This window comes from Nesoenas mayeri (genome assembly GCF_963082525.1).
Source record: "Nesoenas mayeri genome assembly, chromosome: 1".
NCBI lineage: Eukaryota > Metazoa > Chordata > Aves > Columbiformes > Columbidae > Nesoenas > Nesoenas mayeri.
In genome coordinates this window covers 149,412,932-149,862,978 of record NC_137541.1, presented here as the reverse complement: position 1 = coordinate 149,862,978, position 450,047 = coordinate 149,412,932, and the positions used below count along the sequence as shown (strand labels likewise).

The 450,047-nt window shown below is 40.2% G+C and overlaps 7 protein-coding genes across 14 annotated transcripts; 1 reads left to right on the top strand and 6 right to left on the bottom strand.

Annotated features, from left to right (window-relative positions):
- Positions 1-32,914: 32,914 nt before the first annotated feature.
- EDAR (ectodysplasin A receptor) lies at positions 32,915-97,736 on the top strand (the record flags this gene model as incomplete). Of its 2 annotated transcripts, XM_080363944.1 has the most annotated exons (12): positions 32,915-32,947; positions 71,865-71,933; positions 72,634-72,756; positions 73,810-73,991; positions 79,157-79,242; positions 90,067-90,153; positions 91,371-91,499; positions 91,588-91,662; positions 91,971-92,043; positions 92,801-92,960; positions 95,959-96,019; positions 97,417-97,736. In XM_080363944.1, the coding sequence occupies 12 exons, from the start codon at positions 32,915-32,917 to the stop codon at positions 97,734-97,736; spliced, it is 1,398 nt and encodes a 465-aa protein (XP_080220070.1). The 2 variants fall into 2 exon arrangements, with proteins under 2 accessions (XP_080220070.1, XP_080220071.1); XM_080363945.1 differs by lacking the exon at positions 32,915-32,947 and having other exon boundaries at positions 71,883-71,933; positions 91,374-91,499.
- Positions 97,737-109,492: 11,756 nt separating this feature from the next.
- On the bottom strand, positions 109,493-146,932 carry CCDC138 (coiled-coil domain containing 138; the record flags this gene model as incomplete). Its single annotated transcript, XM_080363454.1, has 15 exons — positions 109,493-109,664; positions 110,711-110,849; positions 126,421-126,597; positions 130,116-130,308; positions 131,365-131,481; positions 132,226-132,390; positions 134,514-134,624; positions 134,704-134,781; positions 136,205-136,324; positions 139,602-139,775; positions 140,661-140,845; positions 143,613-143,728; positions 144,244-144,382; positions 144,735-144,795; positions 146,846-146,932. The coding sequence occupies 15 exons, from the start codon at positions 146,930-146,932 to the stop codon at positions 109,493-109,495; spliced, it is 2,034 nt and encodes a 677-aa protein (XP_080219580.1).
- Positions 146,933-148,657: 1,725 nt separating this feature from the next.
- On the bottom strand, positions 148,658-181,783 carry RGPD4 (RANBP2 like and GRIP domain containing 4). 4 transcript variants are annotated; one of them, XM_080346239.1, is made up of 29 exons: positions 181,504-181,783; positions 178,990-179,057; positions 178,375-178,486; positions 177,291-177,443; positions 176,259-176,489; positions 175,681-175,826; positions 174,066-174,258; positions 173,304-173,394; positions 172,165-172,371; positions 171,472-171,650; positions 171,209-171,384; positions 170,769-170,892; positions 170,260-170,421; positions 169,808-169,945; positions 169,571-169,717; positions 168,910-169,092; positions 168,744-168,827; positions 168,079-168,214; positions 167,811-167,908; positions 162,728-167,324; positions 157,114-157,281; positions 155,636-155,728; positions 154,531-154,727; positions 153,776-154,004; positions 153,161-153,259; positions 152,850-152,992; positions 151,436-151,709; positions 150,942-151,276; positions 148,658-149,154 (listed from the first exon to the last, which is right to left on the bottom strand). In XM_080346239.1, exons 1-29 carry the CDS (start codon positions 181,576-181,578, stop codon positions 148,849-148,851), a joined length of 9,144 nt encoding a protein of 3,047 aa, XP_080202365.1. In that variant the 5' UTR covers positions 181,579-181,783; the 3' UTR covers positions 148,658-148,848. The 4 variants fall into 4 exon arrangements, 3 of the variants coding, with proteins under 3 accessions (XP_080202365.1, XP_080202366.1, XP_080202367.1); XM_080346240.1 differs by having other exon boundaries at positions 154,531-154,724; XR_013922240.1 differs by lacking the exons at positions 148,658-149,154; positions 150,942-151,276; positions 151,436-151,709; ... (2 more) ...; positions 153,776-154,004; positions 154,531-154,727 and adding exons at positions 154,971-155,067; positions 155,322-155,408.
- Positions 181,784-187,004: 5,221 nt separating this feature from the next.
- LIMS1 (LIM zinc finger domain containing 1) lies at positions 187,005-266,921 on the bottom strand (the record flags this gene model as incomplete). 4 transcript variants are annotated; one of them, XM_080363823.1, is made up of 10 exons in its annotated part: positions 187,005-188,350; positions 189,148-189,223; positions 191,727-191,775; positions 193,683-193,775; positions 194,573-194,723; positions 196,156-196,305; positions 197,270-197,390; positions 199,419-199,485; positions 206,208-206,367; positions 266,910-266,921. In XM_080363823.1, 9 exons carry the CDS (start codon positions 206,361-206,363, stop codon positions 188,236-188,238), a joined length of 978 nt encoding a protein of 325 aa, XP_080219949.1. The 4 variants fall into 4 exon arrangements, with proteins under 4 accessions (XP_080219949.1, XP_080219950.1, XP_080219948.1 ...); XM_080363824.1 differs by lacking the exon at positions 266,910-266,921 and adding an exon at positions 233,031-233,051; XM_080363822.1 differs by lacking the exon at positions 266,910-266,921 and adding an exon at positions 223,907-224,013.
- A 10,724-nt stretch (positions 266,922-277,645) lies between these two features.
- GCC2 (GRIP and coiled-coil domain containing 2) lies at positions 277,646-297,853 on the bottom strand. Its single transcript, XM_080344129.1, has 18 exons — positions 295,430-297,853; positions 294,686-294,755; positions 293,933-294,033; positions 293,755-293,853; positions 292,625-292,744; positions 291,072-291,236; positions 290,576-290,680; positions 289,948-290,110; positions 289,311-289,411; positions 289,107-289,184; positions 288,270-288,407; positions 286,139-286,260; positions 284,138-284,314; positions 282,452-282,669; positions 280,911-281,105; positions 279,953-280,092; positions 278,986-279,187; positions 277,646-277,834 (listed from the first exon to the last, which is right to left on the bottom strand). Exons 1-18 carry the CDS (start codon positions 297,749-297,751, stop codon positions 277,764-277,766), a joined length of 4,587 nt encoding a protein of 1,528 aa, XP_080200255.1. The 5' UTR covers positions 297,752-297,853; the 3' UTR covers positions 277,646-277,763.
- Positions 297,854-311,539: 13,686 nt separating this feature from the next.
- SULT1C4 (sulfotransferase family 1C member 4) lies at positions 311,540-319,786 on the bottom strand (the record flags this gene model as incomplete). The annotated part of the gene is made up of 7 exons (XM_080349889.1): positions 311,540-311,737; positions 311,898-312,078; positions 314,669-314,763; positions 316,026-316,152; positions 316,467-316,564; positions 317,785-317,922; positions 319,615-319,786. The coding sequence occupies 7 exons, from the start codon at positions 319,784-319,786 to the stop codon at positions 311,601-311,603; spliced, it is 948 nt and encodes a 315-aa protein (XP_080206015.1). The 3' UTR covers positions 311,540-311,600.
- A 104,833-nt stretch (positions 319,787-424,619) lies between these two features.
- On the bottom strand, positions 424,620-448,284 carry SLC5A7 (solute carrier family 5 member 7; the record flags this gene model as incomplete). The annotated part of the gene is made up of 8 exons (XM_080363771.1): positions 424,620-425,246; positions 425,993-426,210; positions 427,062-427,215; positions 429,131-429,274; positions 433,204-433,352; positions 437,685-437,840; positions 440,838-440,951; positions 448,107-448,284. 8 exons carry the CDS (start codon positions 448,282-448,284, stop codon positions 424,620-424,622), a joined length of 1,740 nt encoding a protein of 579 aa, XP_080219897.1.
- Between the last annotated feature and the right edge of the window lie 1,763 nt (positions 448,285-450,047).

The following is a 450,047-nucleotide window of genomic DNA, read 5'->3' as shown; positions in this document are numbered from 1 at the left end:
TCTGCCAGGGAGAAAGGCACAGCACAGCGCAGGTGGGATCTCTTCCCACAGCCCCAGTAAAACAGGCAGACATGTGGTTAGAGAGATTGCTTTGTCAAAAGCAATTTTTCAGGAGTAAACCTCAGTACAAAGAATGGGGAAAATGGGGATGTACAAGCTCAGATGCATCGTATCCCAGGAAAACACATGACACAACCACCAATGCAAAAATCAGCAGGTGACAGAACTGTCATTTCTTAGGTGTCGTGGGTACACCTGAGTTTCAGGGTCTGGTTGTTCTCAGGAAGGGGAAATGGGTCAGCATTTGTCAGCACACCATGGGGCTATATGCGGGCAGGGTGATATCCCTGGTAGCAGTCCCCCATGTGGTGAGGACTAAGTTCCCTGGTAGGCTAAAAGTTTTCTTTAAGAACCAGTTAGGCAAATACCTGTTGGGAATGACATAAATACAGGCCATCCTGTCTCAGTCACAGTGATGGACTAGAGCACTTCCCAAGGCCCAGTCTGGTCTTATTTTCTGTGGTTTCTGTGTTAGCACCCAGATAAAAAAGGAAGTGGTAGAATTTGGGAAGTTTATAATATCTACAGCTCTATGGAGAATACAAGGGAAATAGATGGAGGCATAACAAAGGAATAATTCCCAGAGAAAAATGAGGAAAACAAGTGTGGTTTTGCACTATTAGAGAAAAAGACAAGTAAAAATAAAAAGACGATGTTCTGCCGTTGTACTGCCTTTAAGAGATCTGTTTACCATGAGGAACTCAACGATGCAAAAATACCCCTGTGCTGCCAGAGCCATAACAAAGTGGCTGGAAATGGCCCTTTCTCAGTTTCCTGAGCTGCAAGACTGGTTTGCACAGAGAGACTGAGCCTACAAGCCTGGATATGTCCCAGTCCAGGTGATGCTAGAGCCAGTGAGTGAGGCTGCATGTGGGGATGGGCTGGGTGGAATGGGTGGCTTCAGAGCCAGCCAGGTAGCTCCAGGGATGCTCAGAGCATGGGTGGGTACTGCTGGGGGCTCAAGGGGACATCTCATAGCTGTTTGGCACCTTCATAGCTGGAAGTGGTTTGAGGAACCTCTGTAATGTACTGTAATTTCTATCCTCCAAAGGGATACAAAAAGTATGCTTTTGTGAATTAGAGCATTTTCTCAGCTAACTACAGAAGACCTTAGAAAGTTTCTAGCTGCATTATGTTGTCATTTAATCATCAATGTGTTTTGTCCTGTTGTGTAAGAATACAACTGTGCTTTGATGGGAAGGAAGGGAGAAATGAAGTAATTCCAGTTGGTGGGGACAGGACTCTGTGCGGGGTGAAAAGCCATTTCACAACAGCAGCAAATGCTGCTTGCTTTGGGCATCATTTTGAGTCAGGGATGTTAAATCACAGAAGTATCTTTTTGGGGCAGGGGCGAGGGGAAAGTATTTTTCTGATAGATCATCTGGTGCTGGTGAAAATAGTGAGGCTGAAGACAGGCATTTTCCCTTGGGTATCAACCCAGCAGCACTGAAGCACTGAGTCAGAGTGACATTTTTTACAGACTTTCAGACAAAATCCATGGAAATTGCTCCAGAAATTGCAGAACTCCAAGCTTGTCAATGCCCAGAGCACTTGGGAGATGGACACAGCCCATGGCTGAAGACCAGCTTCCTTACAGTGGCAGCAAATCAGTGGTTTACGTCAGTAGTGTTTGCTTTCTAAGGTAACTGACCACCATAAAATCAAGCTTGTGAAAAAGGGTACTGAATGAATTGGGAGCCTACCACTTTGCATTGACTTTACATCTTGATCTATGCCCCTGACTCTGGGGTTGTTTTTGTCTCTCCTCTCTGACATTTGTACAGGTGGAGGAGCACAGGGCTGGAGGGGATCTGCTGGGTTGCTGAAACCAGTCCCCATTGACTGTGACAGAGGCTTTGATTGAAGGGCCATTTCCCATGCCCTCCACACACAAATGTCCTGCCACAAGCTTGAGACCTGCAGGAAAAGATCAATTGTGATACCTTTAATGCAGCAGAGGAAAAATTAGGAGAAACTGAGAACATTTCCAGTTCCTGCAGTCACAGGATATCTGATGGATACTTGAAGATAGATCATACCCTGTACTATGAATGAGGAACACGGTCTGGCCCTCCCTGTCAAACTGTCCAGCAGGATAACACCTTTCTGACCCCAGACCACAGACTGCCTTAACTCTTTGTATGCGAACTGGACACACTATGTCTGCCTCAGCAAGTAACAAACTCAATAAATGCGGGTTTGTAGAATAACACCATTGATGCTGAGGACCTATCATTGACAAGACATAATTCAGGGGGTAAAAGTGCTAGTCTGATCCCCAGGACCACACGGGGGCACGTTAGGCGTGCAGCTGAGACGCATCAGGTTTAATGTCCTTTGGGGAACTCCATTTACACACCCTGAGGCTTTACCGTGATGTAACCCACACTGCAGTGAGTGGGGACCACCAGGACCACCACTATAAAACTACATTCCTGGTCTGGGTTAAAATGCTGATGTAGATGAACCTGTTAACGACTCACCTGGGAGTGTTATGCCATCAAGATCACCCATCTGTGCGCTCTCTCCCATGCCCTCAGAGACAAGTGTGCGTGCAGGAAACAGCTGGTGGGAAATTATGCCTTTGGATGGTAGAAAGGAGTTTTAGGTGAATATTAGGTGAAAAGATGGTACAAAGAAGCAGCAGAATAGCACCAGCTCCTTTTGCAGGTATCAGCACATCAGAGACCTCTTCTGTCTCCAGCAATTCTCCCTTTCTTTTTGCAGCCCTTGCCATGAAAAGTGGCTAGGAGGGACATGTAGCTCTTTGATGAAGAACAAACCTGAAAGCTCAGAGCAGTTCAAAAAATCTCTCACTACTCATAAGAGCTGAGTCTTGACAAGCCCTTCTTCCTTCAGACTCAGAAGACTTCATCAGACACCAAACTTCAGGGAAACGAGCTTGTATAGGTCTCCTTCATTTTATTTTTAGAGAAGAGAAATAGGCCACACATCTTTTAGAGATGTGCTTAGTGTCTGTCACTTACTGAGACCACAGTCTTGCAAAAGGAACATGCTTTAGACTGAGGTAAGCACACTCAGCCATTGTGGACTGGAGCCTCGAAACTGTGATGCCCTCTCCAGCCCTGGCTTTTAGAAGGAAAGAAATTCCTGACACACTTATAATAGAAATATTATAATAATAGAAATAATATAATATCATAATAATTTTTAATAGATAATAATAAAAATAAAATAAATAATAGAAAATAGCTGACTGTTCCGTCTCCTCTTAAGTAGGAGTCAATGCTCAGATTATTCCTTATTTATATAAATACACCATGTGGCAGGATTACACAGCATCTGAAAGTGCAGACACAGAGTATGCTGCTAATGAAAAGAGTGACTGAGTTTGTATGAGAGAACTGTGTTTGTCAGGAGACTTCAAACTGACTTGAGTTCAAGGAACTAACGTTAAAGAAAGAAAAAGGAGACCATTTTTTCTGCCAAACTCGAAAGGAACATATATGTACAGTTTTTTGTTCTTACATCCAGTACTAGAAACCTTCTTTTATTCATTCATTAAATCAGCATCTATTTATCACCACAACTGATTGAAATGATCCTAATGATAAATGGCTTGTTATACAAAAAGTGATTGCTGGAGAACTAGTGACATTAAGAACATTTCAAAATTTAAATTATAATAAGTCTTCTTTCCTGTAAAGTTATTTCTTTCAGTAATCCCTTCTGACCTCAGTATCCCCTGAACTAGAATTATTGACATTAATACATTTTTTACTATTCAAATTATGGTCCACATTTTTTCATAGCTGGGTACTTAATTTAGTAAAGGAGACTAAATTAACATCCATACAAGATGGTTTTCGAATTTAACAAGAAATCTTTCCATGGCTGGATGAGGCATTAAAAACCTTAATTACTGAAAGTTACTGATTGAAACAAAAAAACAAACAACAAAAAACACAATACAAAACAAAATGAAACACACACACACAAAAAAACAAACCTTGATGAAAAATATGCCTTTTATGAAAATCTGTAAATTTCTGTACTTTTCTATTCAAAAGCCTGCCACTCTCCTTTTCATACCTACTGGTTATTCTAAAAATCGTAGATTTCATCAAGAAGAGAAGAATCATAACATTGTCTGAAGAACGTAGAATTTGTACATCTAGTTTCCTATTTTATCATTCACAGGCCCACACAGGCAAAATTAATAAACTCATTGACATCTTTTTAAAAAACTAATGGCTTCAGAAGACTTGGATCTATTAGATTTAAGGGATACAATGAAGGTTTATTTAAGAGAACTAATTACATCTTATTATCTGTAATGAGTGACTTCCCAATTAATATTTTAAGTGCAGAAATTGCAAGGTAAAAAAATTTAAGCACAGAAGGAACATGGTTCTGAGTGGCAGCCCTAGTCCATGGCTGTTGCTGAGCAGGTAGAGAGGGCCAGACCCAGCAAGTCCTTACTGAGACTACCCTTCGCAAATTATATTGCTGTCTATCTCTCCATACCTGATATGTCATGCTAGCTTTATGGGAAATGTAATGAGACTTGTAGTGGACTTCACCTGCCTTTTAATAACACCGTGCTCAGGAAAAAATCATTATGAAAGGCAAACCCATTATTATGATGGGTTTTACATAGGCAGATGCTGAAAGGCAGTAATCTAGGTAATACAGCTATTTATTAAAATTTTTTAAAAAATGATAACCTGGAGGAAATGTACTCTCATGGCCTAATCCTAGAGATCTTTTCATCCTCCACAGAATCTACTAAAGTCAAGCTACCCATGATATTCAGAAATAGGTCATTTGGTAATGTTTTAGTCAAGCATCACAAAAACAAATGAAATGAAAGAATACAACTTGTGTGCTTCCACACCCACCTCTTACACTAATTTGTTTTTAAATGGCAATTAACCCATTTCCTTCCCAACAGAGATGCTGAGAAAGGATCACAAGCAGCTACCAAGCCTGTGGTATGGGCCAAAACCTTACGCTCCGTCATGGCCCAGAAATATGGTATGTCCCAGGCAGTCCATGTGAACTTTGGAATAGCAGCTCTGTATTCCCTCCTTTGGGCCATGGGAAAGGTTTAGATGGGCCACCAAGCTACTTTGCATCTTATTATTGAAGGATGTAACACAATACCACTGCCTTCTCCAAGTATATCTCTTTTCTTCATTTTATTTGGTTAATAATGAGATGTCCTGAATTATGAGTTTGAGAGCTAGACCAAGATTCAGTTTTTGGCAGAGCAGTTTCAAACCATCTCTGCACTGATAGAACCAGTTTTTATAAAAATGTAGTGCTTGAAAAACACAGCATTGCTGGACTGTAGCAGTATGGTGTGTTCTGGTAAAAGAAAATGGCTGAAAGGCCACCAGAAATGTCCTACACAGAAAGGGGGAAAGCTGCATCTGAACCAGCCACAATTCACCTTCCTGTATCACCTTTTGTACATGGAAGTGTCTTGGCAACATCAGGGGAGACACAGCTCATATTGTGCTGGAGACCGTCACTGGTTTGACCCTCACACACAGGACAACTTCTCAGGTGACAAGGTTTGGAGGATGGCACAGCATCCACGGCATGTATCCACACCATTCCTTCCTGTAACTCCAAAATCATCTATCTCAGTGTTTTGGACAGTTGGTTCAACCAAAAACTCTTCCCTTACTCTTGCCCCACATCTCTGCCCATTCTGCAGGTGCCATGCAAGAAGTGTGAGGGAGATCTAGCAGAGGTCATCTGGTGCAAGTGCCATGGAATGTCACTAGTTAACATAACACAATGCATGACACATACCCAACACTGCAGTCCCATTTCTTTGTGTTAATGCAAACCTTACGCCACATGAGCATATTATTCTCTGGTTTTTAATTTCTAAACTCACTACATTTTCAGGTCTATATCTTAACAAAACACATATTTGAAGTGCACAAAATGCATATTTTATACCTTCAGAATCCTCAGCCTTTGTAAACTATCAACAGACCAATTAAAACCAAACAAACCAAAATCAAAAGTCAGACTACTCAAGTCAGGTATCTAACACTTCTTTCGATTTCTCTTGGTTAAAAGGTCAAGAAAATAAAAATATATTATAGAGCTATATTTACGCCTTTATTCATGATACAACAGTAGAATGAACCAGTTTACAAATAGTTATTTAAGTTGATTTTTAGTTTTAAGATTGCTTATGCAACCTTCATCAATGATTTATTTGTCTGAAGTTCTTTATCAGTCATTTTAGCACTAGAGATGAAGCCAGTTCTCCTGTGAGCAAACTTCAGTGTAAGATTAACTGAAGTATTTATGGGATGAGATATTTACTTCATTTCTGGAATATGCAGAAATATGCCTCCCTTGGTATGGAAAATTGGCAGATAGTCCAAGTGCCTGACTTGATCAAATGCACTGAACATTTATTTAAACCACACAGACTGGCATAGTATCTATGGTTATAGTCGCAATAGCTGCATCTGTAGCATGCTTACAGATGTCGCAAACTATTCAGGATGAGAATGAAGTAGAAACATTTCTTCAAAAAATTTTGTAATTATAATGACACACCTTGTGCATTTTTGGCCTGTGTTTACTGTGTTTCCTATAAACTCAACATGTATTTTCTGGTTTTGTTTGCTAGCTGCTTCTTCCCTCTCTGGCCTAGACATGAGTGGTTTGCTCAGCTGCAGAAACAGCTTGTGTTCTCAGGTTTCTAGGATCTTTTCCCTCAAACACGGAGGTGACAAATGCACCTAATCTTTGCATTTTAACAACAAAAAAGGGAAGAGGAGGCCTGAGGCAAAAGTAATCTGCAGAAGATCAGAAGTGCCCAAAAGAGTGCAAAGATGGGAGTTTCTTTTTCAATTTACAAATCCTTTTTTCCCCCAACATTTTCATTGTGGCTCTTTATCAAGTCAAAAAGTTGCGTAAAGTGATAGATTTCAGTATTATTATTTGTCTTGACATTTTCAGAAGAAAGCAAAAACTCTGAGAGGCAGTGAGGGAAGGACTCTCTAGTGTCACCTGAGCATTATTGAAAATTATTTTAACTAGATTCAGTTTTAAAGGTTTTATTGCACAGTTCTGTCACTCTTCATGAGAAAGGAAAGATAAAGGAGCAGACTGACTTGCAGCCAGACGGCTCCTGATCACGTTATGGGAATTCATGGAGCCATCAGACATTGATTTGACATGGGTAGGTACAAAACAGACTCTGTGAAACTACTGTGTCAGGACACAACAGTGCAAGTCAAGGCCCAATACCCTACCTTGTGCTTTACTCAATATAGATCTGTTGCATTTGATACCAGAAATAAATGGATTTTAGTGGAAAGACATGAAAATACATAGCAGGCACTCTGTTGGGAAATGCCACATGCCTGGCAGTGGCCCTTAAGGAGGATTTCACACAGAGGCACAAAGGGAGAGGTTGTACCTTCAAAAGCTGCATAGAAGAGTAATGATGAGTAACACACATTTTCTCCATATTCTACTGAGACAATTTCTTCCTATCAGGAAAAGACATTTTATAACTACATTTAGGCTTTTTCTTCTAAATACAGTTGTAAAGATAAATCCAGCATAGCTGGAGACACGAGGAACAACGGGATCTCCTGGCACCATCCAGAGAAAGCTATCCAACTTGATGTTCCAGCAGGGAAAACGCTGTGTACTTAACGCACATTCCCTCACTTGCTGTTATTGAAAGCCATTATTAGCTTTGAGAAATAAAGTGGTTTGGCTGTGTATTTCACAGTACAGTGACTCCAGTCAATTGGATTCTTTCAGGCTTTCTAAAAAGTATCATTATTTCCTCTTGATTTTTTTTTTTTTTTTGTGTCTGTACTCATTAACAAAATATATGAATAAGTACCCTGGGATGAAGAGAGGGGGAGCTGCAACAACAACAATTTGCAGAACACCACCAGGTTCAAACATCACTGCTACCTTTTTTAAAATCAGTAGAGACGCACCTTTGGAAAGAGGCCAAAACTGAAGGTATACAACAGGCCTTCTCAAAGCCTTTGGTATATTCCAAGTGCAGTAGGTATGTCTCAAGTTCACACATACAGGTGCACCTGGATTAAACCATGCCAGGAGAGAGTTGCCCTCACTGTGTAAATCAGATCCATCTTCTTATCAGCCCACCCCACTCATCTGGCCATTTTGCAAGCAGGGTGACCATCAATGTACCCTTGCTGCAATGAGGTACATAAGGCACAGTGAGGTTCAACTGGAGACAGGCAATTGGATACCATATAGCAGTGGTAGGGCTTGAGTGTTGAAATGAAAGGTGTGGTGGTGTCAGTCTCTTGCCTATCATATGTAAAATAGAAAACTTCCAGAACCCATCCTGCACAACATGTAGCGACCACTTGGTCTGATTGGAAAAAGTTAGCATAAGCAAAGGGCTGTAGGCCAAGGAAGACTGATAATACTTCTCCATAGTTTCTCCACCTTCATAATTAAAAGGGGAAATGAAAAAAGGATTTAGATTGTATTGAAAGAAAAGGCACTGGGGAGCAGATTCAATTTTTGAGTCATCACAGAAATTCTCTAAAATTCAATTACGGTGATGTAGATATGACATAGGATGCATTATTATAGTACCCCAGAGAAGGTCAATAAAGTATATTGTAAGGTCTCCATGAGATTTCATCATGACTATAATATAGGTGAGTCTCATTATTTCATGTGTTTTGCAGCTGCTCTAACTGAATTTTCAGGGGTACCATCATATAATTATCAAAGATGATTACATTTTATGCCCCCAGATCTTGCAGGTTATGTCTACAGGGAAAGAGTTCAAACCTATTATACGATAGCAAAGATATAATTAGACTCTGGAGAGTGAATAAGTAAATCACACTAAGCAAAAAAGGGCAACATATCTACCAACAGACCAGCACATTTACGGCTGAAGTTAATGTTATATGATGAAAAGACCAATTTAAAGTACTGCAAATTTGCAGGTATTTCACAGAACCTTGACTCTTAACCACTTACCAGTAAAATATCTCTATTCCTTTAGATACAAAATCTGTCTGGACTGACTGATGTTTTCATTTTCTCTACAAATACAGATGGGCCATGGTGACTTAATATTTCATGTGTGGGCTAGATTTTACCCCCAGCACTTACTATGGATTTGCAAGTGTACAAAATGTATTTATGTTTAAATTCACAGTAAGTTCACGATGAAAAAAAAAAATGAGAGAGACTGGTGGTAGGATTATTTTGTCTAACCACGGGTGCTTACTGCCATCTGACATGTCCCAGGTGTCTACGGCACCTGAATGGGGCTGTCAGATAAGACACAAGACTTGAGAGAGGTCTGCTCCCTTGTGAAACAACAACTCCAGGGTGTTTGGGGAGCATGGTGAGATCTAAAATGGCTCTAGATGTCATGATGTTTTAGCACATTAAATTTTTCCTGAGATGTTATTTAGCTGTGGAGTTTGAGCCAGTGCCTGCCAAAGGACCCAGGTGTTTTGGCCACTGGGACAGGTCCAGAGAAAATTTTAAACATCAGCCTCTGTGCGTCAGGGATTTTACCTGAGACTGTTCATTTATCCTTTCATAGTTTTTGTGTGATAAGGGAATAAATTTAGTATTGTTGATTGTGGTAATCTTGTCTTGAGAAGACATGGTGGGAAAAGGAGGGACAAGGAGGAACACGCAGAGACTGAAAAGACCTACCCATCAGTGAGCGAAGAGAAATGTGGGTGATGCTAGCTGTCCCTTCTGATGGCTGGAAGATAAGGGGCCAGTCGATATCAATTTGTGGTGTTAGGCAAGGGAAGGCTGTTTAGAGTTTCTGTGGGGAGTTCAGGGAACCTTATAGAAAATGCATCTTTTGTATGAAGCATAGATTTCTTTGTGAGTTTAACGGGAGTACAGCTGGTGCTGCTTGGATGAGGCATTTCTGAGAAAACTACTAATTAATCATTGCTAGTTACATCCAGACTGTTTACATTTCAGCTTGTACTACAGGATAACTCTGTTAAAGTAGAGATGTTAAGGGCAGTTCAAACCATTTGCATTATAAGCTTGAACTACTGGGGTTTTTATGTCTCAGAACACCACTTTTCCCTCTGGTACTATTAATATGTGGATAAAACCTACACAGAAAAACCCATTCTTTTGTGAAGTGTGTAGTGATGCTGGGCCAACATCAAGGATCCTGGTGCCACCTCTCTACTCCCTCTTTTGGCACTGGTTGTGGTCATTATTGGAATTATGTATTTTACTTCACCACTCTGCAGAGCCACCTGTGCTGCTTCCCAAGCCCATGCACTGCCCCGGTCCCCCACCTTTCAGTCACCTCTCACCACAGTGGGTACCTGCATCTTATGACTCCTCCCCATGTCCTCTCCACTAAAATCTCATTCAGTCTCCATTTTTCTTCCCATTCCTAGTCTTGCTACCCAGCTCTCAGTCCCAGTTTTCCTGTCGCTCCTCAGTCACCAATGTTTCCTCACCAGGTTTTTCTCCTAATCTCCTTTGCATGTCCACCTCTTGCCCACTCTGAATTCAAATCATCCTTTTTCTAGACTTCCTGAGCACTGGCAAAGTTGTTGAAACTGTTGATTGTGGCCTTCTAGTGCCAGAGCACTATTATTCTTATTGCCTACCTAGAGAACAGAACTTGAAGTGTGGTGCACCAGAGGGGATGGAAATGCCTACTTTAGCCTAAAACAAGAGGTAGAAAAACAAGCAGGAAGACCCAAAAGCACAATAGCAAAGAATGTTTCTCAGTTTTTTAGGAAATGAGCAGGCTGGAAGTGATTTGTAACTCTGAAAGAGGAATAATACTCCTAGTATTCCTAGAATGGCTTTCCATCAAGAATTTCAAAATATGCCAGTCGTTAACTAAGCCTAACAGGGCTGCTGTAAGGAAAACATAGGCTTCACCAAGCCAGCAGATCACGCGTTGCAGATGTAGATGCAGAACCCAGAGTTCTCGTTTCATGGGGTGCTCTAAAGGACTAGCTCAGAAAAATTACAGTGCAATATCTAGCATTTTTATTCATGTCAAAGAAGCATAGAAAATTGCCTGTAATGTTTACCTGGGTATCATATTACATGTTCCCTTAGTGTGAAAATAATGTGTGTATGTGTTTAAATTAAATGATGTATTTGTGCATGCAAATCAGGTTTCTTACACGTAGGCAGAAGTCTGCTCAGATGTTGTATGTGCAATTTAAGAAGAGCTTTGAACATTTTGCCTGAAGGAATGAAATCCAGTACATTAAGATTACATTCCTCTGTGCCCAGCCTTAGCAGTGCACAGAGCATGTTGGGTCACTGACTCTGTAAAGCATTTAAATTAACTTTTCTTAACAATTACAGTAATTAAGTCTCTCCTAAATTACAAATTAAGATCATCTGGATGCATTATAGAAGCAAAGGTGATGCTAGCAGGGGGGAGGGAACAAGTTTAACAACTCTTCAATTATTCATAATTTTACAGACAAGTTTGTGTTTCTGAGGACTAGGCTGTACTGTTACAGTGGGTGTGTAGGCATCTCTGCAGTATGTTCTGACCTTTGACTCTGTTCCTGCTGCTCTCTCTGCTTGTTGTGTAGGCTCTTCAGCTGTCTGTCAGTCTTAGGTACACCAAAGTGCTGATGTGAGTTTGCCGTGGCTTAAGCTTCTTGTATCTATACCATTTGTTGATGGCCTCTACCTTGCTGCCTCTCTGGGTGCTTGGCTGACTGATGAGCAGCTGGATTGCTCCAGATGCGAGTCATGACATGGACCAGTATATAAAGCATTACTGTAAGGAGGGAATTTGGCCTTAAATACAAGCTTGAGCCTCAGATATAGATACAGCCATTAGGAAAATAATTCTTGTGTGTCCAGCATAAACCACAAATACAGTCCAGATATCCTGTGAACTTCTCGACTAAACCTGCATAGTATTTGGCCAGCAAAGAATTGATTCGACCTGTTGGGTTTTGTGGTTAACAGAGTAGAGCATCTGAGTAGCATTGCAATAGGAAGGACAAGGACATGGGAACATTACAAAGGGTGTAGGGGAGAGAAAACGGTATATTGCAGACAGAGAATTACATTTCAGATCTTTAACAGCAAAAACCGGCTTTCTGCCTTTGAAGGATATAAAAATAAGGGAGGAATTTCAGACCCTGCATAAACTGTAGAAAGAAAATGTCCGAAGGAGACCCATGGAAGAATTTAGCCAGTATTTACATTGTGAGAAGTCAGTAAGAAGGTAAATCAGCCAGCGTGGGCACTGCATGAGGGGCACAAGTGACATCTGTCAGTCCAGCCTGTATCACTGTGCTCCAGGCAGGACCTCATGACTCTCAATCTCCCTTCCCAGGTATAACATTTTGTGAACGTGTTTTCAAAGTCAATTCAAGATACAAGCAGAGGGACAGACTGGCTCGTATATCTTCAGGCACAAGATCTTAAGACATCTGTGCAGGCTGCCAGCACAGAGTTGTTTTCTGCTGTCATTGAACAGTAGCCACTTCAACAGTAGCTCATTGACTTCATGGATACTATTTACATGCTCACTAATGGTACTGAGGAGTCTTGCCCAGAGCAATCAAGACCGTGGGCAAGAGAAAGCATACAAAAATGCATTGGTTTAAAACAAAATATTTGGCTGCTGCCAACACCACAATGCAGTTTTCTCTGTCTCCACTCATTAGTTTAAATGAAAAAAATAAAGAAGATAAAAGCCTTTAACCAGCAAACAGTGAAAATGCTTGGAAGAGGCTACGGTGTAAGCCCCCTGTTTAACTCAGGCCCTATATACCAAGGGAATACTTTGAATACTGTTTTGTTGGCTGTGCTGGAAAGGGAAATACACATAGATGCTTCTCACACACCTATATACACCTTCTATCCTGAGGGTATTTTTCCAGGAATTAGCTTTTAAAATAATCCTGTAAAAAGCTTTGGATTCTTTTTGGAAAAGGATCCCAAGCAGCTCAGTTGGTATGTTGTAAGAACTAAATGCAAGGTAGGTTCTTGTAGGTTCTCGTGGGTTCTGTTCTAAGAGAGGTAACAAACTGCTTCAGGACAGACAGAACTGGGACCCTTCCTCTGAGCAAGCACATGGTCTTACAGTTCACCTTTAAAATGGAAACAAGAAGGCTATTCAGAGAACAGCCTCTCAGTGGGTAATAAATGGTGCAGGTGGTGGAGTCAGCTTGGCCTCCAGACTTCCCACTAACCTTGAATCATCAGCACTCATACAGAAGTATTATCACAAGACTGGGTTTGGTCTTTTTAACCAGCTGTCATTTAGAATTTATTATGTATGTTGAAGGTTAGTAATATACCACAGTCATACATTGCAGGTGATACAATAGCATATTAAAATATTAATCAAGTCTGCAAGCCATCTACATTCGTGAGGCAAGTAATCTGCCAAAGAAGAAGTTATAAACAAAATGGAAATTCATTGCAATGTCTTTGAAAAATATCCTGTGAGCCAAAATATACTGTACTTGGAAAAGTATCCTAAATATTTCCTCTTAATACAAGCTTCCTAAATTAAAGATGCATTACATATATTAAGAGTAATGAAGACGCAATTGATTTTAAGGGATGTGAATTTAAACTCTCCTGTCACTCTGAGAAAGAGCATGGACACCAGGTGGGTAATGAATGGAATATGATATTCTGCTAGACCTAGAAATTTGTTTTGACCAAACTTATGAGCTAGGCCTCTTTGATTTTTTCCACCATATAAATGAAAATTTGTTACATCATTTTGGTCAGTTTTACCCCTGAATTTATGATCCAAATTTCAATTAGACTTTGAGTTTGAACAAATGGCTCAAATCACCACCAGTTTAGAAACCTAATTTTACAAGGCGCATATAATGTCAGAGCTGTTCATGCCCTGTTTATAGTTTTTTAATAAATTGAAGTGATTATTGCATATCAGAAAACTATATTAGCATCCAAATGATAATAAATGCTTAAAATAAAGCTCTGGTTACCCTTTCTAGTTACCTTTCTAAGTGGTTTCTCCAAGTCAGATGACTCCAGTGTTTTATTCAACACATACATACAACAATCACACTCCAAGATGTGACCCTCCAAGTTTATGCCAAAAGCAAGGTATTTACTGGCTCAGGACATGCTTGAAATATCTGTCAATAAGTCTCAGAACCTAATTCATTTTCTGAGGGGCTAAATGACCATAATATCCTACAGCTGTTTGAAGAGGACAAATATCAAATAAAGAATTCCCTCACATAGCTCCCCATAAGTGTAACAGTGAATATATGCTTTAGTATGGTGGTGACTACTGCTCTTGCCATGTGTCAGGACTTGCTGTGGCCAGTTTAAGTTTCAGACAAATCCTGAGATAAAGCCTGATCCATCAAAGGTGGAGGCTGCCAGATAAGATGGCCCATCATTCAGGCACCTCCAATGCCTACTGCTTCTTGGCTTTCCATTCAGATCTTGTAAATTTTAGTGGTATAACAAATGCACTCTTTGTGCTGCTTAAAAACACTGCATAAGTGCTCCTTGGCAATAAGTGTGAAGCTTTTGGATTCCTGGGTGTCCTGCAGGGTTTTGGTTACCTGTTTGGACAGGACATCTTATGACTCTTGCTGAGGTTAATCAGGAATAAAGTGGTTTTGAGTAGTTTTGGTCTTATATCCTTATTGGTGTATTTTCATGTGCAAACTGAGTATAGAAAGTCACCAGATGAGTATGACAGTTCTGGAGACTGATAGGAGTTACTGACTCCTACTGACTGGTAGGAGTTACACAAGATAAGGCAAAACTGGGCATCTGGGGCTGAATGTAATGAGTTACTCAAATTTCTTTGCCAGTGAAAACCACAGTATACTGTTTAATTATATGCTAATGTACTGTGCTTTTTACTAGATTTGGCTTCATTTGCCATAATCCCTGAACAAGTGAAGCTCCTAATCACAGGAGTTGTCAAAGGTGGAGGCAAAGGGAGGCAGGAGGAGAAGGAGAATTTTCACACATCAGGCAGCTGAATACTGTCTTGGAAACACTGCCTCTGACACAACCTTGTCCCAAGGGTCCCTGCCTTCTTATCCTGCTTCCCATGAGATGCACAATACAGACCTGACAGAGCGATAAGCGCTTGCGCTGGCTGCCACTGAAGTGACTGCAAGACATTCTGGAAGGCATCAAGTGCTGTATGCAGTGATGTAGCCTGAAAAATCAGTCCTGAGGCATTTGAAATCAAATATCTGAAATTATCGGGCATATTTGGTCATCGTTTCTTCTCTATTTCCCTTCTTTTTCTATTAAATCAGGCTAACACCAGCCATTTTAGAGAGAAATTGAAGAAACAATCAATATTGCTTGTAAAGCTCTGGAATATTGAATGTTTTACAAGAAACATCCATAATATCTCGGCAACATCCATAAGAAAGTTAATAAAGGTGTAGCAGGGCTTGATGTTGTCTCATTAATAATGTTCGTGCTTACACATTGCATAAGGAAGGAAAAAAGGAACTGGTAAAAGTGCTACCTGTTCAATGTATGTTGGCTGAGGTGCGTAAATATCCAGTATGTGAGGACAGAGGTTGCACAACCTTCAGTGGGGCAATTCCCTGAATTCTGGCTTTGCAACTTTAGTGTTGGTCTCATACTGTGTCCCCTCTTCCCTTCACAGGGATGCATGTGGGTACCTAGATGTCCAGCCGTGGATATACATATGGACCTAAGAAGCCTGCAGATTTTAATTTCAGAGAACAAACAAACAAACAAACAAACAAAAAACAAAAAAAACCCCAAACAAACAAAAAAAACTCACAAAACCACCAAAAAACAAACAAAAATCAACCAACCAAACAAAAAAAACCTACAAAAAAACCCAAAAACAAAACACAAAAAAATCCAACCGTCATTTAAAATGATACTATCCTTCATGTCCTTTGGTCATTCCCAGTTTTATCTCTCCCTCTCTCCGTCTGAAAGTTTTCCCTCATCTTGCTCTTCTTTCTAATTCTCATTGCCTTCTTCTCCTTTTGATAGAATTGTAGACCAGTAGTTTGGGTTGGAAGGGACCTTCAAAGGCCATCTGGTCCAACCTCCTGCAATGAGCAGGGATATCTGCAACTAGATCAGGTTGCTCAGAACCCTGGCCAGCCTGGTCTGGAATGTCTCCAGGGATGGCTGAGTCTTGTTTTGAAACGAAGGATGGGGACAGAACCCCATGTCCACAGACAGCCCAGGGAGAAAATCCAGATGTCATGAAGTCAATGGCCTTGTTGACTGCAGCAAGTTAAAGTCCAAGACATTTTAGCGTATGCACAACAGCAAAGTTCACTTGTAAGTTTAGATTATTTCCTGGTGGAGCAAGAAGTGCAGGAGACATATTCATTCATAAGCACCTACTGAAATAGAAGATGCTAGTTCAATCCCAGCTTTCCTTGTGTGTCCTGCCTCAATTCAGTAGCAATTTCATATTTTCCTAGGAGAATCAGCAAATTGCTTAAGCCTCTCATGTATCACAAATTCCATCTTTCCATGGCATTTTCTCAGTGAAGTAGCAGACAAAAAGCAAGATATAAAAGTACTGATGAATTTTATCAGATCAGCCAGTCAACTTTCAGGATCACATACACAAAACACCTATTTATACTTGTGAAAATGAATTGGGAACTCTAATATGCTAATTAAAGCTCAGTTACACAACCATCACCACTTTATATATTCTTTCTACGCTTTCAAACACTTTCTACACCTTCAAACAAATTCAAAACATGCAAGGCACGAGCAGAGCATCAAAGTGAAAGGTGTTAGTTAGTTGGACTGAAAGCTAGTTTACATGGAAGTGGTTTTTTGTTTGGTTGGTTGGTTTGGTTTGGGGTTATGCTGTCCCATCCTTTTAGCCTGTCATTGTCCTTTCCTTTGTTCCCTCCAACCTAACCATTGCCCTATGCCTTCCTTTCTCTCTTTCCTTCTTTCCTCTGCTCCCTCCACTCACATTCACATTCACAGCTCTTGTATTCTTCCTGTGCACCAGAGATGTGCCATTAAAAACACAGGAGGAAGATTTCTATTCCTTTCAAATCAGCACTACAGTGCAAATAACATTTACAAGAAATAATTACAGGGAAAGAATTTTGTCCATTTTCCACACCACTGGAGCATATTTAAAACAGGAAGAATGTTTGCAAAATTGAATAACTTACTTTTCATTGTGGAAAAGCAAACAACAGTTTTCACACACTTGTACTTCTCTCAGATTGGGATGAATAGTAGCAAAATGCAAACTACAATTTTTCCTTTCTTCAAAATTTAAATACTTAAGTCAAAATCTGGGTTATGTTAAGGTTTCCTAATGAAAGACTTTGCTAAATATTAGCATAGGCAAAATTGCTCCCTTTCCTCTGTTAGTAAGGAACTTTGACTTTTCACAACTGTTATTGTCTCTGACAACTTGATACCAAAGATAGATGCACTGGTAAAGTTGGACTGTTTTGAAAAGACAAAAAATACAAGGTCAGCTCAGGTTGTCATCTTAATTTCGGACAGAACATCAGCATGTGCGTAAGTATGTACAATTTATATTTAGTATATGCATATCCTAAGGGCTTCCCTAAAAGTTAGGATAATAAAGAAACTGTCTGACATGGGCATCTTCTGGGCTGGATGATTTCAGCAGACAAATACTGAAATTAGATAAGAAAGGCAAGAATATCAAAGATGAAGATGGAACAAATCTCTCATAGCATTGAAAAAGTTTGGAACTACAAATAACAGACCCAGAAGCATCACAGATTAATGTTCTTTAATACTCGCAGTTCTCCCTTCTCTCCAAATAATATAACCTCATGAAATTTGACAAAGTTTTAGAAATATGAGTATGACAAGGAAAAGAAAGAAACTGTTTGAGAAATGACTTGTCTAGAGAATATGCATCAAAGAACAGAACAAAACAAAACTATATGGAAAGACTTTGGTAAAGGAAGTAATTTTACTATGGTAAGTACGAAAAAAAAGTAAATGCATAGAAAAGGACAACATATATGAAAAAGTGAAAAATTACAATGCAAAACAATAACTGCAAACTGTGGAGAAAGAAGCTACAAATCCAGATAGAAATGTAGTGGAACACATCAAATATCTGCTCATCCCAGGTTTAAAACTTTATATCCAAAGTCTAGCTCAAAAGGGCTTGAACTGCTGACTGTCCTGGCATCCAATCTTTTTATTAAATCAATATCAAAACTTCAATGGGTGTTTGTAATGCAGGAAAAGGACTCTTAAGAGTACTCTTAATACATGCTCCTACAGCAATGTATCACAAGTGTCCTGCACTCCAGCTGCTCCTGGCCATTCAGCTTAACTCTTTCCTAGCATCTTCTCTTCTCTTGGCTTTTTGGACATTTGAGAAAGGATTGTACTTGGATTCATCCTTCTGTGTTCTTCAAAGCCTCTCTCAGTTTTTGAAAGACCATGAAGAATGTCTCCTGTAGCATATAAAGTGTTCTTTCTCAGTAACAAGACAAAGGGTAGTTTAATTTGGTTATAGTTTAACTACTTCTACAGTAGTTGGTATGAGATCTTCCTTCTAGGAAAGGAGTCATGATTAATACATTTGGTAATTGCATACATTCTAGAAGGCACAGAAATATGTTTTTAATTATTTCAAATATTTATTACAAACACAAGAGCATGGTTACTGTTGGTGTTCGATCTAAGCTAACTGCTTCATAATTTTCAGACTCCTGCTGCCTTCCTTGTAGAAAGACATAATTCTGAAAAATTAGAAAAATATTTAAACAAACTAGCCTGGAATAGTCTGCCTAATGATTTGGAAGGTTTCCAAATGCTACATAGGATTTTGTGACTATCGGTAATCAGCTTCAGTTCCCAGATACCTCTGAGGATGGGGACTTGTAATGACTCAACTGGAGAAGAGAGCCAGGAGAATCTGAAGAATCTCTGAGAGATACCTTTTGGAATCAAACAAACTTTTCTGTCTGGAGGAAGCCTTTTTCTGACTAGTTTCTACACAAACCAGCACCCACATGTGTTTTCTCTGTCCTAATGAAAAAAAACCAAACCAAAACAAAACCAAAACTCAAAACCAAAACAAAAAGCAAAAACCAAAATAAACAAACAAACAACCCAACAACTAAAAAGCAACATAGTGGTTCACAGACAGAGGAGGCAACCAGTGAAGAACAGAACCTATAAGCCAACCACACGGGGGCAGAAAGTGTTGGGAGAGAAGGGCTGGGGGTGGTGGTAGGTGCTGCAACAAACCTGACTGAGGAGAACGGGTTGATTAAGAAGGCAAGGAAGAGAGTTAAAAGCCCTGAATGAGCACACTCACAGGTAGTCATCAGTTTAACATCAGTAAGTCCAGCCTTTGAAGCAAGTGGGATAGTAATGGAAGATGGAAGACTTTTGCAGGTATGTGCTTGCGATTTTGTGTTTTAGGAAATAAATATTAGCTCTGGGAAAGGAGGTCTTTGTCAAACACATCCTCAGAAGTGCTGTCTTTTCATTCCTAGGATGTCCTGTTCAATTATTTTACTTTTCCTTTTTACACCTCTTTCTCTCTGAGTCCTTAATTTTGAAACAAGATGAATATCACAACTTCGGGGAGACAAAAGAGGTCTCTAGACTACTCCATTTTAGATATAAAGCAGATGATTTTCTGCCACAAAAGGAGAAAGGATCTCCAAGGACCAAAGTGTCCAACAATCCTCTCTCCTTTTCCTCCTCATATCACCATTTCTGGATGCAAGCGTTCTGCAGCACGGCTGGACAGGAGAATTCCAGACCCTGCAGTAAAGGGAGAGGATGCAAGATGCAAAAGGGAGAATCCCATCAGCCTTACTTAGTTGATGAGAGCAATAAGAATGCACACAAGGCAAACCCACTGTCTTTTTTAGACACATAATGCAGGCAGTTTTCATGCCGCCCTACCTCTCCCATGACTTGAGGGAAGACAGAGGCCCTCTGGATGAACCTAAGAGGTACTACTGACATGACTGAAGGTAGGGTGGAAGGATGATTATGTGACAAAAGGTATTCATGTGCCACAGAGCCCTCCATCCTGATAGAAAAGGTAAGCAGTAAGAAGCCTCGTAAGTTGAGATGTCTGAGTTCATAGGTTATCACAGTCCACCCTTCCTTTCCTCCCTTGTGATCGCATACACTTATTTTGGCACTAATGCTTGCAAGTCCCCTCATTCCAGCTAGGTGCTCAGGGCAGAAATTTCAGATGTGTCAGAGAGGGTAGGTGGACACATGTGGATATCATAGGGTTTGAAAGCGGAAGTTAATCCTTTCAGCCTGATACTTGATGCCAGGCTTCAATGTGACAACAAAAAATTCTCATTTTGGAGGCCCTTTGACAAATGTAGCTCTTCTTTTTCATTCATACTTACTTTTCCACTGTTATTGAGTCACTTAAGGATGAGCTTCTCTTTTTTTCCACACATCCCTTCACCACTGCAAAGGGCACATACTCAGCATCCCTGCTGAGCAGTTCAATGGGTCAGCTGTCAGTCCTGGTAGGATGTGGACTACCAGACCAAACCACAGGGAGCCCACTCAGAGGCAGGACCTTAGGCACCTGTGCTACACTGTGATTGTACCCTACATATGTCCTGGATGACCTGAGATCAGCAGGGCTGCTAAACAGCTGAGAACACATTCTTGTTGTTGCTTTTGATTGCTCTCTGCGTAGAAGACTGGGAGAAATGGAAGAATGAAGAATAACCTAATTTTGGCTAAAAACATAAACCATAAAATCCTGTGGTACCTCTCTGATCCATGATGAAAAACCATCCTCAGAAAAACATCTTGCTTCAGAAGTACTAGAACTAATGAATCCTAATTTCCTACAGATTTGTGTCCCGTGGGTTGACTGACTTGTGTGGTCTAAGAAGATGCATGCTTTTTGGGTGGCTGGAGAACATGTGAGGTCTCCCTCTGTGTGGATTTGTTGCTTTCTCAAAAGGTGTGTTCACATTGTGCTTTCCTCAAATCTGGTCAACAAATTAGGAATGACTGTTTTTACCCAGCTGTTAACTGTTAGAGACTTCTGAGGATGTATCTTTGTTGGCCAGTAGATTCAAAAGTTGTTGGGAAGGAACACAAACATCACATGAGCCTTGTTTCCACAGGAAATGGAGCTAAAAACCTATTGTTCTACTTCTTTCTACTCCACACTTTTTCTGTCTTTCATGGCCCTACTACCTTTGTCTGGGAACACTAAGTAAGTACTGGAATACCAAGTAAGTTTACCAGTGACACTCAGTTGGGAGGTGCTGTTGACCCTCTCAAGGGCAGAGAGGCCCTGCAGAGGTACCTGGACAAATTGGAGAACTGGGCAATCACCAACCACATGAAGTTCTAAAAGGACAAGTGTCGGATTTTGCACCTGGGACACAGCAACCCTGGCTGTACATACAGACTGGGGGACGAGATGCTGGAGAGCAGCTCCATAGAGAGGGATCTGGGGGTTCTGGTCGACAGCAAGTTGAACATGAGATACCAGTGTACCCTGGCAGCCAAGAGGGCCGGTGTCCTGGGTTCATCAAGCACAGCATTGCCAGCCAGGCAAGGGAGGTGATTGTCCCGTTCTGCTCTGCACTGGTGTGACCTCACCTGGAGCATGGTGTGCAGTTCTGGGCAACACACGATAAAAAGGATATAAGGCTACTGGAGAGGGTCCAGAAGAGGGCTATGAAGTTGGTGAAGGGTTTGGAGGGGAAGCCGTATGAGGAGCTGCTAAAGTCACTTGGTTTGTTCAGCCTGGAAGCAACTGAGGGGAGACCTCATTGTGGTCTACAGCTTCCTCGCAATGGGAGAAGAAGGGACAGGCACCAAACTCTTCTCTTTAGTGACCTATGACAGAACCCATGAGAATATCAGGAAGATGTGCCAGGGGAGGTTTAGGTTGGACATTAGGAAAAGGTTCTTTCCCCAGAGGGTGGTGGAGCACTGGAACAGGCTCTGCAGGGAGGTGTCATGACCCCAAGCCTGACAGTGTTCAAGAAGAGACTAGACACCACCCTCAGACACATGGTGTGAACTGTGGGGTTGTCATATGTAGGGACAGGAGTTGGACTCGATGATCCTTGTGGGTCCCTTCCAACTCAAGACATTCTACGATTCTATGGTCTCTTCTCAGGAACAGATACACCCTGTAGGCTGTAGGGAGATAATCTCATTCCCAATTTATTCCATCATTTCACTTGTCATCTATTCCTACCTTCGTCCTTGTCTTTCATATAACCTAATCTCAGCAAGGAACTAAATTCAAGAACAATTCACTTGCTGCTAAGAGAAGCAGCCCCTTTGGAAGGTCAGATACCATCATGTCTGTCATGATACCAACCATAACCTTTTCTTCTCTGCAGGTATGAAGGAAGCAACTTGCAATGTAGCTCCAGGGTCAGTCTTTGACAACTGGAACTATTGAATTTAATATCTTAGTAAAATGAAATTATGCCCAATTATAATATAATGCTCATTCATAACATGGATTTTGGTATGTGTTGATAAGAACAAATGCACCCCTGTTTCCAATGCACACACTTGCCAAACAGCATGATGATAGTCAGGTCAGCTGTGGACTTACAAGAATACAGATTTTCTAAATCTTGTAGCCTAACAAGGCTGAACGGTCTCATTTGAGAATTATTTTCCACTGACCTACCAAGCACCATCAACTTTTCATAGTACATGTTGGATGCTCACAAAAATAGACGTAATGTTGATATCTTTCTCCTTTGTGACCTCTGAATTAACTAATGGTAGTTGCACTCAGGCCATTTTCAGGTGTGCTGTTTTTTTCACAATTCATTTCGTTTTGCTTCACTCTTAAATAATGCTATCTGAATAGGTTATTTCACATTTTCCAATTCTATGGAACACTGTCTTTGCAGAAATAGTGGCATTTCCCTCAAGGACAGCTAGTTGGCAGCCAGAATTTGGAACCTTAAAAATTTCAACAGTATAAGAATATTTGTGCATTGCTTTGGAAGAAAAGGATCAGTACTTCAGAAAGGTAGCTATAGTATTTTCCATTTGAAACACATTGAAGTTATTCCTTTAGAATTTGCCTGGCCTGCCCACAGATCCTTGAGACGCAATGATTCTTGGGGTCTCTCATGTGGTCCTTCCCTGATGGAGTCTTGCGGGAGGTCTGGGGGTTCCCCAAACCTAATTTGGAGGGGTAGGAAAGTGAGGTAGGCTTCAGAGGCAAATGTATGGGGATTCACCTCAAATTCCCTTAAAACCTAGGTATATGTGAAAAAAAAGTTTGATTTGTCATCTTCCCCCTTGTCTCATCTGTTCCCAGGAGCTTCCCAGAAGTGTTTCCCTGCTCCCCAGTGCAGGGTCCGGCTCCTCTCCTCCGTGCCAAACCTGCTGAAACCTTCTTTTCTTCCAGTTCACCAGCAAAATCCGAATTCAGCAGGAGCGGGGAAGGGATGAGGGGCTCCTCCTCATCCTGTGGTGCACCTCTAGGTGGGGTAGGCGAGTTTCAGCAGCGAGCGGAGCCCGCTCCGGGGCTTGATGAAACTTCCCCGGCAGAGAGCGGGCGGGAAGAAATTGTTGGAAACCTCTCCGAGCTTGCGAAGGGAGCCGACAGCTCGGGGCTTTGGTGTGTTTGGGTTCTCTGGGACCGAGTTTGGGACATTCATGACAAGCTCTGAGAGAACAGGAGACGCACGCTGGCTGTGCCTGAGTCTCGGCACCTGTGAGAGTCCGACCAAGGGGTTATCCTGAGCCCTGTACCCAAGGGTGGACCGCTTCTCCAGGCTTCAGTGGTGGTGAGCCCATCTGAGCAAGGTAGGCTGGTGTCAAGCGTCTTTGCTGCCTCTATCCAAAGCTGGCGTGGCACTGGTCTGGGAGCCGCTCCGTCCTGGGGATGTCACTGAGGGCTGTGGCTGGAAATCTTGTCGGGTTTAGGTTTCGTTTGAACAAGATCTGCCATTCAGTGAGTTTCTCTGCTCCCGGTATCAGACTAATAATCGCTTTTTAAAATGTGAATATGAGAAAGCAGCTACAGTTCCTGGTAGCATCTGTGATTAAAAGCTCACATTGAATGTGCTTCAGACTTACTATTAAAAGTACTGATGTTCTGATCAGTTCACAAACTCTAGAGGAGCCAGCAGGATTTTTTTATTTGAGTGGATGTACATAATTCTCCAGAGGATAGTGAGGCTGCTTGTTTGGGGTTTGTGTTAACATTGCAAACTAATTTGCCTGTACATTTGGGACTGTTACTATATTTTTGAAATTACTACTAATGCTGTGAGATATCGCAGCGTTGGTAGTGTTGAGACTGACTGCATGTACGTGTGAATATTTTTGTAGTGTGCCAATTTTTATTTCTCGTTTCCACAATCTCACTGAAAAAGGGTGCTGGGGGACTGAGGTGTGGAGCGGAAAGCAAGCTGCTGCCCACACTGGGGAGCACCTGGGCAGCAGTGGCATCGTATACCTGATTCAAGCACAGTGCACTGCAGCTGTACGTAGTGCTGGACTAGCTCTGAAATGCCGAGCTCAGCTACATCTGAGGGAACGGAGAGCTCAGCCAGGGCTGTAAAACTTACTCCAACAGTAAAGTGTCCTGCATGAGCCTTGTACAACTGTGAAAGATGGTCACTGATACTCAGCTGGGTGTTTTTACCTGCTGCTGCCATGGCTACAGAACTGATACAGTGGATTAGGAAAAAAGTGCAGCTAGACACTTGTGTGCCTAAGAGAAAAAGTGTTCTCATTTTTGCAACCTGTGGAGCTTTAGGTAGTACATGAAGGGGCTCTGGATAGCACTCAGATCTGTCCCGCATGGGATAAGGGGTAAGATCCTCATCTAGTGCAATGATGCCAAGGAGCTTAGTGATCAACACTTCCTTGGGGTACCACCCAAAACCTCGTTATATGCCTCAAGCTACAAGGAGAACTTTTGCACCTACGGCTGCTGGAATAGACGAAGCACATGGCTGCTGCTTCCACTTCTCTGCAGTAGAGGAATGTAATCTTGTACATTGCAGTTTCAAATTATAGCTCTTGAAATGTTTTGGACAAATAGTGGAAATCTCTGGCAGGTCTATAAGAAAGATCCCAGATTTTAAAAGGATTGTACAAAATGTGATTATACAAAATGGAGTCAAACAGCATGACCGTGATCAGGATTACTCAGTTCTTTGTTATTCTCAGTCAGAAATGTCTGAGACATAGAAAGTGAAAAGAATACAAAAGAAACATCAGGCAACACAATTAAGAAATTCATTTTGAAATTAAATGAAACAAGGACAATCAAATGAAGGAAATAAATTACATTCATCAGCAGCCAGTTTGGCTCTGCACCACTCAGTGTGGACAATTTCACTTTCAGGTAAGCTACTGTGAACGCAATTTCACTAGAGATGTCTGACAAGGGTGAAACTGTTACTAAAGCTTGACCCAGCTCTTTTGGTTGGCAGGGTGCAGCACAGTTGTGTTGCTGTTTGCAGTAATATAGTCTGACCGCAACAAAGATCTCAGATGAGAACGTGTCCACAGAAAAGGGCTGCCATAAGTAGGTGGTTTATTTTTTCACATCAGATTGTTAGATGGTCTTTTTCAAGGGATTGTACTGAATTGTATGCAGTGGAAATCACCTCACTGAAAATGTTGAACTAGATGCATGACTGTATCACAAAGGTGTTTAGAATTCCTCTGAAAATGGCTTCGTGCAAATCATGTCAACTTTACATGTAAGGGTGACATTTCTTGGAGGGCTGGAATATTTTGACAGAGTCTACAATTTCTAATTGAACCAACATAGCTGTGCTAGATAAATAGTCTAAGTTTCAGTTTTCAAAAAATAGCAGCATAATCTTTTGAAGATAAGATTAATACTAAGATAATGTTTTTCTCATGTTGTCATCAGTGGAAGAATTCCCCTCTAATATCCTCAACAGAGTTGTTTCCTTTGACCATGCTAGGATGGAACTGGGTTTCAGATTGTATCTATGCTGCTGCTCTTCTCAGCTTAAAGGGTAGATAAATTGCAACATGAGCTCCTGCCTATAGCAGAATAACTTGAGGCTTCCAGCATGACCACACCCTGCATGAGTCATTCATGAGAAGCTGGGGATAGATCAGCCTTTCCATTCACACCTGTTAAAGGCATCCCATTTCTTCCTCTGGTTATTCTCCAGACCAGGCCTTTGCTGTCTTCTGGTGCCCCCCTGACCCTGAAGACCTACAGTATTCTTTATGATGCATCCAGAAGATAACAGGTGCCCCTTTTTATGCAACAGCTCCTGGAGCAGCAGCTCTTGTTGGGGGAAAAACCTTCCTCCCTAATATGTAGAAATGTTCTGGTCAGTACATTGTTAGGACAAGAACTTGTTTGCAAAACCAGAGACACTTTCTTGCCATGTATTTTCCAAGAAGGTAAGTCCTTGTAAAGGATTAGATATTACTGAACAAAGACAGAATTGTGACATTTATGACTGGCCACCTTGGCAAGTATTATTAACCTGTACCGATGATCGCTGTGTGGACTGTGCTTGGTCATACTTTTTCCGGAAAACTAAAACCTGGCTTCATAAAGCAAAAGACTAGGACATCCAAATACTATGTGGAGGCCAAGTAACTTGTTGTTCTTTTGTTTGATTTGTTACTCATCCAATTCTATAACAAACGAACTGAGATCCTGGGCCCACTCAGTCCACGGCAGAGCTCTCACAAGGGTGATGTGCCCAGCTCTTGCTGGCTCCGTGGCAACATTTAGTGATCAAACACAGCCTCCTGAACTGTGTTAGCTTTGCACACATTTCTTCTGACTTGATGTAGCTTGGATCTTTTGGTTTCTTCCCAGTAGGGAAATCAGAACGGAAGTAGAGAGGACGTTATTTTCAAATTCAGAATGAGACCATTAGAAGCAAAAGAATAAAAGATAAATAAATACTGTTTTGAAGCATTATCTGCTGTTGTTTTTTGAAGAAGTTAAAGCTTTGCCAGTGGATTTTCAAATCTCTGTGCAGATGGAGTCAGGGCCACATCTTCCTGATCTGACACTGTCGAGTGCTGGTTTTGAACCATCAGAAGCGGCATCCTATGAAGTTAATCCACAATGCTTTAGCTGAATCACCTGCCATGAATCTAGCAACAGGTTTTACATTACCACATTACCATATTGTCTGACCATCTGCAGTGCAAAATGAATAGCAAAGTCCCTAGTGGATTTCATAGAGTTTATGGCATTTATTCTTTTTCAGACTTAGTTCTACAGACCCAAGCCTCTTTTTTGATTCAGTGCCTTAAATTCTGCTTGTTTCCTTTTTGGGAGGGGAGAGCTGGTAAGATTTGATGTGGCAGAAGTGGCTGCCAGAGCTCTGTCAGTTTTATAGCAGAAAGGCTTTTTCAAGAAGTTAATGTTGCCCCATTCCCTGCCCATAAGAAACCTCTCCAGCAGTTTGTGGTATCTCAGCTGCCCCTTGCCTGACTTGCTGTGCCCACGAGGCTTGGAGGGTCTTGATGAACTGACAATCCAGGGGCTTGCTCTGACAATAAACATGCGAGGGTTAAACTATGTTTTGGGAAGATTATTTAGGTATGGTCAATGGTCACTGTGGAGGAAAAACAAGAGTTCATAATGCTTAGCTTGACTATGCTTGTGGCATCCTGAAATGTTGATAGACCTGAGACCCTTTTGATCTTAAAGGCCAAGATCAGCCTAGCTGCAAACCTCCAGCATCCAACCCTTCCCAACCAACCTTCTGCGAGATGTTTGCTTCCCTACTGGAGCCTGGCATAGAAAGATATTTGAGCTCTGGTTAATGAGACTCTAGTTCATTAGGCTTTATGGTCAGGACATGGTGCTGTGAAACTTGACTGAATCCAAGTCCAAGCCCACTCTTTGGTAAGAAGGAACCCTGGAAAGATTTGCTTTTTTTCCCACTTCCCCCCAAGGTTGTGTTGTATATGAAACTCTGTTAGACCAGCGTTTATCCTCTGTTCAGCACTGTAGCAGACTGGGGACCAAAGCAGAAACATATGGCCAAGTACTGAGAGAGCTTTTAATTCTGACAGAGCATCCATCTCTTCCTTTGAATATATCACAAAGAAAAACTACTGAAGTGCCAGTTAAGCAGCACGCAATTATTTGCAGATTGAGTGTCAGGATTTTTCTTTTCATTTTAAGCAAGAACCATTTTAATAGTTCAGGATTAGATATTTACAATTATCTGGACTAAAAGTATGCATTCCTGTGACATGCTCCATTTTTGTCTCACAACTGTATACACATTCCACAGCTTGAGAGATGGACCGAGGAAGGAAGCAGATCTGTATACTAAGAGCTGATCAATTGAGGCTTTATAGAAATTGGCTTCTGTCACTAAAAAGAAGGAGACAAAAAGGCCCTGTGCATTCAGATCACGCATCTTGGAAGAGAAAAACTGGGAATGCAAAAATATGAGGAACGGACAAGATCAAAGCCTAAAAATGGCATAATCTGTTAAAATACCTGGTGCTGGTTTATAGCCTGCTGTAGTTAGGAACTATGAAACAGACGGCATCCTCAAACATGGGACTTAAATTTACCACTTATAACAAAAAGGAGTTTGAAATTACCATCCTAAAGTAAAACTTGTCTTCCTATCAAAGTCACCAAAAAAGATTTGTGCTAGACCTCAAAAGAGCAGAGTTTAATCAGTGCTGAGCACAGTTTAATTCTGTCCCTGAAGGGCAGCTGCAAAAAAAAAAAAAATCATCAACAACAACAACAACAAAAAAGGCTGGGGAGATGTTCTCTTTTTGTCACTTGATATTTTGGCATTTCTTTCCTTGGTAGGTAGCTGATGACAATGGGTCCCCTGAGTCAGATGTACTTGTATTTCCTAAAATAGCTGACAATGATCTGTGGGCTGCTGCCCACCCCGTGGCCTGTGACAGGGGGCCAAGCGAAGCAGCACCACTTTCAGCTGGGCACCCCCTTTCTTTCTGATCCTTTCCCACCTGCACAGTAGGTACTGCTCAACACTTCACAGACTCACCTCCAAGCCACGAGAGTTTACGGGCCAGTGAATCCACATGAGCCATGGCTGGCGTGAAGTCTGGCAGTCTGAAACCAGATTCATGAAGCGTTGAGTTGTGCCAGCTGCAGGAGGGCAGTAATTTCCAAAAGGGCAGGATGCACAGCTGAGGGCAGTAACTATCTCAGCTGTCACTGTTTAATCCATCACCAAGTCTGAGTGTCAGCACCCTCCAAGAGAGACAAAAGCAGAGCCAAGTATCCAAGCACTATGGGGCACAGATTTATTTCATTACATTAAAATACTTCCCCATGATGATCTTTGTCTCTTTAAATTTTCCATACAGAAAAAGCATGTGCTAACTTATTGCCAATTTGAGGGGTATGTTTTCATGTGTATGTGTAGATCCTATTGGTTTCCTTAGGATGTAAAATACAAAGGAAAAGAACATTGTTCTTTCCTTGCTCTCAATTTTCAAAAATTACCAGTTCCCATAAGCAGACCAAAACAGATAACAGATGAGATTGGCTAGAAACAAGGAAACCTAGATGCAAATACAATACGATATATGAAGAACGTCTCTGATGTGGCAGGGTTATGTTTTCTATCATGGTTTCTAGCTGGTTATGAGAAAGAAATCCAGAATTAGCAGCTTGTGTCATTTAATTGCATGAGAAAGGTGCAAATAATCCAGCTGGTGACCAAATGACAAAATTGGTAATAAATAAATATATAAGTAAACGAACCTACAGGGGCTTGGTTTACATCCCCATGAAGCCACCAGGAGACTATCCGGTAATGTCAGGAGCTATTTGAATGGGACCTGCATGCCCCGTTCTGATTTTCATCCAAGGTCCAGATGTACACATGTGGTGCTACAAAAGAGAAATAAAAGGTGCTTCTCTGTGAATGCTTTCCTGGCCCAGGCAAGGGGCCACTGTTTTTCATAGATCTCAAAGTTGGCCAATGTGCAAGGTCACTCAGAGAAGGCAGCGGGTTCAGCACATCAGCCATACAGATCCCAAGTAGCCCCTGCACCCCTTCTCCCCCCAGCCTGGAGACCTTTTCAATGAACCAGGAGCCACAGCTGGGTTGAACTACAGGGATTTGTTCATAGCTGTTCAGTACAGGTCTCCCAGAACTTGTAGAAGGTTGTTTTTAATTTACCTTAGGTGGAAGCCAGACTAAACAAACAAACTGTTATCTCTGGAGTAAGTTATCTCTGCATGGGGAAACACCAGGAGCCCTTTGAGGAGGCAGTGAAGGGTGCCCCCGGGGGTACAGCATATGGGTGAGGCAAGTCCACATGTAGATGAGACATTTGGTTGCAGTTTGACGATTGTACACATTTTCCACTTGCTCCTGCCCACAATGTCACCTGTGCCTCAGCTTTTAAATTCCAGCCTCCAGAGCAGAGAAAGATAACACAGGTTAAAAGAAGCTAAAATCCCACCGGCTTGTCTTTCCACCAAAAGTGAACTTCTTCTTGTAGCAGATGGATTTTCAGGTCCATGCCCAGGAATGAACAACAGAAGTCTGAGCGGCTGGGAAGCTGAGGTCTGATGTCTCAGTCGAGTGAGACTACAATTGCATGGTTTCTTCCTCCAGAAATGGGTGCTTGCCAAATCTCTTGTGTCATACAGAACATTTGCTTTTTGATCTGCAGAGCCCAAAGATACCAGGCCTTCAATGTAAGGCAACAGACAGACAAATGCACTCAAAATAACACAGAGATTTCTAATATTTACTCTCTTTGCATCTACCCTCAGTGCTTGTATGGGCAGATCCATGGCATTGAACATAGCCTTACCTTGTTGGCAGAAGGATGTGGTTAAAAGCTCACTGTTTTTTCTAGAAAATGAGTATGTTGATGTGGTGCCAGCCAAATACTAGCAGAAATTTGAGAGTCTGTGCAGCTCACTTGTTTGTTGATACTCCACTTTTAAGCCATGTGCCTGTCCCATGTCTTTTCTCTAGCCTTTCTCCCATACAACACTGAATCTTTGCCTATAGAGAGCATCAACAGTTTGCCACATTATATGAGGAATGTATAAAATTTATTTTTTCTTTGAAGTACTTCTTAACACTCTTCTGTGTTCAAGTAAAGCTGTCACTGAGTTCACTGAGATTTGCCCACGCAAGGAGGAAAGGCTCTGTCCCCTAGGGAGTACACAAGCCATTTTCTAGTAATTTGTCTGCTAAGATGACAGATTTCCTTATTATAGCACTGAAAACAGGAACTTCACTGTCTTCTAACAGAAATGACTTTACATGTTTTATGAAGCTGAGCCAAAAGCACTGCTCTTGTTAGCCGGAGTTGGTGGCTGTTTGGTTGGTTTGGACATGAGAATTATCTACTTCCCCTTCCTCTTTTTTTGTTTTTGTTAATGAAGGCTTTCTACCTGACTAAAATACGTAGCTGTATTTTTACCTTCAGGTCATGTTATCGGAAGCTTTGAGTCGGGGGTGGGAGTGAAAAAGTCACTTACTAAGTAAGATTAAAGCAATTAAAGGCTAAGGCTCATATTTAATTTTCCCTCGTAGATGCAATTTTTCATACAGTGACAGCATCAAAACCTTTTCAAGTTTTATAGCTATTTCACATTTGGCAGAAACAACAGGAAACCATCTGTAGCAAAGCAGGATTGTTGTAAGCATAATATTCAGTAATGAAAAAAAGATTAAAAGAAAACACTGTTATCTTTACGTGATAGCTTTGAAGGCACAAGGAGCAGGATGCTTGCATTTGCCCATCTATCTACTAGCATCATAAAAATGTTCTAGATGAGGAAACTATGGAGAAAGTTGATTATTTCAGCAGAAGGAAGAAATCCAATAGGAAATTTGACTTTTGGTTTCTTGTTGAGATTTCCATGATCGATGTAAAGATGCCTGTGGAGAGGAGGCTGTATATGACTTCTTTTTTAAAATATTGTGACTGACATGCCAGAGCCTAGATGCACATACAGAACTTCAAACAGGGTAGTTTTCCTAGAGAAGGCGAGTAAGCTATTCATGTTCTTAAACTTTAACTACATGCTTGAAAGTCTTTTCTGGACCACAGAAATAAAAATAAGTTGTGAGAATTCAGATATCTCATATTAATGTGTATTACCTTATGGAAAAGTGTATCTATTCTTGCTTTGCTGTGTTTTATGGGCTGGAAAGGAAACATCCAGACTGAGAGTGCAAAGTCATCAGTTGTGAATGAAAAATACCTTTTGCTGAAACTTAGTTTGTTAATTGGAGTGTCACATCCTGAGACTGCAGTTTTACGGGTGTTCATGGTAGCCACTGCATACCTCTGAAGACCATGGTCAGTCCTGTAAAGTTGTCACAGTACTATAAGTATGCTAAAATTTCTGGTAATGCCAAAATATTTGTCAGTATGTTTGTTTGACAAAGGGAAATAACCATTTTTTGAGGCGCACTCTAAAATTTTACCTGGGCTCTTTACTCAATATATATTGAAATTTTGACTAGTGAATGAGAAACAAATCAACCTGACTGTAATTTCTTTGTCACTGACAGTGTTTCACGTATTAATAATCACACCTAGTTTTAAGATCGCATTTCGCTGTGCAGAAGTCAAAATATGTCAGGGAACTGCAATATCTTCTTGTTATTAATGTCTTAAATTATAGCTAGACACCCTGTTTTTCCAGTTTTCAAGGCAAGTTATGAAGGCTTTTTTTTTTTTCAAGTGCTGAGCTGATGAGACATTAAAGGTTTCTTTTTCAAATAGTTTGGCTGTTGGGTTGCTCCTTTCACTCACACCTGCCCCTTGACTTAGAAATCGTCTCCGCCTCTTCAGCATCAAACACTGAATTTACATAGGCACAAAGAAAGTGTGGAAGGCCAACAGCTCACACACCGTCATTAAGATGGGAATGCAAGAAGAACAAAGCAGCACAATGGTAAGAGAAATATCACAATACCCTACCTTTTGCGAGGGGCTGACTAACCAGGGCTTTCCCACAAGAGGGAAGGGTGCTGAGGATACCACAGGATTAGCAGATGCATGTAGGGCTGCTGGCAATGACTAAGCCGGCAACAGCGAGCGAGGCAAAGTTCTAGACATGAGTCAGGTTTGGGACTTGTTGCGGTTTGTAGAGGCTCAAAAAGGCTTTGTACGACATCACTGCACAAGGCTGCCACTGCGAAGTAGCTGGTAGAGCCGCTGTCTGCTTTGGAAGGGAATACTTGCTTTCAGCAAAATGTTGTAGTCGAGCTCAGCTCCACACATTGCTCACCCACAGCACAGCCTTGGGTGTGCCTCCTACTTACATTATTTTAATGCCTTTGCAAAGTACTCTGGCTTATTAATTCAGTAAGTTCTTCTTAATCATCCAGGCATCCCTGAAGAATTTCAGGGGTGCACATAAGAAATGTGGCAAAGTTATTTCTTAAAATTATGTGAGAAAAATAAGAAAAAAAACCCAACCAACCAACAGTTGAATGATGTATGTGGTTACCACCTAAAGGAAGTAATTTTTTGTTTGTGCTTGTGGCTTTTTCTTCTGGAATTCTAAAACACAGAAGCAAAGAAAACAAGAGGGCGGCATGGTGTTTGGATTCGTTTTGTTCCTTCAGAACTTTCTGTTTATCCTTTTTAAAAGAAGTTTGGTGGAAAGACTTAGGTGGAAAGATTTGAGATGCTCCCTCAGTCCTGATGTCATGTTTTTACTGTGTCTTTTAACAAACTGCAGATGTGATTTTATTTGCTATTGCCCATGCCTATGACTGAACTGGACAAAAATTTAAAGAAAAGGTACAATTGCTGCATAAGCTGCCAAAACTGTATTAGTTTAATCAAAACGAAGGAAAGAGAAAAGCATCTGCTTTCCTCCTTGCAAAGCCAAGTGCAAAAATTGGTGCTAGCAGCTCAAGTTCCCCAGAAATACATACGGAAGCAAACCTGATATCTGTGGTATTTCCTCTATCATCACCGATTCTAGCTGTATTAATTTAACAAGTGTTGCAGACAGACCTTTGCTTAGCTTCATAAACATGACCATTTTTGCAGAACAGGTGAAAGTTCATAAACAGTCGTGTTTAGCTTTGCAATATTTTTCTTCTAGAGTTTTCACCCATTTTCGTGTATACAGATGAAACACTTCTCCTTAATCACAGAAAAGCAATTAGCAATGGGTGTGTGAAAAGTGCATGGAACAGCAGGCACTCTTCGAATCTTTGATTTGGGAGCACTCTGAGGTGGGAAGCAGACACTTTGTATTAGATCATCTTCAGGAACTTAATCTGATGGGGGAACTTTGGTGTCTAGTGGATGTGTCACTTCACATGCTAAGTCTAAAATATATATCTTAAGAAACTTGCTCCCCTGCCCCTTCACCCCAGAGGTGCCTACATTCCTTAACACCCACGTTTCCATCCACTGAGTTCCTTGCATGTCTGAACGTGTGCTTCTGGACATGCTTTACCTGGCCTGGCCTGTGCTGGATGAACAGACCCACATACCACATCTAAGTCTTGCTGATGAGAATGGTTGCACTTTTACATTTTGCCCATGCTTAGGGAGCTCGGTTGGGACATCTGGACTTGATGTGCTCCTCTGCCTGGGGAGACCTGCTGTTTCTCCCACAATGGTGCCTCCAACCCTGATTCTTGTGTGTTCTGGAAGAGGCATTTGTCCATCCCTCTTTTTTGTTTGTTTATTTTTTTTTTAACTGTTACATTTTCCTAGGCATTAGCGACTACTTGGAGAGCAAAAGCAAAATAATACCGCTGCCTGGTGGCTAGGGTACTTGGCAGGATCTGTGGAGAAGTGGGTTCTGGGGAATACTCAATATAAGATATTTAAATTTTTGTCAGAGTAAGAACTGGAGCTCAGTTTCCAAACCCTATCCCAGGTGGTGCCCCAGTTGCTAGGTTTGGGAGTCATGTCTGAGTGAAAAAGAGAAAAATACTGTCTCATGCAAAGCAGAAACGCATCAACAGGAGGTAGCTGGACAGCCCTGTGAGGAACCCCATGCAGCTGCCTGGCTGGGGGCTCGGGGCTGTCCCCTCTCCTGGGAACCCACCCAGCCTGTCCTGAGCCTCTGAAGGGAAAGATTTCCAAACTGATGTTCAAATAAAGGAGGATGCTTTCTGCAGGCAGGCAGAGGTGTTGGCTTTGCATCACCTCATGAATAACTGGATTATTAAGGACAATGAGATGAAGCACCACTAGTGCTGTATTTTGTGACAGAGAAGTGGCCTGAAGGAGACATTCTGTAGGCTGGATATTGTGGGGAGCTTTGAGGACTGGATGGAAAAGCCCTGCCAGGTTCCTATGCCTCACCAGTGTCGTGGCCAAGGCATATCTACTGGCTTCTGAGGATCTCTGTTTTGAGGTATCTCGCTCTCCTCAGGCCCCAGCTGTAGCAAGGATGCTGCCACCTCCCATGGCTTCCACAGAGCACTGAGTCCATCATGGCACTGCTCCTGTTGTGAACCTGGCCTGATCCCTGCTGAAGCACAGGGCTTTCTTAGCCAAAAATGTGCTAGAGATTAGCACAGGCTGGTTTAAATCAGGGATGGCTAAGAGGCAAGTAGCTCCACAAGCACCAGCATGGATGAAGGTTTATTTCTGATGGATCAGTGTTTTGTGGCTGATTATCAGCTCCACCTGCAGTTCTCCCCATTGGGACATTTGCAAAGACTTTGCTGCCATGGCCATTTGTTGGTGACTCACAGGGCAGCCTCCTCCCACGCTGAAACGCACTGGGCAGCCCGGCCCAGCCACCTGCATCATGAAACCTCCGGGGAGTGGGTTCCTCCCTGCTCCATCCTGGTAGTCAAGACTGCTGGGACAGGGGCTGGGGCTGCACAAGTATGCCAGGGAGAGTGGGTGGGAAATTGCGTCATGGCCACACAAGTACCATTTGCTTTGGAATCCAGCTAAAATCAGGTGAAACAATTTAAATAAAGTAAAAATAAATAAATAAATAAATAAATAAATAAATAAATAAATATATATATATATATATATATATAGCACCATCCTGCAAATATCCAATAACTCTGTGGTTTTGGCACTCTCTTGAGAGACCGGAGTTCGAAGTTCAGCTCCCTGTTCCAAATTAAACAGAGGGAGTATTTGATGTTATCCCATTTTACACAGTGTGTCGTACTACTCCACTAATAAATTTATCTGCGGAAACCTCTGAAATGTGCTAACCATACCCTATATGCAAGCCTTTAGTGCTTATTGAAAAGAGTAGCAATGCTTTTTAATCTGTTCAAGAATAGCTATTCAGAGTGCAAGTAGAGAGCACTGCAGCGATGCAGGAATAAGATGTCGCAGGAGCAAATTTCAGTGAAGGGGTAATAGGTGATATGAATGTGGTCATCTTAGGTTTTCATTTCCAGGCTTTTGACTGGCTTTGAAATAAAAATGGCTTACAGCAACTGTAATACTTTCTGAACACTGAAGGCAGACTTCAAAAAAACGCTTTTATTGTAGAGTATTTGTTTTTTATTTAGGAGATCTGCCTAACTGTGCTAATACACTTTTCTCTTAGTAGGCTCACTGATTTCAGCTGCTTATGCTGCTCCACTAGCAGGGGCAGCACGATCTGGTCTTTATGATTTGAAGACTAAAGATATTCCCTTTTGGAGAAGTTTTTTTTATGAGGCACATATAGTAGGGAGAGCCATTTTGTAGCTCTGTATCCAGCTTTGGCTTCTTCCTACAAGAAGAATGGATGTGTGGGAGATAAACAGGACCTCAAGGATTCAGATGAGGAGCTTTATATGCACAACAGTCTGAGCAAGGAAAATGTACAGAACTGACACCATGTGCACAGGCAAACTCAGTCATTGTTTCCTTAAGGCTTTAGACTTACATCACCATCAGGTGCCAAGAGACACGGCAGTCTTATGGCTTTTCTTTTTTTTTAACAGATCTGTATGGCCAGTATATCATGACATAACACCAAAAAAGAAATTGGTTTGACATATAATGTATGAGGATTTGGGTCACTTTTCACTACATGTCAATAGTGCAGAAGAAAAGTAACGAACACAGCTTATTAGTATCAAACAAAAATGCTACCCTTTCCCTTGCACACTGGTGGTTTGAGCTTCGATGTAATTAAGCATAATGTAAAAATAATTCATCTGTCAATACCATCATTTATCACAAAAGGACAAATTCTCTGTAATGTATGGTTTTAATTAACTGTCACTTGCTCTCAAAGTTGAGATGCACTATAGACATTTGGCACTTAGGCACATACATAAGTTTTTGGAGATGTTTTAGAAAGCAGGGCCAAGACAGACAAAAACCAACCCTGAAAGCAACCTGAGCGCACATGTGAACACAAGCACTTGTTATTCATTGAAAGCTTTGTCTTTTAAACAAATTTCCTGCTTGCATCCTTTTTGGGAGAAGAATTAGCTTTCGCTGTTCACCATTTAAAGCACATCACTAAAACATGCCCCCAGGTCTCTGCGCAGTGTGACATTTTAGACAAGCTGTAAAGAAATGTAGTTCCTCAGTTGTTGTTGTGCACTTGATAGTTGTATCTTCCAGAAATTCTATAACCCTTTACTTATGTCAAGCAAACAGTCATGGAAGTAAATCATTTTCTGTTATAGAGTTTTGCTATAGAATACGTTGCTATAGCTATAAGTGTGAGGTTTTTTTGCTGCTTGCACAGGGCAATGCATTTAGTCAGGCTAAGCCATCTTCGAAGAGCTACCCCAGACCAGGGCCTGGGGGACTCCAGGGGACTGACTGGAACAGCCAAGCTGTCCTCAACTCTTGGAGAGTAGCGGCTGTGCCACTTGGCAGGAAGGGGCTCTACTCACAGCCCTCCCAAGTCACAGACATAATTGTGTTGTTACCTTTCACTTTGCAAGATAATCTTGTCATTACCCACCCATTCACGGGCAAAGGCTGATGACGCATGATGCCACATTGCACTGGTGGCAGTGGACCACAAGCAGGTAAGAGTGAGTTGCCTGGGATTTCACTCCAGGTGGGATCATTCCAATGCAGAGGCAGCATGTGCCCAGCATGCCTTTGTTGCCTTAAGTTTATGGGGGAGTTGAATGGCTACAGAAAATGGCTGCATGATGGAGGCAGGTAGATTAGAGGATCAGGATGCAGCCCACATGAGGCTTGAGGGGCAGATGCTCAAATCCTGTTTGGGCTCTCGGATGAGTGAAGAGCAGTGGGGACATGAGTGGTGGCTGCAGGAACAACATAGGGTGTGGGCAGGGGAAAGGGGTACCAGATGCTTTCCACCAAGGCGCTGCTCCAGCTGGAGCAGAGTGAGGAAAGACAGTGAGAGGGGTAATGCAGAGCTAAGGTAGAGTCATTGGCACCACAAAGCACACAGGTAGAAGCTGAATGAATATGAAGCAAAGGACTGAATGGGCACAAAGAGAGTAAATGTTACAAGGAGGAGGAGAAATGTGTCATCTCTCTGGGGGTTTGAGAAGAAATTGCTGGGCAATCCAGGGCATTTGCTGCCTAATTCATTGCTGGTGCTCTCATTAGGCCAGGGGGCCCTGATAGTGCCTGTCACTGCTTCTTGAAAATTGCAAATTATTTTTAAGAGTCACACAGAAATGGAACAGCTGCCTAAAGCCACGTATTTCTGTTTCCCTCTCTCAACTCCCTGTGAGACAGGCCAAACTGAACTGGCCTTGCTTACATTTCTTTTTTTTGCAAAGCTGTGCTCTGTTCATTGCATTTGACTTGGGGTTCAAGCAGCATTCTGTAGCAGGCTGTCAAGAGCTGAAATGTCAGAATGAAATACTGAATGCTATTTCCTCAGATGCTTGGTGTCAGAAATTATGGAGACTTCAGGCTAAGTGTCCGCAACAGATTCCCATGGTTGCTGCCATGGAGCCATGCTTCATTTTTCAATACATTGGTCACGGTTTGATGAAAAAGATTTCCTGATGCCACCAGATAGAGGACATGATCCCCAAGGGAAACACAAAAAAACAAGCCCCCAAAAAACAAACAAACAATCAAACAAAAACAACTAAACACACAAAAAAATAAACAAAAAAACCCCACAACACACCAAGAAACAACAAAACATCCCAGAGAAAAAAAGTATAAATGGTAAATCTTTCAAACAGAACAGGATATTTGTGGCCAAACTCAGATTGATGCTGCAGCTTCACAGGCAGTTGTGTCAGTTCAGCTCAGGTGTAGATGTTTCTCCTCCCATTCTAGTGAGTGAACATGTTGTATGGGCTCTCTTCCCACCCTCCCTTTTGCCCTATTTTAAATCTGCTGCAAACTTAACCTGCTTTATTCAGATTTTAATGGCATGAGGTTTATGTGCTAGCTGGGACATGCAAGTACCTGGAGTCCTAGAAATGCTTATAATTTGCATTCTTAATAAAACATAATTTAAAATCCTAAATATAGAAAGTGCTCTATAGATGAAATGGATTAAACCACCTTCTTTTTCCCAGATCTCAACATCCCAAACATCCATGTGAACCCATAAATTTTGGAAGAAGTCCCCTAAAGGCCTGACCTTGAGCTGCTTGAAAAAAGGAGAATCAGAAAACCAAATCTAGAACTTTCTATTGGGTTAAATCCAGAATATGCTGATGGGTCCTCCCCAGTGGCAGAGCCAATCTGTGATGCTCAAACAGCCCTTAAGGATCCTTAGTCTTGTTGTTAATCCCATATTGCTTTATGTTCCAGTGATCAAAGATAGGGATTATGAAATGCTTGAGAAGGGCAAATTTTATATTAGCCACCTTCTTTTCTCTATCAGTCTGATTTCAGAACATCTCTTCACAAATGTTTTTGAGTGCCATGAATTAATACAACGTTATTCCAAATACCATGGTAATTCTTCACCCTGGAAAATGCTCCTTAACTTATTCTGCTCCACGAATGGCATGGCCAAATTTATTTGTCCTTTGAATGATTCAACAAAACAAACAATAAATATCTTTGCAAATTGCCGGACGTTATTCTCTCTTTATGACAGACCTTTTCTGCTTGTGTCACTTCAAAGCCTTTGGTAATTAGCAAAACACCTGCTAATGCTAAAGTTTCAGCAGCCTGAGGTCTGGGATATACAATTGTGTTTCTCTGTCCTGACACCATCCTGAGCACTCTCTTCTTTCCCTCCTGTTGTTCACTTTGTATATCTCAGTGCTCTATGGCTTTGCCTCTCGTCAAACAGGTTCAGTGTCAAATTAAGTCTTTACTACCAAGGATTTTCTTCCAGAGGAATTTAAGAGGCTAAACGAAAGTGTCTAACCACAGCTGGCTTAGAGAGAGGATGGATACACCTAAAATGAGGAAACCAGGCTTGTCTCAGAAACCACAGGCACAACACGAGCTGATGCCACAGTCCTTCTAGCCACCTCCCACCAAGTCAGAAACACCTCCTTTCAGTCCTCCACAAGCAGCCAGCATGCTCCCGCTTCTCCAGCAGCGGCGGCGGTGCCAGCACCTATCCCCGTGCCTGCTCCTGCAGCCTGGCTGCCGCAGGCAAGGGGAGGCTGTGAAGAAAACACAGGTGCCCGCACAGGCGGCCAAACCCATTTCACACTTGCACCTCACGCTGCAGACAGTCGGCCATCCCCAGCTCCTTCCCTGGGCACACCCCCACGCACGTCTTTGTGCCCTCTGTTTTTCACATAAAGTGTCTGATTTTTTTTCTTTTCTTTTTTTTTTTTTTTTTTCACCTCAAAGTGATAGCAATTCCTGGTGCATTTATCTTAGATGATGTGGTCGTTGTAAGATGAAGTACCTGCAGCAGCCAGTCTGCGGTTGATTTGAACGCAGGCGAGTCTCAACAATGAGCTTAAAGGAGGGTGTCAGGTATAAATCTTGTCTTCAAACAGCCAGGGTGCATTCCAGACTTCAGAGACACCTCTTTGTGTGGAAAGGTTGGTTTTTTTTATACCTCCTTTTTCTTTTTCTTGGACCTGGAAGAGGATGAAAGTGGCGGGGTGTGTGCATTCGTTTAGGCTGATAATGAGAGTGGGGCTCACGGGCATGGTAATTTGGCAGCCTCTTCACTTCCTGTAACAGTTTAAAAAAAATCATCCAAGGGCTGCTTAAAGACAAACATTTTTTGTTTAACTACTGGGGGTTCATTTTCTGAACAGCCATGCGATTAATCTTATTTGTGTTAAAGAGGCAGGCTGCTTTTTGTAAGCATTTCTGAGCTATAATTAATGAAGATCAAAAATGTTACAGAGACATAATATTTAACTTTTCCTAGGTGCAACTACACAACATCTGCAGCAATTAGAGAAGCGAAAGAAAAAGGCATTGTGTTGGGGTTTTTTCCCTTCAAAGTGTCTTTGTTAAGCCTCTTTCCTGTGCACAACTCTTTAGTGCTCTGGCTGCAAACATAATTTTTGTTGAGGAGACTAATCAATACTAAAACCAGAGCTTTTTTTCTTTTTTTTTAATTGCACTGAGAGATAAACACATTGTTCAAAAATGTTATCAGCCAGGTTAGACTTGTGAGGGCTGAGCCCACAAAGTTAAGTGCAGAACTACTTGCGTTGTCCTTTGAAGGACGAGACACAAACAAGAGTGTTTATTGCTTGCGTAGCAGTTTTCAAGCAAATTCCTGTGCTTGTTTAAACTTCAAATGCATCACAGCAGTTCAATGATTTTGCATGTAAAAAATCCTGAATGTCTTTACAAGTAGGAATTCTGTAGCACAGATTATCTTTTAGCTATGCTGCTCAAAAAAACAATTAGTTTTTAATAAGTAGTAGTTTTTTTATCTCTGGCTGATTAAATGAACAACTCTGGAATGTATCACTTGAAGACGTATGACAAGTAAGGTTCATCATTTTACCTTGGCACCAGCTGCCTGCTGCTCCATCGATCTTTCAGGTACTCTAGCAAAAGGAAAATCTGTTTTTCACTGTCCTGAATTTAAAACACAAATCACTCTAAGTGTGTCACTCAGATTTGTGAAACAATGGCGTGCTTTGCCTTTACATACAAACAACAGGTGCATGACTTCATTACGCTCAAGATCACTCATTTCAAATGCATGTGGCATTTTACTAACACTTTGCAAAGAGAAGCTGCAGCTACATCATTCCTATTGGTATCAGAACTGTTCTGGCATTGCTAAGGCAAAGCCAGATCTGTCATCTATGTGATCTGGGATAAGTCTGATCTCAAATATTGTTTGACAAACAAGCAATCCTGGTGTGATCCCAAAATCAACAGAGGCACCACCTGATGTGTACTAAACCATGTTAAGAATTAAAGAGGAATTAAACTTTGTCCTTTCTTTTGGGATGCAAGTGTCACTTGGAAGGTGACCTACAAAGAAGAAGTTACAACCTGGGGACCTCCACCACACCATATCTGTACCCTAGAAAAGTTTGTGCTACCTGATGCCAAGTGCCTCTGTCTCCGGTAACAATAAACTCTGCTTCTAGGAACCTGGAGGCAAAAATGAGCAAGAGGTGCAAGGCAGCACTGAGTAACCAGCTGTTGTTTCCCACCAGTCTTCTTCCCAGTTACTTCTTCCCAGGGAAAGAGCAGACTGCTGCCCTTGTGACCGAGGGGTCCTTGTGTTTAACCCGTGATTGATGTCTGAAGGTAGATAAGTTCAGTTTGGAGAAATGTTTGCAAAACTGAATCATGGAAAGTTTCACATGCTGATTACATCATATTTATTTCTGTTTACTTTCTGACTCATATCTTTCCTAAGTACGTGCAAGCAAAAAAAGTCTAACAATTTATAACATTTAAATGAACAGTCTTCTGCCATATACTAGAGACATCTAGTCTCTAAAGCTCTTCCCCTAATCTGTCTCAAGGTTAAAAGCCAACAAGTTGTTTGTGGGAAGAGATGTCAGGATGCTGATATGAGAGTGTTTCCATGAGAGCAGGACCACTGGTTTGAGCGAGAACGTTTGGCTTTTTGCAGGGACCAGCTGTGGCAGAGTAGCACAATGCCCGGCTTGGGGGTGTCACGAGAATTAGCAGCAATGCTAAAAACAGGCACAAGCAAATGTCAACAGCTCCACCTTCTTTTCTTAATTGCAAAACTATTATAGATAAAAAAATACACAATTTCAGTACCGAAATCCATATGTTCTTTGAGTGACTTCCAGGTTTTTACGTTTTAACTGAGGTGAACCCCTCCCACAGTCCTCTCGGTTACTCATCTTCCCAAGCACTCTTTCATCTTCTTATCTTTCAGACTGTAAGATCTTTGAGAAAGAGACAGTCTTTGTGTACTGTACAACACCCAGCATATTTAACACTAAACTCAAATGTTTGCCTACACTGTAAAACAGTTGCCAAAAAATGTGGTTTAAGAGGGTGTCAATGGTGTTCATTTCTAACTATTAAGAAGAGAGTGAGAATTTGTGTGGACATAAGGTAGTTTTTGTTCAAAATGAAATGATAGAATGTGGAGCCATCTGAAGATTTCATTCAGAGAGCCCTAAGCACAGCGTTGGTCAGCATATGACTGATGTTGCCAGTGCAATCAGTTTTGCTCCTCAGTTTTTTCTGCCTGATGCAACTTGTACATTAATTGCAGCAGCCATCATGAAAAAGTTTTGATAAGGACATTTTCAGGAAGAGTTAGAAAGTTCTAAAAAATTATGGTCACTGTGCTCACACTTAATAGGCTCCGCTTGCAAATGAGGCATTTTGGGGTTTGTCTTTGCCTTTCCAGCCTGTCCCTTTTTGCCCAACAGATCTTCTGTGTGAGGCCCCAGATTTTTTATCCTGCTCTCAAGATGCAAGCCTGCTTTAAAGTCAGAGGAGCAGTGTCTTTGATTACTTTTATTTATTATACCATATAATCCCTACACATATGTTCAGTTTATAGGTAAGAACACGGCTAGTTTGATTCTGTATGGCACTTTCTCACATGACGTGATTATTTTCTCTGGTGACCTGCAACAGTACAAAGTAAGTCAGAGAAATGGTATTTTCACTCTCAGTTCATGTAGGAATAAGTAAATGTGTGGGCACCATCCACTGGAAGCTTATGTCTGTTTTCTTTCCCTGACTACTATCATAACCTGAAATCAGAAAAATCAATCTGCATCTTGCTTTTATGTGATCTTACAGATGAGATCCTTCAGTGCTGCTTCTTTTTCTGCCTGTGATTTTAAACAGTTTAAAGATCCTTCTGAAGGGCTGCATTCATTCACCTGCCTACGTGTGGCTACTGCTATTTAAGATGTGCCATGTAAGTTGTCCATGTGAGACTGGCACGTCTAACGCAGAACCCGGAGGGGACCTAAAGTGTTTTGGAGTCAGGCAGGGTGTCATAGGACACAGAATCATAGAATGTCCTGAGTTGGAAGGGACCTACAAGGATCATGGAGTCCAGCTCCTGTCCCTGCATATGACAACCCCACAGTTCACACCATGTGTCTGAGGGTGTTGTCCAGTCTCTTCTTGAACACTGCCAGGCTTGGGGCCGTGACAGCTCCCTGGGGAGCCTGTTCCAGTGCTCCACCACCCTCTGGGGGAAGAACCTTTTCCTAATGTCCAACCTAAACCTCCACTGGCACATCTTCCTGCCATTCCCTCAGGTTCTGTCATTGCTCTCCAGAGAGAAGGGATCAGTGCCTGCCCCTTCTCCTCCCCTTGGGAGGAAACTGTAACCATGATGAGGTCTCCCCTCAGTCTCTTCTTCAGGCTGAACAGACCAGGTGACCTTAGCCGCTCATCTCAGATGGCAGCAGGCACTTGTGCATGGCAGCTGTGTTGAGCCCTTGTTGAATCCAGCAACCAGAAGAATTGCTTAGCTGGAAGCTTCAGAAAATTCCTTATCATGTCCCTGATCATCAGATGACTTCTTTCTCCCTAAATGCATCGAGCATTTCTTCTTTCTTGCTCCTATGGTGGCCCCCGGACCTCCAAGTAACCACAACTTTTATACTTATTACTGCATATAATGGATTCCTAGCTTGAATATAGATATGATCACTTTACAATGTCCTAGTAAGGTTTCAAAATTATGTTGATAATTTAATATCACAAATATGAACTAATTATTAACTCTTAACAAACTTCTAAGAAAATCACAGCGAGAACAGAACACCAAAAAATTGGTTGACGGGCAAGATCAAAGCAAGAGTTTTTTTGAGTTCTAGTTCCAAAAACATTGAACATCCAAAAAGTGAGCTCACTCTACTTCTTAAAAATTATTACTATAAATTTCCTATGCCTTGTGCAGCTCAGCCTTGTGTTTCCAAAAAAGCCTGGAACAAGATCAGGCCTGTGACATTACTGAACAAGTAAAATGAGATTTACTTCAACACGTACTACAACTGCTAGATAAAGAAAATGCACCTAACTGGGAATGCAAAATGCTTTTTTTCAAGCCTGATCTATTGCAGTGTCTAGAGATCTAATCTAAAACTTTTTCCTAACCTTCAATTCAGTGTTATCATGGAGAGGAAGATCATCAGGAATTTCAGAAAACCTTGACCTCTCCTTTTAGTCAAAACTTGCTTCTCTCTGTATCCATTTATTTATTAAAGACACATGACAAAGTGAAGTTAAGGTATATCTGTGTCTAGGGCAGGTCACAGATTTGTCTCTTATGGTGGTAGTAAGCTGGTAAGAATCAACATACAATATTGCTTGTGAGGAATAATCACATTTAAAAGTCTGCAGAGAATTATACCTCCTGCATGCCTTCATGCCCTTAACCCCAAATTCCCAGTACTTTATAGAAACCCTCTTTGTCCCTATTACATTGAATTTTGGAAAAGCAAATTTGGGTGTGTGGTGACTGTAGTAATGAAGTTTTTGTAAAAAACCTTGTTTACTTTACCTTGCACTCGAAGCTAGAGGGTATAACATGAGAGCTGTCTTGAAACAATATTCCTGATGCCACTGAGCCTTGGAGATCCCATGTTCATAAGTCAGAGCCATCAGACGTCAGAGCAGAGCTGTCACATCAGGGTTTCGATGTTTTTTTCTAAATATAAGTTTAGGCTGGCTGGAAGTTCAGAGTAAGTTGTATAAGGGATGAAGTCACACCTGAGGGCTGTCTGTACACTGATCTCAGCACCTTGAGTGTGTCAAGATGAGTACTGGTCACATTAGCCCTGTGTCTACGACCACAGAGTTCTCCAGGCCACTTTTGTGGAGAACTTTGCATTAATGTTAATAAAGGTTACACATAGAAAGGGTCAGTCTTTTCAGCCGGTAGTTTGTTCACACAAATGCACAAACCCTGCCAATGCTGTTTCTAAGCAACTGAAACCATTTATAAATTCAACTCTAATTTGTAAAAGAGTTTTAGACAATAAAACTGGGAAAAAGCTTTGGAAAATAAAACTGATTCAAATGTAGAGTTCGCTATGTGAAACAGTTTACATGTTTATGGTACTTTACCTGAGAAAATTGCTTATTTATTTTAATGGAAGCTAAAATCTTTCCCAAAACCATGGGGAAACACCTTTAGCCAGGCCTTCTTCATATGTGTTTTACCCTCTCTGAACCCAGTCTTGGGTTTGCCCAGTACAGGTCCCTGGAAGTGTCCCCTCTGGTCGTGCCAGGAAAGCTTTAGCTGTCCCAGAGGCAGTGGCTGCCAGACCTGGAGCAGCAGTGGGGAGCCATCCCTATCGCCAAAGCTTGATCCAAACACTGAGTATATTTTCCCCTCCCAGAGGAGATGATTGCTTGGCTTAGTGGCTTCCACATCTTTCCTAAATGGAAAGGTATTTTCTTTTCTCACCCCAAAGCAAAAAGAAAGGAGAAAAGCAGACCAAAACACATCACTGTAGCCTTAGAGCTCAGAGTGTTGCAAGCCCGATGCTCAGTGTGACACACAGTATGAGACACGTGACAGCAGCGAGGTGCCCCCAGGGGTGTCCCTGCTTAAGAGCTTTGTGAGGTGCCCTGGGGAGCGTCTCTGATGCCTTGAGCTACATGGGTTGAGCAGGAGGGGGAAACGTAGAGCATTGCCTGCCTGCTCACTGACACGTTTGGGATATGGTGCTCAGGGGGAAATATGGGCTTCATCAGGATTATTGCTCAATGCCATAATGGATGGCTAATTATAGGTCTTGCAGTGAAAGAAGCAGCCCGACAGAGATCTTAAGCTACCAGAATTTGAGTAGAGATGTTATTTCTGGGGTATTAGTCCCAGAGGCCAAAGTACAATTACAGTGGTGTTTTATGTTTCCTCACCAAAAATCAAAAAAACAAAACGAAACAAAACAAAAAGAGCAAAGTGTATGGTTTTAAATTAACCCTCTTATCAAGGAGTTACTTAGACACACTACTTCCTCTTTTGCTTTCTCCTTGTAACACCATTGATATCTTTGCACAGCTGAAGGTAAAGGCTGTGAGCAGGCACAGCCTGGCAAGCTTGATCATGTAAGCTTGAGTACGTTCTTTGAAATCACCAGAAAACTTGATCTTGTATACCAAACAAACATGCCCTTTGCTATCCAGTACTTCTCCAAAACAGCCAAGGGAAAATAAAGTTACTCCCTCTATGTACAGGAGAAAAAGTTCTTGAAACAAGTCAGAGGTCTCCTTTGTTCCTAATGGGAGCCTAGAAATATGGTTAGCTAGACCTAACCACTTCAGGTGAGCTGTTGCAACACAGCTCTTCCATGTATCCTAATAATGACCAAGAAAAAGGTTTCCACAATTGTCTGTACTTGATCTCTGCCCAAAAGGTAAACTGTATGAAGAAAAGATTGGGAAAATGAGCTCTCAGATTCCCAAGTAGGCGAGAAGCTATTTTGCCCTCTCTAAACTATCACTTCCTTGCGCAAAGTGACAGAAAGATGGATGAAGTTTGAAAGCTTGGAGTTGGCATGGAAACAGTCTTTGCTGGGAGTGTGCACTTTTTTGACTTGAAAGTAAAAATGGGCAGAGTATGACAAGGTTAGAAACATTTGCAATCTGTGCCTTGGGAATAGGCAGTGGAAGATAAGAAGAATTAAGCCATCAGAACCAAGGACCATGCCTTTACTTGCTTTCTGATGTGTCTGCCTGGGATATTTTCATAGTCAGGGTACTGTCTAGAGCATTCTAGGAGTTTACTGAGGATATCACTGAAGTACAGAAGGCCAAAATTTGTACAGATCCAACACACCATGTTGTACTACTGAGAAACAGCATGCAGTTGGGTGATGAGAGGTTATTGAAATGGGGGGAAGGCAATACATAGGACTGTCTTTTCAGTCTTGTTCATATAATAACTTCAGTCTCAAAACACCTGGAAGGATTTTACAGAAGAATATACAAATTGTACATGAGAATCAGCCTGTTCATACCAGCATGCTACTGGTTTCATGATGCAGGGTGGAAAACACAGCACAGCAATACTTTCCATGTCCATTTGGAGCGTATGAGTTTGAAGTACGTGAATGGAAAGGTGGTGGTTTAGGTGTTACAGGAAAATGACAGCTGGTGAAATGTACTTACAAAAATGGGCTCTGGGTTGTGCAACATGGAGGTGGCTCAGGTATCAAATCTAGAAAGAGTAGCAGGATTTTGATTTATGGCCGCTCTGCAGAAAGTGAGTTGGTCCTTTGCAGTCCTGTGCTCCACAAATTCCAGCTTGTTCACAGCCTTTTTCCCAAGCACCAAGGATCCTTCCATAACCATGGTTTAAATAGGATGCCTGTTTACTGATCTTAAATAACACTGTCAGCAGCTTGACACTTCAAAGATCTTGTTGGGTTGCTGGTTGGGTGCCAGCACCCTGAGGGAAGGGTGCCCACACCACTTGGCATGGCAACCAACGTTCCTCTTTGTCTCACCTCCAGTCACCAGTGTCAAATCTGCCCCTTTAGTGAAGCCCAAGATCTTTCCTAAAGCTGTGCCTGATAACCACACACCACACATACAATAAATATCCTTTGTAAACACAATTAATCTGCTCTAGATGTGCAACAGCTGGGGAGTAGCTCCATCTTTAGCAGAGAAAACCTGTTTCCTGAGATGCAGGTATATGTGAACAAAGAATGGATGTGGGCACTTCAATTATCAAGCCAGGCAGACTGTTGCAGAGCTATCCCAACCCCCTGTTCTCTAAACACATTTAAAAGATGAAAGTGAGTGATTCATGAGCAAAAGAGGCATCTAGTCATAACCTAATATCCCAGTCCTTGAGTAAGCTGAGTATTGTTCTTAAGGCCTGTTGGCTTTCCAAAGATTTCAATTTGTGTGACAGGATGCTAGATGTACTGCCCAAATGGTCTGTCAAATCTATCACAGTGACAAGGAAATATTGTGCTCTCCTCCTTCCCTCTGAAATTCCTTGAATACCTGGTGCCAGCAGTTCAGCTGATAATGCAAAGAAGGATGAAAGCAGACTGCCTTGTCTAGAAGCAGTGACTTTTCAAATGGGCTGTGACAGGCTCCCTTCATCTTTCTGTAACATGTCATTTTGATGCAAGCAACAGACTACAAAAAAGCCCGTTGGTATAGAAAAGGCTACAGCACTTTTCATATTTTCACTAACTGTGAACTATTACTTGTTAACGTGCTAGTTACTATTCCATTACTCAGAATATAGAGAATGTCACATTTCAGGCTCTGAGCTAAGATTTGGCTATTTTCAAGAGAATTTTAAGGTTTCTGATCAGCCTTCAAAGTACGGCTTTATGTTAGGGTAAGTCCGTGGTGCTTGTAGTGGTATTGTTTTCACAAAGTAATTATATGACTACTTCCTTTGAATGCAGTGAACACACCGTTTTCATCTACATGATCCTCTTTTATTAATTCTGTCAACTACCATACTCAGTGTGCTCTCTGTGCATCGTGGCTCAAATCCAGATGCCGCCAGGATCACTCAGAATTTCACCGCAGACTTCAGTGGGATTTCACCTGCGCAGCTGTGCCTGATGCTCCACCTCAGGGAGGGAGCAGTCTTGTTCTTCCCTGAACTCCACGTTCTTCCTTTGAACCAGGGCTGTTTAGACAACGTGTGTACTTTTGGGTGTCTCAGCCCCTCCTAGTCTAGGAACTGTGGTCTCTACCCCCACAGGTCTGGATGCAGGGACCTCTGTGACTACCACCCTACCCTACCAGACTGAAGCAGATGCCATCATGCAGAGTGTGTGGGACTGTATGCAGAGATGCAGCCATGACCCTCTGCCTCTGATGGAGATGGCAGGTTTTAGATCTCTAATACAACAGAAAAACTCTAAAGGGCACAGAAAAAAAGTCTTCCTAGAAAACAAGACAGGGCTAACAGAATTGCTTTTACTTACAGCAGACAAGCACCCTGCAAGGTGTGACCAGGAGTTACTGCATGCACACCATGGAGTTAGCACAGCAGAAGAAATACATCTGTGTGGCAAGGCTGGTCTCAGCACACAGGCTGATGTATGCTTTGTGCTTTGCGTCTCCTGACTTAGCCCCAGTATTAAAGTAGCCTGAGGGCTGCTTTAACTTGTATCCAACTGTAAGAGCTCCAGTGAACCACTGAAGTGCACAGGCAGGGTATAAGAACGGTTACAGGTTTTCTAAATCATTTGAAGCACCTATGGCAACTTGTCAGGCTGATCCATAAGAAGATAACTAAGGTCTACTCAGCTGCACATGAGCTCACCCTTCTGAGACAGGTCCAAGGCCTTAAAAAAATAATCACATTTACTTAAGAGATCAAATGCTTCCCATATTTGCTGTTTCCAAACTGATCTACCGCAGTCAGTCTATCATAGGAATTATTCTTCTGTGTTTCAGACGCTCACTTTAAAGCATGACAAACAAAATTCTCCTAGACCACTTACCTGTGCAGATCAAGCTCCGTGCTTTCAGGATAACCTCCATTCCCTCCAAAATGGCTTACTGGATAACTTTCAGTAATGTGAGGCTGAGAACAGCAGCAGCACTGTGCAATAGGGTTGGCATGCTGTGTTTGAGCTACCTAAGAATACACATCTGAGGTCTGCCTCTGCCTCATACAAGTTATAAAATTAGTACTAGTCCTTTCTGACACAGTAGAGTAATGTCTAATACACCCATGGAGAAATGTTGTCTTTCCGAATGAGGGGAGACTCCTGTTTTCCAGCTGTAGCAGACAGCGAGTTTTGTATTCACGCATCTCAGATAACGATACAAGCACTGCCAACATGCAGGACTTATGCACAGGACGTCAGCGGCAACTATGTGTAGCATTAGAGAACAACTACATTTGCTGCCCTCAGACTGTTTGTTTAGCTGCTCAGTGATTTAAATCTTAGACCATTCCAGGTTTTTCCATGCTGTATGTTAAGTTAGTAAGTAAGCAGACTGAGAACATTGCAGCAGCCATGTTCAGAAAAAGTCTTCCAGGTTTAACGTGCTTTAGCTTTATGGGTTTAGTTCATTCCCCCACTCCAGTTCCTTTCCCAGACTCCCTCTGTGTTTACAAGCCTTTAGTGTTATTTTAGCTTCTCACTCTTGCATTCATCATAATCTGTGAAAATCAGAGTTGACATGATGACAAAAGTTGTCACATTGAATACATTGTTTACTTGGCTCAAACAGTTATTTTTATAGTCTCTCCAGAGAAAGTTTTGTATTCAAATTTGCTAGAGATACTCAACAACTTTAACTAGAAACTTAGCATTTCCTCTTTCAAAAATTCTTCGAATGATATTCTCCAGAAGCAGACTAATTGACAACATCTTGCTTTACAGAGGCACACATCCTTTGGCATTAGATTTTCTCAACACATTCAGACTTGGAGTTTGAGGATCGGCAGTTCGGCACAGCATCACGCAGCCAGTAAATGGCTCACCTAGGAGATACGCTGATTAGCCCCCAAAATTCAGTTTTCTGCAAATGAGGGATAAAAATCCTGTAAATTCATTATAAGAGTGATTCTTCACATCCAGACTGAGATTTCTCCGGCGTTCTGTGGTGTATATTTCACATACTGGATCTCTCATCTATTTAATTTTCCCCAAGGCTTTCATATTGTTCTCAGTGAAACAACAGCTAAGATCTTTTCCAAACCAGTGGAACAAGACATTGTGTTTGACAGGAAAGATCTAAAATTTATGTTTTGCTTGCTTCATGCTTAGACTTGAATTTACCAAAACAGCTTCTCCAAGAGGAGCTAGTACCTTGTTATTTATATCTACTGAACACCGCAGTCACCTGTGTGATCTAGGACTGTCTGTCTGGGTTATTTCTGTATCGATACCTGCAGATATTTTAACCTGGAGGATGATGGGTAGACTACTTTAAATTTTGTTTGTGACCAATAAGGAATATTCACCCCCCTGAAATTTTTTTGCTTAGAATTATACCTCCCCAAAATTTGGGCTAGGTATAATAGATTCGTTAACACCTCAAAGTACTTTACCATATATGCCTTTGGCCTCCAGATAACCATGCAACAGTTTGCAAGATCTTTGAAGCAATCATTATTAGATGCTTATAGGACTGCAAAACAGTATTTCCAGGTATAACCAATTGGCAAAAATAAGTGTGATTTGCCATCTACAGTGTAGTTAAGGTAGAAGACATGGTAATCCATGGGCAGCAGCCATGATTTCAGGGCAGTCAAGAGATCTTACCATGAAAAAGGACCTGAGTTCTGCACCCTAGAAACATATTTATTTGTATTAAGAAAAATTCAAGGTGAGATTGTCACTAACGTCTGACCCAGCCCCAGGGCAAGCAAAAGAAATGGCTAGAGAAGGTTAGTGGCTGGCTGTCCTGCCAGCCGCCAGGAAGCAAAGAAAGATGTTTATAAAAGAAAAATCAAACTCTGTCATTCTGCTACGTTTCATCTATTCTGTTTCTAATTTGTATAACATTTTAGGCTTTAAGGAGTAAACAAAGTTTTTCTGCTTCTGGCTCTTTGAACAGTTATTCCATTTACCTTCCTCAGCTCTAAGACTCTGGGTTTACTGCCCGTCCTGCCTTGCTTCCTGCCTCCTCCCAGTACCTGGATGCTGAGCTGTGCAGGCAGCAGCACCAGCTCCTCCTGAGCCTTCACGGTGCCTGGGAGCAGAGGACACCCAGCATTAGTGTTGTGTCCCATTTGGGCTGTTTATCTTGCTAAGCCACCCATGCCCTACCTGCACCACCCTTCTCCCGTTCCTGCTGTTGTAAATCACACCTTTGTAGATCACATACCAGATGTGGAGGTATTGTTTTGCTGGACATAAGAGTTTTCTTCAACTTGCCCTGCAGAAGCAACACACGTATTTAACACAAAATTTAACTGATTAAAATGTATCAAGCTGATTTGGGAGGTGGATCTCACAATCTGTCCTGCTCAGGAAGGGAGGTTATCCCATTAACTCTAAATAACACCTCAGGGTCCTCCAGAAAGTATTAAAGGAGGTGTTGCCAGTATAAAGTAGTTCTGTGTAAGCTCATCCAGTAAACGAGTAGGCTTCCTCCCTTTCAGATGAATCCATCGGACTAGACCAGGCTTTGATGTACATGCTAGCTTTCTATTCAGGATAAACTCAAAACTACATGGTCCCATCCCAACAGCTAGGACTGAGAATAGTTGACAGACAGATCAGGCACACAATCATTTCCCCTTACGGTATTTCTCAAATAGCATTCAGCTAACACTGGCTAACTCGTGATAGTGTAAGTAGAGCTTTGACCCGTTTGTTAGACTCCTTTCAAAGCAGATACTTGACTCCAGCAATTGCTTTCTCTGGGTGCAAACTCAAACAAGAAATAATACACCTAAAAGCACTCCAATCCATTTCTAATACACTGTGGTCTGAGGTGACTGAAAAAAAGGTAAAAAGCTAAATCCAGATAATTTCATCATCATGGTCATTTCTCTTTGGGGCTTGATAACCCTGCAATCTGTAAAATGGGGTCCTTTAAACTTCTCTACCACAGCAATGTGGAAATTTCCTTCTCCTAATGCCTTAATTTTCCATTTAGTAGGGATTACATAGTGTTAACAATGGGAAAATTTGAGTGTTTGTATGAAACTGAGGCTTCCTTTGTCTCTTCTAAGTTGTTGGTCTTAAAAATACAGAGGAGTCTCCGCGGCAGCAGTCATTGCTTTATACAAACCAAATCTTCTGAGAAGTTCACTGTCTCCATCTGAAAGCCATCCTTCAGTCTTTCACACTGAAAAAAGTACATGCAATGCTAAGCCATTGCAAGTGTACCCCAAAGAGATAAGACATAATCTTCCCTGTGACATCTTCTAGACCCTACACATTACCTATAATTCTGCTTTTGCTTTTCTGCTTCCGAAGAGCAGTTAAATGCACAAGGAGCGAGTCCAGTTTTTCTACAGGCCACTCAAGGAATTAACTTTAACAAGGTTGACAAAAGAGCAATTGAATATCCGAAATATGTATTTGCTGAGGTCAATAGTTTTGTGCTGTTTTATTGAAGTAGAGGTCATCTATTAAGGCATCCTCCAGTAGTTTGAGCTCAGGGTTTGCCATCAAGAGACATACAAGATACTCAGAGAGGTTAATAGACAAGGGGAGCAATTTCTTTGCTCTGTTTAAAGCAGAACTATTCTTGCCAGCCCTCACAACTAGATTCCCTTCTGACCACACAAGTGTGTTTGTCCATAATACATTCAGTCCTCAAAAAGAGACATTAGAATTTGAGGATGAAAGCAGATTTTTGTAGTGGAAATATTGCAAAGATGTTCTGTCAGAAAAATCTTTTTTTACCAACTTCAGCATCCAACTCAAAATAGCATCTCATGATGCTGGAGTCATTGCTTTCATCCAGCATCACAGTGAAAAGATTCGAGCTGGCATGGCTCAGCAGTCTGCAGGAGATACGATGACAGCTTTCTGAGGGTGCAGATTGCTTTTGTTCTCCAGATGAAAACACTCTTACCATGGCAGTCTCAACATGCCCTCCATCAACCTGGCAAAGCAAGGAGCATGGAGAATGGGAAAGTGTTGCTATGGCATTGCTGGCAAAACAACAAATTTGGTGGAGTTTGCTCCAGCAGAATGAAAAACCCAGGGCAATCATTAGGCACAAAAGAAATGTAGTTGCTGGCATATAAGTAGCAACACTGCAAAATTGATATATGTCTTACAAATGTAAGATATTTTTTTCACATCTTGGTGGAAATGACAACATAGATTACAAGGAAGGAAACAGAAGAACAAGTAAAAAACCTCATCAGCTTCAAACATGTAGTAGCTCAAAAGATGAGATTTTACGGTCTCCAGTAAACCCCTTGCTGACTGCAGGACCTTTATCACAGGATCACAGAATCACAGAATCACAGAATGCTAGGGATTGGAAGGGACCTTGAAAGATCATCTAGTCCAATCCCCCTGCCAGAGCAGGAACACCCAGATGAAGTTACACAGGAAGGTGTCCAGGTGGGGTTTGAATGTCTCCAGAGTAGGCGACTCCACAACCTCCTTGGGCAGCCTATTCCAGTTCTCCGTCACCCCAATTTCATCCTCAGGTGTGTGAAAAAGAGACCAGTGAAATACAAGATTGAATGAGTTAGGACAGTTTTGCATAAAATATGATCAAGCTGAGAAATCAGATCAGACTCAAATACTATAGAGCTGAAGGGAATAACCTGTTCTTCACATCTGTGGTGGATAAGACAAATGGCAGCAGCTTCAAGTGAATGAAGAGAGATGTAGATTAGACATTAAGAGAAACTGCCTAACGCCAAGAATGGCAGAGTACTGGAATAAATAGACGAGGGAAAAATTGTGTAATCTCTGTCACTGGAGGTTCCCAAGACTCAGTTAGATAAATGTTTGCTGGTGGTGGAAAACGATTTTATCTTAGTGTGAAACAGAGGGGTAGATTAGATAACTTCTTAAGATGCCATTCGGTCCTTTTTTTAATGACTGAATTATTTGATAACTGATAATTACATAATAAGCACAGATCTCAGAATCACCAGTTTTTCTTCTGACAGGATGCATTTTACTGTACTGATAGATTGATTTGGCAAAGGTCTATATAATTCTCTGTAAAATCTAATGGCTTTATAGTCTGGTGGTTTTGGCACTCAATGTGTCTCGGAGATACATAGACTTTTAAAGAAAGTATAGCTGAGAAGATGCAAGAATCTTATTTTAATTAGGCTAAATTAATGTAGCTCTGAGATTTGTTTCAGTATAAGCTTTATTTTATTACAATTACTTAATCATCAAAATCACTCCTTCAAAAATAGGGAGATGAAGTATAGGAAAAACATCCATGCTAGCTTGCAAAAGGAATTTTTGTGTCAAAAAACTTGGCCACAAATGTTGCACACACAGACACAAACTAGAAAGCTGTCAGAGGTGATAGAAATTAAATATAGGGAGAATTATTTTTTTTCCATGTTTAGTAATAAACTTCATGAAGGCCATCAGATGGAAATGCGATATCCAAACTAGGAGGCATCTATGATCCAAGTTTTCAAATATAGGTCCATGTGATCTAGAGTAGTGTTTGCAGTATCCTCTGAATTGCAGGCAAGTTTAATCCAAGAAGAGCCTTCAGCATTTCATTGCTGCAATTACGGTGAGTACTTAAATGCTTAGAAAGTAAAAATGTACTTGAATTTACAGCTGTAAGCTATTCTTCTTTCTTATAATCCTGATAAACATGAATTATCCATTAATTACCAAAAATTATTTTTAATCTTAGAATTATCTTAGTTTTAGCCAGCTCTGCTTTCTGCTTTGCACTTCTCTTCTGCCCACAAGCTGAGTGGAATGACATACCCTCAACTAGACATGTAGCATTTCTCCTCTATCAGGAACCTACTGCACTGCTTCTCAACAGCCCACCTCCCCTATCCAGAGTCAAAAGTATCCAACTTCACCCTTCATCCTCCCATGGCCATAATATAGTTTATCAGCTGCGTGGGACCTAGTAAGGCCATTTATTTGAGTGCCTCCTCTGCCTCCTCCTCCTCATGCTTCAGAAGTCTTTTCCTTACAAAGCCCAGATGTGTTCCACCAACCTGTGGAACAAGGTAAATCTGTGTTCTTGGCCACAAGGCTCTCGGACAAAGCCATCCATGGCATGTTCAGCCCTGAAAAACAAATCAAAACAAAGCAAAGTAAAACAAAACCAAACCAAACCCACAAAGCACAGTGAGAACCTCCTCCACAAGCTCCCAGATCCAGGGACTGATGAGTCAGCATGAACTTCCAGCAAATTCTGCCTCTTCCTAGCCTAGAGGGATCCTAAATAGCTCTACCACTTCTGCCCAGCTCTGCTCCAGAACCTGTATTAATGTACCCAAACAGGGACAAGAGCAATGATCTGGACTAGCTCAAATCATCAGACATGAGTACAGTCCTGGTGCAGGTATCTAATCTGTACCTCACTTTCTCTACAGCTTGACACAAGACACAGAGTGATACCTGTATCATCTAAAAGGGTACAGCCATGCAACTACAGAAACACTGTGAGGGCCCCAGAGAGAGCAAACTAAGGCCCTGCTGAGAGGCAGTGCTCCCTCCACAGCACATGTCCCTGCCAGGTTAGTCACAGAGTCATCAAATCATAGAATCATTTTGGTTTGAAAAGACCTTTAAGATCATCAAGTCCAATGGTTAACTTAACATTGCCAAGTCTACCTCCAAACCATGTCCCTAAGAACCTCATCTACACATCTTTTAAATATCTCTAGGGATGGTGACTCCATCACTTCCCTGGGCAGCCCGTTCCAATGCCTGACAGCTCTTTCAGTGAAGAAATTTTTCCCCAATATCCAATTTAAATCTCCTCTGGTGCAACTTGGGGCCATTTCCTCTCATGCTATTGTTTGCTGCTTGGGAGAAGAGACCAACTCTTTCCATGCTACAACCTCCTTTCAGGTAGTTGTAGATAGTGATAAGGTCTCCCCTCAGCCTTCTTTCCTCCAGAGTAAACAACCCCAGTTCTCTCAACCACTCCTCATAGGATTGGTTCTCCAGACCTTTCACCAGCTTTGTTGTCCTCTAAATTCACTCCAGCACCTCAATGTCTTTCTTGCAGTGAGGGGCCCAAAACTGAACATAGAATTTGAGGTGGGGGCCTCATCAGCGTCAAGTACAGGGGAACAATCCCTAGTCCTGCTGGCCACACTATTTCTGATACAAGCCAGGATGCTGTTGGCCTTCTTGGCCACCTGTGCACACTGCTGGCTCATGTTCAGCCAGCTGTCGATCAACACCCCCAGATCCTTTTCTACCAGGTAGCTTTCCAGCCACTCTTCCCCAAGCCTGTGTCATTGCCTGGGGTTGTTGTGACTCAAGTATAGGACCCAGAACTTGGCCTTGTTGAACTTCGTATAGTTGGCCTCAGCCCATCAATCAAGCCAGTCCCTCTGTAGTGCCTCCTATCTTCCAAGAGATCAACATGGGCATCCAGCTTGGTGTCATCTGCAAACTTACTGAGGGCGCACTTGATCCCCTCATCCAGATCATTGATAAAGAGATTAAACAGAACTGCCCCCAATACTGAGCCCTGGGGAACACCACTTGTGACTGCAAACTGGATTTGACTCCATTCACCATAACTCTTTGGGCCCGGCCATCCGACAGTTTTTTATCTAGTGAAGAGTACACCCATCCAAGCCATGAGCTGCTAGTTTCTTCAGGAGAATGCTGTGGGATATGGTGTCATAGGCTTCATTAAAGTCCAGGCAGACAACATCCATAGCCTTTCCTTGATCCACTAAGTGAGTTACCTTTTCATAGGAGGAGATCAGGTTGGTCACGCAGGACCTGCCTTTCATAAGCCCATGCTGACTGGGCCTGATCACTTGGTCATCCTGTATGTGCTTTATGTGACACTCAGGATGATCTACTTCATAACCTTCCCTGGCACTATCAGACTGACAGGTCTGTAATTCCCTATATCTGCCTTCCAGCCCTTCTTGTAGATAGGCATCACATGGCTAATCTCCAGTCAACAGGTACCTGCCCGCTTAGCCAGGACTTCCCATAAATGATGGAAAATGTCTTGGTGAGCACCTCCACCAGCTCCCTCAGAAGCCTTAGGTGGCAGTCCTGCCAGCACAGGCTTCTCGCTGTTAAGCAGTTCCTCCACTTGCACTACTCAGGCCAAGGTCTGTGCTTGGAAAGGCACAACACTCGCACAAAACTTGCCCAAGCGCTTTCTCTGCTGTAGTGCAATTCCACTGTTTCACCTATGGTAGCTGTTCCATGTGTATGTATCCCTCAGCTATCCGGTTCCTGGGTTCAGGCCAAAATAATTATGTGTCTCCTTCCATGGTGGTGTGTAACCAAGGCTTTTTCCTACTAACTAATTCTTCACTCTAATTCTTGTCACCATCCCAAAATGCTTGGCATGGCACAGCAGAGCGTTGCTGTGGGAAGTGCAAGCAGCTCTCTGCACTGCCATGGGGCAGACATCCCTGCTCTCCCATGCTGTTTTCTCCCATGCCTTCAAGTAGCAGCTTGAACCTCATCACAAGAGTGCTTTAAGGCTCATCCTCTTACCCATCCCACCACTCAGCACAGGGTGGATCTAGTTCTGCATCCTGAAGCTTTGCCAGCCCATACCATTCCCTCCTATTGTAATGGCTTCCAACTCTGTAGGCACCATGCATTGTGATTGCCTTTAACCCTGGAGGGCCCATGACATTTTGTGGAGTCATGTTACACAGACCCCACCATACAACTGTCCTTACAGCTTGCTGTGTAACGACCAGATGGTGGCACCCCCACCAAAGGTCAACTACAGCCTGTGCTTGCCTCTGCTGCCTTCCATTTATGTCATGTTTCCCACTTCTGTTCTCACCCTTGGTGCAATTTCTCCAGCCCAGGACTCCTGATCTGGACACCAGCCTACATGCTTCTTCCAGCTCCTTGCCTAGACTTCTGCCCTGGTTCGTGCTTCCACCCAGCTTCATCCTGCCCCCCCAGCTGCCCTCTGGTCTTCATTTTTCTTCTAACCAGAGAACTGGGAGCCCTGTCCCACCCAAACCCTGGTATATAGGTGTGGTAGCACTTTGTGGGGTTTAAAGCTTAGGTGGTGCTTGGAATAATTAAGGGGCCAAATGGATTCCTCCTACAGCTTGGCTGCCTCAGGAGAGCAGGGATGTGCATATATTACCCCTGCAATCCTGCACAAGGCATTCTGACACCACACGGCTCCTGTTTTCATGTCATTCCAAGCAGCCTTTGATGGATACAGGTCTGCAGCATGCAGACAGGACCTTTGCCATGTTGAAATGCCTCCAAGCAACAACCACCCATGTTGGCAGGCTATTAAGTTTCTATAGAATTTTGACAAGACTCCAGATGAACATCAAACCATCACAAATTTCCTGAGGGGCTAAGAATTAAAGAAAAAAAAAAAAAAAACAAAACCCAAAAAACTGACTTCACATGTCATTATTCCCTGCAGCTTTGTAGCTAATTTAGAATCTGTTGATCCTGGTGCCAATAAATAGTTTATCTTTAAACTGCCTCTGTACTCAGGCTTGGTTTCATTCTCAGGTTAGCGTTAGTCGTTTAGCTAGCAAATCAGTAATCTAACAGCATGTATAAGAGAGATATTCACCGTAGATATTTGCCTGACCGTATTTGCTTCATTAAGCAGAACCTCACATGATAAGTAAATATTTATCTGGGAAAACTTGCTTTCTCAGGAGAAGGTGAGTACAGAATTGATATGCGTGCTAATGCACTGCCCCCCAGTGGAGTCAGGGTCTGGTTTAGGAGACCCAAATTTTCAGGCCTTTTCTTGTAAGTTGTGTAAAGAAAACACTCACAGGACATACATTAAATCAAAACATTAAATTGACCATCGGTGGGGCATTATTAAATCTATTCAAAGGTGTTTTATGGAGAGGATAATTCACATCTGATTTTAAATTTGCAGTACAAAATAGCGTTATCCCAGAATACCTCCTTTCTCAGCAAGTACTGCAGTCAGAAGGAGTAGAAGGTCTTCAGCTGCTTGTGGTTGACACTTTACATTTCAGAGCTGCTAAAGGGAGCTATAGGAAGTTCTCCTTTTTAAAGAATAACCAAATCCAAAACTTCTCAAGGCTGACAAGATTTTACAAACAACTATTAAAACAGCTGGAAGGAGCTGCATTTATTCGCTACAACATCCCTTATCATCCACTAGGAAAATGTGTCACCTTCTGGTTTGTAACAGAAAAGATTATATTTATTTGATCATATTAAATGTTTCAAGAGATAACTTTAAATCCTCTCACTGGCTTCTTGTTTTCCAGACTTCTTAGGACTGTTATTGCTTCCCAGAGGTCCCTTTCCTATCATTATTTAGTTTTCCCTACAGCAAAACAGAATATTATAAAACCTTAGATCTGGTTCACCATTATAGTAAGACTCTTGACATGTCCAAAGGCTCTTTTATCAAAAAGCAGCTTTAAACAAACACGCATTTTAGAGATTCATGCAACTAAATGTCTAGATGCTAGAAACTAAGACGGAAAGACCATGATGTTCACCATCATTTCAACTATTTTCTGGTGTTATCCCTTTCATTTTTCCCACAGTGCTCTGTTACATTTCCACCACATCACCTCTATGTTAGGACAGGGTAATGCTTCTGAAACCGCATCTTGGTGTTTTCTTGTGCTTGTGTCACTGGAATGGGATGAGGCAATAGATGTGCGTCGGGATAACAAAAATATCCATTTCTGCTCACAGCATAGTCAGGTTGTAGCACCATAAAAAGCATGTGAATTGGCTAAAAGAGCAGTTAAGTGGGGGAGGGGAGGTAATATAAAGCCAATGTGAAATACAGTATATTAGAAGAGGACACGTAGTCTGGGGTTAGTGGTACTCAGGTCAGAAGCAGGCAGCAGCCCTCTCAGGGTGATGTGGGGAGACAGTCATGAACACCCTTGTAGCACACATGGGAAAAGCAGTGTCGCATAGCACAAGCAGAAGGAGTATAGCTTCCTTTCTATATATATATATTTTCCAAACACCCTATACTTGGCTTTCCAAACACCCTATGCACCCAAACACCTGGCTTGCCTTCCAGGGCATTAGTTTGCCTGCCCGAACTCCCGCCTTTGCCCATGCCTTCTGCATTTTTTGCTGTCAGGTCAGCATGTGGCAAAACCTGATCCTCAGATATTATAGGGGAGACAGTAGTTTGTGCAATGGTTTCCAGTTACCCCAGTTCCCAGGCATCAGGCATCCAGGCTGAGACACCAGCAGAGCCCACAGGAGACAGCCCCACATCTGCCCTAGGGTGGCCATGCAGGCAGGAATCTCCCTGAGCTACCTGCAGTGAGCAACCCCTGGACCCTGCTGGCCCCTGTTTCCCCCAAAATAAGACAGGGTTGGTATTAATTTTTGCTCCAAAAGATGCTTACTTTTTTACACGTATAGCTGCCTGGACACTATTTAAATTACCTGTTTTTATGAACTGTAACTAGGGCTTGTTCTTGCAGTAGGGTTTATATTTTGAGCACCCTCAAAAATCCTGAAAAAAACATGTTAGGGCTTATTTCAGGGTAGGGCTTATTTTCAGGATAGCAACCTGCTCCTGCTCCCACTCACCTCAGCAAGCTCTTCTCCCCCATTGCACACCCCTTGTAGCTAGGAAGGATTTGGGATGGTTGTACCCACAGTTATTCATCCTTCTCGTGCCCTGCCTTGCTGCTTGCCTCATGTGGTTTCAGCAGTCCACTGTGGTGCTTCTAGGGTTGAGGGAGTTGGTTTTTGTTAACACTTTTGGCTGGTAGTTCCCTAATCCTGAAAATATTCTCCCCTCCCCATCTACACTTGGGGTCAATAGCTCCAGCTGTTTCATTAGTGTTTTTTGCACAAGAAATGCGCTTACGTTTGCTGTAGATCATGGAAGAAATAGAGACTTCCTTTGGATCTGTGATACCAGGCTCCTAATTTATCCTTGACAGGAAGATTTTATTTCTAATAGAGCAGGTACCATGGGCTGTCTGGACTTCAATAAAACATTTGACACTGATAAGCATAAGGAATATGGGATAGGTCCAACAGGTAAAACATAAGCAAGCAGAGAGCTCTGGATGGATCATGTCAAAAGATCAGTTACTGAATTGAAGGCTCTTGCCTGGTCTCTCAAAACCAGTCTGATTTAAGTGTTCTGGGCTGCAAGTTGCAATCAGAATTAGCTGAGCCCACCAAGCTGCAAGGCAATACCCCTGCTGAAATGGCCAGGATGCAGTCACAAGTTTGCTTTTTCGTGGGAAGGAAGCTGAGTGGTTATTCGCACAAGCTTACATCTTGCATGGCACTGCTGGTGGTGCTGTCTCAAAGTTCTCATGATGTGCATGACAGTGCTGGCGGTGGGAGAATAGACATGGTGAGAGAAATTATGTATTTTATTAGACCAGCCAATAGATCTAGAGAAAAGAAACATCTCAGGTCTAGTCCCTTCAGCAGATCCAAAAAGCAGCAGTAAAAGCCATACTAACTGTAAGGCAGAGGTACTCACTCTTGGATCAATCTCACTATGCTAATCAATCCCACCACATGAGAGAAAAAAGGTGGTTAACACCTGTGGAGTTGGGGGGAGGGGGTGTTACCTGGAAGCGAAGTGACAGGCTTTAAGATCCTACAGAAGGAAAAAAAAGGAGGTGGGAAAGAAAGAAAAAAAAATAGGATCATTAGCACCTGTGTTATATTTTAAATACATTATTACATTTCTGGTATTTTGTAATTAACCCAAGTTAATTGCAAGCTCTTGGCTTGTGCATTTCCAGCCCAGGGGATAACTCAGCTTGACATAGCCTTGTAACAGGCTTATCAGATAAGGTACCACTAGGCTTAATGCACTCCTTAATTAGGAATGTAAACACCTTCATTAAAAAAAAGAAAAAATGAGGGCCTCAGAGAAATTCTGAAGAGATTTTATGATTATTGACTCAAAAGAGAAAGTATTCCAACAGAGAAAGACATTTCTTCCTCCTTCCCTAGGAATGGAGGCAATCTACTTCCTAATTGTAACCCTACGCAGCACGTTAAGCACAGAGATCCCCCTCCATGGGGGCATTGATATTGGGCAGATCCAGGCTGAACAGAGATCTGAGGGACAGTCAGTCTCTCTGAGGGGATGTGGGTGTGAATAGATGTGTTTGAATCCACCTGTGTGCCTGTAAACACATAATTTCTATGGGTATGTCCATATAGTGGGCTGTGACTTCAGCTGCTATTAGCAAAAGTGGTGGTTGTTCCTCCTCTCACTTCTATGTGGGGTGGTTGGCATAAATAGCAGCCCCAGCAGGTTGTAGCTCGCAACTACCCACAGATATAGAGGGTTTGGTTGTTGTGGCATGCTCTTCTGCCTGGCCTTGAACCAGGAGCTGCATTTTGGCCTCTACGCCCCATCCTCTCTCTATTCCCCCTGGGGGACCCACACCCACGAGGTGGGTGGGTGGATGGGGCACATGGGGGAACTGCTCCCATGTACCACCCTGCATCTCCCTGCTCAGACTACAGGGGCCCACAAGCCCTGGCTGGTGCTGCAGGGGGCCCATGCTGTGCCCCCCAGCAACCTCTCCCCTCGGGCACCCCCTGGCATGGCGCCCGCTTGCTGTGTGGCCCCTGTTCCCTGCAGAGAGCTTCCCCTCTCTGTGCTCCTTCTCCCTGCTCTTCCCAACAATGGTGGCCTGGGCAGCTTGGGATGTAGTTTTTTTAATTTAAATGCAGCCAGCCTTTAGTTTACAAAAATAATAAATCCCCTTCAAACAGAGTTGTGTAAAAAGTAGAATAATAAAAAAAACCCTAATGTTTGTTGGCAGCATATGTACCCTTTTGTCTGCAAGACAGAGGCCTGTTGACAAACAAGAGGCTTTTCTGGGACTCGAAAATCAAGTACCAAAGTACAAATGGCCACCACCTAATACTGACTTCATTACCTTTGCCAAACACGGTGTAATTGCTGCACTGTTGCTTCAGACACTTGTAGAGGGAAAGAAAGTTTGTGGCTGGAACCCTCCCAATGACATCCTCCTCCATGCAGCAACCTGCTCAGGGGAGGTTCACCCTCCAAAGGGACCTCCATGCTTTGCTGCAGCCCCTTCCCACAGCACCCCAGCTGCTATTCACTGTGCCTGCAAGATGCAGTAATTCTGATGTTTTCATGTAAACCATGGAAAAAAGCAGAACTGCGTGTTAGATTCTCTAACAATTTTCTGGCTTAGAGCTAAGAGCAGACATTATTTATTGATGGTCACCATGTTATTTCTATTCTATTTACAGTTTCTGTAAATTCTGTTGTTGGTCACTGTAGGATTTCACCTCAATTTCTTCATGTAAAGTATTTCTAAATTTCTCTACTTCTGTCCTGCCCATCAACCATTATTGTATAAAAAAGATGTCAGTCTCTGCACAATATGAAAAATCCTGCCCTTCCCAAATACTGTGAGATTTGAAGGTATTCAGCAGCTCACAGAATCAGACCCTGAGAAACGGAAGCAAAGTGTGCGCTCAAATGCTTATCAATCTTAATAACACAAGCCAAGACTTGGACTGTTCTTATTTGCTTATCTGTCATCTAGAAAGCATAAAGCCCAGTAAAAAAGGAAAATATGTTAGAAAAACATCATCATTGCTTCAGTGGTTTGCATTTTCCTAATAAGCTTTTAATTTTCTGCTCCAAATAGAAAGTAATACTTGTCTTAGGAATTAAGGAGAGCTACTGAATCTAAAATGAGTTGTTTTCAAATCAGCGATTTTACCTTGCTCCCAGAAGCAAATGCCAAAAACAAGCTTCCTCTCAGATGAGGAAACTTCTTAGGAAGTGGTGATGGAGAAAGCACAGAGCTGATGCAGCCCTGGGACAGCCCCTTAGACAGTGAAGGACTATACTGTTGCTCATTAATTCTCACCTTAGAATTATTAGGCTTGGGAGTCTAATGTGCTCATTTGCAGCCTTTTGTGATGATGTAAGATCCTTCTTGCAACTATTTCCATGGAAAACTCGGGTGCCCTCCAGCACTTGTGAGCTGGCAGCAGGGCGAGTTTACCTGGACTGGGGAGCAGGAGCTCTCTGGGGGAAAATGGAGTGCAGCTCTGGTGTGCCTCCAGCACACTGTTCCCACCGCTGCCATTGCCAACGTTTCTGAAAAGAAAAGCCTAAGCACTTCTGAAAGAAACGAGTAAGCAAACAGGCAAGGGAACCAGGAGTAATTGTGTCAATTGTAGTACTTCCTGGCAGACATTAGGAGGAGCTGAAAATAACTGGGAAGTCTTCACGTAAATCACCTTAGAAAAATTTTAGTTTTGGAGACATGGAAAGCAAGCCTCTCTCACTGAGGAAAATCCTCATGGGGACTGGCCAAAAAAGACAAGATTTGTTTTCCCATTACAAATATGATGTTTCAGATTTTTTTTTAATTGTGCATCAGAACAAATCCTAGATTTTTTTTTTATTATTATTTTATTTTAATTATAGAAAACAAAAGAGATCGTGTGACTCAGCCTAAGGGTCAGGGCAGCCTTTTGACTGGAGGACCTACAAGTCCCTGCTCATGTTTTTCCCTAATGAGTATTTGCTTCTTTGTATAAAGCAACACCAACAAGAGAGCTACCTCAGCAGTCTCCGTGGCAGAAGGTCATGAGTGCCTTTTTCCTACACTATCACTTCCCTACCAAAATATCAGCCTTTCTAGTGGAAACGTCACTGAAGCCGATGTGTTGCAGTGGCAAGTTGCAGGATCAACAAATTACCATTTTCCTGCCCAAAAAGCCATCACATGCTCACTCCCTGCTGACCTTCCTGAGCACCTCAGGCTGCTGGGGCAGCAGGGATTGGGATTTGCCTGTGAGCCACCTGTCCTGGGAGGACTTCGGAGTGAGGATGGAGACCACCATGTTCCTTGGGTAGCCTTGGTTTGGTGGGGTTGGGTTTTTGAGGGATGCTGCTGGCAGATGAGACCAACATCACAGAATCATAGACTACTTCAGGTTGGAAGTGACCTCCAAAGGTCATATAGACCAACCTCCCCTCATCTTCAGGTTGCACAAAGCCCCATCCAGCCTGGCCTTGAATGTCTCCATCAATCTAGAGGACGCCGAATCAGGGCCATGCCAGTAATAAGGGGGCCAGAGGGTAGCTGGCTCAGTGCCAAGCAGCTGTGGGTGCCCTGGGGGCAGGCAGGGTGACCCCAGGGTCCCCTCAGCCCCCATACCTCATTAGTGCCCTTGTTTCTTCAGGAACATATAGCAGCCATGCAAAGTTCGTTGAAAAGAGTCTTTCCTTCTTTCTTGCCTTTTTCCTACCTTGTGATATCTTTTTTTTCATTTTCCTGAAAATCTTTTCAGAAAGCTGGTGGCCCATCTACATAAGAGCCAACACATGCCTGTATGTAAGGTGAGAAATCAGGCTTGAATACAGACATCCAGATGAATCTTCCAGATAAGTGAGTCTGTAAGAGACAGATAACTCTCATTAGACTTGATTGCCCCCACGTCCTCAGCACATAGTGCCCCCAAATTAAAGAGTCTTTTATGTCACCTCTCGTCAACACAGCTCCCACTGGAAAAATCTTGTTTCTGTGTCTGAGCAGTGAATTATTTTTGTGACAGAGTTGACAGATCACAGAGTCAATTAAAGTTTCACGTGCAGCTTGAGCTGTTCTCACTTACTTTTGATGTTTCAGGTAAAAGGAAGAGAGTTACATCATTTTAACACTTTTTACATCTCTCTCTGAGGTAATTTTTAAGGTGTATTTCTGAGGTCAAAGCACTAAAAAATAGATGTGAGGAACAGTGTGGTTTGTGTTGTCCTACAAATGTAATATTATTCTTCATAATATTTTTTCTCAACAATACAAACTGTAACCAAGGCTACAGATAGTTTTCTTCATCATCCCTATGTTTCCATTTGCTATTACTTCTCTAATTTTTTTCTCTCATTGTCATTTGGTGGTGGGCTCAGGGAACCCTCTTTCCTCCTGAAACAAAAACTCAGACCCCATCTTTTCACATAAGGCTGGAGTCAGACTGAACTCTGCTGCTGAACTCTGAAGCCCTTGAGGCCCTGCAGTGAGGATTATATGCTTATCACAGCTAAAAAGGATTTAGCAGCATCAGGAACATGCAGAGATTATCTACTGAGCCCACACACAAAAACTGTAATAATCTGTGGAAAAGGCCAGTTGCGAGGTTCCTCTCATAAACCTAAAGGTTTTTTTGGTGGCACTTGTGAAGTACATACAACCTGCCCAGATTTATTTATATGAAGCCTTTTTGTCTCGCATTCTGCTGTCCATTGCTGTTGCTGCTAGTTGTGGAGATCTTGGATATGGATTTGTGATTGACACCAATTTGCCAGCTACTCAGGAATTACATTCGTAATCACAGACCTGCTAACCAAACTGCTTCTTAGAAAATGCCAGAATAGAAATGCATACAGAAATATCAAAGCAGTGAAGTTATCTGAGAGAGCAGTTGTGCTTTTCCCTCTTCCAAAGTAGTCTTGTATCCTTGAAGTATATCTACATCAGTGATGAAACTAAAGAAGTGCAGAGACTCCCCAAAACCCCTCCTCTCTACAATATTAAGAAACACATTTTTCTGTATTTCATTCCATGAGTTTGTTTTCCTCCTGTTTTCAACCATATTTTTAAAAATAAAAAGGTCTATGGTAGGAAATTAGCTTTTGCACTGTGTTAATTATTGAATCCACAGAATTAAAATAACAGCTAAGATCATCCATCGAAAGCTGTAAGCTTTAGCTTAGACCACCAGCTGTGATAACCTCACAATTTGCACTTTTGCTATATTTACTCCATTTACTCATAGGTACTGTAAACATTGTGGCAGTGCTACCTAAGCATCTAAGTAAACTATCAAACTCAAAAGCTGACTACTGCGAAAGATGTTTATTCTCCTTTGGATAGCATGAACTAGGCATTATCTCTTTGGAGATTTTTTCATTGATTTGTTTGTATCAGCTACAAAGACGATATAAAAGGGCCTTCCACCTGGGAGGGGAAATATTTGAGCAACTGGGTTGCAGGCGTCTCTTTTCCTATTCCCCTGGGCCAAATTTGTGCCTTGCAGTCTACAGGGGAGAAGCTGAGACAAGGAGTCTCTAGCATTTCTTGCTGTGGTTGCCACTGGGAAAATAGTCTTCCTTTTCCTGTCAGCTTATGTGTATATTCTTAACAGCTATTAACGAATATGCCCCGAAAGGCAAATATGGCTGTAATTAGCAACCCCCTCTAGTCATGACGAGGCTTGTTGTGTATTGCACACCTGATCCACAAAGACACAAGTCTGTGTTTTACACCTCCTCCCTGGAGACACCCATACAGCCTGAAAACAAAAAACACCGATCAGGGTCTGCAGAGGGCTCAGCAGATGAGGTGCCGGAGACCCCAAATCACCGAGGAGCGATCATGTGGTCCCAGTGAAAACACATCTTCAGCCCCCTCCTGTTTGTCTTTGCCTGCCATCCCACCAGAGAGAGACATTTGCTTTAGTCAAAGCACAGCAGAATGTGAAGGAACAGCGCAGCATCTGTTGACTCATTAAGAACTAATGACTTTCATTGATTAGGCACCATAACAACTGGTCACTCTTTTTCCTGCTTCTTGGCAGATGCAGGCTCACCATCCAAGCTTTGTGTGTCTTCACAGACAAAAGCAACCTTAGCACTAGAAGATTCCTTGTTGTGTGGATGGGATTAAGGAGTAACAGATAGTACGGTATAGGTGTAAGTTAATATGCCTGAAAATTGGCAGCAAGCACAAGAGCAGCCTGACATGTCACGGTAGATATCAACAGGTATCATTCCAGCTGAGGAGCTACCTATGGCCCTACTACCAGCAACCTCATGCATCTTTATAAAAATAAAGTAAGCATTTGGGTTTTTAACTCCAAAGGAGGGGGAAAAAAAAAAACTTCCCAAACCAGAAAATAACACTTCCAGTTTAGAGCAGTGTAGTAGAATAGGGAGGAAGAATAATTAAAATTAAATTTAGCTTTTTGGTATTCCAGTTTGCGGCTAAAGTCCCCCCTAGAGTTCTAATCTGGCTGTATTCAGCACTTTGAACTGGCTTTTTCCAGTTAAATAAGTATTTTCCATATGCTTGACATATTGCTATGTATAATGATGGAATGCAGGGGGAAAAAAATCCATGTTTACATACAAAACATAGCCCCACATGCATATTTATACTGAGAGACAGAAAAATATTCTACATATGTTGAAATTTTCAACATTTAATGTAAATAAATTCCAAATGGATGGATAATATTGTGCTATACATTAATGGGCTACACTTCTTCATTTCCATTTTTTAAATCTGGCCATGATTGCATATAAGTACCTCAAACAGCAAACATCTGGGTGGCTTGAAAGCAACTGAAACATGTTTTTACTGTAAGACACATTGTTACTGTAAAGCTACAGATTCAGACTTTACCAGAGAAACTTTTGTTCCTGAGCAGCCTCAGACTCAATTTATAATAAATGCAATCATTTTGCTGTATCAGTAGGGACACAGCCTTAATAATATTCATATTTAAAATCTAACAAGCTCCCTTATAATTAGGGTTCAGTTTAACAGACATATGCAGTAAGACTTTACATCCTCGGAACTTTTCCAAGTAACTGTACTGTCATAGCCAAAGCCTTTGTCCAACTTAAATGTTTGACAGTTTATACAACTGCATGACTATTTTCCATCTCTTTCTCCAGATTTAGGACAATTTATCTCTGATTCTCTTTTGTTTCTAGGTTTCAAAGCGCAATTTCCTGCAGAAACGAATATACTCATAATTCAGCTTGTCCACCCACCCACCTAAGTTGCCTGTCTCAGCTAGCCCAATTGCTGGAAGGAACATATAAAGCAAGTTCACAGCTTGATGCTCGAGTGATATAATCTTTGCTTAATCTACTCAGTGTTTAAAAATGTAAATGTTAGTGGCTATCTCAAATACTAGAGTGCTGCTCTCATGTAGGTTTTATGCTCGAATGTGGCACAAAACAGTAATTGTATTCTTCTAGGATACGAAAAGTCTTGCGATGTCTGAGATCTGGAAAATTTAAAGAGTAGTTTACATCTGCTAGGACCAATGTGTTGCAACTGTATCTCAAACATTTGCAATTTGAAGCTGTAAAATCCCTAGGGCAGTTCATGTGCTGTAACAATACCATGAAATATGTTGTATCATGCTAATGAAACAATTTGTGCCTCCTTTTCCTGTCTCTTATTTCCCCTTAGAAAGAAATACAGTACATGAATATGCAACATTAGCTCTTATTCATTTGAAAAAATGAAATAAATTAGCACGCTTGTTTATAATAGAGATTGCAGCTTTTATTTTCCCCAACTATTGTAATAGCACTTCAAATATAAAGTGTGGCTTCTTCCTTGAGTTCTTAAATCTAAAGTTTGCTTATCAAGAACAAAAAAGCAGTCCACACTTCTGACCAAAGGCAGCTCAGGGCTTTCTTGGTGGACCTGCAGGAGCCGGTGAGGAAAGCGCAGCCCCAAAATGCCAGCTGCCCATGCTGCTTGCTGCTGGTTCACTCCCTGGCTCTGCTTTTGGCTATTCCATCTAGATCTTTCCTAGACAAACGCAATCAAGCAGGGTCTAGCACTAAGCGGTGGGGACACAAGCCAGCCTACTGATCTCCATTCCTCTTTTACTCAGCAGTCAAGATGTAGCCCTCGGTTCCTCAGTGGGAGGATTTCTCAGCGAGCCAAGAAGTGCTGGGGCTCAGACTTGGTTCCTCGTCTTTCACAGATTTTTATAAAGATTGCAAGACCAGGCTCCCTTATGCCGTCAGTCTTCCCAAAGAGAGGAAAGAGGTGTGCAGTGAGGGTGTGTAGCAGGTGTGTGAGCACACTTGCACGTCTCCCCTTCTCTCTGTTTAGACCTCCGGGCATCGCACCCTTGTAACCTTTGTTCTGCTTATGAGCCCTTCTGTTCTTATTTTGGCAACACACACAAATATTTACTCGTGTTCATAAACAATCTCCGATTCTGTCTTTTCAGGTAAAATATCAAGAGAGCATGGCTCACCTGGGTGAATGTAAATGGACTCATGTCTTCCCTTTTCTGGTGGTAGGTATTCATGTACGTACAGGTCTCTCCAGCATGCAAAGATAACTGGGTTCTGCTTGGGTCTTTGCAAACATCTGTGAATTGTCATGATACAGCTATGGATGACTTAGGGATTGAAGACCAATGCAGTTATCCATTTCCATTCAATAAAACACCCAGGCATGTGCTGCTTGGACTGAGGCCTCCAGGCAGGAGGGGGAAGGAGGAGGACCCAGGGAGGAGGAGTGACAGAAGGCACTGGAAGAGCAAATTAGCCTGGGTGTCACATGAAACTACAGCTTTATCATGGTTGAGGCCCGAGGCAGCTCATTATCTCAGGTTGTTATAATTGTCCCTTGCAGTCACATTTATGAAGTCTCGTTAGAGCTGGAAGGGCTGGAGGTGCAAACTCAGGCATTTACTGCACAAGAAAGAATGAGAATTAATAGGTCAGGAATTACACAGTCAGTATTTTGAGGAGCAGCTGTGCCAACAAGCATGAACATCAGTGCTCTGAGAAACTCTCAGCAGAACCAGGTTGCTGAAAACCATATGCACCTCCATCCCATGTAGTGGCATCACTTCTCTTTCTGAGCTTTACGGGCATTTCATGCTGCAATGCTGGCCCTGCCACCTTCTGAGTCGGGAAAGGGGAGGAGATGAGGCATGGGGGATGAAGGCAGTGGAAGTGACAGTGCTCTGGGATGCTCTCTGGTGACAGGTCTCCCTGGTGTACTCCGCCAGTGCTGAATACTCCAACTGCGGTGAAAACGAATACTACAACCAGACCACCGGCATGTGCCATGACTGCCCCAAGTGTGAGCCGGGAGAAGAGCCTTACATGGTAATTTCAGCTTCCTCTGCTGGCAGGGGGACACACATCAAGCACCAAACACACACATACACAAGAAAGCTTTGTTACATGGCAGTAATATATGGATAGGAGAGAAAATGGGGAAGGATGCTTAATCAGGAGGGTGGTGTGGTAGCGAGACACCACATGTGTGCACACCGGTGTACCATATCCCAAGAGCAGCCTGTTAGAAGTGATAATGTAAAAGTTGTAATGTAGAAGTTTCACACACAGCCTCTGCTCATCTCAATAGTTATTTAATATATGACGCTCTTGTTCTGGCGCAGTGTGATAAATCAGTTAGTCTGGCATGCTCGCTGGCCCCCCACACCAAGAATTTAATTTTGCGTTCTCACTAAGATATTTTGGCACTAGAGAAACTTGGATGTTTCTTCAACGTTTTAAATTATGGTTCCTAAGTAACCATTTGATTTACAGCAGATAATTGTTGCTTATTAAAAAATAAATTACTGAAATCCTGTTTGGTTTTAATGGCATAAACATCCTATTGCAAGAATTTCACACAGTTGGTAGTCCTGAACAAGTTTGTTTGAATAATAACCAGTTTGGTTTAGTTTTATTTAATCTAAATGTAATGTTCCACTGGGACATGTGAGTTCAGGAGTTACGAAATCTCACACAAACATTGCTTTTTGTGATGTTACCTCTGGCCTCTCCTAGCATGAAAGCAAGATTGCTGATGTCCCTGCTGCAGCCGTATTTCCCCTATAATCTTCTTTTCAGTGTTCAGTTCACTTTCTGTGTGAGCAGCAGCTGGAATTCACTTCCATGACTTGCTGGAATAAGATATAAATAGCTATGGGGGGCCACTTTCAAGGAGTCTGATGCTCTGGTTCCCATTTTCCCTCCTTATAGCCCTCCATGGCCTTTTTAGGACAGCCACTAAGGGACCAAACAATAAATTGTTTTCCTATGGTATGACATTGTGCTACAAAGCCAACGGGACACACTATGAATACTCCCTTTAGCTAGAAGCTGGGGTGCAGGGTGAGCCTGTTTTTCAGTGACTTATTGTTCTTGCAGACATGCGGATATGGCACCAAAGATGAGGACTATGGCTGCATCCCCTGTCCTTCAGAGAAGTTTTCCAGAGGAGGTTACCAGATATGCAGGCGGCACAAAGACTGTGAGGGTTTTTTTCGAGCCACAGTCATGACACCTGGTGATCAGGAGAATGATGCAGAGTGTGGGCCATGTCTTCCAGGGTAAGGATTTCACCGCAGACCCAAGGAACTGCAAAATCATTTTCTAATGTGAAAATCTCTGACAATCTCTCTTCAGGTCCTAGCTGACTGTAGGTACAGTGTTGGTGAATTATGTTTTTCAGTCTCTGCTAAATCAATACATTTACATGTTTCAAAAGTATAAGTGAATTTAGTAAATCAGAAGATGTTAATCTTACTGAAATCTCACTGAAGAAGCAACTGTTGGGAACACCAGAAAAAAATGCAAATTCTCCTTTTATTAGAAGTGGAAAGGGAACAGCTCATGTACCCGAGCACGAGTCTACAGGGACATTTTAGATGCTGTAAGAAATCCCACTTGGCCTCTAGCTGCAGCTTCAGAAGACCACCTTGTCAGTCTTGCGTCATATGAATGAGCTCCATGTGGATGCCTTGGACACCCTGTAGGGTCCATGCTCCTACTACAGCATATCTAGGAACACATAATGTCTCCTCTCCAGATGTGACCAGCTGGCAAATTTTTCAGCAGTTGACAGTATTAGCTAACATAGCTGTTAGGTGAGATTTGCCAAGGCGTTTTAGTCCCTCAGGGTCCTTTCTATCCTACAAAAAGGGGTCTAAGGAGCTGCTAATGTGTTGTGTGTGCTGTTATTCAGAGTCAAAATAATTTCCAGAGCCAGCTGAAGGGGCTAAATAGATGCTGTTTATTAAGTCCATCTTTTTAATGGTCTCTTACACTCAGTATAATTCTGAGAGTAATAGTGAGAAAGCAGTTTCTACATTGAATACGTTAACAATATATTCTTGACTATATTGCCTTTTAAAGTCTGGAAACCCAAAAATACATTTGCTTTCTCAACATTTTCTTTGTAGGGTGGGTAAACACTCTAAAACACAACCTCACCTTACATACCTTTTCAGTTTCTGCTAGTGTGCCTCTTTGGTTTAGAAACCTAATTCCTGCTGACATTTGGCTTTTGTGCAGTTTGCAGATGCAATATAACCCACACTACTTAGAGTGCAGGAAACCCTGTTAAAGAGGCCCCACAAGCTTCCGGGTTTATTCTGTCAGTTAGTCTGTGTGAAATTTTCACAGTTTACAAATAAAAGGAAGGACTTGTCTAGCTGCCAGCCAAGCAAACTGATGACATGATTTGAAAGGAGCTCCCTCTTGACTTCCCCTCATGCATCATAAAGAGCAAGAAAGTTAAATAGTGGCCACAGTTACTGTTTTGCAATTTTTTGTCAGGACTAATGAGGTCACCCAGGTGGGAGCGGAGTGCTAGGTGAAAATAATCAGCTTGCACAGCTGGTGCTTGGGGAGTAATCTCAAAACACGATGTTTGCACAGGTGTAACCTGTAGCAGAAACTGGCCTACTGGAATCTGGCTATGAGCTGCTCCATGTGTGACTCTCACGTCCTGGGATAGTTTGGCAAGGTCAGCAGATATGGGAAAACACCCTCTTACACCAAGCTTGAAGAAATGAAATTTTTAAGATAAATTAAATACGGGCTAAAACAAGCTCTGAGGCTAACTTGGCGACTCATGCAACTTAGAGACCCCAGAGGTTGCTCCTGTGTGATGGTGGGGGAAATGCAGAGCCTTTGTGTCAGTGCAGAGAGCTGGTGAGCAGTGCTAACCAACCGGCCACCCTTCCACTTGGCCCTGGTGGCACAGGGACAGCCAGGTATGGGTGAGTGGCCTCCATGGGAGTGAAAAATTAAAGTCTGCATTTTCAGAGGACTATTCTTCTGTAATGCACTGCAGACCTTCTCAAAGCAACAGCCCACATACTGTCATCTATATTTAGGGGCATCTCATCCCTTACATCCCTGACCAGCTCAGTAAAGCATCCTGAGGAAAAGATGAGTGTGTGGCACATCCTGACCAAAAGATTTTAGAGAAAATACCACTGAACTGGCAGCCTTTTCCCAGGCACTACAACTGCCTTAAAAAATGTGCTGGATAATTATATGTTTTTCCTTCTTCTTTTTTTCGTTATTATTGATGATTTGTCTTAGGGAAGAAGGAGACATTTTGTACAAGAGCATGGGTCACCCACTGTTTCTCTGTGTCCAAGTTCTCTTTCATATAAATAGGAATAACACTATCTGTCAAGCTCTCAAAAAGGTCGCAAGACTGTCACCATGGGGCAGTTTAAAGTCTTAGCTCTGAAACTGTGATCCTCAAAACCAAAGTTCAGCTGCCAGTGGACTTTGGAGATACTTAGACATAATGTTCTGGGACATTGCAGGCTTCATCCTCTGCTCCTGCTCAAAAGCTCTTCCATCACAGTAAACAGGACAGATCAAGAATCTGGAAAGTAGGTTTGACTCAGACTTTTTCCCTCAATGAGGTGATCCACTAGGTCTTTATGGAGTGTGACTTAGATCACAACCAACTAGGAACAGCCACAGAGGGTCAGAGCAAGAGTCCCTCTAGCCTGTCTTCAGTAGCAGCCCTAAGTGGAAACCCACAGAGGAGTAAGAACAGGCCCAGTGTATATGATACATATCCCTCATGCTGACCCAGCACCTACTTTCAGCTCTGAGTAAGTCCCTGGTCACCTCACAAGATAGAATTACAAAGAGTTCCTTTTTTTCTAAAATGTAGCCAGAGATGGCTCCACTACTAGTGCTTCCCTTTTTCAAGTGTTCATCCATGGTTACAGCAAATGCAGCTCCTCTCCTCTCCTCCTCTCCTCTCCTCTCCTCTCCTCTCCTCTCCTCTCCTCTCCTCTCCTCTCCTCTCCTCTCCTCTCCCTCCTCTCCCTTTTTCAAGTGTTCATCCATGGTTACAGCAAATGCAGCTCCTCTCCTCTCCTCTCCTCTCCTCTCCTCTCCTCTCCTTCCTCTCCCTTTTTCAAGTGTTCATCCATGGTTACAGCAAATGCAGCTCCTCTCCTCTCCTCTCCTCTCCTCTCCTCTCCTCTCCTCTCCTCTCCTCTCCTCTCCTCTCCTCTCCTCTCCTCTCCTCTCCTCTCCTCTCCTCTCCTCTCCTCTCCTCTCCTCTCCTCTCCTCTCCTCTCCTCTCCTCTCCTCTCCCCTCCCCTCCCCTCCCCTCCCCTCCCCTCCCGTCCTGTTTTGAGAAAATGAAGGAGCTCTTTCCTCTGTTTTCTAAATGAAAAGGTGTAGCCAGTTAATTTCTAACAAAATAATGTACCCCCTGCAGTTCTGGATAAGGCAGAGGATGTCTCCACTTCTGTGCTCATCGCCTCCCTGTTGTGTCTCTGCAGACTGCTCCCAGCTGAGAACAGAGCAGCCCCTGGTCCCAGGTGCCCTGGTCTCTGCAGCAGGGTAGATTTAAACCTGGGGCCAAGTCCCTGAGTGTGTCATGACACCACCAAGGTTAGCCCAAGATAAACCACCATGGTGTTAAGCAGGAAAGCACATCCATTTTTCAGTCTAGCCTTTACTCTTGGATTTTGCCTATAACACTTCAAAATCTGAGCCTAGAAGGTGCTAAGGAAAGAGAAATAATGAGTCTCATAGTGGAAGAGTAACACCATGAAAATTCATTACTTTATTACTAGGCCACTTCTTCTCTATAGTTAGCAATATAAGGGGATCAGATATTTCCAACACAGCCAGTAATATTTGGTGCATTGCAAAGCAGCCAGAAACATAAATCTGTTGCTGGAACTTCATAAGAGTGAATCATTAATGTTTGCAGCTGCAGAGCTTCCTACTCACTTGGGTGAACAGTTGCTTGTCATGGGTATCCTCTTCAGTTTTCTTTACACATCCTTCACCATTCTGCATTATGGCAAAACCCAATAAATATTCCACCAGTTTGATTTAATTAACTGTCAGAAGGGCTGTTTGTGTTTCCTAACCACTGTGGCTATTAGACTGGGTCCTAACTGTCCTGTATTTTGCTTTATAGATGTTTATGTATCTCTGGCCTGCCACTCTCTCTCTTTTTTTTTTTTTTAAGGTTTGGCATTCATTTCCTGCCTGTTTATTAACTGCTTCATGAGCTAAAGTAACACAGGCCCCCATAAGAGAGAAAAGATGAAGTTTTGCTCCTGAGAGAAGGATAGAGTGTCAGAGGGCCACGAGAGACATTCAAAGGGAAGAGTGATGGTTAATTTTTTAAAACCATTAAGAAAGGAGGAACCATGTTTAGTTTACGTGCTCTCTGAGGTACCTCAGATCCCTGTACCCAACTTGCATCTCTGCACACTCAATTTCCTGGACCTATAACCCTTATTTGTAGGCTGGGTCATTCATTAATGACCAACTGATTTTGATAGGCAGTTTCAGGAGTAATTTCCTAACAATGCATACATTTTACAGGAAAAGCTTACTGTACATGCATAGACAAGTACATAAGAGCAGAAAACAGATTCCCTGTTGCATGAAGTGTTTGTTATGTTAAGTACCTGTCTACACAGAATGGATTATAAATTCTTTAGTTTCTTCATTAAAATTTGTAGTGATTTACAAGTGATTTGTAAAGACATATCCATATCACCAACTGTGTATGATTTTGGTGTAATTTACTGATTAGGTTACCTGTAGATCCAGTTCTTGCATAACCAATTATCTTATTTCAACACTAACGTTATTAGCAGCCCAGAAGTTCAAATCATGAAAACCTTGCCTTCGTGCTGTAATTCCGCTGTCAAGTACTAATTTATAAACTATGCAGCAAGGAAGTAAAAAAAATCCAGCCCTGTAAAACCTCATCTGCCTTTCTCTGTAAGGATGGTGTTTACCTATGCTTTTTATTCCGATTTGGCTCAGATTTAACTCTAATGTTAAGGAGGTTATTCTTATGGCACTAGTGAAGAAAATCAACCAATCATATCCAACTGGTGGTGTTGTCTGAAAGATTACTGCTTCAAAAAATAACATTCCCTTATTTTGAAAAATCTTACTTCTGGGCATGCTGTAAACTGCAGCTTGAACTCAGCAGGGAGAATAATGTTGTTTTAGGCAATGATACTGTTTCTTGTCATGTAGGCTTGATGGTTGATTAATTAACTTTTAGGGGGAAAGGAAGAAGAGTAACACTGCCTCTATTCAGACTGTTTGGAAAAATAATATAATAATCTTTGCATCAAATTGCTTATAAAAGTTGTTTTTAAAATGATTTTATCTCAGTATAATTGGTTGCTGCTGATCCATGCTCAGTTGTAGAATATTAACTTACACTGTTTTGCCTCATCTTGCCCTTCAGTTACTACATGCTGGAAAACAGACCTCGAAACATATATGGGATGGTTTGCTACTCGTGCTTGTTGGCGCCTCCTAACACCAAGGAATGTAAGTGTTCTGCAATTTCTATGCATTTCATCTGGTTTTGACTTGGAATCATCTGGAAGCTCCATATGAAGTCTTTCAGTGATGATTATTGCATTCAAACAATAAGTCTGTCTCCAGTGAAACAATTTCTTGTTCCAACTCGCCTTGCCAGCGAAGGGAAAAAATGCTGAACATTTGGGGATGGATCAGAAGCCCTGATTTTAGGACCTGCTGTTGTTCAGTTGTGCTCCAGTTTTCATCTGTTAAGTCATCCCGTACAGGACTTACTATGGTTACTTCATCAGAAGGTACAGGAAGTCACAAATCTTCATATTATTTTTTTAAATTCAGTTTCAGTTCAGCTATGGAGAAAACAGGGAACACTTTGTAGATCCTAGTCAAACCGTATCACACCTTTTTATATCCTTTGGTTTCAAAGTGATAAAAGGGTTGACACTGATATGTGGTAGTCAACATTGTTAAGAAAACTAATTCTGAAGGTTTCATTGATGAAATAATCTGTAGTTTGCTAATTGAAAAAAAAAAATGTACATGTATGTGTGATACCCTGGCAGTTCCTGATTGTTTGCATGCCGCATGTGTGCAATGGTTACCCATCCTCATGCTACGGAGAGGGTGGACAGACATGAACCGGCACTATAGTGCAGAAGTAACTCCCAGAAGACTGCTTTTTTCCCCTGGGGGATAAAGAAAGTGAGAAAAAGGAAAAATTAGATTGACTCTGAATGAACAAATTACTTTTACACTGCCTCAGAGAATCTGATACAGATCAGGAAAAAAAAATCTTAAATAAATAAATAAATAAAATGAGCAGTCCCTGAGAGAAACTTGATGCATCTAAACCCAAAATCCTGCCCTATTCTGTTCTTTTAAAAGTCTTTATCATGAAGAAGAATTGCAATATTTTGCCTGCTTGATTTGAAAGCAGAGGTTGACACAAAGGTCTCTGAGCATTTATTTATGTACATAAATAGCAATTACTGAGTTCAGATGCTGCTGTACTGTGTATCATTGATGCTCAGCAAGCCACTTCGAAGGAGGATAGGTCATTAACAGCCACCACCTTTCCTAAAGTGCAAGAGCTCAGATGAGCCAGGCTATAATTACCATCTCACAAAGCTTCTGGTGAGTGATAACAACCTGGATTGGGGCATCTCCCTGACCTGTCTGCATGCAAAGTGGCTGGTCCCTTGTAAAGCTGCTCACCCTGCTCAGCTGCAGAAACCCACCCGGTCCTGAGCCATCCCCTTCTGCCTGCGAAAGTGGGAGCGAGGACAGGGGGAGTGTGATTCTGGTGTGATAAGGTCTGCATTAGGAGGTAAGGGGGTTAAGGAGGACCCAAATGTGAGATGTGGGAAGAAAGTGGAGAGAGAACTGATAACATGAGGTTAGGAGTCTTGGTGGGAGATCACAGAATGGTTGGGGTTGGAATGGACTTCTGGAGATCATTTAGTCCAACCCACCTGCTAACGCAGGCTCATCCAGAGCAGATCACACAGGAATGTGTCCAGGGGGGTTTTTAATGTCTCCAGAGAAGAAGACTCCAAAGCCTCTCTGGGCAGCCTGTTCCAGTGCTCTGGCACCCTCAAAGTAAAGAAGTTTCTCCCCATATTCAGATGGAACCTCCACTGCTTCAGTCTGTGTCTGTTGCCCCTCATCCTATCATTGGGCACCGCCCAAAAGTGTTTGGCCCCATCCCACCAGATTAGGGTATCTGGTAAGACAAAAGGATGTGGAGACACCTTCTCCTGCATGCACATGTAGACTGGATGCCCTATTGATGGGGACACAACCATACCTGCTGCTGATAGCCAGAAATGAATTACTGCCTCAGCTCTGAGGGTCTGTCTCCAACACATGCTGAAATGGGTTTCTAGTGGCATCAAACATATGGCAGATTACTGATTTGACAAGGAACTACTAGAAGATCTTGCGGCTTCTGGTACTCCATTCAAAAAACATATCTTGGCTTTTATTGGAAACCTGGCACATAATGGGTTTATTTCTGTGAGGAAAGTATGAATTGCATAACTGATTAACTACAAGCATTTTTTAACTTGACAAACACAAGTATATATTATCTTTGCGATGTATTTAGGCAGGTGCATAAACCAACAAATTGACTGGATACTAATGTAGGAGAAAACATTAGTCCTAGAAAGAGTAAACATTACCATTTTAATCAAGTCTGTGAAACCAATCATTTGATTACAAGTATTCAAAAAATGGGAAAGCTGCTTAAACTCCAAATCCCTCAAATCACTAAGCTTGGATAATTTCGTTTATGATGTCTAAACCTCTGGACCCTGTTTGGAATGGCAACTCCCTAATTCATAGGCAATAATTTGTACTCCAGATAGAAAATCAGCCTTTCTTCAGGAACCTCTTGAAAGTCTCACTGTCGTTGTGGCAGGCAGCATAAATTCTGGTATTAGTAAATGATCTTTATGACGTGCTTCACTGTCATCAGATTATGCCTGTCAGAACAAAGGTGACGTGTCAGTGTTGCACAACTGCATAATTTTTTGAGGCTCATAAATTCTGAACTCATCTAAATGCTGTGCCCTGAGCACATAACCTTATTGTGAGCGTGCAGTGTCTGTCATATGAAGGATAATACGAGCTCTTTGATAGGAGTGGTTCCTCTATACAGAACAAACTTCATTTATTGACCTGCTGTTATGGAAGAGGACCCAGAATGAGAACTCCTTATAGTCCCAGGAGTCTTCTATTCCTTTCATGAGACTTCAAAAATAGCACTGAACAGCATTCGGAAGCCTAAACCACACACTAAAGGGACACTTCTCCCCCAGAGATCCATTTCTTCAAATACTCCTGTGTACAGCACACAGATGGAAAAAGGTGACCCAGTGGGTTGCAAGGAAACAAGGGCGCCAAAGTACTTAAAAACAGGAAACTTGGGGCAGATAAATGCCTTTTCAGGCCATCATTAGGTTTGAGACAGGGTTGGAGGACAGTGGTTCTCTCCTTAGTGGCCAAAATATCTTGCTGGGGAAGGGCCTGGCTGTTTCAGAGGGCCAGAAGGAGAGCAAAGTCTGGTGTGTGAGCTCCTGCATGGAAACCTGCTCAAAGAATTTGCCTGACAATACATTTTATCTGGCAGAAAAGTATTAGGTTTTGATCAAAGGGTAAACAAATAGCTTTCAACTCCAAGAACCTGCTGTGCGACTTTCATCTCCTGTGCAGCCAATAAACCTTGAAATGGCTGAGGAAACAAGATGAACACCCTGTGTCCCAGCGTCTGGAAATACTAGCGTAAAAAGGTCTGGAACTGAGAAAGTATTCCCTGATGGTCATATATCACCTTTACCTGAGACATAAATAGCACAAAATAACACAGAAAAGAGGGGGTGGAGAGGGAGGCATTTCACAGAGGTTAGAGATTTAATTGAGGCAAACGTATCACCAGGTTGTGGTGTTGAAACTCTCTCTTTGGACTGAAGGATGGAAGAACTAGTGTTCTGTAGTCTGGGAGGGGTATCAGGCTTCAACAGCAGCTGGTGGGCAGTGGGCACATAGGGGAAGGGGCTGTGTAGATGTGAGCGTAAGGATGTATGTTGTCCACTAGGAAAGATTTCTTTTACTGGGAAAAGGGTAAATGTCACCCAAAAGACTGCAGGTTTTCATATCTCGTGCACTGTGGAACATCTCTGTCAGACTTCTGGGCTCTCAGTATGCAGCCTACTCATGTCTACTGTGTAGGAGCCTCAGGGCTGTTCTGCTAAGCACAGAGGAGCACAGTGCCAAAATGTCAAAGATGTGAGACCTTCAGCTGTGCATGAAGCAGACCATGAGCCACCAGTGCCCCTTGCTGACCCTAAACCTGGCTATGGTACCTCTGTGATAAACAGCAGCACAGGTTTTCTATGCAAATCAAAGAATGAAAGTAATGAACACCAAACCACTTTAAGATGTGGTTTCCCATAGTTAATGGTGCTGGATTTTCTGTCAGCACCTCTGGAATTGGAGTCACTTGAGGCCTCTGACTACGCAGGGTGTTTTTGTTGTGTTCTGTTTTCTTTTATCCAATTTAAAAGTATATGTGAAAGACAGAAGGTTTTAACATACATGGAGTTTCTCTGGCAGAGAGGTACAGTTACTGCTGGAACAGATTTTGTCTTTTAGCAGCTGCAATTCTCTATCAGTTTTTGTGTATGAACTCCACCCTTCGTGCTTTGATATTGGCCATTCCAGTTCAAAAATAATGGAGGACAACAAAATCAAATCCCACTACAAAAACTCAAAGAACACTTACCCTGAAGTTTTACTTACATAATTATATCAAATACGCAAATCCTTTTGCACTCACAAATTATTGATCTAGAGAACTTTGGCAACTGATTTCTTTTTAATCTACTGTATCTATTCATAAGTGTGCATGGGCACAAAATACTGTTATTTCCTTTCACCTTTTTTGCTGGTTGTATATATGAAACAGATGCAATAAACAACCTGATGTAAGGTTTTAAGTCTAATACCTACCAATGATGGTTTAACAAAAAAAAAAAAAAGAAAAACAACAAAGGAAAACAAATGTAGTCAAGTTATTTTTTAATTACCACAAAGTGAATGGCATCTAGAAAAATAAAAGATTGCTTTTATTGTTGTAACATTAAAATTTGAAAAACAGCTAAACAGAGGAGATGGAACAAATGACTAACAGCCTGATGGCTTCGTGTGACGAACTGTAATCAGGGGGTCACTTCCATACTGATGTACTGCTCAGCCTTCTTAACTGAAATGCTTAACACAAACAAGCCTAATGCCAAACCCACTTGTACTAGTGAAAAGTAATTTTTTCAGATATTTTTATTTTAACTGTCCATTCTTTGTTATATCACTAATTTTCTTTCCTTGCCAGTTTCTCCTTTTGTAATATGATCAACATCAGGACTTTTTTTCCCCTTCTGTTTCAAATTATGCTTGCAAATGAATAGGCTTGTTAGCTGGAGCTAACAAACTTTTCTTTTTTTGGGGGGGCGAGAGGGACATGGTGTTTGATCTCTGAACACCCCATTCCCCTTCACATGTGGAACGGGAGAAATGCTGAAGGCAGTGCTTTATTGTTCACTGGTGGTATGGCCTAATTCTCATTCCCTTAGGGATGGAAAGGAACCTAATCTTAGGACAGAACTGGCCAGCCTCAGCCATGAACCTTCAAGGGGAGGGGTCTGAGAAGCAAATAGGGGATTTGCTGTCTTTGCCAGCTGAGAAAGTTGGGCCCAGGTACCACTTAAGAGAGCAGCTGGTCCCAGTGCAGCTCTCCTGAAAGAAAACTCCAATGACTTGGATGCTCCCATGGTGAGCATCACCTACCCATGGGAAAGGTTGCAGGTTTCTGCAGCATCGCTCTGCCCAGGTGCAGGAACTGCAAACCCTGTAGAGCTTCAAATTTCCATTGCCTGTACAACCTGGCCACTACAGCACAGGGGAGATGGGAGAGCAGCTCCTTGCAGGTCCAATCTCCTTTTTGCAATGCTCTGAAGTCACTGTAGCAGGGTTTAAACAGTGATTATCCCCCCACTTCATGCTGCACAGAGGAAGTGGTGATAACACTGAATTCCTGGGGACAGGCTGAACTCATGAAGCGTGTGCCTCTGACCTTCCAGTACTGTGCAATGATCAGAGCTCCCAGTGAATCCTAAACAAAACTTTAACAGATGCAAATAAACTGCATCTGTTGCAATTTAGTGCCACACAGCCTATAATCATCACTACTTCCCTGCCCCGGCAAAGTAAGAGAGAAAGAGAACAGTCAAAGATATTAACATATGCACAATAGCATAAAATATTTCATTTCATGTGTCTGAACAGTAGTGGTTGCTTACAGTGAGAATGACCAGATCTAAAATAAAAGTCTGGGACAACTTTGCTATCAATATTTTTTAGAAGTTTCCATCTCAGGAATCCATTTACTTCACACTCTTCCTGCTTTAATAACTACCTACACTAACTGAAGTATCTACATGTGGCTCCAGGGAATAGAGTAACCTGTCTTACAGTATTCTGTATGTCTCCTGAAAAGGCAGAAAAATAAAAAGCAGCCAGGCAATCCTCCGTTGTCTAAGATAATCTCTTTTGTTAGATGTATTTATGCAATTAATATGCAGTATTTTCAGAGCTGGTTAATGTTTGATTGCTGAAGTCATACATAGACATCTTAGAGAGTGGTTTGGGTTTGACTGCTGCTTCAGCTTCCATGACTTTCTGAGGGTACAGGGTTTCCATATGAACTGTTGTTTCCTCAAATTTGAAACCAAACCTTTCATGTAAGTACCTGAATGCAGATTTACATTAATCTGAAAATTCTGACCTGTGCTTTCTAAATATCTAGGTCATTATTTACGACTGGGTTTAGTTATAATCCAGTTTTCAATTACTTTGTCAGCTATAAACTGTCAACCTTTATTGAATTTCAACTCAAAATGATTTATTTTTCATCTCATATTCCAGGCTGCTAGCTATATATTTGCATGTGTGCTTGATCTTACTTTGCTCCCATAAAACACTCTCAATGATAGCACTGGCAGCTTGGCTGGCAGTAATGAGTGTGAATTGCCGTTCCAAAAAGGACCATGGTTATGAGAACGGGGATGCATCAGGAGGAAGCAAGATGCACTCGATGGCAAGAAATAGATACGTACACAAAGGCATCTTTAAAAGGCTTCTTATATCAGGATCACTTTGATAGTCTGCTATATACAAACTTTGGTTATTTTTATAAGAAGTCAGTAAGTATTAAATAAACTTTAAAAAAAGCTGCTGCTAGCTGTGGGCAACAGTGCTTTGCATGGACCAGTAAGATGACACCCACAGCAACATATGTCAGGAGTACATATGGTCTCCTACTGCACCAGATTTTATTCACTCACAAACACTTGCCAGGGGGCATGTTGCTAGAACATGAGTTGGTGAAGGGTTTGGAGGGGAAGTCGTATGAGGAGGCGCTAAAGTCACTTGATTTGTTCAGCCTGGAGAAGAGACCTCATGGTGGCTACACCTTCCTCACAAGGGGAGGAGGAAGGACAGGCGCTGATCTCTTCTTTCTGGTGACCAATGACAGAACCTGAAGCAATGTCAGGAAGATGTGTCAGGGGAGGTTCAGGTTGGACATTAGGAAAAGGTTCTTCTCCCAAAGGGTGGTGGAGCACAGGAACAGGCTCCCCAGGGCCCAAGCCTGACAGTGTTCAAGAAGAGACTGGACAACACCCTCAAACACATGGTGTGAACTGTGGGGTTGTCCTGTGCAGGGACAGGAGTTGGACTCCATGATCCTTGTGGATCCCTTCCAACTGAGAACATTCTATGATTCTATGAATACCGCCCCTCCTGTCACAAACCTAGGGGTTTAGTTCATAATTTCTTTTTGTAAATCTGTCTTAAGACATGTAAACAACTGTAATCATCCTGTTGCATAAAGCAGAAAGTTTCTTTTAAACAAAGAAAAAATTATTTTATTGCCCAGCATTTGTTCACTATGGGGACAAAAGGCTGACAGCACGGCAATTTAAGTTAGAGCTATCTTTTGAGTAAAAAGCCCCAGACGTTTAAATGTGACTGCAAGTTCAATTGTTCTTTTAAACAATAAGTATGTGTTTTAAATGAACTCCAAGAAAGTTAGAACTAAATTACAATGTTTGAATAAAAACATTTATAATGCAACAGCTGACCAAACTTCAGTAATAAACTTCTTTCCTAATGTCTTCATGACATTCCTACAATATTACTTACAGGTGTGTAAGAATATAAGCCACTCTTTTGCACAGCTATATTACAGCCGTCAGTCTTTTTTTGGCCTTAAAATACAGTTGTTTCCATATGTTGTACTGTAGCACTTCAGGATGTCTCTGCCTGAACTAAATCTTCATAGATTGTCTAAAAGTGTCATGCATATTGGAACCACAATTAATAACGTGACCAGGATGCAAATTGGATGTGCACAGGAACAACTGACATGGCAGTCGGGGTGTACTGCTGGACTGGGAAAAAGCAACAGCTACGAGTTCTGTTTCTTTTTCCTCACACAAGAATGATGTGAACTGAACTTGTGCAGAAGCTGGCATTTTTGGTTCCTCTTGTAGTGCAGGTGCATTAATTGGCACTTTCTTCTAAGCCACATCTAAAGAAAAATCTTGGCTCACAATGAACGTGCCAAATTATGAAATTTGATAATAGGCTTAAAATATGCATAATAACTAACTCCCACCTAGGCATATGTAAAAGACCATCATGTTCTATCACCAGCCTCGATTTTGCCACGACAGGCACTACAGAACAAACGAGGTGGCCCCGTTCCCATGCAAAGAAAATTCTGCACGTAGGCTCTGGAGCTGAAGGTGCTCACTCTTGTGCATGAGAGAGGCTCATACGTGTGTGTGTGTGTGTGTGCATGGTGTGGGCAACACACCTTATCTTGATGTGGGGTAGAGCTGGGTGAAGCTTGATGATGGTGCTGAATGAAGAATGGATGACCTTCCTCCTTACTATTCCTTGTGCTATGTGCTGCTGCATGACTTCCCACCTTGGAAGGCTCTGCTTACCTTCACAGATAGGTGAAAAACATGAGCTTAACAATAGAAAATGACTGATTGATTGATTGATCGATTAGGCAGAAATACTTCAATGACTTCATACTTCAGATGAAGGAAAAGACAGAGAGAGGAGAGTTTGATAAAACTTGTTTACAGAGTAGATGAGCTGAAGCTTGTTAGATAAGCTCCAAGCAGACCACAAGGAGCAGAGCTTGTCGGTGTTCACAGAGAGGCAGGGTAAGAAAAGCTGTTGTTGGCTTGTTGTAGCTTGCAAGAACTGCACAGAACTACAATCGGCTGTAATTGGATTTGCCAGGGGGACTGCAACAAGAGGCATAAGCCTGGTAGCTGTGAACTTGAAGGAAAGTATCAGGCTGCAGCTGCCATTTACTAAACCTCCTCTGTTGTCCAGCCATAATGAGTAAATACACAAGTCAAGACCAAGGGTGATTCACTTCAGTGAATTGCTAAAAATGTTAAAAAATTACCTGTCTTTAATCTCCACTACACACAGATGGCACCTTCATCTACTGATACTTAGGTACTCTACTGCTATATTGCAGCTCCTGGAATTCATAGCTAATTCTTAGAAGGAAGTTTGTCACAGAGAAGGGACCGGGGGCAAGACTTACGTAATCTGCCTGTCATTTCATAATATGAAAAGCATCTGAATTAACAAATTGGTATATTTAAAACTGTATGAAAACACTTCTTCAGTTTGAAAAAAACACAATTATAATAAATGAATCTGCTTCCTTCTAACAAATGAGGTTTGAAAGAAGTTTTACTATTGTTAAAGAAAATTTATTTTGAAGACATCTGCAACTCATACTTTGTGGCCACTTTAAGAGTCTACATTTCTCATTCACTACATGCAGCCACATTTTATGTCAGGTAATAAGTTGTTTTTTTCTTGTTAGAAAACATTTCTCTTAATTTGAAGAGCATGTATATTACTTTGTTCTCAACCGTGGAACATTTCTCAGACCATTCCAGACCACCTAATTTCCTGTCAAGTTTACCTGGTGGATTTCATTTCTTGTAATATTTACTAGGCCAAAAGAATGGCACAGTTAGTTCTCAGCTACTCTAGCTGCCAAACCAGCTGGTGGAGCCATGTGCCATATGTACCTTGCCAGATGACGAGGACAGTCTTTTGCCTTTAGGTCTGCTGAATTTAATGATCACTGGACTTTTTCCATAGACAGCTATTGCAAAGCAGGAGGATTTCATACACCCTCCAAGCCAGAAGATGTTTTTCTGTGTCTGTTGATAGTAGCTGTTTGTGCAACCTGCCTACCAATTATACTAAAGTTTATTTGAGAATGAATAGAATGTTTTCTCCCAGCTCTAATGTTTTTATTTTGTTTTGGAATGCTATGCCAACACCATCCTGTAGGAAAGCATTCCCATCAAGAGCCTTATTCCCAATAATATCCAGTATTGTCTGGTATTGTCAAATTATATTAATTTATGACTTTGTTTACTGCTTTGAAAACTTGGTGTATGACACCATCTGAAAGAATAGCATTCACTTTTAAACTGAACTGCAGAATTTAAACATGGAAACCCTTATTGGACAATCTCACCCCTCTGCCATTATTAAATATTCCTTTCAGTTCTTAATTTCACTGTTTTTGTGGATTTCCCCCCTCACCAGAATATAGGTTTGGACTGACAGGGGGAATCAGAAGAAACATACCACCCAAATAGATTGCAGGAAATTCTAATATTCCCTTTTATGATAGTACAGCTCCATGGAAAAGACAAGCATGCAACAGTAGTATTTGTGACATTTCCTAGCTTTTCTTGTGGCGTCATGAAGGTTTGCATGCCATCAGAGTTTCACAGCGATCCTGCTAGTGAAGGATGCTTGTGAGAAGTACTGATTTGATGAATCTACCAGCTGGGACTTGGGTTCTGCAGCTGCAAATAATGGAGTGGGCATTGTAAATGGTTTGATACATCAACTGGATCCTGGAAAACTTTCTGCTACCCAAGACAGATTTGTAATGCAGGAATCTGTACATAACAGGTGGCCCTGCCCGTGTCTGAAGATGCTGGGCTTTCTTCTAAGCTCATAACCCTTCAGGAACTTTGACTTCTTCCACTCTCTCTAGATGCTGAGCAAAATATGTAGTCTGTAATGCAATTTTCAATATGATAGAAATGCAATCATGCTAAGTAAAGGCTCTTTTTACTTGGGCCAAGCTATTGCTTTGGCTGGACAAAGTAACCGTGGAAGTTCATGGCATTTCTCTTTATGTTGCAGGTGCAGGGGCTGCCTCTGGCATTTCGGCCATTTTCCCGAGTACCTCTGGCACAAGCACTTTCTCACCCTACCAGCATGCTCACAAAGGTAAGAATGCCTTCACGGATTTAATTTAGCGGCTGCTGGTTTTGAAAACAACATGCAAAAAACTGCAACTCAACTGAAAATATCTATTGTGAATTTAATTGCTAAAACTGCCATTTAAAATAATTCCAAATTAATTTTTATTTCTTGGTTAATCAACACCACTGGTTTAGTCGGACTTAAATTGGATTGGAACTGTGCTCAGTAATGCTAGCAATGAATTTAACTCATTATTTGTAGCCATACATAAATGGCACTATGCCTCAGCAAAGCTTAGCTTAGACAGATGAAAATGATTTAATGTACAAATATAGCCGGTCTTTTATTGAGCTGACATAAACAGTTCTCCAGCATTATTATTAGGTTTTAAATATAGGCAAACCTGAGAAGACACAACAGGAAAGATGAAGTTAATGAGGTACCGACAATACTCATCTTCCCAGTATTATCTGGAAACATGATGATGAGGATCATGTTTCCAGAAAAATCAAAGTTTTCATGCATTTTAGCACATCTGTCATTTTCTGCATATTTTTTTGGCTTTTCAATTCTAGTTTGTTGCATTCAAATTCTGCTTCTGAATATCTTATAGTATACTTTATTTTAAATTCATTTTCTAGCCATACTGGTTTGTCTCTATTAGAAAAATATCAGTGCTTCCGCATGTGTATTGTGTGCTCTTTTTTACTGCAAAGTTTTTGAGGCAGCCATAGTTATCAACAATCATTTTATCATTTTATCACTAATCATAGTTGTGTGTTGCTTTTGTTTGGTTGGTTTTATTTGGTTTGGGGGCGGGGGGGAGGTGTTTTGGCTGGTTGCTTGGTTGGGTTTGTTTGTGGGTTTTTTCTTCCCTGTGCTATTTCTCAGAATACAGCATTAGGAAAGCTGGTCCTCTTGCCTATATACAGCTTCCAGTAATATTAGCAGATATAACATAATTTCCTACATCTTTGTATCTGATGGATCATGTCATCAAATATTTTTAATGAATACTGTTAACTGGTTATTGCGGCATAAATGTCACCATTTTGAAAAACTGTCGATTAGTTTGCCTTTGAGATTCAACACTAAGTTTTTCAATGCTTAACAAGTAACCAAAATTCAGATCAAGTAAATGAGTATGCAAATGTAAGTGCAGAGCAGACTGCGAACTGTTAACTATTCTCTCATCCTAAAAGACACTCCTTTATGAATTTTTTTGTTGTTGTTTCTTCCAGCAGATCTTTCAGGACAAGGACATCTGGCTACAGCTCTTATAATTGCAATGTCTACGATCTTCATAATGGCTATTGCCATTGTCCTTATCATCATGTTTTACATTGTGAAAACAAAACCTTCTGCTCAAGGTAATTATTTAGCACATAAAATTTTGGCTGCAGATGTTATTTTTAGATAGTTTCTGAGAATAATTAGTGTCATATTTTTATATTCTAGCCTGTTGCAAGAGCCACTCAGTGAAAAATGTTGAAGCTCAAGCTAACACACAAGAAGAGAAGAAAGAAGTGCAAGGTATACATTGCTTTAGTTTTGGGGTTTTTTTTCCATCCAAGACAACATTGGGCTTAAATAGTCTAAATACATTTATCTTAATTACAAGTTCTCCTTTGAATTGTATAAAAATCACATCAGTTTACTAAAGAATTGTGTATTATAGGTTTTGTGCTTCCAGAGTGTCACTTAATCCTCTGATAGCAATTTAAAAGGTAGCCCAGAGATTTATGTTTGCAGTAAGGTCACCAGCAGAAGCAGCTCCTGAGACAAAACACTGGTTTGGAAACACATTGCCAACTTAAATTTCTCTAACTGTTGGTCTGCAGATAATGTTGTAATATTCTCTGAGAAGGAGGAGTTTGAGAAACTTACAGCAACTCCAGCTAAAGCTGTCAAAAGGTGGGTAAAAAAGAATCATACTTCCAGTTTGACTGAAGTGGGGAAGGGACATAATTACTGTTCATCCTGGTGCAGAGGAGCATGTGAAGAACAAATTAGATGGGTGTGCAGGCAGTTTGCTGCAGCAGGGAGAAGACTGAATGTCTTAGTCAGGTTTTCCCTCTCTGATTTCTAAGAGAGGTTGACAGATGTGATCCTGTGATACTGTGATGTCACCAAAGAGAAACCTGTGTCCTCCACACTCCCTCCATGACCACTTCCTCAGCTCTTGGGGTTCCATCTCCTCTTTTGAGATGTCTGTTTTTGGGACCTCGGTGCCGCTGTCACATACATATCATTAGTAAGGTTCCCTTCATTTTAGGCAGGAAGAGTAAAAATAGCCACTCCAGTCCTCAAGGAAACTCCTTGTCTGTAGCACCATCTGTGTGGCACAGTGTGATAGTTTTTCTCACCTTACATCTGCCTGGTTGCCAAACCTGGCTGGGTAACATGATTAAGGTGGGCTACACACTGTCCTCACTTGGAAAATCCCTCTATAAAAGGATTCTTGCAAGCTATGCATGGCTGTGTGACTTGGTGGTCATTGTACTTATACCCTGGGCAGGGGAATGCAGTTACATTCGCAGGATTTTGGAGGAAAGGCATTTTAAAAAATGGAAGGCAATTTTATTCCATTACTCTAAGATTGCAAAAGGCAGATGATCAGAGTCAACTCATGAGAGGCTTCCCTAAGATAATTGTATCCTTCATTTCACAGTGAAAATGATGCATCTTCTGAGAATGAAAGACTTTTAAGTCGTAGTATGGATAGTGATGAAGAAGCTGCAGTTGACAAGCAAGGGACTCCAGAGAGATGCTTGTTATCTTTAGTGCATTTGGCCAGAGATAAATCTTCTACAAGCAATAAATCAACTGGGGTAAGGCTATTTTGCGATTTAGAAACGAAGAGCATTTTTCTGTGGTGGTTTTTTTGTGTGTTTTTGTTGTTGGTTGGTTGGGCTGGGTTTTCTGGTTTTGTTTTTTGTTTTTTTAAGAGAACAATATACAGATGATCACCTCCCAAAATGCACAATAGTGGAAACCAGATTAATTTACAAGAGCTTCTCCAGACAAACTTATTACAGAATCTCTTTTGCATAGTGACATATATGTAGATATATATACTATTCAGGACTGAAAAACCAGATTTCCTACAAGAGTAATAACTTTGCTTTTTTGGGTATTAAATTTTATATTCTACGGAACTTTGCTTTTGAGTATTATATTTATAGTCTAAAGAAAGAAATAACAAATAACAGCAAACTCTCAATATAGCTAATGCTAATATGACTAACCCAAATGCTACATTTACCACAGAAAATCCGAGACAGTAAAATAATATGACAACATAACATCAGAGCACCTTGACCCAGTAGCATAGGTATTTCCATGGCACAGATTTTTCAACAATATCCGGTGTTGTTCTTGGTTTTCGTGTATAATTTTGCAAAAACCACACATGCTTTGAAGGTCATTCCTGTGTTCAGAAGGACACTGTAAATCCACTGCTTGTTTGGCTGTGGGAGGCCTTCAGCCTTCGCTTCTTCCTGCTGAGTATATACTGCTCAGGGTGTTTTATCTCACTTGTAGTATTCCAAGGTATAGTTAAGGACACAAATCACCCACACAACTCTTTAGTTTATTTTAACATGAAACTATCCTTAAAAGGAAAGTGTCTGCTCAGATAGTTTTAATGGGTTTAGTGCTTCAAAAGTAATTTTAAAATGGCACTAGCTAGGGCAAATTTACATCAGTAATATCAAACATCATATTTCTTTTAAGAAACTTTTCAAGTTTTAAATTGTCGAGATGTTTCAGATCAAACTTTCTAAAATAGCTCATTTTTCAGCTGAGACCAGACACAAAAAGTCTCAACAGCAGATAAACATTTTTCTAATTGTAAGCAGTTATGACTATCTGAAAAGAACTGACTACTTCAATGCTCACATTTTAAAATTTATTTTTCTAAGGTCCCTCTAAATACTCAGTGTTACTATCTTCATTTGGTTGAAACTGGGAAATACAAGTTGGGCAGGCATGAAATCAGAACATTTAATGAGAAGCGGCTTACCTTCTGAAGATCATATAGATACATTCTCTGGAGTCCTTTAGCTAGATAGCTCATAAGCACATCTGAAGCATGAACTATTTCTTCCAGACTTTCTGTTCTAACACATTCCTCATGGCCTGAAGCCTGCTGACAAGGTTGAAGACAAGGTTTCCAAAGGAAGTGCAGACTTCATCAAGATCGTCTACCCAAATACTGAAGATTTCACAATTAAGGCAGTTGTCAGAAGTTAGAAAAGAAGTAATTTTCTTCAGGCTGGAGATTAAGTAACTTTTCAACTACACAAAATAGTATTAAGTAGCTGTTGGACAAGGGTAAAGAAAATTGATCTTATCCAAGTCTGTTCCTTCCTAGTTAAAACAAAAACCATTATGCAATGAAGGATTATCGGGCTCAACTTTACCTGTTTGCTCTCAGCATAAGTGTTACAGACCTCTCATCTTCTGGCTTTGGTAAAAAGAGCATCCTACATAATTCTTCATGGGCATGGAAGTATTTAACCTCCCCCCTTGCCCTAAAAATGAGAGGAGACTGAAAAGAAGTGTCCAATAGTTTGCTTAGGAGGAGTTTTAATAAAATTCATTAAAAGAAAATTTCCTGTTTACAAGGTTCTGAAACAGCTAATCCAAGACTACAATAGCAACACAACTGATTAAACATAAGTAAATTATACCAAGAATATGTAAATGACAATCAGTGTTTGCATTGCATTGTGATACAACACACTTGCACAGCATCTGCACCTGTGAGATGGGCTTCGTTCAGGAGCAGCAACCACTCTGTGGTCTCCAGCTGCAAGTCTGTTAATCCAAGCAATAGATGTGCCTTGCCCTTTAGAGCCCAAATAAAATGAGGAAAATCCTTCCACAAAACAAAGTGGTGAAAGTGGAGCTTTTTTTTCTAGCCTGGTTCGCAGTGAAAACTCACAGATTTGTAGAGATAACGCAAGGGTCCTATCAAAAAGACAGCTTTTCAGAAAGCTCAGCCCTAATGAGAGCTGGCAGAGGGATGACAATTGCAGTCCCTGAGAACTCATGACAGTTTGACATTTGTTTTCGCTTCACATTGAATCCAAAGCCAAATCTTGAGAATATTTTTGCTAAATGAAGCGATATCAAAATGTTCATGTTTGGCTTGGAAAATGTCAGGTTCTCAGTCCAAGTTTCTTTCTTGTCAAAAATGACTAGAGCACCCTGGACCTCAGATTTGCCCTGTCCAAAGCATCATTGGTATTTTTGTTTTAATCTATCTGTAAAATGTTTCAGATTCAACCAGGCAAAATATCACAGAAGAACATGCAGTTAATTAATAACACACTAAGCAGTTCTATGTCAAGTGACAGAAAAGAAGATCCCCCTCCTCTACAGTCCACCTAGATTACTGGAAGAAAGCAATTCCAGTCTTAATTTAGTTCCCTGTGGTAAATCCTGCTCTGCTTTACCTGGACATCCCTGCATTAATTGCCTGCGTGTGCGGTATTGAATTTGTCCTCATTGTTAGGAGTTTGGTTCAGTCTAAAAGAGAAATAAAATATAGAAACCTTTGGAACAGAATAGTAATTGATCTTAAAAAAGGCTAGAAGATGGAAAGAAAGATCTCTAGCAGTGGAAGGTGAAATGAGAAATAGGTTTAAGCTTCACATGAATGCTGTGTCCTTTTCTTTGGGTCTTCCAAGGGACTCTTGAGGACATTATTTGATAACCCCTAGCACCATGAAATGAGGAACTCCCACAAGTTTTCCACTGCTGTCTGCTAATTGCTTACTAGTGCGACTGAAAAATTAATGAAACAAAAATCTTCTCATTTAGATTCAAAGTCGAAGGAAAAAGATACTCGACGTGTATGCTAACGTATGCGACGTTGCAGAAGGTGAGTATACAAAACTTGCACCTATAATAACCGCACAAAATTACATCACAAGTCTTTTCTATAAAATAAGAAAGGCCTCTGCCTTCCTGTGGAAAGCAGGAAGTCCCAATCCAGAAAAGACCCTTTGAAGGCAGATTTGAGGCAGCCAAGTCCAGGCTGGGCTTGGGCTGGGTCATACCATGGCTTCTCTCCAGGAGCATCCATGGGCTTCCTTCTGCCGCAGAGCAAGGAAGGTGGTGCTGGGTCATGCTGGGACATGCACAAAGACCAAGTTTTGGAGAAGCTCTCACATGCTCCATCTAGAAGAAACCTGTTTGGTGCATTTGTCTAGTCCCTTGGACAACAGAGAGAAACTAGTTCCAAACATGAAAGTGTGATTTGGGGAGGGTGAGGACTGCATTTCAGACAAAAGTCTTGACCTACTCTGCTTCTCTAAATGCTGTCCCACTTTTTATGACAAAAAGAGTGGAGTTTCCAAGACAGTGTTTTAAGTGTTCTAAGCCTCTTTAGCACTTGACTACCTGGACTGTTTTGGCAGAAGAGACATGAATTAATTTCCCTGCACAAGACACAACTGCATTTATGTCCCTCCACACACATACACATACTTGGTGTGCCCATGTGTGCATGTACATATGAGCTTTCTGTGTCTCAGGGAGCTCTATCTCCCATCAAATTACTGCTGTTGAGGCTGAAGCAGGGAAACTACAGAAACAGAAGACTGTTTTTGAAAAAATGCTGTAGCTGATTCTCTCCTCTATTCTGTAACCATGAATATATAGGAAAAGAAAGTCCAGGAAAAAAATTGCTTTTTCCCCACAGGATGAATGTTAAATCCTCTCTAGAGATCCAGTGATAGTAATGACAATTGAAGCACTTGCAGGGACTTCATGCTCGCAAGCATCTGGCATCATTGCTTCACCTCCCTCCTCACATTTCTACAAGGGCAACTTTCAATTACAGAGAAGTTGCAGCAGCTGCTGGTGACAGACTCAGAGAAGGGTCAAAGCTGCCTCACGAGCTCACACACTGTGCCTGACGTGCAGAGGTGTATTAATGGAGCTGCTCACTAGGGATATGGTTGCAATATACTTTTTCTAACAGCTAGTAAATTGTTGAAGGAAGTGGCAATGCCAGGGGAGTTTGTACAACCTATCTAATACTTCTTTCTTTGACAACCTTTTACTCTAATTATTGTAACCTACTGTCACTAGGAAGAATTAATTTGGTAATATAAAGTAATAACTTTATTGTTAGACATACTTATCATGGACTATTGCTTTAAGGTTTTGGCTGTACTTATTGCTAACAGTGTATACTGTAGTACTTTAATAAATGTCTTGAATAGTCAAGATGTGTGCACAGAGCTATCTGATAATAAGCACCTCGCTTTGCAGGTCTGAGCCCTACGGAGCTGCCATTTGATTGCCTGGAGAAGACCAGCCGAATGCTCAGCTCGACCTACAACACAGAAAAAGCCATAGTGAAAACGTGGCGCCACCTTGCTGAGAGCTTTGGACTGAAGAGAGATGAGATAGGTGGTATGACAGATGGCATGCAGCTCTTTGATCGCATCAGCACGGCAGGTTACAGCATCCCAGAACTGCTAACCAAACTGGTGCAAATCGAGCGGTTGGATGCTGTGGAATCCTTGTGTGCGGATATTCTGGAGTGGGCGCAAGCGATGCCGGCTCCTGAACCAGCAGCGACGTCCTGACTCTCCTGCCTGGGGCCTGTGATTCCACATCATCCGCAAGAACCGTGAGTCCAGCAAGCACCATGTCAAAGACTTTGGACAAAAGACCATTGATGTTTCTTCTACGTAATTGTTCCTGATGATTAACAGGAAGCCCTTCTATTTGACTTCCGAAAAAATTGAAGTTACGCATCTACCAAAACAAGGGCAGAAGTCTCCCAAGAAGCTTGGTATGAACCATGTCATTAGCAAAATGATCGTGTTAAACAGTTACTGATAATCTGTGGACACACAAACACCCATTTTGTGGTCTGTGTATGAGCATATGTGCAGATAACCCTGCTGATACCCTTCCTGCCTGGCCTGCAAGAAAGCCATTGAATTGCTCTCTGACAATATTGCTGCCTCTTAGGGCTTTGCTCAATGGTTTAATAGTCAGTCAAAAGCAGTACCACTGCTACAGTGCCAATCAATACACATTAGGCACATACATTCCTTTTGGCTCTAACACATTTAATTTCATTTTCTATACTTAACATGGGTTTGTTGAATCTAGAAGTGTGTGCATAGGTGTATATACAGAGTCCTCAGGTTAACTAACTATATTGTATGAAAAAAGAGTCAACATGATTTACAGATTGAAGTGCTTCAAAATGCTGTACATAATGCACATAAATGCACTCTTGGTCAACATGGACATTTCAGAAATTGTAAATTCAACCTGCTGACTTGCTGAGGACAAACTGGTTAGCAAGTGTGCAGTAGAAGTTGGCAGTCACTCCTTGTAAGTTGAGAGCAAGAAATTCTTCCCTTCTGCGCTGATACCAAAAAAAAAGCAATGAAAACATCTTGTCCACTACCATGAAAAATGTATTTTTCCAGTAGTGACACCTATATATCAAATTCTATTACAAGTCTTATATTACAAGCAGAGGAATTTCAGCAGATGACAGTTGTACACTAAGAGCAAAAAGAGTACATTTATCTAGAGATACTTTAAATGCAGAAGAATAAGTGGTTTTTTAAAATGGTCTACTCTTGTAAATGTAGACTGTGAGCACAGAGTTCACAGGTGAAAATCAGAGCCCATGGAAGACAAATATTTTGAGCTTGTGTGCAACAAAAATTGACCTTATATTTTTCCCCTTTTAACTAATCTATGATTTTCCTAGTTAAAAGCTCTCTAAAACTTGTACAGACCACAAACCAATAGCTGTTACAAAACCTATTTGTTTAATTTGCAGCTAAAATGTGTGATGGCAGATTTCAACAAGTGCAACCACTAAATTAAGAGATGTGACAGTTAGAAAGCAATACTTTTCAAATTCCAAAATGCATGACTGAACAAAATGCTATAAAAATATTAACTATAACCCCAAAGTTAACAATCAGTATTCCATCAGTTAGTAACTAGATCTTATCTATGGTAGTATCATAATTGTGCGGAACATTCAGTATCACCCTTTAACGTCTATATTTTCTATCTTTTCAGCACTTGATTTGTATAGCAGAGGAAGTACAGACTGCAACATAAAACCTATCCTTCTCCTTATTTGTCTTCCACCATTTATTTCATATCATAACACACTCTTCATTAATTTACATATGCCAAATCTGATGAGAATTTTGACTTTTCTTTAAAGGAATCGAGAAGCTGCATTTATTTGAACATTTAACTAGCTGATTAGTGTTTAATTTAGGGGTGAAATGCTTGCTGTCTTGAAAGCAATGGCAAATTAATGCAGCTTTCAACAGGCTTCAATAAGATTCCTAGATTTCCTGATGACTCAGCAATCTTCAACAAGATTTTCAAGACCCTGAATTTACAGTTTAGGACTACTGCTACTAAAAAAAATGAACCAAACCAAACCAACCAACCAACCAAAAATGGGAAGATTCAATTATTTCTTGTGCCAGTGTGTAACTACAGTGTTATTTAGTGGACTGCCTCCTAAATTTCATGTTTCATTTAATAGTACATGCCATTTATTTGTTTAAAAGAAGATACAGGAATCCTCTTTTTTGTGTTTATTTGGCCTTGAAAAATTAGGGTCTTGAAATCAATGGTGCCAATGTGAATACAAACTATTTAACATTATTTTATTTAGTATACAGTATTTTTATTGCTACACAAAAGATTTACAGGAATGAAAATTTTTCCTGTAGGTCTTGCCAAAGCTTACTTTCTAATAATTTTGTTTAAAGCTGTATATATAAGTTATTATATTGTAAAATATGAACATAAGATATGCTAATAAAAGAAATAAGTCAAAGACAGTTGTATTAGCCATTTATTTGATTAAATCACATATTCCCTTCTAAATCTGTAATGAAATGAGTTAGCCAGGGGCTAGCAGGTACATTCCTGTGGTATGGGAGTGTCTAGGTAACATACATGAAGGAATCTTTGTGTTCCTGTAGGATACTGCTTCTCTGTACTTTGGGAACTTTCAAAGCAGAAACCATTCTTCCTTTGTCAATACTGTTTTGGATCAATAATTCACCTTGCAGGTACTATGAAAATGCCAAACTGAGCAACCTCTTGCAGAAATTGTTTGTAAGTTGTTATGTATGTACTGAGAGCTGGTACAGACGGTGAGACTGGTGAGTAATCTCACAGTAGCAATACTCTCTCGTTAATGTGTGTTCCTAAATTAGCAGTATTATCACAGAATCACAGAATCACAGAATCGATTGGGTTGGAAAAGACCTCAGAGATCATCGAGTCCAACCCTTGGTCCAACTCTAGTCTGCTTACTAGATCATGGCACTAAGTGCCATGTCCAACCTCACTTTAAAAACCTCCAGGGACGGCGAGTCCACCACCTCCCTGGGCAGGCCGTTCCAATGCCTGACCACTCTCTCTGTAAAGAATTTCTTCCTAATATCCAGTCTAAATTTCCCCTGGCAGAGTTTAAGCCCATGCCCCCTTGTCCTATTGCTGACTGCCTGGGAGAAGAGACCAATCCCCACCTGGCTATAACTTCCCTTCAGATAGTTATAGAGAGTGATGAGGTCACCTCTGAGCCTCCTCTTCTCCAGACTAAACAACCCCAGCTCCCTCAGCCTCTCCCCATAGGTCTTGTGCTCAAGTCCCTTCACCAGTCTTGTTGCCCTTCTCTGGACCTGCTCCAGCACTTCAATGCCACATTATCGGCAATCTCAACTGGAAGCTTTCACTGCATGACAGGATAATGATGTTCATCCAGTCTCAGGCTGCACTGGTGAGACTGCCAGCAGAACCACCAGCTTCTACAAAAAACAGAGCATCAACTTGCATTTCCCTCAGACCCTGGTGATTAAACTAAGACTTTCCAAGTATTTCATACAGATGAAACATACTCTAAATGTAAGAAAAACTCTCCTACTTTGGGACAGTTTGGGGCTTTGTTTATTCAGATTCATTTGTTGGTTTCAGCACAATGAATATGTTCTTGTTCCATCAACAATTAAAGGACAGAAAGGCTCCAGAAACTGCAACAAAAGCTTTGAGTTTGCTGGATAGTTGAGAGAAGCTGATGTTCTGAATTTCACTTTACTGTCTTTTTACTCCCTGCACTATATGTGCAGGAGTTAACATGGAGTGAAGCTCACTCCAACAGGCATTGCTGCATCTAAACACATCGCTGTCAAAAAGACTTCAGCATTCCCTGCTTCAATGTGCTTATGGACAGCCAGCCAAAGAAGAAACTTTGGTTTCTGGGGTTTAACTTGACAGAGCACAGATCTGTGTAAAATATCCATGTCCTTCCACTGTGTAAAATAATGAAGCAAAACATAACAAACAAAGCACCTGAGAGGCACTGTGAGATGTCTTTGTGTCAGTTTTTCCTTCTTTTTTTTTTTTTTAAATTTTTAATTTAAGTTCAGAGCTTCCAGCACACTGTATTGTACCTGTGCAAATACAGGTGCCTGCAGTGAGATTCATTTAACACTAAATAATCAAGATGGGTTGCATCCTCAAACTATAGGCTACAATGTCTCTAGACTGTAAAGAGATCCTGGAGTGACAAGCTTTGATGTAAACACATATTCTACAGCGGTCCATGGTTAGATGAGTTGAATCTTACCAAGTAACCAACTTATTACAGGTGTGTGACTGTATTTCAGCTCAGTAACATCTCCGAAATACCTGCAGCCAGCAAGTGTAGAATGCAGATGAACCATGGAACTGTTATAAATTATGTTAATTAGTGTGCTGTTGTAGGGAATAATTGCAATAGATGAATGGTCAAGGTGTACTTAGGTTAATTTCTCTGGCATTGTGTTCTAATGTTCTTACTATGTACAGCAAATTGGCTCATATAAGATTAAAGATATGATTGACTATTAAATCCTAAATATGATAAGGAATTTGCAACAAGAAGCTAAACAGAAGTTTCTAAATTTTCACATCATAAGAGCATTAAAGATTTTAATCCGTTGTAGTGACTTTACTTCCAATATAAACACATTTCTTACCACACAGTCTTAAACAAACCTCACTTCAATGATCCAGATGCTGAAGAAAACACGACCTCCCTTGCTTAGAAGTGGCTCCTCACTGCTCTGGCAAGCAGTTGATCAACTACAGACTGTCTTCTTCAGAGCAATATATCAATCCTGCTTTTGGTGTGAAGAAGCCAATCTGTATGTTTGCTTTTAGAAAAGACTTCTTCTTTTCAGCTCCTGACACCATTTCTTTAGCAAACACTCATTACCTTGGTCTCAGCTTTTTAACCTAACGCTGAAAGACCAGACTGAACAGAGGTGGAGGGGGTAGTTACATCAGTGTAAACGCTCAGGTGGTGATTTCACCTTGACTAACCCGTAAAATGTCTTTACACAGCTACAGATCTACTTTGATCATCCCTGAAAGTTTGTTGTCTTATCACAACAAGTGCTACACAATCTAGGGGTGTCTTAGTGATTAAAAAAATATATAAATTGTCACAGTAGAATAGAATATTCTTTTAAAAGGCTGCCTTTTCACAGTAGAGTGGAAAGGGTACTGTTTTACCTTGTCCTGATTGCCACAATCTTGGGATTTTCCTCCGGACAGAGGGAAAATGGTGCCTTCTTTCAGAGCAAAGGAGCATGCCAGCAGCAAGAGGGGCTTCCAGAAGGCAAGGTGGGAAAGGCTGGGGGAAAAAGTGAGAAAGCAGAGGTTCTGCAGCACAGCAGGGAATGGGAGGCAACTGGTATGCACAGGGGCAGGTACAGGACAAGGCCTCAAATAGTTGTGTAAAGAATGTTTCTGGGAGTTAGGGGAGATACACAGAATTTTCACAAACAGAAAGTTTTTAGAGTTGGACAGTAAGACCCAACCCCTAAGGAAATGAGTAGGTCAAGGGGAAAATTATTTACAAGACCTTTTGCTTCCTTTTTGATGTGCATTTTTTTTTTTTCCTTAAAAGTAATTGTTCTTCTTTCTACTCTGATAAACCCAAACTTTCAAGTTGAAAAGACCCTTTAAGGTACTTGGAAGTGCTTACTTAAAATAAAAGATTGAAGAGCTTCACACAAAGCTCCAGTCAACTCAAGGTTTTGCCACAAGAACTCCTATAGCCTGTGCCATGGACACTGTAAAAATGTCATTAGGGCTTTTTTCCTTTGTTATACATCAGCAGGCCCTGCTAGAGAGAACACTTAGCTCTGTGTCTACAGATAAACCTATTCCAAACTCCATCACCGGCCTTTTGGGTGTCCTTGTGGAAAGTCCCTCCCAGGCAAGATTAGTACCTACTATCTTGCAAGGCCTTTCCCTCTTAACCCCAGCTTCCTAGCCTGACCAGTATAATCCCAGTTCTAACTTACAGAAACTTGCCTGACTTTGCAAACTCTCTCTAATCTTAGGTTGCAGTTACGAACTGCCCTCTTCATGGCTTTTGATTTCTGATGGTCTTGCTCTGATGACACCAATAAAAAGAAAAAACAGAGGTAAGGTGGGCTGAAAACCATGAGTGTCTGACTTGCAGCATAAAGCAACAACAGCTGACTGCCTCTGTACATTGAGAATTTGGGATCATTAATCCATTATCCATGAACAAAAAGATAATGTGTGTCAATGCCCGGCAGTAGGGGTTGGAGGATGAATCAAAAAAGCCAGTTTAAATTCTCCCCAGCGACCTCAAAGCCTCATACAATTTAGAAGTCCTGCTTCATTATAAGAATGATGCATTTAAGAGGTGAGAAAACAAAACAAAACAAACTTACCAATGGAGGTGAAAATCATGACCCAGAGGTGAGCCAATGACTTCTGTATGCAGAAATCATTCTTCTGCGAGCAACCTCTATATTCCTCTGTGATAATGAAAAGCAAAGAGAGGTTATACCCTTATTACGTATTGGACAGGTTTTCTAGTGCATATTCCAGTAAATATATTAATACAAACAGGGTGAGAACACACTATCTATATCTGTTTCTAGACACATAATATTGCATATATATTCTATTTCCCCCACACCCAAATAAGCTCTTTTGATTATTTATTGTGATATGAATTATAATGTGTAGCACCTGTTACCTCTGGCATTAATTTATCACTCTCAACTGCTCTTCAAGGACAAAAAAACATTGGTTCCTTTTTGCCAGAGTTCTGTGAGGCTAGACTGTCTGCATACTCATGTTATGGAGGAATGATAAGAAACCTCGCATGCTGTGCTGCAGAAGATGTCAGTGATGAGCTGTTATACAGGTCACACACAGAGCCGTCTCATTTGTCCATCAGCTTTAAAATAAATAGATAGATAGATAGATAGATAGATAGATAGATAGATAGATAGATAGATAGATATGTATAGTTGGTGAGAGGGGCTGCTTTAAAAACAAGCTTGTAATAGGATTCAAGTTAGTATGGCAAGACAGTTCAGGAATACACAATGATTTTCCAATTTAAGCCACCACACAGAAGCAAATGAAAAGTTGGGAGGATGTAACACTGGAGACCAATTAATAGAAAGACAAATGAAACAGGGAGGAAGCAGAGTTAGGCACGTATTTCTGGAATTTGGCCTTGGTGTGCAAGGCTGCTGTGAAGAAAGAAGCCATAGCTTCTGTGAAGAAAGCTGTGAAGAAAGAAGCTGTGAAGAAAGAAGCCAAGCTCCAGTGTGGAGAAGGACAAACCAGGAGAACATGAAACTGCTACATTTTGGAGAGGACAGTGGAACACGGAAATCCTGTTTATTTGCATTTCTTATTATATAAATAGCTCTTGAATCCACATACTAGAATACTATTTCTTCTCAAGGACAAAAACCAGTCTGGCAACACTAGTTATCTCCAACCTTCTTCAAAGGCATGCTGCTTTTCCAAAATGCTGATGTGTGGGTGGGTTATTATGCTCCTGTTGGAACTCTTGTACCACATGATACTTTCATTTTCCTGTAAGTTGAACAGATTATTTTAGTTTCTTTTCTCCATAACCACCTGCACTGAGGATGCCATTTTATGGAGCTGAAGATGACCTTACAGTAAACTTATTAATAGGAATGTTATTGTATGCTGAGTTTTCCCAGCTGCTGTTGTTAGCAGTATCCTGGCCACAGAGTTTACAGCCCTTGCTTGTGCATGTCTACCAGAGCAGTTACTGACCATTAAGTTGCAGTGATCAGAGAGAAGTGGTATATTCAGGGAAATATTCCTTGGGACCAATCTAAATATCCTTCAGTGATGGGCACAAAGAGAATTGAGTTTAAAATTAATTAATTAATTAATTAATTAATTATATGTATGGCTTCTCGGATTTCTTTTTCTCCGGTAATTCTCTCAGTGTGACTTCAGAGATCAGAATGTCTTGTGAGTTATGTCTTGCTAAATTTCAACTCAGGACCAGTAACTCAAAAAAAGCTGCTACAAGCAATTAAACACTAAGTGATTTTGTTCAAAGTTATCTCTTCTAGTAGTGATCAGGTAGTCATAAATATACAAGACACTTGCTTTCAATATTATGTGAAAAGCAAAAGCCTAATAGCCAGGAATGTTCCTATCCATGGTCAGAAGATGGCATTAAAGCATTCCATCAGCCCTAAATGCATCTATTTTTGACAGCGGGTAGTGGTGGTTTTGACACAGAACGCTATGATTGTCAGTATGACACATAAATATGCCTTTGCCCATCACAGCGTTTCTCAGGGAGATGTCCAAGGTAGGATCACAACACTGCGCAGCATTATCACTTGAAAAATCTTTGTAACTTTTAAGAACATGTGCACATTATATCATTAAGAGGAGCAAAAGGGGTCACTGCTTTGCCACCACAGTTCCTCTAACCGTTTGGAAAGTGGAAGATTACCAAATTGTCTCATAGATCAAATTTTCAGACTTTCTGGACTAAATTTAAAATGTTATCCTGAAGATAAACGCTTTCTATCAGACCATCAATCCCTGAAGATGTAAAAGTTTTAGGTGAAAAATCCAGTATATAATTAAAGGATCCAGTGTCACAGCTCTAAATTACAAGCTCTGCTTACAGCCTCTTTTAAATCTGAGCCAGTAAGTTAAATCATGCATTCTAGACATTGATGCTGATCATGACTAGAAGTACTTTAAAATTATGTTGCCTTCAGCATACTTCACCTTTCAGGTTAATTTATCTGCTACAAGAAATTTTTCCTCATAATATTGAATACTGAATTCAGTTATATAACATTAAAAAATATGCAAGCCAGTCATGTTCAGGAGAACTGGAAAATGACTGTGAAATCCCACTTTAAGAGACAGACCTTTTGTCAGCTGGTGAAAGTCACAAATATAAAGAAACAGAGCACACCTGTGCAGGCTGGATAATGGTAGCCTACTTTCTTTAGATCTGCCAAGGTACAACTGCTCCCTGCCAAGGGAACAACCTTTCTTATGGGTTTGTCCAATCTAGACTTTGTAAATTGTCTTGCCTATTTATTGATAGGAAGCCTTGGATAAACAGCAAGGGCAATTACAATTCTACAACAGATGAGTCTGTAAAAAAACCCCAAACATTCTCTTCAAGTTGGGTGGCCTTTTCTTGGCAGAAATCTATCCTAACATAAGCAGGTGAAATATTCTTGTTGACTTTCCCAACAAGGACCCAACGTGGACTGCTGTGGACAACTGGGGTGGGCTGGTCCACAAGAGTGATGGTCAAGACCAGGAAACAAGTATGTGTGTACAAAATCTGATATACCAAATATTTAGAAGCAGAAATATATAAATAACTATGATTTCAGTACAAAATTTCTCCTAGTACCTCCTTTTGGCTGTTAATGACAAAGGCAAGCTAGGCTAGCTATGCTTCTAATGTAGACAGCATTATTAGTTTAGTTACTCCAGATAAGCAATTACAAATTGAAACAGAGTTAAAATCTCCATTTCAGTTTTTTTTATTTCCGATCATTTTAGTTCAATTTTTTGGTAGACTGACATTTTACTTTCCTTGAAGTGTCTGATCCTGAAATCACACTGTTGTCAGACAATCATTTCACATGTGTTTATAGTCCATATGTCCCATGAAACCATGTACATTTAAAGATGTGCTCTAACGCAAACTGAAAATCCAATGGCAAATAAAACCAGTTCCAAATTCATCATTGTTTTACTTTTCTAGATATTAGGAAGATTCATAAATATTTTTGCATTAACAGGATTAGTGATAAATTTGGGAAAAAAACATGGCATGGTTCATACTCTTTAAAGATCTTCACTGTGAAGTTTTAGGACAATGTACCGAGAAACTGTAAATTGTCTGTCAGCAACTGGCTTCAAAACTATCACTTCTGCCATCGCAAGTTGAGCCTCCATATGGCTCTACTACAGTGTATATGTGACTCTCATTTTTTTGCCAAGAATTATTACCCTCAGTCAAAAATCACATGCACGTTTTGGAACTTCACTATAGCTGTTTTATTTATAGAAGTATCTATTCTTCACAAGCCAGTTCATATTCATTTCCATAATTCATTTATTTCTTTATTTTTGATACTTTTTATTCTTATTGTGAAATCAAGAACTTGTATTTTTCTTCAAAGCTCCGTTAAAAGTTACTTAAAAATAGTCTCATCTTTAGTTCATCAATCAGTTTAACTACATTAACATTTAACAGATCCAAAAACCTTTTTTTTTTTTCCCGCATTTTAAATAGAAACATTCTAGATCATAAAAACTTGAAATCAACAGCAATTCATCTTTTCAGGCTGTAAAAACTACTGCATATAAAACACAAGGGACCAGCAGTAAAAGCTACACCATTCTCTGGGCATCTCTTTCCCACATCACCTTTGCCATTATGAGATGTGAACACGTGTTAAATTGGTACCACAAGGAAGATCAGCAGATTAACAAACAGTGATGAAGGCTGAAAGCCAAGAGCACAAGCAACACTACTGTAGACATGGGAAATCTAACAACTTTGTATAGTGTGCTTTTTTTGTTATTAATTTTCTAATATTTTAGCACATGAGGACTGCGAAGACGTTTCCTAAGAAAGGGGATTTTCTCTCCAGTCAAAGCTACATGCAAGCTTTCGCACTGCTAGTAAATCTGACAGAAAACCAAAACTACAGATAAAGAAATACTTATTCCAAAACATAATCCACTGTCAGCAAAAGCTTTTAGCTGTGATTAGTGATATTTTAAAAATACCTAGGATTGGGTTCCTGTCCAAAGAGCACACACTGCTCACTCTCACTTCCAGACACACTTGGTGCCAAATCTGCTGTAGATTCCTTTCATAGGAAAGCTTGTCAGAAATGTAAGTCAAATTGCTAGAAAAATATTTGCAGTTAGAACTCAACTTCAAAGATGCAGTTCAAAGGTAGAAATACAAAGGAAAAGCAAGAAAAAACGTATGAAAATGAGAAGTAAACTTCTCTGAAGTTTTAGACTGACTGCCAGTGTTAGTCAAAGACTAACATACAATAGATCTCTAATTTTAACTGCAGTATATATTTTACAATTAAAGAGTATCAGTAATTAGGGTACAAAACAGAAATAAGAAATGGAAGACTAAATTGAATTTTTAAAAGTATCTTATTTCCTATGTGTGAACACTGAGCTGTATTATCACACTCAGAAAAGAGATCAGATGAGGATTGTAATGCAAATTAATAAAAAATATAGCAGAAACAATAACATATAATAATTATACATTAGGGATTACTATCGGCAAGCTTTTTAAGAAATGTTTTTATTTACATTTTCAGAGATCTTACAACCCAAAGTTACACTAGAAATTCATACAAAGCAGGGTAAAATACTAAATGTTACATAATTACAAGAAAAGGTCAAACAAACACTAAGACATTCTGAAATCAAAACAACAATAACAGCATTTCTCATTCAACACATCTAGTTATGTTAAATCAAAACCTAGTTTTAATAATTAAAACTGTAATTGTCTCAAAAGACAATTTGGGAAGATACCTGCCTGTTACTTATCAACAGTAAAATAAATAAATGAATTTCTAAAACTCTCCAAAGAGTCAAAGGTAACTAAGATTCATACCTGTGAGGAAAGGTTGGTATTTCTGATCTGCTTACTCAAGGGATCCAATTCCTTTGATTGCATTAGTCATTCAGAACAGCAGCATTATTTCACTTCTTTAAAAAGTGTTGAAGAAAGCCATTTAGCGTATTATGCAGTTTTTCATTTTCCTTTTTGTCAATGAGGGAAATATCAATGAGATTGCACATGATACAGAGCAACTTACAGAGTACTGTGGTTCTGCTTAGTTTATTTACAGAAAACAGTAAAAAAAATATTCACGTTTCAAGTAACAGGCAGTTGACAAATTATACGGAACAATAATCAGATTGAAAGACAGTGCTAGTGACTTGTGCTTAGGCTGGACGTAAGAGAGTTACTCCTCGACAATCCCAAATTCAACAGAATTGAATTGAGGTTTATACAGAGAAAAGCATGATCTGGATTTGTAGTCCTGTGTAGTTCTTGGATCACCTGATGAAGAGCAAACAATTCAAACATCTTCTTATTGCTTCTGCAAAAGATTTTACATAAAATAATTGTCAATTGAAAACAGAGAAGTTTCATCTAAAGAAAAGAAAAGTTTTCTACAGAAAACTATTTTTTTAATTAAGAAAAATATGCATTATATTGGGAGTTTCATATAATTCTTCTACATTGCATATGGTGTCTGAGCAGGTTCTCAATGCATTTTACTTGAGTAAGTGGTATTTACATGTAGTATAAAGAAAGCTCAAGGAAAGGCTGTAACAGGGTTTCACTAATGTGAAATAAGATTTCAGAAACAATAAATAAATAAATAAAGGAGTTCTCAGCAAATTTTACTTTTAGTATATTTCCAATGTAGGTTATTATTTGTATTAGATTATTTTATAGGAAACCATATTTTTTTCCTAGAGTTCAATTTTGTTCCAAATAAAGTCAAATGAAAACCTCAGTTTTGTCAACAACTTTAAGTCTAATGTAAAAAATTGCTCAGTTTAGATACCTGCTTTTATAAATGAAACAATCCCATTAAGTAATGCATGAAAACCTTTGTTACAATAACCTAACAATTAGTGAGCAACAACATATTTTATAAAGATTAACAATCCCCAAAAGGCCTATACAGTTCAAGATCTGAAATTTTGTTTTTGAAGGAAATGAAAACTGATGAAACAGGAATGCAAGTCACAGATGAGGCTGTATTTTCAAAGCAGATATTACCAAATGCCTGAGTAAAACTGAAGGTCAAGGGAAAAGAATAGGGTTCTCTTCTAAGTATTCTTGTCATCTGCATACATAAGGAACATTTCCTCTTTAGGCTAGGGTTGCTTAGTTTCTTTTTTTTATTAGTTTGTATTCTGTAAATTGAACTGGCTATATAAGCATTGAGAGTCCCGTCTTACACATCTGTGACACAAAGTTTAAATTTAACTGCTACCAGAGAATTCCAGGTTTGTCTATGGCAGAGCAAATAAACAGCAAAACAGAGATCAGTTTTGAAAAAGCAGAAAGATGAAGGTCCCCAGGTTCGCTGATTTAATAATAACTAACAGAATAATGGTAGTAAAGGATTACTTTATTCTGGAGAGTTTTTGTAGTATAACACAGAGCTTTTCCAAAACCTGAATATCCAGCTTAGAACTTCGAAGCAATACAGAGCAAGTACGGAAGAAGGATTCGTTACTGCAGGCTTCCAGGAAAGGCTGTAAGAAACCTGTAAAAGAAAATTATTTTTTAAATGTATCGTGGAGCTCTTCTGTGCAGCGAAAAGTAACACAGCTATTGATACCTTTAGAGGGCTTTAAATGCCTTGTGTTATGCAACTATTAGAAAAATGAAATAATTCAGTTTACGTTGGGTATGTGATGCAAAACTCAGGTAAAAACAGGAACTGAAAAAACGCAAGTTCCTAAGAGTTCTGACATTATTGACCCTTGTATTAAAACAAGGCCTATTCCCTTGAGAACAAAGGAAAATAGGAAACAATAATTTTAAACTCAAATAAAAATTCTTATCTTGAACATATTTCTTCAACGCTCATTAATCACAGTTCTTTCCATTTGTTCATGTGAGGGGAATATTAAGCCCTGTAAAAAGCCTCACAAGGAAATATTTTAAGCTGCTGCAGATCACATGGACAGGGATAGTACATGTAGAAGTTAATGTGATGCCTGACAACCCTTAGTTATCAAAATACCATCACTGTACTCTGCTTCAAGACAGGAAAAATAATAATTGAGAGGTAAGAGTTGGATAAGAACACTTAAATATCAATGAAAGTCCCTTAACACTGTGGATGAATTTTTAAATCACATTACATAACACTTGCCTCTATCCTGTTCCCCAAAATCTGATCACTTCAGAATAAGGTTAAATCTGTTTCCTCAAAATCTCATTCTTGGTTCTGATATTATAGATTAATGTATAGCAAAAACATAAAAAAGTAAGTAATGACTTATATTTTTTTTAATTAATAGTCTTTCATATAGCACAGGACATTTGCATTAGAAGAATACAGATGTGAGGAAAACATTCTGATGTTTACATAATGTTAAGAATATTTAATGTGTTATACTTAATAAGAAACTGCAACATGCAAATTACACCATAAACCAATAAACACAGACATCTAAAAAAAATATTCACACACATGCTGAAAATTGTAATTTATAAATCAGATGTCAAGCTGCTTTTATCAGTTCAAAGAGGACTGAATGTCACTTTTGCTCAAAATTTTCCATCTCCTTGTCCAAGGACACACAACTTATTAAATATAACAAGTAGCCTTGGAGTGAATTCAAGATTTTAATTTATTTCAGGAGGCTGAAATCAGAAGAGATGTTATAGAAAACTGTTTGGAATAGGGCTTCAAAAAGAAGCCAACGAAACCCTGGCAATTAAAGTCAGCTTGAGAGCCTAAACAACTAAATTTTCTCAGAGCTGGGCATTTATACTGAATATTTAGTAAAGACCCAGTAACTCCTGGACCTTAATGTTAGGAAGAAGATTTTTCAAAACCTGTATTTTTTACAAAACAATGGCATGTCATTTGACTACACCAACTAATGACCCAGTGTCGCTCCCCCCAATGCCGAGTGCACCTTATCGTGCATTACAGTGAAGCCAAGGAGATCTCTGGGCCTTTGCTGCTTTACACCGTCAGACGAAGAGATCGAGAAACAGCAAATGCCTTTAGCACAGATCAGAGAATCTACGGTTATGTGAGAGTTCTCCTCTCTTGTCAATTGAGGTGCTTTTGGTAGAATTGACTTAAAAGTCTGGATTCAACAGGCAGAATCCACAAAATATGTAATATGTATGGATGGAAACAATACAGATGTCGGATAATAGACTTTGGTAGCAAGGGGCCAACCTTGCAGCAATTAAAAGCAAGATGTCAACTGATATACTATGAAGTTTGGAAAAGGCAGGCAGATGTTTTGTGGTTTGCAAAAAACCCAAACCAACACAAAACAAGCATTCCAAGAGACATAAATTATCAAGGCAATAAATGGTTAAAAACTATTTTTCTGTTTACTTCTACTTCCATATTTTCTTGCAGTCTTTGTACCATGTTCAATCCACCTATGGTTTTATGCATATTCTCCTCTCACTTTTAGTATGATAATATTTCCAGTTACAATTTGCTGCCTCAAAATTGTAACAATAATAAATAAAAAACCACAATGAAAGTAAAGTAGAAATGTAAGCAGTAATCAGTTAAATAAACTAAAAATGATAAGTACCTATATGTTTTTATCCTCTGTCAGTAAAGATACTATTTCTCATTTTATTTTAGCTTATGGTCTTTAATCAAGGACAGAATGCTGTAACTGAAGTGACGTATTAAGTACCATTGACAACTTCTAAGTCAAGAAAAACATCATGGATACTGGAATAGTAACCTACGACTGCATTTCTATAGACCTGCAGACACCATAAGAAATTAAAAGCAAATGAACTGAAGACTAGAAGCTGCAGTAGAATTCCTAAAAGGAAGAAAGAAAGTGGCACAGCCTCCTTAAGGTGAAAAATAAGGTTCATGCTGAAGAAATACATCTTATACATGTGCAAAATTAACTGGATATGTTTGAATTGACCTGAAAATGCTTTTTAATCAGATATTGCAAGGGAACAATGGAATGCTGATTCCCCCCACAAAAAAACCCAGAACTGAACAAATTTGCCAGGAATCCAACCAGAAAAGTCATTATTGGCTGCATTTTGCCCTTGGTGTGTGCAAACACGGTCCCCATGACATAGTAACTGAGGGCATACCACTTCTCATATTTCTATTTTTCTGCTTTCGCTGCAGAGAGTATTATTTTTTCAGAAACTGTGACATCAAAAACTCAAGGCTACTACCTGTCAATTACAGCAAGCAGAAAATCATTAGATGGGTTCACCCTGTGTGCTAAATTTAGCATATGTGACTGACATACACACAAGATTCAGCACTCTGTATTGAGCCACTGCTCTCTATGACAACTCTGAAGTTACTAAATTCATACAACAGTGTATTAAACCTGGAAAAATAATTAACCTGCAATTCACTTCTAATATGATGGCATCATGCCTGAGTAAGTCTAACTTGTTAAAACCCATGAGAAAAGGTGGCAAAATTGCAAACAGGAACAGCAAATAAGCAAAGCCCAATGAACACAATCCTACCACCTTAAGAGTACTTTGTATCCAAACATTTCTATCACTTGAGAGTGTCTGAAGGAAAAACTCTTATACAAATAGCCACAAGAGATAACCTTCTCTAAAGCAAGAACAATCTCAGGAACTACAACTTTATAGAAATTCTTCTATAATTTGCTAGAGTTCCTACAAATGACTGCCTATCTGCAAGAAAAAGAAGGGGCCCTATCAATGCGCATGGGACCAATGATGAAGTCTGTTTCAACAATAAAAACTTGAACAGTATCTCTTACTTACCGAAGATGTTTACCAGAAAGATAAGAAAAGTGTAAGCGTGTGAGAACACTGACATTCAAGAAGTAAATTGAGAAGAAACGTTCTTCTTCATTCTATTGCCTGTTCAAACAACAAATAACTTCAGACACCCCTTATTTAATATAACTCTGACTCAGCTGAGCTCTAATTCATGAGAGAAGGTAATAAGACTGCTGGGATGAAGAGGGCGGTCCTATAATTTATTCCTATAAATATCCTTAAATAGTCATAAAATGCTTTACATCCCTTTTCTGCAAGGGTAAATAAATACCATATTCAACTGACCTGGATATTTCTTTGTTGCCTTGCTCTTAGTGGTTCCTTAAAAATATTTAATTAAAAAAAGTAGATATACACACACATATATATGCTGTATGAATGTATTGACTGTGAAGTTTACTAACAAACGTAAAAGATAAGCATTACTTTTAAGACAAAGTAGAAATTTCTGAACTTTCACAAAGTTCAATTATGTGAAATCAAACTGATAAAGGCACACATTTAAATGGACTTTTGTGACCCTGCTTATATATTTGCTTCAGATAAGCTTTTGCAGAATAAGTAACTGGAAAATGCATAAACCAAGCACATCATTTAAACACGTCTAGCTGATGAACTAAAAGAATATAAGCATCACATTTTAAAATATTGTGGTGGTTTAGATCTGCACAGATTTTGTTTTTACTAACTATTTTGGAAAAAGTAAATTGAAATCCATTCTGACAAGACCTTGGCACAATTCAAAATGAACTGCAAAAGCCTCCATTGGTTTCCTTAAAAATTGCAGCATGTTGTAGTTGTATTAGCTTAACTTGATTGGTAGACTGCAATGAACAATGAGCAATTTATCACTGTTGACAGAATTCATCTGAAATTTACCCTCAAAGTAATCAGTCACTCACAGCATAAAATCTCAGCAGCTATAGTTACCCAGAAAATTCTGTTTTATACCTAAAGCTATGCCATCTCAGAAAATGAAGACTGTCAAAAATGTCAATTTTAAGTTCATGCTTTAACAAATTAACGATTACAGCTTTGCCTCATTTCTAATTGCATGAGGATCTGCTGGGAGAATGGAGAACACATGACAGCAATACGGGAGTGGAGTGTCTCTCTTACGAGGAAAGGCTGAGGGAGCTGAGTCTCTTTAGCTTGGAGAAGAGGAGACTGAGGGGTGACCTCAATAATGTTTATAAATGCCTAAAGGGGGAGTGTCACGAGGATGGAGCCAGGCTCTTCTCGGTGACAATCAATGATAGGACAAGGGGCAGTGGGTGCAAACTGGAACACAAGAGGTTCCACTTAAATATGAGAAGAAACTTCTTCACAGTGAGGGTGCCAGAGCACTGGAACAGGCTGCCCAGGGGGGTTGCGGAGTCTCCTTCTCTGGAGACATTCAAACCCCACCTGGACACATTCCTGTGTAACCTCATCTGGGTGTTCCTGCTCCGGCAGGGGGATTGGACTAGATGATCTTTTGAGGTCCCTTCCAATCCCTAACATTCTGTGATTCTGTGAATACAAGTGTCACAGCACTGTGAAAAAGTTTACAAATACAAAAGTTAACTATGTACCACAGCAGAAACACTTAAAATCAAACAGTAATACCACTTACACATTGCTAATAATAAACTGTCTGTAATAAGATTTGAACCATTTTCTGAATTTAACTTTTTCTTTTTTAATCAACAGCCAGGACTGTTGAGTGCCCCTGGCTGAAGCACAGCAGAGATGGGGTGAGATTCCACACAGCAAAAGGCACCTCAACTGTTGATGCCTCCGGGGTGACCGTGAGCTAAGAAAGCCCAAGTGGCAATTTCACCTGGTCACTCAATGGGTTGACTTCAGTACGATCTGAATTGCTCTTCAGTTTCCTAGGACGTACAAGACATTCATGCAGACAGGACATATGGGAGACCAACGCCATCCTCAAATGGCAACTGGAGGTTACACCCACCAAAAAGATTTTTAAAAAAGTTGCAGAAAAGGCTAAAAAATTAGCAGGAATACTTATGTCACAAGAGATGCTTGGAATGAAAAGAAGCCTACAAGGAAAATATCAAGAAAGAAAGCTATTCCTTGGAGGTCAGAAACTATCTTTACAATAAAAGGAATAGTATGAAAAGTCAGGTTAAGTCAGACCTTGTTAAGAAAATAAAATTCTCCCAGCCATTTCACTAGAAATACAACAAAAGAGAGGCAGTGAGGTGATCTGTGGTCAGCACAAGAAAGATGAGATAGAAGCTAATGGTATATTAGTCTTTTGGCTGCACACTTTGGCTAATATTCTGGTTTTCAGGAGAGAGCTCTATCTTGATAAAAGGGACCAAAAAAAGTTCCCCAAACTTGTAATTCCAAAAGAGTCCTTTAGTCAGGGACTCCAGAACAGACTGCAGGACTCTGAAAGAAATGTTGCCTCAATTAGATGACAAGAAGAGCTAAACAATTATTCCTAACAAGTCAGGAAGCAGCACTTTGTGAAGAGAGAATGGCCAAGGCAATATATGTATGTTGGACTTACACACAAAAAAGGAAATCTGAACACATGTGCCCTTCAGTAAGACTCTAAAGATATTTTCAGGAGCTAAAGGAGATGAATAAATGAAATAAAGTGTATTACAGGTTTATCTGTAAGTATGTGTACGGGAACTACAGGTATGTTGTGTCAGAGTAGTCAGATACATTTGTTTGGTAAATAAATGCTACAGCAGTTATAACTCAGATTTTAATACCATTTGATAAAGCAACACGTGATATTAGATTGGAGAAGATTGCGGTTAGTAGAAGGACTGGAAGGTGTGTAATGCAAAGAATTGGCTGAAAGTAAAGCAAAACATTTTGCCTTGAAATGTGAACCTTAGTTTTAAATACTGATTTTTGCAGTTGTGCTTACTTAGTGTATTAATGACTGTGGCAAGAAAACAGTAGTAGTCTAATGCAATTCCATGCTGGAACTGCCCATTTAGAAGGCAACAGGTAAAAAACACATGAAAACCAGACTTATCATACTTGCTAGAATAGCAGAAGTGTAAAGACAACACAGTAAGAATCAACAAGCATTTTTTGTGGAATGTCACTGATCAGAAACATGAGAATATGAAAACTTTCGGTGCGCTAATTGAACTCTATGTCTGTGAGCAACCAGCATGGTCTAACCACAGAAGATTGATTCTAATGAGACCCGAGAGAGAAACACCATTTTACAGATAACCTAGATACCATTAGAAATTGAAGCTATGCACTATTATGGGTTACTTTGTTCAAGAAAGCAGAAAAAGCCTAATGAACTACCAGAAACACTGAAGGAATCACAATTCTCTCTTTTACACCTGACAGGAGCTTTGTTCCAATGCTTTCTGTCAGAGCTTACCTGCCTTGCTTCCCTTGTTCCTGTATCTGTGCTCCTGTAATAACCAGCTCAGAACTAAGCACAGTATTTCAAACACAATGACAAACTCAAATAAGGAAGCTTTTACATAAATAAACTAACCTGGCATGACCTGTAATTCTGTAACAGCAGATTGCAAGCAAGAAGGTAAATAAAGTCTGAACTCTGACAAAGCATAGATGTTTTGCACAAACTGCACAAATTGTACTATCTACTTTCAAAAACCCTTTCTGCCTTTCTTTATGAAATTATTTCAATTATGACATTGCTCTAAATTCACTTTGAAAGTTACAGAGAAAAGTTGGCTAATAAGTACAGTAGTTCTGCTAGTCAAATACAAAATTTGTAAAAGTGTATTTAAAATATTCTAATCAAATAATATTTTGTTTTAAAGTAAACGATTTTATGGAAAACTATACGACTGTAAACTGTTTATTAAAAATGCAAGTTCAGTAAATAAGAGCAAACAAGATCCTGCTTGAATAAACTTTACTGTTCTAAAGATTTCATAAATTAAATTGACTTGAAAAGGGATGCATATATCCAAGCACTGATACAAACAACTCATTTTTGCATCAAATACTTTAAAACGTTAGCATTCACAACTGCCTTCAAAATGGTATGCTGCTTACAAAGTACAGTATTACCCTGAATGCACAGTGAAGGTTTTTACTCACAATGTGACTACTTGGCTCTACATAAGTTTACACTTAATGGTCCCTTTTATTTCTTACTGTGGTCCAAAATTCAGAATGGCTAAGTGTTACAAACTGTTACTAGAACAAGAAAAAAATGATGGTGATAATATTTTTTTCTTATTAGAGAGAAGGCTACTATGACATCAGTAGTAATTAAATTATATTATTCCATTTACTGCAGTCATTTTTAAAACCTGCAAATGTGTATTTTATCAAAATCAAAGTATTCAAACTACACTTGCAACTAATTCACAAAAATGTGTGTATACTTTTGGTGTACTTGCTTGCTTTTGGCAGCTACACAGGTCAGTCCTAACATTATCATAGGCTGCATTTAACAGAGTCAGAGATATTTATCTATGATTAAAATATTAAACTAAAACATCTATTAATCCAACATAATTATTCACTGTTTTCAGAAGAATTAATTGAAAAATCACAAAGGTAAAATAGGATAATAGAGGAAGGATTTCCTTTTAAATGGTTTGTATTTCAATGTTTATCTCACATAAGCTGTAAATCATTCCTTTCACTATAGCTTCAAACACGGTTCCTCTGGATAACTTCACATCTGCCTTTCACACAGGTGAGGGGGAATCCTACCTTAGTATGGTATTCACAGACTTCACATTTTTACCCTTTTGGTACTACAGAATAACCTCTTTGAAAAGTTTCAATCCTGCAGCTACCCATAAAGATAATATGTTGAAAAATACAGTTACATTTTAATCTCTTTAAGCCTACAGGCATTTTTTTACTCTATACCTTCACTGCTCGTAGCCTTTAAAGTCTCAAAATGCTAAGACTCAAGAAGAAAATAAAGCAGTGGGTTTGGGTTTCCTTGGCAGATTCTGATCATTGACTTTTTAGAAGTACCTGTAGAATAGTGTGAATTGTGGAATACCTTGTATTGGTTACAGAAACATTCCAACTCGGATTAAGAGAGAAAGCGTACATACAAGCGGTCCACATAAAAAGATTGTCTCCGTAGTAAGATGTGATTATTTAAACTTAATCTTTTTATCTCCTCTGGCTTGATTAATTTCTCTACAGGATGAGTAAATCTGGGCACAGACTTGGTTATCCATGACCAGAAAATTTTCTTAAAAAAAAAAAATGAGAAGGTTCGATGAATGTGTAAATACAGCTCACTTTTGCAGCTACTAAAAGTTAACATGGTTAAGAAATCATACTTAAGCCCTATCAGAATGTGCCTTAACTTACAGCAAGCATAAGAGAGACATTTAGAGATATTTTTTTCAATATGCACTCTTCTCAATTTGTGAATAAATACACGCTAGTGCAAAATATACTCAGAAGTAAGCTTGAAGGCAAAGTAAATGTAAGCTTTACTTAAGGCAAAGGCCAGTGCTTTGTAATGTCTAATGAGCAAGTAGATTTTGATTTCTTTGAATGAACATAAGGCTGGGAAAGCAGAACCTACTGATCTACATGACAAAAGTCACCTATCGCTGCTGTGGGAAGAATTTAACACGTACATTGTCTTTGTGTAGGAGTGCAAAGAGTGAAACTCGGGCAGGTCTCTGCTAATCACAGGTCTCAAATCAGGCGTGAATCAGCCGGCAGTTTAACAATGGTATTTTTGATCGGTGACGATAAACTCACGACATCCTTTGGAACTGTTTTAACTGATTCACAGGTTAAAAACCAGAGTGAGCTGTGTGAGAAGCAAGACAGGAACAACAATATTAATAAAAATTGTATATGACAAGTATTCAACTACAGGGTGATTGAATACTAATGATGTGATGTTCTTCAACAGCCACAGAACAAATTTTCTTGCTGAGGTCATGCTAGAATGTTTCCAGAAAACATTTCATGTCTGCCATCCAGGAATTCTTTTGAACAGTGTGTTGCAACTACTGTCCTAGAAACAAGATCTGTGGAGAAAATAAATTTGTAGTGATAGGGAGAGAACTTCAGAGGAAGAAGACACCATGGAAGACACTGGTAACATATTACAACTTGGATGATTATAAGTAACTATTACTTCAATTATTAAACATTGTAATAGTTGTTTAAATGGGAAATGGTAAAAGCTTTTTTTAGTGATAAATACATTATAAGTCATTCAATTAAACTGAAACATGTCAGTATTCAGCAGTTAAAATATTTTGCTCCCAAAATTTTAAAGATGGTCAGAGTACTGCATTTGTGGAAATCTGTCACTGAGCACATTCTGAGTTTATCAAGACACTAAATCTACTTTCTTTTCTACTCTGCCCTGCTGAGATTGCACCTGGAATATTGTGTCCAGTTCTGGGCCCCTCAGCTCCAGAAGGACAGGGAACTGCTGGAGAGAGTCCAGCACAGACACATGATGATGATGAAGGGAGTGGAGCATCTCCATTACGAGGAAAGGCTGAGGGAGCTGGGTCTCTTTAGCTTGGAGGAGACTGAGGGGTGACCTCATTACTGTTTATAAATATGTAAAGGGTGAGTGACACGAGGATGGAGCCAGGCTCTTCTTGGTGACAACCAATGATAGGACAAGGGGCAATGGGTTCAAACTGGAACACAGGAGGTTCCACTTAAATATGAGAAGAAACTTCTTCACAGTGAGGGTGACAGACACTGGAACAGGCTGCCCAGGGGGGTTGTAGAGTCGTCTTCTCTGGAGACATTCAAAACCTGCCTGGACACATTCCTGTGTAACCTCATGTGGGTGTTCCTGCTCCAGTGGGGGGACTGGACTAGATGATCTTTCAAGGTCCCTTCCAATCCCTAACATTCTGTGATTCTGCAATACTATCAGAGGTTTTGTTCTTACTTCTGTCTTCAGACAGGTTCATAGCTGAGAGATGGGACTGAATCAAACATCATGGCTTGGTAGTCTTCTTTCCTTAACTAAGGTAAGAAAACCTTCAAAAGCCTTGGTATTGAAATCTTTTTTCCCCTGTCAAATCAGCAGGAATATATCTCTTCCACTTTTATTCAATGGGAAGCGAGAAAAATGTCTTTATAGACCACCCACTAGTTTCAAAGATGAAAAGAATGATCAAGCTGAATTTCATGGTACCCATCTGAAGCTCCAGATTTGAGCAAAATGCCACCATCACTAAAAAAAAAAAAAAAAAGACCATAGGACTTGCTCCCTTCATTCTGCTTTTATCAATCAATCTTTGCAACAAAGGAAAGACGGGCATCCTCCAGCAAATGAACATGGATTGAAATCCTGGTATTTGGTATGGAGAGCCAAGGAAGAGATTGAAAAGGCTAAATCTGAACTGGCACTCATCCCATCTGACCACGAAACAAAACCAGCACTGATGAGATAGCTACAGTGAAAATATAGCTATAACACTGCTTCGGTGCTGGGTTCCCGTGTATCAGCTACTGGAAAGAACACTTAAAATAGAAGGCGTAACAGGTTGAAATGTATCACTTTATGCACCACTACGGACATTTTTAGACAACAATATTAGTAGAGTGTAGTAAGAGAAAAGGGGTAAAATATCTTTGTTGAGTTAATTTTCTACTGTCAGGTTCAAAACAAGCTGTTAACTCTCCCAACTGTGGAATTTAGAAGCAATCTATGACTTCCATTGAAGAAGACAGACTAAACCAACTGACTTCAACTTATGCCACTGAGCTCATCCAAAGGAAAAGAATCACTCCAGCATGCAAACGACACAACACAAAACATGAATTATTTAAAATTATATTGTTTACCCTAATAATTACTTACACCTACATTTCAGCTTCATATCTAGTTTCTAGTATAGGTTAAATGAAGCAAGCATTTGCTAACAGAAAGCAAATGGCTATGGAAGGACTTCACTTGGTTGCAAAGTTTCTTTCCTCAAATGTAGTAACAGTAATAGTAGCGAGCAGAATCCACAGAAGTACTGGAAGATGACAAAAAAAACCCCAAACTAACAAACAAAAAAACCCCCAAACCACCAAACAAACAAACAAAGAAAAGCAAAATCATTCCCCCCCAAAAAAAAAACCCAAAAACCAACAAAACAAAACCCAAACAACAAAACAAGACACCAAAAAGGCTTTTACAGTACGAAAGTAAGCTGAAATTGAAGTTTTCTTGACACAAAGCTCTGAAATTACTGCCTAACAACTCTAGCAGTTCCTCTCACTCTTATGCCCTGAGGAGCAGGTCAAAACTACCCTTAACTTTCTTTCAGCCCTGACATTTAAAAGTCAGCCTTTCTTCCAAATATTAATGTTTTTATATATTACAAGAGCAGTAATCAGTATAATATTTTGCCCTCCTCCCTAGGCTTTAATATTTTTGTAAAAGAGGTGAGGCAAATAAGACTGGAAAAAAAAATATATATATTCTGTATCTATGACATACTGTTACAGTTCCAAACCCATTAATGACTGGGACAAAAGAGTGAGATTATTTTTGGCTGGCACTGTACTTCAGAATTATACAATGGCATGAAAAGTCACTAATGTTTGGGAAATGCCTGTGCAGCTGGAATACTCTCCAAGTTCTGATATCTGAACCATAATGTAGTCTGGTAACGTGTGTAATTTGAGATCTCAATTTGATAAATACACATAACTTGAATCCTTCCAAGAAATAATGTGACTGTATTGTATCCTGTAACGTGGGCTCTGGAGCTTTGTATGCTACAATGAGGCATCTAAGTTTCAAGAAACATACACAGCTAAGCTTCCCAAGGGTACCAAAAATCTTAATCATTTCTTCATGCAACTCCTGTGGTGTTAAGGCCACTGTGTTTCTATGGCCTAGCTGAACAGGTGCATTGGTGTTATCCACTCCTGTACAGAATACATGTCAACTCGGGCAAACTTCGTGAACCCACCGCTCTGTAGGAGTCTATAAACAGACAAGCTGTTTCATTAGCCTTACCTTGACAGAAGCACATAGTGAGTGTCAATACACAATATACATTTAGAGAGTGACAGAGAAATAGATCTTGCCAAACAAATCCTAGTTTACTGCCTTTCTTTTTTTTTAAATTTAAACTAAACTTACTTTAAATGATCCTTGTTGCTTCAATCTTTCCCAAAGAGTAGCTATGAGATACAATAAAAAAGAGCCCTAGAAAGAATAATGGAATCTCTAAAATGCCAAAAAATGATACTGCAGTTCTATTATCAAAAAATTCCTTGTTGAATGCTATTCCCAGTCCAGTAGGCAAAAAAGCTTACAAAACATTTAACACACTATTTGGCTTTCTGGCCACAGTTTCCAGGAGGAACTGAAGACTGAACTTCATGCATTTTTTTTCAGGTTTTGAAATTCCCTGAAGCCATCCTCTGGCCCACTTTATGATCTAGCAAGCTTTCTCAGTCAAATCAAATACTTTAGAATTAATTATTTCTTCACCTCTGCCTGCACATCCTTCTCTTCCTTGTGAAAGAAAGATCTAACAGAAGGATGCAACAATCAGAACAGTAGAAGAAATTGCATATCAATGGATATGCTGAGCTGGCCAAGACTGATGAGCATATACTAATAACATCACAGGTAGAGAAAAAGGTACTGAAGAATATTACCTTTCAGTCCTCCACCATTTACCATTGAAATGGTGGTGTCAGGACTCTCCTAGATTCTTGATGCAAAACTCCTGAACAGAAATGGAGGGAGTACACGAAAGGCTGTGTGCCTGTAAGATGCACAGCAGTAAGACTATTAATTTTAATTTGACATTAAGATCTTGTATATAGACAGAAAACAGATGATACCAGTGCCTCAACTGCTGCATTTGACATCATGTTTCCAGTAACTGAATGCCTTATCAACGCTGACAATGTTGTATAAACTTGCAATGGAAACTTGGGTCCTAGACCCATTGTACCAGATGCACTTTGAAGCCAAACGCAACCATACTGATCTAAAATCCGAAAATGTGCCTAGTAATACTGAATTAGTCAGTGGGCTTAAGCAGTACTGCAGACTCTCTTGTTATAATTTCTACCAAAGCACAGAAATATCCATCTTAGACCAGCAGGTACTTTCTTCATACGCAGCTTAAGTAGTTTACCTTAAAATATAAGGGAAATCTAGGTTTTACTTCTGGAACATGAGGAAGATATTTTCTTACAAGGAAGAGAACCTACATGAGGACCCCCAGATAGGTCTGGACTGTACAGAACCATTAGCATTCATTGCTTATTATAACAAAAGGTACATGCAGTTACAGGGAGCAACAGTGCCGCATAGTAGTTACTTCATATCTGATTCACATTTTTCGGTCCAAACAACTAACATTTGAATCTGTAAAAATACTTCACAAAAAAACCCACAAACCCTTAAAAAATTAAGTTACAGAAAATACCTGGAAAAAAATTAAGCACTGGCTTTTCTTCCAACCTCATTTCTTATCACTTCAGCTCTACAGGTAATGTTTTTGTACAAAAATATTGGAATACTCTTACAGAGCCAGAAAATTATTGCAGCAAGTTGAAAGAATGTCTAGGATTGCATATCTTACAGGGAAAACTAAAAACCTAGACTTTGCTGTCTGTTGATCAAATGTTGTTTTTCCAGTAACATGATTCCATAGTTTAGCATATGACCAGCTAATTCATATTTAGGGGGCACACCAGTAAAACTTTCTAACTGAGTATGCATTTCTGTTTTAATCTAACACAGAGAGCCCTCAGAATATCTACTGCCACATTCTAGTTTGCCTTTTGATGACTTTTTAAAAAGAAGCTCACAAAGAAGTAAAAATACAATTTTCCATTAACAATACTACTTCTCATTGTTAAAAATTTCTTGCAAACACTATGTATTAGAAAAGAGAAGAACATGCCTAGAACTTGTGTATTGGCAATTTATTCTACCAAAGATAAAGGCTCTACCTAAGGCTTTATATCCAGTTGCCACAAAATAAATTCTCAAATGTCAATTCAATTAAACATCCTTCTCTGATTTCATATATACATTTTCTCTGAGAAGCAACAGGGCAAAACGTGAGTGTCCCACAACATATCTGTCCCCAGACGAAGGCTGGTGAAGCTGACACCCCAGAGCTAATTGCCGATGTCCCTGCTCATTGCGGAAGGGTTGGACTAGACTGACCTTTGACCAACAAAAACTATTGTATATCTCCATTATTCTCCAAAATGCAGGGATCTAATGTATCAGAACAACTACTGCAAGGTAACAGAAGATGTAATGTCACTGGCAGTATCTAAAGTAATACCAGACACAATCCATGTTGCTTAGGTTACTTCAGTGCACACAACTACCTCTTTCCCAAACACTTTACCAATCATAGTTACGACCATTAGGAATAACACTTTGGTCTAAGACTATGCTAACTATATGGTCAGAAAAAGAGTCTGCAAGGAAGAATAAAGCTTTAGCTAAATCTTTCTGCCACTTATCTCACTACATAACAGCTTTTAATTCATAGAATCATAGAATCATTTCGGTTGGAAGAGACCCTCAGGATCATCGAGTCCAACCATAACCTGCTGTTCCATCCCAAGCCAAACATGCTTTCCATTTTTACCAATGTATGGCAACAAAACACTTTCAGAATAACAATATACATTTTAAAAACAGTAGCAGCCCCTTCTTTTCTCTTCTAAAAGGCAGTGAGTGATTTTTATCTTAAAAACACAGTCACAAAGTATATTCAACATGGCACTGGAATGCCCACTACTTTTGTGTTCATCCAGTTGGTTACCAGCTGATTCTCAGCCTGTATCACTTGGAAAAGTTCTGTGACAAACTAGATTATTGACCCTTTTATATGGCTACAGCACAGTAAAATTCAGAAAAACGTAACCATCTCTTCCAGAAATGTATTTCCAATTATTAGAAACTGAAAAATGACTGAGGATAAACTGTTCATCCAAACTAGAAAAATAATTTAAATAAAGTCCATTTTTTATCTCCACCTGCTGGCAGGTTTTCATGATATGGCTTCCATGACACAGCCTGACTTAAAAGAAAGACATCAGCAGGTAAAACAGGGGAATAAATTGAAAAGCCAAACCAAAAATAGCACGAAAAATGTGACACCAATAAATAAGAAAGTAACCAGGACAACATATGAAGCATAGGTGCTGAGAGGGAGAAGAAAAAACAAGATAACTCAGAAAGAGACAGACAATACAGAAATACATTTTATGTCTCTAATGAATTTACATGATACAAACGTTAATACTAGATTAGATTATTTATACAGAAGAATCATGATATTTTTATGCTCTATTTATGCTTACTTGACCTGTTTTCAACACTTTTTTTAAAAACTACCCCAATTTACCAGATTCCATGGTCATCTGAAGTAATCCATCAAGAGCACTGGAAAGCAGACCTCTATTGGCTACTTTTAAGTGACTTAAAATTACAGGCATACATTGGTATTCCAAAAATAAGGCCTTCCCTTCATCTGTCTTCAAGTCAGTGCGGAGGGAATCCAATGCTTGAGCCACATAATCCACTGAAAGATATCAGAATACAACCAATAAAACTTCTAGAATCATAGTTCCATTAAGCAATATGTGAATAGCTATCGTGAGAGTTACTGTTGCAGACAAATGGCTGAAAAGATTAAATTTTATTTTTTTTTAAAGAAATCCTCTGCCTGTTTTTATTCCTTAAGAATTTGTTGTAAGTGAAGAAAAAGACTAACTACAACTCATATGTTGAAGAAAAATACAAAGCCCTTCTAATATTTTGCTTAAGAGAAAACATGAGCTTGCACAGTTTGAGACAATGTTGGTTTCAACATCTGGGAAGGTTCTGTTAGAGGAGTCAAGGACTGATTTGTCTGAATAAGAGAAATTACTTTCATAAGAGCAACTACTCCCATTCCTTTCTATAAAAAACTGTAGTTTAAGTTTCAATGCATACATTTTATACACCCATCCATTGTGGAGTGCACTAAATTATACAAAGAATGTCGATTAAGTGAAGCAATCTAATTTTCTTAATTTCCTGAAGTCAAATCTTTCTCAGTATCTTGGAATAGCATTGATCATCTGGAGCACAGAAAATTTAGTACAAGGAAACAGTTTATCGTACAGCAAAAGTTTAACCACGGCGCCACCTGCTGGATATTGACATTTTGGAGAATATAGGATTTATGCTTAAACCAAACGTGCTACTTTACCATTAGATGATTAGTGCCATGTGGTCAGTGATCGAAATTCATACACAGTGATATTCCACATATGTTTATCAACAGATCATATTTTCCATGTTATAGAAGCCAGCAGTAAAAAGCAACCATGAGAAGCTGAAGTGATTCATTCTAATCAGTAGCATTCATCTGCTTAGGGTAAGTCTCTGCGATAACTTTCTTTTTGCATCATTTTTATCAAACATTTCTAGAAATGAGAGTCTTAATTTAAGAGTAATTATCATGCTTCGCCAAAATATCTCAACTGAAATAGTTCCCTCCAACAGCTGAAATACCATATATATTCATTAATGATGTCAGGGTAGTCTTCTACCACATTTAAATCCTGTGTTTACTGTAAATACAATATAAATACAGCACAAGTCAGTTAAGCATAAAGACATTTTAAAATACAAACCATCCTGAGAAAAAGATAGCAAAAATAGAATAATGGAATAATTTAGTTTGGAATCTCCTGCCCAAAGCAGGACCAGCTCTGAAATTAGATCAGATTGCTCATAATCATAACCCCACTGAAAAATTATATGCTATCGAAAAGATCTGTGCTTTTAAAATGTCTTTGAAAATGGAAAAATGAGTGGCTAGTATCACAAGCAGTTGGAAAAGGGTTACAGATAGATTCATTCTCATGCTATGCTTGTAGAACTCATTCTTGCAGAAAATCCTGGTTACGCAGCACCACAGTACTCCTAAGTTGCTGCAGGTAGGCAGTAATCGCTTCTTATACTTGCTCTTAATGGTATGTAAGTAGTGTTTTCTGCCTGACTTCCATAAAAAGGATCTGTAACAGCACCTATTTTTCCCCATTTCCCCTGAAGAGAGCAAAGACTTCATAACTGAAGGCAGCAGTTAACAAATCAGCCAAGAGAAGAGCTACTCTCTTGTTTTTCACATTTTTTTCTCACTCTGCCCAGACACAATCTGATTCTTGTAAACTCATAGTGCCTACTTCGAAACCTTTACCTGCTCCCTCTCCCATGAGGTAGTGAAGACCCAACATCCCCTGCTTCTCTGCCAGCACAAAATTACATGGGTTTTAAGTAGACAATTATACCTTACACTACTATTATACACCTTCTGCCAAGTGTGAAAGGTGGGAGGGTCCTGGGAACAAAGTGGAAACAGATAAAAACTCACAATGAAAGGAAAGAGTCACACACCCTAGATTCTTTTTTTGGTTAACAAAAGGCAGAAGCATGAGCTGAAAAGGATGTAGCTGTTTCAGATACAATAATCTCCTAACAGGCATTGAAGGCTGTCTGGACTATATTGTTTTAGAAGATATTTTTTTTTCCAAAGGAATAAATACACAAAAAAAATCAAGTCTTTATACAGTCAGAAGTTCAACTTGATATTATGTGGCAATTATATTGCATTTAGGATTCAGAGAGGACTTATTAACTCTGCTGCTTTTATGCTGATGAGCTCTTTTTGCACAGGTGAACAAAACTGCTTCATAGCAATCACTGAAACCACCATTTAATTAAGACAACTAAATCAAAAGAGAAAGCTAATAACAGAAGTCAAAATAAGACATTCTTTTGGATTACTCATCAAATCTGCAGAGTTACCAATTAAGAACCTTCAAGCATTATTCAGATTAAGTACTACTGTTGAAGTTTTCAAAGTCATATATAAACTAGAGATAGGTATTAATTTGTTTAAATGACCAAAGTTAATTTTGTAGGTTATTCTCTGGGTTCTGACAGAAAAGTATACACCAATCTCTGTGTCAAAAGGATAAGGAAGGAAAGCACTAAAAAGCATTAAAAATCTACTCATAGTGTGCTCAACAGTCAGAGCTCACAGAAACAGTCCATTTTGTCATCACTTTAAAGAAAATGTTACAGTCTTTTCAGATCATATCTGTTTTCAAAGAAGGCCCCACCAAGACTTGCCACAGCATCTTGAAAACTTGGAAAATTTTGGATAAAAAGGTGATTTTTCATGCTAGGCAGGTGGCTTTGAATGCTAAAACATTTTTATGTAAACAGAACATAGTACCTTTGTAAATAAGTTTAACAGGAGAATCTGAATGGACAATATCAAGAACTGCCAGTTTCGATGTTGACAATGTTTTACAGGTAGCCATTTGCAGTGCCAGACTTGGTAGGAGAAGAGGTGAGCAGCAGACAGGTAAGGGCTGGAGTACGAACTGTGTACTGAACTTAGACCAAGCAACAAAGCAATTTCAGGACATACATGGTATCGCAATTCAATCTAGCAATTCTAATCCACTACACATGCAGCTTTCTCTTTGTGACTATAGATCCATCAGAAATAACTATGAACATCAGACTTATCTATAAAGACAAATGCAGCAAAGTCGTGACTATGTCAGAAAAGAAACACTTCACACTGAAGCTGATCAGCATTTCAGGGGACAGGTAAACAACCTACTAGCTTCAATAGGACAGTGAAATTCTAGAACTGTGCAAAATCTGCTACTTATTTCAGTTTATAAAGAGTAAGTAGCTATGCCTCTCCATGCAGTAAAGATCTTGGCAATCCTATCACTGCTGTAGTGGCAGTTCAACAGAATTACCAACATCTCTTTTCCCCTTCTTCAGAAATGCTGATTTGTCTCACAAGAACTCATCATACTAAAAACAACACATAAATTCCAACATGAAATTAACAATAGCAAGATTCATACTTGTTTCCAGTATATTTTGCTTCACAAGGTAGTAAAACACAAGTAAACCCACTTTTCACTAATAAAGCATAATAGACACTACAGTATCACTGAAACAGTTTTTGTCCAGGTACATGACTGAAATAAATAAACAAATAAATTTCAAAAAATCAAAACTTACCTTGTGTCACTGTTTTAAGCACAATTAAAGTTGACAGAAACCTCAAAGGCATACAGGAACTCTTAAAGAAAGCTGCTGATTTAGCTTTATTCTCTGTAGACTGTTCAGAAGAACTCAGCAGCTTTCCCTTACTTACTATGCCTTTGAAAATATCTTCACCAAGTCTTCTCATTGTCGATGTCATTGTTGCATGCTGTTTCAAACAATGCACACAGTTAGTGTAAACATTAAAGCACATTAAAATCCTGTGTACTATGTAGCAATATATACATTCCCCTAGAAATTAAATATTAAATAGCAAATGGTTTGACTATGTATCAAGTATCATCTGAATAGGCTACTACTTTGTGTTCCAAAAGCAGGTGAACATTATCATGATGCCTTATCAAGACACACTTCACAAAGAGACTTGTTAGTGAGGGCCTCTGATATGCTGATGTTATTAGAGTTGCCTCTGGTTCCAGGACAGCTCAGCTTCAGTCAACTCTGTTTTGTATGGATGCCTGAAGTTACGTCCTGCTAAAGCATTTACAGACTGAAGGTCTAAACATAAACCTTAAGAACATTGTTCAGGTAAGACCTATTAGACTTTTCATCATAAACTGTACAGAAATATTACTTCTATTGAATTTAAAGTCAAGGTATTTCCAAAGTTTCCTATCTTCTGTTTTAGCAAAAGCAATATTGACAGCACTATGCACTACACTGAGTCTTTACAGTACAGCTACTGTCTTTTGCTTTATTATACTACCAAATATTTTCATACAGCATTCTAGTTAAAGGGAGTAACGAACGTCCTGTGGTTGGACACTGAGCAGAAAACAGTAAAATCTAAATTCCTTCGCTATTTTGCCACACACTTCCATCAATTTCAACAAATCTCATGCATAAAGTGAGCTTAAAAATATTGCATTTTTGAGTGCAAAAGTTTTGTAGAAACATATGTAAAAATATAATTTCTGAGATGCTTAGACACCACAATAGAGACCACATACTTATGCAAACTGTGTTTAGATACACAATGCAAAATTTGAAATTAACTTGAAAAATAATTATTTTTTTTCATTTGCCAAGTATCTATGCTAAACACTATGAATTTATGCTTTGCAATGACAAAAGAGTTTCTTTTATATATACCACCTGAAAACATCCACTTTTCATATGTGTTTAAAACACAAAATCCATTATCTTCTGGGAATTTAGTTTTTTTAAAAAAACAAACATACTGCAAGAGGACCACTTCTTTTACCTGATTACCATTGTCTAGCTGTCTTATGGACCAGTAAATAAATTTAATCACAGGCACGTGTAGTTTAGGATTCACAAATGGCATCCACTGGAGTTGCTCAGTAGCTATAGGCAAAAGCTGTAAAAAACATACAAAAGTAAAATTACATGCAGTATATGAAGTGAAAAACAAACAAAAAAACCTCCTTTCTCTTGGAGCTTAACAGATTCCATATGCAAATACTCATTGGGCAGATCCAGTAAAAGTAACAGAATTTTAAATTTTATAGAGGTTTACATGCAAAGATGTAGATACATTATGTGAGTGCAATCTCAATAAAGCCAACCCAAATGGCTATAAATCTTTATTATAATGAAGAAAACCAGTAAAAGAAGATTTTCTGAACACCTCATTGATTTCCAAACCTTGGTATCGCCAGAAAGAAATAAATGTGTTAAAAGTACAGCATAGTATCACATTTTATCAGTCATAAATTGAAACTTTAATGTCTGATATAGACACCAAAATATTTTAAATTATACCTATTCATCTCCTTAGAAAAAAAGAATTATGTACAGTATCACACATAAAATAGAAGACAAATTATCAACTGACAAAGTGACCTGAAATAAAATGCTGAAATTCTCTAGTTGAGACATCACACTTTTTCTTAAAAACAATCTGTACACTTTACGAATTACAAATTATCTATTATGCCTCACTGCCTGAATTAATACTGACTTATTAACAGTGATTTTGTTTTAATTATTATATCCAAAGCATGTATAAAACAGGCTGACCTGTTATATTCTCGGAATCATTTAATAAAACACATAAATCCGAAAACATATTAACACAAGCAAACAATTCAAATCACTTTACCTTCATACACCTTTCCTGGGTGCAGGTATTTTTGGATGTCTGGGTAACAAGAGGTTTATAACTGTCCCCTTTTTCTTCTTGTATTTTTATTCTGCTAAGGTGCTGGTCTGAGATCCAATCCATAAGAAAAGTTAAGAGCTCATAAACTTGTGAATTCAATGGTAGCTGTAATATATCCACAAGATCAGATATTTCAGCTTTCAAGTTAATGATTTTTCTAAGCCAAAACAGTAACAGACTGAAATATATGAGAGCACATTCGTTCTGAAATATTATGCATAATTTAAAGGATGATGAAGATATGCCTGATAAAATCTGCAAGGTCAGTTACTGCATCTGGAGCCTGTGGAAATCCTTATATTCAAGGAAACAGTGATCTTGAACAGGCCATATCTGCTCTGTTGGACCTTGTACCCAAGGTTTGAGAAGGCTGTATGTTATTAATATAACTTGTAACTTATAATATAGCTGGTAAATGTAAACTGTATGTGGATCAAGGGGTGGAAGATGGCAATCCTGACCAGGACACCACAGTACATTGAGGAGTCAGAGATCCACATCACGGGTAACCCGAGCAGCCACAGCCTGTGCTGTGCTGCACAGATCAACCAGCTGCACAGTTTATCTTGTGCTTGGCTGCAGGATAAACTCAGCCTGTAACAGAAGCCTGCAGGCAGCTGCCACTTGGTACCAGCGACACCTCCTGCCTGGCCGTGCCTCTGTCTAAAAGGGCAACAAGAAGCTCTCCTGCAAACATCCTTCATTAATAGAGTTCTTTCCTTGTTAGAAAATTACATAATAGCTTGAATGGCCAAAAGAAGGAGCTTCTCTCCATGGATGGGACCTGCTCAGTGTGCCCTGGAAAAATCCTCCCGAGCTCTATCTGATGGTGCACAAAGGCAAGGTTCCCAGCATCTGAAGAGATGCAAGATGTACTCACTATCTATATATATTCCTTCTCTTACTCTGTCTTATAAAAACAGCTGTTTCATTAAGCCATTTGTTGTCAAGTCTTTCTTATGGAGGTCCAGAAAGAACCTTGCATTGCCTCTCACTTTCACCCCTCACTCCCCTCCCCACTGCAGAACAGGTACTATTTGTAATGGTTTCTGGGTGTTAAAAAATACACACATCATGTATTCGTACTTAGAGAAACAGTTATAAAAGGCCTGGGAAAAAATTTTCACATACAGAATCACTACATTTTATAACCATGGCCAAATGAATTACTGGAGAAAGCAAATCTTTAATGTCCTTTACATGTGAAAATAATCATTTCACTGCATTAGACCTTCTTTGCTTTATTGCTTACAATCCACTGTTGTTAAAATTTAACTGTGTAACCAGCGTTGTTAGAAAAAAGAACACAGACTTCATTAAATTGTCATTCTGTCCCTCTTCTACACTGCAATGATATACTCCATGACAGATACCCAGAGGTAGCTGAAGAAAGGCTGTGCAAACAGGTCTCTAAAGACTCTGACAGTTTTATTGTATCTATCTTCAGAAAACTGTTTTCCTCTTCACTCAGGACTATAACTACCAATACTGTTTATATTTCACATGCAATCAAAGTACACTAAAACCTATGTAAACAGAGAAATATGTTGGTTATATATACACAGGACAGTTTTAAGGCATCTGGTATAGATTAATTAAGTAGGATGGTGTGAATACCTCCCATTTGACTGTTTAGCCTCTAGCTAGAGAAAATCATTACCAGTTGGAAGATGCTGGCAGAGTACAAGCAGAGGACTTGCTACTAAATGGAACAATATGGAGACAGAAATAATTTCATTAAGTGATGTAAGAAGATATTTTAAGGAAAACGAGGTGACTATTTTGGAACTGTGTATGAACACGGCATTTATTCTCTTTTCCTCAATAAAGACTATTTATCAAAAAAAAAAAACCCTCACTAGTACAAACACCTCTGTCTTAGAAAATTAAAATTCTTTATCCGATATGTCTGATTAAATGCTTTTTAGCTGGTGTTATTCATAACAACAGTGCTGTACTTTTGCACCGATCAAAATGAGTTTAAGACTTGCTCTGACAGCAAAAGAAACCAGTTACAGTGTAAGCAGGTTATAATTTCAATTTCAATTAAAGGATGACCATATCTTCTTACATAATACCATATATAAAAATATACATACATACATAATATACAGGATATATCAAAGAGATGGATCCCATTTCAAAGCAGTATTATTTCAAACTAGGTCCATCTTTTTGAAACACCCTGTACTCTTTAAAGTAAATCTTTCATTTTGCCCAGTTCTTACCTTAGCAATTTTTGATGTTACCATCACTTTTTCATGCTTGACAGGTTTACTTTGTTGCACTACTTGACATATACTCTTAGACTTCTGTACCGTTAAAAATTCATGCTTCCTCTACAACAAAATGTAACAATGAATTACATTTCACTTGCTACCTATAAAGGAAGAAGGTACATGTAAGAAAAATCCTTACTTGTAGATTCTCTAAACGAGCTTGTACTTTTCTGGCTTGACCTTCCAACTTCTTGTTCAGCTCAGTTACATCATTTAACTGAAAGAATAAGAAAATATTAAAGTATTCGTAAATTCAAAAATCACTTCTTGATTTAATTATCACATTGAAATAATTTGATGAGGCTGCTGAGCAGCTGAATTATTTAAGTTCATTTTTTTTTCTACCAAGCAAGTCATTGAAACAAAATCAAATCAATTGAAGCCTCCTCAACAAACTACAGAATCACAGAATGGCTGAAGTTGGCCGGTACCTCTGGAGGTCATCAGCCCTCAGCTCCAGCAGAGTCACCTAGAGCCAGCTTCCCAGTACCTTATCCTGACAGCTATGGAATATCTCCAAGGTAAGAAACTCTACCACCTCTCTGGGCAGCCTGTTCCATGATAAATAAAACAGCAGTAGCTCTTCATTGACCTGCTGCCCAACCTTTCAGTTTTCAGGGGAAGAATAAGCACCACAGTGCCACTCCAGGTACACAGGCACTACATATTTTATTACTTTTCATGAAGAAGTGACATAAAAATGGAGCACACACTTTAAGGATGGTCTAATAGTCTTGTTAATGAGGAAGGTGGAAATTTTCTTCTCTGCAGAATGAAACAGTTACTAACCACACTACAAAACCAGTTTGCTCCATGAGAAAAGATGAGGGAAACCGTAACTTCCATTTAAATACAAGAAACATGCTCTATGCATACAATAATCAACAGCATGATTATCATGGAAGCCCTCAGTTTGCACAGATATGCAAAGATTTTATAGTGAGGGGAAATAAAGAGACAGATGGGTAGCACCAGAACCATCAACACTCTAGGAGTTAGGTCAGACCTTCTTAAAGAGAAAGAATAAGGCTCTGATGTAGATTTTTTTCATACCGAGACTATCAGAACTGTAATTAATTCACTGAATAAACAATGACCAAGTAGTTTAGATAGCAATTCATGTGTCAGCATTTTAACAGTGAAGTTAAAGTTCTTAACAGTTCTTAATCCCTGTATTACTATGAACCACTGTCTCAGTTGAAGTACTGAAAAAATATTGTCTTAATTAAGATCTGTAAAAATAACTGAAAATACTGAGCAAAGCTAGAAATATACATTCTACTTCTTATTTAATAGAATCAGCACAGCAATTCAGCACAAGGTGGATTCTATTATTTTACAATACTTTTTCTCCATCCATTCTCAATTGGCTTCAGACGACAAGGATTTGTCCTTCCTAACAATCAGCTGTTGCTAGTGGGTCAGAGGATTAAGTCCAACTTTTTTCGTACTGTAAAATATCCGAGAGGCTAAACTTCAAGTACTAGAAAGAGGTGTGGAAAGTACTTTCAGTCATTCATACAATTCTTGTGTTACAGAAACAAAAAATCATCAATCTGGTAAACTTAAGCTGTTCAAATATTTCAAATTGTTGACTGTAACTTGTAAAATTATTGATAACAGGAAATAAGTCCTTTTACCTGTTTTCTTAAAGAGTCATTAATTTCCTTCAAGGTGTCGAATGATGACTTGAGCCTTCTATTTTCTTTAGTTATTTCCCTTAAGGCTTCTGTCAGCTGTTTAACTTCTGCCTCGTGTTGCTATAGAAATATCAAATTTAAAAATATGATTTACAAGAGACTATTTTAAAAACAATTCTAAGCTATAGTATTAAAATAATACGACAAACTTTCAAAGTTTAAGTTTGTAATTCTTCATGGCCAAATTTGCAAGTTGAACCAGTAGTGAGAAAAAGAACATCCACACTTCAGGAGAATCTATAAAGAAACTGAGATCAACGTGCACAACCAATTGCTTTTATTCTTTCCTGATTCTACCCAAAACAGATTATATCAATATGTAAATTTCTCAGACAAGTGAAATGTGGGCAAGATTTATGATGTAAAACTAACAGCAAAGCTTTTACTTACATAACTATGAAAAACTGTGATTCTCTTTTGCAGCGACTTTTGAGGTTTCAAATAGTTTTTCTGGCTTTGCTCACTCTGAATCATGCAGAGCAAGAAATTAATCCTGCATCTCTTAGGCTAGTGGTCTGATTTATAGCACAGGCATATGAATTCCTAAGTACAACCCACACATCCACTGTTATTCTTCTCATTTCCCTGAATCTTATTTTAGATTTAATCTTCTCTGGACAGCAGTGCATCTGGTGTACCTCAGATCTGATAAAACAGCAAAGTTTTATTTTACTGAAAATATTCCAGCTCTATGTACTTGCTATTTTTAATTTCTCCCCTTCCATGAATTCACTATTCTTCACTCATTCACTCACTGTTTCTCTACTTTTCAGTTTCCAGTCCTATCCTTTCTTTCTACATGTGCAAATGACAAAAATAAAGCATAGCAGAAGTTTAAAGGAAGCAAGCCCTAAAGAGATCCTTCTCTGGTTTTGGTATCTTCCAACTTGAGATATTCTGTGATTCTAAAATCACAGTAACTTCCAGCTACACAGAAAAAAACATCTACAATTCCTTTTTTCTCAACTGTTGCTCTTCTTCAGCCAACAGGATCAAAGCAGCTGTGGGCAAAGACATTATTTTCTAAAGCACCTACCCACACTCGGCTATGACAACATGAAATGACAGATCCCCTTTTCCTATCAATACACATGCAGACTCTGCCAACATAGAGTTGAGTGCACCCTATCACATCACATGCAATGTTTCACTTTCTATGTACACAGTTAGGAGCTTTATTTGAAGTTCAATAGATGCTCTAGGAAGAATCTGCATAGAAATATTAATCTGGAAGGGAAGTAGAGCCAACTCAGCTAAGTTGTAGCCACGAAGCTGTAGGTGACGCCAGATGTCTAGGGCATCCACTTCCATAAGCAAACCAAGTAAAGTCATCCATTTCATAATCAGCTATATCATTTCACTCCTGCCAAATGTCTGTCTAGTGTGTTCTTAAGTCCTCTAGTACTGGAAACGTTTAAGCATTTTCTGAGTTAATGAGGGGCAATGTAGGACCTGTATCTTTCCCTGTGCGGGACATCAGTCAGTTTATAGCAATTTTTTAAAGCAGTATTTTTTCTTTGAATAAAAGAGTATAAGACAAAATTTACAGTCTTACCAATCTACCTGTCCCTATATTTAACTATTTTTGTTTAGATCTATTTTTTTCTAATACTTAACCTAATATTCCATTACTACTACTTCTCCTATCACAGACATGAAAAAAATATTAGTTTTATCCTCTTCATTGCAACCTATTATGTAGTTGAAGCTTGGCATGTTCATCCTGTATGTTGAACCCATGCATCTGCTTATCATCCTCTATTTCTACAGATATTTCTATTCAAGTGCAATACTGTACACTCACGCTTTAAGAATAGTATAATGGCTTTTATCATACCTCTCATATTTTCAATTTGTCAAGATCAATTTTAATCCTGATGCTCTTTTTCAGCATGCTTGAAATTCCCTCCCACTTGCTATTTAATTCGAATTTAATAAATATGTTCTTTCTCACCATCAAACTTCTTATTGAAAAGACTGAATAATACCCGATTGAAAAGATATTCCAGAATTCACTATGTACATTCCTTCAAGTTTACTGTAAACAACTGTCTCAATACAGCTTTCCACCAATGGCATTACATCTATGTTGCACTTTCCTAATATGACTATGAAAATGCCACGCAAAACTGGATAAAGAATTTCTAATTTAGTCCAGAAATATATATAACTATTACTTCTCTATTCTCAATGCCTGTTACCTTGCTGCAGTGGAAATGAGACTGATTTGACCATTTATGATTAACATATGCTAGTAGTTATTTATTGCATTGTTTTCCGCATTGTGCTTCCTGTGGCTTGTTCGCATCTTGTTTCAGGATTTATTTATTTATTTAGAGAACTGCCATTAAGCTGATGGCTGTACACGTCTTTCCCTTTTGAAAAGAATGGGACCACATTTTTCCAGTCTTCTAATACTCCATTTGGCCTCCACAAATTTTCACAGATAACTACTAATTTTTCCCTGTTTTTTATCAACTAGTTCTATAACTAGTGTAACATTCTTAAAGCCCAGAAGATTTGAAACATCTAAATTAACATCTTAATCTATTCCTTCCCTGAGGTTGAGGTCCCCCTCCTCTGACACTCCTTTCCCCTTTCTAATGTGTACTCTATCCTCCTTCAACAGCTTGTGGGAAAGGTTTATCTGCACACTTCAAAGAAATTTAATTTCTCAGTTTCTGGTTTTCACACAAAGTACACATATTTAAGGACTTTTTTGGCGATCTTCTGGATAATAACCAAAACTTTTCACAAGACCTAAATTCAACAGCAAACACCCACAAGAACAGTGTTGTTGAACAAGTTTTTCCATTGCTGAAACTATACCATTTCATTTCCTCCCACACTCCCAAAGTTAGGTTGATATTTAATTTCTTTGAACTTCTTGAGTGTTTTTCTGCTAATACTCTCTGCAGCAGTTGTTATAAGATCTCTTTTTGACTTAGAGCCTTCCCCAGGAAATCTACTTCAACCACAGCTAACACAAAGATATTAATTTAGGTTACATACAATTACAGACAGACCACATTTTTTTTTCTCTAACACTGGTTATATAGTCATCGCTATTTTAAAAACAAGTTACCTTTGCTTTCTAAATTGTAACAGTAACATGTACCTACACATAGACAACTAAATGCTCCACTCTAAAACAGAAGCCATATAAAAACCCTAACAACGTTGTTTGGTACTTTTTCTGTAAACCCTTCATTCGGGGATTTCAAGCAGTTTAAAGAAACAAGCATTAATATCCAGCAAACCTGTGATGACTTAAGATAACTACAAACGAGTTAAATGGCACGTCAAGCAATAAACATTATTAAATATATTACTGCACCTCTTTTATTATTCCAAATTTTGTGTGAACTTCTTCCTCAACACCTCTTATTTTAGCTAAAGCTGCTTCATGTTTAAAAAGCAATGTTTCTCGTTCTGTTAGAAAATGCTCTCGTTTCTGGAGTTGCAGAGCATACTCCTGCTGTGCTGAACTTTCTCTCTGTATCAAGAAAACAAATGTTGAAAGAGCTTTAAAATACATAAAATTATTACAATTTATACTGAATTTGAATTTTCTCTCTCAGTGATTTGCTTAACTTTTTGTAAAATGATACAGTGTTACACAATAGGTTACTAATGAAAAGTATCATGATGGACATCTATGCTCAGTTTCCCTACACATTAACCCATATGATTTTGAAGTGTGTCGGGATGGTTCAGCTTCCTAAAATACAAAATTCAACCCTACAGTTTTTCAGGTATAAATCTAGATAATTAAGCCTAGGTTTTTGCTTCCAAAAGACTTGGATAATGGCATTAACTGTAAGACAGAGTCTGATGCAACTCTCTATCCTGAGCACTAGATTATTGTATTGTTTCTTCAATCAGCAGGAAGCATCCCTGCAAGAGTGGCAAGGAAGTAAAAGGACAAAATTGCTTTTACAAAAGACAATCCTGGCAAGGAATCTAGCAGATTTGTAGGAGCTATTACAGAATAAAGTCATATAGTAGGTTCTTCTATTTGTGGCCTAGGCCTTCGAGGGGACGAACTGTCATGATTCCCCAGCAGCAAAAAAGGAAAGATCAAGCAAAATGGAGAGTTTTTGCTGGAGGCCATGAAGGCAACCACTCCCTCCAGCTGAAATCTACCCACTGTGCAAGTCCAAGCACCACTAATAAATCAGTGAATTAATTTAGGGGAAGAGGTGGATGATGACAGAGTTTTAGTGTATAAGTAACTGTGATTAAGTAATAGTAAAAGCTTTAGTGTATAAGTAATTAAGCTTTAGTATATAAGTAATAGTCATTTAGTATATGAGTAATTTCTGAATTATCTGTCAAAACTGAGAATCTTTGAAACATTACTCAACAAAATTTTTAAGGTGATTCCGGTTCTTACCTGGAGCTTTTGATGTATGACAAATAATTCATCATAAATTTGACTGATGTGAGGTGGTATTAAGCCTTGACTATTGCATGCTTGAACATCAGCTTCATTCACAATTCTCCTTGCCAAAGCGTTGGTAATACTTTGGTCACTATTTTCTTGTGTATTTGCATCCAAATGGGATGGTAAGGTGCTGCCTATGGAAAGGAAAAACCCATTTTACTTAAAAAAATTAGTCCTAGATAAATAATGACATGATTGTTCTTCCAAAGCAGTGAAAACTTATTTTAGGCATTTATAGTGACAAGCATAGAGCAAGAGGTATCAAAACTAGAAAGTAGCTCTTAAAGAATTACAGAGAATTGCTCAAAGCTGTGTTCCATGACTTGTTTGAATTGATCACTAATCAATGAAGTTTTTTAAGAAAACTATGTTCCACACAGATTACACAAATTATAGTGTAAGAAGCTGAGGAAAGTTGCAAATAGCACAGTGAGGAATGGCTAGATTCCATAAACAGTAAAACAGTCAAAATTCACAGATAATTGAATGGAAGTATTGTGATATTTTGGGGAAGAGACATCTGGAAAGGCCAATGGCACCTAGGTACCACATCAGGCCAAGACTACCTAGGCAACAGTATCAGAAATATAAGTTTGGGTACTGTGCTGGTTTTAGCTTGGATAGAGTTAATTTTCTTCATAGTAGCTCATATGGTGCTGTGTTTTGCATTTGTGACCAAAACAGTGTTGATAACACAGGGATGTTTTAGTTACTGCTGAGCAGGGCTTGCACAGCATCAAGGGCTTTTGTGTTTCTCACACTGCCCCACCAGTAAGGAGGCTGGGGGTGCACAAGAAACTGGGAGGGGACACAGCCAGGACAGCTGACCCCAACTGACCAAAGAGATATCCCAAACCATATGGCGCCATGCTCAGCAATAAAAGCTGCAGTAAGAGGGAGAAAGGGGGGATGTTTGGAGTGATGGCATTTGCCTTCCCAAGTAACCGTTACATGTAATGGAGCCTGGCTTTCCTGGAGATGGCTGAAAACCTGCCTGCCCGTGGGAAGCAGTGAATGAATCCCTTGTTTGGCTTTGCTTGCACACACAGCTTTTGCTTTACCTATTAAAGTGTCTTTATCTCACAAAATCAAAGAATCATAAAACATTAGGGATGGGAAGGGACCTTGAAAGATCATCTAGTCCAGTCCCCCCACTGGAGCAGGAACACCCACATGAGGTTACACAGGAATGTGTCCAGGCGGGTTTTGAACGTTTCCAGAGAAGGAGACTTCACAACCCCCCTGGGCAGCCTGTTCCAGTGCTCTGGCACCCTCACTGAGAAGAAGTTTCTTCTCATATTTAAGTGGAACCTCCTGTGTTCCAGTTTGCACCCATTGCCCCTTGTCCTATCACTGGTTGTCACCAAGAAGAGCCTGGCTCCATCCTCGTGACGCTCACCCTTTACATATTTATAAACATTAATGAGGTCACCCCTCAGTCTCCTCCAAGCTCAAGAGATCCAGCTCCCTCAGCCTTTCCTCATAAGGGAGATGCTCCACCCACTTCATCATCTTCGTGGCTCTGCACTGGACTCTCCCAAGCAGTTTGCAAGTTTTCTCACTTTTACCTTTCTGATTCTCTCACTTCATGCTGGGCAAGGGAAAGTGAGCAAACAGTTGTGTGGGGCTGAGCTGCCATAACATGTAGAGATGTAGCAAAGCTCAGGCCAATGAGGGAAAAGTAAGTAGGGATAGGTTGGTTATTTCGCAACTGTAGAAAAGAAGGATAATAAGGAGCATCAAGAAACAGGAAAAAGATTACTAGAAAAGTATATGATGTAATAAGGGCTAATTGGTGGTATGCATCTGGCAGACCTGTGGTTGATCACCTTTCACAGCTGGAGCAGGACAAGAAACCAAATCTGTTGTTCTCCTACAGTGTGTCTGGTCCCAGAGTAAAGAAGGAGAGCATAACTAGTACAATGCCACACAAATCATAAAGGGGGGGAAGGGAAGGAAGGAAAAGAAACCAAGAAAAGAAGTAGTTATATCTGAAACAAATCATAGAATCATAAAATACCAGGTCGGAAGGGACCTATTTATCAAAGTTTATTTATTTTACCTCTGAATCCAAATACTGTAAACTAAATTTTTCCTGTTGCAGTTCATTTTTTTCTTCTTTTCAGAAAGCATGTATTTTCAGAAAGCTGTTCTTATACTGTCTCCACCCATTTAATACAACTCTTGGTGGCAGTCTGTTACAGTTCCATTGATCTGTTCTGCCTGGCTTCTGAGATTCCTTTTAGCTCCTTTCTGGGGTTGCTGGCTGGTAGGCTGTCTGTCTCTGCATTTCCAGATACACTTTCAAAAGCATTCGGCTATGTTGTTCTAAACCTAAAACTCTCCACATGAGTCAGAGCTACACTGATTCACAGATTCCTCCAATTGTGGCAGCATTTTCAAACATGTGCAGTGAATTAATGCCAGTTGGACCCTGCTACAATCTTCCAGTTAGAATTTCCTGAGCTAACTGAACAACAGATAACACCCTCTCTCTCCTCTTTGCCAGTTTTCAATCCTTAAACCAACAACAGACATCTGACCTAGCAGAGTTGTAGTATCTGTTAATGCAGCTACCTACTTAAAACAAAATAAAACCCAGAACACATCCTGCTTCTTCATTCTTATTATAAAGTCATCTGGCAACCAGTTTTATGAAAGCTTGATTTTTCTTTTAAAAATATATGTTAGCATTGCATCAAGTATGTCTGGACCTCCTAAAATAATTCTGAAGGAGTTACTCATACTTACACGAAAGGGTAAATCGCCAAATTAAAGTGCATTTTAGCTGATTATTGTATTTCTGAACTGAAAAGAAATAAATGTACTAGAACGCTTTTTACATTACATGTTATACTTCACACAGAATTGTAAAAATATTTAAAATTCAATATTTATTACCTGTTTCCACATACATAGCTGTATTTTGAACTGCATCAGTTTCAGAGCCATTAATAGTCTTCTCTTCTACTTCTAAACCACTTGAATCACAAAAAGAATCTTGCTCATCATCCAAACTAAAAAAAAAAATACAAAAAAGCAATATTTTGAAATTACTCAGTCCCTTTCTAACGTACTATATGTAGAGCACTGAGAGAAGTTTGTATAAATGTGTGAACATTGCTTGATCTAAGATTTTTATATTTGACTAATAGCAAATAGCAGAGTTAGATCATTTGGATGGAAAGGCACTATTATTTACAAGATTTTAAACACAACAATTAGTAATGTTGCTGACTTAAAAGTAGTAACAGTAACTAGTTTATATCACCAGTTCAGTTTATATAATCCCTGTATTCCATTGGCAATTCCAACACACACATATTAGAAAATGAATGAGACAATACTCCTCATAAAACTCAGCATTCCCAGTATTTCATACACCAGCCACAAACAGTTCTTTATTGAACAAGAAAATAAGAATCTTAAACCAGCTTCCAGATCTGTGCAATCCAAATGTATTGTTTACTCGTGGTTTATTTGGATTATTGGAGATAATACATGATAAAGGTGAGTAGAAAACACCTCTTACCAATCCCAGTCTTTAAAACTTCGTAGGAAATCACTAGGAGACCTTATGCTGTTCTCTCTTCCACTTTCAGTAATTTCTGACACTAAAGAACATTTGGATAAAGAAATAGTCGTATTTTCCAGTGAGCTGTCCATGTCACCTGGAATATAGGAAATAATTGTATTATTCATCTGAGAAACTGACATTATGAAATCAACAAGGGCTTAAGAGAAATGCTTGCGGTGTAATTGTGTACATTTAAGAACCAAAAAAAACCACTGACGCAGCCTGACAAATTGTTCTAAACCATTGTTCTAAAGCATCCTTTGTGCTCCTCATGTGAATCTTAACATTCCCAGGCTGGTTCCCAGATATCACAACCTGCTGATCAAAAATGACTGCCAGTTAAAATGAGGAAAATATAAGACAACTTAAAATAACTTTAGAAATTATACAGTTTTAGTATATATTTTCCCTGAAAAAGACATCAAAGCAACATTGTTCGGTATTACCTTTGTATTCAAGGGAGCTTCCACTCTTATATCCAGTATGTAATGCTCCTGAAAGACAATCCTAAAAGTAAGTGCAAAACCACCATAATACAGTCAGAATTTTCAGGGAAAATGTATGTTACAACTCACTTGTTTAACAGTTACAACATTTTGTGACAGAACTTACTACAAACTACTGACTTTGAAAAGAGAAGTGGTTTTTTTAATATATAAATGCCTCTCACATTAATATAAAGAGGTAATTATATCCCCCCCAGTCTAATAATGAAATATTCATAGTGTTATATATTAAAATATTTGAGAAACTATGGAGATAGTGACATAAAATAAGGGCATAAACGTAGGATTAGGTAATCATAGAAACAGTGCCATCTATCTTTGCATTTAGGTGTTTTATGTCAAAGTTTCCTGCTTCCTATTAACTTGTAACTACATTCTGAAAAAACAAATGATAGAAGTGTTGGGCTACTAACTCCTGTATTTTCTTGTATATACATGCTGCTTTATAATAAGAAAAAGCACAAACAAATCTTGCATGTCCTTCCTCGCAAACATTACACTTTAAAAATTCAGTGATAGTTTTTTAAAAACAGCTCTTGAAAAATATTTTTCTTTAAAGAACAGTTCTGTAGTTCAAAGCAGAATATTCCCCAAGAAAAACACAACACTCCCACCACAAAATGCTACCTGAATTGCAAATCCTTCTAGAGGAACTAAGGGCAGATACATCCTGATTTTAGGTGCTAAAGAACCCAAATCTTCACCCCACATTTGGGACAGTTTCTGATCCTAAAATGTTAAACCACACTTCCTCAGGAAAAAAAAAAAAAAAGAAAAAAGGCTGGTTTCTGTGTTTACTTGATGATTCCCAGGACCAGCTTGATCTCCCAATCCAAATGTGTCTGTCTCAGATCCAGCTTTCAATAGCTCTCAATCTTTGTCCGCTCCTGGGAATTTTTACAACATATTACTTCCCTTGCAGCATGAGTTTTAACGTTTAAGGTCTGTTATGCCCTGGGCACACTGGAAGCATTTGACCCATGGAGCACAGATGCAATAAAGGAACTGCAAAAGTTTGTCACAGGGAAAGACAGACCAGACAAAATAAAAGTGCACACACAGTGAGTGTTCCTTCTACAAAGTGTCAAAGGCTTTTGAAACACCAGCACATCAAGGCAGGGGGGTCTGGTTTGCTGGATTTTTAGGCAGATCATTTTCCTAATCCACTGTGTAGACCCATAAACGCTTATATCAGCACAAGTGACAGAAACAGAGGAATCACAATCCAATTCTTTCATTCAGGTCGGTGCAAAGAACCTGACACACTCTAATGTGAAATAGCTTTGCTTTATCTCAGCAAGGAAGTGATACCAATCACTGTTTACTGTCTCGTTATTGTGGCAGTCTCTTGTAAACGATAGGTTAGATTCTCCTCTTGTTAACTACACAAGGAACAACTTCCTGCTCCCTGAAAACACAGCTAATCACTAGGCTTTACAAAAAACCACAAACGCTCCTAACACATTCTAAATAAGGCTAGCAATTACTGTAGCAAGAGAAGATACGAAAGAAATTAGTTATCCTATTATATATATTTCATACATGCCTACTATACTGCTTCTAAGAGGTTTCACATATCATCTTGCTCAACTAGCAGGCACCAGAAAGTTAGAGGCAAAAATTAAAGCCCAACTGCTCAGAGTGTGCTTTGCGAATGCACACAATTTGGAATCGCAATTTCCAGAAAAATTTCAAGTTCAGCTAAGCATGAATCTTTAGCACTTAGACCAGAGTTGGACTCGATGATCCTTGTGTGTCCCTTCCAACTCAGGACATTCTATGCTTCTGTGACTTCCACTGTAATGCAACCAGAACAGAGAAGGAAACAGAGGCAGGATTAGAACTAACATACTTTACACGTAAGCTCCTGAAGCTCGTTTAAATCCTGTTTCTGGCTTTGATACTGTACGCATCTGTCACACCACAGTGTTCACCATGAACTCCAAGGGAAGGCACCTGGCGAGAGGGAACGACTTTCTCCTCTTCCTCCGCCTCCCCCATACTGCCCACCTCCCTCCCTAGGCACGTAGCCCCCGGCCCTCCCGTCTCACCCCCGCCGGCCCCCGCAGGTAGCGCCGCTGCAGACACTGGGCAGCGCGGCCGGGGCTCACACCGAAGCCGTGTCCAGGCCCCGCCATTGCGCACGGCCGCGCTCGAAGAAACCGCCACCACTCGCAGGCGGGATGCGCAGGCGCGGGAAGCGGCGCGGGACCGGCGGGCCGGGCGCACGCGCACACGGTCCCATCGGCCGTTGGGAGCGGGCGGGGCGCGTTAGTTCCCCCGTGGCGACGGGAGGCGATTGTCGCTGCCCGAGGAGCCGCACCCGGCGTCACGGCACCGGCAAAGCCCTGGAATGACTGTTTCCCTCTCCCCAGCGGGACAGCGCTTCCTGCAGGCCCGGCCTCCCTCTCGTGCTGCCCGCAGAGGGGCCTGCGTCCTGGCCTCACAGAATGTTAGGGACTGCAAGGGACCTAAGATCACCTAGTCCACTCCCCCTGCCGGAGCAGGAACACTTGGATGAGCCTACACAATAATGCATCCAGGCGGGTTTTGAATGTCTCCAGCGAAGGAGACCCCACAACCCCCCTGCGCAGCCTGTTCCAGTGCTCTGTCACCTTCACTGTAAAGAAGTTTCTTCTCATATTTCAGTGGAACCTCCCGTGTTTCAGTTGGCACCCATTACCCCTTGTCCTATCATCGATTGTCACCAAGAAGAGCCTGGCTCTATCCTCGTGATACTCACCCTTTACATATTTATAAACATTAACGAGGTCACCCCTCAGTCTCCTCTTCTCCAAGCTCAAGAGACCCAGCTCCCTCAGCCTTTCCTCATAAGGGAGATGCTCCACCCCCTTCATCATCTTTATGTCTCTGTGCTGGACTCTCTCCAGCAGTTCCCTGTCCTTCTGGAACTGAGGGGCCCACAACTGGACACAATATTCCAGATGCGGTCTCACTAGGGCAGAGTAGAGGGGAAGGAGAACCTCTCTTGACCAGCCATGGCAGGTTTGTTTTACAGGCTAATGCTTTTGTATGAGCTTTAGGGAAAAAGTACTCCCACTATCCCTAAAAACAAACAAACAAAGCTGAATATATAAGTTACATATTTCCAGTTTACAGATCAAAACATTAAATTGGTTACCTTGAAGAAAAAACCTTGATAATGCCAGCACTGAGGTATAGACCATAAATTGTTTAAAAGCCATATTCATTTATGCATATTCACTACTGAGAAAAAAAGCTTTAAAAGATAGAACAACCCAAGCACATCTAAGCTACAGTTACTCAGCTCTGCAGGGAGGTCAGAAATCTGCCCCAGGAAACAGCTGATAAACATGCTGAGAGGCAGGAGAGCCCTATCAGCAACACCAAGTTATATCCCAGCATCAGATAAAATCCCAATATTTAGTAAAATCTACTTAACTGAGTTATTTAGCAACAGCTTTTGCCACATTACTGCTTGTCCAGGAGAACAGCTACCGCTAGTGTACAAAAAACCAGTTGGTCCACTTCTCTAGCAAAATATCCCATCAGAGCATTTAAGAACTATTCTCTAGCTTTCAAACTCTGGCTCTTCAGAGACTCCAGTCGGCACAAACCAGCATCTACCCACTGGCTGCCTCAACTTAATGCTTACTCTGATGTGCAGAAAGTTTCAAGCGCCTTCAGTTTAGTGACTAGCAATTAGCACCTACAATTTGTATATTCAAAACAGATTGATGAGAGCAGGAAGCCAAATAATGCAAGTTTCTCTTTTTGAAACAAAGCAAAGTGAAGACATTTATTTTAACAAGACTAAGATTTAATTTTTAAAATTTGACATTTAATACAAATATGTCAGGATAACACAAATACACCTGAAATATGCCAGTGTCTGAACTTTTTATTTAACATGCAAAAAAATCAATTTGAACACATAAAAAACCCAACTATAAGCTGTAATTTTACATTTATACATCAGAAGTGTTCATTTTAAGAAGTTAAAATAATTAGTCAATAACATCTAAATACTCATTTATACTGCTAGAACATCTGTATCCTCAAAGCAATAATTCTATATCTGCCCACAGTCTGTAATGACAATTCTTCCATTTACTAGCCCTTTAGGAGAACCAAAGGATTCAATCTTTTTCACAACATCCATTCCATCTTTCACAAACCCAAATACCACATGCTTGAAGTCCAAGTGTTCTGCTTTTTTAAGTGTTATGAAGAACTGAGAATTGTTTGTATCCCTGCCCTTATTTGCCATTGACAATAATCCAGGGCCAGTGTGTTTCACTTCAAAATTCTCATCTTCAAATGCTGTTCCATAAATTGAACGTCCACCTGTTCCATCATGGTTAGTTATATCACCTCCCTTAAAAAGAAAAAAAGACACAGAATAAACTTACAAGTCCCAAGACACAAACCAACAGCACAATTATATTCCCATTCAACAGTAAAGGTTTTGCTTCGGAAGAACTCATTCTCAGTTTTCACAAGCGCAATATTTACTTTAGCTATAAGGCTTCCCAGCTTCAGCAGCTTTGTTCATGGTAATGCAAGCAGTAGTGGAAAGTTTATCCCTTGTTTATTCTGAATGCAGCCTTTTGTCTTCCTGCTCCACAGGGTGACCACCCCTCTAGGCCTGGCTTTCCCCACTGCCTACTTCTTGCATTACTTGGCCCTGACAGCTGGGACCCTGCATTGTTCTCATTGAAGGCCTGACCTTGCTTAGTCCCTACAGGCACAGAACTGATCACCTAAAAAAGGTTAAAGTATCAATGATCAGTAACTTCTTGATTCTGTGCAAGCAACAGCTTTTGCTACATTACTGCTTGTCCAGGAAAACAGCTACTGCTAGTGAGCCGTTGTCTTCCGCCTTTCTGCAAGGCAGCAAGCTTCTTGCTCCTGATTATTTGAATATATGCAAAGGAAACAGTATAGGTTATATCTTTGAAGGAAAGACTTAATTCTCATTAACAAGCTTCTCAGTGTACCTATATAAAATTTAGGCACAGCAGAGCAAGCTCAGAATATACTAATTACATGTGATAAATGCTTATTTTTGTCAGAGTGCACATGATGCAGTGAACTGTTTAAAAGTCTGCTCCTTACAGCACACACAATAACCTGAAACAAGCTTAAACCTGAAATAAGCAACACTGCTTTCCTTAGAAGGGCACAAGATTTCAACAAAAGAGCTCTAAAGGGCACACTTAAGACACAGGTGACACCTGATCAAGAGACTGGATAATTTTTCATTCTGGTGACAAACCACTCATATATTACTGTCTACTTCTGAGTTTGTAGAAGGTCACACCGTGTCTTCATGGATGCAGTGACACACAGGAACATCAGTGTAGTGTGTAAGGAAGTTAGTTCATTCTGCCTGTTACAAGTCACTAAAAGCTCACTGAATTATTTATGTGGCTTTTAGGGAAGGAAATGTCTATCTTAGCTATGATCAATATCCTAAACTTTCAGTATTTATCAAGAACTTGCTAGTGCTACTGAATGCTCACAGAGGTTTAAAACCAACAGTGTCTACATAGGGGTTCAGATGCACTGCAGGCCCATACTTTTGGTAAAAGATCTGAAAATTTTAAGGAACAGGCCACTATATGATGACATCTAGAAGACTTCTTTTAGATGAAAACTTGAGCATCTCAAATATTTGTAATATCACTTTGAAAGCGCACATTATCTGATATACAAAGTATACTCTAAAATGTAAGCCTAGAAAGTAGGTGTTCTTGGCAGGTGAGCATATGGAAGTTCCGCTCTGTAGAGAGAGAAGGCTGAATGGTAGTTTTGGGAACCCCTGCTTTCCTTGGTGTTCCTGTTCAGCAGCAGGCCCTTTTCCATTGTAAGAGGAGATCTCTCTCTCAATTTTTGCTTCCCCACTAACATGGCAGCACCAGGTAACACTAAAGCATCAGGCAGCTGGCAGCCACAGGTAAGCAGCACGTGGCTTAGGGCAGCATGTGCTGCTTGCACCATTTCTCATCTCCTGGTAGGGAGAGGGTAAATGAGAGTATTCTGCATGCTTGATTCATGCTGTCAACAAGAATGTGGTATCCTGTATAAGTGATTTTTTGAAGTGCCATTGTTAGTCAAGATGTCTTTCATTCTCTCAATGAAGAGTCTGCTTGTTACACATACCTGACACACGAAGTCTGTGACTATTCTGTGAAATCTGGAATTCTTGAATCCAAATCCTTTCTCTCCTGTGCACAGGGCTCTGAAGTTTTCAGCAGTTCGAGGGACAATATTTGAAAATAGCTCCATAGTTATGTGTCCTAAAGGTTCATCATCAGCAGAAACTTCAAAATACACAACGGGATTGGTGTCCTTTGACAGCCCTGCTGCCAGAGATAGATGTCCCTTCTGTAGTTCTGACAAGCTTAGCTGGCATTCTTCGAATCTCCTCTTGAAAGAATTAGCAATTTCTTGGCTTTTAAATCTGACTGCAAATTGTTCTACTTTTACTTCACCATCTGAAAATAAATCAAAGAACAGGTTCTTTAGTTCTATTCAGGATAGTAAAAAAACAAATAGCTTTCATCTTATATAAACTCCAGGGAAAAAACAAAGCCACAGAAACCACAGACCACCTAAGAAAAAAAACAAACCAACCAACGCCTGAAAAAACTCACCAGCATAATCTGTGGCTGTCCAAATTAAAGCATTGTTTGATGTATCAGAGGCTACTAAGTTCATTTCTTTGGTGATGACATGGTTTGCACAGACTTTAAGAACTTGGTCCCTTCTCATGACAACTCTATAGTATTTCTTCTGTGTGTGGAATAGGATCTTTATCTCCCCAACACCACGCTCCTTCCACTGAGTAGCATCTCTGTCCCATCTGTAAAGTTTTGCCCTCTCTTTGAAGAGAATTTCTTCATCTTCTTCTCCAGATTTTACCTCCACCTAAAAAACAGCACAGTGGAATACCTGTGATTTCCCAGAAACCTGCTATAACCAACAATAATAATAGCATTACATACACTTAGGATCATTCTGACATATTACAATGGAAAATTATTCAACGTGTTCCTTTCTCCAACACCATATTCATCACGCACCAAAAATCAGTAAAACAGCTAGCCTTTTTGGAAATTAAGAGCCCAACAAATTCCATTGTTTGAGATTAACTACAGCACTGAAAGTTTCAGGTTTGCTGAATGATGTGCACACTGAGAAATGAAGATATAGTACTATTACCATTCCAGCTGGTATGGTAACATTGAACACTGTTAAAAAAACTTGGTATTTGTATTTCAACAGAATAAACATTGAATATAAACAGTGGCACCTGACAGCCATATCTCACCACTTTATGTATGCATATTACTGGCCTCTAACTTCCCTTAGTTAACACATCTTCTGAAGGAAAGGAACACTTGAGAGAACTGGAAAAATAAGTGACAAACAACTATTTGTGGAGGGGAAAAAATGAAACTGGAGAATCAGCATGTAAGGGAAGAAAGAAAACCACAGAAGTCATATGACAGAGATGAGCGAAGGCCTACAAAATTTTGAAGGTGGTTGAAGGTATATTATGAACACTAGATTTGCTGTTCAAATTAAAGGACACTGCATACTGTTTATTTGTGCTTATTTGTCTTACTCAATAATTATACTAATCCATAATTTTATATTTATATTTATACATAATTTATATTATGTATAGAAAATCCAGATGATATGACTATAACACCAGAGAAGTTTGAAACGGTTATTAGGCACACTCCCTTAGTTTTCACCTGTGCTATAATCAATCAGTTTTAGCTTTTACAAGTTACGTGCAAATCTGCATACTGATCAACACTCAAAGTATAATGAAATAAACTTTGAAGATTTAAACTGATATGCCAGACACCTCCCCAGTGCTAAGCTGTACTAGGATTTAAAACAGCAGACTTTTCTACATGCGCAGTGCAAGAAACATAGTACAAACCACACAACACAGAAAGCAAAGTTAGTTAAGGAAAGCATTCTTTAAGAACTTGCTGTGTTAGCAGACATGATTATCTTAATGTTTTTTTTATACCCCAGAAGTCCCCTTACCTCTGGTAAGGACACAATTGGCTCGAAGTGGATGTCATCACTATGTACCACCTCATCATCACTGCCACCTTCATCTTCATCTGCTTTACGGGCTGTTTCTCCAAATACAGCTGCTCCTGTATTTGCCCATTTGAAGTTTTTATCTACAATTAAGATATTTACATTTTAAATTTTGCAGAGCTTTTCTGCCAGACAAAACCTTGTAAGAAACTGCTAGTAACTAATCAATCAGTAGAAATTTGGTGCACAAAAGCTATATTGCATGAAACAGAAGTCCAAGTGAGTGTCTCTTCCAGACCAGTTTAACTCACCTTTTGAGCCAAAAGCAAAGTCTCCAGAGTTTTTCGAAGCCAGATCTGCAAATGACAAGCCCCCAGTACTGCCAAAACCAAATGAGGGGACTCTGTTTTCTATCAAATAAGAGAAGAAAAATCAAAGCTTATTCTCTGCCTTTCTTAAAGAAAATGTGTTTAATGTTATGTAGTCACAAAAATTAACTGGAGAAGTCTCCACAGTACTTTTCCCTTCCCATAAATTTAAAGTTTGCATGCGACTTGTCATAATGACAGCCATTTGTAATGGTTTGAAAAAATGGCTCAAGACTGTGTGAGAGTTTCAGCATGCATGTGGGTTCTATATAGACTCACAGAGCTCTAGTAAGTGTTGATGTGGTATTTAACAGTAAGCTAATGAATGTACGTCATATGAAAATTATACAGACACCAGTATTGCTCTATAGCAGTGCCATTTGAACACACCAGAATTTGATGATTATTTTAATTCCTAGTCACATTTTTACTAGATTGGTACTCATGCTTCTAATTCAGTGCTGGTACTACTTGTCTGCAAGGCATCAGCTACATTAGATGCTTTCTGTACAGTAGTTTAAGTTTCAAGGAAAAATGAGAACATACCCCTGACCTTACCTTGTGTTGACTCTGAACAATCCGAATCACTTTTTTTAGTTGACAAGTCTACCGGTTTGTCATCAGCTCTTGATAAAGTCTGTGATTCATGCACTGTTTCTGTGGTGGAATCTGGTTCTTCATTGTTGGTAGCTGACTGGACAAGTACTGTCACCTCATCGGTTGATGGCGTACGTACTTCTTCCTCACTGGTACAGACTAAGTCAGTTGAACTTGTAACCTCATTCTCCTGAGATTAATAAAAAAAAATAAAGCAGTAAAGCAAATAAGCTAGATGAGGCTAGTATTCAAACCATCTCCTCGGGAGATGAAGAACAATTATTTTCGTAAAAAAAGAACACCAAGAAAAATTGCTTTAAAGCTTTCTGAAATTCTTCATTACATTTAATGCACACTGGACATTAAGTTGACAAAAGACTGAAGCATCTTTGCAGCAGCATGCTTTCAAGAAAATCCTGTAACTTCCAGAAATCAATGAGACCTTGCATACACATTACGAATGATTTTACTAGCCAAAGCAATTTATACTTTATGAGGACAGCTGTACCTCCTTTATTCTCCCAAAGGAACTTAAGATCTGAGCTTTTGTTTCAGTGTTGACAAAGACTTGAGACATAGCCACAAAAGAGTCAAATAGTTTTTCACCACTGGATATTGTAGTTCTCACAGGGTGAAAACTATGTGAAGTCTCATATGTATATGAAGTGATTGTACAAGTTCAATGACAAAAAGATTAGCAAATATTTAGTTCTTACATCTGTTTCTTGAATTATAACTTCTGCCTGGATGTCTTCTGGACTGTCATCCTCAGTATCACTGCTGACACCACAGACAGAAGTAGAAGGAACCTGCAGAGTTTCTGCTTCAGCCACCTCCTCAGGAGTTGGTTCCTTTTCCCAAGCAGTAACACATTCTCTTTCATTGTCAAATTCACTTTTTCCTGTGATGCCTACTGCAAAGAATAAAAATTAGTGGAAAATAGCTGTGAAAACAGCTAAATACTGAAGTATTTTTTGGTACAAACATTGTAAGACAACCTCATGTTAGTCAGAGAAACTTGAAGAGTTTTTCAAATAACATTACTGTTTAAATAGTGGAAGTGAAGACCAACTTAACTCCACGCAGGGTGACTAGAACTGGAAATTCATCATACTTGGTTTCCTATTGCTATCAGGGAATTTCCACACAGCTATAAGAGTTCAATCTTGCAGATGCCACTACTACTAGCTTCCTTCAACATGTGTTCATATTTCAGATGGCTCAACGAATACCGCCTCTTTCTAGCCCATATCCTGAAAAAAAAAATCCCTAAACTTCACTTCTGGAAGTATCTACCCAGATTTTCAGTTACTGAGCACTGAAGTCTGAGGCCCAGATGAAGCAGACATAAACAAAAGCAGCAAATTCTACCTTCTACACTTGCATTTTTAGTATAAAGACCAAATATCTTCATCTTAATTGGGCAATATTGACTTATAAGCTTAATCTAAATTGACAGTCTGCAGGGGTAGCAAGTATTCACAGACACAGACAACTTCTGTCTCACACAGTATCATTCCAAGCTGAATTCTCCATATTCAGAAGAGAGGGCTCAAGGTAGGAAGACACTTTGATGTTCTTGTTTAGAGGCCACCTGAAATGTACATTTCTTATTCAGGTACCACTTTAAGCTCAGTAGGTTGAACTGTTAGTTAGCAGTAAAGCTGCATTTTGAGATGCAGCTTTTCTGCTCCCAGTATCAGTGCTTCTAAAAACTACCCCAGGAAACCTAAAATTAATCTCAGTGCCTGAGTGTCCTTTAGATATGGACCTTATGTTTCAGTATATAAGAAGTTTTAAGTATTGTGTTTTAAGACATACCTTTTACAGGATCTTGCAACTTCTTTTTCTCTTCTGAATCGCTGGGATACAGTCTTCCATTAAGTTTCTTAACAGCTGTTTCATAGTCTTCATCTTAAATACAGGAAACAAGCGTAAGTTCTCAGGCATCCTCTAAGTACAGAGATGTCTGCTAAGCCCTCCCAACTCACAAGTCTAACAATCATGCATGCTCTTTGCTTACGTTTTAAGAGTTCCACAGGTCAGCAGGTAAGCTTTCATTTCCTATTTTGCACACATGTGCTATTGATACTTTTCTTAACCTAGATTGCTACAGATGCATGGCACAGGTTTTGTTTTCAGAAAACACATTTCTTATTGAGTGATTTTATTAAGAATACCACTAAAGAGAACTGGGAAGGAAGACTGAAGATGTTTTATATAAAAACTAGCAAGCTCCAACATTTGTGTGAGTGGGCTTGTCTTCTCCCATTTTCTGTTGAATACAATACTTCAGAACTTCCATTTAACATATTTGCTGCTGAATAAATTGAAAGTAATTTAGCTGCATGCAATAAGATTTTATATAAAATATTTCCAGTTTTAGTGTTAGGAATTTGCTTTTGAGGAAAAATAAGCCATTAGTCTAGCATTCAGGAAACCTGAGTATGTTCCTTTTCGATAAAGATTGCCTCATCTGTCTCTAAAAATAGTTAGAGAAGCTTCTTGTGCAAATGAGATTAGGCTTAAACATCCGATTATTTAGTCTTACCTAATCAACAGCATTGGTAATGAGTGTCAACCACCATTGTACTATTCTGTCTTGAAGACTTGAGTGTACATCTTCGGCCATAAAGAAGATGATGGGCTTATTTCCCATCAGTCCACACAAAAACATTCAAGTGTCTAATGGTTCTGATAGTATTCACAGAATCATAGACCATCTCAAGTTGGAAGCATCCATACATATGGACCATGGAGTCCAACTCATTGCTCCTCACACGACTACCTAAAACTAAACTATATGACTAAAAGCATTGACCAGGCATTCCTTGAACTCTGACAGGTTGGTGCCATGACCACTGCCTTGGGGAGCCTGTTTCAGCGACTGACCACCCTCTCGTTGAAGAAACTTTTCCTAATGTCCAATCTGAACTTCCCCGATGTAGCTTCATTCCATTTCCTCATGTCCCATCACTGGTCACCAGAAAGAGGAGATCAGCACCTCCCCCTCCACTGACCACCTTGGGGAAGCTGTAGATTGCAATGTGATCACCCCTCAGCCTTCTCCAAGCTGAACAGACCAAGTGACTGCAGCTGCTCCTCATAGGTCTGGCCCCCAAGACCCTTCACCATCTTGGCTACTCTCCTCTGGACATACTCTTAATAGTTTGATGTCCTTCTTGTACTGAGACACCCAAAACTGCATACAGTGCTTGAGGTGGTGCCCCACCAGTGCAGTGTTTTACATCCTCTCCCCACAGTAAGGCAACACAAAGATCAACTGTGACACTCCTTACCATCATCCTCATCGCTCACATAACCGGGCTTATTCTTGTAACAGAAGAAAGTTGAAGGTAGCTTGAGGAAGCCAGCAAGAGCCCTCTGTTCAGGGGTAGGTGTTAACTCGTAAACTATTACGACGTCATCAGATGGGAGATTTTCTTCTGATGTTGCTGTCTTCTCGGCTTTTTACAGAAATTGAACACACCATTAAAATTGAATCATTTCAGAACAGGGAATAATATTAACCCCATATTGCCATTATTACTAAACTGAATTAATTTAAGGCATTTGGAGCCTACAAATTTTCTGTTGAACCTCAGGAAACAAAAATCAAAGTTACAGGATGCTAGTACAGAGCATCCTGATAAACCTTCAGAAGTTCTAACCTGCAAGCCCAACTACATCATGTCCTATTGCATCTGAAATTCAAGTATCAGAACAGAAACAACCCTGCATCTTCATATTGTTAAAAAGATTATTTAATTAAGTTCTCACATCAGATAAGATACGACTATGGAGAAGAGAGATCTAAGTGTCATCTAGAGGTATAGAGGCAAACTTCAGGCCTGAAAAAAGTGAAGCTGTCTACAGCAACATGTCCTACTGAATTGCTTAAAAGAGCTTTTAAGTTCTACAAAATATTTAGCAGCAACTGAATAGAACTTATTTCAGACTAGCTAATAAAAAGCTCAGATTTCCCACAGGTAATCTCAATTTTATCATAACAGCCACTGCCAAAACTTTTGTTACAAAAGTAATTTTTAGTTCCATCTTCTTCAACAACAACAAAAATATTGCTTTCAGCCTATTTAATTAGCTTTTCCAGCAAGGAAAAATACCACTATCAATTTTATTATATAGCTTTTTCTCCCTCTCTCCTTCAACATTAAGTTGTCCATTCCACTTGTATTGAAAGAAACAGCACATAATCAAAGGTTAAAGCTGAAAGCACAGCCTAGAGAAAACTGCAGAAAAACATAGGGCTGTAAGAGAATGGAATGAGAGAAGGGAAGCAGAGAGGGAAGATACACCAGTTTTGTTTGTTTGTACTGTTTGGTTGGGGTTTTAGATTTGCTTTGAGAGGGGAGTTTTGGGGTAAAGGTATGAGAAATAAATTTGTTAACTATTTATAAGAATTACACCCACAAGCACATCGGTATCCATACATCAGCTGTTTCTAAGAACAACCTGATTGCTTTAGTAAGTCAACCTATTTGTTAACATTTTCCAGGTTTGAGTTAAACTACTCAGCAGTATTTGAAGGGTGCTCTCAAAAGCTCACTGTCCTTTTCATTAGAAAATATTTGGTAAGTTTGTGGCACAATGTCGTCAGTGGGAAACTAAAGCTCCAGCTATGAACCAGACTACTACTCAGTTCCTGAGGAATACTTATTTTCCTGCACATGAGATTTGATAGTCATTACCGCAAGAACAGACAAGGACAGAAGAGAAATGGAATATTTATAGACATACCCTTGATCCTCTGACACAACTGAGACACTAAAGCTGCTTTTTAAAAGTGGTTTGCCCACTACTATCTTCCAGTAGATTAAGAACAATATAAACAGTACAGTAAAAACAAAATCAAAAGTTCAAATTTAAGTCTTTTTTTTTTTTTTCTCCCTCCAAGTGTTCCCTCCCCAACTTTTGCCCCAGTTGACTCCTTCTTTGATTACAAGCTAATCATTTCATGTAATTATGCACTAGAGCATAGCTCAGATCCATGACCAGTGCATAAAGCCTTGTGGAGAAATCCCTTTTGCTCACTTTTTTTATATCTCAATAGCAATTCTGAGCTTGTATGAAGTATATGTAGGATACAACTCTTGAACAGCAAATTTCTAAATCCATATCATGACAGCAGGCTATAGATGTTTTCATATATTCTCTCAATCTTACGCAAAAAACTCACTAACCCTAGCTGATTTAAGAATCAGGAGTATATCTAGTACTCTGTTATCAAGATATGTAGGTAACCTGCATATTAACATGCGTTTTATTCCTCAGATTAGTTAAGCAAATGTCTCAATTGTACTGAGTAAATTCACACAAATTTCATCACAGAGGTTTAAGAGTGGAGTATTTAGTCTTACAGCCACTAAAGGTTACAGTAAAAAAAAACAGCTTTTCTTAGGATTAGAAAATTTGCAAAAATCTACCTTCAACAACAAAAAAATCTTTGAATGTCAGTCAGCAAGATGGAAAAAGTGTGAGCTTGCTTTAACCTGCCCACTATGAAGCCAGCTAGCAGAGCTTGTCAGAAGATAGAGTCCATCATATTCAACAGACAGTATTCACAAAAGAATTACCATGGAATCTTTTTCAGTAGCCTTTGTGCAAAGTAGCTGAATAAGAGAAATACATTAAAGTCACTTCAGATTCATCTGTAGGCAAAGTTCTCCATGAAGCTGATCTATCAAACACTATATTAAGATTCAAGTTCCAAACATCCACTCAAAGTGATAAAAGGGTTCAACAAATTACAACACGTATTTGCCCTCAGAATGTTAAGACTGAGCAAGATGTTCACTGATTAAGTCAGCTTCTATCCACCCTCCACCACAAAAAAGTTAACTTTTCTTATTCAAAAATGCCACAAATAGCCTAAACGTAACTTCACAGGCAGCCGCGAAACAAAGAGCCATGCATACATACAACATATTCTTAAAAGAATGTTGGTTTCGCAATAAATAGAACTTTCTACTCCAGGGAAAAAATCCACACAAAACATTGTTAGTATACGGAAGGAACAAAATAAAGAACAATATCATGCACAACAGGTTTGTTGTGGTTTTTTTTTTCCACTGGTGTGTTTATACTTTTGCTCTTGTTTCAACTGACACTAAGAACAGATAATACTAAATATCTAGCTAGTCACAATACTGCTATTTTTTTCTCATGCATATATATCACAGAATATCTTCTGGATATAACAGAAAAGCACCAGAGTTTAAACCTTAACGCATGTAACTGATACAGTTACATGCAATTGACACGACTTTGATTCAGCCTTGTAAAGCACTTCTAAAAAGCTCATGACCAGACCTGAGAAAAACTTAAGTACTTTTTCATGGAGATGCAGAACTACTATGAGGTTAAATTTCTTTTGAATGTTGCTCTTGCACAACTCAGAAGCTGCTCCCCCCAAAACACATTCCCAATAAGAAAGTCTCAGATTATGTTTGCATTGTGTAGGATTTAAAACCTATTTTAGAAAAGACTTCTCAAAATCATTTGCTTATGAAGTCACAGAGCTCAAAAACAAAGCCACCAAAAAACTATATCAAGGACAATTATTAACTGTAAATAAATCACTATGTATGTAATAGAAGAACAGTCTGAGGTACCAGAAAGGTATATTTTGTCTTCTTTTAATACATGCACACCTGCCCTCAAACACCTCCAATACAAAAACAGGATCAGTTTGAGGTAGCAAAAATTCTTTCGTGTATGCATTTGTGCAGAATGCTTCATCGCTTCACATTATTTTCAATTATGAAAATAAAATGGAATTGTTAATAAATTCCATGCACAGGGATGCCTAAAAACACAGACTGGTTGACTGTAAATTATTTATACAGAACAGGAGTTCAGTGTTTAAATAAGAACAGCTTTTCTAAAACCACAATTTTGGGAAAATGGTGTTTGTAACACATTGTTTAAAAATGTCAAAATGTTAAGACACTAATATTAGAAGACTATCCTGTGCAGACTAGAATAAAAATTTGCTTTTTAAAATCAAAATGCTATTGAATTAAATTCAGTATGCTTACAGCAAGCATGCTTGCAAGAAGGACCACTAGTAACATCTAATAATGACATATAATCAAACTATAAGCTGTAATAGTTTTGGTTACAGGTTCTGAACATAAACAAGCTGGTTACTCAGCAAAAGTCTTCTGACCATCTAAGGTGGGCTTCATATTATACATGAGGTATATACACATAAGCAGTAGCTGAAGAGTTGCCTGACTCATTTCTGTGCATTCCTTGTTTTTAAAAGTGCAATAGTTAACATATTGATAATCAGAGAAGTGAAATGAACACTTCCACAAGAGATGCTAAATACATTCAAGCATTTTACTGGATGGCCTGTCTTGAGATCTTCAAGCACTTCATTTAAGTGGAAGACCTCAGGTCCTAGGAGAGTGAAGATAACAGGATAATTTAATTGATTCAGAAAAGGAGAATTTTAGAGGTCTAAGTGTGCATGTTTAGTAAAACTGTAACAGAGAAGTGCAAGGCAGATATCCTCAGAAAATAAGGCAAACAGAAGCCAGGTATCCTCAGAAAATAAAGCAAACAAGCCAAAAGCTTAAACAGGGACATCCACTGTGCTGACTCGTATTAACAGACTAAGGGCTAGAGACATTCTCCAATACAACAAATACAGTAGGCAGACACAACTTTAAGTACTCTTCTCCAGCATGCATGTTAATTGTAAGGATCACTGAGCCAACTGCTTGGCCACAGTTGGGTTACTGTCCATGCCTGCTAAAGTGTTTCTATCACGCATTCAGTGCACTATGTAAATACCTTTACTATCAGGTTGCAAGGAAGATGGACTTGTCCAAAAGGCCACTGGATTAGATTTAAAAAGGCTAAAATTAAATCCTAAAAAAATAAATTGTTTGGATATAAGTGTTTACCTGGAATTTTTAAAGAGTAAAACACACTTTATTTATGTTCTGGAAGCATTCCATAATCATATTTCAAAGCAGGAAATTTCAGATGTTAATTCTATAGAAGTTTATCCAACCCACAAAAACAGACTGCAGCTATCATCTTCCGCCACATCGCTTTATTATGCTTCAGTTAATAAACAGTGTGTCTTCATAATTCTAAGACTAGTATCTAAGTCAAAAACTATATTCTGATTAACCAGTCTTGCACTGAGGGGAAGCAGCACATGATGCTTTCGAAGAGAAGGACTCACTCTACCTCTAAAATGCTAGTAAATCCCATTCTTTTCACCAAGACACTTCAGCACATTATAGTGGTCATGTCACAAATACATCTGTTTCAGACAGTGTCAGGAACTGTGTAATTGAGGCTGTAGTCACATAATCTCTTTTCAGCCTAAGGAAAGAGGCTCATGTCTGGTGTTATTTAAGCTACACATCTGAAATTGCAGAGGCCAATAATTAAAACTTTAAACAAATGTATACAGTGTAGTTTTAAAATACCATCTGTTCACAGGGATAATTAAAATTTTAGCTGAAGCATACCTTTGCTGTTCTCACACTTTACCACTCAGAGCAAAGGCCCAGGTATATACACTATCAATCCAACTACCTATTTAAGTCTCCAAAAGTGAATCCATAGCTCCTTCTTTAAGCACTTAAACCTGAGATTCAGGCACAGCATTTCACAGTCATAGCTGCTACCTGAAATCCCCTTCCTCACTAATCAATAAAACTCCATATTGCATCACACACTAATTTTTATATTAAATGAATTATGACTTAAAATTCACTCCCCTTTAGTTGAAACTCTTGAGAACTTGTGGAGATATGGGTATCCGCATTAGAAATGAAAGAAACCAAGACAAAGAGTAATGAATAGCATAGAGATGACTGCTTAATAAGTTGCATAGTTGAATAAGTGCCTAGTTCAACTGACACTCACCTTTTTCCAGAAGTCTAAATGAAAAGTTAGAGGGTCCATCTTGTGTCGAAGCAGGCAAGCTGTCTGCCTTGCTGTCTAGAGGCTTCTGCGGAGTACTAGAACCTTTTGGCAATTCAGAGACTTCCAGTTCTTTCTGCACTGTGTTTTGAGACACTGGAGTATGGTCTTCACTCTTCCTTGGAGGATTAAAGCTGAAGCCAAAGAGAGAACCAGTGGCTGAAGTATTTCCAAATGTGAATGTCTTTGATTTTCCATTACTGAAAATGCTCTTAACAGACTCAGATCCAAATACAAACTTTGGAGGAGAAACCACCGCTTTTGTTGGTGTTTCGGAAGTGTTTGACACCTCTGTAACCTCTGCAGTTGCATCAGAAGTATCATCACCATGGCTGAGGTCAGTTCTTTCTCTGGTAGTTTCTTCTAGTACAGCCACAGCATTTTTACCACATGGAGATTCTTTCGGTGTAGTGGCACGAGAAGAAAGAGGCGTTATCAGCGTGTCTCTCTCTTGGGCATGCTTTGCTTCATCAAAAATTTGCTTAAATGAGTCTGCAACATCTTGCAGCTTGAATCGCACAGCCAGAAGCTCTACTTTCCTTTCCCCATCTGCAAAGTCACATGCAGTCCATACCCACGCTCTATCAGATCCTTTCATTTGTTGCATATTCATATCTGGCGTTATTCTGTGATTGGCACAGAGCTTTAGTACCTGGTCCCTTCTCATGACTATACGCACTTGTTTGTTGTCGTAGTTCTGTAATATCTTGATATCCCCAATACCTCTCTCTTTCCACTGATTAGCATCTTTGTCGTATCTGTAGAGCTTAGCTCTGTGACTGAAGACAACTTGCTCATTTTCCTCACCACTGGTCACTTCCACAAGGTCAGGCAGAGGTACCACAGGTTCAAAGTACTGTCCATCTCTCTCTTCTTCTTGAGTAACATCAGAATCATCATCTGTGCCTACTGATGTTCTACTCTGGTTCTGTTTGGCAGGGGATTTGGATGGGCTCAAGGCGGATTTAAAGCTGAAACTAAAACCTGTGGTAGACTCTCCAAATCTAAACAGATTTTTCCTTACAGGGCTACTTGCAAGAGGTGACGCATATACAGAACTACTTACACTATCATCCAACGCTTCTTCACGCAAGTCATAGTTATCCCATTCCAGAGTAGGCCCAGTACTTTCAGCATGTGGCTTTATAATCAGACCAGAGGTACTGCTGGCACAAACAGAGTTTACATTTTCCTCTTCTGACAGTTTAGTTTTGTCATCTGTCAGAAATGTTTTGAGATCTTTTAAGCCACACTTCATTTCTTCTGCTTTCTGTATAAGTTGAGCTGTCCTACCTGTATCAACAAGTTTATGTGGTGTCTGCAGGGGTATATCTAGTAGTAGCCTCTGACACTCTTCAAACTTCTGTTTGAACTCTTCAGCCTGCTCTGGTGTCTTAAATTTGGCTGCTAGATGTTCCAACTTTGCATCACCATCAGAGAAGTCATTTGCCATCCACATCCACGCTTTGTCTGAGCCTGAGAGCTGTTTCAAGTTCATTGTTGTTGTTATCCAGTGATTTGCACATACTTTCAGTACCTGCTCACGCCGCATTAATATTCTTACTTTGCCATTAACTTCGTTTTTAAGAATCTTCAGGTTGCCCACCCCACGTTCTTTCCACTGACTGGTTTCTGGATCAAACCTGAACAGCTTTACTCTTTGGGAATATAACACCTTCTCATCTTCCTCTCCTGTAAATGGTTCTACTTTTTCAGGCATCTGAACTATAGGCTCAAAATGGATATCATCACTGTCCTCTGTCTTATACACATCGTCATCCTTCTCACCAAGGTCAGCAGACGTGTTTGCTTTGTGATCTGTTTTAGAATCCTGTGAAGAAAACAGCTTTTCACCTGCACCTGAAAAGCCTTTGAAGTTAGGGTCTTTTTTCCCAAACTGAAAGCCTTCCCCCGGAGTACTTTTTGCAAGTTCAGCAAAAGTAAAGGTGCTGCTATTTTGCCCAAAAACAAAGTCACCTTTCTCTTTGTTTGCTGTTTCTTGCAATTTGAATGTAGTTCCACTATCTGAAGGCTGTTCCTTTTTGTCTTTTTCATCAGTGCTTTTTAAGAAGCCAGTTGTGCACTCTTTAGATGGCTCTTCTTTCTTAGTAGTATTTTTACTAGTCTCTTGTATTCCAAATTTAAATCCACCTGCAGGCACTGGCATTGAAAAACTGAATCCTTCCTTTGCAGACTTAGTTTCAGTATCAGAAGGAATCTGAAATGTAAATGACGGTGTCTTGCCTTGCTCAGAATGACCAAACTTAAAGCCCTTTTCTAAGAAATCACACTTAAAGCCTGTTCCCAGCTGTTCTCCAGCAGGTTCAGATAATTTACTTTTCAAGCCAAAAGTAGGAGTTGATGAAGCATCACCAGCAGGCTTACTAGATGGATTTGGTGTTTGGCAGGCTATGCAGGATGGTGAAGAACCTTCGTTCCTCACAAAACAAGTACTACAATCCCACTGCCCTTCCTTTTTAACAAAAAGCCCTTCAAATCCATTTTTCTGTGGCTTACTTGCATCAGCAATGGAACCAAACCTGGGGGCAGGGGATCCCTGAACATTTGGTATAGGCACATTTGGTTGACTTTGTGAGTTCGGATGCTGACAAGAACGACAGTTCATATCTCCTGCTTCATTTTGGACTAAGCATACAGAGCAGTCCCACTGACCTTCTTTTTTAGAAAAAGCAGTTCCCAAGTCATTTTGGATAGCCTTTGGAGCAATTGCTAGGCCAAATTTAAAGGACTTTTGTTGACCAGATACTGCTGTATCAGTTTTGTTTGGATTCTGGCAGGCAATACACCTGGAGGCAGTGGGTTCATTTCTTACTAAACAGATACTGCAATCCCATTGACCTTCTTTTTTAGCAAAAGCAGATCCAAAGTTGTCCTGCACAGTGCTACCACTGGCTTTGAAATTTGCAGCAGAGTCAGTTAAAGGGGTACCATGTGTTTCCCACGCATCTGGATTTGGATTTTGACATGATACGCAATTCTTTGCAGTTGCTTCATTTGGAACTGAACATACTTTACACTTCCATTGATTCTTCTTCAAGAGATGCTGCCCAAACCCACTGGAAGACCAGGTTTGTGGGGCTTCCTTTCCAAATGAAAAAGTGGTAGGGCCAGATGCAGTTGATGTAGCTGTAAGGCTGCCTTTGCTATCAGATTCACTGTTTGCCCCATCTTTTGCAAACTGAAAGCCAAAGTTCACGTTTCCAGAAATGGATCTGCTGGGCTCCTTGGTGTCCTGATTTGTTGTTTCTCTTGTAGTTCCATTACTCTGAGTCACAGATGTGTCAACATTTGATCCCAAGGTTTTTAAAATATTCTGTGCCTCCTCAAACTTACTTTTGAAGAGCATGGCTTCCTCAGGTGTTTTAAATCTAATTGCAAGTTGTTCTGGTTTTGGCAACTCATCTGCATAATCTAAAGCGTGCCATACAAATGACTTATCTGATCCAGCATTTGGAGTTAATTTCATATCAGTATTTATGTAGTGATTTGCACAGATTTTCAGCACTTGGTCCCGTCTCATCAGGAGACGAAATTTGCCAGATACTTTATGTTTCAGTATTTTTACATTTCCAATACCCCTTTCTTTCCATTCTTTAGATTCTGCATCAAAACGAAAGAGCTTTGCTCTGTTACAGAAGAATTCTTCTTCATCTTCCTCACCTGTTTTTACTTCAATCTTGTCAGGGAGTGGCACCACAGGATCAAAATGAGGACCATCATCGTCCTCGTCTCCACCATGGGTGCTTCCTCCCTCTGTTTCATAACTTCTATTGGCCAAATCTGAATTTGAAGTCATAAAGAGAGGTTTGCTTGGTTCTTGGACACTAAACATATCACTTTTCTCAAAACTCAGGTTTTTGTGTGCATTTTGTCCCATGCTTTCTCTAAAAGAGAGGGCTGGCATAGGTTTATTGCCAAAATTGAAGACATTTCTTTGAGCAGCTGTGTGATCGTTAACTGGTTTTCGTTCGATATATCGATCATCCTGTAAAGGTTTATCAGATGTCAGAAGATCCAAGAGGCTTTCGCTGCTATTAAAAGCTGCATTGGCAGGTGGCGTTGCAACTTGAAGAGAAGAAAAGGTAAAGTCTCCATCATTAGACTTGAAGTTAGTGTTGAATTTAAAAGTTTTTTGCTGACTTGGCTGTGCTGGTGTTGTCAGAGAAGTTTTTGATCCTTCTGCTGTTCCTGGCTGTCCAAACTTAGGTTTTGGAAATTCTATCACTTTTGATTCTGCAGGCTTTAATGTCGGTGGCACAACTGAAGGCTTTGTGAAATAGCCTGGTTCAGGCAATGCTGGATTTGTGCTTGCTGGTGGAACACTATAATTGTAGTAATCATCACCCCCACGAGGAGAAATGAGGCCAGTAGCTGGAGAATCAAAACGCAGAGGTGTGCCATATATTTCTTGGGAAAACATACAAGCAGAAGTGTTTTGCAGAGGTGGTGTATGCATCGGTTGTTGATAAGCATATATATGTTGCTGAGGTGTAAGACGGTTCATGCCATAGACAGGAGCCTAAAGTAGAAAACAATTGCTTTGCTTATTATGGCAACATACAGGTCAAAGTCAGTAATTTGTGCTGAAGCCCACACAACACGTACACTTGAAAGCAGGCTATACTCTCATATGAGTTTTGATCTAAGCTGATTTTAACTTAGTTTAAACTGATTAGTTTAAATCTTGAAGGGCATCCAAAGCCCTATTTTCTTTTGCCACACTACTTCTGGGGAAAAAAAAAAAAAAGAGAAATAAAACTTTATCACACATACCTTGTATGGGACATATACTAATATATTACAAACACATTTTGCTGACTTTTTATCCCAAACCCCATATCCCCAAAATTAAGCAGAAAGATAAATTACCAATTTATCCCTAGTAGTCCAAATTTACCAAATACTATATAAGGAACTGCAATTACACCCAGCTACATATAGAATCAAAAGCAGTCATTTTCAGTAGATCACTGGAAGTAGCTTAAGCAGATAGATTTATTCTCACCTTTGTTGGTGTTACATTGGTTGCAGCAGTTCTGAGAAGATACTGAGAGTTATAGGCAGGTGACTGGTTGTAGTAAACAGATGGGCCAGTGGTAGCAACTAAAAAGGAATATCAGGGAAAGAGTTTATACTTGATTTGTTGTTGTTTTGAAAAGACCCTTTCCAGAAATTAGTTTTTAAGTGGGAATCATTAAGACTTTCCAAAGTATTGCAGAAATGTTTTAGCTGGTTTAGCTAACTGTTTAGATAAAAATTCAGCAGCAACTTACCTGTGAGAGGAGCTTCATGAAGATTCTGTGCTCTCTGATAACCCTCTGACATTGCATCTGTTCCATAGCTTTCAGCAGGCCACCGATGAGATGTATTTGAGTTAGAATTGCTAAGTTTCATTTCTTGCATTTCATTCTGTCAAGACAGTGTGCCAATCAAGAGCATAAGTATATATTTCATAGGTATTTGTAGAAAAAAAATAAGGAATGATCCCTACCCTTTTTCTATTTAAAAGCATGTTCAAGTTTGGGAAAATAAATAAATAAGTCAAGAGGTACCTTCCAGAATCATCCAAGATCTGCCCATACAAAGTACTAAGATTGTGTTCTAAAGCCAGAAGTAAAAAAAAAAAAAAAAAAACCAAACAAAACAACAAACACAGAGACAAGCAGATGAGAAGCAAACTGATGAAAGCAGAACTCCTTCTGCATACAGCCCTTAGAAGGGTTCCCCTCTGCACCCTTGCTCAAGTCCCAAATAAAGAGATTTCAAGCAAAAAGATTTACTCTTGCACTCAATCTAGGTAGATGTTTAGAGAAGATATTTCCACTGATTTAAGTAGTAGTCTAGGAACTGTAAGTTAGTGCCTGCTATTATCACTAAGTCTTTACCATAACTAAAAGACCAGCTGTTATTCACTGAGTATGGTGAGAAAATTCTTTACCTTTAGAGCTTCCACTTGCTGACAGATCATTTGAAGTAAAGTTTTGTGATCTTCTGCCCACTGAGGAGGAGTTTTAGGAGAAAACTAGAAAAAAAAAAGTTAATTGAATCTTGTGAATTTTTATTTAAACATAGCAATTCCCTGAAATAACAGCTGGCTAATATACCTTGTAGCTCTTAGTAGGTGAAAGAGAGAACTTTGTTGGTGATGGAGTGGAATGTTTCACCTCTGAATCTACAGCTCGTGAAAGACCATTTCTGAAGGCAGGACTTCCCTCTTCATCATTCTCGCCAAGTTCCTGGATCACTGTATCTAGCATTTCCTTCACAGTTTCAACAGACACCGGCAACTAAAAAGTTAGTTAAAACGTGAGTCATGATTGCAATTCTCACTCAGAGCAAGACAGACTACACTCAGAATTCTGGCTGAACAATTCACAAGGCTTTCATTACACAAATACTGTTTTTTCAAAGCTCTAAATCTGTTAAGGCTAATGTAAGAAAACAATTCAGACAAACATTAATTCTATTTTTTCAAACTTACTGACCTCTATAAAAGGATGGTGGGAAAAGCTGTTTACATTAAAGCTTTCATCCACAGAATTGTCAGAATATTGCATGACCTGCTCAGTTACTGAAGTTACTCAGAGATTATCACCCCACTGGTGTTAAGCAGGTCATCTGTCTCGCGCAAAGAAACAACTTTAACTTGCTCTAATGCAAAGCCTGGTCTAAAAAAGCTGACATACACGCAAAAGGTTTCATTTTGAAACAGTAACCAATCCACTGCATCTCTTGCAACAAGTTTTTAAAGCAAGAACTACATACTGTCTCAATTACTGAGGGATCTGAGTAGCTTTTCTCGATGATCTTTGTTAGATAATGCTTGCTTTTACGAAGATAGGGTTTGTGTTCTTCTTGTTCTTCTGGCAGCATGGCATCATTTTCAACCTCTTCTGCCTTTCTTTGGAAGATCTAAAGAACAGGACACAGATTAATTAGGATCAGTCAGAAGGCAACTGAGTAAAGCAAAACAATTTGGGGCAATGCAGTTTATGAACTTACCACAGCAAGATTCCAGTATGAAACAACATTTTCAATAGCTTCAAATGCTAACAGAGCATCATCAGTTTTGCCATCAACTGCATCCAACATTGCAAATGCTATACGTGCCTCTTCTTCATATGCTGCAATATGACAACCCTACAAATAAAGTGAAAGACAACTCATACTGAACAGTGGAATGATACTTATTTTTCTTCCTATAATCCAGGGAAAATACTTTTAAAGAAAGTTGGTACTAGCAGTGCATTCCAACCATATACACAGTTTTAAAGGTAAGAATAAAGTTGTAAGGCCTTTTTTTGCCCCTTTATCATACACTGATACTACCCAATCTCATCATTAACAGTTTTACAGTAATAATAATGAGCTGTACAATGCAGAGAAAAATCCCACGAACTAAGTTTCTGACATAGAACCTCTCCACCTTCATCCTTGGCTTAATCTATCTGTACCTGTATGTCTACACTATGGAAGTGTTTGAAAAGAGGATCAATAGGTTCAGGAATGCTCCTCTTCTTTTTAACAGTTTCCAGCATAGGTAAAACTTTCTTCCAGTAGTAGACACTTCGTCCAATGTATTCCTTCTGGTCATAAAAGGAGTTAAGACTAATGCCCTGGTGGAGAAAAGGGAACAGAAGCACACACTATTTCAACAAATTCAAATAAAAATGCTATTCATACATATCATTCTCCTGTTTTCTTGAGAAGTTCTGAGAGTGCTTCTCTAGCACTTGAGAGAAACATTGTGGGGGTTATCTCCAGAGCTATGCAAAATAACAAACTGTAGTGTTATTTTCTACATATAAGACCGAGTACTTCATAGGGTGACTAGAAACTGTTCTCAATGACACATTCTCATCTGATTATCTTCCCCCCTTCCCCCCATAGTCTGTTTATAGTTTGGAAAATAAGAGAGAAAAACACCTTGGCTTCTGTGTATTTCAAAATAATCTCAGCTTACTGTTTTTTGCAGGCTTTTTGCCCAGTGTATAACTAAGGCAGGTTGAAGGCCATGCTTCTCCAGTGCTCGCAGAGTGCTTATTCCATGCTGTACGATAAGCCTCAGTTTTGCTGCAGTTCCTGGTCTGCATATCAGAAGAAACATTCCTTGATTAGTATTCTCTATTTTTCACTTGTTCACATGTCATTTGCTTGATGAGTATAGCCCACAGTTTAAGCCTTAACCTTCCTCTAGTTTAGAAATACATTGTTAGAAATGGAAATTCCACTACTGGAAATCTTTCAAACATATCAAGTCCATACTACCACAAAGCTTCAATGTCCAAAATATGTCAAAAAATAAAACTGATTGTACAAGAATCTACTGGGACCAATCTAAGCTGCTGTAGCAGAAACTGCCTAAAGGCTTAGTGAAACATTTCCAAACTGAAAAAGCCTTACGTTGTTTTTCTCTGAATAAGAGTACGAACAGCGTCCCACCAGGATCTTTGTTTTTCTGTGTAGAGCTGTTTGCACACTGGCAATGGTAAGAATTGAGGCTGATGTGCATCGTAGTAAGAGTTAAACTTCTCTTGCAATTGTAAGTTGCTAGTGAATACCACCCCGAGTAGAAATACCTGGTTTTGTAAAAATAAAAAAGAGGTATTAAATATCAAAAAACTTAAATTGCATAGTATGTTTAACAACTTAGAAAGTTTACTTACTTCAAGGTCCAATAGGCAAATGGATTCAGGAGCATCTGTCTCAAGTCTCGCTGTTTCTTGGGGCAAGTGAAAAAGCTGTTTTAACCATTTGCGTATTGGGGGTAAGACTGACATAGAGTTCCACTGCAAACCAAGCCACACAAGGTGCTGGAGACTGCCATTGTGCATCCGAACAGCACCTATGCAAAAACAAAGTTGGATGCAGATGTCAATATCCTACAAGTCAGCAAGACCTGTATCTGATCAAAAGTGAGTTTCACATTTCACTCTGTCAGTGCAGCCAAAGATACTGTGCAGACCAATAAGCACCAAGGTTCCAGCTTTCACTTACGAAAGATTACAAACTCCAAGTTAGCCAAACATATCAAGTAGACAGTTCATCTGAGTGCTCAAGCCATCAACCCCTTAAAGCTTCTGAGGGGCATGACTCTCAGATTTCCTTTCACTTCTATCCTTACCATATTCAGCCTAACATGCAACTACTTTTAGCACTATTTAATTTCTCCAAAATCTTTATGGAATTATTAAAGAAGCACTTCTTTACTTCTTTACAAGTCTAAGCCTTGCCTAGGACATTAGGGCAACTTTGGGTGGCTATTCAAGGTATTTGTCTGCTGCTGCGATATGAAGTATTTGTAGAAGAGTTTCTCGTACAGAAAGTTGTGTTGAGTTTCAGAAAGTAATAACTCTTACCAATATCGTATTTATTAAGTTCCACTTGCATTGGTGCTTGTGTACTGACGTTCCCAATATCATCTGTGCCAATAAAAGATCTCTCTCTAGAAGCTCCACTCTCAAATAGGCTATCAAACAATGTATATGAACCATTCTTGTTTGCAAAAGACTCCACTATCTCTTTGAAGTCTTGCTTGCCATGGCTTAAGTTCAGCAGCATATGGCCTAGAAAGCAAAAATATCACTTCACATAAATAAAGCAACGAACATGAGAAAAGTAACATTTAATACATTGGCTTGTTCTTGTTACCTAAGGCTGGGTGGGAATCAGGATTTCCCCTTATGAAACCTAGAGATTGTTATGTTCTCCCTGTAATAAGGTCAGTGCTTCAGCACATAAGCTTTTCCAAGCTTTTAGTGACAACCAACTCAAGATATTTGTAAAGCCAGTTCTTTGGGAAAACAAAGCCATCCTCTTATAACTACTACTGTAGTAGCATTACAGCTACTTATTTCAAGGACAGTTGCAATACAAGTCTGTCTTATCAAAATCCATTCTAAAACAATTGAACCTGATGTCTAGTGGGTTCATTTGTTTTCATCTAGGCCCTGCAAGAGCATGTAGACTGAAAAACTGCCTATACTTAACAGCCAAAAGAACAAATATGATGAATAAATAAGAGGATGGAAGGACAGGGAAACAGTAATCTTCTCCTCTTGGGGCTAACAATACTTGCAAAACTGTATCTACCAGCAAGCAGAAGCCATTTCCAGTAGATTAAGAGACCATACAAGTTAAATCCTATCTTAGTGTGCTGGAAAGGCAAAAAGCATGAAAATAGCCACACTTGAAAAAAAAGAACACACTCCACTAGCAGACTAAAGAGGGGGAAAAAAAAATGAAACAAAACAAAAATCCACACACACCACTTTAGGTGTCAGGATCAAACTAGTTAGTTTTGTTGTTTTGTTTTTGTTTGGTGTTCTTCTGGGTTTTGTTTGTTTGTTTTACATATGTAGTCAGAATCTAGAAGATATTGTTGCATATTGAAGTGTTAACATTACATTTCAAGATAAGAAATGTGTTCTTTTACAAACCACTTGACTCTTAAACTACCTGTAGCACTAAAATGGAACTACGCAGCTATTTTTATTACCAGACTGGCTTTTTCGATCACAGGCCAACATTTCTAGCACATCTTGTCCAGTTTGATCCCCCTTTATTAGTTTTGACTTTGGTTTAGGAACCTGATGAAGTAAAGAGAGAATTGTTACAGCTTTTTCACAATAAGAGCAGATCATTTAAATTAGTCTTAAGAATTAGGAAACAAGTTTCTTTTTAGTAATAGAAAACTAAAGAAAAAAAATACATAATTAATTTTGAAGGTATTATGTCACATAGCTCAGGGGGCCAGGAAGTCATCCAAAACATACAAAACCCCTGGGTGGACAATTATAGCTATTGCAAATAACATTAAGGATGCACAACAGCAAGTAATACCTGGAATGCAAGCAGCTAAAGAATTAAACTACATTTTTTTTAGTTCTGCTGTCTACACAAGTACATTAGAACAATTCAGTCCATCCCCTTCCCTCTCTATAGCAATAAGCCTAATGCTTAACATATGTATTCAGCTGTATTACAGAAAAGCGAATATACTGCAGGAAATAAACTTGCTAGCCTTAAAGAATCAGGTTACTTCGACAAGGGAAACAGCTGCAGATACACTTTTACCCTATTCATGCCATTTGAAACCTTTTAAAGAATTGTGAAAGAGTTGGGTTTCATGAGTGAGGAAAGGGTTTTTCCTTAGGCACAGAAACTCTAGTTAATCTCAAGAATACAGGAGTTCAACACATGTAAGGCAAGAACATTTCAAGAACTGCATCAGCTAAAGCCATAAACTGAAAATACTTACCTGGAAACTTATCAGATAACAGAGTGCTGCTAGTTCACACACAACTTTCCACTGTGCCTCATTGTGTTGGGCCATTTTCAGTAGCAGAGTTCCAGCAAGCATGTAGAGCTGTCCTTTCATTTCCACAAAGGTACGAGACAACTCATCAGCCCCATTCACATACGGCTTCAAGGAATGAAGCACACGATCAAAACTAAAACATAGAGAAGACTCATTCTAAACAGTCCTGGTAAAAGCTAGAGCAGATGGTTTTGGGTGATGATATTTAACTGCGAATCAAGTAACTTCATGAGTCAATGGTTACTACTGTCTCAGTTGCTTAGAGCTGAGTTGCACTAGAAAGTACGGTAATGGTCTCAAACTCCCAAAGCTTCAACTTAGTTTACTGAAGTAAAACATTTTTAATATTACCTAGATATTTACAGTCTTCCAGAACATCTTTGTACAGCTGCTTTCCAAACTATTCTCCCAAACCACATGGATAAACTTGTTTACTGCAGATTTAGAGATATGCAGGAGGCACTAGTCACTCTGCTCTTCCCTTTCCTTCATTTATCAGAAAGGCCAAAAATACAGCTGGACAAGCTCTTTAAAAATAGAAGGTACTGTAGAAATCTGAGTAGCTGTAGGCTAGTACACAACCCCCATTCAGGAGAGGCTTTCCAAAAACCAGTTAAAACACTCTTTCAGCTACCTGACAAAACTACAATGACTGCTAGCATTGCTGTGATCTGGAAGTGGTTTAGATGTAATCACCTTGAAAGGCTCTAATAAAATCACAGCAAAAACCACAAGATTGTTTTGGTCAATGTTGGAGAAGAAAAAGAAAGTAAAATATACTTGGGCATTAAGTATTCCTCATTCATTCTATGTAATCTTCAAGTATCCATTCAAGATTAACAGACTGAAGAACAGTGTTTTACAAGACAATATAACAGCCATTGCATAATTGAGGAACAAGGTTAAGTCAATAAAAGCCAGTAAGAAAAGGATGATAACGAAAAGAAAGGAACACAGATCTTAATCAATATATTGACTACGAACATCATTTTGTACTACACTGTAAGTGTGCCACAGATTACATGCCTTGAATTCAGCTGGCCTTGTAACACCATCAGTTTTCCCTGAAGGAGAGTGTTCTTACTGAAAGTGACTTCCTTCTTCCCAATTATCCTATATATCTAAAGTTCCTAATTATTCCCATATGTGTTGCGTTCATTTAGAACAAAATGGCCAGGACAAAGCTGATACACAAGAGGTGTTTCTTTTTTGTTTGTTTTTTAAATTGCCTGGGAAATCTGGACTAATCAATTGCTAAAGTATGGAGCAACATCATACTGAAGGAAAAGAAGATACAAAGTTAATTGACCCAGGATATGAGTCTTTGCCATGGCCATATGCTGACTACGCAAAACAGGGCTTGCATCTCAGTCTAAAGATAGCTTGGGGTTCAAACCCAGTAAGAACCATTCTTAGTGGCTAGTACAGAGAATCACCTCTCCCCTCCACAATCAAGCAGTGAATTTGAAATGTGATAAATATTGTGACCTAGAAAAAAAAAAAAACAACAACAATTCTTAGATTTTTTTTTTCTATAGGAAAGTTAAGACAGTACCTTTCAAGTGCCTCTCTGCATTCCTGAACATCTCTAGAAGAAAGTGTCATTTTGACAAAGCTGGAATAGGCCAGCAGATGATCTTTCTTGATAGCTCTCCAGTTACTTTTATCAGACTCCAAGTCTTGTACAGATTCCAGATATTCCTAAAGAAGAAAGTTCATCACAGGATAAGGAACAGTCATCCTTCCATGAAGGCAAGGGCAGTACTTCTCCAAAATATATTAGTAGCATTTACTGTACAATCCATTTTCACAGTTGAGACCTTAACATATTCTTCAGCAGCAAAGTTCCAGGGAGCTAATTGCCTGAGCAATTTTATCCCTAATGGAACTGCTGTATCTAACTCAGCTTTTGAAGTTAGAAACTCAATAGCTCTATAAGTTTTAATCTTAGGGAGAAAATTCCCATTGGAAAAAAAAAAAAAAAGTATTTTGTAATTCCACTGGCTTCAGTAGACTTGCATTTGAAGGAGTTAAATCACTTGAGAAATAGTTGTCAGAGTAATCACACTAAGAGAAACAGACCAGTTAAAAAGATATGGAAGACTATCACAGGATCAAAATATGATTAAACACCTCAAATGTCTCTACAACACAGGAACACCATTCCAAGCTTGACTGCAAAGGTATTTTCTTCTGTGCTTCCTGACAATGGAGTACAGCATCTCTTAATCTATTGTTTGAACGGTAGAGAGCAACTAGTCTGATGTTTATGTAGACATCATCTGGTCTTGCATAAAGTTCTGCTTGAATCAAGTCAAAAAGCTGATTCCATCCGTCTTCACCTTTACAATCCAGTAACTGCTCCTGTTAAACATGAAGGCAACATGTTAATATTTTGTTTCCCATGTGAGTCTTTTCAGCAACTACAGTACCAGACAGTTTTTTCTCCTCCACTATGTAGACTACATTACTCAGACTCTTAATAGCTTTCAGGTATTACACAAATTCGATGAAATACTCAAATATTTTAAAATAGAGACAACTATCATAGAAAAAAATACTCAGAAAAATTTGCCTCTTACCAAGGGTAAGTAATGCTTGCCAAACCATTTGGTTCAATGACAGCATACTCTGCCATAGACCACCTTGCTCAAAAAAGAGCCAACCAGAAATCTTAAGACTTCAATGTAGTTGCTGCCGAGTTACACAGTATATACCTCTGCAAAAGTGAGATTGCATGACTGAAAGCTTTTACACAGTATTTGAGAATTACAGCATTTATCACTTTCTGCAGTTTATCATAATACAGATTTGAAAACCAAAAAGCCTGAGTTCACAGGCCTGCTAGTCAGACAACAGAAAGATCAAGTAACGCCTACCTAGTCTTAATTTCTCAGATGTGACAACTAACATGGTTTCTCGGCATTTTGGAGAGGGTTAACCCTGAAGAATTAAAAAGGGTATGAAAGCCTGTAGCTGCAGCTTTCTTGAAAGCTAGACAGAAAGGTCTGACTGCAAAGAAAGTAATATCTAATCACTTTAATATCAAGGATTTTAAAATAATTTAGCCAGGAAGAGTTTTGTACGAGTTGACATGCAAAAAACACTCCAGTCAGACACTGGAAGTTTCTTCAAGCTGCAGAACAGAGATAACTTGGAATTTACCTTCAACCTGTAAACAGCAGGACTCCCAGGGAAGAGCTTAGCAGCTCTCTCAACCCAGTATTTTGCTCTTCCATCAGTAATGTCATTGTTGCATAGTAACTCTGCAATCTTCAACACAAGATCTTTCTGTGTTGGGTTCAACTCCACAGAACGCTAGTTTTTCCCATGCACACACAGGAGGAAAGAAAAAAAAAAGTAACTTCATCTTACAATCCATATGAAACAGGAAAGAAAGTTATTTCCCCACAAACAGACCTGTCTCTTCAAATCAGACTTATCAATTATAAAAAAAATGAAAAAAACCCAAAACCAAAACACACTTTCTAAATGCCACAACTAGTTCACAGCACCCAGATAAAACAGATGGAATTCAGAAGAGCATAAGAAAAAATGCAAAATCCAGCTCCTCTGCATCTGCCACTCGCTACTGCTATACACAGACAGCAGGACTACAAGAACCTCTATTCTAGCCAGATGCAGACACTTCAAAAAATACTTAAGACACACAGTTTAAGAAGTATGATGGCACTTCATGGAGCTGTGTTGGCAACCAGACTACTGAGCACATCATCTCCCTCCCCAAAACCAGAACAAAGACATTCCAATTACGAATCTGACATTTATGCACTTGCCTAATCAAAATTAGATTTGCTTCTTCCTTCAGCCCCCCACCCCCTACAAAACTGAACGAAAAACCCACTAGGCCTACAGTCTTCTAGTAGCAACCAGATTCCTGTTGTCATCACAGTCCACATTAAGGAATTCTACAACGGTCACAGATCTTTATTCCAAAAAGCAATATATGACATTGGAAGAGTTTAACAGCAACTAGCACAAAGATCAAGTCCAGAACAAACAAACAAACAATCAACTTTAAAATATGCTACTAAAGCAAGTGATATCAAGTGAAGAATCTCCTCTGCAGTGCTTCATATACTTTCCATGGTTAAATGTATATCAATAATACAGTTTTTCCAGGAACATTTTTTCTTCTATGAGTTTGAGAACGTCCATCACAGAAGGATTTTACAAGTTCATTTACAAAGGAATAAGGCAGGACATTAGTGGTCAGTGTAATACTTACCTTGTAACACCCAAAGGCCTTTTCTATGTTATCCTCAGCTTCATAAATTTGTCCAAGAAATCTGTGTGCTTTGGGATCTCTCTCTTGTACGTTGAGGTATGTAGATATATACCTATGGGGGGGGGTGGGGAAAGTCAGTTACTCGACCAACATTTTTCAATAATACTCCCTTCCCTGACCTATAATGATAACTTAATCTGCCGTACAGGAAGCATAGCCTTATTTTGTTCTAGATACTTTGCCTGTACCTTAAAGTAAGAAGTAACATTGTTTGACATGTACAGATGCTACTTAACTGTGGGCAAGTATTAACCTTTATTTTAAAAAAAAAAAAGTAACAGACTGCAGAAACAGTGAGAACTACATAATACAGTGAGAGGAAAAAAAAAAAAAAAAAAAAAAAAATCAACCAGGTAAGTTTTTAAGTCACACATAACTCATCTTCTTTCAAGTTGTTGTTTCATAAAGATTTAAATGGCACTCAATACCCACACTTACTGCTACCTTAAAACAGCATGATATTGATCTTGGTTTCTCTGGTTTATTTCATATTCATTTAGCTTTTCTCTTACACTTTAGAGAACAGAAAAACAAACATACAGCAACAAATGTTACCTTTTAGCAAGTTCATATTCTTTTATTTCAAAATACAGCTTAGCAAAGAGGAATCCTTTCATCGATTTCTGAAGAAGAAAAAAAAAACATGACAGACATACTTCAGACATATGGTACTTTTAAAATAATTCAATAGAGTGACCCTTCTTTTCAGCAATACAAAAATACTTTTAAATGACTGAATTTCACGACTAGTTATCAGGTCAAATTCACTCCTCATATTTAAGGACTTGGTTTTGAATGATGTAGGATTAAGAATGAAAAGAGTAACAGTTTTTACTATAATTGGCAAAGGTTACTGGGCAAAATAGAGATTACAAGTGAATCAAGAAACAAGCCCTTATACATATGACATTTCATAAACACTTCTGAATAAAGAGAAGAATGAAAGAATGGGGTCTGCTACATTTAGTCCCTTTTGTTGCAATATAGCAAAGAAAATAAAAATTCCTACAAACCAAGAGAGATCTGTGGTTCAGCCCCATTGTAGCATAGTGTCAGACACAGGAAAAAATTTCTACCTAAGTCATTCTCAGTTTGCGTAAGAATGTATTTATGCAGTAGTTTATTTCTGATGTTGCCAGCCTAAGATAACTTGAACATATACACTCTATAGGCAAAAGGTGAAACATCTCCAAGGGTATTTTTTTGCAGGGCAGAACAAGGAAGTAAAAGGTAAAACAAAAAGAAACAGAGAGGAGGCAGAGGGCTAGACAGCAAAAGCATGGACAACTGGAAAAGGGTAAAAGGAATGAGCTAAAGAACTAAGTCAAGCAAAAACCTCAAGATAGAATTAAACGAGGCAGAAATTTAAACCTTGAGATTCCCAGTATCAGTTCAAAAGCAGATTTTGCCAGAGAACCAAGAAATAATGGAGCTAGTTACATCTATAAATCCAAACAGGTGTGTACATTTTGAATATACTTGAACCACTCATCTTCCTCCTTCTGCCACCCCCTCTATTCATGCAAAACTTTCAGAAATACTTTAGAATGAAACCAGGCCTCCTAAGATACTTCAAGTTTTCAGTCTGTATTTTTGAAGTATGTTATAAAAAGGAAACACTGAAATTGTCAGAGTGGAGTCACACTTGGCATCTCCTTTTAAACACAGATGAAATCTCAAAATAACTGCTTTGTGGCCTTATAAGCACACACCCATTCCCCCACCCCCCCAAACCAACATAAGAAAACCAGTAACTATTTCCACCATTGACTAAACTATACAATTAGTTGTTAGCATTACTTGAAAACAAACAAAAGTTAAATGTGCACCAGTTGGGCTTAAGCACAACAGAAGGAGAGGGGTGTTTTTTTTGTTGAAATTGATAGGAATATCAGAACAATTAAAGAGCATCTCTGATTCTGGCAGTGATATATCTGACATTATTTGGTCTAAACAGCACCCAAGTCAATTAAACAAAGTCACAGGACAACTTTGTTGCTGTTGGGAAAGGTACAAATGATGATGATGTACACAAGCCCTGCATAAAGGCTCTACTGCATAATGATGAACACGGATGCATTCATGCTATACAACATACTGCTAAATACTCTACCTCTACAATAAAAATCAGTTAAAAGCAGCAGAACAGGATCTTTCAGGATTAAATAGCTCCCAAGAAATGCAGCAGACTGCTGTGACCTGTATACCATTTTCCAGATATAATAGAAAGATAACCAGTCATGCAGAGTTCCTCACTCTTCTTTCCAGTTACTAAAATACAGTAGGAACGTTATTTTCCTCCAAGTTCCCCCTCTCTTAACGCTGTTACTTCACAAGGCAGTCATACAGACAAGAATACTAGTCACACAGCAGAAAGAAAACTGAAAGTGTCTCACGTATTCCCTTTTTGACTTCTTTATTTTTCTGAAGAAATGAAACTCGGGAAACTCATGAACTACACTCTCACAAAACTGAAGAACGCTCAACTTAGAGAGTCCGTGGACTCTTCAAAGCTACACTAAGGCTTACCAGGTGTAACAGGCAGGTGCACAGCCCTGGTAAAACCACTGCTGCTGGTTAGGGAAAGCACCTCTAGCAAGCGAAACCCCAAGCCCTCCCTCACAGCAGCTTCCCTTAGCTCACTCGACTTTAAGAACCCCTGAGTAAATACGGACTCAGGCAGGAGTCATACGGACCCAAAGACACCATAACCCCCTTTCCCTCTTACCAACAGCGATGAGGAAGGACAGAGCAGACCAAACCCAAGCACCTCACGGCTCGACACGGCGCGGGGAGCCCCGGCACACCCAGTCATCAACCCGGCCCTCCCCGGGGCTTTTCCGTGCCGACCGGAGCAGCAGCCAGGCCTGCCGCCTGGGCGGGAAGCGGCCGCCGCTCAGCAGGCGAAGGAAGGCCGCCACTGCCGCCCCACGCGAGACGGGAAACGACCCCACCGCGGGCCGCACCGGGCCAGGACGGGCCGGGCGGCCGCCAGCAGCCGCAACGCCGTCCGGAGCCGGCGCCGGAGAGAAATGCAAAGCCGCGGGAGGTTCCGCCGGCAGCACTCACCTCTCTGGGAGAAGGCGCGGCGGCCTGCACGGAGGCGACGTACCGCTCCACTTCGGGCTTCGTGCGCCTCATCATGGCGCCGCGGCGGGGGCCGCGCCCGGCCTCCCTCACTCCCTCCAGGCGGAACGGCTTCCCGGCCGGCCTTCGCGCGGCGCCTTCGGAAAGGAAGGAGGAAGCGACGAAAGGACGCGGCGGCCGCTGGTGCGTTACGCAAGTTCCCGCGCAACCGTACAGAGCACTCGGCTCCGGCGAGTGCGCAAGAGCCGTCCCACGCCCTCCCCCCGCGTCCCGCCGCTTCCCATCACCGCCCGCAGCGGGGAGGGCGGCGCCTCGGCGGGCACCGCTCTCTGCGCATGCGCCGGGGCCTCGCTGTGTGTGCGGGTGCGTGCGGGGGCGAGCGGGAGCGCGCGGTCTTTGCAGGGCGGGGGCGGCGGGACGTGTTTCCCCACAGGCCGATCGCGGTGGCGGGAGGTCCGGGCCGCTCTCTTCCCGTTCCTCAGGGAGCCCGCCCGGTGAGGCGATGGTAGAGCCTCTCCTCGACCCCCCCGCGAGGGGCGCGGCCGGGGTAACGGCGCGGCTTAACGGCTGCCGGCGGCCTTGTGGAGCTGAACTTCAAGAGGCAATAAAGATGATTAAGGGAGTGGAGCACCTCTCTTATGAGGAAAGGCTGAGGGAGCTGGGTCTCTTTAGTTTGGAGAAGAGGACACTGAGGGGTGACCTTATTAATGTTTATAAATATATAAAGGATGAGTGCCATGAGGATGGAGCCAGGCTCTTCTCGGTCACAAACAATGATAGGACAAGGGGTAATGGGATCAAGCTGGAACACAAGAGGTTCCACTTAAATTTGAGAAAAAACTTCTTCTCAGTAACGGTGCCAGAGCACTGGAACAGGCTGCCCAGGGAGGTTGTGGAGTCTCCTTCTCTGGAGACATTCAAAACCCGCCTGGACATGCTCCTGTGCGACCTCACGTAGGCGTTCCTGCTCCAGCAGGGGCATTGGACTAGATGATCTTTTGAGGTCCCTTCCAATCCCAAACATACTGTGATCAGGCTGAGGCAGCTCTGTTGGCTCTGTTGCTACTAAAGCGGCCTCCATTTGTGCACTGGCCTTGGCTGTCACGGAAAACCTTCACGTGTGGAAACAAACTTCAGTATTTTCTCACCAAATATTATATCTCGTGGCTCACCAAAACTGTGAATTTAATCCATAAGCATGGGCCTTATTACTCGGATCCAGCGCTCTAGAAAATGGGTTTCCAAATCCTCTAGCAGTTATGGTGAGAAACTGCTATTTTCCTGCCATTGTGAAGAGTGTAGTTAGACTCTTACTCTGAGGCACAGCTGGGAATGTGGACCAAAGATGACAAGATCAGCAACCCTCGAAACAGGTGGAATTTGCCAAGGTTACAGTTGTGAAAGTTTGGTGGTGCTGAGCACTCGTGGTTGCTCTGTAGCCCGGAGTGTAGGAGTAGTTAAATTTATACAGTCCTAAAATTACATTCAGCCCTTGGAAGGCAACTGTGAGGCTGATGTGGCCCCCGCTGGAAATGAGTTTGACACCCCTGCCCTACAGTGTAATTCCCAGCTGACAGGCTGAGGTTCTGCTCACTGGATTTGCCCATCCCATCTCTCCTCTGCCAGCGCAGGCGCTTTGGGCAAAATTAGGCCACTGGGCTCTGTCTCCAGAGAAGCATCATTAAAAATTTGCCCTGTTCTCAATCTTAAGCAGCCCATTGACAGCCATATAATTTCTGTTATGCATAAAAAGTACTGACATCCCCAAAGTTCTTACCAGTTTTGCCAGAAAAATGAAAAAAACATAACCCAGCTTGTTCCTGTAAGGAGATAAGGAGCATCCATGTGACGGCCTGGCTGAAAGAATTAACCCTCTCTTGTATTATTTGCTTTATTAACGGTGATTTATTTAGATGTTGGATTTAATTGCCTAAGAAGAAAGAGGATCTTTTTTTCTCTGTACTTTTTTGGATGGTTTGTCTACCACTGGGATTGCCAAACAATTTACCAGCACCTGCCAGGCCAAGTAACAAAAGTCGTGGTGCTGTTGTGGAGGAAAATGCTGGAGTTGGCTCACTGGAGGAAGCTACTGCTCTTCAGCTGATGGGGAGCCATAGCAAATTGCCTTCATTGAGACCCAGTGCCTTGACGCTGGTCACCTTCTCACCCATTCCTGTGGAAGTGGCACCTCTGTGTTGTCCCCAGTGTCCCCTGCCCCTTCAGGAAGGCAGCTCCAGTTGACTCTAGTGCTATCCTCTGCAACCTGACTTAGCTCAGCCTGGCTCACTGTCTGAGCACAGGCCTTGCCACTGCCAATAGCAGAAGGGCTTTAGGCTCAGCTTTTTACCCCTACAGCTACATCCGTTGGGCTTCCTGAAGTGCTCCTTGTTGTTCGTGTAAGCAGGGGCTTCAAAAGGAATCTCTCTTGCCCATGCATGATTGATCCTGCACAGCAGGAAGGGGCAAAGCTTCTGAGGCATCCCTTTCCACATCCCAGGCTCACAGCCTTCTTTGAGAGACACAGTAGGGGTCATGTAGATAAACAATAATAAACTCTGCCTCTTTCAGGAAAGTATGTGCAACTATGAAAAATACTAGTAATACTTACAGACCAGGAAGTGAGCTTCAGCACCAGACCTGTAATTGTCCAGGCTGCCTAATTGCTAACGTGCTCCCTGGATCTGTTTTGCAACTGCTTTTAATTAATTCTCTTCATGACAATGTCCATGGTTATTATTTCAGTGATCGTTCACTCCAAAGACAGCTCCTAAGAGAGCAGTATGGATTTGGGGAACCCTGCACTCAACATAAGACCTCAATAATAAAATAAGTTTACCATTAGGGTGATTATTCACTGGAACATATTGCCCACAAAGGTCTGTGAAATCTTCCATGGAGACACTCACAGCTTGGCAAGACCTTCAATACTGATCCAACTTTGAAGTTAGACCTGCTTTGAGCAGATGGTTGGGCTAGCTGATCTCTACCCCTTCCAACCAACCTTTTTCCATGACTCATTAGGCTTTGAACCCTCAAGTACCCTCACATACTCTCAGTGCTACATCATGGGGTCTGAGATACAAATGCTCATGTTCATGAAATAGAAATCACTGCCTTGGTGAATCATAGCACAGTGTTCACCACTAGAAGCTTGGAAACAGAAAAAAAACATCCCATCATAGGGCCACAGGGCCACCACAGGGTCGAGAGGAGACCTGTGGCTGTAGAGTGGCAACCAGGCTGCTATGTCATAGTAGCATGTAGCCCCAAGCAATTTGGACGTGAGCCAGGTCTTGCCATTTAGTCTCAGGATTACGGACCCTCCCTGACCCTTGAAGCAGCAGGGCTGCACATACATAGGCTGGAGGAAAAGATGTACAGTCATGTGGAAAACCTAGAACAAGAAGTGAATTACAATTTAGAGGAAGCGTTGCTGAGTATGATCTACTAAATCCATGGCATGGTCTGAAATCCCAGCAGTGCTACCATGCTAGTTATGTAAACATTTTTTTTTGGTGATGTTTTAAGCTCTTCTAGTCTTTAACATAGTTAGGACTGCATTCAGTTACTGAACTGTTGCAGTATTGTTTGGATTTCTCAAAGGGAAGTGGGACTTAAAAAAAGTTCAGTGGCAAGTTCACTCTGTTATTTACTGCATGGAGGGAATATGCCAAGTCAAATGCAATTTTCTCTCCAGGTGCCTGTACCTGTTCATGAAGCAAACTTTCAGGCATCTTCCCTCCCTGATAATTGTTCACTCCAGAGCCTGTCTCTTGGAGCGCTGGAGGCAAACTTTCAGGTGAGGCCTGTATCCGTTATGGTGCAAACTTTCAGGATTCTTCTCCCCCTGATAACTGTTCGCTCTGAAGTCTGTATTTTTGATCTCTGAAGGTAAACTTTCAGGGGAGGCCTGTACCTGTTCACAAAAGCAAACTTTCAAGTGTTACCTGCCTGATAACTGTTTGCTCTGGTGTCCATATTTTAGGGCTCCAGTGGCAATCTTTCAGGTGAGTCCTGATAACCGTATCCAGGGCAGACTTTCAGGAAACAAAATTCTCAGAAAAAACATTAATGGAGTAGAAGAACAAGAGGGCTGGCTCAAGCTGAGTACCTGCGCAGAGGTCCCACCTGAGCCTAGAAAACCATAGACTTTTATATCTTTTACAAACCATTCATACCACAATTCAGTCCAATAGCAATATTTCACTTTGGGGTCTTCTTGCTTCTCATTGGACCTTTTTCACTGATCTCATATGTACCTTTGTTTTGTTTAGCTTTAGACATTGTTTATAGTCCATAGCCTTGTAGGTGCTGTTTTGTCTGAATAAATCCTTTTTTTTCTCAGTGAAGTGCAAAACAGGCCTTATCTTGCAAGTGTTCAGTGTAGTTGTTTTTGGTAAATATGAGCAGTACTTTACAGCTTAAGTTTTCAGCAAATCCAGCTTACTAAGTAACATGAATCAGAGAGTATATTAAAAATCACACAACTTTATACTTCTTGATGATTCTTTATATTCAGTATGCATTTACTTCTATTACTTCTAATGTATTTACTATGCATTTACTTCTCTTTACATGCTAAATGATTAATATGAAACTTAGATTGGGCTTATCCATAGGTGTGTGAGTAGTAAAACCATCACCATACAGCCATCTTATTTAGCAGAGAGAGCTCAAAGTAGGCTCACTCACACTGTCATATTTATAGAATAAAGTGGTTGACTCGTAGTCAAATCGCATACAGTGGGAAAGGTCTGCATGAGATTCCTTGTACCCACAACTCATCAGCGTTCAGTTGCCGTTCTGCTTCCTTGTGGGTTTCCTAAAAGGAGTTCTTGGCCTGGCTACAACTCAGGCCTTTCCCTCCTCTAGAACTTGGACCAAACTGCTGCTGGTTTGGCTGGCGAGGGTGGGTTAAGTGCATCCGTCACAAGCATTCAATAACTACGTAGAATAAAACAGTAAAAAAGTACCCTACCTAACATTAAATTGGAAGTTTGGGGTGACAGTTTCATTATAGTGAAAGGAAGAGAAAAAAATGATAGAAAAGTGTATGCTTTACACTCATACACTTAAACTTCTGTTTTCTATAGGAAAACCTAGTGACTCTGTCAATTCAGAAAATATCCAGATGAATCAAGTTGTTCTTTATGAAACAAGCTGTGGTTTCTTTCATAAGCCTAAGCAGCGGGATACTTCGGAAAGGCATATGTCTTCTTTAAATCAGGATAAAGAGGAAGTATTTACATAGAATCACACGTAAAAGCATGGGGAACCGAGAGAGTCTAGTTGCCTTCCCACCCTTCTCAAGCAATCATTTAAGAGAGGTGATACAAGGTTTAATAACATAGCCTTTATTGATGGCATTGGAAAGCAGATATTTTGGAGCAACTAATTTTTCATTAACAGGAAGGAACATTTTGCTTCCTAAAATGTAATTACATAAAATCTGTCTAAATTACTAATTAAAAAAAAGTTTGCATACTTCATAATGTAGTACCATCAAGAAGTTCTAAGTAACTATTTTCTATAAGAAAGGAAAAAATAAAACAGAATTGCATGGACAGAAGTCAATAGTGTAAAACAATTAAATGTACGTTATAAAGAGTTCTGATGATTTGTGAGCTCAGTTCTTGGCTAAACAAATAGATCCTAGCAGGATCAAACCTTGTATATTTACACTTATAGGTGTAAAAGTAACATTGCCAGTTAATTGAAATACGCATTTTCAGTATTGTTCTGAAACTTAGTGAAGTCCAGAAGCTAAATTTTAAGCTCAGGTATTCACATTTGAAACAAAATAGTTCTCGCATCCTGTATAGTTAAGGCAAAGTATGTTATCTTTTGAAAATACCTTGTATATGGTTTCTGCATAAAAATATGAAATAAAAAATAAAACTATATATATATATATATTTAATGGAACACTGTTATGTATGGTCCAGCAGAATAAGGCACAAAAAGTAAATAGAATGCAAAAGCATATATAAAAGTTAATGTGTTATTTTGAGTGGAATATAGCAAATTTCAAGTAGTTCTGAGTATGCTCATTTCTTGCACCAGGAATATATATTTTATATAGGTATTTCATGCTAAGCCAGATGTACGAAGATTCATCATGTAAGCATAATCTATCAGAAGCAGGTCATTTGTACAGTGACAGAGTGATACTCTTCAAACCACCTCAAAGAAAGATCCTTTAGTGAAACCACTTTGGCCTGAAATCCAAGTGTGACTTTTTCCACGAGGTGAAGTATGTTGGTTTCTTGCCCAAGTCACTTGACTTGGGCAAGTTTTTTGTAGATACTTAATTTGAAGGCTAATACTTTAATGAATATAAATGACAATAGATGGTCCTAAAGTTGGACACATTTGCACAGTTTGTTTTTGCAGGTATTCACAAGCAAATTTTCTGTCTGTAAATTCCCGCAGAGATTACTGTGCAGAATGGGCCACTTGCATCAGTTCAGCTGCATTAAAAGGGTCAAAAACCTTTCAGGTGAGCTGGTATTTAATTTAGTTTGGAAGTATGATCTGCTTATCAACAAATAAGCATAAATGTACATGGATAGAGAACAGAAAATATTAAGATATTTTGATTTGATAAAAGGCACACATCATAATTTGTTGTCTGATCGCAGACTCAAAGCAGCACCCCTCCCACCCAGTAATATATATAAGATTTTCACAAAGGAAGGGGACCAGCTGAAGCCTTTACTTCCTTCCCAAAGTTTCAGCTAGTTTCTTCAGTCTTTTCTTCAGCTCTAGAGGAAACTTCTCGTAACACTTTTTGCAGACAGGCTTCATATCAAACTCAACAAATTTGTTCCTAAAACAACAAAGCAAAAACCAGACAAAGTTTTATCAGCAGGGATAGTGGGGGGGAAAAAAAGTATCCTATTAAATGTGCACAAGCAGAAGATCACAACTGCAACTTATGCATAGAAATATGAAGTTACTTTCACAAGGTTATACATTGTAAACAGTAATGCAGTTTTTACCCAGATGTCCATACTTGTTAACTGTCATTTGAAAAGGCTTTCAAACCTAACTGCAGAGCTAAAGAGACTAAACATAAGATAACAGAATAACAACTTAATGTTGAAGTTGCAGTTGTGTGAAAAATATTTTGGTTTTGATTGGCATAAATTCATGCAATAACTGAAAATAAAAGCATCCTTAGCACTGACCAAAGAAGAAAGGAGCAGAGGTGGTGGTGAGAAGGAAAAAGAGTTTACAAACAGATTGGCTTTTTCTTTTTCTGCTTCTCTTTATCCTTTGCTTCACGTTCCCGTTTGGCAAGTCGCCGCTTAAATTCTTCTGGCATTTTCTCGTAACAGTGTTTGCAGACAGGTTTTAGATCAATTTCAACAAACTTATCCCTTTAGAGTTAAACACAGAAAAAATAAAGGACAGAAAAGGAGAAGAGTTAAGAAGACTGAAAGAAGACCTGAATACATAGCTAAAAGAGATGTAAATTAGTAAGTGGAGCAAGAGGAAGAAAGATGCACATATTTTCTTAGTGCTGCTTGTGTGTTTTTCATACCATCACCGTTACACTACAGCAACACTTCAAAGATAACCATTGATATGTTTTGAAGGCATCACACTTATTGGTAAACTTACTTGAGTGTTAACTTAGTGTTGCAAGTTGAGCAAGCGAAACAGTGCACACACCATGCCTTATTCAGAGCAGACACAACTAGGGCGATGGGGAAAAAAAAAAAGAAATCATTAGCATTGCAGACAAGGAAAAAAAACCGTATTACAAAAATTTTAAGCTTATGAGACATGAAGAACAGTCATTTGATTTTTGTCCCAAGTATTATGGAGAAGCGATGTTATCAGTGCTTACAAACATCTGAAGGGTGGATGTCAAGAGGATGGGGCCAGACTCCTTTCAGTGGTGCCCAGCGATGAGGGGCAACAGACACAGACTGAAGCATTGGAGGTTCCATCTGACTATGAGGAGAAACTTCTTTACTTTGAGGGTGCCAGAGCACTAGAACAGGCTGCCCAAGAGAAGTTGTGGAGTCTCCTTCTCTGGAGACATTCAAAACCCACCTGGACACATTCCTGTGTGATCTGCTCTGGGAGAACCTGCTTTAGCAGGTGGGTTGGACCAGATGATCTCTAGAGGTCACTTCCAACCCCAACCATTCTGTGATTCTATAACAGTAATGTGGCAAGACTGGGAAGGCACATGTGAGTGTAGCACAGCAGGGCTATGAAGCATTGACAAAACTGTCTCTGAGGACACATATAACGCTTTGTTCACCAGAAAGACCAGTTTAACCCATTTCTGCCTCCTGTTGCCTGCTTCCACCTCACAGCACGCTGACCTCAGGCAACTGCTTTATGAGGCCATATTTCCAACTTAATCAGGAGACTGACAGCTGAATAGCCATCCAGCAAGAAGGTGTTTTATGTTTTGACTCGGTGTCATCTCTCAGCTCCTGTTCAGGCTGCAGAACCATTGACAGGAGCGCTTGCCCAGCCAAAGGAAATAAAGTGAAGCCAGCAGTCAGGACGCTGCTGGTAAAACAGCACTACCAAGGAGAAAAAATTAATGGACTTGAGGGATAAATTACTTGATCAAGACAAACTTGGATGTATATTTATTCTTTGCTTTGGAGAGAACATAACTATTTTCTCTGTTCTCTGTATCTTCCTCTCTTTCAATTTACCTTCCCACTTTTTTCTGACACAATTTGCCTCTCTTCTAATCTAAGTCAGAAGATGCAGGACAATGGTTTTCTCATGAAATACATTTTTCAACAACAACCAAACCAGAGCATTGTTATGCAGAGCTTTTTTTCCTGTACTATGGGACAAGCATGTCTACAGATACATAATTATTCCACTGCTTGCCAAAATAATACTATTTAAAAGAAAGTTTATGCTCCCAAGCATGCTCTGCAATACAGTCATAGACATCCTCCTGAAAAAGTGCTGCCACAGATGTTTGTTTCACCAGAGAGATCAATACTAGATACTTAAAATTTGTGACAGCAGTGTCAAATTTGTGTGCAGAAATGAAAGAAGAAATGTAACTGATGATGTACACTGAAAATAAAGAAATCACTGCATTACACTATATTCTGTTCAGTTCAGTGACCAAAATACACAATATGGGTGTCAGATTACAGGGTGAAGAGTTAGAAACACACTGAGATGTAGTTATCTGAATTTTTTCATTCACCTCAAGATCCAGTTCTGCTCATTCTAGTAGGATTTTATGGAAAAGGAGGACAGTGTTTCCTCCAAAGCATTTTGGATTGTAGCTCTGCAGGTATAGTCCGGTAATGTAGGTCTCACCCGGTAGTTACATGACTGTAAACTAGTTTACGTCTCTTTTTACACACTAGAGGCTTCCTCCTACTTTGCTACGGGCTTTGGCTTAGGTGAAGATAACACTGGTATTACGGTATTTACTTCAGGCAGGGGTAAACAGGCACATAACAATGTTGCGTTATTTCGGGTAGAATAATTTTCTTTTTGGCATTTTATCATAGCTGGTTGTCCGAAAAAACCCATCCAAAACACTTCCCACCCTCCCCGCCTCAAAAAACCCTCTAAACTTAAACCACTTGCTTCCAGTTCTGCATTTATAAGACACATTTTTCCAAATACAATCTTTCTTGGGTTTGTGATATTATTATCAGCCTAGATTTTTAAAAGATGGGTGCCTGTGATAGACAGGTAAATATTTCCAGGAACCAAACTGAAATAATGGAAACTAGGCACCTAAAAAAAAATAATCCGAGTACCCACCCACATTTTTCACTATTTAAGTACTTTCAAATTTGGTTCATGACCCCTAAATTCCTTTGAGGAGATGCCCGTGTGGTCATCCTTGCCCTTGCATGTGTTCTTCTTTGAAGCTGGTGCAGCAGGAATCCACCCCAGTGCATCTCACAGCAGCCATGGCCTTTGCATCTCACTAAGGGGTTTCCAGTTGGCCACAGTTCTCTTCAGCCCCTGGGTGGTCTTCTACCATCATGAAACACTCGCTGTAAGGCTTTCTTACCATTTGGTCTCTGACTAATCAGCTCTAACCTAATTTCTGATTAAGAGAATGGTTGGTTTTGTTTAAATGAGAGCAATCAAGGATTCAACAGGAGGCTGCTTTTCCCTTACTTCCACTTATAAAGAGAACTTCCATCAGAAAGGAACATTGAGGAAACAGTTACAAAAGTGCTTACCATCTCCTTCAATCACACGGTTGCAATGGAAGCAAACATCACCAAATAGCTGAAAAGGAAAGAGAAGTAAATAATTGTTAATGTAATGACTTTATTGAGAGTAGCTTCTCACACTAACAAAATAACTATATTTCAGCTGATGGGCACAATAGCTTTCCTATTTATTTCAGTAAAATAAAGAGAATGCTGGCAAATTTGGTTTGGTTTTCCAAATGCGTTTTGCATCATTTTCTGACAAAACATCTTTATAATATTACAGACAAAAACATTTGTTTACATCTGTTTGATCCTCTGCAAATATGATTTCGTTTTAACATTTCTCTAATCCTGAACATCTGAAATACAGCAATCAGTGTCACATACACAGTATTACTAATCAGCCAATTTAACGTTTGAACTTACATGCATGACTAGAACAACATATTGCTCTTTCTGGTAAAAACTGTAGGGAAATGTTATTTTTATTTTTTTTAAAAAAAAAAACGGCCACAAATAATTCATTCTACTTCCAGGCTTAACATTTGTCCACAACACAACAATTAAGAAGTGCATAAAAGTTCATGTGTCTTTTCTAAGTTTAGTAGTTAACCCAGTAAGAAGATATGCACACTACATACAACTCCTGTCTGGTACATGTACTTGCCCCATTATGGCTGCAACACTATGACTACTCATGTCATGGCATTTATTGTTTACAAGTATGCCAGCAACATCTCAATCATCTGCCCCTCATCACTGACAAATTAAGAATCTGTCTGTAATTAGCAGATGCCTTACAACTCCCAGATGTAACCCCTAATCTTGTATTTATACAAGCAAAGAGGTGGACGTGACACAATGCAGATTGCTTTCAAATAAAAAAGGTCTATACGGCGGTGGTGCTGGACTGCACAATTAAGGGAGTCTGGAGAGAGATGGTACCATGCGATATTACTCCTATATAAATGCAAGTTGTCACTAGGTGGTGTCCTCTGACAAATTCAGTCTGCAGTCTTCAGCAACCTAATGAATGAGCTGGGTGATGCAGCTGTTGTTAACACACATTTATCTTAGAGTAGCAGCTGTAGGGAAAACCACAGTACTCACTAGGGTCTCGTCTCAAACCGCAGCTACTGAGTGGCAAATCTCCTTTAGCTTCTTGGGAAAAATTGGGTGCCACAGAATCATAGAATCATTTTGGTTGGGAAAGACTTTTAAGATCATTGAGTCCAACCGATAACCTGTCACTGCCAAGTCTGCCTCTAAGCCATGTCCCTAGGAATGTCATCTACACATCTTTTAAACACCTCCAGGAATGGTGACTTTACCACTTCCCTGGGTAGCCTGTTCCAATGCCTGACAACCCTTTCTGTGAATAATTTTTTCCTAATATCCAATCTAAAGCTCTCCTGGCACAACTTGAGGCCATTTCTTCTTGTCCTGTCACTTGTTACTCAGGAGAAGAGACGAAGCCCCTCCATGCTACAACCTCCTTTCAGGTGGTTGCAGAGCGTGATAAGGTCTCCCCTCAGCCTCCTTTTCTTCAGGCTGAACAGCCCCAGTTCCCTCAGCTGCTCCTCATCAGACTTGTGCTCCAGACTCTTCACCAGCTTCGTTACTCTTCTCTGAACTTGCTCTGGCACCTCAGTGTCTTTCTCAATGTCATTAGCCGCTCTGATCTCATAGACAAGTAAAAGTTGGTAACAGCTCTACTTAAGGACCACCAAGCTTGCACAACTTGATACTGATTGTCCTGGCTAGACTTTGTGAAATACCTCCAGTTTTCTTTCTCAGCACCAGACCAGCGTATAGAGAAATCTGTATAAATTAATTGCCACTGAACATTGACTAATTGGCCTTACACCCACAGGTGCCTATAAGAAAACAGAAGAATGTCCACGGTTTTCCATCTCTACCTAATAAAACCAGTTCATGAGTTTACCAATTACCACCATTTTATGAAATACGCAATCTTACCTGATTGTAGTGAGTTTCACAATATGCCAAGCCTTTTCTCTCATAATGACGATGACCCAGGAATGGCTTTTCACATTTTGCACAAACAAAATGCTACAAAGAAAATTGCATACATTATTTTAGATTACTTGGAAGTAATGGTACTTTTTTTCTGGAAAGCAAACCAACCAAGCCCAGTACTGAACATAACTGAGGTCTACTGAGCTAGCTGTGCCATCTGGAAAAGGAGAGTTAATTTTTTTTGTTTCTACATTTAGACTATTAAAATAATGCTCCTTTTAATGTCTTCAACATTTCAATCCAAAAGTTACCCAAAGTATAAATCAAGCAAAGAGATTCTGATGTTATTAGTTAGCAGAATGGAGAGACTTTAAATCATTTGCACCAACATTAGACTCCTGTGAACATGTTTGCTGAAGGAGATTTTCAAAACAACAAAAGGAATAGACTGTTTATCTTCCTAAATCTTCTACATGGCCTTGAAATGTGAACCCTCACATAAAGTGCTTTAGAGGTATTTACATGGCAGGTGGCTCTGGAAGGCACAAGGGTGTTATGATGCTCAGTAATATTACGGTTGCCACAGAATTTTACTGCCTTTCCACATGTACTGTCTTTCACTCTGAAATTTTCTTCTGTAAGGACCTCATAGTGCCTCGTCTGATTACTGATTTCAGCTTCACAGTCAAAGCTCTTTGTAAGGTAGGAGATAACTTCCATTTCACAGTGGAACACCAGCCACAAGAAGGTTGAGGATGGAATTAGGAGAAGGCGTTTACCAATCACTGCTGAATACTTTGCTAATCCTTTCATTGAAACTGATTGCAAAATCCCAGATAAGTATGTTAGTATTTATGTTTGGAAAAGAAAATGTATTATCTGATGTTTACCTCCACATGCCATTGTTTGCCCATAGCATTCACCACCCGACCTTCAATTGGTCTTCTACATGCCCCACAGATGGGGACACCCATTTTGTCGTGGCAGGGTAAGCAGTATAATTCTCCCTTCAACTCACGAGCATCAGCAGTAAGTTCCTTCCTGTTCAAAAGTTAATGAATTGAGAGCATGAATAAAGCCACTGAACAATGTCAACTCTTCAGAGTTTCTGAAAAGAAAAAAGAATTAGCATTTGTTTATGGAATTGTATTTGTACTACAGTAATGCAGCAGCATCAAATATGACACAGTTCAACACAGTTCAGGACTGATCAAGTCCACAGTAAATTGAGAAGAAGCTGCTAAGACAGATGCACTACGTCTCTCTGAGAACAGCTACTGAGCTATTGTCATTCTGCATTCAGGTTATGTAGCACAAATGTGTGTGTGCAATCCATAGCTATGTTTGGCTTATAGTCTGGCACACTTATCACCAGTTTATTTTAGATTTGCATAACTGTAACTGAAAGTAAAATGTATTCCTCTACCTCTAGGTACATTTTCCCTGTTGTATCAAACTTCGGAGAAAGAAAACTACAGACCTACATGAGCTGGCTATGCTTATTCATTGCCAATTGCAGAATCTCATACACTCTGCTTTTTAGTAATTTGCATGGTTGGAATACTTAGATAAGCTAAACTTTAAATGCTACTGTTCTCACAAGTGGTTGCCACTGACACAACACTACGTTATTTCGATCAGCCTTTGCTATGGCACTGAAATGATCACAGAGTCACAGAATGGTTGGGGTTGGAAGGGACCTCTGGAGATCATCTGGTCCAACCCACCTGCTAAAGCAGGTGCATCCAGAGCAGATCGCACTGGAATGTGTCCAGGTGGGTTTTGAACGTCTCCAGAGAAGGAGACTTCACAACCTCTCTGGGCAGCCTGTTCCAGTGCTCTGGCACCCTCAAAGTAAAGAAGTTTCTCCTTGTGTTTAGATGGATGATAGCTTCCTTTTCACCAGAAATAAACAACTAAAATTCTCTGCTATATCCTACAATGTCCCCTGATCCCTGCATCAGTGCAGGATGTAGCAATGTGCAGCTTCATGTACTACAGTTGCAAAGGCTCATAAAATGAGGCAGGAGAAAGTTTCTAAGAAATGTATAGGCCTTAAAAGAAGAGAATAAGGTTTGCATGCCACTCATCTAAAAGGAAATAACACAGGCAAGATAGTAACTCGAGCAGCCAAAGAAGACTGCTTTTCTTCCTCTCCTAACAGAATAACAAGCTATCATTTCACTACTACAGAAACCATTATCTGTGTCCACATTTCCCAAGGTACCACCTTGCCCTGCAGAGCCCAAACCTTTCATTACTCCCCAACAGCTCAGCTGTCATTTGAACTAAAGGCCCAACTCCAGCACCCTAAAAGCAGCAACACACATCTGGCCGTGAGGCACCCAACCCCCCCCCCCCCCCCCCCCGCCTTGTTGCCAGTTGTACAGGGCAGGTTTTCACTTTAACATGTATATTGATGAAGCAAATAAACCCAGCATTTTCCTGTTTTCCTGTGTAGAACTCAAGTTACCCGCAGTTTGCACAGTTGAAGTGATCAGGGTGATAAGGATCATTTTTGAATATGAGAGGCTGTTCATCAATAATGGCATGACACTTCTGGCAAATGTACTTTCCCAGGCCTCTGGCTTTTTCCCTGTTATGGCAAGGACGGCAGAGATGCCTGAAACAGCATAAAAAAGAGAGGTTAAATACTGGTACCAGGTACTAGAGGGCAAAATATGAAGCAAAAAACTATTAGAACCTCATTTCAATCAGCCCTTTCTGGAGGGAAAATACTCCTTAAAAAATTTCCTTGCTAGATCAACCAAGTTCAGAAGAGGCAGGGTGATCACTTTATTTTCTGTCACCGCAGGAGTATAATTTCTTCTGCTTATTTGAGTTTAAGCTGTGTTGAAACACAGAAAACAAAGTTTGCTACAGATTCTCAATGCTGAATGTTTTACTCTCAAAATCTTAAAAATTTAGACTGGAAGCTGGATGAGTGCACAGGTCCTAATTCTGTAGATAACTATGTAGATCATATTATAAATATGAAGCCAATGGCCCTTGTAAAACACTCTTCTGATCACAGCTGGTAAAAAATATCCTACTCTGTGAAGGATCCCACTAAACTTAAAGAAATTATTAATAACTAAGGTGCTAAACTAGACCAAAATTGGAACCCCAAGTTGGAAAATAAAGTAAAAACTGGTATTAAAAAAACAAAGACAATGCTTCTGTATCTGAATGTTTTCTCCCTTATTATGGCTTTTAAATATCACCAGGTAAAGAATGTTTGCTGACAAATCTGTTGTTGAAGTAGGTAAACTTGTAATATTTTAAGAGTATATTTTAAGATACCCATTCTTAGCTTTGTAATGCACTTAGATGAGGGGTGTCAAACTCATTTTCACTGGGGACCACATCAGCCTCGCAGTTGCCTTCAAAGGGCCGAATGTAATTTTAGGACTCTATAAGTGTAACTACTCCTACATTTATACACCCCTGGCTTAGATCTTTTCCCCACAAAAGATGCTTCAGTTGCTCCACCTCAGCTAGAAAGTGTCAGGAACCAAAGCTTCTCAGTCCCCCCACTTAGTTCACTTTATTCATGATGAGTAACAGAAGGAAGGGTGAACATCTACCTGCCGGCATTCTTGACAAATCCAATATCAGCCAATACTTGTTGACAGATATCACAGCAGAAGCACTCTGGATGCCAACTATTGTTCATAGCTTTAATAACACGACCAATAATGAACTCACCTGTAAGAAACACAACACCAGGATAAAAAATACCACGCTAGACAAAGTCAAAAGCAATCCACGACTGAATTGCTGCAATGTCATCATTCTCTTCCTCCCCCTAGATCTGCTTTCAGTGTCACAGCTTTGGTTCTAAACTCTGGAATTTGGCTTGTCTTTTTTTGCTGTGGGTTAGAAGAAAATGTCCTTGTTGATGGAACACCTTCTGTTCTTTACATACAGGCCCTTCTATATGCATACTCCACCATCTCTCGTCAATCATCCTGTTTCAATCGCTTCCATGTTTTTACTTATGTGTTCTTAAGCTGCTAAGAAATATATGGAGTTCTTTATATAATATGGCTTTCTTGTGTCCTCATCACCTTTCTTCTTCTTTTCGAAGATGACAATTTTAACTTGTCACGTAAGTAGCAGTGGTTTCTACTCCACTAGGATCAAGCTGTGAAGGGGCTCTGTGCTCAAAGCACAACAGAACTGAGCTTGGGTGGCTCCTGCAAAAAAACCCCACAGAATTGAAATGCAAAGGTGCAGCAAAGCTGCAGAAAAGCCTATCTAACACACACAACTTCTGACACACCATGAGGAGTCCTGTTCTGTGAGGCATTAAAAAAAACAGTGTGAGAACCACTGTTTTGCATGCACTGTGTGACTGTACAGCACAGACAGTGGAGTCATGTCCACCACACACATGATTCAGCCGTTCTCCATGCGGACGGTGTGGCCAAGGCCCCTGAGCAGCGCAAAGGCTCTGCATAAAATGTGTTGGGAGCTCAGCTTCCCAGTGCTGTGGGAGGATGAGTCCTGGCTTTGGAGAACATACAACTCAAACAGCTGCCAACGGGGAGTGATGGGGCAGGTAACCGATGTGGATGATAACATCCAGCATGCGACTCTGTGGCGTTCCCATGAAGCCGCAGCTTTCCAAGAATAAACCCCGACAGACTCCAGAAATGTCAGGAATGCTCAAGGCCTCATCGCTGACAATAGCCCTGTTGATTTTGGCTGTGCGCACTAAATCCAAGCAGTGGCAAAGCCCAGCACTGCACAGGACCTTGATGAGGTTTGATGGGAGCTTGCCCTACAAGAAGCCAGAGCAGGAGCAGTGGGAGCTGTGCTGCCTGGGCAGGAGAAATCCTGGAGATAGGCAGCATAGCTCCTCAGAAATTGCCATTGACCCTCTTCTTCCTCTTCCCCTGCTCCTTCACATCTGCAGCTTTAAATTAAAAGGTCCATAACATCTAATTCTTTCTCTCTCAGTTTTGTCTGCATTGGGAAAGGCCTCACTGAGATAAGTGAAAGCTGCAGTGCCTTGCCAAGGTGCCACAGAAATGCAAGAGCTTCCAGATCAGGTTATGTAACAGTCAAGTAATCACTTCCCAGCCCTGCCCGAGCACGGTGTGTTACACACAGGGGGAAAAAACCATGCAAATGATTACAACACAGCAGACACGCAAGCATTTACATCAAGAGTGGCAAATAAAAAGCAGCAAAAAGCAGCCCTCAATGTTATGTAAGCTGGACGTGAGCTGCTGAAGCCTTAAAGATATTTGTTTCAAAAGTACAATGGGGGACCAGCCGACGATCATTTGATTACAACACTAGACGATGAAGACTGTCCCCACTTCTGTGGAGTAGGACAGCACAGGTGGGTTACAATAGTCAAAGCAGATGACAAAGACTTGTTGCATGTTTTCAGCTGCATGAGAAGGGCCAAATATGAGTACATGCAGATGTATAGATATATATAATCAGGAGTCATGAATGGCCTGTTCATTGGATCGCTGGATCAACAGCTAAACTGATTACTCTACAAATAAAGGAAACTTTTTTTTTTTAATCCTATTGTTTGATGACCTCTAGGAAAAGCAGCTCTCCAGCTTTTCTGAAGTCCAGTTCATTCTGGAAGTTTAGATGCTCAGCTGCACAGGGCCACCTCCCCAAGAACATATACAAGGGTTGCATGTCTTCTCCCAGTGACATTCCCATTTGTGAGCAGTGTGAAGTGTTTAATCTTGAAGTAAAACTTACCGCATTGATGGCAGCAAGGGGCAAAAAGCATTTGAAAATCATGTTCGCAGTACTTCCTCCCTTCAAACTGCAAATGGAAAAAAAATCTGAGCGTTAGAGGGACAAGGAGCATGCCCTTAACATAAATGCTGTAACATACCAGTTTGTTTCCAGATGCAATTAGGTGGTAAAACATGAGGGGCTGCACAAAAAAAGAGACTATGTGCTAGGCATTAAATCCACCCACCTTAACTTAGCTACTAGTTAGCACGTAGCATTAATAGCACGCCGTTCCTCTAATACAGCTGAGGGTGTAAGGCATTTTCCAACACCCATTTACATTGCAACAGACATCTGAATTTCTGACAAACTGCTGAAACTCTGATGCAACTGAGAGAATTCCGGGCAGGAAAATAGCTAATAAAAACCTTTCCTGAGGGGAAGCATTTTCCTTGAACCCATTTGATCTCTTCTCCCATCTACATTTCCTGCAAGAATGACCCAGCAAGCTGGGGGACGTAAGTACAGCGGGAGGTGGAACACTCAGGGACAGAAATTTTAGCAATTTATGAAGCAGTACAGACAAAACATGAAGAGAAATAAGATTTCTCCTTCATGATGCTTCTTTCACAGAATCATAGAATCACTTAGGTTGGAAAAGATTCTTAAGCTCATTGAGTCCAAATTTTAAGGGACAAAGTTCACTATATCGACCTGATGAAACAGGGAACCAATCTTAAGAGATTTGGATTTGGATCTGAATTTTTTCACAGCTTAGAGAAGTTCAGCTACAGTTCAAGCTTGCATAGAAAAAAAAATATGAAAAAGAAGAAGTACTACAGCACTGCATTAGAAACTTAGCTGGAAAATATGTAAAAACATGTAGGCGAGTATGTCCTGAAATGAAAGGAAACATTTACATACCTTTAGGCACATCATTACCAGAGACACATGCCAACTAGCATGTCAAAACCAGACAGACAATATTAGGTATGCTACGAAATGTTTGAGTGTCTTGTGTTAAAACACTGGAAAAAAGGAGCTAGCAGGAAACCCCACTCCTTTCTTTTTACTGGGTCTAACACAAAACAAAGTGAATCGCATAAAATAACTACCCAAAAATTAAATTTTGGTGCACAGACAGAAAACACAGCAAGGTGCTTCAAGATTACCTGTTTTATACTAGGAAATTCCACGGATCAAATACAATATAAGTATAGTAATTACTCGTGCAATATACAGAGCCACTGGCAGGATGGGAATCTAATTAAATACTCCAGAAGTCACTGGATACTTGAGATCAGAAACTCAATTCCTGTGTCAAACCTGAACTGCACCTACTAGAAACACAAAGACATGCTCAATACAGACTCGTTCAGAAGTCTGCTAGCAATTTATCAAGTGTTTTTCCAGTGTAATACTCTAAAATAGATGACTTTTTAAATTGCAGCTTTTTATTTTTTTTAAAAAAAGAGAGTCAGAGGACTATTACTGTCTCAAAGAGCAAGGGGAATTATTGCTCCATTGAGAATTGTACTTGCTTCCTGCTCAATAGAATACTTTTTAACTGAAAAAATCCACAAGCTTCCTGTTTCGTGTAAACAAGCGGTCCAATGGGAGATGCATAGGTTTTCTTGGATTTCAGAACCACCACATGTTGAGCTGGGCAAACCAAACAGGTTTTCTACCCCTGTGATGTGCATCAGACAGGTTAGTTACCATTCAGTCTTGTTTATATTTTCAACATTCTTGGCTCATTTGCGCTGTCTCTTGTGGATGACCCAGCAGTTCATCCACCAGAGAAAGCCTTGAGCTTCTACAATAAATCCCACAGCACATATTTTAAAAAGCCAGGTCATTTGACTGTTGTATGCTGGAGGGCCAGACATTAAATGGCTCTGCACAGAACATTTCACCATGACGTAACCTCCAGCTGATCTCCATGGTTTTATCTAACCTAGTGGAAAGACATGCACAAAACCTGAGTCTTTAAAGACCCATCCTCTAAGGCAGCTCCTGGTGAAGAACATTTTAAGAAAACACTCGAGGTGCAACTGGAATAGAAACAAATCCGACAAGCACATTACACCCACACACTCCTTTAATCTTCCTATAGGTTATTATAAACATCTTAGGAAAAAACCCCAAAACTGAAAGCAATACCATCAACAATACCAAAAGTCACGTGACATTCTATAATAATAATAATAATGATAATAATAATAATAACAACAACAATAATAGAATAATAGCAACAACAATAAAGATTCCTCAATTATAGCTTTTGTGAGTACTCATAAGGATTTTGCTGTATTTCTTCTGTTGTGGGATGCACCTTGCTAAGTCCTTCCATCTCCCTGATCTCAGCACAACGCAGAGCAGGTTTGGCTTCTTCTGAAAGCGCCCAGCAAAAGGCTCTTAAGGGGCACCTGGACCAGGGGTAGGACTCATCTCTCAAGATCTTCCATATCTAAAGGTGAGGTGCCCACACTCCCCAGTAGGAGACACAGGCAACCTCTAGTAGGGAGGAGCCATTCTTGCACCCTCTTGGAAGAAATGCCTGCTGACAGATTGCAGTGGGGCCAGCCCGTCCCTCTGAGCACGCTGCTTCTGAAGCTCTCCATTTAAACCAGCTGTTCTGCTGCTATTAGTACAAGACTGTGTGCTGCTACCTGTTGTAAGACTTGGCAGCAGCAATTCTAGGGAATACATGGCTTCCAGGCAGAGGAGTAAAAGCAGAGCAGAATTGCTACTGCTTCATATCAGATGGCCAAGCATGGTGAGTTCGGAAATTCTGCTGGCATGCACTTGTGCTAATTTCTGTTTAGGTCGAGTGCCTAAAAAAACATCAAAAAGATGTGGAAAACTTTAAAAAGTATCCTGGAAGTCCTTCTCTTTCCAGAATTACTTATTTTTAGACTGGCACAGCTGATGCCTGCTGCTACACTGTGCGAACTCCCAGCTGCAGAGGTGCACTGCTCTACCACTGCACCGCTTGTGCCTGCAAGAGGTTCAGCTCTGGTGCCAGACCACAGTGAGCTGTGCTGGTCGGGGTCCCTACAGACAGTTTGGAGACATGTCCCACTGTGCAGGAGACCTACATCAGAACTTCTTCCCACATGGCCAAACTAGTTTTGGCCCCTTGACCCCATGGAGCAGAGCATGAAAGCTTATCACAGCAGCGTCTGAGGGCAAACGTGACAAGTAGCTTAATGACTAACTGGGGAAACCCAGCAAGGTTTGTGATAAGAAGGGGAAGAATATTTGACTTCCCCATTGCTCAGAGCTGGAGATTGTTTCCAAAAAACACTAGCTTAGCTAAAGCAGGCACAGAATAAACACAAACTCATGCAGGGTGACCAACAATGTCTGTGTTTACCCACGGGGAACATGTTCAGAAAAGCATGTTACCTGGCCACACCTCCAAACACATCCATCTTCTTGAAGAGTGCATTAAACCAGTCAGAGCAAGATCTCCTTTCTGCCTGTCTTCTCCAGACTTTTTTTCTTGACAGTGATACAGGTCACCTCAAGTCTCGTCAGTCATCTCCTGAGCATTGGCCAACCTAAGCTCACCCTCTACCTTCTTAGGGCTGTCCCTCCCTCTCCCCCAAACACTATCACCCCGTATGCTCCCACCTCTGGCACAGAGGTGTGGAATGAAGACGAGCAAGCTGTGCCTTTGTCCCCCCTTCTCCTTTGAGCAGCACCACCAGGAAACATGTTGGAGTTTTCCACTGCAATCTCACTGACTACCATGGCTAAGTGAGAGCCATTCTGGCAGCACAGGACATGCACAGACCCCCTAAAGGGGTGCACAGATACAGAAGAATGCCCTGCTGCAGATTTCCCATCTGAAACAGCCGCAAAGGCACAAGGGCTGGGACAGCACAGATATCTACTGGCCTCCCCACTCTCTAGAAGATGCCCATGACAGGCCAGTATAGATGAGGGAGGAAGGCCAAGTAAGATTTATGAGCTATCACCTGAAGGCTGTCAGAGGGCTCAAGCAGAGTGAAAAATACCTCTCTTTAGCAGCCACAGATAGACTTGCTGGCGTGGAGAGAAACTGCAAGATCTTGTGGTAGACACTACAAAGGCTAGAGGCAGAAGTGTGATAGAAGGGTTCAACCCCCACACAAGTCTTTACGTATTCATTTAATCCTCACCACAATTATTTTACCTCTGTAATAGTTATGGCAAAAAAGTGTCTATTCTTAATTGAAACTTTCCACTTTCTATGTAACATTTCTCCAGAACAAAAAGTCTATTCAGCCTGAAAAAAAACCAAACCCTAACAGTGTTAACCAAAATGTGTTTAGTACACAGGGCTGTTTTCATGCCCAGGAAAATCTATCAACACGCACTTCTGCAAAACTGTCTTTAACAGGGAGCATCACTTTGCAGTAAGAGTGCTCAAAGACTAATATGAATGTCAACAAGGTACCAGCAGGAAACAAAATGCCTGCATCCAATATATCTAAACACCACCAAGATACTTGGTCCTGCCAAGGACATCCAGACATGGCCATAGTAAGCAACAGAGATACTGTTATATTCCTGGATTAGGTGCAAAGGTAAGACTTTCCTTCCATTGCAGTCCTCCTTCAACCTCTAGGACAAGGGTGTCAGTGAGTCTGTCATGTTCACCGAGGGCCACATCAGCCTCATGATTGCCTTCAAGGGGCTGAATGCAATTTTAAGACTGTATAAATGTAACTACTCCTACATTCATACAGTGAAAATGAGTTTGACACCCCTGAGCTACGAGGTACAGCCTGCCCAGTGCAGGATTTCTCAAAATTTTATCTTAAACGAAGGACCATTCAACTTTCTGAAAGAGGTCCCTGGATCGCCCCACTGCTTTTTGAGTCAGGAAAAGGATGAATAAAGTACTTGTTATGTAAATAAACTACATTTTATTGTTTTAAGACAATTTTATTAACATAGCTACAAAGATTTGAGTTTTAAAACATCTGTATCACTCTACTTTTGCCTCGGGTCTTAACACATCAGGACTCCTTACCACAGCTGCAAGACAGCAGCCGCTCAGTAGATATTAACAATTGTAATGTAATGTGTAAGTATCTAGAGGGTGTTCTGTTTTGTTTCTTTTTAATTGCTATTGCCTTGCAGCTCACCTTTTGATGTCTTAGGGAACACTAGTGGCTCATTTACCACAATTTATGCAACACTATCCCTACAGCACTGAAAAGTCTTTTGATCCTCAAACAAGATGCGAGAAAGCAAACCCCAGGAATCCCCTTTGCCATCTCTTTTCCAATCCACACTCCTCCCTCAGCCTTTCCTTGTCGCCATGGTCCTGTAAAATCAGAAATACTACTGCTGTGCTCTTGCCAGAAGGATGGCACACAGTATATAAGAGCACAGCACTGTGCTTTTTACTCACTTGCTCACCTTCCTTTTGAGATCACGGCATGACATAAATCCTGCAACTGCTACTGTATGTTGGACTGCAAGCTACCGGAGCAGGACCTTATCTCTCAAACTATAATTCCCTGTCTTGCATCATCTACCCTTCCCTATACCAGTCACTTCATTAGTTTATGAACCAGTCTAAGGCTTTCACTAAAGCCACTTTGTACTTGAGATAGCTGAGCCACATCCTGGATCCCCACAACAGGTGAAAGAAAATGACACTAATATCAAAATACCCATCTAAGCTGAGGGCAACCTATCTTGGGCTGAGAAATACAAGTGAGAGAGGGTTTCAACCCTTGAAAGAGTATAAGAAAAGCTGATTTTGAATGCTCCAATTTGTTAAACCTAGAGCTGACCATACATAGGCCCCATCAGGTTTGGGCTCTCTGCACACCCTGATCTCAGCATGCTGACTTATTGGTCACCTCCCTGAGCAACTTTTCACATGCCATGTTGGCCTCACTCAGCTCAGCAATAAACCTCTGATGGACCACGTGATGCTGGGGTTTCCTTCCAGATGACTGTTCTCCTCTAAGAAGTATGCTTCCTCTGTACACTTCTGGTGTGATACCCAGGCTGTCTTCATGGGCTTCAGGGGAACAAGTCTGCACTGAGAGACATCTCCAGCAGCTCTTTTCTCGCCTTTGATAACATAAGCCTACACATTTAAATAAGGCTATAGAATCAAAGAATCATTTTGGTTGGAAGAGACCCTCAAGATCATCAAGTACAACCATTAACCTAACTCTAGCACTAAACCACGTCCCTAAGAACTAGATCTATGTGTCTTTTAAACACCTCCAGGAATGGTGACTCCACCACTTCCCTGGGCAGCCTGTTCCAATGCTTGACAACCCTTTCTGTGATTCAATTTTTCCTAATATCCACCCCTCCTGGCACAATTTGAGGCTGTTTCTTCTTGTTCTCCTGCTTGCTACTGGGGAGAAGAGACCAAGCCCCTCCACGCTACACCCTCCTTTCAGGTAGTTGCAGAGAGCGATAAGGTCTCCCCTCAGCCTCCTTTTCTCCAGGCTGAACAGCCCCAGTTCCCTCAGCCGCTCCTCATCAGACTTGTGCTGCAGACCCCTCACCAGCCTCATTGCCCGTCTCTGAACTCGCTCCAGCACCTCAGTGTCTTTCTTGTAGCGGGGGACCCAAAACTGAACACAGAATTCGAGGTGTGGCCTCACCAATGATGTCCTCCAAATTGGTACAGAAACATTTCTGCTTTTTCTCCCTCTATTAGGCATATCCTTTCAGAGCCCCAGTCTTTCCACAGGACTTCCTAAGCTATTGACCTGCCTGTAGTTACCTCTTGTATGAGAAGGAAGGCACAAGGCAGAGGCTAGGGGTGAGATGGGGACTCACCTCGTAGAAGAGCCCTTCGGGGAACTGCTGGAAGCACTGGGCGCAGACGAAGCACTGCTCGTGGTACAGCTCACCATTGCTGTTGACAATTTTCTCAGCAGGGGCAAAGCCACCTCTGCAGCGCTCGCAGATGGCGTTTGCAAGTGCATTCGCCATGTTGCTGTCATTAAAAAAAAAAAAAAGGAAACAGAAACAAAATTAGCCCAAATAGGCAACAACACTGTTTGTGGGTCTCTTTTTTTTTTCCACAAAGCCAGCTGCATCAGCCTAGCTAGGCTGCTCACCAGAAGTTTTTCAATGGACTTAATGACTTGTGGCATCCCCTCAGAAATAAAAGTGCCATTTCCCCCTGCTCCCAAACTCTTTAGAAACAAAATCCCCACAATGCACTCAAATACTAATTCAAAGAAACCCGAACAGAGACACAATTACTAAGGATACATTTTAAGGCTTTTTATGATGAGAAAAGGCAGGCAATTCAAAGAAGTACTTTAAAAATGACAAAATAGATTAGAATTACAGCATACAAGTAAAAATGTTAACAATAACTGAGGACTGGCAACACATAGGAAAGCATAAATGATAATTCCAAAATAATTTCCAATTCTAAAATGCATATAGCAGCACCAGTTCAAAAGTTCTAAATAAGCAATGTGAAGATGTGTACAGTATCTAGTCTGGCAGATATTACTGAAAACCAGAGTATGTAAACAATTATTCCTTCTAAAAGCTTCAGATAGCTTGAAGTCATTTTACAAATTTAGTTTGAAGCTCTGGGATTTTTGGTTGGTTTGTTAGGGAGGTCAGCTCACAGCGTGCTGTTGTTGGTCCAGGGGGGCTAAGGGAGATGTTTGGGATGCTCTGGCTGCCCCACTGTGACCCACACAAGCTGGTGACCCCATGCCAGGTCACTCAAATTGCAACCTTGGTTGCTTCTCAAAGGCACGTGACCATAAAATGACAACAGGGTAGCTGCAAAATATCAGAGGAATTAGCTACTTCACTAGGATCTTGTCCACATCTGCTGCAGACAGTACAGCTGTGTTTCAGTTAATTAAGGCCAGAAAAAGGCTCACTTGATTTTTCCTTTGCAAGCATTTTCTTACTCATATCTAGACTCTCAAAGCTATGCCTTTCAGATTCACCTCTCTGCCCAATACCATTTGATAGCAGAGAGCAAATACAGGGTAATGGTCTAGTTTTGTTACAATCTGACTACAGCTGACAAAACCACTGACTCAAACATCTATCTGGAAGCTTATTAAACAACTGACATTTTAAACGTGTGCATGCATGTACACATTTTGATATAGATATCATGCTGTATCTGCAAATGCAGAGCCCTTAGTCCTCTGCAAGGTGCTCCTTCACACTGCCTTTCCCTCCAAGGGGTGAGACCTCTTGGCTCCCACCAGGTTCAATAGGAACTGAACTCATTCCTTGCATGGCATTCAAGGGAGCAAGCAGACACCTGGCACAAGTTTCAAAAAGGAATGTGCTTTGTCTTTTTCTTACACTGTTCTCACAGGAGAGCCCTAGGCAAGGTCACATCTGACCAGTTATTATTAGCTGGCCTTTTTTTTTTCCTCTCTCTCTAGAGATCTTTGCAGAAAAGGAAAACAGTAACTGCTATCCAAATGTTCACCACTCTCTCAGTGAAACAACAAGTGAGCAAATTTCACAAGGATATCAGATGGAGAATGGTCTATTCCATACTACCCCATACATAACAGACAAGCCTATAGTGATTATATGTATGAACTGTGGTTAAATATAAAGCTCGCCAATGTTCTCCATGGATTCTGTGAGCTTTCTGTGGGGGAAAACCTCCATCACTTCACCCGTCCCCTTTATCAATCTAAATGAAGAATAATCACAACAGAAATTAGGATGTTCATCATCACCTCAGCAGTTCTCAGGCACTAAGGATGTTAAACTTAAAAAATTATTCAATGTTAAGAGCTGTCAGACACAAATTATACTCCAAGCAAAATATGAAACGAAGTTCAAAACCAAATGAAAGCATAAAGCTTTCCTTCTCAGTGCGCAAAAGCACTTCACTTTGATTTGAAATGCACATGTAGACACAGAGATGTACATAATACTTCTGCATTAGTGAAGCAGTTTATTGGTCTGCCCAAAATAGTAGGCAAACAACATAAAGTCAGAGAGACTACTTGACAAATCACAACCCTGTTTCAACTGCCGATAAAAATTTCTGACGCAATTAATTATGAAGTTTAAAGCAACAGCTCAAATTTTAGTTGATGATTACAACTGGCAAAGTATCAAGCAGAACCGTGGCAAAGGTTGCATTAGAGAACGGCTTGCACAGCCAGCCTGCAGCTCAGATAATAAAGTACAAACATACAATACGCCAATAATGTCACCATAGTTATACCCCGAAGCCGAACAGAATGAACTTACAATCTTGCATAAAAGTCACAAAACTCTTTGTAGAGTTTTATGTCACTGTGCCTACGTTGCAATTTTGACACCGGTTTCTCGTCTTCATTTCCTGCAGAGTTGTAGGCATCAGGAGCGACCTTATGTGCAACCTCTTCATCCTCCGGGATGGGGTAAGGGTAAGCTCTGCGCTGAAAGTTCATCTCTCTCTAATTGCTTTCCCAGGTGTATATATTCTATGCTTATACTGCAAAGAAGCTGTAGGCACAGGCTGCAAAACAATCTGCTGGCCTTCTCCTTCTTCCCAGCGAAGTGATTTACTTTCACAGCTCTGTGTCATGCAGCCGGAGCTACTCAGCGCCCTGCTAGAGCTTCAAGTTAAAAGCTCGGTGGCGGGGCGGTGAGCCCAGCACGCTGTGATTTACTGACGCTGGCTGCCAGCGGAGCTGCACATTCCCCTGCCAGGCCCTTGTGCACACTCAGATGCTGGAGAGGGGCTTTGCTGTCAGCTGCTGACAGAAGCTGCCCAGGAGAGCTGGGGTGCTGGTCACCTACTTGAGCAAACACCACCACCACCAAACTTGTCCTCAGCTTCCTTCTGCTGGGGGTGGAGGTGGATTCCAATAATATTTGATCATGGGCAAAACAGCAGTGGAAAGTGCGAAGACTTCTGTCATTAGGTAAATATTGCTTTCATGCTACAGTTTATTTTTCATTGTAAAAATGGCCTTTCATATTCCACTTGTGTCTTCTAAGTCATATGTGCTGAATTTATCTATAGGTGTATTCTTGTCAGCATTTCAGAAAAGGGGCAGTTATGGATGAATAGTTTGGTTTCTGTTGTGCTTCACAGGCCATTCACCGAACTGCCAGGTATACTACGATGGGCAATATATGAAGGAGGATAAATGAAGCTTGATTTCCAGTGATGTACTGCATTTAAAACAATTATCTAATTTAAGAACACTTACTGAAGAAATTTACTGTGGATATTAGGGAACTGAGAGAGCAAAATCAGGCAGAAAGAATAAAATTAATCATTCCTTCACCACAGATTGCCCTCCTAATGTTGCAATTATTTAATGTTTTATTTTTAAAAACCTGTTGTGCCCTGCTTACTAGGGAAGGCGGGGTGGATTAGCTGCAGATCTGCAGCTAATAATTACACATCTGCAAGCTCTTCCTGCTTGAAGCACAGAGTTTGCAGCAGACGTGGGGTACTAGGCTTCCAGCCACTCGCAACTCCAGACAAAGCAGCGTTTGGAGAAGCTGCTCTGAGTAACTATCCCTTGTGTTGAACTCACTCAGCGTTGTCAGCAATCGATTGAACCACAGAAACGCATCCACTCGGTGCTCATGACATACGGTGCCTTGGCATCTGAAGAATCTGCTCATCTGCAAGGGGGCATGGAAAGGCAGAGGAGGACAGGAAGGAGACAAACAAGAAGAGAGGGAACAAGAGCAGAAATGAAGACTAGAAGATGACAACACGACAGAAAGTCCAGTCAAGGCTACTACTTTTGAATATGCCTTTGACTTCCTAGGACGTACTTCAGAGGGTCTGGTTTATGATGGTTTTGGGTCATACTTCTCACCGCTAGCTAGGACAGCTTGCTCAGTAAGTGTACAGCAGCCCACACGCCACTCTCCATGCAGGCCTGGGCTCGCATGTAGCCGTCTTTCCCATATCCTGGCCAACACAGCACTGCATCTCTGCTGCTGCTGCCAAATTTCTGGGATGGGTTTGGTCAGGCGTCTTTCCTTCATCAGGAGATTCCCCTGAGCCACAGGACATCACAGTAGGTGGGACCCAGGCAGCATGACCCTGCTCATCTACTCATTTGTAGGTGTGATTATGCATTTTGCACCAGAGCTACCAGCAGTTACAAGCTGTAACAGGCTACAGAAGCTGCACCCTTACCACTGACATGGCTTGGCTGGGGCTCAAGCCCTATTTTTATCTGTCACGGAGCAAGCTCCAGATCAAGTAATGCTCAGACTGTAGCCCTAGGCCATGATGAACTTGCCAGAACATGGTTAGTAGCAGGAAACAGCACTGGAAGAAAAGGTTTCTGCATCCGCTGGAGTGATGAAAATGAGTGCTGTTTGCCAATGGAGATGCAGGAGTAGTGATGCTGGCTCTTCGTCTCCGTGCTGCTTCCCAATGTTTCCTGCACAGGTCAAACGCTGAGCTTCTGTGGGTATGAAAATCTCCAGGGAGAGTGACTGCAATGGACTAACCATGCTGATTCGTCCAGGATTAGTGCAGGTACATTAAGCCACTATGATAAGAAACAGCAAGGCAGTCTGTCTCTTACTGTTATCACTGACCATCTCCTCGGTCCTTTTCTTGTATGTTGTACCAGATCATAGGCGATTCTCCCAGGAGGCTGCTGCTGCTTCTGAGATTCAGGTAGCCCTGAAGAGTTTGTTTCTCCCAGTGGACTACTTTAGTCCTTGTAGTAATGCGAAATCCACGGACTACCAAGGTGGCTGGAAGCCACTTGTGCTGCCTCGCGTCTTCTGAGGTCAACAGGAAAATATTTCCTTGCTTCTTCAGCTTGCCACTATACAGTCTTCTGCGTGGCTGTAGCAAAGCAAGTAGTATAGCAAGTCAGTGCAATAAGATTTCCATCCAAAAAGTCTGTTTTAATCTTCCGAGCTTTTTTCAAGAAGCAGTCCTAAAATGGTACTGGGACTCCATATGCACAGTAAGTAGAAGCTTCCTGGTTCTCAAGGCCTGTTGCTGCTGGCGGAATTACTCCCAACTTGTTTTCCATTAAGCAAAAAAGCAGCTCGCCGGGAGTTTAAAAAGGGCTCTTCTGCTACTGAAGCAAAACATAGTTTCTACTGTGAATGTTTGGTAGTCCACAAATCCACAGCAGCTGGCCATCTTTCTCTTTTCTGTCATTTTGCTGGAGGAGTGCTGCCAAGAGCTGAAATACGCTGTTAAAAATACACAGCATTTTCCTTAGGGAATTCTATGTTACTCTGAGGTGAAGCCATCCATGGGGAGCGAGAAGTGTGTAGAGGGGTTGTTGATTTGCAGTATCAGCTTCCCAAGGGCATTCCCTGGGATCTGGGACAAAACCTACCAGCCTGCTGCTAAGGAAGCAGTCATAAGGAGACGAGAAAAGTGAGAAATTCAGGATTTCGTTGGAAAAGGTACGTAGGAAGGAAGGAGGCAGAGAGGCTCTTCCTGGCACACTGATGATATATCAGAAGCCAAAGCTGATGGAGGGGAAGATGCTAAAGGAAACAGCAGAAGAGGGGAAGGGAAGGGTCCCACCGTGGCTACAGAGACAGGCTTCAGAAAACAGCAGCAAAAATAGCCGCACTGCTTTGTCATCGCTGACGGACAATTGCTGCCCCACTCACACGCTGCTTTTCCATCCCTGGAAACGTTCCAGACCAGGCTGGACGAGGGTCTGAGCAACCTGATCTAGTTGCAGATGTCCCTGCTCATTGCAGGGGGGTTGAACTAGATTGCCTTTGAAGGTTTCTTCCAACCCAAACTATTCTATGATTCTGTGATTCTCTGGAGACCTTTCAAATCTGGCTGCCAGAGGCAGACAGGGACTCTTACAGAGAAGGTTCAGTGGCCAGCCAGCCCTGCTGAGCGCTCTGCTCCCTGCCACAAATAGACGTGCTGAGCAGTCACAGCTCCAAAAAAGGTGCTTGGCAAAAGCAGCTGCTGCTTGGCAACCTGCTCGTGCCACCATGAAATGTCACTGCGTCACCGGCGCTGTCAGAAAGCCATGAGCCCTGTCTGGTTATGCAGTGGGGGAATAAGTATTCACAGTGCATCCCTCCCCTTCCTGCATAGGTAAGGCTGATTTCATTTTAATTATATTAAAACTGATGCTACACAATGGCCCTCCACACAAAACACAGAAAAACTGGAACAGAAGTTTTGCTGCAAAATCTGTGTGGACTTGCAGTGCCCTGCACTGATTTCTGCACCAACCTTTTAAAGCAATGATTGACCTTTCGCATCTTTTTAATTGAAATTAAAAATACTCTTGGGTTCTGGTTGCTGCAATTGTTTATCTCTTAAGCAATAAAATACTTTCTGTGTTAAACTGATATCTTAAGGCAATTTAAAAGAAGGTATAAATATTTTCCATCATAAAAATGCTCATTACAGGTAAGATTTTCACATGTGCCTAGCACTGGTCTAACTTCTGTTTCTTATTAAAAAGAATGGAAAACCATCTTGAAACCACTGCAATAAAAATCAAGTGAATTCTGAGTGCTCCTACAAGTTTCATTCTTTAGTCTTTGCCACAAAAAGCTTGAATAAACTTATGTGGTGGGAGTTCAAACAGGGCAAACAAAAAGGCAACTCTAGCTGTTGCATATACTTCAATATAAATTGATTCTAGTATAAACATGTCCAAAAAATGCTTTGGTCTCCACAGAGAAGGTTCACATTCCATCTCTCCATAAGGAAATGAATATAACTGGAATAAACAGGTAAGCAGCACTTTCCCACACAACATTTTATCAGCCATACAAGCACAGTGAAAAATCAGTCTGACAGAATTTGTAGAAAGGGAGAGCAATGTTTAACTATAGCAGGTTCTTGTTGTAAGTCATATTTTAAAAAAATGTTGTATTTTCTGCCTGCTGGTTACAAACATTACCAAATTACCAAAAGGCAATTGTTAGCAAATTACAACTAAGTGTATGCGTGTTCCTCATCTGTTGCTTAAGAAACAAATTTAAAGTTCAAATATGTAAAATGTATGATGTTGACCTTTGTATTTTCTGACATTTCAGGAAAATCCCATCCTGGCTTGTATTAGAAATAGTGTGGCCAGCAGGACTGGGGCAATGATTGTCCCCCTGTACTCGTTGCTGGTGAGGTCCCACCTCTAATCCTGTGTTCAGTTTTGGGCCCCTCATCATAAGAAAGACAGTGAGGTGCTGGAGCGAGTTCAGAGAAGGGCAATGAAGCTGATGGGGGGTCTGGAGCACAAGTCTGATGAGGAGCGGCTGAAGGAACTGGGGCTGTTTAGCCTGGAGAAAAGGAGGCTGAGGGGAGACCTTATCGCTCTCTGCAACCACCTGAAAGGAGGTTGTAGCATGGAGGGGGTTGGTCTCTTCTCCCCAGTAGCAAGCAAGAGAACAAGACGAAATAGCCTCAAATTGCAGCAGGAGAGGTTTAGATTGGATATTAGGAAAAACTGAATCACAGAAAGGGTTGTCAGTCATTGGAACAGGCTGCCCAGGGAAGTTGTTGAGTCACCATCCCTGGAGGTGTTTGAAAGACACGTAGATGTGGTGCTTAGGGAGATGGTTTAGTGGGACCTGGCAGTGGTAGGTTAACAGTTGGACTCAATGATCTTAAGGATCTTTTCCAATCTAAATTATTCTACAATTCTAAAATTATGCACTACCATGTTTCTCTTCAGAGTCATAGTTTCCTAGCACCAATACTCAGCTCATGTTATCTGTCACTGAAATTCACCAAAAATCCTTCACGAAATCCTTAGTGAGAAGGCAAATGCCAGCCTGTGCTTCTGTCTTAACCATCTGCCCATACTAGCTCGAACCGATGTTTAAACAAGCTGAACACCATGATCTAAGCAGTTCATCCAGTAGCTATAATTAATACCATGACTCAACATAACACCCTGGCTACCAGGAGACTTCCATTACATCCACACCATTCCTTGTAGGGCAGAGATAACTCCAACACCAAGCCTCCCTTCTCGTACCGACATCCTTATTATAGTAACATCTCCGCTGGAGATACTACGCTGAGAACGGACCTTTAGCTTTACTAACCAGCATGGCACTTCCACGTCTCCTCTCGAACATTACTATTAATTTACACCTCCAGCAACATAGCCTCTCAAACCATTCTTCACCTTCGTTAAGTTTGTTTTTCTATTTTATATGAGGAAGTGCAAAGTTTTTCATATCTTGAATTAATTTGTTTTGGGCAGAAGGTAGAATGTGGTAGAGAAAACATCCCCTCAGCTGTTGCTCTTCTCTCACACACAGATTAAATTGTAATTATTAGTCATCCTCAGTTTCGGTTTCACATTTTTTATTTTCCACATTCACTGCAGCATCACTGAACTTTAAAACCAGCAGAGGATGGCAGACAGCTGAGCCATCTGCAGTTAACATCGCAGAATTAAATAATGGCCCCAATATTCAGCAGCTGAAAGAGAATAACCAGAAGCAATTTATGTTCCTAAGAGTCGAGCATGAGTAACGTTACTGACAAATAAAGCTAATACAAAATAGCATTGCTTTCATACTTCATTATGGTGAACTTAACATTTGAGGTAATACAAACTGAAGGTCTTCATCTTGTATTTTATATTTATGAGCTCTTCAATACTAGTAGCAGACCTGTCAAGTAAGCACAAATGAATTTCAGTAGCAGTTAGTGCAAAGCAAGGCTTCTACACATTTTCCACACCAAAGGCTTTAGTAACTATTGCAAGGTGGTTTTAAAAGTAAGGGTTTCCACCCCAACAACTGACATCCTGAATGAGCAAAGCAGAAAAGAATGGTTGTAATATACATATCATAAGACTTGTGAGGGAAGACGTAGATGTTACCCCTCACAACAGTGTATTCTGCTGGGATTATCTGAAGGAGCAGTGCAGGTTATTTGCTTGGCAGAACAGAAGCAAAGGAATAAGCGAAGACAACGGGATTTTGTGCCAAACCTCCTTGCCCTTTGCTACATACCATGGAGAATGTAGGTGTAATCTGAAGATTAGCTTTAGAAAGGAATGTAGTTTAAAACTAAGCAATTACTTGTACACTTCAAAATTCATGACCTGCAACCTGGTAACTCATGGAGCTATTCTGGCCTGAAGCGGCACTGCTACCGTGTCCTTTAAATATATATGATAAATATATATGACACAGCTTTTTTAATATATCAGAAATATAGCTTATGCTTCAGTTTCTGTAACCAGCAAGGAGAAATGTAAAAACAATAACTGAAAAGCCAAACATCAAGGGAGACAAACAGCTTTCAATGCAGATTTTCCATACCGGAACAAGAAGGGGACCAGCCAGGGCAGTTTTGAGTCATGACCCTAAGCAGGTAACATTTTTCCAATAGCTGCAAAGAAACAGAGTTCAAAAGACAGACTCTATTCAGGATCAAGAACATTATGATCTATGAAGACAGTGGCATGCATGGATTTAACATGCTTGAAAAGACAAAGGCTATTTCACATCCACTTCACACTTGTCTGTTCATTTCTTGCTGGACCAGCTTGAACCTTTTGAATCTTTCATTTAAAAAGGCACAGCTGAAAAATGCTGCCAGGTAGTGCCAACTGTGTCTGCCAATATGTTACTTCCTTTGAGGTTAATGGCTAATAGCTGTTAATTTTCTTCTCACTCTGTCATGGCCATTAGAGCACATAGAAGAAGCAGAAAACTACAGGGAAATATGTCACCGAAGTCATAACCCAAACCTCTCTTGTTGGACAAAAGTCTCCAAAAGGTTATGAAACTTCATCTTGTTGATACATAAAGATGCGTCACAGGATGACTTAAAATCTGCTCATGAAGCTGAGCAGTGTCATCCAAAAACACCATTCAGAGCATTATATATGAAACCATCATTTCAGAATACTACCAGGAACTACTTAAAATCAGAAGTCTCTTAAAAGCTGGCAGATACAAAGCTGAAAACTGAACAACGCCCAAAACCCCTATGACAAAGCAAACAACAAAAAAAATTATAAACCCATAACCATGTGCATCATGGCATCTGATAACACAAGTGAAAACTCGGAGCGTCACTCATCTTTAGGAAATGCCCTGAGATTCCCGGGTGTGAGGTGAGACCAGAGGAGTTAACCAAAGGGAAAAACACTGAATGTCACAAATCCTGTAGGAAGTCCCTGAGCCACAGCTGGGAGCGAGCTGGGATTACTACCAAGGGAAATCCCATAAAAGGTCCGCTCTTTCCTTCTGCATAGCTCCCCAGGCATCAGCTTTTGGTCACTATCAGAGGCAACATACTTGGCAAGCTGGAGCTGTTCCCATGTCTGGAGAGCATCATGTAAAAAGCTCACGGTCGTCTCGAGAACACCATGTCTGTTAGCTTTACGTTTCCCAGAACACCTCAGAGACCACAGGAAAACAAAATAAATAGGAAGGGAACCCAAACTTACAGCCTTTAAGTTTGTTCTCCCTGGTGCCTGCAAGCTGGTAATTTTTATTAAGTGGTGACACTGGGATAATTCAGTTTTTCTCTCCTCTGCAGAATATTGCTGTGTGTAAATTCACTTCAGTGTGACAGGTTGCATTCAAAGGAGAACTTAATTATAAAGAAGAATAATGCGCAATCACAGTACATTTTCTGTAGAGAACATCTCTGATTAGGTGTTATCAAAACACATGAAAACAAGAAAAAAACCCTACAATTTATCCTTAGCCAGCTTATTCTGTAAGACAAAGCAATCCTTATTGCTGTAATCATTGAAGCTAAACAATTTACTGAAATCAGAGATTATTACAATGAGGCAAGTGTAACAGGAACAGCAGTAATTGCTCAGGTTTCTGTTACACAAGCAGCCACCTCGGGTCATTTGCAGTCAGGTGAGGTGACGGTCAGGGTGAGCATGTCAAAGAAAATCACTTAGGAGTTGTTATGCAATGCAGGAGACAGGGGGTGAGAGAGGAGGTAAGGAAAAAAGGGTGTGTTCCTCCTAAGTTATTTTAACCCCTAGAGCAACGAAAAGTACAGCACAAATGAAAAGTAAAGCCTCTAGTCATTTGGATACCTCAAACTAAGGCTCAAAGCAAATTCTAAGTATCACAATATTAAAATATAACCATGAAGCATATTTTTCCTGGCTCCAAGTTACTATAATTAATAATACTAATTCAGTGTTACATTTACATGGAGAAATCCTTCTTCAATTACAGCAGCTAGACAATGAGCCAAAGTGTTTTTTAATCAAGAGTTCCCAAATATTTGATTCAAATGAGTATTTCTAGGTCCCAGCTCTCTACTATTCCAGCACATTTTCTAACCACAACAAATGAAGAAGTGTAATTTTTTGTGGCTTAACATTTATTTTCAAGCTCCTCCTGGTTTAATAAATTAGTGTCCTTTTTACCAATGTATTGAATAATTACTGCTTTACCTGCTGGCACTGGCACCATTAGCAAGTGAAACCTATACTTACAGAAAGCAGCTATATAAATATTAACATTTGTAATGCTGTTAAGAAACATTACCAGTGGAAAACAAATTTAAGAATGCTTCCAGGTGTAGACAGGTCTTTTCTTTCTTCCTTTCCCTGCCCTCTGAAAGTTCAGCAGGGTCCCTGGTTCCCCAGGCAGCCCCTGATCAGCATCATCTTCTCTCCCCAATAGGTAGAGCAGGAGATCTTCAGGGGGGACGTGCAGCTGGATACAGCTGCACACCTTGGCTGGCTGTTACACGTGGGTTTTTGATGGCAGGCTGAGCAGATCTGTGACCTCGCACAACTCCCAATTGCTGTATCTCATAAAGAGAGGCGTTCAGGCCTACCGCATTGCCAATGTTTGAGGGATTTTATTCATTAGTTTCCTTTTATACTCACCTACGAGCTTTGTTGTGCAGAGCCTCTCCCCACAAGGCTCAGCGGGACATAAGAATGTGCTTGTGTCTCCTATTTCACCTTTGAGGGAGCCTTTGTGCATGAAATTTTGGGGCACATCCACATGCCTTCCAGCCTGGAGTCTGTGTGCAGAGGCAGGTGGGAGCCTGGAGGGACCCAGCAGAAGATTGCCTGCACCTACTCATGCAGATGTGCCCACCAGCTTCAGCAGCAGAGAGCAAAAGAAAGGCAGATCTTTAAAGCCATTAATGTGGAAAATGTCTATGGTGATTTCTGCATAAGAGAACAGAGCAGTGAACTATCGGACTAACTGACAGCCACAGACTGAAGCTTGCTGATGGTTATTTGTTGCAAGTGCTGCAATTTACTGTTTGGTAAAAACCGGAGACTAACCTCTTCAAAAGTTGTTTACATTTTTAATTGCATTTGAACGCATATGAACTTACAAAAGAGAGCTATGGATAACAGTGATCAATTCACTTTAACTGTAATTGTCAAAAAAAAGAGAATTGCCCCTGCTTTGCCCAGTACCTTGTGCTGATCTTCGGAAATTAATAGTATCAATTTTTTTAGATGAATCATTCTATTTTTACAAAGGCCATGGGATGCGAAGGAGAAAGAGCGAAAATAGCAAGCATACTGCTACTGTTAAGTGACTCCTAATGATTAATCATAAATGTATGCGTACAATTTCCTTTGCATCCTGTTTGCTGAGAAGAGCAACAAAGAAGAGCTCAGCATACAGTTCAGAATTTTTTACATGCCATTTCTAAAGACAAGGCAAGACAAGATTTATGAGAGATGTCATTTTTTTTTTCCCCACCAAATCAATATAGATGGTAAAGAACAAGTCTTCCCCTCTGTTCTGAAAAGCAGATTTCTCAGGTTGCATTTAGTTCAATGGCTGCTGCATGTGCTGCAGATGGGGTGAGACGAAGGTGCCGGGCAGCCCCCTGCACGTTGAGCCCTGCAACTGGGGAGCATCCTGGGTAGTCTATGCATTGGTAAGCCCAGCTTAAGCAGCGGAAGAGAGGACTGCATTCAGCATCCTTACCCTAGTGGAGGTCTAAACCAAGCACAGTTTTGTACTGTGCAAGTACAATAAAAGGACAAGCTATCCAGACCACCTTTTACGTGGGGTGGGCAGGCCAGTAAAGCACCAGTAACATCCACAGCAGCAGATTAAAAGGCTCCCAGAGAGGTTATGGGGTTTGTTAAGTGATAAATGAAGTCAGAGAGGTGGAAAGAGAAGCTGAATTTCCCATCCCCACCAATGTGCTGTGCTGTCAGGACAAGGGCTGGGACTCCTCTCACCTCACCGCAGCAAGTGGAACCAGCTGTGCACAGCTTACACAGGAGGAGGAGGGGTGCAGGGGATGAGAGAGGCTTCCATGGAGTGAAACTCACTCATCCTAGGTTGGGTTTCTAAAAGAGGGGGATGAGTCAAGATGTAGGTCAAGACAGGTTCTCCTTCCCCTCTACTCTGCCCTGGTGAGACCACATCTGGAATATTGTGTCCAGTTCGGGGCCCCTCAGTTCAAGAAGGACAGGGAACTGCTGGAGAGGGTCCAGCATAGGGCAACAAAGATAAATAATGGAGTGGAGCATCTCCCTTATGAGGAAAGGCTGAGGGAGCTGGGTCTCTTTAGCTTGGAGAAGAGGAGACTGAGGGGTGACCTCATTAATGTTTACAAATATATAAAGGGTGAGTGTCACAAGGATGGAGCCAGGCTCTTCTCGGTGACAACCAATGATAGGACAAGGGGTAAGGAGTACAAACTGGAACACAAAAGGTTCCACTTAAATTTGAGAAGAAACTTCTCAGTGAGGGTGCCAGAGCACTGGAACAGGCTGCCCAGGGAGGCTGTGGAGTCTCCTTCTCTGGAGGCATTCAAAACCTGCCTGGACGCCTTCCTGTGTAACTTCATCTAGGTGTTCCTGCTCCAACAGGGGGATTGGACTAGATGATCTTTTGAGGTCCCTTCCAGTCCCTAACATTCTGTGATTCTGTGAGTCCTACCCTGCCACTCCAGTCCTGATCTCAGTTGAGCTTAGGGCTTGCTATTTACAGCTGCGGGTGGCTTCACTTGAAACACCCTTACTCTCCTCAACTGGTTGGGCTCCGGTGGCCCTTCCCAGCCCTCTCAGGTCCTCACCACTGCCAGTGGGACAGCTTCAGCTGCTCAGTCTCTGCGCCATACCACCTGCAACACTGAAGCAGCTGGGGCAGATTTGGGGCTAGCCCCAAGAATCAGCGTGTATACCACAGCAGGGCAGTGTGTGAATGGCAAGGTGTTGAACTCTGTCTGCAGGAGGACAATGCCTGGATGGGCAAAATGAGCAAAAGCATGCACTAAAGTAAGCTCTGCTGCTTGCAAATCAGGCCCTGCAGATACCCACAGCTGCGTGAGATGAGATTCCCCCCAAGACAACCTGGAACCTAGTTGCTAGAGCAAGAGGTGTTTGGAGACACTCTTGTTATATTTAAACATTTATTTAGGAGCTTCTACTGCAAATGGAAATATGACAAGCTACGAAACTTAATGGAAAGAGCCAGACTATATTCCAACGGTCTTTCCTACAAAAGACTGAGGGAAGTGTGTGGAGACTAGTTAATCACAAACTGAATAGCAGATCTGGAAGACAATGACGTGAGTCAAACCTCTGGGTGAAGTGACACCAGTGGAGACAGATGTAGAAGCTAAAGCTCACCTTCCTGTTATGGAGCTCAGAGTCCCATGGCACATGACCTATCATGAAGCTACCTCAACAGAGGAAATTACTTTATACTGTAAAGAGAATTGTTTCAATAAATTTTGGTTCCTGGAAAATAAAATGTATGTGATACATTATATGATAAATACATGCTCAGCACACCTTTAGGAGTTCCAGTACATTGCTTGACAGTGCCCTAATTATTAGTAATCTTGTGTGTTTTAAGTACAAATGACTCTGACCTTCCAAGGAAAGAGCAAAGGTGGAATTTCAAGCTGCTTTGCAGCGCTGACGCTGCCAACACTTCGCTGGATCTCCACTGCAGTTTGCAGATGCACAAGCCCCGTCCTACTGAGCAGTGTCCGGGTCCTGCTGTGATGGCCGGACCCCGGAGCCACAATTACAGTGGCGCCTGCAGCAGTGCAGAGGCCACCCAAGACACCCTGCAGCAAGGTGAAAGGGTGTGAATGGCTGTCTGCTGGGTGACTTACTGCTGTTTTGTGCCTTAGCAAAGGAACAGCCCAGCCTGGATACCAGGAAACCGCTACTAAGGGAGCAACAGGCCGCAAAAAGGGTGGGAGAGAGAAATCCCATAGTGGGGTAAGATGCGAAAGGCTGTAAAACGAAAACTGGTAGGTATCATATATGACTTCAACAAAGGGCGATTTTAATTTCTATTTCTTTAAATACAGAAATTCTCACAGGATACCTTGAGGACATTGGCATGTAGGGTACAATTTGGCCCAGGATTAGAAAAATACGGTACTTGAACCAAGAAAGCAGCTTTCTGTGAACTGTTCCTCAAGGGCTGATATTATTTAACACGTGGATTAATATGTATGTAAAAAGAAATACAAAGGCACTAGAACAAAGAACTGGAGAAACTACAGGAGGGCATTGCAAAGCCATGGAGGATAGCAAACTATATTTAGCTGACATGAAAGAAACCTCTTGTCTTTCTTGGGCACTCTAGATACTCCGAAAGTATTTGCTAAGGACAGGCACCTAAGCGTCACCAGGGCAAGCACATGAAATAAGCTAGAAGTTTCCAGTTTTGGAAAACTAAAGGACTTTTTAAATTCGCTCCTGACTGATCTTTGCCCTCGTTTTATGTCATTATTTTGTATTTACAATGCCATAGCCTTTTGTCATAGAGAATGCAGTAAAAATTACAAATAAGGCTGCCTGGCAACACACTGAAATATCACAAAATGGGTTAGGAAGGAGCAAGGTTTAGTTTGAATAAGAACCAGCTTAAGCTATCAGCAAATATAAGAGAAGCTCTTTATTTAGGTATGAGTTGTCTCCCTGCTCTAGGAGCACCATCTCATCTTGCTCTGTTCACCTTCTTGTATCTCAAATACCCTGACCTAAACTCATTCCTAAGTCTCCTGATTTGCCGTTTCCTCCAACTTGGATTTTACTTCTCAAGACCAACCCCTGTTTCTCATATTTCTTGTCTTTAACTGGAAGAGGCTCAGAAAAGCATCAAAATGCCTACACTTATACTGATCCAGACAACCCCTTCTCCCTACTCAGCCCATAAAGGATCTCATTCCCATCTTGGATGTGCATATAAATACGTGAAACAGCAACACAGCTGTAGAGAGCTAGCACTCATTTTTATGTATATTATTTAAAAAGCAGCTTTCTCTTCCCTAAAAGATCTCTTCTTCCTCATGGCTAGTTTTGTATAAAAGAAATTAAACACAAAAAGTCAAGAATCTCTGCACATCTCTTACTCTACTAATTATTCTTTTATCTATAGCCATATGAGTACATGCTGCTAATGCTATTAGAAATCCATCTAGGAAATCAATACCATAAATAGACACCAACCACGCATATCAGTCCCGCAAATTAACACATTCCTAGAACTGACCCAATATTTCTGATATCTCATAGCAAGTAATTTCAGTAGGTTACAACCAGACATTTTGCCACGGTAATTTTTAATTAAGGTGCTTAGTTATAACAAAAGGGTAAATCCCCCAAATCTGGATACCCATCCTTCTGAAATTGCTAACTCAGATAACAAAAGCGCAGTTGACAAAAACCCTTTAAATCACACAGCACTCCAATTTGATGCACAACCACCACCAACACTGAAAAAGAATCTAAAAATACAACCAGAGAACAGGCATTAGGAGATAGGAAGTACTTCCTCTCCTCCGAGGCTTTTGTTAGCATTTACACAGAGATTCTTTTCTGGGGACCCTGAAGTGGGAAAAGATTGCTTTCACACCAAGCCCAGTTAGGGAGAAACATCTGCATTTTTACTTTATTTTTGGTGTCTGCTCTTAGTCAGGTTACAAACAATTCTTTAATATCCCTGCTCCAAACAGCAGCTTTTTGAAAATCTGTTGTTGCTCCTTCAAAAGGCACATAGCATCAGGAAGATAACACCAGACATTAAACGGCTTTCTAATTTTTGGTCACCCTTCCTGGGTAAGGTCAGGCTAAGTGGTCCTGCTGCATTCTTTTGTCTAAAGCCCTTTCCGCAACAAAGAACCCCCCCGTGAGGAAAGCCAGAGCCCAGGAGCCCCTCCACCACTAAACCAGCCCAGGGAAGGGGCTGCGCCAAGACCCCCGAGAAACAGAGCAACCCACAGAGTCTGGGTGACCCAAACCTGACTTCAAACCATACCCAGCAAAGTTGTCAGGCTGCAGAAAGTTATTTACTGGCATGTGCTGGCTGTCAGAAGGGATGCAGAAGTAACCACTGGGTAACATTTGCCCTTCCCAGAGTCAGGGAAGGGAGTCACACAATCGCGAAAACCCACAATGTGACCGTACGGCTCCTGTTCTCCCTCCTTCGGGTTTTTTTTTCAGTAGTTCTTCAGGACTGCTTCCCAATGCATGTGCTTTGCAGTGAGTTTCCCAAGCCGTGACTGCATTTTGTTTGCTAGCACCACCAAAGCAAGCAGGCTGCGGAGCAGGGCTCAGCACCCCAGCAGTACCCGTCAAATGCGCACTCACCTCAGCTTCTCATCCTGCGACCCGGCCAGTCCCACGCTATCGGGGCGATCCCTTCTCCTCCTGTACAGACCCGAATGTGACAACTCTTTCAGCTGCAAGGCCGTCATATTTCTCTACCTGAAGCGTTGGTTTAAGGAGGGGTGTGTGTGTGGCGGCTGGGTGTGGGGGGGTGCTGTTTTGGCTTTGGGTTGGGTTTCTCTCCCCCCGCTCTCGCCTCTTCCAGATGTTGCCGCCGAGGAGCAGCGCGGCTGCCAAGATGCCTGGAGAGGAGAGGCTGGGCGGCGTGTCAGCACACCTGCACCCGCCCGAGCGACCCACCTCGGCGGGCAGGGCAGGCAAGCGGCCGCTGCTCGGCTTCCTGTTTTCTCATAGGTACACACCCTCCCGAAGGGCACCACATTTCCTTTATAACTCGATCACACCTAAGGGATGTCTAAAGGACACGCTCACCGGCTTCCCTCCAGCTTTCCTTCCAAGTCCGGCCGCCCCGACGGCGGGAGCCACTCTGCCCTGCGCTCTCCCCATCGCCTGCTGCAGTCGGCTACAAATTTTGCAGGGCTGCAATCTGCTGTTAACTCTTTCCCGCTATAATTTATGATGAAAAGAAAGTCACAAGTGCTAGGAAAATTCAGAGTTACCCAAGCTTCTGAGGAAACTCCGACAGGGAGATTAATGCAGCAAAGAGTGTAGCAAAGTAACTTCAGATAAAATGCTCTTTTGGAAACACAACAGCACTGTGCTGCTCAGACATTGCTCCTTTCCACAAATCTTGAGAATCAGAAGAAAAGCGCGATGTATTTTTCTTCCCACTCTCAGCCATCAAAACATAACCACCACAACTATTTGTCACATTTTGCAGTGATGGAGTGTCCTGTGTAATTGTAAAACCGGAATGAAAGTGCTCAAGGTTTCCTGTAAAACAGGAAGGTGACCAGCAGGGATTTGCAAGCTCTGCATCTCATCTCACTTAGTAATGTTTTAGTAATAAAACTCTTCATTTCAACTTAAAAGGAGGCTTCAGAAAAGCTCATCACTTTCTGAAATATTTTTACAACTTCTTTAACATTATCCATGGCACATATAAACAAAAACCTAATTCAGAGTTTTTACTTCTATGTTGAGAGTTTCAGAGGGTGTGTGTTTTTAAATGAATTTGCATTTAGTGAAAGATAAGAAATCTAAAAATTTGCAAGGACGGTTTTGACTAGGATAGAAAACAAGTTCTATGTCGTATGAATTTCATAGTTCATTATTGAAGTTATTGTTATGTTGATGTTTTGTGGTTCCTCCCGCCCCCCCCAGCCCGGTTTCAAAGAGAGATTTTTTTGCACTTAGAGTATCTATTTCTGTTTGGTAGAGAATTTGTATGGGGCTCTTCCTCTTACACTCAGAAAATGGAAAGGTAGGACCTGAGAGCTGAAAGGCTTCTCATGTGCCTTTCAATCTGCTACAGCAGTCCAATTAGCAAATTAGCATACATTTCCAGGTTATGCCCCTTTCTAGTGTATGGAAGTTAGCTCCTTTCGCACTGTTCTGTGTTGAATTGGGGAGGCAGCAGCTAAGAAGACATCTTGAACATCTGGGAAGCAGAGCCTGGAAACAAACTATGAGCTGTGTGTAGACAAGCCTGATATAAAGATCTCCCACAGGGAAATCTGAGCACAGGGTTTGTTGTGGACACTTTGGGGATGGCTCTTATTGCACTCACTCTGCAAAGTCATTGTTACAGCCATTTATAGTAAGCTGCACCCTGAAGTGATTAGTCTTCTGTAGATGGGCAAGAAGGACATAACTGTCATGTACAACTCTAGTAAAAAATACTGTGTTTGGAGGAAATTTCATGGATTATTGAAGTGTTTGTTTTGTAGAGGATTATATACAAAAGAGCATTAGTGAACATCTGTAACAGAGAAAAGCGTAACATATGTAAAACTGGCTATGCCACTTGACACCAATTTTGTTAGGATTACCAGACTGAACACAAGCACAGTAGTTTTATAGAATACTATCAATGTGCTTCAGTCTGGAATGTCATCAACATATAATATAAAACATAACACAATGGAAAAATAACATAAATTAATTTGGAAAAAGAAGTCACATAATGTGCCAAACAGATAATGGTTTGAGAAATTCAATATGATTTATACGATGTTAGAAGGCTGCACACACTGAAATGTCAACAAGAGCTATACCACTGAGCTCCTGTCCTCAGAAAATAAAAGGGAGAACAGTCACGATATTTGCCTAAACACGCTGCATTCCAGTTTCAAAGTATTTTAAATTGTTTCTCAATATGCAGCAGGATAAGCTTAAACATAATTAAATGCCAGTTCCCCACAGTCAGTCAATCAGTGATTCAATGAAAAGTTAATGCTGTTACAAACGGAATTAAGGACAGAAGATAACAGAGGCTCATAGCACAGCCACTTCTATACATTACCAACAGTTTTTACTCTGCTTTAAATATCAGTCTACCAATGATTTCTCTTTGCCCAAACAATCAATTTTAGAGAATCCAAAAAGTGAAGACACAGCAGATTTTTTTGCTGTGAAAAAGCTCCTTCTAAACTAATGAAACAGAACTACTACCCACAAATTTGTTCAGAAATTTTAATTCACTACAGTAGCAGTCTCTTCAATGTACATGGAATACTTCTTTATTAACAATGCAACAAGTCTATCAAAAACTAAAGGACAACTCTTCACCCACTTTGCTGCAAATTGTGTTAGTGTGAAGTACATCACATTAAAATTCATGTTCATCTGCACAAACAGCCCCTGTACTTGGACAGCCAATGGGACAAAATGGCTTTTACTAAAACGTACTTGGAAACCAGAGCTGCACTGAACTTATATTACTAAAATTTAAAATCAACACCACCAGACAGAACACATGAATTTAAAGAATACAAGAAGTCCAGACACAAAACCACATTGTTTTTTTTGAGATCAAATCCATTTCAGTACAAAGGAGGGCAAGATGGTTAGTTTTTTAAAATAGACCTGGGAGTCAGCTCCACAGCATTATTTCACAGGTTTCTTCAGAAAACTCCAATGGGGGTCCAAGCTGATTTGGGAAAGACTTTCTTGGAGGACCTGGGGACAAGCTAAAAGCTTGCTACGTGACAAAATCCAAACCAGACTCCTTCTTTGTCCTGTGGGATCCTCCACCAATCCTTACAAGAGACAAGGTTTCAAATCTGAAATTATTCAAGCAGACGAATCTTAAGTTCTGAGTATCAAATACATATTGTATGAGTGTTTTTTAGATAGAAGTTGGAGAATACAAATGGTATTTCTCCACTAACTTGCTCAAAGGTTTCCAGAAAGCAACTCAGATGAACATCACTCTGCAGTTAAAAGAACTTCCCCAGTGAGCGCCTCCTGCTCCCCACACCCCCTTTTACCTTTCAGCCCCTATCTGCTGTTTATAATTCCTTTTTTGAGAGATTACATTCTTCTCGCGTGGGATGAGGCCGCTTGGACCTTTCACATTCCGTCAGAATTTTTGAGGACTGGCCAAGTTACCACAGCTTTTCTTACTGGTAACACGCAGCTTGCTTTTATGCCCTGTACTTTGAAGGTTCAGTCTTCATTCTTCAGTGCGTGTCTCATGCAACCGACCTCCCTCTCACCCCCAGAGAAAGCTAACATTGCTACTGCAATTTGATGGATAAGCATGGTATTATCAGTGTTTTATTAGAGGAAAATAGTCACCTATGTCTAAGCAGCAAAAGGTAGAACCTAGACAGAAACCATGCAGTCCTTCATTCATCCCAAGTAATAAATAACTTTTTATTATGTGGGACAAGGCTCCAGCTTGAGTTCTCACTGCAGTCCTACAAAGCATTTGTCTTGATATACCAGGCCTGAAGTGTTCTCTCTTAAATTTCTGTGAAAGTACTGTTGTTCTGGTGACTGTAGGTATTCATCAGAATTATGCAACTTAAAAACCTTTTAAGACAGGTTATGTCTGGTTACTTTTCACTGTGTTCAAAGGGATGTGAACAGTAACCCATGGTGCAAGGAACCATGTGTGCTGGTTTGACTGAAAATGAGTTAATTTTCTTCGTGCACTTAGGAATCTTTCTTTTTCACAGCGAGTCATTATTTGGACTTGGTCTGAGAACAAGAGCTAACAAGAACAAGAGCTAACCTGTGACAGAGTTAACGTTTTTAATTGCTCTGGTCTGAGAGCCAAGGGCGTTCTGAGTGCTCTGCCCACAGGTGTGAGGCAGCGAGGAAGATGGGTATGGATGGGGCAGAGCTTGACTGACATCCAGGCTGATCAATAAGAATGTTCCATCCCATTAGCATCATGCTTCATATTTAAGGAGAGTCGGGATCTTCTGGTCTCTCTCTCTCTTTCTCTCATCTTTGCTCTCTTTGTCAAGGCCAAGACAGTTCAGGGGACTTCTGTTTAGGACTTTTCTTTAGTTCGGCCTTTCACCATTTTGCAGGGGCCTCTGGGCCTTTCCCCCTTTTTTCCTCTTTTCTCTCTCTGAGATCAGCTGTTCGGTACCAGGTGCTGCTGCCTGGGACTGGCTGCTCGGTGTGAACCAAGTTCATGAAGAATTGCATTGAGTATCTTCTAATTTATAATCTATTTCTATTTTAGACATATATTTACTAGTAGTGTCTTAGTATTTTGTTATTTTATTAACCTGTGTTTATCTCAATCCAAGATTCTCCCTTCCCTTTTGATTCTCCCCCCTATTTAGGGAGTAGGGAGGAGGGTGAGTAAGTAGCTATTGTGATTATACTGCTAGCTCATGTCATTGAATTTAGGAATAACAAAAAATGCCAAGTACTTCAAATTCAGTACATTTCTTTATGAATCTGTATTTACAGATAATGCACATTAACTATAGAAACCAGGAAAGACAAAGTTTTAGCTCTCTCATTCCACACAGAGAAGCCTTTATCGATGTGATTGATCTTTTTTCCGCTCCAGTGACACATTCTTGTTTTGCTTAGTTTTGTTTTTTTTTTTAAACTTTGAACAAACCACCAAATTTCAATTAAATTTAGCTGAAGATTTTCAAAGCAACAGAAAAAGTTTGTTTCACAGCAGCATAAATGGTAAAAAAGAAAAACTGGAATAGCATTGTAAGAAGAGTATAGGAGTGCTCATAGCACACACACAGTTGAAAGGTGGCTGTGGTGGGGGCAGGAGGGGGAGCATGTTTCTCCATCCCATATTGCTCACCCAGTTTATCACTGGGATGAGTCCCTCCAGAGGAATGTGTCCAAGAGTGTTGGCTTTCTGCTATTTCTTGCATTATCTGGAAGAAAAACACTCTTTAAAGCAAAGGAAATGGTTTGTATGTCAGCAGGAATGCACACGACTCCCTGGAGCAAGCAAAGGAAGGTGGCAATAACCCTTCCAGCAGTTTTGCAAAATCCCCCAAAGCACCCAACTGATGTGCTGACTGCAAATGAAGGTTTACACCTCCCTGAATTAGGCTGCCCAGGAGAGTCCTCACTGACGGGTTTGGGTGTCAAGAAATAATGTGCTGTGCCTTGAGTCCCTGCTAGGGCCAGCGGTGATAAAAGGAAATGAACGGAGAGGAATCAAGCCACAAATCTAAGGACATGAACCTTGAAAAAAAAAAAAAATTCAAAGCTTCATAGGAGCCTAAATTCAAGGAGTTTAATGATTAACTAATTACATGTTTCCTTCCTTGTCTAATGTGACTCCAACATCTGTTTTGATGTTTCCTGCCTTTTCCACTTAGCGACCAATCAATCCTGAAGCATGCGTATTTAATCTGCGGATTAGGCTACGTACTGAGGCACTTGAACTACCTACCAGAACACTGCAAAGCAGACTATGAATTTATGTCCATGCTTTTCTTGCTGCAACTTAACACTAGTTGCTGCATTTTTTAAAACCTCTTCTATGGATGCACGTCCCTGCCATACAATGTAAAGTAAAAAAAACGCTACATGATGGTGTTGTCAACATCCTTCAGAGCAGCGACATACTCAAAATACCGAAGTTCTTTGGGATTTGAGGGGGAACAGGGAGGGCAGAGGGGCTGCTGCAGTGAGCATGGGGTCCCCTCCTCGCACTGGCAGTACTAAAGGCGTCTCCACCCCCACTGCAGGTGGCCCATGAAGTTTTGGTGAGGCAAGGCAGGGGTCCCTGCTCTCATTCCAACTATTCAATTCCAATAATAATGAAAAACTATAAAAGCAAGCATGGGAAAATCTTCTGTGTACTCAAATGTGGAGCAATCTCATTCAGCTGCCTCTTCCAGGCTCTCTGCACACAGTGCCCCACGAATTCTTGAAATTTGGGGCGGCGGGGCAAGGGGGGAAGCATAAGGCACATTTTTCTCCAGCAAGTAGAATCCTACCTTGGCTGAGCTTTACAATACCTCCCTCTACTGGGAAAAGCTGGTGTGGATTAACGCACATATGCTTTCATAATTCAAGCCAGGGCCAAGCTGAGAGCAGAAAGGAATGACAGAGCAGCAGCTGAAGATGCAGGTTAGCATAATAGCTAGGAATTTATGCCATTAATCAGTGGATGATCAATGCATGAGCAGGTGCACAAAGAAAAAAAAACATGTGACGTAGCATGAATCAGTTTTGTCCTGCCATTTGTAAATAAGCCTCTTTAAAAAAAAGAGTGATAAACAAGCTGCAAGAAGTTGAAACTTTAAAACCGGTACAATTACTCATGTGGACCCTGAACTCCATGGGATAAACAACTTAAAAAAGAGAGAAGGAGAAGAAAGGGAGGGTTCAAAGCCAGCAAATTCAGATTTCAGATTAATCTTCATAGCCTAGAATATGTGGAAAAACACAGGTAAAGTAAACAAGCAATTCTCAATCTGCATTTCTAGATATGGGACCGTCCCTTCAGAATAATTTGTATTGTCTTTGAATTAAAAACCTCTTCTCAAAAGAGATTTTCAAGCCCTACTTCTACAAATGTATCCAGAATGGTCACTTTATTGTAATAGGATAAAATTCCCTTGGAAACAGGGGTAAAAGCCCCTGGTAACAACTGGCTTACTGGGTGATGAAAAGTTTCCCATAGATGCTACAAAAGGCTGAGGAAGCCTTCAAGGAGAAGGAAAAAGAAAAATAAAAATCCACAAAACAAAACAAACCAACAAACAAAAACAAGGTGGAAGCTGAAAATGGCTGGCAACTGAAGGAAACTGCCCAGAGAGCTGCTGCCCCAGATACCTTCAGGAATTACCTGCTCTGATGGCCGGGTGTGTGCCCTGAAAAGCAGCAAGCCCTTCCAGGGCTACAGAAGAGCCAACGGAGCCGATCCAGATGGACAACCGCCGAGACCTGGTTTTGCTGGAGACCTAGCGGGAGATCTCAAAACAGGCCCCAGGCTGAGTGTGCCCTTTCACTGAAGGAATGGGAGTATTACAAAGTCTTCATTTTTCTCCAGAACACCACTTAGCAAGGTTAAATAAAGGCAAAAAAAAAGCCCAAAGCAGCCTATAAACTGCTTCCTCTGTTGACTGCCCAGCAATTATTCTCCTGGCCCCTTTGATTTCCATCTCACAAATTATTTTCAAATCACTAGCGCTCATTACAAGTAGAGAAAGAAAAGTCTCTCACCAAGGTTTAGTGTTCTTTACACTGAAATGAAACTGCCAAGGACAGAGGATGGCTTGCTTCCCTTGCAAAGGATGGAAGAGGTCTCGGTGACCCCAACAACATGCACATGCTTCAAGGCAGCACCACCTCATGGCACACAACCAAATGTGACCGCCAAGTAGTACGTGATGCGACTTTACGGCTGCAAGTGCTGACGTTTTAGAATCCACCTCTGAGCTCCCAAGAGGGTTGCAGAACCTTTGAATGCTGCTGGTGTAAGAAGGAGGATAAGCTGAATGGTGAGAGATGGCAAATTTAGCAGCCCAGAAGAAGCAAAGGTCATGGCTGTACATCTGTGAACGTACAACACAGCCACCTATACTCTGACTGGCATTCCCAGGAAAGGTAGAAAGCCGTGGTTCCTTAGAGATTATCAGTTTAGTGACTAACCAACCATGTCACTATTAAAAGGTCAGAGACTAACAGTATGATGGTTTCTCACATAAAAACTAATGTACTCTCTAATGTAGAACATAGAAAGTAGCTCATGTCTCGAAAAATGAAGCTGATTATATGTAAAGACTTCAGAAACACAGGCAGGGTGAAATTTTCAACCAGTCAAAAAAAATTCTTAATTTTTAAGCATATACATTTTGGTTTCAAAGTGATTAAAACTTGTAATCCATATCCACCCAGAAAAATCCATACTGAAAAAGAAATGCACAGTGCAAAAGAAACAGAACTAGTTCATCCTAAAAATTCAGAATAATGTAAAACAGAAACACCGCCCCACTCTCCTTAACGTTGCAAAAATTACTTTTGGATTCAGCACAAAAAATATGATCCCATATGGATTTTCATAATATATGAAAGCATATGAAAAACATGCTTCTTAAATTAGAGCAAAAGCCTTAAAGCAAAAAAAAAGCACAGCTGCCCTACCTTAAAAGTTTCACTTCACTGACTTCTGAACATAAAGACTCCCTCAAATTGTACAAGAAGCAATACAGTTTCTGTAACAGATGAGACAAAGCAATTCCTTCCACTGAAATGACATTTTTAGGTTCAGCTGCTCCATTGCAGTGACCTTTTCCTCAGCCAAATCTGCACTGACAGTTACCCCATTGCTGAAAAACCCCCATCAGCAACAGGGCATCTTCAAACCCACTATGAATCCTCTGTTCGGGGTGGGGACACAACAGCGTCCCTAAAAACACTCCAAATGAGCAACAGCTTAAAAAAGTATTGGAAATATCAGAACACCTCTACACATTTCAAGAACGATGAAGGACTTCGCCCAAAGCTCTATTACCGCTGCTGCTTGCTTTTAGTAGTAATAAAACCCAGGGATCAAACCTATTATCCGTCCTCCTCCTAACTTCATTTATCACCTTCGTCAAACATGTCTCCTGCTTGTAACAATTTCTCCCTGAAGGGCTAAACGACCGTGCAGTTCATCGCCAGGCTGTCAGCTTGGCAAGCAGCACAACGTGCACCAGGCAGACGTGAGAGTCAGACCCCCAGCCCAAACCGACGGGTGGACACTTACGCGCTGGGTGTAGCCTCGCTGGCAGTGGGTTCGCAATGAGCAGCCTTTCCCAAATATAGCTTTACATTGAATACTCACTGTTTGTATGTTTTCCCTGTGGTTATTACTGGTCCTTTTGATTACAAAAAAAAAAAAAAAAGTGACTTAGCAAACCACTTCCTTCTTTCACCCTGTAAAAATTTCAGGCTGTAAAGAGGAGGACAAATTCATCAAAGTTCACAGTTTGGGTCCACAAATTGTGTCATGTTAATTCCCCATCCCAAAACCACCATGGAGAAAAGGAAGCAAATCCTTCTCCCTGCAGGAAAGGGTATATAGCTTTAGTTATAACCACCATTATTATTTAAGTGATAAAAGTACAAAAACCCAGAGAGGGAAGAGCCAACAGCTGTAGATCCACTTCTTGGGATCATTCAGGTGTCGTCATCTTACAAATTTCTTAATATTCCAGGGACTGAAGATGATTGTGACAACTTCAGTCCCTCCAGAGCTATACCTTAACTTGTAGCTTTTTACACTGTTATTCTGGGGACAAAGAGAAAAGGAACAGACAACAACTCTGTGACCATAACCCCAGACATCTCAATGAGTATAACAGGGTTCTAGGTGCCTACCTGGAAAGAGCAACCCCTGGGGTCACCAGTGAGCTGTGAACAGCCACACAGGGCCACCCCATCCCACTTCAAGCACCTGGTCAATGCCAAGGGAAGGGGAAAGACCCTCTCTCCCCACCTTCCCATCTGCTGAAAAAGGAGAAATACCCTCTGGTTTTCTTCTTTGCTGAGATGAAGGCATACAGTTTCACTCTCCATCTCCTGGAAGACCATCGCCATCTCTGACAACCTCAGCACAGGGCAAGGACTAAATGGGGACAGAAAATAACCACCACTTCCTAAAGCACATCTGGGTGATCAACCTGCATGACCAAGCAAGAGTTGAGCTGCATCTCTCTTGTGTTGACAAGAGGCTCAAACTCAGTTTTCCTGAAGCAATCCAAATCCTTTGCAGGTTAAAGCAGCAATATCCTCAAGACTGACAAATGTGTGTCTGCCACTTGCTACACAACCAGCATCAATCAGAGCTTAAAACTTTGCTCACTGCCAGTGATGGGGACAGAGAAACGAGGCCACAACCTGACATTCACAGAGGACACGCAGGACATGCCTCTAGGCAGAACTTGTCCCCAGCTCTGCTCATAAAGCAGCACAGCTCCAGGTTAACTACAAGTGTAACCTCATCTAGGTGTCCCTGCTCTGGCAGGGGGATTGGACTAGATGATCTTTCGAGGTCCCCTCCAGTCTTCTGTAATTCTGTGACATACAAATCAACCCAACAGCATTTTCCACTGCCCATGCTTAATAACATGCCTTTTGGCCTGCTATTGGTTACAAAGAAAGAATTACAAAGATACAGTTTTCCTGTATCATGCAATCCATTTAAAGGCAGCTTTCTTCCATGTAACTATTAGCTTGGACAGAGGGAGCCAAAAACATTTTTAAAGTGTAATATTTTTAATTCCTAATATCTAATCCTCATAATCCTCATTTTACCACTCACTGACAATAATGGTTACAAAGTATGATTGTATAGTTTATAAAGGAATACAAGAAAATGGATTTATTTTTTTTTAAATTGGTCACTCAGAAGGGTACTTATTGTCTGTTTATGGACAGACATAACTTAAAAGCAAATGCATCATGTGAAAACATGACTACTTGCCCTCCATGCTCCCAGCTGTGAAACTGAGCAGGGCTAGCCCCAGATCTACAGCAGCATTTAAATGAGAAACCACTGTGCTGATTTCAGACATGATATTTGTGCTGGCATTTGACAGTGACCCTAAAGGTAATGCAGAAATCTTCTCTATTCAGATATTTAAAACTGTACTTAGTGCACTGTAGTGTATTTAGCCACAATATTCAATGCATGTTGGTGAAATTTGGTGCACAATATCTTGCCGCCTTACAAGATTTTTGGCAGTCAATGCTCAAGCATCTTGTTAGTCCTTCTTACCTCCTTTCACCATAGGCACCAAGTAATGCTACACTGTACTGACAGAGCCTCATTTTGCTTTCCCTTCTCCACCATGTCTCTCTACATCCTGCTTCTTGCTCATTCTATTTCTGTCTTCAGGCCACTTAACATTATCGCTAACCCTCTTCTGTGAACAAATTAACAATGTAAGTTATCTTTCCAAGCTGCTGTTTCCCATACCGCCACATAGTGCTTCCTCATTTGAGCTTTTTAATCTCTTCCTGCAAAGGCCCTTCAAGTACAAAAACAGCAGCAAAGTTCTATTAAACTTATCACTGGACAGTTACTAACATAGGAGAAAGAATGTGCTACAGCTTTGTCTCTCAAAATAATGTGGCAAATGTCAAGGTAAGAGCAGGTTGTTCTTGAGGATGAAGAAAATCACAATAAACCAGTTGCCATAGAGAATGAAGAGGCCTCGCTTGCTATTGCAATGCATGTTATTTCATATATTGCTCATATGCCAGCAGTTCCACTTTTATGGGAAGACAAGGACAGTTTGTTGATTCATGATGACTGTAAAAGCTGCAAGACTTCACGGAGAATGCCAATAAGCATCTGTTAAAAGGGAACTAGGAAAAAAAACCCAACATTAACCCTTCAATTAACACATCTTAAAGCACATTTGAGTCATTCAGTAACCAGTTTGGCCTGGCTAAACTGTGTTTTTCAGTTTTGTTCACTTTGCAGTAGTAGTTGGGCCCTATTCTATTACCAACCTATTTTCCAAAAGGGCTGTGCTGAAAGAAAACTTGTGAACAAAATTACAGCTGAGGAGAGCAGGACAAGGCCAGCTCTGCAGAGACCAGGCTCCTAAGCACTGCCAGATCGCTGTGGTCTGTGGTCGTCCAGAGCAGGTGTTAGGGGAACTACAGCAAAGAAGCCACATCAACAGCTCCAGACAAAGCTGCACGGTCCAGCCAAGCCCATCAACTTGGTTCTGGCGCCAGGGCTGCCTGCACCAGCAGAAGATGGGACCAACAGCCATAGCTCTGTGGTGATGATGAAGCTCCTGAGGTAGAGGAGAGTGGCTAGACATGCACTAGGCATGAAATTAGAGCAGTGTTGTCAAGCAAAGGTTGACTATGAGAAGGAACCATCACTTCAGATCCACATTTCCCATAGTATTTTTCTTTGCTCCTCTAGCAGGCCACCATGAACTGGAACAGCAGCCCATGGTCCCCAGGGCTGCTCCAAGATGCTCAACGCTCTGCAGCTTCTGGCCAGGTGTGTGTCTTTCTCCCTGCTTCAGGCAGCTTGGGTAGCCCTCTGCAAGGAGAACTTTGAGGTGCCCACACTGCCAGGAGCTGGCGAAGAAGCCAGACAGTCACACCCTGCAGCTGTCTGCCTCGCCACCCCGTGAGATCACCATTCCCCCAGCAAAGCAAGCAGAAGGAAACACGTACTCATGTCTCAGCTGTTCCACTTTGCTGAGGGCGTACATACAAGATGACTGAGCTGATTGAGGAGCTCACCAACACCAAAAAGGCAAAGTCTAGTTCCTTTTCTCTCTTTTCGATGCTCCTCCTTCCCCCACCACCACACTCCTTCCTTCCCCTCAGCTCCACCCTAGCTGCAAGGAGCAGCACCCTCCTTCAGACCATCTCTTGCTCTCATAAGAGCCCTCTCCCAGCTGATACGACCTGCCATACTAGCAGAAGACTGGGCCTTGGGGAGTGGGTTACTGAATTCAGCTGGCACAGAGCAAGGGACCAGTGAGCACCACACCCAGCACAAGGGAGCAAGATGCAAGCAGCATCTCCCCATTGCAGCAAAAGCGAGATGCTCCCTTCAGCGTGGGCATCCTGTGCTGGGACAACAGGCACAGGACTGGCAGACGCATCCCCTCCTGCCAGGTTTGCAGCAGGGGGTAACGCTGCAGGCTGGGGACCAGGGAGCAGCCCATGGCCACGGGTACACTGGAATGGAGGGGATCTTTGTGAAAACTGGATTTATCATCTTTTCAGGACCTTATGACCCCAGGTCTCGCAAGGCTTGCAGTCATCTCTGCCAATTAATCGGAATCAGTAAAGCACTTGTAATTAGAACACGGCTTTCATACACTTCAGAAGTCATCCACATGCGAGCTGCGTTCCTCCCCCTGCAAATACCAACTTAATTAAAACCCTTGACTCACGCTGCCGTGCGGCCACAGCTCTGAATCGCCGCTTCTCAGCTCCCTCCCTTCTTCGCCCCAAACAGCTTTTACAGCTGCCGCCCTCAAAGCCACCCCCGCCCGGCAGCACCGACCTGCAGGACGAGCCCCCGCCCGCAGCCGCTCGCCGAACCCGCCGTGCCCGGGACCCGCGCCGGGGAGCCGGCCTGGCCCCGCCCCCACGGCCCCGCCCCGGCCCCGCCGCGGCCTCACCGGCAGTCGGAGCCCGAGAGTCGCGATCGGCCGCGATTAGAGGCTGCTTCACAGCGTCCCCGGCCCGAATCACAGAGTGTCAGGGACTGGAAGGGGCCTCAAAAGATCATCCAGTCCAATCCCCCCACCAGAGCAGGAACACCCAGATGAGGTTACACAGGAATGTGTCCAGACGAGTTTGAATGTCTCCAGAGAAGGAGACTCCACAACCTCCCTGGGCAGCCTGTTCCAGTGTCTGTCACCCTCAGAGAAGAAGTTTCTTCTCAAATTTAAATTGAACCTCCTGTGTTCCAGTTTGCACCCATTGCCCCTTGTCCTATCATTGGTTGTCACCAAGAAGAGCCTGGCTCCATCCTCCTGACACTCACCCTTTACATATTTATAAACATTTATGAGGTCGCCCCTCAGTCTCCTCTTCTCTGAACTAAAGAGACCCAGCTCCCTCAGCCTTTCCACCCTTCATCATCTTTGTTGCCCTACGCTGGACTCTCTCCAGCAGTTCCCTGTCCTTCTTGAACTGAGGGGCCCAGAACTGGACACAATACTCCAGATGCAAATGTGCTGCTGCCTCCTGCCAGGCTGAGCCCTGCCCATCACTCTGCCCACAAATCGCCACAAGAGTTGTAGAGGCGCTGCCTGTTCGAAAAAAGGAAAGAGAGGGATGGGGGTGAGGGGAGGAAAGCCGCCGGGGTTTCCCTTGCAGTCTAACAGCAAATTCACTTAAATCAAAGTTGGACCTCCGAACTAGCCTCTCTCAGGTTCAGGCAAGAAGTCAAAAATCGCAACCATACAAATAAAGAATCAATTTTTTACACTGAGGGTGGCAAAACACTGGGCCAGGTTGCCCAGAGAGGTGGGAGATGCCCCATCCCTGGAGACATTCCAGGCCAGGCTGGACGGGGCTCTGAGCAACCTGATCTAGTTGCAGATGTCCCTGCTCATTGCAGGGGGTTGGACTAGATGACCTTTGAAGGTCCCTTCCAACCCAAACTATTCTGTGATTCTATGAAATTGCACCAATAAATAAAATCTGCTCTCAGCTGACAAGAGAACAGACAGTCATTTCTCTCCCCTTTCAATATTTAAACACAACTTTTGAAAAGGTGCTATTGCTACATCTGATACAGGCCCAGAGTGATGCTCTGGGATGAGCTGCACTGTTTGCTTGAGGGCCTTCACCAGAGAGTGATGGGGAACATGAGCTCCATGGCCAGATTTGCTCCCCTTGCTGAGTGTCCTCTCCCAGGCCCAGCAGCACCAGCAGGCTGAGTAGACAGGAGCAGACCACCAGCACCCGAGTACCCGGCACAAGCACACGACACACCTACTGCGCTGTGGGACCAGAGTGGCAGCAGCTGATCGGAGGAAGTGTTTGATGTTGGGAGCTGTCAAAAGCTTCCTCTCCTCTAACGTGCTTAGGAATTACAGCAGAAAGGCTTGACCTTTCCACCAGTGTACTTCTGGAAGAAGTGAAAGTGACATTTCTCTTGTTTAGCAGTTAAACAATAGAATTTGCTCCAAAACCCATAAATGCTACTCCCAGGTTATTTTTTGAATCCCAAAGACATTAATGTTTATCTGCTGTGAGTCTGCCCATTGTCCTGGTTACCATTACAATTTCACCTGCAGAGTCCAAAGCTGCACTGACCAGATCTGAACCCCAGGATCCTCATGGCCAGAAAGGGAGGACATCATCCCTGCCATTCTCCGCATCCTCCTCCTCTGCAGTTCCCGTGACAGGCCAAGACAAACAGGACGGCTACCCATTGCCCAGTGTGGCTGGATGGTTCCTTGCAGTCTGCACCCTGACATGGGGGGACGTGCACACTCTGTTGCATGCAGGGTGCCCACCACAGCTGTGGGCACTTCTTATCCCAAACTGACACATGCTCATCAAGAACATGTCAGGGCATGGGTCCCATTTCAGGATCTCTGACTTCATCTACCTAACGTGCTGTATGCAACTCCTTTCTGGCAGAAGAGCACATGGAAGGAGGAAATGCTGTTTTGGAGAAAAAAGTGACCGTAATTCCTGGGTAAGGCTATCATATTCCTCCTGTTTCACTTACAGAGACTACAGATACATTAACTCACAACCAAAATAGATTTGCCATCCACAGAGGCAACCCTGTTACTAGATTTCAGTAAAGCAGCACACACCAGCCAGCGGCTGCTGCATTCTTTCCAATCTTCTTCAAGTACTTTAGTTTCAACAAGGCCTCTCTGTTACCCTCCTCTGGCAGGACAACAGCTCTCAGGCTTTTTCAGAAATGAACATACAGTCTTTTCAAAAAAATCTAGGTTGACCCTCTTTTATATTTTACATATAACGTTTCCAAAACAAGATCTGGTTTTCTGTACAAGCACATCGTAAGATATACTAAGTCTTTTCAGTATATCTGCCAAATGGCCCAGGTCACAGCCATTTGGATTCTCCGTCATAAGTACCACTCCTAGCACTTTTCTCTGTGAAATTTCAGCTGCTTCATCATGGACCCTCTCTCCAGCCTGCCAAGATCATTTTGAATCTATCTCCTGTGCCCCCCATGGTTCCTCAAAGTTAGGGATACACGCAAGCTGCGTAAGTCAACTTTAAGCTCTAGCATCCAGGTCACTGATAGAGTTAATGAATGCAAGTGGGAAAGGAGGAACTCCTGCAAGGGCCTGTCAAGAAGGTCCTGGTAGCAGGGGTCCTGTTGATGGCTTTGTATCAAAACATGAATTCCTGACCAAATGCTTCTTTTCAAGCAGCTGCACACCTCCCTTCTGGCAATTTCACCTAGACTATTATTTCCAGATTGCTGTGTGCTTCTCTCGAACAAGGCCAACAGCAGTGAAACCTACCACTGAGTCCAAGCATCTTGCAAGGGGATGATGAAGGAATGGGAGGAGATAGCTGCAGCACTTCTGTGAATAGTCCAGGACAGCAACAAACCAGTGGCAAGAGAGGAGGGGTGGATACACAGAGAAAGAGAAGGGGCAGGGCTTGTGCTCCAGCAAGGTTAACCACAGTGGTTCTAGTTCTAGAGCCTCTCCTGTTTGCTTATGAAATTTTCTGTGAGACAGCATGAGCAGATCCACCTTATTTATTCCCTCCCTTCTGTTTACAAGGCATGCTCACCTGTCAGAGTTGGAAAACTAGCTGCTTTGAAACAATCTGTTCTTAAAAAATCTACATAGCGTTTTTAATGCTGTGCTCCTCAGTAAGTGCTTCTTTATTGACTGTTAGTTGCATTCATGCCTTGCTAGGGATCAAAGTTAGGCTGACTGAGCTTTAATTCTCCAGCAGCCTATTTTGCCACCATTTCATATACAAATACTGTGTTCATTCTTCTGCATGTCTTCAGGGGCCTCTTACATGAGCTCTGAAAAAGCATCCCTAATGAGCATTACAGCAGTCTCTGAACCCATTCAGTGCTACTGCTGGCATTGTGCGCATAGTATTAAGCCAAAATATTACGGAAATTGTATCATAGTGTTTGACATCAATGTTAAGAAAAGCATTCTTCTTCACCATTATTACTGCATATTATTATTTTTAAGGATTAAACAGGAACAGTGACAGCCAGGGGAAAATAAACAACAAGCAAACGGGAAGGCTATCCTTGTGGAGTGGTACAAAAGGACCAAATGACAAATCTCCCATGAGAAATTATTTACACATTGCAGCCTGGTTCTGGCTCCATTCACCACCAGAGTTTCATTAACAGTCTCCCTCATCCCTGGGGTTATGTGAAAGGGGAAATGAGATAACGCCCAACCCGTCATTCTTACAGCACGCCAGCCCTTTGAACAGCACTCTGCAGTCACAGTCTGACTAACACCATCAGTAGCAGCTTTCCTCCCAAACTGGCTGGCAGTGAACCAGGGATCTCCCTCCCAGGCACGCTGCTGCAGACTTGGGGCCAGCTGGCTGCTGGTGGCCGCCCTGCCTCCCTCCAGACTCTCCCTGAGCCCTGCTGCAAGCACCAATTCAAGAAACCCTTCCACTTCCAATAGGACCCTTCTTGGTCCTCACTGTCTCACCTGTCAGGAGTCAGGGATATAAATTATTTCTTTCCCCACCTCTTTCCAGCAACACCAAATAGCTTTGAATTGTTTGTCAGTGTCTCACCAGGGCACTGCAAGGGCTTGCCCTGCTCCTTGGCCTTTGCAAGACGATGGCAGCAGCTCGGCTTGTGAAGAAAGCCAGCACACCCACAGCATCAGGACACATTCACTTTGTCTTTGAAGCTCACATCCACCTCATGGTTGTCTGTCAACTCCTGGTTGAACTTACCCACTTGATCAGTGCTAGACTATGGAGCAGAAGAGAGCTGGGACATAAACACCTGCCCCAATGTGAGTGAAAACTCAGGAAAATCCACTTGCTGCAAAGACTGGATTTATTTCAAGAGCAGTTTGCTTGATGCCCAGATCTAGAGGCTGCATGGAACTACTTTATATGTGGCAATCCTCCATCCAGCTACAAACTTCTGGGTTACTGATCAACCACAGCATTAAAAAATTATAAATGAAAAGGTTCACATTTAACAACAGCACTAGAACAATAAATTTAGGTAGTAGCAGAGGGAAAAACAAGTTATTACATATCAAACCAGTGAAGATGAGCTCAGTGAAACCGCTTAATTCTTTGGAGAGGAAAATAAAGTGAGTCACCCTTTAAAATTTCAAGAGTTCTCGATACAATCTCTCACAAGACTGCAAAGTACTTTAAACACTCAGAGACTGCGGGCATTCAGATTCAAATATCCCACCTACGAGTAACTGTTTTGATTATTGGATTTCATTCACATTATCAGCTGGGTCCTCTGTGTTAATAAATCTGTGTTTCAACATGAAACCACTTTGAAGTATTGTATTACATAATGGTTGCAATATTTGCATACTGCAGAATCAACAGAAATTACTACCACATATGTACAGCACTGACAACTTCTGTGCTCACCATTCGCCCTCTCACCTGATCCACCATGCTGCTTTCGCCTCCTGCCCTTCTCACACACTGTTTTGGCAGATGGAGAAAAGAGTGCAAAGACTTATAGAAGAATTCAGCTTCTCCAAGCAGAGGGTCTTCCAAACCAACTGGAAATACATGCAACATTGCTTTCGGAAGGCCATGACAGCTTGAGGTATGTTTTGATGAGGTTCTTAGGGACATGATTTAGAGGTGGACTTGGCAGTGTTGGGTTAATGGTTGGACTCTATGATCTTAAACATCTTTTCCAACCAAAATGATTCTATGACTCATGGGACAGGCCTTTCTAGTCCACATGTCTGCCTTGCATGTCAGTGAAGTATCCTCAAGAACTCCTCCACCCCTTCAGGTCAACAGCACTGGGGCCACGCATCTGCAGAAATCATCTCAGCATCTCGTCCAGCTCCCCTAACATCACCTGGGTGGATCGCTGCTCCCTGCTCACCCTCCCCTCCTTCCTCAGCACCCTCCTCCTCTCACCCACTGGCTTATCCAGGGACTTACTGTCTGTATCAGTGCTTTGATAGTAGTACAACTGGAAGGTGCAGCAACACATGCAGCAAGAGAGAGGCAGGAGTGTGTGCTGCGTGTTTAAGCTGGTAAGAAGCAAAATGATACCCTTCAGAAGATAAACTTATCTGTAATCATTCACCATTAAAGTCTTGTGTTTGACATTAAAAGCATAAAGTTTTGACATAATAGCTACTGGCAATCGCTAAGAGTACCAGTTTGTAGAAATTCAGTACACATACTGCACATATTTTAAGGCTCTTGGAATTAATTCTGTTTTATGTGACAGTAGCTATGAAATAACTTTCCAAGCTGGCACCATCATCTGATTCTTTCCCCCTCACACCTCAAAAAATGGGCACACCTGATAGCACAGCAGGGCATACCTGCAGGATAACCTAAGGCACTACTCCATTTCTGCTGGCTGTAACAAAAGCAATCATTAAGAGGATACAAAAATACTTTCATGATAAATCAAGTTCAACCGCCTGTCTGCTTAGTACTGAATAATAAATTATAATGAATTAATTTACCATCAATGTGTTTTTGTTTATGCAATTTCACCTATGAAATATTAACACTCTGTAACTCCAGAATTTTATTCCTCTTGCAGTTTTACCTGATTTTGCTTATTTTGGGTAGGAAGAAGAGGGTGTCAAGGCAGAGACCCATTCTCCAGATGATTAAGCTTTTCACGTATTAGTCCACCACTAGCTGCTTCCCTCAACTGTGTACAGATCTGGCTCCAGTGTTTGAGCATCTCGTGGTCCTTAAACTATTTGCCCTCGAGCACTCCTGTAAGACTGGGAGGTGATGCAGAGCTCCAGGTGGCAGCCGTGGAGCTGAGACAGAGACAAAACCACTTCCAGTCCAGGAGCAAGAGAGGGTGCAGAACAGGGAACCAAATCATGCTCTAGGCTTGCATCCTCACCTCAGAGCACCTGAAGCCTGGACGTATGCTCTTGCAGAAAGGCTGTTTAGTTAAAAAGGGGGAAAAAGAAAACCAATAGTTTTAAAAGGCCCTCAAGCTCATGACCAAAGCATTCATTAGCAGCACAGTCCCACCTTAACTGGATTTGCAGCCTGTCTGCCAGCCAGACTGGGGTGCTCTCGCATTTAAGACCCTGAAAGCACTGGTTGGGGACACAGCTAGAAAAGAGATGTCCATTTGTCTGTCTGTCCCACTCCTTTTCCCTATTCCTTGGCATGAGTGTTTACACCAGGAGTTGCAAAGAGGAGCAAATCACTTCCCCTGTGCTGGACACCCACTTGGGTGCCCATGTGGTGGCCATGAGCGTGAACCTACCTTCCGAACTCCAAATAGGGTGAATTTGGGTTCACCCAAAGCTTGTCCAGCTGCTGCCAGAAGCAGGATCCCACTGCCATGCCCATCATCCTCCAAAGCGCCTTGGCAGGATCCCCTTTTTCATTTTTGGAGAGAGAAAGAGCAGCAGCATGGGAGGAATCCAGGCCCAGAGGCACAGCGGCGGCCAACCTGAGTCACTCTACCTCTGCCTTTGCTGCTCCCCACCAGTCCTGCAAATTTTGGCACCCTGCTCACTCCCCTCCACATCAGTCATCCCGCTGCCCAGCTGTGCCCCTTTGCCTTTCTTTCCCTTAACTGACCTCAATAGATAGAGCATCAGATACCAGGTGTTTCACTTTAGGAAAAGAAAACAGCTCTTTTGCTTGCACTGGGAAACCAACCAGCTCCCACTCAAATAAAAAGGAAAAAAATCACATGGATGCATTTCAATTAATTGCATTGGTGAGGTGGGCAGCAAGCACGCTTCTCCTTCAGCCAGACCCATTCATTTATATTTTCTGTTGTAGAAGGGGTTGTATTCAGCTGAGTTACTGGAGGGATTAATTTCATTACACAGTGTCTAAAAGCTGGGAAGGAGCTGTATTTGTGGAGGGCTGAATTTAGCAGAGACATATCAGGGGGCAAATAAGGGGAAAAAAGATTTTTCCCTCTGCTAGAGAAGTAGTCTCCAAAGTATTTTGATCATGTACCCCTTATTAGCAAAACCTTTTGAGTGTGCACCCCCAATACACATATATTTATGTATATTTATAAATTATGTGTATGTACTACTGAAGTTTTAATATTTTCTTCCCGTATTTCAATGCATCATCCTGCGCACGCACCCCCATTTGGAGACTGCTGTGCCAGGTAACATGGTGACAGTGACCGCTTGGTACCAGAAGCTGGACAAATATCAACAGCTAGCAGACAACTGCTGAAATCCAGACACTCAGTCCAATACCAGCTGAAGAGATTTACAGACAAATGATGAACAGATAGGAGATGAAGAATAGAACGGGGTAGCAGGAGGTTGTACCTTGGCATGCCCTCTAGTACCCTTTTTTCTTCCACCTCATCTTCTCCAAAATGCTCATCCAAGTGAAGTTGTCCCCAAACTGCCTCTCCATAGCCTGCTCTCCTTGGCAGGGATTAAAATGAAGATTACATCAAGTTCTACCCTTCTGCAGCTATACCTGCTCAGGAAGCCACCACAATCAAAAATGCTGCTTGTGGTGTCTGCTGGGGGAAGGCTAATGGCAAAAATGAAGGGCACGCAAAGAGCCAGAGAGCAAGTGCATCTGTTCACACATGAAGAGTGCCATGATTTAAGATCTGTTCCAAACTAGCTACAATAAACTGGGATAACCACCCTTATTTGGATTTAAAGGAGATGAATTTTTAGGTTTAACTTTAAGGATGATCCCATGCACAACTCCACACTGATTTAAGAGTGATATGTAAATACTACCATCTGTCCCCTGCTACCAGCCCATCATGCAGGCCCTTACGCCAGTACCGCCATCAAATACTCCTGGGTGACTTTCAGGTAGCATGCATCTCAGGAAGGAAATAGAAAACAAAAAGAAGCATAGCCAAAAGAAAAAACAGCACAAGACTTCTTTGGAGTAAGAGGGTGTGGTATTTCTCAAAATTTTTTTCCCTTAAAAGTAATTTTTAAAGTCTCTCTGGACACACACCCATCATCAAAGAATGTGAAGAAGGAACATTCACAGAGATCTCAGAAGAGATCTAAATATGGGTTGCATATGAAGTGTGCTATGCATATAATGACCATGTTCGGATAAAGAATTACTGTCACGATGTACCCTTAACAAGCAGTTAAAAACTGAGGTCAGTACTAAGCTGCAGTGTTTTTTTGGCACTTCATTTGTGCTTCCTCTGACAACAGGCATTCCCTATTTCTACTTCCATTTACTGCTATAAAAATAGCAAATCATTAAGTTCAGTAATACATCAGGTATTCAGCATATAATTAAATATAAATATGAATATTAACATCAGCTGTGAGGTAAGGTACAGGTCAATTTTATTTGTGTGGAAAGCAGGGCAAATGTAGAAGAATAAGGGCAGTACAAGAACTCAGAATTATATGCTTATTTTTTCCCTTCATTCTCTTACGGTAAGTTACACATTCATAATAATTATAGGAATAGATAAGAAAAACATAAGCTCTAGAAGGAGATGTGCTTTAACTTGGAAGTTCTATAAACACTCAAAACCTATGAAGAACTCATTAGAAAATACTGCTGCCATACATGTCGAAAAAAATCTGATATATTTCTTTCAGAATAACCATCACCACCCTGATTTAGACATAAGATTTAGCAGAAGAAATCAAAATCCCCCGATGTTGTGCCTGACAAAAAGTAAACACTCATTTTGTGGACTAGATATTCCAATAACAGAAAGAAGTTACTATCAACATTTTCTTTTGTGCTTTCTAAGTAGCACAGAGCAGCAAGGATGCCAAGTTATTTTGAACACAGCCCATAACAGAATTCGTTCAGGACATAAAAAAAAAGTGCCAGACCCAAGAATCTTTACTACCATTTTTAGATCATGGCAATGTCAGTAATATAAAGTTATCAATCTTGATGTACAAAAAGAGTGCCAAATAAAATTTTTAAAACTTACTTTGCTTGTCTAGCAGACACTTTTTCTGGTAGCTCTGCTCTGCTACTGAAAAATGAGGCATCGGTCCAAAGTAAAGAGTAAGCACAGGGGGGAAAAAAATAAAGGTCTTTGAATAATAGTAAAAAAAAAAATTTCCACTAGTTCTTTAGACAGAAAGAAAAAGAGGAAGAAAAGCATTTCCATCCGAAAACACACATGGAAAAACAATTTGGGTTCCAGCAACTTAAGGGGAAAAAAAAAAAATGCAGAGGAAGTTTTTATTCAAAAAAAGGCAACGTAACATAAAACTATGTTTGGCAGCAGGGAGCTCAGCTCAGCTGTGGGAGTCTGCCTCCCCACAGCATCCCCCATGGGCCCCCGTCCCCATCTCACCCCGGGTACCGCTCCATCGCTGCAGGGGGGTGACTGCTCTGCTGTGCTGTCACCTGTGAGCTAAGGCAATCAGGAGAAAAGCGGAGGCTTTCTGTCATCTTTCGTTCCCATATAACTGCAAACATAAAAACTGTGAGGAGATGGTCGGCCAGATTGCAGCCCATGAAACCTGCTGCTTAATGCTGGCATCTGCAACAACTGCGGATTTAATAGACATTTCTGGCTACTTTTTGTTAATGTAAGAGCTTCAAAATACACTGGGCATTTACAGAAATGTCAAAAGACACTTTCCATCCTACATGCTTAAAATGAAAACAAAGACGGGTCAAAAGGAGAATTCAGTAAAAGATGTGATACGTACTCTTGACTTATTTCAAATCTTCTCTCTCATGCTGGGCCCATGGCTGCTCTTCTGAGCCACTTCAGGTTAGTTAAAATTTCTCACAGTCACTGCAGAGGAAGCAGTTCAGATGGCATTTGCAGGAGCCTGTGCCAGGAGGCTTCTGCCCCCCCATGCAGGAGCAACTGTGGGCATGTTTTCCAGCAGGATCACCCTGGAAAGGGACACCGGCAGGAAGGGAGGACAAAAGCAGCCATAAGTAGGGACAGCTGGGGTGGAAAGAGCTGGTGCAGTATGAGAGGACTTCAAATGACTGAGGGTTGGAGGGAGGAGAAGGCAATTACCAGCCACAGCCTCTAACGGGAAACAATGAAGTTTCATCCTGGAAAGCCCAACATCCCACCAAGCCCTAATATGTTCTGGATTTATTAGTGGTTAGCAGTAAATGCTTGAAAATAAAGCACAAGAATTCCAGGAAATGGATTAAAGACAGTAATGCAGCCAGAGTAGATGATATACATCCGTATTATATAAAATAAATTATGTGAAATGGAAGCGAAACCAAGGGGAGCACCTTCAAAAAGATGGTCGACGAAATGTATCTGAACTTCTGCTGAAATTAATGGGAATGGCATCAGATGCTCAGCAGTTCCAAAAATGGGACTAGTAACCCAGTGCCTCCTCTTCCTGGAATCATTACAGAAAAGCAGCTTTTAAATTATCCAGATTTAAATTGTCTTAAACTATCCTGCACCTAAAATTTGAAATTAAATCTGATTTCCATGAAATACACCCTCAAAGTTGCCCAGAGTTCCTTTAACTTCTGCTCTCTCTATTTCCTGGCTTTCAGCCTAAAGATGTAACAAAATATTAAAAATATATTTAAAAAAAAAAAAGAAAGAGACCAGTCCTCAGTTTTAACCACCAGTGCCAGTAACCATGGAATGGCAATTAGATACTGGAAGTAAGAAGCAAAAGGGAAGAAAGACAAAGAAAAATCTTTCCTTATGGTCAGATTGGTCACAGGATTTCACAACAAATTATTTTCAGCTATGGAGACCTTCATTAATGTTATTTGTACTTAGATAAAATACAAGAAAAATGTACGGTTTTAATAAAATCTTAAAAAAAATTATAAAGGCTACCATGCCAAATAGCACATGCCTACCCAAAGGGAGGGATGAATGTTACTGTGAGATCATGCTACACTACTGTCACCCTCCCAAAGGGGAGCCACGCTTTTGTTGGTTCAGAGCAACATTCTCCACTTGGGGAGCAGGAGGTTGTTTTATCATAGAATCATAGAATGTTAGGGATTGGAAGGGACCTTGAAAGATCATCTAGTCCAATCCCCCTGTCAGAGCAGGAACACTTAGATGAGGCTACACAGGGGTGTGTCCAGGTGGGTTTTGAATGTCTCCAGAGAAGGAGACTCCACAACATCCCTGGGCAGCCTGTTCCAGTGCTCTGGCACCCTCACTGAGAAGAAGTTTCTTCTCAAGTTTAAGTGGAACCTCTTATGTTCCAGCTTAAACTCATTACCCCTTGTCCTACCATTGTTTGTGACCGAGAAGAGCCTGGCTCCATCCTCGTGACACTCACCCTTTGTATATTTGTAAACATTAATAAGATCACCCCTCAGTCTCCTCTTCTCCAAACTAAAGAGACCCAGCTCCCTCAGCCTTTCCTCATAAGGGAGATGCTCCACTCCCTTAATCATCTTCGTTGCCCTACGCTGGACTTTCTCCAGCAGTTCCCTGTCCTTGAACTGAAGGGCCCAGAACTGGACACAATATTCCAGGACATAATATTCCTCAAGCCAACATTAATGTATGCTTAGATTGCTCAGGCCAACATTAATGTATGCTTAGATTGCTCAAAGGCACCTTCCCAAAGAGAATAATTGGTCCAATCAGCCTATAACTGAGGGTATAAAAACAGAGGGGTTGTAAAACAGACACCCCTAAGTAACAACGGAGACTGTTTTTCCCTCTAAGGCAGGAGGTAGATGCCAGGTCAAGAGCATCTCATTGCTCATGTTCTGAGGAGCAAGAAAGACATTTGGCAAAGCAAAGGCTTCCTTTGTTTGCTGCTTGTGTTTGTTTGCTTTTAAGTTCCTTTTTTTCCCAAACAACAACAAGAACAAAATTTGTACACCATTCCTGGCCTTGCTCTCTGGCTTTCTGCAAGCTGCAATCTCCTTGAAACCACAGTTCAGAGACACAGTTTACACACAGCTTCTCAGGCTGGACCAAACGTGCTGCAGCAGTGTGATGCTGTGTACCAAGTCACTATTAACTCTCCTATCCAGATCAGATATTTTTTTTTTAAATATTGGCAGGTGACCTATCCTAATATAAAACCTACTAACATGAAGTTATCACCAGTGTTCCCACAGCTGGCATAAACTCTGTGCTGTGTGCTCTACTCAATTAAACAGAAATACCATAAGCACCTGTGCCTACCCACATTTGTCCCATTGAACAGCATTGTACACAGATTTGAGCCCAGCCCTAAGCTACACTTAAATTACACACCATGTGTGCCCCTGCACATCACCAGCAATTTTTTGTTTTTGGGAACTGAGAAAGGAATCAGAGTTGCTTATTGCAGAAATTAAAACCTGCCAATACTTTTAACTGAAATAAAGCATATCTAAAAATGCTGCCCTGTACTCCTATGGCAACCTTTTAGATGTCAAGACCATGCACAATACACTCTAGCTATTTAAAAGTCTGGATTCCCACCTGGATGACCCACTGGAGAGCATCACTGTTATAAGCTTTCCTCAGAAAAAGATCTGTAATTTGTAATTTGCATGTAATTTGTAACTTGTAATATGCATGAAGTTTGGCATTTTATGGGAATTTTTTTCCAGTAACTGGGAAAACCTCTCAAGCAGACACCACTTTTTTTCTGGCTAGTCGTCTTCCACTCTTCAGGAATGCTTGGGGAAAGACCAAGTAAGATGTGGCATCTCTCTAGAAGAGCATTGAGGAACTCCTGGATTTACACCCAACCATCTGACCAGCAATGCAGGTGAAACAATGACCAGCACATGGACTTGAAGATGGTCAAGTCACTTCTCAGAAGATCCTTTCCTTCTCTGCTCCCACAGCTAAACCTTGACCCCCACCACACCTGCAAGGCCGGACCACAAAAGCAGCTCTGTGTTGGACCCACCACTGCCCCTTCAGAGGCAGCAGGACTGAGCTGAGAGCAGAGACCAGGGTGGACCAAGGCACTTCTTCACCACCCTGCTGTTGCTGAAGACTGCACAGCCACAAAACAAGCCTGGGAGAAGGAAATTTTTCTAAAAATCCTCTTGCAGTGGAGACACCCTCCTCATTTTATGGGCTTTTAGCAATCCTTATAATCAAAGCACTGCCTCTCCCATGCCCTCACCTTTGAGGGTGCTACAAAGGGAGTATTGCAGAGAGGGAGCAAAAGTAGCACAAGCATCTGTGTAATACCACATTTGGTTGCCGCTGTTGCTGCCAGAGTGGCAAATCTTCTGTTCTAATATTGCCTTGCAACTACTCCCTTCAGAAGTTGGCTTTTCCATATATATTTATAAAGGAGATAATAACTGGTAGCTCTGAGCAGCCCAAACCGGCGCTCAACAATCAGCAGAAATTACCAGCATAAATTAATTAGGAACACAAACACAATGCAACATACACACAGATTACAGTTTCAGCAACTTCATAGATAAATCATTACAGTCGTCCAGAATAAAATCTGGTTCACGAGGAAGTGGGGGATGATACTAAATGAACAGAAATCCTGGTTTTGTCATTAAATCCCAATGTGCTGTTCCTAATGTCATTGAAAAGTACTGGTATAATGCCAAGTAAGACAAGAAACATTAAGCAAGCAGTACAAATAACCCAGGCACCTTAGGATATCTAAGGCACTGTAGTTTCTAAGTGTTATTTTCACCTCCTTCCTTCCTTCTTTCTTTGCCTTCTTCAGTACCAAAGTACCCCACCACAGGGGTTCCAGGGCCCTGTTGCTTGTGGAATGCACTCTGATTAAAATCCCGTTGACCAAGGTGATGTATAAATGCCATCTTCTCTGCTGCTGTTGTTTTCACATACATCATTCACCAACAGCTGCTACAAGGCACACCACCACTCCCTGCTCTCCCTTTCTTGAAGGGGAGTTCTGGCTTTGCCAAAATTGAACTTCTGCAAAAACAGTGCCAGTCCATGGCGCAAGCAACCACTCACCAGACCAGACTCATGGGTGCCCGTGTTCACCAGGACCTCCCTTCTGCTGGAGGCAGAGTCTGGTTCACAGGTCACCAGGAGCCCCGCAGCCTGCGGTCCCATGGGCTTCAATCCCAACCCACTCCCATACATCTGTAGCAGTAACCCCAATGCCAACCCAAACCTTGTCTCCCCTTCAGGAACGCAACACGATTGCTGTAAAATTCACTCCCTGGAGCTCATCTGAAGATTACAGAATCATTCTGGTTGGACGAGACCCTCAAGATCGAGTCCAACCATTAACCTAACACTGCCACTAAACCATGTCCCTAAGAACCTCATCTACACACCTTTTAAACACCTCCAGGGATGGTGACTCAACCACTTCCCTGGGCAGACTGTTCCAACGCCTGACAACCCTTTCAGTGAAGAAATTTTTACAAATATCCAATCTAAACCTCCCCTGGCACAACTTGAGGCCATTTCCTCTCATCCTGTCACTTGTTTCTTCGGAGAAGAGACCAAGCCCCTCCATGCTACAACCTCCTTTCAGGTGGTTGCAGAGAGCGATAAGGTCTCCCCTCAGCCTCCTTTTCTCCAGGCTAAACAGCCCCAGTTCCCTCAGCTGCTCCTCATCAAACTTGTGCTCCAGACCTCTCACCAGCTTTGTTGCCCTTCTCTGAACTTGCTCCAGCACCTCAACGTCTTTCTTCTGGTCAAGATCCATAAAGGCTCCCGTGAAAAGGCACCTTCTACTTGTTTACCCGTTCGTAACCATTTCTTTTGCATCAAAGCCAAAAGAATGTCATGCAGGTCATCACCCAAGTGGCTACTGGGCTAAAATGTAGTTTAAGTTAAATCAGGTAGCATGATACTGGGTCAATACACAACTTTTAATACTCTGCTGCGTAAGACTGAAACTGAACTGTCATTTGGGTGTCGATCTTCTGAGCAAGCAGACCTGCGCTGACTCGCTTTTCATAGCCTGCGGGTCTGGACTTTCATTTTCTTTCTCATATTTACATTTGCATGACGGTTTGCCAAACTATGCAAACTCAGTTACAGCAGTGAAAGGGCGTTGCCAAGATCTGTTGAAAAATGCTGTAAATAAAACCATAGAGTCATATAGCACGACAATCACTTTTTACTTCAATGTGGACCTTTTGTACGAAAAAAAAAAGCTGAAACAACCTTAGTTACTGGTTATAAGCAAGACATAAATTTTACAAAATATACTTTACCAGGTGTAAAATCCAACCTATGCCATCTTCAGTTGAAAGCATTTATCTGTGGGCACAGGGATGCAATGAGCAGGCATACCACACATATTTATCTAACAAGCAGCTGCTCTTCTTTAAATATGAGAAACGACAGATTAGGAAAATATCTTCCCAAGCTTAACTGTACCATCTGGACAAAACTAACTCAAAAAATCAATAGCTTCATCTCGATACTCAAGACATAGAAGCAAGCTTTCAAAAATTACAGAATTATTTCCCAAATATTAGCAGGTATTTTGTCCTATTTGGCCATCGATGTTCCACTTATAGACCCTTGAGTCTACACCAAACCCCATTAGACAGAACAACAGAATTTCAATCGGCTTCGAGGGGAATTGGGAAAGATTTGCTGTAATCCATGAGCACCAAATCAGTTAATCACGCTAATCAAGCTAACCTCTAGCATTTGTGCATTATCAGAAATGTTAAACAGTGAGTGATCAAACACGGCTTGAGGTATTTCTGTGTTCCTAAAGACATGCAGAATATTACTTTAAACTGGTGCAGAATTCTCTGTTTATATGGATGCGGTCTTGAGGAATTATCACAAAGCTCTACTAATCTATTTTTATTGAAGTTAATGATACAATCCCTGCAGATTTCAAAGGAATTTGATTCCAAATATGCTAAAATCACCTTCATTTTTGACAGGTAATCTTTTGAACCTTTATTGTAGAAGCTGGCAAAAATATAGACTGGGACAACCATTTTTTAAATCAAAACAACTTTTGTTTTTCTTTTTGGGGAGTTTATTATCTCAGTTAAAAAATCAGTTCCTGTCTAAGCTACAAAACTAACATCTGACTGAAAAGCTATTAGCATGACAACAGCAAGTGGGATGTCACAGTAAAACCTTAGGGCTTGTTCACAGATGGTTTTGTACCAGGACAAACTGATATCTGTTACCAACAAGCATGGCTCAAATCTTCCAGATGTAGGAGTCAGGGAAGACAAAACTGACATTTTTTTAGAGTAAGAAATAAAAAGGTGATGAGGGAAATGTTCTTAAAACCTGTTCCTCAGGTGTTTTCATATCATTATCAAGCAGCAAACAAAAAAGAAGTAACCTCCCCATTTTAAAATACCTCTGCAAAAGCTGCTCTATTTAAAAAAATGCTAAACACAGCTGGTGGTCCATCTTTCCCTCTTGACATGGAAATGCAGGAAAACTCTGAATCATACTTCTCCAATTCTGAGAGGTACACATATTTCTTCCCCTGTAGAAGTCATTTCTGTATTCCCTGAAAAAAACGTGGGGCTCTTTAATCTCCTTCCTAGGCTGCTGGTCTCACCTTCCCAAAAGATACAGCCAGAGGGGTGATGCAGGCAGCGACTTTGCAGAGAGAGCTCAAGAGCAGCAAGCAGTAGCACGTTGGCCAGGCAGCCAGAAATGACCTCAGTTTGGCTCTTCAGAACTAATGAATAAGCAAGTAGGTCCTGAGTTCAGCTGCAGTTTCCTCTCTTCCCATCCCTGTATATAAGGGACTAGTGCAATCGTTTCACATAATCATAGAATCACGTAGGCTGGAAAAGACCTTCAGGATCATCGAGTTCAACCATTGACATAACACTGCGAAGTCCACCACTAAGCTATGTCCCCAAGTGTCTCATCTATATCCACACAACCTGGCTTCATGCCTGCATGCTGAAGAGGAAGAGAGAGACACTGCTGCAGCTTGGACTGACGAAGCATTGAACATGTCCTCTGTAAAAGCACACATTTGTTAGCACAGAAAATGCATATTTACAGAAGCAAAGCAACAGGATATGCCTGAGCTATTAGAAAAATAAATATCCTAGCATGCCACAATAAGGTAATAAAAGATGATAAGGTACATGAGAAAGAGAATTCTTCTGGCGTTGAGAGAATAAAAGAGAGGTGACATCCCCACCTGGCGAGGTTGCCAGGAGGGACCTACACCCATGTCACCGCACTGGCTGCTGACCACTGCCTTATGTTCGGATGTCCCCAGAGACTGCCACTGCTTCTCTCAACTCCTTCCTTATTTACATGAAGCAAACTTTGCATTTCATTGCATAAAGCCCATTAGGATAAGCCTGGAGGGAAGGTCTGGAGACCACAGCTGTCACTTCTGTTGCTCACCAAGCAGCCCTTTCACACACCTCCCCCAGCTGTGCCCGGCCACCCCATCGGCCTCTCCTCTAGTAGGGGCAGCATCATCCTGCCAAGGGGCAGCTGCAGCTTCCCAGCATCCAAGGAGAAAAATGCCAGCAATGACATTTTGTGAAGGCAACAGACAGAACCGAAGCGCTCCTTGCCAAATTGCTTTTGACCCCGTACCATCACCTACTGCGGTTTTAAAATGTCAGCAATTCTTGTTGGTGCATTTCTGGCTTCAGAGCGAAGACTTCAGTAGAAGCATCCTGTGTTTGTTTATATACCTCACCAGGCAATTGCTACTAATATTTTGGAGACAACATCCTATTGCAACCCCTGCTTGTACACAATGAACAAAGTTAAGGAATGATTTATGGCAGAATCACTATAGCAAATAAAAAAAAGAATCTACATTATCTCTTGCCACTCTTTCACCTTCATGTGCTGTAACACAGGTATTTCGAGCACTGGAACAGGCTGCCCAGGGAAGTGGTTGAGTCACGATCCCTGGAGGTGTTTAAAAGACATGTAGATGAGGTTCTTAGGGACATGGTTTAGTGGGATTTGGCAGTGCTAGGTAACGATTGGACTCAGTGATCTTAAAGGTCTTTCCCAACTTAAATGATTCTATGATTTTATCACTTAAGAAAGCCTATAAAGAGAATACAGCAGCATAGATGCAGCTTAAGCCTTGCGTGAGCCACAGACAAGGAGGGCGAACCCAGGCGCTGTTACTGGAGACATGTGGGTGCCAGCTCCATGCACTTGAGATCTTGGCTCCGAGAAAAATTTAAACTCGTAACTTGACCTGAGTGAACTCGGGAATTTAACTCAAGTGCTCTGTGTGATTTGGACTATATTGTCTTCAGACTAAATAAACTTATCCAATTATTTTTACTTAGATACATTTTGCTGTTTATGAATTTCCAAAGAACAAGTATGTCCTTTCTGTACATTTTTAACGTTCACTTTAAGAAAAGAATATTTGAGACAAATATGAGCTGCTTGTCTTTCCTGAGTTCTACTAATATCATAAGGATAAAAGCAAGTGAAACAAAGTTTTCAGTAAATGCAATTCTGCTAACGTCCTTGCAATATTTCCATTCAAGCATTAACAAAACATTCAGTACTTCAATCTGAAATATTAGTAATTGGTGGCACACTTTTTTTTTTTGGCTTATTGAACTTCAGATCAACACTAACTTTAAATGAACTTCAGATAGTTCCGTAGAATGCAGAACAATATATTTTTATTGTGATGAACTAAGATCTTTCTTCTAACTATTTCAGGTAGACCCTGCCTCTCTCTTGCATCCCCAAGACCAGCTACAAGATAGTATTATTTAAGCCATGAACACACAGTGGATAACTTAGTTTTTCTAAGCTGGATGAAAAAACTTTTGATCTGGAACTAAGGCCCTGCTCATTCTTCACATACTTTCATGAAAAGGGATTCATGATGTGTTGGAAAATCTAGACTCAGCAGTTTTTCATTATAGTCTCCCCTCACTGTAGCAGGGAGAGCTGGTACATATCTGTAATGCAAACCAAACAAGGAGCATTACTCAACAAGGGAAAGAAAAATCCTCTGCTTAACATTAGTACCATCAATGTCCTTCATGCCTACATGAGTGGGACACCTGGAGACAGCTTTCAGTGGCATGATTCCTCCTCTGGCAGGATGGAGCCCTTTTCCCACCAGAAGAGCTTAGCGCCACGCTGCCACCACCCAACTCATGCAAGTGATGGCTGCAATGGCCGTGCTGGCTCTGCTGGGCACACAGTGACTCACAACCCAGCATCTTCCCCATCACTTCCCTCTGCAGCCTCCAGGGCTTATTTTGATGCATGCATGGAAGTAACACCGCTGCACATTTTAAACTGTGCGGTTTTGGACTTAAAAGAAAAAACAATATGCCAGTTGAACCACTACACAGCTACTCAGCCACACATTATCAAAATCCATCAGGTAAAAATGACTAAACCAATTTTACCTCAAATGACACAAAATGCTCATTTTGTAATTCTGCCTACCTTGGGAATCTGTCCATGCTGAAACTGCTCTGAAAAGATATCAATGTCATGTGACAGCATTAAAATCCTTTAATGTTTCACTTAAATACGGGTTCACAAAGCTATTTATAAATGAATAAACAGCACAAGGTGAGCAGAAAGCTTTCTCATGAAACCTGAGCAATAACACAATATTACTGCTCTTAGATCCTCTGCCATTTCATCATGTTCTAGTAATTTTCCCAAGACTGATGTCAATGATCCTCTTAACTGTACTGTTTGCCCATTTCTGCATGCTAATGATAAAAATATTGATTTTCACTTTTGTGACTCAGATGGAATTCGACACAAGAAGTCCAAATTATTTCTCGCTAAGCAATCACAAGCACAAAGAGCTTCACTTGCGTCAAAATGAAGCAGTATCTCTAATACATGACACTTAAAATAGCACTTAATTTTCTCTGTAATTTTCCAAATGAAGCCCTGGACCAGCAGGAGGTGTAATGCACACTGGGGAACGGATGGGTCCAAAGAGCAGCATCTGCTGTGTGGGTTTACCTCAGATATGAGCCTACACCAAGGAGCATCCTTGAGAACAGTGCTGGGATCTGAACTGACCTGGGCACTTCAAACACCCCCCACCACTGAAAACCCTCAGACCCTCTCCACAGGGTCCTGGAGAGGCCTGAGCCATTGTTCCCATCCTGCATGCAATGAAATGTATTCCAGCAGAGAGCTACAAAGATGATTAGGGGCCTAGAGCATCTTTCTTATGAGGAAAGGTTGAGAGAGCTGGGTCTGTTCAGCCTGGAGAAGAGAAGGCTGAGAGAGGACCTTGTCAATGCTTATAAATATCTCAGGGGTGGGTGTCAAAAGGATGGGACCAGACCCTTTTCAGTGGTGGCAACGTTAGGAAGAGGGGCAGTGGGCACAGACATGTTCCATCTGAATATGAGGAGAAACTTTTTTACTTTGAGGGTGCCAGAGCACTGGAGCAGGCTGCCCAGAGACGCTGTGGAGTCTCCTTCTCTGGAGACATTCAAAACCCACCTGGACACATTCCTGTGCAACCTGCTGTAGGTGAACCTGCTTCAGCAGGTGGTTTGGGCTAGATGATCTCCAGAGGTCACTTCCAACCCCAACCATTCTGTGATTCTGTGAAAAAGAAAATGCAGCTTCAAGTCTGCAACAAAGATTGGATACTCTGACCTCTGGGCTTACACTTGTACCTCTGGGCTTACACTTGTACATAGGCACCAGCAATGTTTTATCCCTCCTCCCTTGCTTCATTTGAGTGCAAAGCTGTGGTACAACTCATCCCCTGCCACCCCGGCCATGCTCCAAAGCTAAACCCAGCCTGGTAACTAGCGGCTTTGTGCCACCACTTGAAGACACCCAGCTCCCAGCGTGGCATCCAGCGGGACTGAGCGATGCCATTTCACAGGGGACATGGGGAGAAGGAGAGCCTTTTCTCTTTGAAAAAAAGAGAGAAATTGTAACTGCTGGAGATTTCAATAGAGTGGGATTTGTCCCAGGGCTATGAGCCCATCCGTTTCCCCGAGAGACTTTCTTGGCTGTATGGGTTTCTTTTAAAAATGTGAACCTGAAACATTCTTCAGTGTTTGAATGAGCAGGAAATTAGCCAAAAGAATAAGCCCAACGGTCTTTAGATTATTTCAAACAATTAACAATAAGCTGCTATTCTTTGATGTAATTATAGAAGTCACACTTCTTTGACGCACGATGGCAAACGAGCATGTTGAAGGGCCAAAAAGAGTTAGATTTTTTTACCGGGAGATAAGTACCTTTCTAAACAACACCTACCCCGAGGACCGTATTTATACAACTATTTCAACAAGCTCGACTTTTTCAAGTCCACTGTAATCCACTGATGAGAGAGATCAAAGAAACTAACAGGAAGGCCAGGGTGCAATCAAAATATTTGATCAGTGAGAGGTTTCTTATCCGAGCCATAGACTCCAGGGCATTTCAGTGGAAGCTGCAGGAGAAGCTGCCATGAACACCTGGAGGCTGCATGGCCACAGTGGATGGATCCCCTTGGGGGGACATTCCCCTCATGTCCCAGCGGGACACCGCCAGCACTCACCGTCCCCAGTCTCCCATTATTTTTGGTGTAGCTACATTAAACAACCAAGAGTAGAAATTCAATTTGTTCTCCTAAATCCCACCACCTCCGCCACCAAAGTTAAATATTTGGCCTTCGGTTAAACTAAAGAGAGGGGGTTTTTTTCCCCTTTTAAAATGAAGTCTCACGATCCCCGTGTGACCCCGGTGGGAGGACAGAGGGAGGCAACGAGACCCCAATGTGCATTCCGAGCACTGCCAGAGCCCAGAGAGTGTCAGCTGCCTGAAATGGGTGTAACGAGCTTTTAATTACTTCCTTTTCCTTTTTTCTTTTAAAGAACAAGAAAAGATCTACTGGGATTTTCTGATTTTCCTCCTCACACTTTTTTTTTTGTTTAATATATACTTGTCAAACATTAAACAGTTACATATTTGGATGCAACTCACATTAAACAACCACTTTGATAGTTTAATTTTTGAAAGAAAAAGCAAATTCTTACTTTCTTTAAAGGTTTTACTTCTACTTGTTTGTATATTCTTTAGGTTATCAGCATATTCCCCTAGGCCTTTCTGTCAGCAATACACATATCCTTGTAACTGGAGAAGTATGGGAAACTCTGGAAACATCCAACTGTGTACAAACACTTAAAGCTCAGAAACCCTAATACAAAACAAGTACCTCTCTGAAACAAACATCTCCAGATGTTTTAACATATTTTTATATATAGACAGAGATATATATAAAAGATGTGACTCAGGCACAGAAAGCCAAAAGAATGTTCTCATTTCCTGAGGCTGGCTAACAAAAAGAAAAAAAAAGTGAATGAAGGAACAAAGATTTCGGAAGTCAGCTTTTTCTCAGCAGCTTTAAAATGACCCACTTCCATTCCTTTCTCATATTATCAGAATATTGCCTCTCTCTTACAACTTCATATATTTATGAGAGGAAAAAAAACCCTTTTATTTTCTGAGATATTTAAAAGTACTACCACAATGTCGCACTTGAGATGTTCCTGCCCTTCCTTGAGTCCCGGTGAAGCTCATTCACAGCTCCCATCAAGCCCCTTTTCCCACAGCAGCTGGAGGGAAACCTTGTCCTACAGTACAAAACAAGGGAACCTCATCCCCCAGCACAGCACTTGAGAAAAACACGCCAGCAGGCATCTGTGCCACGGGCGTCACACAGCTGTGTCTCTATATGGTGGGATTCAGCTTGCGAGACCTCATGGGCACAGCTCTTGCTCCATTTTTTCCCCCTCAACAGTACAAGTGGGTACAGACAGCATCCAGTTCCTCTGGGGCCTGAAAGCAGTGGGTGAAGAAAGCCCCTGGGCACCTTCAGATCATGGAGTCCTGTCGTGCCAATGAATGTTAGATAGATTTAAACAAGCATCGATGTGTTGCTGCTCTCCATGCCCTTTCTGACTAACCTATGTGTCACAGGGATGGGACACGGGGTCTCCTTCCTCCAAATGCTCTGAGGTGAATTTCTGCAAACTGGTTCTGTGACAGCCATGAAAAAAACACTGCTAGGGAGGTTTCCATTCAGGCAAGGCTGCAGGAGCAGATGACAAGCTGCATAAAGAACGCACGCAACTGTGCTTTGAAATCCATCTTCCACGCACAACCTGCAGACAGGCGATGCCTCTTTCAGTGCAACACAGCACAGACGTGCCCCTTCCTGACACCACAGCAAGCACCAGCCCCAATCCAGACCATCAAACACTGCCCACTCCTTTAGATGTCCAGCACCTCCTCATGGGACCCCACCATTAACACTGTTCTCTGAGGCCACAGCTAAGAACGCAGGCACAACTCCATGCTTCTGCTGAAATGGGTATTTCCACCTTTCCCATGTCACTTCCCCTTCCCCAACATCACCACCACTCACAAGATCAAGGAATCGATCCAGATTGAGACTAACTCGGCTTTAAATCTATATATCTACCAATATCTTTCGCCATGGGTTTTCAGCTGGGTCAGTTCCCTGGTGCCAGCACAATAGATGCTGGGGGACAGGAGCTTGCGAGTCACCATAGTCAGCTGCAGCACGACTGCATGCTTAATTAAAATGTCTCTGTAATCACCGCCTAGGGGAAGAGCAGCTGCCCTGGCATGGCTCAGGAATGGTCTGCCCCACTTCATGACACTGGCCAGAGCTGGATCTGGGAGATGATCACTGCCAAGTGAATCTCGGTACACTGACCAGCAGACCCTGGCAAAAAATAAATGACTTAATCCAAAACAAATGTTGGCCTCTCTGCCACAAAACGCAAGTCTGGCCTGCTACCAGCGCAGTTCAGAAGCGCACGGTGTTTATCTGCAAAGCTACAGACCAAATTATGCGCCTACTTGTAAACGTTTTCCTCACGACAGAGAATTCACCCAAAACAAAGGGTTTTGCGAGCAGAGGCTGCTGTGCTGATTCAGCCCTGAATCCGCAGGCGCTGCCTTCCCCCAGCAGCACCGGCTGGCAGCCTCTGCCGTCCTGCCTGCCAAGCTGTGTTTTTCATTCCCAAATCGGAGGTGTAGATGCTGCGGCTCCAGAAGGCGAAGGGCTGACAGCCGGTCCCTTGCCCCTCTCAGGCAGCACCCAGACTCAGCAGGGATGGCCAAGATTCCCCCGAGAGTCCTTGCAAAGCACCAAGGGCTCCTTTCCCCCTCCCAGGGCAGATCTGAAACTATTCCTCTGCGTTGCTTTCCTCTCCCCACATCAATCCCACAGCTGTTGCACGTCAGCGTGGGGTCTGGATGGGAGCCACTCTGCCATGTTGCTGCCTCCCAAATATTTGCTGGCGTTACTGCAATGCTTTGCTGCGGTCTTTCCCAGTGCACCCAACTACACTAAAACAATATATTAATACAGAAAACCCTTATAATTCTGAGCACAGCAGCTTACCCAGGCTGCTCAGGCCACTCAGGAAACATACATAAAACCAATACATTGTCTTAGTTTCCCACACCAACTCCCCATCAGATGTAAGCAAAAAATCCCATGGTTTTAATTCTACTGTTCCCACCAATTTAGGTTTTACTCAATTAAAAGCCCATCCACTACTGTGTTCCCAGTTCTTCAAACTATTTAATGCAAGCAGTGAATGAAATAGCCCTAAATACATTGACTTAGGACTCACCTTCTTATCAAATTCTGTAGAAGTCGCTGGTGGTTTTTTTTTTTAATTAGTTAAAAAGGAATGGGAAAAAAAGCATGATCAGAGCTGGAATTCAAGGACATCTTATTTAAAATATAAGGAAAAGCAATTAGTATGAAAAATACAGATCATAAAACCTCATCCTGGTTGCCGGCCTTCTTGTTACGCTATTTTTCATGCATCCAAGGATACTCCAAACTATGTCATTTTTGCACAGGAATGTGGATTCAGACTGCAGACAAGAGGTCCACTTGGCCTATGATTAGTTTGTCACTGGGCACACCATCAGCTTCTGCCTCTTGGACCTCATTGACAATCTCCAGGCACCGAGATAAATTCAAACTGTTTTGCATAAAGGGTTGTTAGGGTACGCAAATCCAGCCAAGGAAATTACAGTATCTTGAGCACTTTTTTTTCCCCCTTCTATCTGCTTGAAAAACACAAGTAAGCACTTTCATAAAGACTTTGACACTGCAGGAAGGGAAATACCGAAGTAATTGCAAAGGAGTGTCCTAATTTGAAGAAAAGTATTAACCCCAGGGCACAGTCCTCTGCTGTGTTTTCTCTAATTGTCAGATTGAATCAGGACCTTCCCCCATCCCTTTGCCCTTTTTGTCCCAACACCAGCATTCCTGCACAAGCTGCCAGGGTGACGTGCACTGTAACACATCCCTAAAACGACAAGGACAGGAGACCACGTACATGCCTGCTCAATTCATGCTGTGGGTAGCTCATACAAGGGAAGGCTTTAGCCATCAGAATTTGACCGTCGATTTGATTTTTCACCTGCCATCATGGAAAGACCTGACGCAAGTAATTTCCCTGCCAACTATCAAGCTGCTTTTAGCACAGCTAAGAGTTAAAGCCTCCCTGTATTGAAAAGTAATAAGAGATTGCATTATGCTACGGCGTGAAAAACCTTTACATCAGACTTTGGAGGAGAACAAAACACAGATGAATCAGGATGTCTAACCTAACACACTTAGTACAAAGCCACAATTGCAGAAGCTGAAAAGCCTGCCTTAAGTGCTTCAGTAATAAATATTTTATTGCAACTTGAAAAAGAATTTGTTAACTATGCAAAACATCCTCTGTATATTTCAGGCTATTGATGGTTCCCCTGCAGTAATAGCATGGAGCCAGTTCTAAGAAAAAGACGTGTGAGTTACAAAAGTGATGCTACAGTTAAATCTCAGTTAACTTCTTATTTATGGAGTTCCCTATCAAAGCCAGTAACACCAAGTGCCCAGTTTTGAGCTTCACAGTCTACAGTGGACCAAGAGCTGTAAATACTGTGAGTTTATGCTAGTTTTTCAAATGTAGTTATGCTTTGAATAAAGAACAGCTTGCTTTGTTTGATATTTTACTGTATGCTGGCCTGTATTTATTGCTACAAAGAAAAACTTAGTTTGAGCTAGGAAACTACAAAAGCTCAAGATAATACTGGTTCTGAACTGCAAGCTCATGTTTTTCTCTGAACTGCATAAAAAGAGTTATTCGAGCTATAATACATCAGTATGAGCTCAGGACAAGCAGCTGGAAAAGCCACCCACAAAACCCAGCCTGCAATCCCCTCTGCACCCCCTAAAAAAAACCCAACTCTTAAATGTTGAAACCCAAACTGCTACTCAGCATCACCCCAGCTACAGGGAGAACCACACAACTCTCCCTGCCCAAAACCTTCTTCTCTGGGACAGAATCTGATTTCCCAGCCCGATGCCAAGTGCGATGGCCATGCCCCAACTAACAGGCGTTCAGGTTACTGTGCCAGCCTACAGGTTCCTTTCATTGCAAAACAAAAGCTGTGGCAGCAAATGGAGTTCAAAAAGACTCCATGAAGTGAAGAGGAAAAAAAAAAGTTGAAAAGAAGAGTTTTTCAAAGAACAATAACGAGCCCTTCGTGCGTACCTGCTGACCAGATGTCTGCTCCTCTTTCATGTACTAAATCTGGAGAGACTTCAAGTCATTCTTTTTCTGTTTTCTTCTCCCAAACTCAGATTACTTTAACTCTCTAAATCACAGCAAAAACTCAAGATCCAAAATCCCTTAGGAGTTTCAGCCTGGGAAAGCTTTTGAAATGACCTTATTTTTGTTGAAAGTGGTTTTGAATTAAACATTTGCATTTTTAGTATTTTTTTCTTCGATGAATCAAAACAAGAAAAAATGCACCAGTTTTTAATCTCCTACCCTTGTGTTTTACCAAATGGAAATGTATCTTACACAAACCTTGCCCTTTTGTTTTATTTTGTCCTTAGTGGGCTGGAATCATCTAAAGAAAACCCCTTTGCCTAGAAGTCCTGCCACCAGCTACCCCAAAGGCACTGACCCCACAGCCTCTCCCCATCGTGCTGCCCTGCCAGGTGACCAGTGCTCCCTGCACCGGCCGGCAGCTCCCTCTGCTCCCCACAGCCACACTTGTGCAAGAATCAGCACCTCACCTTCACCTCCTTAACTGCGGCGCCTTGTCCTCGATATGCCAATTCACCCAAAGAATGGGGAGAGGAGAGCTACAGGGGGGACCAGCCAGTTTAGGCAAGGGGTCTCACGTCCAGCCCTTGCTGGGTGAGCATTTCATATTCAAAGCCTGTCAGCAGTGATGGGAGGCCACGTCGAATCTCTCAGCTCTGGGAGGATTTGCTTGGCCAGGAGGCGGCCCGGCTTGTCCCCGCTGCCTGGGGAGGATGCTGGAGCTGCTGCCCGTACCCGGGGATGGATGCTCTGCCGCTGCCGCTTCCCTGGATGCTGGCCACCCCCTTGCCTGCTGTGGGATGCACCGCCTGCATTTTGCACTGAAGAAGCTCCCCCCAGACAGCTTTGAGAGAGGTGGGCTCCCACGAGAGTGCTCTGCTACTTTGTCTCAGCAAGTTTGTGCAAGCGTCAGCTCTAGCCTGACTTTGTCCCAAAATTTCTCACCCTGCCAGGGGTGTAGCCCAGTTCATATCCTGGGAAGCGTGTACCAGCAGGGCAGCTGGCCCGCTCCCTGACGACTTCAGCAGAACAGATGCCAAATATGCAATTGCTCTATTTACCCGGAGAGGCAGACTCCACACTGGAGCTGAAGCACCTGTGCAGGGCTGAACAACGCGCAGATCCTCGCAGTCACAAGAGACTGATGCTCACAGCACAAATACTGAGAACTCAGCCACTTTAGGGAATGCAGGAAGGGAGCCTGGCCTGGAAGCACCCATCACCCACCAAGAAAGCAAGTGGCTTTTGAGACAACTAAAATAAAACAGTTACTTTAATACACATGAACATCTGAATCATGTTACCTTTCTTTTTCTCAGCAGCTAGAGCTAAAGCTGGTCAAGGCTGGTGAGATCCTACACCGTCCCCTCCCTTGTCCGTGGGCACTGGCCCCAGGAGCGGAGCTAGCCCAGCAGCCCACCTTGCTGCACGCCAGCCCAGGGTGCCACCGGTAGCTCCAACCGGGCTTGACTTTGCTGCTGCCACAGCTTTTCTCCAAAGGTGTGGTGCAGAGCTGGAGGAATTCACGGTAGAAATCGGGCAGGGAAAGATAAGGCAGTCTTTAGCCAGGCTAAAGTCTGTGCGCCAGCAGCAATCCTGAACCTGCAGCTACAAAATCACTCTTTCCCCTTCCCTGAACCCCAGGTTTCAACGCATTAGAGCGACACTTGCCAAATGTTTTAATTCGGGATGTTTCTTCCCGAGAAACAGCTACAATGGATGAGGCTTTGAAACACCAGGCCATAAGTAGAACAGCCTCTGCTTTCTGTAACCCATCCCCATTAACTTCTCTCCCTAGCACACAACTACTCAGTAATTGTGGGATATGCATAAAACTACACAAACCTCACCACGTAAAGACCCGAGGTTATTTAGCGCCACACTTTTAAAACAATAAACCCCCTCAAGAAAGGATGTGTTTCAATGCACAGAGCATTAAACCGTGCATACGCTCCATTCAACATGTGTTATACTTGAGTTTGTGTATTATTTCCAGTTTGCTGCAGCCAGGACGCACAGACCACCCCACTAAGTGAGGGCACAAAGGGAGAAGGGATCTCTCCCGTGCCCGATGCTGCCGGAGGGACGGGGAAAGTTCCCCCGTGACGCGGAAACTTCACGGGGCGAGAAGGCGGCACACCTGCACGGCTGCAACCCCCAGCCCTTCGGCGGGACCCCGTCCCCTATGCCAGTACCCACCCGAGAGACCAACTCAGACCCTCTCGCCCCCGCCGGAGCTCGGGAACGCCGCTCTCGCTGCCCTCCGCCCCGCACGGCGCGGTCCCGTCGCCGCCCGCCTCCCAACCGGCGTCGGGCGGAGCAGGGGGAAGCGCCTTTCCCGTGGCACCGGGAGGGGGGGGGGGTTCAAGCAAACGGGAAGCAACCGGTGACAGCGACCCGGCCGCGCCGAGACAAAGCGCCGCCCTCAGCAGCCGCCCGCCGCGGGAGGCGGGACGGGGCGGGCGGCCCCCGCGCTTCTTCCTACCTGTTGCAGGTCATCCCCGCCACCCCCAGCATCCCGCCGGCGGCCGCGCCGCTCCGCCGCTCCGCCGCACCGCTCCCGCCGAGCGCCCGCCGCTCCCGCCGCCGGGAGGAGCCACGCCGGGCGGCGGTAATGGCGCTGGGGCGGCCGCACCTGCGCGCCGCCGCCGCCAGGGGGCGCGCTCCGCCCGCGCCACCGCCCGCCGCAGGCTCCGCCCCGGGCAGCACCACCCCCGGCCCGCCGGCAGCGCTCGGCCGGCTGTCCCGGCTGTGTAGGGGCGCCGCTCGGCCCCCTCCTCATCATCACCCGCGCCCCGTTAAGGAAGAAAAGTCCCCGGCAGGTGTTGACGGGCCGGGCCCCACCGCCCGTCCCAGTGACCCCGCGACGGGCCGGGGATGTTAAACCAGCGCCAAGTCCACGGAGTCAGGGTATTCGCACCGTTTGTCAGGAAACGCACCTGGCTGGGGGAGCGGTCACAAATAGATTCTGGAGGCGTCTCTTGCTGGGTTTTCTTTTTTTGTTGTTGCTGGGGTTTTTTTGTTCTTTTTTATTTTTATTTTTTTTTTTGGTGTCTTTCCAGAACAGAAAATTGCTGTCAAAACAATTGCAAGCATTTTTACTATTCCTCACATGTGGTTGCATAATATGGTATTGTTTCTAGCAAGAGAGCCATCGCCTCACCCTGAGGTGCCAAACATGTCCAGGTGAGTATTTGCTGGAGTGGGATTCCAATTTTAATCAACATATTTAGAAATGTAACGGTATTAATAAAGAATTGCGGGGGGAAAGGCCAGCACCTCGCTCAGGTTCAGCAACCTTTTTCAGAAAGTAAATACCAAAAAGTAACTTTCAACACCACCGCTGCCAAACCTGAAGGCAGAGGCCCTGCTTTACTTGGAGAGAAGCAATCTCGTTCCAAACCACACAAGTTTTAGAGACTTATGAATGAATGGAAGGAGCATTATAAAAAGCGCAGGATTATTAAGAAATCTGTATCAGCACCCATGGCCATTCTTAATATCAGAAGGAAGTGCCGTGGTGAAATGAAAAATGCAAATATTTGACTTTCGGGATTAAGGAGGTCTCTGTATGGCTCCAAGAAGACAATACATTCAGGGAATACATTAAGGCAGTGAAAACCAGTGTAGGCAGGTACAAGTGAATACATATCAGAGAGCAGTTCAAACTACATGGTCATGGAGTACATCTACTTCAGTATGCGTCAGGGCTAGGAAAAGAATATAAACTCTCAGGAATATAATTCACAAAGTATATTTGACAGATATTTTTGCAAGTATGGTTCTGGACAGAACTACAACTGTAAAAACACAGACATCAGACCATTGGCTTTTGGTTCGTTTGTTTGCTCCTTGGCACAGTTTGGTCTTGCTTGCCAAGTTTAGGAATCCAAACATAGCAAATTGTCACAGGGGATACACTTCTGTACAAAGAGGGAGATAAAATATTGGCTGGAAAAGGGAAAGGATGATATGTCAGAAGAGGGGCAGATAATCCTTCCCCTCTACTCAGCACTGATGAGGTCACACCTGAAGGGCTGAGTCCAGTTCTGGGGTCCCCAGTACAGGACCTGTGGCCAAACTGGAAAGAGTCCAATGAGTGGCCACTAAGAGGACTAAGGGACTGGAGCATCTCTGCTATGAGGACAGGCTGAGAGAGCTGGGACTGCTCAGCCTGGAGAAGAAAAGGCTCAGGGGGATCTAAATACCTGAAAAGGGAGGGTGCAAGGAGGAGGAAGCCAGGCTCCTCACAGCATTCTCTAGTTACAGGACCAGAGGCAAAGGGCACAAACTGAAACACAGGAGGTTCCCTCTGAACATTAGGAAACACTTTTTCACTGTGGGGGTGACCAAGCACTGGAACAGGTTCCCCAGGGAGGCTGTGGAGACTCCATCCTTGGAGATATTCAAAAGCTGCCTGGACATAGTCCTGGACAACTGGCTAAAAGTGGCCCTACTTGAGCAGAGAGGCTGGACAAGATGACCTCCAGAGGTACATGACAACATCAAACAGTCTGCCTGTGTGTCTGTTAAAGATGAAACAGACACACTGAACCCCCCCAAAAAAAATATTTTAATGAGTCTGTCAGCAGAGCTTCCTTACTTCATCTAAGTACTCATTCTGTGCCAGTTGAAGGTCATGGTACCCTTTTGGGTTTCTTTCTAACCAACTTTGGGTGGTCTGCTATTACTTGGGGGCAGCTTCATGAATGTCTTTAATTACCTCAGTTTGTCTGCAAGGCTTTTTGGGGTGTCTCCCATTGCCCGTCCTCCTGGGGAGCTGTACGAGGCAGCTGCCCCTGGCTGCTGAGCCCAGCCAAAGAGCAGCACCTCTGACCAGCACTGCCTGGAATGGGAGGGGTGGCTGGGCAGACGTGTGACTGCCAGGGCAGCAACCTCCGAAACAGTAAACTCTGGAAATAATTAACCATCAGGGCCTGCCAACGAGCGCAGACGTTACGGTCCTTCCCTTAGAGAGCACATTAATAGATTTAATGGCAAGTGAATTGCACCACGCGCAGTTTTCCAGTGCTTTTAAAGATGACATCCCTAGAGCCTCATCCGCTAGCAATCTAATCTCCAAGTAGCAAAGGCATTCAGAGAGAGTGGGAGAGCCTCCACCAAACATGTACGTCTGCCAAATGTTAAGTACGAGCAGCTTTCGGAAACGCCGTACCAAGAAAAGCCAGGAATTCAGTTTCTCAGAGTACCTCCCCAGGCTCTGTGCGCTTTGCAGCAAGTTTGTGCCTTGGCATTGGGGTCTTATTTAAATTTTTGTTGTGTCTTGCTGTACAACAGAAATAACAATTCTTGATTGTTATGAATTCTCCATTACATAGTATTTGAGCGTGCTGGCATTCTAATTAACTTGTAAAATTCAGTCCAGAACACTTAAGCAAATAATTTAATAGGATTCACAAACACACACTGCAAACTCCAAAGAAAATAAAGGTCTTTCCTTCCAGTCCAGTAAAATGAAAGCCTAGGAGCATTTTCTTCCTATGCAGTTTTTAAAAGATGTGGTAATCTGCCTACTTATTTCTGTTTACAAACCCATGGCGGAGTTAAACATTCTACTGCTAATGTACTTGGCATCAGGAGGAGAAGTGCCATTATCCCCAGCAGACGAGTGAGGAAACAGAGACAGAGAAATGGAAATTAAATTCACAAAGGAAGCTTGTGGCAAAGCAAGGACTTTGGACTCCGTGTCTCCAGACCAGCATATTAATCACAAAATTGATGTATTTTTTTTTTCCCCATCCTATCTCTCTGTGCTAGACTGGAATAAAAAGCAGTTTTAAGTAGACATACGGTTTTTATGTTCTGTTTCCAGAGTATCTGAAGTCTTCCGAAACTACTGAAATGCCAACATATAGGACTGCAGCTGGCAGTGGCAGATGTGACAGCAAAGAACCTTTACCTACTCAGAGCCACACACATTATCAGCTTTGTTGACACAAAAAAAGACCATGGTTATAGGCCTGTGGAAGAAGAGAGGAAGGAATGGTTATTGGGGGGACGGACAAGAAAAAGGCTGATTAGTGAAAGAATTTGACTGCGTCTCTCTGTGATCACAAATGTCAGCATCTTCACAACAAGTTCTTCTTACTTTGCCACAAAGTGCATTACAATTTTGCCACAGTGATATGAAGAGACTTGAATATGTAATTTCCACCAGTAGTATTTGTTCTAGCTTTCGCATTCTCTCAGAACTTCGTGCAACTGCAGACGCTGCATTCTTCCTCATGTTGTTATTGATTCCAAGCGCCTAGTAACACAGCAGCCCTGTGGTTGTTTACCTCAATATAACCAATGGATTTCAACTGTAAACTGTGTCAGTGTTCTTCATGTCATACCTCGAAAGCTATGAAGTTAAAGCAACAGCAAACTTTGGCCATTGAAGTATGAATAATTTTTGAACATATGGTGTCCAGCTAAATATTCCTAGCAAAGCTGTTAATGGATCCACAAATAAGGAATTATTTAGGTTTCATATTCTTGTTCAGCATTAATAACTTCACGACTTAGTTGTAGAAATAAGTTTTGACCACTATTTTATCTTCATAAAAAACTTAGCTATTTTTAAAAAACAGTATATATTTTACTCAGAATACTAATAGGCTTATTTTAGTGATCATTCTGACATCCTTATAAAAGCAAAATTAAATTTCTGCTTCATGCATTGTAGACATACCTAGTAATTTGGCTTCACCTTTTCTTGGAAGATGAAAGAAGATTATGTGAGAACAGGTATCACTTTTATAGACTGATGTCAAAACCCTGCAAAACTGATCATTAAAATTCCATATTTAGCAGCATAAATTTCTGCTTCATGATAAGGTCAGTAATCGGATGAACGCAGTAACAGCTAAAGAAAAAGCTTATGGCAGCACCACAAAACAGGTACTTAAGAAAGTAACTTAATGACTATTGGCAATCATGGTATTATTCTCACATTTTTATTTAAGATTGTATGCCACTTGCATTTAACAGAATAGGGAAATTTGTCCACCACAATGTTAATTGTTGTGATGTTTTAAAAGAAATTCAAAACTAAAACCTTAGTCTGGGTAACTAGATAAAGCTATAAAAGGGTTAATTTAATACACAGTCATCCTTTCTGTTTAACAGACCATTCTCATTATGCTCCACCTATCATAAAAAATAAACCACTCCCTGAGCCGCCCCAAATTCCTAACCCACCCATCAGAAATATTTTTTCAAAGTGATCACTGTTCAACTGGAGAAGGTAGGGAACAAATCTGATGGAAAATCCTGCTGACAAACCCATTCTTCTCTACCACATGTGGACCATATTTTAGCATGAACATCTCTAGCTATTGCAAGATCAGCGGTATCACTATTGCTTATTAAAAAAAAAAGTCATCGTGCAATGACAACAACTTCATACAACCAGTTAGAATTACCTGTTTATTTTGTGTGGTTATTTGATGTTTTTGCTAATGCCAGTAATCAGAGGTCCCCCGAGGAGAGGAAATGTAGCTCAGGAATCAGACAGCAACAAAGTCAGTCAAGTACCTGGGGATAACTAGAATCATAGAATGTCCTGAGTTGGAAGGGACCCACAATGATCATCAAGTCCAACTCCTGTCCCTGCATATGACAACCCCACAGTTCACACCATGTGTCTGAGGGTGTTGTCCAGTCTCTTCTTGAACACTGTCAGGCTTGGGGCCGTGACACCTCCCTGGGGAGCCTGTTCCAGTGCTCCACCACCCTCTGGGGGAAGAACCTTTTCCTAATGTCCAACCTAAACCTCTCCTGGCACATCTTCCTGACATTGCCTCTGGTCTTGTCGTTGATCACCAGAGAGATCAGAGTGCAAACAGACAAGTTCCAACTCGAAGTAATTCAAGTCTGTCATTTTTCTGTTTTAAGCTTTTTGTCATTGCAATTTCCACCCTCCACAGAATGTTGCAAAACTTATGGGCAGCTTTTCTGCATTTTTTGAAAATCCTCCTCCTGCAAGAGAAGCATCAGCCATCCACTACCCCCCACCACTCTGCAAACTACTGGTTTAACCAGTTTCCAAGAGAAAGGCCAGTTGGAGCAGGGACAGAGAGCCACCATACTAACAACGGGAGCTGGTTTAAGTTTTTATGGCTTCCAGCAGCTTCTCTATCTTCCAGAGGCTGTGGCCCTCTGCCCATGGAGCACTGTGACCACTCACTCTATCCCCCTGCAAAGGGTGGCAGCTGCATCTAGATTGCTGCAGCTTGAAGCAAATGGTGCGACTGCTTGTGAGAGGAACATTAACTTGTCTGTATAAATATTTGGATGCTAAAAAGCCAAAATGATACAATTGGTCTTCTCCCTTGGCAAAAGTAATGCTGAGCATCAGCAACTTCTTAACTCTGCAAAGGGGAGTAATGACAGGAAAACAGCACTTAGGTAAAAACATTTTTCTGGGGTTCTGCAATGGTTTCCATGGTTTTTATTTTTGAGAAGTTCAGCATGCTGCAAAGGGCAAGAGATCCAAGAACCACTATATACTTCCACTCCAGAAATGGTCTGAGTGTTTTTGGAACAAGCTTCAATTTTTCAACCAATTAAACTTCCAGATGGAACAATAAAAAAATCAAACAACACCTTAAATCTTATACTCATATACAGCTGCTGTCCAATGCCTGTCAACTTAAAGCACTTTCAAAGGCCATTATAAGATGACTGGGATTGTGCCCTTGCCCAAAACAGCACATTGGTTTTTACACCAATTACCTTTACCTTGGATTCTTAAGAAGCCTGCAGGCATTCAACTGACCACAAAGAGAATAAATGATTCGCTAATACTGAAGTGGATTTACTTGTTGGAGCAGTAGCCAATGTGCATTTTTCTACTTCATTTTACTATATTCTTGGTCTTCATTATTCTGTCCAGCCTTGATCCTCAGGATGAGCCTGAGGAACACATGACAGGAAGGAAGCCTTTGAACCTAAGATGCACCTTCTTATCCTTACAGGACTATATGATAAATTTTAGATCAAATTCAGGTTGGAAGTAGTCAGATTATTCCCCTAAGCATATATACATCTGTTAGAAGTTGACTTTAAATATCAGGCTTTCTTTTTTGACTGTTTTATGTCAATTTATGTCAACCTATTTTGACGTCCCCTCTGACCACATATTTGTATAATATATATAGCTTAACAAAAAATGGATGGCAAGAAGAGAAACACACCAAGCTCTCACTTAAACAAAGCAACCAACCCCCTCTTCATCCACAGAACATCTAAGTTTTTGCACTACAACAACTGTGTAGATACAGAAAAATTATCAGAGGGAATTAGGGGAGAGGTAGTTACATCCACTTCAAAGTTGAGTGCTGATTTATAAGGTGGCTAGTACTTAAAAATACCAAGTGCAATCCTTCCAATCAGCATGTTAATACCTTCTGCATTCCTCCTCTCCTTCATGTCAGATATTGTCAGATTGTTGGTGACAATCCAATAACACATTTGAAGTAATTTAAATTACTCTTTTTTTTGAAAGCTTCATTTTTTTTCCCCCCAAACAAGCATAAGCAATCAATTTATTTTCCTCTTTCATTCATCCAGAAGTATCCACCACTGTTATCGCATTCCAAAGCAAAGACTGCAGCTACTATATCAGATCCATAGAATCTTCTCTTCAGTACCACAGTAAATACCCCCTTGTTTTTTATCTTGAACCTGAGTAGCATTTTCTAAGGTAAGAATAAGCATTCAGGGAAAAAGAAAGGCACTCCGTTGGGTAAAGGTGAACTTTATTGAAGTGACGGCCATTCAAAAAGGCCAAAGATATATTTCCAACCAAAACACTTATCTATTCAGACTAGTAATTCTGAAATTACTACAACAAATAGACTTTTACTTCTCCATACATTTGGTTTCTCAGCTTGTGGGTGGTTACTGCTATTTAAGGGAGATATCTTCACAGTACCAATGGAACTATCAGGTAGCTGAGGAAGTATTGGTGCACTGGGTGAAGCCAAGGCATAAGTCAAAGGAAACCTAGGTGGGTAAGCTGCCTTCAAAGCCACTTAGTACAAACTCAGGAGAGTTTTTAAGCATTCCTCTACCATTTCAGGATATACTGGCTGTTATCAAAGCAAAAGGATGGAGGGCAATAGCCAAGGGAAGATTTAAATTTGGAAAATAATTTAAGCATGTATTCTCTCAATTATGCTTTGGGGAAATGAAAAGATAAAAGCAACTCTACCTTCCCATGTTACCACTTCTAACATGGGTTCCCTTTGGCCATCCTGAACCACAAATCCTACTGGCCACATCTGCACTACAGCCTGACAAGCTCTGGTCTTCCCATGTTTCAACTGGAGCACATTTTGCTTTCACAGGTGGGTCTCCTTTCTGGGTAAGTGGCAGACGGATGGCACATAACCCATTTCCAAGCCAGCACAGGTAGTTAAAAACGCAGCTACAGTGCACACACATGCCTTTGAACTCCAAACCACTCCCTTGTTTGGTTTTTAATTAATAGATACTCTGTTGTTTTGTTTTGTTTTTTATGCCCTCCTTAGGCTTACCCTGACAGCAAAAGCTGACAGAAGAGTAAAATTTGTGCCTAAGCTTGTAAACTCCCTGGGCTGGGGTTACATTTTCTGGGAAACATCCTAACAAAATATGGCACTGTAAAGAAAAAAAACAAATGAATGAACCAGAAAGCAAAGTCAGAACAGTGCTCTTCCAAAAAGAGTACCACAGTATATAAAGAAGCAGCAGTACTAGTTACAGTTTTAAATTGCTTTTTGAAAGCAAATCACAGCTACAATGCTGTACATTACAAATGCAAATATATGACATGTAAAAATTTCTCTCTGCAAAATAATCCTGCTTCCAGTCCACATCCTTCTAAGACATTTACTGCAAGTGCATATTAAACTTTGATATATTTGTTTACATACAGTTTATTGCCACAAAGGTAACTTCTGGCAATCTAAGCAACAGAATACAGCTTAGTAGCAGTTATTAAAATACCCTTACATTAAGATCTTAACCTTCCATTGTAAAAAAAATATACATAGAGTAATGCAAGAAGTGTCCACTACATTCATAGGTACAATGCTTGAGTCTTACTACAGTGAGCACGCAACTCAGACTTGAAATAAGTCAATAAGCAACTGTTATTTAATACAGCCAGTGATACATGTTACTTGCATACATTTATTCACAGTTTACAATGTTAAATAATCTATAGTTCTGAAATATGTGCATTTTAAAAGGAACTTGTAAAGGCTCTTTAGAGAAAGCAGAGCAGACATTGTGCAGAAGAAACTAAATCAGGTCAGCTGCAAACTGAGTTTGAATGAAGATAAAGTCGTAACCTGCCACTCATGTGCTTCCATTGTTACAAGTGCAGGAGAATGACTCGCACTATTTTAATGCATATTTCAAATCTCTCCTATCATTCTGCTTTGGTGCTCTTTTGAGTGACATTAACCAAATCCAGCTGTGAATAAGGAGTTAAAATTCAACATCTGAGATCAGGTGCAAATTATAAGTATTGAAGATATGGTAATAATTTCAAACTCAAATGCTAGAAAGCCTAAACATAGCCTCATGTTTGCTATCCACATTTCCAAACTATAGATGCCTAAAAGACTCATCCCCATGCTACCATTTGTCAGTTCTGTGATCTAAAAGTCCACAGAGAACGTTTTCATTGGTAGCACAAACCATAAAGATTCCAGTTAGAACACATATTGGAGGGGAAAAAAAAATAGGTGCTGAAGACCATGGAAAGGAATTAAAATATCTAAATAAAGCCTGTTGACTTTGTTGATTGTGTACTGAAACATATACAAGCAGCAAAAATTTAAACCAAAAGCACAGTTACCGAATAGTTTATTCTCAATCTGTGCTGCCTTTCTGCTGTTCTTATGTCCAGATTAATCTCAGCCTTAAGTAAGGTAATTTTAAAGAAATTAGCATAATTTCCTCAGGGCCTCAACTAAGATAGACAGGAAATACTATTTCACATTGGTATGTATACCAGGGAACAATTCAGTGTGAAACAGCACAGAAAGCATGAAAACGTGAGTGTAAAAGATGGAAAGACACTTTGGAAGGTAAGCAGGGTTTGAAAACATGTATATGCATTTTAATAACTTATAAATAAATTAAGATGGTGAAAGACAACATGGACTAGAATGGGGGAAAAGAAGACTGAAGCTAAAAGAGGTGTGTTGATAACAGAAAAAGTAATTCTATGGCAGAGATGTATTTTTCTTGGAAAAACCCCAGGCATTCTGTTGAATAACCTGGAGCAGAGATTATCTCATCTATGCATAACATTTGTGTAAATGACACATGGGAACACAGAAGTGAGAGAAGTATGTAACTTCTTCAATCATTAGAACATTTAAAAGATGCATCTACTGATAAAATTCTGTCCCTTTTTCTCACAAGTTATAGTTAGGAGTCTGATTTACAGACTCAGATTTAGTGTCTACAATATGACTAAATCAGTACAAGTAGTCTTTTCACCTCAGTACAGGCATCACTACAGTAATGAAACATTTCTTCCTGGTCTTGAACACAAACTTCCAACCTCAGGTTAAGAAACCACAGCTTAAGCCCTTTCTCCCCAATCTTCAGCTCACAACCTCTGATTCTTGGAGTACTATACCAAGACTTCAATAGATGCCATTAATCTTTCCTACAGTACCATGCTTCAGATGTGTTTACCATTATATTTCATATAGTTTTAGGTACCCTCTACATTTTTTTTGACCGTTACCTTCATATTTTCAATCCAGCTTTTGAAGAAAACAAAACAACCAAGACAAAAGTTATAGTCAATTCAAAGCAGAAAATGACATTTCTGTTTCTTAATGATCTTACATTTTGTAAGCATCACCAGCGAGGAAATAACTCAATTTTGATTTCTTCAGTGTGCAGAGAACAACACCAACCATATTGGTGAGCTGACAAAAACATGTGAAAGAAACTGTAAACATTTCATAATGCCTTAAGTCTAGTTATTCCAGTTATTATGTTAGACCAAGTTTCTAAATCAATATCAAAAAATTTGTCACGGGTTTGTCAAATTCTGTTTCCAAGCAATTTGCAATTAATTTGTCACTTCTCATTATACTTCTGATTATCAGCTTTCTCATTTACAAGAGGAATAGTTCACTGCTGTCAGCATCATATCAGACAATTTTTCAGACCTACCTTAGAAGAATCTAAAAAGCTGAAAATAACACACGGATAAAAATGTGTAGTTCAATGCCACAACACCAAAAACTTGTTCTTCTACACTGAGATTTATCTTTTTGCAACTGTGGAATGTGTTTAAAGATTCAGTGTTTCCACTGTCTCATCGAAGTCCTGACCAGCTGTGGAGGTATGAAGCCCACCCAGAGGGCCGTGAGGTACTCTCTTCCTCACCTGAAGGAGGAAGAAAGACATACTGTAAACTAACTGTATTATATCAGACATTGCATCATTTGGTTAAATGACCTTGTTTCTCCCCGCTGCCACTTCTGTTTTTTTTTCAAATACTCAAACTTGTTGAAAAGATAATATTCAATACTCGCTCTCAGTCTTGCATAGATGTGTTCATGGATTTTATCACCAAGTCTACTCTACTTTGGGTACTCAAGGATGTGTTAAGGAAGCCATTAATCACCTTTCTCCAAAAAAAAAAAAACAAACCAAAACAACAGTCAGTGTTCATTACAGTGTCAGAAGAACACTGAAATACTGTGGACTTAATTTACTTCTCATCTTTCTGAATGCAAACCCTACCATGGAATGTAGTACTTTGCCACTCACCTTATTCACATGATTTTGTTCACAAGTTTTAAGTACTTCATATATACACATGGTACTTACTCTTTATATTAATCTTAAAATAAAGAATAGGTCAGTTGCTAATGAAGTACAAAAGCTACATGTTGTTATTGAAGAGTGACAAGCAATACCTTAAAAAGTGTTTTTAAGTGGACAAATGCTCAGGGTATTTGAAGCGGAGCCAGAACATTATTGTACTGTCAGCTCTTGGGTTAATTTCTTGCAAAGGCTTAACTCTTTCTTTCCTTCCCTAGTCCCTTTATTTATTAAATGAAAAACATATTTTGTTAAAGAGATTTTTGAAGTTAATATATTGAAAGTAATATTAGATCTGCAGTACTGCCTGGAAAAAGACCATTTTAATTATCTTTTTAGAACATCTGCCAAAAAAGTAATTAATTTATTTTAACTTCTATTTTAAGGTCACTTTGACAGAAATCTTTAATTCTACTCAAAATGTGGGCACATTTCATTTTTACAACATACTATCCTCTTCCTAAGACATGTAAGTTTCAGAAGAAATTATATTTTACCTTGATTTTATTTATATGCTTAGGTATTTGTTCTGGTTTCTGAAAACTGAATAGTAACTTCCCAACAGAGTCAAATGTTTTTATTGCTAGCTCACTGGCATTACTCTGCTAAGCTTTGTTTTTCCTCAAAGGTCTAAAAAGAAGGAACACAACTTCAGTTGCCTGTACTTCCACTTTTCCTTTTTTTGCAACAACGTTTCGACTACCACCTACCTTGGGCAATTGCAACCAGCTTCCCCTTCTCTTCAGGGCTGAGCTGCAACATGGTGTCTATTACTGGGAGCAGCCTTTCTTTCTCACTTCCTGATTTTAGAAACATGAACTGCAATAGGACATTCTTCAAGTATTCTAGGTTAGCCACAGACTTTTCTCTCTCTTGATTTCTTTCCAATCTTCTTATTTCATTCTTAAGAAGCTGCAGATGAGGGAAAATTATGAAATACTGTTTGCTTCATATAATGAGAAATTGAACAAAGGTCTTTTGAAAAGCTAAAAAGCTAATTATGCAGCTTGCTTCAAAAGGAATAATGTGTGCACAGCAACATATTCTGGACAAAAATCCTGTGATACTTGAACACACGATAATATAGTCCAGAAATAACTTTTAATTGAACAAAAATATTTTTTTTTTGATAAAATCTGTGGAGTACTTACCGTGACATACAGTGCCAACTTTTCAGGAGTTGAACCATTAAATAAGCAACGTGGATCAAAGATTCAACAATATTATCATTTCATTAAGAAACATTTTATAAAGGAAAGCTTAGCATATTTAGAGAATATGTTAACTTCCAAAGTGTTTTCAGAACACTCAGGAAAGTATAATCAAATCACACCAAACTCTATTAGCATGTGTACCTCTAAATATATATCTTCTTTTAATTTAAGACAGTTAAATAGGTTACAGGAAGATAAACCACACAATGCTTCCCTCAGGATTTACTGCCATTATCCAAGTGAAAACAGTAAAGGCACATTAAACTTCCAAACTAAAACCTGAAGTCAACTCTGGAAGTGCTAATTAGTCCTGTGGTATAAAAGCCCTTCTGAAATTAAGTTTTGCATTACCAAATTGTTATATACTAGGATTTTCTGAAACTTATTTGATGTTAAACATTTGGCCTAGGAAACACACCACAGAAATTAGAGCCGTCCCCACATTTCCTACATGTCTACTAACCTTAATTTGTTCCATTAGGATTGCATTGGTTGCTTCTGATTCACGAAGTAATTCATTCAAGTGATCAGTGCTCTTTGCTGTTGTGTTTAGTTTCTGAATCAGTTCATCCTTGGTGAGTTCTGTTTGCCACTGAGTTGGTTCTGCAATTAATTGGAAAGAAAACTGAGAGAAAGAAAAAGCAGTTGCATCTACTTTATACTAACTTAACATTAGGACTTGATTAACGTAGCATCTCAGAAACAAATTCCCCACAAAGTCAGACTGCAAAATGAGTGGGCATCATTGCTGCTGCTGCATGGGGTTTTTTTTTGTGAAGAATTTTTGTATATATATTAGAAGGGGTTTGGCAAATCAGTTCTAAGTACATCAAGATACATGGGTTTAAATTGCACCTTGTTTCCTTCCCATAGAGGGAGATTTTTCAACAGCTCTCCATAAAGTGCTCAGTAGACTTTTAAAACATGATCAGATGCTACCATATGTTTTTCTGGGTTTTTTTTGGGGGGGAATCTTAAAACACTGTTCTTCATACGGGATTTCATTTTCCTGGGAAAAATACCTATGAATAAATGTCTGTTCTAATAAGTCACATTAAGATGGACATTTTATCCTTTCATTAATGAGAGTTAAACCAACACTTAATTGTCTCTAGTAGAGACTAGTCCCGAATGCAAAAAGCTCTGTAACTATTCACTGACTTGCTCATCCAGTCTTTTCTCTTTGGAAAGTCACAAATATGAAATATTTAAATCACAAAAACCTGTAGCAAAGTTTTACTGTTAGTCCTTACTCAAGGACTCCTACAGAAATTCAGGAGAGTGCATGCTCAGTGGCACTTAAGTAGACCTGTGTCTTGCACCTAAAAGCATGAAAACACAACACTCTGAGGTACTTTGAGGGCAGAAACTTCTGCAACTTACATATGCAAGTGCTCCAAAAAGCCACATGTTCTACCTACCAAGTTTTGCTTCCGGGGAGTTCAGAAGTTGTTCCAAGGATGGTATGTAGGTGCTGGATGAAGAGACAGAGTCTGTGTCTGTTGTTTCCATACCTTCTCCCTCTTCTCTAGCTACAGTGTGCACATCGAGAACAGGAAGGTCAGTGTTTCGCCGTTCTCTCAAGTTCTTCATTGCTGGATTTGAAACAGCTGGACCTGAAAAATACTTGCTCATGTTTGTCATAAGAATGCGATTGGTGGGGCTATTTAACAGGCGTGACAGTCTCAAATTGGAGAGCAGTAAATAAAATAGTCTTCAAAAAGCAAGGGGAAGAAAGGTGAAGAAAAGAAAGAAAGTCAGATACACACATAACATTTATAATAGAAAATATGGCCTTTCACTGCTAAAACACCATTCCAATCAAAGCCTGCTTCTAAATCCAAACTTTATTGGCAATTTCTATTTCAGTGACTATGAAATCTTCATGCAACCCTCCCTGAAGATGTGTTACAACACATCTATGTTGTATGACAAACTATGACAAGAGTGTCAAATGTTTTTAATGCAAAACAGAATTAGTTTTTCTTTCAACCAGTCCTGTGGGAGGTGTAAATTATTCTGTTTTAATACTGTGTGTACTAGCCTGTTGCTTCAGTAACATACGGAAAGAGTAACTTCTTAAACTGTTACTGCTACTCAGCAAATGTCCAACTACATTCTAATTACTAACTTTACAGATACAAAAACAGCACTCGAGCTTGAACACAGTAAAATCCTAAATTAGGAGTCAAATAGTAAGTATATCAATAACAAACATTGTGAAAACAGCTTTCAATGCACTTTTCTTTAGCTTTACCACTCATACTGGAGGCAGAGGTCCAGCATGCTCCAAAATCTGAGACAAACTGATAGGAAGAGCACCCAATATTTACAAAGTAATCTCCCTTCACCTGTCTGACAATGCAGGTACTGCTGAAGAAATAACACTGATGCAGATTCTAGAACAGAACAGAATAGTTCCAGTTGAACTTGACCTCGAACAATCACTTAGTCCAACTGCCTGACCACTTCAGGACTGACCAAAAAGTTAAAGCATATTATTAAGGGCACTGTGCAAGTGCCTCTTAAACACTGACAGGCTTGGGGCACCAACCACCTCTCTAGGTAGCCTGTTCCAGTGTTTGACCACACTCTTGGTAAAGAAATGCTTCCTATACCTCCCCTGATACAGCTTTGAACCATTCTGACATGTTCTGTTACTGGATACAAGGGAGAAGAGCTCAGCACCTCCCTCTCCAGGACAGGCCTTCCAGCCCTTTCACCAGCTTTGTTGCTCTCCTCTGGACACGTTCAAGGACCTTAAGATTCTGAAGTGACAGTAATAACAAAGACACATTCCCTGCTTTGTATCAGTGGAATGATATGGCATGCTGCAGGTTCTTCAGGAAAGGTTTCTGATTTATTACAGAACCACACACAATAAACACATTTTAGATTCAGACTCAGGTACACAAATTTGTATCTAAACCCAAGAAAACCTGGTGTGATGATTGAAAATTACCTCTAGTGCTTGGTTCACTCTTGAGTTGGAAGAGCTGAGCCTCTACTCTGGACAGTTGCTGCTGAAGCGTCTCTACTGTCTTCCTGTGCTCTTCCTGCAGGTTCCTGACTTGATCTCTGAAATTGTTCCGGAGAGCTTCGTTCTGGGCTGTCAGCTGACTCAAAGACTGGGCATGCTCCGTTTTCATGACCATGTTCTCAGATTGTATTGTGCAGAGCCTGAAAACAGTGTACACACAAAATATAAGAAATGAACAGCGAAACACTGACATTTTTACATTTCAAAATTTTTATAGTTTACAGTAGTTTTCATGGGTGGGATTATCTGAGAAAGACTGTACAATTTTTCCCCATTTAAATTCCTCTTTTCACAAGGAAAATCTAAGACTGAGAAAGTTACACTTATTATCTATCATATGAATGCACTGCACTATTCATTTCTTTTTCAGAACACAAAATTCAGATATCTTTGGGAAAAAAAGGGAAGTATTAGAGACAGTGTGGTCTACACATTCCTAAATTCTAAACTCACAACATGATTGTTTACAGTGTCATACAGTTCATGTCACTTACCTTATACTCCACTTCCTTTAACATTTATTTACCAAACACTTATGCAGGACTTCTGAAAACATTAGTTTCTAGGAAGGTAAGTTTAACTTTTTTAAGCTTCAACTTTCAGTACCATAGAGTGTAGAAGAATATAGTTGTTAGCAAGAAAAGTGCCAGTAACATATCAATTGTACTTGGTTTGGAAGTACTCCAGAAGCAAGATAAAATTGTCACAAGCAATTAAACAAGTGCATGTATGGAAAGACTAAGCATAGGACTTGCCCTTATAAGTGTACAAATTTAAATATAGCCAGAGTAGCAAAGAGCTTGTCTCTCTGGGTACAAAGGGAACCTACTGTGATATGGGTTGTTCCCAGAAAAACGCAGAAGGACATAATTTAGTTAATTACAATGAATCATCATGTGTCTATCAGGAACAGACAAAACAGTACAAAGATGGAAACAAGAAGTCAACAGTTCCTAATACTAAGCTGTAACTTCTCATGAATATCTCACGTGAACTTCCTTGTACTCTAAATAAAAAAAGACAATGAAAGATCCTTTTTGAAGAGCTCAAGTATTAGGGACACGTGTGATTTTTCAAGAAGTGATACAGGCTAAGCAAATTCCTTTAACTGCAAAAGAAACAGCAGATTAGGACTGTGAGAGGAACAGACTTAAAAAACCAGTACTTTTGGTAAGAAAGGCATTTAGTCGAAGCAGGACTGGACATTTTTTCAGTGAAATTGTGTGCTCTGCATTTAACTACCTTATTTTTTTAATAGGAAACATCTGTAAAATTTAGTTGAGCAGTCCAACACAAATGTAATGCTCAGTATTGGACTTAAAAACAGTCAATGTGCTTAAAGCATGTTAATTTTTATGTCTGATAATTAACAGGTAGAAAGCTTGCAGAAATCTCAAATTCCCTTATCAGCTATCACTTCATTTTCATCGCTGAAACTTCTGAAGGCTGATGAAAAACAGCAAACAATTATTTTGAAAATTCCCTTCGAAAACTTTCTTAACTGTTATGCACTTTCTTTGGGAAGTACAGTTACAGGCCACTATATGCCCAGCCCTTGAAGTTCACACAGAATAAAAATATCTGTGTCTGTTCATCAGCAAACCGTACTTTTCACGGAGTTCTGCCTCTTTTGCAACAGTCTCTTGCAGCATCTTATTGTGTCTTTCCAGCAGGGTGTCGTGTTCAGACTGCAATGCCTGGAGTTCAGATGCATTCATCTGTGAATTACGCTGGGCATCTTGCAGCTTAACTTTCAGTTGATCTATTACCATTTCCAACTGTTCTCTGCAAGAGGACAAGAATAAATAAAGAAGATACATTTAAAAATAATTATATTATTTCAGAGCCTATATTATATCCACATTTTGAATAGCTGATCTGTATTTCTTATTTATTAATTAAAATCAATATAGCACCAGGATCAAAATAATCTTAGAATGTGACTGCAGCAGAAACATTTAGGAAAGTTCTGACTGTGTTTCAATATATGCACAAAAAAGTTTAGCACATCCCAACTGAACTGCTGGGAACATAACTATTGGGATAGGTAGTGTGATTGCTACTGCCTTCTACTTCAAGCTGGTTTGGAGGAACAAGACAGAGGGACAATAATATGTGGGATGCAGATGGGAGAAAAAGAATTTTCTTAAAAGTGGTGAACTTTTTTTATTTGTTTAGGAAATGCACTTCAGTTCAATGAGACTGAGTACAGCAAAGGACTAGAAAGCAACATCAAAATCCATAAAAACAGATAAACTGTTGGACAGAAATAAATCAAAATCATATACACCACAAGGAAAAATTCTTAAGTCTGACGCATTTTTCTTTATGTTTTCTGTATTTATATATGCAGACATCTCCATTATCTCATGAACTGTGTAGCTCATTGACCCTTATCATTCATTTGAAAACTGTCTACTGTTCATTGCTTTATCGCTTCTCCGTTTTGTTTCCAAGGTGACCCTCACAAAAACCTAACAATACCAGAACTTCTTAAATCTGCAAAAAAGAGAGACAAAGAAAGGCAACTCTTGCAGTTTGCTTGCTTCAATGAAAAGAAGAGGTAGATGTGTTTAAAAACAAAACAAAACCAAAACAAACAAACAAAAACCACCAAACAACAAACAAAAACAAAAAACAACAACAACAACAAAAAAACACAACAACAAAAAAAAACACCAAACCGACCATAAAATCCAAGTCCTCTAACAAAAAGCACAGATCTCCCTCTGGTGGATTTTCAGCAGCAATTGCATGTACTGTTTTATGACCTGTGTCAGAAATTACTTTTGACATAAACACCCAGTCTGTCACCAAGGACAGCTATCAATAACTTATAAAAATAACTTAGAAAAAATTACCTACTTTCGCAGTGGGTTCAGACATTGCCTGAAGTGAATCTGAATTTACCTAGCTTATGACTATACTTAAATGATTTTTAGGGAACATTTGGCAGTGCAGCCTTTTTTTCCCCTAGTCTTTCCTCACATAAAAGCTGGTAAGTATTTCCTAAATCTGCTGGAACTGATGCCTGAAGTGGCAGACAAAGCTTTAACTACACTAAACCATTCCTTCTTGAAAAGTTCAAAGTGAGCTCAGCTGAACAGTACCAATCTGGTCTTCTCTACTTAATTGGAAATGGCATGTTGATGCAATACTTTTTGGTAGAAAAAAATTATGTCAGGTCTACACAGAGGATGCTGGCTAATTTTTGCTCATGAAAATCTTCCTAACACCTTACTTCTCCCTCTGACCATAACAACAGGTAATCTACACAAACATAAATGTTAAAAAAGACAAATCAAGGAACTAGAAAGGAATGCAGTACCAGTAAAAACTTCTGATCTTTCTTCTGTTCACATTTGCATTACCACAGTTAGATTACAGATCAGATAAAGTTTATAGAAATGAAGAGGGGTTTTTTTTGTTGGTTTGGGGTTCTTTTTAAGCTAAAGTGACTGGGGAAGAAAAGTGTATCCCTTCTGATATTTTTCTTGTTCAAGCAAATAGTTAAATAGTGGAACTCACTTGTTGGTCAGAAACTAGCGAAGGCAAGCACAACTCAAGTATCAGTATTTTTCTGTATGCATATAAAGATTTTAGTTTTACCTTTCTTGTTTGGCTCCCTCAGATTCTGTCTGAGAAGCAGATTTATTCTTTTGCTGTTTCAGAACATTATGAACACGAACTTTGTAGCTCTCGAATTCAGATGTAACCGAGGCTTGTTCAGCCTATCACACAGAAAACAAAGCCTTAATAAGTTATGCTATTGACTATTACTCATTTATTTAAAATGAAATACATCTTACATTAAAAAAATTAAGAACCACTTGTTGTTTTTTCTTAAGTCGATAATTAAAATTATGACAATCATAACAGATCATGTTTCTCTAGACTTTAACTGAATATCATCAAATGTGAAACTTTAAAAAGAGACATTGATTTTCAACATACCCCTACTAAAGAACCGAACAAATACTTGCAAATTCAAAAATTGCATTCAACAGATTGACAAGCAAGGGGTTCTCTCAAACAGCTTTAAATGAATACAAAGGTGAAGGGGGGGGAAAAAAAAAAAAAAGGGCAATTGTTTTTTCTTTTATACCACCCAGGTGTGAAAAGTCGAATATGCCTGAAAGTTATGCATAATTTTGAGGACTTAAATCGGTCTTGTAATGGTATTACACAGATATAATATTCTAGCTGATCGTAAGGGCATTTGGTCTGTTTTATCTTCTAAATTCAGCTGACACATGAGTTTCTGTGAACATACAGAAAATCACCTCATAACATAGTTTCACCCTTGACTGTACACTATGCAGCAAGAATTATTCCCATGATCCAAGTACATATGTTGTATATTTTTCTAAGAAAACAAAGATGCGGATTTTCATTCTTGGATCTTAGGAGAAGCTCACGGATTCATTAGTCATCCTGGAGATGACTAAGATGCTCCCATCTCCAAGAGAAGAATTTTGGAAAACTTCTCTTCAGCTGAACTGGTGACTGAAATTCCACAGCGCTGACCCCAACTACCCACTACTCCAGATTCAGCTCCAGCTTTTCTGAAGTCTGTACGATTTGTAGGCATTTCTTTAAATTAATCCTTCTCTTCTCTTTCAGTCAAACTATGCGAGTCAGAACATTCCTAAGTTCTCAGGTACACAACCTTAAATGTCAACATGACTTTTGCTTTCTAACCTACTATCTGCTTTAGTGCCCACCTTTCCTTTGGACAGAATTTTCCTTTGTTAACAGCCTTGTAATAATATGTATTTTTCAGACATAGGGCACCTAAAGAGGAAGGCTAATCTTCCAACAGCTTCATGCCATGCCATCATAGAAGATCTACACTCAGACTGGTTTCACAAAATCAAGGAGTAAGCTGTCATGGATAAGTACCATAAGTCCCCAGTTACAAAGAACGTACTTATGAAACCATGATCCATATCTACCAGTATGACTCAGGCAAGCCGCCTGTAGCAGCAACCACAAAGTTTGTCAATTTCGGTTCATCTTTTTAAATTGCAGAAGGTTTTTGAGAGGCTGCATTCAACTGTTACTTATCTGCGTGATGCATACCTATCATACAAAAGGGGCGATAGTGTGGTAGAGTAACCCCCATAAAGATAGCTTGAACATAATAGTCTTAACTATATTCTGAAGCTGTAGGTCTCCGCTGTAAACACTATATTCAAGGAACATCTAACACAGTATTATATGGACAAAAAGCTCAGCAATATTGTCAGCGTCACATGTAGCTCAGCTGCCAATTAAGAAGCTGCTCATATAGCAGCAAATTAAAAGGTGCTTGCAAATATTTTTTCCCCAGTTTTTTAAGTGGTATCTGTGTTAATGGTTTTTCTATAGAGCAAATTATACTATTCTGTTTGTTCTTCCCACCTTTTGTTTAAAGGCTTCTCCTTCCACCCTCCTCAGTCTACACTTGCTGATCATCTTAAATGAATTCTGACTTCCCACTACCACCACAGGTTTCCCCTACTGGAAATATAAGAGTGCAGTCCAAATCTTCCACCACAAGTGATAGACAACAACCAGGACAAAGTCTGATTTGTCCTCTACCACCACTCAACTACATTAAACACTGGGATAATTCTCAGTTCTTGGCAGATAAAAAGACAAGAGTGAAAGATCTACAAAATATTTTTAGAGAAGCAGGCAGAGAATGCTGTAAATCTCCCTTCTAAAGTCTTTGACAGTACTTCTTCCACTAGAGTACCTGGGCTGCTCTGCACTCTTCTTGCAATGTTGCGATTTTTTGCTGGTAAGCACTCAACGTACGCTGATGTTGCTCTGAAGAAGTTCGCAGGTGTTCCTGAACTTTATGCTTTTCTGATGTTAGCACAGCCACTTGAATCTGAAAAAGTCAGTTGAAAACTTCACTATGACAATTTTTTTTCTTCCCTCTTCAAAGGTAGATGCCACAGAACACATAGTATTCTAATATAGTAATTCCTGCACAGAACTGGTGAATATAAAATTAAAATCTAATAAAAATAGACATGGGTTACTGTGTGCATAATTTTTAAAAAATATATTATGTCGTCTAAAGTGAGAATAGAAGATAAAAATTACAGTGCCGGGGTGGCAATATTTAACAAGCCAGCCCCTCTCCCTTTCCTTCCCTGCTACCTTTCATTACATTCAATTCCTATTCTGCCCAACCAAAAAAAATTACACAGATGGACAACACTTTGGATTTTTGCTGATAATGTTGCATTATTTTGTTTTTAAATTGAGAAACTTCCATTTTAAAAGAAATTATTTGACAACTCTATCCCAGCTACAAGCTTCAAATTATGCAGTCTTCTCTTCTGGTGTAAAGAGAAAAGAAAAAGGAATGAGACAGGGTAAGCCTGTTTAAAGAACATCACAGAAGAAATATTTGGGGAAAGCAGAAAATAGACAAAATTCATTTAAGAAAAAGAACCAGTAACCTAACAATAGAAATAATACCTTTTCATTCTTCAGCCTATATTCCATCTGCCCAGTATGAATCACATCCTTATTACTTAGATAAGAAACCTTAAACTAACAAAGAAGTGAATTTTCTTGCCTTATAGGCTTCCACTTGCTGTTGACTGGCTTCCAGTTCCCCTTTTAATGATGCCTGCAACATCAGAAGGTCATTTTCCTGCATGACAAAATTATCTGGTTATTAAAAAAAACAAACCTCAGCAACTTAACAATTCAGCTACCAGCCCGTTTTTTAAAAGCTAGTTCAAAAATGGAATACACACTCATTAACATCTGGACTTACAGCTTGTTTTGAATCGGCCAGTTCTTTTTTGGTTTTCACCAGGAGTTGTTTTATCTTGGCATTTCTTTCCTCATCCTGTTGCATAGTTGACTGAAGTGACTCTAATGCAGAAAACAGCAGTTATACACAAAGGAAAATTCCCCTATTTCCCTAAAAATGTTGGAAAATATTTAAGCAAATCCTGACAGATTTCTTAAGAGCTGCAAACAAGGAGCTTACAGTAAGTTTAGCATCCTATTTTCAAGCACACAAGATCTTCAAACAAATGATATGTCTCTTCAAATAAATTACATGTAAGGACAGTTTTTAACCACATGCTAACTAGTAAAGTTTTATGAGTGTGATATGTCATAATGAAAACCCATCAGTCACCAATTTTCAGAACTTATGAGTAACTTAATCAGGTAAGAAACACAGTTTATCAGGCAGGCAATTCGGCTTTTATTTGCTGAACACAAGATCGAGCAACTAATAACATAGTAAAGTTTTCTTTATGGAAGAGTAATTTTGACTATGTAACTGTTCAGTATTCCCTGAAAACTTTACTCTCACTCATTAACTTGAGTTGTTTGTGAATTGTATCTTTTACTATTACTAACTATACCATAGAGATTCTTGCTGTTTATAGTTTACTCACTTATTTCTTCCTGTAGGGTCTCTTGCTTCTGTTTCTGAATCCCTGTCTCTTGCTCAAGATCTTCTATTCTGCTGTCTTTATCAATAATCTTCTGATTAAGTTCTTTTACTAGCCTTTCATAATCAGCTATTTCCATATCCATCAGCGTACTCTTTTGAGCATCCTGCAAGTTACACACAATGAAGTTACAGCTTGTAACTAATGTCTACAAAATACCTACTAGTAAGTGTTAAAAATAGCAACAGGTTTTTCAAAACTTCTGCTTCTTGTTTGAAAACAGATATTAGTTTCTGTCATCTTCAGACCTTGCAAGAAGGGCAGCTTCTGAATAGCGCACCATATAAGTAGTCCAGACATTTGAACTCTATTCCTATTTCTGCTTAGGACAGGCCACATAACGCAAGCTAAACCAAACAAACAAAAAATAATTAAAAAAACCCCAAAAAACCCCAAAGTACACATCAGCTCTCCAAACACAAAACCAGGGGTAAAAATCCCCATGTTTTCCCTTTTGCAAACTTTGGGTTTTAAAATCCTCAGAACATCCAAATACCTCAGAGGCATCCAAAACAGCAAGACTGGCTGAAATCTTTAGTCCATTAAGCACTAACATGAACAGCAACTCTACCTTTCTGGCCAGCTCTAGTTCTTGTATAATTTTCTGCAGATGTTTCTTTTCCTTCTGAAGTTGCATCTGAAGCTCCTCTATTTCTCGGAGAGCACCACTATGTTCCTGAAATTTAAATACTTCTCAATTATGCAGTCCAATTTCAAAATAGATGTCAGTATCTATTTACACTTACACACACATAGGTTGTACAAATAATTTTTTTTTTTTTTTTTTTAGGAAAATCACTGTGAACCAAAGAAAAACTCAGATGAAGAAGTAACTCAGAGGAAGAAGTATTTTTCACATTCTGCAACAATCACCTATCTACTTTAAGTGACAGTCTCATGAAGTTCTTTCAATGAATAGACTAGTCCTTCAAATAGGACGGAGTCAAGTAACAAGAAAAGAAAGTATGGAACTTGTTCTATAAAAACACAGTTTATAAGGGTCTAACAGAAGTCTCATCCAGTGAAATGAATGTTTCAGCCCATTCACCACATCTACAGTGTACTACCTTTATTTTCTGTTCTTTCAGAAGCTTTTCAGCTTCTAGTTCTTTGTCAGCCTTTGCCTTGGCTTTTTGTATCTCCAGTATCTGAGCTTCCAGCAGCTTAGCATTATGTTGCAGTGTTTCAACACGAGCCAGGAGGTCTTCATTAGCAGAGTGCAACTGATCATGCTGAAAGGATTATAATGGAAAGATAAAAACATAAGCTGAATCTCCATCTGACTGACAAATAAGATATTGTCTATATTTAAAAAATACCACCAATTTCTATCCTGTGCCCCTATAAACAGCACTCCAACCAATCAGTTTTATCCATCTTGTTTTAAACAAGAAAAATTTGATTATTTTGTTCAGAGTTCATTTGCCCAACTTTCTGTAAGATGGCTAGTTATAAGAAATCTGAAAAAAGTAATCAAACATTTATGATTTCTGCAAGAATCACCTTCCTTCTACACTAATATGCAAGGTTCGAGTACTTAATGCCCGACTTCAAATATAGCTGCTGTATTTATAAATAAATAATCATACTATCAATTCTTAAAAAAGATTTAACTGCAGCACCACCAAGCTTTCAATGGGATCACATCAGTACATAGTAAAAACTCTTCCTATATCTGTGCTACTTTTGCAATGCTTTTAACAGATTTAATTTTGAAACCTTCAATGGCTTATCTCAGTCTCTATTATGCAGATTAAGAAGGAAGTACAAGCTAAAGAAGCTGCTAATTACCTAAACAGTGCTTTTATTTACAAAATACCTCGCAACAAACTTGAATAAATCAACACCTGCATAATCAGTAGAATATATGCTACTACTTGTCATTTCTTCTTATGCTATTCACTACTAGCTTCCATTTATAAGGCAACAGTGGCCTAGGTGGATCTTCGGCATAATTATGTATGGGACCTGTGAGTTTAAATCCTAAATCCTAAACTCATTTCAGTTAGCTTTGCAAAAATGTGCCTCATAGCTGCTTAATTACCATCTTAGACTCTTCTGAATGCCACTGTAGTATTCTGCAATACATCCTAAAGTCGCAGACTTGTGAAAGACGCAAAGAAAACCCATAATTAATTTAATATGTTTAAACACTCTCGTGATTAAATAACACCACCACATTTTCTCTAAGAAGTAGAAAAAAAAAAGAAAAAAAAAAAAGTAACACTTAAAGGTTACTGCACTTCAAGAGAAGTGTAGGTGTGAAATTAGAGAAATACAAAACCAAAGTATCAAACTTCCACTATCTGGCAGGTGCAGCAGAGTTGTATGTCCAACCCATATCACAGCTGATCACCTGCTCTTTTATATACATTAACCTGAGGTAAACAAACCCCTTTCTATTGAAAAGGCCAGACATTCTAGATATATTTATTTTTGTCACAGCCCAGAGAAGATATCAGATGTTGAAAAACAACCCTGAATTGCAAGTCACTATACAAAATGAAGTTAAGTTACGAAACTATATATAGTAACAATCAGATTAATAAAACCTAAGCTCAATAGGTAAATTAATTTTTATTGCAATTATCAATAGATCAGACACACATACAGAACTGACCTGCTGAGATGACACCTGTAGCTGTCTTGTGAGGTCATCTATCTGACGTTCAAGATTATTTGCTCTGTCTTTTTCAGAATCCAGCTGTTCTCCTTGCTTATCATATTCCATCAGAAGATTCTTAACACATACAAACACAAATCCATCATTCTTTATACTATACATTGCTCAAGCTTCAGACACTTATCTTCCTAATACTTCAGCATATAAGTTGTTTCACTGCAACATCAGAAATATCAGAATGAATTTAGAGTCATAATTCCATTATAGGCTCTGGGAGAAACCCTTTTCAGTTCAGGAAATTCTTGAATAACTTAGGTTGGAAGAGATATCAGGAGGTCTCCATTCAGCCTCCTGCTTAAAGCAGGGTCAACAGTGAAATCAGACCAGGTTGCTCAGAGTGTTGTCATTTTGCCATTTAGTATAAGCCATTAATTAACTGCTACTCTCTGAGTCAAACCATGCAACTTTTTTTTTTTTTTTTTTTTTAAATATTTTAAGCACTCATTTGGTTGTTTACCCATTTGGACCACAATGTCCTACCATGGATACAAGAGCACTGCGAGACAGCATCAAACGCCTTCCTAAAGTAAAGTGACATCCACTGTTCTCCTCCAATCCACAACAGCGACTGTTTTATCACAGCAGGCAATCAGAATAATCAGACACAATTCACTCGTGGTGAAGTGATGCTGACTGTCCCCAGTCACCTGCTTCTGCTTCATGTGCCCAAAGACAGGCTCCAAGAGGACATGCTCCCAGGTAATTGTTAGTTTATGTCTTTATTGCTTAAGGACTTCCTAACTGATCTCTAAATTAATGCGCTTTGTGGAATCCATAAGGATTTATGTTTTGTCTCAGCAACACATTGTTTAATATGTATGATGCTAGATCTGAAAGGTTTAAAAATACCATCCAGTAGAAAGGAAATGCCTTATTTTCACCTGGCAGCAGCCGCACAGTTACTAGAACATTACATTTATTGATTTGGCTACTCAACTGCACCGATGCAATCTTTTTTGCCAAACATAATTGTGCAAGTAGATAGCAATATACATCCAGGCTAGGCTTCAATAGCAAAGTATTTTCTGACAGCTACATGTCTTTTGTAAATACAGTACTATTCTTACCTTATAGCTTTCAGCTCCTTGAATGACATCTTTCATTGAAGCAGACAATTGATCTTTTTCTGATTGAACCAATTCCAATTCTTCCCTCAGAGTCTGTACCTTATTAAAAAAGAAGTGTGTCATTAAAACAGAACCCCACATGCAGAATGTTCCTCATATGAAGAAGTAATCAGGGTACCTCTTTTCGGCTGGCATCTAATTCTTTCTTTGCTTTCACAGCAACAACCTTAATTTTATTTAGCTTCTCTCCTTTTTCTGCAGATTCTTTTTCCAGTCTTCCTAAAATAAATAAATAAGAAAGTGAAAAAATATGCCTCTTCCTTCCCCCAAGAAATGAAATTAAATTCAATTAGAACACAAATACCAGCATGACTTTAAAACAAAACAAAATACAAAGCTGGGGGAGATGTGAAAATATTTTGTTCAGTTATGCATTTGAATTTAATTTAAAGCTAGGACATCCAGCTGCACAGATGGTTTAGGGACAATCTTTCCCCATTTCAGAGGCTTCTTGTCTACTTCTACATAGAGTTGTAACAACTCAGAACCTTCTTCTTTCTAACGTGTTGGGATAACTTCAATGAGGCAACAATAGCTTTGGCAGTGTTGCTTTCCTCTCAGCAGCTTCAGGGATTCTTATTGAGACAATTATTTCCCGTATTTAAAAAATAAAGACTAAATCCACTACACTGTTTATAGCCAAATGTACACAGGAATAAAAATCTTAAAAAGTATCAAATGATAACAGACTTGAAATTGCTAACAATATTTTAAGTCCTTAACAGAAGAAATACTGCAGGAAATTGCCTTGGTATCTGCTTCCCCACCTTCCTTGGCTTGTAGAAAATACAGGACGATTATGCAGAGAAAGAAAACTAAAAAGCCAAAACCCCCAAACTATTTACGTAAGAGAGAAGAGTGAGAAAGATACCAATTTTTTCTTGAAGCTCTGCTACTGAAGACTGCTCATCAGTTTTCGCAGTCAATGTCTCCATTACATTCTGTATTATAAACAAAGATATAAGAAGTATTACAAAAATTTCTTTGCAATATCTGTTTTTCCCCTAACAAGCCACCAGAAGTTTCATCTACAGCTGGACTGTGTCTACATTCCTACTACCAAGAAAGTCCTTATGTGCAATTTCATATCAGCTCAGTAACTGAAAAGCATACTTATGTTGAAAGGAAAACATTCCAACCGTTTAACAGCTGCTTTCCATCCTGTCCGAGGACAAAAAATGGGAGACCATTAATTCTGCAGCTGTCAGTTTTACATAACCATCAGTTCCCAGGACCTGAAGTTAGGAGTAGCTAAAGCATATCAAGCAGGAGTTTTGTTTGAGATGGAGCCATAGTAAGTTAGAGGTGAAAGATTATGAGGATGGTTAGTTAGTCCATCTAGTTAAATAATCACTTTGAGGGGTATAGATAGGAAGAGAGATTCAAGTACAAGCAACTTCTGTCAAAAAAACATTATGATTGGTTTTGGTTATTTTTTCCTGGGGGGATGGAATTCTGAGGTGTGAGGTAACTCTGAAACATGTCCTTTCTAGGAGGGAAACTCACTTTGAGGCCAAGGGAAAAAAAAAAAAAGACAGAATTGAAAGTATTTTTTGAACCTTAATTCTGAAGACTTTAGAGGTTTAGTCTGTATACTTCAATAACAAAATATAACCTTTAGAGAACTCAGTTCGTCTTTCACAGTTCTAAGTTCAGTTTCCTTTTGCGCCAGAATGAAATTTAAGTCATCTTGGTTTTCTGATCCTTCGTGCTGTTCTTGTATTTGACTTTCATAAAAAGCAAGTTTTTGAGTGATCTCTTCAATATTAGCCAGAAGATCTTGATTTTCAGTCCTTGTTTTTTCACCGGCACTCTTCAGCTCCTGGATATCATGTTGAAGTGCTTCCTTTTCAGACAACGTTCCTTCCAATTCTTCTTTCAAGAGATCCTTTTCTTTTTCAAAATCCTGAATCAGGGATCTATGTTCTGTATATTGAGCTGCATTTTCTTCCTCTAGTCTCTCAACTTCCCGTTGCAAACGAAGAATTTTCTCCTCATTCTGTAGAGCAAGGCATTGCTCTTCTTTCATTTTTGCCAAGCATTCATTTGCAATTTCTAACAGGCTTAGAGAATCATATTCTTCATCAGCAGCTGAAACATTGGACGCCACTTGCTCAATTAAGTGGCACAGCTGAGTTCTTACAAGAGATCTGTGCACTTTTTCACTTTCAAGTACTGTTGATATCTGGTCTTTTTCTGCAGTCATCTTTTGTAGTTGCTTTTCTAAGTTTTCATACTGCTCCTTCAACACTAACCAACCGTCTTTTTCAGATTTAATTTTTTCCAGCTCTTCACTTAATTTGCCTTTTTCCTGAAGGATTTTCATATTTTCCTCATGAAGACTATACGCTTCAGATGAAAGGTTGTCTCTTTCACGCAACAGAGACTCAATCTGGTTTTCCAGTTGCTCTAGCATTTGAGCATTTTCACTGTTCCCAGTTAAAGCTTCGTTCAGTCCCTTTGTTAATTCCTCCACTTTTTTCTTCAGGTTGTTATTGTACTGATTAGCAACATCTACTTCTTGCTGAAGTTCCTGAATTTTTCCTTGTTCTTGCTTGCATCTTTCCTGAAGGGTTTCTCTCTCTTCACCCAAGAATTTTACTTCATTTAAAATATCCTTGTTTTGGTCAGTAAGAGCAATTATTTTCTCTTCCAGTTCTTTTATAGCAGTCTCTTTTTGGTCGATGGACTGTGTTATTGTGTTATTCTCATCCTGAAGATTAACAATTTTACATTTAAGTTCTTCGATCTCTAGCTGACTAGATGACAATTTTTCTGTTTCTTCCTGCAGGCGATTCACAGTTTCAAGAAGAACATCCTTTTCTTTAAAAGCAGCCCGGAGTTTCTGCTGCAGTTCATTGACATCAGAAGCTTGCTGTTGTTTCATTGATTCAAACTCCTGGCTGATCTTTCCAGCAGATTCCCCCAGCTCAGTCTGTAGAGTTTCCATTGTTTCTCTCAGGCTGTTGTAACTGGACACTGCTTCTTCTTTCTCCTGAGTTAGCTTTTCATGTTGTTCTCTAAGTTCCTGCACTTCAAAAACTAATGCCATCTTTTCTTTTTCAGAATCCGATAATAAAGTTTCATTTAGTTCAGAAATTTCTCTCTTATGTTGCTCTTTCAGAGTTTGAGTCTCTAACTGATGTTCTTTTACAGTGGCTTCACAGTGCTCCCTTGCTGCTTGAAGCTCCAATTTCAGTTTTTCAATTACACAACAGTAATCTTCTTTAGTAAGCTGCAATTCATTTATCTTAAAGTCCAAATCTTCCCGCTCATGAAAGTACTCATCTTTTATGCGATGGATTTCCTCTTCCAGTTTTAGTTTAACATTACTCATGTAAGTTAACTCATCTTTTAATATACTATGTTGAGACTGGAGCTCTTCTAAGCTACGCTCCAGGTGCCTAACCTTTTCTTCCATTGTCACTTCTACATGAGGTTCTTCCTGTGTATCCACAACATCTATCTTGTTTTCTATATTTTTATTTAAGACTTCTCTCAGCTGCTCCAAGTCATGTTTACACTGGTCAGTATAAGCACACATTTCATCCTTCACATTTTTCTCTTTTATTAAGCTCTCCTCTGCCAAATTGTGCTGTAACTGATTTATCTGATTTTGCTTTTCTTCATTTTCTTTAGATGATATTTCAATCTGATGCATCAACTCTGACACCTCTTCCTGATGGGCAATTTTTAATTTTTTAAGCTCTTCATGCAGGTTACTGATTTCATTATGGTAACACTGAGAGTTGCTTTTAATAGTTTCTTGCAGATTTGTCACTTCTTTGTTTTTGTCTTCATTCACAGTTTCCAACTGCTTGCTCAGACACAAAATTTGCTCCTCATAGGTAGATTTAATTCTTTGGACATCATCTTGTAATCTTTTAACTTCTTTTTGACTATCACTATGACATTCAATCTGTTCCACCAGTCCCATTTGTTTCTTCACTTGTTCCTCTAATTCTGTTTTCAGCTTTGTTAAGTCCTCGTTGTATTTGCATTGTGCATTAGCTAATTCATTCTTCAGAGCTGTTATTTCTTTCAGAGAGTCAATACTTGATTGTTCCAGTTGCTGCTGCAATTCTTCCGTCTTAGCCACTGCAGCCTAAACAAACATGCAAGTTATTAAATACTGGTAATTTAGTACACAGAATCCAAGTAAACTGATTACAATAATGAATTAGAAGATTTAGGAGCCTTTTAGTTTTAAAAATTGCTATGGTTTTAAAATATCTAATTCTATGTTAGGACAACTCAATTTAGAAGACACTTAAGAGAGTACAAAAACATTTTCAGAATGGGAAAGGAAAACTAAGTCTTAAATCATGTTTACCAGCATATTTTCATAAAATTGTCATAATAGACTTCAGCTTTAGCAACTATCCAATAATGTATTAAAGACCAAATTAGTTTTAGCTCATCAAATTCAAGTATCTGGAATACAATGATGTCATCAATTGCAAGCAATTCACTCTTCACTTTATTGTTAAGATTACTCATTTTATTATTAATTAAGATTACTGACTTAATTTAGATACCTTGGCTGCTAGGCTTCTTCCTATGAATATCTGAATATCAACCTCATATTTCCCATGGAAAGACAGAGCTAACTAATTGAAGCTATCACATATATAGGCTACTAATGCACTGACTGAATTATTTTTGAACAGTTGTGCAACTAGCCAGTGCATATAAGAATTTTATATTTATTGTCAGTCCTACAAAAAACTATTAATTAGAGGATAGAGAGAAAATGCTTTAACATATGAATCCTTTAGATCTTTTTAAGGTAAAACAGAACACAGTTAAGTGAAAAAAAATATTAAAATGAAAGTGAAATACTCAACAAGCAAAACTAGAAAATAAACATAATTCTGAATTATTTTTAATGCTCTATTGCTCATTTCAGTACCTCTGCTTCTTGCTTTCTTTGAATATTTTCTTTTTTCAGAGCTACACACTGCTGCTGACTTTCAGCTTTTTCCAGAAGTACAACATCCAGTCTTTCTGTGAGAGCCTAATTTTAAGGGAAAAAGATCACTGAAAGAAGAGTTTCTTAACAATGGAAGCCTGAATGATTTTTGCAAACCATAGGACATCACATATTGGTCATGACTCTCTTTATCAATTAAACAGATCGGACTGATTTTAAAAGTTACTTTCAAGTTAGATATGACAGATATGGAACAGGCAGACTAAAAAATGACGTTGAATAATAGATTCTGTTCAAAATCATATTTCTAATCAGCTAACTTTTTATCACCATGTGTGTGGGGAGCTTTCCTTCTGTAGAAAAGTAATCTCCATACAAATTATTAAAAACAATTTTCCAGTTGATAAATTCCTCCTCATTGCCAACTTTCACTTTCATATGCTGCTTATGACCCTTACTTTGAGAAAGACAGATGTTCTTGCCACTTAAAAAAAATCCAGTTACTTTCTTAAAAGTATTGATTTAATTATTTGTTTCTGATCTCATCAAATGACTGTCTCTGAAGCTTTCTAAATGGCTGAAAGTCTTCCTGCAGTGGTCATTCTAAAATAAACAAAAGCCTGTCTAACCAGCTACACAAGGAAATAGTCTTGCTGAGGAAATGGTAACATACTGTACTACTCTTCACAGAACTGATAGTGTTTTTGAGTAAGAATTTTGCAGGAGGAAGAAAAGAAAACGTTTTAGGAAGTGTCCTGAATTCCTGGAAATTGATTACATTAAATTTCAATAACAGTTTTGAAGTTATTTACTATTTATCACTAATTATTTCTGTAGATATATTTCAGCTAAAATTATATAATACATTAGAAACCCATTACATGTTCCTACCTGAATAATATCATCAGCTCCTCCAGCAGCTGCTTTAGATCTGAGTTCTTCAATCTCTTTCTCTAGTTCTTAGAAAAAGAAGTATAGAAATTTCACGGCATGAATTTATACTCCATCACAGTAGCAAATTACTAGTAAATCCAGTGCCTAACAATACTCCCATTCAAGAACAAACATTCAGCACTACTTCTCCAGTCCTGATATTTAGCATGGTTTCCTGAGGAAGCAAAACCTCCGTGTTTGGGTGGAGAGACAACAGACAGATGCAAATTTTTTTATTATTGTCTTACCTTCTATTTCATGATCAATTTAAGCCAGAGAAAATATATTAATTTCCTACTGGTTCTCTAAAAATAGGCAGCAGGTAGAAGAAAAAGATATTATTAATAACCTCACTGAGGAAAAGCTTAATATAGCCCATCTCTACCCTTATTTTTTTCACTAGACAGCTACCAGCAGTCAGCATCACTGTAGCTCCAAACAAGGGGAAGTGACACTAGTCCAAGTAGTGGGCCACTGAAGGGACAGCACATGAGAGCATAGATTTACACAGGCTACTTTTAGGTGGTTCACACAAAAATTTGGTTGGTATATTTTATGATTTTGTTAAAGAAGCAAATGATCAAATATTAAGTAGTTAAGTATTTTAAAGAAGCCATTGTACTCTACAACAGTATTAATTATGCAAAAATCTATCAGAGGCATTCCAGCTCCCATCTGCTTCCTGAAAAGCAACAGATCTCTCTGCAATCAATATGGGGAACAGACAATGACAAGTCCCACTTCAACCCTTGTACAAGCTGCATTGTTCCACCATGCCATACTGCTGGATCAAAATTAATTTAATGCCCAAGAAAAGCAATGCTTCTTTTTCTTCCCTCTCTTGCTCCAAGGATTTCAGTCCTTATCCTCCCACAAAAAAAAACAGTGAAACTGCAGAAAAGCATTTTTGATTTTTGCCTAGAATTCAAATCTACCCAGCAATATATGCACTGATATTAGGTAAGGTCAGATAGCACTAAGCATTAAGGCAAAAATTTTTCTCTTTCCAGTAACATACCTGTACATCTTGACTTCACTTTCTGTATAAGCATCACTTGCTTTTTTGCAAACTTGATGAGCTCTTCTTTGGGCAATGTGTCCAGCTGTAAAAAGGCACACGTTAGAGAAGTCAGTGTTCTCCAACCCAGTGGTAAGCAGAAAACAGGGCATTTTAGCATCTCACACCTAAGAAATTAAATTTTTGGGCAAGAAATGGTCTTACCATACACTTGCAAGAACAGTAACAGTCCAAGTTACTACTGTTCTGTTATTTCAAGGGCAATAATAGAAACTACTCCTAGTTCTGTACTTTTCCATATAGTTCTAGAGCACAAAACCATCAGCATCAGTTAGACAGGAAAACTTGGTTGGGAAGGATTACAATTCTGTAACATAATTCAAACAATGTTCTGAAAATAGCATGTTGACCTAACATTGGCATTGTTTAAATTTACTTCCAACATATGCAAAGAGGTCTGTGTGCATTATGAAATAGACAACTGCCAAAACTGGAGGCTAATAATGTACTATCAAATATTATAACAGGAAGTGAAAAGTAAGATATTTTTTCCTCATGTTTTCCAAAACACTTCAGCCCAGTGTTTATAAACCAATTTTTCAAGAAGTCTAGAAGACAGGCAACTGTTTAAAAATACCTTTTTGTCTTCTGGTTACTCACAGCTTGCATGCTAAGCAGTAACCCTTTCAACTACTGCTATCCAAATAAATTACACTTGTGAGAACTGATTACCTTTGATTTGCCTGATCCTGGTGTGACGGAAGATGCCACTACCTCTTGCCCAGCATCTTGGACCTACAACAAAATAAAGCACCATCTGTGGTAACTGAACTTTTTAATGAAAGACAACCAAAGGAAATAAATGAAAGTCTGCAAACACTGAGAATAACTGAATATAGTGAAAGCTCAAGAAAATAAAGCTAAAAATACATTGTAGGACTATTCAGAAGAATAATGGGGAAAAAAAATATGATAGAGGTCTATTGTGATCAGTACAATACAGCAGGAGAATAGAAAACTCCTGGTTTCCAAACCAGTATGATCTTAGGATTCCATTACTGAAGTGACAACTAGAGTTGATACACTGCTGAAAAATGATTTTACATCCAAGAGGTTACATGGGTGACTCACTACCTTGTTCTTAAAAAAAGGCATAAACAAACAAACAAAAACAAACAAAAAAGAATAGCAGTTAAATCAAACTTTGGGAACTTTTGAACCACATATACCCCTCCATTTTTTTTTCTTTCTTTCTTAAACACACTCGTTATAACTAAAATTTTTGGAGTAACAAATATATTTGAAAAGACTCTGCAAAGCCCACGTTCTTTTGAAAAAAATATATCCCTCCCCTTCCCTTTATTTTTTTTAAACACACTGGTTAGCACTAAAAGTGCTGGCGTGGCAAACATATTTGAAAAGGCTCCACAAACTCCGGGTTCTCTGTTCCAAACACGCATACATAATGCCTGCTGCTGTAAACTTCCACAGAACTAAACTGGGAGACTCTATATTAATTTATAGTGGACACGAAGAAACACACATAAATGAGGCAAAGAGAAATGGAACAAACACTTCCAATATACTAAGGGTAGCATTTCCAAGCTTTGACGCTTACCCTTCTTTTTCCTTTATACTATAAGATATGTGTGTATAAAAGTGAAGGGGTGTATATATAGGTAGCTGTATTTTTAAATATCTACATGTGTGTGAATATGTATATCCACTTACTTTCACTTTTATTTTGCTACTCTCTTTATTCTGATTTAAAAAAAACCCCTTATAGTAGAAACTAAGGAAAAAACAAACTGGATGTAAGCACTACTAGAATGAAGAATCGCTGACTAATGGAAAGAACAGCTGACACAGATAAGAAGAAAGGTCATAATTAGAAATATGAGTTCAAGTACCGACCAAGGACAAAGGCTGTTACAGTTATTGCTCTCTGTATCACATGGGCTAGAGGTGTTTTTAAGCTTCATATCTTCTTGGTAGGCAAAACTTTGTCAACATTTACATTCTTAATATTTCAGCACTGCATTTAACAAAACACTGTCACTACAAGCAGTAGGCTTACACAATATAATTAAGTACAACAAATTTAATGTACTGCTTAGAAAATGACAGCACATGTCTCCTCATACTACAGCAAGGTCTGATGAATCTACACATTACTTTCACTCTCCTCTAAGCTAATATGCAGAGAAGTAGAACCATGTATCACGTAAGAGAATGCATCCAGTTTTGTTGTTCTGGTAACAGAAACCAGAAGCAGCTGGTGCAAAGGGTTTCACCCATCTCAGTTAGAAGAACAACAAGGAAGACGGTTACTAAAAAACTCTGAACTTTTCATTGATTAGTTGCATCCAAACTGTGAGACAGTAGATAGTAAGTACACTTCTAAGCACAAAAATGAATCCTGCAAATATTCTCAAGTTTCTATCCCACCATTCTGAAAACTGGGTATGCTTTCATACTTTACTGACAGATGCAGAGACAATTTTTTCTTTTTAATTAAAGCCCTCTTTATCTACACTAAGGTGTTTCCAAGCCACAGTTCAGCATGTTCTGTGTATTTTAATTGCTGTCTACCCCTTACTTTCGCAACAGCTAAAGATACTTTTAGGAAGCTTAACCAATGTATGAACACAGTATATCAGCCTTTGATGAGAACTGTGGCAGTAATGACCATTACAAACAACGACCTCCTGAGCACCATGTGACTTTTAGACACCACTAATTCTAATCGTACCAAGTGACATCAAAACTTATTTAGAGCTGTGATCATTTCAGAAAGCAGAGTCATAGTTACAAGGTGTGCAGCTCAGTAACTAAAAGGAGAGTTAAATTTAATGTATGAATTTTAACCTCTACAGCCTTGCCTTCGGGTTTGCCTTGGTGGTTACAAAAGCTACACTAGATGTATATACACTTCAGTGATTCTATCCACGTGTTTGGTAAGCATTTCATAGTTGGCATACTGTTAACGCATCAGGTCATTTCAATAGGGAAGGAATGCTTGTTCACCCGTGGGTACTTTGAAAGAGTAACCACTCCACGCATCCACCGTGTGTCACCTGAATGTTTCTCCCCTTGAGTCAGCACTGGCTGATCTCCCCCATCCCATACAAACACGATGACATCCCCACCTTCCAGCAGGAGGCACTTCAGCAACCCCTGAAGCCCGCACCGGCGCTCACACCGCCACAGTGCACAGCTGAAGCGCCCACCCCTGTCCAACGCAGCCGGGAGCGCGGAGGGCCGAGCATCGCACCCCATCACAGCTCCCGCCCAGCGGGGCCGCACCAATCCGGGGAGGAGGCGAAGGGTCGCGCAGCGGCCCGCGGGTTACCCTGCCCGCCACGCTGGCAGCCGCGCAGCAGCCGCCGGCGGGCCCTGAGGCGAGCGGCGCCACCCGACCGGCGCGACGGCCCCGGGCGCTGACAAACCGCCTGCCAACGGCCGCTGGGGCTGCGCGCGGAGGGGGCTGCGCGCGAGCGGGTTGCACCACCCGGTTTGGGGGAAGGGGGGGTGGGCTGGCGCGCGCACCTCGCTCCGCCCCCGCCTCGCAGCCCAAGGTCGCGAGCCCCCCTCCCAGCAGCGGACACCTCTCTCCCCACAGAATGGGTCCGCGTCCCCTCTCCCCCGCTCGCCCCGTTACCTCCATGGCGGAGCCGGCTGGCTGCAGAGGCACGGAAATCGCGGCGGCGCCGTAGCCGCTGTCAGCGCCGCTACATCCTCCCCCACCCACTTCCGCCTTCGTCATCCACGTACGCCGGTAACGCAGCAACTCCCCGCTCCGGTGCCGGCAGAGGGTCAGAGAACGTCCATCACCTGAGCCCCGCCCCCTGGCCGGTGACGCCGGCGGTTTAACGGCTCACTGTCGGGGAGCGGGGAGGGGAGGGCGTGCGGAAAGGGTGGGATGTGGTACAGCCCTGCCCAGCTGCTGTAGCCTGACACGGATTGTACTCTGTCCACGCTGCTTCGGCGGCAAAACCCACCTGAAAGGTGGCTGAAGGCAGGCGGTGCAGGTAGTGCTGCCCGCCGCACGCTCTCTGTCTAATGAAAATGGCACAGGGGAAGAGGCTACAGCACGCCTGCACCCCATCACTTCCTATTCCTGAAGGGCTCCTGAGGGGTACGCACTGCTGTAAGGGCACCTTATGGTGTGGGGAGCCTGGTGTTAGGCAAGTGTCTGTCACTGTCGCCATAAGGAGAGTGTGAGATGAACAGCTATGTGCTCCGACAGGTACTTAAGGATTTAGGATCCTGTTTTTAATATCTTGATGGAAACACAAAGTGATTAAGTTGTTTATCAAACATCAGATACGAAGGACTGTACCAGAGCAAATAGCAGAAGCCAAGTATTAGGGCTTGTAGTTCTGTTGTGTCTTTCTGTTTGTTTGTTTTTAATTAAAAGACATTTTATGGCCATTTGGGTAGGTGTTTGAGGGGAGAAATACCTACTTTTAAGTGCGCACATTTTTCATTGTAACCATGCATGCCCTTTCATAATGCCTGAATGCTTTTTGACGTTTTGTGATAAGTAATTGATTTTTAATGAGAAGTTGCCTGGGAGAAAAAAATTAGGCATATGTTTCTATTTACAGTTCACTGGATAAATATTGAATATCACTAAATTAATTATGGTGTCATGAGAGAATGCCTATTATTTTAATAAGAAAAAGAGAGTAATGTGAGTCAAAATGCTGCTTTTGGAAGAATAATTTGCATTTTCCAAGTCTTCTTATTGTCATTCTTCTTTTAAAATACAAAGGACAGTGACAAAAGGCAGGAAGGTTCTTCACCTCAGAAATGATTTCCTTGTCTTTTTTTCCTCCAATGCATTCACTGTACAATATATATATTTATTGTCTGTTGTAAACTATGCAGGTACACAACTGCAGCAGGAGCATATGGTTCCATGCTCTCACAGAGGTTGCTGGCAAGAAATAGATCTCCCTAACCAAACTGCAAGAAGCTATTTTTCCTTTACTTCTGTTATACTTTTTTAGAAGCCCCACAGGGCACTAAGCAGTCTTCTCGTTCTCTTTGGGAGACTCCGAACTGGGTACCTAGGCCTGCGCTGCTGTAGTCAAATATGGGGGTTTCATATAACTTCAAGAAGAGCCTTCCTAGACACAGTCCTTGCAGAACCATCCTGTGGCAAATGCTTTTGACCCCTTACCTATGCCATACTGCACTGCTTTTTCCTTCCAGGTCAGCCTACGATTGAAGTTGGATGTTTGGGAAGAATGCTATAGGAAAGCTTACTTTCTCTTTTGGAAAACCCCAGAGAAAACAATGTTTCATCTATCCTCAGAAAATATGTATTATGATCCAACTCTTGGGTCATTTCATGACTTAGCCAATGAGGAAACTGATTTTGGAGATGGTCCAAGGCAGACGCACAAAGGGGTTTCAGATGTGTTTGTACTGTAAACAATGAACTACTAGCTCACTTATTGTAGGCTTTCTGAAACTGGTTCTGGCTAGAGAGCACTCAGCCCCTGATGTAGCTTCCTGCTCCTGTGAGACAGGTATTTGAGAGAGACAGGCCAATTCTCCCCTCCCACCTCCCTCCATTTTGTGCAATGTAATTTAGACGTGTTTTACAAATGAGACAGTCTTGACAGTCTTTCATTCTGGTCTTGAATTGCAACGGCAGTTGCAAAGCATCCTGGTTAAGGAATAGTTTCTAGAATAACTGGAATAAAAAAGATTGACGATTTTGAGCGCTGTTTTTTTCAACGTGCTACAGTAAAGTACCAGTTGCTCTGTATTTTGTGGGAAAAAATGTTGATTCATATGTGCTATAGGCTTACATAATTTTCTTTAACAGTTTATGAATAGTACATCTTGCCTATCTAGAAGGAGCCAGTAAGGTGATACATATTGCATGCAGCTAATTTGGGACAAGATAAGTAAGAAAAACAAGAATATATGCTTTCTATATTCTATAATTTTATTGTCTATGTAAAAGATAATTAGTTCATCTTTTAAAATAGCATTGTTTATGTAAAACAAGATTGTCAGGACATTTATGAGACATGCTGGGACAGAGCATAACAAACTATAAATTCCTCTTTTGTTGAGAGGCCAAGTCCCACAGGGCTGTCACATAAAGGCAACATACAAATGCTTGTGCACTATCATGGAAATTATTAGACCTGCAGGAATTTTCCAAAGAGCACAGAATGAGAAAATTACTGTTATTGTGCAACTGAGGAATGTGTTTCCAGCATACAAGAGCCGGTGATTTAAGTTCTTCCCACTGCAGAGTCTGCCTTTCCAACAGGTTTTAAAGACGACAACCTCTTTTGCTTGTGCACTATGCCAGGCCAGTCAGCATTCTTGCTTTGAGTTACTTTTATTTCTTCTCTACATGCCATATTAGTATAAATGAAGGCAGGGTATGAATTTGTATATATTCCCTGCCACGTACAAGTGAACTGTAAACCCTTTGGCTGACTGTGGCCATTTTGTTGGGTTGGTTTAAGGTTTAGCAGGTTCCCACTGGAGTGGAATGGGAGAGGCTACAGGTACAATGAAAAAGGCTAATAAAGTGTAAAAGGGGAGGTTAATCTGAATGTTTATGTGAATAAATAAGATGCAAGGGCAGTGCTGTCCTTTATATTTATCTCAATACTACTCTGTGTGTGAAGGATTTGGTTAGGCATTAAAAAAAAATTGGATACATAGTCTTTAACTTTGGTCTTAAATTGCAATAGGAAACTGAAAAGTAAGGGGTTTGGTGTTCTACAGCTCATCTGCAAAACCCCCAAGCCTGAGACTATACTTACACCTACATTGCCTGTACTAGAGCAGGACGCAATGTGGCTTGCTTTTGACAGAATCTCTCTGTCTCTATGATCATGGTAGATGACCATAATTCAACTGTGAGCCTTCACACAGTCCCAAAGGCAGTCTGAGCTCACACTGCTGATAAATACCAACTACCCTTGCAGCAGGCTTTGCCGAAGCCCTTTTGCAAAATAATCCATGAGTAATTTGTCTCTTCAACATTAGCCATGGAACACTGCTGCATAACAGCATTCCTGATCCACCTACACAGTGCCTAAGTCTGTGCTTAGTCTGGAGGTTGGGCAGAGCCTTGTTATCCAGCCTAAGCCCGTGGCTTTAGGTCTGGCAGCACAGTTTGGTTGCATGCTATGAGTATGAAGGGCTTAACTTTCTCTCACAGTGTGCCTCTAGGCTCACCTGCAGCTTATACAGAGACAGGGCTTGCATCACTCCTTGAGGACCTGAAGGAAGTGAAAGCTTCCATCCAGGCTTAAAATATAATGTTAATGTACCTCTGGAAAATTCCAGAATTAATAATTAACCTTGTTGTAAAGATAAGGCTCTTTGTGAACATGTTGACATAAATCATTATAAAAAACATATAAGGCATATATTATAGGGTAGTATATCCATATCCTTTATAGGTAGGACAAATTACATAGAAACTACTTTCTGTCTGCAGTCTGTTTCCTAACTGGAGGAACAGTGACTTTGAATCCAAGCACGAAGCAGATCATCTACAGTAAAATTAACGGAAAGGAAAGCAGTGTCCCTCTGTCTTTGAGTGCTAGCTAAGAAGATAGAACAGCTCCCTTCTCTGTCTCTTGGTTTATTTTTTTGAAACTTGGCGCTTCTCCCATTCTGTCTCATAGATGTTTGCATTCCATGTGAAAGTAAAATGGCTCCCCTAATTGCTAATGGCAGTCAAGCTAAAGGACCATTGTGACTACCCTAGAATTAATACAGTAGTTCCTGTAAAAAGATCTATATCGAAGCAGGAATCTTCAGCCATTCCTGTGGGAGGATTTATTTAGGTAGAGCTCCAAAACAGAACCATGTGAACAACTGATGTGTATTAGTCAACACTGATTTTCAAACCTTTATTAGAGATGAATAGCAAAGTTTTCCAGCTATCAAAACTCTGCAGGTGCTCTCTTGTAAGGGAAGAGAGGAGCGGCATTGAAGAAGTTGCTGTGAGATTGCATTAGCTGAACTTGCACAAGTTCTTTTTAAACTGACATGGAAGAAGTTGCACCTGTATAAGCAGGTTAGTAAAATCATGCATCTAGGTAACTGTATGAAAAATAAAGCATAGGTCTATACTCAGGACATATGCCCAATAGAGCTTTGTACAGGGCTCTATCACCATAGTAAACAGAGTCACTTGTTTGCACCAGAAAATTGACAGTCATTTAAATTTATTCAAAATAATTTAGCTTAACATGTACAATCTCCTTCTGCAGGTGCTCATTGATTTACAGTATCTTGTGTAAAAATAAATTAAACCTCTCACCAACTTGTGTTGGTATTAATAAACAATCTTTGTATACAAACACATCATCTAAAGTTCTTCTGTGCATAACAACCAACAAACCTAAAGATACGTAAGTTAAAGGTGCTCTAGATGGAGGCACCCTTCAGTCATCTACCCAGAAGTATGTGCACATCTATGCTGATATACCGTCATAGATAGCAAAGCACGGTGGTCTCCAGGCCCACTGGGGGACGTATACAGCCCATTAACCCCTTTTCCAAACTTTCCTGGTAACTACACATCCAATCATTTTCACAGGTAACAATTCACTGTTCCCTGTAGCTTTACACTGGTATAATTAGTAATATTTTGCAAATTATGATTGAATCCACAGGCTGATCTCTCTCAACAGTGGTGGCTTGAGAGGGCTTAAAAAGTAGAAACATCCCACTTTTCTATCCCCCTGCCAGCTATATTTTGTCATGAAGATTAACTTTTCTGTCTTTGAATAAATACAAGGATAATATCAATAGGATAAGAAAAGCCAGTTTTTATGTAACCATATATGCAGTGTTTGTTTCCCTCTGACCTGTGTTACTTTTTACCTGTTTTTCAGAGCAGCTTCATTGCAGCTAGGTGAAGAGTTACCTTAGGAAGTAAGAGCAGAGGTGACTTTTCCAACGTGGCATGAGCCCCTTAGGATATGCTGGCTCTCTCCTTGCAGTGGCTGTGAAGGTCTCTTTCAGACCAGACTTCAGCTACCATCAGTATTTTGCACTTCTGATGGATTCAGAGATTTCAAAGGAGGAGCAAATATGTAATCTGTGCAACCTTTTGTGCAGCACTGCTGATAAAATGTCACCAAACTACTCCCTTAAGCAGGTTTTTCATTTACTGATTGGTCTTAGGACACTGAATGAGGATTAGATTGACAAACAAAGCTGACTCATGATTTCATGGAGCAACCCAAGAGAATGGAAATATGCCAGAGAGCAGGCAATGCCTTTTCCTCATACTGGCAATAGTAAGATAGCAAATAAAGTTAATCATAAACAAAAAAACAAACAAGTGCCAGAAAGCTCCTTGGGCTAATATTTAGCCTTGCTGGCATCTCTGCTGGATGATTTTTTTCTTTCTCAGGTAGTCAATTCACTGATACATCCTTTATTGTGAGCAGGAATCTCTGTTAACTTAAATCAACGCATCTTGTTTCAGTGTTTCCTGCATTTTGGGGGGAAACTTAGTGTGCCAGGAACTGACAGTGTAACTTCTACATTTAGCAGGAAGTTTTTTGTTTGTTTTCAAACTTGATGCAAGATATTGCTACCCTTTAGAGAACTGCATTCCTTTTAGATATTTGGATTAAATTGATAATCTGAAATGGACTGTGCATCTTGACAGCTGCTCTTATTACTAAATCCTTGGAACTCTCCACAGGCCCAAGAGAAGTAACCTCAGCAAACGTTTTCTTTGTTATAATAGACTGAACTAGACTGAATGAGATTGAGGCGAGTATTTTCCTCCAGCTGCTGTCATCTGTGTTGTTTTCCCTCTGACATTCAGAGTGCAAACTCAGTTAAGCACAAACTCTTTGAGGCCTTTTTTGTGTGCCAAACTCAGTGGTGGCACATTAAATCCAAAAGTGGATTGGTAGCAGTTGTCTGTAATTAAATGGCTTATGAATCATTTTAGTTAATTTCCCACAAGCTCAAAGCATGGCTATAGTGCTGGTATTGATGCTAAAGCAGAACTTGTCTTTATTTGATAATATTGACCAGGCCCTATTGCAACTAAAAGCCCTCAAATGGGATGTTTGTCTGTTTGGCTACACAAGAGAAGAGTGAAGAAAAGGAGGAGGTAATAACGTGATGCGTCTGATGAACACTTTTACAACGGTGGAGAAGAGGGAGGTGGTATACGCAGCACTGACTCTTGACCTGGTTCATACCAGCTTTCAGAATTCTCCAGATGTTAACAGAAGATCGTGTGATCTGTTTCAAAAGGCAACAGTGAGAAAACTTTATTGTCCTGATGCAGTAGGGACTACTGCCTCCACAGCTAGATTGTAGATAAATGCCTTTATGTAGCTGTTTGGCAAGTTTTATCAAAGGAAGTAATTGGTGTTTGGTATTTTTGCTTTCACTTCAATGGCATTTATGACGTACAGATTAAAACAAGAGAAAAAAATAAAGTGCTTCTTTTGTTGCTCTATTTATACTTGATCACTTTTAAATTTGTTTATTGTTATATATTGATTAATGTATATACGACATATGAATAACATACTATGCATACACCCGCTGCATTATCTTGAGAGCTTTTCCCAACTGGTTTCTAATTTCTGTTAGAGGTTTATTTGAACACACCAGCAATATCAACTGCACTTTTACAAAGACAAAAACCCAAAGCATGTCTGAAATATTTCTGTTAATGCTGAAAGTTACTGTGGGAGGGATGAACGAGAAGTATCCAGTTCAGGGAGACCAACATAAACTTCTGCATAATTTGTGTACTCTCATGGTAACAAAAAATCAGTGATGTTTGAAAGAGAGATATTGAAATCTTAGAAACACAGGCATTGTGTGAAGGAAAAGCAAAATATATAAAATGGAAAATTCTGAAAATCATAGAGAATAATTCCCATTGCTAATCAATTCTGTGCGAAAAACAAGAGAGGTATCAGCCATTTTCTTCTTATAATCTTCATCAAATTTCTCATTTTGTGCCACAGTGAAATAATTCTTCCAGTCACTGACAACCCCTAAGAAACAGCAAAGCAAAAAAAGAAAAAAAGAGATTAATTTACTACTATTTCCTGAAGCCCATTAGCCATGATTCACTGGATACTTGTACTTTAAGGCTCACTTTAAAACAATAATAGCCAGGAACACAGAGTTTATGTCAGTAACAAACCTCAGTACCTTTTCTCATGAATGGGGAAAGAGAGTGATCCATTAGTCCTGCAAAGTCCTTAGTGTAGTTTGCCATGGGATTTTCTTTCATTATCTCAAATGAGGTATTATGGAGTATCTTGTTTAGAACATCCTCAGTCAAGTCTTTCTCCAGGAACTTCAGAATCTTCTGAATTTCTTGCTTTGGATTCTGTAAAGAGAATAACATGGGATAAGATACAGAGCCAGGAAAAGCACAGAAATCAAACATGGTGTTAATGTTGCAATTGTTGTCAGGGTGAGATGACCAAGTTGTCTGAAGATTTACTGATATCACAGTATCACAGTATGTTTGGGATTGGAAGGGACCTCAAAAGATCATCTAGTCCAATCCCCCTGCTGGAGCAGGAACGCCTAGGTGAGGTCGCACAGGAACATGTCCAAGTGGGTCTTGAATGTCTCCAGAGAAGGAGACTCCACAACCTCCCTGGGCAGCCTGTTCCAGTGCTCTGTCACTCTTACTGAGAAGAAGTTTCTTCTCAAATTTAAGTGGAACCTCTTGTGTTCCAGCTTGATCCCATTACCCCTTGTCCTATCATTGTTTGCCAACAAGAAGAGCCTGGCTCCATCCTCATGGCACTCACCCTTTATATATTTATAAACATTAATAAGGTCACCCCTCAGTCTCCTCTTCTCCAAACTAAAGAGACCCAGCTCCCTCAGCCTTTCCTCATAAGGGAGGTGCTCCACTCCCTTAATCATCTTTGTTGCCCTACGCTGGACCCTCTCCAGCAGTTCCCTGTCCTTCTTGAACTGAGGGGCCCAGAACTGGACACAATATTCCAGATGGGGTCTCACCAGGGCAGAGTAGAGGGGAAGGAGAACCTCTCTCGACCTACTAACCATCCCCCTTCTAATACACCCCAGGATGCCATTGGCCTTCCTGGCCACAAGGGCACAGTGCTGGCTCATGGTCATCCTGTTGTCCACCAGGACCCCCAGGTCCCTTTCCCCTACACTGCTCTCTAATATGTAATTTCCCAACCTATACTGGAACCTGGGGTTGTTCCTGCCCAGATGCAGGACTCTACACTTTTCCTTGTTAAATTTCATTAGGTTATTCCCCACCCAACTCTCCAGCCTGTCCAGGTCTCGCTGAATGGCAGCACAGCCTTCTGGCATGTCAGCCACTCCTCCCAGCTTAGTGTCATCAGCAAACTTGCTGATAGTACACTCTATTCCCTCGTCTAAATCGTTAATGAATATACTGAATAATACTGGCCCCAGTACAGACCCCTGAGGCACTCCACTAGATACTGGCCTCCAACTAGACTCCGTACCATTGACTACCACTCTCTGGCTTCTCTCCTTAAGCCAGTTTGTAACCCACCTCACTACTCTATTGTCTAGACCACACCTCCACAACTTAGCAACTAGGATGCTGTGGGAGACTGTGTCAAAGGCTTTACTGAAGTCAAGGTAGACCACATCCACAGCTCTGCCATCATCCATCCACCTTGTTACATTCTCATAAAAGGCTATGAGGTTGGTCAAGCATGACCTACCCTTGGTAAAGCCATGCTGACTGCCCCTAATAACCCTCTTATCCTTGATATGCCTTGAGATGGCACCAAGGATAAGCTGTTCCATTACTTTCCCAGGGACAGAGGTGAGGCTGACCGGTCTATAATTACCCGGGTCCTCCTTCTTGCCCTTTTTGAAGACTGGAGTGACATTTGCTTTCCTCCAATCCTCGGGCACCTCTCCCGTTTCCCAAGACTTGGCAAAGATGATGGAGAGCGGTCCAGCAGTGACCTCAGCCAGCTCCCTCAGCACCCGCGGATGCATCCCATCTGGACCCATGGATTTATGGATGTCGAGTCTATCTAGTTGCTCCTTAACCCAGTCCTCATCAACTAAAGCAAACTCCTCCATTGACCTGGCTTCATCTGGGGTCTCAGGGGTACAGGGCTCCCCAGGACAGCCTCCGGCAGAGTAGACAGAGACAAAGAAGGCACTCAGTAATTCTGCCTTCTCTGTATCTTCCGCCACCAGGGCACCCACCCCATTCCTCAGTGGGCCTACATTGCCTCTGGTATTAGTTTTATCTGCTATGTATTTGAAAAAGTTCTTTTTGCTGTCCTTGACACCTCTCGCCAGCTGTAATTCTAAGGAGGCCTTGGCTATCCTAGCTGCCTTCCTATGTCCTCTAACTGCAGCCTTATATTCTTCCCAAGTGGCCAGCCCCTGCTTCCATGACCGGTAAACTCTCCTCTTCTGCTTGAGCATACCCAACAGATTCCTATTCAACCACGCAGGCCTCCTGGCTCCCTTCCTTGACTTCCTACGTGTGGAGATGCTCTGATCCTGAGCGTGGAAGAAGCAATCTCTGAATGCAATCCAGCTCTCTTGGGCCCCTTTTCCTTCAAGCTGTCTTGCCCATGGGATTCCCCCCAGCAATTGCTTGAAAAGGCCAAATTTAGCCCTGCTAAAGTCCAGGGTTGCAATTCTACTTGCTATTCTGTTCCTGCCACACAAGATGCTGAACTCACTGCAACCCAGGCAGCCCTCAACCTTTACTGCTTCGACCAGACCCTCCTTGTTAGTGAGGATGAGATCCAGCAGTGCACCCCTCCTAGTCGGCTCCTCCACCATCTGCATGAAGAAATTATCATCAGTGCACTGGAGGAACCTCCTGGACTGTGGCTGGCTGACATTACAATAGAAAACTGTTGATTGTAGGTGACATCTACTAGACCTCCAGATTTCTGAGCTCTATAAACATACATCCAGCCTTTTACCTCTTTCATATCTTCATAGAAGAGGTAGAGGATCTGGTGCTTATCTTTTGCCTTCCACCATCCCTTTACATGGTCATACCAGGAACCCCAGAGCACTGAAAAAGGAGTGACATCGTCAGTGGCTAAAAATGCCCAAACTGTCTTTAGTTATGTGTGGCACTCATGTTTTCCTCATAACCAGTGTCTATGCATTTCCCAGCTGGTTTTGAATCACTGTGGCCATGACTACTGTGCTCTGTGCTCATCACAGCATTTGTGCTATTAATCCCTCAGATGTATGGATTCTCAGAGTGGGATTCATGTGTAACTTTAGAGGGCAACAAATACAGATGTTTACTGCTGAATGAAAAATCCAGGCTGTCTTTACAGTCAATGGAGAGAAACAGATGTTTCCAGAGTGATTCATCTGATCAGCTGGACAAGACTGGTCTTAATTTGTGCTGCTTTGCACGGGGAGTTGGACCAGATAGACACCAAATATCACCTCCAACTTGCATTATTCTGTGGTTCTAACTGGTTTAAATATTTGATATACTATCAGAAGTGCCTATTTCTCTCCAGCAAGTATCAAGATGACCAGCTTGGACAGACGTAGCTGTGTTCTAGACATCTGTACTGTGACAGATGGCTCCCAAGCTGAGCTAGTCAAACTCAAGATACAAGGTCTCTCATACTGGTCCAGATAGTGGTGTTTCTAGGCCTACGTGGTGGCAAAATGCTAAGGACCTGTGGAAGCTTTAATGACCAAAATTGCAGAGTGCCATCCACCTGAGCAGGTTTTCTTTCTTGTGTATCAGCACTTTTTTTGGAAAGGGAAGAATCAGCTTCTGGGGTTGCTTGCCTTTAGCTAGAAAACTGGCTTTGTTCAAATGCCTGGTTTAGGTAAAAATATTAAATTAGGTAAAAAGGCTCCCTTAACTCAAATTCACACCAAACGTTTTTACACAAAATTAATCCTTGGTTTCTTATATAACAGGCTAGAGTAAACCCAATTAAAACACTGTTTCTTCCCAGCTGGCTTCTAAGCAGGTTTCTGTTAACCTCAGGCAGAAGAGATCAAGCCTGAAAATTGTTACATATGTTACTGAATGATAATAGCATAAAGAGTAGGTTGTGGTTTTTTTGTTTTTTTGTTTTTTTGTTTTTCCTTTCAAAATGCAAATGTAAAGAAAAAAATAATGCTTTAGGTACCAATAAAAACCTATGAATGAAGATAAATTAGTACTGGAACACCTTGAGTAGATATCCTTCCAGAGAGTGTCAGCACTGGATTTCAAAGCATAGCTGAAATAAATAAATCAGTCACACATTTCTTAAAAGAACAAAATCTCTTTTACAACTGATTGCAGTTCATCACCTTTTCCTGTCATGAATTTCTCCATGAACTCCTCCCAGGTTCCTGGCTCAGGCATTGCTTTATTCATTCTGTGGAAATGGTAGTATGACACCAGGCTGTCTTTCGGATTTCTTGCCACATAGATTATCTTTATTTATACGAAAAAAGAGAGAGAGAGGGAGAGAGAGAAATTAACTTACACATGCTTGATATTGAGCATCTGGAGTTTTCTCTTGGAGCCTGACAGAGGCTAAAGAGAATTTGCTTTGAAGCTGCCATTTTCTGAAATCCAACGCAGGTAACTTAGTCGTGACTTTTTTAGCTTCACACAGGCACATTAAAGGGAAAATATCTGGGGAGACCTTTAGGTTTCACAAAGATTCTGGAAACCACATTCAGCCCTGGTTCATATCACTTTCCTTATAGGTGAAGTAGAATTGAGTCCTACCTCTTTAGCCTTACCTTACAGTTTTGTTCCCAGAAGGAGGGAGGCACCAGCTGCACAGGGAGGTGAGTTTTCATTGTTCGTGGAGAAGGCATAGCTTCAGCTAACTCCAAGCCTGTGGGATGTTTCATTGTGAGATGTGACTTGTTCTCTGAATTGCACTAACGCTTCTTTGCTATTCTCAGATGTATGATTTTGACTGTGACTTTTCAGCAGTTCACCTTGCAATGATCATTCATCTCCAAAGCAATTATGTAGCAGTGTAACATATACAACATTGCATACGCCCCGTCAGGGTTTATTGAGAAATTTTTACCTATGTATTCAAGCAGGAAAGGGGCAACACTGTTTCATACCTACTTGCTTTCTTGGCTCCCTGTCTAACCCCTGCATTCCAAGGAGTAATGATGAATACTAATTTATATTTACCCAACCAAAGTTTTTCTTTCACAATATTTAGTGATCTCCTTTCACTTTGTAGGTAAGAAAAGCATGTTTCTTTCTAGGATACTAGAACAGACTGGCTGACTAGACTTTCTGGATAGCATGCAAAGAGAGACTGAGAGAATGATGGACAATAGATTTGGTGTAGCTATGGATAAATGGGAATACCTGCTGATATGTGATGTTTAAACATCTATCATGACCTCTATAATTTATTTTCCTGTCATCATTTATCATTCTTATCCTTTATCACTTTTTTTTGTCTCTGTGTCAACACAGTCTAGTTTAGAAGATAAAAAGTAGCACTTCTGCTGCATTGTTAGTCAAGCTTTTTAGCTTCAAATGTGAAGAGATTCTGGCTTAGAAAATATGTGGAATGGGAGCCCTTGCTGGGGGAAGAGTCTTGTAGGAAAGTGTCTTTGCAAAACAGTCAGGCCTGCTGGTTGTCTGAATGCTCCACAGCTTGTTTAGATGACTAGACCCTAGAATTTTACAACAGTTACTCAGTAGCAAACCCACCAAAAACGTTATCCACCTTTTGGGAATGTATCCATGGCATAGGTTTCTCTTCCATACAGCCCACACATTGCCATTTTATGCATATCTGCTGCTGGTTTAGGTACTGTGGAGTATCACACACAGATTTCAGATGCCACCCCAGGACAGCATGGTCTTCAGTAGTGCCTGTGTCACATCTGCCAGCCTTGCATTGGCTGGAGTAGCACTAGATGTTTATATTAAAGCAATAGAACTGATCCCTAATACCCAGCATGGTGCACAGCTCAGTGACAAAGCAAGCGGGACCTTTCCCAGGAAATCTGTGGCAGCAGCACTGGGTGCTTGTTTTATTTCATTTTGTCTGAAATATAAACCTATTTGTCTAATATTTACCTGAGTAATGCAAAGATGAAGGCTCTGGGATGTACCACTCAAGGAAAGGATGGCGTCTGTAAGTAGTGGCACGTCTACACTTCTCAACATCTCCATTTTGTTGAATCATATCCACTATTTCCTGTGTCCATGTGGTACCTGAAAATACCAGTGTTTAGACATTTCCTTCAGGGACAGTCAAGAGTCTTTTCTGCTAGGAAGCTGAAAGCCAGAAGGATAGACACCCTATTAAAGGAGAAAGGAGCATCACAGAAGATGATGAACAAAGAGGAAAGAGAGGGTAGTGGAGGAAAAATGCATAATTAGGAATACCAAGGTAGTTCCCAAAACACAGTTTCAGGGATTCCATTTTAGACGGGCTTCTTGTTGTCAACAGAAAGCCTCCACCCTAATGTCAGTAATGAAAAATGCTCTGGGATAAACTCACTATTATTTAGAGATTGTATTATTTGCAGAGGAGAATGAAATTCCCTCCTCTCAGTTTTCATACCTCATAAAAACTCAGGTATTTCAACATTATTTTCATTCTGAATTTGAATGAAAAAATGCAATACCTGAACTTTGAGTGAGTAAAAATTTCATACGGTTTGAAAATGTAAAAAAATTGCAGTATTTTCAATATTCCCATTTGAAATGCTCCAATGAAGGTCAGTACAACCTTTCATCTGCCTTAGGTATAGTAACATCTTGTAAGAGTTATTCTGTCTTTCATGAACATCTTTGCCCTAATAGCCATGGTCACTGGGTTAACCACATCTCCTCTGAGGTACTTTGGCAGGTCAACTGGAGAACAGGCTAAGGGATAACTTAGAAAGCAATGTGGTTAGGAAACTCAGCCCCTCTTAAGATGTTTGAATTGTACATCTCTGGCAGATACAACATAATGTTGAATGGATTCCTAACTATAGTCCTTTTTAATTCAATGCCTGAGAAGCTTTAATCCAGGTTGGATAAAACAATGTGTTTTTCCTTTCAGTATACAGGAAATAAAATAAAAGTTTTCAGGTTTTTTTTTTTTTTTTGTTTGGTAATGTGATTTTTCCTACTGAAAAAAACCCCAAAAAAACAACAAAAAAACCCCACAACCAAAAAACCAAATCAAACTTAAAAATTCTTGCTAATTCAAGTAGTTATTCTTTTAATACTCATCAAATGTTCCCGAATCTGTTCCTGAATCCCCTTGACTTTACATGTTTTTATTCATCCAGGATTAATATTGATGCTTATTATTCATTGTTTTCCTGTGCAATAAGTATAAAGGGTCTGATCAAGAGGAGCAATAGTAATGAGCTAAATGGCTAATCAGTGGATAAAATAACAGATAGCTAATATTAATGGTGGGTATTTTATTTTATTGGCTAAAATTATTACATTAATTTGGTTATTTCGTTAAAACAATTAACATGTTTCCAGAAATCAGTACTGGTTTACACACCAAGTCATTCCCTAAATACACAATAAAATCCATAGTTGTTCAACTGGTTTCTATTATTTCTTAGTAATGATTACTTTTACGTGGCTTTGCTAAATCAATATCTATTGGTGGAAGACTTGTTGCTACTAATATATGTGTATATAATCTAAATCAATGGAAACCTTTAAGTATAAGTAATTGGACTGTGACTGTTTGAACTTCAGTAATAATAGATGGTTGTCACTTCTGACAAAGAAATCAAAAGTCACTCATGACAGCTGACAGAGCTTCATGTCTTTAAAATATGTCTGGTTTGGGATCAAACAAATATTAGCCACAATAGAAAAACTTAATTTTCAGTTCCAATAATAAGCACTATCACAATATTTTCTATTCTGTTTCCTTCCCATACCAACCTGCTTTTGCATAGGTTGAGATGAGCAGATCGTCAGGTCTGGCTTTGAACTTCCACACTTGCTCCCATATGCTGTATGTTGCTGTTGTCACGGGAATACCTTTTATTTCACGTAACTCAGCTCGGTCCAGTGTCTGTTCCAGACTCAAATCTGCCATTTTATCCAGGACCATTGAACACTGCATGAAGAAAGGAAGGCTTGGAATTAACATGGTTGCTCTGAAAAAAAATATCTAAATTTACTGATCCGTTCTTGAGGTATCTTTTATAGACTGAGTTCCATGTCTTCTGGTTTCTTTGGCTATGATTTGGCCTATCTGGATCCACATATGGGATCCTTAAAGTCGGATCTGATTTTCAGAAATGCTTGGTATATTGCTACTGGTGGGTCTCACTATCTCTAAAAATCATTTACTCTCCATTTACTCAGGTACAGAAAGAGAAAAAAAAAATAAAATTCCATCTTTAAACATTTTACCAGACATATTTATGTAAAATTTTGATTGTAAGTATGTGCCTTTTGAAAGGCAGGAAAAAGTAATTGATTAGAGGTACGATTCAAAAGAAGGCAGAGCATAACAGCTCCCATTGAATTCAGCAAGCAGGACCCAAACCTTCTTAAGGAAAACAAACAGAAGCACCTTCTAACGCCCTTTGGACCTCATACTCACAAAAATATTTGAAAGCTTTTCTGTGTTTTGTTCCTGGAGCTTTTCACTCTTAGAGCTCTCTGCTGTATAATGATTTTTTTTTGCAGAAAAATAAACTGAACTAGATAAATCATTACCTAAAGGTTGTTAGACTTCAATTATTTAAATAAACCTAGTTAATTCTACTGCTGATTGTCCCATTTTATGATAACTAGTTATTGATGTCTGGATTTCTTTCAAGGAGGACTGCTCTTAGCCATAACCTTCAGAGCTCCAGAATATGATCAGAGGAAAGTTCTGCTTAAAAGGAGGCTACGGAAATTGCCTCAATTAAAAATACCAGCCAGAAAAGATAAAAAGACATTTCAATCCCAACAGCAAACATCACCAAAGTATTTCCTTTCATTTCCTTGTTGACTCACACACAATTTCCCAGAGGTACAGTTGATTAGAGCAAGAGGTTGGATTAGTGGCTGGGAAGAGACTCAAGAAATAAAAAAAAAAAAAAAAAAAAGAAGGAAAAAGAAACTTGCCAGAGAATTTTTCCCGATTGAATATCTTCAGTCCTTGGCTGTATTGATGACTGTGCATCCACTTAGATTTTCAGGCAGAAGCAGAATGAAAGTTTGGATGGAGTTTCTATTCCTCTTGAGCATGAGAAGAGCAAAGGAGGAGGTGCAGCAGCAGCCAATAGTTGAACAGTGTTTCTGGCTTGGTTTATGAACTCCTGTTTAATTTCATGAAGGAAAAAGACTTTGGATCCTCATCTAGTGAAAGGTGTCACTGCCCATGGTAGTGGGGTCAAAACTAGATGATCTTTAAGGTCCCTTCCAACCCAAACCGTTCTATGATCTATTCTATGATCTATCATCTAAAGTATGATTATTTACTGCCAACAACATTAAATATCAGTCAGTAGCTCCAGCAAAATGATTTTAACTTGTCTCTGTCATTGTCAACCATCTTGGAATATTTCATTTTCTTACAAATATTTAATCTAAATTGCAAAACAGTTTGTTATTTGTTGGTGCCTAAGATAAATAAGACTGAATGAATTAGAAGTAACTTGCTTTCATTTTCACCATGTACTGCACCATAATAATTTAATAAATGTCTGAGGGTCTGTCCCATTGCTGTGGCCAACCATTTATGTTTTATAGCACTTTCTAGACAGGTATACTTCTTAACTAACTTGACATTACAGGGTTATGGATCACAGTGTGTGAGGTAATGTTTCTTCACAAGATTTAAGTCCCTGTCTATATTCATATGAGATACTGGGAGAGATAATGACATGCCCCAGACTAGCCATGAACAACATAGTAACATGGGCTGCTAAAAGTATGCCAGTGACACTTTTAAATCTGTTTCCCAGCTGTTGCAGTCACACCAAAATGTTTGGTTGCAACACGAAAAACTTTTATTGGCCAAAAGGTAGGTCACTCCAGCTGATCTCAAGCAAGTTTGAATGGATTGTGTTCATAAATGAAAATTACTTTGAAAAGCCTTGCTATCAGGCATTGCTTCTCTCTTCTGCTGAAGGCATGCAAGCACTGCGAATACTCAGGAGCTGTGGGAGTCAGTGAATTGGTTCAGTGTTCCCTGTATGACTTAATGAAAAGCTTCCCAAGAATCAGGAAACAAACCAAGAGAACTGCTTGGTTAGGTTTAAGCTGACCACTTGATCTTTCTTCTGTCTCTGACAACAGGTTTTTATCCTGGAGGCAGAACCAGTGACACAGATCAAACAGAGAATATATGTCTAAGGCATAATATTTCTTCTTCCATTTGTCTGTTTTTTAATGTGACCATTACTTTCAAGTTCTGTCATGAAATGACTTGCTGTTTCCCTCTCTGTGTTAAGGCCAGCCCTTTCTGTTTGTCTTTCTCACACCTGCACCTGGCAGTTCATTTGCTGGATTGAAAAGGTATCTACTCCCCTTTCAGTTATGAAACCATCATGACAAAGCAGTAATCCCCAAAGCACATCAGTTGGTGTGTCCGAACAAAGGAAAACCTGAGAGCTGCTTATCGAGGGGCTCTCTTTCATTGCAGCTGTGAATCTGAGTAGCCTGTGAACAGTGCACTTTGCCAGATAAGCTGGAGTGAGGTCAAAATCCATTTCCTGCAGCTTTAAAACTGCTTTTGAAGTAGGCAATAGGTCATGGATTTCTCCTGTTGTAAAACAGGGAGGTGAGAGATCAACTGGTCAGCCCAGGGACTGGGTTTCTGGACTGGAATAATTGTTTATTGGGCCACTCTATAAAAAGACCAGGCAGTCTCTGCAAAGAGCTTCCTCCAGGTTTCCACTGCCCATTTCCTGAGCACAAACTGCTGGCAGATGTTTCCTCATGTAAAACACACTCATTTTGTTTTATTTTATATTTTGTGTTGGCTTTGCTGAAAACACTAAAACCTTTACCTGCAATGGAAAGCCACAGGCCACTCAACAAAAATAAAAATAGAGACTGTTGGGTGCTCACAGCATGGAGATGAGTGACTACAAATCAGGAATATGTTTCCCTGTCCTTGGAAGTATCCTTGCTGTATAGCATTATGAATTGGGATAGTTAATGCTATGGTTCACAGTCACTGAGCTTCTTGAAATCTGCATCTGATCAGCAAAAGAAGTACAAAGGGAGAGTAGAGGTACCTTTATTTTACTTTTGTTCTCATCTCATGTCCTTAAATGTACACATGGTAAGCCAACAAGTTTTATCACGATATGATAATTGTCTATGAGTTTCTCATTTAGTTCCAGGTAAAATTCTCTTTTCAGTACACACCAGTTTATAACAGTGGCAGAGAGGGTCGGGAATATTATTTCACAAGGTAACCAGGTTGCTGGGGTGGCTGCTCAGAGTGCTGGACTGGCCTGTCCTGGCCTGCCTCATCTTCTGCTCCGTGTCAGGATAGAGCTTCCCTTTGGCATGGTGTCACTGGAGTTATTTTGGAGATAATGACACATTTGCACTGTGTACCTACATGCTTTTATTCAGTGGCATAGATTTATTACTGTTTATTCTACTCTTTCCTGGGTGGGAACTAAAACCAGAAGTGTATGTCCTGCGGAGCCTCAGGTATTTGGTGGATTCAGGACGCCATTAATACATGCTGCTGCTATGTTTCGTGCCTATCCATGCTGTTCTTGACATTCATATGACTGCTTATATAAGCAGAGACATCCAAATGCTACTGACCAGGACATCTGAAGTGAGTTAAGCAAAGATAAACAGCACTACAGTGGAGTCAAAACTAGACAGCAAATGAATGAAGACATGGTTTTCTTTTCTTCATCCTCCAGACCTTGGAGTTGGGTTTGTGTGTTTTTTTTTTTTTTTTTTCCTGTTCTTCAGATGAGATCTCATTTGAAATCTCTTTTTTCTATTCCTATTAAATATATTAGTTTTAGATTTTCTGGCTTGAAAAAAAAAAAACAACAAAGGGATTATCTGAGCAATAAAATATATTTCCAGTTACCATCTGAAGCTTTTGCCTTTTTAAAAATAATTTGTAGAACATTTCTTATTGAAGATAATTCTGCAATGAGATCTCTGGCAAAAGGTGTTGGTTTATTAACTGATGGAAAGCTTTACATTTCTTTCTTGGCTCTTTTTACTCTCCCTGCAATGGGTATTTCAGGGATCATTTGTATATAGAGAAAGAACATTTGAAAGAATGCAGGTAATTCAAAAACTCACAGAATGTATTATGTGGGATTTTAAAAATGTCTGATAAAATTGTGTCTTGGACAAGAAATCTGTCTCAGGCTAGTGGACATGAATAATACTGAATTTAAAGGCAGATAAAGCTGCTTTTGTTCTAATTTTGATGTTGGTTTTGAATATTTTTACATTTAAAAATTGATTAAGATTCACAGTAGGACTTTCAAATCATGTTAGAAAAAGTTGTTCTATTTTGTCATTTGTACAGCATCAGACTTGAAGTGAGATGAAGGCTACAAATCCTACACCAATATCAAGCACTATAATATGGTTTCAAGTCTGATTTTCATCAGATTTTGCCTATATTTAGCTGTTTATATGATCTAGAGTACTATGTCTTATAAATCAAAATCCATGGCTAATACGTTTGACTTAAAGAATTTTTTTCCTTGTTATGCTTAATGTTTGTATTACATTTATATAAAATTCTTGTCTCCCTCTGCTGGACAAAACACAGATTTTACCCCAAAAGATGTTAAAATCTTTTAAACTTAACTTTACATTTAAAAGCTATTGAAATCCTCTGATATTAACCTGTATTACTCATTCAGAAAAACATAATGTATTCTGGAAAAACAAGACTCTGGACAGGTCAAGGTTTCACTTTCAGGCTTCTTGAATCTTACAGCTTGTTGTCTGCATTCACATTGTGGTGACTGAATTGAACTGACCTACCTATCAGTTGGTAAGCAACCTTAGGGAATGAAAACTTTTGGTATTGTGGGACATATCTGGGGTTAATCACAAACATGTCCTGTCACAGTCTCCTGGCTGTCCAGCCCATATGTTGTCAAGAGCAATCTTCTTGCTGGTAACTGTAAAACTAGAATGGTACTACTGATCTTGTGATGGTTATTTAATGAATGCAGGGATTGCAGCCGGATACGGTTGAGATAATCGTCACAGATAGATTTATGTAACAGCAAAACTAATACTAAGGGAAATGTCAAGTGAAAACATGAAATGAAAAGTCCTAAGGCTTTAATTCAGCAACACATTTAAGGACAATACCTAAGTGCAGCCCCTCTCAGTAAAGCACTTATGTTCCATTAGCATCAAACACCAGAAATTTCTTTGCTTTAAGTGTCCTCTCTCCAGCAGAGTTTCCTGCTAGAGGAAGTGTTAGAGCCCACAGTTTGCATAACTCCGATCATCTCTGCATGTGTTGGGGTCACAGTTGTATTAATATACAATCTTCTTATTGTGAGTATGCATAGTCAGGTGATAAAGTTTAATTGGACTCCTACAGCTTTTTCCAAATACTTTTCTCAAGAAAATATGCATATGAAGTGCTGCAGTGTCACCCTGTCAGTGGTACTACATGCTTTTGACATTGTTTCTGGAAATTACTTTGTAGAAATAAAAGGTCAGGTATTCACTACATAGAATAATACGTTCCCACTTGTAAATGAGATTTGGTTTACAGCTGCAGGGGGGGAACGGAAACTTGTAATAAACAGTTGCAGAGTTTGATGGCCTATATATATGAAATGATGGAATTTATTTGCTAACATTACTTATCATGTTATAATAATACATAGTTCCCAATTATCAACAGACTGCACTAGCAAGATTGCAAGCTCAGTGTGGAAAATGTTAATGCAGGCGGCATTGCTCGATATAGAAGGGATAGAAGCTGTTCATGTCTCTCAGGCTTAAACATGGATGTAGCAAAAGTCGACGTTAGATAACTTGGGAGCACTGCTTAGTTTTATATGCCTGACACAGCTGTGTCCTTGTTTCTTCCCAAACGAAGCCCCAGAATTTGTGACAGATGCTATGGGGGACTGGTGCACCAAGACTCCAGTTCATGCTGTGATGAGCAACCAGAGGTGAAGACAGATGCAGCCCAAGAGCAAATGTAACTGAAGAGCCCATGGATCGCAGGTGAAGGGTATGTGTCCAAGCTTCCAGGCATCAGGCATGCATTGCTTGATGAGCAAGTGCTAACTGAACACTTATGGTCCTTTTCCTCAGAGCAGTGCTAAGTGGAAAAGTAATTTACTTTCTCCATCCTTTCCTGTCAACCTTCCCTGTAACTACCAAATCATAGCAGGAAAGAAATGCTTTTAAAAATGTGCACTCCAAAAAATAATGTAAGCTGTCCATTGCCCTCTGTTGATTCCTTTGTATCAACAAATTAATCTCTTTCTTAAAGCTGAATTCAGGATTCCAGTTTTCCTGAATAGAATAAGGTGTCATGTACTGTGCTCAGGAATTGGACTTCATGATCCTTGTGGATCCCATCCAACTCAGGACATCCTATGATTCTATGATTTATAGATACAAATACAAGCTTCATGCCACCATAATAGCAGGGGCATGGCAAGGCCTATAAAAAAGTTCTTTTAGCAACTGTCTTGATGAACTGTTGTGAAAATATTTCCATTCAAGCCAAACATCTGCTTTGTAGCACAGCCTCTGCTTGTATTAAGTGAAGTTATTCAACAGGCTGTTTGTGTAATCACTTTATTTAGCATTCTTTATGGATGTAAGCACACCTTCTTTGAAGAGGACTTTGTGAACTGACATAATTTCATATCTGTTCTCTTTCAACTGGCATTTCTTTCTGAGGCCTCAATTTGACCATTTATTGAGTGTTCGTACCACAGCAGCAGCAGAACAAAACAGCCTGGGAACAGCCAGGGAAAATGTATTTGCTCTTAAGCCCCTATATCTTCTATACCTCTTTATACAGCTTGTGATTGAGAGAAAATAACTTCACTGTTTTGGATTCGCTACAATTATACAGATCTCTTGGGGCTACTGGCAACCGCAGCCTCCTCCCAAGGCTATGTGAAGCTAGGAAGCTAGGTCAGACAAAATACGATCAGACTTGTACAATTTTCTTTACAACTATTTATTGAGAAAAAAAGTGCACTTCTTCATTACAGCTGAAGACCAGAGACAGAAAATTTAATTCTTGGCTCTACTGGTGGTATAGCAGGATGCTCAAGTTCTACCCTGTACTACTTTAGGCACTAAAACCTCTTGACCTTTCATCTGGAACAATTAAATGGAGTTTTGTTTAAGTGGCGCATCTGCTGTTCAAGCTGGGACTTTGTTGCATTAAGACTGCCATTCCCAGTTCAGAAGACATTTGCTTATCCAACCAAATTATAGCTCCAGTTTCCTTTTTACAAGCATCTGTTTGGAGACAGGAAAATCTCTCTGGATGTGAAGCATGAGAAAGCAGCTTCAGAAATTTTCATGCAGTGTTGAACTTGTGATCATTAGCCAGATTTCCCTCTGAAATTCAGCAAGCCCAACATTATTACTTTTTCAGTCTAGTGCTGCTTGGTTCTGGGAAATCCTTATATGATTATTTAATAACGTAAAGAAAGGAATCCAGATGCTGCAAACAAACAAAATATTTATGCTGTCATTTTTTCAGTACAATAGGTCTGGGTGTCACAATTCTTATTAGGTAGCAGAAAGAATATTATATGTGAAATACCTAAGCAATACGGAACTCCTATTAATAAAGCTTATGAAAATTTCTCTCTTGGCAGTGGCTGTCTATGCATGGTGATGAAAAGACATTGCTCATTTAAACACAGTGCAGTGAGGGAAAGCAAAGGTATAAATTTTTTACTAGATTTTCTTGTGAGTATAAAAATTATATTACTATCACCAGCATTTTAACAGGAACATTCATTAACAGCATAAAATCTGATACTCTTCAGAAGTAAAGAAGTCTATGTGTTTCAATTGCCTGTGTGTTCTGATACAGGAAGCCAGCTTTAATTTACAGTGGTGGATCCTTAATGGTAGACAGTTTTAAAGGGATCTTCTGTATTTACTTTGAAAAGTCTGTTCACATTTTCAGTGACAAAGACATTTTGAGTGGTTGAAAATCCCTGTACCTTTAGTTGCAACAGATGGAAATTTGCACTCCTCCCCAGCCCTATAACAAATGGAGCACTTTAACAGCTGGACAAGTACCATACTGACGTTACCTGTTGTTAGCAACAGTTGGTGTCCAAGCACCTTTCTGTCCCACTGAGCTTGCCTGTTGTGATATTTGTGGAACTGATGCAGGTGGGAATATTTAAGTGGGAAATTTGTCCTCTCCTTTTTTAAATATTCTTTTAGATTTTTTCATCTTATTGATAAAAATCTACTCAGAGTTTTATGTCTGTGTTTCTCCTTTCATTTGGGCATTCTTTTGGGGACTATGCCATTCTCATAAACAGAATTACATGGGTGTATAACGAGGAGGAGAGAAGTTGATCTAGGATTTATAAAGTCTGTTGATGTTGTCATATATTTTTCTTCTCATAGGCCAATGAATCAGTTAACCTGTTTCTTTCAGGCACTGGCATGAAAACAAATAGCAATGTTCACATTTTCTGAAGAATTAACACTGTTTTGAAATGAATGACCTGCGTTTCAGTGTCACATGGCAGACTAGGGGCTATGCTGTTCCTTGTGGCAACTTTACAGGGGAAGAAGCTCTCTTGCTTTAAGACATAACTTTTGGACTTAAAATGTCCCTCAAGATACAACAGAAACAAAGCCAAATCCAGGGGTGTCAAAGGCTGTATTTATATAGTGGCAGCCAGAAGGGCCTCCATAGTGGGCATATCACGACCCTCTGGGTGCATTTCTCCTGTTCTTGGGTAACATATGTACAGTGGGAAGATTATAAGTAAAACCTTTTCTGAACAGCCAATTTGTATTGGTCAAGTCTGACAAGTTGTCTTCTCACATCAGGGTACTACAGATATGAGACACTTATCAGGGACTGGTATGACTGAGTATCACACAGTTAAAGTTTGTGTTAAAAGATCGAGGCATGCTGGGCAGGACCTTGATATTTCAGTAGCAACTGGTTGCTCTGCCAGATGTCGGGTCTTTGCATATGTAAAACTGCAAATGTGTGGTATCAGCAGCCTTAGATGCAGCTGTATTGACTTGGTGGACATCTACCTTTCTTTATTGACAACTAGAGAAGCTAAAGCAACTAGAATCCTAATGTAGGCAGATATTCAAATTCCTGAAGTTAGGCAACTTGGATCCAGACTCTACTATGCACACCAATAAAATGGCTTTGGAACCATACATTTTAAGTCATCCCACCCACAAGTCCATATATGAAGAATAGTGACCTATATATAAAGAAACGTCTGTATATGTAGAAATAAAGAAAATTATTTAGTCTAAATCTTTGTTGTCCAACCACATGTTGAGTAGGAAAAAAAACCCTGCATAAATAACCTTGTTTCTGAAGTACATGGGTAATCCTGCTTCTATTAAAATGTAAGGTAATATATCTAATAATTTATGAGAGAAGAGCTAGGTTGTGATGGTGGAGTATTCAAAACTATTGTAATGTGTAAGGCTTTAAAAAATTTTACAAGCATCTGAAAATTCTGCACTAAGCATATACTTTCTTCTACTTAACAGTGTATCTCATAGAGGGCAGTCCTCTTGTCCAGAGCTTGTAAATGAGGCACATGAGGTTCTGGTTCTCTGTGTACTTTGTGTCACACCTTCTGTTGCTGTAGTTCCAGCCTTGTTCCTTGGGGTGCTGAGGTACACGACTGTACATGTCACCTGCAAGACAGAAGGAAGGATGTTGCTGTCAGTTTTTCCCAACAAGAGAAGTAGAGTTTAAAGTCAAAACAGATATGAAGTGAGAAAGCTATAGGAATAAAAAATGACCAGTCAGGTCTTTGTGCTTGGACCTAAACTGTATGAATGACAAAAGTGTGACAGCATGCTTTCTGAGTTATTGGAATTTCTAACCTTTTAACAATGTGCATTCTTTGCTCTTCTAATTGTCCTGAAAAATCTTTTGGAAAGTCACTACTGGCTATTAAATCTCAGTTAATAACTTCTATGTGTGCCTTCAGCAGAAAATTAAGAAAATGATGCTCACTTATTCTTTTATCATTTTGGATATGTGTCTTTCCTTAGATTGCTTATGTCTTATCTAAAAATCTTCTGTTGAATTTGGTTGGAGCAGAAAACCTCTATGATCTTTGCAGCTTTCCAAATGGTGAAAAGTTCAGCAAAATATTAATTATCCAAATTTAGGTGATTTTTTTCTTTTTCAACAAGAATGATGGGAGACATAAGGATTCCTAATGAAATTAAAGAACAGAAGATTGCAAATTAAAACCAAATATCTTACAAAGCAATGTTCTTATGACAACTATGGCTGATTTTGAAGGATTGGGTAATTATGAACATTAATATAATATATTTTCATTTTACACGTTGAGAAAAATCCCTCCTGTTACAATAAATGACAGTCCTAATAGAGGATGAATATACTTGATACTTGTATGCTTAAAAGATAGCTATTTTTCAGTTTATATATGCTATTAATCAGTGTCATTAAAGTATTAGCATAGTTTTGTACCCTGTGTAAGGACAGCTTTTAATGCTACCCAAAACAAGAAGAGCAGTTTATTTTTGTTTGCTTTAATGAAGATATTTATTCTATAGAATATCAAAGAGAGAAAGACCTACATAAATGAGATATGTGAATTATTTAAGCTTAATATATCAGATTAGGGATTTTTAATATCAGAGAAACATTCTGAATGCTTTGTCTGCATTAATCAGACTCACTTTTGCATGCATTGAATATGGAAGCTGTCAAAAGTGTTGAAAGTCTGACAGATTTTTTGAGCTAAGTATTTTATTTTTTGACAGAACAGTTTGGTTTCTGAGTCTTGCATCCTTGCTTCACTGAGCAAAGGATGCTGTTAAGTTTGGCTTAGTTCATTTTGAAGTCTCCACTGGTCACAACCCATAAACCAGAGTGACACAGGGCCATCAATCAACATGTGATGACTCCTGTCTAAGCTTTGAATTCTCGAGGCTATCTTTGCACATGATGTTCAGGGTGCAACTTCTGGAATATCAATCATTTTTATAATGTGATAGCGGAGCTCTGAGATTGGAATTCCTGCCCACATCTCCACGTTCTGAACATTAAACTGCTGGGTGACCTACCTGACAGCATTGTTTCTTCAGGCATGGTGTTTTCACATGTAAGAATGCCTTTAAACGTTTTTGAGTTGTACTTTAATGACACGGCATTCGACCAATGAGCCATGAGCATTCCTGGGGTTTGGTGGCTAAATGGCCGCCCTCTCAAGGTGATTTTCTTCAGGCTCAACATTATTTTTTTTTTCTTTCTGCTGTAACACTACCTGGTAGTTACAAGGTGAGTACTGGCATATATGCCAAACTTAAAATTTGGCAAATTAAAATAGTGATAAAACCTGCTTGCTATTTACATGTATCTATGCTCATTTCCACATTTAACGTAAGACTATGTCTTTTACATGGGTAGCTACACAGATTTTCTAAGTTAATTGGAGGAAAACAGAATCTCTTAGCTCAAATAAACCTAAACAATATAGGGAATATTGTTCTACCCCAAAAAACTGGATCTGGAGTTTGCCAACATGCTGAATTATGTTTTTATCATATCAGAAGGTCTGTGACTTTTACTGACCACTCAGTTTAGGAAATTCTGCAAATGCATATTTTACAAGATGACTGATTCCAGAAATTTGTTCAGAATACCAAAAGCAGCTAAAAACTCTCTCCCCATGTCCTTCATATGTTATGATGAAATGTAATGGAAATAAGATTCAGAAGGGAAATTAACTATGTGTCTGAATCAAAATACTCTGGAACCCCATTATATTTTATTTAACTGGTTCAGGAAACTTCAGCATATGGTTGAAGTCAAGCATTTATCTGTAGGCTTTGTTGTTTTGGGGCCAAAAGTTTGAGCATAAACCTCATTTTTTTATCTAAAGAAGCTATTAATTTTTTTTTTCCCTTTCATATGCATCCTAACTGTGAGTTTTAATTAATCTTTCATTGTAAGTAGCCTGCTGAACATGGCCAACAAGTACAGCTTTCTATTAAAAACTATTCATATTTCTAAACCACAAAGACATATCTCTACATAACTAGAGCTACTTCTTTAGCTTGTCTATAATCCCATGAATGATTTCTTAGCTGTGCTTGTTGTGCTCTCCTAGTCCTGGCTTTCCTGTAAACCTTGTAACTGACTGGACTGTAACAACTTCTGGGACTAATTTACACGGATTTCCTGTGATTTGCTAAGGCTAGCATGCCTGTTTGAAGGCAGCAGCTTCTGCTGGTTCTAGGGAGCTTTGTGGTTCGTGGTGAAGCTTAGTACAACACCTAGCAGCAATCCCACATTCCTGGTGTGTAGGGATCAGCTATCTAGGGCTGTCATAGCAGAAATGTTACGTGGTTTTAGTTGCCTAAGCATGGGAGTCTAATCACCTTGGACACCCCAATCTGGTCTCTGGCTGCTTCTCCAGAAGGGTGGAAATCTCCTGTGGGTCATATTTGTCAGCCATGGGCAAACATCTTGGAAATATAATAAATCAGCATCCAACTCACTTGAAGGACTCTGTGTATGTAATTCAGCCATCCCTTAGCGTGCAAAGACAGTGGATACATCCTAATGCATGCATGCAATAGCCTTGATGACTTAATGCAATTATGTGTGATAGTTATAGATATAAAATGTATTAACCCCCCTTCATTATCTTCAAGAGCTGCAGGGAACTGATTTCAAGACTTAGCTCCCAAAGCTGCTGTCCCAGAACAGTGTATGCAGGAACTGATAACTGGTTTCCCTCTTCATTTACCAGCTGGCATCCAACACTTAGCAAATCTAATTTAGAAAGGAAGGTCAGGAAACACTCATGTGAGGAGCTTTCTCACACTTAACAGAAGTGTGAGGACTTTGTGATATGAGTGCAGAAGTGGGCAAGAAATGAAGATTTTTGTGTGTGTGTGTGTGTGTTAACACCCCCTCAAAATTTGAAGCAAATGATCTCCTCTATTTAAATGACTAGTGTTGGCAGGGCTTCCAGTAGTATTTTTATAGAGATGAATACTTGGAATTAGTTGATGTACAGCAGGGTTGTGTACTATATACTACTTATTTCCTTTTTCAGTACATGAAGGCATCCAGCCTTGCAAAGATTGCCAGTGTGTCTCTAGCATCCACCACACATCAGCAAGCAGGCAGCAGTGGGTTGGAGCACTCCTAGGAGGACTGTCCCAGGAGGAAGCACTCTAGTTACATCAAATCACAAGGCTGTAGCTCTCACCTGACACTGCCTCAAGGTCCTGGGCACTCACCAGCTTCCTGGTGTCTTGCAAGAAGCAAACCCAGCTGTGGGCTGTTGAAAGGACCAGGATTCTGCAAGGTATCACAGTGGATACGGGATATTATATCCATAAGTAGATTTTGTTGCTGTGTTTGTGTTGTGTTTTGATTGTAGGCCCACTCAAAATCTAGTGCAAAGGGACTACAGAAGCTATATATTTATAAGTAAAAGAGAATCATAGAATTCACAGAATCATAGAACCATTTGGGTTGGAAGGGACCTTTAAAGGTCATCTAGTCCAATCCCCTGGCAACAAGCAGGGACATCTTCAACTAGATCAGGTTGCTTAGAGCCCCAGAGAACCAGAGAGTGATTCCTGGCCCAGCAAATACAAGCCTGCACTCAAAGCATGGGTTACACTCAGGAGTATCGTGGATAAAGCTGGGACAGCAGTACCCCAGCAACCCCCATGTGCCCTGGTTACCATCCTGCATCCTGCCTCCGTGCCAGACATGGACCTGCAAGCCTGGAATAGGGAGTACATCAAACTTTTGCTTGCTCCCTGGATGGGCTCCCTAAGATCTCTGCCTCGTGACTGTCCTGCAGCATTGGACTGGAGATTGTTCTGTATTCTCTTGAGCTCAGGCGTCTAAAAATAATCATGAGCATTACAGTCCTCTGCTTCAGGAGTGGAGGGGCTGAGAGCTGGTAGGGACCAAACCAGGCAGTGTGTTCTGCAAAAAGCTTTAGGACACTAGTGACAGACCCACTCATCTTTAAAGACATAATAACACATTTGATTCCCATTTGTGTGAGACTCCCATAAAATACATTAAATTTGGCAGGGAGAGTAGTTTGATCCTCCTCATGTTAAAAAGTCAGTTGCATCTGTGTTTGCACATTGTAAGAACTAGTCCTGCAAACAAATTAAAATCTTGTCCCCTTGCTCCAGAAACAAACAGTTAATGCTAAAAAGTACAATCAGATGTACTTAATGGTCTCAAAATATAGGCATATATAAGTGTATAGGCATATACATATATGAATATAGGCATATGCACAAATGTGTAGATATATATGTGTGTGTGTTGTGTAAAACTGAAACATGTATCTGAACTACCCATCATGTTTACTCTCCAGGAAAAGATATTCCTGTCAGTTCTGTGGTTTAGTTCAAAATAAGATAAAGTATGATATAATGTATTTTACATGTAAAATTCAAAATAAAATGAAATTTATTATAATTCCATTTTCTCCTCTAAATTGTATTTATTTCTTGCTACTTTCACAGCTGAACTTTGTTTTCCCCTCCTAGGGAAAAAGATACCACACTTCAGCAAGTAAAGGATTCAAACCTGTGGATTTTGCTTGGGAAACAGCAGCTGAAAGTCCTCTGAGTAATGTCCTGTGACCACTCAGAGGTATTCCAGATAGCAGGACACTATTTTCACCATGTATTAACCTATTCTTATAGTAAAACTCAGTTTTGTATTACTTCCCACATCAGCTGGTCACTCATTCAGCTCTGTTGATGTCACATAAGATTGATACCAAACAACAGGAACAATCCCCTTCTGCAAGGTCAAAATGAGATTTTTTTCCAAGTAAGGAAGACTGACTGGTCTCCAAAGCTTGTCTGTCTCTATCTGCTTTCCCGATGGAGTCCAAAGCTTACATTCTTCCTCTGCTTTTAGAAGATCAGTACAGATACCTTCATAACCATGGAGTCACTTTTCATGCCCTATATTATTACTGCTTGTATTAATACTTCTGCTTGTCTTAATACTTCTTCATTAAATTCAGCCTTTTGTGTTTACGTTCCCACTGCTTTCCCCCTTAACAAGATCTTATAATCACTGACATAAGATGCTGGGAGAATTGATGTAGGAACTTGACTATGAAACAAAAGCTTCTGATCCCAGAAATGGCAACACTACAGCAGGACCCGCTTTATCTGGTGCAGACAGAAAATGCTGTTGGGTGGCTCTTGTCGTGTGGCTGGAAATAGGTGTTTATGGGCCTGCTCACATCCAGCGTGGATATTAGATGCTTCTTATCTCTCGCTTTGTATAGTTTCCCATGACAGCTGTAGCCACTCATCGGATCCTGAATCAACAACCCTAAGGCTGTTTAGTTTTAGAAGGTTTTCTTTTTTTTTAAATTCTGAACCAATAACTTCCCTTTGAAGCATGAAACTTCTCCAAGAAGCATGCTCCGATACTCTCCGTTGGACCAGATGTTTGAGGGATCACCCGCATTTAAGGAAATCCCATCTTAGTGGGGATTAGACAAATGTGCTGGCAAAAAATTGGATACCAGGGATTTAATCAACTTCCAGTGCTCTGAAGGAGCTGACTGGCTCTTCTGAGACTCCATTTCTGCCTACAGAGGTGATCACACTACACATGGGTGCTCAAAACCTTTCTGTAGATGTGGCAGTAAGCTGTAAGACAAAATGATTGCACTTGGCTGCTAAGGATGTGTATCAGGTTGCTTGGGGCACAACAGTATGAAAGACCTAGGGATAGATTCGTGGTGGTGCTGACCACACTCACAACTGAGGCAGGAGCTGATGGAAAATGTGCTTTGATTATACATTAAGACTATAAAAAGGCAGTTCTGAAAAACAAGAATATAACACTCTATCCCTTTGACAGAGTTATGAATTTAGATAATGAATCTAAATGAATTTAGATAATATTTTTGAACATATTTTTATACTTTTGATATCCCTAACAAAATGTAGCACTGAAGTCCACAATTGCAACTTGTTCTGAAAATATATTTCTTTCAAAAAAGCTCACCATGATATTTTCGCTAGAGGTCCTATATTTTTCTTTTGAAAATTATTCCCTCTTCAGCTTCTTTGTAAAGTCCATAAAGTGATAAGGCAAACACCTTTTATATCTGAGACAGACTCCATAGGTAGCTCAAGTTGGTCATCCAAGATTGATAAGCAGAGCTTAAATTCTAGCTTTAGACACTCTGTCTGAGTTTCTGAAGTCTGAAGCTCAAGTTGGTCTAAAGATTGTAAAATTAGCATTATTGTTGCTCTTGATGCTCTTAGACAGACAAGCAGAGAAAGATTTTTAGTATATTAAACAGCCCGGGAAGGATTTGAGGTTATAAACGTCAGTTCTATAAAGTCTATGAATAATTTTAAAAGATGATATAAGAATTTTTGAACTGCTGAATATTAACTTGCTAATGATTTTAAATGATCCATTTTCTATTAGTTCTAATTCAACAAGTGGAATGATTTTACAATATGTATTTTCTTCACATAAAAACTACTTAACTGGTGTTTTTTTGCTTCATATACTCTTCTCATTGCTTTTTTTCATGCATAATTCTGAATCTAGAATATATCTGGATGACTCCTTGGTAAATAAGAGACAGATACTTTCATAAGCATGTTTTTATTTTTTTTTCACCCTGATGTCATGTCTTACTCTACAGGACTTTGAAGAAATGCGGTTATCTCTGCCACCATCAGAGAAGCCACTTAGATGCTTAATGGTGAGCATTTGCTTAAGTGCTTTACTGATTGAGCTTTTATTATGCTGGAGAGTATAAATTAAAAAAGAATAAAACCCCTTGTCTCCATCTTGATTCAAAAAATCTGAAGAGACAGCACCATGTGGAGCAGTTTGACCTTTGGAAAACATTTTGCAAGGTGTGTGAATGCAACACAAAGGGTACTTCTAAAATACTTAGCATCCATCAGCCGTGGCCTTGTCTATTAAAACACTGAACTATATTATGTAGAGGAAGTAAAAACCCCTACCAGATCTTTGGGAGAGGCTTCATCCTGCAGCTGGCCCCAGTAGATGGCACTGCTTTGAATAATTTAAGCTGGAGCCAGTACAATCGGTCATGTTACCGTAAACTTCAGCCACCCTCCCCCTGGCGTTTGCGTTCTCCCAAGTTAAAAATGAGTTAGTATCGACATTTTTGCTATGTACTAAAGGGTACCTAGCCGTTGGAATTGTGATTTTTCTGTCTACTGCTCATATTTGGTGCTTCACTTTGTAATGTCTTCCCCACTGCCCACCATCCCCTTCCCACTATATTTTTCAGCAAATGGGTTTATTCAGAACTGGGTTTGTTCAGCCTGGAGAAAAGAAGGCTTAGGGGAGACCTTATCACCATGCTCCACTGTTTCAAGAGTGGCTACAAAGAAGAAGGAAACTCCCTTTTTACAAGGAGTCACATGGAAAAGACCAGGGGTAATGGGTACAGGTTACTCCTGGGAACATTCTGATTGGACACAAGAGGGAATTTTTTCACAATGAGAACAACCAGACATTGGAATAATCTCCCCAGGGAAGTGGTGGGTTCCCCAACATTGGACACTTTAAAGATTCAGCTGGACAGGGTGCTGGGCCAGTTTGTCTAAACCATGCTTTTGCCAAGAAAGGTTGGACCAGATGATCCTTGTGGGGTTCTGTGATTCTATGATTGAAATTCAGTGTTCATTTTATGAAGTTATACAAAAATCTGCTGCTGTTGAGAGTGATACGAAATATCTCTTCCTGGAGAGACTGTGTCTCTGCTGTGAGGTGGATTCAGCCTGTATGTGTATATGTCTGCTGGTTTGTTTCCACAAAGAGAAGCAGGGACCTAAATGCTTGATCTAGAAAGGAACTGAAGAACTGAAAAAGTTAACTTTTAGGCACCCTATGGCCTAGTACAATTCTCTGTCCTGATTTAGAAGCTCAGGCTTTCTTGAATAGAAGGAGTTTGACATTTAGGGTAGGCAAAACTCCTTTTCAGTTTTTATTTGCTATTTGTATCTGTGAATTCTCTTCTGAAGTTTGGCACTTAAATCACGCCACTGTCTTCTGGTGAAAATACAAGGATATTTTTTGGATCTGGGAGTACTCTCTGACTGCTGGCTTTGGGTATTGACCTGACCTTACTCTCATTCCTGGGAGGGGATATGTGGGTGCCCTCCCTACTTCTGAGCTGTATGGGAAGTAGACATGAGCATGGAGAACAGCTTTGATATGAACCGATATGTACTAAAGGGAGTACACGGCTTCTTTCCTAGGATTCTGGGATCTGGGGGACCTTTTAGTTTACTCTTGTTATCAAGTAGATGGGAATGCTGAGAATAGGTCCTTTCTCTCTTGTCCCACTGGGTACAGCAAACCACAAAGTTTCTGGATCCTTGTGCCGGAAGAACTTGCAACTTTTCTGCAAATTGCCACTATCCTCTGGAACGAGCCCTCTCTGTAGGGTAGATTCTTCATCCTTCTTTCTAGTCTGAGAACAGAACGAATTCTTAGTTTGAGTCTTTTCTTTTGGACCCAGTCCTCCTCCTCCTCAGCTGAGAAACAAGTGGTGGTTTGTTTGTTTGTTTGTTGTTTTCTTTTTTTTTTTTTAATGAAGTATTCACTGATCTATGGACTAGAAACTGTAACTGGGTGACTGGTGTCATCACCAGCCTATTCCACATATTACTCTCTCCACTGCTTGGCCCAACTATTAAGATAAATAATACAAAGTTTGAACAAGTGGGCTGGGAGGATCACAACCATACAGCCTTGTTGAAATTTCCATTGCATGGCTGAAGAGGCAGGAAGAAATCTCCCCAGAAAACCACTGAACTGGATTTGGTGTTCCCAGCTAGAGGAGACAGCATTTGTTTAGAGGTAGGGGGGACACCCCATCACTTGTAGACTGGGCTGGTGCCTCCTTCCAGGAGAAAGCAAGGCTACTAGCTTCAGCCCTTTCTCCTTTGAGCCGCTGTTGTGCAGTTTAGGCAGCTCCTGGCTCAGCATGCAGGTTTTTGTAGCTCCTACTTTTAATACTAAGATCCAGCGCTCCTTCCTTTTGCATGTCCCAGCTTTCATCATGTCCTTTTCCCTTCAATCTTCTTCTCAGCACTATCCAGCTTTGTTTCTCTTCTTGAGTAGAAGACACAGAAAGATCATATTTCTTCAGAAATCCCAGTTTCCCTATTTTTTCCCTTTTTGCCATCTTCTGTCAGCAAAGCCAGGGGCAACTTGCCAGCAATGTGCTGTGCAAGTGGGCAGAATTCAGAAGGAAACAGCATTTCATCTTGTGATCTGTTCAGGTGCTGAGGAAACCACAGCAGAGTAAAATGATTCCTCTTTTCGAGAAGCCCAAAGGAAAAATACTCTTTCTGATTGAAAGTCTCATCCTCTGACTTTGAGGTCCTGGGGATCACATCTATAAAAGCAGAAAAATGGTAACCATGTCTCTTGTTTCTTTAATACAATCCTCTTTTGTTATTTGTAAATTGTGCTCCATCTTCATTATGCCATCCAGACATAAGGGTGGGGGTTGCATTTGCCAACCATGCTCAGGGAAACTACACATCCTAAATTGGGGATAGCCTGGGCTTTGGCAGAGGGAAAAAATAACCTAGGCTCTTTTTCTTAGAGCTTTTTAAAGGCTCCAGAAAAATAGCCTTCACTGAGCAGTCTTAGCTCCTGCAATATTTTTATTTTTAAAACTTTCAGTGGGAATTTTGTTTGGTGTTTTTCAAATGCATATGACTGGGTTGCTGTGCTATATGTCACCCTTCAAATACCCCAAATTAAGGCCAGCCAGTGACCAGGAAACCCTGGATTCTCCCCCACCTCTTTCCCCAGGCAAACAATTCCCGAAACATAAAATTTCAAATAAGTAAACTTGAATGTTGTTCATTGCTGTTTCCTACTGTGATAAGTAGTTTAAGGTCATGTATTTACAATGTATGGCTTAAAATATAAACTCCCTTTGTTTGTGCTTTGCTATTGTCTGCACCACTGAATGCTTTCATGGATATATACTGTGATAAAGGAGGGCTTAGAAATTCAATGTAAAAAGGCAACCAGAGCCACTGGGGAATAAAGTACTCTACCAAACAAGACATGGCCTCCATTGACCAGCTTCACAATATAATGTTTTTTCTAAAGTGCATTTAATGCAGGGCAGAAATTTATGCATCATAAATGGACAAGACAAAACCCACCTTCCTGTGCTTTTCAGCATTGGTAGAAGCTTTGATCAGCAATTTAATTAAATATTTAGTTGTCTAAATTTGCTGCAATTTTGCCTGAAAGTGAAAACAGATACCTTTCTGGATACTCTGTTCTTACTTTTGTTTCTGTATGTCATGATATTTTAAAACCTATCGGCACTTCCTTTTCTTCTGCTCTTTAATTGAACAGCATGATATATTTTAAATGGCTCCTTCACTGTGGTTCCCAAGCCTGAAACATGCCCAACTCGATGTCTCTCTTTTGCCATTCCTCTTCCTGCCTCTTTAGAAACTTGATCTCCAAGACAAACAGGTGAAGCGGGAAAGGGTTTTTCTTCAAAGACGATTTTAATTCTTGTGTCTCTAATTGCCAATTGAAAATGTAATAAATGTGATTGCCTCTGGGCTTGAGAATAAGCTTCAGATATCCATTCTGGAACATGCACTTTCAGAGCTACTAGGCTGCAATTATGGTTGTGTTAGCAGGTGTGAATTATTTAGTTAAGGTCAGGAACCAGTTGCCTCTGTAATGGGCAGGTTTCAGATGCAGTTTGACCATTCAAAATCTGTTAATTGCTTGACAGAGTAGGTTATCTCATTATGGGTTGGATTATACTTTGTCAAAATTAGTAGATCCTTCATTTAAGATTTTATGAGGCATACATTTCTGTCTCAAGCAGAGGAAGTACAAGGCAGCTTGGAAATGTAAGTGATATGTGTGGATGAGCTGGGACAACGCATTATTTTGGCATGACAGGGTATGTGGATGAGAAAATAACACTAAATGATAACGGATAAAATCACAGTACATTTTGCATAGCATCTGTGTGTGGCCGTGACAAAAGTGTACGGTGTTGAGGTACCATATTGAAAGAGTCAGAAAACCCCCTTCAGTGTTCAGTCCCCCTGACTTTCAGGAAAGTAGGATGTTGTACATCACCATGAACATACAAAATTACCCCCAAATTCCCTGGTTCAGTCACCAAGTTTTGCACAAAATAGAACGTCACAGCTCTTTATCAGGATCCCAGCAGCCTTGGGCCTTTTTGTCCAAGGATCAAATGCATTTTTTATAGCCTGTATACTTTTTGTAGTTCAGTTTTTCATGCACACAATGCCCATAGTTGTGTTAATATCCAGTGTGTGTCGAAACTGTCCCAGTGTCACAAAGACCACAAAATAACCCAGTGTGTTTGGGACCAGCTCTAAGTGTTGGAGTGATGGAGTTCAAGGGTATTGAGCTCCACACATGAGATGAAAAGGCTGAAACTTTGTGGATGACTGCACTTATTTTCTGCAGCTCTCCCCTGCTTTAGAAAAACAGCCTTCTCACTCATGGTCATGTCCACTTCACCTTGGTGTTTGGTAAATATCCACCAGATGGGTTTGCTGAGAGAAGCCTACTGAAGGGCTAGTGAAGGGAAGGAAAATAACAAGGATTTATGAACACTGAACAGGTAAATGTTGGAAATTGAACCTAAAACATCAGTAGAAACTACCCTGGCAACAGCATCCTGAAGTGTGGAGGTGGAGAGGAAGAGAGACCCCATCCTGGGTCTGAACCAGTGAGCTGCCGAAGCTTATGTGTCTAATCAGCACTAATCACATCAGGGAAGCTGCTTGGTGATGGACTGCTTCTCTGCCACTGCTGATGAAGAGCCTGTCACACATTATTCACTGCAAAACTGTTTGGTAAGTAATTATTAGTAGCCCAAGAAGGGCTTTAATCAGGTACAATGGAATTCTTTCCCCTGACTTTGCCTCTTTGCAAGGATCAGGCCCTCAATTCATGCACTGCTGGCAGGCAATTCTGAAACGAAGGAAGAAGCTCAGCTGGTTACTATCCTCCTGGTTCCTGCAGGCAGCAGAGTGGAGACATTGTGTATTGTCTGCTTTGGACCTGGAAATGGGAAAGTTAAACTAAGTAAGCAGGATGCAAATAGCAGTATTATTTATAAGGGAAAAGCATTTAGAGTGTAGTAGTCATCTCCATGTCACTTATGTAAAGCAGGGAAGATGAAACCAGAAACCTAGACAAATCTTTTCTTTCTGTTTGGGCATTCTTGTAAATAAAAGTTGTACTGATGATGGCTAACTTCTTCACTGACTTCTACTTATGCAATAACCTTCAAAATGCCAGGTCTTGGTTTGTCACTCAAGAGGCCAGAAGAAGTAACAACATAAAGGGAAAAAAAAATTCAAATGTAAGAGTTGGAACATAAATGAAATGTTGGTGCAGTGGAGTTGACTTACTATCTCTCTGTTGTCCTCTCTTACATGTCCAGACCCATGTCAGCTTTGCGCAGCGCTACAGCATGGTGCCTGCCCAACTGTATTGCTTCAAACCCAAGTTCACCAGGCTCAGAAGGTCTTCATGAACACCTCCAGCACTGTGTATCCTGCTGGATAATCCACCAGCAGCTGCTGGCTTATATGACGGTTGTTTCTTTCAGCAATTTACCAGTTACTTGACTGAGATGCTCTAAAAAGTGCTGATAAGGGAGTTTGCTTTTCCTCAGTAGACCAAAGCACTTTGTTATAGCCTCCTGAGGCAGACTACTCATGGTACAAATAGAATAGCATCTTCAGAAAATAAACAAAGTAAATAGTAAAACCAAGAGAGCTACGTATTCTCAGCTTCTTGAATATGATGAAGGGATTGTTGCAAAATGATGTTGGAACTGAAGGAGCTAAGGAAATGTGTGGTTTGAAATTCAGCCTTAGTCAGCACTAATGACCAGAAATTTGTTGCCAGCTGCTGGCTCTTCCAGTTTGTTCCTTATGAAACATGCTTTCATGAGTAGAGATGAAAGAGGGGAAACACTTTCCTGTTTCCATTTCTAATAAAGCAGTAAACATCACTGAATGCTAGAATAGAGAGTACAAATTTGATTTTTTCCTGCTGGAGCTTTCTGATGCAGAATCGAATCTGTCTGGTGGCTGAATTATTGATGAAGGTTGTTGGTTTTAACCCTACTGCATTGCCTGTGATGTGGTAAACATAACTTCTCCACAGGTTCTCATCCTGACTGCTGGCCAAATTTTATTCTTGATTGTCCATCTGTGGCTGCTATTAACTTAGATAAGATGCACAGCCATGGCTCTGCAGGTAGTAATTAGGTGCAATTTATTTTTGTCCTAGATACATCCTGAGTGGTAAATGTGAAAATTTGCATAGAATAATTTTTTCATCCTTAAATGTCAATTCTTCTCATAGTTTCTTACCAATAGATTGTGGCTTGCACACAGAAACAACAAAGGATCAAAGTAAGTCTTCCCCACTTCCAGCTTTCCCTCTCTTACCCTTTGATGCAGGGGTATTCATTGTACAGATGCATCAGGAGCACATCATGTGTCTGTCTTCCTTAGTCTTTGCCTATACAACTGAAAAAGTATGGCAAGGGTGATTGCAAAGATATGGATTTATTGCACACATGGGACAGCAGTAATCCAAATAAAATTGTGCCATTAGCAAGCCTTGAGAGAGAAGCGGGATGGAGCTGTGACTGCTTAAAACACATTCCTTAGGTGTTTAGCTGCATCCTTAGATTAGAGATACATCCTTGGCCATTCAGTCTGGTGGAGATGAGCTGTTTTCTCTCATTGTTGCATCTCTCAGCGCTTTATAGCAAAGTTGTTAAAAGTCCATATCCATTGTTTGACCTAATGCAGTACATTTAATAAAATAGCTTGCGCTGATGATGCTAAAAGGGAGGTTTTTTTTAAGGAAGCCTTTGCCACAAAAGCCTTCAGACACATTCAGAAGAAGAGAAAACTTGAATATATTCAGCCATATGAGAGTGTAGGGTACAAGATGAAACAAAATGAGGTAGAGGTCACTAACCATAGAAATCTCAGCATGTTTCCCAGACAAGATTTCTATTCCAGTAAGAAAAGCTGTATCCTCTCTGGCAGAAAACACTTCACATTATCATCCTATTTCTGAATACAGGTTTGCAGCAGCTTTTTGCTACAATGTCTGCACTGACTTCCATGAAGATACTCTTGTTTTACTCCAGGCCGAAGTCTGCCCCAGAGCTACAGTTTATAGAGAAAATGACTGACATAAAGGCTCTTTTTGCTGTTTTAAACAGCAGGGAATATATTTTTTTTTTAAGTCAGTTTTGTGGTTGATGAATAAAACATGGCTCAATGTGTTGCCATTCAGCAAGGAAGCTGTGGAATATTTTAAATTTTCTCACACACGGGTTTTGTACCTTGGTAAGTACTCATAGTTGCATTGCTCTAAGTGTTGAAATCCTTCATAAAATTGTGAGAAGAAGATGGCATAAATGAAGAAACTATCATTAAAATGGAGGATGAATTTTTCCTGTCAGAGGAACACAAGAACAGTTACTAAGTATACTTGCTGCCTGTGGGAGATATTTCTTTCTTTTTCCCTTCCCCAAGCTCATCAAAGGACAAAACCAGGAAAAATTAGTGTAATGGGTTTATTCTTTCTTTTTGCAGTGTTTGTGGAAGCTAACAGCAGTAAAAACCCATTGTAGTTTAAAATAATAGCTCTTTAGAAAGCTTTTAAGGAGAGGTACATTGACTGCATCAGAAAAAAATCGAAGGTTGCCTGTCATTTATAGGCTGGTTGGGATTTGGTAGGCTTCCAGTGTGTTTCTGAAACATATGTTTAGTCTGCCACATACCTTCAACTGATAGGAAGATAGTCTTTATTTGAATAGCTGTTTCAGCAGAAAATGCTTTAAAGATTCCTCAGAGTCATGTTTTTCACTTCTCATTTGAATTTTACAGAAGTCATGGATAATATCTCATTGTTCTGGAAGACATCCTTTGTTGTACCACTACTTCAATGAGCTATTAACTCAACCATAGCTGCTAAAGGTACCCCACAAACCCTTTTTTTTCCAAAATCAAGCCAATAGTAGCACCACATTAAACAAACTGAATGGTAATGTCAGCACACACTTAAAACTAGCAATGACCTTGAGTGGTTAGCTCTGCGTGCTCATTGAGGCATAGCCAAAATAATTGATGTTAGATAACATTGCCTTTTTCTTTTTTCTTTTTCTTTTTCTTTTTCTTTTTCTTTTTCTTTTTCTTTTTCTTTTTCTTTTTCTTTTTCTTTTTCTTTTACTTTTTCTTTTTCTTTTTCTTTTTCTTTTTCTTTTTCTTTTTCTTTTTCTTTTTCTTTTTCTTTTTCTTTTGTTTGTTTTATTAATACCTCTGCATAATTCTTGCCCATTCTGCATTTTCAATATAGCCTTTGGTGTTGACAACATGCTGACCATGAGTCAGTGCCCTTGTGGCCAAGAAGGCCAATGGTTTCCTGGGGTACACTAGGAAGAATGTGACCAGCAGGTCAAGGGAGGTTCTCCTCCTCCTCTATCCTGCCCTGGTGAGGCTGCATCTGCAGTACTGTGTCCAGTTCTGGGCACCCCAGTTCAAGAAGGACAAGGAGTTACCCAAGAGAGTCCAGCAGAGAGCTACAGAGATGATGAGGGGTCTGGGGCACCCTTCTTATAAGGAAAGGCTGAGAGAGCTGGGTCTGTTCAGCCTGGAGAAGAGAAGGCTCGGAAGGGATCTTATCAATGCTTATAAATATCTCAAGGGTGGATGTCAAGAGGATGGGACCAGAGTCCTTTCAGCGGTGCCCAACAATAGGAAGAAGGGCAACGGGCACAGGCTGAAGCACAGGAGGTTCCGTCTGAATATGAGGAGGAACTTCTTTACTTTGAGGGTGCCAGAGCACTGGAGCAGGCTGCCCAGTGAGGTTGTGGAGTCTCCTTCTCTGGAGACATTCAAGACCTGCCTGGACACATTCCTGTGTGATCTGCTCTGGGTGAACCTGCTTTAGCAGGTGGATTGGAAAGATGATCTCCAGAGGTCCCTTCCAACCCCAACCATTCTGTGATTCTGTGATTCTCTGTATGCTACTAGCAAGTCAGTTACTGGAGACATTTAGCATGCTTACTATTTAGTTGAGACAGTTTGTGATATTTTCCAGACACTAGTATATATACTAGTGGTACAGTATTTATGAGTTTATCTAGATTCCACCTACACAATGAAAAGCCAGCTACGCAAAGTTTCTCACAACTGGTTGAAAGCCCCCTAATTAAAACTGAAGTGTATTGGTAACCCCAAGATCAGTAAACAATAAGGAAATGGTAAAATCCAATATTGTCACTTTTAAAGAGCTGTCCGTCTTTGTCACAGTTGTAAGGAAGAAAAAGATGCAGCCAAACAGAGTGTTCCCTGCATTGTGAGCATTAGGTGAAGCTGAGGACAGTGGAATCAGTTTTGTCTAGTATAATTTATTCCAGTTAAACTCACTGAGAAGTGGGAGGTCAGGGACCATTGTCTGTAGGAGAAAGAAGACCCTTCCTAGGTAAGGTCAAGTTGTGTCTGCTCTTTCCAAAGTGGTAGCATATATGTTGACTCCAAAGAGTCTTGACAATTGCTTTTGGCTCTATAAGAGGTTTTTTTTTCCTATTTAAATCCTTGTCTGGTCTCAGCACACTCATCGCATTGAAATTTAATATTTACCACCTAATTTAAATGGCCAGAAACATTAAGTAGATTTGTATTATCTTTAGGTTTCAGTCCACAGTAGTTTGCCATAAGTTCAGCATTACTTTCCCCATAAGTAGTGTCAGAGGTGGTACAGAACAAATGTAGTCAAATCTAGCACAACCCCTGCTTTCATAAGTATTTTTAGGAAAAAAGTATAGCTCTAGTGACTGTGATCAAAAATTATTTTTATTTCTTTAAAAGAAAAATGTTTTGAAGTGATAAGATTACTTGCTCTAGAAAGCCACATGTTAAATATTTGATAGTTTCTTGTTGGATCCAAAATATGGAGATGTGCAGATCTAATTTGTTGCCAAGAACAAATTGAGAAAACTGGTATCAGTCCCACCTGTCATCTGAGAGGGACTTGAAGGGCAAGTTACTTTAGAAGTGTTGCCAGCACACATTCCTGAAACAGAGGGATGTTTATCCATGGGAGCTTGCAAGATACTTCTTCATTCCCTTCTAGATGAATGGTCATCAGATCTCAAGGTTTGAGACTTTTAAAACCCTTCTTTCTCTGCGACCCACAAATATATATATATTTGCAAAGTGTACACACACACACAGATACCAACATATTTATATGTTGGACATTTTTCTCCCTGTAACATTAAAACTAGATTTTAGCTAGTATTTCTTAATCCCAGGTAGGAAGAGGTAAATGTATAAATTGGAACATGAATGACATGGCAAAGAGCAAGTGGAGTCATTGATTGCAAAACTTGTCAAGACGATAGAAAAAGTCAACGGAGGAAAAAGATGTTCCCAGTTTGATGTATTTATTGAAGTCACATCCCTTTCACTCTCCCCAAGAGGATACCTTTGACCACTTAGCAAAAGATATGCTAACTTTACCCTGATTTCAATTTGCAATAAATCAATAAAAGAGTAAACAAAAAGGGAGGTAACTAGAGAAAGCAAAACAAAATAAAACTGCAACAGGTCTGCAGTGATACGTTTCATTGTGTCTTGCCAGCAGATTGGTGAGATCTTTTGTTCTGTTGTAGCTGTAGCCCACCATGAGATTGTTGCATATGATGTTATAGTTTATGTTTAATAAAGGTGCCTTCCTTGCTGTCCTGGGTAATTCTTATTCATCTTCCTTTTCTGGAGAGTAGCTTGCAACACACTCCAGCTACTCCCTTCTTTCTCCTCCCCACCTCCTGCCCCCCGGTAAACACACTGTTTGTAAGTCCAGTCTTTGGTTCTTCTTTTGTCCCATCCTTGATACCCTCCAATTCACTTTCTGTCTCTCACCCACTGCTCCACTGCTGGTGCCTGCACCAGCTCAGTGCTGGGAAGGAGCATGAATAGTTTAAAATTACTTGCAGCTCTTTCCTCTCCAAGAGAATCTGCATGTATCCTCACCTGAGATGATTGTAGGTTGCCAGCTTAAACTGTAGGTCTACATGGCTCTGTTCATTCATTGCTAATTTGGTGTGTGGAAATTTAAAGGAGAGTGACTTCATGAGGAGCTGAGAAAGATCTTGTCACTTCATGAAAAATGCATGGACTTTGTCAAAACCTTGGTCTTCAACAAGCTGTGGGTTTGTTTATTTTTATAACACAGAAGGAAAGTAATATATGTTATATGAGAGTCTGGCCAGAGTTAGTGCCTGGATGTTGGTATGGTTTAGAAAGCTGCAGAAGAAAAACACAATAGATGAGAAAATCAGAGTATCTAGATGTTTTGGAGAAGAGAGATTCAGAAGCAGTGATTTACTTCTGCATTGACTGACTGGTATGTGAAAGGACGCTCAAGAAGAGACGAATAGTGAACTGCCTACCACTATGTGTTTTGTATTTAAGTGGTTTCATTTTGGCATACAGCAACGAGAACATGGCTGGGCAAAGAGAAAGAGATTTGACTGTGACTAAGAATGAAAATCAGACTGAAGATTGGGAAATGCTAAACCAGTGAGAACATGATTGTAAAAAACCACCCCCCCTGAGAGGCAACTAATTCATGGCCATAACCTCCTGCAAGATGCTATTCTTTGCACAGAGTTTAATTTGCAAATCATCTTTCTTCCTCTGCTGATGTCCTGCAGTGTAACCCCCAGCCCCATCAATAAAAGATGTGGTAATGAGTCACATATTCATTGCAGTCATCACATTCACAATAAAACATCAGCCCTCTGACAATTTACAAGATACAAATCATACCAGCATGCAGTTAAGGTTGAGACTACCTAGAAGTAATTTAAAAAAATAAAACACATTAGATGGTGTAATTGACTGTAAACCAAGTATTAGACACTGATACAATTCAGATTTCAGTTTATAAGTTAAAGACATCTGGGCATGCTAAGAGGGGAATGTTGGCTCTGCCCTGCTGCAACAACAAGCCGCAGAGACATTGAGTGTGATGGGAGGAGTTAATAATGCTGTGTTCGGGTACAGTTCCTTTAGGCTTGAGGTGAAACAGCTGGGCTTCATTCAGCAGATTTCCGAGAAGCAGGTTACTGGTCGGATCTGAAGCAAAGTAATAATGACTTTTAATAAACCTTTCCCGTGCCCTACTTTTTACCTTTGACATGCAAAGATTAAACTCTCATTTGTAAACTGATAGGCAAACAGAGCTCGAAAGCACTTTCCCCGTGGACATCTTAAAGATGATTTATGCCATTTTTGCCTTTACATCATGCAGTAGAGACTACTTTGCTATTTATTTTGTTTATGCCATTTTGTTTCTGAGAGGAGAATGGCAAAATACATTAATCAAAATTTCTTATGCAAGCTCCCTGCAGGCCTCTAAGTATTCTAGAGAGGAATCAATTAGCAAAATGAGATAATTATTTCAGTTTTGTATATTAAAAGGCTTTGTATTTTTTCTGCCTAGAGAAATGCTGTTAGACTGGTCAAACCTTTTAAGATGCTAGGTACTGAAAAATAAAATGTTATGTTCATCAGGATATTAGTAGCTTGCAATCACATAATGGATACCTGTTAATGTATCTTTAGGGGAAAAAAATGATGTATCCATAGAATAGTCTGTTATTATTGTTAGGTTTCCTGAATAAAGACTATTGTTTCTTCTGCCCAAAGTTAGTATTCTTGTCAATGTTAAAATAGTGACAGAGATGTGTCACAGCACATGCACTAATGTCAGTACCTGTGGACAGAGAAACAGTTGCTTTTAATTTCTTGTGTCTCATATGCACACAGAAGGAGTGGCAGGGGTGTACCTGCAGTACAGAGGCAACACAGGTACGTCTTAATCACTACTAATCAGATCCACCTACATTTAGGTAAGGACAAGCAGTTTTTTATATGTGAACCTGGGCCATAGTTCAGTTGCCTAAAGTGTATGTGAGATGCCTCCATTATAGAATCAAAGGATAGTTTGGGTTGGAAGGGACCTTCAAAGGCCATCTAGTCCAACCCCCTTGCAATGAGCAGGGACATCTGCAACTAGATCAGGTTGCTCAGAGCCCCATCCAGCCTGGCCTGGAACGTCTCCAGGGATGGGGCATCTCCCACCTCTCTGGGCAACCTGGGCCAGTGTTTCACCACCCTCAGTGTAAAAAATTTCTTTATTGTGTCTAGCCTGAATCTCTCCTCTTTTAATTTAAAACCATTACCACTGGTCTTCTTGTAACAGACCCCGCTAAAAAGTCATTCCACATCTTCTTATAGACCCATTTTAAGTACTGAAAAGCCACAATGAAGTGTCCCCAGAACCTCCTCTTCTCCTTTTATCCTGCTGGCCTCCCATGGCTGCCCCAGAGTTGAAGGGATCTCTGGCAGACACTGTGCCTCCTGGATTTACCAGTCCCCTCCCAGGGAGCTCCTAACAGCAAGGCTTTGCAAAAGGGATGTGCTTGGGCAGCTGAATCAAACTCCAGGTCTCCACCAACTCAAACAGTTGCTTAAAATCCTTGCTCATATGAATATGTTTACATGCAAATGCATGAATATAAGTAGCTTCATCTTAAACTGAATTGTACGTGCTATCTGGCTTTAGTTGAGCTAACTTATCCAAGCTGTTTGGATAGCCAGTCATGGTGATTGCTGTATCTCACTACACCCTGTGATACACACACTTTTTTTACACACATATTTTACTTACTTCCTAGTGTTAGGCAGCTCTCTGCTCTGCAAACACTCCCCCTAAAATCAATAAGCTTTCCTGTAGGATGAGGCACTGCTCCAGGTTCAGAAAAGTTTCTTACCTGCTTCATGGGAAATACCATCCATGTGAGGGAATTAGACTAGTTTGGAAAGAGCAGTACTTGCTACAGAAAGGTAAATATTTACCAAAGTTATCCACTTATTCATGTTCTACCCACCCTCATTGATGAATTAGGAGTCACTGTGAGCCCAGGAAGCCTGTACCACTTGTTCCCAGCCAAGGCAGGGACTCTTCTGGTTTTAAGCTTATTAATGGGTTCAGACAAGTTTGGTAAGCAGGTTCCAGATGACCTTTTTAAATAAAGCCCTCATCCCTTTTTTGAGGGAATCTGTGCTGAACCAAAGTTTGAGAAAAAAATGACATAAAATGAGTAGGTTTATTAGTTTGCTGAAAACCTGTAGTTTGATTCAAAGCTAACCTTAATTTGAAAGGCATTAGATTTCAACTTCATGAAATGCGGTTGTGATATTTAATATACCCAATTTGATTACTGGGTGACAGTAATAATCTGGCATGAAATTGTCTGAGACTATGAAACTTTTTTTTTTTACCTTATTGAGATTGCAGCCATTTTATTTCTGTTGTTTTCTAAGTTAATGATTCCATTAAAAATTGGAGAAAGCCTATCCTCCTGGGTAGTATTTGTATCTTCTGGTTTTGCTTTCTACTGAACCAGGCTGTGTTTTAGACTGTATTGAAGTTAGCTTGTGGAAGAGCCTTATATTTTCTTCCAGACATGTAGCAGTCAAGAGTTTATCCACTTATGAAAGGAGGTAGACAGTGAGTTGTCTATATACTCTGTTCTTCAGTTACAATCACTAACATAGAAGAGCTGGATTAGTAATTTCTTGTAAGACGGAAATAGCTATATACCTTTTGGAAAGTAATTACCTGTCTCAAAGAGGAAAATAAGGTGGTTATTGTGTTTCCACGATATGAATTAGAGCATCCCTGCAGGTTTCTTTCAGTCTGAAGTAGTTGTGTGCTGTCTCTTGGCCACAGCTGCATGTGATGCCAAACTGAGCCAGTCACTTTCTCACTGTATGTAGTGCAGACAGATTACTAATTCTTAAAAAGCACAATTCAGACCTAACTGAGTTTCTGTTATGGGTGCAGAATGTAGCTAAATAATAAAAGCCCTGCTTCCTGCTGTCACCAAATGATGACCACATTTATTTTTAAATTAGGCTTTGTAATCCATCCCCACTGCACTCACCTGACCAGTTTTCCCATAGGAATATTTGCAGTCCAGTTAGCTGATAGTCTTATTTTGATGCCTTATTATTGTACTATTTCTTTACTGGGGAACCTTAGACAAGCAACAAAGATTTTGCTGCTGACTTCAGTAGCATGAGAATAGGCTGAGAGGGTTGAGATTGTTCAGCCTGTAGAAGAGAAGGCTCCAGGGAGACCTTATTGTGGCCTTTCAGTACTTACAAGGGGCTTGTAAGAAAGATGAGGACAGACTTTTAAGACGGGCCTGTTATGGCTGGGCAAGGGATAATGGTTTTAAACTAAAAGTGGGTAGATTCAGGCTGGACATAATGAAGAAATTTTTTCCAATGAGGGTGGTGAGACACTGGGCCAGGTTGCCCAGAGAGGTGGGAGATGCCCCATCCCTGGAGACATTCCAGGCCAGGCTGGACGGGGTCTCTGAGTAACCTGATCTAGTTGCAGATGTCCCTGCTCGTTGCAGGGGGTTGGACTAGATGACCTTTGAAGGTCCCTTCCAACACAAACTATTCTATGATTCTATTCTATATTAATTGGAATCAGGTCTTTACTCTTTATTTACAGGCTGATGTAAGACTTCAGCTTTAACGGCTACTGTGAAAAACAATGGTTGGTATGAATGACTATGGATCACTCGTGGGAACTGATAGTACAGTGGTAGGAGAATATGATTCTTGCTGTGTAGGACAATCTTATTTTACCTCAGAGACCTAGGCATTTAAGAACTGACTCTTATCATTGCAGGCATACAAAATTGTCAGATCAACTATGAATATTTTCCGCTACCCTAATTATCTGTTGCAGCTCTTCATGGTTTCCTGAACAGAGCACAGAGCACATTCAACAAGTGCCTGGGCAACTTCAAAGGAATAATGTATTGATCCCAAATGGCATGTATACTTTTGCTGTTTAGTTTCTCAGTATTTGGTTTTTTGGATTACATTTGCTTCAAGACAACCTTGAGAAGGCAAACCTGCTCATACATGGGGTTGTATATCCTACACAATGCTTAGTTTGAAGCACAATTGGAAGAAAGTTTCAAATTCCCTTTTCAAGTTGGTCTAACATGTCGCATTTCTGGTAACTCACAAGTCTGAGGAATACTTTTTATTACAAATAAGCAAACCTCAGGAATTTGTGGTTTGCAGGAGCCTTGAAAAGTTCAATTGCTCATCACAAAATGTCTGGTGACTATTCATCTTTTCTCATTCATTGCTTTCAGTATGGGGAAAGCACATACTGAACTTCCCCCATCCGAGTCAAACCCCTCACAGTATCCCCATGTCAGAGTAGAAATGCTGTCTCTATATAGCATTTCCAAGCTAACTGGCCATCAGCAGTAACATTTTTGTTGTGCCATTTTGAAGTATCCCTCAGCTGATTATATGAAACAATTAATAAAATAAGAGAGTTATCCTGCTTCTATAAACATACTTCAGTAACAGCTCCACTGGCATTCATACTGTGTCTCCCACTAAAGCCAGCAGTGAGATTGGCAACTGTAGTTGACAGGTAAACACCGGCATTTACTGATAAATATGTATTTGTTAGAAGGTCTCTGTGTCATCCCACATAGGCACATTGAATGCAGAAGGCAAGTATCTCACTGGCATGCTGGTGTTTTTGTTTTTTTTTTTTTTTTCCAGACTTGAATAAAGTAATCTAATAAAATGAAATTAATTTTCTTGAAGCATATTTATTACTTTTTTAAAAAATATTTTTGCCTGGCAAATATCCAAATTTTTTTTGTGTGCATATATTTTGAAGCCAGATTTGCAATATTTTCATACACCTGTGATTTTAGCTCAAATTCATTAGTGCTCTTTGGCAGCAGACTATGTAGGAAATACAGTTCAGATTCCTAGACAGAACTGAACACATCAAAAAAGCTAACAAATTGCTTGTTGTAATCCATCATAATTTATCTTTTTACCTAGGACAAAGCAAGGGGGTTGCAGATTGTTCCAGTCAGTGTGTTACTGTGCTGAAGGAAGGATTTGCTGTTAGCTGTCGCTATCAGGAGGTCACAGCTTGGACTGAGGACTACGTCCTGGGAGAGCACTAGGTGCTGAGCTCCTAAAATAAAATCATAGAATAGTTTGCGTTGGAAGGGACCTTGGAAGGTCACCAGCAGTGACTTTGAGCGGTGACAACTTCCGTGCAGAAGACGGAGATCCTGAGCAACCCCAAACTGGCAAGCAGCCTGCTGAGCCAGACTGTCCTCTGCCTCAAATAAGTGCCTTTGTCCTCTGGGGACTCCTTGAACAAAACTCCTGAAAGTAGGTGGCCATGCTCATTTTTATTCTAAGTAGAGCAAGGGGTCATGGTTGTATAATGCCACCAGAGGAAGCATCTTTCTCCTTTCCTGGTGGTAAGCTTAGTGTTCAGTGCAGTCATCTGTAATGTGATGGACAGAAGTGCAATCCCCTCTCCTGTCATATGGGAATTCAAAGCCGCAACTTTCATCTTTAAGGAATGCACCCACATAACCCACTGGCTGTACCAGTCCCTGCTGCAAAAACCTTTTATACCTCTTGTACGCAGACTGTTCATTATAATATCAAATTTTGCCTAAACAAGCCTCAGAGTAGGACAAGTGCTCTGTTTAGCATGATGCTTACTTCATTTTTCTGCGCTGAAAGTTGTCTGTCTTCTGGAATGGCTTCTATGTTAGAGATGAGCAAGGAGTGGGGAATGGAAGTTTGAACGCTTTTACATTATTGAATATGTGGTTTTCTTTTTCCACCTGCTAGATGAATTCTTTGGTTACTGGAGTTAAATTTAAGATCGTTTGTGTGGCATCTGCACTGAGCATCATGAAACAGGCATTTTGGGTGCATTCCTGTTAGCTCAAATCCGTCAGAGACAGAGAGAGAAGAACCCAAAGAACAAAGGAAATGTCCTGTCAGGTTTGAGGGGGGGTCATGGGGCTCAGGGCTTGGGCTGGGAGCCTGGTCTCTTACAGTTCCCTCTCCTCAGGCTTCTGGACATCCAGAATAGCTGTATTAGGGATGTTAGAGCATACCCCTGCTTTCAGGGTCCATTTCTGGATCTAATTTCTTCTGAACATGCTGATACTGTCTGCACCCACCACCCACTGTGGCAGCACCTTGCAGAAGTCCTCTACCAACTGTGTTACGTGGGTTCCTTGAATTCAGGTTGGGGCTACGTGCTGCTTGGATGGAGCCCTGCCCTGCTGTGACAAGTTGCCGTGCCTGTGAGCCCGTGTGGACACAGAGGCGTCGGCTTCCTGGAGGCTTTGGTTTCAGCAGGTAAAGCACTGATGGAGAGTCACTGTCTGCAAGGCGAGGTGACAGCCTTGGGATGGCACCTGGGATTGCAGTTTTGCTTCTAGGAGTCTGATTTCCGGCTCAGGACTTGATGTCTCTCTGAGTTTCTTGCCACTCCCATTAGTCTCTTGAAGGGTGATGCTGTGTTTCCAACTCTTCTTCCAGCAGGGAGACAATTAAAGACTCCAAACACAGCCGATGAATAAAGCTTTGGGTTTTCTAGCATGGAGTATTACATGAGGGAGAGGGAAGTAGCTGTAATCCATACATTGCTAATTAGGCCTTGCTCCCTGTTCAGCCTCATGCGGCTGTCTCATACTGCCCTCTGTGCTTCTGGGCAGTGGGACAAAGGAGGGAGAATTTAGCTTAGACACTTGATTAACTCACTGTTCCTTTCTTTCTGACTGAAATGGAATCAGCATGCAAATGCAATTCTGCATTTTTTATTTTTTTTTGCATTGACAGCATAGCTACACAAAAAATATTATGACCTGCAGCTGCCAAATGCAACTGAATGAATTATTTCAAAGCACTTCTGAGCCTGTCTTTGTCACAGGCTCCTATTTCAGTCCCTGTCATGCACTGTGCCTATCATTCATTATAGTTGATGGGTTGAGGGCAGAAAGGTGTCTCTCGTCTTGTTCTCTGGAGAATTTCGTCTTGGCTGTCTCACCTTCAATCACTGCTAATAGCTCTGCTGGCACAAATTCAGAAAGGGGCTGTGAGGAGACAACGAAAATATTTCACAGGGTGTTTTATATTTTAATAGCTGGTTTTAAAAAATGAATTTGCTGGGGCAGACCAAAATGAAGATTGCTTAGAGAGATTTCTCTTACAAGCCTTTAAATTCATTTTGTAATAGTTATTAATCTTTGCATTCTTGTTACTTTTTTCCTATGTACTGCCATAAGGATTGGGTTGTACTTTGACTAACTAATGACCATTTATCTGACAAATTAATTAGGATGATTTACTGTTCAGTGAGTATTGTGTTAGAGGAAAGAACAAAATATCACTGGAGCTTTAGTATTGTATTTCTGTAGGATACTTACCTAAATTTTTGACTGCTGCTGCTACCTTGATTTTTAACCACACTGTGGCTGAGTTTGTGGCAGGTATTCTGTCGCTGCTCCAATGCCCGGCAAAGGTCATAGTAGAAGGGTGCAACAGAGCTCACCGTCTTGGCAGGAGCACAGTGGTTAACCCAAGTGCAGGTAGAATGGCTGTACTGTTCTTAAGGGCTTTAGATTTTATTTGCTATTGTTTTCTTGTGTAAAAGAGGATTCCTGGTCTGGCTTTCTGACTTCTCTGTGTCACTTAAATACCTATCTGAAAAGAAAGAACCAATGATCTAGTCCAGCTATTTGAGAAATAGAATAGTGTGGAAATATTCTTAAGTATTTCAGTGACTATTTTTTTCAAACAACTCTAACTAAGTACATGTTGTAACAGATGCACTAAGGCATCCTTAGGCAAATGTATTATTCTATTTTTTTCCTAGTTAGATAACAGTCAACTATGCAAATAAGTATCAAGTGATCAAGTATCAATAAATGGAGGGAGCTCTTTACATCAGTAGCTTGAATTAATATTTGCTTTTGTTCTGCTCTCATTTATATTGACATGCAGGAAGCATGATTTTGGATAGCAAGCGGAGAGAAGGTTGTAACACATGCCTGAAACAAAGGCAGATACCTCTGTTGATGTCAATATAACCTGTGATTTGTTTTGATTTTTGCATTTAGATGCTGTTGTTTTTTCAGAAGTAGTAAATTGTAATTGTGCAAAAACTGGACCAGACGGATGCTATTAAAATACTGGAGAAAGACTGAGAGAAATAGGCTCCATAGCTGGCTCTGTTGCAGTCACTCTTTGGCAACATGTGCAAATCCTTTTGCAAGATATGTATTTTAGGTGCATGGGACAGCAAACAGGTTGGACTGTCATTCCTCCTGCTCTTCTCTGTTCATAGTTTCAGCCTTGTATGCCTGTGGCTCAGTGCAATTGTCTTCTCAATATTAGAAGGCACAATGAAAACAAAATACAGATCTATGCGTACTTTCCAGAGTGGCATGTGAAACTTAAATCTGGTTTGAAGAAAGTTTTGGGAAATAATAAGCTGCTAAAGATGATTTTTAAGATTATATCAGTGACTTAAGGAACAACTTCTCATTATTTGTTGTGTTTTCTTACAATTCAGTTGCTTTGGAACAAATTAGATACTGTACGTTCAAACCTCTTAAAATTCACTGATTGAAGTGTTACCTTTCCATGCTTCTTTCCCCCCCCCCGCCTCGATTACAAGACTAGGATTCATTTGGGAGGAAAACAGGACATTTTAATGTTAGGCTTTATGCTAGGCTTGATGAAATCATTGTCCGCAACTGTCAAGACAAAAATGGCTTGAAGACAGATCATCTTGTTATAGGAGGCTTGCTTCAGCAGTCTGGAACTTCAAACCAGTTTAGTTATGTCAAAGCATTAAATCTCCTTTTCAGTCTAGACAAGGTGTGAAGTAGTAAATTAAATATGTTTTATCCAGTTTTGAAGATGATTATTTTTTAATTAGTTGCAGAAACAAGTAGTAAAGAAATTGTGTTAAACATTGTAATTGAAGAGTTTAGAGATTAAAATATTCACTTCATGACTAATGGAATTTCTAACAGAACCTTTGCCCCTCATGTTATTACTTTAGAGGAAACTACTAACGCTGCAGTTGTTTTGATGATGTGTCACCCAAAGCTGTGCTCCAGGAGCACACCTGGTGAGCTCTGGCTGCTCATGGGCTTTTGGGTTCTGGAGCTGCAGCAGCCCAAAGTAACCCCCTGACACACACAAGGTGTGGACAGGGGCTCCTCAGCACCTTCTCTACAACCCTGGTGCTGTGCTGCTTGCTGATGCAGAGGGAGCAGAGCTCCTGACGTACATGCCAGGTGGTCTGTCTGACTTGCTGTTCTGTATATGCCACTCCAGCAAAGGGATGGGTTACTAAGCTTTTACCCACATATGGTGTATAATGTGTTGATGGCATTTATTACAGTTTCTTTGAGGTACTCATGAATGAAAACAAAAGGGAATGAGTGCAGAACGAAATTTGCCTGTTATATATAAAACTTGGGAACCTCAGAATGCAGATTTGATTATTTAAAAATATGCAGATTAATTGACTTCCTGTTTGGGCCACAGTAGAAAAACTAGCAAAACTTGGAAAGGTATTTTTATTTTGACTTCAAAAAATATCAGTCTCTGCATACCTGTTTAGACAAGGTCTTCAAGAAACTGAAAATATGAGGCAGGTCTTCTAAAGAATTGCATTTTAACAGAGCATAGAATTAAATACTTCCGTTGCTTACATCATGTGAATAAAACCCCATCTCTGTTGCATCCTAGTGACACAGAAAACAAGCCTATTCTTTTGTTAGTACAGCAAAACGTGGATTATGCCTGTATGAATGATGGAAGTGGTGCCTGAGTCTACGTTTATCTAAACTTAGTAGTCGTTAAATTGTTTCATCTTGTCATGTGAACTTATCTGAGGAGTTTCACCCAGATCTAGACAGGCAGAGGTTACAGTCTCCGGAAAGAACAAGACCATCATTTCTAGCATCTTCCACACCCCTCACCCCATGTTTCTAATTTCTCTAATGGCACCGTGACCGTTCTGGTGCTTATGGAGCTTGTAACTGGAAAGCTACACAGAGAAAAAATTAATACATTCAGGCATGGGCAATGCTACTTCTATTCTGGTTCCATTGGAAGGGGCTCAAAATGAGTTATTCTTGTTCTCTTCCATTAAGCATTCCTCTGCTTAGTAGCATAAATGTAATTAAGATTGTGGGCCTCATGACTCTTTTTAATGGAATTAGATCTCATGACTCACTTGGGCATTATCTGAAGAAAGTCTCCCTATACAAAATGACTCAATCACTAAAATTGCTATCTGGCGGCATGCCAAGATATTAGGACCCAAAGAGCTAGCACTTAATCTGATTCACGAACATCTTTAATATTTTCTGAACATACACACAAGCCTATTCCAAACCTCTTTCCCCCTAAACGAAAAGAACTTAAAAATTTATTTTAGGCACACTGCACTTTGAGATGTCTTATAACATTATTGATCCTTTTAAAGTAATTGCATTTAATTCTGAAACATTTTGCAAAATTTCAGATTAAAAAGTAGTGCATGCAAATCAGAACAAAGTTCAGGGCAGTGAGAAGGTCACTGAACACGGGAGGCTGAGACTACTGGCAGTTTCAGCGGTTTAGTAATTTTTGCTTTTGTTCCTCTCTTGATCTCAAGATTGAGTAAAAGAATTGGTCAGACTAAAGATCTATTATTCAATCTCTACCATCATATTCAGTCACTTATGCTTAAGAAAATTTGATGGGAAACAGTAAGTTTTCTTGTGCTGTGGTCCTGCAGATTCTGAGCATAGGTACTAGTGGGACTTCTTGACCTGAAGATTGTTTATATTTAAAATCTCCCAGTGGATTAATTTTTTCTGAACTGATACAACTATTTTTGATCCCACTTTAAGCTTCTATGGCATTCAAAATACTGCTGGAAGGTAACAAATCTCTTGGCTTGACACATCCTGTCTGAACACTTAATGAGTACTTCACAGTTCTTTTGTAGCAAGCAATAGAAAATAATGGTTTGCTATGCATTTCTCCTTGCTTTTCATGACTTTTGACCCATCTGATCCCCTCATCCCAGAGATCCATGTTCCAGTCTGAAGGATTGTAGCATATCTAGTCCATCTCCCAGGGGCGAACAACCAACATATCATCCAAGAGTTTGAAGATCTAGAGCCTATAGCTGCTACAGAAACCTTGAACTGTCCAGACAAGAGCTTGTCTTCTAGTTATAGGATAAGAAAAACCTGATAATTCTTGCTATTACTATATTCCTAAAATCGGTCATTTATATCTATCCTGAGATGATACTTGCATACAAAAGGCCTAATTTTCAAGCATGCTGTTTTGTTACCAAAAGCAGGTAAAAAAATGTAAAGAGAATGTGCAGGTTCTTCTTGTACCTCTGCAGAGGTGTCTGATACAACTTTGTCTGTCCGGTTGCAGATATTTGGGCTTAGAAATGCTGGCCAAGATTTTAAGTGCATTCTTTCTATTAGAATTATTGCCACAATTTATTATTTTTCTGCTGTTTTCCAGAAAGCTGATAATTCCTCCCTGTAAAAGGAAGAGGGAAACATTAATAATTAAATAAGCATGATGAACCATTATCAAAATAATTTCTATCCAGTATAAAATTTCTCATGTCGATGAATGATGAGCGTTGTCATTCTTTATATTTGTCCTAGACTGACAGAGGCAAACTCATATTCATTTGCAATAAGTCACTAAATGCCATGCATTGTTTAAAATAAAATAATGAACTTCCATTTGTCTAAAATGAATTTGTGTGACATGACACAGAAATTTACAGACCCTCAGTGGATATAAAATAATACAATAATACCTCTTCACGGATTATGTAAGATCCTTTTAGTTGCTGAGTTTTGCCATACACTGGTGCTGAAACTACATCATAGTCTAGAAATATATTACATATTTGGCAAAATATTCTAAAAAAGCTGTTTGCTTAGGGTTTAATGTAAACAACAATTGAATGTGTGCAACTTTAACATGTCAGTTCAAGAAAACACTGGCTGCTGCCCATTACAGCTACTCTAGAACATATGTGTGATGGAGATGCTACACCAGTAGACACTCACCTACAGCTTGTGAACACATGAAATAACAGATTCTACCAATGAAATTAGATATTAGGCCTGTGCTTATCCACTGCTGAAACAGGACCAACATGACAGGTAAATACCAAGAAAGTTTAAAATAGCAATAATTGTTAAATTTTGGTTTAACAACAGGGCCTGATCTGTTGTTGAAGTCAATAAGTGAAAAACCTGCTTTGTCTTAAGTAAACAGGCACTTTGCCATTGACTTCAACGGGGCCAGGGTAGAATATGTGGCCTGTAGAATTACTTGCCTGCAGATAGGGCCCATTATATTCAAAATGTTTCAGAAAAAAATGTGTCATTATTATTTCAGATTTATAAAAAAGAAAACTAGAGGCACCAAGGTAAAAGACCAATAATTCCCAGACTCTGAGCCATTAGCTTTCCTGGCTCCCTGGGTGGAGAGGCACAGGCGTGGTTGTTTAGGAGAGTGTGTCAAGCAAAATGCAAGTGTAAAATATTTGTAAACTTCACCAGCCGGCACCAAAAATAGAAGGAGTCAGTTGTCTAACAGTGTCATTTGTCTGTCCTCTTTATGAATCTACAAGATACTTTGGATAACTGTGTCTAAGCAACCTAATCAGTCAAAACTTTTGATTGCTTTAAATGCAGCACTCATCTGCACGTGTGGAAAGGATTGCACTGAGTGATTTCAATGATTACTAGTGCATTTAAAATATCTTTGCTCACAAGCTGTGGTTAGTTTTGTTTCCAACCCCTATTTTGACTTGAATGTTTTCTCTGCAGGGCTCATAATATCTGTGTTAATATGGACATTTTTTAGAGTAAGTGTTTAGTTTTCTGAAGCAATGGGCTAACATAATGAAATCAGACTGTTGTTAATGAGGAAGAAGCTGTTCTTGTGAGTTGGCAACTTTCCATAGAGCTTTGACAAAATTTTCTGTATATTTCCTTACCAACAGGATGGAAGACAGGAAATGCTGAAATCCTACTTTTGGAATGCTCAGCTCCAAGATCTGATTTTGTCCTTGGGTCAGTCTTGGTGTAGCAAAGTTTCCCATGAGCTATGGGAGTGCTAGTACAGCTGCTCCTTTTTTCTGCTCTGCTGCAACTGAAGCAATACAAAGAAAATATTGTGTCCTTTAAGGTAAGTGGAAGAGATAGATTAAAAAAAAAAAAAAAAAAAGATAAAAGGAAATAAATCTTGTAGTTTCCAGGATGATTCCTTTTTAAAGAAATGGAATACAAAATAAACTTCCCTCACAGTCACCTCCTCTCACATCTCTATTTTAATTTTGACTTTCTGAAATGTTTTTTAGTTTTACTTTCCCTTTATTGATGTATGTATGTATTTATTTATTTATTTTTCTGTGCAACATGTTGTCTTTGCTGGATAAACTCCTCTGATGCCTCTTCAAAAGCTGAACTTCTCTTATCTGAACAATGTCCTTTCAATCCAACAGATACACTGCTTTATTAAGTTACTTAAAGATACCAACAAAACCCATAACTCTGAATCTTAATCTTAAGAAGCTCAGTTCTAATTTGTACAATGGCTTCCACTAGATTTGCACAGAGAATAGATAAAGTGAAAAGCTGTCTCTGTGTACAAGCTGGACAGTACACAGCAAAGCCCAAAATCAATAAAAGCAGCGGAAAGTCCGCTGCTCTCTTTTAGGCATTTACTCATGGAGTGAAGGCATTTTTATCATCAAGCTAACTCGGTTCCAGAGCTGCCTTTATTTTATACTGGATTTTTCCTTTCGAGGAAGAGCAATTTCGTTGTGGAAGAAATAGTTTTCTTCTTCCTCCCAGCAGAAAAGAGACATGACATATTTGTAAATATGATAATAAATTCTTGTGACTTATTTTGGGTCCTTCATAAAGGCAATTCTGCCTTTCAACTATTGTTCAGCCAGAAAACACCCCTGCCTATGTGGGAATTTCAAGATATATTTTTCATCAAGGCATTCATACATCACATTCTGTGGAGCCCAAAAGCTAGAAATGCCAATGTAGTTGTTTGGGGTCTCATATAAATAAGGATATTTTTTGAAATGTGATGTAAAGTGTGTGACTGTAGAGTCGCAGAGTCATTCTGGCTGGAGTAGACCTCAGGAAGTACCCAGGTCAACCTCCTGCTCATAACAGGATCAACACTAAATTCAGATGGGGTTGCTCAGAACTTTGTCTAAGGTTGAATCTCAGAAGCTGCCAAAGCCAGAAACTTGACAGTCAGTCTGGGCGCCCTGTTCAAGTGCTGATTTTCCTTATAATGAAACATTTGTTTTTCTTTATATCTGGTCAGATCCTTCCCTGTTTCTATATGTGACTACCTTCTATTGTTCTTCCACCATGGATCTCATTAAAAAGTCTGGTTCTGTCTTCTGTTATCTACTCTTAGCTATCAGAAGGTTATTAGGTTTCACCCAAGACATCTCCAGTCAAGGAAGTCACAGGGGTAGAATGCAAAAAACCCCAACCAAAATGGTTGTTTGTTTGTTTCATTGTCATCCTTACAAACAGACATCACTGAAAATGAAGCATCATTTTTCTGGAATAAAGTGTCAGTATGGAAAAGTTAAAGCAGCATTACTGAAAAAAGAAAAATAAATCAATTTCTTTATATAAACTGGTTCTGCGGCACAACCTGCTGAGTAATACTAAGTTGAGGCATAAGCATGCAGATACCTAGTCTATTGTAAAAATTACTTTGTTTGTTTGTTTGTTTGTTTGTTTGTTTTTAACAGTAATCTTATTCTTTTCACATCTGGATGCAGAACTACTACCTAAAACAGAAGTCAAACATTACTAAATTCATATTCGCTTGAGGAGAGAATTTGTCTTTTTTGTAATAGCATTCACAATAAAGGCACTTACTTTTATAGTTACTACATCTGCTAGGTTGGTTGATGTCCTCAGGACACCTTCAGGCTCATCAGCTCGGGTCCCTTCCTAGTAATTTTAAATGCATATTTTTTTCTTTATCTCTTCACTACTTGAGGAATCTCCAGCTACTGTAAATGGAAAGGAACAAACATCTTCAGAGAGCACTCCTGTTCATAAAAGGCAAGTAACTGAAGTATGTGTGACAAGCCTGGTGCCTCTCTTATTTTTTAAAGCATAAGGAGCTGAAGATGATTCAGAGTTACACAGGTAAGGTTTAGGTGAGATAAATCATGTCTCCTAGATATTAGAAGATTACATTGGGCAGATGTTTACCTTATGCAATTCTAATTCAGATCTTCAGGTTTGATTATTACAGCTCCTATGCAGGAAAAAAGACCAGTGACTTCCAAAGAAAGTCCTGCGTGGGATGTTTAGCAAAATAACCAGCATGTGTGTATAACTTCGATATTCCTCTCTTTCCTCTGGTTCCTTATTAAATGTCCAGTTTAGGAGAGTATTGCCACAATATTTAAAACTTTCTGCAGAACTAGGTGACGTGTGGTTTCCCACAATAGATGGAGCAATTAAAGCCTTGACTGCTGTGAGAGAGTTAATGCCTTATGATATATTGCCTCCTAATAGCAGAAAAAGAAATATTTTATTTCATTTTCATATCAGGATATCACATTCATTAGTGCTGACTATGAAGCTTCAGTGGTTCACTGTGTATTTCTGAAGCAAAATACTCAGTGATGAGAAATAACCACTTTGGTTTTAGATGGAATCATAGAAAAGTTTGGACTGGAAGGAACTTCTGGAAGTCAGCTAGTCCAACCTCCTCCTGGGCACTATTCCTGGGGTGGTGTCTCTGAGACGAGATGAGTCCTGAGCTTCTGTTTCTTTCCACTGACTGTGGTAGGAGAGGAACTTAGATGTAGGTATTGATGCTCCATATGTGTGTTGGTGGTACTGAGGAGCAAGGTCGAAAGCCAGAGCAGTTTCTTACACCCTTACTATACAGAGACATTCATTTTTATCATGTTGGGCTCCTGTGCAAGTGGATCACAATGGTCTCTTCAGACAACCTGAAAATCCACTGTGACTTGTTTAGACTGGATGTGAAGCATAAGTAATGTGTTCAACTGCTGTAAGTGCAGTCTTCTGCTGGAGACAGCACCTTGAATGGCATACAGCATATCAGCAGGTGGTAGGAAAGTATATCTAAATAGTTTAGCCTGAATCTAAAAACTGTGTGCTAAGTGGGCCAATAGTTAGCTGTAGTATGGTAATTCCCATGTTTGCACCATGAGAAATAAGGAATTTTAGGAGGTTACATTTACTTAGTATTGAATTGTCTCTTTGTAAAAAAAAAATCACACCCACCTGTGTATTCTCTGCCTCTATACACCTACATATGTGTAGTAAATAATATTGTATAGTAAAAGGCTTCCATAGACAGGCATTGGACATTTTGCCTCGTTTCTTATTTAATTTGCAAGTCAGTATGAATTTCTTTTTTCCTTTTTTAACATGAAGATAGTAGCTCAAAGTCACATGCAGGCTCAAAAGATACTCTGTGTACTTGGATACTCTTCTAGTGCAGGAGCTGTTATGGAACTTGGCTTGTGGTAAATTACATTAGAGAATGAGCTTAATTTATTTGATTACATTTGCTACTGTGGGACAAGCATGAGCAATTTAGCAGATTAAACTGGAGCTGCACAGAAATGTGAGAAGTCCATTCAGGGCTCTCAAAGTTTGATTCTTTTGATAAGAGAGTGTCTTGTGCCAAATGAACATTGGACTGGCCTTCTGATTATTTTCAACTGTAGACTGTAATTTCATTATGGTGACCTTGAATGCAGAGTTGTATCAGTTCCTTACAGGCTGACTCATCCCTGCTATTCTCAATTACTCCATAAAAGGTCAAATCTTGCACTTCTTACTTATTCCTCCAGTACACAAATTTACCATGGACATCTTAACCACATACAGTTTTGATTCACAACAGGTTTTAGGCGATATGTTCATAGAGTATTCAAGCAGGTGATTGACATGACCAAATTAAAGGATCCAATGACCCTAAGTTCATGCATTTTGGATTGACCTCTGCATACAACAGCTTGGGGGGTAATGCTATTTTGGAAGACTCCCCTTCCATTACCCAGAATGTGAAGACAGTACAACTGCCATTTCAGGCACTCAACAGCACTCCCGTTTGGCTGCAAACTACACGATATTGCTGGTGCACTGCGCATCGTGGCTGCAGGAGGTTTCTGAGCACGATGGAAGACACTTAAGCATTTCTCTTATGTCTACAAGCCATGACTCTACTGTGAGTCATATTTTGCAGTTTTTTATTATCAGAAAGATGCCATTGTGTGTGCCATTTATAAATTAATCTGCAGTTTGCTGTGAAGACATAAATGATGCAGTAATAAGCTACACAGTTTGAACAATAGTAACTTTTTTCTTATTTATTTTATTTTTTTTTTAATTAAATAGGAAAGGTGCTGTATTAAATGCTTAACCATTAAATAGAAAGAAAAGGGGGAGGCTGGCCACTAAGTTGTAATCCATTGCCTGTATATAAGTCAATCTGAAGCAATTATATCAAACATTACAGACAACGAGGATGTAACAGGCAGAGGACCACCTGCCATCTATATGCTATAAGGGAAGGGTCACAGCTTAAAAAACATCTCTGGGAAGGTTTGATAAATCAGTCACAGTAGTGATCACTTTATTATCTGCTTAACTAAGGCAATAGCTGAGGTCATCACCTTCTTTTCCACCCACACGTGAGTTTGACTGAGACTAAACACTTCTTTCACCTTGTTACTAGTATTATGAAATTTCCCTAATCAAAGGATGTCACACAGGGATCTCATGAGTTAATGTGGTGTCCAGAGCTCTCACAGTGCCCCTGTTGCAAACAATGACTTCTTCAGGGCTTTCCACCCTTCAGTAAGTGTGGAGTGATAGTCTGTGCTTAAACACTCATATCAGTGCCATCTTTTCTCTTTTCTACCCTGCAGTCTTTACCTGCACATATAATGATCTGCCTCAGGTCCTTAGGAAGAGACACAGTTACATCCCCTGTCATGGAAGCTGGAGCATTGACATTTACCAACAAAGAGCTGCCTGAGCGGTGTATTATTGTGAGGTAGCATGACTGTGCTGTTGAGGTTCTGTTCTTTATGATCCTTTTGGCATGGATGATATAAATTATATAGGGAGTGGCTATCAGTTTGCACTAGGGGAAAGTAAACAATTGACTTTTCTAATCATCCTAGAGGATTTTTTTTTTTTTTAAGAATACGCTCTTTTTAGTATGGACCCCTCAGTTATTTTTCTGCTTTCAGAGAGCAAATTTCAAGGAGAGAATCTCATCCATCTTGTCGTGACTCTGCCAGAATTCTGTAGATGTTTGAGCTACCTGGTATTTATAGGGCCAGATCGAATCATTGATTTTTTATGTGGAGCTCCCCATTGCACTGAACAAATTGTACTGAGGAAAGCTAATGGAGTAACTGTGGCTCTTATAGATGAAAAAGACCTGGTTTATCTGGCACTTTGTTTTGTTTTACATTCTCTGATTAAAACAATTATCTGTTGGTATGCATTTCTTTCTTTACTTTGCTTTCAATCTTTTTGTAGTAAAGTAGTTGAGAGAAGAAGGTCTCAGCTTTATATTTATAGTATGTAGTGAATGGGTTACTGCTTTTCTCATCTATGACAGATTAATAATGGAAAAATTACTTAATGGATTTTGGTTTTCTGTGTCAGCTCAAATCTTTGACACTTGCAGTTACTACAACACTTTTGAGAAAGAAACTTGTGCTGGAAACAGAGTCATGTTGAAGAGAGATCATAAACAGCTACTTAAATATCTCTGCAAGACTGAGGCAGTGTACTCCTAACTACTGGTGATTTCTTAAAGTTAGGCAAGGAAGGTGAGGTTGGCTGGCTGAATCCTATGCTTGACGTACAAACAGGATTCCCACAATTCCTACTCTTTTTTGTACAAATATGATCTCTAGAAGAAATGCAGGGATGTGTACCAAGGCTGAAGCTATGGGCTTTGTCTTTAGGACAGCTAGTGGTCCTAGCAAATGCACTGTACTCCAGGTGATGATAAATTATATGCCTTGCTCTATAGGGTGGTAGGCAGATCTTTCTCACACACAACATAGCAATTTTCTGTGATTCTGTGATTTATATGATTCTGGTGCTGTCTGGTTGGACATGAGATGATGATAGCAACATAAGACTACTGAAGATTGTAGCTATCATGTATCAGAAAGACAAGACTATGTAAAATGACAAAATTATCACATATTATGCTACCTTCGAGTTCACTCCAAATACAATTCTATAATAAATGCCAGTAGAATGAAAATAGAAGGCAAAGAAAATGTATATTAATGATTTACTTTAAATATAGATTTTCAAAATAGAGAGCTGTCAACTATGAATGAACTACACTTTCTCTTGGAAAAGAAAGCTTGTGATGTGTCTCTGCTTTCCCAGCAGCTTATTACAAGAGCATTCGGTAGCATGAATCCTCATTCAACTAGAAAGAGATTTGAACTCTGTCCCCTTAAGGTTCTGTGTCAGAGATTCCAAATTTGTCACCCACAAAATTAAGGTCAAGGAATGTTTTCATAGAAATCTATAAACAGTTTTATTATCTTGTGTGCTAATGAGAGTGTTTTTTGCTCTTAAGTCGGAACATTTTCCTTTTATTTGTCAGTATTCCAACATTTTTCAGTATTCTGTCTTCATTCTAACCTCCTTGCCACTCACTGCAAGGATTCATTTCACTGTTCTATTTACTTTAAAAAAATGTCTATAACATTTCATATTTTTCCTCAGGTCATTTGTGAATATTTATGCAAAACTTGGGCAAGCGGGAAAGAAAATATTTTGAATACTTTCAGCTCAGGGAAGGGGAATAAAATGCAGATCCATGCTGGTTTTTGATGAACTGGCTGATTTCATTCCATGGTTAATAGTAACATACCGTGATTCTGCTGTACAGTACAGAATATTTTCTTCTAGTAGAAAAGAAAGAGATTCATAAGTCATCCATTAGTGGCACTGAACATCTGCTGAGCTTTCCTTTGCTCCCTATATTTCTCTTCTGCAAGCCCATGAGAGAAGCATCTTGCTTTCTTTACAAGCTTTGAGTCTGTTTTCTTTCTTCAGGAAAGAAGAAAGAACTGCCTGAATCATTAATTGATGAGTGTGGTCACCTTGCTAAGAGGGACATAGACAAAGCTGAGATGCTTAACACCTTCTTCACCTCAGTCTTTAACACCGATGGACTTGGGGGCCCCCATAACCCTGGACTGGAAAACTGTGGCTGCAAGAATGATAAACTCCCAATGAACCCTGAACTTGTATGGGATCTGCTACTCCAGCTAGATCCCTACAAGTCGATAGGGCCTGATGGGATTCATCTGAGGGTGCCTAAAGAGCTGGCTGACATCAGTGTGAGATCTCTCTCTGTGATTTTTCAATGTTCTTGGGAATCTGGAGACGTCCTGGAAGACTGGAAGCTGGCAAATGTCCCAATCTACAAGAAGGGCAACAGGGATGACCCTGGCAACTACAGGCCTGTGAGCCTCACTTCTGTTCCTGGCAAAATCATGGAGAACATTGTTCTGGGAGTTACTGAAAAACATCTGAATGACACACAGTCATTGGTCCCGGCTAGTTCATGGGGGGAAAGTCTTGCCTGACCAACTTGATTTTGCTCTATGACAAGGTTAGCCACTTAGTCGACCAGGGGAAGCCTGTTGACATGATCTTTTTGGATTTCAGTAAAGCCTTTGATACTGTCTCTCACAGTATCCTCTTGGACAAGTTGTCCAGCACACAGCTATGTAAACAGACAATGCAGTGGGTGAGCAATTGTCTGACGGGCCGGGCTCAAAGGATTCTAGTAAATGGGGTTATGTTGCACTGGTGACTAGTCACTAGTGGGGTTCTGCAGGGATCCATCTTAGGGCCAGCACTCTTCAATGTCTTTATAAATGACTTAGACCCAGGACTTGAGGGATTGCTTAGTAAGTTTGCTGATGACACAAAATTGGGGGGAACTGTCGACACTCTTGGGGACAGAGAGACCCTGCAGAGGAATCTGAACAAATTGGAGAACTGGGCAATCACCAACTGCATGAAGTTCAACAAGAGCAAGTGCCAGATTTTGCACTTGGGACATTGTGGGACAGGATTTGGCTGGCTTCAGCAAAACTCCCAGCACTTATCAACTGGTAAAAGGAGACGTGCTGAAACTTGTTGGTCACAGGCCGTGGAAAGGAAAAGGCAAAAACCTTACATAGAAGGAATAGAGAATGCTGATTCTATGTTTAGACAAGGTTCACGAGTTAATAAAGTTGTAAAACAATCATCCTGTGAAAGATGAACTATTGTTCTTGCACAGGGAAGATTGCTTGAGTTAAGGTAGTAACTGTTTAAGAAAATGTCTTAGCATTAGTCAATCTGTGAATGTCTAGTGTACAGTGTAGACCAATCAGCCTGTAACATGATATCAGAAACACCAATCAGCTCGAAACACGTTGCTGAGGAAAAGTATAAATGTATGTGGAGTACACTAATAAAGCCGATATTTTGTTTGCATCAAACTGCATCCCGTCTCTCAGTCGTGGCAGGACGTGGCAACCCTGCCTGTACATAGAGACTGGGGGATGAGATCCTGCAAAGCAGCTCCGTGGAGAAGGATCTGGGGGTTCTGGTTGACAGCAAGTTGAACACAAGCCAGCAGTTTTCAAGACTGTCCTGCTCTGCTGTGCACTGATGCGGCCTCACCTGGAGCACTGTGTGCAGCTCTGGGCAACACAGGATAAAAAAGATAAAAGTCTGCTGGAGAGTGTCCAGAAGAGGGCTACGAAGTTGGTGCAGGGTTTGGAGGGGAAGCTGTGTGAGGAGCAGCTAAAGTCACTTGGTTTGTTCAGCCTGGAGAAGAGGAGACTTAGAGGAAACCTCATCACGGTCTACAGCTTCCTCACAAGGGGAGGAGGAGGGACAGGTGCTGAACTCTTCTCTGTGGTAACCAGTGACAGGATCCGAGGGAATGTCAGGAAGATGTGCCAGGGGAGGTTTAGGTTGGACATTAGGAGAAGGTTCTTCCCCCAGAGGGTGGTGCAGCACTGGAACAGGCTCCCCAGGGAGGTGTCACAGCCCCAAGCCTGACAGTGTTCAAGAAGAGACTGGACAACACCCTGAGATGTGTGGTGTGAACTCTGGGATTGTCCTATGCAGGGACAGGAGTTGGACACAGTGATCCTTGTGGGATTAAGTAAATAAAGACAGGGACATGTTAGTCATATAGAGTGAGCTGGATTCTTTTGTAAAGTGTGTTGATCTGAGTTCTGAGCCTTTGAAGACAGCTGAATTCAAGACTGTGGATTTTGAAGTGAAGAATACGGGTCCCACCTATGAAATAGGATACTGTTATGTTGCAACATCAAAAAGATCTTAAGAGAAAGTTATATAGCTATCAGGACAGGCATTTCCATTGAGATAGCTAGCTGAAGGGCTAATGTGACCTGTGGTGGTGTAAGTAGAGGCACAGTTTGGAGGAGGAGCAGGGCCATCTGTGTAACTGCTAGGAAGGCCATCACTGGAACACTTCAGCTCTAGGGTCTCCATTTTGAGAATTTTGCTGAAAAATTGAAAAGATTATAAAAGATTCTTAAACTGTAGTCTGGAAAACAGGTAGAAACTTGAGCAAAATTTTCTTGAATTATTCAAATTGTAGATGTGAATTCCTCATTGCCTACAGACACCTACATGCAGGCAAGGCTTCACAAAACCAAAAGATCTTTAATGAAACAACAGCAAATATAAATGCATGACTGAGGACAAGAACTTCCCACTTTTTCAGTCCCTGCCACCCCTTTATCTGATTTGGATGGTGAGAGGCTCTGTAAGAACTTCCTGATGGGAACTTCACCCCACAGTGGAACAGGGTGATTGCAGGTCTCTGCCCATCTCTATCAGTGGCCTGAGGCAGGGGACTTGCACCAGCATAGCTGTCCCCCTCACACATCCATACATTCCGCATATGACCCTGCCTGTTCACTAGCTCGGCTCTGATGGCTTGCTGTGGAGAAGGAAGATTGGTGTCACATGCGGCTGGGAAGGGCTAAGGGAGCAAACTGCAGTGAAAAGGCTTTGCAGAGAGCTTAGTCCAGCTCTGGTGAGAGGGACTAGGGAGACGGCACAAGTGGAGGCACACGGGGATCAGGCAGCCAAAGGCTGGGCTTGTCTGTGCAGCACTCCTGAACCTAGTATGTAAACCAGCTTGTTCAGCATCTCGTAACTTCATTATTAATTGTCATCCTGTGACAAGACCCAACAAAAGGACTTGGAATATTCCTAAAACCTAACAATATGCGGAGGTAGGAGCTTGCATATACAACAGTCTTCCTTGAAGGAGGAAGGCCCTTAATGCGGGTTTAAGTGAGTTGTGGTGTTATCTGGAAGACATCTCTTGGATGCAGTACTCAGATCTTCTCTGCTGGGTCAGTGTGCAGCCTGCTAACCTGAATCAAGGTCTTAGCTCTGAGCTTGACCCAGCTGAGAAGGTCTGAACTAGGCCAGGGACCTAGGATCTCAACTGAGGGAATAGCTTTACCGAAACTAATGTGGAAGGACTGTAAGAAGGCTCAGAGTAGTCCCAAGCTCTTTTGTGCTCAGAAAATAACCTCCCATTCTGATTGTGCCTACTAGCAGAGTTACAGGAACTTCTTGCTCCTGCCTGTCACTGGATTTCACCTCAGCGTGAAAGTCAGTGGCCAGCACACATAAGCAGGGAGGGTTGCCTCCAACCTATGCAAGGATAACCTGCAAGGGCTCTTCTGTAAGTTTTATAGAGTCCAGTAAACACATGAGCAAGCTTTTCTGAACTTAGTCAAAGATCTATAAACATCAAAACTCACTCAATGTTGTAAATATTTCTGAACATAGAGTCTGGGTGCCTTGATTCAAAGAGCTTCCCAGCAAAGCAGAACATAGCAATTATGTTCATACCCAGAAACAAATTATTTTCACCTTGTAATTTGATTTTGATGTTATGTTTTGCAGTTGTTTCCTTTGGCTCTGAGTCATTATTTGTAGTAGAAATACTGACACATAATGGCTCATAACAGCATATGGAAATCAGTACAAAACTTTCCACTCTCCCCTCTGTCTCTGGTCACCAGGACTCATTCACTCATTGTTTTCTAGCAGCAGAAAAACATTAGACTGCATATAACCATAGCATATTTGTTTACACCTGGGAAATATTGAAAGCACTTGTTCTCATATAAGTGATGGTGATCTTTAACAAGGCTGAACCTCATTTTTGTGGAGCATCTGACAGGATGAAAGACTTCTGAACCCTAAGGATTACCAGGGGTGTTTTTCAGGTGTCCTTAGAGGTTTTGTTTAACTTATTCCCCTCTCTCTGTGAATTGCTCCTCTGACTCTAATGCAGTTAATGCAGATTGGTTCCAGAGATGACTCTACAGCTCTCATTGGAGCTATATATATATGTATATTTATATGCAATATGAAAACCTGTAAGGATGGATAACTCTTCCTAGCACTTTCTTGCAAAACAGTTAAAGGGAAAAGAAATGGATTCCGTTGAAAAGCCCAAAAACTGCCTTTAAGAAAGGTTGTGTTATAAATTAAGCCAAAGACATTCTACTACCCCTGCAGGAAGCAACAGCTTAAAAATGGACAAAACTGCAACAAATGGCAACTAAGCATGGCTTTGTTCCAAATTTAGAGAAGCTGTCTTCCATCACTTCCAAGCTGGTAGACACAAAGTTAAAACAATGACTTCTTCCATTTTTTATTGTCAGATTTCAAGGTAAAGTTGAGCCCAGTTATCTGTGTTAAAAACATAAATCCATGTATCGTCAGCAGTACAATAAATTCCCATTACTGAATTATAGTAATGTATTCTAGTTTTGTATTTCACTATTTGCACTTTCTCAAATCAGAAGATGCTCAGTTTCAGATAGCTAATTTTAATCTTTCTGTTGCTCTTCAGCATCAAAAGTAATTAGAGTACTGTAAAAGCTGACGCTATTTATCAGCAACCTACTAAGATACAGAAAATGAAATACCTCTCTAAACTTACATAATCTCTAAAAAGCAGAGGTATTTTCCAGTATTTTGTTACTGTGACTCCACGTGGAATGTAATCCTCTGTGTTGAGATTTATATTGTTGGAGTTCTGTAAAAACAAGGAAAATACTGACTCTTGAAAACATTCTAATTATATGTATTAACATTTAAAATTGTATTTATGTCCATGACAACTAGGAGCAACACTTAAAGCTATATCCATGAAAGTTCTCCTGACTGTTTGCCAAGGAAGAAGATTGCAGTGCAGCATACTTGTTTGATGAGTAGAATGGGAGTGAGAAGGCATTTAGATCCTGAAAATCCTGCTCCACTACCTAGCATGGGGGCATTGTGAGCTCCCACGGCTGCTGTGCTGTCTGGCAATCCTCCTGCACATCTGCATGGCTGTCTGGGCTCAGCAGGATAGAGACTGCACAGGAGACCAGCTGGGAACTGGAGAAGAGTCATTCTTCTGTCTATATTCCTCCAAAGGGCTTGATCTGGTAAGCCTTTTTATTAAACTCATAGCATGTTACCACAGGATTTTTGTAAAATGTAGCCATGATTACCATTATTTTTTTTCTATACAAGGAGTAGGTATGGTGTTCCTTTATAATTAACTTGCTGGTTATTGGGCCATTTTCCAAGAAATGGGATGATTTCTGCCTTTTGAGCTATTCCGCTTAATGTCTGAGAAGGTTGAGACCTGTGTGTCCTATGTCCTAGAAGAAGCTATAATTATAAGACTAAGCTAGGCCACGGCATCAGCTCTTCACCTACTGGAAACAGGCCACTTTGCTGAAAACTGGGTGATCCACTGGGTGAACAGAAAGAGGCTCTGTGGCTGCTGTCCAGGATGAATATGAGACTGCATGGATACTTAGTTCCCAGTCTTGGAGAAGAGCCAAGATTCAGGACTTGAATTTGGGGGTATCTGGGCCAGCATGACTGCTTGCACATTTGGTTGGATTCAGCATAACTGAAACTTTTTTTAGTCTGTTTCCTTGCTAAATTTTTACACGTCGATAAATTTAATACACACCATTTGCACTTTGCAGTATGGAAGGAATTGTCTCAACAGCTGGAGAAGAGAAGACTTTACAGGTGTCTTTGCAAGAGGAAAAAAAGCCCAAAGGAGAAAATGGCAGACCTTGGAGTCTGTGTACCAATAACTGCTGCAGCCAACAACTGTGCAAAGGCACAGGAGTTTATAGAAGTTCTCCTTTTGACTGGCGATGAGAAAAATAATTCTGAAAAGGCACAGATACTTGGTTGACCAATGATCAGAAGTGTTTGGGGAAGGTTCAGGCCTCTAGCTTCAAGGTACTTGGCTATTTCTGTGCTAACAAATGAGATGTGCCTGATGCTGTTCTCTGCACTGAGGCCACCTGGCAAAGCTATACTTGAATTACACTGTTAAGTTACCTTGTTCTCTAAAATAAGGTATTTGAGTTAAGGCTGGGTGATATCAACCTCAAAGACCTTTGAAAGACTGCCGTCATTATTAGCTCATGTGACAGAAAAAGAGAAGTCTGCAGACATTTGTACAGACACTGAACTGTGAGACAGTCAAGATTAGAAGAAAAAGGTGTTCCAATAATCAGTGACGTGATAGTCTGCATAGAAATTCTAGTGATGAGGGTACACAGGAAAAGTCATTATGTATAAATGGCCATTTGCAGTGCAGTTTGTGTCTGAGAATGAAGTTATTGAGCAAAATGTTAGAGACGGAGAAAAAGTATGTGGCCAAAGGTTATGGGATCCTCATAAAAAGACCAAGGGGGAAGAGGAATATCTCCTAAACATGCTGAAAGATGGTTGCAAGGGAAGGAGGAAAGAGAGCAGAGAACATGCTATTGGGAAGCACTTGACAGACCATAGTGTAGGCAGCTGAAGTGAGGAGAGAGGATGGAGATGGATCCTAAATCAGTAGGGGAACTGCCAGAGGCACTGGTCATAGTCACCTCAGCAGAGAGCCACTGCAGGGAGTCAGGCTGGAGAGAGGAGCACCAAGATGGTTATTATTAAGTGTACCTCCAATAAATTTAGTGATTAAAGGGAAAAAAGGAAAGAGAATGAGAAAGGGACAAGCCAAGAGCTTAATGGGGGTGTGGTACTGGGACAAGCCAAGAGAGCTGGGGTTGTTCAGCTTGGAAAAGACTCCAGGGAGATCTTATTGTGGCCTTTCAGTACTTAAAAGGGGCTTATAAGAAAGATGGGGACACACTTTTTAGCAGGGTCCATTACAAGAAGACAAGGCATAATGGTTTTAAACTAAAAGAGAGCAGATTCAGTTCAGACATGAGGAAGAATTTTTTACACTGAGGGTGGTGAAACACTGGCATAGGTTGCCCAGAGAGGTGGTAGATGCCCCATCCCTGGAAACATTCAAGGCCATGCTGGACAGGGCTCTGAGCAACCTGATCTAGTTGCAGATGTCCCTGCTCATTGTAGGGGGTTGGACTAGATGACTTTTGAAGGTCCCTTCCAACTTGAACTATGATTCTATGATTCTATGATTTTATGATATGTTTACACTGTAAGTAGAAGAAACCAGAGATGACTGAGAAATCAGAGACAATAGTTAGGGGTGAGACAGGGGTGAGTTCAAAGGAGGTCAGATGGGAGAAATTTGGGACCTTGTCTATACAGAGAGGGAAATGGCAGGAAGAGGATGAAAGGACCTGAGAATCAGTCCAAAGGTAGAGAACTATATCACTGAAAGTGTTGGTCCAGCTTCAACAAAACTAGTGGCATAGATTCCTTTAACTATGAAAATGGCGGAACTGAATTTGTAGCAGAGGACTGGGATTTCTCCAAGATGTAATGTACAAGCAGGTGCTAGAGATATGTTTATAGATTTTGATGGGTAAGGCTTAACAGGGGAGGAATGGGACAAGAAGTCTGAGAATGGAGGCTAATGAAGTGTGAAGAGCATCAGACACAGTGTTAATACAAAGAGGGACAAAAAGGGGCAGAGGAAACCAGGGAGCTGGCTCTGCCTGTTGATGGGAAATCATGAGGGAGCAAATGGCTGATGCTGAAGGGAAGATCAAGAGAAGAAGTTTAGCCACAGTGAATTCAGAGAAGCAGCAGCATTGCATGGAGGCCAGCTCCAGTGAACCTTTCAGCTGAACCACTAAACCTTGATGAAGTAAAGATCTGGGGAAATATACAAAGGAAGGGAACTAGATAGGGGAGTTGGAAATTCTAAGGATTAATATGGGAAGCTGGAAAGTGAGCCAGGGCTACAGACTTCCTTTAGGAAGCCTTTGGAAAGGCTTCTTTAATTTTCAGGGCTATAGCAAGTTGTGGTTTTTTTTTTTTTTTTTTTTTTAATCCTCTAGGAACTTTACCCTAGAAGTCTTATTTAACAGCATAATTATATCATTTTGTGCTCAGTTACCTTTATAAGCCTCAGAGGAGGATCATGACAATCCCTTCCACACAACCTTGTGTTTCTCTTGCTGTTAATTTAATGCTTATGAAAAGCCCATAAATTTGTATTGATCTTTTTATTCTTTCCTCCATGCAGGCTTCAACCACATTAGTATATGGAACAGATGGGAGTCTTTAACTCATTAGAGGGAGCCAGTTTAATACTGACCCCATCAATCTGTTCTATTTTTACCTTGGAGACAGAAGTTTTTTCTGCAAAGGGTGTAGTTATATGAATCTGCTGTTGTGCATGTACCGAAATGTCAAGATTTGAAGTTACTGAGGCAGAACAAAAGGAAATGGGAATGTTGCAGAGTGGATGAAGAGGAGAACTTTTGGCACGCTACCAAGCAGAAAGCATAACTAGAGTGAATTTATGACTGTTCTTCAGTTACTTAAGGAATAATAAGAATATACAAGCTCAACTGGATATGCTTCAGAGTTTGACCTGTTCGTGTTTAAAAAAAAATAATTAACTCAACTGATGCATACACCACCTCTTCTAAATTTAATCACTCTGGGACAATTAGGGTAATTCTGTGTTTTCTACTTTAGTGCTCCTCTGAAACTATAGCATCTGGATAGCTTTAAGGGCTGATTTGGCTCAGTAAAACAGAAAAGAAAAATGTGTTCTTCTGTTATGAACAGCTTCCTTTCATCAGGATTACTTTCTCTTTCGTCATTTGTTTTTCATGTCTGAGTGTGTCTTTCTGAAATATTAGTATAATACCTAACAGGGAAAGCTTCACGTGAAAGATTACCACACGCGATGCACAAATAAAACACAAAAGAGCAAGTCATGGAAAACAATATGGCTTTAATTTATTAAACTAATTTTCTGCAAGGACAGTAGCTTTTTTCCCCCTAGTAATTAGCACAGTGTACAATATATCAATATTTGGCTTTGATTAATTTGGGAAACTCTCTTGGAAAGATGGCTGAAATGTGGGGCAACCGCATATACTGAGCAAAATAATTATTGGACTTTACAACTTTAATTTAAATCAAGGCCATGGACTTCAGAACACTGAAAACACATCCTATGACTGCTCATATGAGCAGCAAGTAGAACTTGAATTGCCTAATGTTATTAGAAATGCACAGGAAAGTATAATGAAAACAAAAACATGACTACAGAATACAGTTGATTTTGTTTTAAGAGCATATATTGTCTCATAAAAACAGTAAGAAGAAAATGTAGATATTACCCAAGATTGAAACAACTATACTTATAAACTGGACAACAGTTTTGTTGTATGGTTTTCTTCTCATATGTCTAGTTTTTAGGAACAGGACCATAAAACTAGATCTTCATTCTCTTAGCGATTTTGCCTTCTCCTAATACTTATCACATAATGTGACACCAACATGATGTCTGTAGCAGCCAATCGTCATATCCCAGCCAGATGTTCCAGTCAGAGAATTGGCTTTTTAGTGACAAGCCATTAATTCCACTCCAGTAACTAATTATGGTGCCTTAAGCTGCATCTCCAAAATAGATTCTTTTTACTTTTGCACTCCCAAAGAACTGTCATACCATTTCCTGAAAGTTCAGTTTCTTTCCTTTAAAGTAAACTTCCAAAGAAGATAAATGAGTGTAATTCCAGATTATAGCCTGAAGTAAAGAATAAACTGCAAGATCAGAGAAATTCCTATTCCAGTTTTCAGAAAGTAAATAAATGATGTAAGAAATTGCCGCAAACATTTTCTAAATAGGTGGTTGATTAAAAAAAAAACCTCTAAATCAGTGGCTTCAAACTTTCTAATTGTTTAGTACAAAGACCTGACAGAACATAAATAAACATTCTACATAAATTAGTTCCAGCTTCTTTCATATTTGAATTTATTAGTAATACATTTGCTATTTTTATTGTTCTCTTTAAATAAAACAAAGCAACAGGTGAAACACGAAAGTATGAATGATTTTAACAATGGGTTTTGTAACTAACCATTCCAAGTCATATATTTATGTCCTCAGAGGGGAAAAAATCCCAAAATTTAGTCAAGGATTGAAGTAACTTACAAGTAACCTCATTTTTCTTTTTGCGTCTGTCAGTAAGCAAATAATGAATAAAACACGGGATTGTCGATGAGTATTGATTGCAGCACTAAGGTTTCCTGCTCTGATGTTTTTAAAGGGAAAGTGTGATTAACAGTGACACTTGAAAATAATTACAGATTTCTTAAAACCTAGAATAATCAATCCAGACATTGCCACATACAGCTCAGGCCAGAATCACAGAATCCCAGAATGTCAGGTATTGGAAGGGACCTTGAAAGATCATCTAGTCCAATCCCCCTGCCGGAGCAGGAACACCTAGATGAGGTTACACAGGAATGTGTCCAGGCGGGTTTTGAATGTCTCCAGAGAAGGAGACTCCACAACCCCCCTGGGCAGCCTGTTCCAGTGCTCTGGCACCCTCACTGAGAAGAAGTTTCTTCTCAAATTTAAATGGAACCTCCTGTGTTCCAGTTTGCACCCATTGCCCCTTATCCTATCACTGGCTGTCACTGAGAAGAGCCTGGCTCCATCCTCGTGACACTTACCCTTTATATATCTGTAAATCATCTTTGTTGCCCTGTTCTGGACTCTCTCCAGCAGTTCCCTGTCCTTCTGGAACTGAGGGGCCCAGAACTGGACACAATATTCCAGATGTGGTCTCACCAGGGCAGAGTAGAGGAGGAAGAGAATCTCTCTCGACCTACTAACCATCCCCCTTCTAATACATCCCAGGATGCCATTGGCCTTCCTGGCCACAAGGGCACAGTGCTGGCTCATGGTCATACTGCTGTCCACCAGGACCCCCAGGTCCCTTTCCCCTACACTGCTCTCTGACAGGTTGTTCCCCAACTTACACTGGAACCTGGGGTTGTTCCTGCCCAGATGCAGGACTCTACACTTGCTCTTGTTACATTTTATTAAATTTTTCCCCACTCAACTCTCCAGCCTGTCCAGGTCTCTCTGGATGGCAGCACAGACTTCTGGCGTGTCAGCCAGATCTCCCAGTCTGGTGTCATCAACAAACTTGTTGACAGTACACTCTATTCCCTCATCCAAGTCACTGATGAATATATTGAATAGTACTGGTAATATCTTGAATAGTACTGGTAAAAAAAAAAAAAAAGAAAAGAAACCTGAACCTTAGCTAACTTGCATGCCAATACATAAGTAACACCTGCTGTGGCAGTCCTCGGTTTATGGTGAAATAGCAGAAATTTCTGGGACCTGTTGCAACTGTAAGATGTGGGCCAGGACCAAAGCCTCTAACTACAAACACAGCTGAGCCTGGTAGCAGGTGAAAACTGCTTTCCAGAAGTGCCATGTCCACAGCTCGGAGGTTCTTCTGGGTGAGGATGTCCTCCACTTACTCTGTGGAAATGGACCTGCTGTACTTGAATAATCAGCTGAGGGCAGAATTAGGTTAGGAAGAACAAATCACTATGTATCATGGAGACTAGTGGTGCAGGTTGGTAAGAAAAGCTGGAGTCCAGTCCTCACTCCAGATGTTGTTTATATTTTTTAGCATATCACTATATAATATGAAATATGGATCTAATACAATAATATCATATCATATATTGATGTAATATCCTGATATCGTATCATATCCTAATATAATATAATGTAAAATCTTGATGCATTTGTTGAGGTGTGGCTGGTGCCCAGGATTTCCCCTTTCTGAACAAGTGTCCTAGGACAACCCTGGCTAGTGCAGAATCAGAGTCTGGCCATAGCACAGACGCACAACTTCAACATAACACCCTTGTTGATAGTTGAGGTGATTTTGAACCACTTCAGGTGAGTAAAGGACTAGAATGCAGGTCTTAGGCTTCAGTGAGTAAGCTGTATCAAAAAAATAAAAAAAAAGGAAACAAGGAGAAATTTGTGGGTTTTGGAGAAACCAGGATCATTCTAGAAGAAAAAGTGGCCTGTTCCATTGACCTTCAGAAAAGTCTGAGCCTGTCAGTGTGTTTTAGACATGGTTTGAACTGGTAGACTGACAAGACAAAGGCATGGAATGCTTCAGAGCTGGGCCTTGGTGGAACCTAGGTCTGATATTTGTATCAATTTACCAAAGAGAAGTTAAGCCTGACCCACCTCTGGTACTTTGGAAATCAGGGACCTCTATGGTATGGGACAAAAGTACCTATGCTATTGTGACTATTGCACATTTAAGCAGTTTCTATTGCTGTTGAGCAGAGATTTCTAAACTTCATTTCTAGATGCTGGTGACCAAATTCCCCCTGTTCCAGCAGCTCTGAACCAGAACTGTTGGCTGCATTTGACTCTGAGCATCCTGACCAAATCGTGTAGGACAGAACCAGTGACAGAGTTTAAGGCCTCAGTTAACATTTTAATCTCCAAAAGCAAATAAAATTCAGTCAAATACATGGTGGTTAGAGCAAACATAACTTTCCTTCAGAAACAAAAAAAGAGTGAGACTCTCAGCTGAGAAAAGACTACAGAAGTTGATCTTTGCAGTTAAAATGTACCTGAATAAAAATCAAGTGCAAAGTCCCCCCTAACTTCGCCCAAGAGAGGTATTCAGTTTGTTTTCTTTTTCTTTTGTCCCCCTATGTTTACTGTTCTGGCTGGAAGGTTGAATTCTCTTTGAGGTAATTTTGAACTTGTTTGTAGAGGCAGATTGCTTATTTAAAATACAAAGTAGTATTATAAGATTGGTACACCAACAAACGCCATTTTAAATGTTCATAATGTAAATAATTTTTTAATTGTTTTCCTGAAAGTATCTTACAAATGAGAAATCCCAGACTTTCCTCCAGGTAATCTTTGAGGCCTTATATCAAAGGATGAATATGTGTATATGAGAACATATATATTATTCTGTCTTGAGTTACCTTAGAGCAATGATTCTTTTATGATTTTAGATGCATATAGCCTAGCTTAAAGTCCACATAATGCAATTATACTGTGAATATTATAATATCTTAACTAATTACATTTTTAATTTTTTTTTTTTTTAGAAAATGCTGCCTGCTTGTAGCTTTGGAGATTTACTTGATTTAGAAATTAAACTGAGGCCCAGATTCTCACACATTATGATCCAAGCATCCTGATGAATTGCTGCTGTCAGCTACATGCAAATGATGTCTAGAAGCAGAGCTTTTGCCTTCATTTCCCAGACAGAACAAAGTAAATGAGCCAAACACATGAAGTCCTCTTATACAACAAAAATAGAAGGGGAAACTTGGGACTGGCAGTTGTTCAGAAATCTTGAGACTGCTTGTAAGTGTGACTCAAAAATGAACAAAAGCCAGGGGCTATTAACAAATGAGGATTTGTTATCACTGGTGAGACTTTATGATGGTGGAAAGTTAAAGGTGGCATTTGTGAAAGGTGTGGGGTTTTGATTTAATTTGCCATCTACCAGTTTATGTGACAAAAGTTTCAAGCTGCTTTGAAGGAGGTGCAAGAGAAAATGAGAAGCTGCTGAAGTTGGTTTAAGCTGGTTAGAGATCTGGATGTTTTTATGTATATCTGCTTTGTGACTGTCCTCTCAGAGGCCCAGGAGCCCTACCTGGATTGCATTGCGGAATAAGGCTACCATATGTTTCTTACTTATTTTGGCATGTTTGGGAGACACTGCAGGGGGGTGATGGGGTGGAGGAGCAGCTTTTTTTCATAGGGGCTGTTTTATGGAACAGAATATCTCTTTACAGCTCTACTGTCACTCTCTGTTTTCCTGATACAGAGCCTCCCAACTAGTTGCTGGACATGGCCAGGGCTTCTTACAAAGAAGCATGTGAAAAGGTGTATGTGGAACTGTTAAATAGGAAGTAAAAGCCCAAAGCATAAAAACAAACCCCAAGACACTGGTTTCATGAAGAATGTCAAAAAACAGGATACAGGAAGGACAAAAGATTTCAAGGTCTACAGCAAAGGCAGCTCTAGCGAAGGATACCTTGAAGGTGGGACAGGTATGGGATCAACAAAAAGAAAATGACTATGACAGGGAAGAAGAGGAATGTAGATATATCTCCTTATGTCACAGTTCTGTTGGTATTTGCCCCCACCAATTTTGAATTTCCAAAATGGTGGGTCCAAACATATATTGGAGATCTTTAAGGAAAGACTAAGATAACTCAAGTCCAGATTTGGACTTCAGTGGCAATGGAGAATGGGTGGAGAGTTTATAATTCTATTTTAGCAAGCCTGATCATGGGTTGATGACTAGTTAGCAAGAAAGGAACATGGAGACAGTGTCACATTGTCTGTTTTCAAATATGATCCTTTCATATTGAGGTCATGGACAGCTCTGCATGAAGTAGGAAATGGTTTATTGCCAGTGGTGTTTTCCATGTTGTCCAAGGTCCAGGGGTAAATAACTCTGTTGTCGAGGATGTCAGTTTGTTACCTGTCACAAACAATAGATTACACTTGCTTATTTGTTAATTCTATGTAAATCTAGCTTCTGGAGTCAAGCTTCTAAAACATACACACTCTTCCTTCAGGCTCTGTTGTCCTCATAAATGTCCTCAGTTAGAGCTTTAATGTTTTTTTTCCATCCTTTTTCTGTAATTTCTACACATCATGTCTTATTTCTTTTCCTGAGTTTGGCAGTTCCAGTTATTGAATTGAAAACTTTATATAACTATACTACTACCACCACCTCAAAAGAAAAAAGGCAAAAAAACCAAACTCCCATTTTTGTTAATGTCTTTTAAGATGAGGGCCAATTTAAATCAGCCTGGAGCCCTTCTGCTTCAACGTTAATCATGAACTTGAGAAAGCCATGTGTATTAGAACTTTTTGACATTTGAGAGCTTATGTTTTGGTGGTGGTAAAACACAGGTTTTTAGTAATTTCTTATCTGGGAACTAAGCCCTGAGCACTAAAAATAATTGTGTGTCCTTTGCAACTTGTTCTTTACTAAAAAGACTAGAATCTAGTGTACAAATACACATTTCCCAATCTGTAGCCGTTGTAGATCAGACTTGTGCTGCTCAGGATTCCTGTGTATCATTATGGTGAGGGGAAGGCAGACATGATTTCATCATTGCAAAGAGACAGCATCTAGGTCTCCTCCCAGAATGGTCTGAAGGCACTTTATCAAATAGGAAAATAACCATCCTGCATACCTGATCTTGGCTAAGGAAAAAAATGGAGGCTAAGCACAGTGAGAATTGCCTGTAAGCATCTCTCTATAATGATTTTGGTGGAACTTGTCCAGGACATACCAAGGACAGAATGGCCTTGTATTAATGTGAAACAAAGTTTTGTGATGTGTTTGCAAAGGCCTCTTAAAGTGCTTGCACTATGAATGGGATGCACTGTGCCTGACTTCAGGCATAGACAGCATGGGAATCTGCATCCTCACATAGGTTGTCATCTGAAATCCAAAGGTCAGCTGAATCCCAGTTAGGAGATCAACACCCCATCTGTAAAGCAGCTGAGGTCACTCTGCTTAGCGGTGAACTTGGCAAAATAGCCCTTTTTAACTCACCAGGCAGCTTGTAGGGAACTTGGCCCACACTCTGGTTTAGCATCCCCTTCCAAGGGCAAAACCACAGCTCCACAGATGTCCCAGTAACATCTGAGTTCCAGCACACTCCTCTGCTCATTATTCCTGTCTCATTTCCCTTTCTACTGAATAAAGGCCAAAAAAAGAGGAAAGACCGTGGACCTTCTAAGTTTTCCAGTCCCTGAAGCAACTTCATGATCACTTTTGTTTTGGTTACAACAAATGTTTGTTAGATGACCTTGTCATCAAGATGACCTTCCCTGGCAGCAAAATACTTACTTCAAAGCAGGTAGCTTGTTGTCTGGGTCCATTACTTTCAGGATTTCAGCCAAGAGCCTACTATGAGGCAAATTATACTAAGGTACATGGGAAGGTACAGCAGAGAAGGCCATGCTTTCAGTAAAAGCAGTAGAAACTGGGCATCCAAAACACACCTGGTTGTTAGGGAAAAGTCCAAAGAGTTTCTAATTCTCATAGATTTTGTAAATCAGAGACAGATTCCCCAGTGGCCTGTACTTTGATGTGTATAGTGCCTTTGTTTTCCTGCTATGTATGTGATTTTAGTCTTTTGAGGAAGGAACTGAGAATATATCTGCCATATAGTATTTTTGTGTGGTCTTCAAGCAGAAGAGAGTGAGTTTTGCATATATGCTGACCCACCCAGACACGTCACATCCACGTTAGCTCAGAATTAAGGCTAAGTTTATTTACTATATGTCTTAGCTGTGCTGTGACTGCTCTCTTGCACTAAATATATCTTCTTGCTCTACAGATATTCCAGGACCTCACATGGCTCAAATGCTGACTTCGAACAGTTGTGGAAGCAGAGGATCATGGGAAGGAAAGAAAGAGAACAACAGGTTTTATTTTAAAACAAAACTCTGGGAGATAAATAATTTAAAATAAGACTGTAATAATCTTATTGGTATACCACTGGTACTAAGCAATACATTATTCTGCTGTGACCATGTTTCTAGACAGCAACTTTTAGGAGGATATGTTATTTACTATGCATACCTTGTGTGTTCATAGCAGACATTGAAGGGATTAGGATTTACTGCAATGGTAAGATTAACTCTCATTTGCCCTACACATTGGCGTGTATGGGACAACTAAGCAATGCTGCCCAAAGTGCCTTGCGTCTGGCTCAAAAGTGAGGAATCACAGAATCACAGAATGTTAGAGATTGGAAGGGACCTCGAAGTTGCTGTGAGTGTGAAGGTCCTAGGTTAGATTCCCATCACGGTACACTGTGAAAGAAAATATTTCAAAAGCTGTTTCAAAAGCAAAATGCACTTCGTGGGATCCCTAGGAATATAACTTCCTGACCCTGGATCTGCTTACTACTGAGGTCTGTTGGGCGTTTTATCAACATGTTGCCGAGAACATTTAAGTTCTTTACTGTCTGACATTTTCTGTCAGAAAAATGCCAAGTCTAGAAAAACTTCTGCTATGTCAGCTGTATTTTTGACTACACGCTTGTTTACATTAAAGCTTTTTCTTTGACACTCTGTTGCTTTTCAGTCGGAATTAATTGAGATAATTGAAAAAGCCATTTACAACAAGCAACCCTGAAAGGCACACGTGTTTATGTCAACCATAAGAGAAAGACTTGGTGTAGTGGTAGGGCAAAGCTGTTATTAAATTGGTACTAAGCGATTACTGCTAGCACTCGTAGCCCTGATAGCTGGACATCACAAGCGAACAGACTCACAGGAAAAGAGGGGATCAGGAAGGCCAGCACCTTGATGGGTCCTTAATGAACCCATCAAGACCTGAGAAGGGTGTGGATGTCTGTGCTGGGACCCTCACCCTGGGCAGAGGGCTGAGATGGTGAGTTGTGCCACCGCAGCGGTTGTACGAAGAGCAAAGTTGCACTGCACGGATGGCACGTGAGCAGTGCAATCGCTGACACGTATGGATCATTTAAATTGGTTTACTGCTTCGTGAAATGTTGTGTATGGTGACTGATGTGAAAACAGAAGAGGCAGCTTAGGTATGAGCTATGTTACACTGGATTCTGCAGAGAAAATTGGTTTATCTTCCACTGGTCCATAAATTCAATTTGCCTCTTTGACTTCCTGTATTGATACAAATGGAGTAAATCAGAAGACAGCTTAAGCAGACATGTTGAGGTAAGCGTTTTTCATTCTGTTTTCTCAATTAAATGAGCTGCAATTGCATTACAGGCGACTCTGCTCCTCCGACTCATAAATATTCTTAATGCGTTCTGTCTAGCGAAACCTATGGTGACGCAAACAACTGACCCCCTGACCCGTCCTCTCCATTCTTTGACATATGTTCAGAGAGCTACATTTTGAATTGAAGCTATTGCTAGCTGGGATATGGAAACATTGAGAGTTCTTTGTATATCCATTTTCTTTCATATGTGGCTATAGACTCTCTAATTGTTAGATGGCCATTAGACATCAACAAATTGTAGCTGGAAGCAGAATTTTATAGTACAGGCTTGCTCTTAAGAGCCATTCTGGTACTGGTTCAAAATTAACTTTCTAAACATTTTATAGGCCTTTTTCTTGCCTTAGAGAAGAATGCGGCTGGAACGAAGAAGAGATTTACGGAGTGCAGATGCTTTTGCAAAGCTAGACAGAAAAAGGTAAACAAGTCTCCTGCATGATACTACTTCACATATGCCCAATATACAGATCAAAAATAAATTATGGTCACAGAGAAAAGGAAAGTAACAAGCATGTCTATTTTTGTGGGTTTGAATTAATATAAACAATTATTCTGAAAAATGCTGCTTTACCAGCCTCTGTAGGGGTGAATTAAAATATGTTCTGCAGCCTACCCATGAACTAGTTATTCACTGCACTTGCAAACAAAGAGAACATCAGCTCTTTCTGCAGTGTTTTTTTTATTTTATTTTTTTATTTTTTTAAGTGCTTTGACTGGAAGTTTATAAAAAGAGGATTTTCTTTTTTTCAGCAGAGCAATCTTGCTTACTAAAAGAATGCAACAGACATATTCAAGAATTGTCTAATTTAATCCAGAGTTTTGGCGCTGCTGTGAAAATAATTTATTGCTTTCTAATTTACAGTTTTCTTACTGGCAGTATAATAAACAGATCTGGTCCAAATATTAGTCTTTCTCCTTACATCCAGCAAGGATGAGAGTAATAGAGATATTATATTTTTCATAATTCAGACAAGTATTTCAATTTGTAAAGGCTATTGCAACACTGCTATGGAGAGTGAATATAGAAGTAGTATTTTTATGCTATTTTAGCGACTCACCACAGTATCTTTACTGTAATGATTGAGTTTACTTTTCCACAGTGAGATCTCATGGAAACTGAAGGTATTTTCAGAGTATCAGATGTGGTTTAGAGTAGTAGGTGACTTTTCTACCAGTGCTGTGTAGATCCACAGAACATTTATTTTTAATTTACTGTGTCCTACAAGATTACTGTAGTCCAGATAGTATGAGACAACTTGGCAAGACTACAGGGGTTTATTTACCCTGTAAAATGGATTCCAGGCCTTCCATGTTCCAGGTTAGCGTCATAATCAGTAGGTTACAAAGTAAGGTATTTACATTTCTCAGCCTTGAAGTCTCCTTTCTTATGGGCTGCCGAGCTGCAGTGGCTTCATGGATGTTTCTCTCACTCAGAGCATTGTATAGACATATGGTAAGGACCTGCTCCTTGAAAACACGCAATTTTGACATGATTTGGGACCTAAGGCTACCTCTTCCTGAAAGCATCTCAAGGTACTTTCCACTAGGAGAGAGCACCTCACCTGATACCGTGTCTAAACTCTAGGGAGAAGGTGGGAACTTCAATTAACTATAATTTCTTGGCTTTCTGTGCACTGTATGGGATATTTTTGGACTGTCCTTTGGAACGGTGACTAATACTATCCATTAGTTATGTAGGATGCCAGGATGTCTGACCCTGTCCTTCTGATTTACACCATGAAATTTAGAAATGCTCAAACTTGTATTGCAGATTTTGCCTCTGACTTGTAACCCAAGGTTTGTTAAAAGAGTAGAAAGATGATAACTTTTTAAAGCAAACATCAGTGATGTTGAGTTCAGGGAAAGCCCCACAATAAACCTTGTGTGGTATGTACTCACTTCAAGAAATTCTTGTTCGGATTAACATCATGTCAACCACATGGAGAGCAGCTGAAGAGTACAGGAAATGAAATGCTGACATTGGAGAGAGTGAAGTCAAGCCTGGAGACACACAGTAATCCACCTCCCCAAAGAGGAGGCACTCCTGGAAACTTCTCAGTGCATGGTGCTACTGTGACAAGACCTTTGCTGCCTCCCAGACTTCTGTAACATCTATCCCTGCTGAGGGGAGCTTGGCACATTGAACTTCCCTGAGATCACTCATTTGTGCTGGCAGACTCCAGTGTGTCATAAGAGCAGAAAGCTGCTGACATAACTGCGTGACTTACTAGAGCTGGACCTAGCAGGAGCCTGGCTTTGTAACTGAGCTGAAGGTGTTGCTCCAGGGTAATGGAAAGGAAATGTGGTTCACTCAACATTTTCTTTGCAACTGTCCTGACCAGTGTTCCAGTCAGCAGTGTTTCATTAAGTTCTTGTGCACCAACAGAAAGAAGGTGGGTGGCTTGATGTCATCATTCCTATCTAAAGATCACTAAAGAGTTTTTATTTACCAGTCTATGAATTTGCAGTAGTTACTGCAGATGCTTTTTAATTGCAAATGGGAGATGTAGTGGACAATATGCATAGTGTGCTGTAGGAAGACTAAGAAGAAGTGAATTGTCATCAGATTTTACTAGGAAGATGAGGCCTATACTGTGAAGGAGAACATATGTCCTACTATTGTAAAATACTAGAAATCATCTGCTGAGCTGGAATAAAAAATAATTGCTTTCTTCTAGAGCCTGCATGGAGTGATCCTTATTCTTAATATATATTTATTCTAATAATTCTTAGATACTTCTAATAATTATTAGGACAATTCTTAGATAATTCTTAGGATACTTCTACTTCGTGCAGCATTGTTTAAAAATTTTAAGAAACTTGCATAGAGGATGTTTAATACATTTAGTGTTGATCATGACTGTAATAATGAGCACTGTCTTGTTTTCTAAATAAAATTATGTATGAAAGCATATATCCATTTCGGCTGAATATTTTCAAAGAGAACTATGAACTAGATGATGCCTGACAGATACATAAGATTGAACAGAAAGTTCTCAGAAAGAAATAAGTAAATCATACTTGAAATTATAGTTAGTCTCAGATTATTCATATCCCCATAATCCATAACCCAGTAACCAGTCTAGAGGTTACTGCAATTTGCTCCTCATGGATCTGAATGGGGGTAGAGAGGGCTTATGTTCCTCATTTTTATCAAAAGAGTGGCAGGAATCTAGTGCCTCTCACAATAATATTTCTGCTTTGTCCTGAAGATTTTCCTATTCTTCTGTCTCTTTGCCAAAACCAATAAAGAACGTAAACTGATGACATGAGCTGCTTAAGCCCACAGCATGACTTATGCTGCTGTGAAAAGAAGCACAGGCCTGCATGTGGTCTCCTTAGACTCTTTTCTCCCACAGGGCACAAGAAAAGTTTACTGGTTTAAAGCAGTCAAGGTAAACAACTGTCTTTTTGTGAATGGGATGGGGTCCTGCGATCTCCTGGCAAGGCGCAGGAGTGGCACTGGCAGCCTCCATGCTGGAAAGCTGCGTCCTTCTCGGATTTCAGCATATAGCAAATGCTTGTTACAGTTTAAAGCAAAGTTCATGGTTGTACTGACAGACAGTGAGAATGCAAGTGCTCTTCAGAGTGTTTCTAAAAATCATCACAGTGAAGTTTTTTATATAGCTTTAATATGAACACTGTCATTCACTGTCAATGGCAGCCGTCATGCAGTGATGACAAGAGGCTCAGTCCTTTATGGTCTTAACTAGCTGGCATTTTTTTTCTCAGACCAAAAGAAAAGCAAGTGGTTGCTCAATATGAGCTGATTCTGAAGTCTTTATCCCAACCTATATCCCAAGATATTATCCTTAACTGTGAGCTGGAATAGTTTGCACTGCCCAGGTCTATAACTTTTTTTCCCTGAACTGTACTCCAGAGTGACTTCCAACACCTATGTTGTATGAACTTCTATCTACATCCTTCTGACTGTGGGCAGAGCAGGGCTGGAACCACCATGCTTCAGTGTCTGAAGAGGCCTCTGAAGAGACCTTTGTATTACCATTTAGATAATGTTGCAAGTAGCTTTGTACTGCTAGACAGTTTTAAAGGACTGGACATCAGAAATACAACTTTAACAACTCATTGTGCAATTTAAAGACCTATAGCACAAACCTCTTGAAGACAAAACAAGTAACAGTCTAAATGTATATTGTCATACCTTCTTTAGCTCCCATTAGTCACCAGTTATACTAAGAGAGAGCAATCAAATGTGATCTTCTTTTGAGGCTTTCTACCTCTCCTATTCCCATCTTCATGGCACAAAGTAACTCCAGATGGCAATGACGTTGTTTAGCTTTCTTGCATCCATGATTGTCAATGGACATGTAACAAAATGTAATTAAACGCAGAAAACTATGAGCAGGTCATGTCTTCCCTCAGTTAGAGCATGCCTTTGAAATAGAACAGCACCTAATTCACAGTTAATTGGTGGTGTATTCTGGGAAGCATCACTTCTCCTGTACAGTTCTCTCTTTGTCTTTCTGGACAGTTACAGAAACAGTGGCTGGGTGGTCTGACACATGAACTATTGTTAGTGCTATAGTAAGAAGAAATTTGTATAGTAAGAAGAAACCCAAAGTGTCTCCTTGGTTCCTACTTGAATTCCATCAGTGTGATCAGGGAGACACTCAGGGTTGTGTCTTTCAAATTTTGGGCACTGTGATTGTTTTGTTCATCTGCCTAATCTGTTTATAATGTACCCATTGTCTGTGACATCGATCCATATTCTTATTCATGTCTATGTCTTTTTACAATCAAGGGCATTACATTAATACATTTTAACACAGACAAGTCCTTATGTAGTCCTTTGCTTTAAAAACATGGGCAAATCCAATCCAGCAATGGCCAGATACTAGACACTACAGATAGAAGATTAATTATGCACTTAGACAAATATTAGTACTATATTATTGTAGAAAATACTATTTTTATTGATATTTGTCTGTAAAAAAACCAGTCATTTGATCACTGCAAATTGTACTTCATAAAATAGAATCATAGAATCATTTTGGTTGGAAGAGAACCTCAAAATCAACAAGTCCAACCATAACCTAACTCTAGCACTTAACCATGTCCCCCAGAACCTCATCTATATGTCTTTTGAACACCTCCAGGGATAGTGACTCCACCACTTCCCTGGGCATCCTGTTCCAATGCCTGACAACGCTTTCTGGGAAGAATTTTTTCCTAATATCCAATCTAAACCTCCCCTGGTGCAACTTGAGGTCATTTCCTCTCATCCTATAACTTGGTACTTAGGAGAAGAGACCAACCCCCTCCATGCTACAACCTCCTTTCAGGTGGTTGCAGAGCGTGATAAGGTCCCCCCTCAGCCTCCTTTTCTCCAGGCTAAACAGCCCCAGTTCCCTCAGCCGCTCCTCATCAGACTTGTGCTTCAGACCCCTCACCAGCTTCGTTGCCCTTCTCTGAACTCGCTCCAGCACCTCAATGTCTTTCCTATAGCGAGGGGCCCAAAACTGAACACAGAGTTCGAGGTGCGGCCTCGCCATTGCTGAGTACAGGGGGACGATCCCTTCCCTAGTTTTGATGGCCACACTATTCCTGTTACAAGCCAGGATGCTGTTGGCCTTCTTGGCCACCTGGGCACACTGCTGGCTCATGTTCAGCTGACTGTCGACCAACACCCCGAGATCCTTTTCCCCCAGGCATCTTTCCAGCCACTCTCCCCTGAGCCTGCAGTGCTGCCTAGGGTTGTTGTGACCCAAATGCAGGGTCCGGCACTTGGCCTTGCCAAACCTCATACAATTGGCCTCAGCCCATCAATCTAGGCAGTCCAGATCCCTCTGTAGAGCCTTTCTACCCTCCAGTAGATCCCACTGGCACCCAACTTGGTGTTGTCTGCAAACTTACTGAGGATTCTCTTGGCCTTCATCCAGATCATTGATAAATATATTAAGCAGAACTGGCCCCAATATGGAGCCCTGGGGTATACCACTCATGACCGGCCACCAAATAGATTTAACTCCGCTCACCACAACCCTTTGTGCCTGGCCATCCAGCGAGTTCTTTAGCCAGTGAAAAACACACCTGTCCAAACCATGAGCTGCCAGTTTCTCCAGAAGAATGCTGTGGGAAACAGTATCAAAGGCTTTACTGAAATACATTTGGATCAATTAATTCCTTCTATATCATACAGTATTTGGACATTTCTGGAAACACAATGATGCACTTTACTAAAGGACCACACAGCATTCGACAAAAGACAACAAAAATTTACTTTAGACTTAAGTTGACATGTAGCAGATGCCTTGATTTATATCCCACTCTCTGTTGGCTTATTCGTAAGATGAATTATTCATCCTAGTTGCAGCCAATGGCTCTACCCATAATCTCTCTGCATATTTGACTGCAAAAGGCATTAATAAAAAAGCTTAATAAATCAGGTTCATTTAGGAACCATACATGTCAGATGTTCTGTGGATTCACTAATTAGTAGTGCTGTATACTCCAGATAGGAACCTCCAGAACCTGTTACAAGCAGCCTGGTGTTCAGGAAGATTAGTCACTGGGCTATAAAGCTCAGATACTGAATGAGAATGTTCAGCAGAGAAATTAAATCCCTCCAGGCAAACCATAACTTGCCTACACTCTTTCCACAGTCATCACTCACCTATTTGTTTATTAAAGACAGCAAATTACCACTCATGCTTCATCATAACTTGCATACTGAAAGATGAAAGAGCCCCATCCAGCTCTACCCACGAGCAGAGCAGGGGCATGTGGGCACTGAGCTTGAGTAATAATAAAATGTGTTCACGAGAGAGCTTTTTTTTTCTTTTCCCCACAATGAAGGGAAAAAAAAATGTAAAGCACTTGCTAGGTTTGTGAATACTGTAAGAATCCTATCCTTCCAATGGCAATTTTTCTTGCAGTTCTGTGTTGATTTCCATGGGTGTGTCAACAAAATTGTGTGCAGTAGACAGTCATGCACATTTAACCAAAATAGCACGACAGCAGCTTTGCTGTCATGTTAGAGAAAGTCCCAGAGGGCAATGAAGCTTACCATGAGCCAGTAACATGCCCTTTTGCAAAGAAAGCAAATAACATCCTGGGTTGCATTGAAAGTACTATTGCCAGCAGGATGAGCGAGGTGAGACACATCTGGAGCACTGGATCCAGTGTGAAAGAGACAGTAACATACTGGAATGAGTCCAGCAAAGAGTCAAAAGATGATTAAGCGACTGGATCATCATTTCTGTGAGGAGAAGACAAGAGAGTAGGAACTGTTTAGCTTGGAGAAAACAAGGCTGAGGTGATCTTATTGATGTGCATAAATACCTGATTTGGTGGTCAGAAGAGTGAAGTAAAGAAGATAGCACCAGGCTCATCTCTGTGCTGTCGGGTGACAGAACAGCAGGCAATGGGCACAAACTGAAATGCAGGAAATTACATTTAAAATCAATATATTTTTTTGGTTAAATAAATAAATAAATGTATATATAGATATATTTTTTTTTTTAAGAGAAAGAGAGGTCAAACACTAGCACAGGTTGCCCAGAGAGTTTGTAGAGACTCCATCCTTGGATACAGTCAAAGCCCAACTGGACATGGTCTTGGGCAACTTGCTCCATCTTCCCCCATTTGAACAGGGGCTTGGACTACCAACAATCTCCAGAGCTGCCTTCCAGTCCCAGCAAGTCTGTGATCCTGATTGTCACACAATGCAGCAGCTGACTTCTCCTGGCTAGGGTGGCAGTCCATTTAATATACATATCCTTGCAAATTGTTGTTATGTGCTCTTTGGGAGGCAGAGGGGGAAGCAAAAGGACTACACCAGAGGAAGTAGGCTTTTCTGGTCTTCTGATAAAAGTCACAGATTCAAGGTGTGAGAAAGCCTCTCCTGTTGTGATTGTCACCTTTTGTTATGCAGCAGAAAAAAAGTATATTTTATAATTTTGTTCGGCAACTGTATAACTGATTTTTTTCCCTTTTCCATCAGTGACTGATGACTTAGGTCACATTATATGGCAAAATTAAACACACAATAGTATTAGTAGAAGCCATTTTTCTTTGTCTAATGTTTATGAAAAATGCTTCTGTGTCTAACTGTAAATAATTAATGACTAATGCACTGAATTAACAGTAGTAATTTAAGATGGCTTATAGCAACATCAATCAAGCAGCAGATATGCTCGTAAAAAAAAATATAATGCGTTCATTCCTCCTCTATATTTTAAGGTTTTACATAGGATGATACATAGGAGATTTCGTTTAACAGCCTCATATCCTTAAGTTCCTATATAAGCAAGAGTTATTGTGGCAAAGGCAGGGCATCTGGACTCTGTCTGGCATAATGCAATTTTCTTTTTCTTCTAAGGTCAGCTGAGTTCATTGCAGAACAGCAGCCCAGCTATTAGCCATTGGGAAGATTATTCTGTGACTCCTATTCTTTCAGGAAAGCATAAAACCAGATGTCAGTTTCTGGAAATGTAATGGGTTAATAGTTAGTAACAGCCTTTTCTTCCTCTCACTTTTTAAAAAATATCAGAGCTTATAAGCAAAGAATATATCTACATTCTCAGAGAGTTCAGCGACAGAGTCTTATTTAGCATGTCAGTTTTCTCTGAGATGTGTGGCTTCTCATAAATTTAATGTGCTGTCAATGCGGAGGATATTGTGACTCTGAAAAAGCAGGTATTGTAGAGCTGAAGAGCTTCTCCTCCAAGAAGGATAAAAATCATGTTGAGTTTGAGATAATGTTAAGCTGTATTTTCAAATGTACAAGTTCTCTTGAGTGAATTATTAAGTAGAAAAGGAAAAATGCCTTTGGTGTTATTTTTTTAAGTTACAAAATGTATTGAAATAAATAATTTCTTAGGCATAGAAGGTTCAGGATGGTGGCTTTACCAAACTCAGCTTTAGAAGTAACTCTGAAGAGGCATTAAGGAGAGAGCTAGCAAAGACCACTACCTCCAATTTCCCTTTAAGACTTTAGATACATTTTTAAACACTGAATTGCATTACCTGGAAGTGGAAAATAAGTACTCCCATTACTCCAAAAGGGAGCACAAAAAAAAAAATAAATCAGAATGTTCTTGTTCTTTTTAGAATGAAAAAAAACCCCAAAACACTTCCCAAACCAAACCAAAGGATCTCTTTTTGCAGGAGGGAAAGGGACAAGATTAATCTTGATGAGGTGGGAGTTGATAAGACTCTGTACATTTGATCAGGAACCTCCCCAGCTCATCTTAAAAAGTGAGAAAAGCTGACAAGACTTAGTCACCTCCTAATTCCTGCCTGCCCCAAGTTAAGATGTTGATTCATGCTCCACATGTAAACATGCCTTACCTTCGAATAATGTCTTATGGGTTTTTTTCTAGTCCTGTTGGTATGTGTCAGACCTCTGTGTCTGTGCTTATATCACAAATAATTATTTGAATCAGTGACAAATTCTTTATTCATATCTTTGAAGGCCACAAGTTAATGCTTATTGTCAGTCAGTGTGCAACATGACTAGAGCTATAATAGTAAAAAGCTCTACATATTTCCATACATGGAAATTTATATGCAAGCCAGCTAACAAATGTAGACAATGTATGAACTTTCAACATTAAATCTAATTTCCCTTCGGTTGTAAATAAAACCTACACATACAGCCCAACATAAGTAGTCCAGTGCAATTTTCATAAAGATCAGTTGGCCTTCTAATTAAAGGAGATTGAGATGCACTGTACTAGGTGATACTTTAGCAATCAGAAGGAGTAAAACTGTTCTCTCAATGTAATTTATATTCTCAGTTAATGTGATTGCCTGTCAACTGACATAGTGTGTTTCTAAGATATAGCTGTAGAAAAATACCCAGCCATGGCATCTGTGACTGGAAGCTGAAGCAGTGGAAACATGCCATGTGGCAGGACAAGAAGACCGGAACTTTGAGATATTTGGAGATTCTAGCTTCAGAAGATTTGCTGTATTTGGATTATTATGCAAAATTTAATAAAATGGAAAATAATACAGTAGCTTCCTGTACTGTGAGTGAACAGTGCCTATGGAGAGGTCTGAGGAGCTTGAGTTTCCAGCATGCGGTGGTTTGGTCCAGGTATTTTTGTGGTCAGTATGAATGAGCTTGCCCTGAATAATCAGTTTCCAGGCCAACAGGTCATTAGAAACCCTCCAAAACACTTGTGACTGGAGAGCTGACAAGTTAGTATGTTACGCTGCTCAGTATATATTATGGACTATCTATTATCCTCTGACCACGGTTTAGCCACCACTACTCATCACTTTAAGTTGGAGACTTGAGGAAGTTTTAGGTGAAATGGATGTTTTGGACATTTCCACACACCCAAGGGCTTAAGGATATGTGATATCAACAGGTGTAGGTATTTGCTCTGCAATTTACAAACTTGAACACAAACTTGAATGCAAAATTGAGTACATGAACTGTGTTTATGGGCTGTAACTACCTGATGGTAGTAATGAAACTGGTTGAGTTACTGAGGTGCTCAGTGCATTCAGAGAGGGTGGTTGCTCTTCCCTTTATATGTTTCTAATTTTAAGAAAACAGATATTTATTTCACTAAGATTAATGTCAGAAGTTTTTGATTCTTAGAAAAAAAGCACAAGAATTAAAAAGTTAATAAAAGAGTTTCTTATGGGAAGCTTAGCAATCAAAAAATAACATTCCAGATACAGAACACTTGCTCACATCATCAGCCACGTAATTCTCTCCCAAAAGTCTGAACTGGAGTAGATATAAATAATGGGTTGCTGTAGATACCTTGATGAACAATCAATAGCAATCTTTTACAGGAAGCAAAATCTTAAGGGCACAAAAAAAATCACCACATTCAATTCTGCTGTTGTTATCATCATTATCATCACAAGCCCTGTTTCAGCTAAAGAAGTGGAAAGCAAAATGAGGAATAAACAGAAGACAGAAAAATAAAGAACACTCCAGAAATCATCCCCAAGGAATGAGAAAAGAGAAATGGAGGAAAACAGACAGTTCTGTTATTATTTAGGATAATAGATTCTTGGAATTCCGCTTCAACTATGAACCAGAACTGGATAAGCACTAGGCATTGCAGTTCTCAGGGACACAAGAAAACATTAAAGAAAATTAAGGCACTCAAAGTCAGGCACATATATGTGTTTCAGAATTTACGTGTGTGCAGACCAAAGATGCCTGTGAAAACTTGCTCCAATGCACATGAAGCCAAATCAGGTAAAGTACTGATTCATATACACAAACCATATAACATGTATGTACGCATACATGTATATATGTTTACATACTCATGACAACACAAAGATTTACTTGCTTAATCTGGACCCATGTAACCCCAAGTTAGGCATGAAATAACCTATGAGGGAAAGCATGCAGTTTCCCCTGAAAATCAGCCCAATGTATGCTTACTAAAACATACCTGGAAACAGGCAATGATTGATCCATAATATGTAGAGATCAAATACTGTGAGAAACATCTTGCTGCCAGTACAAATGTGACTATACTGTGAAAATGAGCAGCTTATTTGCAAGCTTTAAATGGGCATAGTGTGCCAACCATGCTCCCTAGTATTACAGAAATGAGAATGGTATTAAGATAGGGTATAGTATTAGGATAAAAGAAGAAAGTATTATGGATGACTCAGGTAAGACTTGGGAAGATTGTTTATTTGTGGTCTCTCTGCCTTTGTTATCATCTGTTAAACAATAAAATAATACCTGTTTTGTTTTACTTGCCTATTTAGATTATTGTTAGCTTTTTGTTACTGTGGATGTGTACAACAGGGTCTGCTGTTATCTGTGCTGGCATCCAGTGCTCTGTGCCTGGTGACAGCAGAGATTTCCCTGTGACACAATCCCACTTTTCCCTCCCCGGTGCTGCACCTTGCACAACTCTGTGCTGGCATCCAGTGCTCCGTGCCTGGTGACAGCAGAGATTTCCCTGTGACACAATCCTGCTTTTCCCTCCCCGGTGCTGCACCTTGCACAACTCTGTGCTGCTCCATGCAGCTGAATCATGAGCCTGTGCAGTGGCCTTTAATTAACCCAGTTTTTAATTAATCCTGAACTTCATTTACCATGTGACTCCTTATCATGTCACTTCTGTACTTTGGCTGTCATACACAGCAGATGACTTCCTGTGCTGAAGTTTTTAAAGTCCAGTGAGAGCCTGAAATGTCAAAAGTAGAAAACACTCAGCTAAATGAAAAAATGTTTCTACTTTTTGCTGTCTAGGCCTCAGTCCATCTCCTGACAGAGACTGGCTTCCTTGTCTCACAGGACAGTGCCTTCACCATCTGAGAGTGATGGATTTTGTTCCTCATGTACACTGGAGTCACACTGTAATACAAAACTGTGATGTGCATATATGATATTATACGAGCAAGGAACAACAGCTATAATCACAGACATGAATCCAGACCTTAAGTACAGAATAAGGCCTTGTACAAGTGTAGGGCTTCTGTTCGAGACCATTAACTCTGATGAAAATGCACATTTTTCATTAGGCTCTAATAGCCTGCTGCAAAGTAGGGCAACTGCTGTGCAGTGTTTGTAGAAACAAATTGCTAATCAGTCAATAAGGACCTTTACTGTGCACTCTGCTACAGCCAGCTTTTAAGCATTTTCAGCTACATTGAATTATTTTAACTCATTGAATTGTTACTTAGTGAAAAAGAAAATAAGTTTTATTTATAGAGTATTCAACGTGGCAATGCAGAGTGAATTTTGCATCTTGAGTCCATTTTCTTAGCATTTTTACAGGAGATTTATTATCACCTGGATTTGCCTCATGACTTTTTCTACAAGCTTTGGGAAGTTTTTATTTTGTACTGAAAGCTGGTAATGAATTGAATCAATCATTCTTTTAGTAATAGATTTTATAATTCCATTATAAATGCCTCATGTACCCTTTATCTTAATGACAGGAGCCGTTGTAACTGGAGCACAAAAACCTGCTGATCAGTGTTGAGTGAATTATTCACATAGAAGAAAATTGCAGGACTAGGATTACTACATACATATATGTGTGTGCATACATATATATATGTATGCACATATATGTACCTATATATGAAACTACACAATTGATTGTTTATTGATAAGAAATAAACTTTAATAGTTTACTTTCTACATCTGATCAAATTCACTCACGTTAATGATACTAGACACAAAAACCAAAACTGATTTGTACATTTTCAAGCTAGAATATGCAATAGTATCTACATTTCTTTTAGAAGGAAAATAGAAAAACTGTACCAGCCTTTGTTGGTTATCAGTCAATGAAGCCCCACCATTTTATGACAAGTAAGAATACGATATGTCTGTTTTGTTTATGAATGGAATATGAAGAAATTCCCTATTGCTATAATTAGTGATAATGTTAACATCCACAGTGCTATTTTGAATCAAAATATATGGAGTAATATTTTAAAGGTATTGAAGTTTCTAGTTGGAGACAAGAAGTACTGGATTTGAGGGAAAGCCAGAGAGTTAAATATCTGTAACTTGGAAAATAATGTTGGGAGCTGAAGAAATAGGATGATTGTCTACAAATATGTAAGTGTTATAATTATGAAGGTTTAATTTTATTTTTAATGCTTGACCTTCAGATCACCTTACTAGAGAGAAAAATTGGTAGAAGAAAATGGGACAAATCACTAAATATGAAAAATACCCCTGTAAGATGAATGCAAGAAATCTTAGACATCTTTATTTTCAAGGAATACTCCCAGCTGGATCTCTCAGATATGTTTGATACTAAGGAAGAAGAATAGCCTCATTAATATTTGAGAGACATATTTGTTGATGAAATAATTTCACTGTTATGAGTGCATAGGCACCTGAATTTTACCATAATAAGCTTGAGAAATATTTGATTCTCCACATTATGATGTTGAATGTTGATATCATATATTGGATTAGACTATTTATTACAAAGGCATGTTGTACATAGCTCTCTATAAAAGAGGGTATAAACCTTTGTGTAAACCAAATGGAAACTAGACTGCAAAAGCTAAAGATAAAAAGCTTTATACATTTTTTTCCTTGTGAGTTGTGACTGTGTATTCTTAAGTAATTGGGGAGCTTTGTATTACAGCATGATGAATGGCATTATTATATTGGCTGGATGGATACTATCAAATCAGTGTATCTAATATGTTCTACTCAGTCTAGCAGAGCTACAGGATACATATAAGACCCATTTCAGTAAAGGTGGTTTATATGACAGGCTTTTGGAAAAAGCATTTGATTTTTGAACACTGATAATGAAGTTAATTCTAGTATTTTGAGAAGCACACATGCTTAGAGGAATTGTGAAAATCGCCTTGTTTTGAAGTGAATGGCACAAGCATGCTACTTGATGCTTCAGAGGTTTAAGACTAGGAGTATAACAAGATAAGATGAAGTGAAAGTTTGGTAGTAGGCATCTCATTATATTAAAGGGTATGGAAAACAATTGCTAACACATGGCCTTTATAAACTAACTCCACCTTTTTTCTTTCCCCTACCCCTTTCCTTTGTCCTTCCATACATATTCAAAAGTGATCCCAGCAAATGGAAATAAGTCCAAGGAGCAACAAATCAAAGATTACTTTGACTCTTTCTATGCTCTATTTAATGTGTGTAAGAAGAGTATCTGCTGGAAACACTCATTAGACCTTCTCAGATCTGTGATCCTTTCACTCAGCCATGTGTGTCCATGGCAATAGCATTGCCCATTAGGTCTGTAACTGAATTTAGTGTGATGAACTGCAGATACCACATGTGAGAGTGGTAGTAGCCACAGTCCATTAAACTAATAAGAACACTTGTTCCAGTGTAAATATTACCACTGACTGATTGATCGCACTTGAACCTTTCCATTTTTTTAAAATATGTTTTCTATATTTTAAACACTCACTTTTACCGTAATGTTCACTTTGTAAGGATAGATTTGTCACTTCAACTGTATGATCTTCCAGGGGTGTTACTCCATGATCCTGAGAAGTTTGCACCGTACCTATGTAACGAGTAATGCATTGTGTCCAACAGAATGAATCAGACAGAAAATGACATTCGGAGTTCCAGTTGTTGGGAGATGAGCTTCTGTCAGTTCAGGTTAACCCTCAGCTTATCTGAACAGACGCTTCCTTAAGTGGATTTGAAAGAGATGTGAGAGACTTGACTGATATAACTACATTTTATGTCTTGGAGCTCTGATGAGATTTTTTTTGTTTTGCCTGCTGGACATGTACAAAGTCTACTGTTCCGCTCAACCATCTGTGTCACTCCACCTCACTATTTCTACCATGGGTCCTTGCCTCCTTCCTAACCACAGTCTTGCTTCTTGGGTAACAGCTCTTGCTTTAGCTCTGGGGATAACAGAGGGAGATTTAATGTAGAGGTAGCATGACTACTGAGAGCACACTTACCCCAGCAACAGGTTACATTACCTTGGGCAGGTGCATCCAGATTGCTTCTTCTAACATATCAATTTGTTTAGGCTATCTGAAGTATTTCTACATATCATCACACTGTTCAAAATCGGCTTATTCAAAGCAACAAGGGTTGGTGAAGCTTTGCTAAAACTCTGAATGCTTGAATATGATCTCATGTTCCCAACAGCAAAGTACAAACGAAGAGTTATTGCCGGACCTATGTCTAGACTTCCCCTTGGGACAGATGCCAACAGTTTGGAAGGTAGATGAATGGAAAAATTCTGCTCAGGAATATCAGTCTGTTTTTTTATTTGAGGCAGATATAAAATTGGTTTAAGACTTTCTTAGCTTGTGACGACTTGACAAAAATAAATCCAGTCATAGAAATGAAAATAAAAGAGACAGCAGCACTTCTGTACCTCATTTTTTTCAGGTATCTCACCTAATGGAATTGCACTGAGGGATGCCTGATTTCCTCAGAGCTAATTGTGTTACTTCTTGAGAGCAGAAGCAAAACATGAGCCTGATGTAATGACACTGCTGTTCTTTGCAACCCCATTGTGGTCAGTGCAACATCCATCACTTTTTCTGGTTGTCTAGGGTGAATTATCGGGATGCTCTTCTCTGCTGGTGCTGCTTCTGCTTCCACATGATCTCACTCTCACCCTAAGACTCCCAGGATAGCATTTAGATCATAAGAGCACAGAAGTTACACTGGTTTCTTTCACATTGAAAAAGTCTCTGGCTCACTGTTTTAACTGTTTCCTCTTCACAATGGAAAATAGCAGTTTTTCTAAGCAGTTCTCTTCATGCATACACTCTCTCTGTACCACAGAGACACAAAATTCTGACCAGTCTATTCTGTGGGACAGGCAATGTGGGCAACAGCCTCATGTCCTTTGAAGAGCCAAGTATACTTCTAAATTGGACTTGTGCCTATTTATTTGCAAAAGTTATACACAACAGCCCTTAGACAAACTGTCAGCTTCTCCTGACAGTTCTTGTACTATGGTAAAATGCTGTCCCTGTCAGGTTTGATGTGTCTAACACAAACCAGAGCCCCTTAGCATCACTAGGCTCAAACCACACCTGCAAATTTCCATGAAAATACTTGCAAATGGGCACAGTTCCAGATATCTAGAAGGATATTTGCCCCAAAAGACATGTGAGTGTTTATATATTTCTGTGTGCAATGCACAGATAAACTGTGTAAGAACACGCAGTAGAATGTGTTAGACTCTCCTTTTTTTGATATAAAACAGACTTTGTATTGATAACTTTGGATTCCAGCTGCCAGGCAGCTGTATTCCACTGAACATTTTGGACAGCAATATTCCAGTGCTTTGCTGCTCACCACACTGCCTGTCTAGTTAAAGGCTGAGGACTAGCTCTGGTATGGAGTGAGACTCATGGCTATGATGATCACGGAACTGTGGTGGCAGGGGGACAAGTCAATCAAGTGCCATGTTAACTTATCCTTTAGATTGTTGAGAAGGGTTTTGCTAAAACCTAAGAGACTAAGAGTTACTGGACATAACTGGCACTTTCAGTTCAGTAAGAAGAAATGATTCAAAGAAAATGGAAGGCCTGGCAGATCACCAGCTGGCTCTCCAAAAGCTTTGGGTAGCTGTAAAATGGCTACAGATTCTTACAGAAACCAAATTATCCAGCCATTAAAGGACACATCATTTGAAGACATGGTATTTGGGTTAAAGGCAATGAGCACATCCTCTTTCTCACAATGACTGAGGGGTGGCTATGCACTGAAGTACATCCCAGGGTGCAGGGTCCTCAGCTGTCTAGAATGGGACTTGGACAAGAGTATGCCATGGCACCTACCTCTCCTGAGTATTTTTTTTTTCTCTCTATGTGAAATGTGTGTGGTGGAGGGGAAGACAGCTGCATGCCTGGATCTTGCTTTTATAGATTCACAAGAGTCAATAAGGGCAAAAGCAGCAGAGCAAAGATAGTTGGAAATGTTCCCAAGCCCATTGGAGAGGCACAACCAACAGGACCAGAAACTGAACTAATAACAATAATGTGCTTTAATGGCTTATTAAACTATTAGTTATACAAAGTAAAACATGAAACAACAGGGAAAATGTAAATGAAAGATGGTGGATACTATTTACAGAAGGAAAAAAAATGAATAAGAGGTATGAACACAGTGGCATAATACCATACAGATGCCGTCTCCCTAAGTGCAGCAGTGAGCTCAGTGCTGGATTTTTATTGATGTATGCACATTTTCATCTCAAGGGAACCTCCAAACCAATGAAAATACAGATTCTTGTTTGTCTCCTCTCCCAGTTTCTAGTGCTTTGAGCAATAAAAAATGCTAATAAAGCCACTGCAGCTACTTTGGCTCTTTCTATCTGACCTTGGCTTTGAGAGCCAGTAAAATTTTAGGTGCTAGTTATTGCATTTTTACTTCAAGTAAGCAAGTCATCAAAACTACTGTCTCCTATGAAATTTACTGCTGAAATAATGTTTTTACTGTTGGGAAAAAAGAAAATCTAGGCCATACAGCATATTATCAGAAGTCCTTTGTTTAATTCAGTAGCACAAGGAAGACCTCAGGTGATATACTGCCACGAAACACTGCGCCTGCAAAGATCAGAGAGGTGTCTGAAGTCTTGCAGGTCCAGTTTATCTGTGGTATAGGGACTTCCTGAAATGGAGGCTACATTCAGATTTCTTTTTTCTTATTTTCCCTTCATCCCCTCCCTAGGAATAATGAATTTCTACCTTACCATCAGCCTGAGCAGGGATTGTTTGAGCTATATGCACTGATGACTTACTGTGGTAAGCAACACTGTCATTCATCTGCTTCAGTGTTTGCCCCAGGTCCATTTTAGAAACTCATTTGAGATATGCTGACTTGAACAGTTAATTAAATTTGGAAGGCCATGCAATTTGCCCAGCAATATTTTAGGAAGGTCTGTTAGCACTGGTTGTTGAGGGAACAGACATCTTTATAGAACATAAAGCAGAGATGAAGTCAGAAATAATCCAAGGCTCCTGGGGTATTATAACACAGTATATTGGATCAACAAATAGATATCAGTAACTCATTCTGCAAAAGATAGCTGGGATTGCAAATGTAATGCATTTTTCTCAAAAACGGGAGAGGCATGTGCACCTTTGTCTAGGTGACTGAACTGTTATCATTCTATCAGAAATGCAAAACATGAGAGAAGCCAGACAACCCTAAGGTTGATTTCATGGACCCAGTTTAAGAAGGTGGGATTTCTCTCCCACTATAATCCTGAGAATTTTTTTATTTCAGTGGTCACTGTAATATCTTTCTACAGAAAGGCAGAAGAAGAGAGAGAGAAACTAAGGCTGTCTTCTCAGAGAGTTATCTGCTGCTTATGCTTCCTACAGAAATTGCCTGAAACCTGTAGATTGACAGAAAATGTCAGCAGTTGCAGAGGGCTGTTTGCACAGAGTGGTGATGCTTTCTTGACAGCTGTGATACCCCTGTCTCTGCAATCAGGACTTCTGTCTTTAAAGGGGCAATTTGGCAAAAACCCGGGAAAGATCCTTAGGTGCACCCTTGCTGTCCAGAACTTTCAAAACTGTTGAAAGAGTGGGTTTCTCTTCTGATGTATAGACAGACTTCCGTATAACAGTGAGCTGATGCATTAGAGAGATATTTTCAAATCAGAAAACTTCAGTAAAAGAAATCTAAGCTAATATTGCACTCTCAGCTACACTTTTTCCTTAGTACTTGTGAGACATGGCCTTCATACATAGAATACTTTAAGACTGCACTAACACTCTTCCACTGTGATGTTAGAAGAATGATTTAAAAAAAACCCCCTTGAATAAATACTATACAAATTGCCAAAAGTACTTTAAATCAGGTACTGTTAGCCAAGTTAACTAAACCAAAAGAAATACAAAAAGTAAAACTGTCTCTTTTGATAAGAATAAAAAAAATATTTTTGCACAACTGAACAGGGAAATGTTTTATTGGATGGAGATGAAAGAAAATACATCTCCAGTTTGCAGCATGCAGAAAGTTGAACCATCCTAGCTGAACTACTTGAGAGAATCTCACATGTTCAACATAATGGCTCAGCAAGATATGTTGCTAGTCCTATCTTGAAAGTAATAGGTATATGAAGCCAAGAGTTGCTTAATCTCCTTTCCCAGAAGTCCATCACATTACATGGTTCCAAGAAGACTTCCCCTATTGCATGCTAAATCAGTCTTTATTCTGCTTATGCTATTTTGCTTAGTTTTTCCATTACTGGAAGGTCTTCCAGGCTGTTTCAACCAGCATAGGTGTGCTTGGCATCTGCACAGTGGGATTTTCGGCTCTGGGTACAGACAAGCGAGGAAAAGGAGAACATGAACTACCCTCTAGCTTTCTCAGACCGAACTTGTGAGAATATGTAAACAGAAGAAAGTACATTTTCAAAGGAAATATCGAGGTTTGACACTTGGATGTTCCTGTGTCGCAGCCCTGATAACATGGCAGGAATATTGATGTTTCTTTAGGTTCTGATTTTATGTGCAGGATTTTAGAGACTTGGATGCTTTCACTGCAGAAGTTATCTGTGTATTTGCACCATATCTTCTGTGAAATACCTTATTTAAGCATTTTGCATAGGAAGTGCTATTATGGAGGAACATAGTCAGAGTATCCTTGTCTTTCATTTGGACTGTAATATTTAATAAAACAGATGACATGTACATAATTCAGTTAGTCCCATTCCATCACCAAAAAAGTAAAGCAGGCATTCATACTTAGGAAAATCTGGCCCTGAATATTCACTTGAATGTCCAAGTATGAATACTGATAGCTCTGTATCTGCAGTGCTCTTCTGTATTTCTCATTTATCTTTATAGATATTGGTGTTAAATGGGTGGTTTGAGGATATTGAAACTGCAGAACTGATTCCTTGCAGCGACTTCCTACCTCAGGCAGCAGCAGCAGCCTGAATTTAAAGCCAATCTCCCCTCCTCAAAAGCAGAATGCACACATGCCCACAGATCAATGTCCACCTCTCCCATTTGCAATAATTCATTTAGCTACATTAATAAAAGCTATCTATTAGATTTGTCAAATTGCATTACAGAGCCTACTGGAGCTGATAGGAATTATCTTGTCTCCTGCCCTAGTGCCTGGCTGCATAATCAGGGGGGTGGAGGTTAAGATCAGTTTTGTCATGGCTCATTGACTCCTGCTGTGCTGGTTTATTCCATTTAGCTCTAAGTAGGATGAAGGGAGACAAGCTGCAGCTGATTTGCCCTGTACTAGAGTAACAGCCTTCAGCCCTGTCATGACTATAGAGCTATAGGTACAGGTAGCAGAGCCACAGTCATCTCCTCCAGGTCATGAACTCCAGCAGAACTACTACTTCTAATTCTCATGCTGGACTTTTGCCTAGTTTATGTGAAATCAGCTCCTGTCGCTGTTAGTCATTGATAGCTCAGGTCTCCAGCTGCAGCGAATAATTGAAATGGTCATAAAAGGAGTCTGAAAGCTAAGAGAGTAGGAAAGACAGCTTATAAAAAAAAGAAAAAAAAAGTGAAAAAAAAGAAAAAACACCTACATGCAATTCTGCTGGAAATCCAAGAAGTCACAAAGAAATCAGCTGGTGAAACGGAGACGATGGCATTACTGCAAAACAGCACTTTTGTTCTCTTGTTCTTATTTATTTATTTATTTATTTAAACATCTGACTTGTCTCTCTCTGTAGACAGAGCCTCGTTTGAAATTCTACCATACAACCTACAGCAATATTGTGAAAACCACGATATGTTTTAACTCTCTGCAGGACATTTGACCATACCTGGGAATTATAACTTAGACATCTACAGTGCTCCTGCATCATTTAGCATGAAGCTGGGGAGCCAGGGACCATCTCCTTGAACCTAGGTGCCTGTGAGATACTGATTGTATGGCGATTTAGCAAGGAAAGGAGACGCCTGCTTTTTTGGCTTCTGTCAGCCCCCAAGAAAGGTAGGTATCATGAAGTGAGGCTTAGCAGTGTGGTGAGATGCCTGACTGGGGCTTTGCTATGATAAGAGGCCAGTAGACAGCAGGAGAATGTATAGCATCAAAATAAAAAAGCAAAGGATTCTGTCTCTGAATCCTGAGCTGTGGGTGTGTTCTGGCTTTGCTGTGTTATCCACAAATAAGTGATGCTGAAGAAGAAGAAGAAGAGATAGATGTGCAATTAGGCTACAATTTTACCATGCTGCTGGCCAGAAGAGGTATTTTTGAAGGTATGCTCTGTGCAGTCACAGCTCTTTCCTTAATGCATAGCAGCTTGGGCAAGGATGAACTCACTTTCTTGCCCTGGTCTAAAGGCTACACACAGCTGGAATTTTGCATTGAAGCCCGAAGCCATCCACTGTTTTCTGTAGAAGACACTCTTCCCTTTCCCAAGTCCCATTACTCGAATAAAAAGATTCCTTCCCCCACATCTCAATTTAACAATTACCCAGGTTTAATGCACCATCCTGAACATCATATGGAGCAAGTGACTCATCGAGTCCCTGGATTGCTGAGCAGAAATTAAAAAGAAAACAAAACCAATTCACGTCATACAGGCTAAACTGGCCATTGGAAGAACTTATTTCCAGGTCCTTGAAAGGTGTTTAGCAAGGATGCTCACAGAACAAGCTTTAAAACATCCCATTTGTGAGGATAACTGGATTTCACAGAATCACAGAATGTTAGGGATTGGAAGGGACCTCGGAAGATCATCTAGTCCAGTCCCCCAATTTGTAAGGAGAACTTGAGGATGCCTGAAATATTCCAGATTAAAACAGTTTTTGTCACAGACATTTAGTGAGTTACTTAAGAGGGGAACACTCATGCAGATTTTTAGTTTTATATATTTAAGGGCATGTAAATGCTTCCCAGAAGTCGATAAGAAAATAAATCTGTGTTTGATGTTTTCTTCCATAGGAAGAATCAATCTCCAAAATGATAATGTTGTGCATTTATAGGGTTTGAGAGGTGATAAAAGACAGTGGTTTAGTGGATGTTGTATTTTTGACCAGGCATGATTATATTTTACAAAACGGAACACTACCTGCTTGCTTCAGTCCTGCAGAAGCACCAAGATTTCTAAAAGCCATATTTGTTGTTGAAGACTAAACAGGATAAACAACTGTAAAAGAAGCAGAAAACCTACATTATTTGAAGAGTTTGCATTCTCATCCTTTACAGGAATGACTAGAAAACAAAATGTCACTTTGGGTTAATGTAATCTCTGTCTTACTCAGTCTTGCTTTGGTGCACGTTGCATTGTGTGACAGCAAACATCAGATGAGCTTAGATGGATGCTAAGCTTGAGGAGAAATGTAACCGCGTGATTCTTCTACCATTCACATTGTCTGTCCCCAGGCAGGTATTCAGGTTTTATAAGTGAAGTGCTCATTATGATTTCTGCTTCTTAAAAGCCCCTCAGGGAGACATTTGTCTGTTTGCCATTCTGTATTTAAAGTCTGTAACTGCAAAAATTGTTGCAATGTCCTCACTCAGCTATCAGCATAGTATCAATAACTTGGTTTTATAATATACACATCTTCCGATGGATGGTTAATGAAACAGCTTTGAAAAGCAAACAAATAACTACAGATCTTTTAACAATATAAACACTTCTAGTTGCATGACAGTTTATTTGCTTTAACAAAACTCCTATTTTAGTTTTCCACTTTTGAAATTTGCTTGCAAGCCAAGGGCATGCTGAATGCAGTGTTTGCATGTGCAGATCACCCATGAACAGCAGTTGTAAAGAGGGATGGAGAGTGCCTTAGGAAATTGGACCTATGAGAACAAAATAACCAAAATCAGAAACCGTATCAGAAAATGTCTGCAGTACAAGTGTTCGGCAAGAAACTTTTTAGGAGAAAAGCAAAGTAGGTTTTGGCTGCAACAGAAGTTCTGGACACAATTCTGCCACCATTTTAAACCAGTGCACAAGACATATAAGTGCTAAATATATTTGTTGCATGGTACTGCTTTTTGATAATTAAACTGCCTGGTTAAGGCAGCCTCCTGTATCAGATGATATTTTCATCTAGAAAATATATATTTTCCTAAGAAACACAGAGAGAGCACTTTTACATAAAAAGTAAACTTTATACAAGAAGCATTGCATCGTCCTATTATTAATAGCACAGTACGTATCCTGGACTTTTACATGAGAGGATCTGAAAGCACAAAGAAGAGATTTGAAATCATCTCTTTATAGACTTGGAACAGAGCAGCTGTTTAACGTGAGCAATATATCCAGGCTTGGAGAGCACAAGAAAATGCAGATACAGGAATCTGTGATAAAGAAGTTTGTGAGAGTGTAACTTTCCCCTGGGCGTGAATGAAGCCCTTAGCTAGCAACAAAATGACCATCTTGAAGTTTTAGACTGCTTGCTTTTGCTTCCTACAGGAAATGTGTAGTAAGGTACATCTAGTGACATCCACTGATGGGGAAATGTAAGGTGCAGGATTACTCCTGCAGAAAACAAAGGCCTCAAGTGCGTGCCACAAATAATAACTTCTTTATGCAACATGACAATCCAGATCTTAGAACTGAATTCCTAATACCACACGCCCTCAATACCATGTTTTGCAGTTCTGCAGCTGTGCTTCAGAGCATCTCCTTCATCAAGCTTTCTAACAGCTTGGTTTTGCAGCTTTGCCTATAGTGATTTGATGAAATCATTCCTTCCTAGTTCACATGACATGTAGGTTTTTTGAAACTGAGCTGTACTCAGGCTGAGGTTAACCTCTGTGCAAGATACCTAAATGGCAGAGTATGTGAAGTAGGATGGACCTATAAGTTGCCTTGTTTCTTCTGTGTACAGATATTTGAGCATTGTCTCAGCAACTCTTAGGGTCTTTCTAGTGCCTTAAAAATATCAGACACTAAATATCCTTCCAACATGACCTAACAATCCATTTGTGATGTCTGCTGAGAAGCTGTCATATAGCTCAATATATCTTGGAAAAACAAGCTTAGCAAATAGAAATATTTTAGCAACATTGAATGATTTTCCTTTTGATAAAACAAGAAAAAGTACTTTAAAATATACTGGAAGTTGTAGGCTGGGAAAAGCTCAAGTGGATATGGCACCTCTATTTTTTTCTCTCATGATTTATTAATACTTTGTTATATGAATGTGATCTGATCTGATCTTACATCTCTTTTGTTGTCCTACATAAATAATGACATTACAGTACTTTTATAATCGAGGACTTAATAAGGATACAGAGTGATATGGTAGCTGTGTCATGCCAGGCCTTAACCCTGAAAGCCTCCATCCTCATGACCCATTCACTGCAGGGCAGCTCCAGAGCAGTAACACAGCTTCACTTTCCTCAGTGCTTTATCCAAATAGACATTTCCATTTTCATTAAACATAATATCGCTGAATTGTTTTTATTTCCTTCTGGCCTATTTCAAGTACTACTGATTTGATCAGAATTATTTTGGAATTGTTTTGCAGAAACAAGCTTAACGTAGACCTGCCTGACATGTTAGGGTTTGGCAGAGCTGGTTAACATAGTGTGGTCAGACAAAAGCCCTGCAGAAATTAGACTAACCCTCCTCAAAGCCCTTCATGGTGGCAACAATGTAATATGCCAATCATATTAAGTATATAGTGGAAAGGGACGAATATGCATCTGGGAGTTTTACTTATTGGCAGTAGGACCTTTAGCATCTAAAGATTTTCATTTCCTCTTGCATTGACCTTGCATTGGAGATTTTGACTGCAAGAAGGTCAAAATTGATAGTGGTGATTTACACTTCACTCTCCCTCTTGATTTCACTTTGATGTCCACACAAAATGATTGACTTGCAAAGTATTTCTTCTTCAGTTGTGTTTTGGAGAGTAAAGACAAATAAACCCTCTCTGGGAACTTTTGCTCTAAGCTTTTGCTCTAAGAGCTTTTGCTCTAAGAAGAATATCTGCATATCATCCATATCATTTTGAATGAAGGGGATACTGCAACAATGAAATAAAATGTTTTAATTCTATGTATATTTACACACAGTGTATTTACTGTTGAATTACTGATAATTGTTATGAATGTCCTTCTGATATTTCACATACTTGCACTTATTGCTTTTTAGATAATTTAAAATATCTACAAGACTCGGAGCTGTGGTGTAAGAAGGCTAGAAATGAAATTATTTTGTTTTGTTATGATAAGTCAATATATTTAAAAGATTCCATATTTCAAGTATTTTAAAAACGTCTTAAAATATATATACAATTACTAATTGTTCTAATTAAGTTCTTACCCCATATATGTACTTATATGTTTACAAGTATGTATAAAATTCACTTACTATTCTCTCTGCACTGCTCTTAGAACTGCTTCAGTGTTCTAGACATAATATTGCCATCCATCTGCAAAACTCAAGCCAAGGTCTACAAAGAGAAGGCATTTAAACTTAGCCAGTTGGCTAAATATTCTAGGAACCATGTGATTTTTTTTCAATACTTGGCCAAGAACAGGAGACAAGTATAAACATAAGTCCTGGTTTAAAGAGTTTACAGTATAAAGCCCTTCAGAAAATTACTTACGTATATATGAGAAATCCAATTAATATTAAAGTTATGCACTATGAAATCCAAGGAATTGTTGTTTTCTAACACAGTATTGGTATTAAGGTGTGATACTGGCAGTATATGTTTGACAGGCTGTCTAGGACATACGACGTTTCTCCAGGGTTTCTTTAATAATTGGCTTCAAAGAGACATTTCAGTATTTGAAAGACAGGACTTTTTTTATTCTGAAAGTGCCAGCAATTGAACTCAAATATCTGCCAGATCAGGTGTACACAGTAAAACCCTAAGTCTTAGATAATGATAGCGCAGATAAATCACAAAAACAATAACAAAGACCTTAAAAACCGACCGGAGAAAGAAACAACTACAAAGTTCATTTCCTGCTAATCCAGCAGGATACACACTTCATTAAAGAGGGGATAATTTCAGGCATTGACACAGAGAACTGAATTTATAAGCCTTTAAGATGTTCTAATTTCCCTATCAAATACGGGAATATTGGAAAATGGTAGGCAGCTCATATGAAGTTAAATGCCTCTTTAAACAAAAATATTATCATAACCAATTAGCTATTGCTAATTTAGTGGTAAATACTGTGCCAAATACAGCATTTGACTGGAAAAGCACAGCAACATGACAGTTTTATAAATCCGCTACTACAGGAAATTCTTTTGCGTGTTGAATTGTTAACAGTGCATTGCATTCACAGCGTTATATAAAAACCTGCCAGACATTACTCAAAACAAATGAGAGCCAAGGAACAGCAGCTTTTGAATTAATATTGCTAATAGTATTGTACTGGGGAGATGGCTGTTGAAGAAGGTGGCTAGGGATGTATTTATTATTTATTTTACAACAGTTTATCAGTATTCTGGATAAATTCAGGCCTCCTTAGGCACATTGCAGACACATAGGAAGAGATTTTATCTTAGACAGCGTAATTCAAAACAATACAGACAAGATGAGGAAGAGTGAAAACAAAGAGAGATGTGGTGACTTACTTCTGGCCAGGCAACAAGTGACCAACAGCTTAAAGGGTCTGGTCCATTTCTTTGTGTGCCCACACCTTCACCAGCTCCTGCTCCTGCTGCTTGTACAGCTGCCCTGAACCAGAACAGCAGCATCAAACATCAATTTAGTAAAAGCATCAAAGGTGGTCTAAGATGCCCAAGAAGACAATTTTGGATGGGTCTGCCAGCTGTTGTGTTCTGTGGTACTGCAGACAATGACATTCCCTTTTGGGTCCCACAGCTCCTGGTAGGTATAGAAGACAAGACACTTGAGATGCATGTAGACTAAACTGGTGTTTATAATTTTATTTTGAAAAGCAAAAGCATAAGCTGAAGATCAGGAGTTGTGTGCTTAGCTTGTTTGTATGAATGTTTGCCCTTGTCCAGTCATTTTACCCCTTATGTACATTCTGTTCTTTGGGTATATGTGAGTTACTCGGAAAAACAGAGGCTATGACTGCCTACATATTTGTGTTGTTCTTCAGCACAGAGAAACTGCAGCCATTTGACCTTTGTAATAATTGTAAAAATCAACATAAAAAGTTACATAAACTGTAGAAATGAGGAAAAAAAACCCACTAGAACAATAGCCTAGTGCAATTCTTCACTGTGGCAGAACAAATAAATATATGTGATTCATACCCTTTTGTTGTCTTCTCTCCTTAGTGACAGCTTAGGAGGACAAAGGTGGGACAGAAGCAGTGTGAAGGGCTGAAAGAAGTTGTATGCATCCAAGTCCTGTTGCAGCCTGCTCTAATGCATCTTCTAGTGCATCAGATGTGACATCAGCTGAGTCCTATTCTTCTCTTCCTTGTCACACGCCCTCAGTTCCAGCTACATATATGTGGCCCAGTGGACCTGCATTTAAGAAAAGCCATTTCTTGATGCCTTAATGACCATCAATTATGAAGACTTCACTACCTATCTAGAAGTTGAGTACCTGTCAATACAAAATATTTATATATAGGCCACTGATGGCTACTGCATAGGGGAGATGGAGTGTAGGACAAGCATATGAAATGTAACAATTCCTGTCTTCATTTGTCGGAAATGCCTTGATTTAGAAATCAAAGTTATCTTAGTATTAGTGGCTATTACTATTACCTCTTCACTCGAGGTGTACAAATATATATTGTTAATTAAGGCACCGTACTTTTTGTTTGCTCTTGGTGCAGGTGTTATTTACCCTACAGTGTTCTGCATGACTGTAAACCATCCCAGACCATGCATTTCAAATAGGTTGGGAAATCAGATATTCTGCATTTATTACATCTGTCACAATGGCTTACTGAGTGATTAACAAGAATCTATTACTAATGTGACTTTTATTTTTGAATATTCAGCTACAGTTTGTGCCTATTTAATTGCATACCCTCTATTTGATTCCAGGAATACTCCGGCATTCAGTGGCAGCAGAGACAGGACCATTAGCCTTCATTGCTGAACTGAGTAATGGAAACACACAACATTGTCCTGATATTGCCATTCAGTGTTGTATTGCCAAATGCCCATTTTCTCTGACATTTTCACTCATGACTGCAGCAACTGTAATTGCTATGAGACCTCTGCATTTTTTGTGTGCCTATTTTTAAATGACAATGTTGTGAAATAAATCAGTTTACTCATCGTTTCTCTAGTCTCATTAAAAACCTTTTCGGTATTCTTTTGGTTGTTGGAAAGCAACATAAATCTACAGGAGATGTTGAGAAGAAAATGGGTGAGAGATGCAACTGTAAATGCTTTACTAAGTTAAGTAAAAGGGAATGACATAAGAAATCCTTCAGACAAAGCCTTTCTTTCTGAACATATGAGCTACAAGACTTATCTCATTTTTGGTTTTGCCTTGCCAGTGATGCATGTATTTTTCTCGTAGTGTATCTGAATAGAAACTGCTTATGAATGAAAATTATAAAAAAACAGTGCCGAGTATCCCCAGTTTTGATGCAAGCATTCATGCAAGATGAGTTAAGCATACATTGTAGTCAGTTCACTGGGCATAAGACTGAACTGTTTGTACAGCTCAGATTTTCTTAAGTTTGTATTTTTGCTTTGAAGTAGCTTAAGCAGATTTAGTATTCAAGGAGCTAACATTCAACTCCTTTTAAAAATTAGATCCCCTTAAAATGTGAGCATTGAAATCCTGTGAGAGGTCCTGTTCAGGAGTGAGGGCTCCATCTTTCCTTTTTAGCAGGCAAATAAGCTCCTTATGAAAATGTATCTTATTTATTTTCTTATTCAAGTATTATGTTATGCTGCTAAAAAGATATTTCCATTATGTTATAAAGAATTTTGATCATTTGAAATCCTTCAGGACACTTCACCAGAAGTGGAAAAATGGAATTCAGGCTGATGGAAAATGAAAAGTTCTTTTTCAAACCTAATATTGCGTACCTGTGCTTGCTCCTCAACATGGACTCATTACATGGATAGCTGCTGTAGTGAGTGCATGAACAAATATCAGACATTGTGCAAATTTCATAGTAATTTATGCAGTAGAGGAATATCAGTCAGCCTTTGGCATTAATCACTACAACATCTCTGGATGACTAGAGTTTTAACTCCTTGGGTTCAACTCTTTCTTTCCTTGTCTCCTGAGATAAGTGTTTCTACAACTTCTGCCTCCACATGGACAGCTGATCCTGCTCGACAGCACGTTTCACATGTGTATTACTAGGAAGGATGTTAATGGTCTCATGGCTACAATTCAGAGGCTGTGTAAGACGACTTTCCAGACATTTGCATTTGTATTGGCAGTTGTCTTGACAATATTTGGCATAAAACAATCTCCCATTTGAACGAGGATCCATAGCTATTTTCTGTCCTGTTACCGAAGGCAGAACTGGATGTTCCGTGTAGCTTTACACGGATGGAATAATTCTTTTTAATAGCCTACCTTAAAGATTGAGGAATAGAAGCTGTCCTTTTCAGACTGACTGTTTTACATCTAGTTACTGAAGTTTATCACTAATCCACAATTAGTAGATGGCTTTGAGAGTATATTTAAAGCGTACATTTAACAATATCCTGCAGAATAGATAACATCATATCTTCAATTATTACTTTCCTGATGAGCAGGAAAGAAGAATGAAGCAGAAGAACTTATTAGTTCACTGCTTTGCTGGAATGTAATGTTTTTTCACAGTCACATAGAATAATGAAGTTCACATAACTCTCTGGTTTACTAGCCCTGAACAATTATATTACCTCTGGTATTCAGTCTACTTCTCTGTCATATTTCTGTCATCTCATCTTTGTGTGTTGGGAACAAACTATAGAAGCTAGAAATCTTTTTTTATTACTAACTACTTATATTGTTCTACATGCTTAGTAACTAGTTTTGCACTTCGTGCCATGACAACAGTAGCTGTTGATCATCACTAGAGTAGGAAAACCTTACTGTCAAGGAAGGCAAATAAGATACTCTATATGTCAAAGGTGATGGTATATAGGACAGGTAAAAAAAGGTTACCTTAAAATTTATTTAAAGGATAGATTGGGAGACTGCTCAGTATAGTGTGACATTGAACGAAGCAGAACTTCACTGGTGTTTTTTTGTGATTTTGTGAGATGATATGATCTTTTAAAGATGTCTTTCTCTCATTATGGACCAACTGTTGATATGTAGGCTATATGCAAGTTCATACTGAGACAACCCACTGCAGTGCTGAGGACAGACTTAATCACTGTGCTTGACCTTGCATCAGAACAACACAGGTACTAAAGGAGGGAGAGACAGAGGCAAGACCCAGTGGCTGGTGGGTCACAGGTACCTTTTAATTCCTCTCACCATGGCCATGCTCCTGCCCAACCTCAAAGGAGTGGTTATTGGCATAGCTAACGTAAAGTGGATATCTCTGTTGTCAAAATGTCACTAGTCAAAGATAATCTCTGTCTTATCATGCTGAATTCACAAGAAGCCAGAGAAGTGAAACTGCCCCATTCTGTGAATGACATGGTCTCAGTGACCCATTAGTTTTGGGAGCATCTTTCCCTTTAAACCCTTCTGAAAATTGTGTCCAGTGTTTTATGGATATGAACTGCTGAGTAACATAGTGCAGTGCAACACTCTAATCTCTCTTATTAATAGATAGATAATAATTATATTCCATTAGTAAATTGGCAGGATATAGTCAATTCCTTTTGCTTGCAGTAAAATTCATTAGTTGCTTGGCAAAAAAATGGCCTTGTTCCATTTTCAAATGAGTAAATTAATTTTAGTGCTTCAGTCATAACCACAGAAAACACTTACTTGGAAGAATTAACAAGTGGCTGAGAAGTGATTTACTAATGGAACTCTACATTGAAAGATGACACTGAAACTTACTTCAAGTGTGCTTGGACTCCTAGGGTGATGTATATTAGTATCAGGAGCAATATGGGATGTAGGACTATGACACACCCAGGACTTGATCATCATTGCTGTTTGATTCACAGGATCTATCTTAGCACTACTTCTGCTTTTTGTTTACAATATTTCAACTATTTCAGAAATCAAATCATGTGATGAGAATTTTGCCTCTAATTCCCATTCCAAACTATTCTACAGTGTTGTATACTTGTTTGTCTTTTAATTAATATCTTTTCAGCTTAAATATCTTCTCTTGTTGCTCTTTGTATATGAGGACAATATAATCACTCTCAGCTTTCAATACAAGGTTATTTTCTATCACCAGATATTTTGTAATGCTGTATTTATGCACTAAGCTCAAAGATGAAATAGCATCCCTTCTTTTCTGTGTGTTGACTGTTTGAGGAAGAAATCTATTACCTATAGGACTAATTCTCTGCCAATGCAATATACTATTTTTCCCAAATTTCTGCCAAATTTCAAATGTTTACATGATCATGCAGTTTGAAGTAGTATTTCTTTCACTAAGATTATTAAAATTGTGTCTGTCCACATTGAAGTTAAATTATTTAGGTCTATATGACCAAGTATATAACCTCAGCAAATGATCTTTTCAAATAATTTTCCATCCTGAGAGCTATTCTATCATCTTTTGTCTACTCTGTATGAGAGGTTTTCACATCTTGCTTTGATAGTTCTAGTTCTTCCACCTCATTACCCAGACTTCCTGTGTTAGTCTCCAACTTCATCTTTTCCTTCTGACTTCCCAATGTTTCCTAAACCAATTAAATATACCTAACCTGACCAATTCTTTCATCCACAGAAGTACTTTATTTTTTTCCCCCCACTGTCCACTACCTCTAGCATAGCCTTATTTCTGACTACAGCCTCATTTACATTGCTTTTCACCTGCTATTTATTAACACAAATTGTGGAGATAGCGTATGTCTCTCCCAGTCACGACAAATTTCTTGCACCCTAGGTTGATGTTTTCCTTTATCTGTTTTTGTAGTCTCCGTCACAGAAGTTCAATGCTCCAGCAGTCAGGTGCAAACCCTTTGCTGAGAACTATGCTCTTTCTGTGAATGTTTCCTAAAGGTTAAATGCCCTGAAGTCCCTCTCCTAGGACTAATTCCTCAGCTATTTGTCTGATGTGATCATATTCATGGCTCCAACCTCCAACCTGGAAAATAACTCCGTGTGCCTTATTTTCCCTATCCATGAATGGTCAGTACTGCCCACATATTTTTTGCAAAGCCTTTGGGGGGATAAATACACTGTTTATTTGGTATGTGTCATAATAGTAGTATTTAGATAGTCACTCATTTGTCTTTCCTTTGACTTCAATGGACATAAGGTCAAGCTCTTAATAGGAGGATAAAAGCACAGATTTAGTTCTAAGTTAGCTAAAATTTTGATTTCTAAATAATTGTATTTATAACACATGCAATGCCCAGAATGACTTTATGTCCCACTACAAAGGGAAAGACCATCAAACCCTTGCTCCAGTCTGCTCACATGAAAAGTGGAACCCAGCTGCAATCTCTAGGAATATGCATTCCTCCTTCTGTAGCACTTTTTGCACTCCTTGCCAACTCTGCAGCCCAAACCACAGCCCCTGTCCCTCTATGAGACCTCTAAGAGAAAGGTCCTTGGCAAGGGGTCTGCAGGAAGGAGTCGCACTGCGTGTAGATTGACCTGGAGCTCAGGGACTTCTGCTCTTCTTTGTGGCTGTGAGGACAAGGAGGAGATGACTGAAATGAGAGCCCTGCTTCCAACCTGGGAGCCAGGTTTTGGGGCAGGGCTGTAGCCATGGTGGCCTTGCTGATCCCCTGGGTGAGGGCCAGCTCCCACTTTGTCAGGGCCACCTCAATCCTGCAGGGCTGTGCCCATGACACAAAACTTCAGATGATGCTGAGTGATAATAAAATAAACGTCTTTATTTTTAATAGATGGACAAACCAGATCATATTTTCCTGAATTGCATGGGCAATATCGAATACAATACAAATGAAGTTAAAACATAGATATCTCTATTATGCTTCCTATCTGCTTCATTAGGTATAGTCTTAATATAACATTTCTGACACAGACAAAAATATACCTTTTTTTTTTTTTTTAAACAACAGCCACAAATACTGCCCTTATTAACAGTAGACTTACAACAACTTACTGTCTAATTGCACATGGTACTTGACCAAATACACTTGAAGGGCAGAACAAAAAATGAGTAACAGTTTTTTTCCTACAGTATTCATATCTGAGATCCTAAGTTGTTGTACTATATGAAAATAAAAGGCTAAATCTTTTACTTTATTTGATCCACTTCATGTTTACATTCAGTTCAGGTTCACAAAAGTATGTTTTATTTATAATACATATAACATCCCATATGGACGAGTATAGATGGAATTGTAACTCTTTTGACATCTCAGCTATGTTATTAACATTGATTTTATGAACATATCTCATGCAAAGGAGGTAAAAAGCCCTGTCAAATAAGTGTTATTCACAAATGTTAAGAATATGAATATGAAAATAAAATGTATGATTGTGATATGGATATTTTATCTAGAAATTTTAGGCTCAGAAACAATATCCTCAGTGTCTGAAAATGAGCTGTTTGCTTCATCGATTATAGATCCAATTTACTGCAAAGAAAGTACTACTCTCTGCAAATTGCAAAAGTGGGGAAGGAGCATCTGATGATTGCCATGAAAGTCTCCTTGAAGAATCACATCCTCTTGGCATTTTGCTTGTGGAAGTCAATTGTTTGTATATATATATATTATTTATTTATTTATTTATTTTATTTATTTATTTTTTCCCCATCTATCAATCATGGATATGGCCTTTGGCTATATGAACAACTTTGTAGAAATTTAGTGGTAGGATGGCTGAACTAAGGCAAGAAAACTTGTAAGCAGACTTTGTATGGGGCTGTTTAGTTTTGCTTTTGGAGTTGTCCTGTCCACTAGGCAGCCCACCACTGCAACCACTTTTGTTGGACTCACACAAAGACACACAGAGACTTGGTACGTGGAAGGCAGAGTTACAGCCAGATGACAAACAGTATCCAGTGACACTTCTCTCCTTTGCATGATAAAGCTTCCATGGTGTGCTAGTTCTCAAAGTGCAATAACCTTTTCTGCAGAGAAGACTGTAAAACTTTGTTGGAACCATTTTCCATCAGAGAAGGCATAGTTCCATCTAAACAGTAACACTTTGTGAAATCATAGTGATTTCACAAAAACTACTTGATAGGGTAAACAATATAAAATATTCTGATAATTTTAATAATTTGAAAGCATTTGGCTTGAAATTTTTTGACTAAGGCATTTGAATTTTTCACTCAACTTTTAATTTTGACCATTTAAAAGCCTTTATGTTTTTATGGCAACCAGGGAATACAAGGGAAAAGGAAATATTTATATTTTTCAATCAAAATTTTTAAAATCATTCCAGCTGAATCCCCTTCTGTTTTCCTTCTCCTCCCACTACTGGGAATTTTGAAATAACAGAGAAACACTGCTGTATTCAAAGTATCTGGCAACTACACAGCTTCTTGTAGTGAAATCCTACCAATTCCTAGACAAAACTGAAGTAAGAGAAAATTTTCAGGAAGATCTACAGGTGACTGTGAAATAGGATCCCTTAACTTCAGAACTGCCGCGTAAGGCATTGACTATTTAAGAGGGCAAAACTGTGGCTTGATATTTCTTCATAAGAATGGATTCAGGCTAGTGTATTTGGGCCAGAAATGGATAACTATTCAGTAGTGGCTCTGTTCTCCCTTCACTTTCTTCCACACAATCTCTTTCCTCTTGTCTTTTCCATAGTTCATGAGGGAATAAATACTGCTGTGTTTGTGAGATCCTCAGCACCCTGAATTTCATCAGTGGCTCATTCACTCACCCTGCAGGAATTTTTAATTTCTTTGCTATATTGGCTGGGTTTTTAGTGCAGATGGTGATTTTGATTCCTTCTACCCAGAGCACACTCAATATTTGTTAGCACAGTAGTACCACAGTTCACAATACATATTCAGAACTGAGATGCAGTATTATTTTTAAATGCAGTTTATGGAGAAAAAAAAATCAACATCTCTAAAATTAACATTCTCTATGTATAAAATATATATATGCTGTTAAAACTCCACAAAAGGAGCAAAAACATATCTAAGGATTCAACCTTGTGAGAGTTCATGTCATCATTGAATGTACAAGTTGATGGCTTCTTCCTCTAGCAGCAAAACCTACTCTTACATCTCCTCCAGTATAGCTCCCTGTGTTATGAAGATTAAATAAGAAGTTTCACCAGTGACGAGCAAAAGGATATCTGGATTTCAGTTGAACATTTAGTGTCATGTGCACATTCTAAAAAGAATTATCAGAGCATTACTCTTAAAATTGTACAGAAATCTAGCTATTAGATCTCCCACAGTGAAAGGCACGTACCAATGGGGACAGACACAATCATCTTGGCTGTGGGCAAATGGAAATGACATTGCGTATTCCCTGCTGGCCAGTGCAAAGTCAGAAGAGGCCTCATCTCCCTGCTTTGCTGCTTCTGGCCAGTGTTGTCAGTCATGAGTGAAGTCTGGTCTGCACCTGGTCACTGCTGGTGCTCCACAGAGTCACCGTGACAGCCCAGGAGGATGGCTGTTAATGAAGGAATCATAGAATCATAGAATAGTTTAGGTTGGAAGGGCCATAGTTTAAGTTCAAAGGCCATCTAGTCCAAACCCCTGCAAAGAGCAGGGACATCTGCAACTTGATCAGGTTGCTAAGAGCCCTGTCCAGCCTGGCCTGGAATGTCTCCAGGAGTTCAAGCAGTTCAAGGAGTCCAGCATTTAGTGGAAGACAATGCTGTGACTTTCACTACTCTTGTGGACTCGGCTTTCTTTTCAGTTCCCCCTCCAAGCTGCTGCTGCTTTTGGAGGTAGACAATTATGGATGTGGGAAGTTGTCCGGAACACCTGTTTTTCCCACAGGAAATCAAATTTTTGAGAAGATGTGATTTTCCATGGAAAAACTACACTTTCCAAAGTAATCCCAGCAAGTCCAACCCAAAAGACTTTTTGATGTCTTTGAGAATACTTTTTTGATTAAGTGAAAAGTGTCAATTCTCCCGATGGAAAACCGCCTGTTTTTTTCAAGCCTTCTTGACTCTTCTTACTTTTTAATATTCATTCCATTGCTGCAGTTGCTTGGTGTCAGACTGCTTTCCTCAGTATCCATTTTGATGATAAGTCAAGACAAGGCTGCTTTTCTCAACATTGAAAAGTTCTGTTTAGTTTTTAAGAGTTCTGTCATTTTTCACAAGATATGTTTAAACTCCAATTATTGCTTTAAAAATGTTGTTATCCTCCATTGGTGACAGCTGCTAACCACAGGAAAAAAACACCAAAAGAGAACACCTATAGAAACATAACTTGCTTAAGGTTGTCTTGCATTAGATATAACATCATTCTAAACTGGTGACTTCATTTAAAATTTTTAAAATTAATATATGATATTTAGCACTCTTATAAGGAATTTATTACTATTTGTGCATTTTACTGTCTTACACAAATAGTAAAATACTGGATTTGTATTCTTTTAATTTCTTTATGAGGAAATATATTACCAGAACCCCAGGGAAGTTATCTATCTGTCTTTGCTCAAGCAACTAACTCTTTAGCAATAAATCACTTATAGCCATGACAATATATTTTCACTTAGTGTCAATAAAATGTTCACTCACAGTATTTCAGAGTGACTGCATTATAATCTCATCATATGATGTCTTAGGTAAATAACTGTTGAATTTTTTTTTGCTACCTATATTTTCAGTTATATATATTTTTTTTTATTTTTTTTTTTAAATTAGACAGGATATCGTTCTGGGTGGAAAGAGTGGGGTCTGAGTGTACCTTTTGGTAAACACTCTATGATTTAATCCAACATGTTAGATAATAACAGAAAAGAGTTTCTCCCATGAGGTGTTCCTGTTCCGAGACACAATTTAAAGAATTGTGCAGTGGCATTTTATTCCCAGTTCTTGTTTTTCTTCTGATAAAATGCCTCTTATTATTCTTTGTAGAATATGCCGCTTTTCACTGCTTTGCTGTAGGCTACCGGATTTTTTAATTATCATCTTCAGTGTTGGACAGCTCAGGACTCGAATCGACATAATTGAAGGCTTCCTTATTTGTGAAAGTTGAACTCAAAGTTAGACTGTGCCGTGGATTCACAGGTGCAAGTTCGTTTAACACGATATTGTCACTTTTTACAAGAGTTGCTTTGTCCATGTGTTCTCTACTGTACCTGGCAACAACAGCATCAAGGAAGTCCAGCTTTGGTGGCAAGGTCCCACTCTCAAATAAGTATTTGGCTAAGTAGGAGACTATAATGTTAGTAAAGAAAGAGGTAAGCATAGCAAGTGTTTTAAATGGGAATCGCTGGACATAAATGTTATTTTCATCTGGATAGCAGCCAGGATAGTAGATCAAGGGCTGAAGGTAGAGATACGGTTCTCCTCCAGTTATTCTGAGAACAAGGCCAAATAAATATCCTGCAATGGCACCATAGGTGTTGGTCCCTTTAATGAACAACACACACAGGAGCTGGGGGAATATGATGATATAAACAAGATCAGAGCTGAGGTACCACAGGCCGTACACGGACGAAGCCAGCAGTGCCATTGCTGTTGCTGATGCTCCGAACAGAAAAACAGTGATCCTCATTACCCAAACAATTTCCCTGTCTGAAGCCTGCAAAAAATAAGGGCATTGTTAGCTAGTATTTTTTTTCATGGCAATATATGTATGCCTACATGTATGAACATGGTGTATATAAGATATTGCATTGTAAAAGCAGATTTTCCATGACATTTAATAATATTTACAAACAAATATCTCTATGTCCATCTCAAGAGCAGAGAAAAAAACCTAAAGAGTTATGGTTACCATTCCCACAGTCCTTAATCTTTGAGCAGGCAGAAAAGTTCGATGTGTCAAAGAAAAAACAGTGGCAGAGTGTTAGAAATAACTTTTAAATATAAGCATGATATGAATTAACTAGAAAGAAACTGTCGGTGTCAGAATTTCTTCTCCATTTCCGAAGAAAACCTCCAACTCACTAGCCCATTCTGCTGTCAAATGATTAGCTAATAAATTAATAATTCAGAAAGATGTCTTATTTTATTAATGATTTAAGCAAAACTTATGGTTGCAGCAGTAATTAGGAGCTATTTGGATAAACTGCATAGCCATGAGAACTCTTGAAAGCTGCCTTCCCTGAGCTAGCGTTTTCACCTCTGTTGTCAGTCACAATCACAGATGTTTTTATGAAGTTCAGTTTATTCAATATACTGTTAGGAACAAAATGCTATACTTTCTCTAGTCATAGGCAGGAAGGTGAAAGAGGTGTTTCATTATGAAATTACAGTCTATGCATCACCTAGTTAAGGTTTCACCTAAAATTTTCTCTAAAAGTAAAGATGAAAATATGATCTCACATTTTGCCGGAAGGAAAGCTGGTAAATGTTCCGAGCAAACATAGAACTTGCTGATAAAATTGAAGAATCAGCTGATGACATCACAGCAGCAGATACAGCGCCGAGGCCAAAGAACGAGATATAGACTGGGCAAAGGTACTGGAGCACGATCGGTAAAATCATATCTGCTTCTTTTTTAGTCATGGGGTCAGGGACACCATACTCAGTCTGGTTCCAGGCTGCAATATGGACACCGGTATGATATTAGTAACACTAGTAGTCATCAGGTTCAGTATCTCTTGACTTCACATGCAGTGAGCTATTCATATTACCACATTTTCATTCACATTCAATGACCAAACTGTTGCTGGGGCTGGACCAAAGGCATTCCAGAGGGGCACTGTCCCACTGGTCTCTCTTAGACAGACTTAATTCTGCTTAGCATTTTTCTTATCTCTAAGTTAAGTCTAATCACAGCCTATGGTTATCCAGTAGGAAGTTTTCATATTAAACTTTGCATTGCTCATAAATGTTGCTTTCCTCAATAAAACAAGTCTTGGTTCCACATTTGTTCATGATGTGTTTAAATGTTCTCTTGGATTGCAGACTTGGAACTCAAAGCTGTGTGTCAAACTTTCCTAGCAGTACATTTCTAACAGTCTAGGTACATGGTCACTGTGATGGGGATCACCCTCACTAGGACAAAGAACTTGACAAGTACATTTTGGTCAAGATAAGAAATTTGTGATAAATGACTACCATACATACAGAGTTATTTTGTAGTTATTACTTTTAGGACCAAATAAAAGTACCAAAATCTAACTCAAACACTAAACAGAAATACTATATCTGTAGATACCTTGAACCTGCAAAAGGAGTTAGTTTCAGCTGTTGGTGTAGGACCAATTTCCCTGGGAGAAACATAGTATAATATTATTTTTCAGTGTAGTCTCCTCTTGAAGAAGGCATGAGGTGATTAATTACACCACCTGAATAGATTATATCTAACTTAAACTTTGTAGGTTTTTCATGCTTTTTTATTGTACTATTCATTTTACATGTATTGTACTTCAAATTTTTAACCATTTACCTGTAGATGCTCCAATTGCACCAATAAGTATTGCAGGAAGAGCCATCACAAGACAGCCAAAAGAAGCCAGAAATGACAGAACCTGGGCGTATGTGGCAGAAGATGAGGAAAGAACTCGCTGGAAATACGCTTGCCACGGGATTCCTCCTAATGTCTGTAAACACAACGGGCAGCATCCTGTCACTGGGGGATAACTACGGATTTTTTGCTATCGCCTATAGAGAGCATGTAGAAACATCACTGGAATGCCATGCTCTTTCATTTATTTATTGAATATCAGTGAGTCAGTAATAACTGTAGCTTTCATTCTCACAAGTGATGTTAAACCTTGGTAATTCCACTTAAATCTCATTCTTTTAACCAAGTTATTTCTTTGTACAATTAGCAACAGCATTTTGCACTTACATAGTCTCTGTAATCCCTAAGTATTATGTGCTACATAAATAGCCTTAAAATGGTTATGTGCTACATAAAGCCTTAAAACGGTTATAAAACACTATTGTCATGTTTCATATTTGGAGTACCCTCCCCCTGCCAAAATTAGATTAGACTCTGACCGGATTTGAAAGTAAGATTTTATCTTCCTTTATGAATGCGTGTTGCCATCAAAACAGGGCAACATATTTTGTATACATTGAACTCAAGAATCTGAAAAGTTATTCTCCCACTGTCTCAAGCAAACATGATGCCAATAGAAGTTAAAGACAAAGTAGTAAAAGAAAGCTTTCTGTTGGCAAGCCTTCTCCTTTTTTTTTTTTTTTTTTTTTTTTTCCTTTTGGGTATATAACAGTGAAGATCCTGATTAGACTTAAAGTTATGTTTGCAAAATACGGCATGGAAGAGTATTATCAACAGTTGAAAAACCAAGTACTAATAATTCTGTCTTGAGAGCACGATTTGAATAGTCTCCACTTAGTCAATAAATGTCTATGACTAAACAGTATGGAAACAAAACAAAGCCAATTGCTCACTTAATGTGCATTGTTCAGTTCTACACTCTAAATGAAGCAGGAGAAATTGGGACCAAATAGCATGTATACAGGTGTTTCATACTTGTTTCATGCACACACAGAGATCAAATGAATATTTCACAGGTAACTCTGATTTTGACTTGCTATTTATGACTGCTTTCCTTTGCAGCCTTAAGAAAGTTCCTTTAACAAAACTTTCCAAGCATGTGTAAATTCCTTGAGCTATAATGAAACAAACAAGACGAAAAGGAAGTGTGTCACGATTTGGTAACATCAGAGGTTTCCTTTGGTCACCAACAGAGATGAAGCCTTCAGGCTCATCAGACAGAATACAGCCACTTGAACTAATGCCATACTTTGGCTCTCCAAGAACCTCTAAAAAAATTTAAGCTGTATTAAAAAAATATATTTTAGTACCCCAATTATCAGAATACTCTGAAGATTTTTGGTTGAGATTTAAAAACAAACAAATGAACGAAAACCAGAAAATAATCTCTAAGTGCAACATGGTAGTAAAAACAGTGTAGAGTTGCTCAGGGACACTGAGAAGGAAAAATGTTAGCATGTGTTGCTCGATCTTCTAATGGAAAGTACTTAATAACCACCAATCCCATGTGTAATACATGGATATTAAATAACAAAAGCCCTCAGTTCATTCTGGCATGTATGCATGTATGAATTCTTTCATCCATCCATCTCTGCAAACCTTTTTCTACATCATCTATACCTAAGGCATATTTAATGATTTGTGTAACATATTTATTGCCTTCTGCAACATATAAATTCTTCTGCCAAGAATGACATCAGTTATGTATTAACTGCATACTTTTAATTAATTTTAGCATGAGTCAACTCTTTCAGTCTGATGATATTTAAATTGTATTCCTGGCAATGTGACTTTGACAGCTACACTACAATATTCTACTGATATTTCACTGAAATCATTCAAATATGCAGAATTATTGAGCAGCAGTCAAGACCGTAAAAATTTTCAGTTTTCTGGAAACTCTTAACTAGACCCTCTATTATTTTCAGCTGTCACAGTAATACAGTATGAGTGCTTAAATGCTTCATTCGTTCATACAAGCCATCACTTACCAGTAAAAGGAAATTGTCCAGCCACGTGTAAATGTCAAGTGAGTTGATAGACCCAAGCCAAGGTGCTTGGTACACCTGGTGCACAGCTGTGAGCCCAATGTCTGTCACTGCAGGATGGGACATCGCAAAGGGTACACTGACCCACTGTAACCGAAGAATAACACTTTGTTCAGGTCTAAAGAAGGCATTCTAAACCTGTGAATTTTCAATATTAACATTGATCTGTTTGTCTTCTTGTATGCTACCTATCAAAAGCCAAGTTGTTGAGCTGACTTGCGGAAAAGTCAGGTTCTATACCGGTGGAACATATCCAAAATCCAGAGGGATTGGTAGTGGATAGCTTACCTCGGTTCTGGAGAGTGTATGAGCAGAGGATTAATCAGTGTAAACTGTAAAATCAGCAGGAAAGACACATTTATGCATCTTCATTTTATTTTTCCTAAACTCCATATATATTCTTTACACCCCTTCCTGGACCACACTGTAAAGAAACATCTACATATAAACTAGTTTGCAATAGCACCAGAATTTGCCAGTATATAGGCACAAGACATCACAAACACACCTAAAAGTTCAGAAATTTGTTTTTAATCCAACACAAAAATATATCATGACAAAAGAGGGGTGCTGTTGTTTAACCTGCGTCTCTCTTGCTCCAGAACACCCAGTATTCCAGTGTTACGGCACTTTTCTACTTCGAGGTCAGTTTCATTCTGGGCTCTTGACTACTTTCAGTCTCTCTGTTTTTGATCTAGGCCAAAAAGATTGTTGAGACAGTTTCGGACAGAAGGTTTGTTTCTTTAATCAACCGACTTTTTGCGCATTTACTTGCCCACTCATTTTGCAATGGTGTAATGCACCAAGTCTCTATGAGGAGAAACTTGGTAGCTCCTACTGAGATGAAAATCAGCCTTTGGGCTATATGGAATAGACCATCACAAGCACGGCAACTTTAAGGCTCCAATGACATACAAAACATGCACATCACTACAATCCAACTAAACACTTTTCAGTGTATGGGGTAACCAGAGCAAGGAGGGGAGAAATCAAACACCTTCCTTTACTTTGTTGCATAATTATTGCAATAATATATGAGAAATATATGAATTATTGCTATGTTTTGCTGCACTGTCTATTATTGAGGCTGTTTACCATATTATTCTGTTCCCAGTTACATATTGAACTTTGCCAATTTAAACACTTAGGCACAAAGATTCCCTTCTTGCTGTTTGCTTGGGATTTTCTGGGAAAGATCACCAAAATATTTCAGCTGTTTGCAAGATATTTTGAAGCAAAAACAAACATTCTGTCAAAACTAATGCATGTTAGTATTCTTCTTGTTGAGAAATTCATGGGGAACAAGGATGTCAAAGGGGTATTTTTATTCTTGTTTATGAATCTCAAATCTCAAACATGTCTAAGTGATGAGCTTCTGAAGAGCTGTAGTTTGCACATACTCAGCTGAGATTTTCAGTAGAGCAAATTTCTAAAGGTCCACCTGCAGCCTAAAAGTCACAGCCCAGAATTTAATAGGCACTGTATTGCAAATGCATTATGAGCTTTTGTAATCCAGACCAGTTCCTTACTGTAACCTAGTTCTTTGTGGTCTCAAGGATTACTTCTACATTAGTAAATAAGACAAGTCAAAACACTTTCTCCGGCACTGCAGTTCACTGACGTGTCATGGTTTGCATCCATACATCTAGACTATTTTCCTTGTCAAAAAATACAGCCCTCAATTGTTCCTAGGAATTATCTGGGAAAATATGTGTTGGTATGTGCCAAAACAGTGCTGGGACTGTGTTAACAATTACGCACTACAGATGATCCTGATTTTTACCTTGGCACTATTTAACTTGATAATATAGACATAGATCCAAATTTTCTCCTCTCACTCAGTTTCTCTGTTGAGCCCTTTCTCACAGGAGTAGGAAATTCACTGTTTTGAATAGAGAGTGAATAAAACCAAAGCTTGTGGAAGTGAAGCAGAAACCAGAACTTTATGTTGGAACTTGAAGCTTAGGGGTGGAGTTAGCAGTAGCAGTAGCTAGAAGGACCTGGACCTCATTTGGAAACCAGACTGGATTAGAAGCCAGAAAAAGAAAAAAAAAAGGACTTCTACATGGTGGCAAAGAATTTAGAATGGGGAATTAATAATATAGCTGAGATGAAGAGCCAGTAAATAGTGGGAATACAGTGCAGGATCAGGAAAAGACTCATGAGGCAAGACAAAGACAAAGACCTGAGAACTGCACATGGGGGTACAGGAGAGTGAGGAGGGAAGGAGAGAGAATACATGGGATTGTAACGAGAAAACCAGGGAAGTGTCTGGAATGGCTGGGGTAGAGATTTTGGAAGCCCGAGGAAGAATCTGTGGCTGAATTGAGGAGCCAGGGTAGGTAACAGAAGTGATTAGAACAAACATCTCCTCTTGGGTAAGCAGCAGGAGAGGAATGGACATTAGAGGAGTGAGCAGTAAAGCTCTTTGTCAGTGGGAATACAAACTGCTCCAGAGTCTGCAGAGGAAGCTGGGATACCTGAGCCTGTGACATCTGCTCTGACATGCACAGTGAAAGCATCCCATATAATCTAAAACTGCCTCACCTAGAGCATGACCATTTAGATGCTGCCTGAGGCTTCTGATCCTGCTGATAACTCTCAAGGTTATGAATATGGTTTCATCTACATGACATTAATGCTGTTTACTTTAAATCTAAAATTATATAAAGACCCCAACTTGAATGAAAAGAACACTATTAAAGCAACAGATCCAAACATTTAGAAGACTGATATACAGCTTTCATTTTCTTTCCCCTCCCTGGCAGGTTCATGCTGCTTTCAATACAGTATGACATGTTGTTAGTCCCGCGGGATCAGGGTCTTTAGCAGTGCATGAGTTGTTCTCATTGAAAAAGCATTTCTGTATTTTGATTTATCTACAGTTTTGGGAATTTCTGTAATGCACACCATCTGTAGAAACTGAATGGTTCACAAATATTAACATTCATGTTAGAGAAGGAGACAGTATTGTTCCCACTATGCAGGTGAAGAACAAAAGTATGAGAGAAGAATATCTGGAAAAAACTTCTCATTTGGGGTGGCCAGCTGGAACTTGGATTTGCTTTTTCAGGGTATTTAGCACCATTCCCATGAAGTCAGTTACATCAGGGAATGCTTAGCACTTCTGCAAATAAGGCCGTAGGCCTCACGGTAGGATGCCACACAGTGACGGTTCGTTAGTGACCACCTGTGTGGGCTCTGGCTGAAGCAATTTCCCGAGAGCTGCACACAAACTCTGGTGAAAGTAGAGAAACAACGCTGAGTCCCCAAGGTGCCATTCAGTTCCTTCATCTTGAGTCACCCCATTTATTTCAGCCTGTCTCAGATCTCTGCACACCTGTGGCCATCTATTACTGCCACTGGCAAACAAAGACAGCAGCTTCTTTGATTGTACCCCTGTCATCTGAGCCCTGTTGCATTGATGTTTTTCAGAGTAGAGCTTAAAGAACAGAAGTAAATAAGAGAAAAGGCTGCCCACTAGCATATAATTGATGGCTGATGAATGGATATTTATACGACCATATTCAAACAGAAAGTTCACCTGGTGAGACTTCCTCGGCTATGGTCTCCAAGGACAGTGGAGGGAAATGAGGGAAAAATCGAAAAGGTGATTTAAAGCAGGAGGCGACAGTTACAGAAAAGAGAAGCAGGAGAGTGTCAGCTCTGCAAGTCCAATGCCGGCATTTCTGGACTGCTTTACTGACAGCTTCCAACATCTGATGCCTCCTTCCAGTGCCTGTGCCAGGAAAATTGCAATAGTGTCTGCACTATCAGACTGGTTGGAAAAAAGCCAAAGAATCAGGCCTCTAGATCAGCATTGTTGTCTATATGAGCTATACATTGATGTAAATGCAGACTCTTTAAAGTCAGTGGTCTGTGAGTGGAAACATTCTTTCTCTGCACTTTCAGTGAAGACACAGGTCCAAAACTGAAGCTGGTCAATAGGTCTCAGTAATCATCATAATGCTCAGGGAAAAACCATCAACAAATAAGGGGAAAAAAGCCAAACTTACCAGTCCCAGAAAGATGCAGAAGAGCTGAACTACATCGGTGTAGGCCACAGAATAAAGCCCACCCACAAGCGTGTACATAGTTGCAATCAGGGCAGAAATGATGACTGAAATATTGACATTAATGTCAATGATCACACTTATAGTGGCACCTATGGGGAAAAACAAAGCACTGTGTGTTAGTGTACGTCACAGTATGTCTGATGAGAAGGCTCACCTTTGTTAAGTTGTATATATGGGTGCTGGTCTGACAGCAGCAGCCTGAAGGTATTCCACCCTCTATCTTCTGCAAATCCTTTCTCCACCTTTGAAGGGAGTGGGAAAAGGAAGGTTCCTGTTTGTCTAAGTTTAGCATCTGTCATTTTGCAGCTTCTTACAAAATGGAGGAGGGAAGGGTCCCAACAGCCTTTCCTTACATTTCTCAAGCTCTGGAAGCACTATGGTCTCTTGTTCTGTCTGGAGAAAAGCCGCCACAAACAGACAGCTGAAGCATCCCTGGGTGAGCTGTAGCCACAAAGGAACAACTGTATAATAGCAGTAAATTCTGTGCCTAGGGAAGGTCTGCTGAAGCACATCAAACCCTTTTGCATCTCACTTATGTTCTGAGCTAATCCCTTTTGACCAAAGAAGGAATTGTAGAGGTAGAGAAGGCATCACGTATAGGGACAATTGCCCACTGATCTTTCTAAAATGCCCTTGAATTGTTTACGTGGGACAAAGGTGGGTTTCTTTGCAATCTGCAGAATCTATCCTTCATTGTCAACCTAAAAACCAAGAACTTTTCCAAGCACCATCAAGCAGATTTCATTTGTAGAAAACAAAACACAATGTTGAGCTGACCAGTCAGTCTCCACAAAACAGGTCATAGAATCAAAGAGTTGTTGTGACTGAAAGACACCTCTAGAGATTTCTAGTCCAAGTCCCCACTCAAGCAGTCCCAGATGGAGCAGGTTGCTCAGGATTATGTTCATCTGGGTCTTGAATATTTGCAAGGGTGGAGACTCCACAACTTCTTTGGGCAACTTGTGCCAGTGTTTGACCTCTCTCACTGTAAAGAAAAAAGTTTTTTCTTAATTTACATGGGATTTCCTGTAGTTCTGTTTGTGGTCATTGCCTCTTGTCCTGTCACTGGGCAGCACAGAGGTAAGTCTGGCTCCATCTTATTTATTCCGCTTCCCTCACTGCCAAATCAGGTATTTATACACATGGATAAGAACCCCTGGGCCTTCTCTTCTTCATACTGAACAGTCCTAGCTCTCTCACCTGGCTGTTATAGGCCAGATATCCCAGTCCCTTAATTGTCTTTGTGGCTCTTCACTGGACTCTCTGCAGTATGTCCATGTCTCTTGTATTGGGGAACACTGGATCCAGCACTTCAAATGTGTCTCACCAGTGCTATGTAGAGGGGAAGGATCCCTTCTCTCAACCTGTTGGCAACGGTCCTTCTAATGCAACCCAGTATGCTATTTGCTTTCTGCCAAAAGGGCACATTGTTGAGTCATGGTCAACTTCATTGCCTTCTAAGATTTCCAGCTCTTTTTCTGCAAACGTGCTTTCCAGCTGCTGAGCCACCAGTCTGTACTGGTAGAATAGGTTCTACCAGCCTAGGTGCAAGACTTTGTATTTCCGTTTGTTGAACTTCATGAAGTTCCTGTTGTTCCGTTTCTGCAGCTTGTTGATGTCCTTCTGAATGGCAATGCAACCATCTGTCTATCAGCAACTCCTCACAGTATTTATTTTCTGCAAACTAGCTGAAGGTGCATTTGGTCCCATCAGTCAGGTCATTAATGAAGATGTTACACAATACAGACTCAGTATTGACCACTGCGGTACACAGCTGGTTACTGGACACCTGGTGGCTTCCATGCTACTTGTCACAGCCCTTTGACCCTAGCAGTTCAGACAGTTTTCCATCCTCCTCACTGTTAACTTACTTAGTCTATGTCATCTGTTTGTCTGTGAGGATATTACGGAACACAGTGTAAAAAGCCTTTTCTGAAATCCACAACATGCCTTGCTCTCTCTTCGTGAACCAAGTCAGTCAGATAATCATGTCAGGCTGGTCAGGAATTATTTCCTTGCCATAAATCTATGCTGACTACTCCTAATTCCCTTCTTGATCTTCACTTGTTTGGAAGTAGTTTCCAGAAGCATTTGCTCCATTGCCTTCCCAGGGATTGAGGTGAGGTTGACCAGCCTTTTGTTCCTTCTTCCCCTTTCTTGAAGATGGGAGTGATTTATTTTTTCTTTGAGTCTTCAGGAACATCACCATAGTCTTCAGAAGATTACTGAGAGTGTCCTTGGAATGCTTTCAGCCAGCTCCCACAGCACTTGTGGGATGTATCGCATGAAATCGTATCTATCCAATCTATATAAATAGTTTTTAACCTGATCCTCCTCCAGCAAGCTTTCCTTGCCCTGGACTTTCATGGGGTTCTCAGGGGTCCTGGTTTTCCTGAAGGCTGGTCTTACCAGCAGAGAATGAAGCAGAGAAGGCACTGAGTACCTCAGTCTTTTCCATATCCTTTACCACCAGGTCACCTGTCTGATTCAACAGTAGTCCACATTTTTCCAAGTTTATGTACTTGTAGAAGTCTTTCTTGCTTCCCTTTATGGCCAGATTCAAATCCAGGTGGACCTTGGCTTTTCTAAATCCATCTCAACGTGCTTGGACAGTGTCTCTGTATTCCTTCCAGGTCACCTGTTCCTGCTTCTGCCCCTGACATTCACAGCCTTTAACTAGTTCTTCCTTGTTTGTAAGTAACAGGTTCAACACAACCTCTCTTCATCAGCTCTCTGATCATTTTTTTCAGGAAGTTGTTGTCTGTGCACTCAAGAAACCTCCTGAATTGCTTGTGCCCTCCTGCACTGCCCTTCCAGCAGCTATCAAGATGGTTATACTTCTCCCTTAGATGTATTAGCTATTTCATCAATGTCAATGTTCCAAAACCATGTTTAAAGAAATACTCTCTTTCTAATCAGGATAATTTAAATGCAACATGTTGCAATAACTTTTAGTCCTCACAGGTATTGTAGATATAGATATATCACCCTTGACCGCATAGGTTAAAAAGTTCTGGCAGCAGATGACAACATAATGTGTGGTGTATAAGAGCTGCTGGGAGCTGTCAGGTACCTTTCTGTTGTACAGTGAGCCTTCAAAGTTCATGTGCTTAAGGATTACAAGCTCAGACTCCTTTCACAAGCTGGAAGCCCTGTCTTTCCCTTCTATAACCCTGCCAAGCAAGAAATCACGAGGAATCAAGAAGTGAAGAGTACTGAGATTAAATATTCATCAGTGAGCACAGGTATGTAAATTAGGAGTTATAATATAACTGGTTTATTCACAGAACAGTTAAAATCAAAACCCTCAATGACTTTTATGGTCATTCGCAGTCTTTAACTGTCAGCTGTTAATATAAACCTACCAGAAGGGTATTCACACCAGTTGCTTTGAAATATCATAGAATAGCTTGTCCTCAATTGAAAAGAAAGTATATTCCAAACACTCAGAGTGTTCTTCAAGTTATTCAACTCCTATCACCTCAGCATGTCGTTTGTTCTTAGTCCTTTAAGCGTTTTGTGATGAAATTGCAGTAAACAAGCTCCCCATTGCTTTGCAGTTCATCAGAGCACAGTTGGAAAGTACCTTCAAAGTTTATTTTCTGTTTAAAATAGCTTGTGCTAGAAAGCATTACCACATGTGTGTGCACTATGAGTATGATTAGCTGGTAAAAGTCAACCACTGGTGCTTCAACTCAAGGGCTTTCTCCATTCTTCAAGAGATTGCTAAATTCAGGCCTGAAATACAATTAAAAACCCTGGAAACTGTTTTTTTTTCCAAACTGGATGAGTAGTTGGGTGATTTTCTATTGAGTCACAGTTCCACTAATTCTCTGAATCCTTTTTTGAATCCTAAGTATTTTCTTCATTTTGTTGAGTAGAAAGCCATTTAGAATTGAATAATACTTCCATTTATTGATCAGCATCTGTTTTACTTCTATTACAAGTTCTATTAAAAGTTCTGTATATCTAGGTCTCCTATATGCAAAGGATTATTTTGTTTAGATGCACTGGCAATAATATTTCTTATCTTTAAGGAAAACCTTGACTGGCTTCTGTGATCTCAATAGTGGAAAAGAGAAGCTGAGTCAGCCTCAATATAAAAGGGACACTTGCAATTACTCTTTTTACCCTCACAATTAATGGAAATTTTTTTGCTAGATCTTTTAATGCCCTTTGAAAAGGGACAACTTAAAGGTACCTGAAAATGAATAGATACCTTGTGTGTCTTTCTATTAGCAAAATAATTAATGGGGTATGTTTACCAGGTTTAATTTCTAGTTAGCATGAGTCTGAGAACTGTCACAGTCTGAATCATTTGGCTAGGATACTTAGCATTTGAGCCAGAATTGTAATGCATTTCTGATTTTCTCAAACCTTTCACCTGTGATAAATTAATATTTATACTGCTTATTCCTTACCTAAGGCAGAGAAGATGGCAGCAGCCCAAAACATTTCTCCCATTAAAGCTGGAATAAACAGTAGCCCTCCCATTCTTTTTCCATAAAGCTGCTGAAAAGGGTCTAGCATTGTCACATAGCCTTTGGATCGCATGGGTTTTGCAAAAAAAAGGCCACCTGCAAGGAAAAGTAGCATGAGACACCAGCTGCAGTGGAGAAATGCATTGCTATTGAGGGGTAAAACATTAATTGTTAGTTAAGGGTACAAAAATACAATTATTGCTGCTTGATTTCTTTAAAAACATAAATACAGTTAAAATATATTCTAAGAACTCTTACCATATGTCTGTCTACAGAGTTACATAAACACATCCACATTAATGTCTATGGTCTGATAATGAAAAATAAGTTGGTCTTATTTTGTCTGGTTGAGTTTACTTAATCTACTATTACAGATGCTGTCAAAGGTTTGTCTAATTTTGGATCAGGCTGAGGGAGTGGCTTTTCTATCTAATCCTGTTCATTCTTAGAGCAGAATCCAGTGTGCATTTTCACATGGTCCTGCTCTAAAAGTAAAACTGTCTGGAATTCCTGGATCAAAAATACGAGTTCACATATGGTGTGGTGCACACACAGCAAATCTGTTTCTTTCAGAACAATTCAAATTTATTATGTATACTTAAATTAACCTTACTGCACATGCAGGGTGGGTCAGATGCCTTCTGGGCTTTCCAGGTGTCAGGCTCCCAGAACATCTGTCATACACTTATTTCACTTATGCATGTTCAAGAATTTTGATATATCACAATTCTGCTCTGCCTGTCTGGCATATGGGCTGGATATATACATAAGTATGAAAAGGCCTCATCTTTCTAATACAGAGTCCTCAAATAATTTCTGGCTGTGGAAAAACAAGGGCATATCTCAGGAAAGCTGAAAGAGCTCTGGTACAGAAACCTGTGTCATTGAGACTCGTACATGACTATAACTACATAGATTTCTATGACAGCAAAGCTGCTGAAATGCTATGTATAAGGTGTGACCAAAAAATCCTGGAAAACCAGTCAGTTCCCAATGAAATCTCCTGTGCAGTATTTGGCAACCCTAAATTAGGTTCTTCATCCCAAGATACGTAATATATTCATTGTATTGTACAGAAGATTTTCCACACTTCTACGTATTGCTCTATATCACTCATATTTCATTATTTCATTAAGTTCCCTGAACAGAAGCCCCCAATTTATCAATCACAATTGATTTATTTTGCTTATGTTAACACTGTCTTTAGGCAGGTTGGTTGGATGCAGAAACTCTCCAGCATTTTTTTACTATTCTTGGATTTGTCATGGATCCTGCTCCTATTCTACTAGTTATATCATCATTACAAAAGACAGCTAAAAGAAGAAAAACAGAGTCACTTGTAGTATAATATTTTAGGACTTTAAAGCGTGTGTCAAAGGAAATAGGAGATGTTCTAACCTGTAAAACTAAGTTGCCTGAAAAAATAGGAAAAATGGTATGCATCACAATGTTGACCTAACAGGGCAATTATATAAATCTTATAATCTTCCGATCCGAAGCAGTAATGTTTCTGCCAGCATTGTTTTTAAAATTTTGATTTTTTTTTTCTTTTAAAGAAGGATCAACAACTTCTCCCCCCAAAGTTTCACGTACAAATCATTCCTACAGAAATGCTTTCCCTTCTGTGCTCTGCAGAGAGATATATGGTCACATGACACAGGCTTCTTTTCTCTGCATTGGCCATGATCATTTCCAGGAAAAAAAGTCTGAATATCTAAAAACAGCTGGAAATGAGGGGAGAGGCTAACTGAACCTCTTCTGGGCTATTATTAATTTGTGTCAATTCTACAGAGACTGAGAGTCAGGAAGATGATTGTGGCTAGGATCCTAATGACTGCTTAATAACATCAATGGATGATGACCCTCATGACCTCATAATGACATCAACTGATCTCTGGGCAGACATCTACTGTTATTGTTTTCCTTAAGAGAAATAGAGCTGCCCTCATGGGTGGGAACTATGACTGGAACTGGAGCTGGCTTGCACATGCCAGGCATATCTACAATCAGGAATGTTTCTACCTGTGAAGAGAGGGAACCAGGACAGGCCATGTGAAAGCATTTCTGAGGGGAAAAAAAGAGTCAGGAAGGCAGTCAAGTTGTATAGGGTAAAAATGAAAGGGGCAAGAAGACCTGGATAAGCAACCAGAGGAAACAAAGAACAGACTAGGAGGGAGGCACACAAGAAATACTCAAATTAGACTGAGAAGTCAACTATCATTAGAAAGGCTAATACACCATTAATGGAAGATGAAAAACGTGTATCTTTTTGGTAACAGCATCCTCTTTAAACAGTTGCATCAGCAGTTGCCTTAGGGACAAGATCGGTTCACAAACTTGTCGTTGACAACTTTGTGGTGTATACATCATGGCTCACAAGACAACAGTTTTGTTGCAAGCTGCTCCATGTTGATGAGACACAGTGAGTATTTTTTTGTTGCTATTATTTTTTAAGAAAAGTAAGGAAGTTCTGAGACCACATTTCAGGAATGAGAGGCCACAACATTAAAAATTAGAATGCTGTCTGAATTTTACACTCTGGCCCTGCATATAGCAAGATTTTGTGTTTGCACTTCAACATGTGATTTGGAGTTTTGTATCACGTTTAAGAGGATGTTTGGTCCAATTTTAAGAAAATAGACTGGTTCTGTTACAGACATCCTACACAAAATTAGAGAAGTTACTTAGACTCTTGGTGAAGATCTGTAAGGTGTAAGCACTTTCTTAACTTGAAAGGATATTTGCCACTCTTGAATTACAAGATTTATCGGTCCCCTGATACTATAACGTTGCAGATCACATAGGTAATTATAGAAAAGCTGAATATATAATTAAAAAAAAAAAAATCCCACAACAAAACCTTTCTTATTGTTACCTCCATACATTGTTATAACCAAATAGGTCTTGCCAAGGCATTTAAAAGACTTAAGATATGACACTATTTTTTTTTTTTAATAGTCAAACCTATCAGCAGAAAGGATCCAGCTTACCTCAGTATCCTTTTATCAGACCCTAGCTGTTTCATTTTAAATGATGGACTTGTCATCAGAATTGTTTAAAATGAAAGGCTATTAGCTTTCGTTCTTTGCTTACCTAAAGCCAGACTGAGGGAATATCCAATAGGTGCCTGAGCCCAAGCTAGACCATAGCCTGGGACATACACAGCTTCTGCTGTCCCATTGATGTAACCTCCTCCAACCCATGTGGCTGAAAGAGATGGAAAAGTCTTTAATGTACACAAAGAAAACCTCCCTCATTGTAGAATGAAATTGTAATCACTTGTAATATTGCTGTTTTTTATTATGTGTACTATACAAGTGCCAGACACAGCATCTTTCTATAAAAGATAGTCCTAATTTGAAAAAATTTCAAGCTGAGTGTATGAAAAAAGAAGTCAGATGGACTGAGACAGTCCTCAAAGTGTCTAAGTGCCTGTATAGTCAGTGAAGATGTGGGGGCTGAGTCCCCGACTACTTGTTTACAATGAATGAAGCACATCAACTCATTAACCATGATAATTTTCCTTGTGTTAGTCCAAACGGAGAGGTGTAAGGGGGGATTTGAAGAACAATAAACATACAGTGATCAAGTCATCCCAGCCAGGAGAACCGAAAGCATTTAAATTTGACAGGAGTCTAAAGAACACATCATTTCCTAGGGCCATCAGGAAAAAAAAAATCTGTTAAAACCTTGTTAAATTTTAAATTGTGGCTACACTAAACACATTCAGTAAAATCTGACTTCCCTAAATGCCATATTTTCATATAGGGCTGTTCATGTTTTGTGTTACTCTTTAAGTTCTAAACTTTGACTCATTGATTTTTGTGCTTCCTGAAAACATATTCCAGAAGTGAATTATTATTTCTGATTTTATCTATATTTATCTATATTATTTCTGATTTTATCTCTCTAAAAACCAGCAGTATTTTTAACATATCAACCTTAGATCCTCAATGAACTGATTCTCTGCCTTGAAGGGAAGTCCCTACTTTTGAGAAGTGGAGCCCTACGGTATGTATGAAAGGAAATTTCCAACACAGATATGCATTGTGATTAAATCAGCAAAAATTTTTCATAACAAATTACGTAAAGAAGATTATATGTTCCTGTTTGCAGATTCCATGCAAAAAGTTCTTGATTTTCTCCACTGTATAATGAGTAAATTTTGTGAATCTGAATCTGTAGTTTGAATGAGGACAGGCAGATAATTCCAATTACTAGATTTTTGTAATGCAATTTTTATTTGCCTCAGAATCCTTTGCCTTTTCATATAAGAGTATTTCAGGCTTTCTGTGTAAAAATTCACAGTTGTAAGAAATTTATTTTACTCAAGCATTCTTCGGGATTTTCCCAGTATCCACCATCACACAAGCAAACTTGATTTTGTGTTTAAGACAAACAATTAGAGAAATGAATAAAATTTAATTAAAATTCCTAAAGAAATTTCATTATAATCTAAATGACCAGTCTTTTCCACTTAACTGTGACATCTCTCTAATGCTGCCAGAGGGTACTTTTTTAACTTGATGCTAAATTACACCATGTCTTTAGACTCAAAGATCTTTGGCAACCAGGGCATTACAATTGTCCCACTTTCAGCATTTTGAAGCACAGAAATGGACCATTCTGTTGCTGAAAATAATATAATGGGCTTGTATGAGGGATGTGCATACCAAGAAAGTCTGCAACAAAAGACGTAACACAAAGAATCCTGTTATTGGTAGGCTTTTGTGTGCCAATATCTATTGTGCGCTACAGAGACAAGAAGAGAGGTGAGTAAGGCCCATATGGGATCACATGGAGAAGATGGGTGAACACTGACCCATGGTGAGAAGAGCAGGGATACAGAATCTACATAAAAAATTGTCAGATATTTGGGTTGCCGTGCCTCTTGACAGTGTGAATTAAGGTAGGTGGGAATATGATACTTTGGTTACCAGAGACCTAGAATCATAAAATGATAGAATGGTTTGAGTTGGAAGGGACCTTAAAGATCATCTAGTTCCAATCCCACTCCCATGGGCATGGGCATCTTCCGCTGCACCAGGTTACTCAAGATCCCCGTCCAACCTGGCATTGAACACTTCCGTAGATGGGGCATCCACAACTTTTCTGGGCAACCTTGTTCAGTGCCTCACCACTCTCATGGTGCAGAAGTTCTTTATATCTAATCTAAATATACCCTCTTTCAGTTTAAAAGTGTCACCCCTTGTCCTATCACCACACTCTCTGATAAAGAGTTCTTCCTCATCTTTCCTGTAGGCCCCCTTTAAGTACTGGAAGGCTTCCATAAGGTCTGCCCAGAGTCTTGTCTTGTCCAGGCTGAAGAACCCCAGCTCTCTTGGCTTGTCCTCATACAAGTGGTGCTCCAGCCCCCCTCATGATATTCGTGGCCCTCCTCCATATCCTTCTTGTGTTGGGAACTCCAGAGCTGCACACAATACTCCAGGTGGAGTCTCACTGGAGCAGAGTAGAGGGGCAGAATCACCTCTGTTGACCTGCTGGCCATGCTCCTTTTGATGCAGGCCAGGATATGGATGGCTTTCTGGGCTGCAAGTGCACATTACCAGCTCATATATAGCTTTTCATCCACCAGTACCTCCAAGACCTTCTCTGCAGGGATGCTCTCAATCCACTCATTGCCCAGCCTGTATCCATGTTTGAGATTGCCTTGATCCAGGTGCAGGACCTTACAGTTAGCCTTGTTGAACTTCATGACGTTCACAGTTGAACTTCATGAGTTTTGCACAGGCCCACTTCTCTAGCCTGTCAAGGCCCCTCTGAATGGCCTTTTCCTCTAGAGCAGGGATGTCAAACTCACTTTCACCGGGGGGTGGGGTGGGGCACATCAGCCTCACAGTTGCCTTCAAAGGGCCAAATGTAATTTTAGGACTGTATAAATGTAGGAGTAGTTACACAAATAGACCCTTCTCTAGAGTATCAACCACACCATTGATCTTGGTGTAACCTACAAACTTGCTGAAGGTGCACTCAATCCTACTGTCCATTTTCCCAATGAAGATGTTAAATAATACTGGACCAAATACAGAGTCCTGAAGGACACCACTCGCCTCTGATCTCCACCTGGACATTGAGCCATTGACTGTTGAGTCCATGACTACCTGGGATGTGAGCTGCCTATTGTTTCTCAAGCAGCATAGACTTAGGGAATAAGTTGTAAGCACCCGTATGCAGTAACGAAAGTAAATATTTATAAATGGAATTATGTTTGTGTACTTCCCTGGAAAAAGCATGAGCATGAGTACTGCATGAATGACATCCACTTCCAGATGGGAAATAATATTGCATAGTCAAGGACAGATGTGCAACATTGCTGCACCTATGATGCAAGGAAGCTCAACGTCCAGCATCAGTTTGCCTGGTGTTGCTACTGAGGTGGCAGCTGTTCTCCAAGGGGCATTTGGATGCTGTACCTAACTCTCTTATTTTTTCTGAAGGGAGCCAGCTCACTTCACTTCTGTGTGAGATTGCAGGGATCATTTCCCTGCCCTGGCTGAAGGAGAGCAATGCCCTATGGACTAGTATTGCTGGGTAAGTTGGTATGAAGTATTTAACACTTATTTTCAACTAAATTTCTTGATTTCTGGATTGGGGGTTGAAAAATAACTGCTGAAGAATTTTTGTGTGCTCATGACTGTTCTGGAACATCTGCCAAGGACTCCAGATCTCTATGGAAATGTTACATGGCTTTTTCTGAGTGGGTAAATTGATAGTCAGCACGTACACTGACATGAGTAAATACCTTAGAAAAGAAATAATGGGATACGATAGCATGAGATTTCAACCTTAGGTATCAATTTTCTGATCCTCAGTTTGCTAAGCCACAATTTAAAGTTAGTTTAATACCTCTTTTGGTGAAATTATTATTTTTTTTTTCTAAATCAGTCAAAAGGAATATAAAATTTAATATTCTATGGAAACACTCATGTGGTAATCTATTTTAATCCTCTCTTTGCCTGCCATCTGAAGGACCAAAAAAATGCAGCAAATACCAACTTCCATTTAAAATGTGCACCCTAAGACATGATGAGACAAATACTGAGGATACGGAAAGCAATTCTGCTCCTAGTTCATATGAGAAACACAGAAATTAATATCAGATTTCTTTTTATATACTGATATATATTGGAAAATCAGAGTTTTTGGCATTTCTTTGTGAATGATGCCTCATTTGACCAACGTAATTTATTGATTCAACTCATCAAGTTCTGTAAAATGAAAATCATGACCTAAGGATTAAAAAAAATAGAATTTTGTAATATTTCGGTTTATTTATTATTTATTTATTTGTTTGTTTATTTCTAGGTAGTTTTTGTTTGTTTGTGTTTTATTTTTGTCTTCTTGTGGAAGGATATGTCGCTCCATTCAATTAAAATGAAAAAAACCCCACCAATAGATGATTACCGTTTTGGTTGTGTTTGTAAGCATTTGATTATGACATCTCAAATATTTCCTTTGGGGCTTAAACCCAGTCACCAAAATCCAAATAACCTCAGGTTTGTTGCAGGTTGTTACTTCTTAAGAATTTCACTCCCAAATTAAGGAATAATAATATTTAATGCAACATTTTAACTATAATGAAGTTAAAATGATACAGAGATTAAAAGCTTGTCTAATATGGTACTATGTTAGCTCATTTTAATACTAACTGTTATGATCCATCCACAATTCAAGCTTCTCACTCTTTCTATTTTGATAACTGCAGACACACACAGCTTTCAACAGGCTTTGTGTTTAGGTGCTTCAGCAGCTTGTTAATACAGCTGCTTCTTCAGGATATATCCAAACATGTCCATAGCCATTATTCATAGATAGTGCATTGGCTTTGAGGTTTTTCAATGGCATTTAGAAAAGCAGCTATAATTACTCTGGAATCTTTTTTTCCCTATGAAATCATGATGCTTATACTCTGAATTTTCTTTTAATGTATAGGCTGAATTCTTTCATCCTCCTCACCAAGCAGCCCTAGAAACTGCTACCATTTTCATAGCCAATAGCCATGGAACATGGTTCTGTTTGTCTCAGGCAAGGCAGGCAGGTATAAGCCTTATCCCATAACTCAAAGTACCTCATGTCCATAGGAACAATATCCTTTCTGGAGATTTAAAAATATTTATTGTTTTCCTTTTATGGGGTAGGCTTTGCTCTTTGATTTGTATTTAGACAATTAAAGCTGTAAAATATAAAGATGATGATGATGAAATAACCATATATCTCTGGAGGCATGATTAGGAGGTGCAAAATCTACATCTATCATTTTTAACGAAGCAAATATGCCCCTGAATAATGTGACCATTTAGTAAAAATTATTGCTGATTTTGATCAGCTTACATTAACAATTATTTTTTATGGCTTTACAAATTAAGTATCCCCATCACCCTCACCAAGACGCAACTTGGATCAGTACCTTGACTCAGTCGACTTGTGCCCACATTTAAATGCTGTGTGCCAGGTGCAGTTCTCCGAAATAAAAATGTAATTTACTTTCCAGCTCAAGCTTTAATTGCCATATTTATGGAAGGCAGAAGTGAGAAAGTATGTGAATCCTAATAGTATAAAATCTATGAGTGTTTGAGCTGTATGAAGGCTTTAGGATCAGTCTGATATTCTACCGCAGAGATGATATACTACGCCATCTCTAGAAGTTGTGTGAAACGGGAGGAGCGTTTGTGGGTGAGAATTGTGGTGGCTATAGAAATTGCCTGTGATATAGGAAGCCTTAGTGCAAGTCTCATCTCTGCTTCAGCTGTTATGAAAAATATTCCTGTAAAACAGGATTAATAAGACCAGAATTTATGTCTTCTTCCACCGGCAAAGCTGTTTGTCATAACCACTTGTGCAGGGAATGTCTTTTTTCGTCTCCGCTCCCCCAATTTAATGATTACTACTTTCTGGCAAGCAACATCTCTGCAAAAGATTCTGGTTTCAGTGCTTTTGAAAACATTTCATTCAGCAAAAAGCAGTCAAACCAGCTCTTGCTATGAGCAGAATCTCATAATAACTGATGCTTCAGTAGCCAATGGATATGTTCTACAGTACAGCAAAGTGCTAAAAGTAGAACATCTGCCTTTATACAAACTTTATTGACTTTTACAAATATTCTTTACTCAATATTCAAATATTCAGTCTTTGAATGAGCAAAATGTCCCAGTAAGGGGATAGGATTTTCTCTTGGTTGAAGAACAAAGCATTTTGGCCCAAGTTTTTATGTGTCTCTTCCTTATTAGATACCTGTGAAACCAGAACAGGGCAAAATGGCAAAACATAAATATAACCTGAAAAATACAATTTCTCAATTGAAAGGACTTTGCCTTAATAGCATTTAGAATACAAAACAAAACAAAACAAACAAACAAAAAAACCCAACAAACCAAACCAATCCAATCCAAAACAAAACAAAACAAAAACAAAAAACAAACTGACAACAAACCACCAAACAAAAAAATCTCCTCTCCCCCCCAAAAAAAACCCACAAAACCCAAAAAAACACCAATAAGCAAAAACCCCACCAAACCCAGCCTAAAACAACGAAGCATACTTAAAAATTGAACAGCTTAAATAGAAATGGTGGGCCAATTTGCTTTTCTTACAATTTGTTTTTGTTCTGATCCCATATCAGAGCTGTAAGACTTGAGGTTTTGGACCATATTGTGAATATTTTGTTTATCCAGGTAAGACATCTGGTTTTACTGGCTCTGGGAGTCAAACAGCACTGCTTACAAAATTTGTGAAGAACTCTTCCTTCACCCAAGCTTTTCCTACTGATACTACCATTCACAGTAATGTATTATATTCTCAAACTGTTGCAAAAGAAGCTGTAAGAATCTACAAGTAAGTTTGCTGATATTAGTGGCATTACAAGTTTGGATTTATGTCAGTTTTATTTTAGAAATCTATTTTTAATTGATGCTGCACCCCCTCCACCTTTTTGCATATAAACTTTTTTTTTTACTCAGATTAAACAAAAATAACTCACCAATTTGGATGGCTTTAACAACAATAACTGTTATTTTAAAACCAGATTTTTTTATTCATTTACATAAATTCTATACTTCTATCCCAAACGTGTCTGATCAACAGATGAATAGGAAAGCAATGAATAAGAAACATAATGTATTCTGCATGATTTTAAAATATTTGTTGTTTTTATATAGAAGCTACAGTTGGCTGTTCACTAAAAAGTGGTAGCAGCAATTGGGAAAAAGAGTATATATATTTTCTTCATTTTGCACTATTCAAATGCAGATTACACTTTTTCATTCAGGTGAAAAACTGAGAAGTTATATATTGGTTAGAAGGAAAAAAAAAAAGAAAAAGAAAAGAATAGTGTTTTTTACATACCGGTCATTGTGAATGCACCAACTAGCAAGCCAATGTCTCTTCCACCGACTATAATAGCTTCGCTGCGATCCCCTTCGCTGCCAGTGTTCTTGGTTTTCCAAGCAGCCCATATCCCAACCGCCAGGATAGCCAGGTAGAACACAATTATGGCCACCAGCCCCTCCACATGGAAAGCCATGATGGTGAAGTCCCAACTGTTTCTTTGATTGCTATTTCATTAAGACTTCTGGAGAGAATGCAATAATATGTCTGCTTTTAACAAACCTGGTAAGATGCTTTTTAGAATCAGTGTGCAAAGAAAACTCAAATGCTTATTAAAGAGACTACTCTGTTGGGTTTCTGAAGCAACTCTTTCATATGTAATCAAAATTAAGTTTACATGCCAATTAAAATGCCTGTGGAGCATCAGTCAACAATTGCAGCCTGCGATTACCAAAGGAAATGGATGATGTGACTGAAAGCTACGCAGTTCTTAGAAATCATTTACTGAGCACAGAATTCTTTTAGTGTTACCAAGTCCCCGGTGTCTGGGAACTCTTTAGTCAAGAAATAGGTGGTATATGGAACAGGATAGAAGATCTTGTCCATGTGGACTATTACAAAAGTCTCTCTTTAGTTAGAAGACAAGTCACAAAACTGTTATAAGTTATATAAGAACTCTGAATAAGTAATAGCTACAACACCAAGACATATCTTCTGAGCCTTTGTGTTGGAATGTGGAGTCTTTTCCTCTTTGTATCATCTCCCATATTTTAAAACATGCACGCTTTTTTGTTTATCCAGCATTTAATTGTCCAGCATTGAAAATACTAATCTATTCTCATTCGCAATTTGAGAAGTAAAGGGAAAGCTCGAAAGCTGTCGACCGGCAGAAATTTCCGGGTATATGCACTACTCCCGGGCGACACAAGCAGCGGCTGCCCCGTACCCAGCCTTTCCTGGACCCCTCTCCCAGCCTTCTCCCCACCTCTCCGCGATCGTTCCCTCACAGCCGCGCCAGCAGGAACCCTTCGCGCTCCCGACGGTTCCGCGGAAAGCCCCGCGCCGAGCCCTGTGCGGAGCCCTGCGCGCAACCAGCCCTACCTACCGGGGGGCTCCTCACGCCGCGCTCCGCGGGGGCTCCGCGCCGCCCTGCGCTGCCGCGCACCCCACCCCCCGCACCCACGGCGGGGCTCCCCCCGCCCGCCGCCCGCCCCAGTCCGCCACCCCCGCGCCGTCGGGGAGCGGCTCCCGCCGCCCGTCTCCCCACCTGCGCTCCGCCGCCGCCGCCGCGACGCCCCGCAGCCCCCGGGGCACGGCCGCCCATCCCGCGGGGCGGTGTCGGGGCTGAGCCGCGGGGGTCTTGGACCCCTCCCGGGGTTTTCCCTCTTGGGAAGGAGCGAAGGCAGGATCGTCTCTTCCCCCGCGGTGGCAGCGGTGCACCGAGTGCTGAGGCTGCTGAGGCGGGGGGGGTCGTGGATTAAAAAGAGGAAAATCCCTTTATAAAGGAGGAGGGTTGAGTGGGGTGAGAGGACCGTGTCCGTCAGAGCTGGGGGGAGGAAGGGGGAAAGACGTCAGAGTGCTAGGGGACGTTGGGGGGAAGTAAGGATGACTCAAGGGAGAGTGATTGTCGTGTCATGGCAGGGAAACAGGGTTAGGAAGTAAAATTGGGGTGAGAAAACAAAAGGGAATGAGTGGGAGAAAGGGAGGAGCAGGATCACACCAAATCAATGGGAAAGAAAAAGGAAAGAAAGGGCAGATGAAGAGAGATGTGTTGAAAGGAAGGCTGGAGGAAGGGGAGATTGCTGAGGAGACGGGAAGGTGAACTCTCAGCTCTCATTGCCCTCCCTGGCACCCTTGGGCCTAACACTGGGCAAGCAGCAAGCCCATGGCTGCGTGAGGCTGGTCAGGACCATCTTTCCCCACAGCTCTCTTCCACACCTAGTTGAGCATGCAGCCATG

Bases quoted from the DNA above. Each gene is read 5' to 3' on its own strand.
- GCC2 (XM_080344129.1), bottom strand. From the start codon at position 297,751: ATGGGACTGGTGGAACAGATTGAATGTCATAGTGATAGTCAAAAAGAA. The intron at 293,854-293,932 runs GTACCCTGATTA...TTTTTTAATAAG, and splicing joins TAGATGCCAGCCGAAAAGAG to GTACAGACTCTGAGGGAAGA. The intron at 290,681-291,071 runs GTAGTACACTGT...TTTAAATTTCAG, and splicing joins TGAAAGAACAGAAAATAAAG to GAACATAGTGGTGCTCTCCG.
- RGPD4 (XM_080346239.1), bottom strand. From the start codon at position 181,578: ATGATGAGGCGCACGAAGCCCGAAGTGGAGCGGTACGTCGCCTCCGTG. The intron at 173,395-174,065 runs GTAAGTATTTTC...TTACTTCATCAG, and splicing joins GTTATCTGATAAGTTTCCAG to GTTCCTAAACCAAAGTCAAA. The intron at 169,093-169,570 runs GTATGTAGTTCT...CTAACTTTTTAG, and splicing joins ATCCCTCAGTAATTGAGACA to TTGCCGGTGTCTGTTGAAAC.